The sequence below is a fragment of the Heptranchias perlo genome, chromosome 17 (genome assembly GCF_035084215.1).
Source record: "Heptranchias perlo isolate sHepPer1 chromosome 17, sHepPer1.hap1, whole genome shotgun sequence".
In the NCBI taxonomy this organism is placed as follows: Eukaryota; Metazoa; Chordata; class Chondrichthyes; order Hexanchiformes; family Hexanchidae; genus Heptranchias; species Heptranchias perlo.
The window spans coordinates 9212039-9712137 of NC_090341.1; the positions used below are offsets into that span (position 1 = coordinate 9212039).

Below are 500099 nucleotides of genomic sequence, written 5' to 3' on the forward strand. Positions count from 1 at the left end.
TAATTTTATAAGTGACAAAGGTCTTGGAGGTGTCCCACAGATACAAGTCCAGATAATTCTAAAATTCCACAAGCAAGGACTGTCCATTGTGACTTCTAAAGATGACGAGGTTGAGGGACCAAAATTAGAACAATTTGCCCAAGGTAGACCAAGCAAGTATGGAGCAATTAAACAGTTGAATCAATGTGCACAACATCTCATTAGTTTGGTTGAGGTACTGCGAGATATGCAATCAACCGCACAACTTAACATTCTGGGACAAGTCGTTGTGACCTACTCATCATTCCTGGAACTTAATCCTAGAAATGCCTTGTTTGGCTTTCCCAATTCTATACCCCTCACAAATGGGGGGAAATCTTCCCAAATGGCCATGGGGGGGTCAGATCAGATCTAGAGAAACAATGGCTACTTTTTATAGTACAGAGGAAAGGTGGGAAGCTTCCTTTGATGTTGTTCATTGGAGAAAATAACGCACATCCCACGGAAAAAGCTATTATTAAGCTGTTCTTTTGTCCCTCAAATCAAAATAAAACAAGTGAAACATTATTGTCAAGTTGGTTCAAGAAAGATATTAATACTCGATAATATCCCCAAATCAGCAAACACATTCTGGCTTATGTTGCATCCTCCTATGACTTCTTTCCTTGGGTGCGTCTGTAGCTCATCAAATGGATAAATCTCTGCCCTGGCTTGATGCTGCTACATATCTGGCTCTTTAGGTTTCACTCACAGTTAGTATAAAACATGCTAAAATTTTAGGCCTACCTGCAATAAAACTCCTTTGAATCATTCCAGTTTATCAGCTGCGCTCCCAGGTTCATAGGTCATGTAAGCCTACAACCTACGCACCAGATCTTACGGTAAGGCTAAGTTCCATCATGTTTTATTTGTATCAAATTGCTGGTCTAGAAGAGTGGACAATTGCACAAGGTGCGCAAAATTGCTGCTGTCATCACCAATTAATGTTCGAGAGGACCGCATGTTGGGGAAAAGACTGCGGCAGAACTTGCTCCCGAAAGAACGGAGAGCTCAACAGCGCTCTCTCCGTTTTTTTATGATGAATCGAAGGAGCACGTTGCCGCGTTTGCACAGGCGCAATAAAATGCGGAAGTCGTGAACTTGCTCCTATCGGTTCGCGGCGATTTGACAGCTGCAAATTAAAGGGCCATCGCACGCTACAATCATAGAAATCACTGAAAAATCGCCAACTTGCTCATCCGCCCAGCTGGAACGTAACTAATTACGCCACCAAAAAGGTACACTTGAAAATACCAGGTCTAAACTAAGTTTTAAAAGAACGATAACTCTTTATGACTGCCAAACAACTAAATAATAAATTTTTAAAATGTAGAATCTCATATTACTCCTTATTTTAATAGTTTCTCGTCATTAAAAAAAATTTAATTAAAATAATTTTAATTTATTTTTTTAACTTTTCCCTTCTGTCTCTTTAATTTAATTCAATTATTTCTTTGGCTTTTTATTTAAAAAAATGTTTTATTTACAATAACTCGCAGACTATTACTTTAAATGAATGAAGTCTGCTTGCCAGATTGTGGGTGTGACTTCTCTTCCGGACAGATTTTGTGGGTGTGTCGTCTATTCTCACAGACATGTCCCATGTGAATCAACCCACGCTGTTCAGGGGCTGGGTTGACCTCGCATATTTTTTTTTAAAAGCTCAAAATCACGCACGGAGCCCGCAGTAAGTACACTCGTAAAGTTAATTCGCAGGAACTACAGCGATTGTTGCCATGCCGTTCTGCGCAAGTTCTAGCCCATAGTGAAGCTTCACTGTTGTATTCTCCATCTCCTTCATCCAACCATCAACATAGAATCATAAAAAGGTTACAGCACTGAAGGAGGCCATTTGGCCCGTCGAGCCCGTGCCGGCTCTCTGCAAGAGCAATCCAGCTAGTCCCGCTCCCCCGCCCTTTCCCCATAGCCCTGCAATTTTTTTTCCTTCAAATACTTGTCCAATTCCCTTTTGAAAGCCATGACTGAATCTGCGTCCACCACCCCCTCAGGCAGTGTATTCCAGATCTTAACCACTCGCTGTGTAAAAAAGTTTTTCCTCATGTCCCCTTTGGTTCTTTGCCAATCACCTTAAATCCTTGTCCTCTGGTTCTTGACCCTTCCACCAATGGAACAGTTTCTCTCTATCTACTCTGTCTTGACCCTTCATGATTTTGAATACCTCTATCAAATCTCCTCTCAACCTTCTCTGCTCTAAGGAGAACAACCCCAGCTTCTCCAGTCTATCCACGTAACTGAAGGCCTTCATCCCTGGAAACATTCTAATAAATCTTTTCTGTACCCTCACTAAGGCCTTCACATCCTTCTTAAAGTGCGGTGCCCAGAACTGGACACAATACTCCAGTTGAGGCCGAACCAGTGTTTTATAAAGGTTCATCATAACTTCCTTGCTTTCGTACTCTATGCCTCTATTTATAAGAGGCCAGTCAGCCTAACCTCGGTGATGGGCAAATTATTGGAATCAATTCTGAGGGACAGGATAAACTATCACTTAGAAAGGCACAGTCTAATCAAGGACAGTCAGCAAGGGTTTGTTAAGGGGAGGTCGTGTCTGACTAACTTGATTGAATTTTTCGAGGAGGTGACAAGGAGGATCGATGAGGGTTGCGCAATTGATGTAGTCTACATGGATTTTAGCAAGGCTTTTGACAAGGTCCCACATGGCAGATTGGTCAAAAAAGTAAAGTCCCATGGTATCCAAGGGAATGTGGCAAATTGGATCCAAAATTGGCTCAGTGGCAGGAAGCAAAGGGTAATGGTCGACGGGTGTTTTTGCGACTGGAAGGCTGTTTCCAGTGGGGTGCCGCAGGTCTCGGTACTAGGTCCTTTGCTTTTTGTGGTATACATTAACGATTTGGACTTAAACAAAGAGGGCATGATTAAGAAATTTGCGGATGACACAAAGATAGGCCGTGTGGTTGCTCGCGAGGAGGAAAGCTGTAGACTGCAGGAAGATATCAATGGACTGGTGAGGTGTGAGGTAATGCATTTGGGGAGAGCAAACAAGGCAAGAGATCACACAATAAATGGGAGGATACTGAGAGGTGTAGAGGAAGTGAGAGACCTTGGAGTGCATGTCCACAGATCCCTGAAGGTCGCAGGACAGGTAGATAAGGTGGTTAAGAAGGCATATGGAATGCTTTCTTTTATTAGCTGAGGCACAGAATATAAGAGCAGGGAGGTTATGCTAGAACTGTATAAAACACTAGTTAGGCCACAGCTTGAGTACTGTGCACAGTTCTGGTTGCCACAAACCAGGAAGGATGTAATTGCACTAGTGAGGGTACAAAGTAGATTTACGAGGATGCTGCCAGGACTGGAGAATTTTAGCTATGATGACAGATTGGATAGGCTGGGGTTGTTTTCATTGGAACAGAGGAGGCTGAGGAGTGATTTGATTGAGGTGTACAAAATTATGAGGGGCCTAGATAGAGTGGATATGAAGGACCTATTTCCCTTAGCGGAGAGGTCAATAACCAGGGGCCATAGATTTAAAGTGATTGGTAGAAGGAATAGAGCGGAAATGAGGAAAAAAATTTTCACCCAGAGGGTGGTGGGGGTCTGGAACTCACTGCCTGAGAGGGTGGTAGAGGCAGAAACCCTCACCTCATTTAAAAAATACCTGGATGTGCACCTGAAGAGCCGTGATCTGCAGGGCTACGGACCAAATGCGGGAAAGTGGGATTAGGCTGGGTGGCTCATTTCTCAGCCGGCGTGGACACGATGGGCTGAATGGCCTCCATCTGTGCCGTAAATTTTCTATGATTCTATGATTCTATAAAGCTCAGGGTCCTGTATGCTTTTTTAACCGCTTTCTCAACCTGTCCTGCCACCTTCAAAGATTCGTGTACGTATAACCCCAGATCTCTCTGTTCCTGCAACCCTTTTAGAATTGTACCCTTTAGTTTATATTGCCTCTCCTCGTTCTTCCTACCAAAATGTATCGCTTCGCACTTTTCTGCTTTAAGTTTCATCTGCCACGTGTCCGCCCATTCCACCGGCCTGTCTATGTCCTCTTGAAGTCTATCACTATCCTCCTCACTGTTCACTACACGTTGTGTGTAGACTTTATAGATCGATAAGAGCAAGTTGCAGCTAGAGCAGGTGTTATGATCCTGACATAAACATGGAGGCTCATCTTAAGCACTATCATGACTTGCGGTCTTTTTTTTTGTGGTCATCCAGGGGTCCGTCGGACATAGAAATCCAATGTCAAACTGTGGACCTGCCTGGTTCAGTTATCAGATCCGATCACTTTGTCTGCCACTCAGTTCCAATCATCTGAGACAGGTGTGTCATCTTGGAGCCATCTCAACCCCACCTTATTACTGCATTGGTAATACACTCGTAGCGCAAAACGGGTGATTGTGAATTAGCAGCCCGTTTTCACATGGAAAAGAAAATGGGCGCCCGAATCGCTATCGCCCGTTTTGCCCCACCGTCCAGGAGGACTTTCAATACTGTCATATTGCTCAGAACAGACAGCTCAGACACTTACTTCCTGATGGGCGGAGGATGGATTCACACAGGGAGTATTACACAGAGTTACATAGAAAGTACAAAGAATTATACAGAAATCCTAGTAAATCTTTTTTGTACCTTCTCCACTGCCTCGATATCCTTTTTATAATATGGAGACCACAGCTGTTCACAGTACTCCACGTGTGGTCTAACAAAGGTTCTATACAAGTTTAGCATAACTTCTCTCCTTTTCAATTCCATCCCTCTAGAAATGAACCCCAATTCTTGGTTTGCTTTTTTTTTAATGGTCTTATTAACCTGCGTCGCTACTTTTAGTGATTTGTGCATCTCTACCCCCAGATCCCTTTGCTCCTCTACCCCATTTAGACACTTATTATCCAAGCAGTATGTGGCCTCCTTATTCTTCCCACCAAAATGTAATCATAGAATCATAGAATCATAGAAGTTACAACATGGAAACAGGCCCTTCGGCCCAACATGTCCATGTCGCCCAGTTTATACCACTAAGCTAGTCCCAGTTGCATGCACTTGGCCCATATCCCTCGATACCCATCTTCCCCATGTAACTGTCCAAATGCTTTTTAAAAGACAAAATTGTACCCGCCTCTACTACTGCCTCTGGCAGCTCGTTCCAGACACTCACCACCCTTTGAGTGAAAAAATTGCCCCTCTGGATCCTTTTGTATCTCTCCCCTCTCACCTTAAATCTGTGCCCTCTCGTTATAGACTCCCCTACCTTTGGGAAAAGATTTTGACTATCGACCTTATCTATGCCCCTCATTATTTTATAGACTTCTATAAGATCACCCCTTAACCTCCTACTCTCCAGGGAATAAAGTCCCAGTCTGTCTAACCTCTCCCTGTAAGTCAAACCATCAAGTCCCGGTAGCATCCTAGTAAATCTTTTCTGCACTCTTTCTAGTTTAATAATATCCTTTCTATAATAGGGTGACCAGAACTGTACACAGTACTCCAAGTGTGGCCTCATCAATGCCCTGTACAACTTCAACAAGACATCCCAACTCCTGCATTCAATGTTCTGACCAATGAAACCAAGCATGCTGAATGCCTTCTTCACCACCCTATCCACCTGTGACTCCACTTTCAAGGAGCTATGAATCTGTACTCCTAGATCTCTTTGTTCTATAACTCTCCCCAACGCCCTACCATTAACGGAGTAGGTCCTGGCCCGATTCGATCTACCAAAATGCATCACCTCACATTTATCTAAATTAAACTCCATCTGCCATTCATCGGCCCACTGGCCCAATTTATCAAGATCCCGTTGCAATCCTAGATAACCTTCTTCACTGTCCACAATGCCACCAATCTTGGTGTCATCTGCAAACTTACTAACCATGCCTCCTAAATTCTCATCCAAATCATTAATATAAATAACAAATAACAGCGGACCCAGCACCGATCCCTGAGGCACACCGCTGGACACAGGCATCCAGTTTGAAAAACAACCCTCGACAACCACCCTCTGTCTTCTGTCGTCAAGCCAATTTTGTATCCAATTGGCTACCTCACCTTGGATCCCATGAGATTTAACCTTATGTAACAACCTACCATGCGGTACCTTGTCAAATGCTTTGCTGAAGTCCATGTAGACCACGTCTACTGCACAGCCCTCATCTATCTTCTTGGTTACCCCTTCAAAAAACTCAATCAAATTCGTGAGACATGATTTTCCTCTCACAAAACCATGCTGACTGTTCCTAATTAGTCCCTGCCTCTCCAAATGCCTGTAGATTCTGTCCCTCAGAATACCCTCTAACAACTTACCCACTACAGATGTCAGGCTCACTGGTCTGTAGTTCCCAGGCTTTTCCCTGCCGCCCTTCTTAAACAAAGGCACAACATTTGCTACCCTCCAATCTTCAGGCACCTCACCTGTAGCGGTGGATGATTCAAATATCTCTGCTAGGGGACCCGCAATTTCCTCCCTAACCTCCCATAACGTCCTGGGATACATTTCATCAGGTCCCGGAGATTTATCTACCTTGATGCGCGTTAAGACTTCCAGCACCTCCCTCTCTGTAATATGTACACTCCTCAAGACATCACTATTTATTTCCCCAAGTTCCCTAACATCCATGCCTTTCTCAACCGTAAATACCGATGTGAAATATTCATTCAGGATCTCACCCATCTCTTGTGGTTCCGCACATAGATGACCTTGTTGATCCTTAAGAGGCCCTACTCTCTCCCTAGTTACCCTTTTGCCCTTTATGTATTTGTAGAAGCTCTTTGGATTCACCTTTGCCTGATCTGCCAAAGCAATCTCATATCCCCTTTTTGCCCTCCTGATTTCTCTCTTAACTCTACTCCGGCAATCTCTATACTCTTCAAGGGATCCACTTGATCCCAGCTGCCTATGCATGTCATATGCCTCCTTCTTATTTTTGACTAGTGCCTCAATCTCCCGAGTCATCCAAGGTTCCCTACTTCTACCAGCCTTGCCCTTCACTTTATAAGGAATGTGCTTACCCTGAACCCTGGTTAACACACTTTTGAAAGCCTCCCACTTACCAGACGTCCCTTTGCCTGCCAACAGACTCTCCCAATCAACTTCTGAAAGTTCCTGTCTAATACCATCAAAATTGGCCTTTCCCCAATTTAGAATTTTAACTTTTGGGCCAGACCTATCCTTCTCCATAGCTATCTTAAAACTAATGGAATTATGATCACTGGTCCCAAAGTAATACCTCACACTTATCTATATTGAAATTCATTTGCCAATTACACACCAATGGGCCAGTAGACCACCCTTATCTAATTCATTGATCAACATTGCTCGGACTGTACAGAGAAGGGTATTCTCTATAGCCTGCCAAACGAAGCTACAAGACTCAGTGCCTGGAAATACATTTGGCAGAACATTGAATGATCTAGCAGCAAATGGCATAAGAACAGCATTTCCAAAAGCCCCCCAAACAGATCAAGTACTGGCTCTCCCAGCTAAGGACCCAGCATGGATCAAAGACTTCTAAAAAGATGCATGAATAACTAATGAATAGAGAAGAAAAAGAAAGATTTTAAGTGTCTTTGTTGCAAGCTTCGTTGTTGAAAGCTAATTTCAAATGAAATTTTCAATATTCAGCCCCTTAATTTGATACTTTTCCAATTCCATTCACTTTTGGCAAGAGATGAAAGATGGCCTTTACTCTGTTGTCTCTATTGCCTCTGGGACATCTGACCTCAGTCTCTCATGGCTCAGCAATGTTCTGTCAACAAAGACAGATGATTTCCCTGGAAAGTCGCGAGAAATATTTGCCGGACAAATAGTAAAAACGTGTCAGAGCTGAGTGGACAGACGACTATGTACAATGTACCTTTTATGATGTATTGGTCCCTCACTGAACTCATTAGGAGATTAATTTGAGACATTGGGTAACTTTAAAGACTCCTTCCTGTCAACAATGCACCATGTCTAGGATATAGTCCGTGCTAAAATCCAATGGGACGCCCGGAAATGGAATAAGAAAGAAAGAAAGAGAAAGGAAGGACTGCACTCACATTTTCTGGGGTCACCTGCCCTAACTAATTCACCGCAGCACTATTGGGGCTTAAATTCTGCAGGACAATTAAGGGTTTTTTGCTGCGTTGCCAATGGCAACTGCCCTAGTGCAGCAGTGCATTGATTGCCCCAACACTTCGGCCCCCAGCTCAGTTCAATAATTATGCATAACTGCATAAATGATGCCTTGCCATCGAGCAGAGAGCCAGCCCAATCAGCAAGCAGTTTCCAGCCCTCAAATACAAGTTAGAAGGATGTGCGTGCTTAAAGGTAAGTGCCTGCATAGGAGGGCAAATAGTTATTTCAGCTTTATCAAGCTTCAAAATCAATTTCAGATATTGGCCAAGGTGGGGGCAGGGGACGGGAGGGAGGGGAGGGGGAGGGGGGGGTAAGAAGTGTCAGCCATAAATATAGTGAAATCAAACCTAATGTGGAGTTACAAAACTGCCCCCATGTTTCAGGGCTGAAATGGACATGAGGTGGGTATGAGGTGGGTTACCCAATTTGGCATTTAAGGGCACCCTCCCCAAAGTAGGCCACCATTCCTGGCTGCAGATAGTAAGCAGGGTCAGCACCGTGTATCATGTCTGCAGGACCTGGGATACAAATGAAGAGGAAGACAGGACACCTGAAGGAATCTGTCAAGGAAAGAGCACCCAACATGGGTGGACAACTCAGAGAATGCTTCCTGCAAAGTCTTGCCTGTTCCACACATACTCCTCACTCATTCCAAACTCTCACGCAACTTTACAACTTGTTTGTTGCAAATCCGTACCTCAGGATAGCACACCTTCAAGAGGCAACATTGAATTGTAAATCCTGCTCCAGCATCCAGGTACTAGTGATGGGAGCACTCAGCTGCATGATGCACAAGCACTTACTGGTACTTAGGTTGTACACAGGTGTGTCATTGCATAGATGTTCCTTCAACTGTTGTGCTGAGAGAACCAGATGCCACTTTGAGGATTCAATCCCAACCTGGTGAGCGGTCTTCACTTGTCAAACCTCTTGTGACAGGCCCAAGAAGGTCCGGCAGAATCTCTGGTCCAGCCAACCTGGGTAACAGGGCTGTGCCACCCGCCCAAAGTACAGGCAGGCATCAGACGTCCCGCTGCTGGAAACCTCTGGGAATCCTCCAGCTCCCCAAGGGCAAAAGGAATTCCAAAGGAATGCCCATCTTACCAGTGGGGCCTGTTACACATTACAGTGAGAACATCTGTGACTGGTAAGTCGTAACAAGGGCCAAATAAAAATAAAACAGCAAAGGAAATTGAAAGAGACCAAAAAAATGAATGCTTCAAAAACAATCTAAACACAACAAAAAAAGTTACACTTGCCACTCCCGCCTTTAAGAGGAACAGGGTACAGGGTGCTACGTCCAATAGCTGTATGTTGGCACCCTGCCCTGCTCATCACATCAATGGCACAAAACATCGGAATATCCAGGACCCAAAGGACATGCTCCAAGTTCATATATTAATGACACAGGACAATCCAGATCAGAATACTTTCAAGAGCAGAATCGTCAAATAAAGATAGTAAGATGATAGTCAACGATTAAGTTGAGAGCAGGGACCTAACATGGTTTGCAAGATGTGGTGGTTTGGATGAACATAAATTGAATAAACCAAAATATATCATCCTAATCGCATTCTGGTTGCACATACGGCAACATTTATTTCAGTAAATTTCAAACTTCTGTTTTCTTGGCTTGGTTTTTGAGGTTTGAGGTTGTTATGCTTTTCTAAAATTGTTTTTTAGTCTGTAAATCTGCACATGCCAGATTTGAATGATGACGGTCTTTCAACTCATTTAGTCTCACCCGTCCAAAATACCAACTCTATCATTTTTCCATTAGAGCACTGAGCTGTTTCTCGGCCTCAAACACTCTTCCTAACCTTTAATTCTCTGGTGATCGCCCTCAAATCAGTTGTACATTTATTCTGCACAATCCTAACCCCGGGCACTCTTGTCCTGCTGTGTCTGTAAGTACAATTTCAGATTTATTTTCTCCATCCCTTTAAGTGTCTACTACATCTCTATAAAATTCCCCCTTGAGATATCTCTTTACAAAGACGTAACTTTTAAAGTCATTCCTCATAGCTCTTTCCTCTGATATCAGGGATCAGTCTCAATGCTCTCTTTGTTTTGGTAAATTTAACCGTGAAGAAGTATTTGGGAAATGTTCCTTTTTGAAATGGCTGCTTGGCTCAGCACTCTCACCGCTGAGTCAGAATTTATACATAGAATTTACAGCACAGGAACAGGCCATTCGGCCCAACTGGTCCATGCCGGCGTTTATGCTCCACACGAGCCTCCTCTGACCCTACTTCATCTAACCCTATCAACATATCCTTCTATTCCTTTCTCCCTCATGTGACTTGAGCATATAATCTAAGGTGACACTTCAGTGCAGTACTGGGAGAGTGCTGCATTGTTGGAGGTGTTGTCTTTTGGATGCAATGTTAAACCAAGGCCCTGTCTGACTGTACAGGTGGATGTAAAAGATCCTGTGTCAATTTTACAAAGAAGAGCAGTGAGTTTGCCTGGTGCCGGGCCAATATTTATCCCTCAACCAACACCACCAAAACAGGTTACCGAGTCATTCATCTCATTGCTGTCTGTGGGACCTTGCTGTGCGCAGATTGGTCACCGCATCTGCCGAAGAAACTATAATGACTGCATTTCAAAAGTGAATTAGTTGGCTGTGACGCACTTTAGGACGTCCGGTGGATGTGAAAAGCCCGATATAAATGCAAGTATTTCTTTCTACTTTCTTTTTATTTGGGGTAGGTGAAGACCATGAACAGCTGTGTATCTTTATTCCCCATGATGATATGGTGCACAAGTGACGCGATGGTGCATTTTGATGACATCATTGCGTTGTGTGCGCGAAAATAGTTTTGTCAAACATTTTTTATCACCTGTCTCCGAAATGCCTCAAAGCGCATCACATACAATGAATTATTGCGAAAAGCAGAGATTGTTACTATGTAAGCAAACGCAGCAGCCAGTTTGTGCATGGAAAGATCCCACAAACAGCAATGAGGTTAATGACCAGTTGATTGGTTAAGGGTGATGGTATTGGTTGTTAGGGCAGATGAGGATATGGGGAAGGGGGCACGAAAGTGGAGCTGAGGTAAAAATCACATCAGCCACGATCTCATTAAATGGCGGAGCAGGCTCGAGGGGACGAATGGCCTACTCCTGCTCCTATCTCTTATGGTCTTATGGTCTTATGGATGAGGAGGGAAGCATAGTACTGACACAGTATGCCCACCATCCATGAATCAAGCCATTACCGCCAAAACTGGAAGGCCAAAGGATGTGAAGTCATACAAGGGCTGAATCCCCGAAAGGTTGATGTGGTTGATATTTAATGAATTAGTGTTCGCAGGAAGTGCTGGTCAGGAGCCTGCCGCCCTGAGCTTTTGCCCATGAAGTTGAATGCCAGCCCGTGATTTCCTGCTAGGGACTCCCAGGGAGCGTTGCTCCTCACTGGGAGCACTCGTCCAAGGAATCAGCCTGTCATCTCAGCACAATGGAAAGAAAGAAAAAAGATGCAATCAGGGAAGGATGTTTCAGAAAGAAAGAACTTGAATTTATATAGGGCCTTTCACAACCCCATGACGTCCCAAAGCACTTTACAGCCAATGAAGTACTTTTGAAGTGTAGTCACTGTTGTAATGTAGGAAATGCGGCAGCTAATTTGCGCACAGCAAGATCCCACAAACAGCAATGAGATAATGACCAGATCATCTGTTTTTTGTGATGTTGGTTGAGGGATAAATATTGGCCAGGACACCGGGGAGAACTCCCCTGCTCTTCTTCGATATAGTGCCGTGGGATCTTTTACCTGAAAGGTCAGATGAGGTCTCAGTTTGAAGTCTCACCCCAAAAGATAGCACCTCCGACAGTGCAGCACTCCCTCAGTAACTGCACTGGTGTGTCAGCCTGGATTATCCACTAGTTCCATTTTCCACATAGGTCTAAATGGTGGGATCTCAGACATTCCACATTTTGGCCATGGTGGATGGGGGCTGCGGGGGGGACTAAACATTGATATTATGGGTTGGATTCCTAGTTTAGCTATGATCAGGAATTTAATCTCATTGGAACATACATGGAGTTTGCTTTTTTTGGACTTGCTTTAAGTTTGAGTAACCTATAGGTCAACAATCATGAGGCGGGGACAGGAGGAGTGGGAGGGGGGAAGGAGATTCGGAGCCCATCATTATTACAAGATGATACGTTGGCATTGTGAAATTCCTACTTAAAGGTCCTTTCCACAAGGGATCAGTAGTAAAACTCAGCGACTGGAGCACACAAGTGAGAGAAGTGGCCACTTCATCCTACACTTCGCAAAGTATTGCAACTAAAACCAAAAAAGAAGGAAAGAGAGGGAGATACGGGGAACAGTCAGGGTGTTGCACCCTGCGATAGAATATTTCTCAAAATCACACACAGATTGTGAAACCCCAGTAAAGGTTGATGTGATTGATATCTAAAGGGGCTGTGCTGTGGGCAATCAGTTGCTGGTTGTCAGTTCACAGCCCTACATGACTTCCCTTCCGGAATCAGCTGATTGATGAAGTGTAAAGCAAAATGTTGTGGAAGTATTCTCTCTCAGAGGGGATGAGAAAAGGTTAACTTTTTTTGGTGGGGGTGGGAAACCACAAGCTGAACATTACTGGTAAAACAATCTGTCATCTTCTGGTCTCTGGCTGTATCATTTTCCTCCTGGTAATGACTGTTCTGAAAGCAGATTCCCTGGCACTTATTTATCACTAAGGCATTACTACATCTGTGTAACAATATAACTGGGTAATGACATTCTAAGAACGCAGGTCTCTGCCCAGAGAATGTTCTGGTAAAATGATATAATTGCTGTATAGAAAGTTACGGCACAGAAGGAGGCCATTCGGCCCATTGTGTCCATATCTGGCTCAAAGTCATATAAAGAGAGAACTTGCATTTATATAGGGCCTTTCACGACCTCAGGACATCCTAAAGTGCTTCACAGCCAATGAAATATTTTTGAAGTGTAGTCACTACTGTAATGTAGGAAACGTGGCAGCCAATTTGCCCACAAACAGCAATGTGATAGTGACCAGTCAATCTGTTTTAGTGATGTTGGTTGAGGGACAATTATTGGCCAGGACGCTGAGGAGAACTCCTCTGCTCTTCTTCAAAATAGTGCCATGGGATCTTTTACGTCCGCCTGAGAGGGCAAACGGGGCCTCGGTTTAAAGTCTCATCCGAAAGACGACATCTCCTACAGAGCAAGACTCCCTCAGTACTGCATTGAAGTGTCAGCCTGGATTATGTGCTCTAGTCTTTAGTACAGGACTCAAACCCACAACCTGCTGACTCTGAGTTGAGAGTGCTACCAACTGAGCCACGGCTGACACCTAAATATGTGCCTAAGCTATCAATCTCCCTGAAACCACAGACCAAATTTCGTTGAAATCTGCACCGACATTATCACAATAGAAGACAGAAAAATCGAGAGAATAATAGTACCTGTGTTTATATAGTTCCTCGTCACATCTCTCAGAATCATCTCAAAGGGCTTCACGCAGAGTGAATTCCTTTTGAAGTGCAATTGTTATGTAGGCAAACGTGTAGCTATTCTGCACCAGGAGGATCCCACCAAAGGCAATGAGATGAATTACAAGTTGATCTGTTTTTTAGTTGGTATTGGTTGGCCAAATTTGCAGGACAACTCCCTGCCCCTATTCAAATCGTATCATGGGGTCTTCAATGTCCACCTGAAGCACTGCAACAGGGAGAAAGGATCGGGGTTTAACATCTCATCTGAATGACAACACTCCCACTCACTCAGTGCTGCACTGAAGTGTTAGATTGGGGTTCAAACCCTCAACCTTCTGACAGAGAGAGTTACCGAGTCGAGCTGAGATATAGAAATACTGACTGTAATACCTAGCCTCATGGGCTCAAGCTTAGAAGCGGAAAGGTTTAGGTTTGACTACTTTCCACAGGTGATAGTGAATGTGTGAAGTGGACTGTCCAGGGAGGTAGTTTAGGCAGATATTATGGGGCAATTTAGGGGGGAAGTGGATAGACACTTGAGGGAGTGGGTGAGTGAGGGGCAATTGGTTTTGGAGACCATCCAGGTGAACTGCAGAGCTTTTTCCAATCCAGTACTTTTCTATGTCTAGACTGGGTTCAAACGAGGAACTGGAGTTGACAGCACAATGTGCTGACTGACTGCACCTGCCTAACTCCACGGCCCTGATTTTCAACCACGTTTTCAGGCAGGAATGGAGCAGTTGCACGGTCATAAACAGAGCGCTGAACATAGCACCCTCCTTCCTCCAGCGCTCTGCCCGTCGCCATTTTGATTGGGGCTTTCAGATAGGCGGCCAAGGCTCCCACTGGAAACATGTGGGGAGGCCTCATTGGGCAATACAATCCTGTGGCATCAAAAGTACCCGTGTTGATGTACCAATGGATGGAGTGTGTGCTGTGTGCAGTGCCACTGGATGTAGAGCAGCCTGATCAGGGGTCCCCCAAAAATTAACTTGCCTGATGCCCGACCCCCTCTTCTGTTCAGCCGGAGAAGCGGCTGTATTTCCTGCCCCAACCCCCCCCACCCCCATCCCACCCCCCCACCCCCAGATCAGCAAACTGCTCCAAATGCGTGGGCCCCTCGCCACAAATATGGCAATGAGGCACAAACCTCAAAGCATTCAGGCCTCCAACTCGGGAGGACGGTGGGCTTACATCAAAATCGGCCTCCCACAAGAGAGAGACTTTCATCCCGTCCGGCTGTGCTGGGTTCAAACAACAATAACTTGCATTTATATAGCGCCTTTAACGTAGTAAAAACGTCTCAAGGCGCTACACAGGAGCGTAATCGGACAAAATTTGAGAGTGAGCCACATAAAGAGATATTAGGACAAGTGACCGAAAGTTTGGTCAACGAGTTAGGATCCGGGCAACAAAGTTTTGGCGGAGCTCAAGTTTACGGAGGGTGGAAGGTGGGAGGCCGGCCAGGAGAGCATTGGAATGGTCAAGTCTGGAGGTGACAAAGACACGGATGAGGGTTTCCGCAGCAGATGAGCTGAGACAGGGGAGGTCCTGCTAATATGCTAACCCCGCTGCACCATCCCCCAGTCCACGAGCGAGACCGTCACCCCAGTTTGTACGGGCTGGGTTCAAACATGGAGCAGGAGTAGAGAGGACAGTGTGCTAACTCTAACCCACTGCGCCACCCAGACTCCATGAGAGGCACAGAGAGAGAGAGAGAGAGAGAGTTTCACCCCATCCGCCTGGGCTGAAGTCAAACACGAGTGTTTCTGTTGGAAAGGGCAGCGTTGTAACCTGAAGCACTACTCAGTCCCAGGAAAACTCATTTTGAAAGGTGCAAAGAGAGGACAATAAAGGAATGATGGCAAAAACAAAAGTGAACAGCCTGTACGGCAAGACAATGCGACACTGTAGTGGGCAACATTCCATAATCTCCGAACCACTTAATTTTATTGAGTTTTACTGGTAATAAATCCAGCGGGAAAAAAATGTTTCTGCTCACCTCAGAGGAATAACGCTGCCAAAAAAATAAGAAAAATTATTATTAAGATTATTTGTCAAAAGGAGAGGGAGGGGATGGTGCCCTGACCCAGAGTAATTCAATAACATCCTGCACACAGTCAGCAGGAAAGTAATTGGAATATAAGTGGATGAGTCAATCCAAGCATTGAATGACCATCCCCGAAAATATCATCAACTCCATCTGTTCGGAGATCGCTGAATAACTTGTCTCTCAGAGATTTCAGCGAAATGCATCAAGTAATTTATGGCGTTAAAAAAAAAAGTAATTACATTTGTTTTATCTGGGCCGTTTTTCATTTCCAAGTCGCTGCGATTCTTTTTTTTTTATTGTCCTGATCTGACAGGCCTGCGCTTAACTGAACTCATTAAACAGGGGTCACTGACTGGCTGATGTGGGATTTATGGAGTTGACAAGGGGAAGCTGTTGAGATAGTGACAGGGCACAGCTGGAACTGGCTGGTGTCTCTTTCACTTTCCTACTTATCGAGCTGAGGTGGGGGAGCACTCCCGCTCCCACAAAGGCGACATTCGGAAATAAAATGTGGAGCTCGTGCATTGGGCACAATCCCCTCTGCCCACCTCCTCCCCACAAGCGCTAGGGGCCACAGGTGACCCCAATTCCTGTCTACTTGCAGTGTGGGCGAATTACATAGGAACAGGAGTAGGCCATTCAGCCCCTCGAGCCGATTCCGCCATTCAATTAGATCATGGCCTGATCTGTGTCTTAAATCCATTCACACTTGCCTTAATCCCCTTGCCTAATTCCTAAATTTCTAAGCTGGAACTGTTTTAGGATTGATTATAAGACTGAACAACAAAGGAATACCTTGGTAAAGGTTTAAAACCACTTTATGTTCAATAGCATTCAGCACCTCAGACCCTCCATCTTCCACACGCCTTCCTTCTTCAGTCTTGTTCAAACTGGTTGTGCGATTGCAACATTAGCAGATAATGACTGTGAAGGGAACATCTCTAAATTGCCTACCGAAAGTTTACCAGAGAGGAAATAAATTATTATTTAAACCAGTAGCTATTATAAGAAGCTAGGATTGACAGAATTATCCTTTATTCCTCTCCAGCCTTTGATTGACATTATGTGTCAGGTAAGAGTGGGATCTGGCTCGGCTGTGATTCCTTCAGCCCGTCCTCCCCCCTCCCCGTGGAAAAAAATAGCCCCACCACGTTCAGGCTTCAAACTTCCAGGGTCCCTGCTTTGCCGCCGGAGGTGCAGTGGGGTGAACGGCCCAGCTGCCATTGACCCCATTCCAAATCGTGCGGACCAGGTCGTTTCCATGGTTGGGGTGTGGAGGCCCACAACTGTATTGGCACAACAGAGCTGCCCGCACCACAGTGCCAGGAGTACTAGGGGCAGCACTCGGCACTCTGACAGTGGGAATCTGAGGCCCAGAAAGGGCCAAAGAGAGAAACCAGGTACATTTTGTTTCTTGCTCCTACAGGAGTGAGCTGGCATCATTTTCAAGGATCGATTACCTTTCTCTTGGGTGGTCTTGGGGTCTTCTTTCGCATCCCCGATTTTCATCGCTCCACCATTGGCAGCCGTGCCTTCAGCTGCCTGGGCCCTAAGCTCTGGAATTCCCTCCCTAAACCTCTCCACCTCTCTCTCCTCCTTTAAGACGCTCCTTAAAACCTACCTCTTTGACCAAGCTTTTGGGCAGCTGTCCTAATTTATCCTTACGTGGCTCGGTGTCAGATTTTATTCGATAGCGCTCCTGTGAAGCGCCTTGGGATGTTTTACTACATTAAAGGTGCTATATAAATGCAAGTTGTTGTTGTTCTTAAAGTCCACAACGGGACCTACTCCTGCTCTCAGGAGATATAGCTACCAGTGGGCCTATCAGGTGGCATACTGGGCGGAACTGCCATGGTAGCCCAGACTCGCTTATAAAGTCTCTGCCAGACGGAAAAGGAGCAGGTGGAAGAATCGCCAGGCTCCCCCCCCCCTTCCCCGACCGGAATTTGGGATGCAGCAGAAACGGGACGGAAACCTGGGTTCTACCCAGAATTCCTGCTCTCCCCCCCACCCTCCCCAATGGACAATCCGCCCACATTGCACCCACTCTCGCATCAGGAATTTCAGACCCTCGCTGTCCAGCCTCTCATGTGAGGAATGGCCACTTGGGTGTCTGGCACCCATTGAACCAGTGCCATCAGAGGAGGGGAGAAAATCTGAGGGGGAGAAACAATTGAAGTGACTCTTCTTCACACGTAAAGCTCCTTCATATGAGTCTTACCTCCACATGGATCCAGGGGCCTTTTTGTCCCTACCCAGGTGCTACCTGCTTGCTGGCCTGGTCCCACTAAAGATGAATTCTCCCACCTCTATATTTAGACCTTCAACCAGGGAAATTTTAGACTAGGCCATTGGCCTCTCCATGGGTCACATGAGTGCTCGTTTAGGATGAGCCAACAAGAGGCAAATTTCTTTATAGTAAGCCTGACCTAACATAGTGTTCTCTCCCCTTCCCCCTTCCACTCCCATCCTCCTCGTGTGTTTTATCACAGTTCAAAGCTCAAATTAGCAACCTAGTTGGGAAGTTGCAAGGTTCGTCCAGCAATGGCAGGCTGGTCTGCCTCTCAATTATAGATCATAGAATCATAGAATCATATAGCACAGAAGGAGGCAATTCGGCCCATCGTGCCTGCTCTTTGATAGAACTACCCATTTAGTCCCAATCCCCTGCTCTTTCCTCATAGCCCCGTAAATTTTTTCCCTTCAGTTATTTGTCCAACTCCCTTTTGAAAGTTATTATTGATTCTGTTTCCACCGCCCTTTCAGGCAGTGCATTCCAGATCATCACAACTCGCTGCGTAAAAAAATGTTTCTTCATGTTGTCTCTGTTTTTTTTGCGAATCACCTTAAATCTGTGTCCTCTGGTTACCGACCCTTCTGCCACTTATTTACTCTATCAAAACTGTCCATGATTTTGAACACCTCTATCAAATCTCCTCTTAACTTTCTCTGTTCTAAGGAGAACAATCCCAGCTTCTCCAGTCTTTCCACATAACTGAAGTCCCTCATCCCCGGTGCCATTTTAGTAAATCTCTTCTGCACCCTCTCTAAAGCCTTGACATTCTCCTAAAGTGCGGTGCCCAGAATTGAACACATTACTCCAGCTGAGGTCTAACCAGTGTTTTAGAAAGGTTTAGCGTAACTTCCTTCCTTTTGTACTCTATGCCTCTATTTATATGCTTTTTTAACGCCCTTCTCAACTTGTCCTGCCACCTTCAAAGGTCTGTGTACATATACCCCCAGGTCTCTCTATTCCTGCACCCCCTTTAGAATTGTACCTTTTAGTTTATATTGCCTCTCCTCTTTCTTCCTACCAAAATGTATCACTTCACACTTCTCTGCCATGTGTTGGCCCATTTCACCAGTCTGTCTGTGTCCTCCTGAGGTCTGTTACTATCCTCCTCATTGTTTACTACATTTCTGATGTAGTAATGAATCAATTATGAAAATATTACTAGCATTGATATAATACTTTATTACTTCTTTGTGAAACCATCACAGCATGTCACACAATGAATTATATTTTGGAGTGCGTGAGATCCTTAACATCCACCTAAGAAGGCGGACAGCACCTCATTTAGATCAGATCAGGGTTAATTAGTAATCTTATAGTCTAATAATTAGTAATCTTATAGCCTATACTAATTATAATCTAATTAGTAACTAGAATCTTAAATTTAAATAAAGCCAATTACATAGGTAAGAGGGGCAAATTGGCTAAAGTAGATTGGGAAATTAGATTAAAAGATATGACAGTGGATAAGCAATACATTCAAAGAAATAATTCACAATTCTCAATGAATGCACATTCTCTTGAGGAATAAAAACTCCACGGGAAAAGTGTTCAAACCGTGGCTAACTAAAGAAGTTAAAGATAGTTTTAGATTAAAAGAAGATGCTTACAATGTTGCCAAAAAGAGTAGTAAGCCTGAGGATTGGGAGAGTTTTAGAAACCAGCAAAGGATGACAAGAAATTGATAAAGAGGGAGAAAATTGAATATGAGAGTAAAATAGCAAGAAATATAAAATCAGATTGTAAGAGATTCTACAAGTATGTAAAAAGGAAGACATTAGCGAAAGTAAACATGGGATCCCTTAGAGGCTGAGACAGGAGAAATTATAATGGGGAATAAGGAAATATTTTGTATCTGTCTTCACAGTAGAAGACACAAAAAACATATCGGAAATAGTGGGGAACCAAGGATTTAATGAGAATGAGGAATTTAAAGTAATTAAGATTAAAAAAGAAAAATTACTGGAGAAATTAATAGGATTAAAAGCCAGAAAACCCCCTGGTCCTGATGGCCTACATCTTGGGGTTCTAAAAGAGGTGGCTGCAGAGTTAGTGGTTGCATTGGTTTTGATATTCCAGAATTCCCTAGATTCGAGAACGGTCCCCGTGAATTGGAAGGTAGCAAATATAGCCCTGCTATTCAAAAAAGGAAGGAGTGAGAAAACAGGGAACTATAGGCCAATTAGCCTGACATCAGTAGTAGGGAAAATGCTAGAATCTATTATTAAGGACATAGTAACAGGGCACTTAGAAAATCATAATATGATTAGGCAGAGTCAACAGGGTTTTATGAAAGGGAAATTGTGTTTGACAAATCTATTAGAGTTTTTTGAGGGTGTAACTAGCAGGGTAGATAAAGGGGAACCAGTGGATGTGGTATAATTTGGATTTTCAAAAGGCATTCAATAAGGTGCAACACAAGAGGTTGTTACACAAGATTAGGGCTCATGTTATTGGGGGTAATATATTAGCATGGATTGTGGATTGGTCAACAGACAGAAAACAGAGAGTAGGGATAAACGGGTTATTTTCAGGTTGGCAGGCTGTAACTAGTGGGGTGCCACAAGGATCAGTGCTTGACCTGTTTACAATCTATATTAATGACTTAGATGAAGGGACCGAGTGTAATGTATCCAAGTTTGCTGACGATACAAAGGTAGGTGGGAAAGTAAGCTGTGAGGAGGACGTAAAGAGTCTGTAAAGGGATATAGACAGGTTAAGTGAGTGGGCAAGAAGGTGGCAGATGGAGTAAAATGTGGGGAAATGTGAAATTATCCACTTTGGTAAGAAGAATAGAAAAGCAGAATATTTTTTAAAGGTGAGAGATTAAGAAATGTTGGTATTCAGAGGGATTTGGGTGTTCTTGTATACGAATTACAGAAAGTTAACATGCAGGTACAGCAAGTAATTAGGAAGGCAAATGGTATGTTAGCCTTTATTGCAAGGGGATTGGAGTATAAGAGTAAGGAGGTCTTGCTGCAATTATATAGGGCTCTGGTAAGACCACACCTGGAGTACTGTGTAGTTTTGGTCTCCTTACCTAAGGAAGGACTTTTTGCCTTAGAGCGGATGCAACGAAGGTTCACTATATTGATTCCTGGGATGAGAGGGTCGTCCTATGAGAAGAGATTGAGTAGAATGGGCCAATGTTCTCTGGAGTTTAGAAGAATGAGAGTGATCTCATTAAAACGTATAAAATTCTTAGAGAGCTTGACAGGGTAGATGCTGAGAAGCTGTTTCCCCTGGCTGGAGAGTCTGGAACTAGGGGTCATAGTCTCAAGATAAGGGGTCGGCCATTCAGGACTGAGATGAGGAAAAACTTCTTCACTCAGAGGGTTGTGAATCTTTGGAATTCTCTACCCCAGTGGGCTGTGGATGCTCACTCTTTGAGTATATTCAAGACTGAGATCAATAGATTTTTGGACATGTAAGGAATCAAGGGATATGGGGATAGGGTGGGAGAGTGGAGTTGAGGTTGAAGATCAGCCATGATCTTATTGAATGGCAGAGCAGGCTCGAGGGGCCGTATGGCCTACTCCTGCTCCTATTTCTAATGTTCTTGTGTTCTTATATCCATCGGATGGCACTCCCGACAATGCAACTCTCCCTCAGCATTGTACTAGAGTGTCAGCCTCGATTGTTGTGGGGCTTGAACTCACAGTCTTCTGACCCAGGGATGAAAGCACTGCTAATTGGGCCATACGATAAAAGGGCAAAGCTTCCACTGATTCTGCCTCCTTCTTTGTGACTCTTTTCCCTTACTATTACCACCATTAAAGCAACTAATAAACAGATCAGTACAGACACCAAACATAGCACACTTTGCTGTTTGTTTTATTGCAAATTACATAAAATTACATAGAATTTACAGCAGAGACACATTCGGCCCAACTTGTCTATGCTGGTGTTTGTGCTCCATATGATCGTCCTCCCATCCTACTTCATCTAACCCTATCAGCGTATCCTTCTGTTCCTTTCTCCCTCATGTGTTTATCTAGCTTCCCCTTAAATGCATCTATGTTATTTGCCCCAACAAGACATGTGGTAGCGAGTTCCCACATTCTAACCACTCTCTGGGTAAGTAAGTTTCTCCTGAATTCTTTATTGCATTTCTTAGTGACTAATGAGTTGCTTCTTCATCTAACTTCCAATCCTTCAATCCCAACGAGGATGATTTCACTGAGTTCCTGCTAGAAACCAGACACCGATTAAAGCTCAGATTGGAATTCTAATCCACTGTTAATAGTCTGCAGTTATCCAAAAACTACTGGCCAAAGGCAGGCTGCTGTCGTTCCCTTTTTTTTTGAAATAGAACCCAATTGCCTCAGTGGGTTTGAGGGTGTGGATATTACATCCCTCGACACTGTCTCTACTCCTTCACCCTTTGCCAAAAGTAACATTCCACTGCAAAGGAATTCAACTGCATGACTGTTAAGAAACCCACACTAAATCAGCGATTTGATGTGGTAACTATCAAATGTCTTGTTGTAATTTGCAGGATAAACAGACAGACCCATCTTCAGATTTTTGCAGACCAATATTTCCCGGGATAATTCATGCCAGGCCACCTGCCGATGATCTGCCCCTTAATGTGCTTCACTGCGACAGTGAAGCAGGAAAATTGGGTCAATTTGCAGCTTAAGAAGAAAATGACACATTGGATCAGGGAAGCTTAAGAAAACCATTTTTAGGTTTAAATGATCATGGGCTCACAGTTGTTGGAATGCACTATCGAAGGCAGAACGGCATTCAAATGGGCTCATTAAAACTGCCACGTAAATGAACCTAACTAGAGGAAGATTGGATGGATTTTCCATTGGCCATTTCTGTTTACACAAACTAATAAATCCAATAAGGAATTCAGGAGAAACTTCTTTATTCAGAGAATGGTTAGAATGTGGAACTCGTTACCACATGGAGTGGTTGAGGTGATTTAGATGCATTTAAGGGAAACTAGATTAAGTACAAGACGGAGAAAGGGATAGAAGGATATGTTGATAGGGTGAGATGAAGAGGAGTGGGAGTAGGCTCATGTGGAGCATCACCATTGGCCCATTGGGCCGAATGGCCTGTTTCTGTGCTATAAAATTCGATGTAATTCTATGCAAAATGGTCAAACAGCTGCCTGAAGGCTCAGTTGGCAAAAGGAGTGTGGTAACTAACCCATACAGAGCAAACAAAAAACGCCTCAGGTTTAAATCCCTGCCTTTGATGAATTTACCAATAACAGCAGTTGGGGCACAACAACTGGGCACAGAGTCTTACCTCGAGAGATGGGAAAAATCAGGCCCGGGTATCTGCTCCTGATTGCCGTCCAGTCACTCCTGCTGGAAAATGTCGACGTCTGAATGTTAAGAAAGGGGAGAATCAGGCTGAGCTGGGATGTCCTTTACAGAGGAATAGACCGCCGATGGTCACTGAATAGGCTCACACACGGTCACAATGAGTGAGGTACCAGAGGGTGTTGGCACCCATACCCAGCACCAATCATCGCCATCGGAAGGGAAGGAGGGAAAGGAGAGAAAATTAAAGGGTGGGGGGCAATAATGGTCTTAATTGCAAAGGATAATATCAGTTACCATAGCAACCTCCCATCCATGGTAAGGCCCAAAGCCTACAGACTGAAAAATAACAATTTTCTTAAAACATGAAACATTTCCAACCTGTGGGCGATTTCTTTAGGTGCAGCTACCTACAGCTGTGCTAAATAGCAGCTCCGAAGGATGTCAGAATTTTCACACTGCTTCTTTGAAACCCGATCCAAGACGAGATTGACAAAAATTGCCTTTTAGAGTCAGGAGAATTGTTTTTCCAGTTTAAAGTTACTGCCTTTATTATTTGGGAAAAAACCCTTGTGAGATTTATTTATACAATTGTAAACAATTTTACAACACCAAGTTATAGTCCAGCAATTTTATTTTAAATTCACAAGCTTTCGGAGGCTACCTCCTTCCTCAGGTGAACGATGTGGAAATCTATACAATATACAAAGCAGAGATGTAACCAGCCTGTCTGTCCTCTAAGAGATCAGGGCCGGGGCAGCACTGCAGGAGTTGCTGACCCATTTCTGTCAAGTGACTTCCACAAAATCACCGATATTAAGACCATCCAACGTACTAGGAGACAGGTTCACACCACAGCCCCTCCTCACGAGGAGAGACCATGTCAGCCATTCCGTCACCAGCAGGCACTTCGAGGACATCGGACACTTCCTTAAGCCCAGGGAGAGACTAAGGAGGGGGAAGAGGAACTGGGAAGATTCAAGGGAGGTAAGAACTGGAGGGGGGGATACAAGGATTTAACGAAGAGAGGAACAGGAGGGGGGAGAAGGGTTTAAGGGCAGGAGAAGAATTGAAGGGGAAGAAGGATTCGAAGGAGAATAGAATTGGAGGTAAGATGGATTTGAAGGGGAAATCATCATCCTCCAGGCCAATTTTGTGCAACTCTTAGCAGCCTCTTTGAGAGAGCTATCCACTTAGTCCCACTTCCCCCCGCTCTTTCACCCCATCACCCCTGTGCTCGCTGACCTACACTGGCTCCCGGCCCGGTAACGCCTCGATTTTAAAATTCTCACCCTTGTTTTCAACTCATTCCATGGGATGGTCCCTTACGGTGCGCTGTGAGGCAGCTAACTTTCTGCCACTTGTTTTACAGCCTAGGGCAAGTCGATAACATGGAAATGATTGTAGAGTCTCTTTCAGTGGTTCTCATGAATCATAGAGCACAGAAGGAGGCCATTTGGCCCATCATGCCTGTGCTGCCTCTTTGAAAGAGCTGTCCAATTAGTCCCATTCCCCCTGCTCTTTCCCCAACAGGCCTGCGATGAGTCAGCAGAAAGCAAACAGAAGCATTATTTCTAATTTGAACCAGTGTCACGACGATCATTGTCTGACATTCCATGCTTCAAGAGAGGCTCCTGGGGCTTGTTAGTCTGGTGCAGAGGTTAAGTGGCTCTAGACAGACTTTCTTTTCAATGACCAAGGTTCTGTCATTGCCATTCTAATAGCGGGTTTCCTTCTCCGTGACAATAAGGAAAGGGGCCGTGCCCTCATTCGTCAGTTCCGTGTCAATTACAGCATTGACTGCCAACATATTCCAACCATAAATTGACTATCAGGAGTGCATGAGGTTACACAAAAAGATTTCCACTGAAATAAATTACAATTCTGAAGACAATCTCTAGTTGTTATTTTCATTTTCAGTACAATTAACAGATCCTTTTGTGCCTAGCTCTTGGATAGCAGAGCCTCATTGAGCCCTGTCTCTCTGTTGTCCCTGGTTTCTATTTAGGTTAGGGAGGACCAGGGGTCACAATCTCAAGTGATGTAAAGGCCAGAATTAGGTTAGATGTCAGGGGGTGGTTCTTCTTTCCCCAGAGTTAGTAGATCCATGGAACAGGCTGGCGGCTCGTGTTTTGGGCGTCGATTCGCTGGGTTCCTTCATGCGAGAGCTGGGCCTGTTTCTGTCTGGGGCGGAGATCACCTCGTACAAAAAGGTATGACGTTAATCAGGGTCGGAGTGGTCTCCTGGATGAATTTCGATCGTCTAACGGAGGTCGGAGAAGAATTTTCCAGATTTTTTTCCCCCTGATTGGCCTGGGTTTTTCGCCTCTCCCAGGAGGGGTTTTGATAGAGTAGAGAGGGAGAAGCTGTTTCCAGTGGCAGGAGGGTCGGTAACCAGAGCACACAGATTTAAGGTAATCGGCAAAAGAACCAGAGGAGGAGATGAGGAGAATTTTTTTGCACAGTGAGTTGTTATGATCTGGAATGCGCTGCCTGAAAGGATGGTGGAAGCAGATTCAATAATAACGTTCAAAAGGGAATTGGATAAATAGTTGAAGTGGAAAAATTGCAGGGCTATGGGGAAAGAGCAGGGGAATGGGACTAATTGGGTAGCTCTTTATTTTTTGCTTGCTTTCTTTCTTTTGTTCGTAAATATATACAGAGCTTTAAGCATTGTGAGCAGAACAGTGCAACTCACAGCTGCCTAGTTGCACTGCTCTAAAAGCAGATATCATTGGCAAATGACACCCAGAGTAAAACTGCTAGATAACAAGGCCAGTGAGTGTGCAGATAACATTTCAGTCCATGTGGTAATCTAAATCAATGGATTCCCTCTCTCATTACAAACGCCTGTTAAGCTGAATAAAAATGGAACCATTTATCCTACACCTGTCTTATTCATGGCCGAACCCAATGCTTTGTGACGGTGCCATTCACTTAATCTCTCCGTGACTTCTCCATTACATGCTGTAGGTAGCACACATCAGCTAATGCTCTCAACGTGATGCAGTACAGCACTATCCATTTTCACCAACTGTGCAGCACATTGCCTCCCAGTACAACAGATAGGCATCGGCGTTTAACGGTTAATGTCTATCGCCGTGTAGAGTTAGACTTTATCAAAGGCATGTTGGCAAGAGGCTAACCAGGCTTTACACCTGACAATCAGGCAGCCCATTGGAAAACTATGGGGCGCTGCCATGGTGACTCCGAGCAGCACACTGCTGGGGTCTCCCAGAACAGATTAATTTCTTGTTTCCTATCAGGAGACACAGGAAAAGCTAAAGGGTCAGCGAGTTTTAGCACTTTCCAATATTTTTCTAAATTGAGAAACTCGGTGAAGGACACCGCCCAGGCTAAAAAGAGGAGGAAAGATGGGATAAATCAAACAGTCGTGATTAGGCGACACTAAGCTCGGGTTTTAAAAGCCTGCGGATGGGAAAACTGAAGGAGGTGCTGGGAACGAACGAGTTGGAACAGGAGACAGAGCGATGAGTCGTGGTTTCAGCAGAGTAAGGAGACAGGCAGGGAGGAGGAGGAAGTGTGTGTAAGGAGGGCATAGTTGGAGCTTAGGAGGAACAAGAGAGGAAAGCTCAGAGCAGCAACGGCCATCCATTTTCACATGTTTGCCTTGTCAAAACTGTAGCAGTGTGATGAGCCTCAAGGGAGAAGGGAGCAAACACAAGTAGTAAATATTTCACATTTAAACCGAATCTCAGGATTTAACTGCAGACTCCGAAGCAGGAAGTGCATTAGATGTCACGTAATCAGAGTGAATAGCATGGCCCGGCTTCCATTTCAGTCTTAATTACAGGATGTGTTCATCCCTCAGAGCAAGCCCCATTTAGCTAATTGGAAATGTATGACAAACAAACCCTGATAAATGGATAACCACTCTGCTAAAAGATGGGTCCAGAGTTCCGCAGGCCCCAAATAAAATCAGGTGATTTCAAATCTTTGTACAGCTGCCTATTTAATTGATCACTCAGCAACTCAATCAGCACTGAATGAAAACCCACGTGTTATACAAACCCAATTAGCAGCCTGACCTACCCAGAGAGTGGTAAGAATGTGGAACTTGCTACCACATGGAGTATTTGAGGCGAATCGCATAGATGCATTAAAGGGGAAGCTAGATAAGTACATGGGGGAAAAAGGAATAGAAGGATATGCTGATAGGGTTAGATGAAGTAGGGCGGGAAGAGCAAAAACACCGGCACAGACCAGATGGGCCGAATGGCCTATTTCTGTGCTGTAAATTCTATGTAATCCCATGTAAATGGATCGAAGCAGTGGGCAGACTCTTTATGGAACTGAGCATCAAGGAGGAAGTGATCAAGGTAATTTTAGAAGTCTGTACATCAACAATGAGTATAGTCAGTCCGCCCACAGGAAATTCATCGTGGTCAGAGCAAAGCGCACCCGGGGGCAAATAGGGACTTGTATCTCAGAACTCATTTCTGACAGAAACCCTGGCACAGAGCTGTGAGGTGTCAGACCCCTCCAGGAGACTGAGATACATCAGTCTGACGCAAGACAGTTGAATACAAACTTTACTTGTATTCCCCTGAGCATAGAAGATTGAGGGGTGATCTGATGGAGGTGGTTAAAATGTTAAAAGGATCTGATAGGGTAGATATAGAGAAACTATTTCCTCAGGTGGGGGAATCAAGAACAAGGGGGCATAATCTTAAAATTAGAGCGAGGCCATTCAGGTGCGAAATCAGAAAGCACTTTATCACACAAAGGATAGTAGAGATCTCTCCTGCAAAAGGTTGTAGATGCTGGGACAATTGGAGCTTTTAAGACTGAGACAGATTTTTGTTAGGTTAGGATATCAAGGGGTACGGGGCTTAGACGGGTAAATGGAGTTGAGGTACAGATCAGCTGTGATCTAATTGAATGGCGGATCAGGCCTGAGGGGCTGAATGGATTACTCCTGTTCCCAATGTTCATATGTTCCTAAGCCTAAAAGTGAAAACAGAATGAAACTTCACAGGTTGGAGTGACGGTACGGGTGAGAGAGGCTCATCGAACTCATCCTTCATAGAAACGTAAAGTCCTCCATCACAGCGACTAGGCCAGAAACGCCAATTGGTTTGGTTTGGAGACTTAAGCATGTTGGTGGGTTTCACTGTATGTCCGACTCTGTCTAACAAAAAAAAACAGGGAAGCAGATTTGTTCATGGAACTGAGTGGGAAAGGGCTTGATCCATTGGAATTCTATACAATGAGAGTCCAAGGGAAATGGTTTGGTTCACTGGAATTCTGTTTACGTGTGGTGAGGCTTGAATGATATTTCGGCTTGAGAAGTTTCATCAACTGTAATGCTTCATTTCCAAAGAGAACAATAAACAAGCAATTTGTTTTAATTTTCAAAAGCAGCCTAATTCCTGCAATGCTCCAGTGATGACAATTTAACACTGAACCACAGTAAGGCACAACATTTTATTGCAGAATGCTTTAAGCTGCTGGTCACACTCCATAAAAACTCCGAACCGAAAGTTGAAACCCATTAACAAAACCATTTCCAATCTGCTGTGTTATAGAATCGGAGAAGGTCTACACTTGAGGTGTAGAGCATTACAAGGCAATCAACTCCTGAACCGTCATCACCAATTTTCCATCCTATTTTATTCAGTTGTCAAGAGATCAAAGTGTAATATTACTAATGTTCTGCAGTACCGTTTCTCGCATGCTTTGAATCTTAACGGAGAGGCAGTGGATGCTGGGATGGGGGACAGTAGGTTTCTATGAAGTATGAGCTCCATGAGCCTCCCTCGCCCGTACGGTCACTCTAACCTGTGAAGTTTCATTCTGTTCTGTTTTCACTTTTAGGTTTAGGAACATAGGAACATTAGTAACAGGAGTGGGCCATTCAGCCCCTCAAGCCTGCTTCGCCATTCAATTAGATCATGGCTGATCTGCACCTCAACTCCATTTTCCCACCTTTGCTCCATATCCCTTGATACCCTTAACTAACTGTCTCAGTCTTGATGGATGGGCCAATGGCTTCACTCACTATACTGGTTGTGAGTCTATTGTGCTCCGTGAAGTCTCATTCTGTTGGTACATTTAGGCTGGAGTGAAACATTTGAAATTCAGCTTCCAGGGAAGGTCTGATGTTTCAAGGCTCCAGTGTGCATGTGAGCCTCCCGAGTTATACTATCGTATTTTGCACTGATGTGCGTTCAAAACCTAGTGCTTATGGTATTGGACCAGCAACCCAGAAGATATGAATTCAAATCCCACCATGATAAATTGTGAAATTAATCTGATAATCTGTGGGTTGGCAACAGAAAAATAACCAGGAAAGCTTCCAATTATTGTAAAATAAGAAATCTAACTGGCTCAGGGAAGGGAACCTGCCACTCTTACCCAGTCGGGCCTACGTGTGATTCCAGTGCCACACTCTGCAGTTGACTCTTCATATTCTCTGCCTTGACACTTAATATTCTCTGCATTGACTCTTAATATTCTCCACATTGTCTCTTAATATTCTCTGCCTTGACTCTTAATATTCTCTGCATTGACTCTTAATATTCTCTGCCTTGACACTTAATATTCTCTGCATTGACTCTTAATATTCTCTGCCTTGACACTTAATATTCTCCACATTGTCTCTTAATATTCTCTGCCTTGACTCTTAATATTCTCTGCATTGACTCTTAATATTCTCTGCATTGTCTCTTAATATTCTCTGCGTTGACTCTTAATATTCTCTGCGTTGACTCTTAATATTCTCTGCGTTGACTCTTAATATTCTCTGCCTTGACTCTTAATATTCTCCGCGTTGTCTCTTAATATTCTCCGCGTTGTCTCTTGATATTCTCCGCATTGACTCTTAATGTTCTCCGCATTGACTCTTAATGTTCTCCGCATTGTCTCTTAATATTCTCCGCATTGTCTCTTAATAATCTCCGCATTGACTCTTAATGTTCTCCGCATTGACTCTTAATATTCTCCGCGTTGTCTCTTAATATTCTCCGCGTTGTCTCTTAATATTCTCCGCATTGTCTCTTAATATTCTCCGCATTGTCTCTTAATATTCTCCACATTGTCTCTTAATATTCTCCACATTGACTCTTAATATTCTCCACATTGACTCTTAATATTCTCCACATTGACTCTTAATATTCTCCGCATTGTCTCTTAATATTCTCCACATTGACTCTTAATATTCTCCACATTGACTCTTAATATTCTCCACATTGACTCTTAATATTCTCCACATTGACTCTTAATATTCTCCGCATTGTCTCTTAATATTCTCCACATTGACTCTTAATATTCTCCACATTGACTCTTAATATTCTCCGCGTTGTCTCTTAATATTCTCCGTGTTGACTCTTAATATTCTCCGCGTTGACTCTTAATATTCTCCACATTGACTCTTAATATTCTCCGCATTGACTCTTAATATTCTCCGCATTGACTCTTAATATTCTCCGCATTGTCTCTTAATATTCTCCGCATTGTCTCTTAATATTCTCCACATTGACTCTTAATATTCTCCGCATTGTCTCTTAATATTCTCCGCATTGTCTCTTAATATTCTCCACATTGACTCTTAATATTCTCCGCGTTGTCTCTTAATATTCTCCGCGTTGTCTCTTAATATTCTCCGCGTTGTCTCTTAATATTCTCCGCATTGTCTCTTAATATTCTCCGCGTTGTCTCTTAATATTCTCCGCGTTGTCTCTTAATGTTTTCCGCATTGTCTCTTAATGTTCTCCGCATTGACTCTTAATATTCTCCGCGTTGTCTCTTAATATTCTCCGCGTTGTCTCTTAATATTCTCCGCATTGTCTCTTAATATTCTCCGCGTTGTCTCTTAATGTTCTCCGCGTTGTCTCTTAATATTCTCCGCATTGTCTCTTAATATTCTCCGCATTGACTCTTAATATTCTCCGCATTGTCTCTTAATATTCTCCACATTGACTCTTAATATTCTCCGCATTGTCTCTTAATATTCTCCACATTGACTCTTAATATTCTCCGCATTGTCTCTTAATATTCTCCGCATTGTCTCTTAATATTCTCCGCATTGTCTCTTAATATTCTCCACATTGACTCTTAATATTCTCCGCATTGACTCTTAATATTCTCCACATTGACTCTTAATATTCTCCGCATTGACTCTTAATATTCTCCACATTGACTCTTAATATTCTCCGCATTGTCTCTTAATATTCTCCGCATTGACTCTTAATATTCTCCGCATTGACTCTTAATATTCTCCGCATTGACTCTTAATATTCTCCACATTGACTCTTAATATTCTCCACATTGACTCTTAATATTCTCTGCGTTGACTCTTAATATTCTCCACATTGTCTCTTAATATTCTCCGCATTGACTCTTAATATTCTCCGCGTTGTCTCTTAATATTCTCCACATTGACTCTTAATATTCTCCGCATTGACTCTTAATATTCTCCGCATTGTCTCTTAATATTCTCCACATTGTCTCTTAATATTCTCCACATTGACTCTTAATATTCTCCGCATTGACTCTTAATATTCTCCACATTGACTCTTAATATTCTCCACGTTGTCTCTTAATATTCTCTACGTTGACTCTTAATATTCTCCACATTGACTCTTAATATTCTCCACATTGACTCTTAATATTCTCTACGTTGACTCTTAATATTCTCCCCATTGACTCTTAATATTCTCTACGTTGACTCTTAATATTCTCCCCATTGACTCTTAATATTCTCCACATTGACTCTTAATATTCTCCACATTGACTCTTAATATTCTCCGCATTGACTCTTAATATTCTCCACATTGACTCTTAATATTCTCCGCATTGACTCTTAATATTCTCCACATTGTCTCATAATATTCTCTACGTTGACTCTTAATATTCTCCACATTGACTCTTAATATTCTCCACATTGACTCTTAATATTCTCCACATTGACTCTTAATATTCTCCGCATTGACTCTTAATATTCTCCACATTGACTCTTAATATTCTCCGCATTGACTCTTAATATTCTCCACATTGTCTCATAATATTCTCTACGTTGACTCTTAATATTCTCCACATTGACTCTTAATATTCTCCACATTGACTCTTAATATTCTCCACATTGACTCTTAATATTCTCCACATTGACTCTTAATATTCTCTGCGTTGACTCTTAATATTCTCCACATTGACTCTTAATATTCTCCACATTGACTCTTAATATTCTCCACATTGACTCTTAATATTCTCTGCATTGACTCTGAATATTCTCTGCAGTTGACTCTTAATATTCTCTGCGTTGACGCTTAATATTCTCCACATTGACACTTAATATTCTCTGCAGTGACCTAGCAAGCAAGCAGTTCAGTAATACAGAGAAAATTGGGTGGACCTCTCACCATTGTGGGAGCATCGTCACCACAAGGACTGCAGCGGTTCAAGGAGTCGGCTCACCACCACCTTCTCAGGGTTAATAGAGATGTAGCTCACACCTGAGACCAATTTTTAAAAAAAAATCTGTTGCACAGAGATAAAATGATGACCTATGCAGATTTGGGGTTTTCAAACTTATCAGGCAGTCACTGCAGTCCATTGACTTACTTTGCGATTGTTTCTCTCCCCTCATCCCCTGAAGGACTCAACTAACTCTTGCTGGGGTGCTGTCCCTAGTAGCGAGTGATTGACAGAGGCCTGAAATCAGCCTCTGGCCTAGGGAAACTGAAACATGGAACCTACTAAAAGAGAAAGGAGGACTTTATAAAAAGTAGATAAAAAGAGTGTTCGCCGTCTGAAAGGGCCAAAATAAATCATTAATCCCTCGCCATTCCCTGCAGCCCATGTGACAGATGCCAATGTTTGACTGTGCTCGCTTTGCCGCAGGTGGATAACAGTGGAATGCAGCCTGTGGCCAAGCTCTCTCATCTCAGGACTCATCCCGTGTTGAGAGCTCTGGGAGCCGCTCTCTTCAAACATGCCGCTCAGTGCTAACTCTTTCTCTTGACACCGACTGTTCAGTCACAGCCGCTCTCACTGGAAACACATGGAGGGGGGGGCTCTCTTAAAGCCCGAGCGACTCATGTAAGTGCCTTTAATCTTGGTCATTTCTAGCCACCATAGCCCCGTCAGAGTGACCACATCCTTCCAGTTCGCCAAGTCTTTCGATTCTACCGCAGAAGACGACAATAGAATTGAGGGTATCAGCAAAAGCCCCCCACCCCCACCGAGTGCCATCGCGGAGCGGAAGGAGAGGAGAGAGCTCGGGACCCAGGGGCTTCCACTCAAAGGTATTGGGCTCCAATTAGCTGTCACTTTGATAGATTGCTTCCCTTTCTGGTAATTGCGGAACTACATCATGAAAGGCGAACAGAAGGTGTAACGAAAATATTTATTTTTCTGCGCGCAATGGCAGGGTTCGAGACCCAAGTCAGCCTTTAATGGAGAGCAACGGTCATTTTCAGACTGTTTTCTGAGGTATTGCTCAGTACGGCCAAACTCTCACTTCAGGTTTGAGTCAAAGACTTTCAGCTGCTCAGCCATCGCTCTTATAGAACACAATTTAAAGCTCATAAGAAAGTTCTAGTCCAATATAAAAAAAAACCCTGCCCCCACACCAAGCTGTCTAAATACATGACACTGCTTCATTTGCCGGAGGTCATCTGACCAGCATCTGGAAAAATAAGTTTGATTAACAGTTTGAAAAAGAAATCTTTTTAAATGGTGTGGTGGCACGTAAAAAAAGAAAAAGAACTTGCATTTATATAGCACCTTTCATGACCTCAGGATGTCTCAAAGCGCTTTACAGCCAATGAAGTACTTTCGAAGTGTAGCCACTGTTGTAATGTCGGAAACATGGCAGCCAATTTGCGCACAGCAAGGTCCCACAAATAATAATATGATAATGATCAGATAATCTGTTTTAGTGATAAATATTGGCCAGGACACCAGGGAGAACTCCCCTGCTCTTCTTCAAAATAGTGCCATGAGATCTTTTACGTCCACCGGAGAGGACAGGTGGGACCTTGGTTTAATATCTCATCCAAAAGACAGCACCGCACTGGAAATGTCAGGCGAGATTTTATACTCAAGTCTCTTGGAGTGGGATTTGAACCTCGAACCTTCTGAACTCAGAGACAAGCCATACTGCTAACTGAGCTACAACCACTGACCTAAAGTGCAGTTGCCTCGTTTTAACCTCTGCGGTGAGTGGATTAAAGGCCACTATCATTCCCATCTGAAGGCTCTCAGTTAATGCAGGCCTCGGCTTCTATCACATATGATTTTATTCCACATGATACAGGCAGGATCATTCAGATTAGCTCAGACTTTGGGTTCGAGGCTCCAAATTTTTAAAAGTTGAAGACAGGTAATTGTGTAGATCCTACAGAGGATGTTGCATTATCTCCCTCTTCCAACTCATTCTCACAACGTCAAAAAACTCCTTGCTGCCCTCAGTCCTCCCTTCCTCCTACACTGTAGAGGCTTTTAAAATCCAAGCGTGGCATCGACTAACCACAACTTCCTGATCCACCTCATTTTCTCTCCTATTCCTTTCGACCATTGAACCCAGTCAGGGGTATTGGACACTCACTGGATCTCCAGGACGTGACCAATTTTTTTCTCGAGAAACTTTTGTGAAGGGCCAAATCCTATAATACAGGACACCAACTTGATCAAAAGGAACATAGTAATAGGAAGAGGGGCCATTCAGCCCCTCGAACCTGCTCCGCCATTCAATTAGATCATGGCTGATCCGTAACCTCAACTCCACATCCCTTGATACCCTTACCTAACAAAAATCTATCGATCTGAGTCTTGAAAGCTCCAATTGATGCAGCATCCAAAGCCTTAAGGGGGGGAGAGAATTCCAGATTTCTACTACCCTTTGTGTGGAAAAAGTGCTTCCTAATCTCCCTCCTGAATGGCCTAGCTCTAATTTTAAGATTATGTCCCCTCGTTCTGGTTTACCCCCACCAGAGCAATTAGTTCCTCCGTATCTACCCTGTTGAATCCTTTTAACATTTTAAACACTTGTCTCAGATGATACTTATGTGATTTTTCCCAACGTCCCTCTTTCATTTACGTTCGAACCAGCTGCGAGAGGCTGCTGTTACTTTTACGAGTGGATTTGCAGCCTAAGAAATGTCAGTGTCAAACACACACTAACTCTGTGTGCTGCTGCAGTCTTGCCAGGTTGTGAACTCATTTCCAAGACGTGCTGCTGTGCCTGCATGCCAACCTCCCATAAACTATGTCAACGGTCATTCCATCTAAACAGAAAGCTAACTGAGCTATACCTGCCCTGGCCTGCCCTCCCCCCTTGGCTCAGGCAGGGTCCTGCTGTCAAGGCATGAGTTAAGTGGTGGAATGAAGTGTTGAGACCATCTGAGGTGAGTTTTGTTTTTTCCTGGTGCTCATCAACTTGAAGAACCTTAGTGTTGGGTGATGAATTACTTGGCCATTTTGCCTACTGTGGTTTACTACAGTGTAGGTGCAGTGCTGACTCATGTTGCATAATCTCTAATGGGGTTAGCAGCTGCCTGTTGATTAAACACGCTCTGAAATTAGCCTCAGTCCATGAGGTTACAGAACCCCATTTGCTTTGGAAAGCACGCACTTTGAAGAAAAAAAAATACTCACGTGTGAAAAGAGGGGAAGAAAATACCATCAAGTCCAACCCATCCAGACATCATGCACACCACTGACCTCCTACCCCCATCCCTCTCCACCACCCCCTCCCCCACAGTATTCAACCTCCAGGGGACAGACGAAGCAAGCAGAAAAAAAAACTACAACCAATTTTTTTAAAATTCATTTTCGGGATGTGGGCGTCGCTGGCAAAGAGCTGGCATTTGTTGCCAGTCTCTAGTTGCCCTGAGAAGGTGGTGGTGGGCCTTCTTCTTGAATTTACTAACAGTGGTTTGATACAACTGAGTGGCTTGCGAGGCCACTTCAGAGGGCAGTTAGGAGTCAACCACATTGGTGTGGGACTGGAGTTAAATATAGGCCAGACCAAGTAAGGACAGCAGGTTTCGTTCCCTACAGGACAGTAGTGAATCAGTTGGGTTTTTACTGCATGGTCACTTTCACTGATACCAGCTTTTTAAAACTGAACTGAAATTCTCATGGTGAGAATTAAACTCATGTTCACTGGATTACTAGTCCAGTAACATTACCACTACACTACCGTACCCAACAACATCCCAGCTGTAGTGCTGAAGACTTGTGCTCCAGAACTAGCTGTGCCTCTAGCCAAGCTGTTCCAGTACAGCTACAACACTGGCATCTACCCAAAAATGTGGAAAATTGCCTAGGTATGTCCTGTCCACAAAAAGCAGGACAAATCCAATCCGGCCAATTACTTCCCCATCAGTCTACTCTCAATCGTCAGCAAAGTGATGGAAGGTGTCGTCAACAGTGCAATCAAGCAGCACTTACTCACCAATAACCTGCTCACCGATGCTCAGTTTGGGTTCTGCCAGGACCACTCGGCTCCAGACCTCATTCCAGCCTTGGTCCAAACATGGACAAAAGAGCTGAATTCCAGAGGTGAGGTGAGAGTGACTGCTCTTGACATCAAGGCAGCATTTGACCGAGTGTGGCACTAAGGAGCCCGAGTAAAATAGAAGTCAATGGGAATCAGGGGGAAAACTCTCCAGTGGCTGAAGTCATACCTAGCACAAAGGAAGATGGCAGTGGTTATTGGAGGCCAATCATCTCAGCCCCAGGACATTACTGCAGGTGTTCCTCAGGGCAGTGTCCTAGGTCCAACCATCTTCAGCTGCTTCATCAATGACCTTCCCTCCAGCATAAGGTCAGAAATGGGGATGTTCACTGATGATTGCACAGTGTTCAGTTCCATTCGCAACCCCTCAAATAACGAAGCAGTCCAAGCCCGCATGCAGCAAGACCTGGACAACATCCAGGCTTGGGCTGATAAGTGGCAAGTAACATTCGTGCCAGACAAGTGCCAGGCAATGACCATCTCCAACAAGAGAGAGTCGAACCACCTCCCCTTGACATTCAACGGCATTACCATCGCCGAATCCCCTACCATCAACATCCTGGGGGTCACCATCGACCAGAAACTTAACTGGACCAGCCATATAAATATTGTGGCTACAAGAGCAGGTCAGAGGCTGGGTATTCTGCGGCGAGTGACTCACCTCCTGACTCCCCAAAGCCTTTCCACCATCTACAAGGCACAAGTCAGGAGTGTGATGGAATACTCTCCACTTGCCTGGATGAGTGCAGCTCCAACAACACTCAAGAAGCTCGACACCATCCAGGACAAAGCAGTCCGCTTGATTGGCACCCCATCCACCACACTAAACATTCACTCTCTTCACCACCGGCGCACTGTGGCTGCAGTGTGTACCATCCACAGGATGCACTGCAGCAACTCGCCAAGGCTTCTTCGACAGCACCTCCCAAACCTGCGACCTCTACCACCTAGTAGGACGAGAGCAGTAGGCACATGGGAACAACACCACCTGCACGTTCCCCTCCAAGTCACACACCATCCCAACTTGGGAATATATCACCGTTCCTTCATCGTCGTTGGGTCAAAATCCTGGAACTCCCTTCCTAACAGCACTGTGGGAGAACCTTCACCACACGGACTGCAACGGTTCAAGAAGTCGGCTCAGCACCACCTTCTCAAGGGCAATTAGGGATGGGCAATAAATGCCGGCCTCGCCAGCGACGCCCACATCCCATGAACGAATAAAAAAAAATTCTGCAGAAACCCCATTGAAATTCATCTCCGTCTCTCTAAGGCAGACAAAACTAAGAGGTAGGCCATCTAGGCCGCAGAGAGCCAATAAGACAAATGACACCAACTATTTGTTTTCCTTTCAAATTACGAGAAGATTTTCCTTGGTGACAGGTAGAATCATTGAATTTTACAGTGAAAAAGGAGGCCATTCAGCCAATTGCACCTGTACTGGCTCTCTGAAAGAAATATCCACATAGTCCCACTTCCCTGCCCTTTTCCCATGCCCTTTTAATTTATTTTTTCTTTTTCATGTAATTATCAATTTCCTTTTTAAAAGCTATTATGGATTCAGTTTGCACCACTGCTTCTGGTAGGACATTCCACATTCTAACCAAAAAAATTCTCCTAACCTCTGCCTCACTAACAAGCGAAAATAGTTTATCCCTATTTACCTCATCAAAGCCCCTCATGATTCTAAAGTTCTTCCTTTTAACCTGCTTTGTTCTAATGAAAAAAGCCGACGGAAATAAAAACTGGGAGAGATGCAAAACGGGAATTATAATCCCCCAGGACGGGTGGGGAGAGAGGGGTTAAATTCTTTAAAAATGGGAAACCCAACCCCAGCCCGCCGTGAACGCGCCTACTTCCAGTTTAACCGGGGCGGGTCGGGGGTCGGGCGAGGAAGCTGCTCTAGAGAGGCGGGTCGGTAATTATAATATTTAAATGAGGCTGCGTACCTCAGATTTTAGCAGCCATTTAGATTTAACGGCTGCGAGTTTGGATTTCCAGCGCTCCCGAAACCCGGCAGCTGAAGGGAGGTGAGAACTGTCGGATCCAGCAGGAAAGTGCTTTTCCAGCACTGCTTGTGGGCCAGGAGGAGCAGGAGCGCTTCCCCTCGGCCCCCCCCCCCCCACCTCCCGGACCCCCAGCGAACCTTCTGCCGCGATCAGCCTCCTTCCCCGCGATCTCCAGACTGACTCGTGATCTGTCCCCCTCGCCCCCCCCGCGATCTCTTCCCCCGTGACCTCTACCCCCCCACGATCTCTTCCCCTCCCCCCACAATCTTTATCCCCCCCCACGCCTTCCATCCTCCCACGCTCTGTATCTCCGCACCACCCCCCCCCCAACGATCTCTTCCACCCCCCCCCACCCCACATTCTCTACTCCCTCCCTCCTTCCTCTCCGCCCCCCCCCCCCCGCTCTCCCCACCCCGGCTACGGCCTCCTGCCGCAGGCCAGCCCGCCCGACAGCCAGCCACCCTCTCAATCTGGCTGACTGACACCCGGGAAACGGAGAAAAAAAAATTGAAATGAGGTCCTGCTGCTGAATTTGGCAGGACCTCCCCATTCCCCGTACTTCCAGGTTTCCTGGCCGCTACATGTCGCTCCCGTCCCCCCGTCAATATCGGGGCCGTTATCACCACCCATTTTACACTATTGCATAAAATCAAGACCTCGATATGTGCAGGGTGAACTCTGAACATAGTGCACCGCTGCCCTCCTCTGGAGATGTCTTGATAAAACAAGAAATGAGTGGGAATTTCTCACTCAATGTTTTGCAATTTCTGATCCAGAAAACTCTTCTAGGTTTTCAGTAGGACGTTGATTGGACTTACTGTGTCACGTAAATCCCTCTCATACCCCAGCCACTGTTACAAAAATAAAAGATATGCCAGCACCTCCACTTCACATCTCAGCCTTAAAGGACCTCCGCATTCAGATTTGACACTAGAGGCATCTGTAAAGTTTTAGAAGAGGGAGTTAGAGAGGCGGGGGGAGGGTAGACTTCGATGGGAACGGCTGTTGTGAGAATCGCTGACTGCGCAAAAGCAAAGAATTGGCAGCTATAGTTCCTGTAAGGGTTTATAGTCCCGAAAAGCCACAGAAGGTAGCGGTGAGGAGATGGGACCCACTGGCTCGCACTCACAAAGCTGTGGAATGCACCGTCAGAGTTAGTGATTCAAGTACTTAATGTGAAGAGACATCTTCAAGCACTTCACAGAAATGGAATTCCAGACAAAAATCGACATCAAGCCAAAGAAGGAGATAGGAGGAATGATTAAAAGCTTGGTCAAAGAGATGTGCTTTAGGGACGGTCTTAAAGGAGACAGAGATTGGAGAGGTTTCAGGAGGGAATTCCGGAGCTTAGGGCTTAGACTGTTGAAGGCACAGCCACCAGTAGTGGGACGTAGGGAGTGGGGGATGCACAAGAGGCCAGATTTGGAGCAAAGCATAGATCTCGGAGGGTTATAGAGTTGGAGAAGGTTACAGAGATAGGGAGGGGCCGTGGCCATGAAGGGATTTAAACACAAGAATGAGAATTTTTAATCTGGGGCATTGGAGGACCGGGAACCAATGTAGGTCAGCGAGGACAGGGGATATGGGTGAGCAGGAATTGGTGTGGGATAAAATAAGTGCAGCAGAGGTAATTGCTCGAGTGGAGGATAAGCACCAACATGGACAGCTTGGGCTGAATGGCCTGTTTCCATGTTGTAATTTCTACGTAATTCTGTGTAAATCTGCATTATCGAGGTGGATGTCACTGAGAGCGTTTGGGGGGTGGCCCGCGGGGAGAGTTTTATCACCTGGATTGGATCGACATGGGGAGTCGGGAGTGTAACGTGCATTTCTAGAATATAAAATGCCCCAAGGCATTTTACGGAGTAAAGTGCAGAGCAGGAGGTGGGATGAGGGAAGTCCATCAGAGGGAAAGTGACTTCAAATATTGAGGGAGAAATTTTTGTTTCAGTTGAGAGGATTTAAAGATTAATGCCACCTTTTAACCCATTCACCAGCGCACACAACGCATCCCTTTCCAGATGGCATTCACCCAGATTTCTGTCGGCTTTGCTGCATCCGTAATCATTTAAAGGGGAACCACTGCCGGATGCATTATTTTCCTGATGAAACATTTCATTTCATGTTCTCGCCCTCTATTAGTTTTCTTCCCTTTTCTCCAATCCTATGAAAACGGCACTAATTCCATAGCTCTTGGGATCATCACCCACTTTCTGATCTAGCACCAGAACATTGCAGTCAACTTTCGAGGGGGGAGTTTTCCAACTTTATGCTGCCATGAGGGAGCCCCAGTTACTGGGAGCCCACGCTGCAAGTTTAGGTGGGCACTGCTCATGATCCTCTGACCACCTGCCCCTTGGCACTCCATATCGGAAAGTTATGCCCCACTCACCCAAATTTCCAATAAGCGCTCCCAGGAAGTGCTACCGTGAGCACCAAATACCATCGAATGTCTGCACGGCTCCATAATATCAGCAGTTATATGTTCAATGTCTACATAAAGAAATTGGATATTTGAAAATGAAATTATTGTAATTTGTTTTGCTCAGTAGGAACTATACTTGATACTGTTAAGAACTTGCCTCCATGTACCACCTTATCTTGTACTCAGGATGTTCTAAAGTGCTTCACAGCCAATGAATTACTTTTGAAGAGCAGTCACTGTTGTTGTGCAGGCAAACACCGTACCCAATTCGTACCCGGCAAGGCCTCACAAATAGCAGTGAGTTCATCTGTTTTTGGAGGTATTGGTTGAGGATGAACGTTGGCCAGGACACAGAGAACTTCCTGCTCTTCTGCAAATAGTGCCATTGGAACTTGATTACCGAGCTCAACAGGTAGATGGGACCTCGGCTTAATGCCTCATCCAAAAGACCACCAACAATGCAGCACTCCCCCACTATCGTACTGGGGTATCCTGGAGTGGGGCTTGAACCCATCTAACTCAGAAGCGAGAGTGCTACCAACTAAGCCAATTCAGGACTTTTATATCTTGCCGTACAACTCCGATACAAGTGCAGTGTAAATTGAGTAAGCTGTGTACCCAACATAGCAGAAGTGTCATGTGCTGTGTGATCCCTCTCTCACCTCTAGCCTCCAACCTCTCTCTGACACAACTTTCCTGTCTCTATTTTATTGCTATTGCTACGGTCTGTGCACTACTGCATATTCTTTCCTTGCTCCTTCTGATCTCTAAATAGTCCATCCTTCTCACTCTTCCTCCTCCTTACATCCTGAGTTAGAATCAAGACTAAATGCACTATCTTCTACTGGAACGCATTCTAAGGACTTCCAAATCAGAGAACTATTCACTTCTATCAATCTTCCCTTTGTACTACAATCTTTAAGCTTTTAAAACCCAACCTTGGCATTACCTGATCAATGTCACATGATATATCGCGTCTTCCCTTTTGAACCTTGATGTTCTACAACATGGGGTTTGACCCTTCGTCATGGGGTTTGACCCTTCGTCATGGGGTTTGACCCTTCGTCATGGTTTCTCATTTTTTATAAATGGTGATGAATAAGCAAATACCAATTTGGTTGATGCCTCAAATGCTGCAACAAGCTTCTAAAAGGCTCAAATAACCCCACGATTTATAAGTCTCCTGGCAGATAGATCCCAGATCATATATATATCATGCCAAGCTTTACATGTTGGGTTTTTCATGATGAGCTGGTGCAGTTTATAAACAAGTCAATATCAGATTTTTGTGTTCAATGATATGATAAAACTTTATTAACAGAAACTTTAGACATTGATACGAAATAATTAAAAACCACATCACTGTCCACACAGTATCGAAAAGGCAGGTGTGTTCCTTAAACCACCATATATTGAAACCCAGGGAATATGCTTCAGAGCCTGACAGTTTACATAATCTTTGGTTTAAGACGGAGGGTTTCTCCATTTGACAAAATATGGAAACATATTAGTGGGTATTTTTCAGTGTTTAGTATCATCCATTAATATCACCTTTAGGCCTTTGTATGTTAGTCAATGCTATGTGCGAGCGTTAGGACTGTGGATGAGAATAAACTACTGCAAGCAGATGTTGATGCGATGGGGGAATGGGCCCAGTGTTTTGTCAAATGGTATCCAGCTTGGATACATGTAGTGTCACGTATGTGGGCAAGACCAACACCAAGTATACTTACTCTCTACAGAGTACAGAATTGAAGTCTGCTGAAAAAGAAACAGATCTTGGCGTCACAGTATATAATCCTTTCACGAGCAATGCTGTGAAGTGATAGCCAAAGCAATCAGGGTATTAGGTTGCATCGCCAGGATTCAATATAAAATAAAACACACCATTTTGCCCTTCTATAAGACTTTGGTTAGACCTCACTTAGAATATGGTGTCCAGTTTTGGTCCCCTCACATGGTGGGCGATATAGAGGCTTTGGAATAGGTTCAGAGAAGGGCCACAAGAATAAAACACCTTAGTTCCCCAGATAGGCTTAAAAAGCTAGGCCCATTTACTTTAGAGATGCATGGACTCTGGGGCAATCTGATAGACGTGTACTAGACTGCATTCATATTGACAAATTATTTCAATTAGATAGAATAGGGAGAACCAGGGGTCATGCGTGTAAGTTACACAAGGGCAGAACTAGGTTAGATGTCTACTCCCAGAGGATGGTAGACCTGTGGAACAAGCTGCCAGCTTGTGTGGTAGGTGGAATACTAAGTAATATAAATCATGGACAATGTGGTGTGCTGGACTCATTTTGATTGCCTAAGGGAGTCAGAAAACAATTATCCAGATTTTTTTCCCCCTAAATTGGACTTGGATTTTTAAAATCTGTTTCTTGCCTCTCCCAGATTACATAGATGCTGGTGTCGGAGGGGTGGGGGGGAGGGGGGCTGTCAATGAATCACGATGCTTAAGGCATTACGACTGTGTGGGGCTCAATGGACCAGAAGGTCTTTTCATGTCCATCACTTTTGTATGTAGCATTTGGGGGAAATCGAATTGGCTCAGTGGTTTAGAGTGCTGTCCTGTCCTTGTTGAGACCATCAGATAAAACCCAGGCAGAAGGTGCAGACTAGGTAGTCTTGTGAGCTATAATACTTTCATTTCAAGTGAAGGACTCAAGTTTAAACATAGCCCAGGCAGAACGTTAGATAGTGTAACGTAGAAGAGCACTGTCCTTGCACCTCCAACACCCAGGTTCAAATACAAACTAGACAGGTCACCTCTCTCAAATGAGGATTTGGCAGCGCAATGGATAAGAAAATTGTTCACGCTGCTTGTCTAAGATGCAAGTCCCAAACTGAATATTGAGAGACTGGAGCAATGTTATCCAGGCCTTGCCAAAAACCCGATCCCTCCTCCCCACCTGTTTGCTCAGTTTGAATTTCAATGTTCTGTTTGATCCTGAGCTATGCTTCAAAGCCCACTTCCTGTCCATCACCGAGACCGCTTACTTCCATCTCCACATCATCCACCCCTGCCCCATACCTCACCCCCCACTGAAATCCTCATCCATGTTTCTGCTACCTCCCGACGTGACTTCTCCAGCACTCTCTTCATTGGCTTCTCCAGTCTGCACAAGCTCCAACCTGTCCAAAATTCAGTCACCTCCATCCTGTTCCTCAACAGGCCTCCCTGTCTATCACCCCTCCCCGCAATCCTCAATCCCTTCTAGGGTCTCGCTTCAACCCCCCGTCTACAACCTCTGCTCCTCCAGCCCTGTATGCCATCCTTTACTCTTTGGTCCTCCAATTCCAGTTTCTTGTTCATCCCCACTCCCTCTGCTCCATCAATGGTGGCAGACTAATCAGCAGTCTTGGCCTCCCTAACCTCCCACCTTGCTAATTCTCTCCCTGCCTTTAAAAGCTTCCTTAAAACGTCTTTGTCAAGCTTGTTTTTCTGTGCTTTCTATTCAAAAGACAAATGTGAGTTATTGCTCAAATCCAACCCAAAGGTAACAGGTCACTTGCCATAATGATTTGTTCGAACGTTAGCGCAGTGCCTGATTAATTGCCTCTAAAAGGGAGGATTTCCTCTGACTGCAAATTGGTAGCAAAATCCTAAACTCATTCATAATAAGCACAGCCATGATTTCTCTACAAATAATGCAGCGAAATGGTGCTCCCCAGTCTTTAACACATTTTAAAACCTCTTTCAGCACGGTGCCTACACTACTTTTCCTTTGAGTGCAACACATACATGAATCATTTCTGTCACTAATTTCATCAGTACGATTGACTCTTGGGTAAACCAATTTCTCAGCCAAGTACATTTTGGATCCAAACACAGAATTCAAATCACAAGATAATTACAGATAAGGAAGGCCCTTTGGCCCATCTTAGTTCATCCATCCAGAATGACCCTAATGTTCCCCCATTGCGGCATCCAACTGGTTTTATTCTGTGCCCCTAGTTCTACTCTTGTGACTTAGTTTAAAGGAATGTACAGAGAGAGATAAACACAGAGAGAAATTGAAAGAGAAAGACAGAGACTAAGAGAGAAAGACAAGAGACTAAGAGAGACAGACAAGAGACTAAGAGACAAAAGAGAGAAAGAGAGAGATGAAGAGAAAAAGAGAAACAGAAACACAGTAAAGGGACAAAAAATCCAATGGTCCAAACTACTTCCCTCCCCCCATTCACTGCCAAGATTAGAAAGCCAAATTACTTCCCATTCCCCCTAGAGAATAAGAGACAAAAACAGAAAAATATAGACTGAGAGAAAGATAGACAGGCAGTGAGACATGAGAGAGACGTATACAGCCGGACACAGACAGAGACACGCTGAGAGACAAAACAAGGATAGAGGCATACAGAGACAGAAAGAAACCAGGAAAAGAGGGCAAGATTAAGATTAACTTCTGTTAGATATTCACGTAACCGATGTCAGGAAAACCCTGCTAGATTTTCCACCTGACCAGCTCCCCACTATTCACCTTGTACAGTCACCAGTGACCATCATTTTTTTTTAAAAGAGTCCTTACTTTTACCCTCTTTCCCCAAGTTTGAGATTTAGCTGGCTGTGCTTTTTGCTGTTCTTTTTTTTAAATCGAAAATACCATTGTGCCCCTTTATCTCATTGGAAACATAGCTCCCCACTCGCATCAGCTCACTGAGAATGCAGAACTTTCCAGCTGAATCTTCTCTCATCCACCCACTATCCCCCCCACCCGCTGCTTATGGCCTAATCTTTCACCCCCTTCCCATTCTCGGACATTTGCACTGTCTGCATATCTGCCCAGATTTTTTGAGTAAGCAAGTGGGCACCAAGTAACTGGCAGCTCTTAGTGCAGGTGGTTTAGTCACAATTCTCAGCAGAAAGTCTCTTATTTCAGGTAGTTATTAGTACAATCACAGAAATACCAGTACTACACAAGTTAGTCCTACATTCAGGTAATTGCTGCGCACACACAACTTGCCTTAAACCTACACTTTAGTGATCAAAACAGTTTATTGGAAACATGTAATTAAAAACAGTGACAGTTTATTACCTCAACACGTAACACAAGTTGTACCTCACAAATAATACGGTACTCGTCACTTCCCCTTGACATTCATTATATAACCCAATGGAAAGCCAGCAAGGTGTTGGCTGCAATTTTTCTTGGCATGGGCTTAAATTTTGTACTCGATGCAGGATTATACGCAAGTAACCTTTGACTTTTTGACCTTGCTCATGACGATGAACTTGTCCTCTGCCCCGCACTCTATGCTGGTTACCTGTCTGATTGGACACCCCCCTCCCCCCACCCCCAACCAGGCACTGGAGGGACATGTGCTGATTCATAAATGGGAGAAGGAATGAGAACCACTGTTCACTTATGATAACTTTGACCAACTCTTCCCAAAGTCTTCCGTCTTCCTTTCACACAATCACCAAGTTCAAATAAGCAGATCCATGAAAGTTCAGTCTCTTGCCAATCCAGATGCCAAGCTCGAGTACTTTTCAAGGCACTTTCTCTCAAGTTTTTTTTTTGTGTGTGGTATTTCTTTACAGTTACTGTGTTGTACATTCATCAGGAATGGATTGAATTGAGATCCAGCTGCCTCTAGTCTCCAGAGCGTTGAGTGATGAAATCTGAACAATCGAGCAAACTTTGCTATGATGCCACACGGTGCCAGCTTTAACAAGCGAGAGGCATGAAGTGTAGCAGCAAGTCCCAAAGTCACCAACACCTTACTACAAGGGCAAACAAAAAGGAAAGTAGAGAAAGTCTCACTAGAGCATCACCTTCTTCAGAAACTCTCCAAATCTTCAATTAACCCTTTTCAGCCCATATATTTCCAAAGGTAAAACAATATGTAGGTCACTCTATCTACCATTTGGAGTAACTCAACGGTGTTGACTCTGAGACAGCAATGCCAAGCGCACATCGGCAAGGTGCGAGGCTGTCCAAGGGCACTGATTCAAGAGACCGAGATGAGTATTTGGGCTTCAGTTACAGGGATGTTTTATCAACTTCCCCATTTATGATGCCACCTTGCACTTTGAAACGTTGGCAGTATTTGGATTATGTGAGCCACAAAGGGTTAAAAACTCTTGGCCTGCCAGCAAACCCTTATCGCCGCACTGTCAGTCTTCAGTCTCCTAGGGCAATGTTCATTTTGCAAAACATATCTTGACAGAGTTGGAAAAAGGGAGGGACACTCCTGAGGCACTAAATGCATCTATCATGAATCCAAAAGGAACAGAACAAGCCTCCCAAGACCTAGGTGATTGCTGGCAATCCTAATAAGCCCTAGTACTTATTATTGCTATCCATAGCCTTGAATATAAGAAGTAATTCCTACACACTAGAATGTAAAGTGATGGATGTTAGTGGCATAGTGGTTTCAATAGTGAGAGAAGTGTCTTTTCACTCAGTGGTTCATGTAAACGTCGTGCAGAGAAGGTTGGTGCAAGATACACCGACTGGGCATCACTTCAGTCCTTGCCATCACTCCCAGAATTGTTTTATCAATTGTTTTCCTTTCCCTTTCCTCCAATCACTGCACAACAGCGCTGCGGGGGGCCCTTTCAGCGCGTGGCAGGTCGTGCGTTCTGCGATTCCTCCCCTTCCTCACCTCCTGCAGGTGCTTCCACTTGGTCTGCAGGTTACGGGCCGAGGTCCGCTTGTGCTTCGGCTGCTTGGTCCTCCGCCTCCACACCTGCTCGCAGATCTCGTCCACCGTCTTCAGGCTCGGGTGGTCGACGAGCTGCAGGAAGTCGCGGTACCACACCTTCTGGTTGGGGAAGGACGCCGGCGGAGACGGGCCCCGGCCTCGGGCCGGGTCCTTGCGGAGGAGCTCGTCGGCCTGCTCCAGGCCGATCACCTCCAGAGAGATGTGCATGAGGGTCTGGGTGAAGTCGTGTTCCATGGAGTGGCAGAAGAAGGAGCCAGCGTTCTTCCGCTGGATGGTCCGCAGCAACAAACCTCGCTCGGTCTTGATGATGTGCTCGTCTAATCGAACCTGCAAAAATAATAAAACACAACAACGTGACTAGGGAACAGCTTCTCCCAACGAGTTAGAACAAAACAACATTCAATCCTAGCTTTCTGTCCTGTCAGCTGTCTTGTCTTTAAGTTTTTACATAATTAGATTCACCTATTTGCCTCTGTAAAAAAGTGTCCCAAATAATGAGGTGAGGAGTCTTGAAAAAGATTTTAAGAAATCTGCTTGTATCAATAAGGGGAGATTTAATAGAGGTGTTCAAAATTAATAGGGGTTTTCATAGATTAACGAGGGAGAAACTGTTTCCACTGGCAGGAGGGTCAGTAACCAGAAGACACAGATTTAAGATAATTGGCAAAAAATCCAGAAGGGAGATGAGGAGAATTTTTTTAACACAGCGAGTTGTTGTGATCTGGAACGCACTGCCTGAAAGGGCGGTGGAAGCAGATTCAATAGTAACTTTCAAAAGGGAACTGGATGAATACTTGAAAAGGAAAAATTTGCAGGGCTATTGGGGAAAGAGCAGGGGTGGTACTGAAACTAATTGGATAGTGCTTTCAAAGAACCAGCACAGGCATGATGGGCCAAATGGCCTCCTTCTGTGCTGTATGATTCTGTGAAAAGGGCTGCACTACAATCCAATTAAATCCAACTGAAAAATAGATGGGAATCTAGTCTAGGAGAAGCCAGAGTGGTTGCTAAGCAGATGATGTCAGGATAGGTTAACCCCTTTTTCTAAACGAATGACTAGCCCTCCCAACTGGTTAAACTAGGCTGCCAGGCAATCATTTATTTGAAATTCATTTTTGTTGGACAGCAATCACTTACCCAATGTAATAGTAGGCTTTGCAGAATGATTTAAGTGCATGGGATGTTTGTAAATGGAGAGACCAATCCTTACAGTCACCTGGATATTTGCACATTTAATAGAAATGGCCCAATTTAGACACTGGGAAGAGGAAAAACAAAGTGAAAGACAGCAGAATGAAAGGGATATAAATACAGGGAGAACCACTGAAAGAGACTGGAGAATAGAGGTAGAGAGAAGGAATGATAGACAGAATGGTAGAGACAGAGATCAAGAGAGATGGAGAGATACAGTGTGTGATAGAGAGATAAAGGAAAATAGAGAAAGACAAATAGAAAGAGCGACAGGTTAAAAAAGGTGATAGAGAAAGTGATAGAGAGAAGAAGAGAAAATTAGAGATCGAGAGATAAAGGGAAATGGAGAGGAAGGAAGAAGGGACACTGGGAGAAAGGAGACACAAGAATTGAAAGGTAGGAAAAAAATGGCACAAGGAGTTAAGTGAAACAGAAAGAGCCAAGACCAGTTGCAAGATAATGAGATGGAGGTCAAGTGGACGAGGTCTTGGGACTGAGCAGAAAATCCACATAAGGGAGCAGGAAATGTCTGAAATTCTGCTGGATTGCATTTTTATTTCTGTTCAGTAAACGAGGTATGTTTTCACCTCTAGGAGTGCATATAGGAACAGGAGTAGGCTATTCAGCCCCTCGAGCCTGTTCCGCCATTCAATGAAATCATGGCTGATCTGCATCCTAACTCTATCCACCTGCCTTGTTTCCATATCCCTTAATACCCTTGGCTAGCAAAAATCCATCAATCTCAGATTTGAAATTATTAATTGAGCTAGTATCTACTGCTTTTTGTGGGACAGAGTTTCACACTTCTACCACCCTTTGTGTGAAGAAGTGTTTCCGAACTTCTATCTTGAATGGCCTGGCTCTGATTCAAAGGTTATTTCCCCTTGTCCTAGACTCCCCCAACACCGGAAAAAGGTTCTCTCTATCTACCCTATCAATTCCTAAAATCCTAAAAACATCAATCAAATCAGCCCTTGACTTTGTATATTCCAGGGAATACAAGCCTATTTTATGTAATCCCTGCTCATAATCTGTCCCTTGGAGCCCTGGTAACATCTGCACTTCACTCCTTCCAAGGCCAATATATCCTTTCTAAGGTGCGGTGCCCAGAACTGTACAAAACTCCAGATGTGGTCTCACCAGGGCTTTGCACAGCTGCAGCAAAACCTCCTCCCCTTTATATTCTAGCCCTCTGGTTATAAAGACTATAGAAAGATATACCAAAAAGAAAATAATGCAGCCTACAGGTTTGAAATCCGATCGGTATCTGGGAATGCTGGCCGGGTTAGTTGTTTTTTGCGTACAAACATGGAGGATGTTTCCCATTCACTGATCCCCATTAAAACCTTGTGAGTTGAGTGTACCTCATCTTTTGGACCTCCAGAACGTCTCTGGAATGTCCAGGTGACCTGGGCTTGCAGGGATTTGGGGATGCACTCCAGAAACGTGCTGCTTCCCTCCACTCCATACAGCTTCTTTTCTGTTACCCTGTGACGATGGCGATCTGTTAAAAAAAAAAGTGTCAGAAGTAAACACAGTGACACAATAGAATCTAACAGCGTGGTACCCCACCCTGACTCAGTTAAAGCCACCTTGCTACTCAGTCTAATGCCCTCTACACAGCATGAACAGCGGCAAAGGCAACCACATAGTGAAAAATGGCCTGGTGCAGTATAGTCAAGAGTCATTGAAAGCCTGAGGGTGAAAGGTTGTCCCACTGGCGCTTAGCAATGATTACGCTGTTGTGAAGCGCCATGGGACGTTTTACTAGGTTAAAGGCGCTATATAAATGCAAGTTGTTGTTGTTGATAGGAATGGGCTCAATGACATAATTGCTGCAGTAATGTAAAAGGAGTAGAAAGGGAAACAGCCAGCTCCTTGCAGCTTGGCGTCTGGCGGTAAACGGGCTCATCTGATGCAGACTGTAGAGGGGGAACCGCCCAGAGTTCCTGCACCCGATCGCTACTCATTGACTCTCATTGGAAAGCTCAAATGTACGGATGTCCAAGTGAGCACAGGACCTGTGAGCTGTGATCCCCTGCCAACCCTCACTGTAGACGCTCACACATGGAGGGCAATTTTAACCCAACCCGCCCGTCGGGAAACTGATGGGATTGGGTGCAAACGCTGGATTTACACCCCGTCCAATTTTACTTCCCATTGAAGTCACTGGAGAGTAATATTGGGCGGGGTATAAAACCAGCATTCCACCCCATCCCCGGGGTTTCCCACCCGGCGAGTTAGGTTAAAATTACCCCCCCCGCCCCCGAAGAATAGGCACTTGGGTCAAGGAAGCGGAGGGCTGCCCGTCGGACTCTACCCCCTGCATGAGTCCGAGCCTTTGGAACAAGAGTGAATTGAAGAGGAAATTAAATTATTTTAAGACCAGCAAATGAATATTACTTTAGAAGGTAGGCAATAAGGACTTCACGTTTACTCATATCAGTCGCCCCAAAGGAACAGCTTGCCATGCGCAGAACTGAACTGTAATCAATCCTTACATAAAAGAAAGAAACCCTTGCATTTATACAGCGCCTTTCACAACCTCAGGACGTCCCGAAGCGCTGTACAGCCAATTAAGTACTTTTTAAAGTGTAGTCACTGTTGTAATGTAGGGAAACGCAGCAGTCAATTTACGCACAGCAAGATCCCACAAACAGCAATGTGACCATGACCATATCATTTTATTTAGTGATGTTGGTTGAAAGATAAATATTGGCCAGGACACTGGAAGAACTCCCCTGCTCTTCTTCGAAATAGTGCCATGAGATCTTTTACATCCACCTGAGGGGGCAGACGGGGCCTCGTTTTTAACGTCTCATTGGAAAGATGGCACCTCCGACAGTGCAGCACTCTCCTCAGTACTGCACTAGAAGTGCCAGCCTAGATTTTGTGTTCAAGTCTCTGGAGTGGGACTTGAACCAACAATCTTCTGACTCAGAGGTGAGAGTTCTACTCACTGTTCCTGAACTCCAATCTAGAACAAGATGATCTATTTATATAAACGCACCTCCTGAACACAGAGTGTTAGGATCTCCATTCCTCACATCCTGACGCCGAAATCGCCTGTGAAGAGACACGGACATTAGGAAAACTTGGCCTGTCTCGTAGAAATGTCTTCACACAATTAATTACTTTCTGAAGTGCAATGATTCGTTATGTAGGCAAATGCGACAGCCAGTTTGCACACAGCCAGGTCCCACAAATAGCAACTGAATGGATGACCAACCAATCTGCATTTGGTGGTGTCGGTTGAAGGAGGAATGCTGGCCAGCGGGAGGACTCCCTGCTCTTCTTTCAAAAACTCCATGGGATCTATGATGTCCACCTCAACCACCAGAATAGGACCTTGGTTTACCGTCTCACCCAATGAACAAACGTCTAACAATGAAGTGCTCCATCGGCACTGCACCAAGACTGTGTGTTCAAACCTTGACATGGGGCTCCAACACACAACCTTCTGGCCTAGAGGCAGGAGCACTACCAGCAGAGCCAAACTGACACATTTCAGCAAAGTGAATGACTTTCCAATATTTGTGATCAATTCTATAGAAATTTAAAATGGTTTTAAAATGGAAAGATGGATGGCAAAACCTCATTTAATGCCAGTGTCCTGAGGGCTATTTGTTCCCTCACTGCTGCCGTATGCAACGTGCCATCGAAATACATTTTCAGGCTATGCTGGTAAGCAGGGATGGAGCATTTTCCATTAGAGTCCATTGCTTTAAGTGCAGGGAGGAACTTTGCTTTCCTGCAAGAATGTTGCCTTCTGAGCCACAAGCCTATCAGCACAGTGGAACAGTTCAAGAAGAAGGCTCATCACCACCTTCTCAAGGGCAACTTAGGGATGGGCAATAAATGCCGGCCTCGCCAGCGATGCCCACATCCCCAGAATGAATAAAAAAGGAGAAACTTCCAGATGTATCACTGGATCGGTCCAGGATATAGAACATCTAGGAAATTAGGGAGTTAGTTGGAACCTCAGTATTGACTGACAGAAATGTGCCATCCTTTGTCATACTGTATACTTAAGGATACTGCCTCCCTACAGGAACGCCTGCTACAGTCACTACTTTGCAAAACGCAAATAAGAAATTGTTCAGATTGTTAATGAATCTCTGCAGTAGCTGACCAGATTCAAGGATGGGACACAATGGGATGTGGTTTTATATATTAAAAAAACATCTTGGATTCTGTTAACATGATGGGGAATTATATATAGTTGCTTGAAAAGGAGGAGATTGAAAAGGCATGGGGAGCAAGCAGGAGAGTGCGATTAGACCAGGAGGCTCAGGTGAAGAAAAACACTGGCCAAATTGTAGAGAGTTTTGTTTTGGAGCCCAGGAACTGAAACGGCTTGTCTCATTTCAACTAAGAACCTTGTATCTAGCAGAGTGGGACTTTCATCCCTTCAGTCTGGTTTTGGCTCAAACCCAGGCCTCTGAAGTGAAAGGAGGCGACTGAGGGGGGGCTTCAAGAGATAATAAACGGCATAGAAAAGGTAAATCTGGAACACTGCTTCAAGCTAAGTCTTGACAACAGGACAAGGAGGAACAGGTTCAAACTGGCAGGAGGCAAATTCAGGAAATTCTTCACACAAAGAGATGGATGACAAGCGTCCCCCCATCACAGTAACCGATTGTTTCTGAAATAATTCAAGTGCTTTTGACTCCGTTACCCTATCCAGAAGTACGGAGGCCTGTAATCATTTAAGAAACAGTTGGATGCTGTAATAGGATCTTTCTAAACTAGAATGGCCTCCTTCATCGGTGTCTACCTTGTGATAGTACAGTCGCCTCCTGTGGCAACAGGCCCCTCCCCCCGCCCTCTCTATTTACCTTTTTGTGTTTGCCAGGTATCTGGTGCAGGTGTTTCCATCCCAGGCGCAGTATGGGTCCCGTGCCAAGCAACACTCAGCACATGCCTTCCCGTAGATGCTACAGCGCTGCAAGGATAGCTGGGATATTGCTGTGTCCGAGCCAATATACAGCTGTTGCTGTTTAAAAACAAAACACAGACAGACATCTGTAAAGATTAGGGACGGGAATGGTTTTACCCGCAGTTATAAATATCAGTACGATTCAGATAATTTCAGAACATTTGTGTGGAAAAATACCAGCGGAAATCAGATTTTCACTGCAATGATTTCAGTCAAAGTAACATCAGTTGATTTTCTTGTCCCACAAAAATACTCAATCCCTGGGAAAAATATGTAAAGATTTTATGCAGATTATGTGTGTGATTGCCAAGGGTTCCTCATTTGTGCACGATGCTCTTTAATTCTCCGCCTCTCTACCTCTCTCTCCTCCTTTAAGACACTCCTTAAAACCTACTTCCGTGACCACCTGTCCTAATATCTCCTTATGTGGTTCGGTGTCAAATTTTTCTGATTACACTCCTGCGGAACGTTTCGCTAAATTAAAGGCGCGATATAAATGCAAGTTGCTGTTGTTTTTATATATTGTTCGTCCCCCGACTAATTTTCTTCTTTCCTCCTCTGTGGTCATGGACGCTTGCTGGTTCTCCACGAATGCTGGATGACCTCAGGCACCTTGCTCGATTGGGCCATTCATTTGGCGTGACCTTTGACAGCGAGTGTCAACAGGCAACATGATCTGTCTTCGCCTGATGCCCTGCATGTCCCATCAGGGGTCAATGGATGGCGAAAAGGAGCAGAAAAACCCTGGTTGATTTCTCTTGACTGGTGCAGGGCATTAACAACACCAACTTGCATTTGTATAATGCCTTTAATGTAGTAAGACGTCCCAAGGCGCTTCAAAGGAGCGATTTTCAAACAAAATTTGACACCGAACTACATAAGGAGATATTAGGACAGGTGCTTGGTCAAAGAGGTAGGTTTTAAGGAGCGTCTTAAAGGAGGTAGAGAAGCGGAGAGGTTTAGGGAGGGAATTCCAGAGCTTAGGGCCTAGGCAGCTGAAGGCACGGCCGCCAATGGTGGAGCGATTAAAATCGGGGATGCGCAAGAGTCCAGAATTGGAGGATCGTAGAGATCTCGGAGGGTTCGGAGATCTCGGAAGCTAACTGTTGGGCCCCAACGCTGAAATTAACCAATCAGCAATTGAAACTGCGATCTACCTAACCTTCTAGTGCATTCACCCATAAAGCTGTGGTGCATGCTCAATTTGCATTGCGGTTATAACTAGAATCTCCTCTCCTGTTCTGTAAAATTGTGGCCTCTCAACATTGAGACTTCTCAACTCAGTCACAGTAACACAACGCACAGTAAACTATACTTGGCTTCACATATTGTGACCTACACTCACCATCCTGCTTTCAACAGGAAGATTATTATCACAAGTCTCCAGACAGCCTTTGTGAGTTTACTATGAGGGATTATTTGCTCTGCTCGCTATGAATCAGCAACATTGCAAACACAGTATGATCACTCCCTGTGGCTGTTTCGAGGGAAATTGCAAACATGTTCCTTTGGAAAGCATTTAGAGCTTCGCCAGAGATAACACCTAAAAAGAGGTCACCCCGCTTTGCTTATGGTGTCATTAACACACAAACAATCAGAAAAAATCTCTCTCACCCCCACCCCCACCCCCCAACATCCTCAAGAGAAAGTCAAGTTGAAGAAAGCCTTTGTTCAGCATTTGGCTTCTCATTTACCACAAGTTGCTGAAGTACCTCACAATAATTCAACGTGAGACGGAGCTACCTGCAAGATCATTAGACGTATTAATGCACGTAAACCTGGGCAACTGCCCTGATATCACGCCCCCTAATCTTCAGTTTTCACTCATGCATATTAATACACCTCTTTAACAGTTGTACTTAAAATGTCCAACAGATGGGGTCTCCCTCCCTATATTATACATTTAAATTATACAGATTGACAGAATTTCCATACTCTGTGCCACTTTCCCCATCAAACAAGAATCCAGAGTGTTTAAATTCCAAGTGATGTTACACCATTACTTTCATTCAAAAATATAAATGTTTAAATACACAACTAGCATTTATATAGCGCCTTTAACGTAGTAAAACGTCCCAAGGTGCCTCGCTAGAAATCTTAAAAACAGTTTGAACAGTCAAGTACTCCCGCGACACTTTACTCCCCCTTTTAACTATATAATGCCCCAAGTCCGTCCAAGACCGAATGTCGCTTCCATATATGGGGAGGTTCTCCCGCAATCCTGGATAGTGTACGAGAAAGATCCCTGAAAACTCTCCGTGTGACACTAAATGACTTGACTGAGATGGAGGGCCTTTAATCTACTCCCAAGCCTCGGCCAATACTGCCCTTGAGCTGCTAAGAAAGTGCACAAAATTGGTGCAAAGTGGTTCATTTCTGGTCTGCAGAGTCACTTAAAAGCAAATCACTGACTGAACATCAAGGCAGCAAAAACCTAGCGGCCAGCAAGCTGGAATAGTGCCCGCCAGGAAACCTTCTGCACTGACCCCAGCACTGGGGCGAACGCCAAAGGGGCAGAAAGCCAATGATTGCCTGCATGAACGGAGGGTGGAGGGGGGTGTCGCTGGATCCCCTTGAAAGCAAGTTACAGGGGGCTCCATGGCCTCCGCTGTAAGGAGGCTGCTTTTAAAAATTATAAGAACAAACCTCACTGCCAAACCTTCAGGGGTCCAGGCCACAATCCCACAATAGGTGGGCTCCACAGCTAGTAGTGGTGGAGGTACACCTGGTCTGACCAGGCACACCTCCACCAGGTCTCTCTGAAGGCCCAGGGGGTGTGGAAATTCCTGGCTTAGGGAGTCCCTCCCTCCCTCACACTCCCACCTTACAACAATAGCCTTGTTTGAGCCGGGCCGAGTCTTTGGCCCCAAAAGACCATCCAGATCCTTCTGTGTAAGGCCGAGACCTGCGTATCCAGGTCCTGGCTTAGATTCTGGCCAGGCTCCTGCCGAAGTTACAGCAGACATATACTGGAATGCCACTGGATTTTTGGAGCCCAGAACTCTTGCACAGCAGCAACTCATGGCCAAGGTTCTTAATTGTTCTCTCTCCTTTTCAGGCCTCTCGGACAACCATCAAACCCCAGACTTCACCCTATGGCACTTGCCAATTGAGAGAAACTTAACGACAACCTTTGAGAATACATATCCTCAAAATAAAAGTTCAGTTAAGATGCCGAACTTACTCTTTTTGAAGAGAGCTGCATACTAGTTATAGGTGCAGAGTCCTGAAATAGAAGAAACCAGTTAAGTCAGTATATGATCATCAACAATACAGTAGGGTGCTCCTCAAAAAACACTTTGAATGTGATCCAATCTAGCCTTTGGTTTCAGGACTCCCACCTCACTCTCGGTCATTCTAATGCATTTATGGCCTCAGAAACAGCCTACATTTGACTATTATAATGTACCTTTTCATACCCAATTGTCTCTGTTGTTTCTCCCAAGGTAAATTCTAACAGGTCAAACGTTTTTCTTTTGTAGGAGGTTGGATCGCGTGTCGGAAGATGGGTCGCGTGTCGGAAGTTGCGTCATGTGTGCACACCGCCGGTAGTGTATATGTCAAGTATATTATTACTGGGGCTTTAAGAATGGTCTAGAATTGTTGCATCCTATCTAGTTGTTTGATTGGTTTTATATTTGTCTAGATTACCAGAGAGAACATGTTCAGACTTTTCAGATTTCCAGCATCCGCCGTATTTTGCTTTTGAGAACATGTTCAAACCAGTTGTACAGTGATCCAATCTCTACAACCAGGAGCATACGTGTACTTATATTAATATGTGTCTCTACTAAAACCGACACACGTTACACCAACTTTCAAAATCCCACTTCATGGATTCATTCCGGATCACCATTCCTTCCAGCCACGGCTATCCAAAACGGGACATCCAAGCATATGTTCAAGGTATATTTGAGCGCATGTGAAGATCCAGGTGGAGGAACAAAAAGGTGATTTTTCATCGTTCTGGATCTTACCTTGAAGACCTGCAGTTCTTCGAGTAGCAGCTCTTCCATGTTCTGCCAGCTTTCCTTTGGCACCGAAATCACTTTCAAAACTGTCCCAATATCTAAGAACCCAAATGGAGAGAACAGATTGACGAACTGCAGCAGCTTCTCTTATTCAGCACACAAAAGATTGTTTAGAAGGCGCCTTGTTGTCGGCTAATAAAAACTATACCTGTCCCGATAAACATGACATCGTATCGCCCATCGCCTGCATCCACTCTGTCCACCACTATCTGAGTGAAGCTGTAGTCGACATTGGTCTTTATCAGGACTGGGCGGTGGTTGATGGGGTAGATGGGATTGTACATCAGAGGATGGTTACGGGCAAACAACACTACATCATCAGGAAACTCCTTGGTTGACTGAAAGCCCCCAAAGGTTTTGCTTGGGCACTGGAGAGAAAAAACAAGAGAGTCGACTGTCAGAACCTTTTGCATCTCAACCTTCAGGAACACGAGCGTGATAGCACTAGAGAAACCATTAATCTGGTGATAAGCAGCTTGTTAACATTCCCATGGCTCCAATGCAACAGAGTGCGGTTTGGTTACCCTTACTGGGGGAACTATGAAATTGGAATTACTACAAAACCACACATGAAGTCGTATACCTCAAGTTCCATATCATTATCATGCACACCCGTTTATCTAAATCATGCCTATTCTATCACTCCTGTTGTAAGGAAGGTGCGGTACTGGCCCATTCAAAGCAGGAAGGATCCCAGCTTCGAACTCTACTGAGTCAGTTGATCTCAGCTGGAATGGTGATTGGGGCATGTAATTGGCCTCAGGATCACTTGGTCAGGATGGGAGGGGAACTAGGATTCCTGCTCCTCATTGGTATCCAACGACCTGAAAAGTTCGAGTGTGTGGGTAAGGGCTGAGGATGGAGTTAGGCTTGGCCGCAATGTCCCACATGATCTAATAGGCCAGCAACAATTACCATCTGAGCCTACACATGAAGAATTTCCATTTGGATATGGTACTGAAGAACACCCATCATCCATGGCACCATATCCCAACATAAGTCAACACCTTCAGACGAAAAGGGGAGATACCAAACTCAATGGACAGATGCAACAATGACAACCACAACCTGCATTTATATAGCGCCTTTAACATTGAAAACATACTGGAGGGAGGGGGGAGACAAAAATTAATAAGAGTAGATAAGGGAATGGAATACTGAGGTTGGAGAAGTTAACCCCAAAGATCGAGCTGGACGAGTTGGTCACCAGGAGCACAGGTTGAAATGTTGGGGTTGCTGCTCTAGTTGTTGTGGTGGGAACTATCAGGAGAGGTTCATAGAGAGGCTGTGGGCTCCATCAAGCATTGGGCGAAGAGAGTTGTGGGAGAAAAGAATGAGGGACCATAGTGCTGGAAAAAGGGGAGATGGAAGGGGGCATCACTGGCCCAGAAATGGCCAAAAAAGAAGCGAGATCAAGGGGCTTAAGTCTGGAATGGCAGCCAGTATGAAAGTGCAAATGGACACAGAGACGAACATTAAATTACTTGGACCAGTAGCAGAGAGCTGGGCATGACAGGTTGGGTGCAGTTGAGAGTTGCTATCAACTGGTCTTTGACAAACTAGCACCATGAATCTGGCCTTTGCATCAGCTAAAACGGACATAAGCCTACCAGCCAAGTGATGCCGCTACACTAGACATATCCCCAGAGCGCACACTGTCAATAAGAGCTCAGAATTCATATCCTGGAGCAGACAAGGTTTCAACCCAACTACAGAAAGTGACCTCCTCCTTCAACTCCCCCTCAGAAAGAGGTGATAGAGGGAGTTAGATGAACAGCGTGACAGGATGGCAGGGTCAAGGCAAAGTTCACAGCAAAGCCAAGGCCGATTCAACCCAGGAAGTGTGGGCCATCTGACTGCAGGCTAGAGTGGAAAGCAAGTAGGCCAGCCTCTGAAGGAAGAAGCACATTAGAGGATCACCTTAATTGGTGCATCTAAACTGCTTCTCAATCTCAAATCATAGAATCATAGAAATTTATGGCACAGAAGGAGGCCATTTAGCCCATCGTGTCTGTGCAGGACTATTATCCAGACTCTCTTTTTATTGAGAAACCTATCTGAAGGCCTCAGTCACATAGTTCATTTAAAGGAGTAGTAGGAGAAAATGTAGTAAATCAAGAAGTAGGGTTGATGAGGGTAGAGTGATTGATGTTGTGTATCTGGACTGTCAAATGGCATTTGATAAAGTACAATATAATAGACTTGTTAGCAAAATTGAAGCCCTTGGGATTAAAGAGGCAGTGGCAGTGTGAATTTGAAATTGGCTATGGGACAGAAAGCAGAGAGTAGCGGTGAACGGTTGTTTTTCAGACTGGAGGGCAGTGTACAGTGATGTTCCCCAGGGGTCGGTATTAGGACCACTGCTGTTTTTGATATATATTGTTATCCTGGACTTGGGTATACAGGGCATAATTTCAAAGACTGCAGATTGCACAAAACTCCGAAATGTAGTAAACAGTGAGGAGGATAGTAAAAGATTTCAGGGAGACGTAGACAGACTGGTGAAGACTGAGGGAGCGAAGGAGTTCCACAGTTTTGAGTCCCTGGGAAAGAAGCAGTTATGTGATTACAACAGAGTGAGGATGCAGGATGAAGATTGAGGATGTGGCACAGTTGTACTCGGAGACAGGGTGAACAAGAGAGAAGAGTTCACATTTACTGGTGTTTCTCAATCCTCCTATCTTGCCGTGTTTGCCTATTTTGTCACCTTATCAAACCATGGTCTGTGAATGGATCAATAAGGGAACCTTTTCATTCAGAACGGCTTTGCCTTATATGCACTGCCTGCTTGAAGCCTACTTCTCACCAACTATGAAAAGACGAGAACAAGGAAGGTTTGAGGGAGACTGTTAAGTGCACAAGCCTTACAGATACTAATCGTCAGAAACGCAAGTACAATGGCACAAATTCCTTCTAAGTTCACTTAAAATACAGTTCCCTTTTAACCTCAACCTCTGAGGGTTTCTCTCCCTGATACCAGCACTTCCATTTTCCACACTAGCCATCGTTATCCATCAGTGTATCAGAGATTGACCAGTCCTGGGGAGGTTTGCTATTTGTGGACCTGAGACCCATCGGGATCTATGGTGAGGCAAAAGGGGAAACATCCAAGCCCCAGGGTCAGTGCAGAAATGGGGCACGTGGCAGATCCCCAGTGTCTGAGGACTCAGTTACGAGGACAACGTCCTCCTGGCCCCACAAAGGAAAGTACAAGACTTAGCTGTTTGGGCCTCTTTATCTTCCCAGTGGGTCCCAACTCTCTTCAGCCTGGCGAGAAAGCCACCCTGAGTTAAAATTGCAGCCGGGGCCCGATGACGTCATGGAACCCCGAGCTGCATATTTAAAGTAGGGCCCTGCCAGCTTAGCCGTCCGTCCAGAAGTTTGCATCAAAATCATGGTCAGTGGGTTCCAGGTGGCTCGAGCTCGGGTGAGTAAGATCATAACTGCCTTGTGTTTCCGCCGGGCAGGTTGGGATAAAATTGCCTCCAGAGCATCAGTTCAACATCTCATTATTCAAAAGGCAGCACTTCTAACAATGAAATGTCACCTAGATTGAATTATCAGCCTAGATTATGTACTCAAACCTTGGAGTGGATCTTAACACACCTTCTACTGACTCAAGAGGCACGAGTCCTACCCACTGAGTCAAGCTGACATCTGACTCTTTACTAATTGAAAATATCATTTGTGTACCCTGAAAGAATATCTGACAAAAGAACCAGCGGGGGGGAGATGAGGAGAATTTTCTTTTACTCAGCAAGTTGTCATGATTAGGAATGCGCTGCCTGAAAGGGCAGTGGAAGCAAATTGAATAGTAACTTTCAAAAGGGAATTGGATATAAACTTGAAAAATCTGCAGGGCTATGGGGGGAAAGGAGCAGAGGGAGTGGGACTAATTCGATAGCTCTTTCAAAGAGCCAGCACAGGCACGATGGGATGAATGGCCTCCTGTGCTGTAACATTCTATGAAAGGTTATATCTGAAAGACTGTACACAACATTGATTCTTCACACCTTTGAACAGTATAATCATGGTGGTTGGGTATAGCACCATTATGAAATTCATGACTGCCTTCACAATGAATTCATTCTGTTTGCACTACATTCAACAGGACCCTACCATTCCTGGACGAGGGTACGGCACTTTCCCCTGGTACGGTACCCACTGATAGTTTGGCCCCTCCTTGTGGGCGAAGGGTCCCAGGAAAGCTCTGCGGATGTCGTTCATGCTGTACACACATACAGCTGAGCCTTTGAACACATTACTGAAACAAATGGATTAAAGTATAAAAATAGTTAGTAACAAGTGGGGGCACATGACCAGAGTTAAAACTGCATAATTGGGAGTGTCACATTTAAAAAAATACTTTGCTCTGTCACATTTACACTGATGTGTTTCAGATATACCTGAATCTTTTGCACAACTGGACCTTAATACAGTGAATACCCAGTGTCCTGGTGTGTTTGTCAACCATTCTTCACGGGCGTGAGGGCAATCTGGCTGCGACATCTGTCACCCCATTGATAGGTAGGGTTAATTTGGCTAATCTAGCTGGCTAGGTGGGTGTCCCCCTTCCCTCATACCTCCATGTGCGTCCCTCTAGAAGCTCAGCGCTCGGTCGCAGAGGACGACCCCCTAGAAGAGGGCCGATCTGCCGGTCTAGGGTCTATGATGTAGCTACTCTCCTACTAGACTAAACCCCAAGACCATTTTTTTTTTAAAAAGGGCGGGGGAGTGGGACTCGCTGGATTGCTTTTACATAGAGCCGGCACGGACTCAATGGGCCAAATGGCCTTCTTCCATGCTGTAACCTTTCTATGATTCTATGTCCTGGTGTATGTACCAATCATAGTGTCTACTCCCCCACGTCCTGGTATGTGCATCAATCACAGGTGTAATGGACACATGGGGAAAGATGGTGTTATCCCAATACATCATTATCTACGATTGATTGTACATCCAATTGGTCCGGGTAGAAGTCTTACTTACAAACGCTGCAGGGCTGATACATTACGGCAGGAGTCTGCCAGAAGTCGGGAACTAGATCAGGACACGGTTTATTAAGTTACAACCGATTTCCAGGATGGCCTTTGTGGCAGTGGAGACTCCGTCCAGCCCTTTCAGGACTATCCACGTGGAGAGGGGAGAGCAAGGTGGTACTCTGAATGTCAAGAGTCCCCACTTCCTGGACTTTCGTAAAGACCCAGCCTGTGGTCAACGCTGGTGAGACCAGGCATATCGGCCGACCAACCGGTGATTGTGGGGCCCATGTGGTGGCCCATTCCAGGACGCCTGAAGATTAGTTATTTTTGAACGGAATGATTGTAAGGCGGCCTTCTTTGTAAAGTGGCTGCGGGGGCAACTTAGCTTTTCTTCCTGGGATGGCATGGCAATGCCCCGCCCCCAACGTCTTCCACTGGACTTCTGGCCATTTTGACCGGAGTTGGGGGAGAGGAGAGGTGGGAGGGGGGAGAGGTGGGAGGGGGGAGAGGTGGGAGGTTCCCCAGATGCTCTCCCAGCCTGCCGAGGGCATGTAAACCATTGCCCCCCCCCCCCCCCACCATGATCCTGTGTACTTTGGTTGGTTCAGCGGCAGAGGTCAGGTCTCGACCGAGAGCTGCTGCCCCATGGATTTTCGGGGCCTGGCATCTTTAACTTCGAACACTATGAGCTCGAAATTCCTCCACCTGCTAGTTATCCTGCAGCACAGTCGTGTGCCTGCTGCGATGGGCTACACGTCACAGTCATGAGAGAAAACTGACCAGAATCTCGGACTTTGAGAGAGTTGCATTTATATAGAACCTTTCACGACCTTAGGACGTCCCAAAGCGCTTTACAGCCAATGAGGTACCTTTGATGTGCAGTCAACATAAGAACATAAGAACATAAGAAATTGGAGCAGGAGTAGGCCAATCGGCCCCTCGAGCCTGCTCCGCCATTCAATAAGATCATGGCTGATCTGATCCCAACCACAAATCTAAAGAACACAAGAAGTCGGAGCAGGACCCGGCCACATAGCCCCTGGGCCCTCTCCGCCACCCACAGGGCATTGACCGATCCGAACTCAGCTTCATGTCCAATTTCCTGCCCGCTCCCCATAACCCCTAATTCCCTTTACTTCTAGTCACAGTTGTAATGTAGGAAACGCGGCAGCCAATCTGTGCACAGCAAGGTCTTACAAACAGTAATGTGATAATGACCAGGTTATCTGTTTTAGTGATGTTGGTTGAGGGATACATATCGGCCAGGACACTGGGGAGAACTCCCCTACTCTTCTTCAAAAATAGTGCCCTGGGATCTTTTACATCCACTTGAAAGGATAGATGGGGCCTCGGTTTAATGTCTCATCCGAAAAACTGCACCTTCGACAGTGCAGCACTCCCTCAGTACTGCACAGGAGTGTCAGCCTTGATTTTGTGCTCAAGTCTCTGGAGTGGGACTTGAACCCACAACCTTCTGACACAGAGGCAAGAGAGATACCCACTGAACCACGGCTGAAACTATTGGTTAAGTAACTTAGGACTGTATAACTTTATAAAGAAGGGAGTGGCGTTTTACCATTGGCCGTACACGCCAGGTACTCACTCCCATGTGGTACCAGTCACTCAAGGACGTTTCAGTGGCAATTCCTGTGTATGTACACACTAAATTAAAAAGACATCAATTCTCCATTTGGGTTCTTTAAATCCCAAAATTGGAATCCTTTAGGTCCAGCAGTGGTCATGGTTTTTATGAGCTGTCTCAATCCAATTCTGAAAGCGCCCCTTAGCTTTAGCACCAGTTGGCATTAAATTGCAAATCCCGTTCAGAGAAGCCACGGATTGCCTGATGTAAGAAATGGGAAAATGTCCCCTAAATGTATTGAGGGAAACTCCTTTGAGACTTGGGTTGAGCACCTTGTTGGCACAGAGTGGAGAGGACTTTACTCAGCATCTGTGCGTGTTATATCTAACCTGGGAGTGAGCGTCCAATAAGAGCACAGGGTTCCCGAAATGGGAAGTGTCCCATTTCCCAAGAGCTAACGGCTTGATGAGCACAAAACTTTTCAAACGAAGAGGAACTCTCACGATCAGGACCCCTTTCGAACAGCGAATCTCTGGGTTACTGGTATGGCTAGCGTAGGGGACCAGCATTAGCTACAGTAGAGGCACAGTCGTTGAGCAGACTCAACTGTGAATTGGGTCTGGGCTTAAAAGCCATGTCTGTAATGACCAATCCGTCAAGTCATTGAATATGGGTTTCCCAACCCTTTCTGCTGTGCACTGACCTCAAGTGCCAGTGAGTCTACACCAGGTGCTCTCACCTTGAAGTGCTGAAGACCGTGTAGACTAGAGGGTTCCTGCGATCTCTTGTCTGGAGGAAGAAGACATCCCCTGGTAAAAAATAAAACATACAAGCAGAGCTTTACTCACTAAACGATCATCGGGTAACAAGCTATTAAAGTCTGGAGATCTTCTCGTTTCATGGCCAATCTTTAATGGAGTGGGAGTAATCATAAAGATAGGCAGCACTGTAAGCAGTGTAGACGGAACCATAAAATTACAGAGAGATATTAATAGATTAAGTGAATGGGCAAAACTGTGGCAAATGGTTTTCAATGTAGGCAAGTGTGAGGTCATCCACTTTAGACCTAAAAAGGAAAGATCAGAGTACTTTCTAAATGGTGAAAAGCTCGAAACAGCGAAAGTCCAAAGAGACTTAGGGGTCCACGTACACAGATCACTAAAATGTCATGGACAGGTACAGAAAATAATCAAAAAGGCTAATGGAATGCTGGCCTTTTCTTTATTCGTTCATGGGATGAGGGCATCGCTGGCAAGGCCAGCATTTATTGCCCATCGTTAATTGCCCTTGAGAAGGTCGTGGTGAGCCGCCGCCTTGAATCGCTGCAGTCCGTGTGGTGACGGTTCTCCCACAGTGCTGTTAGGAAGGGACTTCCAGGATTTTGACCCAGCGACGATGAAGGAATGGCAATATATTTCCAAGTCGGGATGGTGTGTGACTTGGAGGGGAACGTGCAGGTGGTGTTGTTCCAATGTGCCTGCTGCCCTTGTCGTTCTAGGTGGTACAGGTCCCGGGTTCGGTTTATATCTAGAGGACTAGAATTTATACAAAGCCACACCTGAAGTACTGTGTTCAGTTCTGGGCACCGCATCTTAGGAGGGACATATTGGCCTTGGAGGGAGTGCAGCGTAGATTTACTAGAATGATTCCTGGACTCCAAGGGTTAAATTACGAGGGGATATTACACAAACTAGGGTTGTATTTCCTGAAATTCAGAAGATTAAGGGGTAATTTGATCAAAGTTTTCAAGATAATAAGATAATCTGTTTTAGGTGCTGGTTGAGGGATAAATACTGGCCGGGACAACGGGGAGAACACCCCTGCTCTTCTTCAAAATAGTGCCATGGGATTTTATACATCCACCTGAGAGGGCAGACGGGGCCTCGGTTTAACATCTCACCCAAAAGGACAATACCTCTGACAGAGCAGTGCTCCCAGCCTGGATTTTGTGCTGGAGTGGGTCTTGAACCCACAACCTTCTAGACTCAAAGGTGAGAGTGCTACCCGCTGAACCACAGCTGACACAAGTAAGTTCACTATCTCAATTGAGCCATCAGTTGAAGGTGTTGAATCAATTTCCTTCCACACAGAGAGGGAGGGACGATCAGAACAAGCAATCATACGAAAAGACAGCAAATTACCACACGGTCCAGCAGGCCTGTCCCATACTGTCATGGTGCAACACAACACCACGACCCCCCCACCCCCGACATTGTCCCCACATCACTCCCCCGCAACCAGCTACACAATCTCCTGAGAGAGGCAAAAACTCAGGAGATTTTAAAAAAAGGTCAATTTAGAGGGAAAAAAATCTGGGAAATTCCTCTCTGACCAACAAAGGCGATCAAACAAGTTCCCGGAGACCACAGTGGCTGGTCGATGCATCGTCCAATGACCCTCCTATTCTTTGTACGCCACAGTTAGGAACTTGTCGAGCTCCCTTTTGAACCCTTGCAGTCAACATGCGTTCGCTGCGCGAGCCAGAAACTTATTGCAGAGGTCGGCAACTCTCTGTGAAACCTCCTGACACCTAACCTAGTTCTACACTGACAGGCTGGGGCTCCTCTCCAGAAAAGAGAAGGCTGAGGGGTGACCTGATTGAGGACTTTAATATAATGAAAGAGTTTGTTGGATGTAGAGAAAATGTTTCCACTTGAGGGGGAGTCCAAAACTGGAGGTCATAAATATAAAATAGAAGCTAATAAATCCAATAGGGAATTCGGGAGAAACTTCTTCACCCAGAGAGTGGTTAGAATGTGGAACTTGCTACCACAAGGAGTAGTTGAGGCGAATAACATAGATGCATTTAAAGGGAAGCTAGATAAACACATGAGGGAGAAAGGAATAGAAGGATATGTTGATAGGGTTGGATGAGACTCATGTGGAACAAAAATGCCGGCACAGACCAGTTGGGCCAAATGGCCTGTTTCTGTACTGTAGTTTCGATGTAACTCGATGTAAGTTATATGGGGGTCCTCTAGTCCTCCCTAACCTACCTAACTTAAATAGGCTATCCACAAGGAACAAAGCTTAGTCCTTTCATTATTTTGAAGAATGCAATCAAACAAACTTCTCATGGGTTGGTCATTCCCAGATGGATGTAAAAGCTCCCACGGCACTTTTCAAAGAAGAGCAGAAGAGTTCTCCTCGGTGTCCTGGGCCGTTATTTATCCTTCAACCAACATCACTAAAACAGATGATCTGGTCATTATCACATTGCTGTTTGTGGGACCTTGTTGTGTGCAAATTAGCTGTCCGGATACACCAGTGACTACATTTCAAAAGTACTTCATTGGCTGTAAAGCGCTTTGGGACGTCCTGAAGTCGTGAAAGGTGCTATATAAATGCAAGTCTTTCTTTCTTTTCTTATAGGCCAATTACCACACCACATGGACTGCGATGAGGTGTTTTTTTCCTCCTTATGCCTCTGGGAAGCACCGTGGGGTGTTTTAACGGCACTGTTGCTGTTGTGTTGGGTAGACGGAGAGGGGAACACTTTAAAACCAAAGAGTAAAGCTACTTACTGAGCTCATCAAAATGAGTGTCGATCCCTTCATTTCCTGGGACCGAGCAGATTAGCCGAGCTTTCAGAAATGTGGTCCACTTATTCACCAGGCTCCTCAGGCCCCCATGGTCATTCTGAAATAAATTGAAAGATTTTTGGATAGGTAACGGCGGCCTAAACGCCCGACACAGGCATCTGCCATTCGCACTGACAATAGTCCTCACAGTCAGACACAATCCGCAGCAGTACTGTGGGAGCCTCCCTTCAAGACATAATGGGGTAAGTTGTCCGAGTCCAACGTCCAGTGGGAGTCGCGCTCAGGCTTGAGCGGTGATTGGAGAATCAACAATAACAACTGCTTGCATTTATATGGCGCCTTTAACGAGTAAAACGTCTCAAGATGCTTCACAGGAACGATTATCAAACAAAATTTGACCCCGAGCCACATAAGGAGATATTAGGATAGATGACCAAAAGCTTGGTCAAAGAGGTAGGTTTTAAGGAGCGTCTTAAAGAAGGAGAGAGAGGCAGAGAGGTTTAGGGAGGGAATTCCAGAGCTTAGGGGCTAGGCAGCTGAAGGCACGGCCGCCAATGGTGGAGCGATGAAAATCGGGGATGTGCTAGATGCCAGAATTGGAGGAGTGCAGAGATCTCGGAGGGTTGTAGGGCTGGAGGAGGTTACAGAGTTAGGGAGGGGCGAGGCCATGGAGGGATTTGAAAACAAGGGCGAGAATTTAAAAATCGAGGTGTTACTGGTCCGGGAGCCAATGTAGGTCAGCGAGCACAGGGGTGATGGGTGAACTTGACTTGGTGCAAGTTAGGATACGGGCATCAAGGTTACAGAGGGTGCAAGGTGGGAGGCCGGCCAGGAGAGCATTAGAATAGTCGAGTCTAGAGGTAACAACGGCAGGGATGGGGGTTCAGCAGCAGGTAAGCTGAGGCAGGGGCAGAGGTGAGCACATCTGATGCCGGGAGCTCCCAATATTCCCTGGTATTAATTTCAACGGCCTGGCAGATCAGGTGCCTAATTCCCCAGTCAATGCTCCTCCGTCTGAGGGAGACTCCCGCTGGGCCAAGATTCCTGGGAAGTTTATCCATGTACAATTCAATTGTAATGATGGATTTGAACTGTGTACCAGAAACATCTGTTGGCAAACTGGTAGAGATGGTATAATCACTGTCATCATTAGTGGGACCACGCCTGGAAAGAAACTATTAAAAATTGGAAAAAGTTTAAAAAGGCACCATTTTCATGATACAAATAACTGTCATTGAACAGTTATTCTAGGATAAAGCTCTATGATGGTATCCTCTTGTTATTCTTTGAATTTGTAATTTGTTTTTTCAAGGAAGAACCATCTTCTTGCCAATTCTGAGACAAGGGCTTGGAAATATGATGCTTTATAGATTCATGTTCAGCCCAAAGCTTCCCTGCTCCTCATTGCTTTGAGGGGAGTTGCTTTGAGGGGAGTTGCTTTGAGGGGAGTTGCTTTGAGGGGAGTTGCTTTGAGGGGTGCCGGAGATAGGAAAGATCCCAGAACCCCGGTTTTTCTAATTGGATTTAGAATTTTTCTTTCCCTAAATAAATTAAGACGAGGCTGTTAATTTTCGATGACTTTGTATATGTGCATGTGTAGTGACATTGGGCGAGGGCAGGATTAACCCCTATGGGAGAATAGCCACTTGGGCAAGGTATCAGTGAGTGGGCAACACCCACAGAACTGCAACCCAGTAACAGTCAGCGGTTCAAGAAAGGAGGGGAGTGGGGTCAAGGAAAGAGAAACAGAAGGCTGGTTATCATTTAATTGTTAAACAGTGTCCCTGAGGGTTTAACTGGTTCTCTTTAAGCAAATTGCTTTCTTGGTGCATTCAGTACCTGATGCTGAATATACCAAATCATCTCGAAACAGATATTAATCTTCTGTGTACAGTCACAACATTGCCCTTCAAGGACTCTTCTGCAGTGTTTTTGTACCCAGTCCAAAGATTAATGCATGATGAAAATTTTCCATTCCCTTCAGAGTGATCTATTAATAACCCAAGCCTTGGTCTGGTTCTGTTCTGTAATATTCAGCGCTGTCTTTTCATAGAGTTTTCCTTTTTAATTGAATCGCCTAAGTGAAGGTCTCAGTGACGTTAAGGTTAAAACGAGAAGACGAGAGGGGAGAGCTTCCTCTTTGTTGGGCCTCGGGAGCCCTTCAGCCCCCCCCCAGGAGCAGCAAAGAGGATGGGGCGGGGGGGGGGGGGCAAGGAGCCACCGTGTGACATCTCCGACCCCCACTACACTAGCCTGGGATTTCCTGGGGGGGGTTCCCCAATGGAACGTAACTGGGCCTGCACCTGTAGTAAGTACACGGTCCAGCACCAGCTGAGGTGGGAGAGGCATTCCCGGACTCACGCCTCATGTTTCCTCTTCCTCAGGCTGTGGTGTTCCCATTGGAGGGGCACCTGAAGAAACCTGGCGGCTGGGCTCGCTCCCGGGTTGGCTGGGGTTCCAGGAGACAGACCAAAGTCTCACGGGGTCAAAGGTACTACAGCATTCCCCCATTTCCCCCCCCGCAGACGATCGTCGGGCCTCAAGAGCCTGCTACTGTTGGTTGCAGCTATGCCCCTATTTCCACCCCCAATCCCATTGCAAGGCCCTGTCAAGAGAGCGGGCATGTGCCTGGGGCATATAAATGGCTCAAGTCAGAAAAGGCGTGGACACCTCTCCTCACAGGTGGAGGTAGCTGTCCATCAGCCCCCAGGGTCTTGGTGAGAAAATCGGCCCCATTGATAAACCAACAGGTAGTGGTTAAGGACTCCCTCTGGTGGCTTAGCTGATTAGTAGCTCAGCAATACAGGCTCGGATGGTCCCAGGTTTGATCTCTGGACTGTGCAGAGCTGGCTGATCTCAGAATGAAGCTGCAGTATGGGATTCACATTATAGAATCGGAACCGCTGGGCTAGAGAGGGTAAGATCATCCGGCAGCACGGGCTCAAAGATAAGGGTTGTGAGTTCAAGTCCCACTCCAGAGACTTGAGCACAAAATCCAGGCTGACACTCCAGTCCCAGTACTGAGGGAGCGCCGCACTGTCGGAGATGCCATCTTTCGGATGAGACGTTAACTGCCCTCTCAGATGGACGTAAAAGATCCCACAGCACTATTTCGAAGAAGAGTAGGGGAGTTCTCCCCGGTGTCCTGGTCAATATTTATCCCTTCACCAACATCACAAAAACAGAATATCTGGTCATTATCTCATTACTGTTTGTGGGATCTTGCTGTGCGCAAATTAGTTGCTGCATTTCCTACATTACAACAGTGACTACACTTCAAAAATACTTAATTGGCTGTAAAGCGCTTTGGGACGTCCTGAGGTTGTGAAAGGCGCTATATAAATGCAAGTCTTTCTCTCTTAAACATCCTTCCCTGATTACATCTGTAAAAAAAAAGGTGTGTAATGTAACTCTCTTCTCAATTTGTTAACAGCAGCCTATTAAAGTCCTAATACCAGCTCTTTACCAGTACATGACAGCATCATAACACCAATCAGCTGCTCCTGCAATCAGCGTGATTTGTCTCAATTTTACCTGCAACTGTCCTGTGACTGTTGGCTAAATCTCCATTGACAGATCACTAGCTCAACTACCTGGTGTAGTCATCGCTTCAGACCTCCCAACCACAGACCAGGCCGAGACGGAGGGCCGTTTCCGCCACACCCCTCCGTCCTCTATGGCCCCGGTTGGGTAGAGGTCACAAGTTCCCATCTCCGCCACCAAAGCACCGCTTACCCACCCGGCATAGCTGGCCGACTCGCGAGAAGGTGGACTTCCCCAGATTCTGCCCTTCCACCGCCATCTCTCGGAAAAAGAAGTAGATCTTGTCGTCGTCGGGATTGTCGCTCTCGGGAATCCAGAAGGAACCAACGAACTTGGGGTCTGTGCGGAGAGAAACAAGATTAAATGCGGGGAAGGTGGGGGGGGGGGGGGGGGGGGGGAGAGCGGAGTAGGTGTCACGAATTTCTGGCTTGCAAGGTGGAAACCACAAATTGGCAACACAATGGGTCGGATTTTGCTGCGGGTGGCGAATGAATGGCACCAGCCATTCGTGAGGTTTGCTCTTGCCCGATGAGCTTTTTCCACGGCAAGTTGCTGTCAATGGGACCCCCCACGCTCTACAGGGCATCTGGGACCTGTGTGGACAGGGCAAGCCGCTGTGTATCTCCTTAACCAATCAGATGTGAAGAATTGTTAATAACAGCGTAGTCAGAACCAGGAAGTGTAAGTTAGAACAGTTAGAATTCAATGTCAAATCAGGTACAGTAGTGAAATAAAGAGAGGGAAAGAAAGATTGGATTAAGAGACAGGGATAAAAGAGACAGAGGAAAAAGTAAGAAAAAAATGTTATTTACATTTTTTTTAAATGTCCAACAATAATTAAAAGCTGAAGGAATGAGATTCCACACTTGTAAAAGTTAATATTCAGTGTCAGAGAGGTTGTTTGGTAGTAATTAAGACTTACCACACTGTTAAAAGGTACTTAGACTGGAATGGACAAGCCCTAACTTTTATTGGCGAGTTCAGTCAGTATCTATGAGGTAAGTACAGGAACTTCACACCGTTGAACGGTGAGTCAGACAGCGAGATTTTCACGCAGATTTTGGAGGAGCAGGGCACCTCAGACAGCAACTTCCTGATTTCCGCGTTTAACTGGCATGTGTGGTCACCAGAAGTTTCAGTCCAATTTGCACATAAATAACGATGAGCGCTGTTAGCCTGTCCGCTATTTTTACAGCAAAATCTATCTTCACGGATAGTTGCAATATAAGATGATGATAGAAAATGCAAATATTGTTCCACTTCAAAAAGAATCCATTTTGAAGCATGATGCAAAATATTAACATTAAATTATACATTAATAATTAGTTTAAAATTGCTTCATACATAAACTGTAAAACTCATGTTGTACAATAAACATCCTGATGGTGGAGCAAAGTAGCAATGAATTGGAACCCAAAAGAGAACTTGAGCCATAAAATCTGTGCTTCTCTGTCCTCCCGTTACTCAAGTCTTTTTCCATTTCTCTCTGCCCCAGTTTCTCTCTCTCCTGTCCTCAGCCTTCCTTTGTCCATCTCCATTCCTCAGCCTCTCTCCCCCAGCTTTCTATCTCAATTCTCCTTAACTTTTTTCCCTTTCTGCTCCTCAGCCTCTCCCTCTCTTTCCCCTCCTCTCTCTCTTTCCCCTCCTCAGCCTCTCTCTTTCCCCTCCTCTCTCTTTCCCCTCCTCAGCCTCTCTCTCTCTTTCCCCTCCTCTCTCTACCCTCCTCAGCCTCTCTCTTTCCCCTCCTCTCTCTTTCCCCTCCTCAGCCTCTCCCTCTCTTTCCCCTCCTCTCTCTCTTTCCCCTCCTCAGCCTCTCTCTTTCCCCTCCTCTCTCTTTCCCCTCCTCAGCCTCTCTCTCTCTTTCCCCTCCTCTCTCTCTACCCTCCTCAGCCTCTCCCTCTCTCTCTTTCCCCTCCTCAGCCTCTCTCTCAACCCTCCTTTTTCTACCCTCCTCAGCCTCTTTATCTTTCCCCTCCTCAGCCTCTCTCTCAACCCTCCTCTTTCTACCCTCCTCAGCCTCTCTCTCTCTCTTTCCCCTCCTCAGCCTCTCTCTCTCTTTCCCCTCCTCAGCCTCTCTCTCTCTCTCTCTCTCTTTTCCCTCCTCAACCTCTCTCTCTTTCCCCTCCTCTCTCTCTACCCTCCTCAGCCTCTCTCTCTCTCTCTCTTTCCCCTCCTCTCTCTTTTCCCTCCTCAATCTCTCTCTCTCTCTCTTTCCCCTCCTCTCTCTCTACCCTCCTCAGCCTCTCTCTCTCTTTCCCCTCCTCAGCCTCTCTCTCTCTTTCCCCTCCTCTCTCTTTCCCCTCCTCTCTCTCTCCCCTCCTCTCGCTCTCTCCCCTCCTCTCGCTCTCTCTCTCCCCTCCTCTCTCTCTCTCTCCCCCCCCCCTCCTCTCTCTCTCTCCCCTCTTCTCTCTCTCTCCCCTCCTCTGCCTTTCTCCTTCTACTCTTTCCCAGACTCTCTCCCTCTCTGTTTCTCATTCTGCCTTATTCCTCTTGGAATAATTTAAAAGCTCAGGAGCAGTCTGTAACCCACGCTGCTGGTCAAACCCTCTACAGTATTTCTTTAAAGGGACAATTCTGCAAACAATCCAGGCCTGGTTCTCCGACACACGCCCCCCTCCCCCCCCGTGAGCTCAGCTCTCCGACGGTGACAGGGGGTCACGGAATTGCCCCTTCAAATCTTGCACCCCCACATGGCACAAAATACTGGGCTGAGTTAGTAGCAAGCAGGCCTGTGCCAGTCATTCACCGCCTGGCACCTCTGCCAACCTGTTAAAGAGAAAATGCTGGCAACCACTCAGCAGGTCGATCAGCACCTGTGGGGAGAACGGACAAGTTTCCGATTTCAGGCGCGGTTCAGGGGCGGGACTGGCTCTCACCGTTCAGCCAGCGCGAGTCATGCTGCTCCGTCCTGATGGAATGACGCCGTCCCAGGCTGCGGAAGATGGTGAAATCCCGGCCCATCAAATCGGTAGCGACGCCGGAGTACAGCTCCTCGCCTGAAGGTGCGGCACACAGGAAGAAACGTTATTAACCGGCGGCACTCGTGGTTACTCTGGTATTTAATCATCTCCCAACCGCTCAGTGCCACCATTCAACTGCACACCAGAATCGGTCACCATCTACCACAGGGGCTCAACTCTTGACTTCAAGTTTCCGCCAGGGAGCCCCCACCTCCTCCTACACCCCCTCCTCCTACCCCCCCCCACCTCCTCCTACACCCCCTCCTCCTACCCCCCCCCACCTCCTCCTACACCCCCTCCTCCTACCCCCCCCCACCTCCTCCTACACCCCCTCCTCCTCCTACACCCCCTCCTCCTCCTACACCCCCTCCTCCTACTCCCCCTACCCCCCCCTCCTCCTACCCCCCCCTACCCCCCTCCTCCTACCCCCCCTCCTCCTACTCCCCCTACCCCCCTCCTCCTACCCCCCTCCACTACCTCCTACCCCTCCCACCTCCTCCTCCCCTCCCCACCTCCTCCCCCCTCCCCACCTCCTCCTCCTACCCCCCTCCCCACCTCCTACTACCCCCCTCCCCACCTCCTCCTACCCACACCCCGCACCTCCTCCTACCTACCTCCCCCCCCCGCCAAGTTGGAAACTCAGGCATCCTCTGAGCGTGAATTTCTGAACATTGTGGCGTGCACAAGGATGGAGGTGAGGCTCCCTGCTGGAACCGTACAGTCAGGTAATGACCCCCCCACCTCATGCGCCTGTGTGCTGAAGCTCAGTGGATGCCCTCAGTCCAGAGACACTGGGCTGCACCCCTCACCCCCCAATAAACCACACGCAGTGGAGTGAAATTAGACCGCTTTCACTCCACGAGATCCAGCTCTGAGCTCCCCTGGCACCAGGCACCTCCTTGAGATGCGTCTCAGTAATTCATCCAGCAAGGACTGGGTCACAGGGTAAATACGGACAAGGGAGGCCATTTGACCCGTCTTAGCTCATCCATCCAGAAAAACTGACAGTCCGCTCCGTCTTTCGGATGAGACGTTAAAAACCGAGGCCCTGTCTGCCCTCTCGGGTGGATATAAAAGATCCCATTTCGAAGAAGAGCAGGGGAGTTCTCCCTGGTGTCCTGGCCATCATTTATCACTCAACCAACATCACTGAAAAAGCCCATTATGTGGTCAGTAGCTGTTTGTGGGATCTTGCTGTGCACAAATTGGCTGTCCCGTTTCCTACATTTCAACAGTGACTACACTTCAAAAAATACTTCATTGGCTGTAAAGCGCTTTGGGACATCATGAGGTTGTGAAAGCCGCTGTAGAATTGCAAGTTCTTTCTTTCTTTCAATGAATCCCGTGAAGATCCTGAAGATTGATGGAGCTGACGCCATTCATGGGCACCAACTCTTGTGTTCCAGAGTGATTGACAGCCCACTCCGCAGAGGTGGAACAAATGTATGCTTATGGCTGTGGCCTGCGAACATTACCTTCCCTGGTATCGCCAGTGCACATGTTGCAATCAAACTGCACGCTCAAAGGAAAATCTACTTTAGGTTAACGTGAACGCTAACTTGATCTTTCAAAAAGGGTGTATGGATAAACCCAGTAACTGCAGGCCAGTCAGTTTAACCTCGGTGGTGGGGAAGCTTTTAGAAACGATAATCTGGGACAAAATTAATAGTCACTTGGACAAGCATGGATTAATTAAGGAAAGCCAGCACGGATTTGTTAAAGGCAAATTGTGTTTAACTAACTTGAGTTTTTTGATGAAATAATAGAAGGTTGATGAGGCCAATGACTGTCTATGTTGGACTTTCAAAAGGCGTTTGATAAAGTGCCACATAATAGGCTTGTCAGCAAAGTTGAAGCCCATGGAATAAAAGGGGCAGTGGCAGCATGGATACGAAACTGGCTAAGTGACAGGAAACAGAGAGTAGTGAACGGCTGTTTTTCGGACTGGAGGAAGGTATATAGTGGTGTTTCCCAGGGGTCCGTACTAGGACCACTGCTTTCCTTGATATATATTAATGACTTGGACTTTGGTGTACTGGGCACAAGTTCAAAATTGACAGATGACACAAAACTTGGAAGTGTAGTAAACAGTGAGGAGGATAGTGATAGACTTCAAGAGGACATAGACAGGCTGGTGGAATGGGCGGACATGGTGGCAGATGGAATTTAAAGCAGAGAAGTGCGAAGTGATACATTTTGATAGGGAGAACAAGGAGAGGCAATATAAACTAAAGAGTACAATTCTAAAAGGGGGTGCAGGGACAGAGAGACCTGGGGGTATATGTGTACAGGTCATTGAAGGTGGCAGGGCAGGTTGAAAAAGTGGTTAAAAAAGCATACGGGATCCTGGGGTTTTACAAATAGAGGCATAGAGTACAAAATCAAGGAGGTTATGGTGAACCTTTATAAAACACTGGTTCAGCCACAACTGGAGTATTATGTCCAATTCTGGGCACCGCACTTTAGGAAGGATGTGAAGGCTTTAGAGAAATTGCAGAAAAGATTTACTAGAACGGTTCCAGGGAGGAGGGACTTCAGTTACGTGGATAGATTGGAGAAGCTGGGATTGTTCTCCTTAGAGCAAAGGAGGTTGAGAGGAGATTTGATAGAGGTGCTCAAAAATCATGAGGGATCTGGTCAGAGTAGATAGAGAGAAATTGTTCCCAATGGCGGAAGGGTTGAGTACCAGAGGACACAGATTTAAGGTGATTGGCAAAAGAACCAAAGGCGACATGAGGAGAAACTTCTTTACGCAGTGAGTAGTTATGATCTGAAATGCGCTGCCTGAAATGGTGGGAGGCAGATTCAATCGTGGCTTTCAAAAGGGAATTGGATAAGTACTTGAAGGGAAAAAATTTGCAGGGCTACGGGGAAAGAGCTGGGGAGTGGGACTAGCAGGATTGCTCTTGCAGATAGCTGGCATGGGCTTGACGGGCCGAATGGCCTCCTTCTGTGCTGTAACCATGCTATAATTCTATGATTCTTTCTGCAATTTGCGTAACCCCAATAGTTCCCCAACACCCAGACCCAACCTCTTCTTAAACCCCCCGCAACAGTCAGCTCTCCCAGGCCCCTAATTCCCAAAACCCAATCTCCCATACCCCAGACCACAACACTCCCCAACACGCACCTTCCCAAACCTCAGCACTGCTCAACACCCAACTCTCCCAGACCCCAGCATTCCCCAACACCCAACTCTCCCAGACCCCAGCGTTCCCCAACAGCCAACTCTCCCAGACCCCAGCATTCCCCAACACCCAACTCTCCCAGACCCCAGCGTTCCCCAACACCCAACTCTCCCAGACCCCAGCATTCCCCAACACCCAACTCTCCCAGACCCCAGCGTTCCCCAACACCCAACTCTCCCAGACCCCAGTATTCCCCAACACCCAACTCTCCCAGACCCCAGTATTCCCCAACACCCAACTCTCCCAGACCCCAGTGTTCCCCAACACCCAACTCTCCCAGACCCCAGCATTCCCCAACACCCAACTCTCCCAGACCCGACTTTAGTATTCTCCAACAAATAGCCTTTCTCCTGACCACAACACTCCCAAATACCCAGCCCTCCCAGATCCCTGTCTCTAGCATTCAGCACTCTCCAATACCAGGATCTCTGACCTCAGCATCCCCAACAACCAGCCCTCCCAGAACCCTGAACCCAACATGGATGAACGTCCAGAACTCCCAGACTCCCCGAGTATAATCTTTTCCCATCATCCAGCCCTCCCAGACCGATGATCCAGGGCTCATGTCCCTGAGCTCCAGGCACTCCACACTTACAATTCCCGGGCTCCTACCTTCTCACTTCCACACCAATGAGCCTCGAGCCCCAACCCTGGCAACCCCAAACGCTCCAACTGTGTTACAATGACTCACCGATTAGGATGGAGGTGGACAGGTGTTTGGCATCATAAGGGCTCCTCCCTTTGCCATCTTCAATCTGGTTGAAATCAATCCTGAACTGATGCTCCTGCAGTGAGACACATGAAAGGCTGTTAACCACAGCACAACGAGGGCAATAGGAAGGACCTCAACCAGACAACCCCAAAACGGCCAGTCACAACCGCACACCGACCACACGCGCTGAATACGGTCCAGGTAAGATTGCAGGAAGCAGGGCACACAGTTTAGAAGATGCGACACTCTTTACTTTTAAACTAAAATAAGACATGTTTTGGTTAGACGCCCTTTGAAAAAACCCTGATGTATAACTGCAGCCTCCCCTCCCCTCTCACGCAAAGAGGGAGTACCCAGGACCTTTTCTCTCTTCAGAGCCTGGTGGACAGGTAGGTTGCACAGAAGTGAGTAGGTAGGTAGGGGAAAGGAGGCCATGGGGAAAATCAAGGGTTTTTGACCCTTCCTGGCTGTTGGGGGAAGTGGGTGGTCTGTGTCGGTCAGGAGGGCGAAAGGATGATGACACTGCTGGTCTGTGGAGGGGTGAGAGGTCAACCTGCCCTGGCCAGAATAAGATGGCATCACCCAGTCTCCGCTGCTGGTGCTGCGGCAGCGCCCAGCTGTGTTTGCTAGCGGTTGGGTGGGGCAGGTAGAAAACGCTTCTTGCCGCCAGAGGCACTAATCTCGCCTCACGTACAATACGACGCTTCTGCTGAGGCTGGAGTCGGGGACTGGTTTCTGCTGGGGGTCGGGGGGCCGGCTTCCGCCGGGGGTCGGGGGGGGACGGCTTCCGCCGGGGGTCGGGGGGCCGGCTTCCGCCGGGGGTCGGGGGGCCGGCTTCCACAGGGAGGCGGGGGGCCGGCTTCCGTTGGGAGGCAGGGGGGCCGGCTTCCGCTGGGAGGCAGGGGGGCTGGCTTCCGCCGGGGGTCAGGGGGCCGGCTTCCGCTGGGAGGCAGGGGGGCCGGCTTCCGCTGGGAGGCAGGGGGGCCGGCTTCCGCAGGGGGTCGGGGGGGGGCGGCTTCCGCCGGGGGTCAGGGGGCCGGCTTCCACGGCAGCGGGTGCGCCGTTACCGCAGTCACGAGGCAAACAGGTGCCGGGACGGAGAAAAAGGCAGAGCTTCGATGGAAGAAAACAGACCGGAAGACGAGAAAAAGCAGAAGGAAGAGAAAAGGAAATGAGAAATCAAAGATCCAGCCTCTTGCACCATATTCAAGGGACTGAGGCAATCTGGCTCTAATATAATAACAGAGTGGACCAGTACTGGCTCTGCTACCCGCCAGGAACTTTTCTCTAACGGACTTGGACAGAAATAAATGGAACTGGGATCCGTCAATTTAACCCGGAGTTATCAGAGTGTCAATGTGTTTATTTTTTCTCCTGTCAGTCTCCTCACCATCGTTTTTATAGGGTACTGCCACACTGAAAGTGCTTTTTATCAAGTGCCCACTTGTGTCTGTTTACCCTAGTGCGCTCTCTCCCGAGTGTCCTTGACTGCCTCACATTGCTTGAGCTGCGCTGGGGTCTCCTGGCGTCCCCTGGCACTTGACCCCAGCGGAGCTGAGCACCGCCTGCGCCGAGCTGTGGAGTTGGCCAAGCGGCACCTGTGGTTAACCGTTGCCCATGGCGACACTCAGTCCAGCTAACCACGAATGCTATCCTGCAGGTAACGGGATCCGAAGGGTGATACCACGTGCGGCTAATCGATGCTAACGCTACCCGCATCGTTAGGCAAGTTTTAATCAAAATCACCCACCGGCTCCCTTTAAAGTCTGATGTTAAAACCTCTCTCTCCTCCTTTAAGACACTCCTTAAAACCTACCTCTTTGGCCAAGCTTTTGGTCAGCTGTTCTAATATTTCTTTATGTGGCTCGGTGTCAAATTTTATCTGATAACGCTCCTATGAAGCGCCTTGGGACGTTTTACTACGTTACAGGCGCTATATAAATGCAAGTTTTTGTTGTTGTTGTTGACGTCACCAGATTTGGTCTCTCATTTTCCAAGTAGCTGCCACCTGTTTGATCAAAGATCCTCACCTATATTTTGGGGGGGTGTGGGCAAGAAATATTTACATCCATCAAGGTTGGGGAGTGGAATATTCTCGCACACGTCATCCGCCTGTGGACAATCAGCGTTCGGGGGGCCTTCCCCCCCCACCCCTCGCCCCGGTCTCTGTATCATCGGGGGTCAGTCCCCACCCCCCCACGAAAGGGCCAGTCCTGAGCTCCCACCTGCTGGTGCTTTCGTTGTGCTCGATGGAGCTCTACACCGTGGCCGAGAAACTCTTGCACATTCAGGAATAGCAGCGATGTTTGGGGAAAAGAGAGAGAGGAAACCAGGAGCAAGGGGTACAGTCCCACAGGAACAGTCAGCTAACCAATGCTTCACCCGAGTGACTATTCTCCAAGTGTGAGCCCTGAACGTTGATGGGATATTTGACCGCGCGGGGCATCACATCCCAGGATAGCGATCAGAAGCAGGAACTTTGGCTGGTTTATCTCCTCCCGAGCCCAAGGGCAACACAGCCAACTGTAGATCCAACTGCTGAGATCTACCAAATCAACAAGGACCAGGAATTGAACCTGGGAGCTTCTCATCTATGTGGCTCAGTACAGCACTGAATGGTGCCTTTACCCACTAGACCATTGAGGGAGCTGCAGAAGAAGATTTGGTTCCATCAGGCTGGACTGGGCTTGGCCCGGATCCCAGAGATGAAAGTGCAGTCCTCTAACTCTCTGCACCGCACAGACCAGAGCTTCGGGTTGGCTGCCAATTACTGATTTGCATATTTTGTCGCTCCCTCTGGAACTAACCAGCGATTGCTGCCAAATTTTCAGATGTGGTTTAACGGAGTTGTAACAGTCATAAAACCAACTGAGCATTTCAGTTCCTTTTTATTTTGGCTCTTTGTGCTGTTTGTTCTACATCACATCGAAACATCTGGTCGAGCAAAGATGTCAGCCATGGCTCAGTGGGTAGCACTCCCGCCCCTGACTCAGAAAGTTGTGGGTTCAGAGAGCACAAAATTTAGGCTGTCGTCCAAGCGCAGTACCGAGGGAGTGCTGCACTGTCAGAGGTGCAGTCTTTCCGATGAAACATTAAACTGACCCCCCCCCACCTGCCCTCTCAGGTAGACAGACGTAAAAGATCCCATGGAACTATTTCAAAAAATTGTCCTGGGCCAATGTTTATCCCTCAACCAACATCACTCAACAACAGGTCATCTGGTCGTTATCTCATTGCTGTTGGTGGGACCTTGCTGTGTGCGGATTGGCTGTCGCTTTCTCTACAATATAGTGACGACACTTCAAACGCACGTCATTGTCTGTAAAGTGCTTTGGGACGTCCTGAGGTTATGGAAGGCTCTATATGAATGCAAGTTCTTTCTTTAAACAGAACATAGTAAACCAATTCTTGTAATGACATACTCACTGCCTGAAAGGGTGGTAGAGGCAGAAACCCTCATCCCATTTAAAGAGTACTTGGATTGTGCACTTGAAGTGCCGCAACCTACAAGGCTACGGACCAAGAGCTGGGAAGTGGGATTAGGCTGGGTGGCTCTTTCTCGGCCGGCACAGACATGATGGGCCGAATGGCCTCCTTCTGTGCCGTAAATTTCTATGATACAAGAAGCCTTAATCTATAAAGTCATCCCAAAAATATTATGACAGTTACAGGCATGTTTGTTTTCTCACCATTGTTTGCCGTGTCGTAGGTATGTGGTGGGTGAGATGCACAACAGACACATTACTTGGCTCTAAAGGGAGGAAGGCTGCTCAGATTCTGACACCTGTCACATTGCTGGTGAAATGCTGAGGACGACGACAGCCTTTGATTTTCCTTAACAAGTTTCCTTGCCTCATGTCATCGAGGGGTTGACCGAATACCTGAGATACAATATTCCAATACAACGGATTGGAATTGGGTTAATTTGAGTTCACCCACAGGCATCAAAGGTTCGCACGATTTGGGTGCAAACCTTTCGGGTTATCGACCCACTCCAGAGACCTGTCTATATCCCTTTGCAGACTGTGTTCTCACAGCTTACTTTCCCACCTAGCTTTTTATCATCAGCAAACTTGGATACATTACATTCGGTCCCTTCATTTAAGTCATTAATATAGATTGTCAATAGCTGAGGCCCAAGCACTGATCCTTGCGGCACCCCACTAGTTACAACCTGCCAACCTGAGAATGACCTGTTCATCCCTACTCTCTGTTTTCTGTCCGTTAACCAATCCTCTTCTCCATGCTCCTCCCCCAACCCTATGAGCCCTTATCTTGCGTAACAACCTTTTATGTGGCACCTTATCGAATGCCTTTTGAAAATCCAAATATGACATCCACTGGTTCCCCTTTATCTATCCTGCTAGTTACATCCTCAAAAAACTAAAATTTGTCAAACATTATTTCCCTTTCATAAAACAACGTTGACTCTGCCCAATCATATGATTTTCTAAGTTTAATCGACTTAAACACCTCAATTCGATCACCCCTTAATCTTCTATACTCAAGGGCAGGGCAACATGAACACGGGGAACCTGCGGAGAAGCCAGCAGGGGGCCACAGTGATACATGAGCTCAGTTATGTTGGGTTTGGCAATGCTTTGAATTGTTTTCGTAAAGGGTATCGTCATATCCTCACACAAGAACAGCCAGCCATCCAGGCCATGAGACCTAGCTGAGGAGAGAATTCGAGAGAAATGGCTTGAGAGCAAGACGGAGCAAGAGAGAAAGAGAGAGAGAGAGTGTGAGCAACAAGAGGAGAGGTAGAGATTCCCTGCTGTAAGTAACTAAGTGAAGTATGATGAAACCAGGTTTAATTTATTAATTAGTCCACTGATGGGAATTCTATCATTCTATACTGAGAGTGGATGACAAACGTCTACCTTGGCAACCCCACGGCAGAAGGCTCCTTGGCAGACTGAGGATTAAGTGACACAGAACAATCTAGAGGAGTCAGTCTTGGCTCAGTGGTGATACTTCTGTGTCAGAAGGTTGTGGGTTCAAGTCCCACTCCAGAGACTTGAACACATAATCCAGGCTGACACTTCAGTGCAGTACTGAGGGAGTGCTGCACTGTCGGAGGTGCCGTCTTTCAAAAGGTGTCTTTTGGATAAGACATTAAACCAACTTGTCTACCATCTTGGGTGGACATAAAAGATCCGGTGGCATTATATGAAGAAGAGCAGGGGAGTTCTCTCTGGTGTGCTGGCCAATATTTATCCTTCAACCAACATCAGTAAAACATTGTGGGACCTTGCTGTGTGCAAATTGGCTGCTGCATTTCGCTATTTACAACAGTGACTGCACTTCAAAAATACTGCATTGGCTATAAAGTGTTTCGGGACATCCTGAGGTTGTGCAGGGCGCTATATGAATGCAAGCTTTTTCTTTGTGAGATATAAATAAGCATAAGGGAAGGATGCTATGATTCTCATGCCTGCAACACCGTAAATGCTCAGTATGTCCATAGTGAAATATTTTACATGTTTGTTATGACAGTTTTGTGGTGGCCACATTGGGAGAGAGGGGGGCAGGAGGGAATGGAGGTGGGCAAATTGGGCAGGAGGGACAGGACGCACTGTTGGTGTGGAGCCTCAACACCCTGCTGAGCATAAAATCACAAAGAGCTGTCCATGACTTCCCAACAAGCACAACCAACGGACGGGGGTCCTGGCCGACAGGGGGTGCTCTGAAAAACCGCCTTGTTCGGCAGTTCCTTTATGTTCGTTCCTGGGATTTTCCTTCAATACTTTCACAGCTGCTGCAGACTCTACCCTTGTAATTTGGTATTGAAGACTCGATCGTAAACTCCCTCCTGTCTAACTCTGCCTCGTGGTTTTTATTCAGTTACAATTTTCATTGGCACAAAGATGACTGAGTAACACCTATAGTAATGACAAAGTCAGGGCCGTTAGTGAGAGTGGGAACAGGATCAGAATCGGGATCGGGGGTCGGTGCGAGCGGGGTCGGGGGTCGGCGCGAGCGGGGTCGGGGGTCGGGGCTACAAGAAGACGAGACATTAATTTTATCCACTTTAGGGAATGAATGATAAATGTACATTGATGGGATTTGAACCAAACACCTTCTTGCAGTTGCTCAGCCTTTAGGAGTACTTTGATTGGACGATAATCATTGTGGGAATTCCTCAGGACCTCTTCACAACTGAAACCACCCGACAACCAAGAGGAGGAGAAGGAGCCACAGCAGAGTCACTGAGGTCAAAAACATCAAGAGCAACAGCAAAGCAGTTGCCAACTGCGCCACACACACATCTGCACACAGGAATGCTCACACAGTTTCATAATCACAAGCATGTGTTTTATATATATGTACATATATACTCATCCAGATAAACATGGAGAGACAAGCATATACACACACGCACATACCACATGCACACCACATACATATGCACCACACACATATCAGACATGCACACAGCTACATGCACACACGTGCCACAGATCCACAAGCACACGTGTGTGAGGACACACAGGCTACGTTTTTGTAAGTCCGTTGAGGCTTCACTTTACACAGATTGCCTTGGCGAATGCTGCCAGGACCTTTAAAGATAAAAATCAGTGCTCAAACAGTCATTATTATTACGGACTGCCTCAATTCCTAGAAAAAAAACCCCACAGGAACAGTTTCTCCGTCCGCTCCTTTCTTTCTCGCTGCAGCTTTCCTCCGTTTCTCTGAGGGCTGGGACCCAGGGGTATCGTCCAACGTCTCGGATTTAAAAAAAAAAAAATCCCAGGAAGCTCAGACAGGACGCTGAAAGCCGCCTCTCGCTCAGTAAAGGTAATGCTATTTTAAATAGACCACCAAAGGGCAGCACTCACGTCCAATTTGTTCCCAACTTCCACATAGGCGCAGGCTGGGTGAAAGGCCCCGGTGCCACAAGCATAGAGGTGGGTCCTGTTGAAGGGATGCAGCACTTTCACGAAGTTGGCGCATTCTGCCTGCAACAGGAAGAAGAAGAGAACAGACATCAGACGCTTGCCGACGCTCCTCACCCCAGTCAGCCCCATCGTTACCCATTCGCACCCTGGAATATTCGATCGACTGTCTCCGTGATTACGTCGCGTCGCTTGGCCCAAGTTAGAAGCCCTTTCGTGAGGCTGACAAGACCATCCCGACAAGCAACAGAGGCCTGAACTGCACTGAATTACCAAACGTAGAGGTCACGAAAGTAAGATCGTCACTAATAAATCCAATAGGGAATTCAGGAGAAACTTCTTTACCCAGAGAGTGGTTAGAATGAGGAACTCGCTACCACAAGGAGTAGTTGAGGCGGATAGCGCAGATGCATTTAAGGGGAAGCGAGATAAACACATGAGGGTGAAAGGAATAGAAGGATATGCTGATAGGGTTAGATGAAGAGGGGTGGGAGGAGGCTCGTGTGGAGCATAAACACCAACACAGACCAGTTGGGCCGAATGGCCTGTTTCGGTACTGTAAATTCTATGCAATTCTATAAATTTGCTTCTCAACAGAAAATGCTGGCACTATACAAATCTATGAATCTATTTTGCCCCACTATTTGACATAGCACAGGGAAGAGAGGGTGTCAGAATCTTCCATTCATGCACTGCTAACTATGACCATCATCTTACTTAGTACTTGGATGGAGATGGGATTACTTGCACCTACAAGGCACAAGTCAGGAGTGTGCTGGAATACTGTCCACTTGCCTGGATGAGTGCAGCTCCAACAACATTCAAGAAGCTCGACACCATCCAGGACAAAGCAGTCCATTTGATTGGCAGCCCATCCACCAACCTAAACATCCACTCCCTTCACCACCAGCACATGTGGCTGCAGTGTGTTCTATCCACAGGATGCATTGCAGCCAAGGCTTCTTCGACAGCACCTCCCAAACCCACAACCTCCACCACCTAGAAGGGCAAGGGCAGCAGGTGCATGGGAACACCACCACCTCCAAGTTCCCATCCAAGTCACACACCATCCCACATGGAAATATTTCGCCGTTCCTTCCTCGTCACTGGGTCAAAATCCTGGAACTCCCTACCTAAACACTGTGGGAGAACCTTCGCCACACGGACTGCAGCAGATCAAGAAGGCGGCTCACCACCACCTTCTCAAGGGCAATTAGGGATGGGCAACAAATGCTGGCCTTGCCAACGACGCCCACGTGCCAAGAATGAATTAATTGAAAGAAAAGTAAATCCAGAACTTTTGCTTCTATGCTTAGCACAAAGCCATGACCAAGGATGTTCAAACAAGCTTTAAGTGCCCTGATTTTGTAGTTAATTTATTTAGTGGAGTTTCTTCTCCCTTGATGCACACATAGGAATGGCCACACAGGAACAACAATACATATACAGGGTCGTTCTCACCTTGATCTAATTCAATGAGAAACGGTTGAATTAATGATCACGGCCACTGTTTTCCAGTTCTCATGGAAAAAATGGGAGGAATCTTGGAACTCGATCTCCAAAACACATAAAAAAATCCAGGAATTCCATGCGATAAAAATTGAATTTGACTTAGTCAACCAGAAGATCCGTTGATAATCAGTATTACACAGTTTCAAAGTGTTACAGAAGTCAGTGAGTTAATGAGGATATAAATGCAAGTACACTGTCAGGATTAAAATTCAGGCCCACAGGCTAAAGTCTGGCTCCATGAGCAACCACTTCACCATTTACGATGTGTGTAGAAATTATATTCTTGTGAATTTTGTGCTCATTAAGGTGAAAGATGTTAGTGTTGAGGAGTGAATAGAAAGAAAGAATTTGCATTTTTATATAGCCCCTTTCACGACTTCAGGACGTCCCAAAGCAATGAAGTACTTTTACAGCCAATGGAGTACTTTTCAAGTGTAGTCACTGTTGTAATGTAGGCAACGAGTGGATTGGCACCAAGTACTCCCAGGTCAGGTATAACAGTCAGGTGCCGAATGAAACCCTGAACTTGTGCCTCACCCAGACTGCCCCCTATTGTACCATCGTGACTTCTCCATTTCCCAGAAACAATCATTACAGGAACGAATTAAAGAACGCAAGAAAAATCCAGGGATGAGCAAAGGCCTTGGAGCCTGTAGAGTTTGTCCCTCTAGCACCCCAACTCACCCAGTCCAAAAATCCAGTGACACCTTGAGCTTCTGCTAACATGAAGAGGACATCAGAAAAAACTTAACGGCAGATCTGTTCTTTGATCTGAGTGACACAGGCAGTTTGGTGCCAGTTAATATCAAACTGGGGGCCATTCCTTGTCCAACCAGGAACTTAAATTGAGAGTGGTTAAACTCTACTCACATAGGACCCATGCAGACATGTTATGACCATGAGAGGTCATTGACCTGAAACGTTGGCCATAATATCTACGGGGAGGCGGGGAGGGTGTGGGGGAGGCCAAAAACGACCGAAGAACCAGACAAGGCCGGGGACGCGGAGGTCCTGCCAAACCTAACGTTCTTGTAGCTCCACCTCCCTCCCAGCGGCCGGCCAAATTGACAGCCTGGCTGGCGGCCAAGAGAGAACACCAGTGGCAGGAGGCCAGGGACGGTCCCCAACAATCGGGGGGGGCAAGAGAGGTCGAAGATCAGGGCTAGGAGCGGGGAGAGGCCGTGATGTGGGGGGGGGGGGGGGGGGAGAGAGGTTGGCAATCGGGAGGGGGGAGGCCGAAGGCTTCCTCGAGTGGCACTCTTGCTCGTCCTGGCCCACAAGGAGTGCTGAGAAAAGGCATTAATCCTATGCAGCCGGCAGCTCCCTGCCTCCATTTCACGACCGAGTTTCCCAACTCCCACTGAAGGCTCCCGTCAGAGAAACACTGAGAGCCAAGCGTACAGTCAGAAAATAAACCTCTGAAGTTCATGGCCCGCGAGGGACACGTGATTTATAACAGCGTAAATCTTTCTTAAATAGATGCATCCCCTATATGATACATGTTCAAAAAGAGCCCATATTGGAAGCGCATGAAGTAAAACAGTTTCCTAAAGCTTTCCTCATGATTGGAGATCTTTGATAGTTTGCACCTAGACCGCGAGGCTGTTTGAGTGAAATAAAAAAAAGGATGGTCGGCATATTTCTGGAAGCTGCACAAAGACCTGTTGCTACTGCAGGTCTTTGTAGATGCAAGAGCTCCTTCAGGCAGGACTAACCAACGAGACCTAATGCCTGGCTTCACCTCATACCAAGAAATGCGAGCCAGTACGTGTCCATGCCCCTATCCCTATTCTTCACGCGCCTGGAACTGTGTTTCTTTGAATCTCGAAAACAAAATTACAAATATGCCATCGGTTGCCGCTCTGTTAAACCTGTCACTGTTTAACTGCACCACGGCGTTGTGGGTATGGGCTGTGAATGACATGAAGCCGAGGCAAGAATTGTTCAGTAGGGGAGCAGCGGCTTTTAGAAGATGCTGCACGTGCTAGCTAACAATTGAAGTTCATAATCGGCACGCTGTTGACCTGGAAGTCTCGCCCGCCATCAGCGCATGTTGGAAATTTGAGTGCGCACTAGTGGGTGGTTTTCCAATCGTTTATATTAAGACTCGGATAATTGGGCACGGCGAGAGGCCGAATTTCCAGTGCGCAGGCCTCCTGCCAGCAGTGCGACATTGGGAGTTTATTCCTCTGATCTCTGCCAAGACCACAACAAAGGAGATGTAGAGGGGCCTGATCAAGCCCTCCCCTGCGAGGGAGAGACAGAATACCGCAGCACAAACCACCTCAGGCTGCACTTTGAGCCATCTTTTGGATGAGACGTTAAACCGAGGCCCCGTCAGCTCTCTGGGGTGAACGTTAAAGATCCCTTGGCACTATTTCGAACAGGAGCAGGGGAGTTCTCCCCTGGTGTCCTGGGCCAATATTTATCCCTTAACCAACATCACTAAAAACAGATGATCTGGTCATTATCACACTGCGGTTTGTGGGAGCTTGCTGTGCGCAAGTTGAGTTTCCTACATTACAACAGTGACTACACTTCAAAAAGTACCTCAATGGGCTGTAAAGATCCCATAGAACTGTCTGAAGAAGAGCAGGAAGGTTCTCCCGGTGTCCTAGCCAACATTCCTCCCTCAACCAACTCCACCAATTAACTAGTCACCCATCTCATTGCCCCAGCCTTAGACGAGCTCCCATTACTACATCAGAGCTACATTTTTTTTTCCATTCCCATGCGACAATGCAGAGATACTTTTTTTTCTACAAGAACACGATTATTTGTGCATTCCTAGCTGCTGAGTTCAAGGAATTCCTGCCCAGTTAATCCGGAGCTCCAGAGTCACGATGGAAAATTTCAAAATGTTTCCTGCTTATGATGATGGACACCCAACAGCACTCATGGGTTATTGGGTCACTCACCAGAGGGACAGAATCCGCGCACCATCAGTGCTTCTCAAGTATCTGCTGCTCCACCCTTTGCACTTCAGATGGATCAAATTTTATGGCAGACTATTTTATGATGGAGAACATGTTTGCACATTGCAAGCTGTTAGAGTAATTCAATCTCCATGTACAGTACCTGCTGTCGCTAATAATTCATCTCAGAGCCTTTAGCTTCTTTTTCTAATAGTCCTCTCTTGACCCTAGGGTAACAGACCAGGCCTCAGATTTCATTGTGAGGTTATCGTTTAAAGACACCGTTCCTTTAGCACTCTCCGATTCTATCTCTCCTCTCTGACTGGGACAGAATCTGTCTTCAAAAATATTAAAAGCTTGGGTCGCTATAAGGGATGGGAGAGGCCATGGCCATGAAATTCTGCGTCTTCATGTGACATTCCCTTGTCTGCTATTTTAACTGAAGTGTTAACCTGTCAACTTTACATTTTGAGATCTGTGTGATTGAACAGAGGAATATTCAAGGCAGCTCAGGGCCACGTCATGGGCTCTTTTCCCTAGAAAAGAGAAGGCCGAGGGGTGACCTGATAGAGGTCTTTAAAATTATGAAGGGGTGCGAGAGGGTAGATGTAGAGAAGATGTTACCACTTATGGTGGGAGACCAAAACCAGGAGGCCATAAAAATAAGATAGTCGCCAGTAAATCCATTAAGGAATTCAAGTGAAACTTCTTTACCCAGAAAGTGGTGAGAATGTGGAACTTGCTACCACATGGAGTGGTTGAGGTGAATATCACAGATGCTAGATAAGGGGAAGCTAGATACGTACATGAGTGAGAAAGGAATAGAAGGATATCTTAATAGGGTGAGATGAAGTAGGGTGGGAGGAGGCTCGTGTGGAGCATAAACACTGGCATGGACCAGTTGGGCTGAATCGCCTATTTTCTGTGCTGTAAATTCTATGTAATTCTATGTAGATAACGTACTCAGCAAGATTGGACGGGTACGAGTTTCCAGCCTTTTTGCTGGACCACCTCAATTTGGTCTTGGATAAACACCAGTGACTGGACTTCAAAAATACCTCATGGGCTGAGATCTTCTTGCTTAGGCACATCCTCGGGGTGCACGCATGCAATTTGTTCCTGTCTTCAAAAACAATTGGGGAAGATGAGATCTGCTCTCGTCCGTTGTAGAATTTAGGGGAAATTAGAAGGAGTGGGCTTGTGCCAGACCTGTGCACACCCTCTGGGATTGGGTTGAGAAGCCGGAGGGACCAGCAGTGAGTCAGCCTGCCTGATCTTTCTATGCTGGAAAAATTGCAGTGAACTTAGCTTGAACACCCTTGTGGTTTTAATTTTTCCTTATTTCATTTGACTTATAAAAAAATATATTTTTGAGTCCTGACAACACAACTGTTGCTGAGACAACCTCTCAAGTGGGGCCCACACCCCTTCCTGGAGTAAAACGTTCCCTTTATTCAATTGTTCCCTTAAGTCAACCTTATATAATGTGATAGGAAAGAATTAGGGGTTGAGCGCATACTGCCATTAAATGGTGGGTAATGTAATACGACATCTATAAATTAAACAGAGTCCCACTCAGCACAATAGTGCCTGAGATTATGACACTCGTAAAAATGTTCTATATAACTCATCAGATTTCACCCTGCTCTGCGGGCAGTTCTCAACTTCATGCACTTTCGCTTCCAGTCACTGAACAGCCATGATCACTAAGTTATATTTATCATCGTTGGATTGCCATGTAGAGCCAAGATAAGTTGTCCCCCAGCTCCTGCTGAGCAGGTATTTTCCCATTCCTTTCCGACGTGAAGCAGGAATTCTTTCAAAACACTCGTCTGTATATCAGCAAAGCCGTGAACAAGGTGAAGCACGCATTGGTAACATCCTGGTAACTAAGCGTCCGCTGTGGTTCAGTTGGTCGCACTCTCGCCTCTGAGTCAGCTGGTCATGGGTTCAAGTCCCACTCAAGAGACTTGAGCACATAATCTAGACTGACACTCCCAGTGCAGTATTGACGGAGTGCTGCACTGTTGGAGGTGCCGCCTTTTGGATAAGAAGTTAAAGCAAGACCTCCCCCCAACCCCGGTCTACCCTCTCAGGTAAAAGATCCCATGGCCACTATTTTGAAGAAAAGCAGGGGAGTTCTCCCCTGTGTCCTGGCCAATATTTATCCCACAACCAACATCCTGAAAAACTGATTAACCGGTCACTATCTCATTGCTCTCGACAGCCAGTGACATACATTAAAGATTTGGGTGCACAATCTCTTAACCAGTATGGCCAATCAACGCCCCCCCATCCCACCCCCACTGATATATTCTGCTCAAAGCTGGTGGAACCTTATGGTGAAGAAATATATCGAAAACTCCTTCATTTTCATGGGTGGGAAAATATATTCAAATGGAAAAATCACTGATACCTGGGAGTGATTAGAGTCCGGCCAAGAGGTCCCGATGGCCTAAGGTCTCATGGAATCCCACAAGTTGGCAGGACGATGATTGTTCGACTGGAGCTTCGAACAAGCTGAGGCTGCCAACTCTTGGCGTCAGGTGCAAACCTTGGCCTCCCTCCAGGAGGAGGGGAGGTTTCCTCGGGGGGGTGGGGGGGGGGGGGGGGGAGGGGGGGACTCCGTGTAACAATATCTTTTTTTTAATAAAGAATGTATTTAACAATCTTGCTGCCCAGCGGTGCACGCAGGAAATCGCACCTACGTCCTTCATCGTGACTCCTGAACCCGACTGCAATCTCACATCATTTGCAACGTTAACCAAAACACGACGGATGTGAGAGGGAGTGACGCTCAGTTTCCACGGCCAATCAGAGCCATTTTAACATTCATCCTACCTCCAATCCACATTTCTCGACACTCTGCTAATCGGGAATTGGGCCAACTTCCTCTGGAATTCAATGCAGTCATCATTTACCATCCTACATAGCGGTCTGTTCCATTACTCAACATCTCTGAACAAAAATAAGTTGCTGCTTTAGTTACATTTAGTTCTATGGTTTCTAACCCTGTCCCCTGGTTCTCCCTGTCCTGACCATGGGACCCATCTACAACAAAATTTCTCATGTAACTGGTACCAAGTATGGGGGCATAAATCCCCACCCTCCTCCTCCATTTTCTAACTCTGTGCCTACCAACTCGGTGTCAGCCATGGCTCAGTGGGTAGCACTCTCGCCTCTGAGTCAGGTGGTTGTGGGTTTGGAGTCCCACTCCAGAGACTTGAGCTCAAAATCGAGGTTGACGTTCCAGTGCAGTACTGAGGGAGTGCTGCACCGTTGGAGGTGCCAGCTTTTGGATGAGGTGTTTATACCGAGGCCTTGCCTGCCCTCTCAGGTGGACGTAAAAGATCCCACAGCGAAGAAGAGCAGGGGGGTTCTCCCCGGTGTCCTGGCCAATATTTACCTCTCAACCAGCATCACCAAAACAGATTATCTGGTCATTATCTCATTGCTGTTGGTGGGACCTAGCTATGCATTAATTGGCTGCCATATTTCACCACATTACAACAGTGACTACACCTCAAAAGTACTTCATTGGCTGTAAAGCACTTTGGGATGTCCTGAGGTCGTGGAAGGCGCTATATAAATGCAAGTTCTTTCTTTCTTTGATGCTCACCCGGCAATAGCCAAATTTTTTCTACCTCCGAATTATCTTCCCCCTTCAGCTAAACATAATAGAAAGATCAATTTAGACATGTACGAAACTCTATACTGTAATCAAACTGGGTAAAAAATGGTTACCTGGGGCTAATTGGCAGCGTAATGTAGCCATCATCTGCTAGTGGAAAGCACTGTGCAATTAACCCAGCTGAAAGTGAGCTTGACCTGTCAGTGGATTTAACAAACTCATCTTCCGATACATTCAAAATATGCCCCTATGCTGCTGACATCTGGTAGCCTGGGTTATCATGGATTAATAAGCAGTAGCTTTAAAACGTCGCAATTAACTGATGTTACATCTTCTCAATCTGTTCTCCTCTTGGCATTTAAGTGCGTCAAGCCAGAGGCGGCCTCACAGAGCAGCAATGCTGCTGAGCTCTCACATACAGTCACACCGTCACACCGTGAGGTCCCACACAGGCCGAGGGCCACACTTCAGCGAGCGGGAAGTAAGTGAGAAGACTTGTTCCCGCTGTAAATTTACTGTTGTAAATTTTACAGGTCTGTGGAACATTCGAGGGGGAAGAAAACCTGATACAATTGCAAGTCACGTCAGAATGGGATCGCAACATGTGGAGAGTTACTGGCCTTATCAGATCTCGAGTGTCGTTTTTATGGCCGACATTTCCTAAAGGACATTGTGTCTTTTAATCGGGCACAAATCACGTTAATGTGAGCAAAATAAAAACGTTCCCAGGGCAGTGGCCATCTGGTCCCTCCGATCGTACGGGGTAATTAACCCACATAGTCGCGTTGACTCAGCGAGCAAAACAATCATATCAATCAGACCGAGGAGGAACCTGTCATAATGAATGCAGGGGAGAGCGACTGGGAGCAGGTTCTGGAAACATACAGGGCTAAGGCGGTCAGCCATCTTTCTTCCCATTTCTGGCAATCTTCCAGCCAATTAAAAGCTGGACAGAGTTAATGCAGCAGATAAGTTGCTATGGATAACATGCTGAGCCAATCAAGTTATTGACTGAGCAGCAACACTTTACATGGCTTTTTGCCAATGTGAAATTCACCGCATACTCTGTTAAATGGGTTTTTGGAAAAGTTTCTTCTTCAGAATTTTACGCTCATTTGCATGTTGGTACATCTGTTGCACATTTAGCCTGTGCTGCAGTTACAGGGGCTTTCACACAATGAGCTGATTATATTCTGGCACACTAGTGTCACCCGCTTTAGGATTGGGGTGTGTTGTTGCTGGTGGCCAAAGATGGGCAAGAATGCACAGGGGTGGCACTACCTCCTCTGGGGTATAACTGGGTCGGGCGGATATTCTTGTGGAGTCTAAATAAGGAGGCACAGGTTCAAACTAGTCAAAAGGAAATTCAGCACCGATGTTATGACTGAACCCTCGTCCTTCCATTTCTCACCTCTAGACTCCATTTCTCCAAAACCTCCTTGCTGGTCTGCCAAGCGTCACTCTCCATAAACTCCCAACTACTCTTAACTCAGCTGCCTGCATCTCATCCCGCTCTAAGTCGCACTTGTCCATCACTCCTGTCCTTGTTGACCAACTTTGTCTCCCTCTCCTCCAACGCATTAAATTTAAAACCTTCGTCTCTCACCTTCGAATCCCCCCATGGTCTCTCCCCTCCCTATCTCTGTAATCTCCTCCAGCCCTACAACCTTTCGAGATCTCTGCGTTCCTCCATTTCTGGCCTCTTGCGCATCCCCGATGCCCCTCCGTTGGCGGCAGTGCCTTCAGCTGCCCTAAGTTCTGGAATTCCCTCCCTAAACCTCTCTGCCTCCTTTAAGATGCTCCTTAAAATCTACCTCTCACCTGTATTAAGATCTCCTTAAGTGGCTCGGCGTCAAATTTTGTCTGATAATCGCTCCTGTGAAGCGCCTTGGGACGTCTTACTACATTAAAGGCGCTATATAAATGCAAATTTTTGTTGTTATTGTACAACCACAATTTGTAATCACTGAGAGCCTTTCTATTACCTTGGCAATTTGTTTCTCTTAAGACGCTAATCTCACCGTCCTTCTGTTTTTTATGGGTGGAGAACATTTGGAAATGTGTAGCTTCAACTCTCGACCTGCCTTTAATTCTATGGAGCCTCTAAGAGCTTAATTTGCTGACTGGCATGTTGTAACAAAGCAGTCAAATGACACTTAACCGCAATAACTGAATATTATGGCATCAATCACCTCACAACGAAACCACAATTGATAAAAAAAATCTGATGAGACATTTGATCCAAAACGTTTTGTCGAGATAAAAAAAGTCTCGTCATGTAGCTGCGAGCCGAATTTAGAAAGATCAACAAACGCTCTCCGCAAAAACCTCTTCATCGTGTCAAAGGCTAGAATTTCATAGATGGAGAGCAACAAGCTGACTCCGAAACCTGCAAGTTTACAAACCTCATTGCTTCTGACACACTGAATGGTTTTGTTTTCAAAATCGTTTCCTTTAAATTTTCCTGGAATACACCACACATAAAGGAGCCACTGACTTTATGGTGTGGAAGTTTCTAGAAAGAATCCATACAAATGAAGAGCAAAGAATGGAACAGCAAACAGAGGTGCCTCTCACTGCAAAAAGTCAACCAGCTCTTCAGTTAACACCTATCTCCACGCAACCCCCCCCACAACTGCACCAACTCCCCAACCATGAAAGAACACGATCTGCAATGTTTACGGTGGATTATTTTCAACGGTGAATATGTGTTAAAAGCTTGAAATGAATACTAAACTGTTGGATATCCTGGCCTTTGCTCTCCGAAGACAGGAAAGCTAAAGACTTCAAAGAAGGGAGGTGAAATGCCGTATCAGTGAGGATGAATTCCTGTCACTTACAATCTACCCCTAAGTGCTCTGTTGCGTTCCTTGGATATACCTGGCCCTCCAGACTACACTTTGATGTCAAGTATGTGGGAGGAGCGGAGAGAGGAACAAGAACGTAAGTGATTTTTGAAAAGACCATTTGGTTCAACAAGTCCGTAATTCTTTCACTGATCTTAGATGCTGAGAGGTTGTTCCCCCTGGCTGGAGAGTTTAGAACTAGGGGACATAGTCTCAGAATAAGGGGTCGACCATTTAGGACTGAGATGAGGAGGAATTTCTTCACTCAAAGGGTTGTGAATCTTTGGAATTCTCTACCCCAAAAGGCTCTGGATGCTGAGTCATTGAGTACATTCAAGGCTGAGATCGATAGATTTTTGGACTCTCAGGGATATGGGGATCGGGTGGGAAAGTGGAGTTGAGGTCAAAGATTAGCCATGATCTTATTGAATGGCGCAGCAGGCTCGAGGGGCCGTACGGCCTACTCCTGCTCCTATTTCTTATGTTCTTATCTCAATCCCACCTTCTCGCCAAATCCCTCCATCCCTTCGTTCTTCAAGAATGCTTCTGACTGACTCTGGAATCTATTTGCAACGTTGCATTCCGTACCCTTCCCCCCTCAGTCAGTAAAGTGCAGCAAATGTAAAGTGGGGGGGAAAAAAGCAGATACAAAATGTGAGCGGTGGGTGGCACAGGGGACACAGAATATTGGAGCTCCAACATGTTGTGCCATTGCATCGATAAGGTCCACCGCGGCCTACACGCTGAGCTTCTGATCTCAACGGTGTCGACATGGCGAGGTAGCAAGCAGAAGCCAGAAAGAGTCCCTCACAAGCAAAAAAAAGCAAATTGGAAGGAACATCACAGCACGTTCTTGAGCAAACTCTGAGCAACCAGCTATAATGCAACTGGGGCTACCGTGGAGACCATCTCGGGTTCAGTGACACCGGGTCCTCCCGGAAGCTGTCCGAGCATCTTCCTTTTGCGAGAGGTGGTTCACTCTGCCCTTTATCTACTTACAGCACAACACAGGGATGGAACAATAATATCCCCACGTTCTCTGACCCAGATATTCGCACATGTGCTTCTTCAGTCTCTCCAAAAGGTGGATCACATGAACACTTGTTGAGACGAGGCCAGATTCCAATTATTAAGCCGTTTTAAATCTCTACTACCAGCTGTAATCAAAACTCATGTTTTCCACTCAAGTCCCCTTTGTTTTTCATAACAACGAAAATAATGAACTCGCCACAGTATTTCACATTGGTGGGCTGTCTCACTTGTATTTGCAGAATTAGCTTGCTTTCTGTGCACCTACTGGCTAGAAGAAGCTGTATTCTGGCCTTAAGCCCAGGGCAGAATCTCCTCTCCCTACAGTGTTCTGTCTTTTCTTCTCTCGGCCTGTCTTCGGTATCAGCTTTCAGTCAGACTGACTCCCCTCTCCCACCCGAGAGTGGAATCCACCAGCCTAACTTGGCGATGGCCCCGACTGAATTCAAATGAACAGAGCTGTCACAGCAGTGTGAGAGATCATTAGCACGTTAAGCTATCTCTCACTGTTGCAGCATGTTGGTTCAGGCGCACTGTCTGAATTAACTAACCAGGTTTTCTGTCCTGTGAATTTAATGCCGTACTCCCCCTCACCTCGCCCGCCACCCCGGCCCAATGAGAGCAAAGTGTACTTCAACAGTAGCATTTTCAACATATACTAAACCAAGGTCCTCTCAGTCAAAATATCCCTGATGTGGAGATGCCGGTGATGGACTGGGGTTGACAATTGTAAACAATTTTACAACACCAAGTTATAGTCCAGCAATTTTATTTTAAATTCACAAGCTTTCGGAGGCTTCCCCCTTCCACATCGTTCACCTGAGGAAGGGGGAAGCCTCCGAAAGCTTGTGAATTTAAAATAAAATTGCTGGACTATAACTTGGTGTTGTAAAATTGTTCAAAATATCCCAACACATTGGCAACAACATTAGCCATGGTAGGTACAGTAGCAGGAAATGGGAGAGAAAAATAAATCGGGGCAAAAATAAATAACCTGGAATACGCACCCATTAAAACGACACTTGAAGAACCTTCTGGAACTCATTCAGAACACAAAAGCAGACTACGCACAGGCATGCAAATGTCATCACACAAGCCTAAAACTGTGATTCAGTGAAACCGTTTTATCTTGCACCTAATTAATCCTTAGGCCTACGGTTAAGCCACACTGAACCTGCCGACACTTCACAAACCAGACCTGCAGAGATGAAGAATGCATCACTGGTACAACCAACTAGGAAACTTTTGGTCAAGAAAAGGAGTTTATACATTCAAGATACTGGGCAGAATTTCTCTCTTTTGTCAGCCGTGGCTCAGTGGGTAGCAATCTTGCCTCTGAGTCATTAGGTTGTGAGTTCAAGTCCCAATCCAGAGACTTGAGCACGCAATCTAGGATCCAGGCTGACATTACTGCTCGTGGGACCTAGCTGTACACAAATTGGCAGCCGCAATTCCTACATTACGAATGTGACTACACTTCAAAATAGTACTTCATCGGCTGTAAAGTGCTTTGGGACGTCCTGAGGTCGTGAAAGGCACAAGTTCTTTCTTTTACTGTCTTAGCACTGCCCCCCAAGTACAGCTAAAAATATTCTCTCTTCTCCCATGTGTATCAATGTATGGCATTTTTTTAAGCTATGTTAATTTAATAGCTGTGCTGAACCTTATCTCCAGCTGATACCCAGGAAGAGTTGGCAACCACTGGAAAATAAGACACCAGGCAGCCAGTAAAAACACCACCAGCACTGCTTCTTCCTTGACCTAACTGAAATATCACCTCAGCCTGCGATGGGAAAAGCCTCAAGTACCGCATCCCAGAAATACAAATGGCACTGAAGTTAGAAAGTTAAAAGAAAAAGTAATTCAACCAGTAACCAGAGTTAAAATGGAGAAGTAGTGTTGATGTGGGAAGGGGAGCTGGTGTCAGGTTGCTGTGCCAGCAATACCTTACACAATGGGCCAAAATTTGGTGTCAAAATAACGGTGAGGCTAACGGTGTTTGCCGTGAGTTGTGCGCTAATCACGCAACAACTCCAAGCGAGGGACAGATGCACGGTTAAACGCGGATAACCAAAAGTTGCTGCCCGAGTTGCGCCGCTCTGCCGTTAGCTTCGTGGAAACGGTATCTCGCCATCTTACTAACCACTGGAATGCACTGAATGGCGTGAAGTTGCTGTACTTTTGCAGTAGATACGAAATAAACTCGCCACAGAAAGTTAAGTCTTGTCCACTTCAGTCTAAGTACCCTTTTAAAAACGTGATAAGTGTTAATTGCTGCCAGTCAACCTCTCTGGCACTGAAAATTAACTATTACAAGTGTGGAGTCTCATTTTTTCGGGTTTTAATTGTTGTTGGAAATATTAAAAATGAAAAATGTAAATTTTAAACTTTTTTTTACTCTCCTTTTTCTCTCTCTCTTAATCCAATCTTTCTTTCCCTCTCTTTGTTTCACTTTCTGCATCTGATTTGGCATTGAATTCACCAACTCTAATTTACATAAGGAACAGGGGCAGGAGTAGGCCTTACGGCCCCTCGAGCCTGCTCCGCCATTCAATAAGATCATGACTGATCCTCTACCTCAACTCCACTTTCCCACCCTATCCCCATATTCCTTGATTCCCTTAGTGTCCAAAAATCTATCGATCTCAAAGACTCAACATCCACAGCCCTCTGGGGTAGAGAATTCCAAAGATTCACAACTCTCTGAGTGAAGAAATTTTTCCTCATCCCACTCCTAAATGGCCGACCCCTTATCCTGAGACTATGCCGCCTAGTTCTAGACTCTCCAACCAGGGGAAACAGCCTCTCAGCATCTATCCTGTCAAGAATTTTATATGTTTCAATGATACAACTCTCATACTTCTAAACTCCAGAGAATATAGGCCCATTCTACTCAATCTCTCCTCATAGGACAACCCTCTCATCTCAGGAATCAATCCAGTGAACCTTCGTTGCACCCCCTCTAAGGCAAGTATATCCTTCCTTAGGTAAGGGGACCAAAACTGTACACAGTACTCCAGGTGTGGTCTCACCAAAGCCCTATATAATTGCTGCAAGACCTCCTTACTGCTGTACTCCGACTGCCTTGCAATAAAGGCTAACATACCATTTGCCTTCCTATTGCTTGCTGTACCTGCACATTAACTTTCTGTGATTCATGTACAAGGACACGCAAAATCCCTCTGACTACCAACATTTCTCCGCCTTTCACCTTCTAAAAAATATTCTGCTTTTCTATTCTTCTTACCAAAGTGGATAATTTCATATTTCCCCACATTATACTCCATCTGCCATCTTCTCACCCACTCACTTAACCTGTCTATATCCCTTTACAGACTCTTTACGTCCTCCTCACAGCTTACTCTCCCACCTAGCTTTGTATCATCAGCAAACTTGGATACATTACACTCGGTCCCTTCATCTAAGTCATTAATATAGATTGAAAACAGCTGAGGCCCAAGCACCGATCCCTGCGGCACCCCACTAGTTACAACCTGTCAACCTGAAAATGACCCGTTTATCCCTACTCTCTGTTTTCCGTCCGTTATAAAATCCTCAATCCACACTAATATATTACCCCCAATCACATGAGCCCTAATCTTATGTAACAGCCTCTTGTGTGGCACCTTATCGAATGACTTTTGAAAATCCAAATATACTACATCCACTGGTTCCCCCTTATCTACCTTGCTAGTTACACCCTCAAAAAACTTTAATAGATTCGTCAAACACAATTTCCCTTTCATAAAACTGTGTTGACTCTGCCTAATCATCTTATGATTTTCTAAGTGCCCTGGTACTACGTCATTAATAATAGGATCTAGCATTTTCCCTACTACTGTTGTCAGGCTAATTGGCCTATAGTTCTCTGTTTTCTTACTCCTTTCTTGAATAGTGGGGTTACATTTGCTGCCTTCCAATCCACGGGGACCGTTCTAGAATCTAGGGAATTCTGGAAGATCAAAACCAATGCAACCACTAACTCTGCAGCCACCTCTTTTAGAACCCTAAGATGTGGGCCATCAGGACCAGGGGATTTGTCAGCTTTTAGTCCCATTCATTTCTCCAGTACTTTCTCTTTACTAATCTTAATTGCTTTCAATTCCTTACTCTCATTAGACCCTTGGTTCCCCATTATTCCCGGTATGTTTTTTGTGTCTTCTACTGGGAAGACAGATACAAGAATTTATACTTCCTTCTCAGTCCTTGCGTTGTTTATTTCACAATCCTTCAATCTGATTGACCCTATTGGCTGCCCCTGTTCTTTAAGGTCGCAGATGCCCCACTGCGACGTTATCGGCTCGCACTTTCAGCAACTTGCCACGCAAAAAATGTAAAAACCTAAACATAAAAAGGTAAGTCTGAGTAACAGCAGATGCCGTTAGATGTCCTGCCACAGCAAATTATGGTCCAATATGTTTATTTAGATGGTTTCTCAAGGTCAGAGGTCAGTGCTGAGGAATGGAATATTCTACTCCCTTTGGCTACAAACCCTCTCAGGTCAGGTAGAGCTTTGTCCTGACACAAAGCAATGCTCCCTGTAAAATGTTGCAACAATGGGCCTTGAACCCCAACAGACTGCAACTGGAGATCAATGTATATTATGGGCTCCCAGGGGTAGATCTTGACTTTGTGAAATAGTATAAAACAGGTGACAGCGAGTCAGCAGCCCTTTTACATCACTGTCGATTTTTATTTCCATCGACTTCGATGGGGAGAGATGAAGAACAGGCTGCCAATTTGCTCTCACCCATTTTACACAATCGCACAACGTCAAGACCGACTCCTCTGAGTGAGACTGGCAAGTTAGTGCCAATATGAGCCAAGTTATGGACAACTTTATACTATGGGTTTGTACCTAATAAGAAGTTGGTTGAAAATGCCCAAACTCGCTTTATGCATGACCCTTAACACAAAGATTTCATGCCATCAGCCTAGGTCTGACACAGGGCCCAGAAATGAGAGGGCAATGTTCCAGGCCACTACACCTCCCAGTTCCCCATCTCTTCTAGATGTATGTCATCAATTATAACCCCCTAACACAAAAAGCACTTTCGCAAAATGTGTTCCTCATGTCTGTGAAGCACGACTGTATAGATTGATGCCAGGATCTACCCTAATCCTGATAACTTCAGCCATTTTTTTTTATTTGTTCATGGGATGTGGGCGTCGCTGGCGAGGCCGGCATTTATTGCCCATCCCTAATTGCCCTTGAGAAGGTGGTGGTGGTGAGCCGCTTTCTTGAACCATCAGGGCTACACAATCCTATCAGATCTAACACTGATGTGGAAAAGTATCACAGCACAGCAATTAAAAACACACACACACATACAACTGACAGGATAGCCAAGGGAACAAAGTAGGAAATAACAGAATATATGACTTTTGTGGACACATAGGCATTAACCAATATATGAACCCGTTACATAAACCCGTTACATGAACGCGCCAGCTCTGTCTGAGTTTTGTAAACATTTATTCTAACTGGTAACAGGACCTGCTGGGTACGTGGTGAATCCCACAAGATAGCTTCATGCAAGTCATTACATTTTTCTTATTAAAATGACTTGGTGAGGGGCCAAAGCCTGTGCTTCAGATCACCACCAAAGATGCAATAGTGGAGGAGATGAGGTAAATCAAGTCGTTGCACTTAGATGCCGCAAAGTTTGGAGAAGCAGGAAGGAGTTGGCTTTAATTTTAAGTAGGTGCTGATGGGAATCAACAGTATACTTGACTCACTCTAGGGCACTGGTACAGATTCATGTAGCAATATGACCCGAAAAGGGTCACTGCCATCAGCAGAGGCCTTTGCGTTTGTGGGGAAGGAGAAGAATTGTATCCTTACAATCAGGTAATGGTATCAAACAGATCATTGCCAAATGTTCATCTATCTAAAATTACACTGTCTCAAATGTATTCCTGTCCCTCATTTCTCAAAGTATTGCCGTTTCGCCAAAGATGGAATTTGCAGATCTCGTACAGCGGCTCCGTTAACATTTACATAGAGTTACATCAAGTTACACAAAACTACAGCACAGAAACAGGCCATTTGGCCCAACTGGTCCACACGAGCCTCCTCACACCCGACTTCATCTAACCCTATCAGGATATCCATCTATTCCTTCCTCCCTCATCTGTTTATCTAGCTTCCTCTGAAATGCATCTATGCTATTTGCCTCAACTACTCCACGTAGTAGTGAGTTCCACATTCTAACCACTCTCTGGGTAAAGAAGTTTCTCCTGAATTTCCTATTGGATTTGTTAGCGACTATTTTATATTTATGACCTCCAGTTTTGGACTCCCCCACAAGTGGAAACATTCTCTCTATGCCTATCCTATCAAACCCTTTCATTCTCTTAAAGACCTCTATCAGGTCATCCCTCAGTCTTCTCTTTTCTAGAGAAAAGAGCCCCAGCCTGCTCAATCTTTCCTGATAGGCATAACCTCTCAGTTCTGACATCATCCCAGTGCCTCTGTATCCTTATGATATGGAGACCAGAACTGTTCACAGTACTCCAAGTGTGGTCTAACCAGGATTCTATACAAGTTTAACATAACTTCTCTGCTTTTCAATTCTATCTCTGTAGAAATGAACCCCAGTGCTTGATTTGCGTTTTTATGGCCTCTGGAGTCAGTCTGAGATTGCACAGCAGGAAGGGAGGGGAAGGGGGAATGTGACAGTCTGACATTACACAGGGAGAGCTTGTGAGTCAGTCTCAGATTACACAGTGGGAACTAATAACTCAATCTGAGATTAGTGAGTTACTGACACAGTCTGATATTACATTGGGTAAATTAATTAGTGAGTCAGCCTGTGATTACACATAGGGGAGATAGTGGCCCCGATATTGCCAGGGAGGCGGGTTGGCAGCGGGGGGCGAGGGGGGTGTGACTGGGCACGTGGGTAACCCGCCCAGTGAAATCCGTCTGTTCACCTCCCCAGAACTCATCCCACCACTACCACTCAACCCAATCCTCATACAATCTCATGCCTCTGTCTCATACTCAGCCTCTGATGCATCTCTTTCACGGGCAGCCTCACCCAAACCAACGCATTCAGCGGTTGGCTACGTCACCATCCCTCACTCACACCTCTCTACTTTCTCCCCTTATAGGAGAAGAAAGCCCAGAATGCACGAGAGGGCGAAGACCGGAGGGGGGCCATAATGTCAGGTCGTCCTCACGGTCATGGAGCAGGAGGCTCTTAAACTGAGCCGCACCCTCGAGTGCCTGTCCGTCGGAGACGCCGAGACTGCCACCCGACAAACGGCTGGTGATAGAACTTTAACATTCAGCACTCACAATAGCAAATGATGTTAACATGCCTTGCCATCTTCAGCACCTCAACATCTGTCACCATGCTTAATATTGCCTTCTGTTCTCTTACAGGGCCTTCAGCGACTGCTGTGACGGCAGAGGGAGATTCCTCAGAGGACCTGCCGGCCTCTAAGGGGGCACCGTCACATCTGAGCGAGCCATCCACCAGCGCAGATACACACACCTCGGTGGGTCCCCTTCCTCACTTAGTTGGGGTCGCACATGGTGAGTCACCACACACGGGTGAGCACGAGCAGACACTGGTGGCAGGGGCAGCTGTGGAGAGTCCGCGTCGGTGGGACCACTCTTCTCCAGGCTCTGTTCAGCTGGGCACAGATGCTGAACCCTGGGGGCCATCCTATAAAAGGAGAATGATCGAGGGACAGCAGCACATTTGCGAGGTGCTAGAACAGGTGCCACGCGTACTCTCCATAATCATGCAGAGGATGGAGGAGTCCAACTCCTGCATGAGTGGAATGGTGGCACAGGAACAGGAGGGGATCTCCGAGATACTGTCAAAGGTACACGAGGGCATCTCTGAGATAGTGTTGCGGGTAAGTGCAGGAATGTCTGCGATGGAATGAAGGCTAGCCTCCATCGAGTCTCAAGCACGGCTCACCAATGAGTCCATTGAGGCCCTGACAACGGCCCTTCGGACTCAGGGTGAGCAACTTTCTGCCGCCTTAAACAGGCAGGCAGATACACTAGCACTGGTCTTACAAGGCTTCACACATGCCCTCCAAACTGTTGTCCAGCAGGGTGGTAGGAGTGATGTGGGCCTGGCCCAGGAGAGGGATGATGGCGATAGGGAACATGGAAGTGGGGACGCCACTCAAAGCGCTTCCACGACTCACCCGTTGCCCCCCTCTCAACCAGTACCCTCAATGCTGCCTCCTCTCCAGGTGGTCGACTCTGCCCCTGCACAGGTGCAGGTGGAGCAGTCTTTGGAGGGGCCCTCACGGGCACCGAAACCCAGAGGGCGTTGGCCCAAAGCATCTAATCGGTCAGGGCATGTCCAAGAGCAACCTGCCACTACCTCTGCTGCAGCCACAGGGGAAGCACCATGTGGGAGTAGTAGGAAGCATAAGGCAAAGGTTTTGTGAGCACAAAGGGGATGCACAGTTTGACGGTTTATCATGTTTTTTATTTATATTCGATTTTTGTTCAACTCACATTAAATATTATATTGTCAACACTACTGCCACGTCTTGGCCATTCTTGACTGGCATGTGCAATAAGTCCCTTTCATGGGGTTCACCATGAACGCCCACACTTGATGCCACCCATTGGGTCACTCTACAATGAGTGTACATGTAGTTGCACGACTGTTTTGTGCAGGGGATGGGGGAGGGGGCTGGTGTGGCCGCTCCTTTGTCCAGATGGTGAGGACTGGACTCTTCACACTGTCTGATGTTAGGAGAACCGTTCACGTATCAGTGACTCCCTGGCCTCACGAGCAGCCAGGTGAGCCGTTGTTCTGCCCATGGGTTGCTCCTCCTCCTCTGCCTCCTCAATGTGGATGGCAGATGTGGATGGGGCCTCCTCCAGCGGCACCCCTCTCTGTTGTGCCATGTTGTGCAGGGCACACAGACGACTGTAATGCGTCCCACTCTGTCTGGTGCGTATTGAAGAGCTCCCCCAGAACGATGTGGTGTGAACGGTGCGTGGAAGAGGGGCGGGATGTTGGACTCCCAGAGGAAGAAGGAATCATGGCAGTTGCCAGGGTATCTGCCGCACACGTGAAGGAATCTCTTGCGGTGGTCACAGGTGAGCTGAGTGTTGATGGAGTGAGAGCCCTTCCTGTTGATGAACAGTCCAGGCTCGTGTGGAGGTGCTCGTATGGGTGTAATCGATTATACCCTGCACCCGTGGGAAGCCAGCCACAGACTGGAATCCCACTGCCCTCTCCGTCTGGCTGAAGTCATCCATGGGGAAATTGATATAGTGCGAGGCCCTGCGAAACAAGCCGTCGATGACCTGCCTTATGCACTTGTGTGCAGACGACTGAGAGACCCCGGCGATGTCCCCAGTGGCACCCTGGAATGATCCAGAGGCGAAGAAGTTGAGGGCAGTGGTGACTTTGACAGCGACAGGTAAGAAGATGCTGCTCGGGCCAGCGGCGAGCAGCTCGGCATGAAGGAGGCTGCAGATGTTGCGACTACCTGGTGACTGACTCTGAGCCTCCGTATGCACTGCTCCTCAGAGATGTCCAGGAAGCTGAGCCTCAGTCTGTAGACCCTGTGGCGAGGGTAGTGCCTCCTGCGACGTCGCTCTCTCTGTTGTTGCCCTCCGTGCTGTTGTGCAGGTGCCTGTGGTGCAGCACTGTGTTGTGGAGCTCCACATGGCGGAGGTGGACTGCATGCCTGGCGAGGCTGGTGATGTTGCTCGTCCTCGAATGAAGTGATGAATGCAGCCATGGCGCCCCCCCATCCTGACGGTGTGAGTTTGGGGGGGTCCGCAAAGTAGGTAAATGTGTTTACACAGCAGAGTTTAGGGTATAAATTAATAATTTTCAGTGGAAAGACAAAGGTGTTGCAGCCAAAACTTTGTCTGAAGTGACAGAGTGTCCTGCTGCAATAAATGAGGTTTTCCCCCCAACTGTCAACAAATCCTTTGCATCTCCCACTGGCTGCTGACTGAAACACGTCTGCTCCAACAGGGAGTGTTTCCCACAGCACGGGAAACACGCTGAGGATCCTTCAAAATTGCACCCCTGCCAAAATCTCCACTCAATGAGGTCTGTCAAGTAACTCAACTACTTAAATAACTATCTAAATTATCATCCCGCCGGCTTTAATTGCCGGTGGGAGTCCCGCATGCGGGAGCTGTGCGCGCACCCGAACGCGTCATTGGGGAACCCGGAAGTGAGCGGGTTGGAGCCGGGCTCCGAACCCGCTCCGGGATTCCGCCATTTTCAGAGCCCCCTCGCCCCCAACGCACCCACTCGGCCGTCCGAAAATCGGCCCCGGTGAGTCAGTCTGAGTTTACACAGGGGGAAATAATAACTCAATCTGAGATTACAGAGAGCTAGTGAGCTGGTCTGATACATGGGGGAAACTGGTGAGCCAGTCTGATATTACACAGGGGGAGACAATGGGCTCGATTTTAGGAGCGTGTTTCCGGCGGGTTCCCAGCGGGGTGGCCCCGAAAATCCCGATCTCCGGTCACGTGACCGGATCGCGATGAAATCCCGGCCACTTCCGGGTACCGCGCTGACGTGCGGGGCTGCGCGCGCAAGCCCCGCTGGTGGGAATCCCGCAGGCAATTAAAGCCAGTGGGGTTCCACTTGAGAGTACTTACCTTGCTCGTTGTGGTCAGTTAATGAGCTGAAGCAGCTGTCAAAAGAGGAAGTGTGGGATTTTAGGTTCAAGGCAGTGAGTTTCCCACACTGGGGGAAACAGTCTCCCTCCAACCAGGCGTGTTGCAGCCAGCAGCCTGTGGCAGGTGCCAAGGTGCGCTCCACGGGGGAGAGCCCTCACCCACGCAGGAGGCCACCGCGTCACATAGGGCAACCCCTGCCCTCCACCACCCCCCGCCAAGCCAGAGGACAGACCGACACGAAACCGCAGCCCCAGTCCGAGGAACCACCCACCTACCCTGCACAACCCCTCAGACCAACACCTGCCAGTTGGGTGGTGTGTGGAGACCCTCGGAGGACGAAGAGCATGACCAGCACCAGCAGCCTCGCAGTCCACGCCGTCCGCCGCAGGGACGTGGATCCCCCCAACACGGTGTTGTTGCACGCCCACCTGCACAGCAGGAGGGAGGGCTACCGCAGAGAGAGACGCGTCGCAGAGGGCACTACCCTCGCCACAGGGTCCACAGACCGAGGCGCAGCTCCCCGGACCTCTCCGAGCAGCAGTGCACAGGGAGGCGCAGATTCGCTCGACATGTAGTCGTGGAGATCTGCAGCCTCTTTCATGCCGAGCTGCTCCTGGCTGGCCCCAGCACCAACTGCTTACCTGTCGCTGGCAAAGTCACCACTGCCCTCCACACCTTCTCCTCCGCATCCTTCCAGGGTGCAGCCGGCTACACCGCCGATGTCTCTCAGTCGTCTGCGCGGACGAGCCCTGCAAATACACCTGCACCTACTCTGCAGTAACACGATGGGTGGCATCAGTGGTGGGTCCTCATAGTGATACCCAGGAGCGGGCATTATTGGACACAACGGACAGGATTCGCGGAGACATGGCAGTGGTGGTGTCAATATAATGTGTGCTGTTTGTTGCTCTGAAATTCTATATGGGTAACACCCATGACAAACCCTCAGACACCCTTGTGCACCCCCTTCATGCTGACGAGACGTTTGCCTTACGCTGCCTACTGCACATATGTGATGCATGCCCTGTGGCTGCAGCACAGGTGGTGGCAGGTTGAGTGAGGCTGGCCGTGAGGGAGATGCACGAGAGGGTGAGTATGGGATGGAGCAATGAGATTGTATGAGGAGTGGGTTGCGTGTTAGTGGCAGGGTGAGTACTAGCGAGGTGAGTAGGTGGAGGTAAGATGAGGATGGGGTGTGAGTGGGTATGAAGGGTGATGTGACAGAATAGTGTTGGCGGTGCCGAAGGAGATGTGGGGTGGGGGCAGTGTTGTGGCAGACGGAGTGTAGGGGAAAGACTTCGTGTTCTCACTGCGGCTGACCTACTGCGGTCATTGCAGCGCCTCCTGCATTGTATGCAGGTGGGCGATATGTTGGTGGCGCAGGTGACCCCCTCTGCCACCTCGAGCCAGGCCTTCTTGGTGGCAGAGGCAGACCGCTTCCTCCCGCCCGCCGGGGGGAAGATCTGTGTCCTCCCCCTCCTCCTCACCCCATCTGATGATACCTGGGGTGAGGCATCATTAAACTGGGAGCAGCCTTCCCCCTGGGCTGCTCCATGCTGCAATTTGTCCCATTGGTTGCAGCATCTGTCAGTGGAGGACTGCCCCTTTAACTAGAGAGCCTCCAGCTGACAGATCGTACTGCGCATGCGCAGCCCGACCGACGCGCAGGCCAGCGCCGTGGACCCCGGAGGAGCAGGTAATTGATTCCTATTAGTGGGTTGCCTGCTACGATCGCGCGGGCAACCCACTAATTTCGCCGAGCGTGTTGACCACGCTCCCGGAGGACCACCCGCTGGGAACCCGCAGGCCTGCTAAATTCGAGCCCAATGAGTCAACCTGAGTTTACACAGGGGGAGCTAACGAGTCAGTCTGAGATTCTTATGATATTAGACTGTGCCACACACTGGATTCTCATTTTTACGCCCCCAGTGCAGGATACCAACAAGATTGAAAAGGGAAGGAGAGAAGCTGATGGAAATCAAGTAATGATTGGATGATGGTAACTTTGGTTTGAAAAGCCCGTTGTCCTCATATCTCCTCCTTTGGATCGGTGTCAATTTTTGTCTGATTAACGCTCCTGTGAAACTCCTTGGGACGTCTTCCTACGTTAAAGGCGCTACATAAATGCAAGTTGTTGTAGAATGTAGAAGGAAGGAAAGGCTGAGGAAGGCAAGGATTCCAGTTTTCAAGTCCTGAGGAATAATGAGTGGCAGTAGGAAATAAGTCTTACTTAAATACAGCAAGGATGCAGTTAGGATGCAGTTAGGGTGGTGTCCTTGCAGTTGGGTAGGAACAATAGAGGAACTTTCTGAACATCACTAACCTCAGAGATATCAATAAAATTGAAGGAAACAAAAGTTGTGAAAACAACAGCAACTTGCATTTATATAGCGCCTTTAACCTAGTAAAACGTCCCAAGGCACTTCACAGGAGCGATTATCAAACAAAATTTGACACCGAGCCACATTAGGAGGTATTAGGACAGGTGACCAAAAGCTTGGTCAAAGAGGTAGGTTTTAAGGAACATCTTAAAGGAGGAGAGAGAAGTACAGAGGCGGAGAGGTTTAGGGAGGGAATTCCAGAACTTAGGGCCTAGGCAGCTGAAGGCACGGCAGCCAATGGTGGAGCGATTAAAATTGGGGATACTCAAGAGGCAAGAATTGGAGGAGCGCAGAGATCTCGGAGGGTTGTAGGGCTGGCGGAGGTCACAGAGATAGGGAGGAGCGAGGCCGTGGAGGGATTTGAAAACAAGGGTGAGAATTTTAAAATCGAGGCATTTCCGGACCGGGGGCCAACATAGGTCAGCGAGCACAGGAGAAAGAGTGAGAAAGAGAGGGAAAGAGACAGGCACCCACAAACAGAGGTTTTTGTGAGAACTGTAGAGAGACCTCACACAAAGTTTAGGATAAGAGTTAGGAAGAAAGAGGCAGATGTCCAAAGGTGGCAGAGGGGAGAGAGACAGAGGTTATAATAAAGAGAAAGAGAGACATGTACAATGGTGGCGCTTGAGAGGAAGAAAGACACAATGGGTGTGACCAGAGAAAAAGATGTGGAGATGCCGGTGATGGACTGGAGTGGACAAATGTAAGGAGTCTTACACCAGGTTATAGTCCAATAAAGCTGTTGGACTATAACCTGGTGTTGTAAGACTCCTTACAGAGAAAAAGAGACAATGAGTGTCATAGAGAGTAAAAAGAATCGTGATGAAGAGATAAAATTGTGAAAGAAAAAAAGAGGGCAAGGCTTGTGTTAGAGATAACGATTTTGATAGACAGAAAGAGAAAAGGAGAGATAAAGGTTGTATGAAAGAGACAGAGACAGGAAGAGGAGGAGGAGGAGGAACATAATGACATTTTGTTATTTATCCTCTCCTCTCCTACTGGAGGGCCTCCCAGCTATGGGAGCAGTATTCAGAAGGCTTTATACTTGTGAATTTGCTGCACATAACAAATATGCAAATCAACCTCTACTTCACTTATTTGGTTTTGATGCATATGATTAAGTCAGAAACTCATTATCAGACTTGCCAAGTGAAAATCTTTAGCAGCAGTGCCTGTGACCCCACAGAAGAGAAGAGTCTGCGAGTCAATCCAATGAAAGAAAGACTTCAGGGGAACTGACTTTCCACACAAAATTAATAACAATTGAAGTTTTCACAAAAAGAGCATTCTGGAAAAGGAGGCGTGGCTGACTTACAGCGCAAATTAATGCGTAAAAACACAAAGGCCCTTTTATATTGGTCTTTTAATTCGGAATTCTGGAAACTCAGCATCTGGCCTTCAAACTGTTAAATCTGGGTAAGTAAAATTTGGTCTATGAAAACCAGATTTAAAACTATAAACACCAGGTGCTGGTTCACAGACACTGGAATCCTGGTATCCAATTTTTTAAAAAGTATAAAAGTTGCTACAGATGCTGCATTCGAATCTTTGTGCGATGGTATTACAGTGCAACCAAATAGGAGCACCTGAATTAGAGTACGAAAACATTCTCCGGCGTTAACAGCGGGTGCGTTGGCGCTATCGCGATTTGCCCGCTGTACGCGGTGGATGGTTTAAAGGGGTAGCGCTATGATTATTGAACAAGACTGTAGCAAATAGCGAAACTGTAACCTCACACCACTTAGAGGGGATTTAAGTACACAAGGTAACTGGACCTTAACGAGGTGCTATTCACTTATTGAACATGTTTGTTATTGCAAGTCAGTGCAAGCTGTAACCTGACACCAGTTAGAGGTGATTAAGTAAACGAAAAAACTTGCATTTATATAGCACCTTTCATGACCTCAGGACGTCCCAAAGAGCATGCAGTCAGTTTTGCAATGTAGGAAATGCAGCAGCCAATTTGTGCACAGTAAGGTCCCACAAACAATAATCAGATGAATGGCCAATAAGTCTATTTTTGCTGGTGTTGGTTTAGGGAGGAATGTTGATCTGAACACTGGGAGAGTTACTTGTTTTTTTTCCCTTCAATGAGCGCTATGGGATTTTTTCCCATCCACTTAAACCACCAGAACACTCAGTTTAACATTTCAGCACCTCCAGCAATGCAAGAGTCCTTCGGTTTCACCCTGAAATGTCAGCCTGCAGCAGGGCTTAAACCCACAGGGGCGGGAGTGCTACCAACTGAGCTATGAGTAGTAATGCCACCCTTTTGCATTGATGCAAAGCAGCCTCAGATGCACACCAACAGGCAGCGGCCTAATTCCACAGCTGGGCCAATAATCTGACTCCCAAGCACACAGAAGTTGGGAGTCCACCTGGCAGCATTTGGCTCCGTACTAGTATAACTCCAATCCCACTCAAAGCCAAGTTATTTTCAACCTTTTTAAAGCCACGAAAGAGCCCAACCACCCATCGCCTCTCTGTAACATTAAGATTTGATTGACTCCCCAGGCTTTGGGTATGGTGCAGTCCGCAACAAACAGCGTAACGAGGGCCTGGTAGCTCCATATCACATTCTACAGGTACCGGCCCGCGACCAATATCTGTGGTAAGAGTGTTTAGGAGTGAATGAGTGTGATCCGTCATATGGACTCCATGCTAGCCCAGCCCATGACTGAGTATCCTCCCTCTCATGATGGAAGCATGACGCTGTCCGAGTTGACCCTCTCCGTGCCTATTACTGGATGTCACGTCATACTCCATGGCACAAGAGCCAACACTGATGCAGCTAAAGGCCAGCAGTTTCTCGCCTCTCAGTCACCCACAAGTAAACGCTTTTCCTTCTGCTCCATCCGGCAGGGTTTGGCTGAGAGCAGGCATAACCCGGCCAAACTGAAGCAAGCAAGGCCAAAGGTCAAGTAACCCTGCAACTTGAACTTATCGTCTCCTGGCGAAGCATGAAAGGACCACAGCCAAGTCACAAAGACATGCAAGGGATTTGTTTTTAAGTGTTTGGTGAGAGGTCTGATCTTAATTAACAGTCAAAGCAACTCTGCAAAATGGGGAAGCCTGTCTTTAATTATTTGTCTTGGCTCAGGATAGTTTCTCTGCGATAAGTTTCTCTTTGCATTGCTGATTTAGCCAGCCTGAATTTCTTGAGATTCCCGCTAGATTCCTGCCACTCATCCATCATCAATCAAGTAACTTCGTGCAATATTGGCTTTTCTCAGATCGTGTTTATGTAAGAATTCTCGCAAGCACAGGTCCCTGCTGCCTGCTTATGTCAACCAAGTGGCAACCGGCCACACAGCAAGCAAGGGTACACTAAGGACCATAACTGGTGTGGCTGGGGCAAGTAGCAGGCTCCTGAAGCATTTGATGTGGAATGGGAACGGCTGCCTTTCTGCAGTGACCACATTACAACAGTGACTACACCTCAAAAAGTACTTCATTGGCTGTGAAGCGCTTTGGGACGTCCCGAGGTCATGAAAGGCGCTATGTAAATGCAAGTTCTTTCTTTCTTTCACACGTAAATGGCTCCACCAAGTTGAAGACGCACTGTGAATGAATGGAGGGCGGGAGGACGAGGAGGAGAGGGACGGTGGGAGAAAGGGAGCGAGGGAAGAAGGGAGAGAAAGGAGGAAAGTGTTGGAGGTCAGGTCATCCCAGGATTCTCCTGTGCATCTCCTGACAGACCAGCAAGCTGCATATAGTAAAGGGAGTCCAACTGGGGGAAAAACACAAAACAAGAATATAAAAATATTTCACTATAGGTAAATGTGTAAACCAATGACTAACAGCTACTATGGCATCTGTTCATCGTTCTTTATGATACAAGTGAAATGTGGTTGAGGAAGGGAATCTGTGGAAGAGGCTGAGACAGGAATTCTACAGACAGTTTGTTGTGTGAACAGGTGAGGGCATTAGCAAAATAGGGCTCGTAACTGAGGGCATCAGGAAAAAAAACTCAGCTAAACTCATTGCGGAACACTACAAAAACACCAGCTTACACAGATCTGAAAACACTGAGTATGCAAAGCATTCACCAAGTAAAGAATCTTGCAGGCTAATGTGACAGGGGGGAGGCAAAAAAGGAAGATTCCTTGAAAAGGTTCATAGATAGTGTAAAATAATCACCATGGGAAAGAGACTAGAGAAAACAGTGGATGGAACATCAAACAGGCTCAAAGTGGGCAGCTCTGGTCAATAGCCCTTTGAGACGACATTACTAATTGATCGTATCTCATCTGTCACATAATCGGTGCTGATTCAACTCAACTTTTTGCTATAATATTTGGCCAAGGATGTCACCACACAATTCTCCGCTCTCATTTCTGTGAAATATGTTTCAGTCTCCCCCAGACAACGACAACTTCCTTTGTGCAATGTATTGTGGGCCTGTTTGATGTGTGCCAACTGGTCTTACCACTACCCAATTGAACAATTGGCATTAGTTTCATTTACCTGGACTCAGTCACTAACCTGTGTATGGTTATTGTCATGGATCTTCAAATGACAATAACCGTGGGATTAAAGGGACAGTGGCAGCGTGGATACAAAATTGGCGAAGGGACGGAAAGCAGAGTGTAGTGGTGAACAGTTGTTTTTCGGACTGGAGGGAAATATATTAGGACCACTGCTCGTTTTGATATACATTAATGACCCGGACTTGGGTATAGAAGGTACAATTTCAAGTTTGCAGATAACACGAAACTCGGAAATGTAGTAAACAATGAGAAGGATAGTAACAGACTTCAGGAGGACAGAGACAGACTAGTGAAATGGGCAGACACATGGCAGATGAAATTTAATGCAGAGAAGTGTGAAGTGATACATTTTGGCAGGAAGAATGAGGAGAGGCAATATAAACTAAATGGTACAATTTTAAAGGAGGTGCAGGAACAGAGAGACCTGGGGGTACATGTACATAAATCTTTGAAGGTAGCAGGACAAGTTAGAATCATAGAAAATTTAAGGCACAGAAGGAGGCCATTCGGCCCATCGTGTCTGTGCCGGCCGAAAATGAGCCACCCAGCCTAAACCCACCTTCCAGCACTTGGTCCATCGCCTTGTAGGTCACGACACTTCAGGGGCACATACAGGTACTTTTTAAATGAGTTGAGGATTTCTGCCTCTACCACCCTTTCAGGCAGTGAGTTCCAGACCCCCACCACCCTCTGGGTGAAAAAATTTTTCCTCAGCTCCCCTCTAATAGAAAGTTGAGGCGGCTGTTAAGAAAGCATGTGGGATCCTGGGCTTTATTAATAGAGGCATAGAATGCAAAAGCAAGGAAGTTATGCTAAATCTTTATAAAACACTAGTTAGGCCGCAGCTGGAGTAGTGTGTTCAATTCTGAGCACCATAATTTAGGAAGGATGTCAAGGCCTTAGAGAGGGTGCAGAAGAGATTTGCTAGAATGGTACTAGGGATGAGGGACTTCAGTTATGTGGTGAGACTGGAGAAGCTGGGGTTATTCTCCTTAGAACAGAGAATGTTAAGGGACGATTTGATAGATGTGTTCAAAATCATGAACAGTTTTGATTCCGAGATGAGCGTCCGACCACATATCCGCTCCATCACCAAGACCACTCACTTCCACCTCCATAACATCGTCCGACTCCACCCCTGCCTCAGCTCATCTGCTGCTGAAACCCTCATCCATGCCATCGTTACCTCTAGACTTGGCTATTTCAATGCTCTCCTGGCCGGCCTCCCATCTTCCACCCTCCATAAACTTCATCCAAAACACTGCTGCTCGTTTCCTAACTCGCAACAAGTCCCATTCACCCATCACCCCTGTCCTACATTGGCTCCCGGTTCGGTAACATCGCGTTTTTAAAATTCTCATCCATGTTTTCAAATCCCTCCATGGCCTCACCCCTCCCTATTTCTGTAACCTCCTCCGGTCCTGCAACCTCCAGGATCTCTGCACTCCTCCAATTCTTGCTTCTTGCGCATCCCCGGTTTTAATCGCTCCACCATTGGCAGCCGTGTCTCCAGTTGCCCAGGCCCTAAGCTCTGGAATTCCCTCCCTAAACCTTCCCTCCCTGGATAGTGCAGTGGATGTTGTCTACATGGATTTTAGTAAGTCATTTGACAAGGTAGACTGGTCAGAAAGGTAAAAGCCCATGGGATACAGGGAAATGTGGCGAATTGGATCCAAAATTGGCTCAGTAACAGGAAACAAAGGGTAAAAGTTGATGGATGTCTTTGCGAATGGAAATCCATTTCCAGTGGTGTGCCACAGGGCTCAGTGTTGGGTCCCTTGCTGTTTGTGGTATATATTAACGGTTTGGACTTGAATGTAGGGGGCATAATTGGCAAATTTGCAGACGACACAAAAATTGACTGTGTAGTTGATAGTGAAGAGGATAGCTGTAGACTCCAAGAAGATATCAATGGGTTGGTGGAGTGGGCCGAAAAGTGGCAAATGGAGTTCAACCCGGAGAAGTGTGAGGTAATGCACGTAGGGAGGGCAAACAGTAAAAGGGAATACGCAGTAAACGGGAACATATTGAGAGGGGTAGAAGAAGTGAGAGACCTTGGAATGCATGTGCACAGGTCCCTGAAAGTGGCAGTACAGGTAGATAAGGTTGTGAAGAAGGCATATGGAATGCTCTCCGTTATTAGCCGAGGTATAGAATACAAAAGCACGGATGTAATGATAGAACTGTATAAAACGCTGGTAAGGCCACAGCTGGAGTATTGTGCGCAGTTCTGGTCACCACATTACAGGAAGGATGTAATTGCTCTGGAGAGGGTGCAGAGAAGATTTACAAGAATGTTGCCAGGGCTTGAAAATCGCAGCTACGAGGAGAGATTGGATAGGCTGGGGTTGTTTTCCTTGGAGCAGAGGAGGCTGAGGGGTGACTTGATTGAGGTGTACAAAATTATGAGGGGCCCAGATAGAGTAGACAGGAAGTACCTGTTTCCCCTAGCGGAGAGTTCAAGAACTAGAGGACATAGATTTAAGCTGATTGGTGGAAGGATTAGAGAGGACATGAGGAAAAACTTTTTTACCCAGAGGGTGGTGGGTGTATGGAATTCGCTGCCCGAATTGGTGGTAGAGGCAGGGACCCTCAACTCTTTCAAAAAGTATCTGGACCTGCACCTAAAGTGCTGTAAACTGCAGGGCTACAGACCGGGTGCTGGAAGGTGGGATTAGAATGGGCATCTGGTTGTTTTTCGAGCTGGCGCAGACATGATGGGCCGAATGGCCCCCTTCTGTGCTGTATCTTTTCTATGGTTCTAACCTCTCCATCTCTCTCTCCTCCTTTAAGATGCTCCTTAAAACCTACCTCTTTGACCAAGCTTTTGGTCACCTGTCCTAATATCTCATGTGGCTCAGTGTCAAATTTTGTTTGAGCATCGCTCCTGTGAAGCGCCTTGGGACGTTTTACTACGGTGAAGGTGCTATTTAAATGCAAGTTGTTGTTGTTGATAGAGTAAATAAGGAGAAACTATTTCCAGTGGCAGAAGGGTCAGTAACCAGAGGACACAGATTTAAGGTGATCGGCAAAAGAGTCAGAGGCAACATGAGGAAACATTTTTTTAAGCAGCAAGTTGTATTGATCTGGAATGCACTGCCTGAAAGGGTGGTGGAAGCAGATTCAATAATAACTTTCAAAGGGGAATTGGATAAATACTTGAAGGGAAAAAAATTTTCAGGGCTATGGGACTAATTGGATCGCTCTTTCAAAGAGCCGGCACAGGCACAATGGGCCGAATGGCCTCCCCCTGTGCTGTACCTACTATGATACTGGTTCCCTCCCAGTCGGGGAACACTTCAGCAGTCAAGGACATTCAGCCACCAATCTTCGGGTAAGCGTTCTCCAAGGCGGCCTTCGAGACACACGACAACGCAAAATCGTCGAACAGAAATTGATAGCCAAGTTCCGCACCCACGAGGACGGCCTCAACCGGGATCTTGGGTTCATGTCACGCTACACGTAACCCCACCAGCGGGAGGGGAAAAAAAAGTTATCTGTTTTTAATACAACTGGACATTCTCTCTCTCTCTGCCTTTCGGGTCTCTTTCTCTCTCTGTCTGTGTAATCTGACCCATTGTGTATTCCGTATACTGGGATGTAATGTTTTCCGTGGCTAACCTGTCTGAACACCAACGACACCTTTGATTGCTGTGAGCGTCTCCCAGCCTAATATATGCTATGCGATTTCAGAACCCTTCACTCACCTGACGAAGGAGGTAAGCTCCGAAAGCTTGTGATTTTCAAATAAAACTGTTGGACTATAACCTGGTGTTGTAAGATTCCTTACATTACTATGATACTGTGAGATTACCATTAAACTCAATGCAAAGGTTGCTCCACAGTTGACTTAAAGCAGTTTGCTGCTATGCATGAAGTATTGGATCAAAATTAATGGTGGAAGCAGGAATATGAACTTTGCAATTATTGATGTAGGCAGAAAATTTCAGGTTTCACCCTGGTCTCATGTTTCTTCGTGGAACACTAGGTGTCAGTTTGGCTCAGTTGGTGCCGATGGAGTGCTACATTGTCAGAGGTGCTGCCCTTCAGATGAGATGTTAACCTTAGCTCGTATCTGATAGTTCCAGTGGATGTTAAAGAGCCCATAGCACGAATTAAGGAACAGAGAGTTCCCTGGCCAATATTTGTCCCTCAACCATTCATCTTGCCGTGTGCAAAATGGCTGCTGCATTTGTATACATAATAACCTTCAGTGCACTTCGAAGTGACTGATTCGTGAGTCACTACGGTTAAATGCAAGTCTTTCTATTCCTTTTATTTCACTGCAGTTCCCTAAAATGGCATTATTAGGAGACATGGGTGATAAAGGGTTAATATGTAGCCTGCTGACGTCAGCAAAATAAGGAACAGAAGTAGCACGGCAGGTAATTTCAATGCATTTGATTTCTCTGCTGAAATACCAGAGTGGGCCTCACCAAGGCAGATAACACCTGCATGCTTATCACGCACCAGACCCTGAGAGGAACCATCACCAGAAGACTTAAAGTGTGGCCTGACGAGCTTGAGAAGGGGAGGAAAAGGGGGTTGTGAAAAACAAAATGATGGACAGTGAAGTCATCTTCACCCACGTTAATCAACAGAAGTTACCCAGGAGTCATGCACTCTGTACTTTAGAGATGTACGGTCAGACGTGAGCAAGGCCAGATCAGATCATGCTGGACATGCCATATGTAGGAAACATGCGACTTGTAAGAAACTAAGGTACATAAATCAAGCGTATTGTAACGGGAACTTGGATTCGACCCAGAAGATCGAGCTGAAGAACTGTAAACTCGATAGGCATCGCCTTCCCATGCAGTAAAAGGGGGAAAACGCCACATTATCTGCTAATTTTCCTGAACCGCTTTTGACCCTTTCCAAAAATTCATAAGGATCAAATGGGAATATTTGGGATAACTTGCAGTTGTATAGAATAAACTCCACAGGTAGGAAGTTCCAAGTGTCACGCGACCTTTGCCCCGACTTTCTGGATCATCGTGGCAAGCACCGACCTCAGTGTTTTGGCAAAGACCTGGAGGTATTTAAGCCAAACCACAGCGAATTCACAGATTACCCGAGTGGTTCAATTTACCGCCCATTGCTCACTGCAAACAGCGGGGGCTTTATCACATCGTACTGTCAGCTGGCCATTAAGCAGAAGACTCGCAGGTCCCTTAAGCAGGTCGTATGCTGAGGGTTTGAAAGCCTGCCAGAAAACAAGATAACAAACCCATCAGGCCTTTCTCTTCAGCTTCACCAAGCTTTGCTTGCGGCCTCGGTAAACGCCACTCGTTCCGACCTCTCAACTCCCTATCTCATCACATTTATCTAACCGGTGATAGATTGCGTACGCTGACAAAAAGGCAGTTTCCAAACACCCTCTGGATCGTGTTTCTGGGTTCTTAGAAAGGGCGAAACGTCAAGCAGTGGGCTCACATATCACTTTCAAGTTGTCAGACCCTCCTCGTTCAAGCAGCGAGACCCACAGACGTCAGCCGCAGCATAGATGTGCTTTTAATGCGTCTTTCCCGCAGTCTATAAACAGACCAAGTGGGAAGAGAGCAAGGTACTGAGGACAGTGACAGACTCACCCAGATGCTGAGGCTGATGCCACACTCAAGCCTCAATTTCTAAAGCGTATGCACTGCGTTTTTTGAAATTTTGTTTCCGTTCTCCTTTTGAGCAGAGTTTGGCCGTATTATAGAATCATAGAAGTTTACAACATGGAAACAGGCCCTTCGGCCCAACATGTCCATGTCGCCCAGTTTATACCACTAAGCTAGTCCCAATTGCCTGCACTTGGCCCATATCCCTCTATACCCATCTTACCCATGTAACTGTCCAAATGCTTTTTAAAAGACAAAATTGTACCCGCCTCTACTACTGCCTCTGGCAGCTCGTTCCAGACACTCACCACCCTTTGAGTGAAAAAAATTGCCCCTCTGAACCCTTTTGTATCTCTCCCCTCTCACCTTAAATCTATGCCCCCTCGTTATAGACTCTCCTACCTTTGGGAAAAGATTTTGACTATCTACCTTATCTATGCCCCTCATTATTTTATAGACTTGTATAAGATCACCCCTTAACCTCCTACTCTCCAGGGAAAAAAGTCCCAGTCTATCTAACCTCTCCCAAAAAGTCAAACCATCAAGTCCCGGTAGCATCCTAGTAAATCTTTTCTGCACTCTTTCTAGTTTAATAATATCCTTTCTATAATAGGGTGACCAGAACTGTACACAGTATTCCAAGTGTGGCCGTACTAATGTCTTGTACAACTTCAACAAACATCCCAACCCCTGTATTCAATGTTCATTTGTGAAATGTACCAGTTGCATAAAGAGGCTTGATAAGTCTTTCTCTTAAAGGGACATCACCTTTCATGAGAAAGTGTGAGAGAAATACGTGGTAAATTATGTGGAAACACAGCACCGTTCATGGGTACTGACTTGTGTGAAACATTGAGGGAGCAGGTGTGTCACCTAACTTGGTCCCTATGGCATCATACATTATATGCAATATACACATGTCTTTAAAACAGCTGAGGTATTCACAGAGACAGGAGAATCAAGTTGACCAATGAACATGTATGAGACTGTAGTGGGACTACATAGAATTTACATAACAGAAACAGGCCATTCGGCCCAACTGGTCCATGCCAGTGTTTATGCTTCACATGAGCCTCCTCCCACCCTACTTCATCTAACCCTATCAGCATACCCCTCTATTCCTTTTGCCCTGATGTACTTATCTAGCTTCCCCTTAATACCTCAAGGGTCCCTGGTGTTTTGAGCATTTCAGTGCAGGAGTGGGGATTGGCCGTCACAGGACTGCGAATGGTATTAATTCATGTAGCACTATTTTGCAATGCTCTGCTGCAGCGCAATACAGTGCCTTTTACATAATGCAAATTAATTACGGTAAACGCACTGGTAAAGAACAAAGGGGCCAGCCGCCAACCTGCAAAGTGGTGATCTTTCCAGTGGCGCTCTGATCTCTATTCCAGTTGGCAGGCATTGAAAACCATTAGCACAAAGGCAGTGGCAACTACCCGGGGATGGTGAGGGGAGTCTTAAATCCTCAGACTTGGCTGATGTTGCAAGAACTACTACAATTGATTTATTTTTTAATTAAAAGAAACCACAGCTTGACGATGCACAGCTTAGCGATGTCCTCCTCTCTCCTTCTCCCCCCCTCCTCCACCCCCCACAGTGCCGCCTGAACTACAAACTGCGCCTTTGAAATCCATCATTAAGAGAATGCAATTAGAATAGGCCTTGCCATCTCCCCTGACTGGGTGAGGACACCGCCTTGTGTGACACAAAGCCACTCAAGATTCTAGTCTTGTGTGGAGCTGGCTGACCTCCGCCCGGACAGTGGGGGGGGTGGAGGGGAGATTGTCACAAGCAGCCCCCAAGTTAGGGGAAAATTCTGACAGTTTTTCCACTCCTCATCACTGTGCACCAAAGCCGTCAAACGCTGGTTGTACAAAATGAAAATAGAAAAATATCAGAAATAAAAAGCAAGGCCATCAACGTGTGTAGAGAGAAAAGATAGATTAGCAACCCTTTTTGAGGATGTCAGGTTTGGCAGCGATGTCACCCACGGTTGAATTGCCTGCCAGTACTCTCTGTCTTTACTTACACACGAGGGATGGGCACCTGGACAAGATACCCTGGGGCTGCTGGAACCATGGAACTATACCACAAGTCAGGGCCTTCACAAAAGGAGAGGAGAAAATAACTTGGCATGACTTCTAATACGCGCAGGATGGAGAATTCAGGAGGTGATGAATGTTCAACTGCACCCCCCACCGCCGTTATCTCCCACTCACACCTGTGAATGTTCCAAGCTCTTTCTAAAAGGTAAGGAATCTTACAACACCAGGTTATAGTCCAACAGTTTTATTTGAAAATCACAAGCTTTCGGAGCTTACCTCCTTCGTCAGGTGAGTGAGGAGGTAAGCTCCGAAAGCTTGTGATTTTCAAATAAAACTGTTGGACTATAACCTGGTGTTGTAAGATTCCTTACATTTGTCCACCCCAGTCCATCACCGGCATCTCCACATCACACCTTTCCAAAAGGGACAACTTAACCAAGTTTGTAGAAATCAAGCATTGTAGAGACAGCCAGAGGACCAAGAGAGACAGGAAAACCTGGGCCAAGCTAAAATAGCGGAGTCTTCCTTATAGCATAAATATTTAATTTGAACCTGCATTAATGACAAACTTGTTTCACGTTTGAGCAGCCTTAACCCAGTCTACAGCACAAAAATGCCAATAATTTTAATGGTAGGGGGTGATTTTAACCCTACCCACCTGGCAGAAACCAAGCAGGTGGGCAGTTAAGATTATCCAGGTTACTTACCCGCCCTGGAGCCACCAGGAGTTGACCATTCCCAATTTTAACCTGCTCAACTGAGCCAGCGGGGGTCCTTTTTTAAATACTCATGTCGCGTCCCAATGACGTGATAAAATACCGCAGCTCACACTTCTGGAGCTTATTTCCAACTCACACCACTACTCAACCGCCAATAACTGGCCCAGAGTTAAAATTGGACAGGTGGTCTCAACACGATAGGCCATAAGCATGGTTGCTATGGAAAACAGTGGTGTTATGCTGGTGCAATAAAGGGTGGTGCTGTCTCAATGTGGGTTTGAGACACATTGTGAGATAAAGTAGAGGGACTTTACTCTGCATCAACCCATGCTATATACGAGTTGGTCCAGCTTAATACTGACAGCAGGTTCATAAAGTAGAAATACTGGTCGTCCTACATCAGTAGTAGGGAAAATGCTAGAATCTATTATTAAGGACGTAGTAACAGGGCACTTAGAACATCATGATATGACTAGGCAGAGTCAACACGGTTTTATGAAAGGGAAATCGTGTTTGACAAATCTATTAGAGTTTTTTGAGGGTGTAACTAACAGGGTAGATAATTGTAAACAATTTTACAACACCAAGTTATAGTCCAGCAATTTTATTTTAAATTCACAAGCTTTCGGAGACTTCCTCCTTCCTCAGGCAAATGTTTCAGGATCTCCTTGAAGCCTACGCATTTATACATATAGAACAATACATGGTGTTTACAGAGGGAACCAGTGGATGTAGTATATTTGGATTTTCAAAAGGCATTCGATAAGGTGCCACTTAAGAGGTTGTTAGACAAGATTAGGACTCACGGGATTGGGGGTAATATATTAGCATGGATTGAGGATTGGTTAATGGACAGAAAACAGAGTGTAGGAATAAATGGGTCATTTTCAGGCTGTTACTAGTGGGGTGCCGCAGGGATCAGTGCTTGGGCCTCAGCTATTTATGGTCTATATTAATAACTTAGATGAAGGGACCGAGTGTAATGTATCCAAGTTTGCTGATGATACAAAGCTAGGTGGGAAAGTAAGCTGTGAGGAGGACACAAAGAGTCTGCAAAGGGATATAGACAGGTTAAGTGAGTGGGTGAGAAGGTGGCAGATGGAGTATAATGTGGGGAAATGTGAGGTTATTCACTTTGGTAGGAAGAATAGAAAAACAGAATATTTTTTAAATGGTGAGGAACTATTAAATGTTGGTGTTCAGAGGGATTTGGGTGTCCTTGTACACAAAACACAGAAAGTTAACATGCAGGTACAGCAAGCAATTAGGAAGGCAAATGGTATGTTGGCCTTTATTGCAAGGGGGTTGGAGTACAAAAGTAAGGAAGTCTTGCGGCAACTCTACAGGGCTTTGGTGAGACCACACCTGGAGTACTGTGTACAGTTTTGGTCTGACTAAGAAGGATATACTTGTCTTAGAGACGGTGCAACGAAGATTCCCTAGACTGATTCCTGGGGTGACAGGGTTGTCCTGTGAGGAGAGATTGAGTAGAATGGGCCTATACTCTCTGAAGTTTAGAAGAATGAGAGGTGATCTCATTGAAAAACATAAGATTCGAAGAGGGCTTGACAGGGTAGATGCTGAGTGGGTGTTTCCCCTGGTTGGAGAGTCTAGAACTAGGGGACATAGTGTCAGGATAAGGGGTCAGCCATTTAGGACTGAGAGGAGGAGAAGGAATTTCTTCACTCAGAGGGTCGTGAATATTTGGAATTCTCTACCCCAGAAGGCTGTGGATGCTCAATCATTGAGTATATTCAAGACTGAGATCGATAGATTTTTGGACTCGAAGGGAATCAAGGGACATGGGGATCGGGCAGGAAAGTGGAGTTGAGGAAGAAGATCAGCCATGATCTTATTGAATGACGGAGCAGACTCGAGGGGCCGTATGGCCTACTCCTGCTCCTATTTCTTATGTTCTTATTTTGGTAAGCAGAAGCAATGACCAACGAGAATGTGTGCTCCTGATTATTGGAAAGTGAATTATATGTTAGCTAGGCTCAGTTGTTAATGTTCTTGCTCCTGAGCTAGAAGATTGTGGGTTCAGTGCTCAAGGACAATAAAAGGTTGGCATTCTGATGCAGTACTGAGGGAGTGCTGCATTGTCAGAGGTGCCATCCTACAGATGAGACATTAAACCACTTGTTCCAGTGGACATAAAGATACCATAGCGCAATGCAAAGGAAAGCGTGGAGTTATACTGATGTGCTGGCCGTCGTTCCCCCCCATAGCCAAAAACAGATCAACTGGGATCTTGCTGTGCACAGATTAGCAGCCACATTTGTTTACATAATAACAGTTGCTGCAATTCAAACTAATTTATTCTCTGTGAAATGCTTTCAGGTATGATAATGTGCTTAGTAAATTCAAGTCTTTAATTTCTTCTGAAGATGGCAATGAGTGATGTATTATGTAACAGGATAAGAGCCCATAACAACAGGTACAATGAATATCCTTGGTTATTCATGGACAGGGAGTGCCAGAAGATTTTTGTCACTGTATTTCCAAGAAACAGAAAGAAAAGAAGAAAGAACTTCCATTTACAAAGTGCCTTTCATGACAGCCCAAAGCACTTTACAGCCAATTAAGTACTTTTGAGGTGTAGTCACTGCATAGGGTTAGATGAAGAGGGGTGGGAGGAGGCTTGTGTGGAGCATAAACACCGGCATGGACCAGTTGGGCCGAATGGCCTATTTCTGTGCTGTACATTCTGCGTAAAATATAGTCAATGCTTTATTTAGATGTCAGCCTTGGCTCAGTTGGGAGCACTGTCGACTCTCGAGTCAGAAGGTTGTGGGGTTAAGCCCCGCTCCAGAGAGCACATAATCCAGGCTGACACTCCAGTGTAGTACTGAGGGAGTTGCCGTCAATTTGAACACAGAAAGGTTCCACACTCAGCAGTGAGATAAATGACCAGATAATCTGATTAAGTGATGTTACTTGAGGGTAAGTATTGGCCAGGACACCAGGAGACTTGCTCTGCTCCTCTTCGAATAGTGCCATGGGATCTTTTACATCCACTTGAAAGGGTAGAATGAGCCTCGGTTTAACATCTCATCTGAAAGACGGCAACTCCCCTTAAATTCAGCTGTGTTATTCGCCTCAACTACTCCTTGTGGTAGTGAGTTCCACATTCTAGCCTCCCTCTGGGTGAAGAAGTTTCTCCTGAATTCCCTATTGGATTTATTAGTGACCATCTTATATTTATGGCCCCTAGTTTTGGTCTCCCCCACAAGTTGAAATATATTCTCTACATCTACCCCTATCTAACCTTTTCATAATCTTAAAGACCTCGATCAGGTCACCCCCTCAGCCCTCTCTTTTCTATATTTACAAGAGGTCAAGTTCACCTGTTACAATGCAGGTCTCCATGCTGCATTCACATGTGCAACGAATCTGTGCCACACAAGGCGTCGGCCTCCCACCCACCTCCTGCTTTACTGACCAGCTCGTTCCAGGAACATTACTTACAGTCACTTTAATCAACTTCCACATCCACGATTCCTGTAGTTCAGTGTCATCCCACCCCCATCACTAGATGTACAAGTGTCCACAGACAGCTGTCTCTTGCATGCTCCTTCCCAGCACACAGCTAGAATGGGATGAGCTCATTCACCAGGATTGCAAATTAGCTCCACCCCCACCACCACCCCCCCTCCTCACACACCAAACCCCAAGTGTAATGCCTAGCAGGTGGCGTGTAGCAGAACAAGCTGACAGCATGGAAGTTACCACATTCAGCTGTGCGCCGCTAGGCCCCAGAGCTCCAAATCATTAATTTATATCTGTATGTTTTCACAGTGCCAAGTGAGACTTGTTACACAACATAAGTCAACCAGGAGATTGTGTTACATCAGGGGTAAGACATGGACTTCTCTGTAGTTTCTCGAGGTCACATTATATAAGAACTATCTACGGCTTGTAGAAGCAAAATAACAAGTAGAATGAGCTTCCAGGTTGGGGTCAAGGACGTAAAGACTCTTAGATTCATCAAGATGCAGTGAGGCGACAAAACAAGCTGAGATGAGCCAAATGGCCTCCTCAATAGACCATAAGAGATAGGAGCAGGAGTAGGCCATTCGGCCCCTCGAGCCTGCTCCGCCATTTAATGAGATCATGGCTGATCTGATTTTTACCTCAACTCCACTTTCCCGCCCCTTCCCCATATCCTTTGACTCCCCATTTATCCACCGTGTCAGCCATGGCTCAGTGGGTAGCATTCTCACCTCTGAGTCAGAAGGTTGTGGGCTCAAGTCCCACTCCAAAGATTTAAGCACAAAATCTAGGCTGACACTCCTGGTGCCAGTACTAAGGAAGTGCTGCACTATCGGAGGTGCCGTCTTTCAGATGAAACGTTAAACCGAGGTACAGTGTGCCCTCTCAGGTGGAGGTCAAAGATCCCATGGGACTATTTCGAAGAAGAGCAGGGAAGTTCTCCCCAATGTCCTGGCCAATATTTATCCCTCAACCAACATCACTAAAAACAGATTATCTGGTCGTTATCACATTGCTGTTCACGGGACTTTACTGTGTGCAAATTAGCTGCCACTTTCCTTACATTATGAACATGTGAAATTGAGAGACAGGAAAAGACCAACTGGTCCATCCAGCCTGCCCCACACACCACGATGGCCAGACCAACATGGCTCAGCACCTCTTCCCTCCCCACAACGGTGACTGCACTTCTAGAAGTACTTAATTGGCTGTAAAGCACTTTGGGATTGAGGCCGTGAAAGGCGCTATATAAATGCAAGTTCTTTCTTTAACCCAAATGAGTTAAAATGATCGACAGTTCAGGCAGGTAAAGGAATGTCTCGAGCGTGCAGCTTGAAATCCAGAATCTGCCCTTTATCCCAATGTGCTTTAAACTCAAACCAATGAAAACTGAAATCCATCACTCTATCGACTGCCTCACAGCAGTGTCTGAGAAAGGAGGCACTGCAAGAAACAGCCTGAACCGTTGCAGTGGTGATACCAATAACCCAGGCCCATTGCCTAAATACACAGGAGATACATTCGGTGGAAGGAGACATAAAATATCCCAGGTCGTTGTTAAGTGAGTTGATCTGATCCAGGGTGAAGACAGATGCACTACACGAGGATTCAGTGCCCCTGAGCTAGAGAGGGGGCCGATCAGCCAGGGTTCCTGCTCCTGATCACTCCTCTGGAAAGTACTCATGTGTGAATGTTAAACGAGGACAGGGTCGGACTCCACTGTGATGATACCACTCAATGTCTAGGCTGAGAAATGGCCGGTTGGTTACATCACTAGAATAGAGATAGCAGCTGTGGGAGGTGCAGCCCTGCAAAGAGGCAGCAACTTCAGGACAAGAGGAGGAGTAATTTGGATGGAAATCCAACTGCGCTGGTCATTCTACCTTGACTTGAATCCAACACCACAGGGCCAAAATTCCAACATCTCAACTTCCACCGGCTTAAGACAGGTCGGCGACACGAAATTAAACTAAAAATTGACAAACATTGAAACAAGAGAGCTAGAGTTCGGGGCAGTAGGTGGGGGGAAACGCCTGAAGATTAATGGTTTGAGGCCTAGGGTCGGGCCTTCTGCAGCACCGTACACTTACGGGGGAGTGAGCCAGTCTGGTTAGAAGGATGCAAGTGCTTGTCTTTACAGCTGCAATTGTTTTCTCACACGAGATACACAATTTGTGTTAGGACGACGACATTCGGTCAAGAGAGAGATTCTGTTTTTTTTTTATTCGTTCACGGGATGTGGGCGTCGCTGGCAAGGCCGGCATTTATTGCCCATCCCTAATTGCCCTAGAGAAGGTGGTGGTGAGCCGCCTTCTTGAACCGCTGCAGTCCATGTGGTGACGGTTCTCCCACAGTGCTGTTAGGAACGGCGTTCCAGGATTTTGACCCAGCGACAATGAAGGAACGGCGATATATTTCCAAGTCGGGATGGTGTGTGACTTGGAGGGGAACGTGCAGGTGGTGTTGTTCCCATGCGCCTGCTGCCCTTGTCCTTCTAGGTGGTAGAGGTCGCGGGTTTGGGAGGTGCTGTCGAAGAAGCCTTGGTGAGTTGCTGCAGTGCATCCTGTGGATGGTACACACTGCAGCCACAGTGCGCCGGTGGTGAAGGGAGTGAATGTTTAGGGTGGTGGATGGGGTGCCAATCAAGTGGGCTGCTTTATCTTGGATGGTGTCGAGCTTCTTGAGTGTTGTTGGAGCTGCACTCATCCAGGCAAGTGGAGAGTATTCCATCACACTCCTGACTTGTGCCTTGTAGATGGTGGAAAGGCTTTGGGGAGTCAGGAGGTGAGTCACTCGCCGCAGAATACCCAGCCTCTGACCTGCTCTCGTAGCCACAGTATATATATGGATGGTCCAGTTCAGTTTCTGGTCAATGGTGACCCCCAGGATGTTGATGGTGGGGGATTCGGCGATGGTAATGCCGTTGAATGTCAAGGGGAGGTGGTTAGACTCTCTCTTGTTGGAGATGGTCATTGCCTGGCACTTATCTGGCGCGAATGTTACTTGCCACTTATGAGCCCAAGCCTGGATGTTGTCCAGGTCTTGCTGCATGCAGGCTCGGACTGCTTCATTATCTGAGGGGTTGCGAATGGAACTGAACACTGTGCAGTCATCAGCGAACATCCCCATTTCTGACCTTATGATGGAGGGAAGGTCATTGATGAAGCAGCTGAAGATGGTTGGGCCTTGGACACTGCCCTGAGGAACTCCTGCAGCAATGCCCTGGGGCTGAGATGATTGGCCTCCAACAACCACTACCATCTTCCTTTGTGCTAGGTATGACTCCAGCCACTGGAGAGTTTTCCCCCTGATTCCCATTGACTTCAATTTTACTAGGGCTCCTTGGTGCCACACTCGGTCAAATGCTGCTTTGATGTCAAGGGCAGTCACTCTCACCTCACCTCTGGAATTCAGCTCTTTTGTCCATGTTTGGACCAAGGCTGTAATGAGGTCTGGAGCCGAGTGGTCCTGGCGGAACCCAAACTGAGCATCGGTGAGCAGGTTATTGGTGAGTAAGTGCCGCTTGATAGCACTGTCGACAACACCTTCCATCACTTTGCTGATGATTGAGAGTAGACTGATGGGGCGGTAATTGGCCGGATTGGATTTGTCCTGCTTTTTGTGGACAGGACATACCTGGGCAGTTTTCCACATTGTCGGGTGGATGCCAGTGTTGTAGCTGTACTGGAACAGCTTGGCTAGAGGCGCAGCTAGTTCTGGAGCACAAGTCTTCAGCACTACAGCTGGGATGTTGTCAGGGCCCATAGCCTTTGCTGTATCCAGTGCACTCAGCCGATTCTTGATATCACGTGGAGTGAATCGAATTGGCCGAAGACTGGCTTCCGTGATGGTGGGGATATCGGGAGGAGGCTGAGATGGATTATCCACTCGGCACTTCTGGCTGAAGATGGTTGCAAACGCTTCAGCCTTGTCTTTTGCACTCACGTGCTGGACTCCGCCATCATTGAGAATGGGGATGTTTGCAGAGCCTCCTCCTCCCGTTAGTTGTTTAATTGTCCACCACCATTCACAACTGGATGTGGCAGGACTGCAGAGCTTTGATCTGATCCGTTGGTTGTGGAATCGCTTAGCTCTGTCTATAGCATGTTGCTTCCGCTGTTTAGCATGCATGTAGTCCTGAGTTGTAGCTTCACCAGGTTGGCACCTCATTTTTCGGTACGCCTGGTGCTGCTCCTGGCATGCTCTTTGACACTCCTCATTGAACCAGGGTTGATCCCCTGGCTTGTTGGTAATGGTAGAGTGAGGAATATGCCAGGCCATGAGGTTACAGATTGTGGTGGAATACAATTCTGCTGCTGCTGATGGCCCACAGCGCCTCATGGATGCCCAGTTTTGAGCTGCTGGATCTGTTCTGAATCTATCCCAATTAGCACGGTGGTAGTGCCACACAACACGTTGGATGGTGTCCTCAGTGCGAAGACGGGATTTCATCTCCACGAGGACTGTGCGGTGGTCACTCCTACCAATACTGTCATGGACAGATGCATTTGCGACAGGTAGATTGGTGAGGACGAGGTCAAGTAAGTTTTTCCCCCGTGTTGGTTCGCTCACCACCTGCCGCAGGCCCAGTCGAGCAGCTATGTCCTTCAGGACTCGGCCAGCTCGGTCAGTAGTGGTGCTACCGAGCCACTCTTGGTGATGGACATTGAAGTCCCCCACCCAGAGTACATTTTGTGCCCTTGCTACCCTCAGTGCTTCCTCCAAGTGGTGCTCAACATGGAGGAGGACTGATTCATCAGCTGAGGGAGGGCGGTAGGTGGTAATCAGCAGGAGGTTTCCTTGCCCATGTTTGGCCTGATGCCATGAGATTTCATGGGGTCCAGAGTCAATGTTGAGGACTCCCAGGGCCACTCCCTCCTGACTGTACATCACTGTACCGCCACCTCTGGTGGGTCTGTCCTGCCGGTGGGACAGGACATACCCAGGGATGGTGATGGAAGAGTCTGGGACGTTGGCTGAAAGATATGATTCTGTGAGTATGGCTATGTCAGGCTGTTGCTTGACAAGTCTGTGGGACAGCTCTCCCAATTTTGGCACAAGTCCCCAGATATTAGTAAGGAGGACCTTGCAGGGTCGACTGGGCTTGGTGTTTTGCCGTTGTCGTGTCCGGTGCCCAGTGGTCCGTCTGGTTTTATTCTTATTATGACTTTTCGTGGCGAGATTTTACAACTGAGTGGCTTGCTAGGCCATTTCAGAGGGCAATTAAGAATCAACCACATTGCTGTGGGTCTGGAGTCACATATAGGCCAGACCGGGTAAGGGCGGCAGGCTTCCTTCCCTGAAGGACATTGGTGAACCGGATGGGTTTTTACGACAATCCGGTAGTTTCATGGCCATCATTACTGATACTAGTATTTTAATTCCAGATTTTTATTTAATTAATTGAATTTAATTAATTAATTGAATTTAAATTCGCCAGCTGCCATGGCGGGATTTGAACTCATGACTCTGGATTTTAGTCCAGGCCTCTGGATTACTAGCCCAGTAACATAACCACTATGCTACCGTACCCGGTACTGTTATTCCCTCACATGTCGGGAAGTCTTTCGTCGAATGAAACCGGAAATCTGATGAAAACAGTTCAATTAGCAGTGAATTGAAATGTCTTCTGGAACAGCTGAGTACTCGCGATTCAGGCAACATGCAGATCACAAAGGTCAGCATCACACCCCCCACCCTCCGAACCTGAGCTCTGCCTGCAGCTGGGGAAGAACCCCACTGCTTGGGCCATTTTCAAGCAGCACTGCTCCCCCCTAATCGGAATATAGGCACATAGGAACAGGAGTAGACCATTCAGCCCCTCAAGGCTGTTCAGTCATTCAATTAGATCATGGCTGATCTGTATCTTAACTCTAGCCACCCGCCTTGGTTCCGTAACCCTTAATACCCTGGCCTAACAAAAATCTGTCACTCTCAGTTTTGCCATTTTCAATTGACCCCCAGCCTCAGCAGCTATTTGGGAGAGAGAGTTCCAGATTTCCACTGCCCTTTGTGTGAAGAAATGCTTCCTGACATCACCCCTGAATGACCTAGCTCTAATTTTGAGGTTATGCCCCCTTGTTCTGGACTCCCCCACCACAGGAAATAGTTTCTCTCTATCTACCCTATGAACTCCTTTAATCATCTTAAACACCTCAATTAGATCACCCCTTAATCATCTATACTCGAGGGAGTAGAAGCCTAGTCGATGCAACCTATCCTCATAATTTAACCCCTTTAGCCATAGAGTCATAGAGTTATACAGCACGGATAGAGGCCCTTCGGCCCATCGTGTCCGCGCCGGCCATCAGCCCTGTCTACTCTAATCCCATATTCCAGCATTTGTTCCGTAGCCTTGTATGCTATGGCATTTCAAGTGCTCATCCAAATGCTTCTTGAATGTTGTGAGGGTTCCTGCCTCCACAACCCTTTCGGGCAGTGAGTTCCAGACTCCAACCACCCTCTGGGTGAAAAAGTTCTTTCTCAAATCCCCTCTAAACCTCCCGCCTTTTACCTTGAATCTATGTCCCCTTGTTATAGAACCCTCAACGAAGGGAAAAAGCTCCTTAGTATCCATCCTATCTGTGCCCCTCATAATTTTGTACACCTCAATCATGTCCCCCCTCAGCCTCCTCTGCTCCAAGGAAAACAAACCCAATCTTCCCAGTCTCTCTTCATAGCTGAAGCGCTCCAGCCCTGGTAACATCCTGGTGAATCTCCTCTGCACCCTCTCCAAAGCGATCACATCCTTCCTGTAGTGTGGCGACCAGAACTGCACACAGTACTCCAGCTGTGGCCTAACCAGTGTTTTATACAGCCCTGGGTATCCCATGAACCTCTTTGTTAGGGAGCCAAGCCGACCAATCCAAACTGGAGGGGGGGGGGGGGAGGCAGAAGAGAGTGGGGAGGGAGCGAGAAGCACCTTGATCTCTTAGAGCCCACAGCCTACGTTAACTTGCACATCACTCAAAACATTACAGAACCAAAAAACAACCCCTCCCCTCGGACCCCACATTCGAGGCCTCCACCATAATAGTTTATGGTGTGTTGGTGCCTCCATTATATCACGAGTACTTGATATCCTTCAAAGACGTACAACACTGTAAATAACTCAAAGTGTAATTGTGTGCTCCTGCAAACTACTGAATGAATCATAACTGAACTGCAAATTTTTAAAGATTTGTTCTCAGGATGTAGATGATGCTCAAGGCCGAATTTGTAGCCCATCCCTAGTTGGTGGGCCTTCTGCTATAGCAATTGTTTTTATGACTAAGTGAGTTCCTAGGCCACTTCAGAGGGCATTAAGAGACTGGAGTCACATGTAGATTAGACCAGGTAAAGGTGACAGGTTCCCTTCACTGGTGAACCCAGTCGGGTTTTATCCGAAGGTTTTCACGGTCATTTATTTCTGGCCTGACAAACACACAGATTGAAATACATGTTATGCAAATCTAGGTCAGTCCAGCTGTTATTATTTATAATTTCCAGATGAACAGTTTTAATATTGACTCCATTAAAAACTCTATCAAATGCATCGATTAGCATCGCAAAGCAAGGGCGTGATTCAGTCACAAGTCAGCCTGCTGGTGATGACGGCCATTTTAGATTTAAAGAGATTTATTTCTTTAGATTTGTTCCGACTATGTGGGCAACGATGGCAAGGCCACATTTATTGGCCATCTCGAGTTGCCCACTTCAATGGGCATCAAGAGACAAGCATGCAGTGTGGACAAGAATAGGCCGAACCGGATAGGGAACAGATTCCCTTCCCTGAAAGGAGACTGATGAACTGGTTGGGTTTTTACAATAATCCAACAGCTTTAGTGGTCATTTCTTCTGGTGCCAACCCACGAATAACCACATTTACCGAGACAAAGTCGGCTGAACGTTGAGGACAGCATGCCCATGGTTTCCCAATAGGCACAGGCAGCATGAGATGGTTCCAGCCAGCAGCACATCCCCAAAAAGTGTAACGCTACTTGTTTCTGCCAATAGACAAACTTTCATTATATTCACGAATGCCTGCGGTCCCCTGAAAATTGATTTGCCTCGAATATTACACTTTATCACCCGAACCCAAGTCCCCGTGTTCCCAGAGGCCTTCTACATCAGTTTGTCTGCTGTTCAACTACAACTTGCATTTATATAGCGTCTTTAATGTAGTAAAACATCCCATGGTGCTTCACAGGAGCAATATCAAAAAAAATATGACACCGAGCCACATAAGCAGATATTAGGACATAGAATCATAGAATCATAGCAGTTTACAACATGGAAACAGGCCCTTCGGCCCAACATGTCCATGTCGCCCAGTTTATACCACTAAGCTAGTCCCAATTGCCTGCACTTGGCCCATATCCCTCTATACCCATCTTACCCATGTAACTGTCCAAATGCTTTTTAAAAGACAAAATTGTACCCGCCTCTACTACTGCCTCTGGCAGCTCGTTCCAGACACTCACCACCCTTTGAGTGAAAAATTTGCCCCTCTGGACCCTTTTGTATCTCTCCCCTCTCACCTTAAATCTATGTCCCCTCGTTATAGACTCCCCTACCTTTGGGAAAAGATTTTGACTATCTACCTTATCTATGCCCCTCATTATTTTATAGACTTCTATAAGATCACCCCTAAACCTCCTACTCTCCAGGGAAAAAAGTCCCAGTCTATCTAACCTCTCCCAAAAAGTCAAACCATCAAGTCCCGGTAGCATCCTAGTAAATCTTTTCTGCACTCTTTCTAGTTTAATAATATCCTTTCCATAATAGGGTGACCAGAACTGTACACAGTATTCCAAGTGTGGCCTTACTAATGTCTTGTACAACTTCATCAAGACATCCCAACTCCTGTATTCAATGTTCTGACCAATGAAACCAAGCATGCCGAATGCCTTCTTCACCACCCTATCCACCTGTGACTCCACTTTTAAGGAGCTGTGAACCTGTACTCCTAGATCTCTTTGTTCTATAACTCTCCCCAACGCCCTACCATTAACGGAGTAGGTCCTGGCCCGATTCGATCTCCCAAAATGCATCACCTCACATTTATCTAAATTAAACTCCATCTGCCATTCATCGGCCCACTGGCCCAATTTATCAAGATCCCGTTGCAATCCTAGATAACCTTCTTCACTGTCCACAATGCCACCAATCTTGGTGTCATCTGCAAACTTACTAACCATGCCTCCTAAATTCTCATCCAAATCATTAATATAAATAACAAATAACAGCGGACCCAGCACTGATCCCTGAGGCACACCGCTGGACACGGGCCTCCAGTTTGAAAAACAACCCTCTACAACCACCCTCTGTCTTCTGTCGTCAATCCAATTTTGTATCCAATTGGCTACCTCACCTTGGATCCCGTGAGATTTAACCTTATGCAACAACCTACCATGCGGTACCTTGTCAAAGGCTTTGCTAAAGTCCATGTAGACCACGTCTACTGCACAGCCCTCATCTATCTCCTTGGTTACCCCTTCAAAAAACTCAATCAAATTCGTGAGACATGATTTTCCTCTCACAAAACCATGCTGACTGTTCCTAATTGGTCCCTGCCTCTCCAAATGCCTGTAGATCCTGTCCCTCAGAATACCCTCTAACAACTTACCCACTACAGATGTCAGGCTCACCGGTCTGTAGTTCCCAGGCTTTTCCCTGCCGCCCTTCTTAAACAAAGGCACAACATTTGCTACCCTCCAATCTTCAGGCACCTCACCTGTAGCTGTCGATGATTCAAATATCTCTGCTAGGGGACCCGCAATTTCCTCCCTAACCTCCCATAACGTCCTGGGATACATTTCATCAGGTCCCAGAGATTTATCTACCTTGATGCGCGTTAAGACTTCCAGCACCTCCCTCTCTGTAATATGTACACTCCTCAAGACATCACTATTTATTTCCCCAAGTTCCCTAACATCCATGCCTTTCTCAACCGTAAATACCGATGTGAAATATTCATTCAAGATCTCACCCATCTCTTGTGGTTCCGCACATAGATGACCTTGTTGATCCTTAAGAGGCCCTGCTCTCTCCCTAGTTACTCTTTTGCCCTTTATGTATTTGTAGAAGCTCTTTGGATTTGCCTTTGCCTTATCTGCCAAAGCAATCTCATGTCCCCTTTTTACCCTCCTGATTTCTCTCTTAACTCTACTCCTGCAATCTCTATACTCTTCAAGGGATCCACTTGATCCCAGCTGTCTATGCATGTCATATGCCTCCTTCTTCTTTTTGACTAGGGCCTCAATCTCCCGAGTCATCCAAGGTTCCCTACTTCTACCAGCCTTGCCCTTCACTTTATAAGGAATGTGCTTACCCTGAACCCTGGTTAACACACTTTTGAAAGCCTCCCACTTACCAGTCGATCCTTTGCCTGCCAACAGACTCTCCCAATCAACTTCTGAAAGTTCCTGTCTAATACCATCAAAATTGGCCTTTCCCCAATTTAGAATTTTAACTTTTGGGCCAGACCTATCATTCTCCATAGCTATCTTAAAACTAATGGAATTATGATCACTGGTCCCAAAGTGATCCCTCACTAACACTTCTGTCACCTGCCCTTCCTTATTTCCCAAGAGGAGGTCAAGTTTTGACCCCTCTCTAGTCGGGCCATCCACATACTGAATGAGAAATTCCTCCTGAATACACTCAACAAATTTCTCTCCATCCAAGCCCCTAATGCTATGGCTGTCCCAGTCAATGTTGGGAAAGTTAAAGTCCCCTACTATTACCACCCTATTTTTCTTGCAGCTGTCTGTAATCTCCTTACATATTTGCTCCTCAATTTCCCGTTGACTATTTGGGGGTCTGTAGTACAATCCTATCAAAGTGATCTCTCCCTTCTTATTTTTCAGTTCTACCCATATAGACTCAGTGGGCGAACCCTCGGATATATCCCCTCTCACTACTGCCGTGATGTTCTCCCTAATCAAGAACGCAACTCCCCCTCCTCTCTTACCTCCTGCTCTATCTTTCCTATAGCATCTGTACCCTGGAACATTGAGCTGCCAGTCCTGCCCCTCCCTTAGCCATGTTTCAGTAATAGCTATAACATCCCAGTCCCATGTACCCATCCATGCCCTGAGTTCATCTGCCTTGCCCATCAGACTTCTTGCATTGAAATAAATGCAGTTTAATCTAGACTTCCCTTGGTCTTTGCCCTGCTTTCTCAAACCATCTGTCCAGTCATGTTTTGTACACTCTCCCTTACTGCCTTTTGTTTCTGTCACCACTTTACTTCCCACTGACTTCCTGCATCGGTTCCCATCCCCCTGCCACATTAATTTAAACCCTCCCCAACAGCACTAGCAAACACTCCCCCTAGGACATTGGTTCCAATCCTGCCCAGATGCAGACCGTCCAATTTGTACTGGTCCCACCTCCCCCAGAACCGGTTCCAATGGCCCAGGAATTTGAATCCCTCCCTCTTGCACCATCTCTCAAGCCACGTATTCATCCTAGCTATCCTGTCATTCCTACTCTGACTAGCCCGTGGCACCTTTGAGGTCCTACTCTTTAGTTTAACTCCTAACTCCCTAAATTCAGCTTGTAGGACCTCATCCCATTTTTTACCTATATCGTTGGTGCCTATATGCACCACAACAACTGGCTGTTCACCCTCCCCCTCCAGAATGTCCTGCAGCCGCTCCGAGACATCCCTGACCCTTGCACCAGGGAGGCAACATACCATCCTGGAGTCTCGGTTGCGTCCGCAGAAACGCCTGTCTATTCCCCTTACAATCGAGTCCCCTATCACTATAGCTCTGCCACTCTTTTTCCTGCCCTCCTGTGCAGCAGAGCCAGCCACAGTGCCATGAACCTGGCCGCTGTCACCTTCCCCTGGTGAGCCATCTCCCCCAACAGTATCCAAAACGGTATACCTGTTTTGGAGGGAGATGACCGCAGGGGACCCCTGCACTGCCTTCCTACTCTTCTTCTGTCTGTTGGTCACCCATTCACTATCTCCCTCAGTAATTTTTATCTGCGGTGTGACCAACTCACTGAACGTGCTATCCACGACTTCCTCAGCGTCGCGGATGCTCCAAAGTGAGTCCATCCGCAGCTCCAGAGCCGTCAAGCGGTCAAACAGTAGCTACAGCTGGACACACTTCCCGCAGGTGAAGGAACCAGGGACACAGGAAGGATCCCTGAATTCCCAGGTGACCAAAAGCTTGGTAGGCAGGTTTTAAGGAGTATCTTAAAGGAGAGGCGGAGAAGTTTAGGGAGGGAATTGCAGAACTTAAGGAGCTGAAGGCACGGCCGCCAATCATTGAACGATGGAAATCGGGGACACACAAGAGGCCGGAATCGGAGGAGTGCAGAGATCTCGGAGGGTTGTAGGGCTGGAGGAGTCACTCTAGTTTTAACCAGGAGTGTGTGTGGGTGTGAAGTGCTGGTACCCTGTCACTGTGGTGTAGGAAATTACCAGCTGCTGCTCTAATCAACACACTCTGCTCACCTGGACTGCTCAAAATTAGAGTCTGAAGCAGATTTAAAGAGCAGTGAGCAGACTTGGTTTGAGCAGACAGGTTTGAGAGTTGGCAGAAACAGTGGGAGGCAGGGGACAGGAAATAGTTCAGCTTCCCAACAGCCCTGGAGTGTACTCCATGCTCGGCCCGAAAAAGACAATGCAAATTGGCAGATATTTGTCACAGTTTTCAAGCGTAAATACAGGTTATAATCAGGCCTGAAAAGGCCCAGAGCCCAAGTTACTTTCCTGCTTTGACTGAGCTTGTCAGCCTTTTAGTTATATTAACTTGTTATATTTATCCCCACCTCCCGACCCCCCTCCCCATTCCTCCACCCTCCGACCCCTCTCCCCACTCCTTCTCCCTCCCCCCGACCCCCCTCCTCCCCAATCGCTGATTTCTTGAGGATGTTTTTCCCACTCTACTGACTCACTCCCCATCCATGCAAAAAGATGCATCATATCCCTCACTCATTCAGTTCAACACTCCCTTTCCTCTTTCACGCCAAACTCTTCCCTCCCCCTCGATAATTCTCAACTCTCTTATGGAGCCCAATTCCATCCAAGACTTCAAAGCTGCCTTCTTATCTGGGGAGGCTCTTCTAACGCCTTTCTCATGCAGTCTTGGACAGGATACAAGAGCGAGCTTGTTGTATGATAAGATATTCGCTCTGTCACTGATAACAGACAGACAGATAGTTTGGAGGTTAAGTCTCTCCCTCTCTCTCTCTCTCTTTCTCTCCCCGTTTCCACCATAACCTTTCTTGTTTCGCTGTGTTGCGTTGATACTAGTCAATGATCCTCTGAACTTTCCTCTCTTATTTCTTCAAAGCTGCACATATACTACTACGTCACATACTTGTCCTCCTCCCTAAGTGCTCATCAGTGAAATAAAGTCTCGTCACGCCATCTCCTACCCTAACTCATTCTCTCACGAGACCTCAAAACTGTCGTCCTTACCATCACCCCCCCCACCCACCCTCAGTTTTCTCTGTCCCCTGCAATCGACAAGCTTTTAATACCCAAGTTTAACATCACTACTTGATTTACATTGCTTTTTCAACTTTAGCGTTTAAAATTCTCATCCGTGTTTTCGAATCCCTCCATGGCCTCGCCCCTCCCTATCTCTGTAACCTCCGCCAACCCTACAACCCTCCGAGATCTCTGCGCTCCTCCAATGGATGCCTCTTGCGCATCCCCGATTTTCATCGCTCCACCATTGGCAGCTGGGAGTTCAGCTGCGTCTGCCCTAAGCTCTGAAATGCCCTCCGCAAACCTCTCTGCCTCTCTCTTCTTTTAAGACGCTCCTTAAAACCTACCTCTTTGACCAAGCTTTCGGTCACCTGTCCCAATACCTCCTTATGTGGCTCGGTGTCAAACATTGTCTGATAATCGCTCCTGTGAAGCACCTTGGGACGTTTTACTACGTTAAAGGTGCTATATGAATGAAGGTTGTTGTTGTTGTTGTTGTTGTCATCCTGCAGCATGAACTTTGGCCCTTCACAACTTGGAGGTTTGTCAATTTGAAAAAAATCCTCCGAGTAACCAATAGCAACAAGGAATCTAGAGCAGCCAAGCGAGGGGAAAATTTTAAAAGCTTTTCACAGTGTTCATCAGATCTCCAGCATGGTGCAATGCAACCAGACTGTTGTGGAAACTATCAATCCCCATACATGAGGCAGCATTCATAACGGCAAACAAATGAAACTCGCTTTTCTAGGTAGCTGCCTGGTGGTGCAGCAAAACTCTTTTCACACCCTCTGCGTTCACACAGCCTCAACATCCTATTCAAATGGTACAAATACGCTCTTCACACTTGGTTGATCTTTGGATACATTCTATGCATTCAATAACTTGAGAAAGTGGGGCTGTTGGTAAAGAGGGAGGGAATGGTTTTGGGGAGAGGTGGGGGGGGGGGTGGGGAGGAGGAGGAGAGAAGGGGGAGGCGTCATTTCCAACTGGGACACAAAAGGCCCCTGGCTGTTTGCGGTAACCACAGGCTGTCAATCAGACAGTGCGTAGAGACAATTAAAAGTGGTTGTACTCACGTGTAGATCCTTGCCTGCCCAATTGCACTCTTCTCTCCACTCCACAGGAGCTGGCCAGTAAATCTGCAAGATAGACAACCACAGTGAGTTCAATGGAGCAGCAGCATGTAGGTATGCCAGGTCATGAACCCTCTCGTCAGGATCCATGGCCCAAGGCTAGAAACAGTAGTCTGTGCAGTGAAACAAAACCTTTCACAATTACAGGAGTATTCTGGCAACAGAAAGTTAACCCTCTGATTCCTGAAGGGTCCTTCACGCGTACCAATAAAATGTAACAATTCACTCACATCTGGTACTACATTGTGTGTGAATGTCTCATTGTCAATTTCAGCACATGCATAGTACAGATGAAGTAATTCAGTCAAGTCTGGTATTGTATGGTTCATATATGATATGTTTGAGTGCTGTCACTTACATCTATACCCTGTAAACTCAGTAGGAACATTAGGAACAGGAGTAGGCTGTTCTATCCCTCAAGCCTATATAGCCTTGAGATAAAGAGGTAAGTTATAACCTCACCATGCCATTGGAGTCCATATATACGAGTGGAACAAGCAATGTCGCTAATTGATGAATTAGCATTTGCCCAGTATCTTCAATGGGCTGAGCAGCTCTTGTCTCCTATAAGAAGGGTATGGGCTCCCTGTACAAAGAACGAGGAGCTCCCATCTGATAAATGGGCAATATCTGCGCCGAGGCTGGTTTTCACATGGGGGGTCCGGTACTTTATCGCCAACAAAACATGCTCTACAATACCAGGATCATACATGCTCTACAACACAAGAAAGAACTTGCGTCTTTCACAACCTCAGGGCTTCCCAAAGTGCTTCACAGCTAATGAAGTATTTTTCAAGTGTAGTCACTGTTGTAATGTAGAGAAACACAGCAGCCAATCAGCAACAGCAAGATCCCACAAACAGTAATGTGATAATGACCAGATAATCTGTTTTAGTGGTGTTGGTTGAAGAATAAAAGTTGGCCAGGACACCAGGAGAACTCATCATCTCTTCTCCAAATGGTGCCAAGGGATCTTTTACGTCCACCTGAGAAGCCAGACAGGGCCTCGGTCTGCCGTCTCATCCGAAAGACGGCACCTCCGACAGTGCAGCACTCCCTCAATACTGCACTGGAGGGTCAGCATGGATTACGTGCCCGAGTCTCTGGAGTAGGGACTTGTACCCATGACCTTCTGACTCAGAGGTGAGGGTGCTATCCACTGAGCCACGGATTATGTCAGAAAACACTGCTAAATCCATTCAGTGCAGGGTTAATCAGTCATTACACTGAACTGGGAACTGAAGGGCACAGAACAGCATTACATAATAATCCCAGGAGACCACGTTAATTCAGAACACATCTCCATTTGCGAAGTGATGATAAAGTGAATTGATGAAATGCCGACTGGCAAGGGTATGTTCTTCTCAGAACAATTACTGGCACGAAGATGAAATTGGCAGCAAATTTGCTTTTTGAAAGCTTGCTCTGATCTTAATATTTTCTGTCAAAATACATGATGTCACAGTCAACGAGAGCAGTCATCTGGATTACTAACGCAGTGAATGTTAGCACAGGTTTTCTGGGAATGAAAAGAGCTCCCCATCCCCCGGCCCTCCGATGCACTATCATTCACCCTCGAGGCTGCTCACGGTGGTGCGTGCTCCGGGCTGGTAAGAGCAGGCTAGCCTGACAATCCCCATTAGGCAATGAGGTAGCCCTTAAAAGGTCACTGGGATGAACTTTCACCTTTACAACTGGCGAATCTGACGCCTGATTTTCGTTTCCACTGAAGTCAACGGAAATGAAAATCTGGCAAGGTATCAGACGGGCGGCCAATCAAACTGCCTGTTCTCCGCCCAGCTGTAAAATGTGAAACTCCACCCCGTTGTGAGCAGGCATTTCGCTACCAATGATAATCAACTTTACAACACCAAGTTATAGTCCAAGTTATAGTTAACTTGGTGTTGTAAAATTGTTTACAATTGTCAACCCCAGTCCATCACCGGCATCTCCACATAATGATAATCAAGTAAAGTTTAATCCTACTCCACTGTCTGCAAGGGTGCACGTTTGCATGCAAGTGAATGTGTGCTTGCATGGTGTGAGTGTGCATGGGTGTGCATGAACGTACTTGATACGTTGATACTAATAACTACCGCCCCGCTGTTAGGGTTAGGTGAAGAGGGGTGGGAGGAAGCTTGTGTGGAGCATAAACGCCAGCATAGACCAGTTGGGCCAAATGGCCTGTTTCTGTGCTGTACACTCCAGGTAACTATGTAGCTCTATCTTCAACCTCTCTTTCCTCTCCTTGAACATGTTGCTGCCTCCCAAATCCATGCCCATCTTTTCTGTGACACTCCAATCAGCTTTCCACCCCAGCACAGCACTGAAAAGGCCCTAACCAAAGTCACAAATGACATCCTCTGTGACTATGACCGTAATGCATTATTCCTCCGCAACCTCTCTGCAGCCTTTAACATGGCCGACCACACCATCCTCCTTCTCCAATGCCTCTCATTCATTGTCCAGCTCTGTGAGGCCGCCCTCTCTTGGTTCTGCTCTTACCTATCCAATCATAGCCAAAGCATCTTCTGCAATGGCTTCCTGCCCCAACACCGTTACTACCAGACTCCCCTAAGGATCGATCCTTAACCCCCTTCCTCTTCCTCAACTACACGCTGCCCCTTGGCAACATCTTCTCCAGACATGCGGTCAGCTTCCACATGTATGCTGATGACATCCAGCTCTACGTCTCCACCACCTCTCTCGACCCCTCCACTGCCTCTGTATTGTCAGACTGCTTGTCTAACATCCAGTCTTGGATGAGCCACAATTTCCTCCAGTTAAGCATTGGGAAGACCAAAGTTATCATCTTCGGCCCCTGCCACAAACTCTGTACTCTTGCGATCGATCCCATCACTCTCCCCAGCCATGATCTCAGGTTGAACCAAACTGTTCGCAACCTCGGTGCCCTGTCTGACTTCAACCTGAACTTCTGACTCCATATCCTCTCCATCATAAAAGGCAGTTTACTTCCACCTCCATAACATCGATCACCTCTTCCCCCGCCTCAGCCGATCTACTGCTGGAATCCCTCATCTTATGCCTTATAATAACCTCATTGACTAATATCTCCAAGTCACAAGTCAGGAAACAAATCATCCAGTGCACAGTCCAGCCTGTGGCTTAAATTTTAAACCTTGCTGTGGATCTTTCATAGCGTGCAATTCCAAAGCCGTTAACAATGTGTACACCCCAAACTCTTATCAAAACATGAAGGCCTCCAATCGGCAGCGAGTCCACTATCTCAGCTGCCCTGTTGGCTGCTTTCCAGATAATATTAAATAACCATTCTGATCAGTCTAATCACTTTTCAAAACTGTAAAAAAAAAACAATTCTTCAACATCGCTCTGTGAAGATAATGCAGGTATTTTGACTGACTCAGCCGTTCCGAGATCCTCCACTGGAGCTGGCCTGTTCCATCACTTGGAGCCTTCAGAGAACAATGCTGGGTAAATATTTCTTCTGAATACACAACGCAGTATTGAAAATTACATCGTATGATCTCATCGCATCACTTACTCATGACAAACTATGTGACACTCCTCAAATAAAAAAAAAGTTTGTCAAACACCTTATCACTTTAAAAGGGCATTGCCTTCATCGCAGGGAGCAGAAGAGGGCCAAAAAATGTCAGATGCAATTTTTATTTTAACTCCATGAAGGAGTCATATTTCATGCTGCAAAAAGATGGACAAGGTATTAGGTTTGAGGCCTAGTCTGTGCTGAGTTAGCTCAACTCATCTAGGACAGCGATAGAGGTGCTGCATTTGGCCTCAACGATAACTTGCATTTATATAGCATCTTTAACATAGTAAAACATCCCAAGGCGCTTCACATGCGTGAAATCAGCCAAAAATTAACACCGAGCCGAAGAAGGAGACATTAGGACAGGTGACCAAACACTTGGTCAAAGAGGTAGGTTTTAAGGAGCATCATAAAGAAGGAGAGAAAGGCGGAGGGGTTTAGGGAAGGAATTCCAAAACTTAGGGCTGAAGGCACGGTCGCCAATGGTGAAGCAAAGGAAGTGGGAGATGCTCAAGAGGCCAGAGGAAGAGGCGCGCAGAGATCTCAGAGGGTTGTAGGGCTAGAGGAAGTTACAGAGATAGGGATGGGTGAGTCCATGGAGAGATCGGAACACAAGAATGAGAATTTTAAAATCGAGGCATCGGTGTACCGGGAGCCAATGTAGGTCAGCGAGCAAAGGGACATGGTGCCGGTTAGGATGCGGACAGCCTCAGCACTCCTGGAGTAGAAAAGGGAAAATTCAGCCAGGTTTCCCATTCCTAATCTTTATACACCGCTGGAAAGTGTATGGATGTTGGGGGGAGGACAGGATGAGGATCAACTGTGGAATCTCCGATGGTCAATTATCTTCTGACACTCACAGCCTAAGTTCATACATTAAGAATGGCCATTAGGATGAAGTACCAAAGGGCAATCATCATCCCTGGAACTCCAACCCTAGCAAGTATCTGCATCTTTGAGAGAGGAGGGAAGAAAGCTGAAAAAGATGCTCAATCCCAGATTCCACTCCCATTCGATGTCCCAAAATTTGAACAAGGGACCGCGCGTTACTCTATAAAAAGTTGCAAATACACTCCTTACGATCTGGCGGTGGGGGTTTCTGCGTTTAAATATTTAGTGATGCTTTGCTTATTTTGGAGCCAAAAACAGACATAGAGACAGGAGACAAAACATGGTGGGGGTGGAGGGAGAAGAGAAAAAGAGATAGAGAGAAATGGAGAGAAAGAGAGAGAAAGTGAAAGAGAGAGGAAGAGAAACAAATAAAAAAGTATATGAGAGACATGCAGAGATAGATGGGAAGAGGAAAAAATGGATGAGAGAGAGAAAGAAAGAGTCAATGAGGAAGGGCGGGGCTTTAAGTTCATCAAGGAATCTGCTGAAATATTGCCTAGTACCAACTCTGACCTCAGCTAAGCTGTATGATGGCCTAGTGTCAGATGATTCAGATGAGTGCACGCACTGTGGCCCAACACCGTCATTTTAATTAGGAGCGGAATGCATCCTCGTTTTTCAGTCTCAGCAGTTGCCTGAAAAATCAGGCTCTCAGCCACACCAGAATCCTGTCGCTGCCAGTTCATTAGAGAAAGATATCTGTAAAACACTGAGCTCTTTAACTCGTGGAACAGTAGTGCAATATTCCACACAGGAATTTTATGGGCGGAGAAATGGGAGTGTAGTTATGGCTTATGAGGGAAGATGGAGAATGCAAATCATGATGGTTTATTTCAATCCTCCCTTTCCCCCAATCTTCTACATTCGACATCAGAAAGCTTTGTAAAAAAAAAATAGACAGGTAGTGGGTTAATGAACTGCAACAAGAGTCTGTTCCCTATTACCACAGAAAGAAATATTTGGCTGCCATTTTGGAAAAAAAAGAACATAATGAGCTTACAAAGTTTAAGCAAATACACCTTTCAGAAGGAACATATCACCTTCCCTTTTAAACACTTCCTTTTGCCTGATGCAGTACTGAGTCAAGTAGTAGGTCCTAGGATCAATGCCTAGTCTCTGTTGACATGGCTAATCTCAACCTGCTTTGTAGTGAAGATGCATACTTGGGCTATGGAAGAAATGGGGGTGGGGTGGGGGTGGGGGTGGGGGGTGGAAGTCAGGAGTCCTGCTCCCAACCTTTGTCTAGACACCCCTGTTGGCAGTACAGGTGTGCTAGCCATCATCTATATACCACCTTGGTGAAACAGCCAACCAACACCGTCTTGGCTAAGGAGTCAGCTTGACTCAATGGTACTACTCTTATCCCCGAGTCAGAAGGCTGTGGGTTCAAGCCCCACTCCAGGAATTAATCTAGGCTGACACTTCAGGGCATCACTGAGGAAGTGCTGCTCTGACTGAAGCGCCATCTTTCAGATGACGTGTTAAACTGAGGCCCCATCGGCCTAATCATGTAGACGCGAACGATCCCTTGGTACAATTCAAAAGAAGAGCAGGGTGTTCTGTTAGTGTCCTGGTCAACATTCCTTCCTGAACCAGCACCCACCAAAAACAGATTAACTAGTCAGTCTTCTCATTTGCTGTTTGTGGGATCTTGCTGTGTGAAAACTAGCTGCAGTATCTGCCTATATAAGAACAGTGTCTGCACTTCAAAAGTACTTCTTTCGATGTGAAGCCCTTTGGGACATATTAAGGAACTGACAAGGTACCATGTAATGCAAGTTCTTTCCTTCTTACTTGGGTGCAGGTGCCCATCGATCTGGACTCCAATAAGAGTCAGAGTGGCTTCAAAACAGGAAGGAATAAAATGGAACAACATTGCATGGAAAAATCTATGGATTAATTAGGCAGATTTTTTCAGCAGCAGACTCAAAATCTTTTAGCTATTCTGCTGACAAATGATACAACTTTAAAATTAATAATAAAAAAATGCCTGAAAGGGTAATTGAAGCAGAGTCAGTAGTAACTTTCAAAAGGGAATTGGATAAATAGTTGAAGGGGAGAAAATTGCACCGCTATGGGAAAAGAGCAGGGTAGTGGGACTAATTGCTTAGTTCTGTCAAAGAACTGGCACAGGCAGGATGGGCTGAACGGCCTCCTTCTGTGCTTTAAGATTCTAGGATTCTAAAAAAGTTTTGCTACTCCTTGAAGTTCTCAATGCTTCCTTCACCTCCCTAATTGAAATTTAAATCTTCAACTCATTAATCAACATCCTTCAGAAGATTAGGTTCTTTGAATAATTAAGCCCTCAGACTGGCCAGATCTGGTCCACATGAGCATTAATCACCTTTTTTCCAGGTTTGCTGATGTTATCCGGGTTGAGAGCGATGAGGTAATTCTTTGCTCCTACAAATAATTGGCCTCTCTCCTCATCCAGTAACAGAGTGTTGTAGCAGCATGAATAATTCAGCTGATAGGTGACAACACCTCGGGAAACCAGATCTGAAAAGAGAAACACATGGGTCAGCTCTTGTGAAAGACAATTAGCATTGTGCACTAGAATGTGACTGATCTACTTTTGAATTGGTTTAGACTCCACTTTGCAATTTATTAAGGGGTGAAACTGTGCTGCGTAATATTGGCGTACCAATGCTCAAAGGGTTTGGATGAAATTTCTTTGTCACCTATTTTAACAGAAGGGTCAATCTGTGGGTTGGAGCACCATTAAAATAACATTCAGAGGAGGGTCTGTAACCAGAGGGCACAGATTTAAGATAATTGGCAAAAGGACCAAATGGGGGTGAGAATTTTTTTTTAAACGCAGCGTGTTGTTATGATCTGGAATGCACTGCCTGTGGAAGCAAATTCAAAAGGGAATTGCATATATACTTGAAAAGGAAAAATCTGCAAGGCTGTGGGGAAGGAGCTGGGGAGTGGGACTAATTGGATAGCTCTTTCAAAGAGCCGGCACGGGCATGATGGGCCAAATGGCCTCCTTCTGTGCTGTATGATTCTATGATAATAGCTTTTGTGTGGAACTTTGTACAAAGCCTTTTGGAAGCTTGCCAATTCACACTCTACAGATACTGGCCTCAGATTGGTAGCTTTTTGTTTTAATCTGATGTCAGACAAGTGCTACACATAGGAAGAAAAAAAGCAGAAGAAATGTATACTTCACAATTGGTGTTGAAATAGCCAAGGATGAAGTTTAAATACATCAAGGAGACACTAAACATGTCCATCCAATGCAGAGCAGCAATCAATAAAGCCAATAGGATGTTCAACTACATAACCAAAACAGTAGAGTATAATTCAAAGTAGGTAATTATCAAACTTTATAGTGTTCGAGTCAGACCGCGCCTTGAATATTGCGTCCACTCCTGGTCAACAAGAAGCAAATGAGTACAAAAACAAGGAAATTATGCTAAACCTTTATAAATCACTGGTTAGGCCTCAGCTGGAGCATTGTATCCAATTCTGGGCATCACTTTAGGACGGCCTTGGAGAAGGTACAAAGGAGATTTATTAGAATGGTACCAGGGATGAGGACTTCAGTTATGTGGAGGGACTAGAGAAACTAAGATTGTTCTCCTTTGAGCAGAGAAGGTTAAGGGGAGATTTAACGAAGGTGTTCAAAATCATGAAGGGTTTTGATAGAGTAAATAAGGAGAAACTGTTCCTGCTGGCAGAAGAGTCGGTAACCAGATCACACAGATTTAAGGTCATTGACAAAAGAACCAGAGGTGAGATGAGGAGAAAATTTTTTTACACGGCAAATTATGATGATCTGGAATGCACTGCCTGAAAGGTGCTGGAAGCAGATTCAATGGTAACTTTCAAAGGGGATTTGGATAAACAGTTGAAGGGGAGAAAATTGCAGGGCTATGGGGAAAGAGCAGGGGAGTGGGACTAATTGCTTAGCTCTTTCAAAGAGTCGGCACAGGCGCGATGGGCCGAATGGCCTCCTTTTGTGCTGTAAGATTCTATGAGATATTTCAAGCACCAGAGACAGTGCAGAGAAGAATTACAAGGCTGCTTCCCAGTGTCAGGGGTCTGAGTTATAATGAGGAAAGAACTGGAGCTTTTCATCCAGGAAAGGAGATGACGGAGAGGTAATATTTCAGAGGTAGATAAAATTGTTATGGGTATAGAAAAAGTTAACCCCAGAATATTACTTTAAATTAAACTGCATGAGTACAATTAGAAGACACAGGTTCAAATTAGAGAAGGATACTTTTAGGACATAAATCAGGAAATAAACTTCAGATAGAGTAGTAGAATTATTAAGAAACAATTGGATGGCACAATGGGATATCTCTAGATGGATGAATCAAGATGGGCCAAATGGACTTATGTAATTATCTTGTGATCATCGAATCATAATTCCAGGGTTTTTGCCTGCTTCTTCCCCATAGTCCTGCAATTTTTCCCTTCAAGGATTTATCCAATTCCCTTTTGAAAGTTACCAATGAATCTGCTTCCACCATCCTTTCAGGCAGCGCATTCCAGATCATAACAACTCGTTGCATCAAAAAAATTCTCCTCATCTCACCCCTGGCTGTTTTGCCAATTACCTTAAATTTGTGTCCTCTGGTTACCGACCCTTCTGCCACTGGAAACAGTTTCTCCTCATTTACTCTATCAAAGCCCTTCATGATTTTGAATGCCTCTACTAAATCTCCCCTTAACCTTCTCTGCTCTAAGGAGAACAATCCCAGTGTCTCTAGTCTCTCCAGGAAACTGAAGTCCCTCATCCCTGGTACCATTCTAGCAAATCTCCTCTGATCTGGTGACTACAGCATGGGTTTAGGGATCATTCATATAATATTTTTGGAACCTTAAATGGTTACCAGGGACTGTCTCTGAGGTATACATTCACCTTTGAACCGACAGGATACGAGGCTTGTGACCTTGTAATCGGAACCATCCCTATCCTGCTTTTACTGATCTTTTCCTACAGTAGCGATTCATTTTTATAACTATCCTGGGACCCTGGCTCCCAGTAACTGTAATCCTATAATTCCCAGGCCACGGAAGCTATTTGCCAGAAAAACCTTCGGCTTATGGCTTTATAATAAATTATAAATGTTTAAAAAAATAGCAGGTGTTATTAATGAGAATCATTCAGCAGCTCACTTATTTATGACTACACACAAGTTTACATTGGACATTTAATGTTGTTTCAATGTTGCAATTAAGCAACTGGCTAATTCAGACTAAAGGAATCAGTCTGCAAGACGGAGATTGTAAGTGGAGGGCTGTTATTCCATTATGATTTGATGCTGGGTTATTAGGAAATGTAAGAGTAACATATGAAAAGGATCATAGAAAGGTTACAGTACGGAAGGAGGCCATTTGGCCCATCGAGTCGTGCTAGCGCTATGCAAGAGCAATCCAGCTAGTCCCACTCCCCCGCCCTATCCACGTAACCCTGCAAATTTTTTGCTTTCAAGTGCTTATCCTGTTCCCTTTTGAAGGCCATGATTGAATCTGCCTCCATCACCCCCTCGGGCAGTGCATTCCAGATCCTGTGCAAAAAAGTTTTTCCTCATGTCACCTTTGGTTCTTTTGCCAATCACCTTAAATCTATGTCCTCTGGTTCTTGACCCTTCCGCCAATGGGAACAGTTTATCTCTATCTACTCTGTCTAGACCCTTCATGATTTTGAATACCTCGATCAAATCTCCTCTCAACCTTCTACGTTCCAAGGAGAACAACCCCAGCCTCTCCAGTCTATCCACGTAACTAAAGTCCCTCATCCCTGGAATCATTCTGGTAAATCTCTTCTGCACTCTCTCTAAGGCCTTCACATCTTTCCTACAGTGCAGTGCCCAGAACTGGACACAACACTCCAGTTGTGGCCAAACCAGTGTTTTATAAAGGTTTATCTTGACTTCCATACTTTTGTACTCTATGCCTCTATTTATAAAGTCCAGGATCCCGTATGCTTTTTTAACCACTTTCTCAACCTGCCCTGCCATCTTCAACAATTTGTGCACATATACCCCCAAATATCTCAGTTCCTTTACCCCTTTTAGAATTGTGCCCTCTAGTTTATATTGCCTCTCCTCATTCTTCCTACTGAAATGTATCACTTCGCATTTTTCTGCATTAACTTTCATCTGCCACGTGTCCGCCCATGCCACCAGCCTGTCTATATCCTCTTGAAGTCTATCACTATCCTCCTCACTGCTCACTACCCTTCCAAGTTTCGTGTCATCTGCAAATTTTGAAATTGTGCCCTTTACAACCAATTCCAAGTCATTAACATATATCAAGAAAAGCAGTGGTCCCAACACCGAACACTGGGGAACACCACTGTACACCTCCCCCCAGTCCGAAAAACAACCACTATCCTCTGTTTCCTGTCACTTACCCAATTCCTTATCCATGTTGCTATTGCCCCCTTTATTCCATGGGCCACAATCTTGATGACAAGCCTACCATGTGGTACTTTTGAAAGTCCATATACACCACTTCAACTGCATTGACTTCTTCTACCCTCTCTGTTACCTCATCAAAAAACTCTTAGTTAAACATGATTTGCCTTTAACAAATCCATGCTGGCTTTCCCTAATCAATACTCCTCCAAGTGACTGTTAATTCTGTCCCAGATTATCGTTTCTAAAAGTTTCCCCACCACCAAGGTCAAACTGACTGGCCTGTGGTTGCTGGGTTTATCCTTACACCCTTTTTTGAACAAAGGCGTAACATTTGCAATTCTCCAGTCCTCTGGCACTTAATTGGTACTTAAGTAGTGTGACAGGATCAACTGAAATAGGAGTGTTCCTTTATTCAGTATATACCTTAAAGGCTAAGGGGGATGTTCTGTGGAATTGCAAACCACCCCTTCATATCACACACTACACTATCCTACACTGTGTGGCCATGGATGTAGCAAGGCAGGTACAATGTACACAACTGAATATAAATTTCTTTCAGCACGATCTTGCCAGTGACGGAATATTCAATCAAAGGGATTCAGAATGTCACCTATCTGTTCACCAATATGATTTTAGCACTGATCCAGAAGATGGGATGTGATATATATATATATATATCTATATATATTGATGCCTACAAGGTTAGTGTCTATATTCAAGACCCAGGGATGCTAAACCACAGGGCAGAGGGGGAAGGGGTGAAGAGAGGACAATGTATCAGGTGCCGTGTGTGCTAACTGCAAGCTGCTAGCCACCCCCCTTCACAGTTGATTATTTGAAGCTCCAAAGGCTTATGTGATCATCAGGCTTTCTAAAGGCCGGGGATGGAGGGGGATGGGAATTGCATGAAACTAACGACCTGTGAGATTATATTAAGTTAATCAACAAAACAAACTTGTGACCCATCAGTCTACTCTCAATCATCAGCAAAGTGATGGAAGGTGTCGTCGACAGTGCAATCAAGCGGCACTTACTCACCAATAACCTGCTCACCGAAGCTCAGTATGGGTTCTGCCAGGACCACTCGGCTCCAGACCTCATTACAGCCTTGGTCCAAACATGGACAAAAGAGCTGAATTCCAGAGGTGAGGTGAGAGTGACTGCCCTTGACATCAAGGCAGCATTTGAGTGAATGTGCCATCGAGGAGCCCTAGTAAAGTTGAAGTCAATGGGAATCAAGGGGGAAACTCTCCAATGTCTGGAGTCATACCTAGCACAATGGAAGATGGTAGTGGTTGTTGGAGGCCAATCATCTCAGCCCCAGGACATTGATGCAGGAGTTCCTCAGGGCAGTGTCCTAGGCCCAACCATCTTCAGCTGCTTCATCAATGACCTTCCCTCCATCATAAGGTCAGAAATGGGGATGTTCGCTGATGATTGCATAGTGTTCAGTTCCATTCGCAATCCCTCAGATAAGGAAGCAGTCCGAGCCCGCATGCAGGAAGACCTGGACAACATCCAGGCTTGGGCCGATAAGTGACAATTTACATTTGCTCCAGACAAGTGCCAGGCAATGACCATCTCCAACAAGAGAGAGTCTAACCACCTCCCCTTGATATTCAACGGCATTACCATTGCCGAATCCCCCACCATCAAGATCCTGGGGGTCACCATTGACCAGATTGTCCTGGGTGGTGTTGAGCTTCTTGAGTATTGTTGGATCTGTACTCATCCAGGCAAGTGGAGAGTATTCCATCACACTCCTGACTTGTGCCTTGTAGATGGTGGAAAGGCTTTGGGGAGTCAGGAGGTGAGTCACTCGCCACAGATTACCCAGCCTCTGACCTGCTCCTGTAGCCACAGTATTTATGTGGCTGGTCCAGTTAAGAAGAAAGTTACAGATTTCCACTACCCTTTGTGTGAAAAAGTACTTATTTCACTCCTAAATGGCCTAGTTCTAATTTTAAGATTATGACCCCTTGTTCTGGATTCCCCCATCAGAGGAAATAGTTTCTCCGTATGTACCTTATCGAATCCCTTTACCAGTTTAAAAACCTCGTTGAGGTCTCCCCTCAACCTTCTAAACTCAAGGTAAGACAAGCCAAGTTTATGTCAGATGGAGTTCAATGAGGTCATCCACTTTGCATCCGAGAAAGACAAATCAGAATATTTTCTTAACGGTGAGAGACTAGGAGCTGTGGAGGAGGAGAGGGATTTGGGTGTCCGTGTGCACAAATCACTAAAAGCTAGTGCGCAAGTACAAAAAGTAACCAAAAAGATGAGTTAAAATCGACTCCGCAGTTTCTGTTCACATGCGATGCACGTTAAACCACAGTTGGCTTCCAACAGGAGCAATGGGTGAGGACATAGGAAACCCAGAACCAGTCAGGCCTCTCTAATAATGGCCACTTCTAGACAAGATAATGTTCATCAAAACTTGTGCATTTTCCAGTGGGATAAGGTAGTGTGCCTCAATGATCATGAGCAGATAATGAAACAAGATTCAAAAGGTCACGCTCACCCGGGTAAATGTCTTAATGGGCTGTTTTATCTGACGTTGGCATGCAAACGAGTGCAATAATGTGATAAACATTGCCCTTGCTCTGGCAACCAAATGTGGCGCAATTCTTGTAAGGGCAGTTTTCAGAGCGGGCTGTACTTGGAACTCGTTTTGTTTGAAAAAGACCCCAGGATAATGATGATACCCCTTTAAACAGCATGTACATAATCACTGCATCCCTGTACGATGCTGCAGCGTCTGTACTGTGCAGCGCCGTACGGTCACTTCCTGTCACTTGGTGGCTACACCTGAGGGGAGGATAAGTTGTAAATCACACGATAAATTTTCTAAGACTGTTCTCGCTGGTGCCATATAACACTGACATTGATCGTGGCTAGCCTCAGAAATATTTAACTAAAAAGAATTTTTCTTTCACTCTTATCGACACGAGAGATTTTTCTCAATTGAATGAATGCCAAGGTAACCCTGCACATGAATTCCTTAGCTACGTGATCACCTTTTTATCTCAAAGCCACGCACTGCCTATGTAAACAAACAGGAGCCGTCTCCTCGGTAACCAAGGGTACTGACAAGCGCCGAACTCCTTCGAGTGTTGAGTGGAATGGTTTCCCTTTATGAAAACTTTTTCTTTTATTTTTAAAATTGGCAGTTGTTTCTGCTCGTCTGTCAGGAAATGGGCAACTTTCAGCTTTCTGCCTCAAGCACTCCCAGTGCACAGGTTAGGGTGGCCAACTCTGGTTGGACGTATTCCCAGAGGTTTCATCACATGACCACCCGCCCCCGCGCTCCCGCCATTGGTCGCCTGCCACCTCCATCCTCACGCTGCTCAGCCCTCCCACGGCCAATTGGAAAGCAAACAGACTCTTCGTTACCTGACTGGACGATTCCTGACTCTCAGTCAAACAGCCTTTTTATTCCCCCATCTCCAATATTTTTATAATTAATAAATGAAAGTGTTCAAAGAGAATGATAAAAAAACACAACTTCTTTCAATGCCTCTGGTTTTTCTCCCATCTTGCTCTCCTGGGGATTAATCTTTAATTCCTGGAGACTCCAGGGCAATTTTGGAGGGTTGGTGACTCTAGCACAAGTCAGAAGCAGAGTAATATTCCCTCTCTTCTATTAATTGGAGTAACCTAAGTGAAGGGCCAAGGCAGACAAGTTTGGAGAGAAAACAAGATATAACAAGGGGTAGTGGTTATGCAACACCAACCTTCGAGGCTTTTTTATACTGGTTCTCGGGATTTCGGTGACGGTGGAAATGGTGCATTTATCGCCCAACTCTAGGTGTGATTGCATTAAGAGTCAGCTACATAGAGTAGACTAGAGTCACATAGGCCGGATCAGATAAGGAGACAGGACATTAAAACCCAGCTGATTCACTAATAGCAATCTGGCAGTTTTCATGTTTTTTTGTACGTCTTAGAACTAAAAAAAAAAGTAGAAACAATGATAAGTTGGTTGCAGAAGACAAGTCGAGTCAAATTGTCTTCGAAAACACCGGCCCTTTAAAAACATCCCCGAGCAGCTGCCTTCAGGATCTGCCAACTTTTGCTCGCAAGGATGAGGTATCTTGGCAGTGGTGCGGCCATTATGGGCACTCAAGAACACACCACAAAAACACAACAGGGGCATCACTGTAGCAACAAACCTTCATGGCTTTCGCTTAGAGGGGTCAATTGGTAGCACTCTCGCCCGAGTCAGAAGGGAGTGGGTTCAAGACTTGGGCACAGGAACAAGGCTGACACTCCCAGTGCAGTTCTGAGGGAATGCTACACTGTTGGAGGTGCTGCCTGTCGGATGAGACGTTAAACCAAGGTCCCTGTCTGCCCTCTCAGATGGACGTAAAAGATCCTACAGCCCTATTTCAACTAGTAGAGCACTCTCCAGGGTCCTGGGCAATATTTATTCCTCCACCAACATCACTAAAAACAGATTATTTGGTCATTATCTCATTGCTGTTTGTGGGACTTTGCTTTGCACAAATTGGCTGCCACATTTCCTACATTACCACAGTGACTACACTTCAAAAGTACTTCATTAGCTGTAAAGCACTTTGGGGCGTCCTGAGGTTGTGAAAGGTGCAATTTTAATGTGAGTTCTTCCTTAATACAGTGATTACAGTAATGAGAAATGGCACAAATTAAGGACTCTTATTATTATTACTCCCCTTCGATTTAACTCCACAGAACACTTTTTTTCCCACTTCTGGTGGTGAAAGGTTTCAATGTTAGGCCTGGAGAAGCACACCCATGAACTTGTGGATATTATTATGGTTTTGCAGGAGTTCATGATTAAACATAGTTTTCAATATGTTCCCTCCATTATTTCTCCAATTAAGGGTTACCCTCAACTGCTCTGGAAAGCTTTCACACATACACGGACGCAGAAAAAGACAGAACGGTTTTGTTATCCAGCCTCCTAGTCTGGAGCTTTGAATGGCTTTCCCTTCATAAAAGCTCTCTCGCATTCCCACAGTGGCCAGTTCTTTTGGGCTTCTTTCATCTAACAGGGTAATTAGCATGTGTGCCCAATTAAACAGCAAGACGGGTCAATTAAGACTGATCTAATTATGGGGGAGGGGATTTACCATTCAAATGCTCACAGACCACTTCATACAGAAAAAGAAAGCAACATAACTATTTTTACACCTTTCCATACTTGACACCCGAGTTGGGATTACACGGCATTTCCTTGTGTATAATCTATTTTACATAGAATTACATAGAATCTACAGCACAGGAACAGGCCATTCGGCCCAACTGGTCCATGTCGACATTGATGCTCCAAAAGAGCCTCCTCCCATCCCTACTTCATCTAACTCTATCAGCATACCCTTCTATTCCTTTCTCCCTCGCGTTTATCTAGCTTCCCCTTAAATGCGTCTATGCTATTCGCCTCAACTACTCCATGTGATAGCGAGTTCCACATTCTAACCACTCTTTGGGTGAAGAAGTTGCTCCTGAATTCCCTATTGGACTTATTGGTGACTATCTTATATTTATGGCCCCACAGATTGAAACATCTTCTCTATGGCAACCCTATCAAGCCCTTTCATAATTTTAAAGACCTCTATCAGGTCACCCCCTCAGCCTTCTGCAACATAAAGTACAGCTGTGGTTTTTCTTACCCCCAACTTTCTCTTCTTTTATCTCTTCGGCTCTTGAAGGTCCTGATGATAGTTGGGATACAATTCCAAGGGTGCCAGCAGCCCTACTGTACTAGGTTTGGGCCCAGACAGCAGGATCTTTGAACTCGAGAGAAGTATCACAGATGAGACTGATCTTGTTCTTACCCAATTCCCGCACATATTTTCCAGCAAGTTCACTGGGTGGCAAACAGGAACCCTGGTTGATTTTTTTATTTTTGCCCTCCCTACCCAGGGGCACTGAAGCAAATCGTAGTGCTGCCAAGATCAGTTGAATTAGCAGCTATTCTGGCTAATCTTCAATGGGGTTGCCAACTCTGGTTGGACGTATTCCTGAAGATTTAATCACATGACCTCCAGTCTCCCACTGCCCCACCTCCACCTATCAATACGTCCAATCCTCATGGCGCACCACCTTCCCACAGCCAATTGAGACTCTTGATTACTTGATTGGATGATTCCCAACTTCAGTCAAACAGCCCTTTTTTCCCCATCTCCGATGTGTTTTTTTTGTAATATAACTAATAAGCAAAAGTATTCAAAGAAAATTTTAAAAAGGACACAATTCTTTTTAATGCCCTGATGATTTTTCTCCAGTATTGCTCGCAGCAGTGTCCTGGCGATCAATCTTCAGTTCCTGGAGACCCCAGGATAATCCTGGACAGTTGGCAACCCTAATCTCCAATCTTCTCCTTCTCCTTTGATTGGCCCCAGCTGAGATCAGGAACTCACCGTGTGGTTGAACAGGAAATGAAGAGCCTGCAGCCCACTGCTCCATGGAATTGAACATTGGTTAAACTCTGCAATGGTTTATAAAATCTGTGCCTCTTCCTGTTGCACTCATGCCACGTATGCCTTCCATTTCCTCACTAAATTATCTGCTCTACATCAACGGCAATAGATGCAATCGGCCTGTTATCAGGTGGAGTCTCCATTTATTTGCCTTTTACTTTCTTCATCATTTTTCATGAAAGCCTGAAAAGGTGCAGCTGGTAGAGATGATAAGCCTGGTTGGAAGCAGATGTGCTCCAAGGGAATACCCTTAGCTGATGTCACAATCTGCATCTGTTCCACTGTTTTAGTGAGGAAATGGAGGATGTACAGGGCCCAACAGGGAATTCATTTCAAAACTAAAAAAGGATACGTATCTTACCATCTTGCACCACTGATCCCTTCAGATGACTAGACAGTGAAGGGAGCTTCCGACAAACAGAACTTCGTCATCGGATTAACAGCCAGTAACTCAAACAAATAGGACAGCGCAGACCAGCAGCAGTAGGAAGTTGGGGGGGGATTGAAATCTGGAACTCTCTCCCCCAAAAAGCTGATAAGGCTGAGGGTCAATTGATTACCAAGATTGATGGATTTTTGTCAGGCAAAGGTATTAAGGATTACGGACCCAAGGCGGGTAGATGGAGTTATGATACAGATTGGCCACTATCTAATTGAATGGCAGAGCAGGCTCAAGGGGCTGAATGGCCTACTCCTGTTCTTATATTCCTATGTTAGCCCATTTTGCTGGTGGAAACAGGGTTCAAATCCAGATGGAATGAGGGTTACTTCCTCTGATGGGTGTAGCAGCCTTACGTAAAATGAGTTTCAAGCAGTCTCACCACAGTGGGAGGAGAAGAACTGATCTGGTCACTATGTTGCACACATGCCCAGGATGATCTTCTCCGGATGGCACTTGTTAGCAAAATGGTAAATGTGTTCTGTTGAAGGGGTTTCTGATTTTGCTGGAAGTAGCAGCGGAAGGAAGTCTGCACAATCGGATTTACAATGCCACTATACTCGGCAAATATTCCCCCTTCCCCACTCCATGTTCCCAATGGATGCAAGTGTGAGTCCACAGGACAAAGCTGTCCACCATTACGTTTCTTTAAATACATGTGACAATTATCCAAAATTAGATCCTGCTCTGGAAAAGTAACAATTCCTTTAGCTAGGCCACATGTGTTATACAAAGCTTCATTAACTTGCTGTGCATCTGATAAACTGCAGATATAATAGAAGCTACACAACAGGTTATACAGAAGGATGTTGTCAAATGTGAGCAGCAGATGTTGTTAAATGTGTAACAATAGTCAGTGGTACGCAGCTAAAGCGATTCAGTTTACAAATAGTAAAGCTACGGAAAACAGATTGCATTTTCCATTTCTGCTCACCGATCAGATACTCGTTCAATTGATATCGACTGTAAAATGGTTTACATCAGCCCCCAGCTCACTCAATGAGAAATGACAGAGATTTAAATAAGCTCTTTCGATATTTGTAATCATTTTCCAGTCTCACTGGGATTACTCCCCAACTCATAAAGTAACTACAAGGCTGACGTTATACAGACCCCGCTGTTTGTAATTCACATTCCAGATGGACGGAAAGTACATTGGACCATATATCTGGGACACTTCCGCATCCAAAAGCTCTTAAGACAGAACGAGAGCCAACAGAAATCCACTTCGGTTGCTATGGACATGGGGCCAGGAAAGTAGAATATTATGGCTTGCTCCAACAACCAGCTCCATCTCAACAACTGACTGGGGCACCAGGTTGACTATTGAATAGGGCTGGTGATTGATTATTGAATATTGTTGGGGATTGAATATTGAATGAGGCTGGTGGTGATTGATTATTCCAGGAGGCTGATCATTGATTATGTATCAATATTGTATCCACGGTTAAGAATAAGTTGTTCCCGGACTCTTTCCTCTGACCTACAAGCGTTTATATAATTGACAGCTGCAGGTTGTGTGTATACACTACGTGTTTTGAAGCTCTGTAGTCTTTTCTAGTTTGTTATTAACTGAATTTAATAACAATTGCAGAAAATGCTGGAGAAGCTCAGCAAAATTGCTGAGTATTTCCAGCATTTTCAGTTTTTATTTCAGATTTCCAGCATCTGCAGTGTTTTGCTTTTGATTTAATAACAATTGCCACAGGTTACTGAATGAAGGTGGTCTAGCGGTCGATTCTTGAAGGGTACTTGCCCTGTTGATTCCTACCCCACCACATCCTGCTGCTGTTGGTGTTTCTCTTCAGAATATGATATATTGAGAAACCTCAGAGAAGAGTCAAGGCTCACAATACAATATATCGCCGTTCCTTCATCGTTGCTGGGTCAAAATCCTAGAACTCCCTACCTAACAGCATTGTAGGAGAACCTTCACCACACGGACTGCAGCGGTTCAAGAAGGCGGCCCACCACCACCTTCTCAAGGACAATTGGGGATGGGCAATAAATGCCGGCCTTGCCAGCGACGCCCATATCTCATGAATGAATAAAAAAAAGACACCACCAAGATTTAAAATAGCAGGAAAGAAAATAAGGTAAGTCAAACAGCAATAGTTGGTTGCCACCAAGATTAGGTTTTAAAAGTCTCAGGAAAGGCAGGGAAAATTGAGGAAGGAAAGGAATGCCACAGTTTTGAGGTCTTGAGAAAAACGACTGACGGGTAGGAGATTGTTACAAGTTTTGGTTTCAACGTAGTAAAGATGCAGTGAGAAAACAAAGAAAGGCCTGCATTTACCCAACGCCTGGTCATGTCTCCCAGAAATATCTCAAGTTATTTTTTCAACTCTGTTATTGCACTCGCTTTGTAAATGTTAGGTTTGGAGCATAAATCAAAGCAGATATTGGAGATAAAATATGAATGAACCCTGCAACGGTTAGTATAGCGACCACTAGTAAGGTGGTCCAGTAGCTCAGGAGGCAAAGCAACTGCAATCCAACACTGGACAACCACAGCTTTAAGCCCCAGTGCAATCTGTTCGCTTCCTATGCAGAGAGACACAAACTCCAGTCTCTCAATTGCAAATGTTCTTGTCTTTCTCCATTTTAATCTAGACTATTCTGTAAACAATTTTACAACACCAAGTTATAGTCCAGCAATTTTATTTTAAATTCACAAGCTTTCGGAGGCTTCCTCCTTCGTCAGGTGAACGATGTGAAAGTGAAATCCTCAAAATGAAATCGCATTTATAATTCACAGAACAATGCTTGGTGAGTACAGACAGTTTTTTCAACTTCCCGTAAAAAACTGTCTGTACTCACCAAGCATTGTTCTGTGAATTATAAATGCGATTTCATTTCGAGGATTTCATTTTCACATCGTTCACCTGACGAAGGAGGAAGCCTCCGAAAGCTTGTGAATTTAAAATAAAATTGCTGGACTATAACTTGGTGTTGTAAAATTGTTTACAATTGTCAACCCCAGTCCATCACCGGCATCTCCACATCTAGACTATTCTGGCCATTGCTTCTCCAAACTTGTTTCCTCTTGTTCTCCCTAAGCTCCAAATAAGCCAGCCCGTACATTCTCCCTCCTCCTTGCATCTTCACTCTGTTGAAATCAAGAGCTACCTGCTATCTCCTCCAATTAATTCTTTCTCAAGACCTGAAATCTCTATTTCTGCAATGTTTATATTGACACACTCCCAGGGATTCCGCATCCTAACTTCTGAAAGACAGTGTCAGCTACCCAAAGGGAAATGTTATTTTATTAGAATGTACTTGTGAATAGAAGGATATGCTGATAGGGTTAGATGAAGTATGGAGGGAGGAGGCTCGAGTGTAGCATAAACACCAGCATAGACCTGTTGGGCTGAATGGCCTGTTTCTGTGCTGTACGTTCCATGTAATTCCATGAATCTCGCATGGCCTTGCTCACGTTTAGTTGGAGGAAATAGCATGTCGTTTTGCTGTGTTTGTTGCAAAGGGACAAAATGTTGGGCACACCTGGGTGACTCACTAACCCTAACGCACTACTGGTGGGAGGACTGAATAACAGGTGTTAGTGTTAGCCGTTGACAGTAATAGAAGCAGGTGACCATTGTCACAAAAGCATTACTAAATCATAACAATAGGAAATAGGCATAACAAACAAAAAGTCACAAGAGTTTTTTTTATATAGAGATAGAAATAGATATGCAACAAAACTGAAATAAGTAACTAGAATTACATACAGCACAGAAACAAGCCATTCGGCCCAACAGGTCTATGCCGGTGTTTATGCTCCACAGGAGCCTCCTCCCACCTTACTTCATCTAACCCTGTCAACACAGTAAGTCAACAAACACAGAAAAAATACAGAAATCAGATGATCTTGTGAACAGGGATCCCAGTTTGAAGACCTATGATCTTTCAAAACCCAAGCTTGGTGTTGGTTTACCATTATTTCTTGATTTACCTTGCTGTCTCTTATCTTTTCAACCTCAGTCGTGTCCAAAGATCAGAAGTCCTAGAGTTGCCCAGTCACAGGCTGCAGATCTAAGGCTCCCCCTTTGCAGGTCTTTGATTTGAGATTCCAGGATTGTCCCTTTTCGTGATCACCCAGCATTTCCTCGGTGTCTGAACCCCTCTACCGTGCCATGTATAGTCTGTGCATTTCCTGAGACTGTATAGCTCGAAACAGTTCTACTTTCATAGTTAGACACAACATTAAAATTAATCTTGGGGCAAGGAAGAGGGTCCATAATTCTGTACTAAAAAAGGTACCTCAGGGCCTCATAAGCATTTTCACATTCACAAAAATTGAAGCTCACTGTGAATTTACAGCGAGCTCTCAGAGCTTAGGGAAAATTCAATGCATGCTCCTGGCAAGATTAAGCTCCTTCAGTGCACTGAATCCTATTTACTGGAGTTTTAATGGAATAGTCAAGCTGTCATGACCATAAATGTGGCACCAAAATTCAAGTATAGAGAGGTCCCCTTTACAAGCTGCTGGTAGAAGCGAGACCTCCACAGGCTGCTGGTTGCACCCTGGTGTAGTGTTGTGCCAGCTACAAAAGCTAATAAAAACTTGCCCAATGCAAAGGGGGGAGATGGGCAATGCAATTCAAGCTTCAACTCATCTCCAAACCTCAAACTAAATTCAACCATGGCCCAGCTTGCCACCCAGAACCAGGTTGTCCTGCTCAGCAGGAAGTTCCAAACCAGTCATGCTCTCCACTTGCTCACTGAGGCTCTTTTTGATGTAGCCACCTTACTGTAACAATCTGCAGCCACAATCTCCACCACAACACCCATACAGAGTCCCAATAACAAAGCACACTCCTTATAAGGGAGTCCTAGTATCGAGAGTGTACAGAGACCACCTAGTTAAGCTGGCAGCATTTGGTAAGGAATTAAAAATCTATTGGCAGATAACAAAGTCCTATTAAATAGGAATGTGGCAGCTGCTGCCAACAGCTGGCTCTCCCATCCCTTTGTCAATCTCTCTTTTGCAGCCACCCTGCTAGCTGTGTGTCAGATTGTGAATTAGTGCTGATTTGGGGGCAGTTTTGTGCTGAGGGTCCTCAAGACTGCCTTAACTCTTGTCACATGAAGCCCACACAGCCAGCAGGCAGAGGAGGCTTCTCCCCCCCCATATCAGTATCAGCCGTGGCTCAGTGGGTAGTTTTCTTGCCTCTGAGTTCATGAAGGTGGTGAGTTCAAGTCCCACTCTAGAGGCTTGAGTATAAGATCTAGGCTGACAGTTCGGTGCAGTACTGAAGGAGTGCAGCACTGTCAGAGGTGCCGTCGTTTGGATAAGACGTTAAACCCCAAGGTCCCGTCTGCCCTCTTGGGTTGACATAAAAGATCCCATGGCACTATTTAAAAAAGAGCAGGGGAGTTTTCCCCATTGTCCTGGCCAATGAGTAACATCACCAAAACAGAATATCTGGTCATTTATTTCATTACTGTTTGTGGGACCTTGCTGTGCGCAATTTGGCTGCTGTGTTTTCTACATTACAACAGTGACGACACTTCAAAAGTACTTCATTGGCTGTAAAGTGCTTTGGAACGTCCTGAGATTGTGAAAGGTGCTATATAAATGCAAGTCTTTCAATCTGAGCTGGATTCAAATCCAGTTTCCAGAGATGATGGACCAGTGCCTAACCCATCCTGCTGCCCAGTCTCAAAGCTTTTAGCTGGATGCAAGAATTTTTTTTTAAATAGTAATAATTGAGGAGGGTCCAGAAAAGCTTCGCAAACATATTTTCCGACAGCAATGCTGTCAATCCTTTGAGGAGTGTCATAAGATAACACGTCCAAAAACAAGACTACAGAAAATCTTATTCGTGACTAGATAAAGACACAAAGCATTGCAGTTCAGCCCAACAATAACGGATAATTTATGATGCAGACACCAGAGAATTTCCAATTGGAAGGAATCCATATTGGAGCATATTGTCCTGTGTGTAAAGTTAAAGAATTCTTTTACATAAATTATCACTGATTTATATTGACAGTTTAGTTAAGACTTTTTCCTTTAATTTTACACAGAGAGGAAGCCATACCCCACTGTCAGAACGTGCGTGCCTTTAATTTGACATACTAGGCTGTGTTCAGGGCAGCTCCGACGATATTAGGTTTAGCACTGGATGAGGAGACAAATTCAGATTTCAGATCCACGCTCTTATTATTGTCAAGAGATTTCAGTGCTGGGAAATGGGGCCATTTTTTCAATGTTTTTTTAACCCAGTGTCAGGATCAAGCAATCCAATTCCTTCAAGCGAGAGCTGGACCTGTTTCTGGCCGAGGCAGAGATTACCTCGTACAGAGTGATGTCCTGGACTAGTTTCAATCGCCAATGCGGATCGAAGAGGACTTGCCCAGATTTTATTTTCACCTAATTGGCCTGCGTTTTAATCTGTTTTTTTGCCTCTCCCAGGAAATCACATGGCTTCGGGAGGGGTAGGGAGATTATATATTGTGATGCACGAGGCATTACAGTTGTGTGGGACAGGCTGGTTAGACCAGTGGGTCTTTTCCCGCCTGTCACTATTCGTAAGGCCAGGTTCATCACAGGAAAGATGCCGAGAATTTACTTTCCCCTATTCTGCCCAACAATGGGGTTGGAATCGCACTGTGAAAAATTAATAAGCAACATATTATTACTTGGTCTTCTATTTTAACAAAAGTAGTAACTCTTTAAATGGGGCTGTGCCTCCATTAAAATAGTGGACAGATGAACAAGATATGAACTTATTTATTACAAATTTCAGCTGGTAATGCTCAAACCTCGGTTGTGGGTTTAAGCCCCACTCCAGGACTTGAACACATGACCTGGACAGTCACTTCAGTGCAGTACTGAGGGAGGGCAGCACTGTTGGAGGTGCCGTCTTTTAGATGAGATATTACACTGATCATGTGGATGCTAAAAATCCCATTGGCATTACTCGATGAAGAGCAGAGAATTCTCCCAGTGCCCTGAACAAACATTCATCCTTGAACCAAAAGAGATTAACGGGTCACTTCCCATTTAATGTTTGTGCACAAATCAGCTGCTATTTGCCTACATAACAATAGTGACTACACTTCATAAGTAATCCATTGTGAAGTGCTTTGAGGTGTCTTGAGCTAGTGAAAGACACTATATAAATGCAAGTTCTTTATTTCTTTAATTACATAATTGTTGGGTCAGCGTAGGGATAACTTATATCACACAATGCAATTTAAACCCAAATGTGTCTTAATTGCAACCTTAGAAAAGTTCCAACTACATTGGGGCAGAAATCACTCCTGAAATAACGAAAAGCTCAACAGCGCTCTCCGTTGCTAATGGCAAAATGAAGGAGCAAGTGGAGGCAAAGGAGCATTCGCAGTGAAACACAGAAATCCAGAAATTGTTCTTAGTGGTTCACCGGCAATATGACAGCTTCGAATTAAACTGACATCGCACACTGCAATCAGGGAAATCATTGAAAAAGTGCCAACTTGCTTACCTGCCCAGCTGATTACGCCACCAAACAGGTATGTTTAAAAATACAGGTCTAAACTAAGTTTTAACAGCGCGGTAAGTCTTAATGATTGCCAAACAACTAAAAATTAACTTTTAAAAATGTGGAGTCTCATTACTCCTTATTTTAATAGTTTTTGGTCATTTAAAAAAATGTAAATTTTTTTTAAAATGTTAAACTTTTCCCTTCTGTCTCTTTTATCTAATCTCATTATTTCTTACCCTCTTTTTTTTTTCGCTGTCTATAACTGTTTTTACATTGATTTACAATGTTGTACCTTTCACTTCCTGAATTTCACACGCCAAGCCTGCAGAGACAGTGAACGCAGCTTGTCAAAAATGCTGCGATCTGATCGGTCGAGGGGAGAGCTCGGTCCGCTCAGTTCTCCCATGGGTCCTAGCTTTACTGGAGCTAACGTTGGGCTCTTCTCCGCTTCCTATTCGAGGAAGTGCCCGCAGATGATTGCAGAGTGTTCAGTTCCATTCACAACCCCTCAAATAATTAAGCAGTACAAGCCCGCATGCAGCAAGAACTGGACAACATCCAGGGTTGGGCTCATAAGTGGCAAGTAACATTCACGCCAGACAAGTGCCAGGCAATGACCATCTCCAACAAGAGAGAGTCTAACCACCTCCCCATGACATTCAATGGCATTACCATCGCCGAATCCCCCATCATCAACATTCTGGGTGTCACCATTGACCAGAAACTTAACTGGACCAGCCATATAAATACTGTGGCTACAAGAGCAGGTCAGACGCTGGGTATTCCGGGGCGAGTGACTCACCTCCTGACTCCCCAAAGACTTTCTACAAGGCACAAGTCAGGAGTGTGATGGAATACTCTCCACTTGCCTGGATGAGTGCAGCTCCAACAAACTTAAGAAGCTCGACACCATCCAGGACAAAGCAGCCCGTTGATTGGCACCCCATCCACCACCCTAAACATTCACTCCCTTCACCACCGGCGCACAGTGGCTGCAGTGTGTACCATCCACAGGATGCACTGCAGCAACTTGCCAAGGCTTCTTCGACAGCACCTCCCAAACCCGCGACCTCTACCACCTAGAAGGACAAGAGCAGCAGCACATGGGAACAACACCACCTGCGCGTTCCCCTCCAAGTCACCAAACCATCCCGACTTGGAAATATATCGCTGTTCCTTCATCGTCGCTGGGTCAAAATCCTGGAACTCCCTTTCTAACAGCACTGTGGGAGAACCTTCACCACACGGACTGCAGTGGTTCAAGAAGGCAGCTCACCACCACCTTCTCAAGGGCAATTTTTTTTTAAAATTCGTTCATGGGATGTGGGCGTCGCTGGCGAGGCCGGCATTTATTGCCCATCCCTAATTGCCCTTGAGAAGGTGGTGGTGAGCCGCCTTCTTGAACCGCTGCAGTCCGTGTGGTGAAGGTTCGCCCACTGTGCTGTTAGGAAGGGAGTTCCAGGATTTTGACCCAGCGACGATGAAGGAACAGCGATATATTTCCAAGTCGGGATGGTGTGTGACTTGGAGGGGAACGTGCAGGTGGTGTTGTTCCCATGTGTCTGCTGCTCTTGTCCTTCTAGGTGGTAGAGGTCGCAAGTTTGGGAGGTGCTGTTGAAGAAGCCTTGGCGAGTTGCTACAGTGCATCCTGTGGATGGTACACACATTAGGGATGGGCAATAAATACTGGCCTCGCCAGCGACCCCCACATCCCATGAATGAATTTTAAAAAATAAAGACCGCAGTGAGTTTGTGGGTTGGTATAAATCTATGGAGCTTCGCCACTCCTAGTGATTTCTACCCCATTGTACCAGTGTTACATTTCCACTCACAACAGCCATCCCTATGGCCTCACTGAGTAAAACTGCCAATGAATTAAGGACAGTTTAATGTCATGAGCTCACCTTCCCACAAGGGATTGAGTTTAGACCAGCCAAACCATTCTGCTGAGAACCATTCAAGCTGGCAGATATATGTTGTTATCCCATCAGTCTGGAAACCCAAGTGCCAAAGTCAAAAGGTCAAGTTTCTAATTCCCTGTTCTGCATAGTGCCCACTGAGGATGTGAATTAAGATAATCTTAATCTCCATGAAGAGGTGAAGAGTCTGATGCAGTGGACAGCAATGGAAATGGAGAGGCCTGGATAGGGAACCAAAAGCACAATCGAAGAGGAAGATTTTGGGGAGCTCTTTAAAAGCAGGGAAGGAGTTGGCAATGAGGAGGGAATTGGTACAGAATTTCAGAGGGCAGGAGTATAGTATAGTTATATAGACCATCCATTCAGCTGCCTCTGCTGCTTTTTCCCTTCCCCTTGTCCACCAAGCTAAACCTCCACCCATGTCCTCTCTAAGCCATGGGACCCACCTCCTGCTCTCTTGGCTCCATTCCCACGTGACTGCTGACCACCCAACTTCCCTTCCTAGCTGCCATGTAAACTGCCATTGTAAATGGTTCCCTCACATCAGGCACTGTCCCCATCACTTTCAAAACCACCATCACCGCACTCCTCAAAAAACCCATCCTTCACCTTGGTGCATTTGTCATCTTCATCCTTCTGGACCTCTCTGCAGCCTTTGACATAGTCGACCACACCTTCCTCCTCCAAAATCTATCCTCTATTATCCAGCTAGGTGGGACTGCCCTCAATTGGATCTACTCTGACCTATCCGATCATAGCCAGAACATTTCTAGCAATAGTCATTTAATTTAATTTATCAGGGAGAAACATCTGATGGAGATCATCCAATGGCTCAGTAGGTAGATGCGCCCCCTGATGTGGTGGTGACCCATTCACTAGAGAAAGCCACGTCCTGGGCTCAGAGGTTAAGAGTGACAACTTGGGTGAGGTACCAGAGGGTCGGACAGGACCCCCGAAACTACACTCTAACGCGAACCGATGCCCTCAGGAGGCAGGGGCACAAAAAGGAAGAAATATCACATTTTCAGTTCTAAGAACCCATGAAAATCAAGGCAGCATTTCACTTCCTCCCCACATCACTCCATTCTCCCAATGTCACAAGAGTAGGCATAAAGAATCTTTAGTGTGTCTGTCCCTGGAGGAGCACAGAGACTGGCAGGACAGGGTGTTGTGAGAATATATAAAGAGTTTACAAAACATGCCTTATAAATGGAGTAGACGGGCTGAATTTAATACTGAAAGTTAATTGGCTTTTAAATATAACACAGATTAAAGTAAGGGGCCATACGACCAAGTGTCTGTACCCAGGAGAATAATTGCAGGCTCTATTCGAAAATTTGATTGAATAAAGTGTCCATTAATGCAGCTCGGGAAAGCTCACAACAATAGCAGCTCCGCGGGATCCGTATCACCAGAGATCCAGCTTGATGTCCATCGTGTTGACAGTAACCTGACACTGCTCGCTTGGCTGGGATCTACAGAAGCTCTTAGCTCCACATCTGTGACGAGAAATATTTAGGCTGGTATCACATACCATCTAATTGTGTTGGATTGGCAACTCTGGTATGCTGTGATGTGAAGCACAGTGAGCTGCAGAAAAGAACCAGTGGGCCCACCAGGTCACTGGTTAATGGTTCTACAATCAATGCAATACACATAGACTAATTTAGAACCTGTCTAACAAACTGATTATTGCAGAATATATACAGGCACTTTAAAACCACTAACACAAAATGAATTACGATCAACTCAGCTCAAGCCCTTAATCTTTCTCGTTCCGTCACAACCTTTCTGGTCTCTGTTTACTGATAAACTACCAAGAACAACTTGCATTTATATAGCGCCTTTAACGTAATAAAACATCCCAAGTGCTTCACAGAAGCGTTATTCGACAAAATTTGACACCGAGCCGCAGAAGGAGATATTAGGACCATGGTCATTATTCCTCCAAACTTTCCACTCTTAGTCCTCCGAAACTCTGAGTAGGTCATCCTCATGCTCTACCTTCTCCCTACATCCTCACTGTATTGTGATCAAGACTCATCATATAGTCTGTTCGTCTATCTCATTGTTTCTTGAGACTTTAAAAACAGTACCCCTATCTCCCTCAGTCTCCCCTCCTCCTACAATCCATAGGTTTTTACAATTGAGGTTTAACATCACCGAACCGCTACTTGATGTATCTCCTCTTCTATCCGACTCTTTTGGACTTTGTTGGTGTCCTGTGCTATGAACCTTAGCCCTTCACCCAGGCTTCTGTTAATAACACGGTTTATTAAAAATGAATTATAAAAATGTTGGACGATACAAACCTTCAATGTGAGCAGCCTGTGCCAAACAATCTCGGCACCGTGGGCTGCTGTGAGTATCTGAGATCCAGCTTGAGTTATGGATGGACCAGAGCCAAATTTGCAATCCAAACTTTGGCTTTTCTTAATTAGTTCTGCTGTCTCTGAAACCAATGTTCAGATCATCAGATAGCCTGAAAAATTCCGATTCATCCATGGGAATCGTATCCAAAGCCAAAGTCCCAGATTCCCAAATCGACATCAACATGTAGCCCCAGTTGTTGAGGCATACTTTGTTTCTAGCCAAGGATTATGGGTAAATGATGTCAATGAAGGACTAAAGTTCCTTGATGAGAATCCTCCCCCGGGACATCGGCTTTAATCTCGAAATGGGAATGAGGTAATTAGGCGTCTTGGCACAAACACAGGGAGTCAGCGGAGACATTTCACCCTATCAGAGAAAGATGTGCCATCCGAGATACCCTAGATAGTGAAGGCAGAGGATCCAATCAGACTGCAGCAAGAAGTAGCCACGGTAATTGAATGAGAACAGAGGGAAAACTGGTTAATTGAGTGAGAGCAATAACTTAATTCCTAGGGCTATTCAATAGGAACAACAACTTGCATTTAAAGAGTGCCTTTAATGTAGCAAAACATTTTGCTTCTCCCTTAAGCCATTGAACATGGGTGGAATTCAGCCACTCAAGTAATTCTTTGTGCAGCACAGGGTGGCCAAGGAGAAGCTGAGAGCTTGGAGCCTCTCCATAGCTCCTTCTCCCCCTTCCAATAACATATGAACAATGACGGACAGGACAATGGTGCATCCAGTCTGTCCCACACAACTGCAACGATATATAGACTTCGCACCCCACCTGAAATCCATGTGATCTCCTGGGAGAAGCGAAACATGGAAATAAGTGGAATATGAAAGAAAGAAAGACTTGCATTTATATAGCGCCTTTCACGGCCTCAGGACGTCCCAAAGCGGTTTACAGTCAATGAAGCACTTCCGAAGTGTAATCACTGTTGTAATGTAGGGAAACGCAGCAGCCAATTTGCACACAGCAAGGTCCCACAAACAGTGATGAGTTAATGAGCAGATAATCTGTTTTGGTAATGTTAGAGGAACGATCGACCATATTCGAAGTGGAAGATTTCAATTGGCAGAGCAAATGTTGTAGGGAACACCTCCTAATGCACCTCGGACCAAAAATGGTGTGGGCTCCTGCCCGGAACTTGACCTCACCCCCAGGATTTGGGATGGGATCAAGGTTCATCTGTGGTTTGGCAAGTGTTAAGCCCTTGCTCAGATATACCCTCAGGGGGCATCCGCAGGAATTTCTAGGCTAGTATGTTTCTGGTGGCCACCTGGACGAGTGCCAAGACAAAGAATTGATGGAGAGGCGGGCACAGGTGGCATCATGGTTTTGATGTTCAAATATTCCATTCATCTTCTTAAAGGTCTGGTATCGCTACGGTGACACATTTTAATCCTGCAGATGCAGGAACAACACCCTAAGACCGGATATCTGCTACGATACTGAACACATGTGGCGTTATCTGAACTGAATATACAGTTACAAAATGTAAGTGACAGATGTGTTCAGTGTCGCAATGAGCTGATCACATTACTGCACTTTCCCTTATTTACAGACCTGGCAGGGTGTCTGGTAAACAGATCAGCAACGAAAATGCTCCCTTAGTATTGCAAGCTAGGTCCATCTTTAGGAAACTAAGAAAATAAGGGATGTAGTAGATTAATCTTTCTGGCTGCAGATTTGCCCATTTATATTATATATACATAGCCTGGCCCAAATTTCACCCCTACCCTCCTAGACTGCATGACTATTATAGGGTTACTGTTGCTTTTTTAAAAAATCAATTTTCCCTCCTTTCCTTCTCCCAATGAAGATGTTGACTTCATTTTCAGGGAATGATTTTCAACAGGTCACCCTCGAGGATCTTGCCCAAATGACCATTGCTCAGTTGCGGACCTAAACAGAGAGTGTTGGTAGGTTATTGAAAAATCACAGACAGACCCCAGTCCTGTGCTGACTCGCATCTTCCAGCAAAAGGGGCGGGTGTCACTAGATTAAAATCAGGAGCAGAAACCCTGGCTGATTCTCTGTCCCAACCCAGGTGGGGCTGCGACCATCTGTAGTACTTCAAGTGCCACACTGGCTGAGAACAGCTAACTCACCCACAGACCAGGACACTGACCAGGGACCTTCTGGTCTGCACTGGCTCGTCTGTGGCTCGATGGTAGGGCTAAGAGGAGAGACCGGGGCAGTGGGATTAGTTTTGGAGTGCAGTGGTAAACAGCTGGCACAGACACGATGGGCTGAATGGCCCTCCTTCTGTGCTGCAAACCTCTGTGGTACTCACTGCCTTAAGCTGGGCCATCGGGAGAACTGCCAAAAACATATCGAAACTGGTTTAACTCCATAAAAGTTATGTCCCTTCCCCTGCATCCACCTCCTCCCAGTCACATATCATTCATTGCCTCTTGATCCCATTAACTACGATCCACAATCTCTCCATCCGACTCCCAACAGCACTCCATAAATTTGAGTGGATTATAAAACATAAAATCCCGAAGCAATCTGTTAAAGACATACACCTGTCAAACGCAAATGCTTAAAGAATTCACTTCCTTTATCATTGGGACTTATAAAAAGCAGATAGTCTTTTTGACACAATGATGACACACACACAGTGAAATCTTATGCTGCTTTGATTTTTGACGTGAATTGCCCTTATGGCATCACAAAGTTTGGCAAACAAAGAGAAAAGATTTGTCAAATGATTCCCCCCCCCCCCCCCTCCCACCAATAAAGGCAGCTGCACAATCTCAGAATTCAGATAGTGTGTGTACATATACACGCCTCGTGCTTTGTTGTGATAGTTTACGACAACACCTGTCTGGTAATCGGAGCCGAGATATCCGTTACAAACTTCCCAGGCCCAGAGCACGCACCGACCCCCCAACACCCACCCCCAAAACCAGACCGCAAGCTCAAAGCGAGGAAGATGGGAAGTTGAAATGGATTTTCTTTAACACTAGTGGATCTTCCCACTTGCAGACGGAACGGGGGAGGGGGGGGGGGGGGGGCTGATTTTCAAACTTGCCGCCCGCAGCTTAAAACTGGCGCAGTGGATCGGCCGCCTGTTATAGAAACCGCCCGGCCTTCGTTCCCGCGATGGAAATAAAAAATCGAGCGGTTTCTATGGTGATCCACAGCACCGGCTTCACGCCCGGGAGGCAATCTGCCCCAGGGCGTCTGGTGGGGCATTGGGCGTCCGAGAGGGGACCGCAGGGGGGTGCTGGAGAATGGGGTGCATGCTCCTTTAATTGAGTCTAAGGCTTGCACCGGCTCAGACCTCTCTGCTTCAGCGTGCTGTAAACGGATTGGCAGGTTTGTGTGGGTAATCTAAACCATAAGGTCTGATAGTCCATACACAGTGTACGATGTGTGAAGAGTGCCTTACGCCCAAAACAGGAGCCTCTTAAACATACGGCTCATATCACCCGACAGTCGATATTCTGCACACCTTGTAACCTGCCATCCGTTGAAAGGGTGGAGTTCAGATCGGTGCTGGTAGCAGGCGTGTGATTGCAGTCGGATCTGGCAGCTGAATTTGCTAGCACGGGGCCTTTGCGTCCAGCTGCTGCTGTTTAATGCTGGAGTGTCGCAATTAAAAGTGGGCAGGCAGGCAGGCGTGAGGTCAGAAGGGGTGAGTCAGTGATCCGGCGTTCCAAGTGGACGTGCTCCTCTTGGCTCCGCGAAAACACTGCGGGCCATTCTTCGCCCCCCCCCCCCCCCAACACTTTGCCTCCCCACCCCCTCGGGACCGGCCAGCGGGCCGGCTCAGTGCAGGAGCCGGCCGGAATTCCCTTGGCTCCAACGGGTGAGCTGCGTAGAGACGCCCAAATGGCGCCTGCAGCTGGCCGCCTTCATGAGATTGGGAGCATGCACCCCATTCTCCAGCACCCCCCTGCGGTCCCCTCTCGGGCGCCCATTGCCCCACTAGATGCCCTGGGGCAGATTGTCAAACTTGCCTCCCGGGCGTGAAGCCGGTGCTGTGGATCACCATAGAAACCGCTCGATTTTTCATTTTCATCGCGGGAACGAAGGCCGGGCGGTTTCTATAACGGGCGGCCGATCCACAACACCAGTTTTAAGCTGCGGGCGGCAAGTTTGAAAATCAGCCCCCCCCCCCACTCGATCGGGCCTGGGTTCAGATTGCACCGGCCAGTTCGTGCTGGGGAAACCGATGAATTTCTTCCCCTATATTATTGTTGCATTAAGTGCCAGTCATGGCACAATTGGCAGCATTTTCGCCTCTGAGTCAGAAGGTTGTGAGTTCAAGCCCCACTCCAGAGACTTGAGCACATAATCCAGGCTGACACTCCCAGCGCCAGTACTGAGGGAGTGCTGCAATGTCGGAGGTGCCATCTTTCGGGATGAGACGTTAAACTGAGGCCCCGTCTGCCCCCTCAGGTGGACAGCAAACATCCCATGGCACTATTTCGAAGAAGAGCAGGGAAGTTCTCACCGGTGTCCTGGCCAATATTTATCAACCAACCAACACATAAAAACAAATTGGTCATTATCACATTGCTGTTTGTGGGACCTTGCTGTGCACCAACCAGCTGCCGTGTTTCTTACATTACAACAGTAACTACACTTCAAAAGTACTTCATTGGCTGTAAAGCGCTTTGGGACGTCCTGGAGTTGTGAAAGGTGCTATATAAATGCAAGTCCCTTCTTCTCTAAACTGCGCCATAAATTGACAACCCTGACAACACCATCTAGGCGTGGCTGCTATTTGGCAAAAAAAAGTCCATGAGGATTTCTTCCCCTTGAGTTTCTGTCAGAATCAAACAAATAGTGATGCTGTTGGCAGCCTGAGAGGGGTTAATGGGACTAAGGTTATATCGCACTTACCGTAATAAATAACCCAGGTGTCTCATCGAGGCTCCTGCTAATAGATTCCTCTCTCCCCCCCAAAGCAGCTGATGAATTTCTCTCAGGGGAGGTGTTATGAAAAGTTACTCACCGTTGTAAGACATCTTCAGCCTGGGATTGCTGTTGATGGACGATCTGCCCTGGCTTTGAAGGACTTGCACGGTGAGCAGCTGGAGCAAGAGACAATTCCACAGGAGCGCCATGGTTTCCTTTCACAGACAGGCGAGACCCTCAGGACAGGTTACAATACACATCCGATCACCAGGTCAGCACCAGCGGAGAGTCCTGAAACAGTGGCAGAGTTTACAGTCATTAGGACGGGAACCTCCTCGTTTCAGCTAAGATTCCAGAAGAGGCTTGGACTTTTGGTATAAAAGCCGGACAGGTAGCACTGGAGAGGGACAGGAAGAAAGTCAGAGAGTTAGAACTGACAAGAGAAATCAAAATCGAACCTGTTCCGTTTCCACTGAGATTGGATCACCAGCGTGCTTATAAAACACACACACATACACACACACAGCTTGACTTTCCGTATAGCAACAGATCCTGGAATGCATTTGAAAAAAATCCCACCCCCTCTCTTGTAATGGCTGTTCAACAGGTACAAGAGAGGCTGTTATAATTTCTCCCCTCCCTCTCCCTCTCTCTCTGTATTACCTGGAGCCAGCACCGGTTACTGGCTGATGGACAAGAGCCGCCTTTGCTCGCCTCTCTCTCTCTCTCTCTCCTCACATTCTTTATTTTCTTGGCTCGGCTACAGTCACCTCAGTGCTTAGGTCCATCCAAGTAGACGCCAGCAAGAGAGAAAGAGAGGGGGTGAAGAGAGGAGAGGGGAGGGGAGGGAGAAGGAGAGAGGGGAGGGAGGCAGCGTGGATAAGAGTAATGAGCAGAATTTAACAGAACAGCTTTTCAGCTTTCCAAAGCATCACTGCCAAGATATTTAATCTCTCCTCTCTCTCTCTCTCTCCAGCTCTCCGCGGGACAGTTAAAGGATGTCAGTTGTGTATCACAGTAGTGAGTGGAGTGAACGCTGATCTCTCCTCTCTCTCTCTCTCTCTCCCTGGAGCTCTGCACCACCACTATACAAATTGCCGAATAAATTACACAGCCGAGTGACCCAACTGGTGTCAGGCATGCAGACTGCCCAGCGGCAGACACCAGCCCAACGGTATGTCGTGTCAAGTGATTACTCGCCCCCCCCCCCCCCCCCCTCCGAGTCTCGGGGGACCCATCGAGAGGCAGATTTAGTGCAGTGTGGGGAGTCACTGACCTCGACATTTGCTATTGCCATAATCGAGAGGCAGGCACTCCGAGAGGTTGCAAGCTTTCACTTTCCAGCAAGCTAAGGAGTCAATACACTCTCCTCAGTGCATCGGACACCGCCTCTTTCTCAAACTTTTGCCTATTACTTTGGCCATTGTATAATGTTTTTTTTTTGCTTTAATACTTCGCTTTACGACAGCACTGATGAATGGGATTAATATCCGCTTCTATCCTGCGATCTGGGTTTATAATTTAACCACCCGAATGCTGAATCTCATTCACCTCTTCTTCGAACAGTCCTTTTCCATCAGACAGTATCTGTCAAAATGATTACGAGACTGAGGGGACTTGGGTTAAGTGTATAAGTGATTTTCCACATTATGAAGGGCAATAGGGATGAGTACATCGCCCTTTCACGTGCTCATTTATTAGGGAACACACCGTTTTATGCAACTGGGCAGCTCAAGAGAGGTCAGATTATTATATTCACGCAGGCTAGAACCTAACAATAGCGTCTTTCACATCCTTAAGATATTCCAAAGTGCTTCACAGTCAATGAATGACTTTTGAAGTGTAGCCACCATTGTTATGAGGGCAAATGTGGCCGCCAATATGTGCAAAGCAAGCTCCCACAAACAACAAATGAGTTAAATGACCAGATTATGATGGATGAGGGATGAATGTTGGCCAAGACACTGAGAGAACTCCCCTGCTATTTCTTCAAATAGTCCCACGGGGTGTGTTATGTCCACCTGAACAGGCAGATGGGGGCTTGATTTAACATTTCTAAAAGACGGCACCTACGACAATGCAGCACTCCCTCAATACGGCAGTGAAATATCAGCCTTGATTGTGTGCTCAAGTCTGTAATGGGGTTTGATCCTACAAGCTTCTGACTCAGAGGTCAGAGTGCTACCAGCTGAGGCGTGTGGCTTGACGAGGACAGGGACAGAATATTTTTTTAAAAACACGCTGCTGGCATAACATGCTACCCCCAGGATTCATGCGTTTTCCCAGACTGGTTCACCCCCCCCCCCGAATAGAATGGAGTCACTTTGGTATGGGGGGAGGGACAGCCTTTCCCCAATCAATGATGTCAGCACAGTGACCCTGGAGAGGGGACGTAAAATGACGAATCTCTGTAAGGGTTAGAGATTCTGGGAAATTTTAATAGTCATGATTCCTAATAATATATTTTTCTTTTAGGTAGATATTGGAGGAAGTACTTTGTATAGAAACTACTCTCCTTCCCTTCAAAGTATGACAGGTGATTACCCTGAGAGTGGCTTAGTGATAGTAATCCCGCCTCTGAGGTACTGTCAGTGCCCAAAGGAATTGTGTCCCACCAAGAGTCAGTACCACAACATTAGAATAAAAAACGTGTTGTGTACTTTCACACTGGCTGCGATTAAAAACGTGGTAACCGAATTCCACCTCTGCACCTTGATGTGAATGCTCTCTTCCTTATCTGCTCGAGTTATTGGCAAAAATCATTTTCCATTGAAATTAAATGATGCCGAATTGAGGGCTTTAAAAAAAAATCTTATTTGGTGAAAGACGTAACTTCATTCCTTAAATATTGGCACTCGCAAAAAGTTTAAGAAATTAGAAGAATTCGCAGCTGGAACTCAAACAGCCGCACCGTAATTGTGCTCCCAGATGTTTCAAATAATCTCTACAGATGTGGACTCGAGATCAAAGATTAGTTTTTAAGGCAGCGTGCCCTGAGGTTTTGCAATAGAATTATTTGTTTTACAACATAGAAGCGGGAGGTTTTTCTTTAAAAAAAAGCCTCCCGCCTGGTAGTCCTGTTGTACAGCGAGCCTTTGTTCCATCTGGAGTGGGGAGAAAAGTCTGTGATGGGGGATCAGCACCCATGCGGTTTATGTACTTGTACTGCTGACCCTTGCATTTCTTCCTGGCTGTTTTGCTCCAAGACCATCAGACACGCAGGAGAACAAGGAGCAGAGGTCAGTGATTTGACTGCACCAACCCGCGTGTCCCTGAAATCGAAGTCTACTGGGAACACTTTATTCTTGTTACAGATGGTTCTTATTTTTTTTTTTAAGTCCCTTTCCTTACATACACGCTAATTATGTTTGGCACTGTAGCTCTAACAGAACTAATAATTTAATGGTTACTTAATACAATTAGGGTAGAGAGAAACCATTTCCTCTGGTGGGGGAGTCCACAACAAGGGGGCATAACCTTAAAATTAGAGCTAGGTGGTTCAGGGGTGATGTCAGAAAGCACTTCTTCACACAAAGGGTTTTAGAAATCTGGAACTCTCTTCCCCAATAAGCTGTTGAAGCTGGGGATCAATTGAAGAACTCAACACAGAGATTGATAGATTTTTGTTCGGCAAGAGTATTAAGGATTACGGAACCAAGGCGGGTCGATGGAGTTTTGATACAGATCAGCCATGGTCCAATTGAATGGTGGAACAGGCTTGAGGGGCTGAATGGCCTACTCCTGTTGCTATGTTCCTAATTAACTAAATTCCATCACACCACACTGCACATCAGTATGATACAGGCTTTAAACCCTCACTACGCAAGGCATGTTCCCTTATCTCCACCAAATTGCTGGGCCAGTTACTTTCCCATGTGGAAGAAAGGAAAATCGGAAGGTGAGCCATTGGACGCCTTCTGTTTTTCCACATCGGCATTGTCCTTGATGGAGAGCTGGGAGCAGGATGCCTGTTTGTTCTCTCGGCCAGCAAAACATACACAGAGTGTCCTGGCCAATATTTACCCCTCAGCTAACATCAAAAAACAGATAACCTGGTCATTATTACATTGCCGTTTGTGGGATCATGTTGTGCACAAATTGGCTGCAGCATTTCCATTACAACCATGACTATACTTGAAAAGTGCTTCAGGACATCCTGAGGTCGTGAAAGGCGCTATATAACAATAACTTGCATTTATATAGCGCCTTTAACGTACTAAAACATCCCAAGGCGCTTCACAGGAGCCTTATCAAACAAAATTTGACACCAAGCCTCGTAAGGAGATGTTAGGACAGGTAGTCAAAAGCTCGGTCAAAGAGGTAGGTTTTAAGCAGTGTGTCAAAGGAGGAGAGAGAGAGAAGTAGAGAGGCGGAGTGGTTTAGGGAGGGAATTCCAGAGCTTAGGACTTGGGCAGCTGAAGGCATGGCCGCCAATGGTGGAGCAATTAAAATCAGGGATGTGCAAGAGGCCAGAATTGGAGAAGCGCAGAGATCTCAGCGGGCTGTAGGGCTGGAGGGGGTTACAGAGATAGGGAGGGGCGAGTTTTTCTTTCTTTAGAGGAGGGAGTGCAGAATAAAATACACACAAAACTAGTTACTTAGTTAGAAAATGATGACATTCCTCCTTAGGTGACTTAGATCACCGACCCAGCATTCTACTGAGTCATAAAAACCTGGATGTCTCAGGTCTGATCCTTAATTAGTGCTGAGTTAGGTGATATTAGCAGAGTAGCACTGCGTTCTTATTTTTTTAAGTCAGTTTCTTTACATATAATATTTATATATATATATATATATATATATATATATAATTACAGAGCTAGTTTTACATAAAATTAACTTATGCAAACAACTTTTTTGTCACACTTCAGACTTCATACGCGTTCTAATGAAAACTTCTGGATCACATTTGAAAAAAAAGCATAAAGAGGCAAGACAGTCATCTGGAATGTTCAAACTCCTGAGCAGTAGAATATACCAGAGTCATAATATCTGCACCTCTTAATTGACCTGTGTATGAACTCACCCCGTGTTTACTTGATATCAATTAGTCTTTACAGCCTTAAAGGGACACATACATACACTTTAACAGCAGTTTTATGTGAGCTGTAAAACAACCAGCAGAAAAAAAATTAATATGCTAAATTCTGGAAGGACTATATCATTATTTAAGTTCAGAGGGAGGTTCAGAATAAAAGCCCTGATTTTTAGATATTTAAGCAGAACTTTTTATTACCAATAGGTATAATTAGCCTCACCACCTCGGGATAAGGATGGATAAAAACGTTAGCAATGGTTACTGCACTTGATCACTGTGCAGTGATGCCTCGCTGGAAAGCCCACTTGTGTGAATGCTGCCTGAGGACAATATTGGGCCTCTGAGCACCTCACTGCTTGGGAACACACATGAAGAGTGGCCACTGGGGTGAGGTACTGGAAGGCAGTCGATGGCTGTGGAGCTGAACCCCAGCTTGGAGTTCAGTAGAGAAGAGGAGCTGGGAAGAAACAAAAATGGACCAAATCTGTTGATTATTGATCAGCGCCAACCCTATAACCACCGCCCCTTCCTCCGTCAATGAACAAAATCAGCAGGTGGAGTGCATTGAACAAATTCACTGAATCAGTCCGCCCTGTTGGCTGATCGGCTCCTCCTGGCACGCTGTCAATAATTGCTAGAACCATAGAAGCAAACAGCAGTTCCTCGTACACCAAGTGATTTCTGAGATAAGATCCTCCCAGCAAATTGTTCAAACCACATTGACATGCAGGTGAAATGGATCCGGAACCAGTGAGATTAACTGTAGCCTCTGCTCATTTCAGCTCCTCAGCTGCCTTCCATTAAAGCTGGCAACACGAGTGCAACGCAGCATAACATTCCTCTATTTTCCACAACATCAGGCCAAAACTAGCACAAGCCACAAAAAAAAAATCCGGCAAATATTTCAGGACACGTCTCACCCTCATCGCAGAGCTCCGTGCTTTAGCCCCACACTGGGCTGATAAATGAGGTGTCAGTTAATGGTAAAAAATAAACATGATTGAGGGCATTAATCCCAAGGTGTGAACTGAGTAATAGGGAATTTGACAAATGTAATTAATTGGCTGATACCAATTACCCAGTTGATTCAGTAATGAATGAGGTGTTCGGCAAATGATTGGGATCTGGAGCCATTAGCTGTCATGCATGCTACTGAATCCCATGTTTATTGATTGAGTAATGGATGGGAAGGTGAGCATTAACTGAGTAATGGATGATAAGGTGATCAAATAGGTTTTAATATTTTAACCCTAATTAGCACAGGTGAGCATTTGCAACAAAGGTTCATTAGATTGATTCCTGGGTTGTCCTATGAGGAGAGATTGAGTAGAATGGGAGTTTAGAAGAATGAGAGGTGATCTCGTTGAAATGTATAAAATTCTTAGAGGGCTTGACAGGGTAGATGCTGAGAGGCTGTTTCCCCTGGCTGGAGACTCTAGAACTAGGGGGCATAGTCTCAGGATAAGGGGTCAGCCATTTAGGACCAAGATGAGGAAAAATTTCTTCACTCAAAAGGGTTGTGATTCTTTGGAATTCTCTACCCCAGAGGGCTGTGGATGCTCAGTCGTTGAGTATATTCAAGACTGGGATCAATGGATATTTGGACACTAGAGGAATCAAGGGAAATGGGATCGGGCGGGAAAGTGGAGTTGAGGTAGAAGATCAGCCATGATCTTACTGAATGGCGGAGCAGGCTCGAGGGGCCGTATGGCCTACTCCTGCTCTATTTCTTATGTTCTTATGTGAGGGTAGTACTTCTGTGATGTAACGATGTTGCTACATGCCACATCGCCAGCTGTATGTCTGCCTGGCTTTATTTTTTTTCTTATTTCTTTTAAAATGGTTTGGATTTATTACTTGCATTCATCTCTGTTTCCAACTAGGGTAGAGAAAGAAAAAAAACATCATGACCAACTGGGCAAGTTCTGTATCCAGCAGGTGTCTGACATCCTCCCTTTGTATTTTCTAAGTAAACTTTCTCCTATTAAACAGGAACTATATTTGTCTGAATTATCATCTAATCCTCAATGTTACTAGAGTTCTGTACGCTTACCAGTGCTTCTTGGTTGTTGCTTGTTCTTCTAAAGCTGCTTGGGGATTGATGGAGCGTGGGTGAAATTCCTCCATGTGGTGGCATCATGAAGTTCCAAGCCCAGCAGCTTCATGAATAGGGAGTGCTGGCCACAGCCCCCAGTCTCATGACTGATGTCACCAGAATGGGACTTCATTACATCACTGCAAGTGGAACTCAAAACATAAGTTCTAAAAGCAATGAATGCCAGAAATTCATCTCCCTGGGACCTTAGAGAAAGTAAGCCACCTATACTAAATGGCAACGTCCCAAGAATTTGGGTTGGGATTGTCTGTGCTAAGGAGGAGGGCAGTGCAAGTCTTTCACACCTCTCCCTCCCCCAAAACATTAACTAGTCTTCAAAAAAAGTTGTAAAGCCTTGCCAGCCCTGATGATTGTGTGTTGAAGAATTCCAAGACTCACCTGACAAAGGAAACTAACTGGTCATGGAAGCAAGTTTGCACCTTGTAATCTTAAATTAGCCACAATATAACAGATGCATTTAAGGAGAAGCTAGATAAACCCATGAGGGAGAAAGGAATAGAAGGATATGCTATAATAGAAAAAGAAAAGTTTGGCAGCATCTGTGGAGAAAGAAACAGAGTTAACGTTTCAGGTCGATGACCCTTTGTCGGAATTCATGCTGATAGGGACAGACAAAGAGGGGTGAGAGGAGGCTTGTGTGGAGTATAGACCAGTTGGGCCGAATGGCTTGTTTCTCTGCTGTAGACTTTATGTAATAAGTTCTGCTTCCTTCCACAACCAATTGTAAAGTATAAAACACAAAGGAAGAAGGCAAAACTGAGCATACAGATATCTCCCTTTAATAAAAATTATGAATGATGTAATGATTTAGTGACTATAGTCCCCATTTAAGCTCAAATACGTTTCCACATTGTTTGACTAATGCATGTTTCATATATAAAATATTCATAGTGCAGTAGGCCATGCAATGCGACCTATTGTTTGTTCCTTTGTGTTACAAATACCGAGCCCTGATCCCAAAGCACAGTCTGTGATAGAGGAGCCTGCATTCCTTGTGGTTACTGAAGAGAAACAGATACCTTTAGAAGGAGTGTCGCAGAGGAATGGGTCACATCATTGTATTTACTGTATCTGACACGAGTTCAAATCTCATCCAGACTGATGGAATGAAAAATCTTTCTTTGATAGCCGTAATAGCTGAAATAAGTCTGAATGGTCTCAAACCAGATTCTAGTAGATGCCACTAAACTTCCCACCAGCTGCAAGACTACTTTGTGTGTGAAATGGAAATGCCGTACAATGGTGTATGTGGTATTTGTCTGAGTGCAAAAGAGGCTTTAGTCCGCACCTAACCACTTGAACTGGAAGAACCCAACGCTGGGCACAGTGCGGAGAGAAAAATTCCATTCTCCTATACTCCCGTCTTCAAAACTGGTCATAATGGTGAGTCACTCTTTCCAAAGAAAGGATCTTTAAGTGAAGAAATCTCAGGTCAGAATCTAATTGAGTGACTCAAATGTAACTTGTTGTCAATGCGGCATGAAATTCCAAGGACCTTTGGCCAAATTACATAATGTTGCAGGCATTTAATAAGTTTATGGCTATAGAATGCCAACCATTGATTTATAGGTTTGAGTCACAAGTCAACCTGTCACTCCGATCAACCTCTCCGACACATTGAAATGTTGTGGTTTTTCAGGACCTGGTGGAGTTTCTCTTCTTTGTCCCTTCTTTTCCTGTTGATGATAACTGGTGCTAGGGTATGGTTCACTGATACTGGCAGCCCTCCTATCTCCCATTTTAATGATTATTGTTTATAGCCTCTATTAATGAAGTTCCGCAGATTGATCAAATGTAATGTGCATCACAGCCAAGCCCAACCCTGTCCTCTCCGCACATGCATACTTTCCGGAAACAATTATTGGATAAAGATCCTGACTGATTCCCTCCACCCTCTCCTTCCCAGCCTAAGAAAGAAAGAAATTGCATTTATATAGTGCTTTTCAAGGGCTCGGGACATCCCAAAGCACTTTTTCAAGTGAAGTCACTGCTGCACTGTAGGGAAACCAATTTGCATGCAGCAAAGTCCCACAAACAGCAATGACCAGATAATCTGCTGGTTGGGGGATAAATAAACTCAAAGGCCAACGGCCTCCTTCTGTGCCGTAAATTTCTATGAAATATTGGCCAGGACACCGGGAAAAACTCTCCTGCTCTTCTTCGAATAATACCATGGGATCTTTTGCATCCACCAGAGAGGGCAGACGGGGCCTCGACTTAACATCTCATCCGAAAGACGGCACCTCCAACAGTGCAGCCTTCCCTCAGTACTGTACTGAAATGTCAGTTTAGATTATATGCTCAAGTCTCTGGAGTGGGACTTGAACCCACAACCTTCTGACTAAGAGGCAAGAGTGCTACCCATTGAGCCATGGCCGACAGAACAAAAAAAAACTGGGGAATTGTCAGCAAAACAGCTCAAATTCTAAAGCGCAATAGTACACTTCTAATCGGTCGGTGCCCTGGATATTTTGACCATTTTCGTAGTTAAATTAGTTTTTCTTTCTAAGACTAATTATGGACATATTTTCGAATGCATGTTTCAACATCTCTTCCTTCCTCGAGCCCACCAAGGGCTTCTAATGAAAGTATTTCTAGGCCGCTGCTGCCTTTGTTTTCCTGGGATTTCTCCCCTAGGTTGGGCAGGTTATATTGTAATGTACCCTGCAGATTACTCGTATGTCTCTGCTTGTGAAAGTCAGAAGAATTTGCAACGGCCAAGTCAGCCTTCACTATGGCGGCCATCACATTTGGCAGCACTGATCGGCTCTCTTCCTGGGGGAAAAAAAAAACAAACGGGAAGATTTGTTGCCGACACTCACGGGAACGTTAGCTCCTCGGAATCGTCCGTTGCCTTTGAAAATGCTGCTGTGCGAATGAATTACTGGGCGGCAATCCACCAATCAAAGCGCTTGGGCAACCGAAGCTGATGATTGGGTTACTGTGCGGGATTCTCACCTTTGGTGCTGTTTTAAAAATATTTCAAACAAATGTTTATTTCAACAAAAAAAAACCTCTCGCAACTAGTGTTGATGTTGGAATCCCAGGGTTTGGATTTCCGCGGGATTTGTCCCGATCACCCGCCATAAGAGCAGAAGAACCTCAGTGGAAATTCAGCCCGCTTAATCTTTTCTGTGCTATGCAGTGGAAAGGCACAAGTTTGTACATCATGAGATAGGTTTGGATGAACAAAACCCCTCACAGCCCATTTGATCTCATTCTTCCAGAATACCAACTGTACATTATCATGACTGCAGCCAGCTGTTTGTTAAATGAGTCCAGTTTCCTGATTTTAACTGTCCTTCCTGGAAACTCATTCCAGATGTTCATCGCCTTCCGTGCAATAGGATACTTTCTGACGTCCGTCCTAAACTAAAGGTCATGGGTTCGAGTCCCACTCCAGGAGACTTCAGCACGGAATCTAGGCTGACACTCCAGTGCAGTCACTGAGGGAGTCAGAGGTGCTGTCTTTCAGATGAGATGTTCTGTCGGGTGGACACAAAAGATCACATGGCACTATTTCGAAGACGACCAGGGGACTTCTCCCTGGTGTCCTGGGCTAATATTTATCCCTCAGCCAACATCACCAAAACAGATTATCTGGTCATTATCCTTATTGCTGTTTGTGGGATCTTGCTGTGCACAAATTGGCCGCCAAATTGTCTCCTACATTACATCAGTGACTACACTTCGAAAGTTCTTCATTGGCTGTAAAGCGCTTTGGGACGTCCTGAAGCCTTCGAAAGCACGATATAAATGCAAGTCTTTCTTTATTTCTTTCATTTGCTCTTCATAACCCTGACCCTGTGCTCTCTTGTCCTGGTAAATCTGAAAGAACTGTTTCAAAGTTACTTTCTCTGGTGGGCGGTGACAAATATTATCCCTTGCTGCCTCAAGATTTTATAGATGACCTGGATTTGAGAATAGCGAGCAGCACGTTCAAGTTTGCAGACGATACTAAGCTAGAAGTTATGGTGACCTGTCAGGAGGCGAACAGAAAAGTGCAAAAAGGACATAGTTTAAGCCCATGGATGAAACAATGGTAGGTGCAGTTTAAAATAAACTGTAAGGGAGGACACTTTGGAGGGGAGAAATTGTGAAACGCTCAGGAATGCAGATGAAAAGAGATTTAAAGGCCCAGATCCATAAATCATTAAAAGTTAGCTTTCAGGTGCAGAAATTGATCAAAGACACTAATGGGATGCTGAGCTTCATCACAAGTAGCATAGAATATAAATGCAAGGAAATACTCCTGTAGCTACACAGACTGATGAGGGTGTAAATTGTATATTTAGGGCAGGCCTCCTCTCACGTCTGAGTCAGAAGCCCGACTATTATACTTGAGCACATAAACTAAGCAGACACTCCAGTGCTGTACCTAGGGACTACTGTGTTTTCAGAAGAACTGTGCCTCGCATAACACATTAAACTGAGGTCCCATCCACCTGTTCAGCTGGTGTTAAAGTCTCCATGGCAGTATACTAAAACAAGGAAATAGTTCTCATCGGGTCCTACTAACTTTCCACGCTCAGCCGACATCACCAAAAGAAAACAAATTAACTGGTAATTTATCGCTGTTTGTGGGATCTTGCTGTGCACATGATGGCTGCCACGTTGCCTACACAACAGTCGCTGCACTTGGAAGAGCAAGTTATTCTATGCAAAAAGCTTTGAGATGTTCCTGAGAGATGTAATAAATGTGTAATAGATGTGTCTTTCTCTTTGTCTCTGACACACACATATTTCAGGTTTTATTTAATATTCTCAATGTAGCAGAAGAAAAGCCAGATAGATTGGAGATGAAGGGATAATTACACGAATGTCACTCAAATTGCTCTGCCAAAAAAAGGGAAAGGAATACACCTCTACCTAATTGGTGGGGGAACTTTTCTAGCCCTGACATCGATTGTAATACCGTCTCTTATTAACAAATGAGTAAACATTCCAATCTGGAACACTCCATCACCCTCATCTTACAGATCAAACGTTAAGCTAATCTGCAATGAAGTCTTACCCTGATATCCTTCTAACCTTGTTGGCCTTATTCATACTGCAGAATTCAGGCTCTGAAGTTACATTGTATTAACAAATCTGTTGCTACGCAACAAGCAGAATACGATACTGGAGTGACCGACAGCCGAGTTTCTGTCTACACTCTCCACTTAAAAAAAAAATAAATTACTAGAACACTGGAAGCTGCTTCCATCAGTAGATGCAGCACAGCCAAATTATTTGGAGGCTCATATCTTCAGCGCAGCCTAACAAAACAAGACATTGTTCCACAGCTACACAGCTCTCATTCCGTGCAGGTGAAAGATGCTCTCAATCTGAAATTGGGTGGGATGAATTTTCAGGCACCCCTGGCAGCTGCTTAAAACAGGCATTAGGCCCTTTACGTATATAAAAGAGGTGCCTACGGTCTGTTTTAGAACCCCCTTCTCTGCCAAATTGGGCAGCGCGAAGCGGAGCAGGCGCCAAAAGATCAGTTTTAAAAACAATAATTTTTTAAAAAAAACTTTGCTGTGGAGCCAGGAAGGATCAGGATTGCTTCTCTGATTCCACAGTACACCGATCACCCCCCCACCACCTCGTAAACCACATCTCCCCCCCCTCCCCCCCCACTGCGGATTTACCTTTGGGCCGCTGCCAGCGAGGCAAGCAACCTGAAATTCGTCAATATAAAATGGGCGAGCTGCCTGTGGTGACGCAACAGACGCCTGTGTTTATTCCAGGCACAGATTAACCGTCCCATCACAGATCTAACAGTCTGTATCTTTCCTATAGATACATATACACTACACAGATATAACAGCGCTGTATATATACGACAGATACTGCAGTCCTGTCTACACACCACAGGAATCATAGAATGATGCATCACAGAAGGCGACCATTCGGCCCTTTGTGTCTGTGCCGGCTCTTTAAAAGAGCTTTCCGATTAGTCCCACTCCCCTGCTCTTTCCCCGTAACCCTACAAATTTTTCCCCTTCAAGTATTTATCGAATTCCCTTTTGAAAGTTATTATTGAATCTGCTTCCACCACCCTTTCAGGCAGTGTATTTTAGATTATAACAAGTCACTGCATAAAAACATTTTTCCTCATGTCGCCTCTGGTTCTTTTGCCAATTACCTTAAATCTGTGTCCTGTGGTTACCGACCTTTCTGCCACTGGAAACAGTTTCTCCTTATTTACTCCATCAAAATCTTTCATGATTTTGAGCACCTCTATCAAATCTCCCCTTAACCTCCTCTGCTCTAAGGAAAACAACCCCAGTTTCTCCAGTCTCTCCATATAAATGAAGTCTTTCATCCATGGTACCATTCTGGTAAATCTTCTCTGCCCCCTCTCTAAGGCCTTGACATCCCTCCTGAAGTGTGGACCCCAGAATTGGCCATAATACTCCAGCTGGGGCCTAACTAGTGTTTTATAAAGGTTTAGCATAACTTTCTTCCTTTTGTACTCTATGCCTCTATTTATAAAGCCAAGGATCCTGTATACCTTTTAAACAGCCTTCTCAACTTGTCCTGCCACCTTCAAAAACTTGTGTACATACGCCCCCAGGTCTCTCTGTTCCTGCACCCTTTTTAGAATTGTACAATTTAGTTTATGTTGCATCTCCTCAAAATGTATCACTTCATACTTCTCTGCGTTAAATTTCATCTGCCATGTGTCTGCCCATTTCACCAGTCTATGTCCTCCTGAAGTCTATTACTATCCTTCTCACTGTTTACTACATTTCCAAGTTTCATGTCATCTGCAAACTTTGAAATTATGCCGTGTATACCCAAGTCCAGTCATTAATATATATCAAAAAGAGCAGTGGTCCCAACACCGAACCCTGAGGGACACCACTGCACACTTCCCTCCAGTCTGAAAAACAACCGTTCACCACTACTCTCTGCTTTCTGTCCCTTAGCCAATTTTGTATCCGCACAGCCACAGCCCTTTTAATCCCAAGGGCTTCAACTTTGCGAACAAGTCTATTATGTGGTACTTTATCAAACGCCTTTTGAAAGTCCATGTACACAACATCAACCGCACTACCCTCATCAACCCTCTCCAATACTTCATCAAAGAACTCAATCAAGTTAGTCAAACCCAATTTGCCTTTAACAAATCCTTGCTAGCTTTCATTTATTAACCCATATTTTTCCAAGTGCCAATTAATTTTGTCCCAGATTATTGCCTCTTGTCCCGGATTATTGTCAGTGCTGTCTATAAACACCACGGAGATATAACAGTCATGTATACATACCAATCCTCAGCAAGCAGCAAATTAATAATAAAAAAAATATTATTTACTGAGCAGGAGTTTGGCATCTCAAACACTCAGCCACCTGTTTTTTTTACCTTGATTCAAACTTTGCCGGTGCCTGGTTCTGAATCGACTTGGAATCTTGTCATGTGTAATTAAATTGCTGAGTGCTGGTGTTCAGATTTACTACTGTATACATTGCAGAACAAACTGGGTGCCCGCAAAGACTTGCTGGCACTCAGCAATATGCCAAGAATCGAGGCGTGCATTTAGATGGATGAGATTAATTTCTTTTATAGATTATTTCTGAAGGAAATCTGCTAAATATTACAATATTGTCATTGTGTTCACTAGGTGATTATGATTTACTCAATGCATAATGACAGTGGCTGGGTTTAAGAGACAAGATCGATGTTAAAAGGAGTCATATACCAAACTCAGTGCCACTGGTGGTAGAACTGCCCTTTTTGGTCACCCACATAACCCTTTTGATCAAACGATGCTGCATGGTGCTATATCCTATTGGGTAAAATAACATTAGAGAGGGTTGCTAAATACATAGAATGTACAGCACAGTGTCAGGCCATTCAGCCAAACTAATCTATGCTGGTGTTTATGCTCCACACGAGCCTCCTCCCACCCCTCTTCATCTAACCCTATCAGCATATCCTTCTATTCCTTTCTCCCTCATGTGTTTATCCAGCTTCTCCTGAAATGCATCTGCGCTATTCACCTCAACTACTCCTCATGGTAGCAAGTTCCACATTCTAACCACTCTCTGGGTAAATAGAAAAAAGTAAAAGCTTGGTATGAGATTTCCATTCTGTTCCCTTCACACCCATGGACATGCTGTTTGAAGGAGGGAAACCTCCAGAATGTCCAACTTTGTGCGGCGGATATTATCGATGGAGAAAAAAATAGATTTTGAGCAGTGAAAACTCTGGCAATTTTACCCCCATGTTCATCGACAACTTAGACCCTCATTCAACTCCTCGCATCTACACTGACCTCCTCGGGCAAAAGATTGGGAGGGGCCAGTGTACCAGACGTGTCCACTGATACCATTACATTGACCGTTAGTCGAATTGGTGGGAAGCCCCTCCCCTCCCCCTACGGGATGGTAAATGACTGCCCTCTCCTCCCTCTCCTCCTGTGGACAATCTTCTTTCCTTTCTCGAGTGAGGGAGTGCAGTTAACGCACTGCTAAAGTGACAGGGCAGGTGAAGCATGCTCAGATGTTGACGTCATCTCCCTTCCATTATTTAGCTTAGTTTCCCCATTTATGGCATCAGGATTCACAGTTTAAATAAAAATTGTTCCTTGGAAAAAAAACAAAAATGAAAATAAAAATGGACGGTAAAGGCAAATCATAGCTCTCGTTAATTATCTGAATTTCAAATAAGGTCCTGATGGTGAGATTCCCTCTATAATTGGAGTCCTAATGATGAGATTCTTTCTTTAACTGGAATCCTAAAGGTGAGATTCCCTCTTTAACTGGAGTGCCGATGTTTTATCGGAAAATGTTATAACCCTAACACTGATCCATACTCCCATTGGGTGTAGCTTTCCCACTGGGACAGTAGGACCTCAGAATTACCCTTACATTGACTCACAAACCAAATTTCACAATTCCAAATGTGAATTCAGAGTCACAGTTGAGAAAGGGAGCAATATGACATTATACCAAAAGATGAGTTTGGTATATTTTGTAAACATTAAGAGCTATCTAAGCCTAGAGTTTTCAAGTGGCATTATTTTACCCGCCAGGATTAAATTAAATTAATGACTATCAGTGCTAAGCAGCTAGTGGCATCACATCAACACTGCAACAACCAATGATGTTACTCGATGAACAGGCTGTCAAATGTGCACACCTCTGAACCTTCGTGTGATGTCCAGTCAAAGCATCAGTTGTTTCATGAACAAACGGCTTGAGCTATCATTGGCTGCTTCCCTTATAATTACTTCATGTTCCATCTTTATGAATCAAAATTACATCAAAGTTGCCCGAGGCTTTCATTTGCAATATTGAGGACAATAAGCAGCTGGCAGGGAGTAACAGACTGTAATTCAATGAAGCTATTCTGCCAGCATCATAAACCGCAAGAGCAAAGATCAAACCTTTCACGAACATCAGCAGAACCTTGTGATTGAATTACAGCCTTAAACGCTCTGCTAACTGGTGGTTATTGTAAACACTGAATAGCTTTATAAAAAATGTTTGTGTTTCACTTTCTACATGCTACATTACAACAGTGACTACACTTCAAAAAAGTACTTCATTGGCTGTAAAGTCCTGAGGTCATGAAAGGCGCTGTAGAAATTCTTTGTTTGTTCCTTTTCTCTTTTTTAAGAGATGCAGTAGGAATGCCATTGAGGTGGCACAATGGAGGCAGGGGGGCAATAAAGCTGATTGTTACATTGCTCAGCTATCTGCCCTCTCCAATCTAAGAATCATATTTACCAAGTTTATTCACCACCCAGTCACACTCCTCCAGTTATAACAGTCTGAGCTGTGGATTTATTTCTCGGTGGCTCTTACCAATAATGTAGCATAAGATTAGAGGGGAGTTGAGGAGAATTGGAGGGGGTCTGGAACTCACTGCTGAAAGGGTGGTAGAGGCAGAAACCCTCAACTCTTTTAAAAAGTACTTGGATATGCCCTTGAAGTGCCGTAACCTACAAGGCTATGGACCAAGAGCTGGAAAGTGGGATTAGGCTGGATCGCTCTTTTTCAGCTGGCACAGACACGATGGGCCGAATGGCCTCCTCTGTGCCACAGATTTCTATGATTCTATGATTTGATGAAGTGACTGGTAGGCAGGAAGTACCACTTCAAGAGGAGGTACCAGACCATGGCAGTCTTTCCCCTTTGCCCTCTCAAAATGGAATGCTTTGCCTCTGGGCAGCGTTCCCCTGACATGCCTGACGACAGTCCCTCGAGTGAGGGAACAAAGGCTTAACAACTCGCCCAGGTCCATTCATCCTCTATTCCCAGGTGAGTGTATTGAACAGGGACTCAACTCCTCACTCCAATGGCTTAGTGAGTAAGTACACTGCACGGTACATCATAAAGATAAGAGGTGGCAGATGTGGTTTCTGGTCTGTGCTCAGCTCGCCATTCTCAATCGGGGCAGAGGTCGGGTCACTACAAGTGGCAGTGAAGTCGAGGTGGGACCTCTGCAATCAACCTCCATTAACTTCCTGCTGCCATCTGAATACTTTACCAGTTGCATATGTGAATATCGGATGGACTACCACCATTTTGGACATGTCAGGAAGCGGAAACATACGTTTGGCTGAGATTATTTCCATATCCCTACTAGGTATGGGAATCCTATAAAACACAGGCATCCACATAGATATGGAGTACCATAATATAAAATGGATTAGTACAAGAGGGAGAAAGGAATAGAAGGGTGTGCTGATAGGATCAGATGAGGTAGGGTGGATTAGTCTTTGGTTTAATTGAATGAGTACAATGAAAGGAACAGCTTCCCTTAGATGCAAATGTCTGATCTCTTGAAAGGTATAGGTTATTAGAGAGAGGAGTGTGCACTGATATACTTACATTGTCCCATTACCAATCGCATCATCAAGCACAGGCATTAAACCAAGGCCCTCTCAGGTGGACGTTTAAGATCCCATGGCACTATTCGAAAAAGAGCAGGGGAGTTCTCCCGGTGTCCTGGCCAACATTTATCCCTCAACCAATACCTAAAACAGATTATCTGGTCACTATCTCATTTTTTGTTTGTGGGACCTTGCTGTGTGCAAATTGGCTGCCGCGTTTCCTGCATTGAAACAGTGACTACACTTCAAAAAATACTTCATCGCCTGTAAGGCACTTTGGAATGTCCTGAGGTCACGGAAGACACTATATAATTGCAAGTTCTTCTTTTACCTAGAAATTACAGCACAGAAACAGGCCATTCGGCCCAACCGGTCTGTGCCGGTGTTTATGCTTCACACGAACCTCCTCCCACCCTACTTCATCTCACCATATCAGGATACCCTTCTATTCCTTTCTCCCTCATGTACTTATCCAGCTTCCCCTTAAAGGCATCTATGCTATTCGCCTCAACAACTTTTGTGGTAGCAAGTTCCCCATTCTAACCACTCTCTGGGTAAAGAAGTTTCTCCTAAATTCCTTATTGGATTTATTAGTGACTATATTATAATTAGGCCCCTAGTTTTGGACTCCCCCACAAGTGGAAACATCTTCACTACGTCTACCCTATCGAACCCCATCATAGTTTTAAAGACCTCTATTAGGTCACCCTTCAGCCTTCTCTTTTCTAGAGAAAAGAGCCCCAGCCTGTTGAGTCTTTCCTGATAGTGATAACCTTTCAGTTCTGGTATCAATTTCATAAAACTTTTTTGAACCTTCTTCAGTGCCTCTATATCCTTGTTGGCCTTCATTGCAAGAGGATTTGAGTACAGGAGAAGGGATGTCTTACTGTAGTTATACAGGGCCTTGGTGAGACCACATCTGGAGTATTGTGTGCAGTTTTGGACTCCTTATCTGAGGAAGGATGTCCTTGCCATGGACGGAGTGCAACGAAGATTTACCAGACTGATTCCTGGGATGGCAGGACTGATGTATGAGGAGAGATTGGGTCAACTAGGCCTATATTCAATAGAGTTTAGAGGAATGAGAGGTGATCTCATCGAAACATATAAAATTCTAACAGGACTAGACAGACTAGATGCAGGGAGTATGTTCCTGATGGCTGGGGAGTCCAGAACCAGGGGTCACAGTCTCAGGATACAGGATATGCCATTTAGAACAGAGATGAGGAGAAATTTCTTCACTCAGAGGGTGGTGAACCTGTGGAATTCCCTACCACAGAAGGCAGTGGAGGCCAAGTCATTAGATGTATTCAAGAAGGAGATAGATATATTTCTTAATGCTAAAGGGTTCAAGGGATATGGGGGAAAAGCGGAACAGGGTACTGAGTTAGACGATCAGCCGTGATCATTTTGAATGACTTTTTTTATTCGTTAATAGGATGTGGGCGTCGCTGGCAAGGCCGGCATTTATTGCCCATCCCTAATTGCCCTTGAGAAGGTGGTGGTGAGCCTCCTTCTTGAACCGCTGCAGTCCGTGTGGGAAGGTTCTCCCACAGTGCTGATAGGAAGGGAGTTCCAGGATTTTGACCCAGTGATGATGAAGGAACGGCGATATATTTCCAAGTCGGGATGGTGTGTGACTTCGAGGGGAATGTGCAGGTGATGTTGTTCCCATGTGCCTGCTGCCCTTGTCCTTCTAGGTGGTAGAGGTCACGGGTTTGGGAGGTGCTGTCGAAGAAGCCTTGGCGAGTTGCTGCAGTGCATCCTGGTGAAGGGAGTGAATGTTTAGGGTGGTGGATGGGGTGCCAATCAAGCGGGCTGCTTTGTCCTGGATGGTGTCAAGCTTCTTGAGTGTTGTTGGAGCTGAACTCATCCAAGCAAGTGGAGAATATTCCATCACACTCCTGACTTGTGCCTTGGAGATGGTGGAAAGGCTTTGGGGAGTCAGGAGGTGAGTCACTCGCTGCAGAATACCCAGCCTCTGACCTGCTCTTGTAGCCACAGTATTTATATGGCTGGTCCAGTTAAGTTTCTGGTCAATGGTGACCCCCAGGATTTTGATGGTGGGGGATTCAGCGATGGTAATGCCGTTGAATGTCAAGGGGAGATGGTTAGACTCTCTCTTGTTGGAGATGGTCATTGCCTGGCACTTGTCTGGCGCGAATGTTACTTGCCACTTATGAACCCAAGCCTGGATGTTGTCCAGGTCTTGCTGCATGCGGGCTCGGACTGCTTCATTATTTGAGGGGTTGTGAATGGAACTGAACACTGTGCAATCATCAGTGAACATCCCCATTTCTGATGAAGCAGCTGAAGATGGTTGGGCCTAGGACACTGCCTTGAGGAACTCCTGCAGCAATGTCCTGGGGCTGAATTGATTGGCCTCCATCAACCACTACCATCTTCCTTTGTGCTAGGTATGACTTCAGCCACTGGAGAGCTTTCCCCCTGATTCCCATTGACTTCAATTTTACTAGGGCTCCTTCGTGCCACATTCGGTCAAATGCTGCCTTGATGTCAAGGGCAGTCACTCTCACCTCACCTCTGGAATTCAGCTCTTTTGTCCATGTTTGGACCAAGGTTGTAATGTGGTCTGGAGCCGAGTGGTCATGGCGGAACCCAAACTGAGCATCGGTGAGCAGGTTATTGGTGAGTAAGTGCCGCTTGATAGCACTGTCGACGACACCTTCCATCACTTTGCTGATGACCGAGGGTAGACTGATGGGGCGGTAATTGGCCGGATTGGATTTGTCCTGCTTTTTGTGCACAGTACATACCTGGGCAATTTTCCACATTGTCGGGTAGATGCCAGTGTTGTAGCTGTACTGGAACAGCTTGGCTCGAGGCGCAGCTAGTTCTGGAGCACAAGACTTCAGCACTACAGCCGGGATGTTGTCAGGGCCCATAGCCTTTGCTGTATCCAGTGCACTCAGCCATTTCTTGATATCACGTGGAGTGAATTGAATTGGCTGAAGACTGGCTTCTGTGATGTTGGGGATATCGGGAAGAGGCCTACTCTTGCTCCTATTTTCTATGTTTCTATGTAATATGGAGACCAGAACTGTTCACATTACTCTAAGTGTGGTCTAACCAAGGTTCTATCTCCAAATATTTTTTGGGCTACAGACGCTTAATAATTCTTTGTCCAATTAGGCAAAGTATTTTATCTGCTTAGGTAAATTTTATGAACACACACTCCCGCATGGAGCCTCACCTGCTGGATGCACATATCGGGAGTTTGCGTGCACACCCAGCATGATATTCTGTCCATTAAAATGAATGGATGAAAAATCGCACTGGCACGAGCATTCTCCAGATCGGCACTCCCAATGGGAGAGGCTCTGTGCTGGGAATGGGCCCAAGATTCACCTTCATACTCTCACCAGGGGGAAGTGAACAGGCAGATTCGTCGAAAGAGCTGCGAGGGTCACTGCTTGGCCTACGCTCCATTGTTGAGAGTGTGTAATGCTGCAGCACTCAACACCCCTATCCTCAAGAGGACTAAGGTCATGCTCTGACTGCCCTGTTGCAAACCCAGAATGACATTCCTTTCATCAACACCAGTAGGTCAGAGTCAACTAATGGGACCAAGCTCTAAGCAGCCAGAAACCAGGACAACTGCTTCAGGTTATCACCAGGCTTGTTGAATTTCTGCTGGACGGTTCTTGTTAACTATCAAAAATTCTCAACAAAGAGGGGAAGGGAGAACAACAACGGCTCTGTTGGTTGCACTGAGTTATCCGATCTCGGCTAATGTAGCAGTAGGGGATCTACAGGTGACCTTTGTGTTTGCGGGGTAGGGAGGCACAAAGTCAACCAGTGTTTCCATTCCTGATCATAAGCCAGTGACTCTAGCTGGTAAGTGCAACTTAGAACAGACAATGATCCCTCTCCAATGATCAAATACCAACAACTACAACAACTTGCATTTATATAGCGCCTGTAATGTAGTAAAACATCCCAAGGCGCTTCACAGGAGCGATTATCAAATCATATTTGACACCAAGCCACATAAGGAGATATTAGGACACGTGACCAAAAGCTTGGTCATAGAGGTAGGTTTTAAGGAGCATCTTAAAAAGGAAGAGAGAGAGGTAGAGAGGCCGAGAGATTTAGGGAGGCAATTTCAGAGCTTAGGCAGCTGAAGGCACGGCCGCCAATGGTGGAGCGATAAAAATCGGGGGTTGTGCAAGAGGCCAGAATTGGAGGAGATTATAGAGATAGGGAAGGGATGAGGCCATGGAGGGATTTAAAAACAAGGATGAGAATTTTAAAACTGAGGCATTGCCGGACCAGGAGCCAATGTAGGTCACCGAGAACAGCCTACTCATTGCACAGGCTCACATATGAAGAATGGTCGGCAAGATTGGGCAAGATACCAAAAGTCTAGTGAACACGGAACTGTACCCCAGCAAAGCACAGTTTAAGTGCCACTTGCTCCAGCTTTTATTGCCTATATAGTTGAGCGTTCGATATAAAGTTCTGAGCCCAGGTCTGCAGTGACTGGATGTGTATTTACTGACTTGTGACTGCTGTAATCAGGTAGCAGAGTTGTTTTCATAGTGCTCCTGTACCATCAAGTAAGATCTCTAAAAACATCACTCCAAAGCCAAACTGACCAGCTGTGTTTTTTAACACTATGAAAGACATGTGAACACTTGTAGTTCAATAATAAACAGTTACCACCGGGCGTTCAAATGGTTACAATGAGGATCTTTCAGCTCTGATTACTTCGCTTTTGACAACATTGAATTCCCCGAGGGCTACACGGTCTTTCAATAAGAACACCATCCCTTCAAAGCATTGCTCTTCTTTTAAGGAAAGCCACCGAGGACATCATCTGCTCTAGTCCTCCATAGCAGCGTGTCTTGGGAATGTCCGGGCCTCAGGCAAAACACTTCCATTCATTCCAATGGACATCAAACTCGTTGAGTATATCGATTCTGTTCGTGCGAAGCAAACAGCAGAAGGGCGTAAATCGACCAGCAAATTCTGGAGTTTCACAATTCATGACGTATCTCTTAATCTCCTGAACTTGCTGGCCGATCTGCACATTAATAAGGGCATGCGTCATTAACACGCCATTATTTTTCCAGCAAGATCTGGCCCCAGAAGTAGGACACTTGTGGTGAGGTGTGTAATAATCTGGCAATTGTGTTGAACTATATCTTACTAGAGAAAAATAGTTTATTCCTCTTAGACAGTTGTATGTTTCAGCACAACTCTACGCACAGCACTCCTCATCTCACACGTGAATACACTCTACTCATCCCTCTAACACGCTGCCATGTTTCAGGAATCCTTTGGTCATTTTTCCACAGAAAGAATGTTGGGTTTTCAAAAGGCAAAGTGTGTCCGGACAAGTTAAAATAAAATGGCTGGGGCACTAGGTGGCTAAGATGCTAATGAACCAGCTTTGATGATGTTCCTTCATGGACGGTAAGCAATTCATTAGCTTGTCTCGGTAATCAATAAATACCTCACACCCATTGTATTGGAAAGTCATTGGTCCCTTTTTCTTTGCTATCACAGAGAGATATAATTGTAAACAATTTTACAACACCAAGTTATAGTCCAGCAATTTTATTTTAAATTCACAAGCTTTCGGAGATTTTCTCCTTCCTCAGGTAAATGTTTCAAGATCTCCTTGAAGCCTACGCATTTATACATATTGAATAATACATGGTGTTTACAGACTGCCCCTGCAACTGCCCGTTGCCAAGGCAATCACCGTGTTCAGACAGAGAGGTGTCATCTGCAGAACCCCCGAATACACATTCAACAAAAAAACAAACAGGGAAAAAAAACAGAGAAAAAAAAACACAGAGAGAGGCAGAAACATCCGGAAGGCAGAGAGAGCCAGCAAATGACCCATTATATTAAAAACAGATAACATTTGTTCGCTGGTGGGGTAACGTGTAGCGTGACATGAACCCAAGATCCCGGTTGAGGCCGTCCTCATGGGTGCGGAACTTGGCTATCAATTTCTGCTCGACGATTTTGCGTTGTCGTGTGTCTCGAAGGCCGCCTTGGAGTACGCTTACCCGAAGGTCGGTGGATGAATGTCCATGACTGCTGAAGTGTTCCCCGACTGGGAGGGAACCCTCCTGTTTGGCGATTGTTGCGCGGTGTCCGTTCATCCGTTGTCGCAGCGTCTGCATGGTCTCGCCAATGTCGCAGCGTCTGCATGGTCTCGCCAATGTACCATGGGCACATCAGAGAGATATAAGACAGTGACTGGGACACTGGATGGGAGTCAGGCTTTTTGAAACAGAATACTGTGCAGGTGATCAAGTTTTTAAAGAGAAAGCTGCAAGGCTTTCGCCAAGACTGAGAGGTCAGAAATGCCAGCAGAAGAATTAGAAGTCATTTTGTTTAAGTTAAGTATGAGGACCCATTGATATGGGGGAGGATGGCGTGTTCTTTATTTTGTATCATTATGCAAAAATTGGTTGTATTGTTTGAATTAAGTACCTTTAATCATAACCGTTATACTGTATGTTCATCTTAAGAAATAAAGTAGCTTGTCAATTTCTATCAGGCCTCATCTCATCAAGTGTTTGGTCAATCCACGTTGGAGAGATTGAAGAAATACACATGCAAGCGACAAGAATAACCAGTCCAGGTCAAGAGGAGGTATTATTATTACACCCCCAGGTTACATTATCGTGCCAGTAGATACAAGGCAAGTGTGAACCAACTCCCATCAAAGTAAGATGCTCGGATCACTTATAGGAGTGACTGACACCACTGAGCCCGAGAAGATTTTTACAACAGACCCAAATTTGTAATAGGTGTACATTGTCACTTTTGCCTCTAATACTATTGTCACTAACTCACTTCTGTAAGCTTGGCTCAGTTGGTGGCACACTTGCCTCTGAGTCAGAAGGTTATCCGACTCCAGCAAACAAAAATTAGCTGAACCACCCCTTCCCCCCCTCCCCCCGCCCACCCAATGCAGCACTGAAGGAGTGTTGCATTCCTGCGGATGAGATATTAATACCGAGGCCCCAATTGGTTCAGGTGGACGTTAAAGATGCCATCGCTTTATACAAAGAAGGAGCAGGAGGTTGTCCTAGCCATCAATTGTCCCTTAAATACCACCATCAAAAACAAATTAACTGTCCATTCATCTCATTGTTGTTTGTGCACAAAATGGTTGCCGTGTTTGCCTACATAACAACAGTCACTGCACCTCAAACTAATCCATTGTATGTGAAAGGCTATGAGAGGTTCCTGAGAGATGTGATAAACTGCTATAAAAATACAAGCCATCCTTTCTGGATGGGACAGTCAGGATTTTAGAGCAGATCGTCTCAAAACTTTTAAAACATAAACCAGGCACCAATAGATGTTAGTTCATTTACTCTGTTTAATTGAATGCCTTATGATTTGGAGACATCATCGGGCATTAACGATTTCAAGACATTTCAACAGTAAATAAACACTGCAAAACTTAACCATAATCCCACCCACCCCCGGCCCATCCCAATTTTTCTACTCTTTTGGACTTAAGGAAAGATGCTGATCCTATCTAACACAATACGGGGGATGGGGGGGTTATTTTCTGAGTTCCCACTGGCATAGTTCCCATGATCAGCATATATTCAGAAGACTATCTTATATCTCTCTCTAACATACGCATTCTCACATAGTCTCGCTCACTCTTTCAAACAGACTCAATGAGAGGTCCTAAGTTAAATGATTAGAGGATTTAGGTTGACATGTGCAATAACAAGAGGGTTTTTTGTCTGAGTATGTAATTTTTATCTTGCCTCAATTTCCCTCCCTCCATTATTAATCTTTTTAGTCCCTGCCTCTCCAACACCTCTCTTGAACCCTACACTGCCTCTTTGCTGTCAGATTGCTTGTCCGACATCCAGTCCTGGATAAGCAGAAATTTATTCCAATTAAACATTGGGAAGACCTAAGCCATTGTCTTCAGCCCCTGCCAAGAACTCCGTTCCTTCGCCATCAAATGCATCCCCCTCCCTGGACACCGGACTATTCGATACCTCGGCATCCTATTTGACCCTGAGCTGAGCTTCTGACCCGATATCCTCTCAATCACAAAGACCGCCTACTTCCACCTCTGTAATATTGCCCATCACATCCCTGCCTCAGCCCATCTGCTGCTCAAACCCTCATCCGTGCTTTTGTTACTTCCAGACTCGAATATTCCAGTGGTCTCCTGGCCGACCTCCCATCTTCCACCCTCCATAATCTTGAGCTCATCCAAAACTCTGCTGCCTGTATCCTAACTCGCACCGAGTCCCGTTCACCCATCACCCCTGTGCCGGCTGACCTACATTGGCTCCCAGTTCACTAACGCCTCGATTTTAAAATTCTCATCCTCGTGTTCAAATCCCTCCATGGCTTTTCCCCTCCCTATCTCTGTAACCTCCTCCAACCGTACATCCCACCGAGAACTCCGCGTTTCTCCAGCTCTGACCTCTTGCCCATCCTTCACTTCCTTCATCCCACAATTGGCGGCCATGCCTTCAGCCGTATAGGCCCTAAACTCTGGAAATCCCTCCCTAAATCTCTCCTCCTTTAAGACACCCCTCAAAACCTACCTCTTTGACCAAGCCTGTCCTAATGTTCTTTGGCTCGGTGTCAAATATAGACTGATTACGCTCTTGTAAAGCACCTTGGGACGTTTTACTACATTAAAGGCGCCATATAAATGCAAGTTGCTGTTGTTAATACCACGGTATAGTTTATACGAGCTCAGTGCCGAGGGTCAACTGTGGAAAAACCAATTAGATGCCGTTGTCAGCTAAAAGGTCTCACAACACGTGAAGTCGGAATGCACGTGCAGTAACGTGCATCGCAAAAAGGTGGGTATTATGCAAATTCATACCTGGTGCCCACTTGGCAGTGTCGCAGATAGAGGTTAAAAAGAAAAAGAAAACTGGAAAGGGTTGGAAAGACACAGCAGGCAATCAGCACCTGCAAAGAGAAAAGACAAGCTAATATTCAGGGCTTCTGCGCTCACGGTTTTCCACCCACAACAGTGGGTGACTGAGAAGCAGTGGGCCACCTGGGTGTAGAAAGTATCTCACGGGTGGAAAGTAGAAGGTAAGGACTGAATAAAACAAAACAGGGGTGGATGTGGGAAGAACAGGTAAAAGTCAAGAGGCAGGACATGTTGTCACTGGAAAAGAGAAGGTTGAGAGGTGATTTGATTGCTGTTTTTAGGATTCCAAAGGGATTCCTTTCTCCCTCATGTGTTTATAATGAAGACCATGGCAAACTGTTTCACCTTTTCCAGAACAGAGGACATGGCCCGCGTTTGAAGGTTGGGGGGGGGGGAATTCAAAATTAATCTGTGGAAACCATTGGGGGTAATTTTAACCTAACTTGCCGGGCGGGAAACCCATGGGATCGGGTGGAGCTGCATTTTACACCATGCCCAATATTACTCTTTACTGACTACACTTGAGAGTAAAATCGGGCGGGGAGTAAAACCAGCGTTGCTCCCGATCCCGTCAGTTTCCGACTGGGCGGCGAGGTTAATATTGCCTCATTGAGAGAGTGGTCAATCTATGGAACAAGGTCCCTAGGGGGACATTGGAAGCAGTTAGTATTGATTCAGTCAGATAGATTTCTTTCAGAAAATAAGTAATTTGAGACACGACATGTGGTAAGTGTAGCAGGCTTGGGAGAAACGGGTGACTTTGGACCTGTGGTTCCCAAAGCTCTCCTCCACTGAGGTTTTCCTCACCTCATGTCTGGATCTGTTGTAGACTAATTGACCAGAGATTGATTGCTATGATTAGTCAACAACTCCACTGTCGTTGTATCCTTGATAGACCTACAAAGACCTTGATCTTTTCTCGTCTAGCGATTCCTATGTTCCTGTCGCAAAGGGGCATTAGAGGAGAGGAATTACACCTGAGTTTGTGCAGCTTGCTGTTTCCCAAACGCTACTGAATATTTTTTTTGCCAAAAGCAATACTCTGTTTCCTGCTAAACAGAGAACCATGGACGAACCCCACCAACGCTAATGTTACGGAGTAGAAACACTGCAAAGGGGGAATCCTCTCCTTACATCACCTCAGGCTCCTCTGAAATTGTTTTCCAACGCAGCTGGATTATGCAAATAACAAGTCCATTTAAAAACAAATTAGCTGGCCGATATCTCAGGGTGGGTAATGGCAATTCGCCTTTCCCTGCTTTTTATTTCTAAACACCTCACCGCCTTTTTATTTCTCTGTGCCAAACCGCAGTAGCAGATAATGAGCTCGATTTAAAGGGGATGTGTTGCAGCTTCTGAAACCTTGCCAGGGTGTGACGGACAACATTGAATATGGGGCCCATTCGGGGGTTGGGGGGGGGGGGTGCAGTTCTTTCCAGCGCTGGTCGCAAACTTCTTTCTAAATATTTTGACTAATAATCTTTTTGTTCACTTACAAAAGGTATGTTATCTTGGATATTCCCCACACTGACAGCCAGAGCCTTGCCAGATTCAGAGTAAGTCTGACAGAGCCAACTGGCATAAACTCAGTTTACACTGGGACTGCAATCTGGCTGGTTAGTTAAACCGTATGTTACTTATTTGCTGCTTATCTCAGCAAGGGTAGCAACAGGGGTGGTACAATTATACTCAGCACCCAAGGGGGAAATGAACCCTACTGGTGGAAAGTGCATGCATGTGGACATCAGATAAAGGGCAGGGTTGGGCACGGATGTGATGCCCCCTGCAGTTGAATAGCCTGCCAAACTCACTGTTTAAGTTAATGGGTTAATGATAGCCACGAGGTCCTGGATAGCTGCCAGGACCTGTGGGACAGCATCCCAGCAGAATTACCACATAGCTGCCAGGACCTATGGGACAGTGTCCCAGCAAAAGTACTACATAGCTGCCAGGACCTGTGGGACGGTATCCCAGAAGTACCACATAGCTGCCAGGGCCTGTGGGACGGTATCCCAGCAGAAGTACCACATAGCTACCTGGACCTGTGGAAAAGGCAAGTTTAGGACTGATCTGAGTAAATTCTTCACACGAAGAGTAATCGACACATGGACAACACATGAAGGGTTTTGATCGAGTAAATAAGGAGAAACTGTTTTCACTGGCAGGAGGGTCGATAACCAGAGGACACAGATTTAAGATAATTGGCAAAAGAACCAGGGGGGAGATGAGGATAAAAAAAATTTTACGCGGCGAGTTGTTCTGATCTGGAATGCACTGCCTGAAAGGGCGGTGGAAGCAGATTCAATAATAACTATCAAAAGAAAATTGGATAAATATTTGAAAAAGAGAAATTTGCAGGGCTGTGGGTAAAGGGCAGTCAGGAGTGGGACTAATTGGATAGCTGTTTCAAAGAGCCAGCACAGGCATAATGGGCCGAAAGGCCTCCTTCTGTGCTGTAAGATTCTATGGACTGGACTCCCAAATAGAGTGCTGGAGGCAAAAAAATCCATGGCATCATTTAAGAAACAATTGGATGCTGCAATGGATGAACCAAAATGGGTCACCTGTCATTTTCTTGCAATCTTGTGATTACCAGTGCATGGAATGGAGGGAGTGTTGTCGGGGCGGGGGGGTCACACTTCTGTGTGGCTCTTTTGAATGTGATTATTGGCTCAGGGTTAAGACATTAACGATTGCCCACCCTCTCAGCTGCACAGCTAAGCAAGGCCTGAAGGTAAAGGGGGGAAGCAGAGGGGAAGTGGACAACACTGCACCAATTCCCATCGTCAGTCTCTCAACAGCTCCAGTGATTCAGCATAAATCTGGCTGAAGCACCAATAGGCTGGAGGTCCAATAGGCCAATTAGCTGGAGGGCCAATAAGCCAATAGGCTGAAGAACCAATAGGCTGGGGGACCAATAAACTGGGAGGCCAATAGGCTGGAGGGTCAAAAGGCCAATAGGCTGAAGGACCAATAGGCTGGAGGACCAATAAGCTGGAGGACCAATAAGCCAATAGGCTGGAGGACCAATAGTTTGAGTGACCAATAGGCTGGAGGACCATTAGGCTGAGTGACCAATAGACTGAAGGACCAATAGGCTGGAGCCTCAAGTCTTTGCCCAAGCCGCCTGAGACATTTCCCTGTTCAAGGAAGTGATTGTGGGAAAGCAAGTTGCTGTCGCCTCAGACCACAGCTTTCGGGGGCCCCCCCCACCCCAAGCTGCCAGGCGAGCAGCTGAACCTCCTTTTATACCGCTGGGTGCCAGCATTGGCAGGAGTGGCATACGACTGTCAATGGATTGGCTAAATTCCAATTGGTACTGTAATTAGCAGTGTTGCCCTACCAGGGTCACCATCTTGAGAATGGTGAGGCCAAGCAGGCTGTGGTTCTGTATTACTCTCTTGCTGAGGCACCACGTGGGGTACAGAGAGAGAAAGCAATCAGTTTGCTATTAACGTCATCCCTCTAGCTGACATGTGGGGACCGAAATCCAGGCGGATATACAGAATACAGACCGACTTTCTTTAAAGTACCCAGAGTGGTAAAGGTACATTTTAACTTTGAAAAGCTGACTTGAATGTGATTAGACACTTTGCATAAAATGTTGTGATTTCAAGACAGCTTCCTTTGTTTGAATTGGAACAAATGTTCTTTTTAAAAAAAAATGTTCATTTAAGAAATGACGCATTGGCAGATATTAAGTAGCAGTACTTTAGGGCTGGGGGCAGAGTTCCTATTGATTGATTAAGTGCATTCTGTTATTCCTTGTGAGCTGAACAATGGATAATTTGCACTGACATGTTTAACTATGTGGCAGTTATTTCTCCACAACATTCAGTTAAAAAAGAAACAACTTTATCACATCCTCAGGATGTCTCGAGGCCCTTCATAACTAATGAATTACTCGTGAAGTACTGCCACTGCGGTTTTTTTAGGCAATCGCTGGAACCAATTTACGCACAGCAAGGTCCCAGAAACAGCAAATGAGATGAGTGACCTGTTAACCTATTGTTCTCCCCTCAATCAACACCATTAATAAAAACAGCAGGTAAATTAAAACATTCTCATCCATCTTTTCCCTGTTTCACGTTATTCTCAAGATGGCATTTTTAATTATTGAGTTGGGCTGTTAGCATTCAGTTAAGACAGAGACAACTTGCCTTCATATTGCACCTCAGCATTTCTATATTCACAGCAACATATAAACCCCTCCTTGTGCCTCAAGCTCAGCAGATCAGATACAGTCAAGCCACTGGATGCTTTTACACTGTAGCCAGGGGATTGCCCTGGAGTCCCCAGGAATTAAAGGTCAATCTCCCAGAAATTAAAGGTTAATCTCCCAAAAATTAAAGGTTAATCTCCCAGAAACTGCTGTGAGCAAAAATCCCGGGAGAAAAATCATAGGGGGCATTAAAAATATGATATTTCCCCCCCCCCTCCCCACCATTTCCTTTGAAGACTTCTGTTCATTAGTTGTTAAAATATTGGAGATGGGGAATAAAGCCTGTTTGGCTGGACGGGGTGGCCGGAGGTGGGAGGTCATGTGATGAAACCTCCTGGAATACGTCCAACCAGAGTTGGCGACCTTAGGCGGGCATGCTGCTTCGCCTCTAGCCAGCTGCAAACCAGCTGAAGTCGAGGCGGCCGACAGCATCCTGGACACACGAACGCGGGGCCGAGCGTAGTCCAGTGAGTGGAAAGTGGCCTCTCCCTGCGTTCTGCTCATCATTGCACAGAGTGATTACACAGACCGGCTCCCTCAGCACACAGCATAGCAAGCCAGACAGCAGCAGGAGATAGCTTCTCCTCCAAACAAGATACCCACTGCCAGATCTCACCTGATTCTGCCTGCAGCCACTATTGCACAATAGCCACTCAGTTTATTTTTTTTTTACACACACACACACACACACACTTTCCTCAATGAACGATTGAATAAACAGCCGGCAGTCACAGGTTCGGTCCCTGCGTCCCCCCTTGACATTTGCAGGGCAAACCAAACCCCGAAAAAACCTCTCTCAACAACCAACTGTGCACTTCAGGCTGAACAGGTTCAACAAAACAGATCAGCAAACAGACCCGCACCAAACAAACGCTGCAGCTCCCTGAACAAGTGGGATTGAGACTAAATCGTTCCAGGATTTCGTAGAGGCAGGAACACACTTCCAATTTTGCTTTCTTTTTTTTAAAGAAAGGAACATCTTTAAAAGACTGACTGACTGACAAGAGTATGCCAACTTTCAGCTCATTTCGGAGGTAAACCAGAGGCCATCCACTTAGCAGTGGGAGTAATGTTTTCGATACACGGATAAGCACACGACTTTGATACATGACTTGCAAAATGTAAATATGTCCTCCAAGATTGTCAAAACACAATTGATTTAAAGATAAAAGGAAAACAAAAAGTAACAATAATATTCACTTAACTGTACAGGAAGATCCATCAATATCCCTGGCTCATTTGCCCTCGCCTCGATGCAAGCTTGTACTTCCAGTTAGTTAGCACAGGGGACTGGGGGAGAAGAGTTGGAGAAAGGAGCTTTACTTTTTCAATGTGTGGGGGGAGGGGGAGGGATTGAATCCACTTTTCTTATATTGAGAACGTATCTTTAACAAAAAAAAAACACACACAGGTGGGTAAGTGCTGGCTCCGACGTCTTGTCAAGTCTCAGATCACCTGCCAATATCTTCAACAGACGGTCACATCTGAAGGGACCTGGTTGAAAGTCCGAGGCAGAGTCATTGAGAGAGAACCCCACACATACATACACACACACACACGAAGATGTAGGAGTGCCTTAGGGTGGGGATGGTTCAGAGGTGAACTATCCCTGCCTTTTGACTGATGTATTTTGAAATCACCTGCAGTCACCAGAGATTAGCAAAGCGTAAATAGAAAAAAAAAACTGCTTCTCATCCATTAACCCCTTCCCCGCCTCCCTTAGACTCTGGTGACATTAAAATAATTAGAATTTCTAACACCCATTGCAAATTTTGGCCACTAAATAATATCAAACAGCAGTTTGAAACCAATTTTCCGACACTCATTTTTCTAACAGTGCTGTCCTACTCCCAGTGGAAACACTAAGCACAATGAGGCGAGCAACACTTTCTCAGCACACAAAGTACCAGCACCGGCCAACGTGAATTGCTGCCCCTGATTCCGGTCACCATCGCTCCACTGGCCCCTCACTCCGGTCACCCTCCACTCCACTGACCCCGGTCACCCTCCACTCCACTGGCCCCTCACTTCAGTCACCCTCCCATCCACTGACCCCTCACTCCGGTCACTCTCCCCTCCACTGACCCCTGACTCCGGTCACCCTCCCCTTCACTGACCCCTCACTCAGGTCACCCGCCACTCCACTGACCCCTCCAGTCACCCTCCACTCCACTGACCCCTGACTCCGGTCACCCTCCACTCCACTGACCCCTGACTCCGGTCACCCGCCACTCCACTGACCCCTCCAGTCACCCTCCACTCCACTGACCCCTGACTCCGGTCACCCTCCACTCCACTGACCCCTGACTCCGGTCATCCGCCACTCCACTGACCCCTCCAGTCACCCTCCACTCCACTGACCCCTGACTCCAGTCACCCTCCACTCCACTGACCCCTGACTCCGGTCACCCTCCATTCCACTGACTCCTCACTCCAGTCACCCTCCACTCCACTGACCCCTGACTCCGGTCACCCTCGCTGACCCCTGACTCCGGTTACCCTCGCTGACCCCTGACTCCGGTCACCCTCCGCTGCCCCCTGATCCCATCACCCTCCACTGACCCCTGACTACGGTCATCCTCCGCTGCCCCTTGACCCCGTCACCCTCCACTGACCCCTCACTCCAGTCATCCTCCGCTCCGGCACTTTATTCAAGCTGCGAGTGAGGAAAAGCTTCTGAAATCGCTGAAGGTTCAGAATGAGAAAGTTGCGAATCTAACTGTACTGTTTGATGATGCCCCCATCTTGCATCCATGTAGCCGATCCTATGCTTTTTCCCAATCTCCCCCCACAGTATAAACATTACACAACGGTGCGGACTCGATGGGCCGAATGGCCTCCTTCCATGTTGTAACCTTCTATGATTAGGGGTGATCCCACCATTTCCCCAAGATACGCTCCCTGAATGTGCCACTCCCACTGGGAGCATCTGACCATAGAATTACTTGTATAATATAAACTTCAAGCCTCTTCTGATCTCTTGTGTCACTTGGAGCTACCAATTGGATCAATGCTTTGTAAAGAATCCCTCATTCTATGCCTCCAGATTGGAGTACTCCAATTCTCTCATGACTTGGCCTCCATCCTCCTAATTTTGGTTTGTTCAAAATTCTGTTGCCCCTATCCTAGCCCATCTCTCCTATCCACACTGAGCTACACTGAAGCCAGGTCTCCCAATGCCCCAAATTTAAAATCCTCACCCCTGTGCTTGAATCCCTCCACAATCTCACCTATCTGAAAGTCGGCACCTCCGACAGTGCAGCACTGAAGTGCCAGCCTAGTTTATGTGCTCAAGTCTCTGGAGCGGGCCTTGAACCCACAACTTTCTGACTCAGAGGTGAAAATGCTACCACTGAGACATGGCTGACACCATATTAAAGTACCAGTAATTTAGACTCAGTTTCTATTGATTGATTAAACGCGTTCTGCTATTCCTTATGAGCTGAACAATAGATAATTTGCATTGGCATTTTTAACTATAAAGGTGAGCAGTTATTTCACTGCAGCATTCAGTTAAGAAAGAAACAACTTGCACCTTATCGCATCCTCAGGACATCCCGAGGCACTTCACAACCAATGAACTACTCGTGCGGTTTTTGTAGGCAAACACTGGAAACAATTTACGCAGAGCAAGGTCCCACACACAGCACAGTTAACCTGTTGTTGTTCCCCACAATCAACACCGCCAAAAAAAAAACAGTAGGTGAATTAAAACATTCTCATCCGTCTTTTCTCTGAATCCCTGCCCTGTCTCACATTATTCTTGAGATGCTGCACAGTCACCAGCATTGCTTGAGGGAGCTCAACCCAATAAACTCATTCAGATTTTTAGAATACTCCACGTCTTTGCATTGCTTGTTCTGAATCACGTGGTGCTAAAAGCAAGTAGCCTCTGGACAATCAAAACACTCCACTTACAATGCAAAGCTGTTGAGGCAACTAATGTTTTCTGCCAGGAATTTCAGGACAAAAAAAAGCTTGTAATGCTGTGAATTAGTGCTGCTATTGTCCTGGGATTTAGGGAACGATCTTCTGAATGCCAGTGAGTCACATGGATATTCCACGATCAGACAATAGGATCTGAGTCAAGTCTTGGGGAGCTTCTATGGAAAGATATTATTGCTGCTGAAATCCAATTGGCAGTGTGAGTCCTGTCAAGTTCTTGTTAATTGCTAATTGGTTACAACATTACCAGGTTATTCAGCAAGTCAGGCGACATCTGCGGAGAAAGAAACAGAGTTAACGTTTCAGGTCGAAGACCTTTCGTCAGAACTGGAAGATGTTAAAGAGTTAACAGTTTTAAAGCAAGAAAGGTGGTCCTTTCCCTAGCTCTGTTCTTGCGTAAAAACACTTAATCGCTAACATCTTCCAGTTCCGATGAAATGTTAACTCTGTTTCTCCCTCCACATGTGCTTCCTGACCTGCTGAGTGTTTCCAGCATTTTCTGTTTTTATTTCAGCCTAATGCACAGTCTATTTTGTGCTCCGTGACTAAACCTTGATTCAATCCCCTCTTCACCCACTCCCTGTCACATATACAGCCTGCATCATTACAATTCTCATTGAGACGCCTATGACATTCATTGCACATTGATGCTCTGGACTTTTTTTTCTCAGAAGCACAATACGAATATTATTGCGCAAGGCACAGCTACAATTCCTTTCCCTAATTTCTAATTATTTATCTCATTCATTTTTTTTTCAATCTTTCCCATTTTCTTTGTCTCCCCGGAGTTAATCAAGCTGATAGGACATGAAGATAACCTGCTCCCAGGAGCTCCTATTAATGTAAATGTCAGATCTTAGATACTCCTAGCATGAGCTAGGTACCTTCATCACAGAGTAGGCGAGGCACAGGTTGAGGGGTGGAAACTTCTAACCATGATGGAGGGACTTCATGGGCAAGATCCTATCTGTAATGGACACACTCCATGGGTAAGATCCTATCTGTGATGGACACACTCCATGGGTAAGATCCTATCTGTAATGGACACACTCCATGGGTAAGATCCTATCTGTGATGGACACACTCCACGGGTAAGATCCTATCTGTGATGGACACACTCCACGGGTAAGATCCTATCTGTGATGGACACACTCCATGGGTAAGATCCTATCTGTGATGGACACACTCCACGGGTAAGATCCTATCTGTGATGGACACACTCCATGGGTAAGATCCTATCTGTGATGGACACACACCATGGGTAAGATCCTATCTGTGATGGACACACTCCAAGGGTTAAGAGCCTATCTGTGATGGACACACACCATGGGTAAGATCCTATCTGTGATGGACACACTCCAAGGGTTAAGATCCTATCTGTGATGGACACACTCCATGGGTAAGATTCTATCTGTGATGGACACACTCCAAGGGTTAAGAGCCTGACTGTGATGGACACACTCCATGGATAAGATCCTAACTGTGATGGGCACACTCCATGGGTAAGATCCTATCTGTGATGGACACACTCCATGGGTAAGATCCTATCTGTGATGGACACACTCCATGGGTAAGATCCTAACTGTGATGGGCACACTCCATGGGTAAGATCCTATCTGTGATGGACACACTCCATGGGTAAGATCCTAACTGTGATGGGCACACTCCATGGGTAAGATCCTATCTGTGATGGACACACTCCATGGGTAAGATCCTATCTGTGATGGACACACTCCATGGGTTAAGAGCCTGTCTGTGATGGACACACTCCATGGGTAAGATCCTAACTGTGATGGGCACACTCCATGGGTAAGATCCTAACTGTGATGGACACACTCCATGGGTAAGATCCTATCTGTGATGGACACACTCCATGGGTAAGATCCTAACTGTGATGGGCACACTCCATGGGTAAGATCCTATCTGTGATGGACACACTCCATGGGTAAGATCCTAACTGTGATGGGCACACTCCATGGGTAAGATCCTATCTGTGATGGACACACTCCATGGGTAAGATCCTAACTGTGATGGGCACACTCCATGGGTAAGATCCTATCTGTGATGGACACACTCCATGGGTAAGATCCTATCTGTGATGGACACACTCCATGGGTAAGATCCTAACTGTGATGGGCACACTCCATGGGTAAGATCCTATCTGTGATGGACACACTCCATGGGTAAGATCCTATCTGTGATGGACACACTCCATGGGTAAGATCCTAACTGTGATGGACCCACTCCATGGGTAAGATCCTAACTGTGATGGACACACTCCATGGGTAAGATCCTAACTGTGATGGACCCACTCCACGGGTAAGATCCTATCTGTGATGGACACACTCCATGGGTAAGATCCTAACTGTGATGGGCACACTCCATGGGTAAGATCCTATCTGTGATGGACAAACTCCATGGGTAAGATCCTAACTGTGATGGACCCACTCCATGGGTAAGATCCTAACTGTGATGGACACACTCCAAGGGTTGAGAGCCTATCTGTGATGGACAAACTCCATGGGTAAGATCCTAACTGTGATGGACCCACTCCATGGGTAAGATCCTAACTGTGATGGACCCACTCCACGGGTAAGATCCTATCTGTGATGGACACACTCCAAGGGTTAAGAGCCTGTCTGTGATGGACACACTCCATGGGTAAGATCCTAACTGTGATGGGCACACTCCATGGGTAAGATCCTATCTGTGATGGACACACTCCATGGGTAAGATCCTAACTGTGATGGGCACACTCCATGGGTAAGATCCTATCTGTGATGGACACACTCCACGGGTAAGATCCTAACTGTGATGGGCACACTCCATGGGTAAGATCCTATCTGTGATGGACACACTCCACGGGTAAGATCCTAACTGTGATGGACCCACTCCATGGGTAAGATCCTATCTGTGATGGACACACTCCACGGGTAAGATCCTAACTGTGATGGGCACACTCCACGGGTAAGATCCTATCTGTGATGGACCCACTCCATGGGTAAGATCCTAACTGTGATGGACAAACTCCATGGGTAAGATCCTATCTGTGATGGACCCACTCCATGGGTAAGATCCTAACTGTGATGGACACACTCCATGGGTAAGATCCTAACTGTGATGGACACACTCCACGGGTAAGATCCTATCTGTGATGGACCCACTCCATGGGTAAGATCCTAACTGTGATGGACACACTCCATGGGTAAGATCCTAACTGTGATGGACACACTCCACGGGTAAGATCCTATCTGTGATGGACCCACTCCATGGGTAAGATCCTAACTGTGATGGACACACTCCATGGGTAAGATCCTATCTGTGATGGACCCACTCCATGGGTAAGATCCTAACTGTGATGGACACACTCCATGGGTAAGATCCTATCTGTGATGGACCCACTCCATGGGTAAGATCCTATCTGTGATGGACCCACTCCATGGGTAAGATCCTAACTGTGATGGACAAACTCCATGGGTAAGATCCTATCTGTGATGGACACACTCCATGGGTAAGATCCTATCTGTGATGGACCCACTCCATGGGTAAGATCCTAACTGTGATGGACAAACTCCATGGGTAAGATCCTATCTGTGATGGACCCACTCCACGGGTAAGAACCTAACTGTGATGGACACACTCCACGGGTAAGATCCTATCTGTGATGGACACACTCCATGGGTAAGATCCTATCTGTGATGGACCCACTCCATGGGTAAGATCCTAACTGTGATGGACACACTCCATGGGTAAGATCCTAACTGTGATGGGCACACTCCATGGGTAAGATCCTATCTGTGATGGGCACACTCCATGGGTAAGATCCTAACTGTGATGGACACACTCCATGGGTAAGATCCTAACTGTGATGGGCACACTCCATGGGTAAGATCCTATCTGTGATGGGCACACTCCATGGGTAAGATCCTAACTGTGATGGACACACTCCATGGGTAAGATCCTAACTGTGATGGGCACACTCCATGGGTAAGATCCTATCTGTGATGGGCACACTCCATGGGTAAGATCCTAACTGTGATGGACACACTCCATGGGTAAGATCCTAACTGTGATGGACACACTCCATGGGTAAGATCCTATCTGTGATGGGCACACTCCATGGGTAAGATCCTATCTGTGATGGACACACTCCACGGGTATGATTCTATCTCTGATGGACACACTCTAAGTGATCTGGAATGCACCGCCTGAAAGCCGATTTTAATAATAACTTGCAAAAGGGAATTGGATATACACTTGAAAAGGAAACATTTGCAGGCCGATGGAGAAAGAACGGGGGGAGTGGGACTAATTGGATATCTCTTTCAAAGATGGGCCATTTGGCTCCCTTCTGTGCTGTATGATTCTATGGTTAACTGTGGAGAGGACTGTCAGTAATTACAGGAGGACGTAGAGATTAATAAATTGAATGCAGAGAAATGAGACGTGATACTTCTGGGGGCAAAAATAAGGAGAGGAAATATACACTAAATGGTAAAACTTTAAAAGGTGTAGAAGTGCGGAAAGACTTGGAGGTGTCACACAGCCCACAACAGCGGCAAAGTAAACATACCAGATTCATTAAGGCTAGCATGTGGGAAGCCCTGGCCAAGGCCTAAATGAATCTGGCAAATTTAATTTGATGTTGGCACTGGCTTCATGAAACCCAGGAGTTAGAAGCCAATGGCAATAGCACAGCACTAAAACCAATATAAAAGGAGCTTTAAATGTGTTTTTAGAGGAAAAATAAAGGTTCTCCATCGGTGAAGGAGCCATTTGTATTTCACAATGTAATAGCGATGATTGACTTAAATTGTGTTATACATTCTCTCTATTGAGAAAGCCATAAATAATGGATGACATATCAACATCACGACAGATTGAAGGTTATTTGGCATCAACAAGGTTTTTTAGGTGTTCTGTAATTTTAAAACAAGCACAGACAAAGCAGGAAAGAACATTTCATATCGAAAGAGTCAAAACAGTCCCTAGCATTGTGCAGTATTGCTGGCAGCAGTGAACCGCAAGGTACTTTTATAGTTCTCTTTGGCCGCGCTCCTCAGTAGCTTGGGTCTCCTGGAGCCCGTGGCCACATTAAGATAGATCTGAGAGAAAGCTTGACGATGGCAGCAGGGGAAGGCCATTTACCACTGGGGAAGGTCAACACGGTGTTGCTGCTGCGCTGCATGACACCAATGCCATCAGGACACGGTACCACGATGTCACTGCTCTGCACATGCACGTTGGCCAAAATATCACAGCCGCAACCCCTCGCACGCATGGAACGATGGGGGGGCCCCCAACAGTGTGGCTGGTTCATAGGAAGACCGACTCTTTCCCTGTGGGAGGTAGAGGAAAATGTGCTGAACATTGGACTCGTTGGCTAATGGGAAACCCAGCCTGTATGTTGTTGAACAGATATTTTGTCAGTTAACCGCAAACCACACACTTTTTTTTTGTCCGCTGCTACATAAAAAACAGACATAGGACAGAAAAAGTCACAACTTTGGACATTGCATCAGCAAAATGACAAGAGACCACTTTTATGGTGGTCGGAAGGCATAAGACTAAGATAAAGAATACTGTCTTAAAAGGGTATTGACCAGGCCCGCCTCAAAACTGTATAAAAAGGAGAACGAACTGTGCTGTCATCAGGAGAGGCAACATGACGAAGACAGGGAAGGAATGCTTTGGTAGACACACCCGGCCTTCTCCCCGGGACAACAGTCTGGTCCATTTGTGTTCTGAACCATATTCTACAGTTGTGAGTATTGCTTAGAGCTGTTCCTTACTGTTGTTCGGCAATCAAATAAAGTAATTAGTGATCTTAATACCAGTTTCTGTGGTTGTTGTTTCTGCTCAGGTTAGAACTAGTAATAAAGTTATTTTCATAAAAATAGGGACAAACAAAATGAATAATAATCTTACAGCTGTTCTCTCTAAACTTTTTTTAAAACCTTTTTTTGTCTATCTATTCTATGCTTTCTTGTTCAAGAAAATACTTCATAAATATTTCCGTCTCTATTACTCTTCCCTAATACTCTCTTCGTTACTCGTCCTCTCTCAGTTCATCTCTCCTTGTGCTTGTTATTCTTGTTTTTCTTTCATGGATACTCTCTTCCTGTATCTCAGTTGTTCTCCCTGTGATTCCCTCCCGATTATCATCTGGCTACTCCTTTCTCTCTTAGTCCAGCAATTCTCCCAACTGCATATTTTTCCTCCCTCCTGATTCCTTGGGTCCCTGATCTGTGCTCTGTATAAGATGATTCCCCCATTCCCTGGGCCCCTGAACAGCTGATCAGTGTTCGGTATAAAATGATTCCCCCAGTCCCCGGGCCCCTAATCAGTGCTCAGTATAAGATGATTCTCTCATTCTCTGGGTCCCTAATCAGTGTTCAGTATAAGATGATTTCCTCCATTCCCTGGGGCCCCTGAACAGCCGATCAGTGCTCAGTTAGCAATTGAGCAAGATTGAAGAGATAAATCAGATCATTGCATGACTTGTCCCATTGAGTAAGGGACTCAGATGTGGTTCAGTGGATAGCATTCTCGCCTCTGAGGCAGAAGGTTGTGGGTTCAAGTCCCACTCCAGAGACTTAAGCACAAAATACAGGCAGTACTGAAGAAGGGCTGTACTGTCAGAGATGCCGTCTTTCAGATGAGAGGTTAAACCAAGGCCCTATCTGCCCTCTTAGGTGGATGTAAAAGCCCCTGTGACACTATCTCAAAGAAGAGTAGGGGAGTTCTCCCTGGTGTCCTGACCAATATTTATCCCTCAACCAACATCACAGGCAGATTATCTGGTCATTTATCACACTGCTGTTTGTGGGATTTGCTGTGTGCAAATTGGCTGCTGTCTTTCCTACCTTACAATAGTGATTTCACTTCAAAAATAAAAGTACTTCATTGGCTGTAAAGCGCGTTGAGACGTCACAAAAGGTACTATATAAATGCAAGTTCTTTTATTCTAAATCCGACCTGTGTAAGGCTTGTCCCATTGAGTCAGGGGCTCCCTGCAAATGCAAGATTCACAGTTCCAGAGTTGCCATTAGAGGATGATTGACACTTATTGCTGATTAAAAGATGATAGATAGACAGAAAGAACAAACAGAGAGATCTGCATTATTGTGCAAGGCCGAGAAAACAGCCTTCCCCCCAGGCCTTTGTTGTGGGTGTGTGATACTTTGGAAACATCTTGAAAGGTCAGGCCTTTTAACGAGATAATTCCCCGACATACCTTAGAGACAGGTAGAGGAGGGGGGAAAAATGCACTGGCTCACCTTACTGGCGAGGAGTCAGCAAACCAGTTCCAGCTGTGAAGTGATAGCTGGTGATCGATGGTGTCTAAGTGGTATTTTACAGTCAAACACTCAACATAATCACAAACTGCAGCAGCGGGCTGTGTCCCAGATCAGAGGTGAGAATGGACGGATCATGGAATGTCTTAAGTCAACAGTAAACAAAGAAGTCTAAAATGTACAGTTGTCCGCATGTCTCTTTATACATTTTTCTTTAAGTGATAGATTTAATAACACTATTTACAGATGGAATGCTTGTGGAGAAAAATGTAAAAAAAAAATGCACTCTGAATTCCTGCTCTTTTTAAAACATTAACTGCGTTTATATTCAGGCCTTCTTCTGTGGACTCTATCAAGGAACTTCTTCTGTCAGCTGTGGTTTGGTGGGTAGCACTGTTGCCTCTAAGACAGAAGGTTGTGGGTTCAAGTCCCACTCCAGAGACTTAAGCACAAAATCCAGGCTAACACTCTGATACAGCATTGAGGGAGTGCTGCACTGTCGGAGGTGCTGTCTTTCGAATGAGATGTTAAACCAAGGCCCCGTCTGCCCTCTCAGTTGAAGTAAAAGATCCCATGGCACTACTTTGAAGAAGCACAGGGGAGTTCTCCCTGGTGTCCTGGCCAACATTTATCCCTCAACCAACACCAGTAAAACAGATTATCTGGTCATTATCACATTGCTGCTTGTGGGACCTTGCTGTGCTCAAATTGGCTGCTGTGTTTCCTACATTACAACAGTGACTACACTTCAAAAAGTACTTAAATGCTTGTAAAACACTATGCAAGAAAAAACAATGTCCTGAGGTCATGAAAGGCGCTATAGAAATGCAAGTGTTTCTTCCTTTCAATTCAGATTCCGGGAGCCTGTCCATCAACACTTGTTACACATAGAAAGGTCACAATATTGGGGGAGCTGCTGGTGCCTGGGGAACCACTTGACAGTGAAAGTCATGCCTTTGTGAGATAAGAAGAAGTGGACCTCCAACTAGCAGTGAAAGCAAACAGTTAAAGCACCACCGCACTGTCCTCGTGGGGACGAAGTCCCGTCTTCGCACTGAGGACACCATCCAACGTGTTGTGTGGCACTATCACCGTGCTAAATGGGATAGATTCAGAACAGATCTAGCAACTCAAAACTGGGCATCCATAAGGCGCTGTGGGCCATCAGCAGCTGCGGAATTGTATTCCAGCACAATCTGTAACCTCATAGCCCGGCATATTCCTCACTCTACCATTATCAACAAGCCAGGGGATCAACCCTGGTTCAATGAGGAGTGTAGAAGAGCATGCCAGGAGCAGCACCAGGCGTACCTAAAAATGAGGTGCCAACCTGGCGAAGCTACAACTCAGGACGACATGCATACTAAACAGCGGAAGCAACATGCTATAGACAGAGCTAAGCGATTCCACAACCAACGGATCAGATCAAAGCTCTGCAGTCCTGCCACATCCAGTCGTGAATGGTGGTGGACAATTAAACAACTAACGGGAGGAGGAGGCTCTGCAAACATCCCCATCCTCAATGATGGCGGAGTCCAGCACGTGAGTGCAAAAGACAAGGCTGAAGCATTTGCAACCATCTTCAGCCAGAAGTACCGAGTGGATAATCCATCTCGGCCTCCTCCCGATAGCCCAACTATCACAGAAGCCAGTCTTCAGCAAATTCGATTCACTCCATGTGATATCAAGAAACGGCTGAGTGCAGTGGTTACAGCAAAGGTTATGGGCCCCAACAACATCCTGGCTGTAGTGCTGAAGACTTATGCTCCAGAACTAGCCGTGCCCAGTACAGCTACAACACTGGCAGCTAACTGACAATGTGGAAAATTGCCCAGATATGTCCTGTCCACAAAAAGCAGGACAAATCCAATCCAGCCAATTACCGCCCCATCAGTCTACACTCAATCATCAGCAAAGTGATGGAAGGTGTCGTCGACAGTGCTATCAAGCGGCACTTACTCACCAATAACCTGCTCACTGATGCTCAGTTTTGTTCCGCCAGGACCACTCGGCTCCAGACCTCATTACAGCCTTGGTCCAAACATGGACAAAAGAACTGAATTCCAGAGGTGAGGTGAGAGTGACTGCCCTTGACATCAAGGCAGCATTTGACCAAGTGTGGCACTAAGGAGCCCTAGTAAAATAGAAGTCAATGGGAATCAGGGGGAAAACTCTCCAGTGGCTGGAACCATACCTAGCACAAAGTAAGATGGTAGTGGTTGTTGGTGGCCAATCATCTCAGCCTCAGGGCATGGCTGCAGGAGTTCCTCAGGGCAGTGTCCTGGGCCCAACCACCTTCAGCTGCTTCATCATTGACCTTCCCTCCATTATAAGGTCAGAAATGGGGATGTTCACTGATGATTGCACAGTGTTCAGTTCCATTCACAACCCCTCAGATAATGAAGCAGTCCGTGCCCACATGCAGCAAGACCTGGACAACATCCAGGCTTGGGCTGATAAGTGGCAAGTAACATTCGCACCAGACAAGTGCCAGGCAATGACCATCTCCAACAAGAGAGAGTCTAACCACCTCCCCATGACATTCAACGGCATTACCATCGCCGAATCCCCCACCATCAACCAGAAACTTAACTGGACCAGCCACATAAATACTGTAGCTACAAAAGCAGGTCAGAGGCTAGGTATTCTGCGGCGAGTGACTCACCTCCTGACTCCCCAAAGCCTTTCCACCATCTACAAAGCACAAATCAGGAGTGTAATGGAATACTCTCCACTTGCCTGGATGAGTGCAGCTCCAACAACACTCAAGAAGCTCGACACCATCCAGGACAAAGCAGCCCGCTTGATTGGCACCCCATCCACCACCCTAAACATTCACTCCCTTCACCACCGGCACACCGTGGCTGCAGTGTGTACCATCCACAGGATGCACTGCAGCAACTCGTCAAGGCTTCTTTGACAGCACCTCCCAAACCCACGACCTCTACCACCTAGGAGGACAAGGGCAGCAGGCACATGGCAACAACACCACCTGCACGTTCCCCTCCAAGTCACACACCATCCTGACTTGGAAATATATCGCCGTTCCTTCATCGTCACTGAGTCAAAATCCTGGAACTCCCTATCTAACAGCACTGTGGGGGAACCTTCACCTCATGGACTGCAGCGGTTTAAGAAGGCGGCTCACCACCACCTTCTCAAGGGCCATTAGGGATGGGCAATAAATGCCGGCCTCGCCAGCGACGCCCACATCCCATGAATGAATTTAAAAAAATATTTCGAGTGGACGTAAAAGATCTGATGGGACTATTTAATAGAAGAGCAGGGGAGTTCTCCCCGCTGTCCTGGACAATATTTAACCCTCAACCAACACTGAAAAACAGATTATCTGGACATTTATTTCATTGCTGTTTGTGGGACCTTGCTGTGCACAATTTGGCTGCCGTGTTTCCTACATTACAACAGTGACTACACTTCAAAAATATAAGTACTTCATTGGCTGTAAAGCACTTTGGGATGTCCTGAGGTCACGAAAGGAGTTCTATAAATGCAAGTGTTTCTTTCTATTTTGTGCCGTTCCCTTGACTTGGGAAGGAGGTACAGCAGGTTACTGGATGAGAGGTGTTGAGAGGAGAAACCTCAAGAAGCAATATCCAGCATCGTCTCCTTCTGAATTGTTAGTCAGTTTTGTCTTGATGTGGAGATGCCGGTGATGGACTGGGGTTGACAATTGTAAACAATTTTACAACACCAAGTTATAGTCCAGCAATTTTATTTTAAATTCACAAGCTTTCGGAGATTTTCTCCTTCCTCAGGCAAATGTTTCAAGATCTCCTTGAAGCCTACGCATTTATACATATTGAACAATAATACATGGTGTTTACAGACTGCCCCTGCAACTGCCCGTTGCCAAGGCAATCACCGTGTTCAGACAGAGAGGTGTTACCTGCAGAACCTCCGAATACACATTCAATAAAAAAACAAACAGGTTTTTTTATTGAATGTGTATTCGGAGGTTCTGCAGGTAACACCTCTCTGTCTGAACACGGTGATTGCCTTGGCAACGGGCAGTTGCAGGGGCAGTCTGTAAACACCATGTATTATTGTTCAATATGTATAAATGCGTAGGCTTCAAGGAGATCTTGAAACATTTGCCTGAGGAAGGAGAAAATCTCCGAAAGCTTGTGAATTTAAAATAAAATTGCTGGACTATAACTTAGTTTTGTCTTGGTCAGTCTTACCAGCGCTTACCATTATCCATCCATCTTCCCACTCTTAGGGACGGTGACCTGCGTAATCTTCTGGTCAGGATAGTTACCTGTTCGGTTTTGAAATGGAGATGTCTACAATTGTGAACCAGAAATTAATTCTAAAGCAGAATTCCATTGACCAGTTCGTTATTTAATTTGTTAAGCTTTTCTACAGCAGAGCAAACATCAGATCTAAAGCCATAATCTAGCCCCACCTCTACTGGTTATTCCCCCCCACCCCCCACTCCACCCCTTGCTTGTCCAGTTTGGATTTGACAAAAGGTGGCAATCCTACTTCTAATGAGGACCAACAAAGATCCTTTTCAAACTCGTGATCTATGGTCTGCTTTGAACTAGTGTTACTTGGGAACTGTGACACTTCGATGCAAAATTTATGAAAAATCCCGTGAAGTGCAACAATTGACACAAACAGTGTGAATCTAGGAGAGTTACACAGAGTTACACAGAGTTACATAAGGCCTACAGCACAGAAACAGGCCATTGAGCCCAACTGGACTTAGCCAGCGCTTATGCTCCACACGAGCCTCTGCCAGCCTCCTCTTCGTCTAACCCTATCAGCATATCCTTCTATTCCTTTATCCCTCATATCCTTATCTAGCTTCCCCTTAAATGCACCTAAGCTATTCGCCTCAACTACTCATTGTGGTAGCGAGTTGCATATTCTTACCACTCTTTGGGTTGAGAAATTTCTCCTGAATTCCCTATGGGATTTATTGGTGACTATCTTATATTTATGGTTCCTAGTTTTGGTGTCCCCCACAAGTGGAAACATTTTATCCACGTCTACCCTATTGAACCCCTTCGTAATTTTAAAAAATCTACAAGTCAAGGAGCTGCCAGCAGTAAACAGCCCTGTAAAACCTCAGCGTGTTCTTAAACAAAACAACCAGGAATTTACTCCCTTTTGCATGTCAGCACGAGTCTAGTGTTATCAAAAAGCCTTGGAGGGAGCTCAGACGGCACCTGCCCTGATCCACAGCCCGAGTAACGCTAAGGTCAAGAGTGCGGGGGACCAGTTGGACCTCTCACTGGTGAGCTTTAAAAATCATCCAAAGTGCTGTAAGTGCATGAACTGTGCCCAGCAAGTCAGGAGCTAAGATTGCTCCTGCTCCTAATCGCAGTCCGACTGCGCTGAGGTCAAAGGTATAAGGTACAAGGCAGCTAACATCAGTCAGACTGCTCTCCAACCACAGCTTTGTCCACCTACATACCTGACTCAGGCTCCACATGTCAGGGAAAACGCTGAAGATCACATAATCAGAATCACAGAATCATAGAATGATGCGGCACAGAAGGAGGCCATTCAGCCCACTGTGCCTGTGCCGGCTCTTTGAAAGAGCTACCCAATTAGTCCCACTCCCCTGCTTTTTCCCTCATAACCCTGCAAATTTTTCGCCTTCGAGTATTTATCCAATTCTCTTTTGAAAGTTACTATTGAGTCTACTTCCACCACCCTTTCAGGCAGTACATTCCAAGTCATAACAATTCGCTGCGTAAAAATATTTTTCCTCATGTCGCCTGTGTTGATTTATAATAAGTAAAGGTAATTCCGTTATCATACATCCCGTTATTCCATAACTGTTCTTTCACATCCTGTAATGTCTGACTATTGCGTTATATTTTAGAACTCTTTGAAGTAAAAAATCTCACATGTAGCCCTTTTTTAAAAATTCCCTTTTCCCCTGAAGATCACAAGGGAAAAAAACACTTCTGCACTGTTCGCTTTTTCTACTGTTGTAAACAGCTTAGTTAGAAATACACCTTTATTGTGGAGCACTGCCTCGCAGAGTCTTTTACAGTTTAATTGTTTGGACTTTTGACAGTGCTATTTAGATGAGACTGATATGGATAATACCCAGTTTACTGACCACCCTGAGAAAAGCAAAGCTCCCCAGGCTGAATTTGAAACTGGAGCCCCATTTACAATATGGTTATAAATGTGGATTCTTTTCACAATTCAAAATGCACTGTGCAAATGGTGACATTCGCTGTCCTCCGTCTTGAATTTAAATGAAGATAAACCCTTATAATAACTGAAGGGTACGATAGCATAGTGGTTATGTTACTGGGCTAGTAATCCAGAGGCCTGGACTAAAATCCAGAGTCATGAGTTCAAATCCCGCCACGGCAGCTGGCGAATTTAAATTCAATTAATTAATTAAATTCAATTAATTAAATAAAAATCTGGAATTAAAATACTAGTATCAGTAATGATGGCCATGAAACTACCGGATTGTCGTAAAAACCCATCTGGTTCACTAATGTCCTTCAGGGAAGGAAGCCTGCCGCCCTTACCCGGTCTGGCCTATATGTGACTCCAGACCCACAGCAATGTGGTTGATTCTTAATTGCCCTCTGAAATGGGCTAGCAAGCCACTCAGTTGTAAAATCTCGCTACGAAAAGTCATAATAAGAATAAAACCGGATGGACCACCCGGCACCGGACACGACAACGGCAAAACACCAAGCCCAGTCGACCCTGCAAGGTCCTCCTTACTAACATCTGGGGACTTGTGCCAAAATTGGGAGAGCTGTCCCACAGACTAGTCAAGCAACAGCCTGACATAGCCATACTCACAGAATCATATCTTTCAGCCAACGTCCCAGACTCTTCCATCACCATCCCTGGGTATGTCCTGTCCCACCGGCAGGACAGACCCACCAGAGGTGGCGGTACAGTGATATACAGTCAGGAGGGAGTGGCCCTGGGAGTCCTCAACATTGACTCTGGACCCCATGAAATCTCATGGCATCAGGTCAAACATGGGCAAGGAAACCTCCTGCTGATTACCACCTACCGTCCTCCCTCAGCTGATGAATCAGTCCTCCTCCATGTTGAACACCACTTGGAGGAAGCACTGAGGGTAGCAAGGGCACAAAATGTACTCTGGGTGGGGGACTTCAATGTCCATCACCAAGAGTGGCTCGGTAGCACCACTACTGACCGAGCTGGCCGAGTCCTTGAAGGACATAGCTGCTAGACTGGGCCTGCGGCAGGTGGTGAGCGAACCAACACGAGGGAAAAACTTACTTGACCTCGTCCTCACCAACCTACCTGTCGCAAATGCATCTGTCCATGACAGTATTGGTAGGAGTGACCACCGCACAGTCCTCGTGGAGATGAAATCCCGTCTTCGCACTGAGGACACCATCCAACGTGTTGTGTGGCACTACCACCGTGCTAAATGGGATAGATTCAGAACAGATCCAGCAGCTCAAAACTGGGCATCCATGAGGCGCTGTGGGCCATCAGCAGCAGCAGAATTGTATTCCAGCACAATCTGTAACCTCATGGCCCGGCATATTCCTCACTCTACCATTACCAACAAGCCAGGGGATCAACCCTGGTTCAATGAGGAGTGTAGAAGAGCATGCCAGGAGCAGCACCAGGTGTACCGAAAAATGAGGTGCCGACCTGGTGAAGCTACATCTCAGGACTACATGCATGCTAAACAGCGGAAGCAACATGCTATAGACAGAGCTAAGCGATTCCACAACCAACGGATCCGATCAAAGCTCTGCAGTCCTGCCACATCCAGTCGTGAATGGTGGTGGACAATTAAACAACTAACGGGAGGAGGAGGCTCTGCAAACATCTCCATTCTCAATGATGGCGGAGTCCAGCACGTGAGTGCAAAAGACAAGGCTGAAGCGTTTACAACCATCTTCAGCCAGAAGTGCCGAGTGGATAATCCATCTCAGCCTCCTCCCGATATCCCCACCATCACGGAAGCCAGTCTTCGGCCAATTCGATTCACTCCACGTGATATCAAGAAACGGCTGAGTGCACTGGATACAGCAAAGGCTATGGGCCCCGACAACATCCCAGCTGTAGTGCTGAAGACTTGTGCTCCAGAACTAGCTGCGCCTCTAGCCAAGCTGTTCCAGTACAGCTGCAACACTGGCATCCACCCGACAATGTGGAAAATTGCCCAGGTATGTCCTGTCCACAAAAAGCAGGACAAATCCAATCCGGCCAATTACCGCCCCATCAGTCTACTCTCAATCATCAACAAAGTGATGGAAGGTGTCGTCGACAGTGCTATCAAGTGGCACTTACTCACCAATAACCTGCTCACCGATGCTCAGTTTGGGTTCCGCCAGGACCACTCGGCTCCAGACCTCATTACAGCCTTGGTCCAAACATGGACAAAAGAGCTGAATTCCAGAGGTGAGGTGAGAGTGACTGCCCTTGACATCAAGGCAGCATTTGACCGAGTGTGGCACCAAGGAGCCCTAGTAAAATTGAAGTCAATGGGAATCAGGGGGAAAACTCTCCAGTGGCTGGAGTCATACCTAGCACAAAGGAAGATGGTAGTGGTTGTTGGAGGCCAAGCATCTCAGCCCCAGGGCATTGCTGCAGGAGTTCCTCAGGGCAGTGTCCAAGGCCCAACCATCTTCAGCTGCTTCATCAATGACCTTCCCTCCATCATAAGGTCAGAAATGGGGATGTTCGCTGATCACTGCACAGTGTTCAGTTCCATTCGCAACCCCTCAGATAATGAAGCAGTCCAAGTCCGCATGCAGCAAGACCTGGACAACATCCAGGCTTGGGCTGATAAGTGGCAAGTAACATTCGCGCCAGATAAGTGCCAGGCAATGACCATCTCCAACAAGAGAGAGTCTAACCACCTCCCCTTGACATTCAACGGCATTACCATCGCCGAATCCCCCACCATCAACATCCTGGGGGTCACCATTGACCAGAAACTTAACTGGACCAGCCATATAAATACTGTGGCTACGAGAGCAGGTCAGAGGCTGGGTATTCTGCGGCGAGTGACTCACCTCCTGACTCCCCAAAGCCTTTCCACCATCTACAAGGCACAAGTCAGGAGTGTGATGGAATACTCTCCACTTGCCTGGATGAGTGCAGCTCCAACAACACTCAAGAAGCTCGACACCATCCAAGATAAAGCAGCCCGCTTGATTGGCACCCCATCCACCACCCTAAACATTCACTCCCTTCACCACCGGCGCACTGTGGCTGCACAGGATGCACTGCAGCAACTCGCCAAGGCTTCTTCGACAGCACCTCCCAAACCCGCGACCTCTACCACCTAGAAGGACAAGGCAGGAGGCACATGGGAACAACACCACCTGCACGTTCCCCTCCAAGTCACACACCATCCCGACTTGGAAATATATCGCCGTTCCTTCATTGTCGCTGGGTCATAATCCTGGAACTCCCTTCCTAACAGCACTGTGGGAGAACCGTCACCACACGGACTGCAGCGGTTCAAGAAGGCGGCTCACCACCACCTTCTCAAGGGCAATTAGGGATGGGCAATAAATGCCGGCCTTGCCAGCGACGCCCACATCCCGTGAACGAATAAAAAAAATTTTTTAAAAATACTAAGACACCACTCTTCGAGGTTCAAACTTACCAGACACTTGGATTTTTGTTTCTGATTATCCGATTGGATATCCTTAGAGTACTTAGAGTATTGGATATCCTTACTTAGAGTATTGTTCACAGTTCTGGTCTCCATATTACAAAAAGGATATAGATGCATTGGAAAAGGTGCAAGAAAGATTTACAAAGGATGATACCAGAACTTAGAGGTTTATAACCATCAGGGAAGACTGAACAGGCTGGGGCTCTTTTCTGTAGAAAAGAGAAGGCTGAGAGGTGACCTAATAGAGGTCTTTAAAATTATGAAAGGGTTTGATAGGGTAGTCTTATAGAAGATGTTTCCACTTGTGGGGGAGTCCAAAACTAGTTGTAAGATAGTCACTAGTAAATCCAATCAGGAATTCAGGAGAAACTTCTTTACCCAGAGAGTGGTTAGAATGTGGAACTTGCTACCACATGGAGTAGGTGAGGCAAATAGCATGGATGCATTTAAGGGGAAGCTAGATAAGCACATGAGGGAGAAAGGAATAGAAGGATAGGGTTAGAGGAAGTAGGATGGGAGGAGGCTCATGTGGAGCATAAACACTTGCATAGACTTGTTGGGCCGAATGGCCTGTTTCTGTGCTGTAAATTCTATGTAATTCTATGTTAAATCCAAACTATCCAAACAAATTTATGGCAGGTTAAGTTGTTGCCAACTGGAGAAAAGGACCCAGAAGATCAGTGACTATTCTGCCGTACCCACACTGTAACTCGCCAGAGGCTGGAAACCAGACCTGGACCTGGATACAATGAGTCCTACCAATGCACGGAAGTAGTAATGGTGGCCTGTTGGGGGAGCAGCCTCTGACCACTCCAAACAGGGTCATCTTTGAAAGGGGGCCTATTTTTGGGAGTTCCCAAACCCGGGCCTACAGGGGGCTCAGTCCATGGCCAGACCAGGCGTAGCTCTCTGACAACCAGTAGTGGTGGGGCCCAGCGAGGAGTTCAAGCCAGGATCGTGACCTGGACCCTCGAAGACTTGAATATAGATAAGAAAAATCTTGCATTTATATAGCGCCTTTCACAACCTCAGGACATCCCAAAGTTTTTCACAGCCAATGAAGTACTTTTTTTTAAGAAGTACAGTCACTGTTGTAATGTAGGAAATGTGGCAGCCAATTTGCGCACAGCAAGGTCCCAGAAACAGCAATGAGATAAATGACCATATAAGCTGGATCTAATGCAATGATTCCAGTTTCCTGTCTGTTTATTATCCATGCTATTAATTTTTTTGCCTCACAAATACAGAAATTATATAGAGTCTAAAATAAAAACAGAAAGTGCTGGAAATGTATAGCTAGTCCATCTGCATCTGAACAATGAAAAGATTGGGTTAACATTGTCAATTCCTCTTCAGAATCTTTTCACACGGGGGGTTGATAAGAACTGGAACGCACTACCTGAAAGGATGGTGGAAGCAGATTCCATAAGAACTTTCAAAAGGCAACTGGACATGTACTCGAAGAGGACTAATTTGCAGAGTTGTGGGGTGTGGGACTAAATTGGGCAGCCCTTTCAAAGTGCCGGCACAGGCATGGCGGGCCGAAAGGCCTCCTTCTCTGCTGTAAGATTCCATGATTCTATAACTCTGATATATAAAACACCTGCTCTATAACAGGACCCTCACTCCAACACTGACAGGTGCATCTCAGGACCTCACAGAAGAACATAGCCCTTGAAATTACAACATGGGATGTAAACATTGTCTGAAGTCGGAGGCATTAATCCACCTCAGCTATAATAGCGCAGAGAGGAATTGGAGATGAATGTGTTATGTGTTCACACACTCGTATCCCACGACATAATTTCAAGGCCATAAAGTATGGAATGCAGAAAAATGGGCCATTTGGCTTGTGAATCCATTACTCCCAACCGACCATGTATAACTTGCTCGGTCATGGACTCTTACCCAACTTATTTAATCTCCTGTAAGAGGTAAAACTTTCAAGAAACTAAAACACTATCAAGTTTCCCCTCGACCCCTGAAGGTGATCAAACAAAATCTCCAAATTACCAATCGAACATTCCCACCTGCAATATTCAACCATTCCCCAAGATAACCATTCGATGGTCCCAACAGCACAGGATCAGGGTCAGCCTATCGAAATATATATTTAAACCAATGAGTTGGCTTAACCCTACATAACCTATTTTGACTCATCAACAAAGTTAATCAAGTAATGGGAAGCATCTCGATTATAATAGCCTAACACTAACTGTTATCAGCAAGACCAATCAACTGCCAGGAAGCATCTTATGAACACTTGATTAATCAAAACAACAACAACTTGCATTTATATAGCACCTTTAACATAGTAACAAGTCCCAAGGCATTTCACAGGAGCGTGACACCGAGCCACATAAGGAGATATTAGGACAGGTTGGTCAAAGAGGTAGATTTTAAGGAGCATCTTAAAGGAAGGAGAGAGAGGTAGAGAGGTGGAGAGGTTTAGGGAGGGAATTCCAGAGCTTAGGGCCTAGGCAGCTGAAGGCACGGCCGCCAATGGTGGAGCGATTAAAATCGGAGATGCGCAAGAGGCCAGAATCGGTGGAGCGCAGAGATCTCGGAGGGCTAAAGGACTGGAGGATGTTACAGAGATAGGGAGGGATTTGAAAACAAGGATGAAAATTTTAAAATTGAGGTGTTGCCCAACCGGCAGTGATGGGTGAACAGGACTTGGTGCGAGTTAGGAGTTTTGGCTGAGCTCAAGTTTACAAAGGGTGCAAGACAGGAGGCCAGTCAGGAGAGCATTGGAATAGTCGAGTCTAGAGGTAACAAAGGCATGGATGAAGGCTAATGCTATATTAGCCATTGTCAAGGCCACATTTGGAATACTGCGAGCAATTTTGGGCACCTACCTTCAAAGGGACATTGATTCCTTGGACGGGGCTCATATAACACATATACTCATGGCTTTCTCACTGGTACAGAACGAATGTGTGCTAATTTTGCCACAGTCAGCCAGGGTGCTGGAAGGAGTTTTAAAACTGACTTTGGTGTCCTCAATTTAAGGACGTGGAAGGAAAAACAATATCAGCGAGGGCCCCCATTCCAGATCACTATCTCAGTGGCCATTCTTGAAAATATGTTAATGCTGCATGAAATCAGGATTCAAAAAGGAGCAGTAACAAGAATTTTTACGGGTAGGTTAGTGGTAGGCAAAATATTACATTAAATAATGCCTGAGGACCCTTATAAATTTCCGTACGTTTTCACTCTAGCAATATTAATGGTGGGCCCCTTCCAATCACTTCAGACTTTGGGATCCCAGCTCTTGGAGAAAATAAAGAAATGGTGATATGAGACAGAAAGAAAGACTTGGATTTATATAGCACCTTTCACGACGTCCCAAAGTGCTTTACAGCCAATGAAGTACTTTTGAAGCGTAGTCACTGTTGTAATGTAGGAAATGCAGCAGCCAATTTGCACTCAGCAAGGTCCCACAAACAGCAACCAGATAATCTGTTTTTTTAGTGATGATAGTTGAGGGATAAGTATCAGCCAGAACATCCCTGCTCTTCTTCGAAATAGTGCCATGGGATCTTATACATCCACCTGAGAGGGCACACAGGGTCTCAGTTTAACATCTCATCCGAAAGACGGCACCTCCGACAGTGACTCTCTCAGTACTGCACTGAAATATCAGCCTGGATTATGAGCTCAGGTCTCTGGAGTGGGTCTTGAACCCACAACCTTCTGATTCAGAGACTCAGAGACAGAGTGCTACCCACTGAGCCAAGGCTGACAGTTACAAGACTGGCGTATTTCAATATCTGTAAGGCATCAGGAACAGATGGAGTGCAACCGAGAGTGTTTAAGGAAACGAGGCCAGCAGTAGAGGAGCTGTAGCAGGTCACTGAACTCAGGGGTGAAGCCAAAGGATCAGAAAATAACTTCTTGTTATTACAGTTTTCAAAGGTCAGATGTATGATTGTTAATAGGTTAATTTGATATCTATTGTACAAAAACCATTACAGTCTATTATAAACAAAGAATACAAGCACATTTAGCAAGGCTGAAGGCAATAATTCCAGACCAACATGGATTCGTGAAAGGGTCATGCCTGGCAGATTTATCAGAATTCCATGAGGATTCAGCATATCTGGGGGATAATGGGCGATGTGATAAATGTGTGCCTTAACTTTCATAAAGCAGCTAAGTTGCGTCACAAGGGATGTGCGGTTAAGGTGAGATCTCTTGATAAAACCGGAAGCCACAAACCAGGTAATAAATTGGCCAAATAATAACAGAGGACTGGTGGACTGTGGTAACTAATATAAATCTCAATAATATAATAATATAATAATACAAATGCAAGTCCTTTCTTTGAATGACATTTTATTTTGACGTTTTTGCGTCAAGTGTCAGTATTACACTGCCCCAGGGATTAGTCCTGCAATCCCTGCCATTCACAATGTTTAAAATATTCATATGATAGGATTGAAATGAAAGGGCAGAAATTGCAAGTCTCCGCTGCTGGCACTGAGCCTTAGTATACCCGAGCACGGGTCGGAGGGAGGGCTACAACACTGTGACACTAATTCTACACCTTGAGCCCATGCCCAGCGAGGCTCTGTACCTTCAGTAGATTCACAAAATCTTTGCCCTCAAGTTTGCAGACAATGCTAAGTCGGTGGGAAAATCGGATGTTCAAAGGAAGGGGATAAAAATGCAAGCCGGTATTAGTATTCTGTTACCCATTATATAGAATTACATAGAATGTACAGCACAAAACAGGCCATTCGACCCAACTGGTCCATGCCAGTGTTTATGCTCCACACAAGCCTCCTCCCACCCCTCTTCATCCAATCCTATCAGCATATCCTTCTAAACCTTTCTCCCTCATGTGTTTATCTAGCTTCCCCTTAAATTCATCTGCGCTATTCACCTCAACCACTCCTTGTGGTAGTGAGTTCCACATTCTAACCACTCTCTGGGTAAAGAAGTTTCTCCTGAATTCCCTATTGGATTTATTAGTGACTATCTTATATTAATGGCCCTTAGTTTTGGTCTCCCCCAGCAAGTGGAAACATCTTCTCTATGTCTACCCTATCAAACCCTTTCATAATCTTAAAGAGCTCGATCAGGTCACCCCTCTGCCTTCTATTTTCTAGAGAAAGAAGCCCCAGCCTGTTCAATCTTTCCTGATAGGATCAACCTCAATTCTGGTATCATCCTAGTAAAGCACCTTCTCCAGTGCCTCTATAACCTTTTTATAATATTTAATTATTTCAGTGGAGATGCTAATTCATTTAAAATAAGTGACTGCATTAAAACGGCAGACAAGGAACATCATACGAATGCTTTAAGCATTTTATCTTCTAATGTCACAAAGCAGTAATTTCTGGGTTGTAGACACTTGGGGCATGAATCACAGGTTGTATTTATGGGGTACATTACCGTGCTGGGAAATATTTTAAACCGATCGTACCTCCCGCTATAAATACCGTGATAAATAAGTTCGATAGTGTCCTTCCCGAGAGGATATAATGGGGTAGATTTTCATCTTTACTGCCTGGGAATTAAGCATCACCTGGGCCTCAAAAATTGGGCAGGCTCCACTCTGGGCCATGCAAACCACACCATACAATTTTCTTCTTTGCACTCCACCCAGGCCATACTGAACGTGCAGGCAGCGAAGATGAAAACCGACCCCAATCTCTATTTAGTTGGATGGAAAAGAATCTTCACTGTAGCCCCCCAATATTGGCGGGCCCAGTGCATGAACTAGGGTTGCCAACTCTGGTTGGACATATTCCTGGAGGTGTCGTCACATGACTTCCTGCCTCGAACCGCCCTGCCCCCACACTCCTGCCATTGGTCGCCCGACACGTCCATTCTCACGGTGCACTGCCTTCCCATGCAAAATTGGAAAGTGAATACTCTTCATTATTTGATTGGATGATTCATGACATTCAATCAAGTAATGAAACCTTTTTTCCCCATGTCCAATATTTTTCTAACTAATACACAAAAGTATTCAAAGAAAATTTCTTTGAAACACTTTTTTTATTGCCCCAATGATTTTTCTCCTGGGTTGCCCGCAGCAGTTTCCTGGAGATTAGTCTTCAATTCCTGGAGACTCCAGGGCAATCCTGGAGGGTTGGCACCCCCTAGCATGCACTGAGTCCTTCTCCAGTCAGCTCCTGTTGAGTTAACCCAGGGGTCAGCAACTTTCATGATCCTGGATACCACGGCCAACACGCCAACGGAAATATAAAGCTGAGTTCCAGGCAGGCTCGACAACCTCACTAAGTGCACTCTGTTCTACTCTGACAGTGTTAGGTCAATGGGGAGAGAGGTCAAGTAAGTGAGAAAAAAAATATTTTAACACCTACATAAGGACAAGAATTTTTCATCAAACGCTCATTTCTAGTTTCATTTTGTTTCCAGCACCACTTCCCACAGCTTAGCTCAGTGATGCAAATAATCGAATCGTGTTTTTGGCCTCAAGGGAATGCAGCTGAGCATTGAAAGAAAGTTGTTCCGAACATTCACCTAATTGCAACAGGAAGGAGCCTTTATTTAGACTCAGCAGATTCTCGTTAATATATTACCAAGAAATACAGATGTCTCAAAATCCCTGTGTCCTCAATCTCATTGGACAGAGCCATTAATTGGAGCCTGCGAGCAGAAAGATGAGCATTAGCATTACACAACAAATCAAAATAAAACACATGCACCGCAACGTTCAATTTTCAGCGCTGCAGTGTCCGCTCAAAGTAATAACACAACTCAACGATTTGAAGACATTTAGAATTTCCTTGGCATTTATTTAGTCACAGGAAGCAAACTGCAAGGGGTCCTTACAACAGTTACTTTACAGGTTCAGTTTATTTCTGTGGGGCACACACACACACACACACACACACACACACACACACACACGTACACCCGCACGCATGTGTACACACACGCCCACCAGAGTATGAGAATTATCTATGAGAAAAAACCATTCAAATCCTCCTCTTGTGTCATTTCGATCCTGGCCCGATACAGAACACGTTTACTTCCTTTCTGCCTTGTGCCCAAGCCTGGGGAAAAGGCAGGGAGATGTAATTTTCACATTTAAATTATAATTGGTGAAACAAATTGAATTGCACAATTATCATGATTATTAATGTATGTTTACTGGAAAGAAAGGTATTCCAAATATGGCTCAGTTGAGTTTGGCTTAAGGCTTTTGACTAACAATTCAACAAACAATTCTGGGTAAATTTTGTGATGTGATGCACTCAGTCGGTCATAGATCTCTCCTTGCTGGATGTGGCTCAGGCTACAGCACACAAAAACTTCAAAATTAAAAAAAAGTCATTCGAAGAAAGAATGCATTTATATAGCACCTTTCACATTCTTACAACATCCCATAGCACTTCACAGAATTGAATGACTTTCAAAGTGCAATGACTGTTGTTATGTGGGCAAATGTAGCAGCCAATTTGCACACAGCAAGGTCCCACAAACGGCAGATGAGATAAATGACTGGTTCATCTGTTTTTGGTGGCATTGGCTGAGTGATGAGTATTGCACAGCAAGAAGTCCCTGCCTTTATTCTAATAATGCCATGGGATCTTTAGGTCCACTTGAACAGGCAGACAGGGCTTTGGTTTAACCTTCCATCCATAAGATGGCACCTCCAACAATGCAGCACTGCCTCAGTACTGCACTGAAGTATCAGCCTGGATTATGTGCTCAGGTTGTGGAGTGGATCTAGAACCTTCTGATTGTGAGGCAAGAGTACTACCAACTGAGCCAAACTGACTCTACTTACAAGGAGAATGATGCCAGTGAATGCATTACCAACGGTCAAAGTAAGTGCAATGGGGCACTTTTTCATAGAGTGTAATCCTTTGATGATTCTAGAAGCATTTTGGCAACAAAATAAATATAACCAGGATATGTTGCAGGTTTCTACAGGTGAAGAAATGCTTTTGTGTTTGCAGGCAGTCGTTTGTGGGGCGTCTCCCTGACACTTATCTACTCTGAAATTTCCAAATGCAGTGGCTGAAAATTCCAATGCAGGATGTGAGGAAAGGGCAGGGAAATGGGATGAGAGCACAGCTGCAAGCAGCTCACTTTAGCTGTCACAACTCAGGCACTATACTTTACCGTGAGCAACGTCACAGGAGGTCTGCTAAATATATTTTAGATATCTTCCACCCAGGGCTCTATGACCTCACACTATTTCTATCTTCGTCTTTCTTCGTCTCCTAATTGACACAGATCATTCCTCCTCTGAACTGCCCTCTCTTCTTCTTCCTAAGCTAGATTTACTAGAATGGTACCAGGGAGGAGGGATGTCAGTAATGTGGAAAGACTGGAGAAGCTGGGGTTGTTCTCCTTAGAGCAGAGAAGGTTAAGGGGGGGATTTGATAGAGGTGTTCAAAATCGTGAAGGGTTTTGATAGAGTAAATAAGGAGAAACTGTTTCCAGTGGCAGAAGGGTCGGTAACCAGAGGGCACAGATTTGAGATAATTAGCAAAAGAACCAGAGGGCGAGACGAGGAGAATTTTTTTTTTACGTAGCGAGTTATTATGATCTGGAATGCGCTGCCTGAAAGGGTGGTGGAAGCAGATTCAATAATAACTTTCAAAAGGGAATCGGATAAATACTTAAAGGGGAAAATTTGACAGGGCTATGGGGAAAGGGTAGGAGAACGGGACTAATTGGATCGCTCTTCCAAAGGGCCCGCGTAGACATGATGGGCCAAATGGCCCCCTTCTGTGCTGTATCATTCTAAGGTGCTATGATTCTAAGCTCCCAATACACCATTCTATGTGATCTTAAAGAGCTTCAGTTGCTCATTCATGAGTTAATTCATTATTTATGCAACACCAAGAAGGGCGGGGGAGGGGGGAGGTACTTCCCTTCGTTTTGACAATGTTAACTTTGGACTCCTAACTTGTGCAGTATAAAATAGGCCGTCTTGATGCCTTGAAGATCGATAACATGGGTGGGAGTCCTGACAATAGATCATTAAAAGCCTCGGACCAAAGCTATAAAGTTATATTGCATGAATGTTAGTGTCACTAACAGGAACTAGATAGTAAAGATAAAAATTAATTTAACTATGGCTTAACGGTGAATAGCATCGATGCATTTAAGGGGAAGCTAGATAAACACATGAGGGAGAAAGGAATAGAAGGATATGCTGATAGGGTTCAATGAAATGGGGTGGGAGGAGGCTCGTGTGGAGCATAAACTCCGGCATGGACCAGTTGGGCCAAATGGTCTGTTTCTGCGCTGTAGACTCTGTGTAATTCTGTGTAATTTTCTAAAAGGGCCAGGATTCACAGTGGAGGACAACACCAAGGATGGAAAGAGCAGAGGAAAAGACTAAGATGAATCAAGAACTCGTGGTAAGATGGCACTCAACTTGGGTTTTAAAGAACTGGTATATTAGAGGAGATAAGGAATTCTACAATTCTGAGATCCTGGAGAAAGAACGAGAGCAGGAGACAGTGCGATGTACCTTCATTTTCAACAAACTGAGCATGCAGAAGGTGGAGGAAGAGCATGGATGATGGTGTACTGGGAGCTTAGGAAGAAGAAGAGAGGACAGATCAGAGGAGGAATGACCTGTGTCAACTAAATAGAGATAGATGAAGATGGATAAAGAAGTGAGGCTGTTGAGCCCTGGATGGAGTATTAGTCAAGAGAAGAAGGAAACATCTGGCATAGCTGGTGTATGATAAACAAGTCTTTGCATTGGCCAAAAGACCAAGATCAGGAACTTAGCGTGTTGCCAGATGGTGACACGGCACCTGTATACACTTCCATTGCGCTGCCTCAAAGTCTGTCATCCACTCCGTGTCTTGCCTGTTTACTCAGAGGCAAAGGAACCCAGGGCGACAATCTTTAAAGGTGCAGTGCCCTACATTACCTTTCAAGATCTTCTAAGGCAATCTTCTTTTGCTGCAAATAGAGGGCACAACAAAAAGGTGATTTCCATCTCATCACTGCCAGTCTCTGTTGAATTCTAAAAGATTATTTTTATGCAGAGATATGGGGAAGATTCTCCTGCCCCTGTACCTGGATGTGTTGAACAGTTGGAGCAATGTGAGGAGGAATATCAGGTGGGGAGCTTCAGATACCTGTAAAGGAGCCCTCCCAATTTTCTGTCCATTTAAATGAACATGCCCACGCAAAGGAGCAGGTAAATCCGCCTCACACCGCCTCCTGTATCGCCCCTTTCAAAATTTAAGGGTGCTGACACCCCAGCTCCCAGCTTTTCCCAGAGGAGGTCAGTTTCAGGGCCAGATGTTGTAGCCAGACATGGCATTGACCTCTACTGTTCACTCCCGACATCTGGCTGTCTGGTTGACAGATGGCGAGGAGACGGAGTCACTGAGTACACAAACTGCACATTCCCGAAAACTAGCCAACCTGCAAATTCTTTACAGTATCTTCGGTATGAACGCTGCCATGAGGGAATGTTGAAATGAGTAGCCCAGTAGGTTGGAATACGATTCTTTCACCTCTGGCTTTGGATCCAGCTCCCACTGGTTGGTCGAAAGCTTCCTCTCTGCCACCTGTAAGGGTCGGATATGAAGTGTGTCTACAGCACAAAAAAGGACCACAATTCAACATCAATTGATAGTCTTGATGTTGCAGGAAATGGAAATATTGCATTATTGCAATAGGTTAGTGTTTTCAGACATTTCTGTGTGGGAGATCCCCTAGAAATAGTGACACACTCTCAGGGACCCTCTGCAAATAGTGACACACTCTCAAGGACCCTGTGCAAACACGGACACAATCTCAGAGACCCCCAATAAATACTGTTGCACTCTCAGGGACCCTCTGCAAATAGTAACACACACTCAAGAACCCCGTGGAAATATTGACACACTCTCAAGGACCCTGTGCAAACACAGACACAATCTCAGAGACCCCCAGCAAGTATTGACATCTTTCCAGAGACCTGGGAGTGCTTTATGTTAAGGAGACTTCACGCTGAATCTAACCTGCAGTACCTAACCTGGGAGGGCTTCATCAAGGGCAATGAAAGCGTAACGTTTTATTTTAAAAATATATAATTCTGTTTCAACAAACTAATATATGCTAGGCATGGACTGGAATGGATCCCAGGGAACTAATTATGGATTACTTCTTGCTCAACCTGGGTATTACAAAGCATGCATACCAATTAAACAGTGTGAGCCTGATTTTAGCATCTGCTAAGGCCCAGAAACAGGTGCAAATAGAGCATAATTAATCATAAAAAATAGCTAGAGGTTGGTCCCGATGGATTTCCGCCCATTTTGGGTCCCACAAGTTTCCAGTGGGGCTAGCATCCGGCAGAAGAAGCTCCTGCTACATAAGGAGCTTCATAATAATATTAAAATAAGGAGGAAGTGTTATCATGTTAGTTGATAGTGGAAATCTGGAACTCTCTTCCTCCAAATAGCTGTTGAGGCTGGGGGTCAATTGTAAATTTCAAAACTGAGATTGATAGATGTTTGTTGAGTAAGTGTATTAAGGGATATGGAACCAAGGCGGGTAGGTGGAGTTATGATACAGATCAGCCATGATCTAACTGAATGGCGGAACAGGCTCAAGGGGCTGAATGGCCTACTCCTGTTCTTATGATAGCATTCTCGCCTCGGAGTCAGAAGGTTGTGGGTTCAAGACTTATTCCAGGACTTGAGCACGTGTTGGAGGTGTAGAAAAGCACCAAACCTAAACCCTATCCCCAGACCAGAAATCAGATCCTAACTCAATTGGGTTTTTGTTCTAAAACTGGACGAGGAGGGGAGTGGTGGGGAGGATAGGGGCAATTCAGAGGGTGAGATCTGAGATTTGCTTAGCTGTTCATAAAAATTCATCACAAAGCTTAGTAAGTTTAATCACATCTCCACAACAGGAGATAAAAAGTGGATTTCAATTTTCATAATCAGACTTTCGGTGCCAATTTTACATTTTAGACAACACAAAAACCAGGCTGTCCAATTGAAAACTGGAAGGATAGCAACCTCATAATTCATTTCAAGGCTTTTGAGCTCCAGGCTTAACCACAGTCCCTTGAGGTTAAGTCAACGTGTTTTGGGGAAAGAAAATATGGGAAATATGAGTTTCTGCACCTGTACACATGCTGATAAGCCAACCGTCATATTTCGAGAGACAGGTCAGAGGCAGGGGCAAGTCTATCCCACAGCTTAAGTTATGCCTCAGCATATAGCGTTGTCATCTTTACTGATAGACCTGAGAAGTGTTATCGTGACAGGTCCTTAAGTTTCATCCAGAACATTCTTTCACAAAAGAATCCTGAAGGGTTAGTGCCTCAGACATTCATCACTTTGAGAATGTAGCTAGTCTACTACCTTTGGTACAGGCAAAAATGTTCATACAAGAATTTGCAAATCAGATAAACGCCCAATAAATCAATACATTGGTAAGACAGCACCGTGCAAGATTAATGTCAAAGCTGTGAGGGGACAATGAATCAGTCAAGTTCATTCATACTGCTGGAAGAGAATTCTTTTTGTCTCTCAACCCCATTTATACTGCAGAACCACTTCTGGTCCAATCTTGCCTTCACGGAGTTGCTCTGAAGTCACATTTACAACTTTACCACTCTGATACTAGAGAAAGTTCATATAAGTCAGCAATCCAACAATCCTATTGCTGCCTGTACAAGCTGAGATGGGCTTGTAGTTTGTTTAAGTACCGCTTACTGTCAGTATCCAAATAGTTCACTTTACTACAAACGTCCACACAAATGCTTTATTTCACTAAGCACAGACATCATCACCTTGTTGGTTAGACCTAAGGCAGTATCTTACACTTGGAATTAATCATGTATTTTCCCCCAAGTATCTTTTCCCCTTTGTTTGCTCTTCAATGAACAAAAGAGTACTCAAGGCAGAGGCTCAATTCAATTGATTATGAATGACCCCAGTATTAAACTTCTACGGTAGTTCATGAGTAGAACAGGACTGCAAAAACAACCACCATTTCCTGCTGTGCCCAAAATATTACCTTCAAAATCACTGACACGGCATGTCATCTGATGGCCCTTTTGATGCACAGCTCAGGCAAGACTGAACAAATGGAGACAATAATAGACATTCCAATTCTATAAATAATTAAGGAAATGAATCATAGGGATGAAAGCTCAGGTGGGAGATGAAAGAAGAAGAAAGACTTGCATTTATATAGTGCCTTTTATGACCTCAGGATGTCCCAAAGCGCTTTACAGCCAATTAAGTAATTTTTGAAGTGCAGTCACTGTTGTAATGTAGGAAACGCGGCAGCCAATTTGCGCACAGCAAGGTCCCACAAACAGTAATGTGTTAATGACCAGGTAATCTGATTTTTTTCTTAAGTGATTTGGTGAATGTTGGAAGCCTGTGAATGCAGAGGTGCAACCACCTGGACAGAGATCGGGGAATATCAGGGGTGATTCTGCAATTGAGAGGTATGAGATCATGTTCCCTTCTCCCCTCCCCAGTGGCATCACCTCTGCGTAAGAGAGTTTTTATCCCTGGACAAAGAACATAGGAGCCAGTAGTACAATCCAGGTCTGCTGGCCCTGCAAAGCAGGTAGTATTCACTAGAAAAATACTGGGGAGAAATTTGTCTTGGACCACAAGTCAATGGATGCCAATACGCATCACCCGTTTTGCCGTACTGGCGAAGATCAATTTCAACCCTTACATTTTTCCGTAACGGATGCCAAGTTTCCGTGGACTCCGGTCCTTAAGGTTTTCAACACGTGGTCAGCTTATTCCATTTCACTCCACCGGGAGATTCCTGTCCTGTCCAGAGATGCGCCAGATCTGGTCACATGGCACACAGATGCCACGTGCCCTCCAGAGGGATAGCAGTGCCAATCCACTGACAGGATACCACAACGAAAATCGCAAGCACAGTTACTGGACTGGTTTCCTAAGGGCTTTCACCCCAGTTTTGATTTCTATCCTGTATCCAAGCTCTTTACAACTCACAAGGTTGTTTCCTTAAGAGTTCAATTTGCCAAGAAAATATTTGCCTTCATCAGGAATGCCAGTGAGCAGGATTTCAGTTTCCCACTTATCCCAATTGAGGTCCCCCACACCCCACCTCCTCCCCCTCCCCCACCTCCCCCCCCCCTCCACAAAGATGCCTGGTTCTGAAGATGAATCTTCACCCTGCCAATTTATTTTGTTGGTGTTGAGATCATAGAATCATGTAGCACAGAAGGAGGCTATTCAGCCCGTCGTGCCTGTGCTAGCTCTTTGAAACGGCTAGTCCCACTTCCCGTGCTCTTACCCCATAGCTCTGAGATTTTTTTTCTTTTCTGGTGTCCTGGCCAATATTTATCCATCAACCAACACCTAAAAAACAGATGTAAACAATTTTACAACACCAAGTTATAGTCCAGCAATTTTATTTTAAATTCACAAGCTTTCGGAGGCTACCTCCTTCGTCAGGTGAACGATGTGAAAACGATCGTTCACCTGATGAAGGAGGTAGCCTCCGAAAGCTTGTGAATTTAAAATAAAATTGCTGGACTATAACTTGGTGTTGTAAAATTGTTTACAATTGTCAACCCCAGTCCATCACCGGCATCTCCACATCATAAAAAACAGATGATCTGGTCATTTATCTCACTGCTGTTTGTAGGACGTTGCTGTGAGCATATTGGCTGCCGAGTTTCCTACCTTACAACAGTGACTACAATTCAAAAAATACTTAATTGGCCGTAAAGCACTTTGGGATGTCCTGAGGTCATGAAAGGTGCTATAGAAATGCAAGTCTTTCTTTTTCTTTCTTTCTTTCTTTTCAAGTATATATCCAATTCTTTTTTGAAAGTTACTATTGAATCTGCTTCCAGATCATAACACCTCACTGCGTAAAAACATTTCTCATCATCATAACAATAGATGTGTAATCTATTTATACGTTTGTAGGTTGACATTATAAGAGCAACTGCATTTTTAAAATTCAGAAAAGAAAGTACGTTGGAACACAGAGTTTTATATCCATGCACATAAAAGAGTTTACAAGTTCACTGTTTTTTTTTTCAAAAATTCTGAGAGTTGGGAATATTTGAGTGGAGCATCAATCTGTTACTTTTGTTGCTCTCCTTCCTTTACACTGCCTCCTGCGGTCTGCGCAAAAGCCGATCCTAATTAAAGCACTTGCCCAGTGTTTATGTATGATTGTGCCTGGCCACTTGAACACACATTTCAAACTACATAGCAGTGGTAGCTTGACGTAGTTGATGACCAAACATTGAAAAGAAACCACATTTCCTAACCTCGGTTTACAGCTAAATTCAGATGCAAAGAGGAATCAAACGGCACAATGGCCTCTGCCCACTTCTAGGTGAGATTGCTGGCCATTAGGGACATGAGGGAAAGAGGAGAGGAAGAGCGACTACCTGCAATCTGGTCCCAGGCCAACGCTGGCAACTAAAAGAGGCAGGAAGTGGATGACTCTATGCAGATGTATCTTACTCTACTTTTCCTGTCAGAAAAGCATCATGTTGTGGAAATTGGGAACTCGCTCCCCCAAAAGGCTAGGTGGATGCTAGGTCAATTTACAGTTTCAAGATTGAGACTGATAGATGTTTGTTAGGTAAGGGTATCAAGGGATATGGAACCAAGGCAGGTAAATGGAGTTGAGGTACAGATCAGCCATGATCTAATTGAATGGCGGAGCAGGATCAAAGGGTTGAGTGGTCTACTCCTGTTCCTATATTCTTCGCTCTGTACCTCCTTTGTGATTGTGCGGCCGAATTCAAGAACTCATTTCCATGGCTACAAACCCATGCCGCTCTATTCCCAAGGCTTAGTTCAATGCCGCTCAATACCCTGCACCCCCTTTAGTCAACTCCAAAACAAGACGTGGGCAGGAGAGGGGTGTAATCTTGGTTTGGTTCCTGATATTTTCTTTGCTGCTGCTGAAATTCAATCAAAATCTTAATAACTGATATCTCCATAGCGATCAGGGGAATCATCCCGCTCAGTTCACAATGTAGCTAACATGTGGTGAGCAGAGGAAATCTTCCCACTATATTTGCAATGGCACTCACAGGAAATTGTCCTGCTAGGTTTATAACTTTGCTAACACATAGCAAGCAGAGCAAGTTTACTTTAATGTGTAGATTACACTACAGAAATTCCCAAGTAGCCTGCTCAAAAATCAATGGCCAGATCAAAACCAGAATGGGGCCATAACCATTGTATTTTCAAAAAACAAAAAAAATTGTGCAAGAATAGCAGAACTGGTCTCGGCTTGATGCAATCCATTTGAAAAATCATGCCTTTCCTTTGTAATGCTAAAGAGTAATTTCCCTTTTTCATTTTTGCCTTCAGCCACAATGATCCACTGCTCTTTAAATGGTCGGGGGCTCAGACTCTCCCGTCAGGAGAATTGTAGCCTCTAGCGAGTATTTATCAACTTGAACGCCACTGGGAAATCTGAAATTCAAACTGACCACGACAAAGCTTCGTTTAGGTACACCAGCCCAATGTCCAAGCAGTCCTTCTTTATTACCCTGAAATCAATAGCTTCACAACAAATAGGCCAGCACTTTGAAACTTCAGCCACGTCAAGACCTCAGCTCTAAAATGCGGCATTCCCAATTAATCACACTGATCGCAGGGAGACTTGTGGGCACTCTTCTGTCTCTGGGTACCTGGGACATTTTAGACACCCTTCCTCTGCCTCCTTCCACCCCAACCCCAAGCCACTGGAATCGAAATTTCTGCTCAACAAGCTGTTTATATAAAGAAAATGCAGTTCCATCTTTTAATACTCTTTATCGTTTGCAACATATTTGCAAAGGCCATGATTTTTCAGGAATAATCCTGATTTTCAACCAATTCCTGCACCTGATGTCCAGGAAATTTCCCTTGCTGTATCTTTATGAAATCTATCCTTAACAACAACTTGCATTTATATAACGCAGAAGCGTTAACAAACAAAATTTGACATCAAGCCACATAAGGAGATTTTAGGACAGATGATCGGTCAAAGAAGCAGGTTTTAAGGAGCGTCTTAAAGGAGGAGAGAGAGGTAGAGAGGCGGAGAGGTTTAGGAAGGGAATTCCAGAACTTGGGGTCTGGGCACCAGGTAACGGTGCGGGAGCAGGAAGAGAAGCCATTGCAGGTGATTCTCTGGCTATGACTGGATAGATAAGAATGGAACCAGGCGAGGGCAGTCCCACCCAGCTGGACGACAGAAGAGAGGCATTGGAGGAGGATGGTGTGGCCGACCATGTCAAAGGCTGCAGTCAGGTTGAGAAGGATGCGGAGAGATAGTTTACCATGGTCACAGTCACATAGGATGTCATTTGCGACTTTGATAAGGGCCATTTCAGTGCTGTGGCAGGGGCGGAAACCCTGATTGGAGGGATTCAAACGTGGAGTTGCGGGAAGGATGGACACAGATTTGGGAGGCGCCAACACGTTCAAGGACTTTGGAGAGGAAGGGAAGGTTGGAGATGGGGCGATAGTTTGCAAAGACAGAGGGGTCAAAGGTGCGTTTTTTGAGGGGGGGGGGCTGATGACAGCAGATTTGAAGGGGAGGGCTACAATACCTGAGATGAGGAAACCGTTAACAATATCAGCTAACATGGGAGCCAGGAAGGGAAATTGGGCAGTCAGCAGTTTGGTGGAAATAGGGTCGAGGGAGCAGGAGGTGGGTCTCATGGACAAGATGAGCTCAGAAAGGGCATTAGGGGAGATAGGAAAGAAACTAGAGAAAGATGCAAGTTCAGAACTAGCTCCAACTGAACAGCACTTCACTGAGACAGCCTCCTCAGTCCCTGTTCATTCCTTCCCCTTGCCTCAATCTCCTACTCCACAATTCTGGCAAGTCTCATGTATGTCCCTTCATGTCATTAAGACCCTTCCTATTCTCCATTCGGCTCCCCTCCTACACCACAGGAACAGAGAGCCTGGAATGAGAAAAGTCCATACAATACTAAATACAAACTACCCTTTCACAAACCCATCCCACTGCAAAAAGCTCTGCATCAATACTCTGCGATTCACAAAAATGACCAAACCAAACAGTACATCTATTCATCCCCACATCTCCATTATTCAACTCTAGATTATACTCCCAAGACAACCTACCCCTCCCCTTCCTCTTCCAATCCTGCCCCAATAACAACAGCAACCATAAATCCCAGGGAGTATTTCATCATCGCAGTTTACACTTTATCTCTACAAACTTCAGTCCTACTCCCAACCAATTATTCATTGAGCTTTTTGAAGGAGTTAAACCAAAACAGCATCAATTACTTTGTCCAAGGGGTTTGTTTCATATATATCTATTACTTATAGAAAAATACATTTCTTAATCTCTGATTTCACTTGTGCCTGGTTAATTGTGAACCCATGTCCTCTCGCTGTATACCCTGTCCAAGCCAAATTGCCTGCCCACAGCTACAGTATCCATTCCTTTCAGCGTTTTAAAAAAACCCTGGGCCACGTCCCCTCCTTCCTCTAAGGAAAGCAAATTCACTTTTCTGAGTCCCTGTCCATCGAGTCCCTGGGATGCATTCTATTCCAAGGCCAGTTTCCACCAGGCCTTGTATGTGACGGAACCGCTGTCTGCTAAAACAATAGCTGACCCTCTGTATACATCAAAGTGACTAGCAGGTCATGGAATCTCACAGCATAGGAGGGGGCCATTTGGCCCGTCATGCCCGTGAAAGAGCTGTCCAATTTAGTCCCACACCCCAGCTTATTCCCCCATAACCCTGCAAATCAGTGCTCTTCAAGTACATGTCCAATTGCCTTTTGAAAGTTCTCATGGAATCTGCTTCCACCACCCTTTCAGGTACTGCGTTCCTGATCTTTTCAACCCCATGTGAAAAAAGTTTCTCCTCATTTCCACTCTAGTTCTTTTGCCAATTATTTTAAATCTATGACCTCTTAATCATAGGATCATAGAATGGGTACAGCACAGAAGGAATCCATTCGGCCCATCGAGCCCGTGCCAGCTCTTTGTGAGACCAATCCAGTTAGTCCCGTTACCCCAGTCTTTCCTCATAATCCTGCAAATCTTTTTCCTTCAAGTATTTTTGAAAGCCACAATTGAATCTGCTTCCTAAAGTGCGGTGCCCAGAATTGGACACAATACTCCAGCTGTGGCCGAGCCAGTATTTATAAAGGTTCAACATAACTTCCTTGCCTTTCAGGCAGCACATTCCAGATCATAACTACTCGCTGCGTAAAAACACTTTTCCTCATGTCGCCTTTGGTTCTTTTGCCAATTACCATAAATCCGTGTCCTCTGGTTCTCGACCCTTCCGCCAATGGGAACAGTTTCTCTTTATTTACTTTATCTAAACCCTTCCTGATTTTAAACACTTCTATCAAATCTCCTCTTAACCTTCTCTGCTCTAAGGAGAACAACCCCAGCTTCTCCAGTCTCTCCACATAACTGAAGTCTCTCAACCCTGGAACCGTGCTAGTAAATCTTTTCTGCACTGTCTCTAAGGCCTTCATATTCTTCCTAAAGTGTGATGCCCAGAATTGGACACAATACTCCAGTTGTGGCCGAGCCAGTATTTATAAAGGTTCAACATAACTTCCTTGCTTTTGTACTCTGTGCCTCTATTTATGAAGCCCAGGATCCCATATGCTTTTTTTTTGCTAGAAGAAACAGTTTCTCCCTATTTGCTCTATCAAACCCCCATATTATTTTGAACACCTCTATTAGGTCTCCCCTTAACATTCTCTGCTCTAAGGAGAACAATCCCAGCTTCTCCAATCTCTCCACATAACTGAAGTCCCTCATCTCTGGTATCATCCTGGTAAACTTCCTCTGTACCCTCTCCAAAGCCTTGACAACCATCCTAAAGTGCGGTGCCCAAAACTGTACACAAAAATCCAGCTGAGTTCCTGTATATTAAAGTGAATAGCAGATCCTGTATATATTAGAGTGAATAACAGACCCTGTATATATTACAGTGAATGACAGACCCTGTATATATTAGAGTGAATAACAGACCCTGTATATATTACAGTGAATGACAGACCCTGTATATATTAGAGTGAATAACAGTCCCTGTATATAATACATTGAATGACAGACCCTGCATATATTACAGTGAATGACAGACCCTGTATATAATACATTGAATGACAGACCCTGCATATATTCCAGTGAATGACAGTCCCTGTATATATTACAGTGAATGACAGACCCTGTATATATTACAGTGAATGACAGACCCTGTATATAATACATTGAATGACAGACCCTGCATATATTCCAGTGAATGACAGTCCCTGTATATATTACAGTGAATGACAGACCCTGTATATAATACATTGAATGACAGACCCTGTATATATTACAGTGAATGACAGACCCTGCATATATTACAGTGAATGACAGTCCCTGTATATATTACAGTGAATGACAGTCCCTGTATATATTACAGTGAATGACAGTCCCTGTATATATTACAGTGAATGACAGTCCCTGTATATATTACAGTGAATGACAGACCCTGTATATAATACATTGAATGACAGACCCTGCATATATTACAGTGAATGACAGACCCGGTATATATTACAGTGAATGACAGACTCTGTATATATTACAGTGAATGACAGACCCTGTATATAATACATTGAATGACAGACCCTGCATATATTGCAGTGAATGGCAGACCCTGTATATATTACAGTGAATGACAGACCCTGCATATATTACAGTGAATGACAGACCCGGTATATATTACAGTGAATGACAGACTCTGTACATATTACAGTGAATGACAGACCCTGTACATATCACAGTGAATGACAGACCCTGTACATATTACAGTGAATGGCAGACCCTGCATATATTACAGTGAATGACAGACCCTGTATATATTACAGTGAATGACAGACTCTGTACATATTACAGTGAATGACAGACCCTGTACATATCACAGTGAATGACAGACCCTGTCTATATTACAGTGAATGACAGACCCTGTACATATTACAGTGAATGACAGACCCTGTATATATCACAGTGAATGACAGACCCTGTACATATTACAGTGAATGACAGATCCTGTCTATATTACAGTGAATGGCAGATCCTGTCTATATTACAGTGAATGACAGACCCTGTATATATTACAGTGAATGACAGACCCTGTATATATTACAGTGAATGACAGACCCTGTATATATTACAGTGAATGACAGCCCTTGTACATTTTATAGTGAATGACAGACCCTGTATAGTTATAACGAATGGCATTCCCTGTATATATTATGATGAACAGACAACAACTTGTATAGTGCCTTTACCCTGTATATATTATAGTGAAAAGTAAACCCTGTATTTCTTATAGTGAATAGTGGATCATGTACATATTAGAGTGACTAGCTGACTCTGTACATTATAGTGAATAGCAGGATGTATATAACAGAGAATAGCAGATGCTGGATGTATTATGAAGAGCCAGTTCTGTTTGTATTATTTCAGAATGACATTGCACTGTTGTTTTACCAATCGTGAAACTACTTATACTATTAGAAAAACTGTTGTAATTCGTGGCCTCAGCTCTGCAGAAATAAAAACAACTCTATTCAAGTGTGACCTCTGAAGCACAAGGGAATAAACTGCTACACTACTGAACGAGCTGGACTATCCTTCAACATATTTGAATGTAATGGCACACTCTCCTGTTTTTTTTGGCCTGAGACTTTAAGCACATGATGTGTGAGGCACTTTAATGATTAACAGTTACAGGGGACATTGTTTTCTGAGATATGCAGCCATGTGCTCGCTGCAGGAAGCACCTCCTCTCAAATGTGTGGAGATATGAACTTTTTTGTTTCAACAAAAATGGATTCACAACTTGTTTTCCTTTAGCGTTTAAGAGGAATCTGATATCACAGTTCTCCTGGAGAACAAATCATAATGTTATTGCGAACCTGACACCAACGCATCACCTTGGTCTTCCTTTACATTGACAGCGTTGCCTCTGTCCTGCTCCAAGCTGTCCAGGGTGTCAGCCGTGGCTCAGTGGGTAGTACTGAGTCAGAAGGTGGTGAGTTCAAATCCCACTCCTGAGACTTGGACACATAACCTAGGCTGACACTTCAGTGCCGTACTGAGGGAGTGCTGCACTGTCGGAGTTGCCGTCTTTCGGATGAGACGTTAAACCGAGGCCCCGTCTGCCCTCTCAGCTGGGCGTTGTTAGAAGAGCAGGGGCAGTTCTACCCGGTGTCCTGGCCAATATTTATCCCTCAACCATCATCACTAAAACAGATTATTTGGTCATGATCACATTGCTGTTTGTGGGACTTTGCTGTGAGCAAATTGGCTGCCATGTTTCCTACATTACAACAGTGACCACACTTCAAAAATACTCCATTGGCTGAGGTCGTGAAAGGCGCTATATAAATGCAAGTTCCTTTTTCTTTCAAGCTGCACCATATCCAGTTCACACAGCATGATCCCAACTCACAAATCCCACAGCAATGTCGTCAGTCAGCTGTCCATCTCAGTGAGATCTGCACAGCCAAAGCCCCGCATATTGGAAAAAAAACTGAACAAAAACAAGGGTGGAGGGGGCAATAATGAAAAAGGATGATTAAAAAACATAATAAAAAGATTCAGAGAAATTACAGCACAGCAAGAGGAGTTTGGGTGAGGTAACGTTCCCTCTAACTATACGTTAAGGGCCAGGATTTGCTGAAAACTTGCGCCATAATAACGGCTCATCTACGGCATAAGCCATTATTACGGTGCAGAAATTCCAGGAAATTACAAAATGGGTGATTTATGCCACACCATCATTTCCTGGGACTTTTGCGTCAATATCGCCATTGCAGTGAATGTGTGCTTTCCTCATAAAATTCAATTAAATCAGACTGGGCAAGGGAGGTAGGTTTCCTTCCCTGATTAGATTAAACGACAATCTGATAACTTCATGATCACTTTTACTGATACCTGCTTTTTACCAAACTGCCATGGTGGGATTTGAACTCATGGGGGCCGATTTTTGGATGGCTGAGCAGGTGCGTTCAGGCGGGGGGGACTCTGAAAATGGCGGAATCCCGGAGCGGGTCCGGAGCCCGGCTCCAATCCGCTCACTTCCGGGTTCCCCAATGACGCGTTCGGGTGCGCGCGCAGCTCCCGCATGCGGGAATCCCACCGGCAATTAAAGCCGGCGGGATGATAATTTAGACACTCACTTACCTAGTTGAGGTACTTGACAGACCTCATTGACTGGAGATTTTGGCAGGGGTTTTTTTGGCAGGCCAATTTTCATGGATCATCAGCATGTTTCCCGTGCTGTGGGAAACACTCCCTGTTGGAGCAGACGTGTTTCAGTCAGCAGCCAGTGGGAGATGCAAAGGATTTTTTGACAGTTGTGGCAATACCTCATTTATTGCAGCAGGGCACTCTGTCACTTCAGACAAATTTTTGGCTGCAACACCTTTGTCTTTCCACTCAAAATTATTAATTTATACCCTAAACTCTGCTGTGCAAATACATTTACCTACTTTGCGGACCCCCTCAAACTCACACCATCAGGATGGGGGGGGGGCGCCATGGCTGCATTCATCACTTCATCCGAGGACGAGCAACATCACCAGCCTCGCCAGGCACGCTGTCCACCTCCGCCACGTGGAGCTCCACAACACAGTGCTGCACCACAGGCACCTGCACAAAATAGTCGTGCAACTACACATACACCCACTGTAGGGTGACCCAATGGGTGGCATCAAGTGTGGGTGTTCATGGAGAACCTCATGAAAGGGATTTATTACACAAGCCAGTCAAAAATGGCCAAGACATGGCGGTAGCGGTGACAATATAATATTTAATGTGAGTTGAACCAAAATCAAATATAAATAAAAAACATGACAAACCGCCAAACACCCTTGTGCATCCCTTTTGTGCTCACAAAACCTTTGCCTTACACTTCCTACGACTCATACGTGATGCATCCCCTGTGGCTGCAGCAGAGGTAGTGGCAGGTTGGGTGAGGGTGACTGTGAAAGAGATGCATCAGAGGGTGAGTATGAGACAGAGCCATGAGATTGTATGAGGATTGGGTTGAGTGGTAGTGGTGGGATGAGTACTGGGGAGGTGAGTAAGTGCAGGTAAGTTGAGGATGAGATTTGAGTGGGTGTGAGGAATGATGTGATAGAGTAGTGTTGGCAGTGCAGAAGGAGTTGTGGGGTGGGGGCGGTGATGTGGAAAACGGAGTGTAGGAGAATGAGTAAGTGTGCTCACTTTGGCTGACCTAGTTGGTCACTGAAGCGCTTCCTGCACTGTATCCAGGTGAGGGATATGTTGCTGGTGCTACTGACCTCCTCTGCCACCTCGAGCCAGGCCTTCTTGGTGGCAGAGGCAGGCCACTTCCTCCCGTACGCCAGGTAGAAGATCTCCCTCCTCCTCCTCATGCCATCCAGTAACACTTGGAGTGAGGCATCATTAAACCTGGGAGCAGCCTTTCCCCTGGGCTGCTCCATGCTGTAATTTTGGCTGTTTGCTGCAGGAGCAGCATTGGAGGACTGCCCCTTTAAATAGGGCTACTCCAGCTGACGGCCTGTGATGCGGGTGCGCAGTCCGCCCACTGCGCAGGTTTCCAACGGGAAATCCAGAAGCCAAGGTAAGTGGCTTCAATTTACCCGCGATCGCGTGGGGAACAGACGGATTTCACTGGGCGGGTTACCCACGTGCCCAGTCGCCCCCCCCCAACCACACTGCCAACCCGCCTCCCTGGTAATTGCGGGGCCATGTTTTCTGGATTATTAATCCAGGTCTCTGGATTACTAGTCCAGTAACATAACCACTAGGCTACCATACCCTCTAATAAGGATCTGATTTTGCAAGGTCCCACCCAATGTGAGGGATTCTAACAGAGAACGAGGAGTTAATTGCACAGAGAGCGTTCAAAATAGTGCAGTACAGAAGCACTCAGAGACCTGTGAATGGCAGTGTAGTGTAAAAGGCCTCTATTAAAAGGAAGATCGTACTGTTCCTGTCATTTAAGTACTTCTGCACACCCAGAGGGGATGAAACCAATTGGCGTCACAATGGCTGAGATCAGCTAACTCAACAAAGACCAGGAATCGAACCCTGTCTGTATGGTTCAGTTCCACACTGGAAATGTGCATTTACCATCTATTTTCCCCAGACTGTAAGTAATGAGGCCAAATAAATCTTAACAGGTGGAACGATGAACATTTTAGCTATTTGCAGATGTTTCTGAATAACGTAACTTGTTTTTGTTTGAGCTTCTAAGGAGTCGGAGGGCTTTCCCCCCACTGCTGTTGTTTTTCATAAGAATTGAAAAACCTGGGTGAAGGCCCAAAGCCCACAGTGCTGGACACCCCCATCGCAGGAACGAGCAGGATGGGGAAGGGAAGAATTCCTCTGGTCGCTAAGCGTTCTTTTTCAATTACTTTTCGGGACGTAGCGGCCAATGGAAATCTCCCGCTGCGGGAGAAATTAAGTCAGATACCAAGCTTGGGCTTTAAAAGATTGCAGGAAGGTGGGAAGGCCAAGGGAGGTGAGGAGATAGACAAGTTGGAGGTCCTGCAAATGGATGACTTAGAGTAGGAAACAGTGCGACAAGTCTTGATTTCAGCACCATGAGGATAAGGCGAGAAGGAGCAGTGTGTGGGACAAAGTTTAGGAGGAAGATTCAGAGATCCTTGAAAGGTTGACGTGTTCTCCCACACTCGGGGTCATCACTGTATTTGGTACATAATCTGTGTTTACTGCCCCCAGGTGGTTATCTTGTAAAATATAAAGAACCATCTTTTCCTATCAGATTACTTTTTCTTTTAAAATGTGTGTATTTTAGCAGATATATTTGAATAAAAACAGGTTCTGTGCTCACAGGTAGGCAGTAGTAGAGAGGCTACAATTGATATCAAATCTACAAGGTAGAGAACAAATATTTAAAAAATAAAAATGGAAGATGCAGGGCAATGGGAGAACATGAACATCTCTTTCAGAATGCCAGCACAGGCGTGAACGAGAGGTCAAACGGACTCCTTTAGTGGTGTAAATTTCCACGATTCCATAATTGACCTCAGCAATCCTGAGCCAGTGAGTTGCAGCCAAAATAAAAATCAGCCAGGGCTCCCACTTGCTGATCAACACCCAATTTTTGCCTATGTAACAGTGACTGCACTTTAAATCCATCGGTTGGAAAGTGTTTCGGAATGTCCTGAGGACATGAAAGCCACTTAACTCAGTTAGTCGTAGGGCTCGAGTATGGATGTCGGGTGACAACAACAACACCTTGTGTTGAACGTAGTAAAACCGTCCCGAGGAGCTTCACAGGAGCGTAAGCAGACAAAAATTGACACTGAGCCAAAGAAGGGAGACGTTAGGACACACTTTTTCGAAGAGCTAGGTTTTAAGGAGGGTCTTAAAAGGAGAGAGAGGCGAAGAAGCAGAGAGGTTTGGGGAGGGAATTCCGGAGCTTAGGGCCTAGGCAGCTGAAGGCACGGCCGCCAACGGTGGGGGTGAAAGAACTGGGGGACGGACAAGAGGCCAGAGTTGGAGGAACGCAGAGATTTCGAAGGGTTGTAGGGCTGGAGGAGGTTACAGAGATAGGGAGGGGAGAGGCCATGGAAGGTGTTGAACATGAGGATGAGAATTTTAAAATTGAGGCGATCGGGGATCGGGAGTCAATGTAGGTCAGCGAACACAGAGCTGATGGGAGAACGGGAGTTAGGATACAGGCAGCAGAGTTTTGGATGAACTTAAGTTTATCGAGGGTGGAAGGTGGGAGTCTGGCCAGGAGACCTTTGGAATCGTCAAGTCTGGAGGTAAGAAAAGCATGGATGAGGGTTTCAGCAGCGGATGGGCTGAGGCAGGTGCGGAGACGGACGATGTTTCGGAGGCGGAAGCAGGTGGTCCTGGTGATGGAGGGGACATGGGGTCGGAAGCTCAGCTTGGGGTCAAATAGGATGCCAAGGTTGCGAGCGGTCTAGTTCAGCCTCCCAGCTGCAATGCTCCTCGCTGTCGAATAAACCGACGAGACTTGCAGTGAAGAGCAGCCACTTGGGCGAGGTAATGGATGGAGGCTGAGGCCAATGGAGCTGAAGGAATCAGAGTCTTCGGGAGAGGAGGGAGGAAAAAATGTTGGACCAAAAAAAGACTAAAAGTAAGTTGACAAAAAAACACAGATCCTGGAAAAACCATTTGCTGAGCAACTGTTGAGAAATCCCTACGACCCCAGGGGCTGAGAATTTATAAACATGGCTGCCAGCCAGAGAGATTTGACTTCCTAGCTTTATGCTCCAGGTTCCAGAGCTCCAGGTTCCCAGTCGTGCCTTGGAATACACGGCCCTGTTAATGTGGGGGCCGGCAGGGAGAGAAGCAGAGCAGGTTTTTGATGATTGCATAGAGGTTCCAAAGAATTTTTTTTTTAAACCAACAAAGTGTTTTTTTTTCCCGTCGTAATAACGAACGGCAAGTCTTTGATATAAAATCTGTTTATAATCTGCGCCAGGTTCAGTACTGGTTCAAATTTCCTCTTTAGAATAACATTCATCAAAATCTTGTTAGATCTCCAGGGTAAAAGTTTGGCACTCCCGGGAAGGCTCAGGATTAAAAGGAGTGATTTCATCGGAAATGTCACTATATTACTGTATTAATATACATTCCTTACAAATCTTTCCTTCACCTCCTCAGGTTCTACGCCTGCATCACAGGCCATGCCCCTCGTTGAAAAAAAAATGGGCCACCTGATCTCTTACAAAGTATCTGCTAATGTTATTCTTGTATCATCCACTACAAGATTTCGTCTGATGCTGACCCTGGAGACACCAAACTCTTATTGCCCCTGCCTCCATTTGGAGTAAGCAATTTGCCTTTACTCAGTGACTCCCTGGCGGTACATCCAATAGTATATAGAATGACATAGAAAGTACAGCACAGAAAGTTTGGCCCAACTGGTCCATGCCGGTGTTTATGCTCCACACGAGCCTCCTCCCATCCCCTCTTCAGCTAATCCTATCAGCATATCCTTCTATTCAAATCTGAACTCTCCACAACATGGTTTTGTATTCAGTAATTAAATTATATATTTGTCTGCAATAGGATAATATTTGTCTTTAAAGTGCAGATCCTGATTGCCACATTTAAGCCTTTTATGGTGTTGTTCGAAATCATAGCAGCAACAACTGGCCCTTTCCCTTTAAGTTTTTTTTAAAAAGTTACGATAGGCCCTTAAGCCTGTCGCCAACCTAAAAATTTAGTTACCAGGCCATTATTGTTTACGAAAAACATTTTAACCAAATAAGAATCATTCCTAAGCTCTGGAATTCCCTCCCTAAACTTCTCCGTCTCTCTCCTCCTTTAAGACGCTCCTTAAAACCTATTTCTTTGACTAATTTTTAGGTCACCTGTCCCTAATATCTCCTTACGTGGCTTGATGTCAAATTTTGTTTGATAGCCAGTTACCACGTCGCAGCTTTGCATTCAGCATCCTACCCCTCGCAGGGCAACGTGCACCGGCACTTCAAGTCCCACTCCAGAGAACTGAGCACATTATCTAGGCCCACTCTTCAGTGCATGATGTGGAGATGCTGGTGATGGACTGGGGTGGACAAATGTAAGGAATCTTACAACACCAGGTTATAGTCCAACAGTTTTATTTGAAAATCACAAGCTTTCGGAGCTTACCTCCTTCGTCAGGTGAGTGAGTGCAGTTAGTGAGGGGAGTGCTGCACTGTCGGAGGTGCCGTCTTTTGGATGAGACGTTAATCCGAGGCCTCGTCTGCCCTCTCAGGTGGAAGTAAAAGATCCCATGGTACTATTTCGCAGTACTGCAGGGGTGTCCTGTGCCAATATTTATCCCTCAACTAACACCTAAAAACCAGATTATCTGGTCATTATCATAATGCTGTTTGTGGGATCTTGCTGTGCACAAATTGGGGGCCGCGTTTCCTACGCTACAAGTGACTACACTTCGAAAAGTACTTCATTGGCTGTAAAGCACTTTGGGATGTCCTGAGTTTGTGAAAGGCGCTATATCTTTTTTTCTTTCCTTCTTTCAGTGCAATGGGCTTCGTGACCCTTGAACCCAGTGAACTACTCATTGTGCTGGACTTCAACACAACGGGTCAGATGAAATCTTGAGGTGGGAGGGGGGGGTCAATGTAAACATTTGTCTGGATTCAGTCAATGCAAAAAGATCTACATGCATAGGGGGCAGGTGAGACAGCTCAGGTTTGGGTGTTCACTTCAAGCACTTTAACCCGACTACTGGACAACCTCATTCTTACATCTGCCCTCTCAGGTGGACGTAAAAGATCCAGTGGCACTATTTCGAAGAAGAGCAGAGGAGTCCTGGACAATATTTATCCCTCAACCAGCATCACTAAAACAGATTATCTGGTCATCACATTGCTGTTTGTGGGATCTTGCTGTGTGCAATTTAGCTGCCGCGTTTCCTACATTACAACAGTGACTACACTTCAAAAGTACTTAATTGGCTGTAAAGCGTTTTGGGACATCCTGAGGTCGTGAAAGGTGCTAAATAAATGTGAGTCTTTCTTTCTTTACATGAAACTTTGTCCGAACAAGAACCCGGTTTGTTACATCTCTCTGCTCTCAATAACCATCATCAAAACAGTCAGCCTTTTCATTGTTTTGCTAATGTTTAGATGAGTTGTAGTGTTGATGGCCAAATACACAATCATGAACAAATGTTTGTCCTGCTACTTGTCCACCTTACCCAGGGAATGATACAGGTTGTTGTGGGGGGGGGGGGCGGGGGGGGGGCAAAAAATGGAAAAAAGGAAGTATGGAATCAAAGATTTTTTTTAAGAAGGGCAGTTTGAGCAGGCTCTCCAATTCCCGGTGGGCGTGAGTCCGCAGCCAAAACATGCCCCTAATTCAGCACTAATTGTCAATCGAACTCTACCACAGAAGAGCTGATGTGAAACTGGATAAAAAGGTCAGTGTGGGTGCTTTCCAGAAGTACAGTGTGAGCTCACTGTTGGGCGGGGTGGACAGAGCTTTGCATCTTATGTTTCTTATGTTCTTATCTAACCTTTCTGTAACTGACCTGGAAGTACTTGATCCTGAAATACAGTGCCACGAATGGAAAATGTTGCAATTCACTAAGATCTCTCATAGAATCATACAGTACAGAAGGAGGCCATTCAGCCCATCTTGCCTTGTGTGCCGGTTCTTTGAAAGAGCCATCCAAATTAGTGCCACTCCCCTGCTCTTTCCCCACAGCCCTTCAATTTTCTCCTCTTCAAGTATTTATCCAATTCCCCTTTGGAAGTTACTCATGAATCTGCTTCCACCGCCCTTTTTTTTATTCAGAGAGATAGACCAGACTAACTACAGGCATGAAACATAGAAACATAGAAAATAGGAGCAGGAGTAGGCCATTCAGCCCTTTGAGCCTGCTCCGCCATTCAATATGATCATGGCTGATCCTCTATCTCAATACCATATTCCCGCTCTCTCCCCATACCCCTTGATGCCTTTTGTGTCTAGAAATCTATCTAGCTCCTTCTTAAATATATTCAGTGACTTGGCCTCCACAGCCTTCTGTGCTAGAGAATTCCATAGGTTCACCACCCTCTGAGTGAAGAAATTTCTCCTCATCTCAGTCCTAAATGTTCTTCCCCGTATCCTGAGACTGTGACCCCTCGTTCTGGACCCCCCCAGCCAGGGGAAACATCCTCCCTGCATCCAGTCTGTCTAGCCCTGTCAGAATTTTATATGTTTCAATGTCATCCCCTCTCATTCTTCTAAACTCGAGTGAATACAGGCCGAGTCGACCCAACCTCTCCTCATACGACAGTCCTGCCATCTCAGGAATCAGTCTGGTGAACTTTCATTGCACTCCCTCTATGGCAAGTATATCCTTTCTTAGGTAAGGAGACCAAAACTGCACACAATACTCTAGGTGTGGTCTCACCAGTGCCCTGTATAACTGCAGTAAGACATCCTTGCTCCTGTACTCAAATCCTCTTGCAATGAAGGCCAACATACCATTTGCCTTCTTAACTGCATGTTTGCTTTCAGTGGCTGGTGTACAAGGACACCCAGACCCCTTTGTACATCAACGTTCCCCAATCTATCATGATTTAAATAACACTCTGCCTTTCTGTTTTTCCTTCCGAAGTGGATAACTTCACATTTATCCACGTTATACTGCATCTGCCGTGTTATTTGCCCACTCACTCAACTTGTCTAAATCGCCTTGAAGCCTCTTTTGCGTCCTTCTTGCATCTCACGATCTCACCTAGTTTTGTGAGGCGGCTGTGGAGTGACAGAGGGAGCAGAGTTGGAACAAATTCTGTTTCTGTGATGGCAATGCACCTGGGGTTCCATCAGCAGCTTTCAGGCAGACTTTTTTTTTGTTTTAAGATGCTCGCACCCAGATAGTCTGTAACTGGAAAATTCTCGTGTAATCTTAATACCAGATGTAATAACAGGATATCCTGTTAGCAAATCAGGCCTGGTAATATCCCAATGACATGGGCATGGTTGTGCTCACTGAGGTGAGAGAGGCGACACTGGGTAATGGAATACTTTTTCCATCTTTTGCACCCAGTATGAACATCAAGCATTTCCTGGTCAGGTGAAATTTGCTTTTTTTTTATTATTTAAAAGAGCAAGGTGAAGGGTCAAAGGCCATAGTGCAGTACACTACCAAGGTCCACAAGAGTACTAATAATCCAGAGAACGCAAGTTCAAATCCCAACATGGCAGCTGGAGAATTTGAATTCAGTTTTTTTTTAAATCTGAAGATAAAAGCTGGTACCAGTAAAAGTGACCATGAAGCTGGCTGATTGTCGTAAAAACCCAACTGGTTCACTAATGTCCTTTAGGGAAGGAAACCTGCCTGTATGAGACCTTTATTGTCCGCCTGAACTACCAGAACAAGCAGACAGGGCCTTAGTTTAAGGTCTCACCCAAAAGGAGGTAGCAAACCGAAAAGGCAACTCAACCCACCCAGCCCGCCCTCATCTCTTGGACCCTCCGCACAGACTGTTTTCATCTGACTCCGGCCTACTCCCAGAATCCTCATCCTTCCCTCCCCCCCCCCACCCCCCCTTATCTGGTAACCTGTACATTTTCTGTTTTTATGTTATTCAGTTGACTTTGGCAGAAAACACGGTCAATTCTATGAATGGGTTAAATGCGTTAGGATTTCACTAGAGTTTTCACTGCAACATTTAACAAAGCAAGTGTCGACTTGAAGCCCTGGAATTTCAAACAGTGCCATGACATGTTTAGGAGGAAAGGGTTACTTCAGAAAAGGAGTTATGTCAATGAATAGTTTAGAAAGGAATGATCAGAGCTCTTGGAGGAATCATAGAAAGAACCAGCCATGAAGACCAGCAGTTACCACTGAATCGTTCCACTGGGATAGTATTACACCAGCACAGCATTAAGAATTTGAGATTCATTTCACTGTGTGACAAATTGCTGGATTCAAGGCAGGGTGCTCAGGCCCACTTTGTATTAAGAATCCAGTCATAGGAACATAGGAGCATTGGAACAGGAGTAGGCCGTTCAGTCCCAGGAGCATTGGAACAGGAGTAGGCCATTCAATTAGATCATGGCTGATCTGTATCTTAACTCCATCTACCCGCCTTGGTTCCGTAAACCTTAATACCCTTGCCTAACAAAAATCTATCAATCTCAGTTTTTAAATTTTCAATTGACCTCACCTTTTTGGGGGGAGAGAGTTCCAGATTTCTAAAACCCTTTGTGTGAAGAAGTGCTTTCTGACATCACTCTTGAACGGCCTAGCTCTAATTTTAAGGTTATGCTCCCTTGTTCTGGACTCCCCCACCAGAGGAAATAGTTTCTCTCTTTCAAGGCCTTTGATCATCTTAAACACCTCAATTAGATCACCCCTTAATCTTCTATATTCAAGAGAATACAAGCCTAGTCTATGCAATAATTTAACCCTTTTCACCCCGTGCCATTCTGCGCTGCACCCCCTCAAGGCCAATATATCCTTCCTGAGATGCGGTGCCCAGAACTGAATGCAGTACTCCAGATGGGGTCTAATCAATCCCTAGCACTGAGCCAATATAATGTGGGTCATCTTTTTTACTACAGTAATAAAAACATAAAATGCTAGAAGCACATTGCAGATTAATCAGCATCTAAACAAGAAGTGACAATTTAACATCTTGGGTGGTTCCCATCGACCCACATATAAGAAAATGTGAGATGACTAATCTGCCAGGTTATTTCTCACATTTTCTGTTCTCGTTTCAGATTTCCAGCATCCCGTTTTTCAATCCCTCCTTTGCATTTGTTGATAATGTCACCGGGGACAGGAGTTTGGAGGAGGTACCAATCCCAGTAATGGCGATAAACCCAGTTGAAACAAAGCACCCCAGGTTAATTATTGAGCCTCCGCTGACATTCAGGCAAATCAAGAGGCAAAATAGAGGATGCACAGAAAGCTCCCATGAATATTCCCATGTTCAATCAAGAGCCCAAGGCATTTTCAAACAGTACATTATTACCACATTACACTGCTGGCTTCCAATGTGACAATGGAAGGGATTGTAATTCTTAACAATAAATTGAAGGCTAAGGGCTGGCTTTGTGAAATCATGAGTAACATAGTTAGCAAACGTTTCACTCGGGTCCCCATTCACTCCTTGAACTTGTCAGTAAATTGCTTGCTAAGTATTGCAGGGTAATGAATGGTTTGAGCTCCGGGAAACACAGCCGGAACAAAGTGAGGTCTGTCTGTAGGGCTCCCCTTTTGGGATCCAATAATTAAACAAAAAGGAAAAAAACAATGCTGTGCTACAGAAAAGGCATCTTACAGAGAAGGGGTCATATTCCAGGGGAAAACAAAACACAATTGGTCTGGTATCAGAGTGAGGCCCACAGAATGAGGCAGATCATTTTCTTTTTTTAAAAAAACATGTACTTTTCTCCTTTGCTTTCTGTGAATCTTGTCCTGTCCCCTCTCCTGAAGGGATCTACTCCTTGCTGGCAGACAGTTCCACAAATGCTGGTCATCACCTGGAGTTTCACCACCACTCACTATCCATCCCCTCCGCCGCTGGTACACTGTAGCTGTGTGAACTATCTACACGATGCACTGCAGCAACTCACCAAGCTTCCTTTGATGGTGTCCACAAAAGAAGGCAGGGGAATAGCAGACAAGACTATCTCAGCTCCCAAACATAAAGTGAAATGACCCTGATAAAACAAACCACTTAACAGCAACTTGCATTTATATAGCGCCTATAACGTGGCAAAATGTCCCAAGGCGCTTCAGAGATTTCAGTATCTTGCGGTTGTACTCTGCGGCAGTTCCCTCGTCATTACAGACATGCGATATGCTGCCACGGCAACACCCAGTGTAATGGGTGTGGGGAATGTAACGTACCTTCGAATATGGCGAGTCTTTTCCTAATGGTCCATAATCCCAGCAATAACAGGACCAACATGCATCTCCGGGGCAGCTGCACAAAGGAACCAGTTCCCTTGCACAGTGATTTGTTACTATGAGTTGTTACGATCTGGAACGCACTGCCTGAAAGGGCAGTGGAAGCAGATTCAATAGCAACTTTCAAAAGGGAATTGGATGAATACTTGAAAAGGAGAAATTTGCAGGGCTATGGGGAAAGAGCAGGGGGAGTGGGACTAATTGGACCGCTCTCTCAAAGAGCCGGCACAGGCACAATGGGCCGAATGGCCTGCTTCTGTGTTGTATCATTCTATGAGAGCTGCTGTGGGAAATATAAGTGTCTTCTGAGATTAAAACTATGGCACATTTATGGTATGGGACAGAGGATGCTTTACCTTGCACCCAATCTGTACTACACCTGACCTTGGGGGTGCTTGGTAATGGCACTGGACGAGGAAAGTGTAGGGCTACGGGGAAAAGGCAGGGAAGTGGGACGAATTGGATGATTCTTTCAAAGAGCCGGCACAGTCACGATGGGCCGAATGGCCTCCTTCCATGCTGTAACATTCTATGTGATAAACAGTCAGGAAATCTGCACTACTTTCCACTTCCAACTTTACTCACCATTAGCACATAAATACACGAGCATTAGATCCATCTCCCACATCAATTTGCTATAACTTCCTTTATAAGCTGTTTGTATCTCCTCTACAATTGGTGTCCATTTCCCCTACTAATGGTATATATATCTCCATTACTAATGATGTAAACCCTGTCCAATACACCTGCCAGCAGAAGGTTTTACACAGGGCATCGGAATCCACCCCTTGGCTCATGCTGCTTCAAGGCAGTTGTGACATTCGCCTGAACTCGATACTGTTTACACTGACCGTCAAATAACTTCACCCTTCATTAAGGAGAAATTGGAGTAAATTGGATGGAAATAGCCTTTGGGAGTGTAGATAGACTGAAGAACAATTAGGAACATGAGTGTGCCCCAGAGTGAAGCAGGAGAGAGACAAAGACAGTTTACACTGGAAAATCATCTCATTGATGGATCAGCTGTATTTTGACCCTGAAGCACGATTATGCTTAAATGATTGCTAATGGGTCGTTTCTTTAATAATGAGTAAAAACATAGAGTTTGAAGCTCCTCCAAAACCTGAGTATGTAAAGGCACCACCTGGTACTTCTTTGGAATTCTTTACCCCAAAAGTTGAGTCATTGAACACATTCAAGGCTGAGTTAGACAAATTTTTGATCAGCAAGGGAGTCAAAGGAAAGTGGAGTTGAGATAAAAATCAGATCAGCCATGATCTCATTAAATGGCGGAGCAGGCTCGAAGGGCCAAATGGCCTACTCCTGCTCCTATCTCTTACGGTCTTATGGTCTAAACCAGAAGGTTTGATCTCCCTTCTGTGCTGAGTTAGCTGATCTCAACCAGAACAGCACATGGGATGCTAGGGTGTGAAAAGTCAGCTATGGTTCCCACTTCCATCCAGTGACACCCACTGGAAAATGTACACGTGTGGTCAAATATCAAATTAGATGCAAAATGGAGTATTTTGAAGGAGGCACCAAGTCGGGCATTCAGCCAATTCTCAATCTGCCACAGCCTATTAACATTAATTCCATAAGATTCTACCTTCTACAAAAGCCTCTTGTGAGGTATCTTATCAAAACCTTTCTGAAAGTCCAGGTAGACAATGTCTACCCTCATCTACTAACCTGGTGACTTCTTCAATCAAATTGGCAAGACACAACTTTCTTTTCCAGGAGCCGTGTTGGGTGTCCCTGATATGACCTTCTCTCTCTAAGTGGTCGTATAATGCATCATTAATGGTTCCCTCGAACATCTTACCTATTAGCGACTTCAAGGTAATAGGTCCACAGTTACTGGTTCAGCCTTATCCCCCTTTTTGCAAATTGGAACTATGTTAGCCTCCTTCCAGTCTAAGGGAGAAGTCCCGAACTCCAGGGAGCTATTGAAAATATGGGCAAGGGGCTCACATAGCACCTGTCCCATTTCCTTAAGTGGGCATCACCCGGACTGGCAGCCCAATCTATTTTAAGGTTCCTTATTTTTTCTAAAACAATACAGCACCCCCCCTCCCCCCGCTTTAGGTGAGCACATTCATGCAAATGTAATTTGCCCACTGTACGCGATGGCCGGTATAACAGGGTAGTGTTAAAATTTTTAATCATTTCAATGACAGTTGCCAGAGAGAGGACAGTTAACATTCACACTGCAGCACATGATAACGATAGCTGAATCATCAATAAAAACAAGAACACTGACAAAACACAGCAGGATGAGAGCTGATGGGCCCATGTTTCGAATGACTGTACATCTGGATGTTACCAACTTTATTACAGACAGCAATGATCAACGAGTGATTTAGTATTTTTTCATTTGAGCTGATGGTAAAAGAGATCTCCCTTTGCTTTGGTCAGTCTGTCCGAAATAAACGGAGCATTTAAGACTCTATATCCAACAACTTCAAAATTGATATTAACGCAAATGGATAATGGTTATCGCTTTTTGGCCCATATAAGCGACTGCCCGTTTTAATTGATTGGGACTGTATCCTCACCTATTGTAATAGTAGCAATTTTACTCAACAGCACCATTTCATGCTGCCCGTTGTGCATCATGTTGAAGAGTGCAAAGTACTCAGATAGTATCTCCGCCATTCCTGAGAGTCCTTTCTAACCTGCCCTTGACCATTTTTCAATGGCCCAGTACAGTCTTTGATGAGGGTCCTCTGACTCGTCACATAGCTGAAGAAGCTTTTCCCATTGCTACCACAATTGTCCATGATCCTCTTTTCCACTAACCTTTTCGCTGATCCTGTTAGTTATTTTTAGTTGGTTTTGGTCTGTATCGTGTATTTTAATTCATAAAACAAGGTCAGCAAATGAGTTACTCCGAACTGCTCTCATGTACTTCCTAGTGGCAGAGTAGAGCCTACACACTCCTGGGAGCAGGTCTTCAGTCTGTTCACTTGGCCAGGGTTTAAAAGTACTTAAGGATGAGCAAAAGGAAAACACCAACAGAAGAGAAATCCAAAGGAGAGTAGGACTGAATGGGTTCAGTTACGGTGTAATCAGGCGACTGAATTGAGTGGGCTAATAAAAAAACTTGCATTTATATAACACTTTATCACGTCCCTCAGAAACTTCTCAAAGGTTTCACGTACAATGAATAACTTTGAAGTGCAGTGACTGTTGTTATGTAGGCATACACAGCAGCCATTTTTGCACAAGATTCCCCCAAAAACAATGAGAGCAATGATCAGTTAAATCTGTTTTTAGTGGTATTGCTTGAAGGAGGAATATTGGCCAGGACTCTGGGAGAACTCGCTGCCCTTTCCCAAATAGTGGGATCGTTGACATCCACCTGAACCACCAAACCAAGCAGACAGGGCCTTGGTTTAATGTCGGAATTATCTGCTGACAATGTAGCTACTACCTCAGTCATGCGCTGGTGTAACGACGACAGATTAAGAGTTCATTCCCTCCTTCTGCCTCAGTGCTATCAACTGTGCCAAGCTGAAAAGTGATTAAGCAGCCCATCTGACTACCAATGAGAAAAATAAATATGAATTTCTAGCCCTGGCCTCTGGCTGCACCCATATCCTTCTGTTGAAATGAGACTGTTCAGGTCCATAACAGTTTAAAAAAAAACTGCGATTGTTAACAATCTGAAATAAAAAATAAAAAACGTTGGTCATACTGAGAGAGAGAGAGATGACAAGGGGAAGTTTTGGCTACAGCCCCCTTGTCAGCACTGTAGTGTTCTGATAAAAAGAGTCTCATCTGAGTCTCTCAGCTGAGCAACCTACCACCAATGACCAGAATTGTCTGTTCATATAACCAGCCCGAACCGTCACACCAAAAAGCAAACCCGTACTGTGCCTCAAGTTATTAAATAAATCCACTTTCAGGTCAATACAAGGACATGCTGAAGATACATTAGCTGCGAGAAAGCGTTACCAGGAATTAGTTAATGGGAATGTTATCGCTGTAATAATAAAGCACAAGATTAAGGTAATGTGGGCACCATTTAACACGCTGTCAAGAGAGGCCAACGGCAGCAAAGCCAAGTGGGGTAAAGTAATTGTGTTACTTCCTAAAAAAGCAAGCAGCAATACTTAACACCTCACCAATCTCCCAGGTACAGATAGGAGCTAAAAGGCACCCCTACATTATAAAAGTGAATCTGATGGCACACAGTTGTCTCACTACAGGCTACACTTGGGAGTATTGGCTGCCTCGTTTCCTACATCACAACAGTGACTACACTTCAAAAGTACAGTACTTCATTGGCTGTAAAGCGCTTTGGGATGTCCTGAGGTCGTGAAAGGCTCTATATAAATGCAAGTCTTTCTTTTCATACTAGGGACAATCTGCCTCATTACGACAGCAGTGAAGACCCCCACCCTTTTTGTTGTGAAAAGCTGCTGGATTCAGCCCAATTTTGGCTGTATTTGATGGGAATGTAAATGGGGGAGGTCGGTAGCTGGAGATTAGGATCGTGGCACTCTCCCAGAGCAGGGGCTGCAGTGTAAAAATCCCTGTTGATCCATTTTTTTAAAAAAAAGGAACAGTGTTGCTCTGACAGCTCTCCTGCAATACGTTCTATTCTTTTTGAACACAAGAGAAGGAAGCCATGCTGCAACTGTTGACATCTTCACATTGCTGCTCTTGTCCAGTGCTCCAGATCAATTCTTTATACTTCTAATAATAGCGGGGCAGTGCTGTTAACACTCAGTACTCTCCCCGTCCCCGCCCCCACCCCAAACCCCTCACTCCAGAGAAATGTATTGGCTCATTGCAAACCTTCGCAAGTGCTGTCATAGAATCATTCAACGCTGTTCGGCCCATCGTGCCTATGCTAGCTCTTTCAAACAGCTATCCAATTTGGCCCACTCTCCTGCTTTTTCCCCATAGGCCTGCAAATTTCTCCTCTTCAAGTATTTACCTAATTCTTTTTTGAAAGTTACTATTTGCACAGAAGTGCCGAGTGGATGATCCATCTCGGCCTCCTCCCGAAATCCCCACCATCACAAAAGCCAGTCTTCAGCCAATTCGATTCACTCCACATGATATCAAGAAACGGCTGAGTGCACTGGATACAGCAAAGGCTATGGGCCCCGACAACATCCCGGCTGTAGTGCTGAAGACTTGTGCTCCAGAACTAGCCGCGCCTCCAGCCAAACTGTTCCAGTACAGCTACAACACTGGCAGCTACCCGACAATGTGGAAAATTGCCCAGGTATGTCCTGTCCACAAAAATCCAATCCGGCCAATTACCGCCCCATCAGTCTACACTCAGTCATCAGCAAAGTGATGGAAGGTGCCGTCGTCAGTGCTATCAAGTGGCACTTACTCACCAATAACCTGCTCACTGATGCTCAGTTTGGGTTCCACCAGGACTACTCGGCTCCAGACCTCAGACCTTAGTCCAAACATGGAAAAAAGAGCTGAATTCCAGAGGAGAGATGAGAGTGACTGCCTTTGACATCAAGGCAGCATTTGACCGAGTGTGGCACTAAGGAGCCCTAGTAAAATTGAAACTTAACTGGACCAGCCACGTAAATACTGTGGCTACAAGAGCAGGTCAGAGGCTGGGTATTCTGCGGTGAGTGACTCACCTCCTGACTGCCCAAAGCCTTTCCACCATCTACAAGGCACAAGTCAGGAGTGTGATGGAATACTCTCCACTTGCCTGGATGAGTGCAGCTCCAACAACACTCAAGAAGCTCGACACCATCCAGGACAAAGCAGCCCGCTTGATTGGCACCCCATCCACCACCCTAAACATTCACTCCCTTCACCACCAGCGCACAGTGGCTGCAGTGTGTACCATCCACAGGATGCACTGCAGCAACTCGCCAAGGCTTCTTCGACAGCACCTCCTAAACCCGCGACCTCTACCACCTAGAAGGACGAGAGCAGCAGGCACATGGGAACAACACCACCTGCACGTTCCCCTCCAAGTCATACACCATCCCGACTTGGAAATATATCGCCGTTCCTTCATCGTCGCTGGGTCAAAATCCTGGAACTCCCTACCTAACAGCACTGTGAGAGAACCTTCACCACACGGACTGCAGCGGTTCAAGAAGGCGGCTCACCACCACCTTCTCAAGGGCAATTAGGGATGGGCAATAAATGCTGGCCTTGCCAGCCACGCCCACAACCCACGAACGAATTTTTAAAATTTCCACCACCTTTTCAAGCAGTGCATTCCAGATCATAACAACTCGCTGCGTAAGAAAATTTCTCCTCATCTCCCCTCTGGTTCTTTTTGACAATTATCTTCTATCTGTGTCCTCTGGTTACCGACCCTCCTACCAGTGGAAGCCGTTTCTCCCTATTTACTCTATCAAATCCCCTCATCATTTTGAACTCCTCTATAAATCTCCCCATAACTTTCCCTGCTCGAAGGAGAACAATCCCAGATTCTCCAGTCTCTCCACATAGCTGAATTCCATCAACCCTGATACCATTCTAGTAAATCTCCTCTGCACCCTCTCCAAAGCATTGACATCTTTCCTAATGTGTGATGCCCAGAATTGGACAGAATACTCCAGCTGGGGCCTAACTAGTGATTTATAAAGGTTTGGCACAACTTCCTTGCTTTTGTACTCTATGCCTCTATTTATCAAGCCAAGAATCCCGTATGTTTTTTGTTTGAAACAGCCTTATCAACTTGTCCTGCCACCTTCACAGATCTTAAGTTTTTGTTAAAACTACTTTTGAAACGAATTTTTAACTTGCACATCGCATCAACGTCACATCTCTGACCACAGCACTGTGGTCCCCCTGTGCACAGGAACATGGGAAACGTGTTTTTTCCAAGACGTTAGCAACGGGTCAGTGCCCCTTTAAATGGTGTCAAGCGTGATAATGGTGTGACGTTTAGGTTGACAGAATGGGCTGGTTGAAGGTCACTGCACAATAGAATTTAGCAACACATGCTGCATTTCCATGCCCTGTTAACTGTTTTGACTGAGATAATTTGTAACTTCTGCAAAAATATCCTTTAGGCAGTTCACACGCAAAGAGTAACGAAACAGGACAAGTCCTGGAAAAGCACGGAGCAGGGGCCAGCACTCAGTACTGAATTTCAAATCAGCACCCATCTCCCCGAATTTGAAGAGGAGACAAATGAAAAATATTTGCCATTCCAAATTCATGGTAAACATGTTTACTGCACATAATAAACATTTTAAAATTCTCATCCTTGTGCGTTCAAATCCCCCCATGGCCTCGCCCCTCCCTATCTCTGTGCCCTCCTCCAGCCCTACAACCCTCCGAGATCTCTGTGCTCCTCCAATTCTGGCCTCTTGCGCATCCCCGATTATCTTCACTCCACCACTGGCGGCCGTGCCTTCAGCTGCCTAGGCCCTAAGCTCTGGAATTCCCTCCCTAAAGCCTCTCCGCCTTTCTACCTCCTTTAAAACGTTCCTTAAAACCTACCTCTTCGACCTGTCCTAACATTTCCGTATGTGGCTCGGAATCAAATTTCGTCTGATTAACGCTCCTGTGAAGCGCCTTGGGATGTTTTTCTACGTTAAAGGTGCTATATAAATGCAAGTTGTTGTTGTTAGGGGGAAAAAAATGCACCTGGCTGGAATTTTATTTAAGACAGATACATTTTGAGCATAATTTTTTCAATAATTGTGTGTGGAAATTTATACAAATCTGGTGTTTTTTGTTCAGTGTCTCAACTGCGGCCTACTTGTTTACTGAGAATCCAAGCTCTATGTGGTCGCACCAAACCAACCCAAACGTCCAACTCAAACTCCAAAGGTATTAAGGGATATGGGCCAAAGGCGGGTATATGGAGTTAGATCACAGATCAGCCATGATCTTATCAAATGGCGGAGCAGGCACGAGGGGCTGAATGGCCTACTCCTGTTCCTATGTTCCTATGTTCTTAAATCAGTTTATCCTTACATAAGGGATCTAATCTGAGATTACTTCCTCTCTGAAAGTTTATTGTGTTGTTTTTTTTTCCCATCCTTTTTTCCCACACCAATACCACCAGGAAAAAACAGGTTAGCTGCTCACTCATCTTGTTTTCGTCTTTCGGATGAGAAATTAAACCGAGGGCCCCGTCTGCCCTCTCAGGTCAACGTAAAAGATCCCAATGGAAGAAGAGCAGGGGAGTTCTCCACGGTGTCCTGGCCAACAACCAACACCACTAAAAACAGAGTATCTGGCCATTATCAACATTGCTGTTCGAGGGACCCTGCTGTGCACAAATTGGCTGCCACGTTTCCTACATTACAACAGTGACTACACTTCAAAAGTACGTAATCGGCTGTAAGGCATGAAAGGCATTATATAAATGCAAGCTCTTTCTTTCACTATAAGTGAAATGGCTGCAAAGTCACTGTCTTTTAAAGCATTTCACTGTATGTACAGTGATCAAATATGTTTCTGAAATATCTGATAAGATGCAAGTCATTCGTTCTACCAAGCAAGAGATACTCGCTAATTATAGTGCACTCCCTCAGAAAGGAGAGAGTGGGACAAACTCTGACTGGCATGAATTACCGATAGGAAGGGAGCCTTTTGTAAGGTGTACTAATCATAGAAAGATACAGCACAGAAGGGGGCCATTCGGCCCACGTGCCTGTGCCGGCTCTTTGAAAGAGTTACCCAAATAGACCCACTCCCCTGTAATTTTCTCTCCTTCAAGTATTCATCCAATTACCTTTCGAAAGTTACTATCGAATCTGCTTCCACCACCCTTTCAGGCAGCGCATTCCAGATCGTAACAACTCGCTGCGTAAAAGAATTTCTCCTCATCTTCCCCTCTGGCTCTTTTGCCAATTACCATAAATCTGTGAGTTGCCCTCACCAGATGCATAAACCCAATGAACGATTCCACAACAGCAGCCCTCTTAATCCAAGAGGCAGTCCGATAACAAGTTAAGCATTACGATGGAGTGTAATTCAATAGTAACCTCAATTTAAATACTCCCATGTGAGCCAGGAGGGTCATTGTATGCTGCAGCAGGCACTATATAATCTTGCATTATATTTTGGAAGCGGGGCAAACAATCTATGGACACGTACTCCTCAGGTCCACATGGCAATATTCCTTTAACTGGCTCTAGGCAGCCACGATTATGTAACTATTTCCCGTTGGCAAGGCTTGCTGCATACTGTGCAGTTGACAGTTCAGCAGAATGTTCCCAGAGGTTCCAAGAATGTATTAAAGGCATACTCCTCCAATGATGTAGTTAATATGTGTGAATAAAATATACACTCGTTCTTTACTTTAGACTTGGTTAATAAATTCAAAATACACTTAACGTCTGGTCGATGGGGTTGAGATACAGGTCAGCCATGATCTAACCCAATGGCGGAACAGGCAAGGGGCTGAATGGCCTCCTCCTATTCCTATGTTCCGATGTCTGCCCCCCCCACCACCCCCGCTCCAAATGGAGAAGCAGTTTCCACTGCTACAGTGGTGTTTCTGTGGTGAGTCAGATTTGCCAGTACCTCACACAAGCATTGGTCGCGGGTTCGTTATGATGAAGCAGGTTTTGCAGCAATCAACTTAAAATCTTCCGTAATTTTAATGACATTTTTAAAATTTCTTTTTAAAAGTTGCCTCCCAAGTATCACTCAATCAAATGGCCACTCCTCTAACCTGCTCCCCCTCAGCTTTGCTGGTTTCCTCTTGTTCCATTTCTCTCCTGCTTAGCAAAGTTCGACATCAAAGGAGCAGGAATAGGCCATTCAGCCCCTCGAGCCTGTTCCACCATTCAATTAGGTCTTGGCTGATCTGTATCTTAACTCCATCTACCCATTTTGGTTCCGTAACCTTTAATACCCTTGCATTACAAAAATCTATCAATCTCAAGTCACAGATAATGAAGCAGTCCGTGCCCGCAGGCAGCAAGATCTGGACAACATCCAGGCTTGGGCTGATAAGTGGCAAGTAACATTCACGCCAGACAAGTGCCAGGCAATGACCATCTCCAACAAGAGAGAGTCTAACCACCTCCCCTTGACATTTAACGGCATTACCATCGCCGAAGCCCCCATCATCATCATCTTGGGGATCACCATTGACCAGAAACTTAACTGGACCAGCCACGTAAATACTGTGGCTACAAGAGCAGGTCAGAGGCTGGGTATTCTGCAGCGAGTGACTCACCTCCTGACTCCCCAAAGCCTTTCCACCATCTACAAGGCACAAGTCAGGAGTGTGATGGAATACTCTCCACTTGCCTGGATGAGTGCAGCTCCAACAACACTCAAGACGCTTGACATCATCCAGGACAAAGCGGCCCGCTTGATTGGCACCCCATCGATCACCCTAAACATTCATTCCCTTCATCATTGGCGCACTGTGGCTGCAGTGTGTACCATCCACAGGATGCACTGCAGCAACTCGCCAAGGCTTCTTTGACAGCACCTCCCAAACCCGCGACCTCTACCACCTAGAAGGACAAGGGCAGCAAGAACATGGGAACAACACCACCTGCACGTTCCCCTCCAAGTCACACACCATCCCGACTTGGAAATATATCGCCGATCCTTCATCGTCGCTGGGTCAAAATCCTGGAACTCCCTACCTAACAGCACTGTGGGAGAACCTTCACCATACGGACTGCAGCGGTTCAAGAAGGCGGCTCACCACCACCTTCTCAAGGGCAATTAAGGATGGGCAATAAATGCTGGCCTTGCCAGCGACGCCCACATCCCATGAACGAATAAAAAAAAGTTTTGACATTTTCAATTGATTAGTCTGAACAGCTTTTTGGGAGATAGAGTTCCAGATTTCCACTATCCTCTGGGTGAAGAAATGCTTCCTGACATCACCCTTGAAGTGCCCAGCTCTAATTTTAAGATTATGCCCCCACCAGAGGAAATAATTTCTCTCTATCTACCCTATCAAATCCTTTAATCATCTTAAACACCTCATTGGAGGTGGAGCTTACCCAGTCTCTCTCATGTCACAGGAAACCTTCCATATGGTATCCCTGAGTAACCTGTAGCTTTCATCTCTCCTCTAACACATTAGGTTAATGAAGACATTATAAGTACATGCTGGCAGTGGGAACTGCCACGTTTCGGAAAAGTCAATATATAGTTCCTAGGACGAGATTGCTTTTCTGATACTTTGCTGTATTCTTAAAGCAGGCCTAACTAGACAACAAAACACCCAGCTCACACACAGTTCATTCGCACTCGTTACTTCATGACTCAGTTATGATCCACACTGGCTCCCAGTCCAGCTCAACACATTTGTTCCATCGGTTTAACCAGATGTGATCGGCCACACATGGCACTGACATTAACACTGCATCCTCTTAAACTAGTAACGTTTTAAAGACAGAGCCAACGCATTTCAATGCTTCAAACCAACAAAAATGCTCCTTCCTTTCAGCTCCATCTTTTATTGAACATCTTTCATTCCCCTTCCCACCCAAAGATGGCTGGTTACCTCCAAACAGTCCCCTCACTTAGCCCTCCAGGGAAATCTGTTGGCCAGGAAGCAGGAGAATGGTCCTCTTTGAACAGGGTTTTTAACGCTGCAGCAGGTGGACGGTTAACATCTCATCCAAAGGATGGCACCTCCAATAATGTAGCATTCCCTCTGTACTGCACTGGTGTGCTAGATAGATTATACACTCATGCCTTGGTGTGGTGCTCTGTCATGGTTCAGGATTCTTTGGCCATTTTTCCATGGAAAGGACCTCGGACAGGAGTTCTTTTAAGATGTGTTTCGAGCAAAGACTTGCCTAAAAGGGACTAGCTGAGCTTCCAACCCCATATCCTCTCCATCACAAAGACCGCCTACTTCCACTTCCATAGTATTGCCCATCTCCGCTCCTGCCTCAGCCCATCTGCTGCTGAAACCATCATTCATGCTTTTGTTACCTCCAGACTCGACAATTCCAATGCTCTCCTGGCTGACCTCCCATCTTCTGTCCTCCATAAACTTGAGCTCATCCAAAACGCTGCTGCCCATATCCTAACTCGCACCAAGTCCCATTCACCCATCACCCCTGTGCTCGCTGATCTACATTGGCTCCCGGCCCGGGAGCGCCTCGATTTTAAAATTCTCATCCTTGTGTTGAAATCCCTCCATGGCATCTCCCTCTCCTTATCTCCGTAACCTCCTCCAGCCCTAAAACCCTCCAAGATCTGTGCGCTCCTCCAATTGATGCCTCTTTCACATCTCCAATTTCCTTCACTTCACCATTGGCGGCCGTGCCTTCAGCGGCCCTAAGCTCTGAAATTCCCTCCCGAAACCTCTCCACCTCTCTCTCCTCCTTAAAACCTACCTCTTGGACAAAGCTTTTGCTCACCTGTCCTAATATCTTCTTGTGTGTCTCGATGTCAAAAAATTTGTTTGATCATCGCTCCTGTGAAGCACCGTGGGACGTTTTACTATGCTAGAGGCGCTATATAAATGCAAGTTGTTGTAGTTGTGCTCGATAGGTGCCTTTTGTTACCTAAACCTCGTCAAACTCATAGGGGCATAAATTGGTCTCGGGCAGTAGCGCTACTCGGGCAATAGCAAATCGGCCACCCACCATCGGGTATACCATATCCAAGTAACCAACTCAAAATGGTTGTCTGATAATGTTCCAGCACCTTGTCTGACAATTGTATTTGTCAATTATGACATTTAACGTGATCTCTCTGGTGAGGCCTACCTAATGGCAGCCACCACGGTCAGCTCAATCTACACAAGATCACAAAAAGGGTTTGAAAGGTGGCCTTTTACTACAGAGGTTTACAGCACAGACGGACGTCTTTTGCCCCCACTGTTGGCCCATTTGATTTCATCCTTCCACAATACCAACCCTACCGTCCGACAGTGTCAGCTGTGGCTCAGTTGTCAGCACTCTTGCTGCTGAATCAGAAGGTTGTGGGTTTGAGTCCCACTCTGTGGGACTTGAGCATAAAATCTAAGCGGATACTCCCAGTGCAGTACTGAGGAAGTGAGACACTGTCGGAGGTGCCTTATTTCGGATGAGACGTTAAACTGAGGCCCCCGTCTGTCCTCACAGGTGGATGTAAAAGATCCCATGGCACTATTTCGAAGAAGAGCAGGGGGACCCCTGGCCAATGTTTATCCCTCAGCTAACATCACTAAAAACAGATTATCTGGTTATTATCACGCTGCTGTTTGTGGGATCTTGCTGTGCGCAAATTAGCTGCCGCATTTCCTACATTACAACAGTGACTACATTTCAAAAGTACTTCATTGGCTGTAAAACATTGTGAAAGGTGCTATATAAATGCAAGTCTTTCTTTTGTTGTTTCTTAAATGAGTCCAGTTTATTATTCCGTTAAGATTTCTCCAGCAACACTCAATAAGTTTGAGAATCGTCCGGCTTTCCACTTCTTGGAAATTGTGATATGGCTCACTGGTACTATTCCACGGATTAGTACAGGTACAATATCTAACTAAATGTTAGAGATTTCCTGTCACTGAAGCCTAAAAGATTACATTTAGAAAAACTCAATATCACAAACTATTTTTTCATTTTGATGCCTAGCAAAGCTGAAACACAGGAGAAATGTGCAGCTCCTCTATAACCCCCAATGGTCGACACAGAATCTCTCAATGTAGCACTGAAAGGCATTGGCTGTTTTTTTTTAAATTATTTTCTTTAAATGGTCTCTTATTTCACTGGAGACCGATTTCATGATACAAATAGACCATCCTCGGTCAGCATTTCAAAGTCACGCAAAAGGCATAATAATACGAAAAGTGTAGCAGAAGCTGTTTCACAGGAATGTACTTCTAGTGAGGGAACTAAAACAAAATGAAGCTGAAATCACACTGGGATATTTGTACTGAGCATGTTGGCACATTCATGTGACATTCCTCATGTGTTATTTGAACAAAGGCTTTAACCCATTCAAATTAGTAGAATGAGAAAGTTCAAACAAATGTATTAATACGTTCACTATTAATATCGCAAATTATATAGGAACAGGCCATTCAGCCCCACAAGCCTGTTCTACCATTCAATTAGATCTTGGCTGATCTGTACCTCAATTCCATACACATTCTATACACCTACTACCCCCCTTTGTAGTGACGCCCACTCTATGCATCATTTATTTCTCCTTGGAGAGTATCAGGCTTCCCTTCTTCCTACAGAAGAGGGGTTCTGACCCTTTTTAATAGGTACTTGGTGATTGAACCTTCCAGAGATGAAATGTACTCTACAATTTAAACTAAAAGTCTACTCGTACCTGACATGACTACATATCCATGTCAAATTAAACCCTGTATTATAGTTTTCTCTTTTTCACTGGTTATTAATTTTCAATCTCTCTACATCAGGTCTTGTGTATCCTTTGAACTTTGTACAAAGCTTGCAAAAATATATACATTTTTAAATCATTAGTGTTAAATCTGGCACAATTACATTAAAGATCAGGTTGTCGTAATTCCTTTCCGCACAACATAAAACGCTTTGCTACACAGTTTACACCCTATGCCTCTTTGAAGAGTTACTTTTACTGAATTTTTACTGCTAATCCAATCGGGAATTCAGGAGAAATTTCTTCACCCAAAGAGTGGTTAGAATGTGGAACTCGCTACCACAAGGAGCAGTTAAGGCGAATAGCATAGATGCATTTAAGGGGAAGCTAGATAAGCACACGAGGGAGAAAGGAATAGAAGGGCATGCTTGGAGGGTTAGATGAAGTAGGGTGGGAGCATAAACACTAGCATAGACCAGTTGGGCTGAATGGCCTGTTTCACCGCTGTAAATTCTATGTAACTCGATGTAATGGCACCTTTGGAGCACAAAGAGGCTGCACTGTTAAGGCCAAAGAGCAAGTCATACCTTCTATCCTGAATTAGGGGAGGGAGGGAAAGGATAAGAGAGAGAGAGGAGTGCGATTGCACACCCAACAAGTTTTGCATTGGTCAGATTAAAAATCATGGTTTAACTATAACCCCAGTGAGATATATAGAATCATAGAACTGTTACAGCACGGAAGGAGGCTATTCGGCCCATTGAGCCTGTGCCGGCTCTTTGTAAGAGCAATCCAGTTAGTCCCATTCCCCCGCTCTTTCCCTGTAGCCTTGCAAATTTTTTCCCTTCAAATATTTATCCAATTCCTATATGTACCAATTTTCAAAGCAATTCACCAACATTTGGCATTTTACTTTTTCCAGTAATAACAATGGCTCTGAATTTCCCCGGTTTTCTGGCGTTAAAGTAGCATAATCTGGGCAGGCAGGGGCAGAAATTGTGTTTGGACTCAGTTAGGCCAAGTTTTTGCCCCTTTTTCCACCGGTCAGAAATTCCAGCACATGGTGCATAATACAAATGGGCAGGGGGGGGTCTCATGACGCCTTGCAAGGACTGAACCATGCTCATTCAGGCAGTTGGAGTTTGTTTCTGCTGATGTTAACAGCCCCTAGAACTGGTCTGGATTTTAATATTCTGGACTTATATCTCTATGCCTTAGAGAGGGTGCAGAAGAGATTTACGAGAATGATTCCAGGGATGAGGGACTTTAGTTACATGGATAGACTGGAGAAGCTGGGGTTGTTCTCCTTGGAACAGAGCAGGTTGAGAGGACACTTGACAGAGGTATTCAAAATCATGAAGGGTCGAGACAGAATAGATAGAGAGAAACTGTTCCCATTGGCAGAAGGGTCAAGAATCAGAGGACATAGATTTAAGGTGATTGGCAACATGAGGAAAAACCTTTTTACACAGTGAGTGGTTAGGATCTGGAATGCTCTGCCAGAGTGGGTGGTGGAGGCAGATGCAATCATGGCCTCCAAAAGGGAACTGGATAAGTACTTGAAAGGAATAAATTTGCAGGGCTATGGGGATAGGGCGGGAGAGCGAGACTAGCTGGATGCTCTTGCATAGAGCATGGGCTCGATGGGCCGAATGGCCTCCTTCCATGCGGTAACCTTTCTATGATTCTAAGCGAGAGAGTGACGTTGCACAATGTCATTCTATCCATTAGTGCCCTTGTGCCCAGGGGAGTTTCAAATTTAAATGGCCAGACTTTTCCTACTGCAATTGATCGCAGAGAGTGATCGACCAGTATGGAGACCAGCCCATTAAAGAAACGGGGCACATTTTTTAAAAAAAACTTTTGAAGCTCTTCAGACGATCGTACAACCCACTTAGACTGTGGCAAGGCACCGCCCCTCTACCCAAGGCGAGTGTCCAAGTGCGTTGTAAAGGCAGGGTACCCCGGGGACGTGGGATGGGATAAAGGTCGCAGCGAGTGGGTGAGCAGAAGTTCCACTCCACCATATTTATTTCAGCAGAGCGGTGGGGGGGGGGGCGGAGAAGGGATTGGGGCTGAGGCGGAAGAAATTCAGGTCCGTCATGCCTGGAAGTTTGCTTTCCCTCCCTCCCTCCCTCTTGCCATTTGAGATTTCATTACTCCCGTTGCTTTATCTACAGTCTGTAAAATATCCCCTGCAGATACTGCTGAGACCAGCCATTTTCTCCCCCTCCTCTTCCTCCTGACTCTTGGCCGCACGTGTTAGGTGCATAGAAACAGTTTCTTAGTGACTGGTCGAAAGCCTCACAAAGATACATCCATCACTCTGAAGGATAATTACCTGTTTCTTTAAACTCTTGCAGGGAAATGAGCCGTAACCAGCCACAATTCAGCAGTCACAGGGGAACAAGTTACCAGTGTAGGACGCAAAGGTCAAGGAAAGCCCTCCCACCCCCCACCTCCCCCAAACTAACGTACACAGATAAAAAAAGACCAAAACTAAATAAATAGAATATTCCTTCTTCCCTCCCTTCTCAATAGATCAACATCTTATCTCTCTGTGACTGCCTCTCTTACACACTGTTTTGGATCACTACTATTAAATGCACAACCCCCAACCCCCCCCCGGGCAAGATCTCTTTTCAAGTTAGGTCGAATTTGCAAGTGTACCTAATAGTAGCCCCTTGCTATTCAGAATGCCTCTGACAGCAGTTATGGCATTCCCCAGCAATAATCCAACAGCATGTTTTAAAGTACATTTAGCCATAGGGTAGAGGAAACACATCCAGTTGCCTTCAAGTCGTTTGGAAGTAATAAAGTAATAGTTAACGTACAGAAAAAAGCATAAGATACAAGATCTGACGTTTAAGTACCTACTTATTTATAAGTTGGGGCAGCAGGTGATGCAGCCTTTGACGTGCCCATGGCTCTCCGATGAATGCAGTTAGTTCTTGGGAAGAGGTGGGGTGGGTGGGGTGGAGTGGGGGGGTGGTTGGTGGTGGGGTGGTGTAGTCGTTGCCGATGGCTCCAAAATGAAGCTGTCAATCGTCTGCTGCCTTTGTATGTCATCAAGGGCGTACTGCCAACAAGTTAGGCCAAACAGAATCGTGTCTCCTTAGCTCTCCCAGCTGTAACGCAAACTCTGCTTTCTCTATCGGCAAAGCAAATGTTTCCACCCAGCAGCGCCAGGCAGCCCCTAGTCACAATTCTCCTATTTAACTCTTTGCGCGCCAAAAAGGTTTATTTTTTTCCCCCTAGTCAGGTACCGAATCACCTGTTATGCTGATATGGAAGGATTTCACATTCACCAAATACTGCAAATGTGATAGTTGACGTTTCTCCAATCTAGGAACAAAGAAAAAAAAAATGAATTGAACTGAGTGGCACAATCTAAAAGAAAACCCACCATTCACCTTTAGCACCTGGGTCCCAACTGAACCCAGACTGAGGGGATGGACGCTGGTTTCTCTCTCTCATACATACACTCTGCGTGCGTGCGTGCGTGCGTGCGTGTGTGCCTGTCTTTCTCTCTCTCTCTCTGTCTCTCTCTGTCTCGCTTTCTAAACTAATTATGAAACCAATTCCTTTTGGCCACTAGACAACAGCACATAACAACCCTTTATTTTGGCATCAGTCGGCACTCCTGTTCAGATCCCACCAGGACAGAGGGGAGATGAGGAGAATTTTCTTTACGCAGCGAGTTGTTACGATCTGGAACGCACTGCCTGAAAGGGCGGCGGAAGCAGATTCAATAGTAACTTTCAAAAGGGAATTGGACGAATACACGAAAAGGAAAAATTTGCAGGGCTATGGGGAAAGAGCAGGAGCAGTGGGACGAATTGAAAGAGCTGTCCAAAGAGCAGGCACAGGCACGATGGGCCGAATGGCCTCCTTCTGCGCTGTGTGATTCTATGAGAAATTCACCACTCAAAAATTTTAAAGAGTAATCTTCATTTAAATTTTTGAGGTTGGAATCTGCCCACAAAGGAGCCGATCAAATAATGGAACTAGCAAAGTGCTAATGGAGATTACCCAGTGACTGACTGTCCTCCACTCAGGCTGGCGGAGGCTTGAATCCAGATCATGCTCAACAGATTCTTGTCACAGGGAGTTTTAATGCTATGAAACTCAGGACTAACATCAACACTTTCATTATTTCCTTGTTTCCAAAAGTTTATTTTTCCGTCTTCCTCTCCTGAAGAAAAAAAGAAAGAACTTGCATTTATATAGCGCCTTTCACGACCTCAGGACGTCCCAAAGTGTTTTACAGCCAATGAAGTACGTTTGAAGTGTGGTCGCTGTTGTAATGTAGGAAACGCGGCAACCAATTTGCACACAGCAAGATCCCACAAACAGCAGTTAAATAAATGACCAGATCATCTGTTTTAGGTGTTGGTTGAGGGATAAATGTTGGCCCAGGATACCAGGAGAACTCCCCTGCTTTTCTTCAAAATAGTGCCATGGGATCTTTTAGGTCCACCTGAGAGGGCAGACGAGGCCTTGGTTTAACATTTCATCTGAAAGACAGCACCTCCGAGAGTGCAGCACTCCCTCAGTGCTGGTACTGGGAGTGTCGGCCTAGATTATATGCTCAAATTTCTGGAGTGGGACTTGAAGCCACAACTTTCTGACTCAGAGGTGAGAGTGTTACCACCAAGTCATGGCTGACAGCTGAAGGCACTAATTCCTGCAGCAGTGCTTTCTCATTGGCGCGGTCCCCTTCTAGAAACTCACTGAACTGGCCATTCTGCAGTTGCACGCCCACAGGTGCAGGGTATTCGACTACAACGGGCATTACAGCCAAGGCCCAAATCTAACCTCATCCAATGTCCCACGCACGCTTGCCAGTAGAGGTCACGGAAAAGGGATCAGAACCCTGGAGGGTTTTCCAACTCCCTAACCCAGGGGCACTGAAGCAGATCACAATATCTGTACCACCCCGGATTAAAGCAGCACACTCAAGCATTTTTCAAAGTAAACAGAATAAAAAATTTGTGCAGGTCGCTCACTTTTGCTGCAACTAATATACTCTCACGATTTATATTGACTTTCAAGGGACCAAATCGTCCGTAAAATGGAATTAATGCCTGAAACTCACTGATATGGATCTGTTATCATTTACAGTACATGGAAGATAATGAATTCTTTTTTCCAATTGAATTCTTATTTATGTTAAGATTTTCCAAATTATATTTGACATTGAAACAAATGTTAATGGAACTAAATAGGTAACTGATTGAAGGATCACCCCTGTGCTCGCTGACCTACATTGGCTCCCGGTCCAGCAACGCCTCGATTTTAAAATTCTCATCCTTGTTTCCAAATCACTCCACGGTTTCGCCCCTCCCTATCTCTGTAACCTCCTCCGGCCCTACAACCCTCCAAGATCTCTGGATTCCACCAATTCTGGCCTCTTGCGCATCCCCGATTTCCTTCGCCCCATCATTGACTGACTAGACCCTAAGTTCTGAAGTCCCTCCCTAAATCTCACCGCCTTTAAGACGCTCCTTAAAACCTACCTCTTTGACCAAGCTTTTGGTAATCCGTCCTAATATCTCATGTGGCTCAGTGTCAAATTTTTTTTGATAACGCTACTTTGAAGGGACGTTTTACTACGTTACTACGTTAAAGGCGCTATATAAATGCAAGTTGTTGTTGTTGTGTATTATTTTCTCTGGTAACGTTAAACTAATGCTGCGAGTATATTGGATTGGATAAATACTGTAACCAACAGGCACCCAACATGCATCCCATATTTAAAATAAAGCCTATATATACATATAATAATTAGATACATGGGAATTAGTTACAGGCTACAATCCAATCAACAGGTTCAGAAAGTTTATATATAAAGGGTAATTCACTGGTGTGGTGCTGTAATAGACACAAGCCCAGGTCAAAGACCGGGCTATAATACTATAGCCCCAATTCCCAATCGTTGATCACCACTAGCAAGGCTCCACACCAGCAACAGAGCATCTTAGAATTACTCCTTTAGAATAGTGGACACCTGGGAGCGAGTTACAGGCTGGAATACAATCGAGGTGGTTCAGAAGACATTTCATAGAATCATAGCATGGTTACAGCATGGAAGGAAGCCATTCGGCCCATCAATTCCGTGCCAGCTCTCTGCAAGAGGAATCCAGCTAGTCTCTCACCCCCGCCCTTTTCCTGATACCCTGCAAATTTTTTTCCTTCAAGTACTTATTCCTTTTGAAAGCCACGATTGAATCTGCCTCCAACAGACCCTCTGGCAGTGCATTCCAGATCATAACCACTCGCTGTGTAAAAGGTTTTTCCTCATGTCGCCTTTGGTTCTTTTGCCAATCACCTTAAATCTACGTCCTCTGGTTCTTGACCCTTCTGCCAATGAGAACAGATTTTCTCTATTTACCCTGTCTAGACCCTACATGATTTTGAATACTTCTTTCAAATCTCCTCTCAACCTTCTCTGCTCTAAAGAGAACAACCCCAGCTTCTCCAGTCTATCCACATAACTGAAGTCCCTCATCTCTGGAACCATCCTAGTAAATCTCTTCTGCACCTTCCCTAAGGCCTTCACATCCTTCCGAAAGTGCGGTGCCCAGAATTGGACATAATACTCCAGTTGTGGCCGATCCAGTGTTTTATAAAGGTTCATCATAACCTCTTTACTTTTGTACTCTAAGCCCCTATTTATAAAACCCAGGATCCCGTATGCTTTTTTAACCGCTGTCTCAACCTGCCCTGCCACCTTCAACGACCTGTGCACATATATCCCCAGGTCTCTCTGTTCCTGCACCCCTTTTAGAATTGTACCCTTTTATATTGCCTCTCCTCATTCTTCCTACCAAAATGTATCACTTCTCAATTCTCTGCGTTAAATTTCATCTGCCACATGTCCGCCCATTGCACCAGAATACTTTCCATTATGTCTCAGCTAATAATGGAAAGTATTCCATATGCCTTTTTAACCACTTCATCTACCTGTCCTGCTACTTTCAGGGACCTGTGGACATGCACTCCAAGGTCCCTCACTTCCTCCACACCTTTCAGTATCCTCCTATTTATTGCATACTCCCTTGCCTTGTTTGCCCTCCCCAAATGCATTACCTCACACTTCTCCAGATTAAATTCTATTTTCCACTTTTCTGCCCACCTGACCAGTCCATTGATATCTTCATGCAGTCTATGTCCTCTTGAAGTCTATCACTACCCTCCTCAATGTTCACTACACTTCCAAGTTTTGTGTCATCTGCAAATTTTGAAATTGTGCCCTGTACACCCAGGTCGACATCATTAATATATATCAAGAAAAGCTGTGGTCCCAGTACCGACCCCTGGGAATCACCACTATACACCTTCCTCCAGTCCGAAAACCACCGTTCACCATTACTCTCTGTTTCCTGTCACTTGGCCAATTTTATATCCATGCTGCCATTGTCCCTTTTATTCCATGGGCTTCAACTTTGATGCCAAGCCTATTATGCGGCACTTTATCAAACGCCTTTTGGAAGTCCATATACACATCAACCGCATTGCCCTCATCGAGCCTCTCTGTTACCTCAACAAAAAACTTAATCAAGTTAGTTAAACACGATTTGCCTTTAACAAATCCATGCTGGCTTTCCTTTATTAATCTACACTTGTCCAAGTGGCTACTAACTTTGTCCCGGATTATTGTTTCTAAAAGTTTCCCCACCACTGAGGTTAAACTGACTGGCCTGTAGTTGCTGGGTTTATCCTTACATCTTTTTTTGAACAAGAATGTAACATTTGCAATTCTCCAGTCCTCTGGCACCACCCCTGCATCTAAGGATGATTGGAAGATTATGGCCAGCACTTCCGCAATTTCCACCCTTACTTCCCTCAGCAACCTAGGATGCATCCCATCCGGACCTGGTGACTTAGCCACGTTAATACAGCCAGCCTTTCTAATACCTCCTCTTTATCAATTTTAAGTCCATCCAGTATCTCAACTACCTCCTCTTTTACTGTGACTTTGGCAGCATCTTCTTCCTTGGTAAAGACAGATGCAAAGTACTCATTTAGTACCTCAGCCATGCCCTCTGCCTCCATGATAGATCTAATTTTTGGTCCCTAATCGGTCTCAAACCTCCTCTTACTACCCGTTTACTGTTTATATGTGTATAGAAGACTTTTGCACTCCCTTTTATTTTAGCTGCCAGTCTATTCTCATACTCTCTCTTTGCCCCTCTTATTTCCTTTTTCGCTTCCTCTCTGAACTTTCTATATTCAGCCTGGTTCTCACTTGTATTATCAACCTGACATCTATCATACACCCCTTTTTTTCTGCTTCATCTTGCTCTTTATCTCTTTCGTCATCCAGGGAGCTCTGGCTTTAGTTGCCCTACATTTCCCCCTCGTGGGAATGTACCTAGACTGTACCTGAACCATCACTTCTTTAAAGGCCGCCCATTGTTCGATTACAATTTTGTCTGGCAGTCTTTGATTCCAATTTACCCGGGCCAGATCAGTTCTCATCCCACTGAAATTAGCCCTCCTCCAATTGAGTATTTTTACTCTAGATTGCTCCTTGTCCTTTTCCATAACTAATCTAAACCTTATGATACTATGATCACTATTCCCTAAATGTTCCCCCATTGACACTTGCTCCATTTGACCCACTTCATTCCCCTGAACTAGATCCAGCAATGCCTCCTTCCTCGTTGGGCCAGAAACATACTGATCAAGAAAGTTCTCCTGAACACACTTCAAAAATTCCTCCCCCTCTTTGCCCTTTGCACTATTACTGTCCAAGTCTATATTAGCATAGTTGAAGTCCCCCATTATCACTGCTCCATAGATCTTGCACCTCTCTGTAATTTCCCTTTGCTCTTCTATATCTTTCCCATTATTTGGTGGCCTATAAAATATACCCAGTAATGTAATGGCACCTCAATTGTTTCTTAACTCTAACCAAATAGATTCTGTCTTTGACCCCTCCAGGACATCCTCTCTCTCCAGCACTGCACTATTCTCCTTAATCAATCCTGCCACCACCACCCCTCCTTTTTTTCCTTCTGTATCTTTCCTGAATACCCTAATGGCTAATTGCACCTGCAGCTCACCAACCTTGTTTATCACGTTTAGTGCGTTTACACACATGCACTGTAAACCTATCTTAGACCTTCTTGTATTCTCTCTTAGTCTGATCCCACCTAATACTGTACTATTTCTTACTCTAGTGCTATCTGTCTCTCCCAATCTTTTTTGGACCTTATTTCTCCTTTCCAATGTTACATCCTGGTGCCCATCCCCCTGCCAAATTAGTTAAATCCCTCCCCCACAGCACTAGCGAACCTCCCCACGAGGACATTGGTCCCAGCACTGTTAAGGTGTAACCCGTCCAGCCTGTACAGGTCCCATCTCCTCCAGAACTGATCCCAATGCCCCAGAAATCTAAAGCCCTCCCTCCTGCACCATCTCTCCTGCCACACATTCATCTGCTCTATCCTCCTATTTCTATACTCACTAGCGCGTGGCACCGGGAGTAATCCGGAGATTACTACCTTTGAGATCCTGCTTATTAATCTCTTTCCAAACTCTCTAAAATCTGCCTGCAGGATCTCATCCCTCTTTCTACCTATGTCGTTGGTACTGATATGGACCACGACCTCTGGCTGTTCACCCTCCCCCCTCAAAATGTTCTGCAGCCGCTCAGTGACATCCTTGACCCTGGCACCAGGGAGGCAACATACCATCCTGGATTCACGTCTGCAGCCCCAGAAATGCCCTGTTCCCCTAAACATTGAATCCCCTATCACTATTGCTCTCCTGCCCTTTCTCCTCCCCACCCCCCCCCCCCACAACCTTGTACAGCTGAGCCACTCATGATGCTGTGGACTTGGCTCTGGCTGCACTCCCCAGAGGAACCCTCTCCCTCACCAGTATTCGGTTAGAGAGTGAGATGCACTCAGGGGTCTCCTACACTACCTGCCTGGTCCTCCTTGTCTGTCTGGCGGTCACCCAGTCCCTTTCTGCCTGCACTCTCTTAAGCTGCGGGGTGACCACCTCCTGAAACGTGCTATCCACGTAGCTCTCAGCCTCGCGGATACAGTGCAGCGATGCCAGCTGCTGCTCAAGCTCCGAAACCCGGAGCTCGAGCTGCTCCAGCTGACAACACTTCCTGCACACGTGGTTGTTGAGGACATGAGAAGCGTCCTGGAGTTCCCACATGGCACAGGATGTGCACTCAAAGGGACTGAGGTGCCCTGCCATGCCTCTTCTTTTTTAATTGTAAACAATTTTACGACACCAAGTTATAGTCCAACGATTTTATTTGAAATCTACTGTAGATTTCAAATGTAGATTTCAAATAAAATCGTTGGACTATAACTTGGTGTTGTAAAATTGTTTACAATTTTCAACCCCAGTCCATCACCAGCATCTCCACATTTTTTTTTTAGCAATTTATAAAGATGAACTGGGTCAGCTAGGATTAGACTCAGGATTCTGACAACTTCTGCTAAGATCAGGTGAAAAGGTCAAATATCAGCCAGTTTGAGAAAAGATAATATGTTCGAAAATCTATCAGGCGAGCACATCTCTTTACGAGCCACAGGGTTTACAACAAAACCTGGGCTACTGATTTCCAATTGACGTCATCCAATCGACAGTCAATCTTTGTTGTGCAAAAAGTAAAAATAGTGTTTGTACAACACAGCGTTTGTTTGGTAAAGCAATGTTATAATCTTTAAAATTTATCACCAACAGTCTCAGGATTCAAGGTATTCGCAGTTAGCTGGGTGCTGCAAGGCTACCTTCTTATCAATCTAACTGCATTGCAGCTGGGCTCAAACACTCACTCAGAGCACAGGCTTTAGACTTTACAGGAACTGATGAAAATGATGCTTTGGCAGAATAAGATGCCCCTCACAGTTACATGTCCTACCAACACTCACTGACAAGACTTGAACAGGAACATTGGCCATGTGGGTGAGGTATCATGGGGCAGCCAGTGCTGATACCAGCTCGTGGGAAGGTATCAAGGGGCAGCCAGTGCTGATACCACACCATGGGATGATATCATGGGGCAGCCAGTGCTGATACCAGCTCGTGGGAAGGTATCATGGGGCAGCCAGTGCTGATACCAGCTCGTGGGAAGGTATCATGGGGCAGCCAGTGCTGATACCACACCATGGGAAGGTATCATGGAGCAACCAGTGCTGATACCACACCATGGGATGATATCATGGGGCAGCCAGTACTGATACCAGCTCGTGGGAAGGTATCAAGGGGCAGCCAGTGCTGATACCACACCATGGGAAGGTATCATGGGGCAGCCAGTGCTGATACCACACCATGGGATGGTATCATGGGGCAACCAGTACTGATACCACACCATGGGATGGTATCATGGGGCAGTCAGTACTAATACCATACCATGGAAAGGTATCATGGGGCAGCCAGTACTGATGCCACACTATAAGAAGGTATCATGGGGCAGAGGTACTGATACCAGCTCATGGGAAGGTATCATGGGGCAGCCAGTACTGATGCCAGCTCATAAGAAGTTATCATGGGGCAGCCAGTACTAATACCACACCATGAGAAGGTATCATGGGGCAGCCAGTACTGATACCACACCATGAGAAGGTATCATGGGGCAGCCAGTACTGATACCACACCATGAGAAGGTATCATGGGGCAGCCAGTACTGATACCACACCACGTAGCGGGTCACAAAAGGAGTGGAGATAAAAAAGAGAAAACTGGAAGCAACACAGACTTCAAAAAATTCTGTTCAATATTTATCAATTTTTCCAAGCACCCACTGGTGTGGAACCTCATCCGTCAGCAGTGCACCCATGATTTTCCGATATATGCTACCAGCTGCTGAGGTTCCCCGTCTAGGAAAATGATCCTCAACATGTCAAGTACTTACCCACTTAAAGTGTCTGATAGCATTCTCTTGTAACACAGCAATGCCCACTGTGACTATTCATCTTGTATATTCACATTAAGTGAAACACAGACCACCTCCATTTTATAAAAGAGGACAGTCTCCACTCAACTCACGAAGGGTGAGGGGCAACCCGCTTTGCGTATCCACTAAACAGCGTGTGTTTGAACAGCGACAGGGAGTTGCAATTTATTTTTAAACACTTTTTGTGTTGTTCTCAGATAGAGAGCAAAACTAAGTGGAGGCTACTTTCAAAATAAAAGTATGTCCTTACAACACTGGAGAACCTGAATAATAGAATATAAGCTGGTCACTGAATATCAACTGTGATCACAGGAGTTCAACATTAACAAGACACATGCCAGATGGAGATTAGAGGGTTTTGTGCTATAAAGTTTCAAATAGATGGACTAAGCTGCCACCACAAGCAGCTAATGCTGTGTTGATTGACTCCTTTCACCAGGAGCTGAGTGAATGCCTGTTCATGAAAGGAACTGATGGTTCTGGAGATGGATTTAGATGATCAATATTCCACTGAACACCCTTGCCCCAGTCATGTCAGGGCCATCAAATATGAAATGTAACCAGTCATAGTATAAATTGTGAGTTGAGGTTGATTCATCTCCTCGGGTTTTGCCTCAGTTGCCTTGGGTTTTGGGGATGAGGGAAATAAGGGAAAATTTCAGAGTTTTCTCATTTGACAAATCAGTACTCCTCCATGTTGAACATCACTTAAACGAAACACTGAGGGAAGCAAGGGCCATGGGTGGGAGATTCACATTGTCCATCACCAAGAGCAGCTCAGTCGCACCAACCTTCGCAGCCCCGGGACATCACTGCAGGAGTCCTTCAGGGTAGCATTCTTGGCAAAACTATCTTCAGATGCTGCATCAAGAACCTTCCCTCAGTCAATGGCTCCAGGGGAGATATAGACCTCCCTGGCCATTTTTTTTTCTTTGGCTCAGGAGTTCCAGAGGGCACCTCAGGTGGAGCAGCCAACAGATGCTCTACCTTCCGGCAGGGCATCGCTGAAGTGCTCTCAGAGACGCACTACGCCTGCCCCAGTCATGCAAATATTCCCATCCCCGAGATCTGGAATGGGTTCCCTGGCTCTGAGCTGGAGCCGACGGATCTTCTGCTCAGACTCACTTAGGAACAGGAGTAGGCCATTCAGCCCCTCGAGCCTGTTCCGCCATTCAATTAGATCATAGCTGATCTGTATCTCAACTCCATTTACCCACCTTGGTTCCATATCCCTTAATACCTTGTGTCGGTGGAGGTGGCCCCAGGTATATCAGGGCCCCGGATTTAAAACAGACGAAGATTTATAAAGAGTTGACTGGGTGCCTTTAGTCCATTCCCTTAGTGAGCATTGCGTAGTTGGACTTTGAACCTTTACAGTTAAAAGGTAACCTTAACCATCAGAGATCCCCTTTTAACCACTACAAGATTTATTGTGATTGGTGATTTTTTTTTCCCATACACATTTTGAAGAAAAAAAATAATGGTTTAAACAGTGAGTCCTAATGGAAACAGTCAGGGGAGTTAGTGAGCTGACAGGGCAAGGAAATGAAACTAAAATCAATGAAGCTATGGATGCTTTAATGGACTTGTCATCAAGGCTTAGTGGGATTATTCAACCCCCTTACATCACAGGGCACCCCAGACAATTCCCTCCACATTCAATCTATAATATTTTCAAAAATCTTACATCAATGCATACTTCATGTCAACTTTTGCCATTATAAATTCCTGTGTCCACATTTATAATGGAAGCTGTGAATGTAAACTAGTCCCACTGTAGTTACACCCTACCAGCAGTGGAAGTGCCGCAGTGTCACCACTGGCAGAAGCACGTAATTACAGTGTGAAAGTTTACATCAGAAGCTTCCATTATAAATGTTTACATAGGAATTTACAACAACAACAACAACAACAACAACTTGCATTTTAATAATGGCTTTAACATAGTAAAATGTCCCAAGGTGCTTCACAGGAGCGTAATGAGACAGAAAAATTGACACTGAGCCAAAGGAGGAGGTATTAGGACAGGTGACCGAAAGCTTGGTCAAAGAGGTAGGTTTTAAGGAGCGCCTTAAAGGAGGAGAGAGAGGTAGAGAGGCGGAGAGGTTTAGGGAGGGAACTCCAGAGCTTAGAGCCCAGGCAGCTGAAGGTACAGCCGCCAATGGTGGACCAAAGAAAATCAGGGATAAACAAGAAGCCAGAATTGGAGGAGCGCAGAGATCTCGGAGGGTTGTAGGGCTGGAGGAGGTTACAGAGATAAGGAGGGGCGAGGCCATGGAGGGATTTGAAAACAAGGATGAGAATTTTAAAATCAAGACGTTGCCGGACCTGGAGCCAATGGAGGTCGGCGAGCACAGGGGGTGATAGGTGAACGGGACTTGGTGAGAGTTAGGATACGGGCAGCAGAGTTTTGGATATTGTGCGCACAGATTGCAGCCACCTACATTTTACAAAACAAAATGAGGCCTGAGGAACACAGCCCTGTGGGACTGAACACATGGCACTTGACTGAATGTGTGCTTCAAATCTCAGTCTCAGCAGGTCAGCGGACACACTACCCAAGCGGTTATATTTAACAAAAGAGTGTGTCAAGTTGGGTGGGGAAGAGAACACTGAACCACTTTCTTCTACCACACACACATGAACTCTATCCACGCCTCAGTTCCAATGTCAACAAAATGTGACTGAATCTTGAATTTTAGCCAGTTGAATGTATGGTTACTGGTCCAAAAACTTTCCTGGCAGATGTCCCAGGAGTATAATTTGAAAGGCCATTACGATTCATGTTCTCAGATGTTGCAGCCGAACTCTTCAATATTTACAGGCTTTGTCATGCCATTCCACAAGATGTTGAAGCCAAAGTCTTTCTGGTAAATTATTATTCTCTAAATACGTAGCATCAGTGTGAGAGATTGTCATCTTCTCTCTTCTTGCCCCCCTTCTCCCCCACATGTAGCTGCCCCCTCACTGCAGGTTCAGCTGTGCCCCTGACTCTGAATTGCCCCCGTCATCTTCTCCACCCCCCACCAACCGGCCCGACAATCGTGCTGGTCAAATTCGTGAGCTGCCTGTGGAGGCGCGGCAGGCACCAGCAGCTCACGCATAAAATGTTAATGGGGCCAAAGGCCCAATTTTGGGCCGGCCCCGGGCTTCTCGCTTGGTGTGCGGGTTTCCTGCATGGCTCCGAGTCCGGGCCCAGAAAACAGGTCCAGAAGAATGTCTACCCGACTGTGTTAATCCTTATACAGAGTGACAGGAATGTACTTTATCTTCTGTATTAAATTTTCGATTGGGATTCTTTATGGCTTGGAATGGCATGTGAAAGCTTAAAGTCTACACATATACACATAGCTTTTCCTTTTTAGTACGACATGAGCTGAGAAACCCGACAGGCTGGCTACAGTAATCTTCACAAGGTGTAAAATGTTAGGGGAAAGTGTTAGGGAGTCTAAGGTATTTTAGTTCAGTATACGATGGAGTTTTACTTGTTTGGTGGACTTGGTCACAGCCATTGTCCCTTGCGACACGAGGCGTGTTTGGCCAACTCCCCTCCAGGCAGCAGGAGGCCCACAGCACTCCGGATCTCCTCCGATGGTCGAGCGCTTGTTGTAATGGTCCAGGCGGGAAGCCTCACCTGCAATGTGCTTGAAAACATTGTTCACAAAGCAGCTCATGATGTTCATGGCTTTGGAGGAGATGCCAGTGTCGGGGGTGAATCTGCTTCATCACTTTGTAGGCGTAGATGGAGTAACTCTCCTTTCTCGACCCTCTCCGCACTTTGCTGCCGCTTTATTCGAGGGCTTTCTTGGCGCCCTTCTTGGGAACTGCTTTCTTCTCCTCAGGCATTTCCAAACTCGATTTCAGACCCAGAACTAAATGTTTAACTGGCTTCCTTACCATTGATTGGCTATCAGTTTCATATTAATAAGGGAATTGCAGTCCTTTGCATTGGGGTCTTTTGTTTGGACAGTTCTGCAGATGTATTCCCTTAGCACAGACCTATGAGCAGGGAATATGGTCAATAATTGGCTGTAGTCCTCTTTGACGGACAACTCGGTGGTCAGGGGGTCGTCAATGATTGGACTAAATTGGCCTTCAGGTGCTTAGGTTAGGAGTGAATTTCAGCTTTCCAGGCCAGCATCATCATTCTGTGTTTAAGACTGGGCCAATTGACAGGGAGAATAGGTCAGTACGGAGGCTGTGGTCCATTTTACAGTAAAAGAAATGAGCTTTTGTTTTTAAAGTGTATGTATAAAGAAAAAGTGAGTGGTATATTTATTATTTTATATATCAAGGAGGCTGGCGGGGTGTATGATTCACTGGTTTTATGCTGTTTATTTAGAGGTTTTATTTAAATAAACGATTTGTTGGCTAAGAATCAATGAGTGTATATTTAGTTGTTTTTTTTATGGAAAGAGAAAAATCACACGGTAGTAGCCGGTATACAAAGTAAGAGTTCTCTTTGCGATCCCCGAGTCAAGCGATCATTTACCTCAATATCGGGCTCATTAAGGCATGCTCTGGGTCGCAGGTGATTCGGACAGGAGAGGCCAGTGACACTGAACCAGAGAAAATATCTAACAGGGAAACCACAAAATCGTGACTCACTGCATGGACTTGCTTTCTGGCTTGGTGGGTGTGTGCACACCTGGTGTGATACTCAGCCACACGTATCAGGTGGGCCCCAGGTTTACTGCCCGATCTATGCTGAGTCAGCTGATCTCAGCCAGTACGGAGTGGGGAATGCTACAATTGACCTCAGTGCACAGGGATAGGTACATCCCAGTTTGAAGGGTTGGCCCCGATCGGGCAGCATTATGCCCTCACATTAGGCTGTATTGTCAAACGCTGCATCGGAGACGATCTGTTTCCACGCTTAGAGTGGTTTACATAGCACAGAGCAGAAGAGGCTAGACAGTCAAGCACCTGACTGAAACTGGACAAAAAAAAAGGGGGCAAATCTCCAAGAGATGGTGCAGAATTGGAGATAAATGTCACCATAGGATGTGTCCAACAGATCACATGATTCAGTCAACCAATCAGGAAACTTATTATAATAATGCCATCCAGACAGTTCTGTCGATCATTTCGACAAAGACAACCAACACAGTTGCATCAATCATTTTAATGCTTACAGTACAACAAGCAATAACAAGGCAGTAAGTACAAAAGATGGATTTTTACTCCAATCCATGGGCGAACAGGTGATCATGTCTTGAAACTGTCTGTTCTTTGCTCCTGTTCTGCCCTTGCCCCTTAAGGCAGTTGTTTATAAACCCCCAACACCCCCCCATGACCATGACATTATCCACCCTCAGCCAATCAGTGACACGGTAGCCCATTTAACCCATATATGGGCATACTTCCATTTTTGCTTCTCCCTGATGCTTTTCCAGCAGACACAAGTTAAACCAAACTGCGGTAAAACAGTTTAGGATTACAGTTCTCATTAATTATTGATGATTGGTTCCTACTTTTACTCTTTTCTTCTGAACAGCCTGGTGCCCTTGGACTTAGTTTGATTTGTGCTGTACTTTAACCAGCTGACAATTTTTATTCCCTTACTTAATGTTAAGTAAGCTATTGTTTTACATTTTGAATTAAGTGCCAGTGCTAGGACTTCAAATAGGCTCGAACCTTGCCAGTACGAAAATTCCTGTTTATTACCTAAAATGGCCAGCTTTCTGGTACACGAGAAGAAATAATAATAGATTTGCAGGAAAACGGGAATGGATCTACTGGGAAATGGCAACAAGTCCATAGGATACGGCATTGGATCCAGAGGAAAATGGCAATGGATCTACTGAAATACTGTAGCCAACTACAGAAACTAAATGTCATTAGTTGAAGGGTTAGGGTTCTGACGAAGGGTCATAAGACCTGAAAGGTTAACCCCAACCTTCCTCTCTCCACAGATGCTGCCTGACCCCGAGTGTTTCCAGCATTTTCTGTTTTTATTTCATTAATTAGAATCCTGCTAATCCACACCCCGACACAATGTCAAGAAAGTGGCCTCAGGTTCGCTGGTAAATTAAATATTTATGTGTTATATTCAGCACCTGGGGCAGGCAGAGGGGATGCAACCCAAGTAGCACACAGAAAAAACGCTAAATAGTGTTTTCTGGATGCTCCCTCCTTTCTCCGCGAGATCAAGCAATTTAGCCTATTCTTCAATGCTTTGTATCCAAATGAGGGGTTTCGATAGAGCAAATAAGGAGAAACTGTTTCCACTGACAGGAGGGTCGGTAAACAGAGGACACAGATTTAAAGATAATTGGCAAAAGAACCAGAGGGGAGATGAGGAGGACCTTTTTTTTTACGCAGCGAGTTGTTACGATCTGCAATGCACTGCGGGTGGTGGAAGCAGATTCAATAGTGACTTTCAAAAGGGAATTGGTTAAATACTTGAAAAGGAAAAAATTTTGCAGGGCTACGGGGAAAGGGCAGGGGCGGGGAGGGGAGGGGGAACGAGTGGGTCTAATTGGGTAGCTCTTTCAAAGAGCCGGCCCAGGCATGATGGGCCGAATGGCCTCCTTCTGTGCTGTGGGATTCTAAATACATTTTTAAAAAAAGGTAATTCTGAACAACAGGGAACATGTAGACAAATGTTCTCGGGAGGGGGGTGGGTTATAAATAAAATGTTTCGACATTTATAGCCACTTGCAATTGTAACACACAGACCCATCATTCAGCTCCTGTTTCCCTCAGCTACGAACCTGCGAGACCTCAGACTGTGTGCGCTGTCTGGGCTCTCACTGGCATCCCACAGTAGAGTATCTGTTCTTAGTGTATTGTTTCTCCCACTTTGTTCTAAATTTTCAATACTTGCATACCTTCTGAGTTTCCAGAATAACTGAGACTCTGAACCTGCTGGTTTCCTAAACACTGCTGCAGTTGTTTGGAGATCAACATTCCTGCTCAATCTGTTGAAAGGGAGGGAGAGCACTGACTGGCGCCAAAGACCAAATAAAATAAGTAAATACCAGAGCGATAGGAACAGTTACAGTGCGCACAGAGTAAACGGAAGCTGCTCACTCCTAGATGGCACTACTGCACATGTACAGTACACGCACCAGGTTACAAAGTCACAATTCACTCCCAGCTAGTACAGCTCGGCTCTTGTGCAAGTGCAATTCATTTGTAGCAAATGATCCAGATCCAACACGTTAACCCACCTTAGCACGTTCCGATTGCTGACTGACTTGCTGCACATTTCCAGCATTTTCTTTTTTTGCTGTTGTAAAACAATAGTTAACTATTCAGTCCCAGCCGTGCAAATCCACTTCTGAACTGAGAGGATATAATTATCAGGAAAGACTGAACAGGCTGAGGCTCTTCTCTCTGGAAAAGAGAAGATTGAGGGGTGACCTAATAAAGGTCTTTAAAATTATGAAGGTTTTTGATAGGATAGACGTAGAGAAGATCGTTCCACCTGTGGGGGAGACCAAAACCAGGGGTCACAAATATAAGATAGTCACTAATAAATCCAATAAAGAATTGAGGAGACACTTCTTTACTCAGAGAGTGGTTAGAATATGGAACTTACTACCACAAGGAGTAGTTGAGGCAAATAGCACAGGTGCTTTTAAGGGGAAACTAGATAAGTGCATGAGGGAGAAAGGAATAGAAGGATATGTTGATAAGGTTAGATGAAGTAGGGAGGGAGGAGGCTCGTGTGGCGCATAAACACTGGTATAGACCAGTTGGGTCGGATGGCCTGTTTCCGTGCTGTAAATTCTATATATGTAATTCATAGCAATTGTAGCACAGGAGGCCATTCATCCCATCACACCCGTGTCAGTGCTACCTCGTCGACTGGAGCATTCTACTCCAATCCCATTTCCCTGCTCTTTCATACAAGATGCAAGGCATATAGTAGCCATGGCTTAGTTGGTAGCACTCTCAGCTCTGAGTCAGTAGGTTGTGGAGTTCAAGCCCCAAATTAGGGACATAAGCACAAAATCTAGGCAAGTCCTCCAGTGTGGCACTGTGGAGGTGCCGTCTTTCGGATGAGACGTTGAACTGAGGCCCCGTCTGCCCTCTCAGGTGGACATAAAAGATCCCATGGCACTATTTAGAAGAAGAGCAGCGGAGTTCTACCTGGTGTCCTGGCCAATATTTATCCCTCAATGAACACCTATATCAGATTAATCTGCTCATTATCACATTGCTGTTTGTGGGACCTTGCTGTGTGCAAATTGGCTGCTGCATTTCCGACATTGCAACAGTGACTACACTTCAAAAGTGCTTCATTGGCTGTAAAGCGTTTTAGGACATCCTGAGGTCGTGAAAGGTGCTATATAAATGCAACTCTTCCTTTTTTTTAAAATTTACTTTTTTTATATAAACAGGGTGGGTTTTTACAATGAGTGGGAAACCTACTCCACCAGATTAGCACCTAGGAGGCAAAATTGACAATTAACCCCAATGTGTCCACATACATAGTGATTGTGCACAAGCCCATAATAGTCCATGCACAGACCAAAGTAGTGTCCAAATTATAAAAGGTACCATCAGCTCTCGCCGCAAAGCAAAGAGTAACCAGTCGCCTCAAGCCCAAACTGAACAGAATCACTCATCACCACTCCCCATTCAGCGCCAACACACAGACACCCACTCCAAGAGACGTGACTAGTGACGCTGAGTGGAGAAACACGGGGCCAGTCACTGAACGCTGATGAGGAAGGGGTAGCAGTGGCAGTGGCTGAGGAAAGGCCAGCTGGCACAGGGCAGAGGCCCATCTTGCAGAGTGCTGCCCTCTACGTTGTATGGGGTGCAGGCCTCAGTGAGCCTACTTTCCGACAGAGGCTGCTCCAGCTGCAGAACCCTATTGAGGAGTCACTTGTCACCTTGCACACCATGGTGGAAGGTTATCTGAATAGTCTGGGGGAGTCCAACGTCCAAATGTGGTCTGCAGTCTGGACTGGATTCAAAAACCAGGCCCAGGGGATAGAATCATTGAACGTTGCAGCATAGAAGAATCCCAGCACACTTGTGCCAGTGCTGTGACACAGCTATCCACTTCCCCTTTCAAATTTTTTTTTTCTTTTCCCAATATTTATCCATGTGTCTTTTAAAAACAAAGAACAGCAATAAAATCTAACTGCAGTATTGTCCTTTAAAGAGCAGGAAAACTTTTCTCTAAAGGAGACTCCTCGCTGCTTGTTGTTCTCTGGTTACATTTCCAGGCTCGTTCTATTTCCCTCATCTTGCGGTTTAGCACCGAGAGGGTTCATTTGAGGGAACAAGTGGATTTTCAGAAGTCTCATGAAGCTCTCATTGCAGTTAGTTCTCAATCTTTCGAAGGACTCTCTCCCCCATAGTTAATGCGTTCAGGTTAAACTGGTAACATACCAAATCAATCAAACACAGACAACTCACAATATATCAGATTAGCGGCTTTACAAACGTGCGCTCCCTGCCTTGAGAATGTTCTTTATGAATTATTTTTGAGGAATCCCGGTTTACTGTGGAATGATCAGCCTGTAATATTCCTCAAGGGGTCAGAACGCAAGCTGCTAGAAATTCCACAACTCAATATAATAAGAACACATGCCCTTCACTTTATTATTTCTCGATAAATCAAATCCTTTAAAAAGGTTTACCCTACTCAAAAAGAAAACAATTTTTAAAAGATTCACTAAAAATAACTTTTGTAGATAACCAGCCACACAAAGTTAAACACTTCATTCTTATCTCCCCACAAAACCCGTGGGGATGGCAGATGTATTTTAGTGCCAAGAAATGATGGTCGTATCAACAACACCTTTGACACAGCAAAACTCCCCAAAACACTACAAGGGGAAAGGATGGTAATGAACGTAGAGCAAGAATTGGAAGAAGGGATTGGGGAGGTGAACAAAGGTGGGGTCAAAGATGGCTTTGAAAGAAGATTTTGAAGGTGGGGTGAGAGGTAGCAAGGCATGCAAAAGATCAGCCTTTGTGGGAGGGAGGGAGAAAAATGTATTTAAAGAAAACCTCAGAGCCTATCCCGTTTCTGGAACAGGGATCATCCCTTCTGCATCTTTCTGTTATGATGGGATTAAAATTCCTCCACGCATGCAGAATGAGGAAAACTCCACCTCGCCCTGTGTACATTAGAAAGGAAATCTTACAAATTTTCACAGCTTTGTGCATGGAGATGGCATCTCGGAAATTCGCGTGTGGAGGTCAGTGGGCCCCACAGCTGTTTCCATCCAAAAATGAGAACTTGGAATTCATAAAATCTACCCTCATGGCTCTACAGGAACCAACACTAAAAAAAAAGCACTTGCATTTATATAGCACCTTTCACAACCTCAGGATGTCCCAAAGCACTTTACAGCCAATAAAGTACTTTTTGAAATGTAGTCACTGTTGTAATGTAGAAAACACAGCAGCCATTTTGTTCACAGCAAGGTCCCACAAACAGCAATGTGATAATGACCAGATTATCTGTTTTAGTGATGTTGGCCAGGACACCAGGGAGAACTTCCCTGTTCTTCTTCGAAATAGTTCCATGGGATCTTTTACATCCACCCAAGAGGACTGACAGGGTCTAAGTGTAGCGTCTCATCTGAAAGACAGCACCTCCAAGAGTGGAGCATTCCCTCAGTACTACACTAGGAGTGTCAGCCTAGATTATGTGCTCAAGTCTCTGGAGTGGGGCTTGAACCCACAACCTTCTGGACACCAGAGGAGAGAGTGTTACCCACTGAGCCAAACAGCAGGGAACAAAAGGTTACACATTGATACAGAAGTTGACACAAAATCAGAGGCGTTAAGTCAGCATAAATGAGAGGGAGCTGAATTTTTAGTGCTGATGGTAATTAACCAGTGATCATGTGATTTCAATAGCTGCTGTTGAAACTAAAACATTCAAAGAAAGTAACAGAAATAGAGGAAGTTTAAAGTTGATCACAATGCTTTGTAACTGTTTTTATATGTTAAAGTTTTCACTTCAAAATGTCAAAAGTATAAAAAGAGAAACAAAGACATTTCACACTGGTTTCTTCTGACCCGGAGCTAGAAATTTACACATCCTTACCTATCGACAGACTTCTCACACCAACAGCAATTAAACTCCAACTGACCTCAGGGAGTCCGACAATTAGATTATGTGGCCTTAAAGGGGCAAGCCACATTTAAACACAATCGCACCGTAGCTGGAGAATAGTACATTGCACATTATATGATGTGATGCTCCCATCATTATAAAACAGCACACCATCCAAATTATTCTGAGCGATGCCACGAGAGACCCAGTAGTATTTAATAAAAAGAGCACGGATGGTAAAGCTACATATGAACTGATTACACAATAGTGAAACATTTCCAACCAATGTAAAGGTGCTGAAAGAGACAGGAAGGCCCTCATTGGGAATTAATCAGATTTCACTATCTCTTCTCATGGTATGTGATTCTATGTGATGCAAAAGTTACATTAAAAAAAAATCCAGGCAATTTTCTGGCTCTGCACCAATGCTATTGCAAGCAAATTTGAACTAAAGCTAGGCTCATTCTCAAATATGTTCTTTCTTGGAAAAGATAAGGAAATTTGGACTCATCGAGCTGTGGAATGGCAATGCTGGAGAAGGAAACATTTTTCCGCGTATTGCATTTAATGTCAGTATCAGGCGTTCCTTGGCCAGGTTTGGTTGCAAAGTAAGGCTCCCTGACTTATAGCCCTGCCTCAACATCGAACCTTAACCCAAGCCTCAGAAAAGTACGGTCCCAGTGGAACTTTTCACTTCCCACCCAAGCCATCCGTATGGCCTTTCTCCGAGAATGCCTGCTAATTTATGTGCAGTTATTACTGTGGAATGGTGCCCACTAGGAGCTTGGCAAACTCAATTAACCAGTCAATAGACTTTCATCGCAGTCTGCATTCGAATGGAACCCAGGTTCCGAGGTGAACGGACAGTGTGCAAACCTATTTCACAACTCAACAGGTTAATTCACCATTCAAACAACGTACAGTGCTATTGCAGTTATTCAACCTTCTGGCCACTATACTGTACAATCAGCGTGTTCATTTGTGACATATACAAATGACCACTGCCTTTGGGATCTTTAATGCAATTTGTATTGTTTTGCATTGTAGATTTGGCCCAATTCAATTGAATTCTGTTTGTTTACCGAGACACATTTATAACAACTGACACCACATTGTACCAATGCCACACACACAACAGCTCATTTGGTGTATTTTGGATTGGAATATTGCTTAAGAGTTTTCATGTTTGGCGTGTTCACATTTTTTTCTAGTCTGAATCTTTATATTTATTCTCCTATCCTCCATAACGATTTTTTCATTTTTTTTTAAGGTCATCACAGATAAAAAGTGGATAGTGGAACTCCGTAAGGTGCACTTTATTTGGACTTTCAGAAAACCTTTGACAAAGTTCCACAACTGAGCTAAAAACATTAGCCTTATGCAAAATGCGGTTGGATGCTGAGATGAGAGAGTGAGGGTATTGGAGAAATAATAGGGAACAATTGCATCTTGGCTTCTTTTCCTTAAATTCTTCTGAATACAGCCCACGTTCTCCCCTGTATTATTTGAATTACCCTCTGCCCATTCAACAGTGAGACTTGGATGAGCCAACATTTCTTTCAGCTAAATGTCAGCAAAACTGAAACCATCGTCTTCAGCTCCCATGAAGACCCAATGCACCTAAAGCCTCGATTCCACCAAGATAACCTCAGGATTACCTCAGGGTAGCCTTGGTATGATGCATGTCCCTGAGCGCAGCTTCCTGTCCCACATCTGATCCAGCACCAACACTACGTTCCTTCACTCACCTCGACCCCGACATCTCCCCTTCTGCTGCAGAAACCATTATCCACACTTTCATCACCTCAAAGGCTGGACTTCTCCAATGCTTGTTTTTCGTAGCATCCCACTTCCACCCCCTACAAGTGAGCACTGGAATAGCCGAGTCTGGAGGTTACAAAAGCATGAATCAGGGTGTCAGCAGAAGAGTGGCGGGGACGGAAACGGACGATATTACAGAGGTGGAAGTAGGCGGCCTTGGTGACGGAGAGGACACAAGGTCAGAAGCTCAGCTCGGGGTCAAATAGTAGATTGAGGTGGCGAACGGCCCAGTTCAGCCGGAGACACTGGCCAGGGAGAGGGGATGGAATCGGTGGCGAGGGAACGGAGTTTGTGGCAGGGCCGAATCTTTCCTCTCCTTCCACCTCAGTGGTCTCCCTAGCATTCCAGGCCGATAATTTTTTTCCCCAGAGCTCTGCCCAGGGAACTTAAGTGACGGGCCATTATGGGGTGCCTGGGAGCACTAGCCCTCCCTCTGGAGAAGCACTTGGCCTCTACCCAAAATGGCATTTCTCAAATTACTAGCTCAGTGTGGGAACTATGAGCTAAAGACAAGTCACCCCACTCCATGGGACCCCTTTCATTATCTGAGCAACGAGATACAAAAGGTTTTAGGATTCCTGATACCGACATGCTTCATTTTCCTGAATTCCCATTTGCCAACAACACTATAAGTATTACACGCTGAGCCCGCAAGGAGAGACAGACATTCCTTTCACAAAACTTCAGCCAAGATTTAAAGCCACACACCCAGGATTTTACGGCTGTTGAGTTATTTGAAAGAGTGTCAATCACTTTTCACTAACTCGTCACAGCCCTTCTGCTTTCTAAAATCAAGTATCAATTTCTTTATTGCACAAGGGAAATTCAGGAAGGAAATTAAAATAAAATGACATTATCTGTGACACAAGGGCAGTGTGCCACTGGGTGCACATGCAAGCGAGGAAGTTTTAATACATATAATTTCACTCCCCTCGAAACACCTTTACTTAACGCAGTTCAACTATGAATTAGGAAATAAAATAGCACAAGGCTGGGTTCTGTAAACTGGTCAGTATTTGTTTAAAGGTCAACAATATAATCACTGTAAACATCCACTCCCTCCACCCCACCGTGGCTGCAGTATGTACTATCTACAGGATGCAGTGCAGCAACTCACCAAGGCTTCTTCAACAGCACCTCCCAAGCCCGCCACCTCCACCACCTAGAAGGACAAGGGCAACAGGTCCAAGTCAGGACACCATCTTGACTTGGACATATACCACTGTTTCTTCATCATCGGTGGGTCAAAATCCTGGAACTCCCGATCTAACAGCACTGTGGAAGTACCTTCGCCACATGGATTGCAGCAGTTCAAGAAGCAGGCCCACCACCACCTTCTCAAGGTCAACTAGGGGTGGGCAGTAAATGCCAGCTATGCCAGCGACATCCACATCCCCAGATGGGAACACCATGACCTCCAAGTCACACACCATCCTGACTTGGACATATATCGCCTTTCCTTCATCATTGCTGGGTCAAAATCCTAACAGCACTGTGGGAGAACCTTCACCACATGGACTGCAGCGGTTCAAGAAGACGGCTCACCACCACCTTCTCAAGGGCAACTAAGGTTGGGCAATAAATCGCCTTGCTGGTGATGCCCACATCCCCAGAATAAACTTTTTTATATTTTAAAAAAAGGCTCCTTCAATGCCTCAGTGTATAAATCTACCACACGGTGTGCTACTGAATCATACAGACCAAAGTGATGGCAGTTTCAATCGCTAGTCTGTGCTGAGTTAATTGATCTCAGCTAGCACAGCGTAAGCATGCCATAATTGGCCTCCACTCTTCTGGACTAGGTGAGGGAAAAAAAACCATGCAGAGCTCCCGCTGGAAAGTGCATGTGAATTGAGAACATGATCAAGCTCATTTGCGATTTCAACCAAGGTTGCAAAGCCTGCAGAGATTCCTCTATAATCGCACCTGGATAAGGTACTGGAGGGCTGTCAGTGGCCTTGGACCTGTACTGCAGCAGGTGTCAAAATCCTTGGGGTGGGGGGGGGGGGGAGGAGAGAGGAATGTAGAAGAAATAAGGATTGCTTGTTGAAGTTTATTTTCCTTAAACATTCTCATCTAAATGGAGCCAACCCACGAGGTGGAGAACAAACACACGCCATACCTGGCTTGGACATATACCACTGTTTCTTCATCATCGGTGGGTCAAAATCCTGGAACTCCCGATCTAACAGCACTGTGGAAGTACCTTCACCACATGGATTGCAGCAGTTCAAGACTCAGGCCCACCACCACCTTCTCAAGGTCAACTAGGGCTGGGCAGTAAATGCCAGCCATGCCAGCGACATCCACATCCCCAGAATCAATTTTTAAAAAGCACACTAGGATTTCAGGCCGAGTTTTGCAAATGTCTCAGAATATCTGAAAAAAAAGACAGTAAAGACTCCTCCACTGGCTTAGTCGGTAAGTACACGGCACAGTGTTATATCGACCAGGCAGCTTCCTAATTTGGTATGTGCCTTGTTAAGCAAGCTCAATTAGAGAGATGTTAGGGATGTTACTATTAGCCTCACTGCCTCTTGGCTAAGTGTGATGGGTGGGGGGGAAGGGGCAAAAAAAATATCATGATTCCTACCACTGGTCATTACCCCATGACCTCTGCTGGAAAGAAGGCAAGTAAGTGTATGTGCATATGAGTGAGAGATTGAGACAGGGAGTGGGACTGAGACAGAGAGATTTATGTGAATATCAGGTGAGGACATGATCAAGGAAACAGTCGACTGATACTTACCGTCTAGATTCACACATGAAGAATGGTTACTGGAGTGAGATATTGGCGGATGGCAGTATTCATTAAACCACCCCAGCATGAGTCGAGAATGGAGGCAAAAATAAGGAAAACATGGCATGTGAAAAGGCCATTTGGCCCACTCATTCCCTGTGTACAATCTACCCATCATGACCCCACCTGATACATTTTGTCTCCTGTGGAAAAGTTCCACATAAATTCTCCTTAATCCCCAAAGGAAATTAAGAAAAACTCCGAAATGTTGACCTACTTTCATATCCTTATATCCCAGCAACAGATGAATTGTGTCCCATGGAGGAGTTGATCAACTCAGTCTATGCTCAACTTTATAACCTGTTCAATGGTATACAAGGCAATATAGGAAGGCATGGGGCTATGTGTGGGTCTGGCTTAGCACCATATTTAATTTTCACCCAACAGCTCTCTATCTCAATCATCTTTTCACCAGGAAAAGCTCAGTAGAGATCAGGCCCCATCTCACGTCAAGGAGGAAATCTAATCAAAGGGAAGACTCTCCCCAAGGCCCCTCTCGTGGATCGATTCACTGGAATGGACAGTGGACTGGCAGCACTGGGATTGGTACATGGCCCAACGTGGGGCTTGAAAAAGGGAGGGAGGGCCACGACATTCAGAGTAGCAAAAATTACTTGTACTTCTTTCAACTTACTATCTGTACTCAGTGCTCACGATGCGGTCTCCTCTACATTGGGGAGACCAAACGCAGATTGGGTGATCACTTTGCTGAACACCTCCGCTCAGTCCGCAACTTGAGCTTCTGGCGACTTGTCATTTTAATTCTCCGTCACACTCTCGCACTGTCCTCGGGCTCCTATGCTGCTCCAACGAAGCTCAACGGAAGCTCGAGGAACAGCACCTCATCTTTCGATTAGGCACTTTACAACCTTCCGGACTCAACATTGAGTTCAACAACTTCAGATCATAATCACTGCTCCCATTTTTTCAGACAGTGGGTGCTGGTAATGGCTCCGCTGTTGCCATTTGCAGCTCCTCCAGACCCATCTTTTGTTTCTTCACTTGTCTCATTATCACCTCCTTTTGCTTTGCACCATCATCCCTTTTGTTACTTAATCACTCCTGCCCTCCACCCTATCACAGACCTTCCCTTTCACTTCTCCCCATTCTCCCCCCAATTCTTCCCCTGGCTCCGTACTTGCTTAGAAACGGTTAAAGCTCGAACTTCTCCCAGTTCTGACGAAAGGACATCGACCTGAAACGTTAACTCTCTTTCTCTCTCCACAGATGTTGCCTGACCTGCTGAGCGCTTCCAGCATTTTCTGTTTCTCTATTAGTAATAAGTTGGCTCTGTTGTTCACTCGTTCAGGGTGGGAAAGGGTTAACGTGGTGAACCGATACTAAAAATTGTTTACACAGTCTATAATTACTACACACAACACTCTGAACTCCATTAAACTTCTTGCCCTGCGCCTATAAATAAACGCCAGTGACAAGTCAGCACACCAGATTCCTCCATTTCAAAATGCCCCCCAACTCTGATCGTTATCAACAAACCTTTGAAGTATTCTGCTTGGAAATGGACCGAGTTACTTAAAAACATTTTTTGCTAAGGTTTTTTCTTTTTAATTTTATTTCAGGCTGCACAGTCTCTCATTATAGTTTGCAGCAAGATCAAAGCATGGGAGAACAGCTGCAGCATTTATTTGTGGTGCTGTGCAGAACTACAGAGCCAAACGCACGCAGGCATGACCCTTTGAAAGGTCTATTGTCATCATGGCCACAAGTCTTGGCAAACACTTTGCTGTGTTTTAAAGATGGGGAGCGTGCTTTTGATGGGATTGCACCAAAGAGTTGCTACAAATTGTTTTACTTCAAGGTTTCAACTGTAGTAGATGTACAGCACAATAAGTGGCCATTTGGCCCATCGCACCTATGCCGGCTCTTTGAAAGAGCTATCCAATTAGCTATCCAATCCTTTCCCTCATAACCCTCCAATTTTTTCCCTTCAAGTATTTATCTAATTCCCTTTTGAAAGTTACTATTGAATCTGCTTCCACCACCCTTCCAGGCAGTGCGTTCCAGGTCACAACAACTCGCTGTGTAAAAACATTTTTTCTCATGTCGCTTCTGGTTCTTTTGCCAATTACCTTAAATCTGTGTCCTCTGGTTACCGACCCTTCTGCCACTGGAAACAGCTTCTCCTTATTTACTCGAACAAAACCCTTCATGTAGGGTCTGGGGTTGGGCAAACTTACTCGGAGAACGTAACGGCATTTTTTTCCCCGGTTTCATGAATCTAAACCGTTTTAGGCCTACCCCAATTAGCCAACACCGCCCCTTTAATCAATCACTGCTCAATGCTATTTCATCTACAACGGCAGAGCAAATCGGACATTAAAGGGACCCGCATGGGGCCAAATATTCAACATAGTCACTGTCAATAAACTGCATTGTTTGAAGAGATTAATCAAAAATAAATGACAAGCATCACATTGTACTCGTGTCAAAAGCTCTGCATACAACACAGTGCACTCGCGCCAGACAAGTGCCAGGCAATGACCATCTCCAACAAATGTAAGGAATCTTACAACACCAGGTTATAGTCCAAACTGTTGGACTATAACCTGGTGTTGTAAGATTCCTTACATTTGTCCACCCCAGTCCATCACCAGCATCTCCACATCATCTCCAACAAGAGATTCTAACTACCTCCCCTTGACATTCAACGGCATTACCATCGCCGAATCCCCCACCATCAACATCCTGGGGGTCACCATTGACCAGAAACTTAACTGGACCAGCCACTTAAACACTGTGGCCACAAGAGCAGCTCAGAGGTTGGGTGTTCTGCAGCGAGTGACTCACCTCCTGACTCCCCAAAGCCTTTCCGCCATCTACAAAGCACAAGTCAGGAGTGTGATGGAATACTCTCCAATTGCTTGGATGAGTGCAGCTCCAACAACACTCAAGAAGCTCAATACCATCCAGGACAAAGCAGCCTGTTTGATTGGCACCCCATCCACCACCCTAAATATTCACTCCCTTCACCACCGGCGCACAGTGGCTGCAGTGTGTACCATCCACAGGATGCACTGCAGCAACTCGCCAAGGCTTCTTTGACAGCACCTCCCAAATCCATGACTTCTACCACCTAAAAGGACAAGGGCAGCAGGCAAATGGGAACAACACCACCTGCACATTCCCCTCCAAGTCACACACCATCCCGACTTGGAAATATATCGCCGTTCCTTCATCGTCGCTGGGTCAAAATCCTGGAACTCCCTTCCTAACAGCACTGTGGGAGAACCGTCACCACACGGACTGCAGCGGTTCAAGAAGGCGGCTCACCACCACCTTCTCAAGGGCAATTAGGGATGGGCAATAAATGCTGGCCTTGCCAGCGATGCCCACATCCCATGAACGAATAAAAAAAACCACTGGAGCCCAATATCCCTCGCACGATTAAGCTGCCAATTTAAACTGTACCACCAGCGAGGAGATGCCTACTGGGGGCAAGTAAGCAGCACAACATGAATCGTCATTCAAGGTCATTGGTAATTTCACTTACGAGAGAGGCTGGAGGTAGAAGAATTAAAGCTAATTCCACAGCTCCGGTAGGGAAGCTGTGATAAGGAGAAGTAACTGCAACAATTCTCAAGCTCAGGGATCGGCCGGTTAGGACCGGGATGAGGAAATATTGCTTCACTCAGAGGGCTGTGATTCTTTGGAATTCTCTACCCCAGAGGGCTGTGGATGCTCAGTCATTGAGTCTATTCAAGGCTGAGATCGACAGATTTTTGGACAGTAAGGGAATCAAGGGATATGGGGATCGGGCGGGAAAGTGGAGTTGAGGTAGAAGATCAGCCATGATCTTATTGAATGGCGGAGCAGGTTCAAGGGGTCGTCTGGCCTACTCCTGCTCCTATTTCTTATGTTCTTAACACCGCAGCCCCAATTCTCCAACTTGCTCTTCGTGAGTGAGGCTCCCCATTAGTGTTGCCAACTCTAGTCGGACGTATTTCTAGAGGTTTCATCATATGCCCTCCCCATCTCCCACTGCCCCACCTCCACCATTGGTCTACCAACATGTCCATTCTCGTGACACACCGCCTTCCAATGGCCAACTGAGAAGCGAACAGATTCTTCATTACCTGATTGAATAATTCTCAACTTCAGTAAAACAGCCCCTTTTTTCCCCCCATCTCCAATGTTTTTTTTACAATTAATAAGCGAAAGTGTTCAAAGAACTTTTCTCCTTTTAAAAACACACAATTTTTTTTTAATGACCCGATGATTTTTTTCTCCCGCGTTTTTGCTCACAGCAGTGTCCTGGAGATCAATCTTTAATTCCTGGAGACTCCAGGACAATCCTGGAGAGTTGGCAACCCCTACTCCCCACTGGGAGTGCAGGATCACAGAATTAGCCTCATTACCATGCAGCCATTTTGAGGGAGGCATAGAATGAAAACAGTCAAGCAAGTGAAAGAGAGAAACGTTTTAGTGGGTCCCTCCCTAAGAACCGTTTCCATGAAATGCTCACTTGCCTTTCCCTTTCAAATGCTGACTAATCTGTTGGGCATTTTCAATATTTGCTGTTTTTATTCAGTTTTTTCCCATTTTATTATCTCGCTATTTGGGGAGCAGGCAGACAAAATGGAAGGGGGGGGGTGGAGTATACGGAGAAGAAACACCAACTTCCACCCGAAATGGGCATGAAGTCAGCGGCATGACGCCCGCCTGACGCCAGCATCGGGAGGCCTGAATATCTCACCGGGTTGCGAGAGGGCAGGAAATCAGCTGGCTCCTACGCCAAGCCAGCCAGCAGGTCGGGCCTGCCTGGGGGGGAAGCGGCCGACCCCAGAAGGGGTAGGGAGCACGGTCCGCAGTGTTTTTTTTTTTGCGGAGCCAGGAGGCGCGCTGCTGAAAAAGAAGAAAAGGTTTGGGGGGGCCTTTTTTGTGAAGCAGCCTAACCCTTCAAAAGGACCGCTGGTTAAGCCGCTGACCACCTGGTACAAATGGGGAGCTTGTCCGGCACACACTCGCCCATTTGCACCTCAAAATTGTACTCGGGGTCCTACAGTGGCAGAAGACCCCAGTTTGCATATTTGAACAGCCTCCCGCCCGAAATAGGTGGCTGTGCTGTTCGCCCAGTTACAGGACCACCTGAAAATTGCATCAGGCAGGCCTTGGGCCTCTTAGAGACGGTCAAAGAGCACCCTCCCCCTCACATTTTCAACCACCGACTGCCTGTTTCTCAGGTGGTAAACGGGGCAGTCGAAAATCGACCCAATGACGCTGCAGTAGAATCTGGACATGGTGATCCATCCATCAAATGGCACAAATTATGACCATAATGCCCAGGCACTATAGCAGGACAGGTATCCAATAATTCTCCAGTCCTGCGTGACCGGCACAGTGGAGGTCAGTTCATTTATAAAGTTCATTCATTCATAAAATCGGTTTAAAAGCTTAATTTTTCAAATGTTGAAAAAAAATAGGTGACTTACCTTGCATAGATTTAGAGCCTCTATAACTGGCCCCTTAAAGCGTGTAGTTGCGCTTAGCTAGGTAATAGGAACTAGCATTCAAAGAACTTCACGTGCAAAACACAATCACCCTGAATTTCCATAGGGGGGAATCTTCCAAAATCGCACCGTAACTTTGGTGGAAGAATTGGCAGAAACCCAATGGAAATGGTGTAAAGGACCGTTTATGCCATTTCTCCAGGGGGTTCCACCAATCTCCCAACTCAAGACACCCCTCTCCCCCCCCCCCGTGAAAACGCCAGTCGAATGGGTTGCTCAGCGCAAACTGACCAGTACAACTGACCTGTGCCGATCAGTACAAATACTGTAAGAGTATAAAGCCTGTAATACCTCAAAACCCAACATGAGAGGCAACAGATCCTATGCTCCCAACAGGAGCCAGATTTCAAGGCATCACAAGACTGAGAATTGCCGTTACAATGTTGTAGACCCAGCTCCAACCCTGCACTCCCTTCAAGTCATGTCTATCCACGGGAGCAGTGAATTTAAGAAAGAAAGAACTTTCATTTCTGTAGCGCCTTTCACAACCTCAGGACGTCCCAAATCGCTTTACAGCCAACGAAGTACTTTTGAAGTGCAGTCACTGTTGTAATGTAGGGAAAGGCAGCAGCCAATTTGTTCACAGCAAGGTCCCACAAACAGCCACTAGATAATGACAAGATAATCTGTTTTATTGTGGTTGAGGGATAAATATTAGCCAGGATACCAAGGAGAACTCCCCTGTTCTTCTTTAAATAGTGCATTTGATCTTTTATGTCCAGCTTAGAGGGCAGACGTGGCTTCGATTTAACCTCTTATCTGAAAGACGGCACCACCAACAGTGCTGCACCCCTTCAGTACTGCTGCTGGGAGTGTCAGCCTAGATTTTGTGCTCAAGTCACCAGAGTGAGAATTGAGCCCACAAACTTCTGACTCAGAGGTAACAGTGCTACCAGCTAAGCCAGGGCTGATACCTGCACATCTATCTGTATGCTCACTAACAAACAATGATTACTTCATGCAGATTCTACTGTTCCCACCATAGAAGTGAGCTACACGTAGGTGCACCATACAACATCATTTCTGTAGCAGTAAATAGCAAACTGAATTATCAACATTACCAGTAAGGTCTTGTTCAGTTACAATGGCACAACCAGCCTCAAAACGTTCCTTTCAGAAGTTACCACTGAACGTTATTCTGAATAAGCCGTGCACACTTGTTTCGTGCATTGGGTCAACGTGTGGAGTAAGCAGGCTAACGATACACTCCGACTGCGGCTTATGTACAGACTGCACTACGCGTGCAGTCGGAGTCAGACGTTTGGCATTGGCACGAAGGATTAGTTAAAACTCTTCACAGGAAAGGGCCACTTTCAGGCAGACTGCACACAAAAGAATGGAGGTTAGGTGTTATGAGCAGGAAGTACGAGAGGATTCTCCATGTAAATTGGGGTTTTATGCTGTTTGGGACAAGGCATGTAAGCTGGCTAACTTCGCAAGAAAGACAAGTTGAAAATAATCATACTCAAGGAGAAGAAAGGGCTCCTCTCAAGTTAGGGAAAGCCTTTAAGAAGCTTGCACCAGGTCAGTGGCTGGCATTCTTCAGATTAACAGAACGGTTGGATTTTCTAACACTGACAAGCAGTCCATTGTTTTTTTTCTAACCCACAGTTGAGTCATCTGGTGAGTTAACAGCCATTTAGATTCATGCCGCACTGTAGGAATTTGGAAAAGGAATTTGGATTTGGGCTCGAAAATGTGAAATGTGAAGCTTGAAATGGTATCTGAAGTTTGGGTTGGCATTTTGGATTCCCAACCCTTCCCCTCCTCCAATGAGCTCATACCAGAAGTGGGTGGAGACACAAAAGGTCCAGAAAGATATATTGCCAATTTACTTATTACCACGCTGTAATGGCAGGTGAGTGGCCTCGGCCTACGCGAGTTACAGGAGCAAAAGGAGCATGTTGGTTTAAAAATAATTACAAGTTTAAGTTATGATGTGGAGATGCCGGTGATGGACTGGGGTTGACAATTGTAAACAATTTTACAACACCAAGTTATAGTCCAGCAATTTTATTTTAAATTCACAAGCTTTCGGAGATTTCCTCCTTCCTCAGGCAAATGTTTCAAGAGCTCCTTGAAGCCTACGCATTTATGGAAGGAGGAAATCTCCGAAAGCTTGTGAATTTAAAATAAAATTGCTGGACTATAACTTGGTGTTGTAAAATTGTTTACAAAAGTTTAAGTTAAACAATTATATCTTGACAGGCAGTCTAACGAGAAGTTACTGGGATCACTGGGAATAAATCCCACATTAGACAACCGTGTCACATTTCTGAGCGAGACAATTCCGTGCCAATTTGTGCCAAAGTCCGAGCACTTTTTCCTCAGTGGATTCACGCCTTCGAGGAACGAGGTTGAGACAGCCCAAATCAGCAGAGAGAAGAACTTACGTGTTATCGGCCCAGGCTGAATTCAAATCCAGGATCACAGCAATAAATGGACACTCAGACTCACTTCCCTACATATCAGTGAGGCTTGATTGCATCAGTCTTGCACCAGGTCTCATTGACAGTCGGCTGCTTAACAACCAATCACATGGGCAGATCACTGAACAGCTAATATGCCTTTAGCCTTTCCTTTGGGCTTTCAACAGCACCCCTTTTTCTAAGTTGCCAATACCCAGAGAGTGAATCACTGAGCTTCACACAAAAAAAAAGTGCTTTATCATATGGAGTATAATAAATTACAAATATTCTCTCAGGTTACGCCCTCTCAGGTGGACGTAAAAGATCCCACGGCACTATTTCGAAGAAGAGCAGAGTATTTCTCCTCGATGTCCTGGCCAGTATTTATCCCACAACCAACATCACTAAAAAAACAGATTACCTGGTCATTATCACCTTGCTGTTTGTGAGACCTTGCTATGCGGAGATTAGCTGCTGCGTTTCCTACAACAGTCACCACACTTCAAAAAGTGCTTAACTGGCTGTAAAACGTTTTGGGACTTCCTGAGGTCTTTAAATGTTCTGTATAGCTGAAAGTCTTTCTTTCTTTGAACGGACACCGCGCAACAATCGCCAAACAGGAGGGTTCTCTCCCTGTCGGGGAACACTTCAGCAGTCATGGACATTCAGCCACCGACCTTCGGGTAAGCGTACTCCAAGGCGGCCTTCGAGACACACGACAACGCAAAATCGTCGAGCAGAAATTGATAGCCAAGTTCCGCACCCATGAGGACGGCCTCAACCGGGATCTTGGGTTCATGTCACACTACACGTAACCCCACCAGCGAACAAATGTTATCTGTTTTTAATATAACGGGTCATTGACTGTCTTCCTTCTCTCTCTCTCTCTTTTTTTTTGGGGGTTTGTATATTCGGTGGCCTTTTAGGTGACACCTCTCTGTCTGCTCACTGTGATTGCCTTGGCAACGGGCAGTAATCACCAGGCATTGTTCTGTGATTTTCAAATGCGAAGGATTCGAAAATTTCATTTCCACACCATTCACCTGAGGAAGGAGGAAGCCTCCGAAAGCTTGTGGAATTTAAAATAAATTTGTTGGACTATAACTTGGTGTTGTAAAATTGTTTACAATTTTCTTTTAAAGGGGGTACGTTATCGTCTTCACCGCATGGGCAGTAATCTGGTTGTGCGGATCACCCGCCCGTTATACAACCTGCCCAATTTTTGTTCCATTGAAATCTCTAAATAGCTAATAGATTTTGAAGGTTTCAATCGAAAGACTATGCAATCAGCAGGGAACTGGCTCCATTGATGTTGAGGGGTAGCTGCATTGTTGGAGGTGGCATCCTACGAAGAGATGTGAGAACAAGGCACTGTCAACACTATGATACTATTTGAAGAAGGGCGTCGGGAATCGGCACACCCAATCTACATTCCCACCCAAACGAGTCTCTTTGTCAGGAGATGCAGCTTGCAAACCCATCCTCAAAACCAATTAATGGTATTGAGTGCTTTGGTGGATTTATATATCACATTATCATGTTGAAGTTTGTGTGTCAAAAATGAAAGGCATTTCTGAGCAGTTTAGTGACTAATTCAAATAAAAGAACTAAAGTAACAAAACAGGATCGAAGAGAAACAGAGAGAGTAAACAAGCCTCCACCCACACTGAAAACTTGCATATAAAGAGAGCTCTGGGACGGGAAAATTAGTCAACAACAACAACTTGCATTTATATAGCGCCTTTAAAGTAGTAAAATGTCCCAAGGCGCTTCACAGGAGTGATTATCAAACAAAATTTGACACCGAGCCACATAAGGAGATATTAGGACAGGTGACCAAAAGCTTGGTCAAAGAGGTAGGTTTTAAGGAGGTGAGCGAGGTAGAGAGTGGTTATTGATTAATTCTAACAATAACCCACCAGTCGTTACACAGAGGGTCGTTTCCAGCTTCACCACATGGGCGGTGACCTGGCGGGTTGAATTGTCTGCCCATTGTACAACCCGCCCAATCCCAATCAGAAGGAAAATCAGGCAGGTTCGAGAATGGGCAGACAATCCGCTCCATCGGGTTACAGCCCAGGTGGCCAAGTTGAAACTGAACCCCCGCCAGTTTTTATACACTAACGTTGGCCACTTGATGCGATCCTAAGTAATGTAACACAAGAATAAAACATGCTCTGTCATCATTGCCCCAAGAAGCATGAACATTATCTCAACAAAAATAACCAGCAGAATATATTCATGCACACAAGTAAATTTTGGTACAATGATGGTTACGTCAATGGATGGACAGCTTCCAAGTTGGGAAGCATATCGGAGGCAGTCAGTCAATTCTGGCTCCAGCTGATATTTCCATTGAGTGCAGGATCATTGTTAAACAGAACCGAAGTCAATAAAACAATGAAGTACCACTCCATGGGATTTCAAGTACCTGGGTGGGCAAGTACAGATTCACATGACCCACTCCACTCCTATGTGAAATTCAATGAAGGAATGGGTGCACTATTAGGTATGGGTATAGATAGCCATGCAAGTATCAAGGCATCAATCCAATTCTAATTTCCAGTTAGTACGAAAAGCTGGGACCACCCAACAGAAAATTCTTTGTAGTCAAGGAATAAATAAATACTGTAATTTATATAGCGTCCAGTTGGCTCCAGAGCGATTGCATATTTTGGCGATGTTTTCATAACAATATAAATAATAAAGTGGGTTAATGTTCCATATACACTTAAGTGATACATTTTCATCATTTTAAAAGGGACACTGTAGTTGTGGAAGTGTTTAGCAAACCTTTATATCCTGGGAGGGAGAGAGAGAAGAGCTTGGAGGCACGAATGTTATTTTTGCATCAGTTGCTATACCTGATGCAGTCCATGTCCATGTGTTCTGTGCTTACAAGGAGAAAAAAGTTTGCCAAACATATTTTGGTAAAGAAAAGTCTGGAGCGAGAAGACCCATCAAGCCTGCCCTCTCCAGAGTCCTTATATGATTATTCCATCATGGACATCCCTCCCACACTAACTGTTATTGTTCCTTAGGAGGAAGAGTAGGACATCAAGTTCCTTCCATGCTATGAATATCCATATACCCCTCATATCAGTAAATAAGGTCCTAAAGTTGGTGGCCCCTTTTGTATATTTTTTGGGAGTGACTATATAAGTAAAAACAATACACTTGTAAAAAGATGAGAATAATGGAGTGGGTATTAATAATCAATCTAAGGATTCACATTTGCTTGGCTCCAGCCTGTTTGAGTTACACACAAGACTCTTGTAACAAAAGGCTGGCCAACTCCAATCACCCTACAGCTAATAGCTAGGCAAGACAAGGCTGCCCCAACCATGCCTGTGCATGTGATTTAAGAGTTTATGTAGGCAAGAAAGGACAGATGGGAACTTTTGTTGCCACACCCCAAATCCTATCTGGTCACACCACGCACTAGGATTAAAAATCAATTACAGATTCCTTTTTTTGTGGGACAAACAGGTACCTTCCGTCCATCCAAAACGCTATTTTTGTTGTGATGCCACATGATTGCAACATGCAACATGAAATGAGTACTTGCATTCATGTAGTGTGTTCTTATTACATAGAATGTACAGCACAGAAACAGGCCATTCGGCCCAACAGGTGTTATTTCCCCACTCCCTACATCATCTCATCCCATCAGCATATCCTTCTATTCCTTTCTCTGCCATGTGTTTATCTAGCTTCCCTTTAAATGCATCTATGCTATTCCGATCAACTATTCCTTGTGGTAGTGAGTTACACATTCTTACCACTCTCTAGGTAAAGAAGTTTCTTCTGAATTCCCAATTGGATTGATTAGTGACTAGTTCTGGTCTTTCAGGCAAGTGGAAACATCTTCTCTACGTCTACCCCATCAAACCCTTTCATAACCTTAAAGACCTCTATCAGGTCACCCCTCAGTCTTCTCAATTATCACATTGAACTGTCTCAAAGTACTTTTGAAATACAATGGGAAGGATATCGAGGCTTTAGTGGGGATACAACATAGATTCACAAGGATGTTTCCTGTTATGAGAAAATACAAATATGAAAAAAGACTTGAAAACTTGGAGTTTTCTTTTGTTAAAATAACCCAAATAATGGGCAATATGATAGAAGTGTTTAAAATTATGAAAGGATGGGACAAGGTAGATAGAAGCAGACCATTTCCAGTAGTTGAGAGGTCAAGAATGAGGGGCCAAGCATACAAGATTAAATATAAGTGATTTAGAACAGAGGACAGAAGAAATATCTTCACACATTGAGTTATGAGGACGTGGAATTCACTTCCAGGTTAGTGGTTGAGGAAGAAACTATGTCAACATTGAAGGTTAGATTAGATAGGAGGATGAAGGGAAAAGGGGCTGAAGGAATATGGGAACAGGGCAGGTAAATGTGATTAAAACTATTTGTTCGCATGGAGGGTAAACACTGACATGGACTGGTAGGGGCAAATGGCCTGATCCCGTGTTGTAAGTTCTATGTATTTCTATAATTGTTGTTATGTGGCTGCCATGTTTGCCTAGTCTGTGCCAGCAATACCCCACAAATAGCAATGAGATGAATGGCCAGTTAATCGGTTTCTGCGGCAACAAACATTAGCAGCACACCAGAAGAACACCTTCATCTTCATCCAGCATTGCCATGGGATCTTTAACAACCACCGGAACAGGCAGACGGGAGCTCAGTTTAACGTCTCACGTGAAGAACAGCACCTCCAACAATGCGGCACACTCGAGCGCATCAGCCCAATTACTTTGGGTTCGAATCCACAACCTTCTTGACTAAGAAGCGAGCGTGCTACCAGCTGAGCCAAGTTACACCCTAAGGTTCTGCAATGTGAATGAGTCATCCTGATATAAAATGGCGCTATTGCATTCCTTTCCTATGGGCAAAATACAGCGGCGACAAGGCCCCTTTAAAAATAATTCCACCATTTTGTAATCTTTGTTTCTCTCTCTTTAGATCAGCCTGCACTATATACCATCCCCCACTGAGTGTGGGGGGAGGCGAGGGGGCAGATTCCCTCCCAATTCCATAAAATAAAAATGAAATGATATTACAAAGTAGTCCCAATTGATTTTCTTCAGCCTATGAAAATGACACTAATTTGCAGTTGAAAACGTTGGAAAAATGGATCTCCGTAACCTCCTCGAGCCCTATTACCCTCCAAGATCTCTGCGCTCCGTCAGTCCTAATCTCTTGCGCATCACCAATTTCCATCACCCACCATTGGCGGCCGAGCCTTCAGCTGCCTAGGCCCTAAGTTCTGGAATTCTCTCCCTAAACCTCTTCACCTCTCTCTCCTTCTTTAAGACGCTCCTTAAATCCTACCACTTTGACCAAGCTTTTGGTCACCTGTCCTAATATCTCCTTATGTGGCTTGGTGTCAAATTTTGTTTGATAATCGCTCCTGTGAAGTACCTTGGGATGCTTTGCTATGTTAAATGCACTATTTAAATGCAAGCTGTTGTTGTATGCCATAAGCAATAGTATGATGTGATAAATATCTGTACTCATTAGGCTATTATCCACTGAGATGGCAGTATTGATGACTTATCTGGTCAGCTTCACTTAAAGATACATACTCTCTTGCACTGTTGCCCAGTACACCTGCAACCTGATGCATTTGCATTACATTGGCTATTCCTTTAAACAAAAGGTTGAATGGAATTATTTGAAACACGCTCCCATACTGCAGATACCAGCTTCAGATTGCAGATTGGAGTTGTACTGTTGGCTCCACATCACTCCGGCCAGGGAAAATGGAAACGCAAGCAGAGAACGCTGCTCCCGGCATGCACATTCCGGTCACATTTTAATATTAAACAGCAAAATCGGATTGCCTGGGAACTTTTAAAACTTTGTGTCACATCAGTTCCAGTTATACCACAGCCAGTGTTCAACGACCTCCTTGAGATGTCTGGTATGACTTGGCTAAATTCAATAGGTCGGGTTCACATCAGAGTTACATGGCACAGTATGCATAAATGCAAAGCCAAAATTGATTCATATCAACTCAAAAGCTGTTAATAGAAGTAATATAAACATAGACAGTACACCAGCGTCTGTTCTTATTCAGAACTGTCCCAGCTCTTACCTTGGGTTCTCAATTTGAAGAAATTCAGGTCAGTTCCCTGTCAATCTGAAAAAAATAATTTAAAGAAGTTACTGTTTACAATCGAGGTAGAGAAAGAAAGACTTGCATTTATATATCACCTTTCAGGACCTCAGAACGTCCCAAAATACTTTACAGCCAATTAAGTACTTTTGAAGTGTAGTCACTGTTGTAATGTAAGAAATGCGACAGCCAATTTGCGCACAGCAAGATCCCACAAATAACAATGAGATAAATGACCAGATAACCTGTTCTTGGTACATAGGAACATAGGAACAGGAGTAGGCCATTCAGCCCCTCGTGCCTGCTCCGCCATTTGATAAGATCATGGTTGATCTGTGATCTAACTCCATATACCTGCCTTTGGCCCATATCCCTTAATACCTTTGGTTGCCAAAAAGCTATCTATCTCACATTTAAATTTAGCAATTGAGATAGTATCAATTGTCGTTTGCAGAAGAGAGTTCCAAACTTCTACAACCCTTTGTGTGTAGAAATGTTTTCTAATCTCGCTCCTGAAAGGTCTGGCTCTAATTTTTAGACTGTGCCCCCTACTCCTAAAATCCCCAACCAGCAGAAATGTTGGATGAGGGATAAATATTGACCAGGACACTGGGGAGAACTCCCCAGTTCTTCTTTGAAATAGTGCCGTGGGATATTTTACATCCACCCAAGAGGGCAGACGGGGCCTCGGTTTATCGTCTCATCCGAAAGGCGGCACCTCCGACAGTGCAGCACTCCCTCAGTACTGTACTAGAGTGTCAGCCTAGATTTTGTGTTCAAGTCTCGGAGTCAGAAGATTGTTGGATCAAGTCCCACTCCAGAGGTGAAAGTGTTACCAACTGAACCAGGACTGACAGTAAACTGAAACGAAACTAAAGCAGTTGGACCTGATAAATGTCGAGAACACGGAGACAATTCGAGACTGATGGAAGACACAAACATGCCCACGCATGCCCCGCATATGCGGACATTTTCTGCAAACTACCCTTTCTCATCCCTGTACATTAGGGATTGTCAGTCCTCCAGGATTGCCCTGCAATCTCCAGAAATTGAAGAATAATCTCCAGGATACTGCTGTGAACAACTGGGGGAAAACAATCATAAGCCCATTAAAAAAATGTGAACACTTTTGTTTATTAGTTTTAAAAATATAGGAGTTGGGGGGGGGGTGGGGGTGGGGGAAGCCGTTTGACAAGTCAAGAATCATCCAATTGAGTTACGAAGAGTCTGTTCGCTTTCCAATTGGCGTGGAAAGGCAGTGCGAGGATGGACGTGTTGGGTAGACCAATGGCGAGAGCGCGGGGGCGTGGAAGTGGGAGGCGGGACGTCGTGTAATGAAAACTCCAGGAATACACCCAACCAGAGTTGGCAACCCTACTGTACAGTTAGAAAATATTGGCCCTGTCCTGATTCGAGGTATAATGTCGCGGAGCAGGCATCGTTGATGAACAAAAAAAAGAAAAAGCAGGGAGAGCAGGCTGTAAAAAGAAAGGAATGTCCTGTGCCTCGGGCACTGCCATGAGGGAGAAAGGATTGTAAAAGGACAGTCAGTAACCTGTGAGCTGACACAGGAAGCTGACTTTTACAGCTACTGCCAGTCTGCAAGTCCCTGCAAAGTGCAGCCAGGTTTTAACAAACACCACGATTCTGATACAAGAAGCCAGAATTCCTAATCAGAACAAAATCTGCTGATGCGTTTAGTTTCTGGGATTTGGCGACGTGGAAACAGCAAGTTTTTGTGTCACATTTTTCTAACCATGGTTATTTGATAACTTGAAGTGAGAATGCCCTGAGCACTAAATAATAAACCTTGCGCGCTGCCACTGCAGTAATTCGTCCACTCAGATTAAATGTTACCGTCGAGAACAGTCCGTGTATATGTGGAAACAAAGTTCACCACTTCTCAGTTACATCCTGTTAACAGCTTCAGTGGAAGAGGCTTAGCCTTCCCTAAACCTCTCCACCTCTCTCTCCCGTCCATTAATACCCTCCTTAAAACCTACCCCCTTGACCAAGCTTTTGGTCACCCCTCCTTTTGCGGCTCGGTGTCAAATTTTGTCTGATAACGCTCCTGTGAAGCGCCTTGGGATGTTTTACTACGGTAAGGCCATTATATAAATGCAAGATGTTGTTGTTTGTTGATGAATTGAGACAGCGTGTGATACACAGAGGATCCAGGAGGATTGGCAGACTTTGGTGCAGACCTGAGGTTTTGAACATGTCGAGTACCGAGGGCTGGCTAGAAGGCTTTCTGTCTCTCTCTTTCCCTCCCCCGCCCCCAACCACGGTTTAATGGGTAAAAAAAAAATGCCCATCAGCAACAAGTACTTGTTACTGTCATTTTTACTATCCAATTCAGGAGAGGAAAATGAGCAGAGGCAGAAAGACGACGGCACATCTCTCCATTCTATAATTCAGAACTAACAGATGCAATTATCAGTATCATAGTTGGCCCACATCAGCAAACATTCCCACCGGCCAACAACGGGAAATATGGCAACAGGAAAAACCTTGCTCGAGCGGAGGACGACGCCCGCTCGAACTCCGACTGCTTTCAAAGAGAGACGAGCGTATCCATCCGAGCCAAATGGATCACCTAAAAAGCAAACTGTTCCTGGCCCAAAACACTCCAGGACATACACAGGTCTTTTAATAATACAAATCAAAAATAGGCTTTAATGTGACTGAGCAAGAGGCAGTTTTCATACTTCATCAAAGAACTCAATTAAGTATCAGAGATGGTTGATGAAGGTAGTGCAGTAGATGTTGTATATATGGACTTCCAAAAGGCATTTGATAAAGTGCCACATAACAGACTTATTCAGAAAGTAGAAGCACATGGGATTAAAGAGACAATGGTAACTTGGGAATATAATTGGCTATGGGATAGGAGGCAGAGAGTAGTGGTGAACAGATGTTTTTCAGACTGGTGAGATGTATGCAGTGAGGTCCCCCAGGGGTCGATATTAGGACCATTGGTTTTCTTGTTATATTTAAATGACCCAGACTTGGATATAGCGAGTACAATTTTGAAGTTTGCGGACGATACAAAACTTAGCAACATCGTAAATAGTGAGGAGGATAGTAGCAGACTTCAGGAGGACATAGACAGATTGGTGAAATGGGCAGACACATGGCAGAAGCAATTTAATGTGGATAAGTGTGAAGTGATGCACTTTGAGAGAAACATGGAGAGGCAGTATAATCGAAATGGTACAATTTTGAGGGGGTTGCAAGAGCAGAGGGACCTGGGGGTGCATATTCACAAATCTTTGAAAGTGGCAGGGCAAGTTGATAAGGTGGTTAAGAAGGTGTATGGGGTACTTGGCGTTGTAAATAGAGGCATTGAGTACAAAATCAAGGATGTCATGCTAAACCTTTACAAATCACTGGTTAGGCCCCAGCTGGAGTATTATGTACAATTCTGGGCACCACACTTTAGGAAGGATGTCAAGGCCTTGGAGAGGGCACAGAGGAGGTTTACCAGGATGATACCAGAGATGAGGGGCTTCGATTACGTGGAGAGATTGGAAAAGCTGGGGTTGTCCTCCTTAGAGCAGAGAAGGTTAAGGGGAGACCTAATAGCGATATTCAAAATAATGAGGGGTTTTAATAGAGCAAGTAGGGAGAAACTGTTTCCACTGGTAAGGGGGTCGATAATCAGCGGTCACAGATTTAAAATAATTGCTAACAAAATTGGAAGGGAAATGAAGAGAAATATTTTCACACACGGGGTTGTTAAGATCTGGAACGCATTACCTGAAAGGGTGGTGGAAGCAGATTCCATAGAAACTTTCAAAAGGCAATTGGGCATGTACTTGTACTTGACAAGAGGGCTAATTTGCAAGCTTATGGGGAAAAAGTTGGGGTGTGGGACTAAAATGGACAGCCCTTTCAAAGAGCCGGCACCAGACTGATTCTTGGGATAGCAGGACTGTCGTATGAGGAGAGATTGGGTCGACTCGGCCTGTATTCACTTGAGTTTAGAAGAATGAGAGGGGATCTCATTGAAACATATAAAATTCTGACAGGGCTAGACAGACTGGATGTTTCCCCTGGCTGGGGGGGGTTCCAGAACGAGGGGGTCACAGTCTCAGGATACAGGGTAGGACATTTAGGACTGAGATGAGGAGAAATTTCTTCACTCAGAGGGTGGTGAACCTGTGGAATTCTCTACCTTAGAAGGCTGTGGAGGCCAAGTCACTGAATATATTTAAGAAGGAGCTAGATAGATTTCTAGACACAAAAGGCATCAAGGGGTATGGGGAGAGAGCGGGAATGTGGTATTGACATAAAGGATCAGCCATGATCATAGTGAATGGCGGAGCAGGCTCAAAGGGCTGAATGGCCTACTGCTCCTATTTTCTATGTTTCTATGTGCCAAATGGCCTCTTTGACTGCTTTCCCCAATATCCTCCATCGAAGAGCAGGAGCGTTCTCCCAGTGTCCGCCAACAACATCAATAAAACAGATTATCTAGTCATTATTTTATTGCTATTTGCGGGACCTTGCTGTGAGCAAATTGCAACAGTGACCACGCTACAAAAGTACTTCATTGGATGTCAAGCACTTTGGGAGGTCCTACCGTCACAAAAGGAGCAATATAAATGTGAGTCCTTTCTATTGAGAAATGTTCTTAAAATGAGTACAACCAGATGTGTGTTTCCATCCCGCTGAGTGTTTGACCTCGTACCCCAGGCAACACAGAGCACAACTGTAAAGGTGAAACCAGCTCACCATCATCCCTGGCAGTCATCTGGTTCTAAGGCTCACAGCACAGGCACACCAGCAGAGTGAAAAAAAAGTGCGAGAGCAGACAGGTGTGAATTGGAGTAGTGAGTTTGCAGGAGAGCCTACTGGGCCAACTTTTAAAAATGAAGGAAATTTTTTTTAACCTCCAAATGTTTAGCGATCCAGAAGTGTTTGTTTAAAATTAAATAAATAACCAAGAATATTAACATATCTTTTAATAATCAGGTAGCTGACAGTGTACACTAGCTGTTTCAAGATTGATATGAACAATATCTGGAAAAGAAAAGGCTGAGGGGTCACCTGATAGAGGTCTTTAAGATAACAAAAGGGTTTAATAGGGTAGACGTAGAGAAAATGTTTCCACGTGTGGGGGAGTCCAAAACTCGAGGTCATAAATATAAAATGGTCACTAATAAATCCAATAGGGAATTCAGGAGAAACTTCTTTACCCAGAGTGGTAAGGATGTGGGACACGGTATCACAAGGAGTTGAGGCGAATCGCATGGATGCATTTAAAGGGATGCTAGATAAGCACATGAGAGAGAAAGGAATAGAAGGGTACCCCGATAGGGTTAAATGAAGTAGGGAGGGAGGAGGCTCATGTGGAGCATAAATGCTGGCATAGACCAGTTGGGCCGAATGGCCTGTTTCTGTGCTGTAGTTTCGATGTAACTCAATGCAACATACATTTGAGGAAAAAGTGCAAATCCAACAAGAAATTGTAAAGATTTGGACACCCAGCCATGGTCAGTCTTCCTTTTGCAATCCAATCCACATTAAAAAATATCAATGATACCCAGGGGTTGTGGTGAATTTTAGGTAGTTCAAAGCATGGTGCCACTTGTTTGGTGGTGTTCGATGGCCATCCTTAGAATAATGCACTTTCTATACTTGCAATAACACTAAATCTTCAATGACATTTTCAAATATTCATCTTCAATTTTAAATCAAAGTAGCCTATAGGAGAACACATAGTATTTACAGCACAGAAACAGGCCATTTGGCTCAACAGGTCTATGCCGGTGTTTAAACTCCGCACGAGACCCCTCCCACCTGACTTCATCTAACCCTTTCAGCATATCGTTCTATTCCTTTCTCCCTCATGTACTTATCTAGCTATCCCTTGTATCTATGCTATTCGCCTCAACCACTCCATGTGATGGCGAGTTCCACATTCTAACCACTCCCTGAGTAAAGAAGTTTCTCCTGAATTCTGCATTGGATTTATTAGTGACTATCTTATATTGGCGAAGTGGTGACTTTTTGCATCCCCGAATACTATTGTGTAAAAGATAGAGAGATGTATCGCCTCATGAGGCGCTCTACCATGGCAACACCATCCCTTTTAGGTGGCACGGTGCGGCATGATTGAAGAATACATATCAGGCTGCATTTGAGATTTAGTAAGTCAAGAGCACCAACTACAGCAATTTACGGGTAAGACAGGCACTGTTCTATCTTTCTCTCTCTCTCGCTCCCTCTTTCCACATGCCCGACATTCTACTTTAGTCTTGGTTGCAAACAATGTCCTTACCCTCCCAGCAAGGATCAACAGATTAGCCACTTCTCAGGTTGCCACGGTGCTCGATGCCAAGCCGTGGGGAGTCCGTAGAGTTGCTTGGGTCTCAGCCCGGCTGATTATAAATACCAAAGTTAAGCTGCGGGCACCAAGGAACCCTCGCTTTGCAAACAGGGCCCAGTGGAACAAAAGAACATGTCAACTGGACAACTCTTTTCATCAACAGCTGACGCAAGAGCAAAAATAAGAAACCCAGAGCTGATTAACCCCTTCAGCCCGTAATGTGTTTACCAGCGTACAAACTTGGCTTGGATTTTGTTTTCATTAAAGTGTGATCCCCACTATACTTCTACCACAAGACTTTGTTAACAAGGGGTCAGTCACCTCTTGAAATTGGCAGCACGACAGGCAAATGGTCCATTGACATCATCTCGTCACTGAACACAGAAACTGTTTGAAAAATATTTGTAACAAAAAAAACAGCTGTTCAATGGTTTGTCCAACATCGTCTGAGGCAAAACAAGTTTACACTCCTTTCTGTCTCTTCCGTTCCGCCCCCTCCTCCTTTCTCCGCATTCATGGGGCTATATAAATCCAATTCATTTTTCTCTCTCTCTTTTTCTTTCTTGTATGCAAATGGCTGCCCAGATAACAGTTACTGCACTTCAAAAACAATTCATTTATAGAACCTGCTTTGGGACGTGCCTGAGAAGTTTGCAATGGCACGGTGGGGGTTGATTTCCACCTTGGGTGGGTGGCAGGCGGTGCTAATGTTGCACCCACCCACCCCCCCGATATCCTCGGTGAGAGGCCCGAGCCATTGAGATGGGCGGACCTCATCTGCACCATGGTGGCGAGCACTCAACTCACGCTCACAGCCAGCTCGGCAGTTGGGTGGGAAAGGGCAGGGAAACATTAAAACAGAGAGGCCATCGCAGGCCAGCAGTTTGCCAGATGAAATTTGTGAGGTCGGATGAAACATGAATGTAGCGGTCCCTTTAAAAGTCATTGGTCAGCCTGCCCAACACCCAGTACCAGAGGTCGGAGCCTGCACGGTGCATTCTCTGCCCACTGGTACCTCAACTTCAGGGTCTCACATCCGCCGTCGGTTGCATGTTATAAATAGGGTCCCACCTAAAACAGGCAGACACCTGGACCGTCCATGTAAAGGACCCAGCGAAAATGCCAGTGGACAGCTCAGAAGCAGGAATTGGGCGGTAAGTTCAGCCCTGCGATTTTCGAAGCCCGAGCCACTCCACTCCCGCCCAAAAACGCCCGCCCCATATAAATGCAAGGCTCTTTTCTTTTTTACATTCAGATCACGCTCTCCTCAGCTCAATGGAGTCTCAGCTCTTCAAATCCAAAACAGGTATCAAACTTTGGAGCAAGAACAAAACAAACGCCAGATATTAAGTCTGGCAACTGCATCAATTTGTACAAAGTACATCGGCCAAGTCAACATCTTTATAGAGTCAAAGATATAGGTACTTACGCAGTAAGTTGGGAACCAAAAGGAAAGAAGACAACAGTATCAGAAATGGCTGGTCCAGTCTCTTTTTTTTAGTTTGAGGGGAGAAGGGAGAGAAGAGCAGATCTGTCGTTCCATACAGCATGCAGGAGGCTTCAAGCAACAAGCAGCTTTTGTACGGCTAATTCCATTGAAAATGTTTTACAGAAAGCAGCCAGGGATGCACAGATACATCCAGGGGACTGATCACATGCTTGGAGATCAGCCAGCCAGCAATCTGTGCGACTCCTCACACAGAAACACCTGCCCGCTGCCCAGTTCCCAACACAACTGAACGCATTTGTGAAAACTCTGGAATCACGACGGGAGAGGGGGGCGGTGGAGAAAGAGACCAGTGGGGAACCCTGGGCGCTGTGTCACTTTTATGCGATTTACTTGTTTCTTTATTGCGCGCCGTCTGCAAGTAACAGCAGACCTACGCAGCAGGGAAAAGGTGCAACACGGCAGTGGGCTAGAAGGTGGGGGGGGAGAAAACATGTCAGGCTGACTAATGGCTGACATGGGAGTGAAAGATGGGCTCCATTGTGAAGTGACTTTGTGTTTTTGTCACTGGCCGTCATTCTCTTCCCCCCTCCCCAGCTTGGGCACATTTCTGTCACCACGGTTACAAGCTGCAGTAGGTGTGAAATTCAGATATTTCATTGTGTTTTCTTCGCACTTCGCACATTAACAAGTTATGAATTGAGCTTGGTTATGCTTAAAGGAGGAATCTCACCACCCCCCACCCCCCCCAAGTTTTCTCTCCCGCGGCCTTCGATTCAAGCTAGGGAACGGCCCCATTGACAGAGGCAGCCCTGCAGCACCTCACCCAACTGTCCACATTATGTGAGTCCAGACAGTGAGTGTTGACAGGTTATTCGACCATGGGCGTCATGACAGCTGAGCCTGATCCTGTCCTTTCCCCATATGTCCACGCGCAGGCTTTTTCCAGCAATGAGTCACTGCTTAGTGATGAAGACTTGGAAACCCTGGCTGTCCTTTTTTAAAAAATTTTTAAACCCTCTCTCCAGCCTGGGAACAGAGGGGTTAGAAATTCCATTGGGCGGAATTTCTACCCTGCCGAGTCTAGATATAACATCCCACCGCTGCCCCGAAAAGGAATTCTAACCAATGGGTCCATATTTGAAAAGAGGAGGACTCACATCTGTTGGCAGTCTCACCAAGCTGGGGTCTGGTAACGCAGAGGAAGAATTAACCTGGAACTAGGCCGTGTTGTACCTGAACTGGGAGTACATAAAGCAAAAATAATAAAATCGTTTCATTCTCCAGCACGGGTATCTCTCAACAACAACTTGCATTTATATAGCGCCTTTAACGTAGTAAAATGTTCCAAGGCGCTTCGCAAGAGCATTATCTAACAAAATTTGATTTGAGCCACATAAGGAGATATTAGGACAGGTAACCAAATGCTTGGTCAAAGAGGTAGGTTTTAAGGAGTGTCTTAAAAGGAGAGAGAGGTAGAGAGGTTTAGGGAGAGAATTCCAGAGCTTAGCACCTAGGCAGCTGAAGGCACGGCCACCAATGGTGGAGCGATTAAAATCGGGGATACGCAAGAGGCCAGAATTGGAGGAGCGCAGAGATCCCAGAAGGTTGCAGGGCTTGAGGAGGTTACAGAAATAGAGAGGGATTTGAAAGCAAGGATGATAATTTTAAAGTCGAGGGTCCCTCACCTTAAAAAGAGAACAATAAAAAAGGTAAAAGAAAAAAGACACAACAAAATATTTACCATCATATCTTTCTAATACATTAGCAAGAACAACCCGGAGGGAAGATTAGCTCTGCTCTCCACGTGTTAGCGACAGTGTAAATCTAGTGGGAAGATTTGCTCTGCTCTCCATGTGTTAGCGACAGTGTAAATCTAGTGGGAAGATTTGCTCTGCTCTCCATGTGCTAGCGACAGTGTAAAGCTAGTGGGAAGATTTGCTCTGCTCTCCATGTGTTAGCGACAGTGTAAATCTAGTGGGAAGATTTGCTCTGCTCTCCATGTGCAAGCAACAGTGGGAAGATTCCTGTATTTACAGCTCCTACAGAAATCGTAAACCCACTTTTTAAAAAAAAACACTTTTACCATTTCAGAAACTGTCACACTGAAGTTGACATGTAAATACATCATAAATATACATCAGAAGAGGTTTAAGTTTATTTCAGTGAGTCACTGACAGTTTTACACTTTTTCTTCTCTCGGTACATCCTATTCCTTCATTGCCTAGAGAACAAGTAGATGACTAGGACTCTCTCAATCGCCCTCCATATCTGAGCACTAGAATTTGTGGGAGATTGATTTACCTAAAGGAGGATTTTCCCGCTGATTTCCCCCTGGCTTTTGTTCACTGCTTTCCCCAATTGCCCCGTACAGATCAGAAGCCTTCTGCATGTAATGAATCATTCAGCGCAACTCTAGCGATGTGTTCATGCACTCTGCTTTACTGTGAATAAACAGCAATTTAACTAGTGTTGACAATTGTAAACAATTTTACAACACCAAGTTATAGTCCAGCAATTTTATTTTAAATTCACAAGCTTTCGGAGGCTTCCTCCTTCCTCAGGTGAACGTTTGTTGGAACGTTCACCTGAGGAAGGAGGAAGCCTCCGAAAGCTTGTGAATTTAAAATAAAATTGCTGGACTATAACTTGGTGTTGTAAAATTGTTTACAATTGTCAACCCCAGCCCATCACCGGCATCTCCACATCATAACTAGTGTTGTGTAGAGAAAGAAGTCCTTTTTGGAAAGTTAACTACAGAATCGGGCCCTGGAATGGTGGGCCAGGACTGAGGGAGTGCTGCACTGTTGGAGATGCCGTCTTCCGGATGGGACATTAAACCGAGGCACCATCTACCCTCTCAGGTGGACATAAAAGATCCCATGGCACTTTTTTGAAGAAGAGCAGAGGGAGTTCTCCCTGGTGTCCTAGCCAATATTTATCCTTCAATCAACATCGTTAGGACAGATTTTTTTGTAAGTGCTGGTTCCTGTAGGACTATAAGGGTAGATTTTATGAATTCCAAGTTACCCATTTTTGGATGGAAACATCTGTGGGGTTCATTGACTTCACCCAGTGAGCTAACTTATCGGATGCTCTGTGGAAATAGCAGGTCAGAGGCAGGCTTCCTCCTGATCAGGGGTGGGGGAATCTCCACCCACCCTTCCTGTGCGACTCACAGCAGTTACTCGAGGGCAGCACTCGCCAAGTCTCGGAAGCAGGTTGTGCAGATCTTAAGCTTTAGTCGGTGCTTGGTAGACGGAGATCAGAAAGGGGAGCGGAGGAAATAATAAATGCCTTTTTTGAAAAAAAATGAGGGCAGTTTGATTATATTTACTTCAATTGAATACAGTAAATAATGACTGAAGTCACTGCTCCCACAATGCAAGAATTTAATCTCTCAAATCTCTCTGTGTGATTTATTCACACTAATTAAACCAATTCCAGTGGGCAAAGGCTTGGCATCATGGGCAGGCTGGGCAACCTGCTGGGTTGGATTATTAGCAGCAAGCATGCCTGAACAGCTCTCAACCGCACTAAAGCAGAAACCACCAAGGGTAATGACTTCATGCTTTAAATCATGAGGCTGTTGAGAAAAGTCAAACAGATCATTAAAATGTTAATTAACCTTAAGGTCAACACAGCCCATCAAAACCGGAGATGTGTAAGGTGCCAATATGTTTAAATGAGCAAAGTCAGGAACTGACACCAAACCCCAGTGAATGTGCCAATTCTGGAAAATGTGGGACACACACACACACACACACACACACACCAGGAGTATCACAGTCATTTTTCATTTATAATGGTTAGTTTCTCCCTTTCTGAGGTTCACATGCGATATCCATGGCCTCATGGGCAGGGAGGTGACCTGCTCCCAGACCCACATTAATGCCACGTTGATCAGGTAACTTGGAAGTGTGCCAATGTTAGTGGGAGGCATGATGGGGTAATGAAAATCACTGCACTAAAACCAGCTTAAAGTCTCATCATTCGCACATAACGTTAGTGATGAAATAATACAGGGCTGTGGGGAAAGAGCAGGGTCAGTGGGACTAATTGGATAAGCTCTATCAAAGAGCCGACACAGGCACAATGGGCCGAATGGCCTCCTTCTGTGCTGTAAGATTCTATGATTGTATACATGGCTGTTCGTCACCAACAATGAATACAGCCCTTCTTTAAAGTGTTAGGGCCTGAAATTCCATGGCCCTCCTTCCGGTGCACTCCCACCACAACTCTGGTAAACAGCAACTTCTGTCCACCCCTTACGAGTGCCCGCATCACAAGGGGGCAAGGCCAGGGGGTCAGGGGGAACTCCCTTTGCCGAGAGTTCCTGTGCCTTCAGCCTCAAAGGATCTGCTGTAACTTTGGAGGTCAGTATGCCAAGTGAGAAGAGGCATACTGGCCTTTTCAATGTTACACGTTAGGTGGGGAAAGTCAGGGAGGTGGGGGGGAACACCACCATGGGAAGAGGGGGGAGGGACAGGCGGGAGACGAACCATCTTACAAAAGGGGGAAATATGGAGGTTTCAATACCACACCTCCCCAGACATTGTAGTGGAGGTCAAATATCAAAGCAGCTTTAAGGGAGGCATGTGCCCAAAGTGTAGCCATAGGTGGTTTGAACTTTCGCCAGTCCCATGCTAATTAGGTGCTCTCCCCCGACCCCACATACTCTGGCGGAATCAGTGTTGGAGGGCACCAGCGGGCAGGGACACAGCGCAAGTGCTGGAGTCAGAGCCCATTTGGATTTCAGGACCTTTACAAGTAAAAATGCAAAACCGTCCTGCAATTTCTCCAATCAATAGGTTTCTGATCAGTTCAGGAATCAGAAGAATCCACTGCTTCGGTTACAGTACTTAACGTTGACTACAGGGCGCTGGTGTTTAAGTGGCAGGCCCCCACTGAGAGGTAGAGAATGAGCTAGTGCATGAGAGAAAATATGAGAGCACAAAAGAAACAGTTAGAAAAAGATAGAAGAAATGAAAGAAAATGAAAAACAGAAACCGAGACAGAAAGAGTGGGAGGCAAACAGAAAGACAGACCATGAGATAAGCAAAATGAAAGACAAAATAATTTTTATTTTTGTCAGGCGATCAACTAACTAGTATCAAATCTATCTCCTCCATTTCTTTATCTTCTGTAGACGAGGAGTTGAGAAAAGTAACAGAAAGCGCCACGTGAAGAATGCAAAAATGCAACTGAAGTGCACCAGATCTTTTCATTCAAATTTACCATCAAGCAGCCGGGGTTGGGGAGCCTGTGAGAGGAGGCTGAAACTTTGTCCTACTGAATATTTCGAAAGGAACTGTATCTACACAACCCAAGAAACCTATAACCACAAAACACGAGCAGCGGGAGAGGGAAGCATGAAGGATTTAACATCTGTCATCAATGATCCTATTGAAACTGTCCAAAATGACCTACCTATAAATCTTTAAGGACCGCAACATGACTGCTTAATTGACTGTATAGCATTAAGTAATGGAAGTTATTCTCTATGGACGATTCCCACTCTCTTTCCAGCCCTCCTCCCCAACTTTAGTTAATGTCTGCAGATCATCATTTCACCTACCCTTCAATCCTCTTGTGAAGTCAATTATAGTTTTTTTAAAAGTACCATATAGAGCAAACATTCAACCTGCATCAAGCTGGACCCCTTACTGAGGATTATATTAAATTACGACGTCTGCAGTTACTGCCGAACGATCTTTTCCATCACTTTTCTTTAAATGAAATTTTGAGCTCTAAATTATTATTGCTGTTTCGATGTTGAACTTTTTCCACTTTTTGCACCCCACAACGGCGTAGTGTAAAACTCGCTCTGCTCCGTCCGTAACCTCAACAACTTTGAAGCAGCTTCCCCAGAGTGAACGTTTCCACTTCCTCCACTAGCCATCCTCATGGCTTATTTGGGTGAGGTTGCCCCTTTTGTGTTGAGTTGACTTAGCCTGTGCCCACTGGTGCCCATGCCTGCTGGAAACTAGGTTGAGATTCCCTCAAAACTAATTTCTCTTAGTATCCTTTCAAGCAACACAATCAGACTTACATCCTAGAGTATGAGTTTTAATGAAATAGAATATCAAGCCGTTACAGAATGTCAGGTTATTTTAAACAAGGATTGTACATGTTACTATGTAGAGTTAATGTTACATCAACTTTTAGAAACAGAAAACAAAATCTTCATTTCAGCACCAGGAGTCTCGCCTGCCAGGGGCACACTCCTGGCACAGAGCCTTGCCCGCCAAGGGCACACTCCTGGCACACAGTCTCGTCTGTCAGGGGCACAGAGTCTCACCCGCCAGGGGCACACTCCTGGCACAGAGAGTTTAAAAAGAATAGAATATGGTACGGGTAGAATTGGGTGATACAATGGCTCACCTAGGACGTTCTTCCACCTCTGGGATCAGGGCTCAAAAGTCAGACAAGATCAAGGATGACGACACGGTGAGCTGCCTTGGGGCACAGGCAACAGCCCAAATTGACCACAATTTTTCAACGGACTAGCCATTTGCTTTATATCAAGCTCCATTAATAAGACTGCATTTGATTCATTTGTAGCTCACAAGCGGTTATCTCATCAGTGCGATAAATCTTCAATGTACCAGCTCATAAATAGTCTGGCAACACATACAAGGGGAATGACCCTGTTCCGGTGCAATGCGTCATCTGAAGAACAAGCAACTTAATCATGAAGATCATACAGCCAGTGGCCACCGTGAATAAATCAAAATTCTAGGAAGATCAATCTATAAATATCAACCACAGCAAGACTATAAAAAGTAACAATGGAATACTTGGTAAGAAAAAAAAATGAAAAGGACTTTCCATGTTTGCACCCAAACTACATTTGACCAATCAATGATGGCACCCACCTTGACTGAAAGTTATACATTTTGTCCTTCTGCTACTCAATGTCAACATCAAGAACTCCCAGCTCGGGTATAACACGATAAATCTCTCTCTCTCTCTCTCTCTTTCCTACTCTACCTCATCAATGTACCTCAATCTCAACCTGGTTGAAGAGAAGGGGATCTCTTACTACACAAAGTGATTTTCCCCTTTTCTCACTCCTGACAAACATTCTCATTGACCCTGAATGAGATGTTCAACTGGATGTGTGAAAAATCACTTTAAACACAACACTAGTTTCTAACTCTAACTGCCAATTCTGGCCTCTGTAAGATTCTCAAAATTCACAGGTCCCCCAAAACTCGGAGAAAAACCCTAAAAAAACCCTGAGTATGGAAAACTTTGGCCATTGATCAAAATCCTAAGATGGAAGGATAGGCGAGAGGTCACCAGACGAAATCAACAACACACAGTGGAATGTGGGAGAATTACTGCTTCAGACATGTCTCTGTTTTAATGCAAAACCGACAGCAGGTGGTCAACACTCACTACCATTGAAAGAGGCAACTGCTCCAGACATGGTGGGGCCATGTCTTTGTTTTAAAGCAAAACCAATCAACACCTAAGATGTTGGTTGTGTGACAAGCTCTAAAATCGGAATTAACAATGACCCATCGGGAGAAGCAATTGCAACATGATGAGGGACCATCAAAAAGCCATCAAATATTCTTAAGGACTTTGCAAGAACTGTTTAAACAGACATGAAGTGGTTTTTTTTAAGTGACGAAGACCATTGTAAGAGAGAGATATAGAAGTGGAAACTCGAAACCTCTCTCTCTCTCTCTCTCTGGTTCTTGCTGGCGCTTGTGTTCTTGCTTGTCTTGTTCTGCCTGTCTCTGGAAGGAAGAGCAGCTTCCAGCGAACAACAAGGCAAGGGGTTCGACAGGGAAGGTCAGCAGCTCTAGAAGCAGGCCGACACACAAGAAGAAACCAGAGCAACAGCCCCAGTGACCATCAGACACCTCGCGGCAACAAGGGCCTTACAAAACAACCAACCAAATATTGCCACCAACCAACCGGGTAATATTGGGCCACTGCGACCAAAGAAAACCAACTCGGGAGAAAACCGAAGATCTGCAAAGTTTCCACTCTACAATCTATTCCTGACCTACCTCTGGGTGAATTACTTTCAAGGATTCGTTTGGTGAGCATTATCTCTGGCCCTTTAGAGTCCAACTTAGCTAGTACAGTGGGATTTGGGAGGGGTAAGGTATCTTTCTACTGTAATTTCCCTCATGTGTACCGAAGTGTTCCCCATTTTATTAGAGTGTTAAGATTGTTGTGTTGTATTTTCTCTCTTGAATAAAGGTCAAAGTTTCTTGCACCAAAACTAGTTGTCTGCTGCACTTTGTCACAACCCCCAAATAAGTCCAAGGTCTAGAACCCAGGGAGTGGGAGCGATTCGGACCGCTCAGAAGTCAGAGGTGAAGCTGACACACACCACCACCCCCTACACCTCTTGCGCATCCCCAATTTCCATAGCTCCACTATTGATGGCCATGCCTTCAGCTGCCTAGACCCTAAGTTCTGGTGTTCCCTCCCTAAACCTCTCTCTCCTCCTTTAAGGCATTCCTTAACATCTACCTCTTTGACCAAGCTTTTGGTTGCCTGTCCTAATATCTCTATGTGGCTCAGTGTCAAATTTTGTTTGATAATGCTCGTGAAGCGCATTGGGAAATTTCACGACGTTGGAGTCACTATATAAATGCAAGTTGTTTTTGTTGTTGTAGTGACACGGGTATACACAATCACTGGTATAAACATGCATTCCTGTGAGTCACCTGGTTTATTATGTTAAAAAAAAACTTCTCATTGTAGCACAACCCCTGTTATCGAATGCATTGTCTATAGTTCCCTCACCATAAGATTAACCATGTAAAACATCCCAATGATACTCTGACATGGCAACCTCCAATATAACATGAATTGCCTACAGCTCCCAGTTTGCTGTAACCCCTATATAAAAGTAACTTCTCTAAAGCATTTTATATTACATGCTGATTCACCACCACCTCAGAAACCTTTCCACCTGTGGTTGCCTTCAACTGGCGCCAGATCATCAAAGGACCAAAGAACTCAAGGTATAGATTAGATCTGGAAACACAACACAGGAAGGAGTTGGTTTCCTTAATAAATCATAAATTCTTTTATATAGGACGGTTTACAACTTTTGTTACATATAAGGCGCAGAGAAAATAATCCCCCCAAAGCTAAGATAACTAATACACTATAAAATACACACTTTGTTTTAATTAAGTTACAAAGTGTGTATCTCATATACCTTTTACTTAGAATTACATTGAATTTACAGCTCAGAAACAGGCCATTCGGCCCAACTGGTCTATGCCGGTGTTTATGCTCCACACGAGCCTCCTCTCACTCTACTTCATCTAATTCTATCAATATATCCTTCTATCTCTTCCTCCTCATGTACTTATCTAGTTCCCCCTTAAATGAATCTATGAAAAACCTTAGCCCCATATTAAAATAAATGGAAATAGAAATAAATGGAAATAATTAAACAAATTGGTCTTTTTTCCCCCTCCATTTTCTCCCTCCCCTCTTCCTCTTCTGAGAATGTTGACTCCTTGCTGGGGACCAGTTCCATTATTCATGGCCATTATTCATGTAGGAGTCAGACAATATCAGCTGGATACTTGCCCGTGGAAGGCTTTATGGTGGAGTCTGATCCCAACATCCAGCACACATACACTTCAAGCATGGGCCACCGCATAACGATCGGGAGTGGGAACCCTGGCTGATTTTTTCTCTTCCCTATCTCAGGGATGCTCAGGCCACTTGCAGCACCCCTCTGCTGATTTGGCCGAGATCAGCCGACAGCATTGACCAGGGATCCTTGCCCTTCTGGTGCGTGTGGCTCAGCTACTCACTGTCCCCATTCATTTACAGCAAGGATTTAACAGGGAACAGGATTTATTTGGAAACAGAAAAAGAAGTTGGAAATGCAACAGTGACTGACTGACTGACTTGTTTCTCCACAAATGCTGCCTGACCTGCTGAGCATTTCCAGCTTTTCTCGTTTTTGTTTTCAGATTTCTAAATCTATTTCTTTTCATGCTCATTGTTGATTTGCTAAGAAACAAAGTGTCAGCAACCACTCGAATTATAATCATTTATTATTGCCCTAATTAGATGGGTAGGGCATTACACTTTCAATCAGTACTACTTCAGTCCCTAGAGATTATTATGAAAGATATACATAGACATAGAGATAGAGATGTATAAAAAGTTAATATAGGGCCACCAAAGTAAAAATATAACTGACAAAGCAGCAAATTGCATCTAGTTTAGAAACTCGATATGCAAAGTTCCATCTTTACATCCTGCTTCTCTTTCCCTTCCGTTTATTATAAGCAGAACTTTCCGTCTCAGTACAGATAGTTTACAGCTGGAAATCTGAATTTGGACTGCTTCTGGTTTACCTTTGTTACTTTTTGGTTCCCTGTTCTCTCATTCAAAAAAAACACTGACTTCTAATGTAAAATCTCATTGAAAGGTCCCTTGCAATGAAGTGAAGTGACTTAGTTGCAATTTGCGACCAAAGGTTAATTTTCACTAGAATCAAAAGAATGATACAGCACAGAAGGAGGCCATTCGGCCCATCATGTCTGCACCACTCCCCTGCTCTTTCCCCAGCGCAGTGTAATTTTTTCCCTTCAAGTATTTATCCAATTCCTTTTTGAAAGTTACTGTTGAATCTGCTTCCACCGCCCTTTCAGGCAGCGCATTCCAGATCACAACAACTCGCTGCGTAAAACATTTTTTCCGCACGTCACCTCTGGTTCTTTTGCCAATCCCCTTAAATCTGTGTCCTCTGGTTACCGACCCTGCTGCCACTGGAAACAGTTTCTCCTTATTTACTCTACCAAAACCGTTCAAGATTTTGAACATCTCTATCAAATCTCCTCTTAATCTTCTCTGCTCTAAGGAGAACAACCCCAGCTTCTCCAGTCTCTCCACATAACTGAAGTCCCTCATCCCTGGCACCAGGTTAGTAGATTTTACTCTTTAGCTGGATGCATTCAAGCTTAAAAATAGGTACAAGTTTATATCCTATCTTTAAGGAGTCATCACTTGGTACATAGTGCCTGCCTGCTCTATATATGCCAGCTATCAGGCTTCGCACTGCCATCTGGAATTGTACAGCCTAATGTTACAGGTTTTATAACCGCATTGCTTACAATTTAAGTGGAAAAAGGCCCCAAAAAGTCTCAGACAAAATAACTTCTACACGGCAAGGACAGGTGCTGACAGTGACATGAAGTTAAGAAATGTGTACTTACTGGATATGAACAGCAGCGTCCCAGACTCCCGGCTACCAGCCAGCGTCCGATCCTCAACCTCCTCCGAGATTAATTGCAAACTGCGGGAGATTGCACAGGACTTTCAGTAATCGCAGAAAGGACCAAATTCCACAGCAGCCCACCATGGACTGAGCACAATGTGAGCATTGTGTCCTGTAACTTTAAAATTCTTCCTGGCATTTGAACGGCCCGATATGTCTGGCCAAGGCTTTGCCGTGCAAAAAAAATATAATTAAATAGCGTGACAGAGCTGAGGTGTACGAAAGGTTCAGATCTTCTCGAGGGCAATTAGGGATGGGCAATAAATGCTGGCCTTGCCAGCGACGCCCACATCCCGTGGACGAATAAAAAAAAAATGAAGCAGCATCAAGCATCGTCTTCATTCACTTCCCCTCCTCTACACTTTCTTACGTTTGAATTAATGGCACCTCATGAGCCGCAGCAATAGATGGAAGTTTCAGCGCAGTCAATGCTGCGCAGTGACGTGTGCCTCGTAATTCAGTTGGCTTTTAACATTACAGCTCTTTCATAAGCCTTTGGGGATCAGTTAGGCTTCTTTGGTGACACTCTCGCCTCTAGGTTAGACGGTTGTGGATTCAAGTTCCTTCCGTCTTCAGGATAAGATGTTAAAGTGAGGTCCCATCTGCCCTCTCAGGTGGACGTAAAGGATCCCACAGCACGATTCAAAGAAGAGCTGGGGAGTTCTCCCTAGTGTCCTGGCCAACATTTATCCCTCAATGAACACCTAAAACAGATGATCTGGTCATTATCACGTTGCTGTTTGTGGGACCTTGCTGTGCACAAATTGGCTGCCGCGTTTCCTACATTACAACAGTGGCTACACTTCAAAAAGTACTTCATTTGTTGTAAAGCACTTTGGGACATCTTGAGGTCTTGAAAGGCGCTATATAAATGCAAGTCTTTCTTTCTTCTGTCCAGGGCTTAAGCATTTGCTCTAAGCTGCTACCCCATTGCAGTGTTGAGGGAGTGCTGCACAGTCAAGAGGTGCTGTCCTTCTGATAAGGCATTAAACCAACGTTCTGTCTGTCCATTAAAGATCCAGTGGCCAATGGGTAACCTGGTACCACCAAAAACTGGTCATTCCTCTCATTATTGTCTGTGGAATCTTGCTGTGTGGAAAATGGTTGACGCATTTGATTATATAACAGTCACTGCATTTCAAGACTGAGAGGTGATCTCATTGAAACATATAAGATTATGAGGGGGCTTGTCAGGGTAGATACTGAGAGATTCTTTCCCCTGGCTAGAGGGTCTAGAACTAAGAAGCATAAATCGCAGGATATGGGGTCAGCCATTCAAGACTGAGCTGAGAAGGAATTTCTTCACTCAGAGGGTTGTGAATCTTTGGAATTCTCTACCCAGAGACTGTAGATGCTGAGTCATTGAATATATTCAAGGCTGAGATGGATAGATTTTTGGACTCTAGGGGAATCAAGGGATACGGGGATTGGGCAGGAAAGTGGAGTTGAGGTCGAAGATCAACCATGATCTGATTGAATGGCGGAGCAGGCTCGAGGGACCATATGGCCTACTTCTTTATTCCTTATGTTCTTATAAGCAGATAATTCTGATCAATTATCATTGGAAACAGGGAACCGAGAACTCAACGAAAACAAACCCAATGATCCTCCGGGCCACAAGGGCCAGCCCAGATAGACCCAGACTGCAAGCATGTGGAACAGGCAGCCATTATGTCAACAAAGAACTCAATTCAGACGTGCCATCCACGTGCTATCTGTACAATATGATTTTATATCTATCGTGAACCTGATGAGTGTAACCACAGTTCATGGCTACTAATTGGCAATGGGCCAATCATCTGTGGTATTTTAAAATATATATCCCAAATCCAGCACTGAACTCGTGGGATTTCAGACAGAGAAAAAGACTAATGTAAGAACAGCTTTGTAATAACTGTTATTAAACCATATGTTATAAGCTGCACAAGTTCTTTTTAACACAACCTCCATAATGGAAGCACTTGAGCTGCACAGCTTAAGTCCGAATTTATGAGGTAATAAACATCTCTTATGTGCTGAATAAACACTAAAGTTATTCCTTGTACTCAACTCCAGTGCTACCAGTTTATTTACAACTGAAAAAGAGGAAAGAGAGACAGACAAGAGACCGAGAGAGACAGAGAACAAGAAGTTGAGAGGAAACCATCAACTCCAGATATCATGCTAATTAGATTGAAATTGTTTGGAACCTCTTATAACACATTAAGCACTCCACCAATTTAAATATCCAATGATTTTTATAACTACATCATTCAACAGCCAAGAAATGTCCAATCAATGACCCTATTTGTGGTCTTGTGATTGGCTAATGATTACACCATCTGGTACAATGACTAACATATCTGTTTCCTTGCTGACACTAAAAGAAATAATGAGATGTTTAGAAACCGCCCCACTTTTTATTAATAAAATATGATCACTCCACTGCTTTCACAGAACAGTGTAGCTGATGACTCATCAGGATAACATCATCTGGGGGGGGGGGGGGTCGGGGGGAGGTTACATTAAGGAGCAGCTATTAAAAGCTTACATTACTTCAGATTAACACTTATAATGACACTTGAAGAACTGTATGTGGAAATCTACTTAATGTGTAAATACTGCAAATTCGGTACGTCCAGCACAAAACACAAATGATCTATAGAATCGCTTGTGGCTTTTAAGTGAATTATGAAAGAACCACTTAGCCTTTGTGGTTACTAGTGATGCTAAAACTGATGGTATGTTGACTAAAGATAGAAATGGTGAATCAGATTAGCTGAAGGGAATTACTTATCCTGTGATTTGTCAGGTTCGTTCTTTACTGAAATTAAACTCAGGCATTATAAGGAGAATCACAGCGGTCTGGGAGTGAGTCAGAAACTGCCAAAGAAATGACATCAAGGAGCTTGGGCACTATCAAACTATGACAGCAAAATTGCCTCAACCAAGTGTTCCCAGACAGGAAGGTTCCCTCCCAGTCGGGGAACACTTTAGCAGTCAAGGACATTCAGCCACCGATCTTCGGGTAAGCGTTCTCCAAGACGGCCTTCGAGACATACGACAACGCAAAATCGTCGAGCAGAAATTGATAGCCAAGTTCCGCACCCATGAGGACGGCCTCAACCGGGATCTTGGGTTCATGTCACGCTACACGTAACCCCACCAGCAAGGGGAAAAAAAAAGTTATCTGTTTTTACTACAACTGAAAATTCTCTCTCTCTCTCGCTCTCTGCCTTTCGGGTCTCTTTCTCTCTGTCTGTGTAATTTGACACAATGTGTATTCAGCATACTGGGACCTACTGTTTTCCGTGGCTAACCTGTCTGAACACCAACGACACCTTTGATTGGTGGGATGGTGTCCCAGCCTAATATAAGATATGCGATTTGAGAAGCTCTCATTCACTACTCACCTGACGAAGGAGATAATCTCCGAAAGCTTGTGATTTTAAAATAAAATTGTTGGACTATAACCTGGTGTTGTAAGATTCCTTACATTTGTCAACCCCAGTCCATCACCGGCATCTCCACATCAAAGGTGTGGAAGAGTTATTAAATTGTGCTGTCAGTGCCACTTGCCCTGGCCTAGAGCGCTGTGGATATTAAGTCGTTGAGTATATTCAAGACTGAAAGCGATAGACGTTTGGTCACTAAAGGAATCAAGGGATGTGGGGATCGGGCGGGAAAGTGGAGTTGAGGTAGATGATCAGCCATGATCTTATTGAAAGGCGGAGCAGGCTCGAGGGGCCATATGGCCTACTCCTGCTCCTATTTCTTATGACTCCACATTGGGGTACCCTCTACAGCAAATTATTCCACATGGCGGAAAGAAAGAGAGAAAGAAAAGAAAAAGAAGAGCTATACAGCTTATGAAGTAATTCAGAAGTGTCGTCACTGCTGTAATGTTTGTTGAGGGATAAATGTTCCCCATTGGGGTAACTCCCCACAGCCCACTGCTCCTTTTGGAGTAACCTCCACAGTCCAATGCTCTCCATTGGGGTTACCTCCACACACCCTTGCTCCCCAATGAGGTATGCTACACAGCACATTACTTCCCATTGGGGTAACCTCCACAGCCCCTACTCCCCATTGGGTTGTACTCCATACCCTGCATTGCCCACTGAGATACAGAGAGATATAACACTACTGTCTGTCTTCTATAAAACACACTCCATATACACCACTGTTATATAAATAAATTACGTCTATTTATTCCATATGCTAATGCTTTGTTTTCTCGGTTAATTGAGACAGTTGGGAAAAATCAATTAACGAGGTTATTTTGGCAGAGTGATGTCTAACCTCCTGAGTTAGCCTCATGTGACCGCAAATAATAATCACGGTAGGAAAAGGAATCATTGTACAAAAATCAGACGCCGGGGTACCATCAACAAAAGCATGTGGCATACAGTAGTGTGCTTAGCTTTTTGGTTAAACACTTCAAGAATGCTGCCTGGCGACGTGCCTAAGCTCCTTAAAATCAGCTGTAGTCTGTGAAAAATTGAATTTTACATTTCCGCACTGTTGAAGAGACCTCGCTGATCTTGTGTAATCCAACTCCTGTGTTGGTCCAATAAAAAGCATGAAATGTATCTATCCTGACACTCACTCCCTTCCTTGTTTTGTAGGTTGATTTTCTCCTGCTTCCTTAGATTTCCCATATACCCCATTCCCAGGTTGGGAGTTTGGGCAGGTGGAATGTTCCTTCACCAATGCTGGTCTTGAACCAGAGGTTAGGAGGCGCACGAATGTACCACATACTTTCCATCTGTCTCAGGAAGTGCCCAGTGGAAATGCCTCCACTAGGTAACTCCTCCCCGCAGCAATGACTGAGATTATAAATTAACCAATTAAGGAAATCGTGAGGATAGTGATAGATGGTTGGGAGGGGAAAGAAGCTCCACTCTGCATCTCCAGGACACCCAAACATTTACTGACAAAGGTCTCTCACAATCTACATTGCTGCATCCCACCAGCATGCTTCCTCCTCAAGGCAGCACATTCTGGTCCACTGGTTTGTTCACAACTATTGTTAATATTGCACCACCTTTTTTAAAAAATTTATTGCCCATCCCTAGCAGCCGAGAAGGTGGTGGTGGGCCTTCTTTGTGAACCGCTGGTAGTGGTTTGATACAGCTGAGTGGCTTGCTAGACCAGTTTGCTTTGAGCTTCCAAATCCAAACTCATTTATGTAGGGGTCCCTGTACCAATCAGTTGGGCATTCAACTCAACATTTCCCCCATTCCCAAATCATCCCTCCCATGCACCCCCCCCCCCCACCAAAAAAAAAGCATTTGATGCTTCCTATCTTTCAGGCAATTTCTTAGCCATTCTGAATACTTACCATGAATTACCATTGCTTTAAGGTGCAGTAGAGGCCTTTCGAACTCTTGTCAAAGGCTTTTTGGAAGTCTAGGTACATTGTATCGTAGGACTTTTCACAGGCCACTTGAGATGTCCCTTCCTCAAAACAAATCAAGTAGGTCAGTCAGGAAGGTTCTTCAATCTATGTTAGAAAAAAGACTTGCATTTATATGGCGCCTTTCGCAAACTCAGAACGTCCCAAAGCACTTTACAGCCCAATGAAGTACCTTTGAAATGTAGTCACTGTTGTAATGTAGGAAACACGGCAACCAATTTGCACACAGCAAGATCCCACAAACAGCAATTTGATAATGACCAGATAATCTGTTTTGGTGATGTTGGTTGAGGGATAAATCTTGGCCAGAACACCAGGGAGGGGGAACTCCCTTCCTCCTCTTCAAATAGTGCCATGGGATCTTTTGCTTCCACCTGAGAGGGCAGACGGGGTCTCGATTTAACTTCTCATCTGAAGGATAGAACCACCAACAGTGCAGCGCTCCCTCAGTACTGCACCGGGAGTGTCAGCCTAGGTTATGTGCTCAAGTCTCTGGAGTGGAACTTGAAACCACAACCTTCTGACTCAGAGGTGAGAGTGCTACCCACTGAGCCACGGCTGACACCTGTTGGTTATTAACTAGGTTGTTACTGTATAAAGTAATGCTCCAGTTTAAACCTGATAATCAATTCCTTTATTTTACCCAGTACTGATGGTCTATAATTGCCTGGGTCGGTTTTGTCATCTTTTTGAAAAATTGGTACCATACTACTTGATTTCTGGTCGACGGAGATCTCCCTAGAGTTCACCTCCTGCAATTTATCTGGCTAAATAATGATTGAGGCTTTGGGTTCATTATTTTAAAATCATACTTGGTGATTTCCTTCCAATAATGTATTATTTTCAATATGGATTTATCGACACTTAAATAGTTAACAAGTGAATTCACTTGAATTTAAACTTAAGCGCCAATAATTCATAACTTAAACTTAGCATGAAAGGATGTCAATTCCTTGTTGGAACAAGGTGGGATCAGCGTTTACAGCATTAAACAAGCCTAGACCGTCTCCAATGGCAACAGCAGAATCCAAGAATCTGTGGCCCTCCCAAGTAGAGGAGGAAGAAAAAAAAATGTGAAGAAATGAGACAAAGTCTGGGAGAGGAACAAAAGAAGAAAATAAGCAAAAGGAAGTCATCTTGGTATTATTAGGTCTTTATGCCAAAATCCATTCTGGGATATAACAGTCAGTGGTTTCTCAGGAATTTTACAATAAATTACACCTCCGTTCATAAATACTTGTAGGAAAGTTCAGAGAAATAAGTTAGCTATAGGTGGTAGCTTCTGAGGAAGGAATTCAGTTGGGTCTCCAAAACGGATAATGGTTTTAAGGCAATAATACATAACACAGAACACAGAGCTCAGAGCACAATTCATTAACCCTCAATGGCTGTACAATTGAAGATCTACTGAATATAGTTCAACAAACTGTTAGAGACATCTTTCAAGAAACTGGAGGGAATTCACTGTCACTTCATCTCCAGGGACAATCTCACATTAATTTGAAAAAAAATATATATTCCTTGCTTTGCAGTGTCAGCCTTGGCTCAGTGGGTAGCACTCTGAAGTCATGAAGGTTGTGGGTTCAAATCCCACTCCAGAGACCTGGGGGAGTGCTGCAATGTCGGAGGTGCTGTCTTTCAGATGTGATGTTAAATTGAGTCCCCATCTGCCCTCTCAGTTGGGCATAAAAGATCCCATGACACTACTTTGGAGAATAGCAGGGGAGTTTTTCCCAGTGTCCTGGCTAACATCTATCTCTAAAACAGATTATCTGGTCATTATCTCATTGCTGTTTTTGGGACCTTGCTGTGCATAAAATGGCTACCGCGTTTCCTACATTACAACAGTGACTACACCTCAAAAATACTTCACTGGCTATAAAGCAGTTTGGGACACCCTGAGGTCATTAAAGGTGCTATAGAAATGCAAGTTTATTTTTTCTTTCTTACATGTCCCTTGGACCACATCCCATTCCTTGGCTGAGAGGGTGAACTGTTGCCAGAGACTTTGCCAATCCTACTGTTCACAAGATAATTACAGATGTGGAAAGCCATTTGGCCCATCTTAGTTCATTCATCCAGAGAGATGCTAAGGCTAACCCATTTACAATCTTTGCTATCTCTACAAGATCACCTCTCAGATGCCTCCTTTTTAAGCTGAAAAGCCAAGGTTCCTCCAGTCTTTTCTCCTAACTCAGAACCCCTGATACTAAGGATCAACATCATGGTTCTTCTCTGCACTGCCTCCAGCGCTTGAGATGTCTCTCTTATTTCTTGTTGACCAGAACTTGCCGCAGTATTCAAGGTACGGTCTGACCAAAGCACTATAGAGTTTGATCATTGCATGCTCTGATTTAAAGCCTGCTGTTTTGGCTATGTGTTTCAACATGCTGTTGACTTTGTTAATTGCTGCTCTGCACTGGTTGGACATATTTAGCAGTCGCAGTAAACTCGATGCTAGGTCTCTTTCAGCTTCATCTTTAGCTATTTTAACACCATTCATAAGACATGCATGTAATCTGTTATTCCCAAGTGTAGCACTTTGCATACATCTGCATTAAATTTCATCTGCCATTGTTCTGCCCACTTTATTTTGTCCGACTCGTGCTGTAAGTTCTGAGCTTACCTCCTCCGATTCCACAGCCCCTCCTAATTTTGAGTCAGCTGCAAATTTGACCATTCTGCATTGAGTTTATGAATCCCGGTCATTTGTGTAAATTAGAAACAGTAGTGGTCCCAGCACCGAGGCACTCGACTCTGTACTTCCCTCATTTCTAACATTACACCTTTAATGAGAACTTGCAAGCTACCTTTAGCCATTCCAAGCATTTATCTTGAAACACCGGAGTTTAAAATTTAATTAACAACCAACAACTTCCCATGCCATTCCTCATGGTGAATCAGAGGATACACAGTTCTATAACTGTAGGGATGTTATCAGCAAAGTGTGGTAGAGAAAGCGTGACCGGGAGAATATCACAGGAAGTAAGTGTGAAAAAGGAAATACAAGCAATATACAAGACTTTTAATATATTACTGGCAAATTGCCCATAGTCAGTTGATGAACACAGTTTTTTGTTTTAAATGGTTGCATATAGTAACACAAGTCCTGTCCAGAATGGAGATGACTGGGTGAATCCCCTGTCAATCACACCTGGAGACCACATTGCTGTAAGTGACTGGGATTGATTTTACACATATAATTTGTGTTTAACTATCCTCCACTCACTACATTTTGCTGGAGAAATAATCCTGCTTTTATCAGGAGGCGCTGCTGTAGTTTCAGTCAGGAGTTCTCTTTGCTTGTAGAGAGTCTTTAAATAGATGCTGTTTGCCAAGTGAATAGACTGTTTGCTGTGAGTCCTGCCGTAAATCCCACCCTGCTTCAAACTCATTGGCTGACACAGTGGTGTCAATACTCACTTTGTTTTTTTATCTACAAGGACAGAGTTAGGAAGAGACGTCAAAAACTCGCCACCTACTGGCCAGAACCCGCAACTACATCATTATGGCAACTGTTTACATGCCGAATTTCCATTCTAAATGTTTGCGAGGCTATTTCAATGTTAAGTGTTGACATAGAAGTGTGACTAAAAATTGTGACAACAGGAAGTTGGGCAGGATGCACTGCAGCAACTCGCCAAGACTTCTCCAACAGCACTTCCCAAACCTGCGAACTCCACCACCTAGAAGGACAAGGGCAGCAGGTGCATGGGAACACCACCTCCAAGTCACACAACAACCCGACCTGCACATATAATTGCCATTCCTTCATCATCGTTGGATCAAAATCCTGGAACTATCCCACCTAACAGCATTGTAGGTAGGATAAGGTAGCATAGTGGTTATGTTACTGGACTAGTACTCCGGAGGCTTGGACTAATAGTCTGGAATCATAAGTTCAAATCCCACCACAGCAGCTGGGGAATTTAAATAAAAACTAGCATCAGTAATGGTGGCCATGAAACCGGATGGTCGTAAAAACCCATCTGGTTCACACATGCCCTTTAGGGAAGAAAACCTGCCGTCCTTTCCAAACCCATAGCAATGTGGTTGATTTTTAATTGGCCTCTGAGATGGCCTAGCAAGCCACTCAATTGTTCAAGGAGGTGGCTCACCACCACCTTCTCTAAGGGCATATTAGGGATGGGCAATAAACGCTGGCCCTGCCAGCGACACCCACATCCCATGAACAAATAAAAAAAAAATTTGTGGGAGCACCTTCACCACATGGACTGCAGCAGTTCAAGAAGGCCCACCACCTTCTCAAGGGCAACCTGGAATGGACAATAAATGCTGGCCTTGCTAGTGACACCCATATCCCGAGAATGAATGAAAAAAGAACAGGGAGTGAGCACATAGACAAGATTTTTAATGAGATAGAAAGAGAAATCGGGTGGGAAAGTGGAGTTGAGGTCGAAGATCAGCCATGATCTTACTGAATAGCGCAGCAGGCTCGAGGGGCCGAATGGCCTACTCCTGTTCCTACTTCTTATGTTCTTGTGAAATGACAATTAAGATACAGGTGGAGTACCAGCCAGCACAATACAAATCAAGCAGATCCCAACTTGGCCCTTCTATCTTTTAAAGGTAGCACTCCACACGCCTGCCCGGCATCTGTAGCATGTTTAAAGCCAGCTACTCAAAAGTTCTTACACAAACCAGGGAATCTTTACAAAATAAAAAAAAACAGAATTTGCTGGAAATACGCAGCAATTTGGTCAACGTTTGAAGAGGGTGGAAAAAAAGACAGGTTAATGTTTTGGGCACCATCCTGATGAGGTGCCCCATCTAGGGTTGCCAACCTGCCAGGTTTGCCCTGGAGTGTCTGAGAATTCAAGATTAATCTCGACACTGCTGCAAGCAACCCAGGAGAAAAAAATCATAAGGCTATTTTAAAAAAATATATTTTTTTTCCATTTTCTTTGAACACTTTCATTTATTAGTTACAAAAATATTGGAGATGGGGGAAAACAGACTGTTTGACTAGATGAGACTGTTGGAGACAAGAGGTCACGTGATGAAATCTCCAGGAAAACGTCCAACCAGAATTGGCAAGTCTAGTCCCATCTGTGAACGTTAACCTATAATACTCTCTTTCAGATGCTGACTGACTCTGAATTGCCTGGGTTTTTTAAAATTTCAGTTTTTCTTTTCATCTCAAATCGAATTCATTCTTTGTACTCACTGAATAAAACCTTTTTGACACCACATAAACTTTGAATGAGAAGTATTTTTTTTAGAAAAAAGGGCCATTCGAGATTTAGTAATGAATAACAGATTAGAGGATGTTGGAAACTTCTCAAGGCAATAAAAGAAAAGGCAGCTTTGCAAAAAGCAGGGAGGGAGGTGGGCTGAGGTTTAAGAGCTGCACATCGAAGGTGTCTGGCTCCTTTAGACTGACCTCAATTTTTTTGCCTGCAACATTCATAATAAAACTTATATTAGCCAGCGACTTGTTGTAGACACACTATATAACAAAGAACAGATCATAAACAAAAGCTCGCCAACAAGTCATGGATTTACCGCACACAAAGATTGGCAAATGAGGTTTGTGTGTGTGTTCTTTTTTTAGAGATTCAGATGTATTGCCGCTGCCATCTCACGAACTCGCTACCCAGTTTCACGACTAAACACTCACACTGTATTCTTTCCATTAACCTAGCTCCCTCCCTCCCACCCCCCCATCAATGACAAGTTCCCTGCCCAATATGGAACTGAGCCATAGAAAGCAAGAAGGTCTCGAGTTAGGTCCTTGATCTGTGTTAACCTAGCTCATCTTGCCCGTGGTGGCACTGGGTTCACTATAATTGGTCTTAGTGCCTCTGGGCTAGAAAGATAAGCAAAAAATTAATTCAGCCAGGGGTGCCCTGTCTCAATTGATGCCCGGTTAATCCTGTTGGAAAATGTGTGCACGTGTATGGACATTGGATCAAGACACGATTGAGCTTGAAGCAGAACTTTCTACAGTTAAACTTTGGGAAGATCAAAGCCAACTTATTAATTTCAACTAAAAACTTTGTATCCTTGCTCTCCCAATTCCATCCCCATTATTTGCTGAAGTTGAACCAGACGGTGTTTAATCTAAATGTCCTGCTCAATTTTGAGACCAGGTTTAGATGTCATATTCTAACCATCATCAAGACCACTTACTTCCACCTCCGTAATATCTTCCACCTCCGTCCTTACCTCAGTCCCACCACCGCTGAAACCTTTACCTGCATTTTTCTCAACTCCCTCCTCACTGGCCTCCTAAGCACCACCCTACATAAACTCTTAACTCGTTCAAAACTCTGCCACTCATATCCTGTCACAGTTGTCCATCACTCCTGTCCTTGCTGACCTCCATTCGCTACCCGTGCCCCAACACAAATTCAATTTTTTCCCCTTATTTACAAATCCCTCCATTCCTCACCCCATTCTACTTATGCAATCTCCTCCATCCCTTGACCTCCATTTTCCAACTCAGGCCTCAACCGCATTCTTCCCCGCCCCACTTTTGTTCCACTATCTCAGCCCTGGTCTCGGCAACCCTCTCCCTAAGCCTTTCTACCTTGCCAATTCTCTCCCTGCCTTTAAAAGTCTCCTCCTAGCTTCTCTTTTCAACCTTGCTTTCAACTATTTCTCCTCACTCCTCCATCACTTCTTGGCATCAATTTCTCCGTGAACTGCCTTGGGACAATTTCTACCTTAAAGATGTTATATAAATGCAAGTTACTGCCTGTTTTGATGCTGTCCACGAATGAGTAGCTTGCCAACAACACTGCCTAGGCTTTCACATGACGAACAATCATTTGGATGACTGTAACGGTCATGCGAGGAATGGAACTGTTTCCAAACATCAATGAAGTAGCTTCAGGACAACAGTGGAGTGGAGAAATCTGAAGAGAATCAATTCCTTTGTTGCACGACAGTATAATGTGGCGTGCATGGAATAAATGGCTAGAAGTACCTTATGGACATGAACACATTAAAAGAATTTAAATAGCAGCTTAAAAAAAGACCACTGGACATCAGGCTTATCCTAACTTGTACCAAGTCCCATTTACCCATCATTTGTGTGCTCGCTGACCCTACATTGGCACCTGGTCCAGCACACCTCAATTTTAAAATTCTCATCCTTGTTTTCAAATTCCTCCATGGCCTCACTATCTCTGTAACCTCCTCCAGCCCTACAAATTCCTCCAATTCTGGCCTCTTGCGCATCCCTGATTTCCATCGCTCCACCACTGGTGGTCATGCCTTCAGCTGCCTAGGCCCTAAACTCTGGAATTCCCTCCCTAAACCTCTCTGCCTCTACCTCTCAAAATGCAATGAAATTTAGAGATTTATGAGTCAAACGATAGCAAAAAATACATAAATGAGTTGACAAGTTGAAGCAATATGTAGTTTTATGTGACTGATACCAAGAAATGCAGCAGCGGAGGTGTGCAATGAGTTGAGCAGGTGATCTAGTGCAACATCCCATGATAAATCCCATACATTTCTGCACTGACTAGGCTGTGCAAGAGAACAACCTTGAACACATAGTATAAAACCTTCAGAAACACTCCCTGGGGGCCTTCAGAAACTGCACATCTATTCAATTACAAACAACGAGGCCAGGCATTTGCAATTACATGATTAGCAACAAGCCTTGTCAGCCCCAATTATACAATAAGTAACGAGCTTTTGCAATTATAAGTACATGATTGCCGAGCCAGATCTGTTACACAACTACATCACAGGCCTCGTCAGTTGCTGGCACTCTTGTTCGACAAATTATATTCCATTAGGGCGCATTACCGCCCAAGGCATACAAATAACAAACCGTACGTGACCCACTGATGTCAGGTAATTGAGAAGGTTTTATACAAAAAAAAACAAGTACTGATAGATCTACCATCAGAAAGTTGGTCCGAACACGTGTGGAGGTTACCAAATGTGTTTATACGCATGCAAGCAGGAGGCAGAAAGGGAAAAGAAGGGGCTCTGATGTCTATGTATAATGTTGTGGAGATGCCGGTGATGGACTGGGGTTGACAATTGTAAACAATTTTACAACACCAAGTTATAGTCCAGCAATTTTATTTTAAATTCACAAGCTTTCGGAGATTTTCTCCTTCCTCAGGCAAATGTTTGCCTGAGGAAGGAGAAAATCTCCGAAAGCTTATGTATAATGTGGTAATGATTATATTATAAATTTAAATATTATGAATATATATAATGTTATACATCAGTCAGTGCTACATACCAAAAAGTGTTTTGTGAGTGTTATTGTTAGATAAATGCCTTCTACACAGGAAGGAAATTAGGAACAGAAGTAGGCCATTCAGCCCCTCTAGCCTGTTCCGCCATTCAATTAGATCATGACTGATTTGTATCTTAACTCCTTCTATCCGCCTTGATTCCGTAACCTTCAATATCCTCGCCTAACAAAAATCCATCAATCTCAATTTTGAAACCTAGCCTCCAAAATCTTTTTGGGAGGTGGGGATTCCAGATATTATTACAAATCAGCACAAAGTTAAGCTTCTGTATAAAATGTTACAAACATATCAAACGTTAAGGCTCTTACATTTAAAAGTTGTACTCTACGTGCGTTATTCATGTGATTTTATTGCCCAACAGAGCTACACCACAGATTCCTGTTTACAGCAGTCAGCTTTCACAGGACCTCCGCACAAGAGCACAGTGATTACAGCCAGGACACTTCAAAGCGGTTTGCTTTTATTTGTTTGTCCGCAGAAAGGCTTGGAAGGCAGAAGGTAAGTGTTTGTTGATAAAAGTGGCAGCGATGGCTCAGTTGATAGATTTGCTGCTGCTCAGCGGATGGTACTGAAGAAGCTCCCACGTTCCATCCCCAGTACGTGATGAGTTGGCTGAACACAGCCCAAGGTTGGCAGTGGCAGGCGCTGCCCGGCGTAGAGTTGGTCCAAAACAAAAACACCCAAGGCCCCCTGCACTTGATCGCTAATCAGTGGCCCCTGCTGGAAAGTGTGCGTGTCGGATGACAACAGGATTGGGGCAGGCTGCGATGACCCCCACAGTCAAATAGTGCACCGATACTCACCGTCTGAGCTCACGTAAGAAGAATGGCCACCTGCAGAGGTCTGCCAGCACCCGCGAGACTGTACATCAGCAAAAGCTCAGAGGAGGGAGAAAATGAGAGAACAAACCCAATTTCAGCAACTGGAATTTAAATCTTTGGGTGCAGTACTCGGCACCGGCCTGCTCGAATTTCTGACAAAAATACTCCTTCAACTCAGAATTTGATCAACTCCAGAACTGAAAAAAAATATTCAAAAATCCAGCAAATCTTGGCTTTAGTTGTAGCAAATGTAATAAAGTGTAACAGGACCAGGTGTTCCTGTTGGAAAGTATTTGAACACATGCCACTGCAGAAATACAGAAACCAGAAGGATGGAGGATTGAAGTTGGAGCAGTCTAAATAATAGGAGACATTCACAGAGTTACATAGAGTCTACAGTGCAGAAACAGGCCGTTCAGCCCAACTGGTCCATGTCGGCATTTATGCTCCACACGAGCCTCCTCCCACACCCCTATCAGCATATCCTTCTCTCTCGTGTACTTATCTAGCTTCCCCTTAAATGCATTCGTGCTATTCGCCTCAACTACTCCTTGTGGTAGCGAGTTCCACATTCTAACCATTCCTTGAGTAAAGAAGTTTCTCCTGAATTCCTTATTGGATTTATCAGTGATTATCTTATATTTATGGCCCCTAGTTCTGGTTTCCCCCGCAAGTGGAAACATCTTCTCTAGGTCTATCCTATCAAACCCTTTCATAATCTTAAAGGCCTCAATCAGGTCACCCCTCAGCCTTCTCTTTTCTAGAGAAAAGAGCCCCAGCCTGTTTAGCCTTTCCTGATAAGTATAATCTCTCAGTTCTGATAGAATCCTCTATATCTTTTTTATAATATGGAGACCAGAACTGTGCATAGTACTCCACGGTTCTATACAAGTTTAGCATAACGTCTCTGCCCTTCAATTCTTTAGAAACGCCCTTTAGAAGTGAAGCCCAGTGCTTGGTTTGTTTTTTTTTTAAATGGCCTCATTAACCTGAGACACCATTTTTAGTGATGTGTATCTGTACCCCGAAATCCCTTTGCTCCTCAACCCCGTTTAGACTTATTATCCAAACAGTATGTGGTCTCCTTATTCTTCCTCCCAAAATGTAACACCCCACACTTGTCTATATTGAAATTCATTTGCCAATTACACGCCCATTCGACAAGTTTATTAATGTCTTCTTGCATTTTGTCGCAGAAACTCTCAACTTCAGTGGGGGTATAGAACAGGTGAGAGCGGATCGGCCACCCGTTATACACCCCGCCTGATTTTCCTTTTTATTAACCTCAAAAAAAGAAAATCGGGTGGGTTGTGTAACAGGCGGCCCATCTGATCTCGCCCATATCCCACCCCCCCACCGTCAAAGTTGAAAGTTCGGCCCATTGTAAGTGATCAACTCTGAAAACATCAACCCAGAAATGCAAGAACAGGGGCAGTGACACGGGGAGAGGAACGTGTCTGGTTAGGGGAAATGGTCTGTGCTGCAGGGACACAATAAATAACCTTCGCCCCCCCCCCAGCTAACCTCCCCTCCGCACCCAAACAAAATAAAAACGGCCATAGGTCAGCCATAGATGGCACTCTATTCTCTGCACTAGGACACGCTCTATTTTACCCGAGAACACTTTCACTGCACTGGCCAGCAGTCTGTTCCAACCAAGTCCACATTCATTGAATTAGGTCACAGATAGTTTTGCACCTAACTCCGTGTTTGCTGCACTAGGCCAGTCAAATACACGTTCATTGTGCTAATCTGTCCTACGAATTAGCCAACTCAAGTATTCTCATTAGGATTTCAGTAAAGCGATTAAAAATTTTCACCGCAATGTCCGCTTGACCTGTGAATAAACTGAGCAAAAACAAAATTCTAGATTTTGTCCTTTACTTGGAGAGAGGGTGAAGTACTGCTGGTAACAGGTCCATCACCGACGGTGGTAGTGGTAGGACCAATTTGGGGTACTGATCCATCATCTACCACAGCCACGACTCACACAGAGCCTTTAATATAGTGAAACATCCCAAGGCTCTTTACAAAGGCGGACCAGACAACGAGCTGGAGTTTGAGAGGATGGTTAGGGAAGATGACTGCAGGTGCAGTTGAAGAGGTAGGTTCTTTTGGAAATAGGGACAGCTTTGTAGGAAGGGAGTTCCAGAGCGCTGGGCATAATGACTAAAGGCTGAGATTGAAAAAAAAACAACGGAAAGTCAAAAGAGTAAAGTAGGCAGAAACCAGGTGGGCAAGGCTACGAAGGGATTGATAGACAAACATGATGATTTTGAAATCAGTGCTCTGGGAAATAGGAATCAGTGTAGATTAGTGAAGACGCGACTGATAGCTGAAGAGGAACGGGAAGTAAGCAGTGGAGTTCCAGTTTGAGCTGGTGAACCATGTGGTGAAACCACAGGCAAAATCCATGTTGCCATAACATGTGATAAGTGAAGCAAGCTTGTGAGGAACAGGTGACTTTGGACCTGTGGTTCCCAAAGCTCTCCACCATAGGGTTTTTTCTTGCATCAAGTCTGGGTCTGTTGTAGGCTAATTGATAGAGATTGATTGCTACGATTAGTCAACAACTCCATTATGTTGTATCACGCGACTACCAGGATGGTCGAAGATGAACTAGATGGACCTTGGTCTTTTTTCACGTTCCTATCACACAATCTACGACTCCATTACACAACCACACAGGGGCACCAATACACACGTACCATGCCACCACCTACTTCTCTTCACAAGGAGTTTTTCTCCTTGGTCTCCAGAAACTCCTTTCATAGATTCCCAAACCAAAAACAAGATCAGATCACAACAGCCCTTGAATTGCAATGCTACAAGCCATTTAATTTCCAACATGAATCTCATGCTCTCTATAACAAAAATGCCTACACATGTTTCGTTTGGAATTTTACATTGTAAAATCAACACCTATTTTCATGCCATCTCAATCTGTTGCTCCTGGTCATTATGCTTACAAAGTGGAAATAAGAATCCTCGCCATAAGAATGACTCGCCAAGGCTTCTTCGACAGCACCTCCCAAACTCGCGACCTCTACCACCTAGAAGGACAAGGGCAACAGGCACATGGGAACAATACCACCTGCACGTTCCCCTCCAAGTTATACACCATCCCGACTCGGAAATATATCACCGTTCCTTCATCGTCGCTGGGTCAAAATCCTGGAACTCCCTTCCTAACAGCACTGTGGGAGAACCTTCACCACACGGACGGCAGTGGTTTAAGAAGGCGGCTCATCACCACCTTCTCAAGGGCAATTACGGATGGGCAATAAATGCCAGCCTTGCCAACGACGCCCACATCCCATGGACAAATAAAAAAATGTTCACACACACAAGCCGATATCAGTAAGTAGTCGCAACTATTTTTACTGCACGTAAACCAGCACAAAAAACCCTACAGAAATACTCTTTGTAACATATTTTCCCCCATTGAAAACAAACCAGAATTGTAATGTATTAAAATGGAATTGGCAGAGGACAGCAGCAACACATGATAAATATCTACACTTGGTGTGGCCGACTGAGTCTCATTTGCGGTTCCCTCACTAATGAATCAATCTTGCTCATAAAAATATTATCACATCTGTCTGCTGGCTCTGATATATGCTCTGTTTACAAGAGGTTTGGGAATCAGGTCCCTCCTGTGTATATAGAATGCTGCCATATTATAGTGGTTTTCAAACTTCTCTGCGAGGGACCCTCGGTGCTATATCAACACATGCTCGGGGACCCCTGTCCTAATGTCCCAAAAGCAAACAGCGCTATGATTACAGATAACGTTATATTAGTGTCCAACAATATAAATAGTGTGCTCGTAAGTCAACAAATACAGAGAGAAATCTGATTCCCCGGGGATCGCCTCTACCAGTGTTCAGGTACCCCAGCTTGAAAACTTATATCAAAAAGGATGTTGCATTGCCTCAACAAAATAGCTCAGAGGTTTCAGGGAGAAATCTGATTACCTATAAATGCTCCGATGGTCCAAGGTCTTGTTTAAAACTCATTCATTTTCAAATATTCCAATTGTCATGTCAATAAGCCACTAATTTTCAACCTAGCAACTCCAGCTTTATTTAGCCATTGATTAAGCGTTGGATGACATCACCTTCAACAAGGAGTGTCACCATAAGTTTCATTCAAGAAGACAGCTGGAGACCTACTCCCAGTCCTCAATGTCACTCTCTTCAATAAAACAAAGGCGTATAGGAGAACACCTCAATGGACTAAATGTCTGATCTGCCATCTTTACTTGTACATGGGCAGGGAGCTCCATATTACAACTACTCCCCACCAGACATCCCACCGGAGAATCTGTGTGGGAAATCACAGGAGACAATCCCATAGTTGCCACCACTCCAACGGTCCAATGGATCAGTCAATTAACACGCTACGCCACTATGCCACCCAATATTTGGACTTTCGCATTGGGTTATGCTTTTTACACATTTCATGACATTTGAATAAAATAGAGGGAAAGGGGGAGGGGGGAAACTTAGTGAGAGTCACTACAGAGTCACTCTATTACCTCCTAAAGGTCCACTACAGAGCAGTATTGGCAATGATCTGGGATCCCATCCTCCTCTTGGGTTGGTACATGGGCAGAGCAAAAGTTAAGGAAGTGAAAATGGGAAAAAAAAGAAAAGACTGCAAGTTGGCACAATCCCCAGAGAAGTTTGAAAAAAGTACAGGCACTGTCCAATCAGAGTTGCAAACAGGAGCAGGAGTGCATTTGGATGACTGCAAGTGGTGGAGCAGGGGGGGGCAGAAATTTATTCGTTAACAGGAGGATTGATAAACAGAGGACACAGATTTAAGGTAACTGGCAAAAGAATCAGAGGGGAGATGGTGAAACATTTTTTTTAACACAGTGAGTTGTTATGATCTGGAATGTACTGCCTGAAAGGGTGGTGGAAGCAGATTCAATAGTAACTTTCAAAAGGGAATTGGATAAATACTTGAAAAGGAAAAAATTGCAGCAGTATGGGGAAAGAACAGGGGATTGGGAATAATTGGATAGCTCTTTCAAAGAGCCAGCACAGGCATGATGGGCCAAATGGCCTCTTTCTGTGCTGTATGATTCTATGAACAACTTATCGCTGGAGCTGAATGGCAATGCGAATAAAGGGTTGAATTGATGAGAACAGACAATGTGCGTGGCACTGACACTAGACAGATAACAGTTCTCTTTATGCATTACTTACACACACTCCGCAAGATCCTGCTCTGCAGATGGATCTGCTCTACCTGCTCTGAACGCACTTAATGCTGACACTAGGTGACAAAAATGGAAATGTGGTCCAATCCCCAACAATGACAATCATCACCTTAATGAATACCAAATTCACTTCAAAAACATTTTTCTAAAAAAAACACAATAAAAAGGCTTTTGGAGCAGCATAATTTGCGTCCGTTGTGGCAAAAAAATCTGAAACATATATTGCTGCCCAGCACCAGAACTGAGCCATCCGAAAAACTCCTCCTCGAGGTGATAATTCCTCCTTAATCATGGGGGACGATGTTGGAAGATAAGCGAAAACTCTGAGGTAGAGGGAATGAAAAGATAACAGCAGATAGGGGCTCCTTGCAGTACTTCCCCGCGAGGCAGAAAGTGATTGATGGTTGAATGGCCTTATCTCATTCCATAGATCTTGCTAATGTTATCTCTGACCAGTTTAAACCGTGCTTGACGCTGAGGCTTGGACAGTTTAAACTTGTCAAGAACATTATTTCCAGCCATCCTGATGGCTCAGAGGTAAGGGGTTGGGTTGTCCCCTGGGGTGGGATTGCTGTCAGAGGAGAGTCAGGACAGGACTTCCGCCCACCGCTTCAACCTCACCATGACCCCAATCCATTCTTGGGACCTGTGGAGAGGGTAAGGTATCCACTCCTGGGCCCTCAATGGGTCTTCCGTCATCGCTCCACAATGTACCGCACCTCTCTTGTGGAGTTCGCTGGGGTTGGCGTTAGTTGGCTGGGGAAGGCAGAGAAATTGGGTGGGCTCCTCAAACCATCATTTACATGCGGTGGGACGGTGAGGGTGGGGGAGTAAATCTAAGTTCACGATCTGTGCCATGTTGGCTTATCTTGGCCAATATTATAGTTATTATGCAGCGACCCCTGCTGGGAGGCTGGACACCAAACGAGAACAACAGGATTGGACTCAGCCATTATATCCCCTAAGCTGTATACCTGCCGTCATTCACTCTCAAGGCTCACATGTAATAGCTACTGAGGTAAGGTACCGTAGGGAAGCCAATACCCATTGAATAATATCCCTGTCAACACCTTCAGGAGACAAGGAAAAGCGATATAATTGGAGACTATACTCGCAATCTTCCGTCATGTTGCGAGGTAGATTGACCGCTTTGCTAGTTCGTCAAAGGACCACCAGCACTCCATGCTGGAGCAGTGGTTTTAATCTCCTTCACGATTCGGACTTGCCTATGAGTTGTGGAATTTCCTATGTTTAAATAAAGTAGCCCATCGCCAAGTACCAAAACCCCCATTTCCTGCTGTCAGTCACAGACTCTCAATGCTGAGATAGTAACTGCGGGTTTACCCAGGCCTGGCTGGGATTCTTTACCATTATTTACACACATCTTCAAAATTAACACGAGCTAACTTGAGAAATTCTGGAAAAGTTTTCAATAATTTCTTGTCAACTTTTTTCACTCCCTCTGGCAAACAATCCTTGCACCATGCTGAGATTCTTATCCTAGTATTAAATGGAAGAACACAGGAGTTATACTGCAATATTATGACATCCCTGTGGATCAAATTATAGAAATAAATAATGTATGGGTTGTGCTAGGCACAATTTTTTTTTAATAACAGGTTCCCAGTATAGAATGAAACAGCTCAGAAGGAGGCCTTTCGGCCCATCGTGCTTGTGCCGGCTCTTTGAAAGAGCTATCCAATTAGTCCCACTCCCATGCACTTTCCCCATAGCCCTGCAAATTTTTTCCTTTTCAAGTTCATATTCAATTCCCTTTTGAAAGTTATTATTGAATCTGCTTCCACCGCCCTTTCAGGCCGCGCATTCCAGATCGTAACAACTCACAGAGTAAAAAAAAAATTCTCCTCATCTCCCCTCTGGTTCTTTTGCCAATTATCTTAAGTACACGTATATTATGTACTAGCTGGTTTCCAATGGTATTCCCTACAGGTATATCTAGGGTCTGCAACATAGTTGTGAAGCTTAACTGCTCAGGTGGAGGAGACCTGTTAATACTAGCCTGTCCCTTTAAGGCTTCTGCTCAATTCCCCAGAGAGCAAGTGCTCTAAATAGGCACATCCTGAGATCAATTAAAGGCTAATTGTTGTTGGTGAGAGAAAGTTGTCTAGATTGGCAGCTGCTTGTAAAATCTTGTCCTTTTCCACTTTGGGGAAGAGGCCAGGCTATCAAAGTCACCAAAAACCAGCAGGAAATGACCTGACTTTTTATTTTACACTTTTAAGATTGCTCAGTTGTGATTTGTTGCTGATTTATATTACGAACAAGATATTGAGCCAATCAGGTGCAAATGCAATATTCAATTTGACTGCAGCTGATGCACTCGGTGCAAGATTTATTATATATTTGTAATACAAGTAGATATATACTTTGAATGATAACAGGCACCTAGGAGTGGTAAGGCTACAATCTAATCTAGGGGATTTACATTACATTGAGTCTACAGCACAGAAACAGGCCATTCGGCCCAATTGGTTTATGCTGCCATTTATGCTCCACATGAGCCTCTTCCCTCCCTACTTCTTCTACCCCTATCAGCATATCCTTCTATTCCTTTCTCCCTCATGTGCTTATCCAGCATCCCCTTAAATGCATCTATGCTATTTGCCTCAACTATTCCTTGTGGTGGCGAGTTTCACATTCTCACCACTCTTTGGGTAAAGAAGTTTCTATTGAATTCCCTGTTGGATTTATTAGTGACTATCTTCTATTAATGACCTCTAGTTTTGGACTCCCCCACAAGTGGAAACGTTTTCTCTACGTCTATCAAACTCTTTCATAATCTTAAAGACTTCTATCAGGTCTCCCCTCAGCCTTCTCTTTTCTAGAGAAAAGAGCCCCAGCCTGTTTAGTCTTTCCTGGTAAGTATATCCTCTCAGTTCTGGTATCATCCTTATGAATCCTTTTTGTGCAGAATAGAGTACAGAACGAGGAACAGTCATACGACTGATTAACCCCGATCCTTCCAATGGACAATGTATAATTAGTACTGCTGTGAACTCCCCTATTTATTTCATCTCCTGCAGGTCAATAAAGGCAGGCAAAACATCCAAGAAGAGAAAGCTCATGTCACCATGACCACCAAAAGCAAACAATCAAAACAAACCCCTCCAGGCCAGCAGTCTAATATTCCAATTGACATTACCTGCTAGGTACATTCAACAGATTGCATTCCCATCGTCCCAGTAAGACTGGAGCGTATTGCGTTCAGTAGAGTATTTAATCATCTATGTCCACAATTACCCTGCAACACTTGATAACCAGACAAGACAGTCAAGGAACTAAAGCAGATTGACGTTAAGATCTTTGCTCTTGCCTCTGCGACCTTTCAGCAATCTCCTTCAGATGTACGTCCCTACATACCCCTCAAGTCCTCTGAAATTGGTCCACTTCCCATTCCCTGCTCCTCTCATTCCACCATCAGTGGGACCACACTCAACCGCTACACCCTATCCTCTGGCATTGCCACCTCCAGCATCTTCACCTCGTCACTTCCCTTCCCAGTCTTCAAAAATCTACTCAAAATCCTTCTCTTCAACCACCCTTTTTGCCTACCACTTTTCTTTTTCCCCTTTGTATCTCCTGCTTCTGTCGCCTCTTTGTCCACTGTCCTGTAAAGTGCTCAGACAAATCTCTCTGCCTGCGGGGCAAACTATAGAAATGCAAGTTTTTTCTTGAAGCCCTATTATTGTACCACTGTTTTGAGCTTGCATTTGTATAACATACAACTTTAAGTTAAACATTACAACTTCTGTTTCTTACCAAGGTTCCAGCATCTCAGCGCTGCCACATTCTCCAATGGGCAATAAACCTCATTTATGAGGTTGTTCATCAAGGAATACAAATCATAACCAATACAGCATAGCGATCACACACATTAGAGAGAACACTTAAGGGGAGATCACTCATATCAATTAGACTGGAACATGCTCTATGTATCCACAACCCAGCCAACAATCCACTGGAACAACCTACTGAAGGCAAAGAGAAACTGCCAACCATTGAAACCTTTCAATGACTAACAGGCACCTGGGAATGATTGCAAGACAGTAATCAAGGGACTGGAAATCGAGAATAATTGATAAATAGGAGCAAGTTACAGGCTGGAATCCAATCGAGGGGTTCAGCTGGTTTATGTCTAAGTAAAATAACAGATACCCAGGAGTGACTTGCAGGTTGAAATCTAAACGGCGGATTCAGATGATGCTATAAACTGGAAGAATGAAGCTGGAGTTATTTATAGCCTCATCTGAATCACTCCCATATATCTGTCTTTTTTTTTAAATGGAGTGAATAAACTACAGAATTTGTGAGGGATATTTGGTTCCACTAATAGTCCAAATTCATTTTATCAGCAGTAGTTATCAAGGTAGTCAGTGACAGACAGTATGCTCTTTATGTGGTAGGTGCATAATGACATCCACATGTAAGGGTTAGTATTCGCAAAGTAACCACTATAAGTTTATCAAGTGAAAATCTATTGCTAATTACTGAGAAATAAGTATGTGTACATACAGATATACTAAGTTATAAATGTGCAAGAAGAAATTTTAACTGGCCACCTGTCTATGGGATGTTGCTGGCATAGAAAAATAGTATTTGTCTACATAACAGCCAATGCATCTCAAGAAGGAATTCGCTTTGCAAGGCATTTTGATATGATGAGGTATTATATAAACGCAAGTATATTTTATAATGCCCAAGCTGTGGCTGCAGATTAAGTTCCTGTTCTCAAGCTACAATTTTAATCCTGAAATGCTTAGGTCACAAACGTAATATTTTAATGTTCCAACCAACGTTGTAGTCAGTGTACATAACTACAAGAAAAAGTCTGTGTTTGAATCATTAACGTGAAAATATTTAGTTCACTCCCCGATTGTTCTTCATTGAATCTTGATATGTTCCTCCTTCCCCCCTCATGGAACGAATGGTTTTATTGTGTGTATACAAGCCCATTGTTAGCGTCTCTCCAGGACACTGGTAACTGTCCACAGCAATGATGAATACATTGACCAGCAGGTTGGGTTTATAACATTAAATTACACATTCCAGCACTCACAGTCCCATTGCATCGCTGACAGCTTAACTAAGAAGCAGTGCAATACATTTGGGCATGAAACACACTGAGAACAATCTGCTTTAAAATGTTGACACAATTGATCAGACATTGGACATCAGGACAAACTAAACACCATGTAATAAAATTAATTATATAGGGGATATGGTTATCGCACCAAGTCCTGTTGCTGACCTACATTGGCTCCCGGTTCAGCAACACCTCGATTTTAAAATTCTCATCCTCGTGTTCAAACTCCTCCCTATCTCTGTAACCTTCTCCAACCCTACACGTCTCTCTCTCTCTAAAGCTGGGCTTTGAACCCGCAACCTACTGACTCAGAGGCGAGAGTTCTACCGCTGAGCCATGGCCGACAAATGGTAAAATCACAACATGTTTCTGAAGCGCTAGTTAGTTCCCACTCCTTATGACTTTTAAGGGAGTGAAGTTGGTCTTCGGGCCGTAGTGCAAAACGGGCGATAGTGAATAGACAACCTGTTTTACACCTGGCCGATTTTCTTTCCTGATGAAGTCAATGAAAAAAAAAATCAGGCCGGATGTAAAATGAGCTGCCGATTCGGAATTATCCGTTTTGCACCATTGCCAAAGACCAATTTCACCCCTTTAGATTTAAACAAAAACCATTATAGGTGCGATATGCTCAAAATAGCAGTTACCATCATAGGTGTAATGTCAAACAACAGGCATCATCTTACACGAGACGAAATTAAAAGCAATCTTTATCTGTACAAGACGATATCAAGTGCACAGTACGGTAGATAACTCTGTTACTATGCTGAGCCTGCGAGGCAGTGAGACTCCAACCACTACATCCTGACTGATCTAGTCTTCTCCCCAACACTTTTCATCCATGGAATTATCCTGCAGTACGCCTTAGGCCACCCAGGTTTTTCAATGTAAAGACAAGCCTGGGTTCTTTGGTCAAGATAGTGAGTAGCTGAGCAATACAGAACAGGAAATCCCCAGGTTCGATTTGTGGCCTACGTTGTTAAGAGTTTATGTCAGGGTGGAGGTAGGGGTGCTACAATTGGCTTCACTGCTCCTGGGTTGGGTGGAGATTGTGGGGGGGGGGGGGCGCAAAATCATTTTAAGAAAATCAGCCACAGTTCACACTCCTGAGCATTATCCAGCGATCCCTACTGGGAATTTGGTGCGTGTGCACGTCAGGCGAGAATCCAGACTTGGCCAAGATGCACATTGACCAATCAGCCTGCTGACACATATCTTCAGGAAAGGAAGGTGGGGGAAAGGAACAAAGGAAAACTGTAGACAAAAAACAAAAATATTTTAGGAAGGGCAGGTTTCTAAAGGTAACACAGGCCTGACCAGCTAAGGTTGCAGATGAATAACCATCATTGAGTTCTAAAAGAAAAATTTAGGTGCATGATAGAAGGAGGATTTCTTTGTGTTTATATTTTCAACTCACACTGACTCCTCCAATTTTGGCCTCTTGCACAACCTCAATTTCCTTCACTCCACCATTGGTGGCTGTGCCTTCAGCTGCTTAGGCCCTAAGCTTTGGGATTCCCTCCTGAAATCTCTCTATCCCTCTCTCCTCCTTTAGGTCACTTCTTAAAACCTACCTCTTTGATCAAGCTTTTGGTCACCTGTCTTAAAATTTCTTTATGTGGCTTGGTGTCAAATTTTGTCTGATAACACTCTTGGGAAGCATCTTGGGACGTTTTACTACTTTAAAGTCGCTACATAAATGCAAGTTGTTGTTTATATTCTCAACTCACTCTGGAGCACAAGATATGACAGTACCCTCTAAACAGGAGGGCTAGCACCTCAGTGAGTGAGCTAATTAGTTATACTCATCTCCAATATAAGGTCATCTCTCAATTAATTCTCAAAAAAGCAGTGAAGTACGTTCGAAAGTCACACAGTTTAGTAAATGGAAGGCACTTGGTTACACAGGAGCAGAGTCAATTTGCAATCACCATCCAATTTCTAACTAACCTGGTGCTGAACAGCTGTGGCTAACTCAGCAGGCCTGGTTATACACAATTACTCCCTGGCATTCCGCTTTGCTTTTGTAACCCAGGACAATTGACACTAAATACAAGCCTCCGGGGCTTCCCCGGGGGGGAGGAGCCGTGTCCACCTGCCGCTCGGTTCAGTCCCAGGGTCTTTCCTGGCAGCCCTGCTCAGCTTGTTCTCCTTTCCATCTCTCTCAAACTGAAGGACATTTAAAAAAAAACAAAAAGCACAAACTTTCCCCGAACGGTCAGTACTCACCATCGGAGGGAGTTACCACCCTCCCCATCTTCTCCCTCAGGGGACACAACCACAGAACCAAGCAGTGTTCACCGATCTGCTCTACTGAACATGCCTCTGATGGAGTGTGTGTGTGTGTGGCTTTTGGGCTGACACTACCTAAATTAAAACTAGAAGAACGGCTGCTCTCACAAACCTGTACTTAACCATACAAAGAATATTTATACATACCTGAGAGAAAGGGAGTGTTTCAAAGCTGCATTCTAATGGGGAGGGGGTTGGATTATGTCATCAACCATAAGGGTGAAGCTTGCGCCCTTTCTAAATGTTACCTGAACTCGGTGAGGTTAGGTTACTGGCTCTCAATCGCACTAGGGTTTGATATTTTCAGATAATATTATTTCCTATTAATCAACTCTTGATTGGTATTCCCTGGAAGTGCTGTGAGAATCCTTCAAGGGAAAGGAAGGTGGCAGGGGATATATATGTCCAAAGTACTCTCCAGTCTGTATGTAGAAAAGATAAAGAGGGAAATTTTAACCTCCGAGAATGGGCTGGAGGTGGGTACATAGTTAAAAACCACAGGGTGCACTGCAGCAACTCGCCAAGGCTTCTTTAACAGCACCTCCCAAACCCACGACCTCTACCACTAGAAGGACAAGTGCAGCAGGCACATGGGAACAACACCACCTGCACGTTCCCCTCCAAGTCACACACCATCCCGACTTGGAAATATATCGCCGTTCCTTCATCGTCGCTGGGTCAAACTCCTGGAACTCCCTTCCTAAGAGCACTGTGGGAGAACCGTCACCACACGGACTGCAGCGGTTCAAGAAGGCGGCTCACCACCACCTTCTCAAGGGCAATTAGGGATGGGCGATAAATGCCGGCCTCGCCAGCGACGCCCACATCCCATGAACGAATGAAATAAAATAACTGATTTTTGGAGCACGACCAAAACCTGGCTCCAACGCACCCACTTTTTGATGGAGGCGCATGTGGATGTGTGACGAGTAACCTACTCGTCACAGGCAGGACTCTGATTAGTTCAGGCGGGCGGGTAGTTAGCACAACAATTAACGTCCTTGTGGGACGTTAATTAGATCTTTCTAAATTGAATCTTACTGATCTTTAAATTTAACGCCTCCAAAGCAGGTTTCCCAGGGCTTGTGAATCTTACCAGTGAAAAGGAGGAGAGAATGGCCAGATCAGGAGATAATTGCCTTTATTGCACTGCTTGTGGGCCAGGAGGAGCAGGGATGTTTCCTCCAGGCCCAACAAGCTTACCCGCCGTGATCGGACCCACGCAATCCGCCGCCCCCCCGATATCCGAGACCCCCCCCAATCCAATGTCCGAGACCACCCCCCTACCCCCGCGATCGCCCCTCCCACGCAGCCTCCGAAGATCCCGAGCACTCCCCGAGGCCCCCCCCCCTCATCCAACCCTCAAAAAATCCCAATCCCTCCCCACCCCACCTTCCAAACTCCAACTTACCTTCTATCCGCCCGCTTTCCAGCCCGACTGGCAGCCAGCCACTCAATCAAGCTAGCTATCGCGCGGGAAACTGTTTTAAAGCAAGTCCTACTGTTAGATTCAGTAGGACCAGCGGGAAGCCCTTACTTCTAGGTCTCCTGTCCGCAAACCCACCCCCCACCCCCGTTCTCTTCCTGGTTCCAAGTTAAAATCCAGGTGAAAGGCATTATACTGCTCTGACAACAACAACTTGCATTTACATAGCGATTTTAACATAGTAATACGTCCCAAGGTGCTTCATGGGAGCGTTATCTAATGAAATTTGACACCGAGCCACATAAGGAGATATTAGGACAGGTGGAGATAACTTTTAAGGAGTGTCTTAAAAGGAGGAAAGAGAGGCGGAGAGGTTTAGGGAGGGAATTCCAGAGTTTAGGGCTGAGGCAGCTGAAGGCAACGGTGAAGTGAAGGAAATCGGGGATGTGCAAGAAGAGGCCTCGGAGGGTTGGAGGGCAGGAGGAGGTTACAGAGATAGGGAGGAGCGAGGCCATGGAGGAATTTGAAAACAAGGATTAGAATTTTAAAAAGGCATTGCCAGACCGGGAGTCAACGAGCACAGGGGTGATGACCTGAGAAAATATAGTTAATTTTTATTCCATTGCGAAGACCAACCAGCCTCGACAGCGATCTCAGGTGCAATGAATGGCCACCTACCTTCCGGAGCGACTCTATTATTTCATTGTGGGTCTACACATCAGAACTGCCTGGGTGCCAATTCAGGTCAGCCTAACCCCTCTTCCCTTCTCTCTCCCCATCCGCCCCCCCCCAACAAAAACACTACCAGCTGGATGTTCTGTCTGTAGAGCGTTTCCAAGATCATTCAGCTGCCGATTGCCCAACAGGACTTTTATTCTGAAGTGCATCACTGTTTAGGCAAATGCTACAGTTAATTTACACACGGAGAGGTACTGCAAACAACAAGTGAGAATGAACCAATGCCTCAGTTTTTACAGAAGGTGAAAATGAGTCTGTAGGAGTACCTGAAGGGGATATTGCAAAGAGGTACGACACACAGCAAATGAGATAAATCACCAGTTAGTCTGTTTTGGTGGTGTAGATTGAGGGATAAATACTGACCCGGAGAATTCCCTGCTACTCTTCAAATAGTGTCATGGGATTTTTAACATCTACCTGACAGGGCAGATAGGACCTTGGTTTAAAGTCTTGTCTGAAAGACAATTTGACAATGCGGCACTCCCTCAGTGTTGTGCTGTTAAGTGTCAGCCTAGATTATGTGCTTAACTCCTGAAATGTCTTTGCCTCCTAATTAGCCATCACCAACAAACTCCGATATTATTTCTCTTGTGCCTATATTCACATCATTAGATCAATGGAAAACATAAGAGGGCATATCACTACCCCCCTGCACCAATCCCAAATGCATCCATGTACTCCCAGTCTTTGCTTTCTGTCCCCCAGCCATCTCTCAATGCATGCGGCTACATTCTCGAGATACATCCAGCCTTGCCTTTATCTGTACACTCGCTAAATTAGTCATGTATGACTTTCCCTTTATGAATCCGTGCAAACGGTCTCCGAACGGACCAAACCGTTCTAACTGTTCCCTAATTTCATCCCATATTATGAACTCCCAAGTGGATAATTCCACCAGCTTGTATCACCAAGCGATGAGCCTCACTTACCAGCAGCACCTAGAATCATAGAAAGGTTACAGCACAGAAGGAGGCCATTCGGCCCAATGAGTCCGTGCCAGCTCTATGCAAGCGCAATCCAACTAGTCCCACACTCCCCCGCCCTATCCCCGTAGCCCTGAATTTTTTTTCCTTTCAAGTACTTATCCAGTTCCCTTTTGAAAGCCATGATTGAATCTACATCCACCACCCCCCCATGGCAGTGCATTCCAGATCCTAACCACTCGCTGTATAAAAAAGCTTTTCCTCATGTTACCTTTGGTTCTTTTGCCAATCACCTTAAATCTATGTGCTCTGGTTCTTGTACCTTCTGTCAATGGGAACAGTTTCTCTCTACCTATTCTGTCTAGACCCGTCATGATTTTAAATACCCCTATCAAATCTCCTCTCAACCTTCTCTATTCCTGATGTGGAGATGCCGGTGATGGACTGGGGTTGACAATTGTAAACAATTTTACAACACCAAGTTATAGTCCAGCAATTTTATTTTAAATTCACAAGCTTTCGGAGATTTTCTCCTTCCTCAGGCAAATGTTTCAAGATCTCCTTGAAGCCTACGCATTTATACATATTGAACAATAATAAATGGTGTTTACAGACTGCCCCTGCAACTGCCCGTTGCCAAGGCAATCACCGTGTTCAGACAGAGAGGTGTTACCTGCAGAACCTCCGAATACACATTCAATAAAAAAACAAACAGGGAAAAAAAAGAGAAAAAAAAACACAGAGAGAGGCAGAAACATCCGGAAGGCAGAGAGAGCCAGCAAATGACCCATTATATTAAAAACAGATAACATTTGTTCGCTGGTGGGGTAACGTGTAGCGTGACATGAACCCAAGATCCCGGTTGAGGCCGTCCTCATGGGTGCGGAACTTGGCTATCAATTTCTGCTCGACGATTTTGCGTTGTCGTGTGTCTCGAAGGCCGCCTTGGAGTACGCTTACCCGAAGGTCGGTGGATGAATGTCCATGACTGCTGAAGTGTTCCCCGACTGGGAGGGAACCCTCCTGTTTGGCGATTGTTGCGCGGTGTCCGTTCATCCGTTGTCGCAGCGTCTGCATGGTCTCGCCAATGTACCATGCTCTGGGGCATCCTTTCCTGCAACGTATGAGGTAGACAACGTTGGCTGAGTCACAGGAGTATGAACCATGCACACGAGATGACACCACCCACCAGGTGCATGGTTCATACTCCTGTGACTCAGCCAACGTTGTCTACCTCATACGTTGCAGGAAAGGATGCCCCAGAGCATGGTACATTGGCGAGACCATGCAGACGCTGCGACAACGGATGAACGGACACCGCGCAACAATCGCCAAACAGGAGGGTTCCCTCCCAGTCGGGGAACACTTCAGCAGTCATGGACATTCATCCACCGACCTTCGGGTAAGCGTACTCCAAGGCGGCCTTCGAGACACACGACAACGCAAAATCGTCGAGCAGAAATTGATAGCCAAGTTCCGCACCCATGAGGACGGCCTCAACCGGGATCTTGGGTTCATGTCACGCTACACGTTACCCCACCAGCGAACAAATGTTATCTGTTTTTAATATAATGGGTCATTTGCTGGCTCTCTCTGCCTTCCGGATGTTTCTGCCTCTCTCTGTGTTTTTTTTTCTCTTTTTTTTCCCTGTTTGTTTTTTTATTGAATGTGTATTCGGAGGTTCTGCAGGTAACACCTCTCTGTCTGAACACGGTGATTGCCTTGGCAACGGGCAGTTGCAGGGGCAGTCTGTAAACACCATTTATTATTGTTCAATATGTATAAATGCGTAGGCTTCAAGGAGATCTTGAAACATTTGCCTGAGGAAGGAGAAAATCTCCGAAAGCTTGTGAATTTAAAATAAAATTGCTGGACTATAACTTGGTGTTGTAAAATTGTTTACAATTCTCTATTCCAAGGAGAACAACCCCAGCTTCTCCAGTCTATCCACGTAACTAAAGTAATTTTCCATTGGAAATTCAGGCGCAACTCGCACCAAAATTTCCAATTTGTGTTGCAGGCGGGTGAAGCTCTCTGCTGGCTTTAAATTGTCTCTTCAAGTTTACCCATCAACAAGGTAAGAGTAATTGGCCCCGATCCTAGGCCTGTCCCAGCGCTGTGCAAATGTGACCCAGGGCAACTGGCTGATAATTTCCATTCACCAATGAGGATGCACTCAACTGAACACCTTCCTGTGGTGACATGGGTAAGATGTGTATAAAGAGGCTGAAATTCCTCTGCGTGTTATTTTAATAAAGTTTTAACCTGTTTATTTTAAATAGTAAGTGACTTTGTTAAAACAGCTTACACAGGAATGTCAACCCCTTAGTGACTGATCACAAAGTTTCTCCAACACACTTCATCATTGTGCATTGCCTTGGGCTCTCCTAACTTATTTATTGCCCTGAGAGAATTACATAGCCACATTTAAAGATTCCAAGCACAATACCTCATCACCACGTGTACACTTATCCCTGTAATCTTTAATTCCTCACAAAATCAAATATTACTTTACAAAATCGGATATTCTTTTATAGCCTTGGACAGATTCAAGTACAGCAACAGAAAATAAACCTACAAGCTAAGTCCCCTGATGTCTTAATGGGTAAACATACCATCTGTGTTATACTGAATCATACACGCCAAGAAGCTCCTGGGTTTTGTGCCAAGTATGTGCTGGATTAGCTGATCTTAGTTAGGTTGGCAGTAGGAGCACTGAGATTGACCTCAGCATATCTGAGCCAGGGCTATTCCTGATTGCTAGCCAAGGATCCCAGGATTTCTGCTGAAATATGCAATTGTTTGGGACATTGGGTGAAGAAAGGCTATCATACCATCCACAGTCAAATAACCTGCCAGCACTCAACATTCTAGACGCCTACAAAATCTAGGCTGACGCTCCAGTGCAGTACTACGGGAGCGCTACGTTGTCAGAGGTGCGCTCTTTCAGATGAGACGTTAAACCGAGGTCCTGTCTGCCCTATCAGGCGGGTATAAAAGATCCCATGGCACTATTTCATAGAAGAGCAGAGGAGTTCTCCCCGTTGTCTTGACCAATATTTATCCCCTCAACAACCACCACTAAAAAACAGATCATCTGGTCATTATCACATTGCTGTTTGTAGGATCTTGCTGTGCGCAAATTGGCAATCTTGTTTCCTACATTACAACAGTGACAACACTTCAAAAGTACTTCATTGGCTATAAAGCTCTTTGGGAAGACCTGAAGTTGCGAAAGATGCTATATAAATGCAAGATCTTTCTTTCTTTGAATTGAAGAATTGGACAAGGTATTGAGTAGCTCGCAGTACCTGTGGGGCCTTACCTCAGCAGGACTCAGTGGCCTAAATTTTCCAAGTACACACCACCACCCGTGCACATTGGAAAATCGCCAACCACCAGCGCACATTGGAAAATCACAATTTCCTGATATGGGCTGGCAGTGGGCAAGTTAGGCCAGAAAGGAACGGAGAAAATGGGAAAGAAAAGCAAACACATTAAAAGGTATCCTTACAACCCTTTGGAATGGAAAGGAGAGACTTCCAAAAATTGGTTTCCAGAATCCGTCTTCAGGGTAAAAATTCATCTCTGAACCATTTAGAGACAAATGAGGCAAAATTGTAACTAAAGCTCACTTCGTCTCCTCTTACTAATTTTTATGACAGTTGCAATTGCCTTTACGACAAGGTTCAGTGTTCAGGTTGCAGTAGCCATAACAACCTTAACCCATACAGAAGATACACCAGTTTCCATTAGAGAAACTTTAGCTGGCTGCATTTTATACGTTATTTTCCGAGACCAGCTAGAAACTGTTACAATTTGTGAAGTGGGGATTTTTTTTTTCCAGATGAATTGTACCAAAGGCAGAAGGAAGTCTTGGGTTTCACCCAGCTTTGACTTCTTCTCAATCTAATTCTATCGAGTTATATCTGCAAAAAATAATGCACACCCACCCTCGTCCATCATCCTGATTTGTCAGGAGGGTAGAATAAAACTCCAAACAGCCATTTGTATTTGAGTACATGTGGTGGTCGACAACAAAAGTTTTGTTTGGCCGAAGGAGGAAAAATCCTCTTCAATAGAGTCCGTGTGAGGTCTAATCCACTATTATTCAGAAGAGAATTTATTTTTAAGCTTAATTGCGTAAATGATTCATCCGTCAGTGTCAATGTTCTCATGCCACTGCTTAAAGGATTGCTTCTAGGCTGTGTACAAGGGTCTTTGGAATGCGTGAATGCATCTGGGAAAAAAAGGTCCATACATTTGCAATCATGGTTGAGCTTTCAACCTTCTTGTTCTTTTCATTCTTTTTTAAAAAAAAATTCTATGCCTTAGGTCAATGTTTTTTTCCCCTGAAAGCTTTCAGGGCCAAGGAAACAATGCACGATGTTTGTCCAAAGTTGTGCAATCACATTTTTTTTCTCCTTTCCCCCCCCTAGAGTTGACAATTGAGCTGTCACTCACTGCCTGTTCCGAGTATTCAGGTGCGAGACTCCACGGCAGACAGCTGCTACAAGAGCTGCCACTACCAGCAGAGCCCGATTTTCCTTTTTTTTCCACATAGAATTTACAGGCCATTCGGCCCAACTGGTCTATGCCGGTGTTTATGCTCCGCATGAGCCTCCTCACACTCTACTTCATCTAACCCTATCTGCAAATCCTTCTATTCCTTTCTCCCTCATTTAGATTCCCCTTATAGGCGTCTATGATAATCGCTTCAACTACTCCATAGGGTAGCAAGGTCCACGTTCTAACCACTCTCTGGATAAAGAAGTTTTTCCCGAGGTCTTTATTGGATTTATTAGTGACTATATCATATTTATGGCCTCTAGTTTTGGACGCCCCCACATGTGGAAACATCTTCTCTACGGCTAAGATTCTAAAGTGTGGGGCCACAAACTAAGAAAGGCACAAATTGCTGTATTGCATAACGTACAGGTGCTTTACAGCTCATTAACTCTTAAACCGCTGGCGGGTTGAGGGACACTCCCAGCTTCCTGGGCTGACTGGTTTTGTTTGTCTTCAGCTCATACGCTGCGGCACTGAAATAAGCATCGAAGGGGAGAATTTCCACGTCCTCGTCCGCTGCAAGCGCGGAAAATCGTGGGCACGCTGCCCTGTAATCTTCTGTCTGTTGGAATAGACGGAGGGGAAATTGCAGGCAGCTGACACTTCCTCGCAACTGGCAAGCGACCACCTCCACTTCTGGAGACAGGAGCAGCTTTTCCTTCGAGTCGGGAGCAACTTTTTCTCATTGGTTGGAAACAACCACCAGTTAAAATCTGCATCACAATCTGTGGTGGACAAACTGCATTAAAACCGCTTTCTTCTGACAGCCCCCATTACCTGACATTGTCTAGACAAAGAAACGTGTCCATGGTGGTGTAAGAGTGTGTTATATAACATATACAGCAGTCTTATTGCTCTGTAAATGCATTATAATATGCAGCAGTCATTACTCTTTAACAGAGTATTACTATATCCATTACACAACAGTGTTAAACCTCTGTAAGAGTGAATTAGCAATGAGTGTTAAACCTTCCCAAAGCAGAGAATATTATTTTAAAATATGTACAGAGGTCAGTAAAACAGTGTTATTGCATAATATAAATGGTTGTAGAGCTATGGGGGAAGATAGGGGGAGTGGGACTAATTGGATAGGTCTTTTAAAGATAGCACAGAAGGAGGCCATTCTGCCTGAGAGATTCTATGATTCTATGGTTGAATTACACGGCATGCTCGCACACCACTTGCAAGTGTGTTCTGATCTACTCAAATCTGTTTTATTAAATACAGTTTGTTATACCTATTATAAAGAATAGTTTATACAAGATTATGTTTTAAGATATAATTATACTCCTAATTCAGATGACACTGATAAGTTCCTTTGGAGTTTTACGATATCGTCTGAAATCACTGAGATGTTACTGTCTTGTAAACACTTACTATCTGTCTATTGATATCTGACATACTACCATGTACAGGATAACTGGAGTATGTTACAAAGCAGCAACGCCTAAGGGCTTAGATAAGATCGTAAACTGTAAAAGCACAATCCAATCTCATCTGAAAACAGATATTTTACATCCCTGAAATGCACTTCAGTTTGCACAGAGCCTGAATTTTCTGGCAGGTTTGAGGCAAAAAACAAGCAGAGTAGCATTTTTGAAGGTGGATTCTGGGGTGGGACCTGCTTCCGTCCCATAAGGACAGCACAGTCTGGGGCCCTCTCAAAGTGTGCACACCAATGCCGCTGGGAGATCATTACCCTAAATGCTAATGAAGAGAAACATGACTGTGGGAGGAGTGCCAAAAACCCACAACTTGCGCACCATTGCACTAAGGATGAGTTAAACGAGGCGTGCCTCATTAGGTGTCAGCCATGGTACAGTGGTATCACTCTCGCCTCTAAGTCAGAAGGTCCTGGGTTGAAGCCCTACTCCAGGGACTTGAGCACGTAATCCAGGCTGACACTTCAGTGCAGTTACTGCGGGAGTGTTACACTGTCAGTTGGATGCAAAAGATGCCATGGCACTATTTTGAAGAAAAGCATGGGAGTTCTCCCCGGTGTCCTGGCCAATATTTATCACTCAACCAACATCACTAAAACAGATTATCTGGTCATTCATTTCATTATTATTTGTGGGACCTTGCTGTGTGCAAATTGGCTGCCACGTTTCCTACATTACAACAGTGACTACACTTCAAACAGGACTTATTGGCTGTAAAGCCCTTTGGGACATCCTGAGGTTGTTAAAGGCACTTTATAAATGCAAATCTTTCTTTACCTGTTGGCAGGATCGGCAGAGACTGGCAGAGGTACTTTCCTTTGGATTCTGCAGCCTTAAGGAACTTTGAGGAATGATTGTTGCAGTTATAGAAAAGCTTCAAAAAATTTTTTCCCTTGCACCTTGACAACGATGGCCTTGCCACTGGCAGCCTGAGGGTCCGTGAGACCACCAGAAATTTTTTGCCCCCGCCTGTTTCTGGGTTGTAATCTCTGAGAAATTCTACGTAATACTGCTTATGCCCTGCGTTCACATAAAGTACAGCTGAAGACTGCTTTTGTTGTTGCTTAGCTTTCTGCTGCCTCTCTGAGTCTGTCAATAAATCCTTAGCTCCTTGTCTCCTTTCTCCATTTTCATTCTCCTTCATCTGCGTTCTTTGTTCATTTCTCTGTTTTTGCGCATCCTCTCATTACTCCTGGTCACTCGGAGAAAGCTAGAAACAGAGTGGAACAATTAAATACTTTGAACCAGAGAGCGGTGAGAATGTGGAACTTGCTACCACAAGGAGTAGTTGAGGTGAATAGCATAAGGATAACGCTCCTGTGAAGTGCCTTGGGACATTTTACTACGTTCAAGGCGCTATATAAATGCAAGTAATTGTTATTGTTCACGTCATAAGTTCACACTGGCTGCAGTACAGCTCTAAGCTGGCGCGAAGCCACATTTTAAAAGGTGTCTAGCCCAATGGTTTTCAAACTTTTCCATAGGATGGTGGGAGAACTCCTTGCAAATGTTGACACATTCCCAGAGATACCCTGCAATCCCCTCGCAGGTCCCCTAGAAGCTATGGATCCCAGTTTGAAGATGAATTGCCTTGACTTCCAGTGGAGTGCCTAAGAACTTTTACAATTTTGTATATCATGTTTTTAATGTTGTGAAAGAATAGACTTTCTCACCTGTGTTCTGCTAATACTAAACACTAGCAAATTGCCCTTGGCATTACCACATCAGTTGATTAATGCGAGCTTTTTTATATATATACACAAGATGGCAATGGAGTTGGGAGGGAGACCTCAGAAACCCACTCCACAGAGCCACCTAGTGGGTACAGCATCCAATTACATCGTGACAGTTGACATAGGAAAATTGAATGGAAAGTTACCATTACTAGAAGAGCAGGACCAAAAATCATGAGACAGACAGGAGGCGCCATGCAGTATAGAAGATTTTTAATAATAATTTATAGATTAGTTGTTGGGGAACGCAGCTCTGCACAGGTATGCTTTAACACATGAGAAGCTCTGTGCCAGTCAGACTAAGGTTGGTCTGAAGTTTACAAAGATCTTCCACATGCGCATCAGAGCCAGAAGGTATTGGTCTATGGCTAGAGCAGCTGTTGAATTGTAGCCTGACTGATTTAGGTCAAGTCAGTCTCACGTTGAACTTTTCTCAATTCAACGATATTTCCAAAATGCGTTGAGATTTTTGCTGAACTTGTCCCCAAGGGTTAACTGACTTTCTTTTGACTCCCTTCAATTCCTGTAACTGACTCTTTGGCAATTTGGGCCTGGGGCATCAGTCTTACACAAAGGAGTCAGCAGGCTGTCAGAACTGATGTACAATCAACAGATTAAGCCCCACCCCCCCCCCTCCCAGCTCTTGTGTGTTTGCTAAGTAAATACATTGCACCATATAACATGTTAAGTGGAGCCTTTTCCTCTCCTTTTGGCAAGTTTTCACTGCCAGTATACGTAAGAGCACAGCAACTTTTGACCTAAAGCAACAGGAAATATCCCTTCAGACTGCTTAATCTATTTTAATTCAGTTTCACCAAAAGACAAACTGCAAAATAAGTTTATAATAGTGTAAAAATGACACACAGCAATTTGCTTATAAATGCTGAACACAAGAATGTTCATAGCAGCCTTCAGCTGCCTAGGCCCTAAGCTCTGGAATGCCCTCCCTAAACCTCTCCGCCTCTCTACCTCTCTCTCCTTCTTTAAGACGCTCCTTAAAATCTACCTCTTTGACCAAGCTTTTGGTCACCTGTCCTAATATCTCCTTATGTGGTTCAGGGTCAAATTTTGTTTGATAACGCTTATGCAATGAGATAATGACCAGATAATCTGTTTGAGTGATGTTAGTTGAGGGATAAATATTGGCCAGGACACCCCTGGTCTTAGAATCATAGAATGGTTACTGCACAGAAGAAGGAGGCCATTCGGCCCATCGAGCCCGTGCCGGCTCTTTGTAAGAGCAATCCAGTTAGTCCCATTTCCCCGCTCTTTTCCTGTAGCCCTGAAAATTTTTCCCTTCAAGTATTTATCCAATTCCTTTTTGAAAGCCACGATTGAATCTGCTTCCACCGCCCTTTCAGGCAGCGCATTCCAAATCATAACAACTCGCTGCATAAAAAAGTTTTCTCTCATGTCGCCTTTGGTTCTTTGCCAATCACCATAAATCTGTGTCCTCTGGTTCTCGATCCTTCCGCCAATGGGAACAGTTTTTCTTTATTTACTTTATCTAAACCCTTCTTGATTTTGAATACTTCTATCAAATCTCCTCTTTACCTTCTCTGCTCTAAGGAGAGCAACCCCAGCTTCTCCAGTCTATCCACGTAACTGAAGTCCCTCATCCCTGAAACCATTCTAGTAAATCTTTTCTGCACTGTCTCTAAGGCCTTCACATCCTTCCCAAGGTGCGATGCCCAGAATTGATTACAATACTCCAGTTGTGGCTGAACCAGTGTTTTATAAAGGTTCAACATAACTTCCTTGCTTTTGTACTCTATGTATAAAGCCCAGGATCCCGGATGCTTTTTTAACCGCTTTCTCAACCTGTCCTGCCACCTTCAAAGATTTGTGCACATGTACCCCCAAGTCTCTCTGTTCCTGCACCTCCTTTAGAATTGTACCATTTAGTTTATATTGCCTCTCCTCATTCTTCCTGTCAAAATGTATCACTTCGTACTTCTCTGCGTTAAATTTCATCTGCAACGTGTCCGCTCATTCCACCAGCCTGTCGATGTCCTCTTGAAGCCTATCACTATCCTCCTCACTGTTTACTACACTCACAAGTTTTGTGTCATCTGCAAGTTTTGAAATTGTGCCCTGTACACCCAGATCCAAGACGAAGGAGATAATCTCCGAAAGCTTGTGATTTTCAAATAAAACTGTTGGACTATAACCTGGTGTTGTAAGATTCCTTACATATATCAAAAAAAAGCAGTGGTCCTAGTACCGACCCCTGGGGAATACCACAGTATACCTTCCTCCAGTCCGAAAAACAACCGTTCGCCACTACTCTGTTTCTTGTCATTTAGCCAATTTTGTATTTTCGAATAATTGTATGGCGATTGTTGCGCAGACGCTGCGACAACGGATGAACGGACACCGCGCAACAATCGCCAAACAGGAGGGTTCCCTCCCAGTCGGGGAACACTTCAGCAGTCATGGACATTCATCCACCGACCTTCGGGTAAGCGTACTCCAAGGCGGCCTTCGAGACACACGACAACGCAAAATCGTCGAGCAGAAATTGATAGCCAAGTTCCGCACCCATGAGGACGGCCTCAACCGGGATCTTGGGTTCATGTCACGCTACACGTTACCCCACCAGCGAACAAATGTTATCTGTTTTTAATAAAACGGGTCAGTTGCTGTCTTTTCTATGTTTCTACCTCTCTATCTCTGTTTTTTTTTGTTTGTTGTTTTTTTTGGTGATTTGTATATTCTGAGACCTGGCAGGTAACACCTGTCTGTCTGCACACTGATTGCCTTGGCAACGGGCAGTTGAAAAAACTGTCTGTACTCACCAAGCATTGTTCTGTGAATTATAAATGCGATTTCATCTCGAGGATTTCATTTTCACATCGTTCACCTGACGAAGGAGGTAGCCTCCGAAAGCTTGTGAATTTAAAATAAAATTGCTGGACTATAACTTGGTGTTGTAAAATTGTTTACAATTATCCTCCAGGTGAAAGATCAGTGTGCACCACTCAGCAAAAAGGATGGAGATAAAACACATTAGCCTTCATTAAACAATCTCCCTGTAGTTTTGCAGCTACGAGACACCGCCAAACAGACGAGGCAATGGAACTACGCCGCCTACATGAAAACCAAGAGCAGGAAGCTTGAGAAACTCGGCATCACCACCAGCATCAACCAAGCCTCCCCCGGTACCACGATTGCAACCACAGGGAAGTCTATCGTCAATTTATCCGACCACACCCTTCAACCAGATGAAATCGAAGTTCTCAGCCGAGGGCTCAATTTCTGCCCCACCACCAAAATGGACCCCATTGGTCTCGCGGCGGACACAGAGGAATTCATCAGGAGAATGAGACTCCGGGAATTCTTCCACAAATCCCAAGATTTCAGCAGCGAACCCAATGAGACAATCAACGACCTGGAACAGTAGACAGAGGGATCCGCGGTACAGCAACCGAAGAAGAAAGAGTCAAACTGGACTCCTCCGGAGGGTCGCTGCCCTAAGCTTGACATGTATGCTCAAGCTGTCAGGAAATGCGTCAATGCCAGATTCATCAGCCGCACTCAGAAGACAGTCCAGAATGTCACCCGAGCACAACGCAACGCCATCAACGCTCTCAAGACCAACCGCAACATCGTCATCAAACCAGCGGACAAAGGAGGAGCCATAGTCATACAGAACAGAACGGACTATTGCAAAGAAGCATACCGACAACTGGACAACCAGGAACACTACAGACGGTTACCCGCAGATCCGACCAAGGAGCACACCCACCAGCTGAACAAACTGATCAAGACCTTCGATCCAGACCTTCAAAGCATCCTACGCGCTCTCATCCCACGTACTCCCCGCGTGGGAGACTTCTACTGCCTCCCAAAGATACACAAAGCCAACACACCCGGACGTCCTATCGGATCAGGCAACGGAACCCTGTGTGAGAACCTCTCTGGATACGTCGAGGGCATCCTGAAACCCATCGTACAGGGAACCCCCAGCTTCTGTCACGACACTACAGACTTCCTACAAAAACTCAGTACCCACGGACCTGTTGAACCAGGAACACTTCTCACCACGATGGACGTCTCGGCACTCTACACCAGTATCCCCCACGATGACGGCATCGCTGCAACAGCATCAATACTCAACACCAACAACAGCCAATCCCCAGACGCCATCCTACAACTCATCCGCTTCATCCTGGATCACAATGTCTTCACCTTCGATAACCAGTTCTTTACCCAAACACACGGAACAGCCATGGGGACCAAATTCGCACCCCAATACGCCAACATTTTCATGCACAAGTTCGAGCAGGACTTCTTCACTGCACAGGACCTCCAACCAACGCTATACACCAGATACATCGACGACATTTTCTTTCTATGGACCCACGGCGAAGAATCACTGAAGAGACTACACGATAACATCAACAAGTTCCATCCCACCATCAAGCTCACCATGGACTACTCCTCAGAATCGGTTTCTTTCTTGGACACACGAATCTCCATCAAAGACGGGCACCTCAGCACCTCACTCTACCGCAAGCCCACGGACAACCTCTCGATGCTCCACTTTTCCAGCTCCCACCCTAACCACATCAAAGAGGCCATCCCCTATGGACAGGCCCTGCGAATACACAGGATCTGCTCAGTCGAGGAGGAACGCGATGGACACCTACAGACGCTGAAAGACGCCCTCGTAAGAATGGGATATGAAGCTCGACTCGTCGATCGACAGTTACGGGCCACAGCGAAAAATCGCATAGACCTCCTCAGAAGACTAACACGGGACGCAACCAACAGAGTACCCTTCGTCGTCCAGTACTTCCCCGGAGCGGAGAAACTACGCCATGTTCTCCGCAGCCTTCAACACGTCATTGATGACGACGAGCACCTCGCTAAGGCCATCCCCACACCTCCACTGCTCACCTTCAGACAGCCACCCAACCTCAAACAGACCATCGTTCGCAGCAAATTACCCAGCTTTCAGGAGAACAGCGTCCACGACACCACACAACCCTGCCACGGCAACCTCTGCAAGACATGCCAGATCATCGACACAGACACCACCATCACATGAGAGGACACCACCCACCAGGTACATGGTTCATACTCCTGTGACTCGGCCAACGTTGTCTACCTCATACGTTGCAGGAAAGGATGCCCCGGAGCATGGTACATTGGCGAGACCATGCAGACACTGCGACAACGGATGAACGGGCATCGCGCAACAATCGCCAGACAGGAGGGTTCCCTCCCAGTCGGGGAACACTTCAGCAGTCAAGGACATTCAGCCACCGATCTTCGGGTAAGCGTTCTCCAAGGCGGCCTTCGAGACACACGACAACGCAAAATCGTCGAGCAGAAATTGATAGCCAAGTTCCGCACCCATGAGGACGGCCTCAACCGGGATCTTGGGTTCATGTCACGCTACACGTTACCCCACCAGCGAAAAAAAGTTATCTGTTTTTAACACAATGGGTCATTCTCTGTCTTTCTCTACCTTTCGGATGTTTCTCTCTCTCTCTCTCTCTCTGTCTTTTTTGTTCTGGCCGTTTGTGTATTCGGTGGTCCTGTAGGTAACATCACTCTGTCTGAACACTTTGATTGCCTTGACAACGGGCAGTTGGAAAGATTATCTGTAATCACCAGGTATTGTTCTCTGACTGTAAATGCGATCACCTCCCATGGAATCCCACACTCGCTCACCTGACGAAGGAGAAAGCCTCCGAAAGCTTGTGATTTTCAAATAAAACAGTTGGACTATAACCTGGTGTTGTAAGATTCTTTACATTTGTCAACCCCAGTCCATCACCGGCATCTCCACATCATAGTTTTGCAGTGCAGACATTACATGCTGAAGCACAGTGACCTCGTTCTCACCTTTGTAAATGCCAACCGGTGAGACATAATCCTCCTGCCTTTTCCAACGAGAGTAGCTCGAATATTAGATAATGCCAATATATCTCCGAATACAAATCTGTTAATGGTTTATTCAATAGGGCGAGGATTAACATCTCACTAACTACTAGCAATTTAAATAACATCCCTTTTAAACTGTTAAAGCATCTTACTGTAAATCTGTGACAGCCTCACTGCAATAAATTAGTTTGCCTCTGTAATAACAGTCATGCACTTGAAAGTAATTCATAATCTGAAGTGCTATTGAGACATTTTTAACTTGAAAAAGAAGCATTATAAACCCAAGTATGTCTTTAGCTTTTGTATTTTACCTTGCTTTACTGGGGCTCCTCTTAAGAACGAACTTTCCACAAGATTTAAAAGGACTGCTCTGTGCTGGTGATGACAGTTCCTGTTGACTTGGTTGGATTAGGGATTTAATATAGTGGATTGCACAGCCGGGCCTCTTCTGCAAGACCACATTTTCCAGTCATAATCTACATACTGAGGTTGTCCCAACAGCACTCCCACCTCCTTCCCTCCCCACCACACATAAAAAAAATAGAATTTGAATTGAGTTTATTAAACGTGGAGTGGCACAGTGTTGCAGTACCTTAGAACAAGAAATCGCTGTCCCAAACAGGTGAGTCATGGGTTTGCATCTGCGATTCCCCGACCTGGTTGAGTTCTTAATCTCAGCAATTTTGGCACTGGGGGTTGGGCGGATGCAGAGCAAAGGTGAACTACCTCCCATAGAAAGGGTTTCTAAATATCCTCTGTTGTAAACTCATGTCCATTAGGAACCAGGCTGTGATTGCTCCCAGACTCATTCCCAGTAATAGTTGTAAGGAATCTTACAACACCAGGTTATAGTCCAACAATTTTATTTTAAAATCACAAGCTTTCGGAGATTGTCTCCTTCGTCAGGTGAGTGACGAAGGAGATAATCTCCGAAAGCTTGTGATTTTAAAATAAAATTGTTGGACTATAACCTGGTGTTGTAAGATTCCTTACATTTGTCCACCCCAGTCCATCACCGGCATCTCCACATCATAGTAATAGTTGGGGGATGATTTTCATTCCGAGCATACATAGATGGGTGCTGCGATTACGCTGCCCACCCGATGCCCGATCCAAAACTGTGCTTCCCATATCCTAACTCACACCAAGTCCCATTCACCCATTACCCCTGTGCTCGCTCATCTACATTGGCTCCCAGTCCAGCAACGCCTCGATTTTAAAATTCTCATCCTTGTTTTCAAATCCCTCCATAGCCTCGCCCCTCCCTATCTCTGTAACCCCCTTCAGCCCTACAACCCTATGAGATCTCTGCGCTCCTCCAATTCTGGCCTCTTGCGCATCCCCAATTTTCATCTCTCCCCCAATGGCAGCCGTGCCTTCAGCTGCCTCGGCCCTAAGCTCTGGAATTCCCACCTTAAACCTCTCCACCTCTCTACCTCTCTTTCCTCCTTTAAGACGCTCCTTAAAACCTGCCTCTTTGACCAAGCTTTTGGTCACCTGTCCAAATATCTCCTTATGTGGCTCAGTGTCAAATTTTGTCTGATAACGCTCCTATGAAACGCCTTGGGACATTTTACTATGTTATAAGCGTTATATAAATGCAAGTTGTTTTTGTTGTTGATGTTCCTCCTGGCAAGAAACAAAAACAAAAAAAAAATTGGTTAAATATACTTGCCGTCGTGTTTTGTGAGCGGCCTTCAGCGGTCCCTTTAAGGACCATTGGTTTGGCCGTTCTACGTTCAGTTCTAATGGACGTGGCTCGCACACATCACACTGAAGCCCAAAATTGTATCAGAGTCCTAAATACTTCCTAGGACCTCATTTAAATATATGCAGGATGCTCGCGCGTGTTTTCGGCCTAAATTGAGACCCACCCGAAAATCAGAGCCAGCGGGCTTCAGGTGGAAACCAGGTGGTAAATATTTTTCCAATTTTTGTCTTGCTACTGTCCCATTCACACTGGAAAAATAGGGTGAGAGTGAGACGGAAATTGCCCCCGTTGTCTCTTCAAGTGCATCTCAGAGTTCTCAGGCTGGTTACAAATTTAGCACAGGCCTCAGCCACCAACCCTTCTGTCGAAATTAAAGGTGTTTATTGGCTAAGTTGAAGAATCATAAAATTAAATAAATTTACCGCACAGAAACAGGCCATTCGGCCCAACTTGTCTATGCCAGTATTTATGCTCCACAAGAGCCTCCTCCCACCCTATCAGTACAACCTTCTATTGCTTTCTTCCTCATGTGTTTATTTAGCCTCCTCAAAATTTGACACCGAGCCACATAAGGAGATATTAGGACAAGTGACCAAAAACTTGGTCAAAGAGGTAGGTTTTAAGGAGCGTCTTAAAGGAGGAGAGAGAGGTATAAAGGTGGAGAGGTTTAGGGCGGGAATTCCTGAGTTTAGGGCCTAGGCAGCTGAAGGCACGGCCGCCAATGGTGGAGTGATTAAAATTGGGGATGCGCAAGAGGCCATAATTAAAAGGAGCGCAGAGATCTTGGAGGGTTGTAGGGCTGGAGGAGGTTAGAGATAGTGCGGGGCAATGCCGTGGAGGGATTTGAAAACAAGGATGAGAATTTTAAAATCGAGGCATTGCCGGACCGATAGCGAATGTAGATGAGCGAGCACAGGGGTGATGGGTGAACGGGACTTGGTGCAAGTTAGGTCACGGGTAGCAGAGTTTTGGATGAGCTCAAGTTTACGGAAGGCGGAAGATGGGAGTCCAGTCGGGAGAGCGTTGGAATAGTTGAGTCTAGAGGTAACAAAGGCATAGGTGAGGATTTCAGCAGCAGATGAGCTGATGCCTCTTGGAGCAGCATTGCTTCGTTTTAATGTGCTTGAGTGTGAAATCAGGATCTGACACCTCAGTCGCACAACCATTTTTCACATCAGTGTGTGCCCAAAACCGCATTACCTCCTTGCCACAGTGGCAGGAGAACAGTAGCCTTAGATTCTTGGCCATTTACCACAGGGCTGATGTGGTGAACATCTCCTTTTGAAACCACTATTTGGCACATTAAATTCTCAATCTCACAGGGAGGGCTAGGAAATGGTAGTGATGGAATGGTAAAAACACGTTACGTTTGCCAGTTTAAAATCCTTACTTTTTAAAAATTCGTTCATGGGATGTGGGCGTCGCTGGCGAGGCCGGCATTTATTGCCCATCCCTAATTGCCCTTGAGAAGGTGGTGGTGAGCCGCCTTCTTGAACCGCTGCAGTCCGTGTGGTGCTTGTTATGACTTTTCGTAGCGAGATTTTACAACTGAGTGGCTTGCTAGGCCATTTCAGAGGGCAATTAAGTATCAACCACATTGCTGTGGGTCTGGAGTCACTGTATGTGTGCGATAGCTGGACCACTTACAGTCGCCACCTCAGGAAACTCAATGAGTTCCACCTAGGCTGCCTCAGAAAGATCATGAAAATTCTGTGGTGACACAAGATTCTGGATACTGAGGTCCTCAGAAAAACATATATGCCAGGCATAGAGGCAATGATAGTCAAGGCGCAGCTCAGGTGGGTCAGTCACCTAGTCAGAATGCCTGATACTGGACTACCCAAGAGGCAATTCTACAATGAGCTGAAGCTTGGTAAACACTCCTGTGATGGTCGGTTCAAAGATATAAGGATTGCCTAACGACCAATCTAATAAAATGGGGCATCTCAACTGACACATGGGAGAATGATGCTTGTGATGGTAAAAAGTAGCAACAGATGTTTCACGATGGCACAAGAAAAGCTTCAAGCCAGTCGTATCCAGCTAGCCGAAGAAAGAAAAGCCCAGAGGAAATCAAGGGAAAGATCAGCCCTCGGGTCAATCTGATATCCGATTTCCTGTGTGTGGGAAGACATTCCTCATGAAAATCAGCTTTACAGTCACATGAACACCAACAGCTTGTATTAGTTGGAGATAAATCGTAGACTGTCATCATCGACAATGATGGACAGACCATCATCATCAAAAGAACATTGTTGGGCAGAGTGAAAGGAACTTTCTTCTAAATCTGGTCATCGTATACTTGACCCGAGATGTGTTCGCTCTGAAACACTGGTTGCCAAAATTGAACATAAAGTTAAATTCCTTAGCACTCACATTTTGCACCAGATTTTAAGTTGGAAAATAAAGAGGACTTTGAGGTAACTTTTCCCCCCAAAATCTGCACCAAATATTTGCTAAAATACATATATAGCAATATTGGCCAGCTTGATTTATTTTTCTTATCACATTGCAACTAGATAGTGCTTTGCCACTGGACTGGTATCCTGTGTGCTAGCAATATTCCTCAGCCTGAACCCAATCTTCCCTTTATTGCTGGTAGTAAGTGGTGATCAGTAAGCCAACTGAAAAAATCTTTTCTACAGAGTTTGCATTGTTTTTTTTAAAATTACTATTCACGTGGATAGGTAATCTTCCAGGAGTATATAAGATAGTAAATGGTGTGGAAAAGGTAAATCAGGAATATTACTTCTAACTAAACAGAGAGAGAACAGGAGGGGCTCAAACTAGTAAAAGGCAAACTTAGGACTGATATCAGGAAGTTCTTCTTCACACAGAATAGTCAATACAGTCCCCACCACTTAAACCACCCACCTTTAAATTGGGTAATTGTTTAAATCGGGCAAATAGCGCTAACCTTTACTGTTATTGTCAATTACAAAGTCATCACTTACAGCGTGTTAAGCGTGCCAGCCATTTTGGGCAGAAGCAGGTGTTCGGTAAGTAGTCCATACCTCGTTAAGGTGGACTTCGAAGTAAACAACTCAACCAAGCAGTTCAGGTACAGCTAATCCAACCAGTTTTTTATAATTACATAAAATTTACAGCACAGAAACAGGCCATTCGGCCCAATTGGTCTATGCCGGTGTTTATGCTCCACATAAGCCTCCTCCCACCCCTCTTCATCTAACCCTATCAGCATAACCTTCTATTCCTTATCTAGCTTCCCCTTAAATGTGTCTATGCTATTCGCCTCAACTACTCCTTGTGGTAGCGAGTTCCACATTCTAACCACTCTCTGGGTAAAGAAGTTTCTCCTGAATTCCTTATTGGATTTATTAGCGACTATCTTATATTTATGGCCCTAGTTTTGGACTCTCTCACAAGTGAAAACATCTTCTCTATGTCTGCCCTATCACACCCCTTCATAATTTTAAAGACCTCTATTAGGTCACCCCTCAGCCTTCACTTTTTAAAAAAAAAGATAAAGAGCCCCAGCCTGTTCAATCTATCCTGATAGTTAGAACCTCAATCTTTATCTTTGGTATTTGTTCGTCATCTGCTATCCCCACCAAGCTTCATTGGGTTCAAGTCCCTCCATTGCTGCTGCCACTGCCTCTGCTGTTATCAAGCAGGCAATCATTGTAGAGAAGAAAGTTCCGGCAAACAACCAATACAGATTAAATCAGAGTGTGCCTTTTCTCCGTGAAGTGGCAATGGCCGTTTCAAGATTTAATTAGTGTCAGAGCTTTTTGATCCTGTAAACTACCCAATGCGTTATGGCGGGCAAATTCCTTTAGCCCCAACGCGCCCGCTACAAACGATGACGGAATGGTAACATATGTCCAAGTCAGGATGGTGGGTGACTTGGAGGGGAACTTGGGGGTGATGGTATTCCCATGATCTTGCTGCTCTTGCTCTTCTTGGTGGTAGAGGGTGCGGAACTAAAAGGTGCTGTTGAATTAAGCTTGGTGAGGTGCTGATTATAGACACTGCAGCTTATTATGGGGTTCCATTGAGCTATGAAAATTCTTGTGTTCAGTATTCACAAACAAATCGCTGTGCATCGTTTTTTTCATTATTATAAACCTATCTTTTAGTTTGTCTTTTGGTGAAACTGAATTGAAATAGATTAAGCAGTCTGAAGGGATATTTCCTGTTGCTTTCGGTCAAAAGTTGCTGTGCTCTTATATATACCGGCAGTGAACACTTGCCAAAAGGAGAAGAAAAGGCTCCACTTAACATGTTATATGATGCAATGTATTTACTTAGCAAACACACAAGAGCTGGGGTTGGGGGGGGGGGACTTAATCTGCTGATTGTACATAAGTTCTGGTAGCCTGCTTGACTCCTTTGTGTGAGACTGCTGCCCCAGGCCCAAATTGCTACCAACTTTAGCACAAGCACACCCGCTATAAAGCAGTGGGGACTGTACATGGAATGGACTTCCGGGTGGGGCAGATGTGATGAAAACCCTGGAAACAATTAATGTTTAATCTAAGATGGGCTGAATGGCCTTCCTCGTCCCATTGATCTGCCATGGACTTCTCATTCAAGGAATTCTCCAAGTTTAATTCTTGAGAGTCTTAACTGCAGTTCCCTTCTGAAAAATCATGGGGTGGAATCTTCCATTTGAGTGGCTTATCACTCACGAAAATTAGTTATGGCCGTCAATGTTTAGATCAAAGGCCAATCTTTTATTAATCTTCCCCCTTTGCCCACCATGCCCCCCAATACCACCCCATACCGCCCCCCCCCGCCATGGAACTCTCTTGCAAAAAACTTCACCTCACAACCTTTCTCCTTTCTTTTGAAAATGTATTTATTTCACTGTGCTATTGGTTCTCTTACCAACAACCCCCCCCCCTCGACTTAATCGTCCCTCTCTCCTGTTCCATGTCTTTCTCTCCCTGTTCTGAAGGACTCGTGTTCCTCGCCACAAGAATTGTCGCTGTTGCCCTTTCCACAATGCTTCCATTGTACACACCCGATTGGATAACCTGGCTCAGCACCAAAGTGCTGATCAGATTTAACAGACTGACAAAATAGAAAAATAAAACTGACAAGAGTCAGCACCTTACCTCTAACTCACTCCATGACTTCGTACAGCTGGAATCCTGCCCGATTGGGGGATGCAATAATGCCTGCCTTGTAATTTTTTTTAAAAACTGATAAAAAGCTGCTTTCTTGTGCTGTCACCTCCACGGCCATTTTTGGAAAGGCAAAAATCAGGAGTGGGGCAAAATATCCCACCAGGCTACTGCTAATTGCTACGATCTTCCTACAATGGCGGGGGGCCCCTTACTTTTCAATTTGACGTCCAATGGGAAAAATCGGCAGCAGCCACATAATAGTGAAAAATCAGGCAATGTGGATAGAAAATTCCATCACAGTCTTGATACCAGACAATATTCTTAACACTTTTAAGAACGTGTATGAGGAAAGACCAATTACCCGAGGTTGGCTATCCAATCGGAGACACCGTTATTCCGATTTCCAAGAGTACATTTTGACTAGTTGTGAAGTGTTAGTCGAGAGGGCCATTTTGTAAAGGATCATCGAAACCAGGGAGAGAAATATGCGGACAACACAGCTTTCAAAACTGCTTTTGTTGTATTTTAGATCTTAACTGGAAAAATATTTGAGGAATCTAAAAAAATATAATTTGCCTCTAGCCACGTTCAAAATTATTTAACAGTTGCCTATTCATTAAAAGATAGTGGTATGGAATACACTCAACCATTGAATTGTTAAAAATGTATAATCAACCAATGAAGAATTTTAATAAATAAAATCATAAGGAATACCTTTTATGCCTAGGGATAGATTACTGTAAAAATAAGAGCCTGAGCTCAAAAACAATGGAATGTTTATGCTTTAAACGTGCCTAGGCTCTAAGCTCTGGAATTCCCTTCCCAAACCTCTCCACCTCTCTCTCCTCTTTAAGTCGGTCCTTAAAACCTACCTCTTTGACCAAGCTTTTGGTCACCTGTCCTAACATCTCTCTATGTGGCTCGGTGTCATATTTAGTCTGATAATCATAGAATCATAGAATCATAGAAGTTACAACATGGAAACAGGCCCTTCGGCCCAACATGTCCATGTCGCCCAGTTTATACCACTAAGCTAGTCCCAATTGCCTGCACTTGGCCCATATCCCTCGATACCCATCTTACCCATGTAACTGTCCAAATGCTTTTTAAAAGACAAAATTGTACCCGCCTCTACTACTGCCTCTGGCAGCTCGTTCCAGACACTCACCACCCTTTGAGTGAAAAAATTGCCCCTCTGGATCCTTTTGTATCTCTCCCCTCTCACCTTAAATCTGTGCCCCCTCGTTATAGACTCCCCTACCTTTGGGAAAAGATTTTGACTATCGACCTTATCTATGCCCCTCATTATTTTATAGACTTCTATAAGATCACCCCTTAACCTCCTACTCTCCAGGGAAAAAAGTCCCAGTCTGTCTAACCTCTCCCTGTAAGTCAAACCATCAAGTCCCGGTAGCATCCTAGTAAATCTTTTCTGCACTCTTTCTAGTTTAATAATATCCTTTCTATAATAGGGTGACCAGAACTGTACACAGTACTCCAAGTGTGGCCTCACCAATGCCCTGTACAACTTCAACAAGACATCCCAACTCCTGCATTCAATGTTCTGACCAATGAAACCAAGCATGCTGAATGCCTTCTTCACCACCCTATCCACCTGTGACTCCACTTTCAAGGAGCTATGAATCTGTACTCCTAGATCTCTTTGTTCTATAACTCTCCCCAACGCCCTACCATTAACGGAGTAGGTCCTGGCCCGATTCGATCTCCCAAAATGCATCACCTCACATTTATCTAAAGTAAACTCCATCTGCCATTCATCGGCCCACTGGCCCAATTTATCAAGATCCCGTTGCAATCCTAGATAACCTTCTTCACTGTCCACAATGCCACCAATCTTGGTGTCATCTGCAAACTTACTAACCATGCCTCCTAAATTCTCATCCAAATCATTAATATAAATAACAAATAACAGCGGACCCAGCACCGATCCCTGAGGCACACCGCTGGACACAGGCATCCAGTTTGAAAAACAACCCTCGACAACCACCCACTGTCTTCTGTCTTCTGTCGTCAAGCCAATTTTGTATCCAATTGGCTACCTCACCTTGGATCCCATGAGATTTAACCTTATGTAACAACCTACCATGCGGTACCTTGTCAAATGCTTTGCTGAAGTCCATGTAGACCACGTCTACTGCACAGCCCTCATCTATCTTCTTGGTTACCCCTTCAAAAAACTCAATCAAATTCGTGAGACATGATTTTCCTCTCACAAAACCATGCTGACTGTTCCTAATTAGTCCCTGCCTCTCCATAACATTCCTGTGAAGTGCCTTGGGATGTTTTACCACGTTAAAGGTGCTATTTACATGCAAGTTGTTGTTGTAGTAAACCACAGCTAAAGTATTTAGCCCATTCAATATGAGAGGCCGAGTCAAAAAAGAGTTATATCTAGTGGCACAACACATCAGCATGTTGCGCCATGAGCTGGGACACCCAGTTTGAATCCCAATCCTTGGGTTGACAATAACTTTAGGGTTCCCCTCCACTCCCCTCCCCTCCACATGACAAATCCACAATCTCACCCAGGCTATTGGGTGCGTTGCAGAGGTGTTTTAGTTCAAAGTGGCTCCACTTCAGGTTACAGAGCAACGCGGGTGATGTCTGTGGAGATACCCGTATCCACGGTGTGCGTGGGAGGCCACGATGTGGAGAAAAGGGAGGATGCGCCAAAACCTCGATTCACTGCTGGAGGAATTACGCAGGGTCTTAAAAATGGTCCCGGTGGAAGTTCTTCGAATCGGAGGTCATTTAGGACTCGAATATTGACATTTTCTGACTGATTACACCCAAAATAATGGGCGGAAAGTGGGAATAACCACATCCGATTTTCCAGTCAAGAAGAAGTGATACAGGCATCCCAGCTTTCAAAACTGTTGTCGTCACGTTTTAAATCATAACCGGAAAATATTTGCGGGTTCTTAAAGTAGGAGTTGCCTCTAGTCATCTTCAAAATTATTTAACAGTTGTCTGTTCATTACAAAGATAGTGGTACGGCAGCAATTGAATTTTTTTTTTAACATAATGAACCATTGAAGAATTAAGAAATGGCTATCTTGCCAGAAGAACCTATTAATTTGCAGTTAATGCTATTCTCATTAGGCTGCAATTACATGATTTAGATATCCATTCAATTTTCTGGTGTTTTACAAGGAGATTGCCAGCTTATGAAGTTAAACATTCACAAATTGAATATAGGGATTAGTCACTGTACATAGAAAGGGTATAGTCACAGCTCTATAGAGATTACATTATATACAAGTTATAGTTAAATAACATACAAATTATAACACACACAAACATTTAGATTTCACTATGTCCCTGTACCCACAACCCCTGGATTTTTGCAATCTTTTTGCACAGGGATTCTTATATGCTACTTATCAGATGAGACATTAAACCGAGGCCCCGTCTGCCCTATCAAGTGGACGTAAAAGATCCCATGACACTATTTCGAAAAACATTAGAGTTCTCCCCAGTGTCCTGGCCAATATTTATCCCTCAACTAACAGAACTAAAAACAGATTATCTATTCATTATCTCGTTGCTGTTTGTGGAACCTTGCTATGTGAAAATTGGCTGCCGCATTTCCCTACACTGCAACAGTGATTATATTTCAAAAGTACTTCATTGGCTGTAAAGGTGGGTGTCCTGAGGTCGTAGAAGGCGCTATATAAATGCAAGTTCTTTCTTTCTTTTTAAGCAAGGGCTTTGTCAGTGTGCAACCTCCATTAGTAAGTCACCACTTTAATATCCATGTTTCATCTACAACAGAAACAACATTACGCTTAGTCTGAACATCCAGTCCCCCTCCTGCCTTTTCATTACCGCAAGAACCCCTATACATACTCTGGGGATGGGTGAGTGCCCTAGTTCATCCATCCAGTATTATCAAAACTTGATTCAATGTACTTGACATCTCTCTCTGTCTCTCTCTCTCTCTCTCACTCGCTGTCTCAAAATGAGAGAGCTGACTTTCTAACAAATTCACCCTTTAGACAAGATGTTAAAAACAGAGGGCCTGTCTACCTGTTCAGGTAAAAATCCAATGGCACAATAAAAGGATAAAGTTTTACTGGTGTCCTGGCCAACATTTCCTCTTTCCAACTATTACCACAGACAACAGATTAACTGGTCATTCATCGCATCAGTTTGTAGAATCTTGCTGTGCAAAAATGGTTGCTATGTTTAAAGTGTTATCGTGTTCTGGAAGCAAGGTAATTCATTATATGGGAAGCAGGGAGATATTTCAGAGAGACTTAATAGGGGGTTTCATAAAAGAACCAGACTTTCATTTTTCTGCAAATGCACTGCAGTACAGAGTAGTGGGCGAATGTTGAGAAGAGGCCAAACGACTGACTCAGCGGCAGATGTAGAGTTGCCAACCCAGTTTCCGGATATAAAAGATTAATCTCCTGGACACTGCTGTGAGCAAGCCAGGAGAGAAAAGTCATAGGGGGCATTAAATAAAATTGTGTACTTTTAAATTTTCTATGAATACTTTTGTTTCTTAGTTATAAAAAAATATTGGAGCTGGGCAGGACAGCTGGAGGTCTTTTGCTCCAGGAATACATGCAACCAGAGTTGGCAACCCTAAGCGGATGGCGTGTCGTGAGAGGAGACCTAAGAAAAGGCACTTTGAAATTCAATAGCTCACTTAAGTGATTTGCACCCTCAGAGAACCATCAGCACATCAGCTTTGCACCTCTGACCTCCAGTCAGTTTAAATTAGTCGTTATGCTTCCACCACAGTGTTGGGAGTCTCCAATGTATCTGTACAGTTTCAAATGTTTGCATAAAATCACATTTAATGGGAGTTTTAGACATTCCTCACATAAGTGGAGGTTCAAACATGTGGCACTCGGATGGTGTTTTATTGTTGGATAACCTCTCTCATTCCCCAACTCAGCATCACCTCAATAAACGATTTAGTGAAACATCAAGTTAGCCATTGTCCACCACATAACATATCAATTGGACTGCATTTCGTTGCATCATGGCTTCCTGGCCTGCAGGCTAACAGACAATTGAATTGTACAAACAGGCTAAGTAAACACTACTAGGAGAAAAAAAGGCAAACTAGGACTCTGTTGCCCAGAATTCTTTGCTTCAGGCTGGAGTGATGCATGATGAACCGTATTTAAGTAGCTTATTGACAGATATTTATTACAATATGAAACAGGCATTACACTACTACCATTTAGCCCCAAGGTCCTAAATTTAATCAAAACATGACAATCAAAAATTTATGTGAGGATTAAAAAAACATTTATTTTTTAATCTTTAGCCTCATATAATGCTTTGTCTCTGTTGAGGTACATCGAAGCTGTCCCCAAATTCCATTAAAGTAAGCCTTTGATCCGGCCAACAAATGCTGCGGACTTTTGAATTGTAATTTGTTCCAAGGATCTAGATCCTCAATCTCAGAAATCCACTTCCACCATGAGTTCTGAATTAACAGTCCGGCCATTTGTTTCCTGTGCAATATTCCTCTGACAATTCCCTCTGATGCAGTGCCAGACTCACAACAAAAGAAAATTGGAATATAAAGTGCATTTTGGGAAGTTTCATTCTTACTTTATGTTGCAAAAAAAAACCTTTGAAAGTGAAACATCAGAGTCCAGAATAAAATGTACTCAAGCAACAGTGGACCTTGTCTAAAACATGAAATACAAAAAGGCTATTCAAAGTTCAATTCTGCATTTCAAAGATCAAGATTTGCGACACTCTGAGCATTATGTCAGAATGGGAATAGATCTTAACGTCGTCTGGCACAGGATGAGAAGCAGGGCATGTAATCTTCTCACAGCAATCCTAAACCATCTTCTGGCCATTCCAAGTCCAGGTCATTTTAAAATTATCTTTATAGTGCCTTATCACATTGAAACATCTCCAACACTTACTCACAATGAATTACTTTTATCCCTCTCCCTGAAGGGCAGTGTTTTCAAACACTATCATTCTGTACCAGCAACAGCCAATGAACAGCCAGTGATTTTTTGTTGGTGGCATTAAACAGCTTGCATTTATATAGCGCCTTTCACGACCTCAGGACATCCCAAAGCGGTTTACAGCCAATAAACTATTGTTTTGGTGTAGTCTTTATTGTAATGTAGGAAACGCAGCAGCCAATTTGTACCCAACAAGGTCCCACAAACAGCAATGAGATAATGACCAGATAATCTGTTTTAGTGATGGTGGTTGAGGAATGAATATTGGCCAGGACAATCTTTTACTTCCATGTGAGAGGGCAGACGGGGCCTCAGTTTAACGTCTCACCCTAAAGGCGGCACCTCCAACGATGCAGCGCTCCCTCAGTACTGCACTGAAGTGTCAGCTTGGATTTTGTGCTCTAAATCTCCGAAGAGGGTCTTGAACCCACAACCTTCTGACTCAGAGGCTAGAGTGCTTCCAACTGAGCCGTGGCTGACACCTAAGAGAACAGGAACACGCCTTGTTCTTTTTCAAATAGCATGTGCGATCTTTTACGCCCACCAGAACAGAGAGCTGAGGCTTCAGTTTAACGGAAGCACAGAAACTCCAACAAGGCAGCACTCCCTCAATACTTACCGCCAAGCGTCAGCCTGAATTAGGAGCTCCAGCCCTTGCATAGACCTCAAACCCACAGCCTAATGGCGCACGGTGCTACAAACTCAACCAAACCAACTTTTGTTTTTATAATCATTTTTCCTTTACTACTACTACAACAACAAATTGCATTTATATAGCGCCGTTAACATAGTAAAACATCCCAAAGCATTTCACAGGAGCAATTATCAAAAAAAATTCCACACCGAGCCACGTAAGGAGATATTAGGACAGGTGACCAAAAGGGGTAGGATTTAAGGAGCGTCTTAAAAAGGAGGAGAGATAGAGAAGCAGAGAAGTTTAGGGAGGGAATTCCAGAGCTTAGCTCCAAGGCAGCTGAAGGCACGGCCGCCAGTGGTGGAGCGATTAAAATCGGGGAGGTGCAAGAGGTAAGAATTGGAGGAGCGCAGAGATCTCAGAGGGTTGTAGGAGGTTACAGAGATAGGGAGGGGCGAGGCCATGGAGGGATTTGAAAACAAGGATGAGAATTTTAAAATCGAGGCATTCCCGGGCCAGGTGCCAATGTAAGTCAGTGAGTACACGTTTTTTTTTAAAATTCGTTCATGGGATGTGCGCATCGCTGGCGAGGCCGGCATTTATTGCCCATCCCTAATTGCCCTTGAGAAGGTGGTGGTGAGCCGCCTTCTTGAACCGCTGTAGTCCGTGTGATGAAGGTTCTCCCACAATGCTGTTAGGTAGGGAGTTCCAGGATTTTGACCCAGCGATGATGAAAGAATGGCGATATATTTCCAAGTCGGGATGGTGTGTGACTTGGAGGGGAACGTGCAGGTGGTGTTGTTCCCACGTGCCTGCTGCTCTTGTTCTTCTAGGTGGTAGAGGTCGCGGGTTTGGGAGGTGCTGTCGAAGAAGCCTTGGCAAGTTGCTGCACTGCATCCTGTGGATGGTACACACTGCAGCCACGGTGCGCCGATGGTGAAGGGAGTGAATGTTTAGGGTGGTGGATGGGGTGCCAATCAAGTGGGCTGCTTCGTCCTGGATGGTGTCGAGCTTCTTGAATGTTGTTGGAGCTGCACTCATCCAGGCAAGTGGAGAGTATTCCATCACACTCCTGACTTGTGCCTTGTAGATGGTGGAAAGGCTTTGGGGAGTCAGGAGGTGAGTCACACGCCGCAGAATACCCAGCTTCTGACCTGTTCATTTAGCCACAGTATTTATATGGCTGGTCCAGTTAAGTTTCTGGTCAATGGTGACCCCCAGGATGTTGATGGTGGGGGATTCGGCGATGGTAATGCCGTTGAAAGTCAGGGGTAGGTGGTTAGACTCTCTCTTGTTGGAGATAGTCATTGCCTGGCACTTGTCTGGCGGGCGCGAATGTTACTTGCCACTTATGAGCCCAAGCCTGGATGTTGTCCAGGTCTTGCTGCATGCGGGCTCGGACTGCTTCATTATCTGAGGGGTTGCGAATGGAACTGAACACTGTGCAATCATCAGCGCTCATCCCCATTTCTGACCTTATGATGGATGGAAGGTCATTGATGAAGCAGCTGAAGATGGTTGGGCCTAGGACACTGCCCTGAGGAACTCCTGCAGCAATGTCCTGGGGCTGAGATGATTGGCCTCCAACAACCACTACCATTTTCCTTTGTGCTAGGTATGACTCCAGCCACGGGAGAGTTTTCCCCCTGATTCCCATTGACTTCAATTTTACTAGGGCTCCTTGGTGCCACACTCGGTCAAATGCTGCCTTGATGTCAAGGGCAGTCACTCTCACCTCACCTCTGGAATTCAGCTCTTTTGTCCATGTTTGGACCAAGGCTGTAATGAGGTCTGGAGCCGAGTGGTCCTGGCGGAACCCAAACTGAGCATCGGTGAGTAGGTTATTGGTGAGTAAGTGCCGCTTGACAGCACTGTCGACGACACCTTCCATCACTTTGCTGATGATTGAGAGTAGACTGATGGGGCGGTAATTGGCCGGATTGGATTTGTCCTGCTTTTTGTGGACAAGACATACCTGGGAAATTTTCCACATTGTCAGGTAGATGCCAGTGTTGTAGCTGTACTGGAACAGCTTGGCTAGAGGCGCAGCTAGTTCTGGAGCACAAGTCTTCAGCACTACAGCCGGGATGTTGTCGGGGCTCATAGCCTTTGCTGTATCCAGTGCCCTCAGCTGTTTCTTGATATCACGTGGAGTGAATCGAATTGGCTGAAGACTGGCTTCTGTGATGGTGGGGATTTCGGAAGGCGGCCAAGATGGATCATCCACTGGGCACTTCTGGCTGAAGATGGTTGCAAACGCTTCAGCCTTGTCTTTTGCACTCACGTGATGGGCTCCGCCATCGTTGAGGATGGGGATGTTTAGAGAGCCTCCTCCTCCCGTTAGTTGTTTAATTGTCCACCACCATTCACGAATGGGTGTGGCAGGACTGCAGAGCTTCGATCTGATCCGTTGGGTGAATGGCTCTTGGTGCGAGTTAGGATGCCGGCAGCAAAATTTTGGATGAGCTCGAGCTTATGAGAGGCCGGCCAGGAGAGCATTGGATCAGTCAAATCTAGAGCTAACAAAGGCATGGCTGTTCCATCAGCAGATGAGCTGAGGCAGGGGTGGAGACGGCTTCATTTATAGGAAAGGATTTCTATGGCAATCACCTTTGAAGCTATCATTTTTGGTGGGAAGTAGTAAATTACTTCTAGCAATTCTGCCCATCCTCAGGTTCTTCCCAGGTTGCATACAAGTTCTTGGATGAGAAGGCAGACTGCTGATCTATTCGCAAGCTTCTCCTGATGCTGCTCTGTAATTTTTTTTTATTCGTTCATGGGATGTGGGCATCGCTGGCGAGGCCAGCATTTATTGCCTATCCCTAATTGCCCTTGAGAAGGTGGTGGTGAGCCGCCTTCTTGAACCACTGCAGTCCGTGTGGTGACGGTTCTCCCACAGTGCTGTTAGGAAGGGAGTTCCAGGATTTTGACCCAGCGACGATGAAGGAACGGCGATGTATTTCCAAGTCAGGATGGTGTGTGACTTGGAGGGGAACGTGCAGGTGGTGTTCTTCCCGTGTGCCTGCTGCTCTTGTCCTTCTAGGTGGTAGAGGTCACGGGTTTGGGAGGTGCTGTTGAAGAAGCCTTGGCGAGTTGCTGCAGTGCATCCTGTGGATTGTACACACTGCAGCCACAGTGCACCGGTGGTGAAGGGACTGAATGTTTAGGGTGGTGGATGGGAATTAGTTGCAAGGAGGTGGTTTCCTTATTTCCCTTGGGAGAAAATTTTCTGCCCTTCTGCTTAACATCTCTCTGCTCACTGGTAAGAGAAACAAGAGTATACACTTCAAATTCATAGAGACAGACCGAGACAGAGAGACAGACAGACAAAGACAGAGACAGAGAGAGAGAGAGACAAACAGAGACAGAGAGACAGACAGGCAGACAGACAGAGAAAAAGAGAGGGGAGAAAAGATACAGAAAGATGAAACAGGAGAAAGAGAATGCATTCACAGCAGTAGGCAGTTCTGACATCCCACATGACAGAATCAGCTCACAATTAAAACTCACACCCAGAATTTGTTCAGTGTTGATGGCTCTGACTATACAAGGCAAGAAAGCAATGTAATTGGAGATATCCAGGTGCAAGAACTGCAATCTAATACATAATGCCACCCAGGTAAAGGGACAGAGAATAATCACTTTTGTAAGTGTTGTGATCTCAAGTTCCCCAATCTGATTGATTGGGTGCACCAACCATTTGAAGGAGAATCCAGCTCCTCCAAGCCTCTGCTGCTGGAACTTACCCACACCAAGTCCTGCTCACTCATCGCCCCTATTCTTGATTACCTATGTAAGAGTCTTTAATGTAAGAGTTGTTTAAATCTTACTTGTCCACTCAGTATTGATTAAATATCGTCACGAATAGTTCGGGCCACTGTACTCAATAGTAATAATTTTATTGACCTACTTAAATAAACGTTACCACCAACTACAAGCAATGCTTAACACACAGTACTACTAACAATTACAAGCAATAACATAAGGCGCTACTTCTAACTTACAAGCAATAATCGAAACATATAACATAAGACATACATAGGTTTGAAACAGTACAACCTCAACAGCTATGCCAGGACGAGAAGTTGATCAGTCTTCCTCCTGTCAGCACCGACGTCACGAATCGGCTTGAGAATTCTTACTGCCTGGGGTCTCTGGTGGTCCTTATATTGTTTTTTTGCGAATGTCTTGCACACTACCCCAACCCCCTTCATCCTATTTACTGCGCCTGGGTGACATTATCATTCTTAGTATTATCTTGGACATTTCGTGATCTCACCCACCAGACAATGGCGACAGTGACATACAACCACAAGGCCGTTTCGTCACAAGATGTTTCAGACTTTGAAGCTGACAACACGCCAGACAGACAGCCGCTCCATGGCAGCTTTCGAATGGCTACGCTTAGCTGTGTTCAGCCTTAAACAGCCCCATGATCCCAAGCTGCCCTTGTTATTCTATTTTCCCAAAGCATGCTGGATAAAGTTACTGGATTCCTTTCTCACAACCCACATTGGCTTCTTGTCTCCCAATGCCTCCGATTTAAAATTCTCATTCTCATGTTTAAATCCATTCATGGCCTCGTCCCTCCCCACTTCTGTAACCTCCTCCAGCCCTACAACTCCCCCAGAATTCTATGTCCCCCCAACCCTGGCCCCTTATGCATCCTCCCCGCTTTGGCCCACCATTGGCTGCTGTGCTTTAAGATGTCCATGCCTCAGGCACTGTAATTCCCTCCCTAAACATCTCCACCACGCACCCCCCCACCCCCACCACAATCTCCTCCTCTAAGGCCTTCCATAAAACCCACCACTTTGACCAGGCTTTGGGTCACCCATTCTGACATCTCCTCCTGTGGCGTGTCGTCCATTTTTGTCTGATTACGCCTCTGTGAAGCGCCTTGGGACATTTTTCTACAATGAAGGTTCTATATAAATGCAAGTTGTTGTTGTTGAGAACTTTGAATGAGGTTCACTGAACTGGGATAGAACATACCCAGCCACGGCCCATGCCGGTGGGTCATTGCCCTTCCATTGGGGTGGCTTTGTAAAAGGAAATGAAATGTACAAGGGTGTTCAGATCAAAGCTCCATTGTTAGGAAGCAGGCAACAGACAATCCTACTCTACACGCTCACCACTGGATAACAGACTACGATTACACAACTCATTTCAAATTGCCTCAACCACTTCTTTTCTATTTATTCCCACCTTTCTTCCCCCGGAAATAAAAATTTGATTTAAGCATACTTTTTTTTGAAAAAGCAAAACTTTTTGTTAAACAAAAAGCAGTAATTTTCTGATTCTGAATGAATATTTGGACCGATACACGTTTATTGTGTCCAACAAATGAACGGAGACCAGTGAGGGAATTATGGATAATTTTGGCTGATCTGAAAAAATGGTTATTTGTGCAAGCTGAACGTTGATAAGTGAGAGAAAAACAAAAATGTAAAAAGTGTAAATTGAGTTCAGAAGTAGTCAGAAAAGTGGATCTGTCAAGTTGGTTTGAATCTCAAGCCATCATCTATAATGGTAATGAAGCAATGGGGGTGAGAGGAGCTATGGATAGTCCATGAAGCTACCCTTATACCTTTTTATAAAGTACTAAGGGGACACAAAGAAAGAACTCGCATTTCTATAGCGCCTTTCACGACCTCAAGACGTCCCAAAGCGTTTCACAGCCAGTGAAGTACTTCTGAAGTGCAGTCACTGTTGTAACGTAGGAAACGTAGAAGCCAATTTACGCACGGCAATGTCCCACAAACAGCAATGTGATAATGACCAGATGTTGGTTGTGGAATAAATATTGACCAGGACCTCGGGGAAAACTCCCCTGTTCTTCTTCAAAATAATGCCGTGGGATCTTTCATGTCCATCTGAGGTCACAGACAGGGCCTTGGTTTAACGTCTCATTCGAAGGACACAAGTTCAAACTGAGGAAGTTAGAACTAAGAAGGAAAGTCAGGCAGACCTCTTTCACCCATAGTGCTGTAGAATAAAGGAAAGCCATTGAAATGGACCATTTAACTGGGCTCAAGAGACAATAAGATGCATTTGCAAATGGAGATGGGACGGAGGTGGGTTTATTAAAAAGGGGATATGCTTGGCAGAAGTGGACTGGACACAACTATTTGAGGAGAAATCAGTGGCAAGCCAGTGGAAGGCACTAAAAAGTGAAATTCTACGGGTACAATGCAGACACGTCCCCTCAAAGAAAAAGGGTGGCACTGCCAAATTTAGAGACCCCTGGTTGCCTAGAAGTATATGGGGCAAGATAAAGCAGAAAAAGAAAGCTTATGACTGTCACAGAAAACTAAATACTGCAGAAAGCCTAGAAGAGTATAGAAAGTACAGGGATGATGTAAAAAAGGAAATAAGGAGAGCAAAGAGAGGGCATGAAAAAATATTAGCTAGTAAGATTAAAGAAAATCCAAAGATGTTTTATCAGTACATTAAGAACAAGAGGATAGCTAAGGAAAAGGTGGGACCTATCAGGGATGATAAGGGTAACTTGTGTGTAGAAGCAGAGGATGTGGGTAGGGTTTTAAATGAATATTTTGTCTCCGTATTCACAAAGGAAAGGGATGATCTGGACGTAGTAGTTAAAGAGGAGAGGTGTGAAATATTGGATAAGGTAAACATAACGAGAGAGGAAGTATTAGAGGGACTGGAATCCTTGAAAGTCGATAAGTCACCAGGGCCGGATGGATTGTTTCCTAGGCTATTGAAGGAAGCCAGGGTGGAAATAACGGATGCTCTGAGGATCATTTTCCAATTCTCACTAGATACAGGGGAGGTACTGGAGGACTGGAAGACTGCAAACGTAGTACCATTGTTTAAAAACTGTACGAGGGAAAGACCAAACAATTATAGGCCGGTCAGTCTTACCTCGGTGGTGGGCAAACTATTGAGAGATAGAATAAACTGTTACTTGGAAAGGCATGGTTTAATCAGGGATAGTCAGTATGGATTTGTTCAGATAAGGTCATGCCTTACAAATCTGATTGAATTCTTTGAGGAAGTGACAAGGAGGATTGATGAGGGTAGTGCAGTGGATGTTGTCTACATGGACATTTGACAAGGTCCCACATGGCAGACTGGTCAGAAAAGTAAAAGCCCATGGGATACAGGGAAATGTGGTGATTTGGATCCAAAATTGGCTCAGTAACAGGATGGGATAAACATGGTGAGCGGGGAAGTATTAAGGGGATTAGCATCTTTGAAAGTGGATAAATCACCAGGGCCAGATGAAATGTATCCCAGGCTGCTAAAAGAAGCCAGGGAGGAAATAGCGGAGGCTTTAACAATCATTTTCCAAACTTCGCTGGATACAGTGCTGGAGTTCCGGAGTGATTGGAGGACTGCTAACATTGTACTGTTGTTTAAAAAGGGAGAGAAGGATAGACCGAGTAATTACAGGCCAGTCAGCCTAACCTCGATGGTGGACAAATTATTGGAATCAATTCTGAGGGACAGGATAAACTGTCACTTAGAAAGGCATGGACTAATCAAGGACAGTCAGCACGGATTTGTTAAGGGGAGGTCGTGTCTGATTAACTTGATTGAATTTTTCGAGGCGGTGACAAGGAGGATCGATGAGGGTTGCGCAATTGATGTAGTCTACATGGATTTTAGCAAGGCTTTTGACAAGGTCCCACATGGCAGATTGGTCAAAAAAGTAAAGGCCCATGGTATCCAAGGGAATGTGGCAAATTGGATCCAAAATTGGCTCAGTGGCAGGAAGCAAAGGGTAATGGTCGACGGGTGTTTTTGCGACTGGAAGGCTGTTTCCAGTGGGGTGTCGCAGGGCTCAGTACTAGGTCCTTTGCTTTTTGTGGTATACATTAACGATTTGGACTTAAACATAGGGGGCATGATTAAGAAATTTGTGGATGACTCAAAGGTAGGCCATGTGGTTGATACCGTGGAGGAAAGCTGTAGACTGCAGGAAGATATCAATGGACTGGTCAGATGGGCAAAAAAGTGGCAAATGGAGTTCAATTCGGAGAAGTGTGAGGTAATGCATTTGGGGAGGGCAAACAAGGCAAGGGAATACACAATAAATGGAAGGATACTGAGAGGTGTAGAGGAAGTGAGGGACCTTGGAGTGCATGTCCACAGATCCCTGAATGTTGCAGGACAGGTAGATAAGGTGGTTAAGAAGGCATATGGAATGCTTTCCTTTATTAGCCAAGGCATAGAATGTAAGAGCAGGGAGGTTATGCTAGAACTGTATAAAACACTAGTTAGGCTACAGCTTGAGTACTGAGCACAGTCCTGGTCACCACATTACAGGAAGGATGTAATTGCACTAGAGAGGGTACAAAGGAGATTTACGAGGATGTTGCCAGGACTGGTGAATTTTAGCTATGATGACAGATTGGATAGGCTGGGGTTGTTTTCCTTGAATCAGAGGAGGCTGAGGAGTGATTTGATTGAGGTGTACAAAATTACGAGGGGCCTAGATAGAGTGGATAGGAAGGACCTATTTCCCTTAGCGGAGGGGTCAATAACCAGGGGGCATAGATTTAAAGTGATTGGTAGAAGGATTAGAGCAGAAGTTAGGAAAATTTTTTCACCCAGAGGGTGGTGGGGGTCTGCAACTCACTGTCTGAGAGGGTGGTAGAGGCAGAAACCCTCAACTCATTTAAAAAATACCTGGATGTGCACCTGAAGGGCCGTGACCTGCAGGGCTACGGACCAAATGCGGGAAAGTGGGATCAGCCAACGCGGACATGATAGGCTGAATGGCCTCCTTCTGTGCCGTAAATTTTCTATGATTGTATGATTCTATGATTCTAATGGTGGAGGGTGGAGTTTATAGAGGGTGGGAGATGGGGGACCGGCCTGGAGAGCATTGGATTAGTCATGTCTGGAGGTAACAAAAGCGTGGAGGAGATTTTCAGCAGCAGGTAGGCTGAGGCAAGGATGGAGACGGGCAATATTACAGAGACAAAGCTGCACTCTACCAAACCCATTGCCTCAGCATTGCGACCATAAAATTTCAAGATAAAACAGCACATTCTGAACAAATAGTTCCCTATTTACAAAAGTAAAAAAAAGTAGACTATAATGATGGCCGATTGCAAGGGACACCCTAAGCTATCATGTTGGACCTCACCAAGTGTACAGTTTAGTGATATCAGGGCTCATGCTTCTTTAAAATTAAAAGACACAATTTGCAAGAGATCAGTGGGAGGGGTTGAAACTCTGAGGGAAGAATCGCGGGGCTGAATCACTCAGCCACTTTTATACACATTGCTTAACTTTCGACATTGGCTGAGATTTGGGAGCAGGTCACCTGTCTGTCTGCCCTCTCAGCTAGAGGACGAGACGTGACACCGTTGGAGAATGATGTACTGCACATCGAAACCCTAAAAGGAGGGCAGAAAAATATTCAAGTAAATTAAAGCGGAGATAAAATTTCTTTCTAACATTCAATATTTTCTGAAGTTCAACGTCGTTGTAGACCTGTGGTCACGGATATATTGCTGCTTTGTTGTAATATAAAATGGTATTCCCTTTCAAATGCTTCCCTGTTTGTTCCCCATTCTCCAACCCCCCGCCCCCCACAACACAGCAAAGTATAACATTTAGTGATTGATGTCACAGCCACAACAATCCCCGCTATTGTGAATTTTTCTCTTTATTTCTTTTCCAAAATACTTCATGGATCTCACAGCCACTTTCATTTGGATGCTGTTTATAAATGTAATTATTGGTTTCAAAGATCACACGAAGAAGGCGGTGGTGTTTGATCAGGGGATCATCGCCTGTGTAACCTGGAACACGTTGAACCCTTTCAAACCAAAGCCCAGGATAATGGTCCAGTGACAAGTTGTACGTATGTCTATGTATTGCGTATCTATGTCCTTTGGTGGCCGTGCTTTCAGCCATCTGGGACCTAAACTCTGGAATTCCCTCCCCAAACCTCTTTGCCACTCTGCCTCTCTCTTGTGCTTTAAGGTGCTGCTTAAAACCCAAGCTTTTAGTCACCTGTCCTAATAGCTCCTTCTTTGGCTCGGTGTCAATTTTTGTCTGATTATGCTCCTGTGAAGCGCCTTGGGATGTTTTACTATTTTAAAGGCACTATATAAATGCAAGTTGTTATTGTTGTACAAGGCTCTGCTTTGTTTGCATTCCTTCTGAAGATTAGCTCCAATAGAGTAGAGGGTGGTTTTACCACTTACTGGACTTCCCCCACGCCCTCCAATTACCTCCCCTCCTGAAACACTGGGGGTAACCATTAGACTGAGGGCCTGACACCCTCCTGTATTCTGTCCAAGTGGTTACTCTTGCTGTGTGACAGTGAGTCAGAAAACTATCTGACAGTGGGAGATGTTACAGCCCAGCCCCATCCTGCTCTCACCTGACATCCACACTTTCCAGTAGTGGCCTCTGGACCATGATTAGAATCATAGAATGGTTACAGCACAGAAGGAGGCCATTTGGCCCATCGAGCGAGTGAGAACTCATGATGGTTTTCCCCTTGCTAACTCAGGAGCTATTACGACTCTTCTGTTAGTGACGGAACCACAAACAAAACAAGTGACATCAAAGGCAATGTTATAATAAATCAGAGAGTGTGAACCTGGAGAATACCTTCTAGTTTTATATCTATTACTGAGGGACCCATGCGCAATGTATGGATCCTATCGATAGTCATGTTTTATCAGTCCATGTTGAAAGAAAAAAAGACAGGCTTGCATTTATATAGCGTCTTTCATGACCTCAGGATGTCCCAAAGCACTTTACAGCCAATAAAGTACTTTTTCAAGTGTAGTCACTGTTGTAAATGCAGGAAATGCAGCAGCCAATTTGCGCACAGCAAGGTCCCACAATCAGCAATGTGATAATGACCAGATAATCTGTTTTAGTGATGTGGGTTGAGGGATAAATATTGGCCAGGACACTGGGGAGAACTCCCCTGCTCTTCTTCAAAATAGTGCTTTAAATTCCACCGGACAAGGCATCGGTTTAACTTCTCATCCGAAAAACAGCACCTCCGACTGTGCAGCACTCCCTCTGTATTGCGCTGGAGTGTTAGCCTAGATTTTGTAGTTAAGTCTCATAAACCCACAATCTTCTGACTCAGTAGGCAAGTGTGCTACCACTGAGCCACAGCTGAACTGAGGACCCAGCGTGGCAAAAGTTGAAATATGCTTTGTACTAATCTGCAAAAAGATTATTTTACTAGTACATTTAGAGCAGTGACATAATATTGAATCCTTAAAATGTTTCAGTAAAGATTTTTATTTGACTTGCTTAGTGAAATTTTCCTTTTGAAAGCCTGTCATTTTTAGGTGACAAATGTCAAACTTGAAAAGAGGAGACTCTAAGCAGTACGTGATAAGTACTTCACTCTACACACGAATAGGCAGGTGGTGGGTTTTTTCGAAAAAACAATGTGTTTCCTTAATAATCCCATTGACAGGATCCCTTGCTGGATTTGCATAGCACTGGAGCGCTGCGACGTCAAGTTGAGGGGAAAATTGCCCATGGTCCTCTACGTTTGGCATGTTTGTGGACTAATCACAAGATATCTTCTCCTCCCCCCACCTCAAAGTTTCCAAGTTTTTACTAAGCACTGTGTGTATGCTTACGGGTATGTATGTTGCGGGAGGTGGGGGGTTTGGGGGGGGGTTGTTGATGGAGTGTCTGCGTCCAGTTTTCTAGCTGCTCTAACAGGCTTAAGACCATTTCCAATGATGGAGCATGTAACCACTTTACCTGCCAGTCTACCGTGGGGGGACACAAGTTGGATCGACGATGCTTTGTAAATATCAAAATGTTACAGTCACTGAAACCAGAAGTAAAGCCAGATGCTCATCTGCATTTTCAACTAAAAAAGGTTTGGGCGTATTAACCTGAGTGGGTTGGAGAGGAAGTTTGCAGGGTATTTTTTCCTTTATTGGCCCTGGGATTTTCCAGTGGTGCTTTGCCTCCCCCAAGAGATTACATAGCTGCGGGGGAGGGCGGGGGGAAGAAGTGTTTCGTCACCATGGTGTGGGGCAGGCTTGATGGACCAGCTGGTCTTTTCCTGCCAGCCAATTCCGTACGTTCGGAGCGCTGGCTGCACGCCTGAGTGATGATAATGAGCAGGCAGCACGAACATCACGTACTGCCAGGGACAACACTAACAGGCGCGTACAGTACCCCGCCCGGTTGCTCGCCCATTTTTGGGTACAATCAAATTTCTAGGCCCTTAACTCTAGTTAAACTAATGCTTCTTTAATGTATATTAATAATGTTGACATTTCTATTGCCTTTTTTTCCCTTCTCCTCTCTTTCCGCCTGTTTACTGGTAACAAAGCTGTCTGAAACCAGCTCTTCATCCTGCCAGAAATAAATGCATATTGGCTTCAGTAATTAACCTCCCAATTATGTTTAAATGGTCCTCGCCCACTGAGGTCTACCAAAGGAGATGACTTAACTCTCTGGCCTGTGCTGAATAACTTTTTCAGAACACAATGTTCCTCGTTATTATTTTAATTAACTCTGCTTAAAGGGCACGGTTGCAGTTTTGTTGAATTCAGCTCAGACCAACATCCTTGCGCCAGTTCGAAGTGTTAGTCTCACTGTTGCCTCTCTTGTCTGAATGTATAATCGGTGTTAGCTGTGGCTTAGTGGTAGCACTCTCGCCTCTGAGTCAAAAAGTTGTGGGTTCAAGACCCACTCTAGAGACTTGAGCACAAAATCTAGGCTGACATTTCAGTGCAGTACTGAGGGAGTGCTGCACTGTCGAGGTGCCATCTTTCGGATGAGATGTTAAATGAAAACCCTGTCTGCCCTCTCGGGTGGACGTGAAAGATCCCATGGCACTATTTCAAAGAAGAGCAGCAAGAGTTCTCCCTGGTGTCCAGGCCAATATTTATCCTTCAAGCAACATCACTAAAAAAAAAAGATTATCTGGTCATTATCACATTGCTGTTTGTGGGACCTTGCTGTGCGCAAAATGGCTGCCGGGTTTCCTACATTACAATGGTGAGTACACTTCAAAAAATACTTCATGGGTGTAAAGTGCTTTGGGACATACTGAAAGGTGCTATATAAATGCAAGGCTTTTCTTTGGCCGAGAAAGCCGTATGTTCCGTATATGAGTACTGGGTGGGCGGGGATAAATGAGAAAGAATATCTTCCCCTCAACTACTCCAGCAAATGTCCCTTAAAGGGGGCTTTACACTATAATCTTCTTTTAACCTGACCTGAACCAAGAGAACTTCCATCGCTACTTTAGAGCTTCATTTGATCCTATCCCTGTGGAGGAAAGGAGGTGGGTTCCTTCAGTATTTTGAAACCCAGCCAGCGGGGCTGTCAAAAATCCAACACATACAGGTGTGGGTTGGGACTGTGGCATTCTTGTGATCTCCGCTGTAGAAACAGAAGAGAACTTCTGAAGTTATCCACTGTAATTACCTTTAATGTGCAACAGCTGTCAAAGATTTCATCGACGGTGTAATCAATTTTGCCACAGAGGAGGGGGAACAAGAAAAGAAAAGGGGTTTTAACAGTCCATGTAATTACTCAATACAGAGACTAAAAGCAACATGGTCTAATTCCCGTGCTTTCACCCTGTAATTAAACACTGCAGCGCTGTTCACACAGAAATTACTGAAACATTATCGCATTTAATCCCTCCCCCTCAGGAATCTTTATTTAAATCATTAACTTAATTATAGATCCAATGTCACAAGGTAGTGTTCTTTTGAGGCAAAAAGGGGTTGTGCATTTTTTTAAAACTTGAACTTTTTCCTCTTCATTTTAAATTGTGCTCGCTCCATTTTACAGATCCTTTTTGTCTATACAATGACAACTTGCATTTATATAGCGCCTTTAACGTAGTAAAACATCTCAAGACGCTTCACCGGAGCGTAATTAAATAACATTTGGCACCGAGCCACATCAGGAGATATTAGGACAGGTGACCAAAAGCTTGGTCAAAGAGGTAGGTTTTAAGGAGCGTCTTAAAGAAGGAGAGAGTAGTACACACACAAACACACACACAGACACACACACACACAAACACACACACAGACACACACACACAAACACACACACAGACACACACACACACAAACACATACACAAACACACACACACAAAACCAGTTTTCTGGTAATAAGGAGTATATTTTTTTTAAATGCATTTCTCCCTTCTCTTTCACCCCACCCATCACCAAAATCTCTCCCCTTTTGTCCTGGGGGCTTGGGGGGTTACTGCCTCTTGCCGGGACACAGTTTCGATGTCAGCAGCCCATCCCAAGTGGGAATTCTTGATGTTCAAGCAGAGGGTCAGCAGGGTATTTGATCTTGAAGGACATCACATGTGAGCCCAATCTCGCTCACACCGCACATCCGAACAGGCACCATTTCCCAGCAGATTGGCTCATCTTCCTTCTAACCCCCACCCCCCCCCCACCAACCTAGCCCAGGGGATGGAGGAGTCAGTAGGGGAACCTAACTTCAAGGTCCTCCCTCATTTGCATGGTCCCTCAGTCACCTGTTTAATGCCAGCATGGACTGCAGACCAACTGATGTTGTTACCATTCCTTGCGGCAGCCTGGGAGGAGGTGGAGGCAAAGAAGTTCAGAGCTGCAGTATCAATGACGACAACAGCTGTGGGTCTTCTTGCAGAATTTAACACAACTTGGACACTTAGGGAATTATTTGGGCACTAAGGGAATTATTTGGGCACTAAGGGAATCAAGGGATATGGAGATATGGTGGGAAAGTTGAGATAGAAGATCAGCCATGATCTTATTGAATGGCGGAGCAGGCTCGAGGGGCCTTATGGCCTACTCTTGCTCCTATTTCTTATGTTCTTATGTTAATTTTCACTGCCTCCCTAGAGAATCCGAGCCCTCTTATGCACGAATTCTCAGAGAACTGCAGATTTGTTCATTGGCGACCGTGTCTTCAGCTGTCAAGGACCCAAGCTCTGGAATTCCCTCCCTAAATTGCTTTCTCCTCCTTTAAGACCCTCCTTAAAACCTACCTCTTTGACCAAGCTGTTGGTCACCTGTTCTAATATCTCCTTCTTTGGCTCGGTGTCAATTTTTGTCTGATTACATTCCTGTGAAGCGCTTTGGGACATTTTACTACATTAAAGGCGCTATATAAATGCAAGTTGTTGTTGTTGTGGGCCTATAAACTCCGTTGGGAGAGTAAAGAGTCTTCCAAACACGGCTCCTTCTATTTAATCTCCCTTCAGCTGCAGTTCTGTTTGCTCTTACGTCCTCCCAGGTCGGCATTCCTAGAAGGACCCCCAATCAAGAAACAACTGCCTTGCCTAAAGTCCCTTAACAGCTCAGAACCTACAACCGCAAACACATCCTGTAAGGTCAAAGACCACAAAAACTACTGCAAGACCAATCTCCAAACGCTCTGTGCAGTTTTACCCGAGGACAGCTGAGAACTCCTTTAAATATGAAATGGCTGCCTCGGGACTTGTACAACCCCAGGTTGGTGGGCGGGAGAGTATGATACAGCACAGAAGGAGGCCATTCAGCCCATCATGCCTGTACCGGCTCTTTGAAAGAGCTATCCAATTAGTTGCACTCCCCTGCTCTTTCCCCAAAGCCCTGCAATTTTCTCACCTTCAAGTATTTATCCAAATAAATTGCTTTTGAAAGATACTATTGAATCTGGAAGTTATGTTACATCTGTACAGAGCTCTGGGAAGACCCCATCTGGAGTACTGCATTCAGTTCTGGGCACCCCACCTCAGGAAGGACATATTGGCCTTGGAGAGGGTGCAGCGCAGGTTCACCAGATGATACCTGGGGCTGAAAGGGTAAAATTATGGAGGACGGGTTGCATAGTCTAGGCTTGTATTCCCTTGAATGTAAAAGATTAAGAGGTGATCTAATTGAGGTGTGTAAGATGATAGGGTAGATAGAGAGAAACTATTTCCTCTGGTGGGAGAGTCCAGAACAATGGGATATAATCTTAAAATTAGAGCTAGGATTTTTTGCATGTACGCTGACCACACCCAGCTCTACCTCACCACCACCTCTCTCAACGCCTCCACAGTCTCTCATTTGTCACATGGCTTGGCCGACATCCAGCACTGGATGAGCAACAATTTCCTCCTACTAAATATTAGGAAGACTGAAGCCATTGTCTTCAGTCCCCACCACAAACTCCGTTCCCTCGCTACCAACTCCATCTCTCTCCCTGGCCGTTGTCTAAGGCTGAACCAGACTGTTTGCAAACTTGGCGTCCTATTTGACCTGGAGATGAGCTTCCGACCACATATCCGCTCCATCACCAAGACCGCCTACTTCCACCTCCGTAACATCGCCCGTCTCCAACCCTGCCTCAGCCTATCTGCTACCGAAACCCTCATCCACGCCTTTATTACCTCTAGACTCGACTATTCCAATGCTCTCCTGGCCGGCCTCCCATCTTCCACCCTCCATAAACTTGAGCTCATCCAAAACTCTGCTGCCTGAATCCTATCTCGCACCAAGTTCTGTTCACCCATCACTCCTGTGCTCACTGACCTACATTTGCTCCTGGTCCAGGAACGCCTCGATTTTAAAATTCTCATCCCTGTTTTCAAATCTCTCCACGGCTTCACACCTCCCTATCTCTGTAACCTTCTCCAGTCCTACAACCCTCCGAGATCTCCGCGCTCCTCCAATTCGGGCCACTTGCACATCCACCATTGGTGGCCGTGCCTTCAGCTGCCTAGGACCTAAGCTCTGGAATTCCCTCCCTAAACATCTCCACCCCTCTCTCCTCCTTTAAGACGCTCCTTAAAACCTACCTGTTTGACCAAATATTTGGTCACCTGTCCTAATATCTCCTTATGTGGCTCAGTGTCAAATTTTGTTTGAGAACGCTCCTGTGAAGCGCCTTGGGATGTTTTACTATGTTAAAGGCGCTATATAAATGCAAGTTGTTGTTAATGATGTCAGAAAGCATTTCTTCACACAAAGGGTAGTGGAAATCTGGAACTCTCCCAACAAAAAATCGTTGAGGCTGGGGATCAATTGAAAAATTTGAGATTGATAGATTTTTGATAGCCAAGGATATTAAGGATTACAGAACCAAGGCGAGTAGATGGAGTTAATGTACAGAACAGCCATGATGTAATTGAATGGCGGAACAGGCTCAAGGGGCTGAATGGCCTACTCCTGTTCCTATGTCGCCACTACCCTTTCAGGCAGTGCATTCTGCGTAAAAAAACCTCTCCTCATCTCACCTCTGGCCCTTTTGCTAATTATCTTAAATCCGTGTCCTCTGGTTACTGACCCTTCAGCCAGTGGAAACGGTTTCTCCTTATTTACTCGATCATAACCCCTCAGAATTTTGAACGCCTCTATTAAATCTCCCCTTAACCTTCTCTGCTCTAAGGGGAACAATCCCATCTTCTCTAGTCCCTGCACGTAACTCAAGTCCCTCGTCCCTGGTACCATAAGAAATAGGAGCAGGAGCGGGCCATACGACCCCTCGAGCCTGCTCCGCTTTCCATTCTAGTAAAACCTCCTCTGCACTCTCTCATGAGGCTGCCGTCTGTTTCAGGCAGGAGCTCTGGTTGCCGGGAATGATGTAAAATCAGCGGTAAATCGGCAAGAGCAGCAGATATTTCACTTTTGCACCGTTTTTGAAAGCAAAGGGGAGAAGCGAGGAGATGAAAATTGCCCCATAGTCTCCCAAATAGAAAGAAAAGCTTGGGGTGGGGGTATCAATGCTGCAAGGTGGTCCTGTATCCTGCGGATCCATTTCCCCGAGTGTTTGACTGCACATGGGTTGGTGTCTTCATTTCTTTACAGTTTGCAGGTATGAGGTGCTTGGCTTTGAATCCAACCATCAATATTGTTGGCTAAAGAACGATCATGTGCTGCTGTTCCTTTAAGTGTATTTCAGAATATACTTTAATCACTGGATCAGGTTCGTAAAACAAAAAAAAAATCATACATTGCATATAAATCCTAAGACTGCATCTGTCGTGGCAAATGAGTGCCAATATTTTGAAGAATTTCAGGAATTTCTTATGTTGCAGGAAAATCTATTGCAAAATAGAACAATAATGGTGGCTCTTGCTATTTTTTTGTAACTATTAGCTGTGTGCATTATATATCATAGAAAGACACAGCACAAAAGGAGGCCATTCAGCCCATCGAACCTGTGCCGGCTCTTTGAAAGAGCTATCCAATTCCTTCCACTCCCCTGCTCTTTCCTCATAGCCCTATACATTTTTCCTTTTCAAGTATTTATCCAATTCCTTTTTGAAAATTACTATTAAATCTGCTTCCACCACATTTTCAGTGCATTCCAGATCATGACAAATCGCTGCGTAAAAAAAAATTCTCCTCATTGCCACTCTGGTTCTTTTGACAATTATCTTAAATCTGTGCCCCCTGGTTACCGACCCTCCTGCCAGTAGAATCAGTTTCTCCTTATTTACTCCTCAAAAGCCTCTATATACACACACACATATACACATATATATCCACTGCTAGAAGGTGACTGAGAGAGGACTTTAATGAGGTATATGACATATTGAACATAGGAAATTTCGAGCACTACTGGAAGGTAAACCTTGCTGAAACTTAAGGCAAATTTACATAAAATGTACAGCACAGAAACCGGCCATTTGGCCCAACTGGTCGATGCTCCAGACGAGCCTCCTACCACCCCAATAGCCTATCCTTCTATTCCTTTCTCTGATGTGTTTATCTAGCTTTCCCTTAAATGCCTCAATGCCATTTGCCTCATATATTCCTTATGATAGCGAGTTCCACATTCTCACCACTGGGTGAAGAAGTTTCTCCTGAATTCCCTATTGGATTTATTAGTGATGATGTGGAGATGCCGGTGATGGACTGGGGTTGACAAATGTAAGGAATCTTACAACACCAGGTTATAGTCCAACTGTTTTATTTGAAAATCACAAGCTTTCGGAGGCTTTCTCCTTCGTCAGGTGAGTGTGGGATTCGGATTCCATGGAAGGTTACCGCATTTATAGTCAGAGAACAATACCTGGTGATTACAGATAATCTTTCCAACTGCCCGCTGTCAAGGCAATCAAAGTGTTCAGACGGAGAGATGTTACCTACAGGACCACCGAATACACAAACGGCCAGAACAAAAGACAGAGAGAGAGAGAGAGAGAGAGAAACATCCGAAAGGAAGAGAAAGACAGAGAATGACCCGTTGTATTAAAAACAGCTAACTTTTTTCGCTGGTGGGGTTACGTGTAGCGTGACATGAACCCAAGATCCCGGTTGAGGCCGTCCTCATGGGTGCGGAACTTGGCTATCAATTTCTGCTCGACGATTCTGCGTTGTCGTGTGTCTCGAAGGCCGCCTTGGAGAACGCTTACCCGAAGATCGGTGGCTGAATGTCCTTGACTGCTGAAGTGTCACACTACACGTAACCCCACCAGCGAAAAAAAGTTATCTGTTTTTAATACAACGGGTCATTCTCTGTCTTTCTCTTCCTTTCGGATGTTTCTCTCTCTCTCTCTCTGTCTTTTGTTCTGGCCGTTTGTGTATTCGGTGGTCCTGTAGGTAACATCTCTCTGTCTGAACACTTTGATTGCCTTGACAACGGGCAGTTGGAAAGATTATCTGTAATCACCAGGTATTGTTCTCTGACTATAAATGCGGTAACCTTCCATGGAATCCGAATCCCACACTCACCTGACGAAGGAGAAAGCCTCCGAAAGCTTGTGATTTTCAAATAAAACAGTTGGACTATAACCTGGTGTTGTAAGATTCCTTGGATTTATTAGTGACTATCTTATATTTATGGCCCTTAGTTTTGGTCTCTCCCATAAGTGGAAACATCTTCTCTAAGTCTACCCTATCAAACCCTTTCATAATCTTAAAGACCTTTATCAGGTCATCCCTCAGCCTTCTCTTTTCTAGAGAAAAGTACCCCAGCATGTTCATTTTTCCTGATGGGTATAACCTCTCAATTCTGATATCATCCTTGTCAGGTGTAAAGAGTGATCAACACTTGGAATGGATTTCTGGTTATATTAGTGGAGGCAAAATTATTATTTAAGATTCAGCTTAAGGCTGCGATGAAGGGACGGGAGGGTTCCAAAAGGCCTTCCTCATCCATATTTATCTTGTGATCGTTACCTTTTCACAGAGGCCATTGCATTTTCATGCTCTTGCACCAAACCTATTGGGGAGCCAAATGATGAGGTTTGCCGGAGACCTTTGACTCTTCTCGGGCATGAGTTTATAGCTGGCTTGGTCTGAATTTGCCAGTCACTGAGACTCCCAGGCATTGAAAAATATGGAAGAGAAAGCTTTTTTCCCCCCCACACATGACCTCTGTAGGCCGTCAACATCCCACTGTTCACTGACCAAGCATTTTTCGATAAGGTCACAGCCTAGTAAGCCTGCGTGCGTCTGAGGTCTATAATGATATCACCACTTTTTTCTCTTACATTATACAGTGAGAATGCAGATCATGTCGGCTCTGCACACAGAGGTGCCCATTGTCCCCGATGCCAACTCCATGCCTTCTATTCCGCCAAAAAAGAAATTGTCCAATAATTTTGATATAAAACAGGCTGAAATCTGCAGTCAAAGCTTTCTGAATGAATAAGGACAGAATTGTTATGGTATTTTGAATGGAAGGTTAATACGCCCAAAGCTTTCAAAAGGAAATGGATCGATTTCTCTAATCTCAGGTAACCACACATAAATGACAGTGAACTTTCAATCTTTCATCTCATCGCATGTAAACATGAAGCTAATTTCTGTAGATTTTATTTTTAATTTTGATCGGTGCATTACAACACATAATTGTTCCGAAACAGGAACTCTAAGGAGGTTAACCCTTCACATGCCAATTAATTTCTTCAAGTCGAATGCAACGGTGAGTTAATCTCACTTGATCCTTACCCTGCTGAATAAACAGGAGCTGCATACAATTAGCTCAACTACACTTCTCACCAGTGCTTTATTCCTTACCCTGCTGAATAAGCAGCAACTCTGTACAGTTATAGTGAGTAATCCTTACCCTGCTGAATTAACAATTCCATAGTTACACGACGAGTAACCCTTACCCTGCTGAATAAACAATTCCATAGTTACACGGCGAGTAACCCTTACCCTGCTGAATAAACAATTCCGTAGTTACACGGCGAGTAACCCTTACCCTGCTGAATAAACAATTCCGTAGTTACACGGCGAGTAATCCTTACCCTGCTGAATAAACAATTCCATAGTTACACAGCGAGTAACCCTTACCCTGCTGAATAAACAATTCCATAGTTACACAGCGAGTAACCCTTACCCTGCTGAATAAACAATTCCATAGTTACACAGCGAGTAATCCTTACCCTGCTGAATAAACAATTCCATAGTTACACGGCGAGTAACCCTTACCCTGCTGAATAAACAATTCCAAACAGTTACACAGCGAGTAATCCTTACCCTGCTGAATAAACAATTCCATAGTTACACGGCGAGTAATCCTTACCCTGCTGAATAAACAATTCCATAGTTACACGGCGAGTAACCCTTACCCTGCTGAATAAACAATTCCATAGTTACACGGCGAGTAACCCTTACCCTGCTGAATAAACAATTCCATAGTTGCACAGCGAGTAACCCTTACCCTGCTGAATAAACAATTCCATAGTTGCACAGCGAGTAACCCTTACCCTGCTGAATAAACAATTCCAAACAGTTACACGGCGAGTAATCCTTACCCTGCTGAATAAACAATTCCATAGTTACACGGCGAGTAACCCTTACCCTGCTGAATTAACAATTCCATAGTTACACAGCGAGTAACCCTTACCCTGCTGAATAAACAATTCCGTAGTTACACGGCGAGTAATCCTTACCCTGCTGAATAAACAATTCCATAGTTACACAGCGAGTAATCCTTACCCTGCTGAATAAACAATTCCATAGTTACACGGCGAGTAACCCTTACCCTGCTGAATAAACAATTCCGTAGTTACACGGCGAGTAACCCTTACCCTGCTGAATAAACAATTCCGTAGTTACACGGCGAGTAATCCTTACCCTGCTGAATAAACAATTCCATAGTTACACAGCGAGTAACCCTTACCCTGCTGAATAAACAATTCCATAGTTACACAGCGAGTAACCCTTACCCTGCTGAATAAACAATTCCATAGTTACACAGCGAGTAATCCTTACCCTGCTGAATAAACAATTCCATAGTTACACGGCGAGTAACCCTTACCCTGCTGAATAAACAATTCCAAACAGTTACACAGCGAGTAATCCTTACCCTGCTGAATAAACAATTCCATAGTTACACGGCGAGTAATCCTTACCCTGCTGAATAAACAATTCCATAGTTACACGGCGAGTAACCCTTACCCTGCTGAATAAACAATTCCATAGTTACACGGCGAGTAACCCTTACCCTGCTGAATAAACAATTCCATAGTTGCACAGCGAGTAACCCTTACCCTGCTGAATAAACAATTCCATAGTTGCACAGCGAGTAACCCTTACCCTGCTGAATAAACAATTCCAAACAGTTACACGGCGAGTAATCCTTACCCTGCTGAATAAACAATTCCATAGTTACACGGCGAGTAACCCTTACCCTGCTGAATTAACAATTCCATAGTTACACAGCGAGTAACCCTTACCCTGCTGAATAAACAATTCCGTAGTTACACGGCGAGTAATCCTTACCCTGCTGAATAAACAATTCCATAGTTACACAGCGAGTAATCCTTACCCTGCTGAATAAACAATTCCATAGTTACACGGCGAGTAATCCTTACCCTGCTGAATAAACAATTCCATAGTTACACGGCGAGTAACCCTTACCCTGCTGAATAAACAATGACATAATTACACAGCGAGTAACCCTTACCCTGCTGAATAAACAATTCCATAGTTGCACAGCGAGTAACCCTTACCCTGCTGAATAAACAATTCCATAGTTGCACAGCGAGTAACCCTTACCCTGCTGAATAAACAATTCCAAACAGTTACACGGCGAGTAACCCTTACCCTGCTAAATAAACAGCAACTCCATAGTTACACTGTAAATGAATGTAATAATAAACACTTTAACATCTACCTTGGTGGATGAATGATGACTTCATCAAATATGAATCTTTATCCTGTTGATTAAACAAGAACTCTATAACCACTCCAGCCAAAGCTGTGTCTAATATTCTCAAGAACAACCGAACACAAATGGCAAAGTCATTTCCATAGGTTAAATTAATCCTCTTTCCATTTAATTACTGCAAATGTTTCTCAGCTATTTCTTTCCCCTCTGCTCAGGGCACCTGTGCTCACTTATTTAGGCTCCTCACAGTTTAAATCATTTAATTGAGGACTCCTGGGTCTTGTACTAAACCTGCCTGCTATGAAATTGCTAAATAATCGCTGCCAGGTAGCTGTCATTCTACATGTAAACATCTGGGTGGCTCAATTTGATTCCAGCCTCTAACCTATTTTCCATTCTATGTACAAACCATCTGAACCCTTCGATTACATTCCAGCCTGTAATTCACTCCCAGGTTATAGGACTAGAAACGATTCCGCCATCCATCTGATTGGTCCCAAAAACTAATGCCTCTCACGGGCCCACTTCTTCAAATGGGTAAGCCAATTCTCCCTTAAATGTTTCCACATTATATTTCTTCACCGCCTCCCTGGGGCAGTCCATTGCACACTTTCACAGGCCTCCAAACTGTCTGGACACTTTCTCTCTTCCAAGCTGGTGCCTGTGTCTCCCGGTTCTAGAATTTACGGCATCCTCAAACATACTATTGGGATTCACTTTATCTGCTCCCATAATCTTGTGTAGTATGAGCCTGCTGTTCTCCAGAGAAATCAATGGAATGAAAATCGAGCAGGTTCCATGATGGGCGGGCGCTCTGCTGCCAGATTACCCACACAGCTGCTCAGTTTGGACGCAAGGGCCAGTGGCATAAAGGCATTGAAATAACTAGATACAACAGGATACACAACAGGATTGTAAACTTCTATGATTCTATTCTATGATATGTAACGTTAACTGAATTAATTGGATTCTCCCCCCTGCAGCCGACAGTAGTTTTAATTCACTGCTAATAATCGCTCACACTAGGTTAAGCCTCGTACCAGAGTGTACAGAATAGGGAAATTACTCCTTACACTTAGGGTTGCCAACTCTGGTTGGACGTATTCCTGGAGGTTTCATCACATGACCTCATGCTTCCAACTGCCCCACCCCCACCCCCCCCAACGCTCCCGCTATTGGCCGTCCATCCTCGCGGTGCCCCGCCTTCCCACGGCCAATTGGAAAGAAAAAGACTCTTCATTACCCAATCAGATGTTTCTTGACTGTCACTCAAACAGCCTTTTTTCCCATCTCCAATATTTTTATAACTAGTAAACAAAAGAGTTCAAAGAACATTTAAAAAACACATTTTGTTTCAATGCCCCTATGATTTTTCTCCAGGATTGCTGGAAGCAGTGTCCTGAAGATGAATCGTCAATTCCTGGAGGCTCCAGGCCAATCCTGGAGGGTTGGCAACCCTACTCACAACAGGGCTGTACTGACACCTGATGATAATTTGGTGATAAAAGTGCCAACTTTCTGATTGCCAGTCCTGAGGTTTCAGGGTCTTTGATCAGGACATTAGCTGCTTTGAGTGTAAGCTAATTTATTTTCAAAATCAATAGTTTGGGGCCAAAAATAAAACTCAATAACGAAGAGTACATTGGGTGTGAACGACACTAAGCACAAAGGAGCTGCCATTCCTGCAGACGCAGTACTAGAAGTCGACCATTAGAGGATGCTGTTATACAGAGAAGCAATGCTGCTTTCTCTGGGCCTGGGAATGGCACCGGGCCCACGGATGAGCTGGAGAATGCAGAATGTTAAAAACGGGGTGGAAATTAAATCCCTAGATAATCAAGAGAAAAAAAATGATGGTAGAAAAATATTCAGACCCATAGGAATTTTCAGAGAAAAGTTTGATCATTTGGAACGTTCTGTTTAGTTGAGGCGACTAGCGTAGATGCATTTAAGGGGAAGCCAGATAAACACAAGAGGGAGAAAGGAATAGAAGGGTATGCTGATAGGGTTAGATGAAGTAGGAGGCTCATGTGGAGCATAAACACCGGCGTGGACCTGTTTGGCCGAATTTCCTGTTTCTATGCTGTATGTTCTATGTAATAGTTTTAACTGTTTGCAGAGTATCGCTCTCCGCTCCCCGTGAAGTTGAGGAAATTACTTTTATAAGTGATATTTTATCAATTCCATTTACTAATTGTTTACAACACAAGTCATCATCGTAATCAACACTAAATCACATCTCAAGTGGTCAGGCATTGATGTGGGAGCACTAAGAGTAAATTCTCTGTGTTGCACTCTTACAGTGTCTGGAACCTCCTGTCACATGTGGCAATTTTTGATCCCCTGGGTCCGGCTTTCATTAATATATCTTTGGCCAGATATCTTGTGTCAGCTGAAACATCTCTGTAAAAATCCTGCAAATGTAAACAAGTCCCATATATATAATATAAAAGAATATAACTCGACATTGGCTCCTTGACGACCTTCAGGTTATAAGTGTTCAAAGAAAAAAAGACTTGCATTTATATAGCGCCTTTCACGACCTCAGGATGTCCCAAAGCGCTTTACAGCCAATGAAGTACTTCTGAAGTGTAGTCACTGTTGTAATGTAGGAAATGCAGCAGCCAATTTGCGCACAGCAAGATCCCACAAACAGTAATGTGATAAATGACCAGATAATCTGTTTTAGTGATGTTACTTAAGGAATAAATATTGGCCCAGGACGTCAGGGAGAACTCCCCTGCTGTTCTTTTAATAGGGCCACGGGATATTTTACGTCTGCCTGAGAGGGCAGATGGGGCCTCGGTTTAATGTCTCATCCAAAAGACGGCACCTCCGACAGTGCAGCAGTCTCTGGAGTGTCAGCCTAGATTATGTGCTCAAGTCTCTAGAGTGGGGCTTGTGTGCAGTCAGGTTAGAACATTGCCTTTTCACCTCTGAACCTGGGCTCAAATCCAGCCCAGACCGAGGGGATGAAAATTTCATGGGCATGATTTTAATATGCGGACGAGGTGGCAGTGGAGGGGGGGGGTCAATTGGCACGAAGGGAAACACGGAAAATAAATCCCTACTTTTCCCCACGACTTAATTGATGGCCCTTAACGTGGCTTCCGGGTTTGCCGTCTGAAAGCTGCGCAGCGGGCGGGCTGCACACCCGCATGATCTGCTGTCAGCTGGAGTGTCTTTATTTAAAGGGCCATTGCAACAATGGCTTTTGCTGGACAAAGGAGGAACCAGGCAAAATGGAGCAGCAGAAGGGCAGGCCAGCTCCAAGATTCAGTGACGCCGCACTTGAGGTGCTGCTAGCCAGGGTGAGGAGGAGGAGGAGGGAAATATTTTACCCGGCGGACAGGAGGAAGCGCCCTGCCTCTGCCACCAAGAAGGTCTGGCTCGAGGTGTCAGAGGAGGTCACCAGCAGCAGCAACATCTCCCGCACTTGGGTCCTGTGCAGGAAGCGCTGCAATGACCTAACTAGGTCAGCAAAAGTGAGTACACTTACTGATTCTCCTGGGTTCCGTGTCGCACATCACCCCCCTCCACCCACCCCCTCACATTCTGCCCTGCCAAGACTACTCCATCACATCACTCCTCACGCCCACTTAAGGCTCATCCTCAACTTACCTTCACTTTCTGAGCACTTCCTCACCTCCCCATTAGTCACCCCACCACTACCACTCACCCCAATCCTCATCCAATGTGATGTCTCTGTCTCATACTCACCCTCTGATGCACCTCTTTCATGTTCAGCCTCACCCAAAGCAATGCATTCATCAGCTGACCACTTCACCCTCACTCACTCACACGTCTGTACTTTCTCCCCTTGTAGGAGAAAAGAGCTCAGAATGCACGCAAGAGGGCGAGGGCTGGAGGCGGGGGGGGGGGGGAGCCACAACAAATAGTGGTCCTCACAGAGGCAGAGGAGGAGGCCCTGGAGATCAGCCGCACTGTCGAGTGCCTGTCCCTCGGGGAGGCCGAGACTGGCACCCCACAAACATCTGGTGACACAACTTTAACATTCATCACACACAACATGTTAACAATGATTGGCATGTTGAACACCTCAGTACGCTCATCACAACATGACATCTGTGATGATTCTTTATATTGCCTTCTGTTCTCTTCCAATCCCTTCAGTGACCGAGGTGACGGGAGAGGGCGATTCCTCAGAGGAGCTCCTGACCTCTGAGGGAGCACCGTCACATCTTAATGAGCCATCCACCAGCGCAGATACTCAAACCTCGGTGGGTCCTGGTAATCAGTTAGTTGCGTTGGCACCTGTTGAGTCACCACACACAGGTGTGCACGAGCAGACACTGGTGGCAGGGGCAGCTGTGGAGAGTCCGCGTCGGTGGGCGCACTCCTCTCCAGGCTCTGCTCAGCAGTACGCAGATGCTGAACCCCGGGGGCCAACCTTTAAAAGGAGAATGATCGAGGGGCAGCAGCACATTTGCGAGGTACTGGAACAGGTGCTGCGCGCACTCTCCACAATAGCGGAGAGGATGGAGGAGTCCAACTCCTGTATTAGTGGACTAGTGGCACAGGTACGTGCGAGAATGTCTGCGACGGAGAGAAGGCTAACTTACATTGAGCTTCAAGCACGGCTCACAAATGAGTCCATTCAGGCCCTGACAACGGGCATGCAGACTCTGGATGCCAACATGTCTGCCGCCTTAAACAGGCAGACAGATACTTTAGCAGTGACCTTACAAGGCATCACACATGTCCTCCAAACTGTTGTCCAGCAGGGTGGTAGGAGTGATGTGGGCCTGGCCCAGGAGAGGGATGATGGTGAAAGGGGTCATGGAAATGGAGACGCCGCTTAAAGTGCTCCCACCTTTCACCCATTGCCCCCCTCAACCAGTACCCTCAATGCTGCCTCCTCTCCAAGTGGCCGAGTCTGCCCCTGCACAGGTGCAGGTGGAGCAGTCTTTGGAGGGGCCGCACGGGCACCAAAACCCAGAGGGCGTAGGCCCAAAGCATCTCAACAGTCAGGGCATGAACATGAGCAACCTGCCACTACCTCTGCTGGAGCCACAGGGGATGTACCTCGTAGAAATAGTAGGAAGAGAAAGGCTAATTGTTTTGTGATCACGAAGGGTATGAACAAGGGTGTCTGACAGACTGTCATGTTTTTCATTTATATTTGTTTTTTTGTTAAATTCACATTAAAGGTTAGCATTCTCACCACTACTGCCACGTCTTGCCCATTCTTAAGTCCCTTTTGTGATAGGGCCCTTTCATGTGCTTCAGCATGAACGACGAGACTTGATGCCACCCAGTGGGTGTGTTTACAGTGTAGTTGTAGGACTGTTTTGTGCGGGGACGGAGGTGCTGGTGTTGGTGGTGCTCGTTCCAGTTGGTCTGAGGACTGGACTATCCTCACTTTGCAGAGGTCCTTATGAGAATCGGTCAAGTATTAGTGACACCCTGGCCTCACGAGCGGCCAGGTAAACCGCTGCTCTGCCGATGGGTTGCCCATCCTCCTCCTCGTGCTCCTGCTCCTCCTCCTCAATGTTGATGGCAGATGTGGATGCTGGATGAGGGCGTGGGCCCTTATCCACAGGTAACCCTCTCTGTTGCGCGATGTTGTGCAGGACGCAACAGACAACTATAATTCTACCCACTCTCGCTGGTCCGTATTGAAGCGCTCCCCCAGACCGATCCAGGCACCGAAATTGCATCTTGAGCAGTCCTATCGCATGTTCAATGACAGACCTGGTGGTGATGTGACTGCCGTAGTACCGCTGCTGTGCCTCGCTGGTGGGGTTTCTCACTGGGTGTCATAAGCCATGTCTGCAGGGGGGGTGTCCCTTGTCTCCGAGGAGCCAGCCCTAAGTCTGTTTGGTGCATGGAAGAGGGCCAGGATGTTGAATTCCCGCAGAATGAAGGAATCGTGGCAGCTGCCAGGGAATCTGGCGCACAGGTGAAGAAATCTTTTCTGGTGGTCGCAAACAAGCTGAGCGTTGATGGAGTGATAGCCCTTTCTGCTGATGAACAGTCCTGGCTCATGTGGAGGTGCTCGGATTGCTACGTGTGTGCAATCAATTGCACCCTGGACCCGTGGGAAGCCAGCCAGAGAATGGAAACCCACCCTGTCTGGCTGAGGTCATCCATGGGGAAGTTATTGTAGTGGGACACCTTGCATTCGGTGACCTGTCGTATGCACTCGAGAGGCCCCGGTAATGTCATCAGTGGAGCCCTGAAAGGATACGGAGGTGAAGAAGCTGAGGGCAGCGGTTACTTTAACTGCCACGGGCAATGCGACGCCACCAGGCCCAGCCGGGAGCAGCTCTGCATGAAGGAGCGGGCAGATGTCTGCGACCATCTGGCGACTCACTCTCAGCCTTTGTAGGCACTGCCCCTCAGAGAGGTCCAGGAAGCTCAGCCTCGGTCTGTAGACCCTCTCACGAGGGTAGTGCCTCCTGCGACGTCGAGCCCTCTGTTGTTCCCCTCCCTGCTCTTGTGCAGCTCCCTGTGGCGCACCTCTGTCTTGTGGAGATGCAAGTGCCGTACCTGCGAGGATGGTGATGTTCCTTCTCCTCGGATGTACTGGTGAATGCCGCCATCCTGATATTGTCAGTTTGAGGGGGTCCGAAAAGTAGGTAAATATGTGTAAACAGAACAATTCTGAGTGTGAACCAAGAATTCTCAGTCTAAACACAAAGAATTCCCAGCCAAAAGTTTGTCTGAGAGAACTGAGTGCCCTGCTGCAATAACTCACCTTTTATCTCCATCCGTCAAACAGGGATTTAAATGGCCAAATGGCTGCCGTCTGCAACTCACCTCCGTTTCCATGGCGTGCTTCACACAACACGGGAAACACGTTGAGGCAGCGTTGAAATCATTTCCCTGCATCATAAAAATGCAAATCACAATTCCAACGACTTTACCAACGTTAATTATGGGTTTAAATATCCTCCCGCCGGCTTTAATTGCCGGCAGGACTTCTGGTTTCCTGAAGTGTGCGCGCACCCAGGTGGCTCTGGGTTGTGCGTGTTTCTCGGCCGGTTGGAGCCGGGATTCCTTCCCGCTCCGGAAATCCCTGGTTTTGTTTGCTCCCCCTCCCCTCCGCCCCCGCCCCCAACGCATCCGGACTAATCTCGGAGATAAAATCGTGGCCCGTGTGGGGGTCTTAAGTGAGATGTGCTTTGACACGCTCAATCCAAGTTCTAGAGGGGGTGAACCCACATTAGAAAAGCTGCTCTTAATTCAGAACAAATAGGCATTGAGTTGGCAATCTCACAGGGAAAGGAAATGGAGATCTTTCGATGTGAAGTAGGTGGTCTCCTCTAAGGTTGTGGTTGGGCACATTTTCGGAACACAGTAGAGGGGCCTTTACCTCTAATCTATGCTGTGCCTAATCCCGACTCTGGATGCAAGAAGCAGAGATTTATTGCACTCCCTAACACTGACATCCCTCATCCTAACCAGCAATATTCATTCAAAACATATTTCAAAAGAATTTTTTAAAAGGCATATGGGTGATTTGATCCTTGTTTCCTGTTCAATGCGGTTAAGTTTGGACTGAAATATGTTAAAAACTGCAATCATTTCAGTACTGCCAGTAACAGCCTCTTTCCTATTGACTACAAGTTACTTTTTAACTCTATTTTTTCCTGGCGAATGTTTCTCTCACTCATAAATGTGCACGGGGTGGAATTTTGACTTTTTGCGCTAGTGTAAAACGGGTGAGAGTGAATTGACAGCCCTTTTTACATTGAAGTCAATGGAAAGAAATATTGGGAGAGGTGTAAAACAGGCTACCGATTCGCTCTCACCCGGTTTACACCATCGGACAAGGTCAAAATTACCCCCACACAGACATATGTACACACTTACATACCTATATATACACACACCCTCACATCTAAACATACATGCACGGACGCATACACACGTACACACACCATATGCACATGAATAAGAATGCACTGAAAGTATATGGAAACAACCATTCATCCACCCCACTGCCATCTGTTTCTTCACTGAGGGATTCAACAGGCCAGGATCCAGTCAATGGTTTTAGTATATTTTACCGCAGAGAAGCAAAGGGCTGGATGAGAGGGTTGTAAGGCTAACCATTCCCTCCTTGGACTTCACTTGGCACTTCCACACATATTGGAATAAAAACATCGCAAACATGAACCTTTGGCCCGTCCCAGTTGGGACGCGAATCAGCTGGTCCAACCACACTGCCAATAAACACACAGCTTTGCCTTTTTTACAAAAGCAGAAAATGCTGGAAACGCTCGGCAGGTCAGTTAGCATCTGCGGAGGGAACAGAGAAGTTAATGTTTCAAGTGTAACCCTTCATTCTGATAAAGGGTCACACCTGTCCGTTCTCTCCGACAGTTCTCTCTGACTGACCTGCTGAGAGTTTCCAGCATTTTCTATTTTTGTTTCAGATTTCCAGCATTTTCAGTTTTTTTTACTTTTTATTCATACTGGTTGACTTTATTACAGTCAATCAGGCAACTGCTTTTCATTTTCTGCCACAAAACAATCTTTGAATCCCCAACAGTAAATACACAGCACATAGAAACATAGAAAATAGGAGCAAGAGTAGGCCATTCGGCCCTTCGGGCCTGCTCCACCATTCAAAATGATCATGGCCGATCGTTTAACTCAGTACCCTGTTCCCGATTTTTCCCCATATCCCTTGATCCCTTTAGCATTAAGAAATATATCTATCTCCTTCTTGAATACATCTAATGACTTGGCCTCCACTGCCTTCTGTGGTAGAGAATTCCACAGGTTCACCACCCTCTGAGTGAAGAAATTTCTCCTCATCTCGGTTCTAAATGGCATACCCCGTATCCTGAGACTGTGACCCCTGGTTCTGGACTCCCCAGCCATCGGGAACATCCTTCCTGCATCTAGTCTGTCTAGTCCTGTTAGAATTTTATATGTTTTGATGAGATCACCTCTCATTCTTCTAAACTCTAGTGAATATAGGCCTAGTCGACCCAATCTCTCCTCATACGTCAGTCCTGCCATCCCAGGAATCAGTCTGGTAAACCTTCGTTGCACTCCCTCCATGGCAAGGACATCCTTCCTCAGATAAGGAGACCAAACTGTGGTCTCACCAAGGCCCTGTATATCAGCAGTAAGACATCCCTGCTCCTGTACTCAAATCCTCTTGCAATGAAGGCCAACATACCATTCGCCTTCCTAACTGCTTGCTGCACCTGAATGCTCACTTTCAGCGACTGGTGTACAAGGACACCCAGGTCTCGTTGCACCTCCCCTTTTCCCAATCTATCACTATTTAGATAATAATCTGCCTTTCTGTTTTTACAGCCAAAGTGAATAACCTCACATTTATCCATGTTATACTGCATCTGCCATGTTCTTGCCCACTCATCCAGCTTGTCTAAATCACATTGGAGCCTCTTTGCATCCTCCTCACAGCTCACATTCCACCCCAGCTTTGTGTCATCTGCAAACTTGGAAATGTTACATTTAGTTCCCTCATCCAAATCATTGATATATACTGTGAAAGCACTGATCCCTGCGGTACCCCACTAGTCACAGCCTGCCACCCGGAAAAAGACCCATTCATTCCTACTCTCTGTTTCCTGTCTGTCAACCAATTCTCAATCCATGCCAATATATTCCCCCCAATCCCATGTGCTTTAATTTTGCACACTAACCTCTTGTGTGGGACCTTATCAAAAGTACACCACATCCACTGGTTCTCCCCTATCTATTCTACTAGTTACATCCTCAAAAAACTCCAGTAGATTTGTTAAGCATGATTTCCCTTTCATAAACCCATGCTGACTTTGTCCAATCCTGTTAATGCCTTCCAAGTGTTCTGTTATCACACATTTTATAATAGACTCTAGCATTTTCCCCACTACTGATGTTAGGGTAACGGGTCTGTAATTCCCTGTTTTTTCTCTCCTTCCTTTTTTAAATAGTGGGGTTACATTTGCCACCCTCCAATCTGTAGGCACATGTAACAAATCACTCCAGAAAGTGATGGAAGGTGTAGGCCACAGAGCCATCTCACATTATGAGCTCCACAGTCCACTGTTTTTTTAAAACCTTTTTGAACGGTAATCAGCTTCGAGCTATGAAACATGGGAACTGGAAAAATAAGTGACCTTTGGGGTTTCATATCCAGAAGCTGAGGGAATGTGTCGCAAAAACTTAATATATGGCAAGATTGGTGAGTAAGGACAAAAAACATCTAATCAGTGACACTGACGCCAGTCCAAGCTAAACTTACAGAAGGTAAACTCCCGAACCCAGTGTTAGTCAGGAAAAAGGTAACAACTTATTCACCAACCACAAGACATGGATACATTGCCGGCTTAATCCAAGTTAGCATTGGAGGCTGTGGGATTCAGACACTTGTGGATATTGGATCAACCATTCCTCTTCTACTATAGTTTCAGCCAACTCAAGTTACTAACGACCTGGTTCTATTCCTCCCTGTGAAAGTTTCACCATGTTCTGGTGTTCCAGTTCAGCCTAGTTCGTGGCCCTTAGCTCTGCATCACCCAGCTCCTGGCTCTATCCCTGCTTTTGTGTTTTTCTCATTCCTGGCTCTCCGTTCCCAGTTCCTGGTATCCGACATGCTGGCTCTGTTTCTTCCTACTTCCTAGCACTGTGGTTATCCATCTCCTAGATCTATGTCTCTCCATATCCTGACTATATACTTCTGAATCTCCTGGCCCTAGTGTTAAAGGGCTGTAATGACTGCACAAATACTGTTGCTGTGTAATTAGAGAATGTACATTGGATGCCCACAGCTCCAATTAAACGGCCTCTTGAGAATCCACTTGACATTCTTCCAGCTGGTTTCAGCCAAGTTCAGCATGGATCTCATTATTGAGAGAAAAGATGGCAAACGCAGCATTTTTACTGTAAAAAACCAACAGTATAGGGTCACTGAAAAAAATAATTTACTCAATCCCTTTCACTTTCAAGTTTCAGCATTTTAACCCAAGTCCCACCCTCCATCCATTTACATTGGAGCTGCTTCCTTGAAGGCATTATTGCGGATTATATTGTTGGCCAGTTTGAATCCATACAGAATAAAATCATTTCGTTGTGTGATCCATTCACATGAATCCAGATTTCGCCTACAAATATCCAGCTCATGCAAAGAGCCAACATAGTTTATTTTGTCAACTGCAACCCCCCCCAACCTCCCCTTACCTCTGCTGCTTCTCGTCCTCTATCTCCTTTATCTTCTTTACCGCAAAAGACCGGAAGATCTCCTCGATGTTGGTCGCCGTGGTTGTTCTCCAGCCTGCGGCCTACGGCACCCACAACGCACTTGCTCGTCTCGTCCCCTCCCCCGCCGCCAGGGGAGCAGCAATAAGGGAGTGAGAGGGCTCGGCGTGTCCTGGTTGATGCTCGACACATCAGGGCAGCTCCTCACGATGAGCTTGACGCGGGACAGAGGCAGCGTGATCATGGTGGGCGGGGGACTCGGCCTCACAGGGAAGCGGCCCAGTGATTAATGTTCTGCGATCCAGTTTTGTGTCGCGACCCGTACTTTGAAAACCACTGGCTTAGAAAAAGTTGGACTCTTCAATCTTCAAATGAGATGAATGGCAGACTTCCTTATAGAATTATATAAGACTCTAAGGAGAATAGAAAGGGGATATCCAGAGCACCATTTTAAGTTAAAACTCAACGGTAGGACAAGAGATGTAGGTGTAAACTGGTAAAAGACAAGTCCAGGACTGATGTCGGGAAACACTTCTTCTTGCAAAGAATGATCAAAAGCTCCAGAATGATTCAAAATGCTATGATGAGGGTTGGAGAGGAGATTAACAAGGGAGTCAAAGGATATGGGGAAAGAGTGGGAAAGAGGAGTTGAGGTAAAAATCAGATCAGCCATGATCTCAATGAATGGCGGAGCAGGTTCGAGGGGCTGAATGGCCTACTCCTGTTCCTATCTCTTATGGCTTATCATAGGTTTCTGGGGAAGTTGAGTTAGATGAGCAGAACGGCCTCCCTCCCCATTCCCTATCTTTGATACCTTTCTGAAAATAAGTTACTCGACAAAATTGTTTGTGCTAAATTAGTCAGTTCCCAGTGATCCTGCTAGCTGTCAATCAATGGTGGCATCTGTACTTGATCTGTGTGACCCATAAAAATAACACATACAGGGGGTCAGAGAGATGATTGGTATATCACATCTTCAGCTCTGATTAACAGCTTCTTGTTCATGTAGCAAAACATTCAATTAAAAATTACCTGGCTTCTGTTTTGCTTTTGAATGCTCCCAGGGAAAGTCACTTTTGACGGTTATACAGCTTTTTCCACAAGTTACATGTACCTGATACATACGAGTGCCATTACCTAGCCCTCAACCACCATCACTAAAACAGATTATCTGGCTATTATCACTTTGCTGTTTGTGGGACCTTGCTGTGTGCAAATTGGCTGCTGTGTTTCCTACATTGCAACAGTGACTGCACTTCAAAAGTAATTAATAGGCTGCAATGCGCTTTGGGACATCCTGAGGTTGTGAAAGGTGCTGCATAAATGCAAGTCTTTATTTCTTTACATTATCGTGATCCATTTGTCAACACTGAATATTTCCCCAAGGACCTAGGAATGCAGACACACTATAAACACCTTATGCATCAATTTCTTTGAAGGATACACCCCATCAATGTAAGTTGCCCTTCTATTAGGTCCATAGTAATTGTATAGGGATTATATTCAAACTCTGTTAAATCTTTGCCATTAACATAGATTCCCACATCTATTATAAATATAATACATTAAGGTAAGGCCACATTTGGAAAATTGTGTGTATTTTCTTTTCCCTTTATTCATTCATGGGATGTGGGCGTCGCTGGCAAGGCCACCATTTATTGCCCATCCCTAATTGCCCTTGAGAAGGTGGCGGTGAGCCGCCTTCTTGAACCGCTGCTGTCTGTGTGGTGAAGGTTCTCCCATAGTGCTGTTAGATAGGGGGTTCCAGGATTTTGACCCAGCGACGATGAAGGAATGGCGATATATTTCCAAGTCGGGATGGTGTGTGACTTGGAGGGGAACGTGCAGGTGGTGTTGTTCCCATGTGCCTGCTGCTCTTGTCCTTCTAGGTGGTAGAGGTTGCGGGTTTGGGAGGAGCTGTTGAAGAAGCTTTGGCGAGTTGCTGCAGTGCATCTTTTAGATGGTACACACTGCAGCCACGGTGCGCTGGTAGTGAAGGAAGTGAATGTTTAGGGTGGTGGATGGGGTGCCAATCAAGCGGGCTGCTTTGTCCTGGATGGTGTCGAGCTTCTTGAGTGTTGTTGGAGCTGCACTCATCCAGGCAAGTGGAGAGTATTCCAGCACACTCCTGACTTGTGCCTTGTAGATGGTGGAAAGGCTTTGGGGAGTCAGGAGGTGAGTCACTCACCACAGAATACCCAGTCTCTGACCTGCTCTTGTAGCCACAGTATTTATGTCGGACCAGCATTTTCTGTTTTTATTTCAGATTTCCAGCATACGCAGTATTTTGCTTTTGATTGAGGGTGGCAATATTGTCTATGGATGGCAGCTTAAATAATAAAGATGTGGGGGGGAGGGGGGATTAATAAATATTTTGGAGTTTATCTTGATTGCGTTTTGGTGTCAGGGAGTATTTATGCGGTACTTTCCCTCGGGAGATTAAATGAGTAATGTTGAGTTCATGATAGGCCAGATTGTCCATGCCTGTTGAAGGAAAGGCTTAATAGAACAATTGGCCAATCCTTAATTTCTTCTTTCTTGTGGTCTTAAGACAGGGGTTCATGCCCATAATTCTCTGTATGTGGCCAATCTCAACAATGACTTCAGAAGGACAAAGAGATAGGAAGGCAGGCATGGGAAAAATCGGAATAGGTCACCCAGGGATTCTCCAGAACATTCCCATGAATACATCAGGATATTTTTTTTTCATTTCAAAAATGTAGATTGCAAATTAATGTTTCTATTTATTTTCATCTCATTTTTTAAATAAGATCTTTTTTGAAAAGTAACAATAACTTGAAAACGGACAGTCAGTCGTCCTGATCTCCACAGACATGAAATGCTTGTGACTGGACTGGAACAGAGATGTTTCCGGTTGATCAGGATTTTTTTTTTATTCGTTCATGGGATGTGGGCGTCGCTGGCGAGGCCGGCATTTATTGCCCATCCATAATTGCCCTTGAGAAGGTGGTGGTGAGCCGCCTTCTTGAACCGCTGCAGTCCGTATGGTGACGGTTCTCCCACAGTGCTGTTAGGAAGGGAGTTCCAGGATTTTGACCCAGCAACGATGAAGGAACGGCGATATATTTCCAAGTCGGGATGGTGTGTGACTTGGAGGGGAACGTGCAGGTGGTGTTGTTCCCATGTGCCTGCTGCTCTTGTCCTTCTAGGTGGTAGAGGTTGCGGGTTTGGGAGGAGCTGTTGAAGAAGCCTTGGCGAGTTGCTGCAGTGCATCTTTTAGATGGTACACACTGCAGCCACGGTGCGCTGGTAGTGAAGGAAGTGAATGTTTAGGGTGGTGGATGGGGTGCCAATCAAGCGGGCTGCTTTGTCCTGGATGGTGTCGAGCTTCTTGAGTGTTGTTGGAGCTGCACTCATCCAGGCAAGTGGAGAGTATTCCAGCACACTCCTGACTTGTGCCTTGTAGATGGTGGAAAGGCTTTGGGGAGTCAGGAGGTGAGTCACTCACCACAGAATACCCAGTCTCTGACCTGCTCTTGTAGCCACAGTATTTATGTCGGACCAGCATTTTCTGTTTTTATTTCAGATTTCCAGCATACGCAGTATTTTGCTTTTGATTGAGGGTGGCAATATTGTCTATGGATGGCAGCTTAAATAATAAAGATGTGGGGGGGAGGGGGGATTAATAAATATTTTGGAGTTTATCTTGATTGCGTTTTGGTGTCAGGGAGTATTTATGCGGTACTTTCCCTCGGGAGATTAAATGAGTAATGTTGAGTTCATGATAGGCCAGATTGTCCATGCCTGTTGAAGGAAAGGCTTAATAGAACAATTGGCCAATCCTTAATTTCTTCTTTCTTGTGGTCTTAAGACAGGGGTTCATGCCCATAATTCTCTGTATGTGGCCAATCTCAACAATGACTTCAGAAGGACAAAGAGATAGGAAGGCAAGCATGGGAAAAATCGGAATAGGTCACCCAGGGATTCTCCAGAACATTCCCATGAATACATCAGGATATTTTTTTTTCATTTCAAAAATGTAGATTGCAAATTAATGTTTCTATTTATTTTCATCTCGTTTTTTAAATAAGATCTTTTTTGAAAAGTAACAATAACTTGAAAACGGACAGTCAGTCGTCCTGATCTCCACAGACATGAAATGCTTGTGACTGGACTGGAACAGAGATGTTTCCGGTTGATCAGGATTTTTTTTTTATTCGTTCATGGGATGTGGGCGTCGCTGGCGAGGCCGGCATTTATTGCCCATCCATAATTGCCCTTGAGAAGGTGGTGGTGAGCCGCCTTCTTGAACCGCTGCAGTCCGTATGGTGACGGTTCTCCCACAGTGCTGTTAGGAAGGGAGTTCCAGGATTTTGACCCAGCGACGATGAAGGAACGGCGATATATTTCCAAGTCGGGATGGTGTGTGACTTGGAGGGGAACGTGCAGGTGGTGTTGTTCCCATGTGCCTGCTGCTCTTGTCCTTCTAGGTGGTAGAGGTCGCGAGTTTGGGAGGTGCTGTCGAAGAAGCCTTGGCGAGTTGCTGCAGTGCATCCTGTGGATGGTACACACTGCAGCCACAGTGCTCCAGTGGTGAAGGGAGTGAATGTTTAGGATGGTGGATGGGGTGCCAATCAAGCGGGCTGCTTTATCTTGGATGGTGTCGAGCTTCTTGAGTGTTGTTGGAGCTGCACTCATCCAGGCAAGTGGAGAGTATTCCATCACACTCCTGACTTGTGCCTTGTAGATGGTGGAAAGGCTTTGGGGAGTCAGGAGGTGAGTCACTCGCTGCAGAATACCCAGCCTCTGACCTGCTCTCGTAGCCACAGTATTAATATGGCTGGTCCAGTTAAGTTTCTGGTCAATGGTGACCCCCAGGATGTTGATGGTGGGGGATTCGGCGAGGATATCGTAGAGATGTAGAAGACAGCACGAGAATTCTTGTGGATCAGATATTGGCCTAGAAATTATGCCGCACTGAACCCGTTCTTCGGCCGCTAAATGGCCTAAGCTCCCATTTCCAGGCAGAAGTGTGCACCCGCCATATTGGATAAGGCAGGTGTGCTGGTGGCAGGAAGGCAAGTCAGGAACATTTAAAGGCCAGAATAATTTATTCAACTTAGGGTCCTGCGCGTCTAGCTGGACCCGTTTTAGATTTTCAAATTTCCCAATGTTTCACTCATCCCGTGCTAAACTCGCAGAGCACAGGGTGGCGCTAATCGGCCCCAATACCTACCTGAATGTGCAGCTGGAAGCAGTTGGAGTTCTCCTCCTGACCCCAGATTAAAAGATCGCGGGCTGCTCCTCCAACACCAGCAGTGGCCCGATCTTCAATTATGATTCACCGGCTCCATGGAAATGAGGCCAAAATGGATGCACCTGAATTTCTAGGCCACAGTGTTGATTGTGGTAGGACAGAGAGCAAAAAATCTCTGGAGTTTAGAAGAATGAGAGGTGATCTCATTGAAATGTATAAAATTCTTAGAGGGCTTGACAGGGTAGATGCTGAGAGGTTGTTTCCCCTGGCAGGAGAGTCTAGAACTAGGGGTCATAGTCTTAAGATAAGGGGTCGGCCATTTAGGACCAAGATGAGGAGGAATTTCTTCCCTCAGAGGGTTGTGAATCTTTGGAAATCTCTACCCCAGAGGGCTGTGGATGCTCAGTTGTTGAGTGTAGTCAAGGCTGAGATCGATGGATATTTGGACGCTAAGGGAATCAAGGGAAACGGGGACAGGGTGGGAACGTGGAGTTGAGATAGAAGATCATTCCTGGGATGAGAGAGTTATCCTATGACGAGAGATTGAGTAGAATGGGCCTATACTAGTGAATCTTTGGAATTCTCTACCCCGGAGGGCTGTGGATGCTGAGTCATTGAGTATATTCAACACTGAGATCATGGATTTGCTAAGGGAAAGTCATGTCTGACTAACTTGATTGCATTTTTTGAGGAGGTAACAAGAAGGGTCAATGAAGGTAACGCGTTTGATGTAGTGTACATGGATTTTAGCAAGGCTTTTGACAAGGTCCCACATGGCAGAGTGGTCAAAAAAGTAAAAGCCCATCCAAGAGAAAGTGGCTAGTTGGATCCAAAATTGGCTCAGTGGTAGGAAGCAAAGGGTAATAGTTGACGGGTGCTTTTGCGTCTGGAAGGCTGTTTCCAGTGGGGTTTCGCAAGGCTCAATACTAGGTCCCTTGCTTTAATGATTTGGACTTGAATGTGGGGGGGTTTGATCAAGAAGTTTGGAGATGATACAAAAATTGGCCGTGTGGTTGATATTGAGGAGGAAAGCTGTGGACTGCAGGAAGATATCAATGGACTGGTCAGGTGGGCAGAAAAGTGGCAAATGGAATTCAATCCAGAGAAGTGTGAGTTAATGCATTTGGGGAGGGCAAACAAGGCAATGGAGAACACAATAAATGGAAGGATACTGAGAGATGTGGAGGAACAAAGGGACCTTGGAGTGTATGTCCACAGATCCCTGAAGGTAGCAGGACAGGTAGATAAGGTGGTCAAAAAGGCATACGGAATACTTTCCTTTATTAGCCGAGGCATAGAATATAAGAGCACGGAGGTTATGCTAGAACTGTATAAAACATTGGTTAGGCCACAGCTTGATTACTGTGTACAATTCTGGTCACCATATTACAGGAAAGATGTGATTGCACTAAAGTGGATACAGGGGAGGTTTACGAGGATGTTGCCAGCGCTGGAGAATTTTAGCTATGAGAAAAGATTGGATAGGCTGGGGTTGTTTTCTTTGGAACAGAGGAGGCTGAAGGGAGATTTAATTGATGTATATAAAATTATGACGGGACTAGATAGAGTGGATAGGGAGGACCTATTTCCCTCAGCAGAGGGGTCAGTCACCAGGGGGCATAGATTTAAAGTAATTGGTAGAAGGATTAGAGGGGAGCTGAGGAGAATTTTTTCACCCAGAGAGTGGTGGGGGTCTGGAACTCACTGCTGAAAGGATGGTAGAGGCAGAAACCCTCAACTCATTTAGAAAGTACTTGGACGTGCACTTGAAGTGCCGCAACCTACAGGGGTATGGACCAAGTGCTGGAAAGTGGGATTTAGCTGGATAGCTCTTCTTTGGCTGGCACGGACACGGTGGGCTGAATGGCCTCCTTCTGTGCCATAACTTTCTAAGATTCTATGATTCTATGATAGATTTTTGGACTCAAGGGAAATTAAGGGATATGGGGATCGGGCAGGAAAGTGGAGTTGAGGCCAAAGATAAACCGTGATCATATTGAATGGCAGAGCAGGCTCGAGGGGCCGTATGGACTACTTCTGCTGTTATTTCTTATGTTCTTAAAAATAGCTTTCTTGCTTCAGAAAGTTATCTTATTTCAAGGCTTCTTATGTCACAATGAGAAAATTCCAAGAAAAACATTTAAAAGCAGTAGCATAAAATCGTCTCAATTCAACATCTATCAAACCAAGCTGAGACTAGATTTATTTGACTGTTCCCTGTCTCAATCCCAATTTTCCACATGGTTTAAACTTCATCAGAACATGATATTAGAATAATGCCCCATAAATTCCTTTTGAAATATACCTTAACCTCCATGTGTTTATTGGCTTTGAGATGCTCATCAACTTCTTTCCAATGAAGAAAATTTTAAAGAACTATGAGTTACATTTTCCCTTTTGCACCTGTTGATACAGTTGGTTATAAGTGAGGCCTGGTCTGGGAGGATTGAATCATGGTTTCAGAAAGTACAGAGTGAGATAATGAGTTGTGGTTTGCAAGGGTTGAGTGAAAAGTGCCAAATCCTGGTTTAGAATGACGCCAAGATGGTCAATTGTGGTTTGGGAATAACTGAGTGCAAAGTAGTGTATCCCGTTTCGGGGCTGGAGTGGGAAAGTCCAAGATGGCGAGTCTTGGATCGCGTTTTACAAGGCTGTTGATTGTAAGAGGAAGCTAGGACTGTGAGAGATAAAGGCCCCGATTTTTAAAGGAAATTGTGGGTGCGTCGGGGGCAGGAGGGGCTGCGAAAATCGGGGAAATCCCGAGCGGGTGAGGAAGCCGGCTCCAACCTGCCGACTTCCGGGTTCCCCACAGACACATCTGTGTGAGCGCGCGCCTCACAAATTAAAGCCGGCTGGATGATAGTTAAAGAACCAAATGTACCTCACTGATGTACTTAAGGTACTTTATTTCTGACGTAGTAGATAGTTAAAACGATTTTAAACTTACCTGGGCGGCTTTCCCATGGCTTCTGATTCATGCCTGGTTTCACCGGGCGTGAAGGGCCGAACCAGGCAAGAATAAACACAATAAGTTAAAGAAAAAACCATTGCACAAAGTTAAAAAACAAAGTAAACCTACCTTTCCACCCTACTCCAATGTCCAATGTCTCCCTCTCCGATGTCCCCCTCTACCCCCGATGTCTCCCTCTCCGATGTCCCCCTCTCCCCCCAATGTCTCCGTCTTCGATGTCCCTCTCAGCCCCTGAAGTTTCCCTCTCCAATCTCCCCCTCCCCCCACCCCCACCAATATCCCTCTCTGACCTCCCACACTCCCCCCCCCCACGATGTCCCTCTCCGATCTTCCCCTCTCCCCCCCTGATCTCCCTCCTGCCCCCGATCTTCTCCTCTCCCCGACACAATCTTCAGCGCCCTCCACTCTCTGTTTCAGCGCCGAATGACATCTCTCTCTCTCTCCCCCACTCCTCGGCGTTGCCGGGTTTCGCGCCCGGAAGCAAGCCTGATTGACAGGGGGGAGATCTTGGTGGGAGAGGGGAAGATTGGGTGGTGAGAGTGGAAGATCGGGAGGGAAAGCAGGAGATCGGAGGAGGGAGAGGGGGAGATCGGAGAGAGAAACATCGGGGGCTGAGAGGGACATCGGAGAGGGAGATATCGGGGGCTGAGAGGGACATCGGAGAGGGAGAAGTCGGGGGCTGAGAGGGACATCGGAGAGGGAGATATCGGGGGCTGAGAGGGACATCGGAGAGGGAGACATCGGGGGCTGAGAGGGACATCGGAGAGGGAGACATCGGGGGCTGAGAGGGACATCGGAGAGGGAGACATCGGGGGCTGAGAGGGACATCGGAGAGGGAGAAGTCGGGGGCTGAGAGGGACATCGGAGAGGGAGACATCGGGGGCTGAGAGGGACATCGGAGAGGGAGATATCGGGGGCTGAGAGGGACATCGGGGGCTGAGAGGGACATCGGAGAGGGAGATATCGGGGGCTGAGAGGGACATCGGAGAGGGAGATATCGGGGGCTGAGAGGGACATCGGGGGCTGAGAGGGACATCGGAGAGGGAGATATCGGGAGATGAGAGGTACATCGGAGAGGGAGAAGTCGGGGGCTGAGAGGGACATCGGAGAGGGAGATATCGGGAGATGAGAGGTACATCGGAGAGGGAGAAGTCGGGGGCTGAAAGGGACATCGGAGAGGGAGATATCGGGAGATGAGAGGTACATCGGAGAGGGAGACATCGGGGGCTGAGAGGGACATCGGAGAGGGAGATATCGGGAGATGAGAGGTACATCGGAGAGGGAGACATCGGGGGGAGAGGGAGACATCGGCGTTGCAGCTCCTGTCGGCAGACAACCTGATTGACAGGCTGGCTGCCGGACGCAAAACCCGGAAACAACTTTAATCACCATCAATTACATCGCGATCGTGTCGGAAAAGGTAAGTTTTTTTATTCAGGTTTTCCACCCGCACCTTCACCTCCCCCCCCCCCCCCCCCTCCCCCCCACCCCGACCCCGCTGGAAACCCACCACCATTTCAAAATTGAGCCCAAAGACTTTCATACTTTTGAGATCCTGGGAAAGAATGTTAGAGTAGGAACCAATGCAATACAACTTGATTTCAACACAATGAGGATTGGGAAGATCGCGTAAAATACTGCACTTGGAGCTTAAAAGGGAAAAGAGAAAAAAAATTCAGAGGAACCACAACCACAGTAGTTTTGAAAAAGTAGATAGTGGCAAGGAAGTCCATGACAGGGAGAGAAAGGTTGAGCTAAACATAGGAACATAAGAACAGGAGTAGGCCATTCAGCCCCTTGAGCCTGTTCCGCCTTTCAATTCGATCATGACTGATCTTAACTCCATCTACCCGCCTTGGTTCCGTAACCTTTAGTCCCCTTGCCGAACAAAAATCTATCAATAAAGGTGAGAGAAGAATCAGCTATCAGGTGACAAACTTTCTCTTGTATCCTGCTCAGCAGTGCAAGAAAGCTGGTAGGATATGGGAAGTATTAAAGTAATTTATAGTGCAAGCCATTCTAGAAATTTAGCCAAGGAACAAAAAGTTCTTTGCTGTTGTCTTAAATTAGCCGGAAACATTTATCTGTCTCTCGGGAGCACGTTCAGTAAGATTACTCAAGCAGTATGACAAAGTCCTGGTCTTAGAATGAGGTTTGGCAGTGGAGGTGGAGTAGCTGGAACCTATAGAGCAGGCAAGATGTCCACAGCTGAGTTGAAACATGGATGTTTTAAGTTCAGTCAACAGGTTTCTACAGAGAGTGGTGGAGAGGGCCCTCGTAGCCCAGAAACAAAAACAGAAAATGCTGGAAACATGCTACACCTGAAGAGAACAGATAGGCGGGTCAAAGGTACCATGCTTCATGAACATTTCAAGTACAGACCCTTTGGCTAACCTGTCCTTTCGCTACTTGAAATTTACAGCACTTGCAGTTTTTTAATCTCCAGTGTACCAGTTATTGCTTTGAGGTAGGGTAGGGTCTGAAGCACGGCTGAAATACCTTACACACGTAAGAAATAAAATCTTGTTTCATGATCGTTTTTGTGCGAATGAGAAAAATCCAAGAATAATACTTGAAATTAATAGCATAAAAACCGAATTATTTTTCTCCTGCTCCATTTTCTGTCAAACATTACATCCAGATTTACTTTGTTATTTTAACATGTCCCTTGACTTACTTCGAACTTTAAAGTAGAGACAGTTTTTTGCGCATTTCTGAGAATACTGTCAGAACTTTTCCAGTCGCAAAGAGGACAAACAAGTCCATTTTTGCAATGTGCTGTGACATAGAAGGAAATTCTTACCAATCATTCCTTCAGAAGACCAATTCCTGATCTTGGCCAAGAGTTACACCATGGGCCATTCTCATAATGCACCAGCTAGTGGCCCTGTTAATGAAGACGTTTGATTGAGTTATTCTTTATGCAAAAATGCTTGTGGAAACGCAATAAAGCTCGGAGACTCCAACAGGTACCTGAGAACTTCACCCAAGTCTAAACCAAAAAGCCTTCTGTCATTCTCCAAATGGTTTAGTTGGACTCTGCTCTGTGTTTGTTAGGGTAGAATCAGGGTAGAAGTTGGGATGCTGTTGCATACCCTCAGAGCCCCTTGGTCTAGGGAAATCAGACAGAGTTCCCACTCCTGATCATGATACTATGACTCGTATTTGAAAGTAAGCACATGTGGACTTTAGATGAAGACAGGTCCCAGGAGCATCAGTAATGCCACCCCTCCCCCCCTCCATAATGGAATAGTCTGCAACATTCAGTGTTTAAATTCACACTTGGCCACTTGGACAAGATACCAGAGGGATGATGCCACCCATGGGACGTACCCCAACAATAGTCAGCTCATTCAGGAGGGGAGGGGAGAAAAGTGGCAAAAATGAATAGGGAAGTTTAGACAGACCTAGCTTTTGAGTCAGCATCTGTCGGCCACTGATAAGAACAATGATCTCTACTCTGTGAGTTGGTAGGTTCCATTTGAGTTCAGTCTTGTTGACCTTGTCCTAGTACAAAGGAAAGTCAACATCCATCTTTAATTTACTTGTCCAGAAAGTATCAAGCACAAGCTCCTATCGGCATAGCTGATCCCAGACAAAAAGCCAATCGCTTAGGATCACCACATCCTGGACAAAGCCCTTCTCTCAACAGAGGAACTTACTAAGGGATTCTAGAAGATCCTGCAGTGTCTCAAATAGGACATACACTGAAATCTAGAGACTAAGAAGAATATTAGGGTGTATTTACACTATAAGCTTCACACCCGCTCTAAACATTCGGAGTGTAAATCTGGTACTAAGGCTTGAACCAACTCCAAAGTAAAGAGAAGTGAGAGTCCTTCCCCCAGTGAAGTCTTACTCTGCTTGTCTCTGGTCTCAGCTCAGGCCTTGACCCTGGATTCAGGCTGCATTTACACTATAACTGGCGTAAAGATGTTTTATTGTATAACAATTTTACAGTTGCAGTGTAAATGCACTCTACGACAGAAAAGAGAACCGTCTGTAATAAAAACAGAAAATCCTGGAAACCCTCAGCAAGTCAGGCAACATCTGTGGGGAGAGAAACATTTCAGGTCGATGACCTTTCATCAGAAATGGAAAATGTTGGAGATGAACAGCTTTTAAACAAGTACAGAGCCAGGGGAAAAGGGAGAGGCAGGGAAAGAACAAAAGGGAAGGATTTGTGATAGGGTGGAGGGCAGGAGTGATTAAATTACGAAAGGGATGACGGTGCAAAGCAAAAGACGGTGATATTGGGACAAGTATAGCAACAAAAGATGGATCCAGAGGAGTCGCAAATGGTTTCAGAATGTCCGAGAAAAAGTGGGAGCGATGGTTAAGATCTAAAATTCTAAAGATGTTTCTGCATATCTTGAGGCGACCTTTCTAACTGAGGTGGACTGTCTTGTTCCACCAGCTCATTCATTTTCTTATTTTGTTTTTGGATGATACATGGCATTTAGAACTTAAGAACGTAAGAAATAGGAGCAGGAGTAGGCTATTCGGCCCCTCGAGCCTGCTCCACCATTCAATAAGATCATGGCTGATCTTCTACCTCAACTCCACTTTCCTGCCCTATCTCCATATCCCTTGATTCCCTTAGTGTCCAAAAATCTATCAATCTCAGTCTTGAATATACTCAACGACTGAGCATCCACAGCCCCTCTGGGGTAGAGAATTCCAAAGATTCACAACCCTCTGAGTGAAGAAATATTTCCTCATCTCGGTCCTAAATGGCCCACCCCTTATCTTGAGACTATGACATCTAGTTCTAGACCCTCCCGCCAAGTGAAACAGCCTCTCAGCATCTACCATGTCAAGCCCTCTAAGAATTTTATACGTTTCAATGAGATCACCTCTCATTCTTCTAAACTCCAGAGAATATAGGCTCATTTTACTCAATCTCTCCTCAGAGGACAACCCTCACATCCCAGGAATCAATCTAGTGAACCTTCGTTGCACCCCCTCTAAGGCAAATATATCCTTCCTTAGCTAAGGTGACCGAAACTGTACACAGTACTCCAGGTATGCTCTCACCAGAGCCCCTAGTCCCTCACCTTTTAAAAAATATTCTGCTTTTCTATTCTTCCGACCAAAGTGGATAATTTCACATTTCCCCACATTATACTCCATCTGCCACCTTCTTGCCCACTCACTTAACCTGTCTATATCCCTCTGCGGCCTCTTTGGGGGTCTCCTCACGCCTCCTTGTGCCTCAAAGCCAGTAATAAGGCAAGTAGGGGAGGTACTTGTCCCAGTAGAAGCCACTTGGGCAATAATGGATGATACGCAGTGTCTAAATCCCCGCTCCCCTCAAAGGATTGATGCGTAGAAGGAGCCAAGTTATAAACTGACGGTCATGCTTCCGCAATTGTTTGCTGGAAGTACCAGGAAAAAAAATGGCAGGCTACCAACCTCAACATACAGCAGCAGGAGCCTGTAAGATACGATTGCAGCTGATCTGTGCTAAACTTAAGCTGGGAATACTTAATGCAGACACTAGATCCAAGAACTAAAACACTTTCCTTTTGTCCAACGCCTCATGTCTTTTGCAGCCAGGACATTCATCAAGAGATGAAAAATATATATTTTTTAAAAATGCATTTTCTTAGTGGCCTTGCCATTTAACCGTTGTTTAAAGATCTTGTCAAAATAATGTTGCTTATTAACCATAACATTTAGCTGGACATGGTGGCACTTCTGATGTAATTAATCTACAAGTTCAAACTTTCCACCTTGAATTGAATCCAGACATAGGACTAAAGCTCCAATTAAAGCAGTGGTTAGGAAGCTGGTCTAACCAAAATAAATAAAGCTGTCCTTTTCTGTACTTTTATTGTGCAATATGCCTGTATGATTTCTACATGTATACTGGTGTCATTAACTTTCACTATTATGCAATAACAGAGGGATTTTAGGATCTGTAAGCAGCATACGATTTTTCTGAACTGCCTACGGGGATTATTAAATTTACATGAAGAAATATTATAAGTATGATGGAAATAGAAATTGCATTCACTCCAGTGAATATAAATAAATGACTTAACCTTGTACTAAGCACAAAGGGTTAAAGAGGATATCTGCTGAATCACACCAGTAACTGAAAGTACATTATTGGCATCTGCATCAAACAAGATGCTACACGTACATGTGGTTAACAGTTTTAACAAGTATCACATGACATGATTTCATTAATAATGTTAAGAGAACAACTTGCCACAATCAAAGAACACTGTAAGCTCTGTCCAATTAAATTAAAAATTAGGGCCAATTTATGTTTTCCAGTAACATTTCTCCAGCTTTGCCCATTCTTCATAGACCTTTATCATGGACCACCTTTGAACATGACCTCTTTGTGAACTCATCAAGATGCTTTTTTCCTGAATTACTCAGCATCTTTCGTCATTTTGGAATGTTCTTTTCCTCAGGTTATCTTAACCTAGTCTTTTTGATAGCCAGTAGTTTTGAGTAGTTCCAATGCTGGAACATTCCCCTTCCTTTTTTGAAGAAGATGTGAAGATTCCTGTTGTTCCAACATTGACGTCTGACCTTTTGTTAAACCCACAAATTTCCAGCACAAGGAAGAGGGGGTAGACCCCAGAAAAAACCCAACAGTTATAGACAGGAAAAGAACAACAAAAAAGTGACACTAAAGTTATTCACAATTCCTTGCAAATGATTAATATTTTGAAAGGGGTCTTTGTGGTAAGACTCACTCTTTTTAAAAAAAAGTCACGGTAGCATGATCCTCCCTTTTTAAAAAAAAATCTTGATGCAATAATTCCCTCTTTAAAAGGGGCCTGACAATGAGACTCTCGGCTTTAAGAAAGAAAAAATATTTCTGGCATTGTGTGGTCTTTTTTTGGATCATAAACACAAGCCTGGCAGTCAAGTTCTGTACTGGGTTTAGTTCATCCTGTCGGATTTTCAGATACTGGCACACACTTCAACGGTACAGTCCAACTTACTTAAGACGAAGCTCTCTATTAATGTGGTTTCTTGTTTAGCAAATGGTGGCCGGATTGTTGGGGATGGGGGAGGTTGTGGGGGGGGGGAAAGGCAGAAAGACATTCACTTTTGTGCAACCAGATGAGTTTGGCATCGATTTCCAAGATTAGTAATATGGAAACTGATGGAGAGAGCTGTTTAGTGAGATTCCAAAGTCCCTGATACACATCTGGGGAAGTTTCTGCTGTTTGAGAGTCGCTGCTACTTCACATACAGCTTGAGGTTGAAAGTTGTTTTTTTTTTGCTAGGAGGGGTGGTGGGGGGGGCGGTGGGATGAGAGAAGAGTCGTGCGACTGCCAGCATAACTTGTAGTGATATCAGTGCTGAGTCATTTTTAACAAGTTCCAACTACTAGAACCAAATGCCTCTGTATAAATACAGGGCAGTCTGATGCCAGGACTCAGTGAGAGCGTTGAAGTGTATTCACGCTGTAAAAAAAAATGGGGACTTCTTGGATCAAGCACCTTAGGCAGGAGTTTACACCGGAAAAGATTTCTCTAAAGGCCAGAATTCCACAATTAATTCTTCAGTCGCAGGTAGGAAAGAAGTTATAATTCTGTAGTTTTAGCAGTAAGTAGTTCAAGATGTGATTCATCTGGAGATTATGACTGTTTCCAATATTTACAAATCTTTACATTGAAAGGAGACCAGGGCGGCTGCATAGTTTCAAAATTGATCAGCCTACAAGTCAGTACAAAAACAGGGGCATGCTGCTGTGATTGTATTTTTGAGAGGATTTTATGGGCATGAAAAACTGCCTCACTTTAAGGCAAGTTCATCTCCCCACCGCTTTCTTGAGTCTCCCTGCTCCATGCAACATCCTAACCTGAGAGGGAGGGCAGGGGACCTGCTTCTAAACCTCCATTAATGCCATGCCAAAAGCAGTCGCTAAGAAGTATGAGGATCCCTGGATGCCTTTCCCTCTGATTTTCTCTGATGCCCTGTGGAGATTCACCTGGAACTTTAATTGGCACTTCCCACAACAGAATGACTGAGATTCAGTGGCAACTTGCAATGGAGACCCATGTTCCACTATTCCATGGATAAGGATGTTAGGGTGCTCAATATCTGTGGTGGAGTGGTCATGTTGCTGGACGAGTAATCCTGTAGAATATGAGTTCAAATCCTACCATAGCCATTTAAAATAATATCTGGAAATAAAATGCTGGTATCTGTAAAAGTGACGATGAAGCTGTGGGATTATCATAAAAACCCAACTGGTTCACTAATGCCCTTTAGGGAAGGAAACCAGCTGTCTACAGCTAGCCTGACCTATAAGTGACTCCAGTCCCATACCAACATGGTTGACTGTTAACTTAAAGGAGGGGAAGGAGCTGGAAAGGCAGACAGGTTTGATGAAGGAATTCCCAAGAATGTAACAAATATGGCTGTCAATGATGGAGCAAATGGAAGATGGATGCACAAGAGGCCAGAGTCAGAGGAATGGAGAATACAGGGGGAGGGAGATGTAGGGATGGAAAAGGTTACAGAGATAGGGAGGGGCGAGATCATGGATCAATTTAAACACAAGGATAAGAATTTTGAATTTGAGATATTGGGGGACTGGAAGCCAATATGGGTCAGTGAAGACAGGGGTGATGGTGCAGGTTAAGATACGAGCAGCAGAGTTTTGGATGAGCTGAAGTTTATGGAGGATGGGAAACCAGACAGAAGGAAGTCCAGTCTGGAGGTGACAAAGGTTCAGATGGATATCTCAGCAGCAGTTGGGCTGAGGTAGGGGCAGAGGCAGGCAATGTTAGGGAGGTGGAAGTAGGCAATCTTTGTAATTGAGAGGATATCAGGTCAGAAGCTCAGCTCAGGGTTGAATGGGATCAATGAAGGTTCCCAAGTTTGAACTCCAATCAGTATTGAGTTAATTGATCTGAGCTATGGTGGCAGCGGGAGATTTACAATTGGCTTCAGCATACATCATCTAGAAAGAAGGAACAAAAATCAGCGAGAGTTCCAGTAGAGAGAGTGAGTGTGTGTCGTGCATGTATGTGTGTATGTGTGGAGTTGATGTTTGTATATGTGTGTGTGTGTGCGCGTGTGTGGGTGGGGTTGGTTATATGTGCGTGCGTGCAGTATGTGTGTGCGTGTATGTCTGCAGTGTGCATGTGTGTGTGCAGTGTGATTGTGCATGTGTGTGTGCAGTGTGATTGTGCATGTCCGTGTGTGTGTGTGTGTGTGTGCAGTGTGCGTGTGTGTGTGTGCTGGGTGCGTGCAGTGTGCGTGTGCAGTGTGTGTGCGTTATGTGGATGTCAGGTGAGGCCTGGATCAGGCGATGCCGCCACCATTGTTAAATAACCCACCCAGACTCACTGTCTAGGCTCACACAAGAAATGCAACTTGGGCAAGGTACCCTATGGGTGCCAGGAAGTCTGGAACTGGGCCCTGTTGTGAGTTAGTACTTTTAGGAGAAGGAAAAAGAATATTAAGGGATAAAAATTACTGGGGGTCATTTTAGCTTTCAGCAGGGGACAGAAAATGGGTGTTTGCAGAAGGGAGCCCATTATACACTCCGTCTGATTTTTCTTTTTATTGTTGACACTATTTAGCAGTGGCTGAATAACCCAGATTGTGATGATTCAGCTCACTGATGGCGTAAATCCACCTTCTAAAGAACCTCTTGGCTCACGTTGACTGAATGCTTTTCTTTCCCTTTTCAGTGGAGGCTCCACCCAGTAGTCTGGTTGTTTTATCGAATCTTCATGGCAGCTTACAGCCTGACCTGGTGCGTTTGCGGTGGAGTGCAGACCAACAATCTCAAATGGTTCATCTTCCTGACACACATAACCTATATCATCCTAACCATTTACTTCAATCTGGCGTTGGTAAATTTGATTTGCTACATGACACTTGGGCAGAAGAAACCAACACGGAACATCAAGGCAGTCTCTTTAGAGGAGATGTCGAGTTCCAGCCCGGGTAAGAACATGATTCCTGCGGAAATTTTAAAGTTATTTTTGATATAGGATTTAACAATTATTATTTTATGTTTTCTACTCCTCCCATCTTGCTTGGTTCCATTCTTACCTGCCCTAATGTATCCAGCACATCTCCATCAATGGTTACACTGTGTTACATCAAGTCTACAGCACAGGAAAAGCCATTCGGCCCAACTGGTCTATGCCGGTGTTTATGCTCCACACGAGCCTCCTCCCTCCCGACTTCCTCTAACCCTATCAGCATACCCTTCAATTCCTTTCTCCTTCATGTGTTTATCTAGCTTCCCCTTAAATGAATCTATGCTATTCGCCTCAACTACTCCTTGTGGTAGCGAGTTCCACATTCTCACCACTCTTTGGGTAAAGAAATTCATTTGCCAATTACACGCCCATTCTGCCAGTTTATTCCTGTCTTCTTGCATTTTGATGCATTCTTCCTTTTGTATTAACTACACCCCCCAATTTGGTGTCATCTGCAAATTTTGAAATCGTACTTCCGATTCCCGAGTCCAAACCGTTAAATTGCGAACAACAATGGTCCCAGCACCGATCCCTGTGGAATACCACTTCCCGCCTTTTGCCAGTCAAAGTAGCTACCCGTAACCCCTACTTTCTGTTATCATAGAATCATAGAATCATAGAAGTTACAACATGGAAACAGGCCCTTCGGCCCAACATGTCCATGTCGCCCAGTTTATACCACTAAGCTAGTCCCAGTTGCATGCACTTGGCCCATATCCCTCTATACCCATCTTACCCATGTAACTGTCCAAATGCTTTTTAAAAGACAAAATTGTACCCGCCTCTACTACTGCCTCTGGCAGCTCGTTCCAGACACTCACCACCCTTTGAGTGAAAAAATTGCCCCTCTGGACCCTTTTGTATCTCTCCCCTCTCACCTTAAATCTATGCCCCCTCGTTATAGACTCCCCTACCTTTGGGAAAAGATTTTGACTATCTACCTTATCTATGCCCCTCATTATTTTATAGACTTCTATAAGATCACCCCTTAACCTCCTACTCTACAGGGAAAAAAGTCCCAGTCTGTCTAACCTCTCCCTATAAGTCAAACCATCAAATCCCGGTAGCATCCTAGTAAATCTTTTCTGCACTCTTTCTAGTTTAATAATATCCTTTCTATAATAGGGTGACCAGAACTGTACACAGTATTCCAAGTGTGGCCTCACCAATGCCCTGTACAACTTCAACAAGACATCCCAACTCCTGCATTCAATGTTCTGACCAATGAAACCAAGCATGCCGAATGCCTTCTTCACCACCCTATCCACCTGTGACTCCACTTTCAAGGAGCTATGAACCTCTACTCCTAGATCTCTTTGTTCTATAACTCTCCCCAATGCCCTACCATTAACGGAGTAGGTCCTGGCCCGATTCGATCTACCAAAATGCATCACCTCACATTTATCTAAATTAAACTCCATCTGCCATTCATCGGCCCACTGGCCCAATTTATCAAGATCCCGTTGCAATCCTAGATAACCTTCTTCACTGTCCACAATGCCACCAATCTTGGTGTCATCTGCAAACTTACTAACCATGCCTCCTAAATTCTCATCCAAATCATTAATATAAATAACAAATAACAGCGGACCCAGCACCGATCCCTGAGGCACACCGCTGGACACAGGCATCCAGTTTGAAAAACAACCCTCTACAACCACCCTCTGTCTTCTGTCGTCAAGCCAATTTTGTATCCAATTGGCTACCTCACCTTGGATCCCATGAGATTTAACCTTATGTAACAACCTACCATGCGGTACCTTGTCAAAGGCTTTGCTGAAGTCCATGTAGACCACGTCTACTGCACAGCCCTCATCTATCTTCTTGGTTACCCCTTCAAAAAACTCAATCAAATTCGTGAGACATGATTTTCCTCTCACAAAACCATGCTGACTGTTCCTAATTGGTCCCTGCCTCTCCAAATGCCTGTAGATCCTGTCCCTCAGAATACCCTCTAACAACTTACCCACTACAGATGTCAGGCTCACCGGTCTGTAGTTCCCAGGCTTTTCCCTGCCGCCCTTCTTAAACAAAGGCACAACATTTGCTACCCTCCAATCTTCAGGCACCTCACCTGTAGCGGTGGATGATTCAAATATCTCTGCTAGGGGACCCGCAATTTCCTCCCTAACCTCCCATAACGTCCTGGGATACATTTCATCAGGTCCCGGAGATTTATCTACCTTGATGCGCATTAAGAATTCCAGTACCTCCCTCTCTGTAATATGTACACTCCTCAAGACATCACTATTTATTTCCCCAAGTTCCCTAACATCCATGCCTTTCTCAACCGTAAATACCGACGTGAAATATTCATTCAGGATCTCACCCATCTCTTGTGGTTCCGCACATAGATGACCTTGTTGATCCTTAAGAGGCCCTACTCTCTCCCTAGTTACTCTTTTGCCCTTTATGTATTTGTAGAAGCTCTTTGGATTCTCCTTTGCCTTATCTGCCAAAGCAATCTCATGTCCCCTTTTTGCCCTCCTGATTTCTCTCTTAACTCTACTCCGGCAATCTCTATACTCTTCAAAGGATCCACTTGATCCCAGCTGCCTATGCATGTCATATGCCTCCTTCTTCTTTTTGACTAGGGCCTCAATCTCCCGAGTCATCCAAGGTTCCCTACTTCTACCAGCCTTGCCCTTCACTTTATAAGGAATGTGCTTACCCTGAACCCTGGTTAACACACTTTTGAAAGCCTCCCACTTACCAGTCGTCCCTTTGCCTGCCAACAGACTCTCCCAATCAACTTCTGAAAGTTCCTGTCTAATACCATCAAAATTGGCCTTTCCCCAATTTAGAATTTTAACTTTTGGGCCAGACCTATCATTCTCCATAGCTATCTTAAAACTAATGGAATTATGATCACTGGTCCCAAAGTGATCCCTCACTAACACTTCTGTCACCTGCCCTTCCTTATTTCCCAAGAGGAGGTCAAGTTTTGCCCCCTCTCCAGTCGGGCCATCCACATACTGAATGAGAAATTCCTCCTGAATACACTCAACAAATTTCTCTCCATCCAAGCCCCTAATGCTATGGCTGTCCCAGTCAATGTTGGGAAAGTTAAAGTCCCCTACTATTACCACCCTATTTTTCTTGCAGCTGTCTGTAATCTCCTTACATATTTGCTCCTCAATTTCCCGTTGACTATTTGGGGGTCTGTAGTACAATCCTATCAAAGTGATCTCTCCCTTCTTATTTTTCAGTTCTACCCATATCGACTCTGTGGGCGAACCCTCGGATATATCCCCTCTCACTACTGCCGTGATGTTCTCCCTAATCAAGAACGCAACTCCCCCTCCTCTCTTACCTCCTGCTCTATCTTTCCTATAGCATCTGTACCCTGGAACATTGAGCTGCCAGTCCTGCCCCTCCCTTAGCCATGTTTCAGTAATAGCTATAACATCCCAGTCCCATGTACCCATCCATGCCCTGAGTTCATCTGCCTTGCCCATCAGACTTCTTGCATTGAAATAAATGCAGTTTAATCTAGACTTCCCTTGGTCTTTGCCCTGCTTTCTCAGACCATCTTTCCGGTCATGTTCTGTACACTCTCCCTTACTGCCTTTTGTTTCTGTCACCACTTTATTTCCCACTGACTTCCTGCATCGGTTCCCATCCCCCTGCCACATTAGTTTAAACCCTCCCCAACAGCACTAGCAAACACTCCCCCTAGGACATTGGTTCCAGTCCTGCCCAGATGCAGACCGTCCAATTTGTACTGGTCCCACCTCCCCTAGAACCGGTTCCAATGGCCCAGGAATTTGAATCCCTCCCTCTTGCACCATCTCTCAAGCCACGTATTCATCCTAGCTATCCTGTCATTCCTACTCTGACTAGCCTGTGGCACTGGTAGCAATCCTGAGATTACTACCCTTGAGGTCCTACTCTTTAGTTTAACTCCTAACTCCCTAAATTCAGCTTGTAGGACCTCATCCTGTTTTTTACCTATATCGTTGGTGCCTATATGCACCACGACAACTGGCTGTTCACCCTCCCCCTCCAGAATGTCCTGCAGCCGCTCCGAGACATCCTTGACCCTTGCACCAGGGAGGCAACATACCATCCAGGAGTCTCGGTTGCGTCCGCAGAAACGCCTGTCTATTCCCCTTACAATCGAGACCCCTATCACTATAGCTCTGCCACTCTTTTTCCTGCCCTCCTGTGCAGCAGAGCCAGCCACGGTGCCATGAACCTGGCCACTGCCACCTTCCCCTGGTGAGCCATCTCCCCCAACAGTATCCAAAACGGTATACCTGTTTTGGAGGGAGATGACCACAGTGGACCCCTGCACTGCCTTCCTACTCTTCCTCTGTCTGTTGGTCACCCATTCACTATCTCCCTCAGTAATTTTTATCTGCGGTGTGACCAACTCACTGAACGTGCTATCCACGACTTTCTCAGCATCGCGGATGCTCCAAAGTGAGTCCATCCGCAGCTCCAGAGCCGTCATGCGGTCAAACAGTAGCTGCAGCTGGACACACTTCCCGCAGGTGAAGGAATCAGGGATACAGGAAGGATCCCTGAATTCCCACATCCCACAAGAGGAACATGACACGGCTGTGGGATCTCCTGCCATGACTTAACCCTTAAGTTAGCTTAACAACAACTACAATGTCAAGAGAAAAAAAAAGGAAAGAGAAACTACTTACCACTCCCTTTAAGGAGTTTACTCCTTTAAATTGTTCTTAATTTAGAGAATGTTAACTACACTAGGGACCTTGATTCACTAAAATAAAACGCTACTTCCTATAAGACCTGCAGACCTTCCCTTTCTTTTTACTTTAGTTACTGTAGATAAGTAGAAATACTCACCTGAACCTACTCACCAATCAGGTGCCTCCCCTGTGTCGCGTCCCGATCTGATTCCTGACGTCACTTCGAGCTCGGACGCAGCTCCCTCCGATCCGCTCCTCTCAGCTGTTCTCCGCGCTCTGAAATCCCGCCTTTTATCGGTCGCAGCTCCCTCCACTCGGCTCCTCTCAGCTGTTCTCAGCGCTCTGAAATCCCGCCTTTTATCGGACGCTCCCTCCGCTCGGCTCGGCTCCTCTCAGCTGTTCTCAGCGCTCTGAAATCCCGCCTTTTATCGGACGCTCCCTCCGCTCGGCTCGGCTCCTCTCAGCTGTTCTCAGCGCTCTGAAATCCCGCCTTTTATCAGACGATCCCTCCGCTCGGCTCCTCTCAGCTGTTCTCAGCGCTCTGAAATCCCGCCTTTTATCGGACGCTCCCTCCGCTCGGCTCGGCTCCTCTCAGTTTTGTAGAATAACTGTTCGTCCAGAAACTACCTTATAACATAAATTAAAATAAAATGCATTCCTGGCCAAAATCCCAAAATACTACAATGTTCCTTTATCACAAATCAACCCCACCTACCCACCTTCTCACCACACCCCTCAATCTCGTCTCTCCAGAAACACACCCCGTCTCTTAAAACTATTTAGACCGTCTGCTTCAATGTCCTTTGCTGATAATTTATTCAACAACTCAACAACTGGCATAGATGCATTTAAGGGGAAGTTAGATAAAGTACATGAGGGAGAAAGGAACGGAAGGTTATGCTGATAAGGTTAGATGAAGTAGGGTGTGAGGAGGCCCGTGTGGAGCATAAACACCGGCATGGACCAGTTGGGCCGAATGGCCTGTTTCTGTGCTGTAAATCCTATGTAATTCTGTGGTCTGTTTCGCACAGCCTGCAATGTATCAGTTTTTAAATTACTGGAATCTAATAGTTAATAGAATATTAATGGCATACCAAAACCTAATTCTCTGTCTCTGTCGCTGTCTCTCTCTGTTTCTTTCTCTATGTAGATTAACAGCCTTCCTCATTGCCCCATACATACATACAGGTAATTAGTTCCTGTTAAATATAGGAATGATGAGTAGATGTGGCACAGAGTTGAAATTCGAAAGATTTCTATGATTCACGTCTCTTAGTAAATATTAAACACTTGTTGAGGATATATTTTCAATTATACCATTGCGTTTTCTTTTTTAAAAGCAGTTCCAGAAATTGAACAGAGGACCCCTTCTCTGAAGTTTCAGACAGAATTCTACGCACCCCCTTCAGCACTGTATCCCACCATTTGCATACAGTGGGCTCTTCACAACCTCACCTGTGTGATCACCCTTTGTGTCACAATCACCTACTGGATCTTTACCTATATCCCAGGGCAATCCAGGCTTGACTCCATTAACATCAATATGCACGTGATGAACTCGGTGCTTGTACTGCTGGAGCTGAGCATGACCGCAGCTCCCATTCACCTCGCCCATTTTGTGTACGTCATGGCCTACTGCCTGACCTACATCATCTTCACCATTGTCTACTGGGCCGCCGGTGGCACCAACCTCAAGGGGGAGGCGTTCATCTACAGGATATTAAGCTACGGGGAAAATCCGGGCCTTGCCGCAGGCTGTGTCATCGTGACCATTTGTTTCATCACGCCGGCCCTTCAGCTCCTGGTATGGAACCTCCACTTTCTCAGACGTCACATTTATCTCAAGCTGAACTGGAAGGATGGCAAGGTACCGCACTGTTAACCTGGCGAGGGATTTGCCTCATTTCGCTGCAGGAAAACTCCAAAATAAAATTGCAAAGATGGGAACAAATCTGAAAGGAAAGCAGTGTAACTAACTACATCACACGTCAACAAGCAGAATATGGTGTCAACATACTTTTTTTATGGAGGGGAGGGAACCACGTCATAAGTTCTTTTCTTCTACGTTATTAGATTACCCCCTTTGCCACTGCGCCATCCCTCCAATTGACTGTGCACAAAGACACTCTGTTTCTTGGGGTTCTGCCCATACAATTCGGTGCCACAGTTGGTACCAAAGAGAGACCAAAGAAGCTGCAGCTCTCAGCTGGCTACAAGATAGGTTAAAAGTTCCCAGAAAACCAACAATGGCATTCATGGAGATGAGAAGTGAAGCCCACACCCACTTTCCCCTCCTAACCCCTTGCAATATTAAGACTTGCATCAGACTCAATAGAGTTGATCAATAAAAGTAACAAGTTTGTCAGAAGACAGGCAGTTACCAAGGGACTGTCTGCCACCGAGAGACATTGCACCATTGGGGAGCTGAAGCACGTTCTGTTTCGGAGAAATGTTTCGCTACCAGCTAGAGAAGCCCTCTCCTCCGGGAGACCCATTAACCAAGAAATGACTTTTTGCTGAGAAGCTCTATGCTACTACCAGATGCTCGATCACTGATAGACACATTGCCATTGCAAGACACTCTGCAACCAAGAGACACTTAGCCACTGGCAGACTCTCCCACGGCAAGATGAAATACACAGTGTCCAGCACAACTAAATTATGCTGGACACTGTCGACTGGAGAATGTTATAAGAAAGAAAGACTTGTATTTATATAGCACCTTTCACGACCTCAAGACCTCCCAAGTTCTTTACAGCCAATGAAGTACTTTTGAAGTGAAGTCACTGTTGTAATGTAGGAAACGTGATAGCCAATTTGCACACAGCAAGGTCCCACAAACAGCAATTGGATAAATTACCAGATTATCTGTTTTAGTGATGTTGGTTGAGGGATAAGTATTTGCCAGGACACCGGGGAGAACTCCCCTGCTTTTCTTCAAATAGCGCCATGGAATCTTCACATCCACCTGAGGGGGCACACGGTGCCTCAGTTTACCGTCTCATCCGAAAGACGGCACCTCTGACAGTGCAGCCCTCCCTCAGTATTGCACTGAAGTATCAGCCTAGATCTTGTGCTCGATGTTGTGGGTGGGAGACGAACCTGTAAGGGGAGGGAAAGCATTCTCAGAAGGAAAAAAAAATGAAGATAAAAATTGCAGATATTCCTTTTCATACCTATACAGTTTACATACCTGCATCTAGTCCAAGTACTTAGAGACACCATGCTGCCCTATATACATGTTTGGTCCATATACTCCGCAAGGCATATCAAAGCGTATAAAATATCAGGACCATAATCGCACGGGCCTGTTATCCTGGAGTAAGTGCCAGGATACACCAGCTGCATGCCTTCCCCACTGACCCGAGGTCAGCATATCACTGGAGGGTGCCCAGGCCACTATGAGTGCACCTCGGGCATCCAACATACCAGGGAGGGAGTTGAAAACGCCCACCGCTCCGAAGGGTAACCAGCACTCCTGGAACTGGATCCCAGCAGGTCAAAACTGAGTTGGGGGGCTGCTGGATAGAATTAGGGGAATGAAACATTCTTGCACAGCAGAGTTGAAAGAAAAGATAAGATTATGATGTAGAGAGATGGAATTACCGCTCAAACAGCACGCTTTTTAATTGTATTCCGTCCAGGAACCTCTCCAGCTCTAGGGGCAATATATGTACACATATATTGTACATAATTTTAGTACATATTATACTGTGTACCCATATACGATCATGTACTCTACAGTATTAACAGTAATACATATCATGTCATATATCTGTATGAAGTCCACATACCCTGTAATGTACGTTCTATTATCCTACCACTATCCAATTTGTGTACTTCATAATACACATCACATTGTCCAGTCCACGTGTTCTGTAATGTATAAGTAATTGCCTCTGTTTTAATACATATTGAAAAAACATGAGGAAAATCTTTTTTACGCAGCGAATAGTTATGATCTGGAATGCGCTGCCTGAAAGGGTGGTGGAGGCAGATTCAATTGTGGCTTTCAAAAAGGAATTGGATAAATACTTGAAGGGAAAAAATGTGCAGGGCCACGGGGAAAGAGCGGGGGCATGGGACTAACTGGATTGCTCTTACAAAGAGCCGATACGGGCTCGATGGGCTGAATGGCCTCCTTCTGTGCCGTAAACATTCTATGATTCTACATATGAGTCTAGAATTTACTGTCCATGATATTAGAGCAGACAGCATATTACCCTGTCCTCTATCTTAGCAGAGGTGCTCATCCATTGAAAATAAACAGATAACACCTGCACTAGGAATGACTAATGAGCGCATTAGTTGTTTGTCCACTAATATCACAAACGGGTACTTCTAGACTACAATTTATGCTATTGGGGCAGAAATTGCTCTGAGCGGCGCATCAACAGTGCTCACTGCTCCATAGATTTATACTAACCCCCAAACTTATCGCGGTCTTTACTGCGGGCACCTCCTTGAATAGGAAGCGGAGAAGAGACCAGCGTCAGTTCAAGTGAAGCTAGGACCCTGGGAGAAGTGAGCGGACCGAGCTCTCCCCTCGAACGATCAGATCGCAGCATTTTTGACAAGCTGCGTTCACTGTCTCTGCAGGTTTGGAATGTGAAATTCGGGAAGTGAAAGGTACAACATTTTAAATCAATGTAAAAACAGCGATAGACAGCGAAAAAAACAGAGGGTAAAAAATAATTGAATTAAATATAAGAGACGGAAGGGAAATTTTTTTTTAAAATTTTAATTTTAATTTAAAAATTTTTTTTTAATGACTTTTTTTTTATTCGTTCATGAGATGTGGGTGTCGCTGGTGAGGCCAGCATTTATTGCCCATCCATAATTGCCCTTGAGAGGGTGGTGGTGAGCTGCCTTCTTGAACCACTGCAGTCCATGTGGTGAAGGTTCTCCCACAGTGCTGTTAGGAAGGGAGTTCCAGGATTTTGACCCAGCGACGATGAAGGAACGGCGATATATTTCCAAGTCGGGATGGTATGTGACTTGAAGGGGAACATGCAGGTGGTGTTGTTCCCATGTACCTGCTGCCCTCGTCCTTCTAGGTGATAGAGATCGCGGGTTTGGGAGGTGCTGTCGAAGAAGCCCTGGCGAGTTGCTGCAGTGCATCCTGTGGATGGTACACACTGCAGCCACTGTGCGCCGGTGGTGAAGGGAGTGAATGTTTAGGGTGGTGGATGGGGTGCCAATCAAGTGAGCTGCTTTGTCCTGGATGGTGTCGAGCTTCTTGAGTGTTGCTGGAGCTGCACTCATCCAGGCAAGTGGAGAGTATTCCATCACACTCCTGACTTGTGCCTTGTAGATGGTGGAAAGGCTTTGGGGAGTCAGGAGATGAGTCACTCGCCACAGAATACACAGCCTCTGACCTGCTCTTGTAGCCACAGTATTTATATGGCTGGTCCAGTTAAGTTTCTGGTCAATGGTGACCCCCAGGATGTTGATGGTGGGGGATTCGGCAATGGTAATGCCGTTGAATGTCAAGGGGAGGTGGTTAGACTCTCTCTTGTTGGAGATGGTCATTGCCTGGCACTTGTCTGGCTTGAATGGTACTTGCCACTTATCAGACCAAGCCTGGATGTTGTCCAGGTCTTGCTGCATGCGGGCTCGGACTGCTTCATTATTTGAGGGGTTGCGAATGGAACTGAACACTGTGCAATCATCAGTGAACATCTCCATTTCTGACCTTATGATGGAGGGAAGGTCATTGATGAAGCAGCTGAAGATGGTTGGGCCTAGGACACTGCCCTGAGGAACTCCTGCAGCAATGTCCTGGGGCTGAGATGATTGGCCTCCAACAACCACTACCATCTTCCTTTGTGCTAGGTATGACTCCAACCACTGGAGAGTTTTTCCCCTGATTCCCGTTGACTTCAATTTTACTAGGGCTCCTTGGTGCCACACTCGGTCAAATGCTGCCTTGATGTAATGGGCAGTCACTCTCACTTCACCTCTGGAATTCAGCTCTTTTGTCCATGTTTGGACCAAGGTTGTAATGAGGTCTGGAGCCGAGTGGTCCTGGCGGAACCCAAACTGAGCATCGGTGAGCAGATTATTGGTGAGTAAGTGCCACTTGATAGCACTGTCGATGACACCTTCTATCACTTTGCTAATGATTGAGAGTAGACTGATGGGGCAGTAATTGGCCAGATTGGATTTGTCCTGCTTTTTGTGGACAGGACATACCTGGGCAATTTTCCACATTGTCGGGTAGATGCCAGTGTTGTGTCTGTACTGGAACAGCTTGGCTAGAGGCGGGGCTAGTTCTGGAGCACAAGTCTTCAGCACAACAGCCGGGATGTTGTCGGGGCCCATAGCCGTTGCTGTATCCAGTGCACTCAGCAATTTCTTGATATCACACGGAGTAAATCGAATTGGCTGAAGACTGGCTTTTGTGATGGTGGGGATATCAGGAGGAGGCCGAGATGGATCATCCACTCAGCACTTCTGGCTGAAGATGGTTGCAAACGCTTCCGCCTTGTCTTTTCCACTCACGTGCTGGACTCCGCCATCATTGAGGATGGGGATATTTACAGAGCCTCCTCCTCCCGTTAGTTGTTTAATTGTCCACCACCATTCATGACTGGATGTGGCAGGACTGCAGAGCTTTGATCTGATACGTTGGTTATGGAATCGCTTAGCTCTGTCTATAGCATGTTGCTTCCGCTGTTTAGCATGCATGTAGTCCTGAATTGTAGCTTCACCAGGTTGGCACCTCATTTTTAGGTACGCCTGGTGCTGCTCCTGGCATGCTCTTCTACACTCCTCATTGAACCAGAGTGATCCCCTGGCTTGTTGGTAATGGTAGAGTGAGGAATATGCCGGGCCATGAGGTTACAGATTGTGCTGAAATACAATTCTGCTGCTGCTGATGGCCCACAGCGCCTCATGGATGCCCAGTTTTGAGCTGCTAGATCTGTTCTGAATCTATCCCATTTCGCACGGTGATAATGCCACACAACACGTTGGATGGTGTCCTCAGTGCGAAGACGGGATTTCATCTCCACGAGGACTGTGCGGTGGTCACTCCTACCAATACTGTCATGGACAGATGTATTTGCGACAGGTAGATTGGTGAGGACGAGGTCAAGTAAGTTTTTCCCTCGTGTTGGTTCACTCACCACCTGCCGCAGGCCCAGTCTGGCAGCTATGTCCTTCAGGACTCGGCCAGCTCGGTCAGTAGTGGTGCTACCGAGCCACTCTTGGTGATGGACATTGAAGTCCCCCACCCAGAGTATGTTCTGTGCCCTTGCTACCCTCAGTGCTTCCTCCAAGTGGTGTTCAACATGGAGGAGGACTGATTCATCAGCGAAGGGAGGGCGGTCGGTTGTAATCAGCAGGAGGTTTCCTTGCCCATGTTTGACCTGATGCCATGAGATTTCATGGGGTTCAGAGTCATTGTTGAGGACTCCCAGGGCCACTCCCTCCTGACTGCATATCAATCTACCGCCACCTCTGGTCAGTCTGTCCTGCCGGTGGGACAGGACATACCCAGGGATGGTGATGGAAGAGTCTGGGACGTTGGCTGAAAGGTATCATTCTATGAGTATGGCTATGTCAGGCTGTTGCTTGACTAATCTGTGGGACAGCTCTCCCAATATTGGCACCAGTCCCCAGATGTTAGTGAGGAGGACCTTGCAGGGTCGACGGGGCTTGGTTTGCCTTTGTTGTGTTCGGTGCCTAGTGGTCCGTCCAGTTTTATTCTTATTATGACTTTTTTTTTTAAGCGAGATTTTACAACTGAGTGGCTTGCTCGGCCATTTCAGAGAGCAATTAAGAATCAACCACATTGCTGTGGGTCTGGAGTCACATATAGGCCAGACCAGGTAAGGACGGCAGGTTTCCTTCCCTAAAGGACAATAGTGAACCAGATGGGTTTTTACGACAATCCGGTAGTTTCATAGCCACCATTACTGATACTAATATTTTAATTCCAGATTTTATTTAATCAATTGAATTTAAATTCCCCAGTTGCTGTGGTGGGATTTGAACTCATAACTCCAGATTACTAGTCCAGTAACATAACCACTATGCTCCCATACCCAGTATTAAAATAAGGAGTAATAAGACTCCACATTTTCAAAAGTTAATTTTTAGTTGTTTCGCAATCATTAAGACTAACTGCAATGTTAAAACTTAGTTTTCACATGGTATTTTTCAGCGTACCTGATTTGTGGTGATATTAGTTACTTTCCAGCTGGGCAGATGAGCAAGTTGGCGTTTTTTCAATGATTTCTCTGATTGCAGCATGCGATATACCTTTAATTCGAAGCTGTCATTTCACCGGCAAACCAATCGGAACAAGTTCCGGATTCCTGCATTTCACTGCACATGCTCTGAGGATCATTTTCCAATCCTCACTAGATACAGGGGAGGTACCAGTGGACTGGAAGACTGCAAACGTAGTATCATTGTTTAAAAAGGGTACAAGGGAAAGGCCGAACAATTATAGGCCGGTCAGTCTTACCTCGGTGGTGGGCAAACTATTAGAATCAATACTGAGAGATAGGATAAACTGTCACTTGGAAAGGCATGGTTTAATCAGGGAGAGTCAGCATGGATTTGTTCAGGGAAGGTCATGCCTTACAAATTTGATTGAATTCTTTGAGGAAGTGACAATGAGGATTAATGAGGGTAGTGCAGTAGATGTTGTCTACATGGATTTTAGTAAGGCATTTGACAAGGCAGACAGGTCAGAAAGGTAAAAGCCTATGGGATACAGGGAAATGTGGCAAATTGGATCCAAAATTGGCTCAGTCACAGGAAACAAAGGGTAAAAGTCGATGGATGTCTTTGCGAATGGAAATCCGTTTCGAGTGGTGTACCACGGGGCTCAGTGTTGGGTCCCTTGCTGTTTGTGGTATATATTAATGATTTGGACTTGAACGTAGGGGACATGATTGGCAAATTTGCAGACGACACAAAAATTGGCCGTGTAGTTGATAGTGAAGAGGATAGCTGTAGACTCCAATAAGGTATCAATGGGTTGGTGGAGTAGACGGACAAGTGGCAAATGGAATTCAACCTGAAGAAGTGTGAGGTAATGCACTTAGGGAGGGCAAACAGTAAAAAGGAATACGCAGTAAACGGGAATATATTGAGAGGGGTAGAGGAAGTGAGAGACCTTGGTGTGCATGTGCACAGGTCCCTGAAGGTGGCAGTACAGGTAGATAAGGTTGTGAAGAAGGCATATGGAATGCGTTCCGTTATTAACCGAGGTATAGAATATAAAGCAGGGATGTAATGATAGAACTGTATAAAACGCTGGTAAGGCCACAGCTGGAGTATTGTGCAGTTTTTGTCACCACATTACAGGAAGGACGTAATTGCTCTGGAGAGGATGCAGGGAAGATTTACAAGAATGTTGCCAGGGCTTGAAAATCGCAGCTACGAGGAGAGATTGGATAGGTGGGGGTTGTTTTCCTTGGAGCAGAGGAGGCTGAGGGGTGACTTGATTGAGGTGTACAAAATTATGAGTGGCCCAGATAAAGTAGACAGGAAGTACCTGTTTCCCCTAGCGGAGAGTTCAAGAACTAGAGGACATAGATTTAAGCTGATTGGCGGAAGGATTAGAGGGGACATGAGGGAAAACTTTTTTACCCAGAGGGTGGTGGGTGTATGGAATTCGCTGCCCAAATTGACGGTAGAGGTGGGGACCCTCAACTCTTTTAAAAAGTACCTGGACCTGCACCTACAGTGCTGTAAACTGCAGGGCTACGGACCGGGAATGTGGGATTAGAATGGGCACCTGGTTGTTCTTCGAGCCGGTGCGGACACGATGGGCCGAATGGCCCCCTTTTGTGCTGTATCTTTTCTATGGTTCTATGGTTCTATGCGATTGCCGAAACTTCCTCCTCCATCTTGCCACCAGCAATGGTGAGCGCTGTTGAGCTCACCGTCATTTTGCAAGCAATTTCTGCCCCATTGTGTTGAATTAAAAAAATACACTGGAACCCATTTAAAGAAAGAAGAAAGAACTTGCATTTATATAGCATCTTTTACAACCTCAGGACATCCCAAAGCGCTTTACAGCCAATGAAGTACTTTTTGAAGTGTATCACTGTTGTAATGTAGGAACCACGGCAGCCAATTTACACACAGCAAGGCCCCACAAACAGCTGTGTGATAATGACCAGATAATCTGATTTAGTGATGTTGGTTAAGGGGTATATATTGGCCAGGACATCGGGCGAACTCCTGCTTTTCTTTGAAAAGTGCCATGGGATCTTTCACATCCAGCTGAGAGGGCCTCGGTTTAACGTCTCATCCGAAAAACAGCACCTCAGACAGTGCAGCACTCCCTCAGTGCTGGCACTGGAGTGTCAGCCTGGACTTTGTGCTCAAGTCTCTGGAGTGGGGATTGGAAATCTCTTGTGCACAAATCCTTTTATTCTTACTCCCCACACTATGTAAATCATTCAAGTGTATTTGATAGTCCATTTCAAGTGAATTAAAACGCGCATCAGCCATCATCAATAGCACGTTTAAAGTGACAAAAATAAAAACAGAAAATGCTGGAAATACTCTGCAAGTCAGGCAGCATCTGTGGAGAAAGAAACAGTTCTGACGAAGAGTCATCGACCTGAAATGTTAACTCTGTTTCTCTCTCCACGGATGCTGCCCGACCTGCTGAGTATTGCCAGCGTTTTCTGTTTTTATTTCAGATTTCCAGCATCCGCGGTATTTTGCTTTTGATTTAAAGTGACAAAGGTGTGCGGCAGTAACTCTGTCTGGGTCATTAACATCGCTCACCTTTGATATATACACGTAATGGTCTGTAACACATAGCGGGTGAACTTCCATGGGGTTTTCTCCCAATGATCTGCTGTGAGTTTGGCAGAAGAACTGCAGAATCCCCAGGAAAGCATCATTCAAGATGCTTTTGCGAGGTTTCTGAAAATGACAGGCAGGAAAAGACCAGTTGGTTCCATCAAGGCTGCCCCACACTCATGATGCCTGGAGCATCGTGGCTAGGCTCTTCCTGCCCCTACCCCTACCCCACCTCCTCCCCCCACCTCCGCAACCACATAATCTCCTGGGAGAGGCAAAAAAAAAAGAAATACCTCAGGGCCGAGATGCGGGAAAAAAATCTGGAAAATTCCTCTCCGATCCCCTCGGGCGATCGAAGCCAGTCCGGGAGATTGCATTGACCACGCTCGCGTTAACTGCTGAACCCCTTACCTTTTATATGATGCAATGTCTGCCCCAACCAAGAAACAGTCCAGCTCCCTCTTGAAGGCGGCGGAAAGTCAGCACCCGCTGTTTCCTGGAAGCTCGTGGCTCTTGCGCCGAATTTGCGGTGGATGAGCGGAAGAACTTTCAGAGTAGGGCGAGTGCTGAGGCCCGGCACTTTCTCACACATTTTCCGTGTAGCGCAATTTACTGTCCAAACACTGCATTAAAAAGCCCCAGAGGCAGTGAAAATGCTGGTTTCTGGATGGATCTGAGCAAAAAAGCGCATCACTTGCCCTGTGCGCGATGGTGAAGCCTTTCCCCCCCCTCCCCCGTCAGCTAGCTACCAGTGCTGCTGTTTACCTGCAATCCCAGACCCTTCATTCAGCAAATAGAAAAGTGAAGACTTCTGCAAAAGCTCACTGGTGCCAAGATTTCAGACGAGGGATGTTGAAAACATCTGTGCTGGTTCAGAGCAGGAGAGGCCACGGAAGCAAATGGGAAAGAGAAGACCTAATCTGCAGTTCACATAGACGACCAGCCGAGAGACAGATGAATAATTATTGCTGGTGAATGCTGTATTCACGGATAAAACGGAAAATGCTGGAAATATACAGCAGAACAGGCTCTGTAAAGAGAAAGGCCGGGTTAATGTTTGATGGAAGAATTTTAGATTTTTGTTAGGCAAGGGTATTAAGGGTTACGGAACCAAGGTGGGCAAATGGAGCTAAGATACAGCTCAGAAATGATCTAATAGAATGACGGAACAGGCTTGAGGTGCTGAATGGCCTACTCTTGTTCCTATGTTCCGATGAAAGGGTCCACACCTAAAACATTATAATCTGTCTCTATAATTTATAGATACTGACTGACCTGTAGTGTAATTCTAGTATTTTTTGTTTTTATTTCAGATTTCCAGCATTAATAGTTTTTCCTTTTATATTTTGCCCATTTCATAAATAGGCTCCACTAGAAACATACTACCCTCATATATTTATAATATGCAAGGCAAACTGTCCCTCTGTGTCTGCAATACATAGGGCACGATTTTAAAAATGAAAAATGGGTGGGTTGGGGGAGGGGGGGCATTCAAAATTGCAACCATTTCGGATCCGCCCCCAACCCGGCTCCAACCCGCCTATTTCCAGTTTTCACCGGGGTGGAACGAGGGGTGGGCGACCAACCCGCTCCCAGGAGGCGGGTCGGGCCTTAAAACCTTTCAAGGAGGCTTCGGGCCTCCATTTTCCCACAGTGTCTGATTTCAACCCCGGGGGGCCAGGATTCCCGGGCCTTCTCTTTCACACCACATGAAAGGAGGCGAGAAGGCCCGAGACCTACAGGTAGGTGCCTTTCTGGCACAGCTTGTGGGCCCAGAGGAGCAGGAGTGCTTCCCCCAGGCCCAACAAGCCTACCTGCAGCGACCCCCCCAACCATAGCGGACCTCCGACCCTGATCCCCAATATCCCCACCAACGATCGCGGACCCCTGACCCCGATCACTCACCCAATGATCGCAGACCGCCACGATGACCCCTGATCCTGACAATTCCCCCCCCCCCACCCTGTGACTGACCCCCGATCCTTCCCCCGTGACTGACTCCCCCGGACACCCGTGCCAACCAATGCCCATGTCACATGCCTCATGCCCCCATGCCCCTGTGCTCCCACACTCCTGTACTAACCCATGCCCAACCAAGCCCCTGTCTGTTTGCCGTCTGAGACCAGCCAGTCAGACGGCAAACAGACAAAAAAAAGTAAAAGACGTCCTTACGTCAAAATAGTAAGGACATCCGGGAAACCCGTACTTCCGGGTTTCCCATCCGCAATTTGACCCCGCCCACTTCCTGGCTCGGAGTCAAAACCATGCCCATGGTGTCAGTTTGGCTTAGCTGGTATTCTCTAGCTCATGAGTCAGAAGGTTGTGGGGTCAAGACTTGAGCATGTAAACTAGGCCAACTAATGCAGTACTGAGAGAGTGCTCCTTTGTTGGAGGTGCCGTCCTTTAGATGAAATATTGGGGCAGAAATCGCTCGCGAAATAACAGAGAGCTCAACAGCGCTCTCCGTTGCTAGTGGCAAAATGGAGGAGCAAGTTCTGGTGTTCTGACACGCGCAGTGAAACATGAAAATCCGGAACGTGCTCCTGGTGGTTCGCCAGCGATATGACAGCTTTGAATTAAAGGGACATCGCACGCTGCAATCAGAGAAATCATTGAAAAAGTGCCAACTTGCTCATCTGCCCAGCTGGAAAGTAACTAATTACGCTGCAAAACAGGTACACTTAAAAATACAGGTCTAAACTAAGTTTTAACAGTCTTAACGATTGCCCAACAACTAAAAATTATTTTTTAAAAATGTGGAGTCTCATCACTCATTATTTTAATAGATTTTGGTCATTAAAAATAAATTAATCAAAAAGTTATTTTTTTTTACTTTTCCCTTCTGTCTCTTTTAATCCAATTATTTCTTACCCTCTCTTTTATTTGCTGTCTATACTGTTTTTACTATTATTTTAATGTTGCACCTTTCACTTCCTGGTTTAACAATCCAAGCCTGCAGAGACAGTGAACGCAGCTGGTCAAAAATGCTGCGATCTGATTGGTTGAGGGGAGAGATCGCTCTTCTCACTTCTCCCAGGGTCCTAATTTCGCCTGAACTGCGCTGAACTCTTCTCCGCTTCCAATTCCAGGAAGTGGCCGACAAAAAGACCACGATAAGTTAGTGGGTTAGTATAAACCTATGGAGCAGAGGGCACTGTTGGTTCGCTACTCTGAGCGATTTCTGCCCCATTAAATGAAACCCCTGTCTTGTCAGTTCCATTGGTTCAGATGGATGTGAAAGATCCCAATAAAACCAACGGATAAACTGCTCATTCATCTCAATGCTGAGTGTGTTGCCCACAAAATGACTGCCAAGTTTCTCTATATAATAGTCCCTGTCCTTCAAAGTAATTAATTGTATGTGAAGCACCTTGAAACATTTCTAAGAGATATAATAAGATGCTATATATATATATATATATATATATATATACCAGTCACAATCATGGTGTGTTTCGGGTTCGGGATTGTCCTGGAGTCTCCAGGAATTTAAGGTTAATCTCCAGGACACTGCTGTGAGTAACACAGGAGAACAATCATAGGGGCATTCGACAAAATGTGGGTTTTTAAAATTTTCTTTGAACACTACTGTTTATTAGTTATAAAAATATCGAAGATGGGGGTAAAAGGCTGTTCGACTGACAGTCAAGGATCATCCAATCAGGTAATGAAGAGTCTTTTCATTTTCCAATTGGTCGTGGGAAGGCAGTGCATCGCGAGGATGGACGTGTCAGGCGGCCAATGGTGGGAGCGTGGGGGGCGGGGTAGTTGGAGACAGGAGGCCATGTGATGAAACCTCCAGGAATACATTCAACCAGAGTTGGCAACCCGACGTGCATTATCCTTACTTACATACAATGCACTTTATCCCCAGTAATTATAAGATTTACAAGATAACTTATTCCTGTATTTATAATAAATGCCAAGTACTTTGCTCTTCCAATAATATATTTCAATTATGAGTTTACATTTCTGTCAGTTATTATCTATTAAAGGGATAGAATTGTGGCTAAGACTCTAGAATGGGATCATTCTCGAGTATCGTCTTAGATCATTGATAAAGTTCCAATTTATCCTTATTTTTATATCAAATCCAAATACATAACCACTCTTATTATTTTTAGCACAGAAGGAAATCCCAGATAGTGGGGAGGGATAGGAGGGGGGGTGTATCTTCCATAATTATTCTACCAATGGCAATTCTGCCAAGACATCTTTGAAAGATGGTCTATGCAAACTGCTACGTGATAAGCCAATGCACAGAGTATCTGGCTGGGGTTTCACAGCATCCATGGCTGCCCTGCATCTGTAAAATGGGAATTATTGTGACTCTAATTGAGAAGCCACCCCCACTTAGGTTCATTTTTTGAAGCAAGACTTAATTTGAGTGACTTAATTTTTTTCACAGTTCTGATGAGAGTTACTGACTTACGATGATTGAGTAAATCAAACTCTGTTTATTATGAGACTCTTGGCAGTATTTCAAGGATCACATTCCATGATTCCTTCCGTTCATAATTAGGGCCCTTTGTTTACGGTGACTGAATAGATTAAATCCTGTTTTCATTTCATTGGATTTTCCAGAATCTTTGGGATAACGTCCCATGATTCTGGCAATTTTTCCAGAGAAAACTGCAAACCAGAGGCCTCAATTGTAATCTTGAAAAGGGAATCTCCAAGACAGGCCTCATGTTGTAGATGGAGGGTGACATTTCCCTTTTTATAAAAAGTGCAAGAATGCCTGATTTTTTAAATTAAATTTAATGAAAGGCCAACTAATCGAGGATCTCGTGAATCAGGCAGGTAAAAACCCTGGAATCATTTAAGAAGCAGTTGAATATTGTGATGTGAGATTGTTTCCTGGATGGGTTAACAAGGATGGGTTGAATATCCTTCCTCATCCTCTTCCTATCCTCTGATCTTATGAGATCAGACTTTATTACAACGGTACATTGCCACAACTTCATTAAGCGGGTCATTAATTCTGGGAAAGAAAAGGCATTCTCCTGTTTCTTAATAAAAGAGAAATTTCACCTCCCAGAATTACAAATTGAGCATAACTGTGTAATTGTATCTGATGTAATTGTCTCAGTGTTGTGGGTGAGTTTTGCCATGCGGTTTTCCAACATGTGCATCCTGTTTTTACTTCCAATTTGTAGTGTCTTGCTTTGGTCCACATTGGTCCACGTTGGTCCACGTTGGTCCACATTGGTTCACGTTGGTCCACATTGGTTCACGTTGGTCCACGTTGGTCCACCTTGGTTCACGTTGGTCCACCTTGGTCCACCTTGGTCCACCTTGGTTCACGTTGGTCCACCTTGGTTCACATTGGTCCACCTTGGTCCACCTTGGTCCACCTTGGTCCACGTTGGTTCACGTTGGTCCACGTTGGTCCACGTTGGTTCACATTGGTCCACATTGAAATTCGTTTGCAACTGATCAACCCTGTCAAATTCCTTATGTAAGATCTTAGTTGCCTTCTCTCAGTCTGCAATCCCCACACCCCCCCCACACCCCCACCCACACACACGCACACAGTTGACATCTGCAAATTTAACTACCTTGCATTGAGACTGTGATTCCAGGTCATCTTGATACATTAGGAACTGAAGAGTTTCCAGCACCAAATCCTGGAGTGATTTTTATTTTTTAAGTTTCCGGTTGCAAGGAATCAACACAGCTGGATTCCTGCTGCACTGAAAACAAACACTACAGCCACTTCCCAAGAGACAAGATGAAAAATGACGGTGGAGTTAAGAGTGATGTAAGCGGAGTCGTAGGAATAGGGCTCTATCCACCATCTGTCCCTCACATCCAAGAAAGAAAAGAATTTGTGAAGATTATCTTTCTCCCCCCGGCAATGAGAGTGATTTTTATGGCCCCTTAGTGAGCACAATTCGCCTGGAGCTCAGCCGAGCCAGTCCTACGGCTCACATAAGCTTCTTTTGGATCTTCTCATTTCGTACGATTGCTGAAGCTCTAGCCAGAGATTTTATTCATCCATGGTATGTGTAGTTAAGACATCATTTTGTTCTAATTAGAATCATAGAAAATTTACGGCACAGAAGGAAGCCATTTGACCATCGTGTCCGTGCCGGCTGATAAACGAGCCACCCAGCCTAATCCCACTTTCCAGCACTTGGTCTGTAGCCTTGTAGGTCACGGCACTTCAGGTGCACATACAGGTACTTTCTAAATGAGTTCAGGGTTTCAGCCTCTACCAACCTTTCAGGCAGTGAGTTCCAGACCCCTACCACCCTCTGGGTGAAAAAATGTTTCCTCAGCTCCCCGCTAATCCTTCTACCACTCACTTTAAATCTATGCTCCCTGGTTATTGACCTCTCTACTAAGGGAAATAGGTCCTTCCTATCTACTCCATCTAGGCCCCCGCATAATTTTATTCACCTCAATTAAATCACCCCTCAGCCTCCTCTGTTCCAAAAAGAACAACCCCAGCCTATCCAATCTTCCCTCATAGCTAAAATTCTCCAGTCCTGGCAACATCCTTGTAAATCTCCTCTGTACCCTCTCTAGTGCAATTACATCCTTCCTGTAATGTGGTGACCAGAACTGTACACAGTACTCAAGCTGTAGCCTAACCAGTGTTTTATACAGTTCCAATTGTAAACAATTTTACAACACCAAGTTATAGTCCAGCAATTTTATTTTAAATTCACAAGCTTTCGGAGGCTTCCTCCTTCCTCAGGTGAACGATGTGAGGAAGGAGGAAGCCTCCGAAAGCTTGTGAATTTAAAATAAAATTGCTGGACTATAACTTGGTGTTGTAAAATTGTTTACAATTGTCAACCCCAGTCCATCACCGGCATCTCCACATTATACAGTTCCAGCATAACCTCCCTGCTCTTATGTTCTATGCCTCGGCCAATAAAGGAACGTATTCCATATGCCTTCTTAACCACCTTATCTACCTGTCCTGCTTCCTTCAGGGATCTGTGGACATGCACTCCAAGGTCCCTCACTTCCTCTACACCTTTCAGTATCCTCCCATTTATTGTGTACTCCCTTGCCTTGTTTGCCCTCCCCAAATGCATTACTTCACACTTCTCCGGATTGAATTCCATTTGCCACTTATCTGCCCACCTGACCAGTCCATTGATATCTTCCTGCAGTCTACAGCTTTCCTCCTCACCATCAACCACACGGCCAATTTTTGTAACATCTGCAAACTTCTTAATCATGCCCCTTACAATTAAGTCCAAATCATTAATATATGTCACAAAAAGAAAGGGACCTCGTACTGAACCCTGTGGAACCCCACTGGAAACAGCCTTCCAGTCACAAAAACACCCGTCAACCATTACCCTTTGCTTCCTGCCACTGAGCCAATTTTGGATCCAACTTGCCACTCTCCCTTGGATCCCATGGGCTTGTACTTTTTTTGACCACTCTGCCACATGGGACCTTGTCAAAAGCCTTGCTAAAATCCATGTAGACTACATCAAATGCACTACCCTCATCGACCCTCCTTGTTACCTCCTCAAAAAATTCAATCAAGTTAGTCAGACATGACCTTCCCTTAACAAATCCATGCTGACTGTCCTTGATTACTCCATGCCTTTCTAAGTGATGGTTTATCCTGTCCCTCAGAATTGATTCCAATAATTTGCCCACCACACCGAGGTTAGACTGACTGGCCTGTAATTACTCGTTCTATCCCTCACTCCCTTTTTGAACAATGGTACAACGTTGGCAGTCCTCCAATCCTCCAGCACCACGTCTGTATCCAGTGAGGATTGGTGGTTAGAACCTCCGTTATTTCCTCCCTTGCTTCTTTTAACAGCTTGGGATACATTTCATCCGACATACAATTCCATTCTCCTATTACGCACTTATTGTTACGATGGATACTAGTCTCATTGGGGTTGAAAGGCACTCTGAAATATCAATAATGAACACATGAACATGTTGGTATGAAATTTCGTTCCCCATTTATTTTAAATGGTTAAACATCTTTGCTAAAGTAGCAGATAAAAGAGATAACAGGTTCATTACTAATGTCACACAGTGCCATTTCACCCCTCTGTTATCCATGCGATTCTGCGTTTATCTCGATGGAGGGAAAGCACCCTAACTAACAAGTATATAGAAGAGATTTTATAAAATACCGAATTTATTGGCCCTGTGGGAGAGAGCCACGGGTATTCCCTCTGATATTTGTAAGGGGTGGGCGCAGGGTTGGGGGGCGGTGCACGTGAAAAGATCAAGCAGTTGGATGGCACTTGCATGGCACAACCAATTCTATACACAGTATAACTGCTGTCCAACCAGCTTCTTCACTCAGACAAGCAACCCAGGAAACAGGAAATAGATCTGTAACTTATTAAAAGTATTATGTTGTTCGGAAAAAATAGGACTGGGAATCTGGAACTGGGCTGCAGTCCCAATTTGCTTAGCACCATACTGCTGTAGGTGATGAGTAATTAAGAAATGAGCAGCTGATACAAATATAATGATGCAAAAAGAACGACGGACCACAGACATTTCAACCATGAAAGGAGGCGACTGAGAGGGGACCTTATACAGCAGGGGATGTCCCAACCTGTGGCCCTCTGTCTCTGTGTGGCCCCGGAGCCCTCAAAGCCCAGATACCTCAATCCCATTTGCATTTAGATTTCATAAGTTAGTGGAGACGTAAATCAGGTAGGATAGCGGAGACATAAATCGGGAAGGATAGTGGCGACACAAACTGGATAGGATCGTGAAGATCGTGACTTCTGTCTGTCGAGACGCAAGGGAGACATTCAGCCACTAGACAAGTACAGCGATGAGTCAGGGGGCTGATCCCTACCAACAGAGGCTTGAGTTAGGAAGAAGGACTGGATACACCTGAGCTTTTCAGGCTTGAAGCGAGGCGCCCGAGAGATGATCTTATAGAGGTATATAAGATAGGTAAAGGAATAGAAGAAAGTAAATTGGGAATATTACTTTAAATTAAGTTGTGAAAGTCGGACAAGGAGACATAGGTTCAAACTAGAAAACGGTAGTTTTTAGACTGGTAATTCAGAGTTGGTTTTGCTCTAAAAAATTGAATTACTCAATAATTTGAATTAAACAACATAAATAACACAGGTAAATGGGAATTTAATGCTAAGAAAAACGGAATTATCCAGATAATTTGAATTAAGCAATTTTTAATTTCTATCAACTACCCTGCCTTTCCCAGTCCTAGCTCCAGTATCCCTAATCCCAATTTGTGTAAATACTTCCCAATGGCACATTCTAAATTTTGAATTAGTCTTTTAGCTTCCAATTTATTGAAGTGAATCACATCCTGACTGAAAAATGTACCGTGCCCACAGAATGTGCTCTGGTTATCTCCAAACAAAAGCCAATCATTAAAACCAGTGACCCTGCTGATTCGTTCCAACAAACCGCCAATGACTGGTAACAATCCAGAGAAAGCTGACTCAGAATCTTTATTGGTAAATCTGCTGACCAGTCTCCATTAGGTTCCTACTATCCAATGATATCAACCATACCAATGTGTAAAGCAATTGCAGTTCTCTCACTTTTTCTCCTCACCAAACTTTCTAACCCACCATCCATGTCCTTAACACTAGCCAGCAACCCCCGCTCCCCCCCACCCGCCCCTCCGGCTTAGATACATAACTGTCCTACTGAATGACTTCTTTCTACATTTCTCACTACAACAACAACTTGCATTTATACAGCGCCTTTAACGTAATAAAACATCCCAAAGCACTTCACAGGAGAGTAATCAGACAAAAATTGACACCAAGCCAAAGAAGGAGACATTAGGACAGGTGACCAAACGTTGGGTCAGACGTAGGTTTTAAGGAGCACCTTGAAGGAGGAGAGAGAGAAGTGGAGAGGCAGAGAGCTTTGGGATGGGAATTCCAGAGCTAATGGCCTAGCAGGCTGAAGGCACAGCCACCAATAGTATCAGCACATCTCTCAATGGAGTCTCCACTGTCAGAACTCTATTACCAACCTTGCTTACCGTTGGGCTTTCTTTAGCCTGTGGGGAGGTTGCAGCTTTGTCACTCTAACCATCCTCCCTAGTTTTTTGGATTTGTGAATGGTTCTCGGAGTAGTAGAGGTGAAGACATCAGATGAACTGTTGTGAGATCTGAGAACAGTCAAATGCTGACAAAACAAGAAAAATGCACTAACAGAAATTTTATGTGAACTGGGTACAAACTGTACAAGGGGGCCAGTGAAGTAGCTGCAGACCTGCCAATAGCCCAATATTTTAACTCTTTCACCTCCATACCAAATTCAGCAATTTCTATTTCTAGGGACGCAAACTTGAAATATTTGGAACAAGTAAAAAAGAAGGAAGAACAAACTTGCACATACATAACGCCGTGCATGGCCTCAGGATGTCCCAAAGCGCTTTACAGCCATTGAAGTACTTTTGAAATGTAGTCACTGTTGTAATGTAGGAAATGCGGCAGCCAATTTGTGCTCAGCTAGGTCCCATAAACAGCAATGTAATAATGACCAGTTAATCTGTTTTAGTGATATTGATTGAGGGATAAATATTGGCCATGACACTGGGAAGATCTCCCCTGCTCTTCTTCAAAATAGTGCCATGAGATCTTTTGCATCCGCCTCAGAGGGCAGACAAGGCCTCGGTTTAATGTCTCATCCCAAAAGGCAGCACCTCTGACAGTGCTGCACTCCTTCCGTAATGTGCTAGAGTAAGGAGACCATAGTGCCTCCTTTCAAACCCATCCCTCTCCAATGGAACTCAATGGCTTAGGTTATCCGATTTTAATGCCAACTGTGGACCATGCATTTTAATGAGGTATTGTCAGCAGGACAACAGCAGTAAAAATAACCAACAACAGCTTGCATTTGTATAGCACCTTTAAAAGGGAAAAAGTTCCAAGGTGCTTCACAGAAACATAAGCGGGAAAAAACTGAAGCCAAGCAGCAGAAGGAAAGATTAGGAGTGGTGACCAAATGCTTGATCAAAGAAGAGGGTTTTAGGGAAGGTCTTAAAGCAGGAGATGGAGGTGAAGAGGCAGGAGATGTTAGGGAGGGAAGTCCCGAGCCTGGGACCTGGGCAGCTGAAGAGAGGGTCAATAGCAGGAACTCGGATTTTTTTTCCTCCCCTCCTAACTCAGGGACTCTGAGGCCAGTTGCAGCACCCATACCATCGTCTGAGGTCAGCTAACTCAGCAAAGACCAGGAATCACATCTGAGGTTTTCCTGGTCTGTATGGCTCACTTACATACTGGACTTATACTAATTGCTCCATTTGTTTTTGTAACATAGTAATAAATCCTGTCGTAAACAAGTCTGATCTTATTCATTCCTTCTGGCACTTTCATTTTGATGGCGTTATGGATCCGGCTTTCTTCTGGCAGACTTTTGAAAATGACTGTCTCTTGTGGTAACAAAATTTCTATACATCCCAAACATAGAAATACACAGAAGTTTTTAGCGCAGAGGATGCTCTATGACCCCTTTTGCCTGCAACGGAAGCTGGGCACACCTGTACTGGGACAATAATCGTCGAAAGATTCGTTGTGTCGTAAGAATACTTTCTCCTTTGAAGTTTCTTTGAAGATTTTCCTTGGCAAATAAACTCTTAACATCTAAGTAAACGATGGGATGGTGGCCTGGTACATTCATTCCTGCCAGCTATAGTTTTCACGCATCTCCACCAGATGGTTTTAACAGATGACAGCAATAGGGGAGTACATTTTAGACTGCTGTTAAATCATAATGGATGTCTGTTATCAATTCTTAAACTTCCTATAAACAAATTGTTGGCTGAGATTGGCCACAAGCTCTCACATTGCTGAAGACAATTCATTACTATTCAAAGAGAAATAACCAATTCAGGGTGGAGTGTTGGGGTCACTTCGAAGCAAAAACAATCCTGGTTTTCTTTTCAAAATAAACTAGCATAAATTTCCCAGTTTGTGACAGATTATACTATAACACGTTGGTGGAATAAATTTCAAACTGAGCTGTGTATCATGAGAGTAGGCAAGGCTACATCGATGGCAGTAGGTGGTCTTTGTGATGGAGAGTATATGTAGTCAGAAGTTTAGCTCGAGGCCTAATAGCACACAAAGATAGTGAACAGTCCGGTTCAACCTGGGACTAACTAAATGGTCATACTTCCTCTTCACTCTTCCGGTGGAAATCTCAGATTACACATAAAAATATCGACAAGAGGCTAGAGTCGGAAGATTGGAGAGTTCTCGGAGGGTTGTACAGAGATAGGGAAGAGAGAGGGGAACTTTCTTGATCAGTATGTTTCTGGCCCAATGAGGAAGGAGGCATTGCTGGATCTGGTTCTGGGGAATGAAGTGGGTCAAGTGGAGCAAGTGTCAGAGGGGGAACATTTAGGGAATAGTGATCATAATATCATAAGGTTTAGATTAGTTATGGAAAAGGACAAGGAGCAATCGAGAGTAAAAATACTTATTTGGAGGAGAGCCAATTTCAGTGGGTTGAGAATGGATCTGGCCCACGTAAATTGGAATCAAAGATTGGCAGGCAAAACTGTAATCAAACAATGGGCGGCCTTTAAAGAGGAGATGGTTCGGGTACAGTCTAGGTACATTTCCATGAGGGGGAAAGGAGGGCAACCAAAGTCAGAGCTCCCAGGATGACAAAAGAGATAAAGAGTAAGATGAAGCAGAAAAAGGGGATGTATGACAGATGTCAGGTTGATAATACAAGTGAGAACCAGGCTGAATATAGAAAGTACAGAGGAGAAGTGAAAAAGGAAATTAGATGGGTAAAGAGAGAGTATGAGAATAGACCGGCAACTAACATAAAAAGGTATCCAAAAGTCTTCTATATGCATATAAATAGTAAACGGGTAGTAAGAGGAGAGGTGCGGCAGATTAGGGACCAAAAAGGAGACTTACGCATGGAGGCAGAGGGCATGGCTGAGGTACTAAATGAGTACTTTGCATCTGTCTTTACCAAGGAAGAAGATGCTGCAAAAGTCACAGTAAAAGAAGAGGTAGTTGAGATATTGGATGGGCTAAAAATTGATAAAAAGGAGGTACTAGAAAGGCTGGCTGTACTTAAAGTAGATTAGTCATCCGGTCCAGATGGGGGTGCATTCCAGTTTGCTTAGGAAAGTAAGGGTAGAAATTGCGGAGGTACTGGCCATAATCTTCCAATCATCCTTAGATACGGGGGGTGGTATCAGAGGACTGGAGAATTGCAAATGCTACATCCTTGTTCAAAAAAGGGTGTAAGGATAAACCTGGCAACAACAGGTCAGTTTAACCTCGGCGCTGAGGAAACTTTTTACAAACGATAATCTGGGACAAAATTAACTGTCACTTGGACAAGTGTGGATTAATTAAGGAAAGCCAGCACAGATTTGTTAAAGGCAATTCGTGTTTAACTAACTTGATTGAGTTTTTTGATGAGGTAACAGAGAGGGTTGATGAGGCCAATGCGGTTGATGTTGTGTACATGGACTCCCAAAAGACGTTTGATAAAGAGCTACATAATAGGCTTGTCAGCAAAGTTGAAATCCATGGAATAAAAGAGGCAGTGGCAGCATGGATATGAAATTGGCTAAATAACAGGAAACAGAGAGTAGTGGTCAATGGTTGTTTTTTCGACTGGAGGAAGTTATACAGTGGTGTTCCCCAGGGGTCGGTACTGGGACCACTGCTTTTCTTGATATATATTAATAACTTGGACTTGGGTGTACAGGGCACAATTTCAAAATTTGCACTTGACACAAAACTTGGAAGTGTAGTAAACAGTGAGGAGGATAGCGATAGACTTTTAGAGGACATAGACAGGCTGGTGGAATGGGCAGACATGTGGCCGATGAAATTTAACGCAGAGAAGTACGAAGTGATACATTTTGGTAGGAAGAATAAGGAGAGGCAATATAAATTAAGGGTACAGGAAGAGAGAGACCTGGAGGTATATGTGCACATATCGCTGAAGGTGGCAGGGCAGGTTGAGAAAGTGGTTAAAAAAGCATATGGGATCCTGGGCTTTATAAATAGAGGCACAGAGTTCAAAAGTAAGGAAGTCATGAAACACTGTTTCAGCCACAGATGGCGTATTGTGTCCAATTCTGGGCACCGCACTTTAGGAAGGATGTGAAGGCCTGAGAGAGGGTGCAGAAAAGATTTACCAGAATGGTTCCTGGGATGAGGGACTTCAGTTACGTGGATAGACTGGAGAAGCTGAGGTTGTTCTCCTTAGAGCAGAGAAGGTTGAGAGGAGATTTGATAGTGGTGTTCAAAATCATGAGGAGTCTAGATAGTGTAAATAGAGAGAAACTGTTCCCATTGGCAGAAGCGTCGAGAACCAGAGGACACAGATTTTTGGTAATTGGCAAAAGAACCAAAGGCGGCATGAAGAAAAACTTCTTTACACAGTCAGTGATTATGATCTGGAATGCACTGCCTGAAGTAGTGGTGGAGGCAGATTCAATCGTGGCTTTCAAAAGGGAATTGGATAAATACTTGAAGGAAAAAAAATGCAGGGCTACAGGGAAAGGGCGGGGGAGTGGGACTAGCTTGATAGCTTTTGCAGAGAGCCGGCACGAGCTCAATGGGCCGAATGGCCTCCTTCTGAGCTTTAACCATTCTATAATTCTATGATCCTATGAGATAGGGAGGGACAAGGCCATGAAGGGCATAAACATGAGGATGAGAATTTAAAACTTGGGATGTTCAAGGAGCAGGAGCCAATGTAGGTCAGAGAGTACATGTTTGACAGATGAGTAGAACTTGGGATTGGATATGGGCAGCAGAGTTTTGGATGAGCTGAAGCTTATGGAATAGTTGAGCCTGGAGGTGACAAAGTTATGGATGAGGGTTCCAGCAACAGGTGGGCTGAGACAGAGCCAAAGGTAGGCAATGCTACATAGATGAAAGTAGGCGGTCTGTGTGATGGAGAGCATATGTGGTCAGAAGCTCAGCTCAAAGTCTAATAGCCCGCTAAGATTGTGAACAGTCTGGTTCAGCCTGGGACAATGGCTGAGGAGGGGGATGGAATCGGTGGCGGGGGTACGGAATTTGTGACAAGAGCCATAGAGGATGGCTTCAGTCTTCCCAATTCTGGCTCATCCAAGGCAACACAGACGGTAGAGATGGGGTCAAGAGAGGTGATGGAGAGGTAGAGCATACATGTGGATGATGTCACCAAGGGGCAGCATGTAAATGACAAAGATCTGCAAACGGAGGTGGAGCTGGATCTGCCATCTGCTCAGGATGCGTGAAGCAGGCATTTCCACACAACGTTCTTCAATTGGAGACCAATTGGCAGGCGGCCAATGTTTGCAGATCTCATAAATTTTTTATAAAGGTTTTTCCCTCACAAAATATTACCCACCTACACCGCCTCCCACCCCCGATCAATAAAAAGGAAGTATGTAACACGCTGAATCATGGTGACGTTTGGAAAAATAAGAGAAATTTCACTTTGGTCTCATTCTTAGTCAGTTTTGAGAATGTTGAAAGCAATAACTAGAACATATCCTTAGGCGGGGGAAAGTTTAGAGAGTATTTACAGTACTTTTAAACTTCCTGCAAACTGAGTAAAAGCCTCCGTGTCATTTGAATGTCAGATCACGGCCTTCAGAGTTGCCCATTAGTCAACTTTAAAATGGTGGTAACAGCAATAATTAACAGGCTGAAATGGTACACTGGAACTTCAAAGCATTTATGCCATAGAATGGATGCAGTTCTGTATTTACAATGTTCTCGTTCTCCCCGCACCCCCCCCCCCACCAACCCCTATGGTCATTTACCAATCTCCGCAATTCCACTGTGCAGGAAGCAGGAACATCCCAAAGTAAGGGAGGGAGCAAAAACAGAAGCTGGAATTACCCTAAGCTGTCCGTTCCCACCTTTTTTTTTATTCGTTCACGGGATGTGGGCATCGCTGGCGAGGCCAGCATTTATTGCCCATCCCTAATTGCCCTCATGGATAGTTACAAAATAGCAATGGGCCAGGCACGGTGTCTTAAACAGTGTGCACTAAACGTCCACGACTCCATTTTACCTACAGGTTGTCAGTTTATGTCTACCAAAGAATAAAGAACACTTAATGCAAAAGGCTTTGCTCTCAAACCTCCCCTGAGCTAAAATCTCTCCTGGCCCCACCTATTTCCAGTGTCAGCCGTGGCTCAGTGGGTAGCACTTTTGCCTCTGAGTCAGAAGACTGTAGGTTCATAGTCCCACTCTAGAGACTTGAACACAAAATCTAGGCTCATACTCAAGTGCAGTACCAAGGGAGTGCTACACCGTTGGAGGTGCCATCTTTTGGTTGAGATGTTAAACTGAGGCCCTGTCTGCCCTCTCAGGTGGCACAATTTGAAGAAGGCCAGGGTAGTTCTCCCTAGTGTCGTGGACAATATTTATCCCTAAACCATAGGAACAGGAGTAGGCCATTGAGCCCAACTTTCAATTAGATCATGGCTGATCTGTATCTTAACTCCATCTACATTCCTTGGTTCCATAACTCTTAATACCCTTGCCCATCAAAAATCTATCAGTTTTAGTTTTGAAATTTTCAATTAATCCCCAGCCTCAACAGCTTTTTGGGTGAGAGTGTTCCAGATTTCCACTACCCTTTGTGTGAAAAAGTGCTTTCTGACATCACCATCATCATTAAAACTGATTATCTGGCCATTATCACATTGCTGTTTGTGGGACCTTGCTGTGCGCAAATTAGCTGCCGTGTTTCCTACGTTACGCTTCAGAAGTACTTCATTGGCTATAAAGCGCTTTGGGACGTCCTGAGGTTTTGAAAGGCCCTGTATAAATCCCAAGTCCTTTCCTTTATTGAAAGCTAAACATAACTTCAGGAATAGCTACATCATACTCACAGATGGTGAAGGGACAGGCCAGTCAGATTCCCCTCCTAATAACCGCCCAGTGGCCCTGCCAGAAAGTGTGCATGAGTGGGCTTAGCTGTATTGCCCCGGTGGTGAAGGCAGCTTGCCAGTTCTCAATCTTCAGACCACTTGTGGGGAAAAACCTCAGGAAGAGCTTCAGGAAAGAAAAAAGAAATTCCCTGAAGAAAATTGAGAGATTATCTAAAGCTGACAAGTTTTATTGAAACCCATTTAGGATTTGTGGTAGATTCAATACAGTGAGTCAAAATATCCTGGAAGACTTCCCAGGCAGCAATTAAGACAGGAATACAGCAGAAACTCAGCTGACAGATATGTGCAACTCAGTGCACAAACTTCTACACTAATAAATCACAGGCCTTTATGTTGGTTGCTGCTTCACTTATTCAATTATGAAGCGGGCACTGAACCCAAAAACACAATGCAAAATAACTTACAAGACTGTTTTTTATTAAGATGTACCATGGAAGTTAACAAGTAATATTCCTTCACAGTAAAGGCACTGCAAAAGGCAAAATGAACCATTGAAAAAATAACGGGACATTACATTTGTCAAAGAGGGAGAGCGTATTTCCTGCACACTCTATAATATTTCAAACAACATTATTTATGTCTCAACACCATTGTAATTACTGATATACATCAAGAAACAGAAGATAATATATCGCAGAAACTTAACTGGACCAGCCATATAAATACTGTGGCTACAACAGCAGGTCAGAGGCTGGGTATTCTGCGGTGAGTGACTCACCTCCTGACTCCCCAAAGCCTTTCCACCATCTACAAGGCACAAGTCAGGAGTGTGATGGAATACTCTCCACTTGCCTGGATGAGTGCAGTTCCAACAACACTCAAGAAGCTCGACACCATCCAGGACAAAGCAGCCCACTTGATTGGCACCCCATCCACCACCCTAAACATTCACTCCCTTCACCACCGGCGCACTGTGGCTGCAGTGTGTACCATCCACAGGATGCACTGCAGCAACTCGCCAAGGCTTCTTCGACAGCACCTCCCAAACCTGCGACCTCTACCACCTAGAAGGACAAGAGCAGCAGGTACATGGGAACAACACCACCTGCACGTTCCCCTCCAAGTCACACACCATCCTGACTTGGAAATATATCGCCATTCCTTCATCGTCGCTGGGTCAAAATCCTGGAACTCCCTTCCTAACAGCACTGTGGGAGAACCTTCACCACACGGACTTCAGCGGTTCAAGAAGGCGGCTCACCACCACCTTCTCAAGGGCAATTATGGATGGGCAATAAATGCCGGCCTTGCCAGCGACGCCCACATCCCATGAACGAATAATTTTTAAAAATTTAAAAATCGCAAGGATCACGGGCTTCCAAAGGTCTTTTATTCCCCACTGTTCCTGTGTCGGGAGACACTCTCCACTTTTCACTCTTTCAGTGCAGTATTGAGGAAGTGTTGCACTGTTGGAGGTGGCGTCTTTCAGATGAGACATTAAACAGAGGCCCCGTCTGCCTTCTCAGGTGGACGTAAGAGATCCCATGGCACTATTTCAAAGAAGAGCACGGGAGTTCTCCCCGGTGTTCTGGCCAATATTTATCCCTCAACCAACACCTAAAAACAGATTATCTGGTCAATTAATTGATTGCTGTTTGTGGGATCTTGCTGTGCACAAATTTACAGCTGCTTTTCCTACATTCCAACAGTGACTACACTTCAAAAGTACTTCATTGGCTGAAAAGCACTTTGGGACATTCTGAGGTCGTGAAAGGTGCTATATAAATGCAAGCCTTTCTTTCTTTAACTGGGGTGGGGGGTCGAGGGGGATGATGCTGTGTAATACAATTGCTAGAGGTGCCAAAACGAATTTCACAATGGAAATACTTAGAACACATTTTTCTGGGTAAATTCCCTGAACGCAAGGGTATTTATCCCATGGACTGCAATCAACAGAGATAGACCTGCACTCTCGTAATATAAACCATCTTAAGTTACGTCAATTCAAAAACTGCTGCAGCATAAACTGTCAGAAGGAGAGAGAGAGAGAGAGAGAGACAAAGCGAAAGAGAGACAAAGCGAGAGAGATATTTATATAAAAATAATTCCAATGGCACGGTTAGGAGAATCATTGGGAGGGCTTGCACCAGCCTAAAGGCAGGAGAGGCCTCAGAACAATGCTTCCACTACCCACCCCCTGCCAAGCTAGAAATGTGGGTCATGCATTAACAGGGTGTTCCAATGAACATGTTATGCTTAGTCCATATCAACATACCTTCCACATACATATACAATAACAACAACTTGCATTTATATAGCGCCTTTAATGTAGTAAAAACATTCACCGTGTAATCAGACAAGAACAATTGACACCGAGCCAAAGAAGGAAACATTCGGACAAGCTTGGTCAGAGGTAGGATTTAACAACAATAACAACTTGCATTTACATAGAGCCTTTAACAGGAGCGTTATCAGACACAAATTTGACACCAACCCCATAAAGAGTTATTAGACAGGTGACCAAAAGCTTGGTTAAAGAGGTAGGATATAAGGAGCGACTTAAAGGAGGAGAGAGAGGTGGAGAGGTGGAGGAGGCAATTCTAGAGGATACGCCGCAAGGGCGATGTTCCATGTTCGCACTGGCAACAGGGAACTTCACTCTCTGGCTGTGAATCTGAGAAAACCACCAGCTCGCTGCCCGATTTCAATGGACAGTAAATGGTGGGCAGCGTGCCAATGATTTCCCAATATCCGGTCCTGTGGGCAAAGTCCCCTGTCTGTGCCACGTATTTGGAAAATCAGTTCTACTGTTCTTAATCCTTATTTTTTACCTGATCCTGTATCTATATTTAATATCCCATCAAGCAATGAAGTGGATAATTATGAATGGATTGTGGTCCATATCAGCCCTCACTAGAGGGCCGGTCTCTCTTTTAAGATTTTACACTACAACAAATGACTACACTTCAAAAGTACTTCATTGGTTGCAAAGTGCTTTGGGACTTCCTGAGGTCGTGAAAGGCGCTATATAAATGCAAGTCCATCTTTCTAGTTTCTTTTTTAATTGGACAAAACAATGTAGCATCCCCCATAAACTTCACTGATCCACTTGCAATTTTAATCGAACCCCTAATTTTGAAAGGCTACGTCTTGATGAAGAAGCAGAGTAATTCGGATACGATGAGGGATAAATGAGAAATAGAGGAGCGCTCCTCATCTCAAACGTGGCAAGCCGCGAAGCTGAATGGGCCGCCTCTTTCCTTGTGGGATCCAAAGAAGAACAACAGATCCTGGCTCGGAAAGCACAAGATGGCAAATCGCTCAATGTCAAGGTGATCTGGGCAATTTCTGGACCAATATTTAGTTAATAGCAGATTACCTCAATGTGCACGATTCGCCATTCTAGCTTTCGGTCCAGCTTATCTGTATCATCTGAAAATATTTACCTATGTAGAGAGTATACTCCAAATTGATGGAAATTGAAACAAATAAAGTGTGGAAAATGGATATCTGGGGAGGGTGACCTCTGCGCCCCATGCACCCCCCCCCCCAATATGGGGCACATTATAGCCATTTGTACATCACAGAGGCCATTAAAAGTGTTGAACTGTTCAGCTATGCAGAAAACCATCTCAAACGTGAGCACACAAGAGAGTTACAACATGGAATAAAAGTCTCACGCACAGCCAGCAGTCGTGTGAACTCTACGTCCTCTCCCTCTGTGACTCATGATGGGCTGCGGTCACTGGGCTATTCTTTGGTACCTCGCCCAGAGGCCACTCTTCACTCGTCAGCCGAGATAGAGAGAGCTGGCAGGCTTCATGACCGTGAGGGGGTGCGTCTCACAGTCAAGGCCGACACTTCAGGGAAGCGCTCCAATCTGGAATGCCGCTAATCCGATTGGAGTGCAGACTACTGGAACCTCAAAGTAATTGGTAAAATGTTCTTCGACTGAAACGACCAAGATCAGAGAGAGAGAGAGAGAGAGAAAAAGAAGCTTGTTCGAAATAAGCGTAATTCGGGACAAATCCTGCAGAATTGCGCTCGTTTAAATATCTTTGCGTAAAATGTGGGGCTGCAATGAAATCAAGGCACAAAATGGAAGCCCAATAGGTAGTGGAGCTCAGAACGGCAGCACAAGGGCTGCAGGGCCTGCTCCCCCCGGTTCCAGTGACTCTCCTGCACCTGAGGTGCAGCTGCTCTCCCCGGTCCACCACACCGCAGAACCCGCCCCCATATTCTTACACACGAGATATTAATGGTCTCTCGCTGCAGGCATTAAACACAGACTTCCTCAATCTCAAGAAAAAACAAAGTGAAATGAAACTGCAAATAAATTACCATCATTGACGTGAAGCATTCTTAGAAGATGGTTTTATTTCTGCAATTTCTTAACACACGCATGAGCAGTACATCAGCTGATAAGTTTTGAATGAAGCACGATAACAGTTGAGGGCAGTGGTGACCTTGGCATTCAAAAGGAGCATTCTTCAGGTGCTTGACCGAACCCCAAGGTAGAGCATTTTTAAGATGTTGAACAACTCATTGCAACAAGAACAATCTTAGCAAAAAAAAAAATAGCTCACCTCGGATTTGAGGCACACAATTGCACTTTGAAGGGGGCTAACCGGGGGGGTCTGAGGTCTACCACTGGCTCCAGGTTAAAATGTGACATTACATTCTGTTTACGAGCTCTTTTGTCAGAACACACAACAGGCAATGCTCAGATAAAAATACATTTTGAGGAAGCAGTCAGCGCAACTCTTGGTGCTCAGACACTGTCTTGTATATTGAATTAGTGGCCAGAAAATGTGCAGCCAACCTTGAAACCCCTTGGGTTGTCTGAGTAAAACAGTAATTTAAAAAAAAATCAACTAACCACAAAAGCAACCAAAAAAAATCTGACATACTGTAACTGGACTAAGTGCTCATTATGGGAATTTGAATCACCTATCAGCCACATGATAGAGGATATATATATGGCAAGATTTGTGTTCACAATTTCAATACATGTAAAGTACAGAGGAGTTCTTCCTCCTTAGAGACCTGGGAGTCAGTCATAGGCACAAATGCTTTTGGCATTATGGTTATGTTCCCCTTTTCCACTGCTCGAAATCACAGAATTGCTCCCAGTGTGTCTGCCCCCCAATTATTTATAACTTACGGTATCAACCGTGCCTCAGTTGGTAGCACTCTTGCCTCTGAGTCAGAAGGTCATGGATTCAAGTCCCACTCCAGAGCCTTGAGCTCAGAATCTAGGCTGACACTCCCAGTGCAGTACTGAGGGAACGCTGCACTGTCGGAGGTGCCGTCTTTCGGATGAGATGTTAAACCAGGTTGACTTAAAAGATCCCATGGCACTATTTCAAAGAAGAGCAGGGGAATTCTCCCTGGTGTCCTGGCCAATATTTATCCCTCAACCGACATCACTAAAACAGATTATCTGGTCATTATCACATTGTGGGAGCTTGCTGTGCGCAAATTGACTGCGGTGCTTCCTACATTGCAACAGTGACCATGCTTTAAAAAAAAGTACTTCATTGGCTGTAAAGCACTTTGGGATGTCCGGAGGTTGTGAAAGGCGCTTTATAAATGTAAATCTATCTTTCTTTAAAACACCTTTGCCCTCAGTTTTTTTGTAAGCTTTACTTTTTTAAAGACCTGAGTCCAATTTTTTTTCTTCCAGGCCTGGTTTACAGTATTTTTCCTCCCTATTTTTTCTGTTCCCCACAATCTATTTTTTTCTCATTTTTTTCTCAATCCCTGCTAGTCTTTTGTTTTAACTTTCATTTGCACCTGCCTTTCTTTCTCCAGTCACCAGCCCAAATTCTTAGCAGCCCACTCTGCACACCCAACTCCTCACTTATCCAACTGCACCATAGACTCACTCCCCCATTAACGACTCACCAGTTCTCTTTTTCCCTTCTCTGCTTTACCCCAAATACCAACCAGACCACAAAAATCCTCAATATATTCCTCCCAAAGCCCACTACATCCACAACTTCTCACTACCTCAACCCACTTAATTGCACCCACCCCCCCCTTCCCAAGTCCTTACAAACCAAATTGCCTCCCACAAACTGCATTGTCTCACCTACCATCACCAACACTGCAACAGATCCACTTCCTTATAAAAGATCTCGTGCTCTCATTCCTCACAAGAACGTTGCAGGAGGCCATCCATAAAAATTGTCAGAAATATATGGAGCAAGCAAACCTGTCACTTCCTGTTGTATTTTCTCACATTGTTAATCCATCCTGTCCCCTCGAACAGGAGGCAGGGACTTACAAGGATCTGCCAATCTACAGAAACTTCCCACAACAATTAGCCTCTAACTGACCTCAGGATGTGCTTATGACAGATCAGAATTCTGTCCTATTTAATATTGTAGAAATTTACAGTAGTCTTTCTTTTGATATAAATAGATTTCTCGTGGGCCTACACTGAGTCGTTTACACTGCAGTAATGGCCTACTCGAGTCCAATCCCAATTTCCAGCCCTCCCGCCCCAAATACGGCCATGGACATTTGGCTCCTGAGAACTGTGATCCAAACCACAGATTACCCATGAACGATGCCTCAGGAGATCAGCTAGCGACTTTAAAAAGGAACTGCTCGCTCACTGTGTTTGGGGGGTGGGGGGACAATTTTACGGCTATTTTTAAAGCAGGGAAGAAGTGAAACTGCAGAAACGAACTACCATTGGTATTCAGTTCCACAAAGAAAATACTTCTGGCTGCAGTCAACCTCATCAGATTAAATAAATGCATTGACTTCAGAACAAGCAAAACAACTGAGGCGATTTCAAGACCTGCGGATTAATACTGGCGCACTTTCATGACTGACAATTTCCATTTCTGAACGATACTTATAAGATGGTAAGTACACTTAAAAGGTTTCATTGTTACAATAGCTTCTCTTCCAGTTGGTGTCAGGTATTATTGTAAACTGAATTATTTTCCACAACCCTGGAAAACTCCACCTGCAGATGAAATGGGGGAAAATTGCTTTCCAACTCTGACTTAGCTTGAAAAAAGAAAATCAAAGCAGCTTTACAAATGAAATGAGTTTATATATTTATTATTTTCATTTCCCTCCCCTTCCCTTCTCCTTCTACAATGTAAGGCCTCTGTCTTGTCCAGCTCCGTAACAGGGTCCTGGCTCCTGGCAGGTGTACCAGGGTGGTCTAGGACTGACCTTCAACGGGTTGTACCCTCACATGTACATGTTCAGATCTCCATCACCAATCCGTCATTGTGTTTCATCCTCCATTTCTGTTCCTTTGCTGTATTTAGACTCGCATCTTCATTGTATTTAAGCCGCTTGTCTCTGCCCCTTTATTGTGTTTAAACTCCCATGTCTGCCCCTTTGATAACTCCGCCATTTCCATCACATAGATTTTCAAGAGAAATTTAAGACAGTTCCCAACAAGAGATTGCTGCCAAAATTGGGAATTGAAGAAAACCCTGGTGGCATATATATGAAATTGGTTGGGGTAGGATGGAGAGAGTTGGGATAAAGGAGTTTGATAAGATGCCATATCGGAGCTTTTTGATAAAATTAAGGCGTATGATCTAAAGGGGTTGTAGTAGCATGGTTAGGAAATGGGTTATAGGATGGAAAACAGAGAGTAGTAGATAATGGTTGTTCTTTGGATGTAAATAGTGGTGTCTCCCAAGGGTCAGTACTAGAACCATTGCTGTACTCCATATATATAAATATATATGTATATCATTGATCTGGTGTTGGGTACAGGAAACACAATATCAAAAGTTGCAGCTGACGCAAAAATATTAAGTGTGATTAACCGTGAGAGGACTGTAACTGACTTGAGGAGGATAGAAAAGTTAGTAGGATGGGCGGATGGATTTCAGATGAAATTTAATGCCGAGAAATGTGAGGTGATAACTTTTGGGAAGAAGAATGAGAGGGTACATACGCTAAAACATTAAAAGGAGTGGAGGAGCAGTGTGACTTAAGGATTTAGATACAAACAGCTTCAAAAAAGGGAAGACAAGTTAATAAAGCTGCAAATAAAACATGGGATCCAAGGTTTAATTAATAGGGGCATAGAATACAAAATCAAGGAGCTAACGCTAATCCTATACAAGTAATTGTGTAGATGCAGCAGGCACATAGGAACACCACCACCTGCACGTTCCCCTCCAAGTCACACACCATCCTGACTTGGAAATATATCGCCGTTCCTTCATCGTCACTGGGTCAAAATCCCGGAACTCCCTACCTAACAGCACTGTGGGAGAACCTTCACCACACGGACTGCAGCGGTTCAAGAACCACCTTCTCAAGGGCAATTAGGGATGGGCAATAAATGCTGACCTTGCCAGTGACGCCCACATCCCATGAACGAATAAAAAAAAATTGGTTAGGCCACAGTTAGAAGTTTGTACCTTGTTTTCATCACCCTAAGAAAGATGTCGGCGATGGAGAGGGTACAGAAGAGAGTTACTCAGATGATACCAGGGAAAGAGGCTTCAGTTATACATAGAAAAATTGGGGCTTTTTTTACTTTAGAATAGAGAAGTTAGAGCCAGATCTGGTAGAGATGTTCAAAATTATGAAGTGTTTTTATGAGGTAAATCAAGAAAAACTCTTTCCACTGGTCAGTGAGTTGGTAACTAGAGGGCAAAAATCTACGATCGCCACCAAAAGAATAAAGCCATAACTGGACAAACAAAAATATTTAACCTTTTCACAGATGCTTACTTAGAAAGTAAAAATATTAAGGGATATGGAGAAAGGACAGGGAATTGGAATTGAATAAATAAAGAGCTGTTATGGCTAAGGAAACAGTGGGCCAGGCTCAGTGGGCTAGAATACCTACTTCAGTTCCTATCATCCTTCATCGTGTTTACTTCTCCATCTCAGATCATACGAACATACGAATTAAGAGCATGAGTAGGCCATTCGGCCCCTCGAGCCTGCTCTGCCATTTGACAAGTTCATGGCTGATCTGATTGTGACCTCAACCCTACTTTCCCATCTACCTACTATAACCTTTGACTCCCTCGTTAATCAGGAATCTATCTAACTCAGCCTTAAAAATATTCAATGACCCTGCCTCCACCGCTCTCTGGGGAAGGGAGTTCCACAGACTCAAGACCCTCTGAGAGAAAAAATTTCTCCTCATCTCCGTCTTAAATGGGAGACCCCTTATTTTTAAACTGTGGCTCTAGTTCGAGTCTCTCCCACAAGGGGAAACATCCTCTCAGCATCTACCCCTTCTAGTCCCCCCAGGATCTTATATGTTTCAAAAAGATCACCTCTCATTCTTCTAAACTCCAATGCATACAGCCCAACTTGTCCAACCTTTCCTCATAAGATAACCCCCTCATCCCAGGAATCAGTCGAGTGAACCTTCTCTGAGCCGCCTCTAAAGCAATTATGTCCTTTCTTAAATAAGGAGACCAAAACTGCACACAGTATTCTAGATGTGGTCTCACCAATGTAGTCTCACCAACTGTAGCAAAACATCTCTACTTTTATATTCCATTCCCCTTGCAATGAATGACAACATTCCATTTGCCTTCCTAATAACTTGCTGTACCTGCATACTAACTTTTTGTGATTCATGTACTAGGACACCCAGATCCCTCTGTACCTCAGAGTTCTGCAATCTCTCTCCATTTAAATAATATACTGCTTTTCTATTCCTCCTGCCAAAGTGGACAAGTTCACATTTTCCCACATTATACTCCATCTGCCAAATTTTTGCCCACTCACTTAACCTGTCTATATCCCTTTGCAGACTCCTTATGTCCTCTTCACAACTTACTTTCCTACCTACCTTTGTGTCATCAGCAAATTTAGCAACCATACATTCAGTCCCTCATCCAAGTCATTGATATAGATTGTAAACAGTTGAGGTCCCAGCACTGATCCCTGTGGCACCCCACTCATTACATCTTGCCAACCTGGAAATGTTTCTCTAAGAGTGAATATCCTTTCTAAAGTAGGGTGCACTAAATTTTCCTGAGCATGTTAGGCATTTAAACACAGAGCACAGTGTGATTGATTCATGTCACACACAATTCCCAGCCATTAAAGTGAATAGATAGAAATTGTTCGAACAGCCCTGACTTCTGTGCCCAATTGCCCAAAAGGAGTAGGAAGGAAAGTCAGGCAGAACTTTTTCATTCAAAGGATAGTAGAGGATGACACTGCAGCCAAGTACTGGGGGCATTTTCAGAAGTACGACCCTTCAGATGAGACATTCTGTTCAAGTTGATGCTAAAGGTCCCTTGACACTATTCGAAGAAGAGAAGGGAGTTCTCCCAGTGTCCTGGCCAACACTCCTCCCTCAAGCAACCCCACCAAACACAGCTTAATTTTATCTCATTGCTATTTGTGGGATTTTACTTTGTGGTACACAGCTGCCACGTTTTCCTACATGCTCAGAGTCGCTGCATTTCATTGTATGTGATGAGCTTTGAGATTTTTCTCGGGGATGTGATAAGCCTCTGACTCCGGCCGATTCCCCAGCTTTGATGATTTAAATTATTTTGCAGGGCTTACTCTACTTGGGGGGGGGGGGGCAGATAATGACTGCAGCCTCGGAGAACGACATAAGAAAGAAAGATTTGCATTTATATAGTGCCTTTCATGACGTCAGGACGTCCCAAAGCGCTTTACAGCTAAGGAAGTATTTTTGAAGTGTGGTCACTGTTGTAATGTAGGAACATAGGAACTAGAGTAGGCCACTCAGCCCCTCGAGACTGTTCGGTCATTCAATTAGATCATGGTTGATCTGTATCTCAACTCCCATTTATCCGCCTTGATTCCACATCCCTTAATAACCTCACCAAACAAAAATCTATCAACCTCAGTTTTGAAATTTTCAATTGACCCCCAGCCTCAACAGCTTTTTGGGGGAGAGAGTTCCAGATTTCCACCACCCTTTGTGTGAAGAAGTGCTTCCTGACATCACCCTTGAAAAGCCTAGCTCTAACTTTAAGGTTATGCCCCCTTGTTCTGGGCTCCCCCACCACAGGAAATAGTTCCTCTCTAATCTACCACAGCGTACCATGGATAAAGCCAATGTGTTGCCTTCTAAAGTAGAGGAAGAAACATTTTCTTCAAAAAAAAAGTGAAAATCAATTGCATAGACCTTTTGGCCATTTAAATTTTAAATGGCTCCTCCGCCACCCATAGCATCACTGAAAGCAGGGCCAAACAGGCATCCATAATGTGCATCGTTGCTAGGCGGCAAGCATCAGGGATGACTGCATTCCATCATTTGCAAAGCAGTAGAACATGCCCTCCAGTTATCTGCGCAGAAGCATTCTGCGCCCCCTCACTTCTGGAGGGAAACCCCCGAAAGTGGCAGGGTGAAGTGGACAGCAGGCAGAATAGCTCACAAGGAATGGTCCACTGGAGTTACACTGGTGCACCACTGTAAAATCTAGGTTAAAGTCTTTAAAAAGAAAGACTTGCGTTTCTATTGCGCGCTTCACGACTTTGGCGGACTGCAGCGGTTTAAGTAGGCGGCTCACCACCCACCTTCTCGAGGGCAATTAGGGATGGGCAATAAATGCCGGCCTCGCCAGCGACGCCCACATCCCATGAACGAATTTAAAAAAAGGATGTCCCAAAGCATTTTTCAACCAATTAACTACTTTTGAAGTGTAGTCACTGTTGTAAAATGGAGGAAACGCAGCAGTCAATTCGGGCACAGCAAGATCCCACAAACAGCAATATGATAATGACCAGATGATCTATGATTCTATGATCTGTTTTTTTTCAGCAATGTTGGTTGAGGGATAAATATCGACCAGGGCACGGGGGAGAACTCCACGCTCTTGTTCGAAATTGTGCCGTGGAATCTTTTACGTCCACCTGAGGGAGCAGACAGGGCCTTGGTTTAACATCTTATCCGAGGACAGCATCTCAGACAGTGTAGCACTCACTCAGTATTGCACTGAAGTGTCAGCCCAGATTATGTGCTCAAGTTCCTGGAGTGGGATTTGAACCCACAACCTTCTGACTACAGAGGCAAGAGTGCTACCCACTGAGCCACAGCTGATAAGGAGAAACAGGCCAAAGAGAAACATTGTTTTATAAGGTGAAGGATAATAAAATGATAATACTCTCATTTTACTTTGCAACAGGCTATTTGGAAGAATTGCTTGAGAGAAATAATGCTCGTCCTTTTCAATTGCAACCTTGCCTGGTGCCATTTTCCAATCTACCTGCCTTGTGATAGCACTAAGATGTCCAGAAAGATTGATTGTAGCAAAAGGGATTTAACATCTGTGCCAATAATCAGGTCGGAAAATACAACTATCTTGCTGCTGAATGAGAATTCGCTACAAGAGATCAAAAACCAAGCTTTCCATGGTGTCCCAAACCTTGAGGCGATTGACCTGAGTCAGAACTGCTTCCCTGGGAAACTGCGTTCTCCTGGACTAGAATGCAAATTGACCATTGAATCCAGAGCCTTCCTTCACCTTCTCAAGTTAAAAAGAATCGACCTTACAGGAAACAGTTTAACAAGTGTCCCACCACTGCCTGCAACCCTCACTTGCTTGAATCTGGCGCTCAACAACATAGTCAACCTGCAATTTAGCAATATCTCCAATCTGGTAAAGCTGGAGAGTCTGAACATTAGTAAAAACTGCTTTTACCGAAATCCGTGCAACACTTCGTTTATCTTTGAGGAGGATACCTTTAAGAATATGCCCAGGCTGCACGTACTGGAGCTAGGCTTTAACAGCATAACCGTCGTGCCCAGGGGTCTTCCAAGATCCTTGAAAGCACTGGACCTCTCTGAGAATAAAATCTCGCACATTTCTTCGGAGGATTTTAAAAACCTCAATCATTTGGAAAAACTTTCTCTGGCATGGAACTGCCAGCGGTGCGATCATGCTGCCCAGCCCTGTTTCCCTTGCAAAGACAACAAATCCATTGATCTGTCTCCAGAAGCCTTCCTCCACCTTGGCCAACTGAAGCAGCTGGTCCTCAGGGGCAACTCTCTTAGGCACCTAGAAAACCAGATATTCCAACCCCTGGGAAGCTTAACATCCTTAGATCTGTCAGACAACTATCTTGCCTATGAAATTCAAAAGGCCACATTTTTTGCAAACTTGACCAAGCTGCAAAATCTCAACTTAATGTATAACTACGCACCTAAGAGAACCTTTCCTCGTCTTGTCCTACCTCCTTCTTTTGAGAATCTGAAGTCTTTGACGAAATTTCAGATAGATGGGTATTTCTTTAAGATGTTAGATGAAAGTGGCATACACTCATTGCTCAAACTTCCCAAACTTAACTCTGTAAACTTCCGAATGAATTTTATACAGAAAATTGACTTGAAGCTCTTTGAAAATATGACGTCGTTGAAATATATTGGGCTGTCCGAAAACAAAGTGTCTTTTTCACTGCGGGACGCCAGTCCGTATGGTCCTGAAAATACCAGAATTAATAAGGACTCCGTTGTCACCAGCCATCAAGAACAACGGGTCCCTGAAAGAAGAGGTGAATACGAGAATACTGAAGAGACAGGAACTGAAGTTAATCCTTCTGCCCCCTTTTCTTTTCAGAGATGTTCTTCTTTTGGGAGGATCTTTGACTTGTCATCCAATAATATTGCAGATATTAAACCAGAAGATTTCAACGGGCTGGAAGACATTGAGTGCCTTTTACTGTCCTGCAATTACATGACACAGTCGCTGAACGGCAAGCAATTCAACAGATTAAAAAAGCTGAAGTATTTGGATCTTTCTGACAATAGAATTGATTTCTACTATGCGGGGGCGTTTTCCGAGGTCCCAACACTCGAGTTTTTAGACATCAGTTACAATAGTTACACCTTTCAAATGAAAGGCATGGGGCATTCTTTTGACTTTATCAAGAGGCTCCCTTCTCTTAGGGCCTTAAGTCTCGCAAATAACCAAATAGCAAAACGGGTATCAAGTGAGCTACACAGCAACTCTTTGAACATGTTAAACTTTTCTGGAAACATGTTGAGCATCATGTGGGAAAGTGGGGCAAATACATACTTGAATTTTTTCTACAACCTTCATAATTTAACAGTCCTGGACATATCGAACAACATGATGAAGACAGTGCCCCCAGAAGCAATGGTTCGACTCCCACCAAGTCTGAAAGAACTTTACATCAACAACAATCAGATTAACTTTTTCAACTGGGACAATCTAACATGGCTGGTAAACCTAGAAACTCTAGACTTAAGCTATAATTTGCTCCACAGGTTGCCCACGAAACCGTGTCACTTTTCCAAAACATTTTCCAAACTTGTCCTGAGAAACAATAAAATAACAAAACTTCCTAGCGACTTTTTCTCTAAGGTCAAAGCATTGCGTTATCTTGACTTAAGCCACAATTCTATCAAAATATTAGACAAAGACAGTTTCCCCTCTCAGTTACTGGGAAGTTTAGAGGCGTTAGCTCTAGGCAACAATCCTTTTAGATGTACCTGTGATGCTGACTGGTTTTTTCATTTCATCAAAGACACCAGTGTGTCGTTGTCACATCTCACCACCAGTTGGAAGTGTGAGTTTCCAGAGTCTGCAGAGGGTCAGAGCATTCTTTTGACTGATCCCCTTTCCTGTCAGAAGAGATACAGCAGTATAGGCTTTGCCTTGTCTTCTCTGGTAACAATAATCTTCACAGTCCTACCTATATTAAATAAGCTATTCGGTTGGTACTTTTGGTACACTTGCCATATTTTTGCTGCCAAATTGAAAGGCAGTGCAACAATTCCCTCAGAAAGTTTGCAATATGATGCATTTATAGCTTTTGACACCACGCATAAAGCTGTAGCCGATTGGGTCTATCAAGAGCTTGTAGTCAATCTTGAGAAGAAAGGTCAACGCAGTTTCAGGCTTTGCCTTGAGGAGAGAGATTGGATTCCTGGCAAGTCATCAATAGAGAACTTGTATGATGCTATCTACCAAAGTAGGAAAACAATCTTTATACTGACGAGCACTTACTTTGTAAGTGGACTGTTAAGGCAGGCCTTCTTCATTGCACACCAGCGGTTATTGGATGAGAAGCTGGACGTCATAGTCCTGGTTCTTCTGGATCAATCTTTGAGGACGTCAAAGTACTTGCAGTTGCGCAAGAGACTGTGTAAAGCCTCTGTCTTACGTTGGCCCCATAATCCTCACGCAGAACCCTATTTCTGGTTCAAGTTGCAGAAAATATTGACCAGAGACAACAGGTTGCACTATGATCCAAATTTCAGTGAGAGTTTTTTACCCTTTGAACATAGCTTACAAAGCATCTTGTGGCAAAAGCTTTAATTTGAAGAAAAAGAATGGGCAGGGTACCTTGGTAACCTCAAGCTGAGCAATTCTTGAGTCATAGGTTTACACTTTCAGTAGGGTTAGGGTTAGGGATCCACATCACTAGAAGTTACTAGGACATAATAACTGAGTAATTCACTTCCTGTATATCCACCAAGGCGACATAGGTCAATAATTCACTTCCTGTATATCTACCAAGGCTTCATTGGTCAATAATTCACTTCCTTTAGAGCCCTAAATGCTGCATAGGTCAAGAAAAAAAGTTACTTAAATATTAAAATAAATTTTATTAGTTAGGAATATTCCAGTGACAAAAGGGAATATGAGGGAGAACAAAAGAGAAGACCCGATGAGAAATAAATTGTTCAAAATTTGTTTTATTTAAAATTATTTTCATGTTGATTTTGTAGTATAGGTTTAATATTAAATTTCCAAAGCTATTCCTAAATCAGAGTAGCTTAATTGCTACAATAATGTATGTTAGAGTGTCCTAGTGTTAGACAGAGAACTTAATAAAAGGCCAGTCTGGAATTCCATGGATATGGGAGGGGGAGGGAGTTGAAATTCATCCTGTCAATAACTTTACTGAGAAATTAAAATGAATATTCACTCCAACTTTTTTGTTAAAACTATCAAAGGAGGAACTTCACTCCCTAAGTCATTATTCCAGGGGCACTTTGGCCTAAATTGTGTGTCATACAAAGCACTGTGGGAGTAATTTTGGCTTTGGTTGATAGTTCCATTGACTTATTTGGAAAGGAAAACAGGGAGAGGTGTATAACGGGCGGCTGAATCAATATCGTCCGTTTTACACTATCACCCAAAGTCAAAATTACCCTCTATCTGTCAGTGCATTTCAGTAACTTTGCTTCTGCTTACCACCTCCCCTAGACAGCCCAGTTGATCTAGAGAACTCATTCAGAACTATCGTCCTATCCCTCCGCACTACAGCCCAAGCTGCCCAGAAAATAATTATTTGTTCGCTGTAATCTTACGAAATAGTTTGAATTCATTGTTTGTAGTTTATATTGGCATCTTCTGTTTTCTTTGTAATTGTTATGTCAGTTTGACTTTGGGCTCTGTTAGATTAGCCCAGCACCTCGCAGCATCCAATTTTCCTTGAAGCTATGTTAAACGTGAACAGTACTGTAGGGGAGTGGGAAAGTGTGACTAATGTAGCAGACTCATCTCTTTACGTATCCAATTGCATTTGATGTTGAATAGTCACCATTGTCAGTTGAAGATCTGACTCCTTAGGCCCTCAGAAAGCCTACTTGGAATGGACAGCGAGTAAACATTCTCTGGTGACAGCAAATAGGGTTCTTGGCTGAATGTATCTGATTGAAATCTTCCAAGTTCCACAGAATTCATACATTTACAGAGCAATCACCACAGACGAGGAAATGGTGCACTGATTCCTTAAGGAACAAAAGTAGGTGTGGATTGTAATCATGGATTATTTTTGTTCAGATTGTTTTGGGTTGAAGTGCAGCTATCTTGCTTTGTTGAGTTTATGTTGATGGTCATCATTGGCCTTTTCATCCTTCTATGTACTCCTTCTGGGATGTTTAAAAATTAAACGAACAGCATCAAACCACTGCCTGATCTCTGTACGTGTGCTTCGTTCTCTGTTCACCAAGCAGATTTTCTACCATCTCATAAACATGTCCTGCTGCACAGCAGAATCGAATGAACGTATTAACCCAGAATTTGCCGCCTGTGCTGTAGTAGGTACAGCACAGGCGGCCATTCGGCCCATCGTGCCTGTAGCCAGTCAACGAATGGCGCCCGCCGTTAGTTAGACTTGCCCTTTGCCCATTTAATCTCCATGATACTTTCCACTGCAAGTTGCTGGAAGTGTGAGATGGAAACGGTGGGGCATCTGGGACCAGAGTGAACAGGGCAAGCAACTGGGTATCTCCTTAACCAATCAGATTGAAGAACTGTGAAATGAACAGCAGAGAATCTGAACCAGGAAGTGTAAGTTAGAATAGTGAATTCAATGTCAAATTAGGTAAAGAAAGAGAAATAAAGAGAGGGAAAGAACGATTGGATTAAGAGAGCAAAGAGAGACGGGAAAAGTTTTAAAAAATGCAATTTAAATTTTTATTTTTTAAATTTTCAACAACAATTAAAACCTGAAGGAGTGAGACTTGTAATTTTCACCGCCTAAGAGGTCGTTTGGCAGTAATTAACAATCATCACGTCATTAAGAAGGTACTTAGGCTGATATGGACAAGCCCTAACTTTCTGTGGCGAGTTTAGTTCGTATCTACCGCGAAAATACAACAACTTCACGCCGTTCAATACATTTTAACGGTGAGGCAGACGGCAAGATGCCGTTTTTGCTAAACTAACGGTGGAATAACGCATCTCGGTCAGCAGCTTCCGGGTTTTCGCATTTAACCGCGCATCTGCCCCTCGCCTGAAGTTGCTGCGCGATTTGCACTTAAATAACAGCGAGCGCCCTTAGCCGCACTGTTATTTTGACAGCAAATTATGGCCCATTAATGCCGAGGCCCTGACATACCAGGGGCTGCGTTCCCGTCGGTCACGCTGCAATCGTGCCCGCCAGTATCTACCGACCCTGACCCCTGCTGGAGTTTGTGGGGTCAGTGGGAGGCCACTTCATTGGCATGAGGCAGGCGGGTGCAAGCGCCATCTGGGGTGCTTCTTTGGCGCCCGCCTGTTCCACGCGCCTGGAACCTGGGGTGGCTGCCTGTTTGCGCAGGTGGGCGGCCCAGACCCACCCCCCCAACCTTGCCACCACTCGGGACGATCTCAGACATTTTTTTTTTACATTTTGCTAGCAAAAAAATGTACAGGATCCCAAGTCTTATAAAAAGGGGCACTGACTACAGAAGCAAAGAGATAATAAACTTCTATAAAATCATGGGTTAGGCTGCAATTGGAACACAGGGTGAAACTTTCAACTCCGGCAGAGGACATAAAATGCCGGCTGCCCGTTGTACACCCTGCTGTAGTTCAAAGTTTTACTGAGATGTTTAAGATGATTAAGGGAGTTGATAGAGCAGGTAGAGAGAAACTATTTCCTCTGGTACAGGAGTCCAGAACAAGGCTGTTATTTTCTGCACCCTGCTTTAAGAAGAAGGATGACAAAGCTATGGAGAGGGTGTAGAAGACATTAGGAACAGGAGTAGGCCATTCAGCCCCTCGAGCCTGTTCCACCATTCAATTAGATCCTGGCTGATCTGTATCTTAACTCCATTTACCCGCCTTGGTTCCATAAACCTTAAGACCCTTACCTAACAAAAATCTATCAATCTCAGGTTTGAAAGTTTCAATTGACCCCCAGCCTCAACAGAGTTCCAGATTTCCACTATCCTTTGTGTGAAGAAATGCTTCCTGACATCACCCCTGAACGGCCTAGCTCTAATTTTAAAGGTTATGCCCCCTTGTTCTGGACTCTCCCACCAGAGGAAATAACTTCTCTCAATCTGCCCTCTCGACTCCTTTAATCATCTTAAACATCTCAAATAGATTCATTAATAAGAGGGATGAAAGGCTGTAGGTATAAGGAGAGATTGAGAAACTGGGACCCTTTTCATCAAAGAAAGTCAAGTTAAGCAGAAATCCGATTGAGGTGTTCAAAATAACGATGATTTCAATGAGATAAAAAGGGGACATAAATTTAAGATCATCATCGAAAGAACGAAGGGAGAGGTTGGGTAGGAAAATTTTGACACAAGAGTCTTGTTAGGACATGGAATGCCCTACCAGAAACAACGGTGGAAGCAGAATCCATAATAGCTTTTAAAAAGAAAAAAAGTGTATAAATATTTGAAAAAGGATAATGGTGAAAGAACAGAGGAATAGAACTAAATGGCTAGCTCTTTCAACGAGCAGGCATAGGTGCGATGGGCCGAATGGCCTCATACGCTGTAAACTGCTACAGAGTTGAACATCCGATGAGGTTCTCCCAATCATCCGTCATAACTACAGGAACCCCGGAGAAACGGCGTGAACGTAATTTTTCCGGGGTTTCAGCAGCTCAACAACAACAACTTGCATTTATATAGCGCCTTTAACGTAGTAAAACGTCCCAAGATGCCTCACAGGTGCGTTAAACAGACAAAATTTGACACCGAGCCACATGAAAATATATTAGGGCAGGCAACCAAAAACTTGGTCAAAGAGATAGGTTTTAAGGAGCCTCTTAAAAAAAGAGGAGAGAAGTAGAGAAGTAGAGAGGTTTAGAGAGGGAATTCCAGAGTTTAGGGTTTAGACAGCTGAAGGCATGGCCGCCAGCGAAGGAAATCGGGGATGCGCAAGAGGCCAGAATTGGAAGAACGCAGTGTTACTGAAGCGGGGGTGGACGATCGGGAGAAACTCCGCGGAAATTCAACACCCATGGTCCACGCACCTTTTCTTTTTGCGCTCCCCTCAGGGACGAAACCCACGTGGCCTCTGAGCATGAAATATCCCCCTGGGAGCCCGGCCGAGATAGGGAACTCCCCCAGTGTATGTCACTGTTCCAGTCCTACCTTCTGCTGTCAGGATCATAAGTATTTCAACAGGTCCACAAAGACAACAGAATACCAAAAAATATATTTTATTTCAGTTGTGAATAAAGACGCTAAAGGCAAAAAAAAAAATACATTAAACTTCAAGACCAGAAAACTAATTTGACAGATTTTTTTTTCCCCCCAGGATATTGAATTACTAACAAATCAAACAGGTACAAGACATACAAGTTTTTAAAAAATACAGTATCAAGTATAAAAATCAGTGTCTGCTTTACATCTTAAAACCATTATACCAGTGCCTGTGGAGCCTTTCCACATCAGATCTACAATAATTCAATGTCCAGTCTGGCAGGTTTGATACAACATTTCGCATCAGGCTAGCTGTTCCAGGAATGGAATCTGTCTGAATCCCATTCACACCCCTCGCCCCCCTCCTCTCCCATTACTGCTACGCCACCGCCTTCAAATGTCTAGAAATTGTGCTGTGTGACTTAAAAGTCTGTCAAATAGTTTTCCCAACTATTTTAATGGAGGTGTTAATCCATTTAAAACGAATGGGTTAATGCTTCTGCTAAAATGAAGGGCACAGCAATTTGACCTGAGCACGCTCGAGGTTCACACAGTAATATCGCACAGCGTAATTTCTAAGTTTAGGATTTTACTTCAATGAACGCAAGATTTGCACAAAATCCATTTATTATGTGAATCTGGCAGCCACTGTTTTACATGGTAAATACTTAACTACTAATGCCCAGGTATTGTAAAAGAAATCACATGTAGGTAAGTCAATCCTTAAGGCAGTTCCTTCAGATTAATGCCCTGTCCTCAAAACCCAGCGATAATATACTTCAGAGTGCATTATCACTATTCCCACCAGACCTTCAAGTACGTAGAATTAAACACCTCCTCTGATGCCAACATATCTCTGTGTTTAGAAGTGGCACTGATCAGGTGAGTAGTGTGTTGGTGTAGTGACGCACGCTGGCACCGCAGAGAATGTAGGAATCGCTAGGTGAAGAAAGACCAAGGTCCATCTAGTTCGCCTTCTACCATCCTGGTAGACACATGATACAATGATAATGGAGTTATTTACTAATCATAGCAATCAATCTCTCTCAATTAGTCTACAACAGACCCAGAAATAACACGAGGAAAACCCCAGTGGTGGAGAGCTGTGGGAACCATAGGTCCAAAGTCACCTGTTCCTCCCAAGCAGGCTACACTGACCACATATCATGTCTCAAATTACTCATATACTGTTTCCCCAAGAACGTTAGGATGTGTTAACACCCACAGCTCCTCACAGAGGAAGTTCCTGATCTCAGGGCTTATGACTTGCAGAGTGATGTGGAGATGCCGGTGATGGACTGGGGTTGACAATTGTAAACGATTTTACAACACCAAGTTATAGTCCAACAATTTTATTTTAAAATTCACAAGCTTTCGGAGGCTTCCTCCTTCCTCAGGTGAATGTCAAGAAATCCTCGAAC

General features: G+C 45.0%; 3 protein-coding genes across 7 annotated transcripts; 2 read left to right on the forward strand and 1 right to left on the reverse strand.

Annotated features, from left to right (window-relative positions):
- Positions 1-42422: 42422 nt before the first annotated feature.
- On the reverse strand, positions 42423-336954 carry sema3b (sema domain, immunoglobulin domain (Ig), short basic domain, secreted, (semaphorin) 3B). 4 transcript variants are annotated; one of them, XM_067998440.1, is made up of 19 exons: positions 336884-336954; positions 317863-317907; positions 175706-175899; positions 148027-148181; positions 141206-141268; positions 85327-85446; positions 78464-78557; positions 74501-74620; positions 71821-71963; positions 68064-68178; positions 65279-65348; positions 62095-62239; positions 58124-58343; positions 57922-58013; positions 57129-57170; positions 53844-54001; positions 52016-52071; positions 50370-50509; positions 42423-48141 (listed from the first exon to the last, which is right to left on the reverse strand). In XM_067998440.1, the coding sequence occupies exons 3-19, from the start codon at positions 175815-175817 to the stop codon at positions 47677-47679; spliced, it is 2310 nt and encodes a 769-aa protein (XP_067854541.1). In that variant the 5' UTR covers positions 175818-175899; positions 317863-317907; positions 336884-336954; the 3' UTR covers positions 42423-47676. The 4 variants fall into 4 exon arrangements, with proteins under 4 accessions (XP_067854541.1, XP_067854539.1, XP_067854542.1 ...); XM_067998438.1 differs by lacking the exons at positions 317863-317907; positions 336884-336954 and adding an exon at positions 279107-279475; XM_067998441.1 differs by lacking the exons at positions 317863-317907; positions 336884-336954 and adding an exon at positions 207939-208065.
- A 106909-nt stretch (positions 336955-443863) lies between these two features.
- LOC137334025 (protein rolling stone) lies at positions 443864-455319 on the forward strand. 2 transcript variants are annotated; one of them, XM_067998442.1, is made up of 3 exons: positions 443864-444137; positions 446271-446529; positions 452572-455319. In XM_067998442.1, the coding sequence occupies exons 1-3, from the start codon at positions 444042-444044 to the stop codon at positions 453111-453113; spliced, it is 897 nt and encodes a 298-aa protein (XP_067854543.1). In that variant the 5' UTR covers positions 443864-444041; the 3' UTR covers positions 453114-455319. The 2 variants fall into 2 exon arrangements, with proteins under 2 accessions (XP_067854543.1, XP_067854545.1); XM_067998444.1 differs by having other exon boundaries at positions 452575-455318.
- A 35661-nt stretch (positions 455320-490980) lies between these two features.
- On the forward strand, positions 490981-495713 carry tlr9 (toll-like receptor 9). The gene has a single exon (XM_067999081.1). It carries the CDS (start codon positions 490994-490996, stop codon positions 494117-494119), a length of 3126 nt encoding a protein of 1041 aa, XP_067855182.1. The 5' UTR covers positions 490981-490993; the 3' UTR covers positions 494120-495713.
- Positions 495714-500099: the final 4386 nt, after the last annotated feature.

Coding starts and splice junctions, on each gene's coding strand:
- tlr9 (XM_067999081.1), top strand. CDS start 490,994: ATGCTCGTCCTTTTCAATTGCAACCTTGCCTGGTGCCATTTTCCAATC.
- LOC137334025 (XM_067998442.1), top strand. CDS start 444,042: ATGGGGACTTCTTGGATCAAGCACCTTAGGCAGGAGTTTACACCGGAA. Junction 444,138..446,270: donor AATTAATTCTTCAGTCGCAG/GTAGGAAAGAAG, acceptor TTCCCTTTTCAG/TGGAGGCTCCACCCAGTAGT. Junction 446,530..452,571: donor GATGTCGAGTTCCAGCCCGG/GTAAGAACATGA, acceptor CTTTTTTAAAAG/CAGTTCCAGAAATTGAACAG.
- sema3b (XM_067998440.1), bottom strand. CDS start 175,817: ATGGCGCTCCTGTGGAATTGTCTCTTGCTCCAGCTGCTCACCGTGCAA. Junction 50,510..52,015: donor TAACACTCTGTGTTCAGGAG/GTGCGTTTATAT, acceptor TTTTTTTAACAG/ATCGCCATCGTCACAGGGTA. Junction 48,142..50,369: donor CTGGAGGTCCAAAAGATGAG/GTACACTCAACT, acceptor TTATTTTTGCAG/GTTCGATTAGACGAGCACAT.